The sequence below is a fragment of the Spermophilus citellus genome, assembly GCF_964194105.1.
Source record: "Spermophilus citellus genome assembly, chromosome: 6".
Classification (NCBI taxonomy): domain Eukaryota; kingdom Metazoa; phylum Chordata; class Mammalia; order Rodentia; family Sciuridae; genus Spermophilus; species Spermophilus citellus.
This window is the reverse complement of record NC_138187.1, coordinates 122289118-122853753: the sequence shown is the minus strand read 5'-3', so window position 1 is coordinate 122853753 and position 564636 is coordinate 122289118. Positions and strand designations below refer to the sequence as shown.

Below are 564636 nucleotides of genomic sequence, written 5' to 3'. Positions count from 1 at the left end.
CTTGACTTAGGAAGGACTGACCCTAGGCAATTTGGTGAAGTTTATGAGAGTTGCCATTACAGGTACCAAGATTCAGTGGCAGAAAAAAAAAAAATAAATGAAATGGATTTGCTTGTTTTCAACATTTTAATTTTAATCCAGTCTTATTTTTTCCTCTACTTTGGGCTCCCGAATAGAAAGAAAATTCCAAGTGGATTTATAGCTGAAACTTGCAGCAGTGGACAGTGGTCAAAGGACGTGTGAAGACTTTTGTTTCCCTTTCAGGTTGGCAAAAATTAGTAAATAGCTGTTATCATTCAGAGCTTGACCAGGAATGGGACAGAAGTTTCTGTCCAACAGACCTGGTGATAAACAGCGTGAGCTGGGACCACCAAAGTTTTGGAGAGAAACTTGGCAACACCCATAACATTTTTAAAGGTGCATGGTTTTGCCTCACCAACTCTTCATCTAGCTAGCCATCGTATCAAAATATTTGCACACATAAGCCAGTAGGAATGACAGAGGCACATATTCGGTTTGGTTAAAACCCATGACTTTTTCCCCCTACAAGTCAACTTAATTTATATCTCGAGCTCATCTTTGTTCTGATGGCAGAAAGCAACCTAGTCACCTCCAGGCCTGCTCAGCTGTTTCCGAGAAGATTCCATTCCTCTCTGCTCTATTCTCTTCCTGTGGACTTTCAGTTCCCCGTGTTTGATGTCCTTGGGGGAGGCCTCTGGTTATAATGTCCCAACAATGCTGTACTGTCTGGTCCTTGAGCAGAGGAGTCATGAGTCATCCAATTCCAAGTTGTCAGCAAAGCACCATGTCTGTGACCATGGCCAGGGCTGCACTGCTGACCTCAGAGCTCCATGCCCTGTTCCACTGAGGTGTCCCCAGATCCTCAGTGACTCACCTTCTTCCTCATGATAATACCTGCAGTGATCTGAAAGTCTGACCCTTTTCTCAAGCCATTTTGTGGTAGAGGCCTCAGCCACCGGTGCTCACTCGCCATTGGTATCCTAATGTAGCCACACCATGTTGGCCCAGGCCACGTCTGCATGGCGATGACATTCTGGGTGCCTGATGGAACACCGCTGTGAATTCTTCCTTCAAGATCCCAATGTACCCCGCGGTCCTGTCATCTCCACCCAAGCTCCGGGTTTAGCCTGAGATCCAAGGGACACTTTACAGGGACAGGGTCTAGTTACATACCTCTTTGCCATTCTGTCCCATAGCCCAGGGAGACCTCTTCCAGTCAGTGAAGGTGAGCAGGGCTGGATCCTCACGTGTTATCTCTGCTCTTTGTTGTAGATGAAGCTTTATGCCTCCTTGATTCTTTGGTGTTTGAGCTTTTGAAACTAAAAACACTCTTTTCTATCATACTGTTTAAAAAAAAAAAAAAGTTAGGTCTGGCAAATTAAAAGCCTGTACTTTTAAGACTGGTGTCTCAACACTGAGTTTTAAGACCCTATTTAGAAATTCAAAAGTCAAAACCTTGATGCTTTGTCTCTGTACTTCCTTTGTGAAGTCCCTTCTAGAACCAGTGCTTGACCCTGGCTGAATGGGGAAGAGTCACAGACAACTGGGGTTTGAAGCAGGGACAGCCTCAGTTCATGTGTCTAAATTTTACATGACATGTTCAGGCATATGTAACAATGGAAAAATCCTCAGTAGACCCAAAGTCATCCACTAGGTAGATTGTTAAAACAAACTGGGTGACTTTATGTCTTCTTAAGTGAATTTAACCAGGGTGGAACTGATCCCACTTCCCTCTTATGTCACCTCTGCCACACAATAATTATACCTATCTTTTTTGAAAAGGCTATATTTCTACTTTTAGTTTGTCAGATTTGCATTTTGATTCCATGGCCTTTGGAATATTATTTACCCACTAAAATTGTGAGGGTGAAATATATAATGAAATAGAAAGTTATCCGTGATACGTTGTTGAATTTTAAAAGTAAATACAAGAATATTTCCACATAACATGGATTGGATCCACTTTTGTGAGGTTCTTTTAAAAGTCCAAATATCTCTGTATCTATCCAGCATGTGCATGCACGCACATGCGCTTACATACACATAGAAGTGCATGTACACCATGTTATGATAAATACATGTCACCATAATAAATGTTACTTTTGAGGAATAGAAGTAAGCAAGAAAGCATTTAAGTAAGGGGCAATTTCTGCATTGACTTTATACATTTCTGTAGTCTTTGGATTTTTTTTTTTTCAGTAAGCAAATACCACTTTTGTTTGTAGGAAGCACAGTAAGAGACAAAAGCACAGAAGACAGCGGGGGAAATGTGCCCTTCCCCTTCAGAGAGGAAATGAGGCCCTGACCTGCACAGATGCCTCCCTGTTTGCTAGCCCATGGACAGTCTGCACGGATCAGCTCTCTGCAGCAGCAGTCTAGGAGACAAGAAGGTGCAGCACCACTGTCACTGGCATGGGCTACAGACTCCAAGAAACCTACATCTGAAGCCTCGTCCATGATTTGATAGTTTTGAAGTCCTTTTGAGCCCTAGTTTGTTCTTTGATGACATAAGACCTACTCCCTGAATTGAGGAATAAATAAGATATTCTGGGGGGAATGTACCTGGTATAGCATGTGCTCAATAAAAGGTAGGAGGAAGAGGAAGTCAAAGAGAGAGAATTATCGTTAGCCTTGAGAAATGGGTGCCCCCATAGGGTAGTCCCTGGCATTTTAAATGCTACCATTGGTACTTTACTCCTTTTTTCTTTTTCTCTATGTCACATCCCAAATAGAACTTCACTAAGCTCCTGGTAAAGAAGGAAGGCAGAGTCCATAAACAAGAGTGAGCTATATATGGATCCTGCCTTCAAAAGAGCAAGCTGGTGTTATAGACGGGAGGGAGGATGTCCAAGACACACTTCAAAATGCTGCACATTGATCAATGGGAAAAATGGATCTGCAGTTCCTACCACTGGTAAGGGAAAAGGAAGTGGAGTGGGGCAACTTTACTTAGGGAAGACCAGAGTTCAAGGCTAAGTGATCAGAAAAGAAACTTCCTTGCAAAATAGATGGTACAGAGCATAGAGGTGTAGCTTGGTGGTAGATCACTCTAACTTGCCTAATTATTCAGAAGGTCCTGCACCACAATAATAATAATAACAACAACAATAACAGATGGCACAAAAATCATGGCAAAAGTTTGGGTACATGTCTGAATAAAAGAATGGCAGGAGATGGTGAAGAAGGCACCCTCTGCTGCTAAACCCTGCTCTGGACATGGTGAAACTGAATGCTCCCACATCAGAGAATTGGAGCCTTGGGCAGAGAGGAAGACAGAGGAAATCTGACCACCCACGCCACCACCTGCCCTGACCTCTCACCCTGAAGCCTCAGGAAAGGGAAAATCAATGGGCTCCCGAAGTGCAGGAACCCAGGGTTTGGGACTGGAATTTGCCCCATGCAGAGTGTTTACTGATCTAGAGACCAGATAGGTTCAATGAGCTCATCCTTATCTTGAGAGGAAATTAGGGAGCTCAGACCAAGACAAAGCCACATTTTATTGAATGAAAATTTACCCCTCCAACCCCCCCCCCCACACACACACACACTACACACAATGTCACAGAAAACATCTACCTGAGGAACTTTGTCTCTAAAGTTTGGTTCTAAAAAAAAAAAAAAAAAAAAAAATCAAGAAATTGGAAATGGTGAGCTTACAGAAAGCCAGAAAAGTTATTCCCGAATCTTTTCCATTCACCCCTCATGCAGATCTATATCCCTTTTTTTCCCCTTACAGTTTGCAAATATTGACTAAGTTCAAGGGCAGAGGCTTAAGGTCTAACTTCAGAGTTAGCATGAGGTGAAATACTTAAGATGGTGCAATACTGTGCTAATGAAGAACATATTAGATCCCAAGGTTAGTTATGGGCAGTTCTTGTCCCCTGACCCAGTTGATATTTGTTTTATCAAGTCAGGGACTATTTTTGTCATCATTGTTAATCTTCCTCTTGCCAGATCTGTTTTGGCCGAGGGCATGCACTTGAGGTATGTTAGAAGAATGGAGTGCAGTATTGTGGGAAAGAATTATTGCTAATTCTGTCTGCCTACAGCTTCCTCAGTTCTATTTGTCTGATCTTAACTCACTGAGCAAGATTAGAGATGGAAAATACTGGGAGAGGGTGACCTTGTTCCAGGAAGTAGATTTTTAACCAAAAGATCAAGACAGCAGCAGCATTCCCATTAAGACGGCAGGTCTTCCTTGTCTTGGAAAGGTTTTGAATTGCCCATCAGGGGAGCTCTTGATGGAGTATTTTGCCAATAAAGAAGTTTATTTCTTCATGCAGAAGTCCAGTCTATTGAGACTTATCTTTGGCCTCCACATTGCCAAGGTCTTGTATCAAGGATTCTGGAGACCTGGCCTAAGATCTCTGGTAGTTCTAGCTGGAATTCTAAATGAGCTGGCATTTCTGACCCATGAACTTTGGAGTTAAACCAACCCTGGTTCAAATCTCCATTTCCCTATGCCTCAGTTTCTCCAGGTGTGAACATACTCATAGCAACGTTCTCCTTGCAAGATTGTTATGAAGATCGATGTGGTATTGTATCCGAAAGCATTCAACACAGTGCCTGTTGCTTCAAATGGGATTAATACGTTTTAGTCTCCTTCCTTCCGCTCAGCCACTCCAGCTGCTGGTGTATCTCCTTTCTCTGCTGCATACATTTGACATAGTGGAACCAGGCCAGTAACACTTGAGGGGATGTCGTCCTCATAAGAATGAAGAGAGAAAAAGAAAAGTTTCAAACAATGTTCAGGATAGCAAGACCCGCTTTTAAATGAGCTGAATATGAAACTGATGCTTGAGAAAGGCTAATATAAAAATAGATTTCTAAAAGTCTAATAATCATAGAGTTCATCCTATTCTTCTTTTGGATATTAATGATGTGACTCAGTTATTCAAGGAACTGATAAACCCCCTGGGTAGTCGGTTGAAGGAAGATGATATTCTTTTAGACTCAGCAGCCTACCTAGAGTTCTCCCCACTGACACCTCTTGTTTGAGGATAATACATCTACTTCCTCTCTTGAGCATCATGAGAATGGTAGAAATCCACCAAGCTGTATCCTCCTCTTGGGCATCCTGAGTTTTCCCAGTTGTCTCAAAACAACTTGCTTCCTAATGTTAAATAAAATGGCCATTTACAAAGGAGATAGTCAAAGGTGTATTTTACATAAGCCAATATTAAAAGATTCTGATGGCAGTGATTCCTCTCATATTCGATACAGGAAATTCTCCAGTGTATCCTAACTGGTCACAGGGAAAATTTGTTTGAGCAACACAACACTGCAAGTGTCTTTATGTTTGATTTTGGAAATCAAACACACCAAACTTTCAAGAAAATGGCATATTAAGACCTTCTATCTGGTCTGTGTTTCTCTGCCCTTGGTTCTTCACAATACTATCAGAGCCAGACCAGAGAGAGACATGGGAAAAGGTCATCTAGGATACTTAATAAATATTAAAATAATTAATGTATATTTCAGTCCATTTTTTCTATGTGTTAACAACAATTAGAACATACAGTAGAAATGAAATAGTGATCAAACCTACAAGTATTTGAAATAATGTTATAAAACTAATCTGTAAAGGTGTAAAGAAAACCTAAAAGCATAGGAAATAATAATAACAATAATAATAGCAACTAGAATTTATTTTCTTTTAATGTGCCAAGAATTGTCCAAGATTTTTACTTACATGATTTGTTTAGTTTTCCTTGGAAATGTTATAAGACATTTAAAATTATTATCCTCATTATTTGAAAAAGGAAACTGGGACACATTGAAGTAAGGTAATATTTTGAATGGGAAGATCCAAAATAATAAATGTGTTTATTTTATCCAATTTATTCAATAACTTTATCTGTAAATTAATGTAATAAATTTACTCTATAAATTAATGTAATTTCAATCAAATTTCAGAGGGCTGTTTTTGGAACTTAAACTGTTTTAAAGTTTATATAGAAAAGAAAATCTTTAAAAACTAAACTAAGTGAAGAAAATCAAAGTTAGATTTCCTCATGACATGCAAAAATAAATTCTTGGTAGACTAACAGTTAAAAATATTTTTTCAGACATAGATACACACACATATGTGTACACATACATGTATATAACACACACAGGAATATTCTAGAAAAATTTTGTCTGGTACCTGGAAGACATTTTAAGCAACCCAAAATCCAGAAGCCACAAAGAAATGAAATCAAAGTAGTTACATTTCAGCAACAATAAAAACTAAGCATGGAAAATTTTAGAGCATATAAATAGGGAGAAAATGCATACTAAATATATTTTAAAAATTACTAGCCTTACTATATTTTAAAAAAAACTGTAAATCAATAAAAATTGAACAACTTGATGTTAAAATGTGAAAAGGGCATGGGTAATCAAAGTACCAGAGAAGAAATAAAATAACTAAGGAATATTAAGAAAATATGCTTACTTTCACTGGCAATCTGGGAAGTACAAATTACAACATGCCATTTTGGGTCAACTTGATTTAAAAAAATGGAAAATATAATTGCTATTATCCAGACTTGATAAGAGCCTGGGGAAATGGATACTTTCAGGCACTACTGAAGGATTACAAATAAATATCTTTGATGGAACAAATTGATAGTAAGGATCCAAATTTAATACAGTATAGGAAATCCACTTCTGGGAACTGAGAATATTCGTAAAATTCACAAGAATCTTCACTGAAGCATTGTTTTCAAATGCAGAAATAAGATCTATCGGTAGGTGAATGATCAAATAAACTATTTTATCTCCTTATTCGGAATACTACAGAATGATTTTTACAATGAAATAGATTCTTGTAATATGAACACAGAAAGATCTCTAAGTCCAATCGTTAACCAAAATTAGCTAGGGGCAGAATAATGCAGTATGATTTAGTTGATCCTAAAAAAAATCTCCTTTTTTTCACATATGAATAATTTTGAAATCATTAGGCAGCATACAATCCACAGAGTTTAATACTTACAATAGGTAGCATTTTTTTCTTCTTAGTAGAAGATAAAATGATGCAATATCTTACTGCTGATGTGTTCTAGATTTCATGAAATACAGTAAATTACATGACCTCATGTTTATGTATACATCTAACAGAATTGAGTAACTGTGAACATAATTGGTACCTTATTGTATACTAGTCTTAAGAAGAAATGAAGAAGAGAGCAGAGGAGGAGGAGGAAAATGAGGCTCTTTTTCCTTTTCCTTTAAGGATAGCCTTAAATTTGTCTCACTCATTCCAGAGGGTTTGCCAGACCTTTGCAATGCCTTTAAGAAAGCATGGAGGCTTCTGTACCTGCAAGGGAAAGGTGAGAGGTGGACCAACCCTATGCCCAGGTGAGGGGAAGAAATGGGAAGTGAGAGTTTGGGTAAGGAGGAGGGAAAAAGGCTGCCTCCCGGAGGCAGGAGGGGGAGGAGGAGAATTGCTAGGCAGTGCTTTGATGGAGTGAAAGCTAAGCATACAGCACTAAAGGCAGAGGCCAAGAGGTCTGCAGCCGAGCTTGTGCTAGGGAAAGATGCCCTACCAGAGCCACCTGCCTTTAATAGCCTCAAGTATCATCAGCAGGAAGCACTGAGAACAGAATGGGTTCAACTAGGGATCCAAGGCCCATCCTCAATTTTACTAGATATCATAAGCCCTGGGGTTCTTAATCAACCTCAAGGGAGAGAGTCCCCTACCTACCACTGCAGATAATGGACAATGTCTGAATTGCAGAAATGCTGGGTAAAGGCTAGAGCACTTCATTGAAGGAAATGTCCCGTGGCTTGCTTCTGAAAGTTCTGGACTGATTAGGACCAGAGAGAGATTTACAAATAGATGAAAGATAGATAGGGAGGTTGGGAGATATCTTGATAACCTATCTGTTGCGCCATATTAATGTATCCATTTGTTTATTCAACACATACATATGGAGCTCATTTTATGAGTCAGCACTCAGCTGGGTTCAGGGGTAAATCATGGACAGGGCCCAGTATACAGTCAAGAAGCTCATGGTCTGCAAAGTAGCGAATACTCCAGAAGGGAGCACCTTGGTTGAATGTGTCCCCATTGTCTCCCAGGTAACACTGCAAGCCCCCTGCTGGTGGCTTCCCAAAGGGACCTGGCAACAGGGGTGGTTTCCCAGCTCAGAACTTCAAGAGGCCTTGAAGGTACCATTTTTGCCTGAATTATGCGCAGTGGCTTCAGCACAGCCTGTGTGTGATAAATTGCTGTCGGGGAATTAGCCATGCAACTCCTCAAACAGCTGTTGAGAATTGTCTGAGAAGAGTCATTTCACCCTGGGAGCAAAGATCCTCTGTGGTGACAGCCACAGCTAAGCTGCAGGACATTCTTCTCATTCATTCCTTCAATAAACATTTGTTCTAGGCTCTGCAGAAGGAGTGGTGAGTGAAATAAACATAGTTCTTACTTTCATGAAGGCTATACTCTAGCGGACAAGACAATTATTCACAAAAATAAATGATTTCCATAGACTAAAAAGTTCTTTATTGGTAAAAGAATGGGATAGGAAAAATAAAAAGGGTAGGAGACCCTGGAGCTGGCACAAGATCAGATGGGTGTCCCTGACAAAGTGACTGACACTGAACTCTACAGAATGAGAAAGTGTCACATTGCCAGAGAGGAGGGAAAACAGTTCTAGACCCAGGTTATAGCAAGTGCAAAGGCCCTGTGTTTGAAGAAAGTGGAGAAGTTTTGAGAATTTGAAAGGAGACTGTTGCCCTGGCAACAGGAGAGGATGGAGTAACAGGGAGTATGCTCTAGGACAGACATTGAAGGAGGAAAAGCAGTCAGTCCCTTTCTTTGCTTCACTAGAGAGATAAAAGGGGAAAGGAGATCCACAAGGTCCACAACTAAAATGTGCTTCATCCCCAGTGAAGACATCCTTCATCTTTTCCCACAAATGTCTTCTAAGAGATTTATGTCATCCATCCATCCCCTGGTCCAAACTGAGAACCTGTAAGTCCTCTGTCTTTCTTCTTTCAATCCTCACATCTAATCAGTCAGCATTTGATTTTTAATTAACCTTCCTTGTATCACTCAAACCCATTTCCCTCTCTCCAGCCACCAAGTCAGTTCATGTCACCATCACCTCTTATCTTGGTTTCTATAACAACAACAACAAAAAAAATAACACCGTGATTGGCTTTCCTATCTCTAGTCTTTCCACCCTGGTATCTAGTCTTTCTCTTGAAATGTATCCCAAGTGATTTTGCTAAAGTACCAATCCCACTATTCAGAATCTGAAGTTTTTATCATTGCTCAGAATGAAGTAAAAGCATGGCTTTTAATACCCCTATGATCTGTCCCTGTCCTATCGTCTTGCTATACTAAGTTACTTCTCTTGCTGTGGCCCCTTTTCTTCCAATCTCATGACCATCCTCCACATTCTACTGTAAGCCACCAATATTTCTGTATCACATCTCTGGCCTTAATATTTCCCAGAGTAAGACTCATCTGATGTTTCCTTTCACTCCAGTATTATAACCAGGACCCTTAGCATGACAGAAAAGACTGCTGAGGATATGACCCTACTTTTTCTTTCAGTTTTATTTCCCCCTCCTTTCTAACCTCACCCTATTCCTTCTATTTCTGGCCCTTGATGTCCTACAATATTGAATTTCTTGTGATTCCCAATTCACACTGCCATCTCATGGCTCAGTACATTTGTATAAATAATCCTTGTTCCCTGAATGTTTTTCTTTTCTTATTTGTGGCTTGTATTCGTTATTACTCCTTAAAATACTATTCGGATGTTAAATATAATGACCTAGAAGATAAGATAAATCCAGATACTTGACCAAGTGTGAGACTTCATTATGCCTGATTCAAAGCTCATTTTCCATATACTCTTTCTGAAAAAAATTTACCTGAGATATATTCCAACAAAGTGAAGGTCAAACCCAAGAGAGAGGAAGATGTGGAGTAAAAGAAAAATAAACAACTAGGAATTATATAGAAGAGAAGTGTCAGCAGCTGTGTAGCTGGCTTAGATTGAAGTAGTTCAAATTAGAGCAAACACTCGATAGTTCTAAAAAAGATGTTTTCAGAAAAATTAAAAAAAAAATCTTTACGTAGAGTGAGTAAAAAATATTTGTGGAATGATAAGAAATGTGTATTTCTTCTCATCATAAAAAAAGTAAACATAAACTCCAGAAAAATAAAATAAGCAAAACAAAAATATAAGAAAGTTAAATTAGAGAAAACTAATATGTAACATTATTTAAAATAATTAATAAAGCATGAAAGATCATCTACTTAATAAAAAATACATACATATGTAAACAATGCAAACACTAACCAAAAGAAAGCTGGTGTAGTGGTTCTAATATCAGGGAAGTGGGCTATAAAAGAGTTTTTTATTATTTTAAGAAAGAATTATTTTGATATTAACTTTAGAAACATTATATCTCAAGTGGTAAAGAGTCCATATAAATAGGTAAACATTGTCATATATATACTCAATGGAAAATTACTCAGCTGTAAAGAAGAGTGAAATTATGACATTTGCCAGTAAATGGATGGAGTTGGAGAATATCATGCTAAGTGAAATAAGCCAATCCCAAAAAACCAAAGGCTGAATGTTTGCTCTAATATGAGGATCCTAATTCACAATTAGGCAGGGGGCATTAGTGAAGAAGAGCAATACCTTAGATTAGGTAGAGGGAAGTGATGGGAGGGGAGGGGAGGGGAGGGAATGTGGGGATAGGAAAGGTAGTAGAATTAAACAGGCATTATTACTGTATGTATACATGTGACTACATGACCAATATGATTCTGCAACATGTACACTCAGAAAAATGAGAAATTATATCCCATCTATGTATGATATATCAACGTGCATAAACGTATTCTACTTTCATGTATATCTAATTAAAACAAATTTAAATTTAAAGAGAGAGAGAGACAGACAGACAGACAGACAGACAGAAAGGTGTCTCAAATCGCCTGACATGATGAAGTCAGGCAACTTGTGTGCTAACATTTAAAACTGTTCCTGAGATACAGCAGACAGAAAAGAACTACTTAATGAATGACACTGAACCAGTAAAGAAGAAAATGTACCTTACACTGCCTGGCTTAGCAGTATCCCAAATTCATAAATTATAATAATATGAATGCCTTTTCCTGTCCCGTTACTCTTGAGAATCAACATATGGATCTAACAGAGAGGACTAAAAGATGGTTAGAAGAATGTAAATGCCATCAGTCTTGACAACGATGAAGTAGAGGTATGTGTTATGGTTTGGATGTGAGGTGTGCCCAAAACCTCATGTGTGAGTCCACAAAAGAACATCAGAGGTGAAATGATTAGGTTATGAGAGCCTTAAACCAATCAGTGAATTAATCCCCATGAGGATTAATTGAGTGGTAACTGAAGGCACGTAGGGTGTGGCTGGAGGTGAGCATTGTGGGTGTGACTTTGGGGTATATATTTTTTTTTATCTGGGGAATGGAATCTCTCTCTCTCTCTCTCCTTTCTGATCATCATGTGAGGTGCTTTTCTCCACCATACTCTTCCACCATGATGTTCTGAATTGCCTGGAGCCCTGAGGAATGGAGCTGTCTATAGACTGAGACTTCTGAAACCATGAGACCCCAAATAAACTTTTCCTCTTCTAAAATTGTTCTTGTTAGGTCTTTTACTCCCAGAAGTGCAAAAGTTGACTAATACAGTATGGTTGGCTAAAGTTAAGAGGTAGAGGAAAAGAGAAATAAAGGTATTCCTGCCCTCATTAGAGGAATCAAAAGACACAGTTCAAAGCAGGTAGAACTAGAACTAGAGATTTAAAGATGGTATGTAAGGTTGCAAAGGAAACCAGAAGAAGGACTAGAAGCACCCTAGGTCTGTTATCAGATCTCTCTCCATTATGCACCACCCCTAAGTGATCTGATCCAGTACCATGGCTTGAAATATCATCTATACACTGACAACTCCCAAACGTGTAGCTCCAGCTGGATGAATTCCCAGACTCTTCTATCCAACTCTCTATTCAACATTTCCACTTGGATATCTACTATACATTTCAAGTTTAACATTCCCAAAACTGAATTTCCAATTTCTCTACTTAGCCAAGTCCATGGAGCACAGTCTTCCCAGACTCAGGAAACTCGATTCTATCCTAGCTGCCAAGGACAAAAACATTGGACAGGTCTCTGATTCATCAATATTTGTAGGCTCTAACATTAAAAAGAGTACATCAAGAAAACAGAACCTTCCACCTCATTATGCAACCCTGACCTGAGCCACATTATTTCTCACCTGATCTTCATGCTTCTTTCATTGCTTCATCCTGAAAAGTTTTCTCAACACAGCAACTAAATTAATCCTGTTATGGTTTGGACCTTGAATGTCCCCCAAAGTCTCATGTGTGAAGTCTTGTACTCTTGGTGGGATGTTTAAAGAAAGTGGGGCTTAGTGGAAGGAAATTGGGTCATTGGGAGTGTGCCTTGAAAGGAATGTTGGGACCCCAGCCCCACAGCTTCTTTTGCTTTCCAATCATCATTGAGGTGAGCAGCTTTGATCCACCACGTGCTCAACCACCATGATGTTCTGCCTTGCCATGGCCCCAAAACAGCAGAGCCAAAATACATCTTTACTCCTTATTAGTTGTTTATTTCAGGCGTTTTGTCACAGTGACAGAAAGGTGACTAACACAGATTGATTTAAAAACGTAAAAATCATGTTTCTCTGCTCAAAACTGCATTAATTTCAAAAATTGCAGTTTTGGAGTAAAAGCTAAAGTATTTCTTCCTATGGCCTCAAAGCTCTACATCACTGGTCCCAGTACCTCTCTGACTTCATCTTCTTCCAATGATTGTCTTCCTCACTCTGGTTTAGCCATCTGGGCCTCCTTGTTGTGGTTCAAACACTTAGAGAACAGGTCAGCCTTTGGGTCTTTGAGCTTGCTATTTCTGCTCTCTGGGATATTCAGCCATCATCCATCTATGACTCCATGGCCCACTCCCTTCTGGGCTCTGGTCAAATGTTCTCTGAAACCATGAGACCCCAAATAAACTTATTTTGGAGGCATTTCTCGACTATACCATTTAAAGTAGAAGTTCCCAGTTCCCACCACCTCCCGTGATGACACCCTCACCCCCCCAACCCTGTGTTATTTTCTTTCTCCTCACTTCTTATCACCTGCCATCTATTAAACCAACTTGTTCATTTATTATCCCCCTCCTCTAGAACTTAAGCTCCCCGATGGCAGAAACACCATCTTTTTTGATGACGGATGCATCCCTAGGACTTAAAACAATGTCTCATACATTGAAAACATTCAAGAAGTATTTCCAGAACTATATACTAACAATGACAATGAAATTGTCAAAAAATATGAAGGAGGAGGTTAGTAAAGAATTGAGGGTAGAATCTAAATGAGTGAAATTCCCATTCTTAAAGCAGGAAGTCAGCAAATAACATCTGACTCTTACAGAAACACCCAACAAATTAATTAAAATTGTACAGCAAAAGTGGCTGCCTCTACAGTGGAGGAGATACTGTTGCTATTCATAGAAGCCCCTGTGCACTAGTTGATGTTTTTAATGTACTATCTAACACCTAGATTAAATTTTTAAATTTTAATTTTTGTACCACATCCCCTGAATCTTTTCCAAACAAAATGTTTTATGCCTTTCTCTGTATTATTCCTGAGCCTGGGTTATTATTGTACAGCCCGGTTTCCATGTGGGCAGAAGAAATTAGTGGCCCTGTTGTCCATCAGACCTTCTGAATTTGAGGGCTGGCTCCACCATTCCCTAGCTGTTCCACCTTGGGTAACTTCCCCAACCTCTTCCACAATCCACAAAGCAGGGATAATAATGCTATCTACTTTATAGGATTAATGCTTAAATCAATATTCTGTGTGAGTGCTTAAAATAGGATCCAGCAGTAATGAGTTAAGAATAAATATGGGGAATAAAATGGATGGAGGGAAAACGTATCACAATAAACTATGGGAAGGTGCAAACTGAAAGTCTTAAATATCCTGGGACTAGGGGGCCCCAAGGATCAGTCTTACATTCTGCCTTGGAGGAACATGCTATGTCATCATCTTCATGAAAGGTCTCTCTAGCATCTTTAAGAATGACATGCAGCCGGGAGTGGTGGCACATGCCTGTAATCCCAGTGGCTCTGGAGGCTGAGGCAGGAGGATCATAAGTTCAAATCCAGCCTCAGCAAAAGCAAGGCACTAAGCAACTCAGTGAGACCCTGTCTCTAAATAAAATACAAAAAGGGGCTGGGATGTGGCTCAGTGGTTGAGTGCCCCTGAGTTTAATCCCTGATACCAAAGGGGGGGCGGGGAGGAGAATGACATGCTAATGATTAGCTACATGCTAATATCTCAAAGGCCTCTAGTCTTCAGAGGTAGCTGTCCTCTCTTCAATTCTGTGTGGTCCCCAGTATTGGAACACCCCTTAAGTTCCCCATTTATTGTGCAGTCTTGTGCAGTCCCCATACTTTGAATATAGGCATAATCTATAACTGTGATAAGAGATAATTCCATGGTTTGATCACATTATTTGGCAAAGGCAAAGGTATTTTACCAATATAATTAAGGTCTCTAAACAGCTGACTTTGAGTTAATAGAAATAGATATTATCCTGAGTGTGTCTGGTCTGGATTGCATAAGCTCTTAGAAGAGAGTCTCCTGCTAGCCTTGAAAGAGCAATCGTGTTGTAAACTGTCTGGATAAGGCCACATGGTAAGGGCCAGAGAATAACCACTAAGTGTCCCTGAAAGTTAACCTTCATCACCAGCTAGCAAAAAATCAGGGACTTTAGTCCTGTAGCCACAAAGAACTGAAATATGTCAACAATTGGAGAACCTGGAAAAAAACCCCAATTCTTGTGGGAGATTATAGTCCTGGCTGACCACCTGACTTCAGCTTCATGGGACCCTGAGCAGAGCACCCAGACTCTTCCCCATGAGGATGCTGAAATAATAAATTTGTGTTGCTTCAAGTCTCTAAATTTGTGCTAATTTGATACAAAGCCTTAGAAAAAATAATGCATACTACAATGTCAATGGCAATGTCCAGAAGGGTGACCCGGGCACTTGGTGCAGTGGCCATCATGTAGAACCTTGGGCCTAACATGTTTCAGCTCAAGGAACTTTAGCCCAGGAGGCAGAAAAGGTGACTGCTGAGGAGACTCCTACCCAAGGCATCGTGTGGAATGTGTCTTCAAGAGAGGGCTAGGTACCCGGTGATTTGTACATGTTATAGCCTAGGGCTAACAAATACTTTTCAGAAAACGAGACAAAAAAGGAGAAATTTAAGAACAGAGCAGGATCTTGGTATGCTACAAAACCTGTAATGCAATGAATTAGGCAGAGGCTGGGAAAGGAAGATCAAGAATCACAATAGAAGAAAACTGCCTTCACGCATAGCAGGCATGAGCACTAGAATAAGACAGATTTGGGTTCAAATCCCTCATCCCATCTCTTATTCTTTGCTCATAAATAAGTTACCTGAACTGCAGGTTCATGATCTCTTAAATAGGCTTCAGAATACCCCCATTACCAGGCTGCTATGAGAATTAAGACACTATATCCCCATACAAAGCCAGGTGCACCTTAGACAACCAATAAGTGGCAGTTGTTACCATAGGATAGTGAGATATTAGAATGTCTTATTTTTTATGGTTACACAACAATTTATCAAAAATGCAGTGGTTGGAAGCAACACAAATTCAGTATCCCATAGTTTCTGTAGGGTAGGAGTTGAGACATAGGTTGGCTAAACCCTCCATCTTTCATGGGGACAGTTTCCCGCAAAAGGAGGATATACATTTGGGAATCAGACACATTTGGGAAGAATGGTGCCAGCCACTGTGATAGCAGCCATCAGCGTAGGAGTGACAGGGAAGCAGAGCGAGGGATAGCGAATGCCTGATTGGTGCTCATCAGAAGCAGCTGTCAGACAACAGACCAGGAACAGAGAAGACAGTCCGAGTCAGCACCAGCCCCCTCTCCCACCTTTCAGCTTTGCATCTGCAGCTGTGTCTTGCTAACTAATGGAGCTGTCTGGTAGAATGGCACTGATTTACCAGCAGACAGATATTATTTCTGTACATCATCAAGTTCATGGCTATTTGTAATTCTGGTAGGTTAAAATAGCCTCTTCCAGAGATGGTATCCCTATCCAAGTGAACATTCATGGATGGTCTGTGTACCTCCAAAGTACTTGACTTCCTTCGCTTAAATATTCTTCTAGGGCCTGGGGAATGGGATATCCTCAGAGAGGGGATATGTCCACCTGTTTCCAAGCACCAGCTTCTCTCTAATCATCACCACGGTGCTGAGCATCAAGGATGACTCACAAATCCTTACTGGCAGATCAGTTCATCACTTATCTCCCATCACCCTGCAGTACACACCACCTGGACCAAACACAAGAACCAACTTACCAATACTCTGTACCTTCTCTCCAAACCTGAAATTACCTCAATCCTGGGAAGACTTGAAGCAACCAGGCTTGATGATCTCTCTCTCTCATGGGCAAGTTCATAAATCTGATTTATGATTTGAGAGTAAACCCAAGACTTCCGAATCCCATCTAGCCTGCTGTCCACTCCACCCCTCTTTCTACTAGGTCTCTACCATCCATTTTCCGCTTCACCCTAAACATGTCTCCAAGCTCAATTAATTAATACTCAAACAGAAGTCACAGAAATCTCCCAAGTGCTGCAAAAATTCAGGATGGAAGCTGATCAGAAAATTTTGCTTTTCTATCTCCCTTGCACTGGGGGCCATCTTCATGAGCATGCAGCCCGTGCCATCACAAGGGACCCAGTGCCATCAAATAGGACCCTGTACTCCAGAGGGTTCTTGCTGGCTTTACTACTCTGCTGCTATCCCCTTAAAACTCTGAATAATTTTTGAACAAGGGGCTACACATTTTAATTTTGAATTGAGCCATGCAGATTATGTCACCAGGGCTGTCTGCAAAAAAAGACACAATGGGATTTTTTTTTTTCAAACTGAGGAGTGAATCAAAATCCCTTTTCTTATTGGTCAAATAAACCATAGGTATTTGTTGTTATTTAGCATATCAACATGACCCTTCATAAAACTGGATTGGTTCTCCTAGCCTGCAGACCATGAAAATAGCCAAAGAGAAACAGATATTTTTAGGAGCAACATGGAAAACATCATGGCTGGGCTGCCACCCCAGGAGGACACCTGAAAATTCCTCTCTTTCCCCTACCACCTCCATCCTGGAACCCTTCTCCATTCTCAACCCACACCCCCTTCTCCACTGGAGCTATGTCATGGACAACATTCCCTTGAAATCTCCTCCAATATATTTTGGCTTGCTGGTTCCTTCCCTCATCTCCTACTGCTCATCTGTGTTTGTTAAATATTATTTGGCACATAGTAAGCTCTTCAAAACAAGAGACTTGGATTGCAAAAGCAGGCAGTGGGTTTGTGCGTTGTGCAGGAATGAGCCTGCCCTGATTCCTCTCTCCATCCCTCCCCCACCTACCCCAACACCATGACACACAAGTGTGTTGAGAAGGAAAAGGAGCGAAGCCCCCAAATGCTTCAGGATCAAGGCTGGTAACTTACCTGAATTTACAAGTGGGGATTCTAAAGGAGGCTAGATCTGAGGCTGTTGAATGCTCCGTTTGTTTTCTAAGCTTGTTTCCTCCCTTGGCACTTCAACCAGAACTTTCCCCCAATGAACCATCATGGGTCAGGAGCTGGTAGCACCATGATCTCTCAAGTGCCCACTGTGAAAAAAACAAAATAGTTGTTGATGGACATAGCTCTTCAGCCAGGGGTTCTGCTGTCCTCAGGTCATGTAATGAGTGTAAATTCTGATGCTACAGCATTTTTCTGACAATGGAGTTTTGATAGAGAACTCCCAAGGTGCAGGGCAATTTCTCCTTTCAGTGTAAGACCCCCATACCCTCCTGTTCTCAGAATAGTGCTTCCAACCTTAACAATGACAGTCACAAGTAGCACTTCCTATTTCTCAAGGCACTTGCTAAACCAGCATCTTAGATGATCTTCTTGGCACACCTGAGAAAGAAGAAAAAGAGCAACTGTTAGCCCCGTTTTACAGAAGAGGCAGCCGAGTCTAAATGATGTTCATGCTATGCAGTAGCAAACAGCCTCATGTGTGTGACGGCACAATTGAAGCCATAATCCTAGATTCTGTTTAGTAATTAATGGGTTAAAGGTGCAGCTCAGTGGCAGAGCACCTGCTTAGCATGCACAAGGCCCTGGGTTCAATTCCTATAACCTTAAAAAAAAGAAAAGAAAGTATTGAGTTCTCATGGCAAAGCATAAGCAATGAGAAGTCTTTTATCCTCAGAATATGGAAACGTCTACACTCATTTCCTATTTAGTCCTAATATTAGACCCAGCCTGCCTCCAATTAGGCCATCCAGGCATCGTTGTAAAAAAAAGAATGGCCAGGTAAGAAGATTCCCTGAAAGGAGAGAGGTAGTTCCAAGGTTGCAAGAAAAGAGCCTGAATGGGCATGGAAGAGCAGAGAGAGGCACTGATTGAAAAGAAAAGGGGGGAAATTATCCCAATTCTAGCCCTGCTGGAAAATGGGAAAGTTATTGCTGCACAAAGACCCTCTCGAACCGCCTGCCTTCCAAAATTTCTACTGCACTCTCTGCAGTTACTTGTGTATGGCAGAAGCAGCATCTTTGTATTATATGAACAGTCTGCTTCATAATCAAATACCATCTGTCGCTACATCTGAACTTGTTTTCAACATCTGTGCGTTCTGGTCTTAACAAAGCTTTAAAAACTAATTCAAAAACTTTCACAGATCACTAACTAAATATGTACATGGACCATCTTTCCACATTGGTGTGCAATGTTTCTTCTATAGGTGCCTCCCTCTGCCCAGGAAGAGGGAAGACGTACACACTTGGTGGCTTTATTAAGCTTATTTCCTAATGGCCTTGGGTAGCCAAGTGCAAGAGAGGGACACTTGCTTATGCACCGAGAGGACCCATCATATTCTTTCTTGGTGCCAATACGGTCCCTTTCTGCCAATGAGAAACCTGTAAGTTGATCAGCTACCATACCCCAATTACTCAAAATGACACTACAGATAAAACGGCAACCAAGGGGAGAATCAACTGTATGGCTCATACGCAGCTAAAGTGTGTTTGAACAAATGGTGAAGTAAAACCATGAGAGCTCTCGGGAGGATAAGGACGCTGTTACTTTGCACATGCTTCAGAAATGTGAAGTACATCTTTACAGAACTTTTGGCCAACCCCCTGGCAGATGTTGACCAGTTTTGCTTATGTATACATCAGTTGCAGAACACTAAAACAGAGATTGGAAATTTTAATTTAGTCAAGGCAGTTGGGCTAAAATGATGGCTTTTGTTGAAACCATTAAATAGAGCTGCCTAATGAAGTACAGTACAGGGCTGGCAAACAGAGCCCTGATGGGAGGCTGCTGCTTCCAAGCAGGAGAGAGGGAAGGCAGCGGTCGAGCGGGTCTCAGAAAGCAGCCAGCATGGCGTCCTTGGACAGAGCCAGAGGGCTTGGGGTGGTGGGGCAGAAAGCATGGAAGGGCTGGGAACCATGAGCAGAGGGGTACCTGTGCACGGTATGGACACGGGTGGCAACTCAGAGGCGTGTGTGTGTGTGTGTGTGTGTGTGTGTGTGTGTATGTGTGAGCGTGCATAGGTGTTAGGGGCCATTGAAGATTTTATTTTGGAAATATTTCTCTTTTCACTTTCAGCTGCACCTTGGCAAGGACCGGCTGGTCAGGAGGGAAGTGTGGGGTACTGAGCAGGTGCATGGCCTCTAGAATGTGCTTTGAACAAACTGAGAGCATAAGGCAATGGGAGAGCAATGGCCGACTGTAAATCTGGGGAGCTCATGGGAGGGGAAGGAGGCGACCAGGTTAATGAGTCTGGTGATAGATTTCTGTGCTTCAGGACACTTGGTTGGTGGCTTGAAGGCAAGTAGCCATTAGGTGTGACCGGGTCATTCTTCCTTTTGCAATCAGGATCAGCTGAAGCAAAGCCAAGACAGCCTTGGTATTGATGGAAACCCACTTTAGTGAGATGAGGCTAACTGATAATATTTAGAGGACTGGACATCACTTCTTATACAGTGCCTAATATATTAAAGGAGATGAGACCTGTGTGTATTTTTCTGTCCTCTTCCTGTCTTAGCGGGAATTTTACCATTTGACTACCTAATAACCTAGTAGTCATGTATGTTTAAAAAGATAAAAATTTTAGTAAAAATGATGATTATTGTTAGGGCATGGTTTTGGTACCAAGGATTGAACCCAGGGGTGCTTTCCCACTCAACTACATCCCCACCCCTTTTTAAATTTTTTTTTTTTTTTAATTTTGAAGACAGGGTCTCACTAAGTTGCTGAGTCTGGTCTTGAATTTGTAATCCTCCTGCCTTAGCCTCCGAGTCACTGGGATTACAGATGTGCCCACCACACCAGGCTGGGCGTACCTTTATGTGCTGCACATATAGAGAGGTGAAACTGAATTCAATAAACACCAAGCATTACAGAAAACAGAAAGATCCAGCCCTTGTTCGTCCTGTAAAGAAGAGGATGAAACAGTGGTTAATTTTCACCAAACAGCTGTTTATTTTGAAAGCCACCAATGGAATTTGTCAATACTTTCGAGAAATTATTGCTTGAGATTAAGTAGATGTTGGTGTATTTGTTTAAGCTGGCTCATATGTATAGACATGACCCTAGGTATCCAAGAGACAAAAACCCATGCCCATGAAAAATCATGTTGTTACTGTTTAGTAATGGGGATGTGGGAGTAACCTGGTGATGTTTGTTCTTCAAGTGAACCTGGCTAAAGCCCCAGATTAAAGCCTGAAAGTTCTATGCTCTAGGAAAGAGTCCCAATATCTTTAGGGGTGAGCTTTCCATTGTGACCCCTGGCATGCTGTGACATTCATTCTGTACACAGATGATGTGTAGTGGACACAGAGAGTCACTGGCCCCTTGAAATCCCTCTGTAAATTCACAATGTCCTTGACCCCAACACTGGTGATGGCTGCTCCAGAATGGTGAAAATTCTCATGTCTCAGTTTTAACCATGGTTATCAATAAGTCTTTCATAATTACAGAGGCATATTAATCCCACGATTGGTTAAGGAATATTCATATTCACTCGGGTAATATTAAAATAAGGTGAATTTCTTCAATACATTTTCACTGACTGCCTGGTGGTAAGGAAAACAGTCTGGAATGAAATATTTGCTAGAAAATTTGTATCCTAATTCTCAAAGATGGATTCTCTCTCTCTCTCTCCTATGTGAATGAAATTTGTCAGTAACCTTTTTCACACTGGTTCTGTTAAATATCCAGATTTGTCTCAAAATGAAGACGTCTTCAGGAGGTTAGAAGTAAAAAGAAAGAAGTAAAATCCCAGTTAGGTCCTGTATAATTGTTGAATCTCATAAAGGGAAAATAGCAGATGCAATTTTGAAAGCCAAATTATTTGGAGAAGGGTGAGAAGAAAAATCCGGACTCAGTTGACATTGATGATCACCCCAATGTACAGTTTCCAGTTCATTTCTCTTTCCCCAGGATATAGTATCAGTAAATGTCACTGCACTTAAAGGTTGGCCAATATTTCTGTAAGAAATCCCTATCCTTTCTGCTGTGGGGTTGCTATCACTTGGCAATTTGTAAACACATTGGGCTGAAGAGTGGTAGACACACTGACAGTCCAGCTGCAATCTTCTGTGGGAATTGCCAAAAAATGAAAGCAAAGAAGTGCTTGGAATTTTCATTTATAGGGACACTGGTAAAAAAAAAAAGGAATGTTCATATTTCTCTTATCTTGCTGCTACTTTTATTCCTGTCATTCATGTTTATCTCAGATTAAATTCATGTTAGAAAAACTAAAGTTTAAATGTTCATCAAAAAATCTAGGTGGATTTCTTTTTAGCATGGTGACCTTGTTGTGACTTTATAAAGGGACTTAAATATGGTTTTTACAAATGTGATTTTTTACTGGTAGAAGCTGAGGACAGAACTTATCCCTTCTTCCCAGATATAAGATTCTTGGCTTTCACCTGGACACCGTAGAATTGTTCTCATCCTTGTGTTGTTTTCCTCAAGTTTCTTTGGGTTTTCTGAGTGCCCTGCATTTTAGTCGGCATTGGTTAATTGGTGGGCCACTTCTGTGGAAACCATTCTGTGCAAGACCTCACACAAGCTCACCCACATGACCACCTCTGTGTGCAGCCACAGAATTTGACTGACTAGAGAACTTTTATTGACAACTGTCTGAACAGATTTTTCAACTGAATAAACCAGATCAACTGATTCCTATGACTTGGACAACTTGAAGACACACGACTTCAATCATGAATAGTAAATATTTTTTGAATGAAATATGATGAAGGAAGGGATTTCTAGATCCATCATCAGCTTACTAAAGACCTGGATTAGAAGAAGGAAAAGTTTTTGTTGACTTCAGTGAATGAGACCATGTCATAGGAATGGAGTTGGGACTTGAAGATAAAACTAGCGTCATTACTAGATCAGTTTTATTCAAAATGAGGTTGAAAACTCCCTTAAAAATAGATAACAGGTGACTCCTAAGGGAACCTGTGGCATAAGCAATTACTGATTGGCTGAACACAAAGCCCAAAGAAATGGAGTGTGAAATTAAGTAGAGCTCACTAACACTACAGCTCCTCCCAAGAAGAGGGGTTTATTTTCTTGGCTGTGTCATCTACCTCTGCTCCTGTGTTTAAATACTTCTAAGAAAGGATTGGCGCCTACCCGAATCTCTAGAAACTCTGATTCGGTCTCAAAAGGATTCTTCCATCTGGGATTTCTCCAATCCACCACTATTTCACTATTTTCTACTTTCTTTATTCTGTTCTTCAAAAAGTGTGGACGGGTCGGGGGTGAGGGGAGGAGAAGAAGGAAGGAAGGAAGGAAGGAAGGAAGGAAGGAAGGAAGGAAGGAAGGAAGGAAGGAAGGAAGGACAGACATGAGGTAAAGAGAAAAGAGAAATAGGCAACTCTTGTACATATTTCCAGGACTTCCATTTTTTTTCTGATTTCAACGATGGCTCCTCCCATCACCTTGTGCTCTGATGTGCTGAGCTGAAAGCCATTTGAGGACTAGCAGAAAGAGAGCAACCTTGGCCTTGCTGACAAGACACACTGCAGCATCTGGGGTACTCCTGGGAGACCTGTGGCCAGGCGAACCTGGCCTTACTTTGCTGAGCTTGTAAAACCTAGAGGATGAGGTCACATTTGGCCATGACTATAAATAGGAATCAGTGACAACTAAAACCAAGAGGGAGCATGGCCTCTGATTCACAGGCTGACATCTCCGAACAAAGGAATGGGGCATGCATCATTATCTAGCAATCTCAAGAAGATTTCGACACAATATGGGAAATAATTCTTGCGCCTCTCTTATTGCTTCCCTTGAATTCCTTTGATCTTGGAAAGAGAGCCCTTGGATTCCAATGTCAAGATGAGATAGGATTCTCTGGAATTCCCTCTTGCCTGGGGTTTTCTAAGAAAAATTATTCAGCCTTGCCTTCTAGCGAAAGAAATCATGGCAGACCTCTAAGATACACCATGAGTTTGTAACACTTTATCTATTATAGGTAACATGTTATCTATTCACAGGGCGATCTAACCTGGTCATTTACGTCCCCGACTGTCCTCAGGGTTGCTTTTTATTACATATAAATCATTATCTTCAGAGGACTCACCCTTAAGATAATAACTTAGTAGGACTGAATGAGAGTAAAAGAGCATTCTGCACTTCCAACTCAGTCTGTAAGAAACAGAGTCCCCACCTTTGGCAGGTGACATCCTTTCAGGCAATTGAGGAGAGCTATTTGTCTTCCACATCATTGAGAATTCATAGGAGGAGGCAACCTTCTTCCATGTCATGGAGAAGCAGGACCAACCGCCTAGGAATCATCCTTCTATCTCTTTGGGATCTCTGAGTCTCTGAAGTCCCTTTCACCTAAACAGTGTCAAGCTGCATTGGCAAAATAACAGGATCCCCAGTCCCGAGTTCTAACATTAATAACAGTATCTGAGCAGAGTCTGTTCAATCAGAGAAATGCAAGTACAACTCTCAAAAACTGCCATCTGGTCTAGGGAAACATGTCACCATTCAGACTCTACATAGCATCAGTGTTGTTCTCACAAATTTAGCACTCTGCCCCCCCCTCCTGCCGCCTCGCCCCCTTCCCTCACTCCGCCTCCCCCTTCACCCTCTCCACAGCTCTGTCATTTGAGAAGCCCTGTCTTCTACTTTTCTTTGTCTTTAATTTTTCATATCGTTCGCAGGACAGATCACATATATTTGTTGTGATTTATTCAATACCCAGCCCTCCTCTGACTTGGGAAAAGGCTATCACCTTCCCCTTCTGCTCCAGCAGAATCTGCCAAGCCCGCAATTTCTGCTTCTTGTCATAATCCATGTGCTTAAGCAGTCAGGGGAGACTGCCTCGAGATTCAGCAGGTCCCCAAACCTGCCTCCCACCCATTATCTGCCCACTTGGATTAATTACGGAGGAGGCAGGGCAAGCCTGGGCTAGGACCATGGGACATGACCTCACTGACACTGGGAAACTCTTTTATTTCTTCTTGTTTACTCCTTAGGAAGGAAGGTATTTGTATTTGTCACAATACGTATACCTGTGATTTAAGTTTGCCCTAACATGCTGGGGACATTCAAGTGTTAGAAAATGAAACTTTTCTGCCATCGTAGTTAATGATGACGGGCCAATACCTACTGGCTCCATCTTCCAAATGGCAAAGTGTTCATAGTGAGAGATGGACAGACAGAGAGAAAGATGCACAAAGAAAAATAAACACTCCAACTACTGATATAGGTCAATTGTCTATTAAGATCAATTTCAGTAAGAAATCTCTAGAAACCAAAAGGAGGAATAATACCATCATCTGGATGTCAGCAAATATTTATGAGCATCAGTCATGTTCAGAGTCCTGCTGGGAAACCAAAAAGAATAAGCCTCAATCCATTTCTTATAAAAGATCCAGATGATGCCCATTATAAGCTAGTCTAGCAAACAAAGGACCCAGCAAGGCTTTTTAAAAATAGGTATTACTCTGTTCATTTACTCTGTTCTTACCTTGTTCATTATTATACAGGCACAGATTTTAGCTCTCTTACTGCACAGTAAACTGCTTAAAGTCAAAAATCTATGCATCACCCCAACTACAATGATAGGAGCCAAGAGGAAGTGGATTCCCAATGATTTCAATAGGTGAATGGTCACTTGCCATGGGTGATCTCACCAGGCAGGTCAGGGATCTCTCTCTCTCTCTCTCTCTCTCTCTCTCTCTCTCTCTCTCGCGCTATCTCTATCTCAATCTCTCTATTTCAGTCTATGGAGGAGATGCAATGGGGAGAGCACCCAGGAATTTCATCTGTTGTCATTTTTGCTCCTGTTCTTTCAGGGTATCCATACTTCTTGTGTGTGAATGACTGACATGCCACCACAGTCCTGTCATGGTCACGTGTATATATATAAAAGTGTTTTTTGTTTTGTTTTGTATTGTTTTTGTTTTTGTTTTGCCAAGACTGTATCATGATGTGTGAACTCCAGGCGTCTGTGTACTCTTAACACTTTTGCTGGAAGTTTGTTTTAAGCTTTCAACCTGGATGGACCCCCAGCCCTCCTCCTGCTCTTCTTCAGTTTGCCTCCTTGGAAGCTGTTCTTCCCCAACCCTACTTTTTTCTGTAGAGTCATTAGAAGTGGAACCTCAACATTTTGAGGTTTCTTTCTTTCCCTACTGCTTACGGTCTCCCCATTTCTCCAGAAATCCTGTTGATCGACATGAAATACATAAAAGTCAACCTCACTACTGTATTTTCTCAGGCAAGTCACCATCTTCATTTATCCCTTTTCTAAAATGGGAAAAATACTAACCCCTCTCCTACAGAATTTGGTGATACTCGAATAAGATAAAATTATATGCATGTGTAGCAAAACGGTAGAATGTTTTACAAATGCAAGGTGTAACTGATATCCACGCTGCCTGAGGATTTTTTTTCCGTGACATTGAGAGCATCCTTTGACATTTGTGGATCTTTGTTTTGCCCACCTTTCCAGGCAGAAATTTGTTTTGAGATCTTGAGCAAAAAATATTGTGGCACTACAAATTACCATGATCTAATTAGGCCTCCCTCCATAAATCTGTCATTTGAAAGCCATTCAGGCCTGCTCAGCCCAGCCCTTGATTTAAACTGCTCCAGGAGTCTAGCCGAAGATATGTCCAGGACAGAATCCAACACAGTATTCTGGTCTCCTCCCACTGCTCCCTGGAGGATGGGCTGTTCACCAATTTTGGCCACAATAACAGTTATGTAGAAGAGAGATTCATTATAGTTTGGGCATAGATCTTAACCAGTGCCCATGCAACCTCGTGACAACATTATTTAGCATTCAGATTGGTTGTGAGCTCTTATTGGGAAAAGAATATTGCTGAAGATGAGCATTCCTGGGCCCTTGAAGCAAAGAGAGACAGGAAAGATGCATATTTTCTCTATTGAATTGACAGGTGTATCCAGCATGCCCTAACTATGATGAATACTTTGCAATGACATATAACATAGAATTATGGTTTTAAAAACAGCAACAACAACAAAAAATTCTGGTGCTAGCCAAATCAACTAATAGCCATTCCTGGTTGTTATTCTGGGTGAAGAAGATTAAGAGGAAAAAAAACGAGAGAGAGAGGGGGGGGTCTGGAAAATCCAAAGAAGTGGGTAATCCAAAAATCATTTATACTGGGCTTTAGAATGTGTGTTTATACAATGTGTGTCTCTGAGGTTCTGGATACTCATACCTCACGATGACAGTACAGCAGCATCAATGTGTCCTTCCCAGGAGAATCTGGGAATGGGAAACACTTCCTTGCATTCCTTTTTCCCATCCCCTTCCTCACCTGTGATATTTCTGCTTTCTTATCCTTGCTCCTCCATCCCCAAACCCCCCCACTCCCTTCCCACACCTCTACCTGAATATCTTTTTGCACCTCATTCCAAGCTGTTTGGGTTTCAAAGAAATGCTCTGTGTGCACAGCAAACAGAAAGGGGTAGAATATCAACAAAGCATTATTAAACAGCTAATGGACTTGTATTCTCTGGAGGAGCTGCTGATATTGGGCTGGAAAAACCCAAGGCAACACATACAAACTCATGGAACTATTATACTCCCCTGACTTCCTCAAATCAGAGTTGGAAGGTATGGAGCAGTCAGGTAGCTGGCAAAAATGTCATAGGACTGGCCACAAGGATAAGGAAGGAGTTGTGGTGTGAGAATCAGAGGAGATGTTCCAGCAATTTCACCGAAAGAGCAATCAGCCGTTCATGCAACTAGAAAGGGGCAGGAGGAAAAAGGGGGTGATGTCAGAGCCCCTGGCAGCACGTCAGGGCCTCCCTGCCGTTTGCCTCCCCTCCAGTGTGTGGAGGTTTTGCTAGACAGCCCTCGGCTCCAACCGGCTGACGGCAATAGGAAGGTTCCAGTGTGTGTCTAGTGCTGAGGGATGAGGCGATTAGGGAGGAGGAGGGCAGCGAGAAATGAACAGAGGATCAGAGGGAAGAAGGGGGAGAGGAATTACCCAAGAAAGGGCCACTTCGGCTTCCCCTTTCACGTCGGTTGTGATTAATGGGGGAGGCGAGTGCCCACACATCAAGGGGAGCCCACACCCGGGCTTTTCAAGCAGAGCCTCACAGGAAGGAAAGTCTGAGGAAACCTGAGCAGGGGCTTGAAGCCGTACGAAGGAAAGGGGTCAGATTCATGTTTTCAAAATAAAAAAGCCTGAGCAGAGAACAGTGAAACGGGCTTGGCCCCAGAGGTCAAACAGCACATTCAAGTGTTTTATTGTTGCTATCAAAAAGATGCTGGGAAAGGAAGAGGAAGAAGGAAAAACGCTTTCAAGTTTTAAGTTCCTTTTTTCTTTCCTCAAGAAAAAAAAAAAAGAGGCATTTGAGAGATGGAGCAGAGGATTATTTTCTTCTATTTTGGGAGACGATGCTGGTGTCATTGGACTCCAACCAGCCCAGGACTGAAGAGGCAGGCGGCTGAGCGTGAGCCTGTTTCTCTGAGGCTGAGAGTGGGACCATGTGAGTGCAGGAGCCAGGTACAAGTGCACAGGGATGTGTGCCTGCCCCTGATGCTCCTGAGCCAATGGATCAAGACACAGGTGGAGCTGTCACTTTGGGGCTGTTCCCTTCCACTTTCAAGACAAGAAAAGAAAGGGGGAGAGAAAAAAAAAACCTTCCCGAAGAACACTCCGGACTCCATGCCAACCTGAGACAGCTGCTGATGTTGAACAACAACATCAAGGCCCTACTGTCCCTTCCTGCCCCTCCTCCTCCTCCACCACCACCACAGAAAGAACTGTGAAAAGACCAAGAGCTGGTGGGCGGCCAACAAGAACTAAAGAACTTGCAGCTGGTTAAACCACCTGTGCCTTGTCAAATTCCAGCCAAAACAATCCCTTCCCCAGAGCCTCCCGTGAAGGAGAGAGGGAGAAAAAAAATCTGATAATAAGATGAGAATCGAGGGGTGGAAAGTGAGTGTGGCAGCTTCCGACCTTGCACCGAGCCAGTTGGAGAAGGGAATATTGGGAACTGGTGCCAACAGAGGTCAAAAATCCAGCCTTCTGTTCATGAGAGAAAGAGAACAACTGTATGCAACCAAGCCAAGCAATCCAAGCTCAGAATTCAGCTTTGCTGAGGGGCAGTGCTTTGCCACCCCAAGGCTGATGTCTGGATCCTTGTGACGAATGGCACAAGGAAGGTGGCAGGAGTTCGTATGTTGGGTGTGCATGGAACATTCCAGAAAGAGCCCCCCCCCCTTTCCACTTCCAAAAACCCAAAGCTGACAGTGGCTAAGCACTCTCTGATTGTGCTGCTTATCTGTAAGGCATGGTCTTCCCAGGAGGCCGTTGTTCAGAAGGCTGAGGTCCCTGGCCAGGCCTCATAAAAGGTACAAACACCCACGATCAAGAAGACATCAAAGGGTTAGTGAGAAATAGCACATCTTGAATGAAACACATTTTCAAATTCACTCTCTAATGTGGTGTCCTTCTCTTTCAACCCCATTTCTTTTCTTTCTTCTCCTCCTCACTAAAAATGAAGTTGCCCTACGTTGAATTATTTTTCCTCTAGCTGCAGCATTTAAAAGGAGTCCCCCAAATTGGTCTGAAGCACTAATAAACGTTCATTCTAAAATTAGAACGCTCTCTTTGTCCTTTGAAGAGTGGCTAAATCTCTACTGTTATCATTGGCCAGGTACCCTTGGCACGAACCAGAGTTGAGCTGATGTAGCCCCATCGCAGTTGATACCCGTTCAAGATCATTAAGTCATTCCCTGTAATAAAACTTCATTTTCAAAATATTTATTTATTTAAATGAGGACCGCCATCCCCGCTCCGACTTTCCAAGAGAGTGTTGCGATCTGAATGTGGTGAGAATGAAGAACCTCTTGGTCGGTATCCACTGTAAACACCTAAAGTCACATCCTGTTATTCATTAGAGGAAGGAGTGGTATCATTGGTGATAATGGGAAAAGAGGCAATCGTTTATTTCTAGAGTCTTCATTTTTAATTACAAGGTAAATCTTCATCATAACAAATTTCAACCATACCTTCTTATTAAAAGCACCCCTCTTGAACGACACTTTTGCGGTATTCTGCTCCAGATGGGTAACTTTAATCTAATTACAGCAAACAAACCCTAATTGAGGAATGTCTTATAAGATAACTGGCTTGAACTCTTCAAAAAATGTCAAGATTAAGGAAGACACAGAAATGTTCCAGATTAAACGAAACCAAAGAGCTCTGGCAACTCAATGAAATGCATGATCCTGGATTAGATCCTAGACCAAAAAAAAAAAAGAAAGAAAGAAAAAAGAAAATAGTTACAAAAGAATTCCTGGGAAATCTGAATATAGATTCTATAATAATACATCATTAATATTTAATTTCCTGATTTTAATATTTTACTGTTTTTGTTCATAGAAAATAAATGAGTTACTGAGAAGCAAAGGGGTATACTAACTTACTCTCAAATGGTTCAAAAAGAAAAAAAATTAACAAGTGTATATATGAACATTTGTAGAGACAGAAAGAATGACACAGCAAATTGAACCAAATAGAAACAATTAGTTAATCAGGGCAAACGGATGTATAGGAGGTCCTTGTACTATTCTTACAAAATTTCCTTACATTTGGAAGACTATTTCAAAAATGAAACCCCCTTGATTCTCTGCCTAGGAGAACTATTTACATATTTGTAGTCCAATACATATTGTCGGTGGTAGGTAGCTACTAAAATGGTTCCAAATACCCCCAACTTTTGGGTATCTGTGTCCCTTGTGTGTGGGATGAAGCTAGGGAGTTGGTTCTAATTAACTGCAAAAGTGATGGACATCATCACTTCCCATCACATTCAAGATTATCCTGAGAAAGACTATGACTTCCCTTTGTTCATGCTCCTTCTTCAGCTTTTCTCAATCTGAAGGAAGCTGGCTGCCATCTTGTGAGCTGCCCTACAGAGAAGCCAAGTTTATTCGTCAGCTTTCCATTACTATAGCAAGGTTTTCTTTGGCTCACAGTTTTGGAGGTTTTGGCCCATGAGCAATTGTTCCCACTGCTTTGGGTCTGTGGCAAGGCAGCATGCTACATCATGGTAGCATCATATGGCCAAACCACTCACCTCAATATGCAAAAGAGACTCCATAATCCCTTTCAAGGTCTTCCCCCCAATGACTGGAAGATCTCCCTCTGGGTCCCACCTCTTAGAGTTTTCACCACCTCCCCGTAGCACCAAGCTTGAGATGATTAAGCCTTTAACAAATGGGTCTTTGAGGAGCACTGTAGATCCAAACTATGGCATCAAGGAACTGAGAGGCAGTCTCCAATGGTTCCTCCACTGAGAAACCCAAGCCTTCAGTGCAGACAAGAAACAAAATCCTGACAACAGCCACAAGTGGACTTTATGCTGATCCTTCCATGGTGGAGCCCTGAGATGACCATGACCCTCATTAACATCTTGATTATACTCTTTTGAGAGACTCTGAGCCCGAGGACCCAGGTAAGTGGTACCAAGAATCCTGACCTGCAGAAACTATGAAATTACAAATATTTGGGCTATTTTGTTTTATTGTGGTGCTGAGAATCAAACTCAGGCATGTTAGACAAGTGCTCTGTTACTGAGCTACACTCTGAGTCATACTATTTGTTGTTTTTAAGAACTGTGTTCTAGAGAAATCTATGATAAAGTAATAGATAAGCAATATATTCTCTACTTTCTTTTCTATTTTCCTTTTTTTTCCCCTTGGGAAGAAAAAATGAACAGGATCATGAACAGCCTTCTATATAATCATATATAATTCTTTCTCTTCATTTCTAACACCTAAGTTTGTTAAAAAAAAAAAAATTGTTCAGGTTATGCACTGTAAAGAAGAACCTTGAAGGGGAGAGTAAATATGAGAGTTAAAATTCAGCCTCTGCTCCATTCAACAAATTTTGCTCCTTGGCATGTACTTTGTTCACCTAGAAAGAAAGGATCTTTTTCTAATATATGCAAAGGTGGCCTTTGGGCTAGTGGCAGCTCTGTTCATAGTTATATAACATTCCATGGTATCAATGTATTATAATCTATTTAACTATTTTCATCTCGCTGGCCACCAATACTGCTTCCTGTATTGTTATTAAAAACAGCACTATGATTAACAATATCCTTGTATATAGATCTTTGCATTCCTGTACAAACATTTCTGTAGGAAAGATTACAACATAAGATAGACCGTAACCTATGTCTATCTTTAAATTTCATAGATCCTGGCAAATTAATCTTACTAAAAGGTTTTGCCTGTTTATAGGGCCAGCATGGATAAAGAAGTTCCTTATTTCTTGATCCCCTCACTGGCCCTGGATGAGCTCAATCTTTTAAATATTTGCCAATCTGATAAGTGAAAAATTTTATCTCACAGTTTTATAGATCAGTTGTAGCAGACCAAATATTTTTAACTTTCTCTTCTCTGAGTCAAGACAATTTCATGTAATACTGAGTCAGTCTTTTTCCTCAAATATGCAGGCAATGTTGAATAAATCTGCTAGAGATCAGAGAATCAGTCTCTACCCAACCAAGGCTCATTCACTCAGTCCCATCTCTTGTGTGAAATGTGAGTAGGAGACAGAAACACAATGCCAGACAAATGCAGTTAAGTGTAAGATTTCAGCAAAGGTTTTCCAGCATCTGACTTTCTGATTACAAGTCTCAATAAAAATCTTGTCAACTCTTTACCAGATTTGCTTCTTTAGCCACCACCAACCCCTTTGCAAATAAGATAACTTTCATCCAATTATTTTGATGTGGTTTGTATGAGCAGAACCAAATGGTAGTGAGAATACCAAGGTTTAGGACCTGTAGCAATGTAAGTTTTGCTCCTTTGCTAGGTGTATGGGTTAATCCAGAGCCTCTGAAAAGCACATGCCAAGATGAGATTACAGGTGCAAGAATTTTAGTGAAGGAATGGCCTGTGGTGGAAAATGCTGAAGGACACAGGAAAAGCTGGAAGAGTCACCAGACAGAGATGCTAGCCCGACCCACAGGGAAGGAGAGGGGTATAGATTGGATGGAAGCATGCTTGATTGCCATGCAGTTTAAAGAATGTTCAGCCAAACCTCGGGGAACCCTCAAAACAAAGTCAACAGTCAGAGGAGTCTGGTGTCTCTTAGGACCCAACCTACCTTAATAATCCTACCACATTCAGTCATTGACCAAAGAAGCCTGTGGATGGACTTCAGAGCACAGCAGTTGGGGTCCTTGGTCTATTACACTGCCTAGAGTTGGAGGCTCACTACAATCATTGTCAAGGCCACCACCACCCATTATCAATGAGCTAAACTGAATCCAGGGCCTGAACAGAATTATAAAAATCGAAAACAGAGGGTCTATACTTCATTCTTAGTTTCTCAATTCCATCATTTCCATGCAACTGTTCACCTTACTGTCACATAATGAAAGATGGAATTTATATCTGATTGGTGATTGCATAACTTTCCTACGTTCCTATCAGTAGAAGGTAAACACCTATAAAGTAAAGAAATAACAGGAATTCTGTGCAGAAGAAGCAAAGAAATGAGCAGGAATTGGGACATGGAAAAACCGAAAAGGAAAGAAGAGAGAAAAGAGGGATGAACCACTTGGCAACAACTGAGACATCTTCAGAGGCAGGTGGCCAAAGAAAAATTTCCATTGGGAGGTTGGGGGAAGGAAAATAAGAATGTCTAGGATAAGAATCAGAACAAGGTTTATTTTTTCTGCAAAGCATCAGCAAACAGATATACACATTGCCAATTTCCTACTTGGTTTTTAAATGCAAATTTTTTTTTATATTGGGGATGTGGATTAAACACAGTGCCTCTCTACATGTATATCTCAGTTTTATGGTTTAACAATTAGGGTCCCCAAAAAACTTATGTTTGAGGCAATGTATGAAGGTTTAGAGGTGAAATGATTGGGTTATGAGACCTTTAACCCAATCAGTGAATTAATCCCCATTTAATGGGGAGTAACTGAGTGGTAACTGTGGGTAGGGTGTGGCTGGAGGAAGTGGTCCTTGGGTGTGTGCCTTTGAGCATATATTTTGTATCTGGAAAGTGGAGAGTCTCTCTCTACCCCCCCCCCACCCTGCCCGCTTTCTGATGCAATACTTTGAGCCACTTCCCTCCCACAGACTCTTCTGCCATGATGTTCTGCTTCATCTCAAGCCCCAAGGAATGGAGCGTGCTGTCTATGGACTGAGACCTCTGAAACCTTGAGTCCCCAAATAAACTTTTCCTCCTTTAAAATTGTTCTTGTCGGGTCTTTTGGTCACAACAGCAAAAAAGTTGACCAAAACAGAAAATGGTACCCAGAAGTGGGGTTGTTGCCATGACTAACCTGACTGGGGGTTCAGAAGCTTTTGGAGCTTTTTGGAATTTGTGGAGAGAATTTTTGGAAAGTTTAGTGATACAAGCTGGAAAAGCTTTAGATTGTTATAAGCAGAGCTGAACGGGTGATTCTGGTGGGAGCTAAGAAGACCAGAATGCTGATACAACTGTGGACAGTAAAGACGGTTCAAGAAGTTTCAAAGGAAAGGAGGACAATATTGGTAATTGCACTAGAGAACACTCCTGCTACATTCTGGCTAAGAAGTTGTCTACATTTTGCCCATGTCCTGAGGCTGACGTTAAAAGCGATGGACTTCTTAATCTAGTGGAAGAAATTTTTAGTTGAATTCAAGTTTATTTTCCGCAAATATTCTTTTAAAGGCCATAAGCTAGAACTTGGAAATGCCTCATACTATGCAAAAGCTGTCATAACAATTCAATTAGAGTATGTATTTGTGCTGGTCAAATCTTTTCCTTACCTTTTAGATTGGAAACTCCATAGGAATAGTTTTGAGAATATAAATATTTTCTAAAGTCTCTGCATCTCTCACAACAGGATCATGATTTGATCACAATCATGATGCTTGACTACTGCTCATCTACATACAAAAGTAAAGTACTTTTGTATGCACATGCTAATGAAAATCCAAGAGGCTTCATGTCCGTCTGTTTCCTTCTCATTTCTTTACTGCACTTGATCCTGTTGATTAATCACTTATCAAATGTCCCTTCTTTCTGGAATTCCATTGTGTCAACTTCTTGGCTCTCTTTCTAGTTTCCTGCCTCCTCATCCTGCCTATCTTTAGCTTTCTATCATTTCTTTATTTTGGATATCACACATCAATCTTTACAAAGCCTTCTATTTCATGGCTTCCATGATCACCATGAACCTAATGCTCCTATTTATATCCCCAAATCTTACTGAGCCTCTGGCCCTCCAACTTCGAGGATATCTCCTCTGAAACACTCTATGATGGTTGATCATTTCATTTGGTCCAAAGTGTTCTCTTGCTGTCACTTATCACTTTTCCCTTCATCGATGTCATTTTCCATACCCTCAAGGAATTGGGGGTATTTTTGAATTCTTGTTCATTCCACTCCCCACATGTGATTGCTTTACCAAATTGTATTTCTGTTTTCTTTGTGAAACAATACGTCAGCTTCCTGTTTGACACTAGTTGTCCAACTAACTGTGGTTTCCTAGTCCTTTAGAATACAAGTAAAAACTGGTTCAAATCTCCTTTCACCATTTAGGAAGAAACTCAGGTGTGTCCCAGTGTTTCCAGAGTTTTCTGAGAATCACACACTTCAGCTTGCTGCTCCCTATCTGCTGCTTCAGATAAATTTTAACCTTTCTTAGAGATCATCTTATACATCTGTTCACACATCTTGTACTTTGTGTGGACCTCCAAATGAAAAATGACCCATTTTCCTCATTTTGCTCTAAATATCTCTCACTCAACAAATTTCTAGAGAGCAGACTTCACTGAAGATTTCAATGACAATGACGAAGAGGCTCATGTGGCCATCCTCAGAGCAGATAGAAAAACTAAACATTCAACTGCTCCTTTTAAATTATTTATTTATTTATTTATTTATACGGACAGAATGCCTTTTTGTTGTTGTTGTTGTTGTTAACTTTTTTGTGGTGCTGAGGATCGAACCCAGTGCCTCACACGTGCAAGGCAAGAACTATACCACTGAGCTACAACCCCAGCCCTCAACTGCTCCATTTTTAAGAGTTAAATATGCATTTATGTCACCAGGGAATGTTCACTAACCATTCCTCTACTAGGACTCCAGCCCACATAATGTTTCTGAATTCTCTCTTAATTCCTCCTCCTCCTTCTCCACTTTCTCCTCCTCCTTCTCTCTCTCTCTCTCTCTTCCGTCTTCTTAGGCTTCTCAACCTCAGTTTCCAAAGTCTCCATTCCTTTCTCATACAGATGCTGTTGATAAAGGGAAAAGTGATAAGGCTCTCATAACCCAATTATATCACCTCTGAAAATGCATACATTGTCTAACGTGAACTTTTGGGGGACACCTCAAAGACTAGTGAGTTCTCACATTATCTCACAATATTAATTCATATTGTACTCATTTTTGCAATCCCTACAGAGCCTGGCCCAGTGACTGTCACACAGTAGGTTCTAAATACATGCCAATTAAATTTAATTTGAACAGGGTTGATTTCCTTTGAAAATGGGAATTATTTTTTCATGCCATAATTATTCCTTCAATTCAGATGACTAATCTCATCTAACAGGTGAATGAGATTCAGAAATATATGATATATATGGTACCAAATAATTTGTTGAATTAATTTTTGGCATTCAAATCTCATTTTCTTGGAAACTATTTAACAGAAATTTTGTTGAGGGCTGGGGCTATGGCTCAGTGGTACAGCACTTGCCTAACATGGGTGAGGCACTGGGTTTGATCCTCAGCACCACAAAAAAATAAATAAATAAAAAGTAAAGGTGTTGTATCCATCTACAACTAAAAAAATATTTTAAAAAATTTTTAAGAAATTTTTGTTATTAATTTAGTAAATAATCATTAGACACCATCTGTATATAAAGACCTAGGCTGGGAGTTTTTTTAGGATCCAAAACTAAATCTCACATAGTCCTACTTCAAGATGACTGAGTGCCATGGTGCAACAAGCATACAGATAAAAATAGTTAAAATATAAGGAATGTGCAGAGTACAGATGTTATATTCTCCCAGCTGGTGTAGGAATGGTCCAACTAAAACCTTCAGAGGTACACAGGCTGTTGGATACTGGTAGTAGTATTGTGACCATGTGGTCATTGACATTGACATTAGTGGGTTTACATCAAGTTCGCAATTATGTACTTTCTGTTTTAGTTAGCTTTTTCATTGCTGTGACCAAAAAACCTGACAAAAATGATTAGAGGAAGAAAAGTTTATTTGGCTCACTGTTTCAGAGGACTCACTCCGTAGATGGTCAACTGCATAAATCTGGGCCAAGAGTAAGAGAGAACATCATGGCAGTAGGGAGTGGTGAAGGAAAGCCATTCAGGACATCACAATCAGGAAATAGAGAACTATGCTCACAAGGGACAAAATATAAACCCCAAAGCCATACTCCCAGTGACCTATCTCCTCCAGCCACATCCTACCTATCTACAGTTACAACTCAGTTAATCCATATCAGTTGATTAATCCATTGGTTAGGTTAAAGCTCTCATAACCCAACTGTATCACCTCTGAAAATGCACATATTGTCTAACATGAACTTTTGGGGAACACTTCATATCTAACCATAACATTTACACGTTTTATTTTGAAAAGATTATAATTTTAAATATCTTTATAAAAAACAAATAGAATTTTTGACTTAGAATTCACATTTTCATGGCTTTTATAAATGTTCTCATTTTTTTTTCATCAACACAATCAATATTTTATTTCTACCCACTGAGGATATCAAAGATAGCTATGAAATTCAGCTGGATGCCCTCTAAGTCAGTAGCATGATCTCAGCTAATTAAACCTGAACCACTTCCAAGTGAAAAGGGTCCATTTAGTTGAACCCCATCTAAACACCAAAATTCCTCTGTAATGCTCTTGCCATGTGATTGTGCACCTGGGATTGGTTATCCTCTCCAGTGAAAAAGGCCTCACTATCTCTTCAGGCTGCCCATTCTAATTCTGCACATCTCTCTGAGAAATAACTTTCCTTACAGCATATGAAAATCTGTTTCTAAACATCTTCATCCACTAGTAGCAGTTCTACCCCTTGGGGGGGCCTCAAAAACAAATCTAATCACTCTTAAACTATAATATTTCCCACTGAGTCTTTTTCTTCTCCAGACCAAAAATCTCCCTCTAGACTAAGAAAAGCCTCAAACACCACTTCATTGAACTTGATTTGGAGTCGTTTTTCTGGCCTACCTATCTTCTTTGAGACATACTATTCTTCATTCATTTCTCTTTTAAAATATGGCATCTAGACAACATGATCCATGGGTGTTCTAAACACTATGGTATAAGACAAGAAATCCACCTCCTTCATTTTATTTATTTATTTACTTACTTACTTATTTTTGGTACTAGGAATCAAGCCTAGAGGCGCTTTACCACGGACTCACATCCCAGTCCTTTTTATTTTTTTATTTTATTTTGAGACAGGATCTTGCTAAGTTGCTGAGATTGGCCATGAACTTGTGATCCTCCTGCCTCAGCCTTCTGAGTCACTGAATTACAGGCATGTGCCACTGCTCCTGGGACCTCTTTCTTTTAAAAGATACTATTAATACCTCTTAAAAGGACATTACTATTTTGTGGTCATTTGCAATATTTTTTATATACTGAAATTTATGTACATTAAAATGTCTCTTTTTCACATATGCTGTGCCTGAGCCATATGTACTTGCCATATAGTAAGAGCCTGTCATCTGTCATTGTTAGAAGTTATCCCATATGTATTAATAAAATTAATAAGTATGTTCTTCAGAATTTGTCTAAACCATTGATTTAAACTTTTGAAAGTATGATTGAAGGTAGAGTCCATAGGTTACTTTTACCACCTTCTCTCCTCAGTGATATCAGTTCTGCTCATGAACTTCTTGTAGCATGGACATTCAACCAGCTTCTGACCTACCCTGATGTCTTTAGAAAACCAGACTTTCCTCAGTTTTCATCAGCTCTGGACATGATACGGTCCCATAGAATACAAAGAGCTCTCATTGGTTTTGCTTTTCTCTGTTTTTGCAAATCCTTCTGGGCCAAAGAACATTCTCCCCATCTTCCTCCCTTCAACTCCACCACCCCTGCTGAGTATAGTTCTTTTGGATGTTCCCCGTGGTGTCTAGTACTCGGGAATGTACAGGTTTTTTCAGTTACTTTGTGTCCTCTACTAGGCATCATTGCCAATCCACTGGATACAATTGCTTTGGGTGAGCACAGAAACTATCCCTTCTGGATATAGCACCTGCTGCCTCTGCTGAGAACCAGTAGATGTATGCCAAGCTGGTTTCTCATGAAGCACTGTTTCCACCTTTGCCAACTCTTGCTCAACACCATTACCTGCCAGAGCAGGCTGTGGTTTGTGGCAGATTTGGTGAGGCCAACTTTTTCACATTTTGAAGCTACCATCTATTGGAAGGCTCAGTGCAGTCTCAGTGCAGTACTGCCTGGAACGTGACATCTTCATCAGTGTTGTGTGTGCTTTGGTTTTAATGTGACCCCTCCAAAATTTAGGTGGTGAAACTTAATGGTCAATATGATAGTACCAAAGGGTGGGACTTCTAGAGGTGATTAGATAGCAGATCCCACTGTGAATAAAATAGAAGCTCTTATAAGAGAGTCTTCACACAGCATTAGGCTCTTATTCCCTGTTTAACTTCTGCTCTCTGCCCTATGAGAGCCCAGTGTTTGTCTTCATCTAAAGATGCAGCAAAGAGGTACCATTTTGGAAACGAAGAGCATTCCTTATTAGACTACTAAATCTTCCAGCCACCTTGATCTTGGACTTAGCCTCCAGAACTGTGGCCAATAAATCTCTGTTCTTTATAAATTACCAATTTTCATTTGTTTTGGTGTTTGTTTTTTTAAGCAGCTCAGACTGACCAATCTAATGATTTTTTCCCAAAATCTTTCTTTTAGTTTACATATCTAACTTTCTCCCAGGGCCTGAACATGAGTTTCTATGATTGAACTAGGGAGTGGGTCAGATTTACTCTTTCCCTCCAATCATAGGCTTTATTTTCTTATCAAGTTTATAACTGGTTCCCTCTTCTTATTGGATGAACTCTTTCCAAGGATAGCTCAGCATTGATTGATTAGACAAAAAAAAAAAAAAAAACTATAGCTCAGCATTGATTGATTAGACAAAAAAAACTTGAACCTCAAATTTACCCTCAACATGTGACCTCTAAAACACACACAAACACACACACACACACCCACACACACACACACCGTGGGCTCCTTTCTTTTCCTTTTAAAAAAAATTTAAATTTGTTTTAATTAAAAAACATGATAGTAGAATGTATTTATGCACTTTAATATATCATACATAGATGGGATATAATTTCTCATTTTTCTGAGTGCACATGTTGCGGAATCATATTGGTCATGTAGTTGCCTATATACATTCGGTAATAATGCTGTTTTGTTCTACTATCTTTCCTATCCCCACATCCCCTCCCCTCTCCTTCCACCACTTATCTCTACCTAATCTAAGGTAAGGCTATTCTTCCCTAGTGCCTCCCGCCTTATTGTGAATTAGTATCTGCATATTAGAGAAAACATTCAGCCTTTGGTTTTGTGGGATAGGTCTATTTCGCTTAGCATGATATTCTCCAACTCCAATCACTTACTGGCAAATGCCATAATTTTACTCTTCTTTAAAGCTGAGTAATATTCCATTGAGTATATAGACCACATTTCTTTATCCATTCATCTATTGAGGGTACTTAAGTTGGTTCCATAGTCTAGTTATTGTGAATTGAGCTGCTATAAACATTGATGTGACTGTGTCACTATAGTATGCTGACTTTAAGTCCTTTGGGTATAAATCAAGGAGTGGGATAGCTGGGTCAAATGGTGGTTCCATTCCAAGTTTTCTGAGGAATCTCCATACTGCTTTCCATAGTGGTTGCACCAATTTGCAGTCCCACCAGCAATGTATGAGTGCATCTTTTTCCTCACATCCTCGCCAACATTTATTGTTGCCTGTACTCTTGATGATTGCCATTCTGACAGGAGTGAGATGAAATCTTAGAGTAATTTTGATTTGCATTTCTCTAATTGCTAGAGAAATTGTATTTCCTCTTCTGTGAGGTGTCTGTTCAGTTCCTTAGCCCATTTACTGATTGGGCTATTTGGTTTTTTTTTTTTTTTGTTTGTTTGTTTGCTTGTTTGTTGGTTGGTGTTAAGTTTTTTGAGTTCTTTATATATCCTAGAGATTAATGCTTTATCAAAGGTGCATGTGATAAGGATTTTCTCCCAATCTGTAGGCTCTCTCCTCATGCAATTAAGTGTTTCCTTTGCTGAAAAGAAGCTTTTTAACTTGAATCCATCCCATTAATGATTCTTGATTTTACTTCTTGTGCTTTAGAAGTATTGTTAAGGAAGTCAGATCCTCTTCCGACATGGTGAAGATTTGACACTATTTTTTCTTCTGTTAGGTGCAGGGACTCTGTTCTAGTGTCCACGTCTTTGATCCACTTTGAGTTGATTTTTGTGCAGGGTGAGAGATAGAGGTTTTAATTTCCTTTTGCTACATGTGGATTTCCAGTTTTGCCAGTACAATTTGTGGAATAGGCTATCTTTAATCCACTGAAAGAGAAATTAGGAAAACTACTCCATTCACAATAGCCTCAAAAAAAAAAAAATACCTTGGAACCAATCTAACAAAAGAGGTGAAAGACCTCTACAATAAAAACTACAGAATGCTAAAGAAAGAAATTGAAGAAAACCTTAGAAAATGGAAAGATCTCCCAAGCTCCTGAATAGGAAGAATTAATATTGTCAAAATGGCCATACTACCAAGAGCATGATTCTTCATAGACTCAGAATAGCTAAAGCAATCCATAGCAAGAAAAGTGAAGCAAGAGGCATCACAATACCAGATCTTAAACTATACTACAGAGCTATGGTAACAAAAATGGCATGGTATTGGTACCAAAATAGACTTGTAGATCAATGGTACAGAATAGAGGACACAGAGACAAACCCATATAAATATGATTATCTCATACTGTGGGCTCCTTTCCATGTGTATGTCCCATGAAAAACTTTACTTTCAATTATCTTGTTTTGGTCCTCACAAAAATCCATATGAGGCAAATATTACAATCACTGTTTCATAAACGAGGACCCTAAGACTCTAAGAGTTTCTGTGACTTTCTAAAGGTCACATAATAAGATAATGAAAGAAGTGTGACTTAACTTTAACTTTTAACTGCCATATTATTTTCCCTCCATTTACCCAGTCCTTCTTCCTCTTTGGTCTCCCCAAATTTCAAACAATGAGGCATCTTATTCTTCAGTTCCACATCCATATTCAGTAATAGAAAATGCCTGTCAAAGATAGACATGGGACTATTTCATTATGACCTGTTCTTGGTAAAGACATCCTGGGTCTTGGAGACTATGAAGTTCTTGCAAAATCCCCAAGGGAAATCTGTTATAGCACCTATTGTCAAATAGTTTCCCTGATGTATGTTTTTTATTTCTTTTCAGATTAGAAGAAAACTTGTTCAAATTTAGTCTTCCGGTACCTCTCATTCCTACTAGTTCCTGAAAGACTTCCGGCTTGGCTTGCAGTGACCAAATTTACAAGACTTTTCACAACCTGGAATCTAAGTTTTCTCTAGTTCCATACCTTAAAAGAATCTGTAATTCCTTCTTTCACTGACTGAATTCAAATACTTGTTAATTACCTATGCTATGTATAAGGCCAGGTGAAGGAGGTACAGAAACCAGACCTTGGGGTCCCCTGTCTTAAGAGGCCCAGTCTAATGCAGCTGACAAACACATAAAAACTTAGTAGTCGTCAGTATGATAGAGGCAGGAACAGATCTATGGCCACAGAGGAGGCCCTGAGAAGAAGTGAGGGTTAATTCTATCCTGAGGCATCTGGGGAGATTAAACATGGCTACTGTCTGCTATACTAGGTCCAGAAGGATGACTAGGAATTTTCAAAGTAAAATTTAAATGCGTGAAAGTAGTTATCATAATTATTAACACAAATCACTTTCCTTAGATAACACAGCCAACAAAATTTTCTACTCAAGAGACTTAGTGAATTTTCTCCTGCTATCATATTTATTCCAAATCTCTCAGTCTAACTAACCTTCAAGACTTCCACTAGTTTGATTCACTGATTCACTCAACCAATAGGTTGAATTTATTTATTGTGATTCTACTATGATCTGAGCACTTTTCTAGGCACTTATTATACAATAGAAAATAAAATAGAAAGCCTTTACCTCAAACTTAATCTCAACTGTGCCTCTGGGAAGCTCACCTGCTAGTGGAAGATGATAAAAATAAATACACATGTGTATATGTATATATATATATATATATATATATATATATACACATATACATACATACATAGAAAATCAGATATGTGTGATAAGTGCAGAAGGGAAGATGGGTTGATAAATTCCAGGCAGAGGTGGAGGGGTGGTCCAGGAAGACCTCCATGAGAAGATATCATTTAAATAAAGACCTTAAAGAAATAATAATATCAGAGAAGACTTGACCCCTCAAGGCCAAGGAAGTCCTAAGTGGAAAGGTTCTGAGGCAGGAGTGTTGGGACATGTCTGAGCAATAGCCGGAGTCCAGTTAGGGTAGAACCAAATAAGTGAGATAGGCAAGAGGGGGTGGGCAAGGCCAAGCCATCCGACACTGCAAGGACTTTTGTTTTCTTCTGAGTGATACAGGAATGACTGCAGGGCTTTGAGCAGAGAAGTAAGGTGACCCAATCCATCTTCATAGGATCTTCCTGGCTGCAGTCATAGATAGACTGAGAAGGCGGTGAGGGCAGACATAGGAACAGAGGAGAGGCTGCTGAACTATTCCAGGTGACAGATAATGGAGTTTGGACCAAGCTAGGTTATGATGGTGATATAAAAGGATAAATTTTAAGTATAAAAATTTGGGGGGTACCAAAGATTAAATCCAGGATCACTTAACTACTGAGCCACTTCCCTAGACCCCCTCTGTTTTATAGTTTATTTAGAGACAGATTCTTGCAGAGTTGCTCAGGGGCTCGCTAAGTTGCTGAGGCTGGCTTTGAACTCACAATCCTCCTGCCTCAGATTCCAGAATTGCTGGGATTACAGGCGTGCGCCACCGCATGGAGCTTTAAGTATAGTTTTAAGGGAGAGCTGGAAACATTTACTTATGAGTTCAATGTGAAACATGAGGGGAAAGAGAAGTCACAGAGGACCTCAAGGGTTTGGACTGGGCAAGAAATTTAGAGTTGCCATTTATGGAGATGCAGAAGACTATCATCAGAGAAATGGTTTTGGGGGCAAAGCTCATGTTAAACCTGAGATGCTGATTAGACACCACAAAGTGAGCAACTGGAGGTACAACATTCTAGGGAGAGTCCTGGGCTAGAGATGAAAATTTGGGAGTCTATTTCTTTGCTTGAGCTGCCATAACAAATTACAACAGACTGTATTTCCTCACAGTCATAGAAACAGGAAGTCCAAGATCAAGGTGTTTTGCAGGTTTGGTTTCTCCTAAGGCTGGTAAATGTCCACCTTTCGCTGTGTCCTCAACATGGTCATATCTCTGTGCACATACATCCCTAGTGATTCTTTTTTTTAAAGACAGAAGAGAGAGAGAGAGAGAGAGAGAGAGAGAGAGAGAGAGAGAATTTTAATATTTATTTTTTAGTTTTCTGAGGACACATCTTTGTTTGTATGTGGTGCTGAGGATCGAACCCGGGCCGCACGCATGCCAGGTGAGCATGCCACCGCTTGAGCCACATCCCTAGCCCCCTAGTGATTCTTCATGTGTCCAAATTTCCTTTTCTTGTAGGGACACCAGTTCCTACTAGCCTCACCTCATTAAAGGTCTTATCTTCAAATACAGTGCCACTGGAGGTTAAGGCTTCAATAGTTGAATTTTAAATAAATGGACAGAAATTAGCTGAGATTATTAAAGCAATGAACATATGAAAAGGGAGAGAAGGTGTGAGGCTGAAGCTTTGGTGCCCTTCTGGGTTTAGAAATCAGCAAGAACAACACAAACCAGCCAAGGTGAGGAGGAGTGGCCAGTGAGCTGGAGGAAATCCAGAAATGTATGATTTCCTAAGAGCCTAGCAAAGGGGAAGCTTCAAGAAAGAGTGTGTCATCTACATAGTTAAATGCTTCTGAGAGACTAGGAAGATAAGGGTTGAGAAGTGACCACTGAATTTAGAAACATGGATGACACTGGCGACTTGGATGAGAGCAGTTTGAGTGGTTTGGTGGAAAAGAAAGGAGGTCTGGAGTGAACTGTGCATTGAAAAGGGATTGTGACATACAATATCACCCATTCTTGGGTATCGCCACAAAAGGAGAATAGAGAAATAAAGAAGAGACTTAGGGGCAAAGAGGGGTCACAGCAGGGATTATTTTAAGAAGGGGATATAAATAGCATTGGTTGCATGCTAACTGGATTGGTGCATCAGACAGGAGGAAGTGGATAATGCAGAGGAATTGCTGGAGGATGTCCTTGAGCAGCAAGACTCAAGGCTACTCATGGTATCAGGTAGCACAAGTGAGGGGTTTTCCTTATCTAGGAACTTGAACATCAAATGCAGAGCACAAAGGTGGAAAGGTAGCAGAGGTGGTTATAAAGGTTATGGAACTTCCCTTCTGAGTCTGCTTGGGAGGGGAGAGATTGGATATTTGAGGAAAGAAAGAGGGTGTAAAATAATTGTCTAGGCCAGAAGGAAAGTGAATGGTGTAGGGAATGATAGTGGAATTAGCAACCAACTCTGAGAGCAAACTTGAAGTTTAAGCCAAGGCCACTCACCATGGTGGTATATTTTTTCCCCAGCCATCTTCAGCTAGGAAGGTAGAGGTGCCATTAGACTGAGTTAAATTTAATCAGGGTTGGAGTTTTTTCAGACAAGTCCAACAAGGAGAGAAGGGATAAGAGAAAATGCTACAAAAGGAAATCACTCTAATGATGGACCTTGGAATCTCCACTAGGGAAGAAGAGAGACAAGGACATCATTCAAGGGAGTGACAGTAAAGTGGTGGTAGGATCAAAGGAGATGCATGCTAGTGAAGCAATTGAATTGCTGGAGTCAGAGTACTAAAGAGAGAGAGCTAAAAAGACAGAGGGGTTAGTCAGAAAGCTCTTTTCTCATCTCTCCTAAATGACAGTTGTATTGCAGAAGCAGGGACTAGATATTTACTTATTTGTCTATTCCCAGAAGTCCCTTTTCAAAAGTTCATATAATAGACATCGCCTGATGAGTGGCCCATTACTGTGCTTCCAATTTGATGATGACTTTCAGGAGACAGCAGGAGAAGAATGTAGCTGTACACTCAGAGGAGCAAGATCATTCAAGTTCAAGTTTAGACTTTGCCTTTTGCTCTTTGCAGTGGGCTCATTTCTTAACTATTGTGAGCTTCACTTGGCTCATCTGTAATGTGAAGAAAATAAATAACTGCCCTGTGGTTATTATGAAGATCAAATGTGATAAGGTATGTGGAAGTGCTTTGTAAACCAAAAGGCCAATTAACAATAGCCTGAAATAGTCGCAAGATCATGAATCATCCAGTGAAGGGAGAAACATCAGCAGCCAAGGACTTTTGAGGGGGACTTCTGCTCTGCTTTCAACATCTATGACTAAATCAAACATCATGCTTGTCGGGCTCCAGGCTCTGCACTTTTCTCATTTATTCAGCCCCTTTATTTCATGCTCTAAAGCTCTATGTCCTATCAGAGAAGGAAATGAAAGGGGAAAGGGGGAACCATAGAGGAGTGGGAGATGGGAGGATGCAAATAACTACCTACTGTATACCAGGCACTTTGCAAAAACTCTCACTTATTCCTCTCTCCATTGGTATTCAGTATAACTCTTCCAATTTACAGATGAAATAATGTACTCAAAGTTTGCTATATTGAACCAAATGACACAATGAGAAAATGGTGGAGTAGGGGCTTAATATCTTCTCTTTTTGAATCCAAAAACCAAGGCTTTCTTGGGGTAAAGAAAATCCCAAGCAATTTCAACACCCCTCCCCCCAAAAAAATTATTTCTGGGAGGCTTGTTTTTTTAAATCTCAAATTTTCATTTCTCTGTGTTGCATAAGTTCCCAGAACAGGAAGAGCATGTAATCAAAGAGAAGAAGCATTTTAAAATAGTAAAATTACTAAAATTCTTAGAGCAAGGAGTTATTAACCCAAAGTGAAAATCACTTAAGTTCTACTTAGCTTCTCATTGGCTCAGAATTTCTCTACTAAAAGTTTTATGGCTCCATAAGAGGAAGAAAGAGCAATGTACAAGCAGCTCAGATTCCTTATGAGGCACCATGGTGTTGAGTGGTCTCTGGTCAGGATATCTACTTTTGAAGAAGCATTGGCTCAAAGGGAAATGCCACAATTTCTCCTGGCTCTTAGAGCTTGCTGGGCCCTGCTGAGAGGTTCTCACTTAGGATTTCTCCATGAGTTTAGAATCAGGTGTTGACCAGGCTGTAGCCATTTGAAGGGTCAACAGGGATGAACATTTCAAAATGGCTCCTCTCCTGACTGGCATTTGGTGCTGACTGGTGACTGGGGGTTCAGTCAGCACATCAATCATAGGGCCCATGTGTGACCTCTTCATACAGCTAGGGCTACTCACAGCATGGTGGCTGGGTTCTAAGCACAACAGTTCCAAGAGTGAATGCTCCATGAAGTAAGAGACAGACACTTCCAGGTTAGGTCAGAGTCGTGCTGGGAACTGGCATAGCATCGCGTTGGCTGTGCTCTATCAGTCAAGGCAGTCACAGATTCCACCTGGATCCCCAAAGACGGAGAAATCAGCTGTATTCTCTTGGTGGGTGAAAGGCAGGTTACACTGCAGAAGAAGGCAGGAGATGGGAGATATTGTTGCTTGCATCTTTGGAAAATGCAACCTGCCATAGTCATCGACCCAGTGACACGTCTGAAGTCAGCATGGCCTCGAAGTCAGGCCAGTTTCTGGCCTTGGAGTTGGATCTAGCCCACACCAGCCTCTCTGCCCACATCTCACACCATGTGCTTGCTAGGCTGCAGCTACACTCTCTCTCTTTTCATTTTTACCCCAGAGTTTTAGCACAAAATGCCCAATGCTTAGTTCTTCTCATTCAGCCTCCATCTTATCATTCAGGTCTCTGCTCAAATGTCACTTTTTCTGGGAGAACTTCCCTGACTAATCCATGACTTCTTTATGTCCACTATAGCCTTTGTGTTTTTGTTTTCTTATCTACCATCTCTGCCCCACTACTAGAGCATAAGTCAGTGACTTTGTCTCTATTTTGTTTACTATAGTATCCCCCAGAGCCGACACTAATGTCCACTGATTTATGAACATTAAATTTCCTGCATTGTGGACAGTACACTTTTATTGAGTAAATAAATAAAAAAACAAATGAATATCCCTGCCAATCACAAGCCAATGACTGCTTAGATTCTTCCTGTGATGGGATTCTGCACTGCTAGCTGTTTTCTTTAGATATCTTAGACAACTCCTGGATGATGTTATCAAATTACCTAACTAGTCAAAAATGTCCATTATTATTTATTAATAAGGAGTTTTCAAACTGTAATTCCAAGTGCTTTAGCTCTGCCATTCAACATCTCCCAGCTCCCAGGGAGAGGCTAAGGGAGAGAAAGGGGAAGAGGAAACCAGTGTTGGGAATGGGGGGAAATCATCGTTTTCATCATCAATCCTTTCATTTGTTCTATTTATTGGGGTTTTGTGCAAGATTTAATTTGGAAAATAGTTACAGTGCTAAAAATTAGACGAGATGATCTCTTCGATTCTGTTCTCTGCCTTCATGGTGATATTTCTCAACATGAGGCCTTCCAACTCTCCTACCTCACAGTTAATACCTTGGATACCTATACAAAATTCAGATTCTCTGGATCCTACTGAATTGGAACTTCTGGCCATGTTACTAAGGAGTCTGTATTTTAACAAACACATTAAGGAATTCTTAGGTACTTTAAAGTTTGGGAAATACTGCTTCATGAAGAGAGAATAATCTGAAAAATAAAATAGAGAAATAAACTGTCATGCAAATAAAACATTCTTTCCTTGCAGAAGACTTCTCACAAAAGTAACATCTATTCTCAGCATATATAGAATTTTTTGGAGAAGTGGGCATGGCTGGTTGACCTTAAAATATCCAGAATGTGTATTTTCTTTCATAGAGGCCCTGACTGGTCCCACTAATATTTCTCTTTAGCTCAGTAATTGAAGCTGTCACGCATATATGTGTATACACACGCGCGCAAAATGCCTGTGGCCAGCATCACAGCCAACCTATCACCTTACTCAGCTGAGTCCTGCCAGTTAAGCACTTGTCAAGTGGTATAAGAGCAGGGCCCTTAAAATTGCAAGCATAAAACAGCCAATAAGAGTATCGTGTTCAACTAAGTAATAAGAAAAAAAAGCCGAGACCAAAAAAAAAAAAAAAAAAAAAAGCTGCAAAGTTTTCTTTGTGATCATTGTTTAACACTGTATGTAATTAAATATTAATGAAAGTATGCTACTTTCATTTTGTGAGCAATTTAATTCAATTAAAAATAAATGGGTCTCCTTGGCTCAGTGGGCATACTGATATACAGAACAGCACTGCCCTTAACTTGGTTTCCACTGTGTTTGAATCCAGCATTGAGCAAAGCTACTGAAATACAACCCCAGGCTAAGGACTGCTTAACTCCTTACAACCCAAGAGCAGGCCTCTGCCAGTCAACTGAGTACTGCTCTGCAGCATTCACTAACTACAAAGCATAATGCAGTTTAATTAAAAAATACGTTTTTATCAAGCATTTGCTTTGTGGGATGAAAACACATTTAAGACATCCCATAAAAGTCAAAATTGCTAATCTCAGGGAGCTGATCTGTGCATTAGTTTATAATTGCATGCGTGCACATACACACACACACACACACACACACACACACGATCTATATCTATCTATTGTATATGTGTGTGAGAGTGTGTGTATGTGGACACACACGCTGGGCTGCACACTTAAGATTAGTGCACATAGCCCCAGCACAGTTTTCCATCCCTGTAATACTCAGGAACTGAGGCAGGAGGATTATTAGGTTTGAAGCAAGACTGGGCAACTTAGACCCCATCTGAAAATTTTAAGACCCTATTTTAAAATAAAATAAAAATGGCTATGGGTATAGCTCAGTGGTAGAGCAACCCTGGTTTCAAACCCCAGTTGTGCAAAAAAAAAAAAATAGTTCACTTTATACAAATATTTTATACCTCAATGGGGAGAAAAGGAGACTTTTTCTACCCTGGAAGACCTTGCACTCTAGCATTATTAGGTACCATGAGAGGCTACATGGACATCAAGAACTTCCCACTTAACATCTGGCTGGGAAAACTCATTTTTAAAACTTAAGGGCATTTATTTTATGATAAAAACATACTCTGATCTTAAAGTATCCTTAGGAAGAACTCAACAAACAAGAGGTAGGGTAGTACATTTTTGTGGTCTGGTGCTCAGGGTCATCAGCAATAGGGGGTTCCCTGGGTGTGGTAGTTTTGAGGGTTTGGAAGGTGGGGGGAAGAGGAGGGAGGAGACTTTGGGGACATGGAAAATGGCATAGGCCAGAATTAAGGAGTCGGGAAGCAGCCAAGGGTGGTAGTGGGGATGGACCCATGGTCTTACCTCCTGCCTAAGGGGGCTGGCCAGGGAGTGGGGTGGGAGGTGGGTCGTGATGGCAGGAGGCGCCAGGGAGGACAAGGGGCAGATGATCGCTGGTCCTGGGCACCGGTTCCAACCCAGGTTCCCGGATGACTCTCTGGGAGGAGCGGGAGGTAATGGATCCGCGCCACAGCGATAGCAGGCGCTTCTCTTTCATTTCACCCAGAAGAGCCGTTGTTTGGGAATGAACTCGGGCATTCCAGAGGCCACGTCTAATAATAACAATGTTATCAAGGCTGCGAGGCTGAACCGAGCCCGAGTGTGTGCGTCTCCGGGTACCCAGGGGCCAGCGCCCAGCTCTGAAAGGAGAGCTGGGTCCTTGTGAATGGAAAGGAAAATGCCAATGTGTTGAAAAAAAAGTTCGCTGCTAAAAAACGAAACCCCGGCCAACATTTTACAACCTGGACACATTGTTAATGTGGTGGTTTATCTGGCAGGAATAGGAAGCTGTGCTTGAAAACAATGCATCCTTTTTAGGTGCAAGGTCAGCTTCTGTGGGACCTCAGGGTTACAGTCACCACACTGCCATCCCCATGGGAGAACAGCCCCAAAGCCAGGCCATCAGCTTCCTGGGCGGAGGTGGGGGGGACACTTACTGGCACAGGATTGAGGGAAGATGCTATGCAAGAGGGCCTTGGGGGAGCCCACCGCACACAGGCCCCGTTGAGGCCTGTGAACCCCACCCCTACCCGCTGCCGGAAGGAGAATCCAAAGGAGCCTACTTCTTACTGGAAACTACTTCTCAGTAAGAAAGAAAACGCCAGGAGCTTGAGCCAGCCCTGAATGAGAGAGCTGACTCCTTCCCTTTGTGACTTGAACAAGAAATTTAACCTCCCCAATCTCCAGTTTACTCCCCTGCCAAAGCAGATTGAAAACGATGCCCACCATAGAGAGCTGCAGTGAGGATTGAGCACAAAAAGGACACACTGAGCTCAGTGCCTGGCCTAGGCAGGGCCAGCGCCCAGGGAGGGGCCTTTGGACTGGCTGTTCCCTCTACCCAGAACATTTATTTTCCTCTCTCTCACTTCCTACAGGTCCCTTCTCTGTTTTATTTTTCTCTATTGTGTTTACCTGATACACTATGGCTCTTACTTTTTTAATCTTATTTACTATCTGTCATTCCCAGACCAGAGGAAAGCTTTGAGAAGATTTTGTGTTTTGTCTACTGCTGAATCCCTAGAACCCAGAATGCCTAGATCAGTGTCCAGTATGTAATGGTTGTCCAAAAGTATTGAATAAAGGTTGTCTTCCTTCATTTTCTGTTGCCCAGAGCACCGGAGACTGGGTAATCTTTAAAAAAAAAAAAATAGATTTATTAGACTGACAGTTCTGGAGACTGGGAAGTCCAAGGGCATGGGACTAGCATCTGTGCTTCCTTATTTCATGGTAGAAGGAGGAAGGGCAAGAGAGGGTGAGAGCTAGAAAACAAGAGAAGGCTGAGCTCTCTTTTCTAACAAGTCTACTCTCATAAGCACTCCCAAAGTGATGACAAAATTTATTCAAGGAGGCAAAGACCTCATAACCTAATTACCCTTCATTAGGCCCTATCTCTCAACACTATTGCATTGGGGTTTAAGTTTTCAAATCATGCACTTTAGGGAGCACATGCAAATCATACCAATGATGATAAAGATGAGGGTCATAGTGTCAAAAGTCCCCAGTTAACCTTCTGTTTTCAAATTTCTTTGAGTCAGCACTCTCTACTATAAGCAACTGAGAGGCAAGAGCTGTATCTTTTAAGACTAGATTTTCCACAGCCATAGACCATTTTAAAATTTTTTATTTTATTTTTTTTAGAGAACAAAAATACAAGAAAACCAGTTAAATGTCAATTTCAGACAAACATTACATTTTTAGTATAAATGTATCCAAAATTTGCATAAGACATACTATAACATTGTTTATCTGAACATTGTTTATCTGAAATTAAAATTTAGTTAAGTACCCTGCATTTTATCTGGCAATCTATCTGTAGATCTTTTGCAGAGCAGACTTGAACCAAGTACTTGCTACATGAGTGACTAATATGTTCAAAATCCAGAGAAATAAGAGCAAACCTAAATAAAATAAAAAAGTCAGGCTCAGAGAAGTTCTAAAATTTTTAAGAACTAGTTTTTCATGGGGTAGGAAAAAAGGCTTGATCTACATTTTCCAAATCCCATGGTGTAAATATGCATTCTAAGGACAACCGCAGGCTATGAAAGAGATACAACTGAATAGAAGGTTGGAAAAGCAAGAACACAGTCAGCTTTGGCAAGCCACTATGAGCTAGTTTCAGCACAGACTCCATCCTAAAAGCCACAGGGTTAAAGAAATTAAACAACAAGCAAATATGAAAAATGAAAAATAAAATCCTATTACACCCTACCAAAGTCTTATTAACCACTTCCTCAGGCACACTAACTCAACCTTGAAATTCTGAGATAGAAGCTATTACCTCCATTTCTTTTTCATAAATGGAGAAAAGAGGAATTAAAAAATGGTCTAATTATACAGTTAATAAGTCATCCCAAGCTCTTCTGCCTAAACCATTTGGCCTCTGTAGTCACTGGACATGGAAGACAAACAGGCCTCGAAAGTCAGCAAGTCAACCTCTCTGTTGCTCAGGAAAGAAAACCAAGGCAAGAAGCAAAGGGGTTAGAAATCCAGTCAGAGCTGGGATTAGAACCTGTATCACTTGGCTCCTGCCTTTGAAAATGAGGAGCCTATGAAATAAGCATGGGCACCCCCAAAGGAGTCAGCATGAAATGAGTCTGCTCAGTCTTTTTTTTTTTTTTTAATGTATTGCCAATCTGGACTTGGGTTTCTGCTTTCTTCATTTCACCCAGGTGATTTGCAAACCTACAGAACAGGGAATGTTTGTTCCAAAGACATGGCCAGAGTAGCAGTGGCAGCTGCAGAGACACTGGTGTTGGTGACCATGAGGAAGAGGAGGAAGGAGAGGACCTTTTTCTTTACCAAAGATCAGCAGTGTTGACACACTGCTTGAAATGAGAACCCACACATTCTACAAAAGTCCCCAGCATATGTCTCTCTTTACTTCCCCCTCTAGGGCTCCCAGAGAGGACAGAACCATGGATCTATGGACGAGACCCTGCTCTGTCATGACCATGTGTATGGCCACACTTGCAAGTTTCTTTGCCACTCTCAATTGCATTTCCCCAGCTAGAAAATGAAAATGGGATCTCTGGGGCCTTTTCCAAAAATGACATCTATGATATCCTCTCTTCAAACAAACTTCGTCCCTCCCTTCGCTCTCACTCTCATTCCTCATTAACTTCTTCTATGTTTTTCCCCCCTTTTCATTTCTTAAAAATCCTCTTTCCCTTGCAGCCCCCAGCCCCATCCTGGCTCAGTCTCCTCCCGCTTCTGCACCTCAGCCTTGCTTTCTGTCTCTGTCTCCTCATCCTCTATACCCTTGCCCACCCTACCTCACACCCCCACACTGCTGGAAGCAACATTGAAACTCCCAAGTAAAAAGAAATTCTCTTAATAAAATGAAGAAAGAAAACAGGAAAGCCAGATCTCCTTCAGAGCAGGTGGCCTCCGATGCTACTCTTCTATTCATCTGTGTTCTGCGCCCTTCTCTCATCTAGAGAGCACTTTGCTAGCTATACAAACAAAAGATATGCAGATTATTATAAGTATAAAGAAAAAAATATTGTCTTAACTAAACCTTCCCAAATGTAAGCCCCCTGAATGGGAGAACTGGGGCATCCCAAGGCCACATGCATCCTCTAGAATGAGAAAGACACTGGCCTTTACCCACAGTCCCTCACTGTGGGCAGCACAGAGCCCTGAGAGGTAAAACATGCCTTGAGATTTCCCAGCTTGCTGGAAACTCTGAAAGCAAATAAGAGCCCTCAAGGCTCATTAGACCTATTTAGACAGTTCTTCATTGGGAAAAATTAAATCTTCCAAACACAGATAAATACAGCCCTGTGACAAATGAAGTAGCTAGTCACGTTTAAACCCAGCTCCACTGCTGACAAAAGTACCAGTTGAGCCCCCCCAGGCAAGGTAAACATATTTCTTTATCTCAGATTCCCTTTGGTTGGGAGAAAAGGAACACAGGGCTACCATGTATGTGTATGCACAGGGATGGAGGCCGGATGCGGAAGAAAAGTGGGAGGGGCAATGCAGTAAGGTAGGAAATCTGCATCATGAAGGTCACCAGCTGAGCAGGTAACCAGGACACATCCTGGCTCCCTGCCTAGCTTCACTTAAGTCATGTGATATCCTTGAGGATGTCTCAACTCAGCCTTGCTGGCCACTCGCTAGCCATTACCTTCACACAGTAGCTCTGAGACTCCAAACACACAGGGTGACAAAAGAGTGCCCTCAAAATGGCTCAGTGCCCGCCCCCTCTGTATTTCTCAATAGGTCCTGTCTTTTCCAGGAACCACTCCTTTTCTGGGAAAGGTTGGCAGCATGAGAGAATGACCCCATCAGGAAATGGCCAGGCCTATGTGAGGCCCTCTCAGAAGAGATAGTGATAAGATAGGAGAAGGAAAAGAGAAGGCTTTGCTGACTCTTGGGATTCTCCATTCCTAGAGGGTAGCTATAGGATCTCCAGCTGCCCTTCCAATCCACTGGCCTCTAGCCATGGGTGGCCACTGAGCACTTGAAAGGCGACTGGCCTGAATCAAGATATGCTGTAAACATGAATTACACCCTGGACTTTGAAGGATAAATACGAAAGAAGGAGGAGAGGAGGAGGAAGAAAAAATGAATTTTTAATAATTATTAATATAATAATTACCTGTCAAAATGATAATATTTTAGCTTAAATAAAATGTATTTCTAAAATTGATTTCACCCTCCTTTTTAAAGGCAGCCACTAGAAAACCATAAGTTACTTTGGTCTCATCTTCTATTTCCATTGGACAGTGAGGCTCTAGAGAATCTTTGGCCACACATTTGAATATAGGCTTTCTCAAGAGTTTATTTCCGGAATTTTTCCTCTTTATGAAACCCTTGAATGCTAGAACTGAAGTGGAGTGGATTTGTGCTTTCTTTTTCCCCAGCATATGGCCCCTAAAGTTAAACTCATCCCAAATTCCCAAGCCATGCGATGGAAATCTAGCCTCAGGAGCTCCTCACTTTAGCATCTGGACCTCTTTCGTTTTATAACATTGCTTGCTCTTGTTCCTCCCACTCCTGTCCTCAGAACATCAGCTCTTCTATGCCTGCCTTTGGTTTGGAAATAGCAGAGTAAATAGGCTGATAGGAACCTGAGGAGAACATCAAACCTATTCAGATTGGTCCACTTGACCCAACCCAAGCAAAACACAGCTGCATTGGTCTAATTCTTTTTTAAAATGCAATAATTCTCATTTGTTTTCAAATACTCGGTTCATTGTTGTTGTTGTTGTTGTTTTAATAGGAAAACGGAAGCCAAAAGAAGAAAATCATTCACCATCCCAACCTCAGGCTAGCCATTGTTGATGTTTTAGGGTGCATCCAGCCAATATTTTTGTACAACAGAAATAAAAGTTAGAACATTTATTGAGCACTTAGTATGTCCAGGTACCATGCTGAACATTTTAAACATATTTTCTTCATAGTAATTCCAAAGTCGGTCTGGGTTATTATCCCTAGTTTATAGTTACTAAGACTTTGCAAGATTAAATATCTTGCCCAAAGACAAATAACTGGGTAAGTGACCCAACTGATTAAGTATAGACCCCAAACTGACCGCAGACATAAAGCATTTAGCCTCTTTGATGCAAGTCCTCCAAGGAGAGATGCCATCACCACATCGGTAGACAAGTTCTCTTAAAAGCATCCATTTCCATCCAACCCTCCTGAACTCACAGTACCATTCTTTATGCACTTCCTAACCCACCATTAACTGCTTTCTATTTATATAGTCACTCACTCATTCAACAATACTTGTCAAATACTTCCTTTGTGCTTGATGGTATTTTATTTTTTTGAAACAAACAGTTATAGATTTTTATTATATAATAAAGGGGAACAACACTGTAGCAAGTCTTCAAACTTTTCTCTAAGTTCTATGAAAAGATTCCTTAGCCTGTATTTCCCAACCATATTTCATGTACATATAATCTAGAATTTCTCATATTTCCCACTGCCAACTGGCTTCATATACTTCATAGGTCATACAAATAATCATGATGCCAAATGGCTGGCTGGAGTAATAGTAATGAATGTTTATGCTTTCCACTAGAACCCAAAACCAAAAGAAATCCCATGTCTGTATACATTTTATAAGTTAGTGTCACATAGCTGTCCTTGAATAGGAAGTGTTATAGTGAGCCTGAAAGAACCAGGAAAAAGAAAACAATTATTGCTGATTATGTTTTAAATTTAACCACATGTAAAAGTGAGAATCTTGTTCCTTGCATGTGTTTCTCATGTACTATGAGGTGAAACCATGGCAGAAGTATCTCCCTTCGACAGGTTCAATGTCAAGAGTGTTAACTCCACTTCCATGGATTCTTTCAATATCTCTGTCTTTGTTTAACTCCAGTCCCAAAACCCTCCATGTGGACTCCGTTCTCTGCAAGCCCATAGGATCTTCCAAACCTGCTTGTGGCATGGACAAAAAGCCCAGCATCGCGTTTCCTCACCTCTGCTTTCACACTGGACGCCGCCATGACACAGCTCAGAGGACGCTTGGTGGTATTTTAGGCAACTGGACTACAGCAGTGAGCACAGTTGACAAAGTTCCTTTGCTCTTGTGGCAGATGGGCCATAAAGAAACAAATATATATTATGCCACAAAATCAGTGGTACAATCAATAAGTACAGCAAATTGAGTAGATGTCGAGGGGAATAGTGGTAAGTTTCACCACGGTAGGTTGTATTAGTATTTGCCATTATTCACACTATACATAGCCAAGTCTGGCTAAAGCCATTGCTGTTTTTTAGGGTGGTCAAGGAAGACTAAGAGGTCAGGTATATCTGAGCAGAGACCTTGAAAGAGGAAAGGAAGGAAGCCATTTGGGAGAGGAGCTTCCCAGGGTGGAATGTGCTCTAAGCTTAGAATCAGACCCTCTATGTCTAAGGAAAGCCAAAGGACCTGGTGGTGAGGAGGACAGTGATAGAGATGAGCAGAGTGAGAACAAATCACAGAGATCCTTCTGAGCCACTGCAGAACCCTGGCTTTTAACCTGAATGAGATGGGAAGCCACTGGAAAGGTGTTAGCAGACACGGGACTTACATCTCAGGTCACTCTAACAATTGTCCTGAGACCATATGGGAAGGGCAGTGTGTGTGGAAGCAGAGTGACCCGGAGGAAGGTCTCGCTGGCAAGGATCAGTATCGTGAAGGAGGCCCACAGCAGTCAGATTCTAGGCTTGTTTTGAAGTCAGAGCCAGAAGGATTTGGTGAAGGATGAATGTTGGATGTGGGAGAAAGCAACAAGGATTTCAGCTTTGGGCAACCTGAAAGAGGGGAAAGCCGGTACCCAAGATGGGGAAAGTATAAGAGGAATTTTTTTGAAGGGTGTAGAAATCATGGCACAATTTTGGGCAACGTTAAGTTGGAGAGGCCTACCCAACATCAAAGTCAGTGAGGTCCAGTGAAAACTTGTCTGCTAACTGAATTAGAATCATCCAAACTTGAGGTATGAACTTGAAAGTTCTAAGAATGAAGTTATTTGAAAATATCACCCTGAATCACTGTATCTTGACAGCAATTAGCTTACAACAGAGATGCAGTCTTTACGCCAACTTTAGACCTTCCAAATAGTAGACCTTAAACATGGGAGGAAAGAACCTCAAAGGACACTGTGACAGGATAGCCAGGGAGGTTCATGAATAAACCAGCAGAAAGAGGCGCTGGAGCCCATGAAGCTGCTTGGAGAAGAACGGAGAGATCAACCCTGTCAAATGCTACTGACAAAATACAAAACAAACTGAAAATTAGCCATTTTGTAGTACATTTACCCAGTGTTGGCAAATGAGGCAAAAAAAGAAATTATTCCAAATGGGCACCAGGTGAGGGATGTAATGGACCACATCCTTGCATCCTTCATGACTCTTAGGAAGACCAAGGGGTCAGTTATCCTCATTCAACTTCTTTCTTTGTTCTAATTTGGTTTTCTTTGGAACAAAACAGATGTCTCATTATCACTTAGAAATATTCATGATAAAACAATGATCAACTGTGATTTAAGTTCATGTTGATTGGTGCAGTTTCCCATTTGAACTACTCTGGAATCAACACACCCCTCAAAGCTTTTGTGAGGTGACAATCCTTTCCAGCCTTTCATGAACAAGCAAGATGGGTTGTATTTTGTTTGTTTGTTTGTTTGTTTTCGGCTTATTTTTTGTCATAAAGGTACATAATACCTTTATTTTATTTATTTATTTTTATGTGGTACGGAGGATTGAAGCCAGTGCCTCACATGTGCTAGGCAAGTGCTCTACCACTGAGCTACAACCCCAGCCCTAGATGGGTTATTATCAGATTATCATACCTACAACCAGGAAAGGACTAGTGTCAACTGCAGAATATTATGTTATGTGAGTGACACTTTACTAGCAAGAAGTCATATTTGCAGTAAGTTCCTTGGGCTTTACTATGAGATCTAATGAGCCCAGTAACTATAATTCAATGCTAATTATCTCATTTTGCCCTTCCATTTTCTGACAATATCAAGGTAGTAGTCTTCTGCCAAATTCTATCATGTAAATTGTCTAAAGCCTTGTTCTAGACTGTTGAGCCTCCAATCTCACACATACGTGATGTGCTTGTTTTCTTGCCTCCAACTCTTTCTGCTGAGTTAAACTTGAATCTCAGGATGTACATCTCATGTCTCCTTGCTCATTCCTTAAATAATTCATCCAGAAGCTCTTAAATGTCCTTGGCTAAATAAGGTCCAAATCATGTGAAATGGGGATATGACTCACTCAGCAAGGCTGCACTTGGAATTCACTCAGTCCTTCAGTGTTAAGAGCAGGCGAGAGAGATTTTATCTGGATGGCGATAGAGGACAATTTCCAGAGCCTAAAGGAAATGCCAATCATAAGCATGTGTCCTTCCTTCAAAAATAAGAAAAGGTGGCTCTGGGAAGAAGAGAAACACATCAGAATTATTTGTATCTGGAGCCTTGTCCTCTAAATTCAGAGGCCTCTAGAAAGCAACAAAGTTGAGAATGCAGACTTTGCTCAAAAATTGTTATTTTGAATAATTGCAGCTTTTTTCTCTCTAAAACTCTGCATGCTCTTTCAATGAGCTGGACTGCTTTTCTAGCCTTCTGAAGAGTTGCAGGAGTGTTTCCTTTGTCCGTTCCACCTATGGTACTCTAGAAGCTTCCATCTTAACAAGTAGCAGCTCTTTCAAAAGATGCACAGTAGGGTTTGTGTATATGAAGATTTTAAAGTGTTTGAGAACTCTTTGTGACCTCAGCTGCCCAAATCTACATATCCTACAGAGAAGTTTCTCAAAGTGTGGACTACATTCATTCCTCTAACACATATTCATTGAGCAACTATTGTTCCAGGTACCACTGAAGGTCCCAGAGTGTGTAGCAATGAACAAAATAGATAAAAATTATTTTTTCTCATGGAATTACATACTAGTGGCACAAGACTGAAAACAAAATAAATAAGTGGGACATATAATAAGTCAATGATGGTGAGAGCCATGGATAAGTCAACCACAGAAGAAAGACAAGAGTGTACCCAGAACACAGGAGGAAAGAGGGTTATCATTTTAAATAGAGTTGCCAGGGAGAAACTCGTTAAGAAGATATCATTTGAGCTAAGACCAGAAACCAATGAGGGTATGAGTCTTGCAGTACTCTTTGAAGAGATCTCATCAGGAACAGGTTACTGCAATAGCACACATCCTGGGGCTAGGTGTGCCTGGTATATTCAAAGTACAAGAAGAAGACCACTGTGGCCCAGGTAGAGGAACAATGGGCAGAGTAGTGGGAGGGAGTTTTTGAGGACCCAAATCATGCAGGTCCTATAATGATTTCAGCTTTTCTGTAGTGAGAGGAGGAGTCACTGAGAATTTTGAATAATGGAGTGCTATATTCTAACTTATATTTAAATATTATCACTTGGTTACGGCTATGGCTTGGTTGTGGTAGTTTCCCCAAAAGTCCATATACTAAAGGCTTGGTTTTCATTGTAGTGACAGAACCCTTAAAAGGTGGGGTCCAGTGTGATATAATCAGGTCACTGGGAACATTGCCTTAGGAAAGGATTAATGCTGGACTTTTGAAGTGAATTCATTCTTGTGAGAGTAGATTATTATAAAGCAAAGCCACCTCTCATACTTGGCTTCTTCTAAACCAAAGCCACATCCTTTCTGCTTCTCTACATGTGGTGACCCAGCCAAGGGAGACTTCACCAGAGGCCAAAGAGATGGGACTGTCCCAGTGCAGGATTTTCATCTTCCAAAACTGTGAGCAAAGTCAAACCTTTTTCTTTATAGGTATCCAGCCTTGGGCATTTTGTTATAGCAGCAGAAAACAGACTGGGAAATCTGCCGTGTGAAAGTAAATGATACAGTAATAGGAAGGAAATCAGGGTCATCAATTAGGAGAGTATGGTAGATGATCATCAAAATTATCTGGAGCATCTCTCAAAATTGTGAATTCCAGGACTAAGCTTAGATATGATGAGCCAGAATGTGGGGCCCTAGGACAAGTATCCCCCAGGAATTGCTTATATGTAAGAGAGTATAATGGCCAATCTTTTAGGGCATAACCAGTTATCAATTTATTGCCTCTAAGTTCCAAATCCATCCTTCATTGCCTGCTCTGCAAAAATGAATCTGAGCCCTTTAAATCCTTTTTCCCTTTGCCAGCTGGCACAGTGTTAAATTTTATCAGCAGAAAGCCATGGAAAGAAATTGAAACAGGAAGGAGCTTTCCATCCAGGCTCTGGTGTTCTGGTTTCGAAGGTTCTTGCAGCACAGACAGCTTTTCCAGTGGTTCTCAAGCATCCACCTCCTTTAGTGCATGGGGCTACCCCAGAACTCAGCTCCTGGAGATCAGACAGCTTCCTGCAGCACACAGCAGCCAGCAGTACTCCACACCCAGCAGCTTCCTCCAACATCTCAGTGTCATAGGAAGTAACTTCAGAAAGACAATCTCTTTGAATAGTTTTTCCAGCACACAAAAGAGTTGATTTACAACAAATTCCATCAGTCCAGCTACTCCTAACAATGGGCCACACCTATGCTCTGTGCAACAATGTCTGGGTCTCAGCCCTTGGAAGAAGGGGGTCAGGAGAGGAGATAATGTTGAACCTTTGTCTCAGTCCTAAGTGTAATGGTCACTGATTATCTATGTTAACCCTATATTGTTGTTTTTTTTTTTTGTTTTGTTTTTTGTTTTTTTTTTTTTTTTTTTTGGTGGTGTTGTTTTTTGCGATGGTGTACTGGGGATTGAACTCAGGGGCACTCAACCACTGAGCCATATCCCCCAAGCTCTCTTTTATGTTTTATTTAGAAACAGGGTCTCACTAAGTTGCTTAGTGCCCTATTTTTGCTGAGACTGACTTTGAACTCAAGATCCTCCTGCCTCAACCTCCTGAGCCACGGGAATTACAGGCGTGCACCACCATGCCCGGCTCTATGCTCTTTCAGTTCTCTTAACTTATTCCTGGCCAATTCCTCATCATTGTATCCTCAGTTATAGAAAGTAATATTTTTTTGAGACCGAAACCAGGTTTTCATACATGCTAAGCCCATGCTCTACCAGCAGCCCCAATAATTCTTTATACTAACTTTTCCAAACTCAAATTAATGTGTGGTTACTTTCTCATGATTGGACCCTGACTGTTACCTATAGCATCACATACTAGAAGTAAGCTTAAAAGTTCAGTCTCTTACTTACCAAGTCTGAATGTTTAAAAATGGCTGGATAAACCAGGCATGGTCATGCACACCTGTAACACCTGTAATCCCAGCAGTTTGGGAGACAGGGGCAAGAGGATCACAAATTTAGGGATAACCTCAGGAACTTAGTGAGGCCCTAAGCAACTTAGCAAAACCCTGTCTCAAAAATAAAAAAATAAAAAAGACTAGGGATATAGCTCAGTGGTAAAATCCCCCTGGGTTCAATCCCCAGTACAGAAAAGTTAGATAATGGTTGCTTGGTAGAGCTTTGCACATGTACATTGTAAATAATTGTTTCCATCTGCATCACCACTATCTGTCTTCAACTGAAGAGCCTAGAATGCATAATCCCTCTAACATGCTGGGATTCAGAGCCTAAAAAAGCACTTCTGCCTGAATGGTGGGCAATGATGGATAGTCTTTCTAAGATTAATATAAATAATTCCTGAGCCCTCCTGAAAGTTCTTCAAACACCACTATCCTTCCCACAAAATAGATACATTTTTTTTCATTTTTCAACTGGTTACAAATGGAGAAACTGAAAGCCCTTGGATTAGTTAGTATTGCCCAGAGATTACAATTATAAGCTTTTGAGTTAAATGCACATTTATGTGTGAACCCAGCCCAATCACTAACTAGTTTTATGATCTTGGGAAAGTTATTTAACTTCTCTTGAAAGTTATTTAATCTCCCCACTTTCCCACATTTTATTGGTGCATTATAGTTGTACATAATGGTAGAATTTGTTGTTACATACTCCTGTATACACATGATGTAACAATATTATTTAGACAATATCATTCTGTGAAATTTTCATAATAGAATTTACTTCCAGAGGAATGGAGCCATCATATGATCCAGGTATACTCCTTGGTATTTACCCTAAACAATTAAAGTTATCATACATGCATACCCACATTTATAGCAGGACCATTCACAACAGCACAACTATGAAACCAGCCTAGGAGTCCATCATTGGATGAATGAGTAAAGAAAATGTAGTATGTATACATAATGGAGTTTTACTCAGTGATAATGAAAAATGAAATCATGTCATTTGCATGAAAATGGATGGAACTTGAAAACACTATGTTAAGGGGAAATAAACTAAACTCAGAAAGTCAAGAGTCTTTTGTTTTCTCTCATATGTGGAAGCTTAGAGAGGGAAAGGAAAACAAAAATTGGGGATGAGGTGTCTCATGAAAATTGAAGGGGGATCAATAGAATAAAGTAGGGGAAGGAGGAGGGGAGGGAAAAGGGAAATATTAGGGAATGATATTGCCCAAATTACATTTTACATCAAGTGTGCATATAAATATGGAACAACAAATCCCATCTTTAAGTACAACTATAATGTACCAGTAAAAAATGGGTGTGTGTGTGAAAGAGTTACTTCCATAGGGTTGTTATAAGAATTATAAAAACTATGCAGGTAAAAAAATTTTACCTGTAAATGTAATGGTGGTTGCTCTTGCTAAAAAGTGCAAACAACATTTGTATCTGCCTGTTTAGTCAATGTGTTGTCAAATACAAGTTGATACTTGTGAATAGGCAAGAGACAAGTGAGGGAAGGGGAAGGAAAGACAGGGTAGAGGGAGGGTGGACATGACCAATGCATGATATATACATGTATGGAATGTCACAGTTGTATTTATACAACTTATATGTGTTCATAATAATATTAATAATGCAAGTCAATTTATAGCCAAATTGAGTGATTGTTGTGGGTCCCAATAGACAGAGCTGGTGCCATTCCCATGGGTAGCTCCGGCTGCCTTTGTGCTTTCGCCTTGGTTTCTTTTCCTACCCTCATCACCACCTCCAGACACGGGGTCATAAATAAAGCTGAACAAGTCATAAGAAAATTCTAGAAAGCACTGTCCAATAAAAGTATAGTATCATCTCTATACATATTTAAAAGTTGTAGTAGCCACATTTCTAAAAAGGAACAGGCAAAATTAATTTTAATAATATATATATATATATATATATATATATATATATATATATATATATTCCAGATCCAAACCATAGCAATTATATATATATAGCTATGGTTTGGACCTGGAATGTCTCCCAAAAGCTCATGTGTTTAAGTCTTGGTCTCCAATGCATTAGAGTTCAGAGGTGAGGTCTTAGGGAAGTGATTGGATAATCAGGGCTCCAACCTTATCAATGGACTAATCATTGAGGAATTCATGGGTTAATGAACCTCTGGAGGTGGTGGAAACTTCAAAAGGTGGACCTTGTTGGAATAAGTAGGTCAGTGGGAGCATGTCCTGGCTGGGTATATTTTGTAACTGGTCTCTTCCAGCCACCCTTCTCCTTCCCAGTCACCATGAGGTGAACAACTCTGCTCTGCCCTATGATGCTTCCCTCGATAATGTTCTGCCTCACCACAGCCCCATAGCAATGGGGTCAAGTTGCCAAAGACTGAAACTTCTGAAATTGTGAGCCAAAATAAATCTTTCCTCCTTTTAAGTGGTTCATCTTGAGTTTTTTGTCATAGCAATGGAAAACTAACACAATAATATGTTATCATTTTTAAAAGTAATCAATATTTAAAATACAATTGAGATATCTCAATTTCCCCACCCCCTGTATTAGGTCTTTGAGATCAGTAAGTACTGTACGCTTACCACATTTCTCAGTTCTGGCCAGGCACTTCAAGCTCCCTATAGAGTGAGTGACCACCACAGGATAGAGCAGAGGAGGGACAGCCTCCCTCATGTTAGGAAAAAGATACAGAGACTTCCTGAATTGTCCTTCCTGAGTCACACAGCCAGAGAGTGCAAAACCAAGAACAGGATCCCAAGCACCTGCCACCTTGCCTGAATTTGAAACCCAATTCCACCCCTTATTAGCTGTGTGGCTCAGACATGTTTCCTTACCTCTCAGAGCTTCAGCTTCCTTTTCTATAAAAGGAAATGATAGCATGTTCCCAAGAGTTGTGGCAGGGATTAAATATGGTGATGATGTAAAGCACTCAGCAAGCACTGGCTAAATGGAGTAAGAAGTCATCTTAATCAACTGATCACGCCGTCTTTCAACCAACCTCAGCCTGATTTAGCAGGAGACAGAGGAGGGACAGCCTCCCTCTGCACACCAGTGGCATTGGATGTGGCCTTGGTCTAGCCAGCCAGAACCATGTTACAATGTTCCCATGCTGTACCTGCCCATCACTGCTTTTGCCTGGCCCTCCCTTTATTTACAAGTCAGGAAACAGAAAACTGGTTTTCCTTCCAAGGTTCTCTTTATAACAAAATCATGATGACTTTTATTAAAGTTCAGCAATAAGATCCGAAATTGTAGGAAGACATTTATTAAATGCCCCACAAGTCCCCCTCCTGGGTGACTCCAAGGCCCCTGACTCACCTGGCTTCCCTATTGACCCTCCTTGTCCAGCCAGAAGCCACAGAGATTGCTCAAAGGGAGATAATGTCATTTGTTGACATTTCCCAGGTGACAACAAAGTCAAGCCCTCTTTTAGGGAGCTGAGACTTTGAATATAATTAGCAGGTCAAATTACCCTCAGGGGATTGAGGCTTGGCTTTCCTCCTTGTCAAAAAGAACCACAGCTACCAGAGAAAGGATAGAAGTTGAACCACAGAAACTTGGGGGAGGGGGGGCTTCTTTACTGAAGGTTCTCAAATGGAACAGTAAATGAGGAAGGAACAAAGGGTTCCAAGTTCTACCTCTCATTGATCCTATAAATTTACTTCTAGGGACATTTACTTTGGAAGTTAGAGCTCCTAGTCTGATCAGCAAACGTGACATCTCTGCTTTCAATGAGAAGTGCCTATTATGCATCCTACCATTTGTAAAATCCTAGGCTAAAAGTTGTTTTCAAGTTTCAAGAAATTTATGATCTATTTTAGAAGAAATAGATTTACATAATATAGATGGCAATATAATATAATGTGTGTTACATACTATATTAATTATCAATATATAATTATATCTATATAATTAGTCATATAAGACTGTTAATTAAAGAACTAAAGATGTGGTACATGGAGCAGTTTAGGAATTAAGAGGCGTGAAATAACATCAGGCTGGAGCAATGGGGGGAGGCATGAGCCAGGAGGTAGTTTGATCCTCCAGTCAACTTTAAAGGTGATCTAAGGCAGTTTCAGGGGTAAGTGGGGAAAGCTGGCTGGAGAAAACAGGAAGGACAGTCCTTGGCTTGTCTAGGGGACCAGGAGGGACAGAGCAGGCTGATCTCAGGGATTCATTAAAGTAAGTGGGAAAAGTAGGTTCAACCCTATTTTGTCAATAGATGGCTCCAGCTCCCACCCAGCCAAGCCCTATGCAGGCCCTTGGGGAGGGAACTGTTGACAAAGTCCCTATAGCACTGCTGAACCAAGACTACCTGAAGGCACCTGCGGAAGACCTCAAATTCCATCTTTCAAGGTTGGGTCCACTAACCAGCTCGCCTACTAAGAGACTTGGTAAAGGAGAAACTTAGCCTTTCCTCTGAGCTTCTAGTCGCACAGAGACTTCCCAACAGTGAGTGAGTGATGCAGATCTGACCTTGAAGTACAGACTCACTGATAACAAAAACAAAACTAGAAGTGCAAAGTAGAAGAAGATTCATTGAAATTTAGGTGAGAAAAGCAGAAATGGGGCATCCCTATCAGGAGAGCTTTTAGAAATCTAAGAACTTTTAATAAATGTAATCTTATTGCATTTACACCCTGGACTTGGCTTCCTGAAGGATATACATTATGATAGTTCTGTAAACCTGTGAACTAATAAGGAGGCCTCCTTTATTAAACTGAAGGCATTTTTAGCTATGTTGATATTTAATTCATCAAAGTTATTTTGTCTCACATTTATTATATGGAGGTCTTATCCTGGTTTTATAAAATAAATACTCATCACAGGAGCTGGTCTTAATTGCTTCCTGCCCTTTGCCTATCTTATTTAGGCCTCCTCTTTGAAATTATGTTTGTACTTCTCCTCTCAACACAGTTTTTCTCAAGAGTCCCACAAGAGTATTTTAAAAACATCCATGAAAAAAAAACTTGAAAGCAAATATACCCATTTGGTTGCATTTAGTTTTAAAAGTCTTCCCAACAAAGCACCTTTAATTTCCTGAATTTGTTAACAGTACCAAAAAAATCACATTAAAGTGTTCATTTAACAAATCCATCACACGGCTGTGCTGAGTGTCTGGTCATCCTCAGTCTACCATCTTACCTGAGACTTTAGCATTTTTCCTAGGAGTAGACAACTTCCTTTACAACACCTGAAACTTACAAAAAGCTGATGTCAGCCCAAGGCAGTCCTTCCTTCTTCATAGCTTCTTTCCCTTTGCCAGGGAACTGAAATCAGATGAGTTGCTGACATCTGGTGGCTGCTAAGCAGAGTGTAAACTCAGTCTTAGAAGGACTTTTGCCTCTGATTCCAATAAACTTCCCAATCTCTGATGCCTGGAGGTCTCTCCTGGAGCTAACATATATACATGCATGTTTTGTCCAAAGGGAAATCAGGAATGCAAACTAAGAAGTAATGGGAACACTTTTCCATGATTCTGAGAAGATGAGTGTTGGGTGCCACAAGAAAAAGTTGACCTTCCAGGAGACATCCAACACTCTTTGGATTTAGACAAAGACTAGATTTGACTCCAACAGACTTGATGGATCATGCAAAATGCATAGCACAAGGGAGTCCCTTTTGGTTTAAAGATAATCCTTTTCTTGAAGCTGCAAATAATTTTCCATTCATTTATTCTTCACCACTCAAATATTTTTTTAAAAGCTCTCCATTTTGTTGGAGGTCATAAGGTGGGACATGGGTTTGGAAACCCTCTATGTTCTTCTACTCTTCTGCCTCTTGACACATTGAATCCAACCAGGAGTTGGTGAAGCATAAGAAATCCCAAACCTTTACTCATGGAAGTTCTTAAAATTCATTTTCAGAGAAAAATGTAGAATCCTTGCTCTAGGTAGAACAAAGGCATTCATTCACCAGGTATGGCAAGTGACTCTGAAGTATTAGCGACTAAGGAAGGACACTTCCTAAAATTGCAGACCAAAAGAAAACTAGTCACTATTGATTTTTTTCATAGCATTTATGACTCAATAAATGCATTTCACTTGTTTGTTTACTTGTTTTTGCATATTTACTTTTGATTTTGCCTCCTCTGCTTAGCATACCCTTCTTCCTGAAAATGAGGAAGTAAATTTGAGAACAAAGACCTTGCCTGTCTTGTCCACCATTATGTCCCCAACAGCTAAAACTTTGTATAGTACATGGTAAAGTTCTCAAGACTTTGTCTAATAAAAGGTTGACAACATATTTCCACAGTTGCTCCCGAAATAAAAATTCCTACTTTACAGAATTTCTCTCTGGAAAGTCCACAGAAGCATCTCATTTGGGGACCCTATGGAAGCTCCATAATCAATCTACCGCATTGATTGACAGCCCAGAGCAAAGGTCAACAAGCAGAGGCTGGTCTAACTTCCTCCATGGGCTCCTGGAGGTTGACTAGTGTTAGCATGGATGAAGGGGGATGAAAACCACCTTCTCCACAAGGCCTTTCAAATGCTTCCAGGCACTGAGGACAGAAATCTTCATAGACAGGTTATGTCACAGCATATGTTCTTGGTGCTTGATTGCTATCTGGGTGTGCAGTAATCTGGGGAAGGGGGGAGGGGCAGGGTGCTGGAAAACTTTCCCTCTGTCTCCAGCTGAATGGTTTCCTGAGGAAATGAGAAATGGGGGGTGGGGTGGGTGGGAAGGAATGAGAAAATTCCAGTAAGGAAAAAAAAATGACTTTTGTCTTTGGAACAGGGAATGTTATTGGCAGATCTGAAATTCCAGTACTTCCGTGTGTTAGAAGAGAGACATTTAAAAAGAAAAAGAAAGAAAATAAAAATAAAAGTCCATGGGGCGTGAGACTTTAGGATAAACATCGAAAAGGTAACATGTTTAAAAGAAGAGGTTTGGGGAAGCTTGGCCCAGAGGGCTCAGAACGTGGTATTCATGGTCTTTCCCTCCATTCAGCCCAGGAGAGAAGGTACTTTCTGTCATCCATTAATATAGTTTATGGTTAAATTGCAGGACCCCATGTGGACTGAAAGGGCCTCTTTATCTTTAAACAAACAGAGGAGGAAAGAGGTTCTCCCCCACCCATAGCCTAGACCAGTATTATGAGACCACACCATGGGTTTTTCCATTCCAGCTATCAATCTTCCCTTGTTGTGGTTTGAAAGAAAAAAAAAAAAATAGAGAAGTATGAGAGAAGGGAGGTGTACTCAGAAAGGTAACTCAGCTCCAGTTTAGCAGACTTTGAAATAGGGAAGTTGGTCTGACTTTTCTTGAAGACTAGATGGAAACTGGGAGTTGGCAAGAACATGTTGTGAGTGCCCACCGCCACCACATCACACCATCCATAGCTCCATCCAGCTTCCTGTGACACACAGGCTGACCCTTGCATGCAGTTCCCAGCCCACAGCACTACAGGTCACATCTGAGGTTCCCACTTAGACTGTTGTCACAAAGCCTTGATTAAGTGACTCCTGCACACAGAATCATGTTAGATCAATGGATATTGATTGGTTTGGTCTTGCCATCCATGTGCCCTCTGGGGAAAACCAGTTCTTTAAATACTAATCCCAAACAAAACACATAGGCTAGATAAAAACTTCAAGTTTCAGATTTTTATGGAAAAATAAATTCATAATCGACTGGTGAGAATTACAATAAAGCTCTTTAAGGAAATTGCTAGAGAAAACATCACTGCCACAACTACCATATTAGAGTTTAGCCTCTAAGAATAACCAAATAGCCTTCTTGAGAAGCATCATGCAGGCTAATGACAAGGTAATTTTTTGCTTCATTTTATTTTGTTTTGATCACAGTGCCATATGATAGTGAAGATCAAAGTTTTGGTGCCATACAAAATGGGGTTAGAAATTCACTTCTTTTTTGGGGCTGGGGATGTGGCTCAAGTGGTGGCATGCTCGCCTAGCATGCGTGAGGCACTGAGTTCGATTCTCAGTACCACATAAAAATAAAGATAATGTGTCCACCTAAAACTAAAAAATAAATATTAAAAAAAATCTACTTCTTTTTCCTTTTAGTGTGTGACCTTGAGAAAACTGTGAAATTTCTCTGTGCCTCACTCTTCTCATCTAGAAAGCGGAGAGAACAATTATCATAAGAATTGTCATGAAGGTAAAATGAAGGAATCCACCACAGGCATAACATGGTGCCTGTCACGTAGCTGATTCTCTGTCACTGACTGCAGAGGTAGAGAAAGAAGAACATATTCTGGAGGACAGCTATGGGCAAGGTTCTGTTCTAAGCTCTTTGCTGACATTATTCATTTCGCCTCCTAAGAATCCTGTGGGGTAAGCACTACTCTTATCCTCATTTTGTACTTAGGAAAACTTGTCCATGGGTCATTTACCCATAGCTAAATGGGTAATTTGGTTCACCGTGGGAAATGGTGAACCAAAGCTATCTAGCTCCAGAAGACGTCCTCAGTTGTTGTTCTAAACTGTTGAGCTGTGGTTTTTGCCTAGAAAACCTGAGTGGAAGATTTCATCACTGTCCCCCTCATTTGTTGACTCCAGTCAGTGAACATCCAACGTCAATTGGACTCTGCCTCCTTGGAAAGTCCCCAGGCCCAGTCTGGATGGATGACCTCTGTGAACAGTTACCTTTGACCTGGCCTTCCAACCGAAAACAAAAAGGAGGACAGTTACATAAAATAATGATGACCTACATTCTTGACACCCTAAGTTGCCTCTGGAGCCCCAGAACCAACACCAAGCATCGCCAGGAGGAGAGAAATACAAACCGATGTCCAATCTGCTGTTATCCCTCAAAGGCCTCCGCATTAGCCCAGCTTGGCTGAGCATCAGTGGATATCGATTGGTTTGGTTTTGCCGCCCATGTTCCCTCAAGGGAGGACCAGCATTTTTTAACATTAATCCACAATGAAATTTAAAAAAAAAAAAAATACATAGACTAGATAAAAGCTTAAAATTTCAGATTTTTTTATGGAGACATAATTTGCAAGAAGCTGGTTGGAATTACAGAAGGATCCTTTAAAGAAATTGCTTACGTTTTAAATGCTAAACATTATGAAATAAGAGAGAACAGCCGTCCTCCCTTTTCATGGGGGAAACATTGCAAGACATCCACCAGATGCCTGTAACCGTGGAATCTAGTGAACTCTATAACTGAATACCTTTCCATCTTAACCAAATTCTCATCATACACTGTAATCATAACTTTTCCAATTAAGGTGTGACAGCAAAAATAGCACAAATTTCTTTTTTCTTCTTCACAGTTTCAGATACAATATTCATTTTTACGGTAGCTCTTAGCAACCTCTGCATTTTTTTTTTCCTGTTCTTAAGTCAATAACTCTCACTTTTTAAAGGAAACATTTTAAGCCTTCTCTTTGGCATATCTGAATTGTCAGCATCACTTTGGGGCCATTATTGAGTTAAACAAGGGTTACTTGATCATAGCACTACTGTGACAGTCTGATAACTAAAATTGCTATTAGCAATTAACAGGTGAGTAGTATATAGAGTGTGGATACAATGAACAAAGGGATTATTTATGTCCCAGGAGGGTAGAGTTAGGCTGGCTTGTGATCTCACCACACTACTCAGAACAGCACTCAATTTAAAACAAATTTCTTATTTCTGGAATTTTCCATTTAATATTTTTAGACAGCAGATGACCAAAAGTAATGTAACTGTAGAAAATTAAAATGCAGATAAAGGGGGATTATCATACTGCCAAATGAGGGTCTTGAAACAGGATTTAACCAATGAGTGATAAAATCTTATAATTATTCCATTTCATATTCTTCATGTACACATAGTTTTGTTGCTCTATTGAACATGGCTTCTATAAACTTGTTTTGCTAATTGGCTTAGAAGATACTTCCTCCAAATAAAAATCAAAAGTTTAATTTTTTAAAATCCAAATTAGTGCACATCTTATTATAGAAATTTTAAGTTAGGTTTGCTGTTCTTTTCTTTTTTAAAGGATGCCCCCCCCCAAAAAAAATCCACCAATAAAAATCTCTAGAGTTATCAACATCAGACAAGCAAAAGCAGTGACTGAGACCCAGGGTCATCAATACTGAGTTAAAGTCAGAATACATGGCCCAGTCTTTACAATGTCTCCAAAGTGCCACTACCTAGTTCCCTGACAGGAGTCAGAAACTCAAGTTCAAATACAGTACAACCCCTAAATTATCTGATGAGATCTAAAACATCACCTAACTTGACCAGGCCTCAGTTTCATCCCTTCTCTAGATGATCAAACAGGTTCCTCAGAGATGATAATGATGACATTGATGTTGATGATGATTGATGATGGTGGTGGTCATGGTGGCGTTAATGAAAACAGAAGCTAATATTCAGTGAGTCTTACCATAAGCCGAAGCATTATTCTAAGTCTTTGACTTAAGTTAACTCACAATATCCTCTCGGAAACCCTGGGCCAGAGATTTCTTCACAAATCCCTATCTAGTATGCTCTCTGGTACAGAGGACACTGTGCCAGGTTGCATTTTCAAAGTGTAGCCACGACAATATCTTCTGTCCCACAGGCACTTCATAAAATGTGTTTTGACACTTCTCCCATGAAGAGGAGGGTGGGGATATCTCAGGTGATCTCAGCCCCAGCCAAGGAGTCATGACTGGCCTTCTAGTCTTCCCAGTGGAGTCCCCAGCCTGCCAGATCTGTCCCTACTGTGAGTCTTTTCTGCATTCCTGGTCCACAGCAGCTGTCAGCATAATAAAATAAGTTGTCATTTCAGGTCTCCCAATGGGGAGTGCTTTGTGATATAGCAATACAGACTCTACTCTCTCCCTTAAAGCCTAATGAGAGCCATGCTTAGGACCTCCTTGGTCCTATCCCTAACATGTGCAGGCCTGGAAGCCAGAATACAGACAGAGGTCAAAGTATCATATGTTGAAACATTTGAAAGCTATAAATCAAGCTAACAAATAGTTAAATAAAGTATGTTCAGCCCTCCTACATTGATTAATACACCTGAGTAACAACACTGAAATGTTCTAATTTGAAATTCCTTCTCAGGGTTTTGTACTGGAGCATGAGAGCTATGTGAGAATTGGCCATCGGCCTGTGGTTTGCCTCTTCCTCTTTCTGTATCCACCATCTCCACCCCACACTGCAACACAGAATATTGAAGCTTGTGGCAGTAGTAGGATCCAACTTCAGAAGAGGGACACACAGCAAGAGGGAGATACTTATCAACCACAGCAAAAGTCCAACAAACTCTGGAGTGGGCTTAGAGCCATTTAGGTATGAAGTTCCTAAACATGATCGAGAAAGAGGGTATGGTCTCCAGATGGCTTTACCTAAAGAGGAGCACTTCGAGAGGAAGTCCATTTAGAGGCCCACTAAACACAGGGCCTAGGGTAGGGTCCTTCCTACCTTGGTCTAAGGACAGCACTGCCCCTGGGCCTTGCCTTGATCCCTCCTCAGAATTGAGGAGATTATAAAAGACATACCTAATATCTTCCTGTGGAGACATGAAAAGAGGAAAGAAAGTTTAAGGGTTTCTAGAATCACTTTACCTCACCCTGTGCCAAGCTGAGGAAAGGATCAGAAGGGCATTGCTATATATTGTTCATGGTGTCTCCTGGCGCGCGCGCTGTCTCTCTCTCTCTCTCTCTCTCTCTCTCTCTCTCTCTCTCTCTCCCTCTCTCTCTCTCGTTGGGACTTTCCTGTTTTTAACAGAGCATGCACTTCCTGTGTTGTTCTCCAATTCAACTCTGCCAACAATTGGCCAGAAAATTCATTTTATCCTCATTTGCCTCCTTAGGTATAATTATCAGTGGGTTAGGACTCAAGAAAGGGGAATGTTCTGGAGGCTGATTTGTACCCTGAGCCTCCAATAGTAAGCAACTCTCAAACACTCCTGCCTTCACACCCTCCACCCTGCCCCCTTCTGAACTCTGCCTTTCAGAGCCCTAAGGAGACAAACAAACTGGCTGAACTGACAGGAATTATTGCATCAGGCAAGCAGTGGAAAAGAAGTAGAATCAATATTGAGATTGTTTTCAACTGTCTACTTCAGCCACACACACACTCTAAAATGTAAAGGTGTTAAGATGATGAAAAGACTGGGGATCTGTAAAAAAAAAAAAAAGAAAGAAAGAAAAAGATTTTATCAATGGAAATATGTCTGGGGAGAGGGCAGGATCAAGGATAGAGGACCCGAGTCTCCAGCTCATAACCTAACTGTCCCTCAGCAACACTTGCTATTCGCTGCCCACGAAGTCAGGAGGCTACAGGAGTGCAACAGCCCCTGTCTGCTCTGTTGCTGAGAGAACAGAACAAAACATAAATATGAAGCTTGGCTCAGTATCGCCCTTCCTGTCACCACCCCCATCACCACCAGACTCTCCTAAAGCAAATTCCAATCCACTAATGAACTTGTATATGCATAATAAGTTACACTGGGCAGCCACCAATGAACATGCACGTCTCTCAGCATGAGCAATTTAGGCGGAAATTCAGCTCTATTACATTATTAAGGTTGTCTGTCAGACTACAGAACTACTTAGGGTTAATACACATTATTAAGAGTAAGATAATATCAATGGGGTGATAGAAATGGAAGAATTTGTTTCCAGTCAGCAAAATGATGTCCAAATGATATATGCATATTTATAAATTCATGTGAACATATATATAAGAGATGCTGAGCTATCATGAGTTTTGGAAGCCACTAGCACTGGTGTTATGTGACATATATAAACAAGTAATAGCCAATGACTAGAAAATCAGACATTTGTTTTTCCCTCCTTGAAACTTAAGTGCTGTGGGGACACCATGTATTTGTGCTATTGAATAGGGAGCAAAATGACCTATAACCTAATAAATTAGATCTTTACTTAGATCTAATTTATTATTATTTAGATCTTCTTTATTTAGAGTTCTGGAATAATTGCTGGTGACCTGTCCTCTCATTGGAGATTCCTGATGCTAGGTTGTCATTATTGCTGTTGTTTTTTTAATCTCCGCCTCCTTTCATCTACACTCAAAATTTTCATCTTTTTTTTTCTTTTTTTTAATTTTCATTTGTTTATTATTATTTTTTTTAAGTTTTCCTCTGGTACCACTGATGCCCTCTGGAATGTGGAGTTACAGCCCCCTGAGTTAACACCTTGTTACTCAAAGCATCTACAAGCTGCCAACAATGCAGACTCCCACTAACCACTTTCCACCCCACCACGAGATCTGTGTGCACTTTAAAATTTGAGAAGCACAGCTCTCAAATGCTGCCCTGCATACACATACACACAGAGCAAGCTTTCTGCTAACTCGCTGATCAAACTTAATTATTGTGAGCTGATCATCAATTTATCCTATTACTCACGCCACGTGGTTCTCTCTTCCTTAATCTGACTCACTCTCTCTCACGTTGATTTTGTTCCTCTCTGGCGCCTTCTCACAAAGGCTGGGCATGGAAAATCAAATAGAAGTCATTTCAAGACTATTCTTTTTAGCAAGTTGGGTAAAAAGCTCAGTGAGGAAGGAGTTACGAAGTAGATTCTTAAAAGGACTTCTGATTATTTGCACACAACCCAGATGTCAGCTGCAGTCGCCCTGTCACATGAGATTTAGATTAAATTAGCTCAAGCTGACTGTGATGGCCACTGGAAAGCCCAATGCCCTCCTTAAGACTGCTGCGGATTCCGGGGGTGGGGGCGTGCTTCTTGGGCCACTTTTGGCTCTGAACTGGTGTCCATAAATGGTGGGTCTTACTCAATCTTTATAGAAAGTCGTTCTGTCCTTGATTGTACCCCTTCCCAACCATATTCAGAGCCTTCACTGAATGCTTAGGGGATGGAAATGGTTTACACCTCAAGCAATACCGAATCCTCATGGGATATTTTGTTTTTAATGTTCTTTGCCAACTCCGCTCGGCAGTTCCAGGTTCCCACCCTACTGACGGTTTGCTGTCTCCCTCCCCTGGTCTCTGCTTCTCCATTGCCAGATTCCTGTCCCATTTCTCATCCATGATACTTTGGCACTTTTGTTCTAAGGGTACCTTCTACCAAATTGTTTCCTGAAAATGAGTCTTTCCTACATCGTCCCCTAGTTAGAGCCGGGTCAGCCCCCACTGTAGGAGCAAGACTTCGAGCTGTTGCACTGTCCTTAGACTTTGCCCAAGTGATCTGGGGGTTCCTGGCTTAGTAGTTTGAAGAAGTGCTGGGAATCAGACAAGTTCAAAGGGGAGGATGAAGAGATGCATAGAAAAAGATTCTACAAAAAGAATTTATTTCTTATTTGCCTTTCTAATCCCCAGCTAGTACCACATTGAACCAGTTCTCTTATACTGTCTATTTACATATTGACTTATCAAACTTAAATAAAATACAATTATACCTCTTTTCTTCATCCCAGCTGTTGTAGCTCATCCACCACAGCTCTTGACATCCATATACCACTGAATAGTTGTGAGATCCAATGTGGTTTGGATAGTGGTGGAACAAGTACATTTTATCCTTGCAAAATAAATCTTACCAAATGGCTCATTCAATAAGCAATTACAATGACCAACTTCTTGGAGGGTTTTGTTTTATTTATTTATTGGGTTTTTTGTGTGTGCACACTTAATACATCATATATAAGAAGCACTTAACATTGGGCCTGTTACATTGTACACCCTCAATTTTATTGTGTGTCATTGATACTTGACATTAGTGCCATCTTCTTTACCTGTGCTCCTGCCTGCTCCCCTTCTAATGGTTGTAGAAAGAGGCCAGCATTTCTATTCCTCAAATACATCTCTCATCCCCTACTTAGAAATAGGGGAAAAAAATAATATATATAAAGCCTAGCAGCCATTATTCTTGACCTTGCTTGATCCACCTTGAAGGAAGGAATATATATATATATATCTAGATATATATCTAAAGACAGGTAGGGACTCCATAGCAGAATAGCAGAGGTGAATAGGCATCTCCTCATGACTTTCATGGTTCTCCACCTGCCTTTTGCTTTTCTAAGCAAGAAGAGCAAGATGAGCCCCTGGACACCATGCCTGGGGCCTGGCCTCCTGGGGTGGTATGTGGCGTACAGAGGGGGACCCATGTCAGCCAAGACAGAAGGCTGGAGGGGAAAGGAGGAAAGAAGGAGAGTCACCCAAGTCATTTGGATGCTTCTCTTGCCCTCCAGCACAGACTCTAGAATCTAAACTGGGAATCTCTGGGAATCTCTGAAGGTTAGCCAAACCCACAATGGCTTCCATCCCCCAGCTGAGGACAGGCCTGGGAAACCACAGGAATCAATGGGTTAATGCGAATTTTCCAGGGCTGGAGTAGTGAGAGTTGCAGCAGCTGGGATGAGGAGAAGGAGAGCCGTTATTTTTAATTTCAGCAAGTCCATGTGTTAATAAAGGTGTTGAATGAAATGAGAGGATGGTGACTGGGGGCGGGGAGGCGTTAAGAGAAGAGCCCGTCACTTTTTAAATGTTTGCCTGCATGATCTTTGAAATCAAGAGTGGAGAATTCTTGGAGTCTGGTAATAGCAAACACTCTTCATCACGCCCTTCAGTGGCTGCTGACTGCAGACAGCTTTTTTCCCCCTTAACAATAGGAGAGATGGAAAAGAAAAGGCAAGCTTTTGGCCTCAGGGTTTTTTTTTTTTTTTTTTTTTTTAAACCACAGCTCTTTCCGCTCCAACCTACATCTAAGAGGAAGGGAAACTATCTTTTGTTATCACTCAATCTCCCTTAAATTTAAGAACAGCTGGGGATATTTTTCATGATTCATTAAATTCACATCATTCCAAAGAAATCTTCCTGCCGATTTATCTTTGCCTCAGCAGTTGGGGCTCCAGGAGAGTGCTGTTTCCTGAATGCCATCAACCTGGGTCCACTGTTTTGGGCTGAGTCTGTGATCTTTCATGCTGGAAAAGCTTTTTTTGAGGGTGAAAGAGAGCGGGAAAGGAATCAGGGTATTGAAATGAATCTTTCCAGTCAATTTTTCCCTTTCTAGAGATAAAGAGAAAGTCATACGGCTGTCACAGCTAAAGACTAAACCCCAGCTAATGTCCTCAGCAGGGAAGAATAATTAGTAAATTCTCTAATTAGAGTCCTGTTTACATTTCTCTTTTCATGGAGGCTAATCCTTGTGTTTAAAGAAGATATTCTGCCTTGATTAAAACCATTGGTTTTAATCGGAGTCCTACTAGAATCCATATGGTAAATGCAAATGTGCCCGAGTTCCATAAGTATTCATTCATGCAGTCATTCATTCATTGAAAATCAACAATATGTTGAGTGCTGTACTAGATTATAATGCAAATATGACATGATCTCTATCCCTGTGGACCGGGACAAGCATGACAAGCATCCTCCATGCCAACTGTCATCTCTTAGAGGTGGTTCCCTAGAGCATCCTGAGGCCATGTCCTGGTTCTAGAGGAAAAGGAGCTCAACAGAGTTATTGATATCCATCAGAGTCTGAAAGTGGAGCATCCAAAGGTAAGGGAGACTGACCAGGTTATTTGTTGAATACCCAGAGGTGTAGAGACTGTACCACGGGCTTTCAAATGCTTTCACAGGATCTTCACACAGGCATGCAAAGAAGAAATTGAGCAGGCTTAGAGAGGCGGTTGGGGAAACCCTGGTCTTTCCTTTTCTAGGAACTTGCAGTTCTATATTCAAGTGGCACAGGGGCCCATATGTATCAACATGCTCACATGCAGATACCTGAAATTAAAAAGTCTTTATTATCATAATTCCCTGGGCTGCATGGGCAGCAGAACATAAGTATCACAAGCTCAGGTTCTAGAACCCAGCTCATCTGGTAACATCCTAGCTCTGCCATTTGTGGCTGAGTACAATTAGGCAAATTCTTTCACCTCTCTCTGTCACAGTGTTCTCACCTACAAAGTGGAATAATGAGAATCTATTGTTAGGAAAATTAAAAGAATTATAATTGGGAAGGTATAGTGCCAGGCTCTTAGTAAGTACCATTCTGTGCATCTGTGATGTGGTTATGGCTGGGTATTCCTATGGACTTAGCCTGGTCACATAGATGAACACCTTCCACTCTCCTTCCCTTCCTCCCTTGTGGGTTTCTCTTCAATAGTATTAAGTCCAAGCAGGAAAAAAATAAAGAAATAAAATTTTCTATTTTTTCTGTTTGGGGTTAGAAAGCCCCAAATCCTGAGAGATTAACTCCTCAATAAAAATCAAGTATAACCACATCTGCCTCTTCAGGGATGAAGTACAACAAGCTTATTTTTCAATAAGCTTTTCAGGAACTTGATAATGGTGATATTTAACTGATAAGTAAGAAACCATGGGCACAGTCACTGGTCCTGAGTAAGCATAAGATAAAAAGCATAAGGAATTCCAAAAAGTTATTATTTCACTAATTTCTGTGGTGAAATACCATTCTATTCCCTCCATAGTGTTTGTGTCCTTTCTACCTGATGACCAACAAATGCCACATTTGTGACTTTCCCTCCCTAAGGTGATACTGTAGGAATGTTCCAAAAAATTCTCAAAGTTGGCTTTTGCCCCCTGGGAGCTTGGCTACAGAGACTCCTAACACACCCATCTGAAGGAGCAAACCATTGGAAAAAAGGTATTACCATAGGGCCTCTAGTTGTTGAAAGGACAAAGTGAAAAGGGGTCTGGATCATGAAGTTCATAGGGACAGATGGCTGAATTTCAGAGGGCTGTTAGATGACCAAGTCTCAGTGGGGAGGAAGGAAAGGGGATCACAGGTAACCTACAAGAAACCAAGTACAGTGGTCCCCCATAGCCACCATTCTATTTTCAGTCATCCTTCCATTTTGCCTTCTGCAATTTGGGGCACCTGTGGTCAACTATGGTGCAAAAATATTAAACGGAAAATTCCAGAAATAAGCAAGTCATAAATTTGAAATTGTGTGCCATTCTGAGTAGCATGTGAAATCTTGTTATGTCCTACTCTCTCCCACCCAGGTCACTAAGCATTCCTTGTTCAGTGTTGGAATGGTTAATATGAATTGTCAACTTGATTGAATTGAGAGATGCCAAAGATTAAGGAGGGTTATGGGTGTGTCAATGAGGGTGTGTCTAGGAATGATTGGCATGTGGGATAGCCAACTGAAATGGAGACCCTCCCTAAGCATGGGCAGCACCAATAGGATGATGACCTGGATGGAATAAATGTTGGAAGAACAAAGAAGCAGTAGCAGATACAAGCTCTATTCTTGAACAGGTTCTTGATTGCTGCTTCCATGGTCTGATGATATTGGACTCTGGCTTTTCTACTTTCCCAAAGCAGACTCTGACAGTGATTCTCCAGAAGGCTTAGGTCTCAGACTAGGGTAGCATTGTTTTGATCCCTCTTATTCTGGGGTTTCAGCCTCTTGGACTGCGCAGCTACTGGTTCTTCCAGCTCCCCAGCCTGCAGGCGGCCATTGTAGACTACGCAGCTTCTGGTTGCATAAGCCAACTTAATAAGTCCCCTTTTTATAATTGTACTTCCTATTGATTCTGTTCCTCTAGAGAACCCTGACTAATACAAGTGTATCCATGCTGTATATGCTACATGCCCATTAACTACCTAGTAGCTGCCCCAGTTATTATATCAACTAGTGCTGTATTTTAGTGCTAGTGTTCATGCAACCCTTACATAGCAGCCTATGTTATGCCACAATGCCTTACCTATATCATTCACCCCATTTCATATCTCTCTCTCTCTCTCTCTCTTTTTTTTTTTTTTTTTTTTGTATTGGGCATTTGACCACTGAGCCACATCACAGCATTTTATTTAGAGATGGGGTCTCACTGAGTTGCTTAATGCCTTGCTTTTGCTAAGACTGGCTTTGAACTCTCAACCCTCCTGTCTCAGCCTCCCGAGATCCTGGGATTACAGGTGTGTGACACTGTGCCCAGCTCCTCATTTCATCTTATGATGTACGGTTTGTGTCATCTCACAGCATCACATGAAGAAGAGTGAGAACAATAAAATCTTCTATTTCATTATTAATTATTATGTTAGTCTCTTACTGTGTCTGCTGTGTAAATTAAGCTTTATCATAGTTATGTATGTTTAAGAAAAAAACACAGCATGTGTAAGGTTTGGTACTATGCAGTTTCAGACATCCATTAGGGGTCTTGGAACCTACACACCATGGACAAGGGGAGACTACTAGCTTCTCAAATAATTTGTCTCATTTTGTTGCCAATAAACCTCTGGATTGATATTAACTTATCCTTTTTATAGATGAGGAAATGGAGACTAAGTGCCTTAGGGTCAAAGATTTCTGAGTCTGGGATCCAGTTAGGGCAGATCCCCAAAGCACTTTCCTCCTGTTTCTTGGAAAGCATGAAAGGTGAGATCTTTTATCACATATAAAAGATCTCACAAATAAGAAGATGATGGACCTGTAAAAGGTCTCTACATAGAAGATTGGGCACTTAGATGAAGAAACTCTCAGGAAGATTTGGAAAACACCCTGTGCAAAAAGCAGAAAGCAAAGGGGGCGGGGAGAATCATAGAAATGACAGAGAGAGGTTTTCAGTTAATTCTCATTTTTGTGTGTCTTTAATTTTAACTAAATCTTGTTAGGCGCTGTAAAGATTTAAATTTTTCCTTAATTTCATAATGAAAATTGCCTTTCAGAACCATTTTATTTCTCATGTATATGAAGCTGCAATATACAGATAATTTTCCATAATGAAGCCAAACCACCAACAACAAATCATCTTTCTAAAATGCATAGCTCTTCATGTCACCTCTCTCCTTAAAATTCATTAATAGTTTTCCATTTCTGTAAATTAAAGTTGCTCAAATCTCTTCACTATATAATACAGTGATTTAGAACTCTGGCTTTGTAAAAAGACACTATCTGCATTTGAATCCTAATTCTATAATTCACTAGCTACACAATCTCAGGCAAGTTACATAATTTAAATCTCAGTTTTTTTCCCCTGTAAAATGGGCTTAACAACTGTACCCATAAGGTTTTTTTTTTTTTTTTTTGGTAAGGCCAAAATTATACAAAATACACAAAGCTCTTAGCTTTGAGTTATGAACCCCATTGATGATTGTGTAAGTCAGCTTTCTGTTAGCATAACAAATATTAGAGATAAATTAACTTATAAAGAGAAAAGTTTAATTTGGGGCTCAGAATTTTGGAGGTGTCAGTTCATGACCCATTGGCCCCATTGATTTGGATCTCTGTCACTGGTGGGATCATAAGGCAAATGAAGACTGTTCGTCTCATGGTAGCCAGCAAATGAAGAGAGGAAGAGAGCAGAGTCCCACAATCCTCTTCAAGGTCACACCCTCTATGATCTAACTTCCTCTCACTAAGCACCACCTCTTAAAGGCTCCACCACCTCTCAATAGAGTCACAGATTATAGACCAAGCTATTAAAATGTAGGCCTTTGGGGGACATTTATTATCCAAGCTATATCAAGGGCTTTATCCCCATTAATTCTCCAACATAATTTCTTAGTTTTCCCTACTCCCTGGTATTTCCAGACACACTGAATTTTATTTCATTTCCTCTAAAGGCACAGTTTCCTCTCACATGGTCTGCATGATCACTTAGGTGATTCAAATAGATGCTCTGAAGTTTCATATTTGTAAAAAGATTAGAAATCTCCCATTTATGTATACAAGTTAAACAATGAACTCTAGAAATTCAGATGTTAGGTCTCTGCAGCAGATTCGATGATAGACTGACATGTGGTTTCTGAGTTTACCATAGCTTAGTAGCTCTCAATCCTGTCTACTCATTAGAATCACTTTGGAAAGTTTCTAAACATGAAGACACCTAGGTTCCCCCATCAACAAAATCCCTGATGCCCAGTGTGGCCAGGGCATCAGTAGTTTACAAGACTCTTCTGATGGCTTAAAGCTGCAGCTGGACTGAGCACCACTGCTCTAATGAGGCAGGTAAGTCACCACAGGCTCAAGAATTGGTGAAATGCAGAGAAATCGGTGTTGTGAGCTGAACTCCATCGATGGTGACAAAAATCATGTGCTGCTTAATAGCTTATTAATTTAAATCCACACACAAGGAAAATAGGCTGCTCCCACCAGCCATCATTATTATACATTTGAAAGCAGTGAAATCCCTTTACAAAAGAGAGAAAGAGAGAGAGAAAAAGAGAGGGGGAGAGAAAGAGAGTCTAGCTTAAGCCTTAAAATCATCAATAAAATATAATATCAGTTTCCTCCCATGCTACAAATCCCAATCTCTATCTGAAACTGCCTGATCCTAAATATATCAGGAGCTTGTTCTAATCACAGGAGATGTATTCTGAATAGGACCACTCTTCTCCCAACGGCTGAGTCTGCAAGTCACTGTTTTTACCATAGCTGAAAAATTAATTCCTTTTCAGAAATATCCTCATCTCGTCCTAAAAGGGGGTGGGGGGAAAAGCTTTTTTGATGTCAAGTGACAGGATTATGAAATGACCCTCTGGGTCAGAAGGAGACTTTTCTTTTTCTCATCAAGGAAATCAATTTCTAAGTCCAAGTCTCTTAAAATAATATATTCTTGTGGCACGCATGCAGCTTTTTTGATCTGCTATGAAAAGAATAAGAGGTAAAGAGGATCAGGGGTGGCGATGGAATATTATAATCTGCCACACTCACACATCAGCCTTTCACTAAGTAATTCCAGATAAATTGAGGATTTACATATTTAAGATTAAATGGGAGAAAGAGTACTGATGCATAAATAGAGGAATACAAAGATATAACCGAAGCAAGTTAACTCTTAAAACTTGAAGTTACTTGGGGCTTATTTCACAGCTCCACTTTTAAGTTCAATGTTCATTAGTGACTAACCAAGATAATCTCTTTCAGATCAATTGAACTCACAACCCACCCTTAGGGAATTTTTTCCCCTGTCCTCAGAAAATCCCAATTACACCGACAAGCAACAGTTAAATGCATACAAAGACGCATAAACGCAGCAGATGGAAAACACGGGGAAGCAGCTGGAAGTGTTTCCCTCAGACCTGTTTTTAACAGCCTGTGCACAAATAATGCCTCTCTAATACCGAGATAAAAATAAAACATAAATATTGAAAAGGTGACTGGTCACAGCAACAAGATGGCGTGAGATGCTGTTATCTTCCCCGGATCTCTTACCCTTGGATTGTTCTAGATATTGTCCTGCTTTGGGGCTTCTGAAAATCGGATTTGACCTCAGGATCCTGGTTTTACTGGATCAACCACAACCTGAACTTTTCCCTGATGCTGTTTCCAAGAATCAAGTCCCTGTACATTTTTGTCAAAAGCCACGATTTCACTCTCAATTCCTAAAGGTTCCAATGGCAACTTAGCAAAGCAGCTCCTCTCCTCTTTCAGGACTCTGATCCCATAGGGCTCAGTGCTCTTCAGCCTGACAGTGCTCTTAAAATAACAAGGTGATCCAGGAGCCTGCATCTTGCGTCTAGAGACAGACTTCTGTCCCACCATTAAGTGGCAGAAGAAAAAACTGGGTCCTTTTTCCTGTGGTGATAATCCAACCCATGCTCCCTTTGACTGTACCTACCTCCCCTTATATTCATGTATCCTTCCAGCATTTTCTGATCTCTCACTAAGCCCAAACCTCTGTAGCAAAGAAAGAGAGGAATGTGGATATGGTGGAGTCAGGGTGGGGATTGGCATATGCCTGCAAATGGCGGGGACTTCTGAAATACTATCCACGTTTGAGTTCTTGATCTGGGTGCTGGTAACTGGCTGTTCTCTTTGTAATAATTTATTAAGCAGTATGTTGGGGTTTGTGTGCAGTTTTACAATCATCAGCTACTTTTCAGAATAAAAAGAAAGGTGAAATGTAGAAAGAAGAAAAATATATGGAAAACCGTATCAAGGAGTTCCCAATTAAGTAGAGAAGATAACAAAGTTATTTTGCATATAGCCAAAGGATACGTGTGATCAATGCCATAAGATAGATAAGGTCACTATCTATAGGAATTAGAAAATGCATTGGGATAGACTGAGGCTATGAGATAAGGCTTCATAAGAAAGGAGCTGTTGAGATCCAAGATGGCGGGTTAGAGGAAGGCAGCATTCTGTGTCACTCCTATGACCTGTGATTCAAGTAATGGGAATACTGCTTCACTGGGAGTGATAGAGGACCCTCCACAGCTGCTCCCACTCAGGAATCACACCTCCATACCCACACAGGCCTCAAGGTCAGAGCAGGACCCACAACTACTGGCACACGCAGGGCTCCTGGCCGTCCACCTGTGCAGGAATCCTGAAGGCCAATCCCATGCAGGATCCCCAACTGCTACCCAAGCACAGGAGCTACAGCCACCACTCCCACATGGACCCCCATCTACCAACATGGGGCTCCCCCAATCGCCTTCATCTTGGGACTCTTCAGCCACTGCCATAGTCCCCTACGCTCTGTAGCCTGCCTGCACCTGAAGACATGGCACAGAAAGGAGCAGTTCAAATAGGCCTTGAAAGATGAGCAAGAATGAACAACCAAGCTGGGGAGGAGGGAGCTGGGCATTGACCAGGAAGCAGGGCAAGAGCAAAGAGACTCCAGGCAGAAATGGGAGACTCCCAGCTTAAAGAACAGGGGCAGAAACCAAGCACAGAGAGAGATGCAGGGAGCTAGGAAAGTTAGTGGAAATTGGGGAGTGGGAAAGTTGAAATCTAAATTAAGGAGTCTATATTTCATTCAATGGACAAAGGACAACCATAGAAAAATTATGATCAAGAGAAAGCATTATATATTAGGACTGTGTTTAGAATGAATTTGGTAATGATGTACAGGATGAGTGGAAGAGAACAGAGCGACAAGAAGTGCCACTAGATGATACTGGATTATCCTTGACCTTCAGAACACCACAGCGAGGGAGGGAGAGGTGGCTCCCTAAAGGCTCTCAGGAACTCAAGGACCTAAGTCCATGTTGCCATGGGTTCCTCCTTCACTTATCATGCCCCCTGTTTGTTGCCATGGGCAAAAGGTGAAACTTATGCAGTTGAAGGAGAGAAATAAAGAATGTCCACATGCTTCTGCCCTTTTCAATGCTTTATTCACTCAAATCACCCAATACAATTTCACTCTATTGGTTCCTAATCAAGAAAATGACAATCCTTAATGCTAGGCACTGCAATAGACATAATCAATTGACAGCAAACAATTTTAGATTAATTTTAAGCACTGCAAAAACACTTAATCATGACAGGCTCATAACAGTCATTCCCTCTGCATTCTTAGCCCAAGTGTCAGATCAAAAGTCTCAAGCCTTAGGCTTTAAGTCCAGCAGATGCACACTCATTCAGACCATGGTGATCAGGTCAGGAACCAAGGCAGGGTTCTCCTAGGGTGGAGCTGATGGCTGGAAGTCTCAGATCTCACCAGGTTCAAGATGTGGCTGTAGAGTTTGAGAGCAGGGAGGAAGATGCAGAGGATCAGACAAATGATGAGAAGAGTTGGGATGTCAGTCCAGGTCCTCATCAGGCTCACCAGTGTGAGGGCTCAATGTTAGCCCGCTGAGTGTCTGTTCATTTGCTCCATCATTTATACTAAATCTTGGGGCTTTTGACCACCCTTTCATCCCTATCAGCTGCCACGGGATTTCTCAATGATGTCATTTGCCCTGGGGTTAAAGCATCTGGTCTGGTGGTCCCCACCCTGATTTTCTTGCCTCCCTCCATTATTGGGGACAACATGACAGAGACTTCACTCTGAGCTTGTCAGAGAGGGGAGAAGTGACTTGTTTATGTCAGGGCTATGCCTGATGATCATATTGGAGGGCTCCGTAGGCGTGCCTGGTGAGACTGCAGGTTTTAAAGTGGAGTTTTTAAAATGGAGTTGCTTAGGCTAAGGCCTGAGGCCATCCTTACACTGTCTTTCTTGAAAAATTCCTCACCACATTGTCATTCAGCTCCACCATCATATCTTTCCTATACTCGTTCATTTTACTCTAGGAAAATTTAAATTTAAAGAAGAAAGTTGCAAATATCTGTCGGTCTGAATAACATAATGCCAAAATCTCATGGCCTTTCTTTCTGCATTAGAGTTTAACTCCCCTTCCCCTTCTAATCCATTCTTGCAGTTTATGTGGATAGGATGCTGCTCATGAGCATGTGTAGATACGTGTGCATGTGTGGGAGTGTGCCTAACTATGTCTTCTTGGTGCTCTCATCCTTTGAGAATTCCAATGAACTCAAAACTGTTGCTACCTCACTTTTCACAGCCATGAGAAGACAACTATTAGCATGGTAAGAAATAGCCACAGTGTCACTAGTTTTGCTCCTGTGGCTTCTCTTCTTAGACTCTATCAGGAGATATCAGAAATATGAAAAATACTTAAAAGTCTATGTTTATTAGTATGTTTATTCTTTTTTAACTGTAGACGAATTGAGACATTTCGTAATAAATCAAAGGAGATAAAGGAATTAGCTCCACTGTTTGTTTATTTATATCAAGGGCTTTTAGTGGAGCCAGAATTACACATATTTCTTTATTGCTTTTCATGCATTAGAACAGTTGTTCCCTGTCTGATTCTGAGGTCTGCTGTGTCAGATGTCGTGCACAGTGTTTTGTTACTTGTTCCGTTGCTGGTACCTTGCATTTATAAATAAGGACAGTTTGAGGAAGGTCAAGGTTTAAAAGGACTCAATGACAATGGGAAATAAACCTCTCTCTCCGTTTGCACAGGTTGCTCACACCCCACAGCTAGGTCAGGTTCATGGTCAAAGGGAAGCTTATTGTTGTTGGCTGGCTGGGAAACCAACTGTCAATTTGCACATATGGCTGTCTTAGTTTCCTCTGTGACTGATTTATTTCAGGTGCTATAGCAACAGGTCTGGGATGCAGACTTGATGAACTTGAGTTCCTCTCCAGCCTGAGTTCAAAGGACCGCCTGCCCTTCAATGGGTCAAAAGAAATTTTTTTTTTTTTAAATATCTGTCAGCTGACCCAGAGCTGGCCACAAGATAATAAAATTTTTCACCAGGCGTTAGTAGGATCTTGGGAACTATTTCTAAATAACTTAGTATATTGGATTGATAAAAGCTCCCCTACAAACTAGAACCTTTGATAGTAGCTTAGATCTACCAGAACAAGCTAAGACACTAACGCTCTGAATTGGACCAAGTTCAGTGGTTCATGCTCCCAGGCCAGGTGTAGTTTCCATGGAGAAGTGAGAAGAATCAGAAGAATGTAGTAAATTCTTTTCATTAAGCTGAAATGTGTTATCCTTTACATTTTCTATCTCTTATATTTAAAAAAAAAATCATTCAAGCCCTAGTTCAACTACTAGCTTCTCTTAGAAGCCTATTCAGTTATCTTCAGTCTATCCTGATGGTTCCCTTAATTCCTAGAGTACTTGATATTTATCTTACCCTGTTATGTTAAAAAGCCCTTCCCTTTGTGAAAATGATAAATATGTGCTTTACATTTACACACGAGTTAAGGAAAAGGTGGTTGGGTTGACAGCTACATGCAACTTTTTTATTTTTTCAATCCATCTACTTTATTTTTAAAACCCATCGACAAAATTCAAAGGTCTGCTGAGATGTGTCTGAAGAATTCTAAGGATCATTCTAGGACAACAATTTTTAGCATTTCAGTCAGTGTTTATTCCTATTACCACAAATTGTTCCCACAAAAAATCTTAGTAAGGTGCCTGTTATTGAGATAATCATTTTACATTCATTCATCCATCCCATCAGTTAAAAATACCTAATGTGTGCAGAGTGCTGACTTCTGTCTTCAGGAATCTCCCAGTTCGAGAGGTTGGCATTTGTGTAAACATATACTAAAAATAAATGCACATTCCAGCCTTTGTGTGTGTGTGTGTGTGTGTGTGTACCTCAAATAAATATCAGACAACTATACAGGGTACTTTTCTGGTTGTATTTATTTAGGTATATATTCTCTTTTATTCCACTCCCATTCCACTGTCTTCTCCATAGGCAGCCTTCTTAAAGAGTATCCTTATCCTTTTATTTGAATGTGTTCTTGCAAAATATATATGGCTGGTTTGAATGAATGTGTTTTTAATTTTGCAGATGGTATTACTACATATCATCTTCTGTTCTCTGCTTTTTTTCCATGTCAGATCCCACCCATGCTCCTGGCATGCATAAAATTTTGATGGAATTGATTTCATCTCCTCTTTTTCTTTTTCTATTCCTTTATTCTTCTCCCCTCCCCCCATCCCTTGGCCTTAAGGTTTGTGTTTTTAAAATTTGTTTAAGACTTTCCCACCCCTCATCACACCCATATTCTCCTGGATTTTCTTGTATCCGTTTGTAATTAGATCTTTCTCATGTAGCAATTTAATCCATCCTAGTGATTTAACGTGCAGATTCAGGGTTTCCCCCCCCCCCCCCCGCTGTAAGTGATCCTGTTGTCCTGATATTGTCCCTGCAGTCAGGCTCCCCCACTTGATTTGAAGTGCCTCCTTTTTTGCACAATAAGTGCCTACATGTACCCATGCGTGTCTCCAAAGTAGGTATTTTTAGAGTGACTCTCCCAAGGTCACCCGGTCTGTAGGCAGCTTAACTGAGATTACATACTCTCTAGTCCATTTGATCACATTGCTCCCCCAAGATTAATAAAGCATACTCTGAAGTCACAGGATGTTGAGCTGGAAGGGAGCCTGGGGGTCACATAGGCTAACCTTTTCATTTTATATTCAATAACTAAAGCCAGAGAGGTTGAGTGTTTGCCAGAATCACAGAGCAAAAGAGCCTGAGCTTCAGTACACTTCAGGCCTACTGATGTCCAGGCTCCTGCTCTGTCCCCTGTACCTTAGAGCTTTCTCAGGATAACCCTAGGGCCTACACTGACCTCTTGAACCAACTAGTATGGCAGATACGTTCAGCATTCAAATTTAAAACATATCCTGACTAAATCTACTGAGTCCCATTATCCAAGAACAGAGCAGAGAAACAGGGAGAGAGAAAAAAAAGAAAAAGGAAAGGACACTTCTGTGTGTACACTTCTGGGTGTCACAAAATCCACTGCATTTACTGGAGTGAACCTGAGATCATTCCTCAGTGCCTCTTTGCTTTTTACTTTATAGACAAGTTAACCAAATTTGGTTATCTGATTCCCAGGCAGATGGTAGATTATAAACAATAAATCAGAGGGAAGGGGAGGTAGTTAATAAAGACACCAAGAGGAAAAGGAATTAGAAAGATTACAAAAGAAAAGAATGAAATTCCAATAGCCTGACAGCTTGGCACCACAGTTTACAGCAAATCATCTTCCAAACTCACTGGGAACAGAGATGAACTCTATATCATAGCCAGATAACCAGCGTTCAGTATGTGAGTCCCCAAGAGCAGGTTAGATTATGTTGATATATTTTGTTCTCAATGCAGGAAAGTGGGCAATAAGTATTATCAGTATTTTTATCCAAAATGCCTAAAGCAATCATCAAAATTGGAGGTCAACCGAGAAGGCCTAGATGCAGTGATATTCCAGTCACAACAAGCACACCCAGTGCCCTGATCTTGGTTTCTAACACCATTCTCCAACAAAGGAGCCAGGCTCTTGGAGAAATGGCCAATTCTAACACTCAGAAAGTATGTAAACAAGAGGAACCTGGAGCCATTTTTTTGTGCCAGAAGGTAATAAAAAGCTCCAGTCAACATCAGTAATAATAGAACACAAACACAATGAGGTGGGAATATACCAAAGAGAGAAACCAAAGTAGAATTCCCAATATCCAAAGCTGAAACAACTTGAGCCACAAAATAAACAGCATCTTACTGACTTATGACCAAATATATACAACAAATACCCACTGGTCACACTACATAAACAATTTATTGGATAAATAAATGTGGGAGAAGACACAAATCTTCCATGCAGAATTATTCCAAATAATTCATGTAGATACACCATCCTAAAGTAGAGAGTATAATACTTTTCACTCTTTCAGGATGTACTCTTCCTTTCATAGAGTATAAGAAGGGAATAAAGAGTAACTCTACAGTGGAGAAGACTGACAAGCACAATCTCAGCCAGGTAATGAAGGTCCCCATTGACAGAAAGTCTCGTTGATAGTACATGTCCTTGGCTGGATGTGATGAAAGTATGCTTTACCTCGGTAGTTTTCCTCCTCAAAACCCATAATCTCAGTCTAATAACAAGAAAAATCATCATATAAATTCTAGTAGAGAAACAGTGTATAGCACACCTGACCAGCATGCCTCAAAACTATCAAGGTCATCAAAAACAAGAAGAGTCTAAGAAACTGTCACAATCAAGAAAAACCTAGGTGCAAATGTGGTATCCTGGGTGGAATCCAGAAAAAAAGAAAAGAAAACGCGCACGCACACATTTGGTACAAATTAGGAAAATTAATAAACAATATAAGTGTTACCATATTGGCTCATCCATTGTGACAAATGCACCATCCTAACATAGGGTGGTAGAAATAGGTTGAGGGCTTTCTGAGAACTCTATACTAACTTCACAGCAAAGTCAAAACTGTTCTAAACCAGGCACACACCTGTCATCCCAGGAGCTCAGGAGGATGAAGCAGGAGGATTGCAAGTTCAAAGCCAGCCTCAGCAACTTAGCTAGACCCTAAGCAACTTAATGAAACCCTGTCTCAAAATAAAATATAGGGCTGGGACTATAGCTCAGCGGCAGGCACTTGCCTAGCATGCATGAGGCACTGGGTTCGATCCTCAACACCACATAAAAATAAACAAATAAAATAAAGGCATTGTGTTTATAACTACAAAAAAATAAAATATAATAACAAAGGAAGGGGGAGCTGCTGGGGATATGGCTTAGTGGTTAACAGCCTATGAGTTCAAACTTTTGTCAAAAAAAATTCTAAAACATAAAATTTCTTTTTTTAAATTTTTTTACTTTTAAATGGACATAATATCTTAATTTTTTTATATAATATATTTATATATTGGTGCTGAGGATCAAACCCAGTGCCTCACAATGTTCGAGGCAAGAGCTCTGCTCTGCCACTGAGCTGCAATCCCAGCCCAATAAAATTTCTTTTAAAAAATTAAAAATGAGGTTCAATCTCTGGAATCACCAAAAATAAAATAAATAAAAATAAAAATTAGGACCTAAAAGACATCATATATCAGAAAACTTGAATCCAGAAATCATAACATTAGGGCTCTTGGTAATGAAGCTTTTGTCACATATAATTTGAATGGCAATTGTTATGGTTTATATCTTAAAAGAGTCCCCCAAACATCCATATGTGCTACAAGCGTGGTCCCAGTGTGCGTGGTCCTGTTGGGAGGTGGTGGAACCCTTAAGGTAAGAGAAAGTAAGGCTCGTGGTGTACCCTTTAAGGGGGTACTGGAACCTCAACTCCTTCCTCCTTCTCTCTTTCCCAGCTTCCATGAGGTGAGCAGCCTCCTCCACTCCTGTCTCAATTGCTATGAGGAGCTACCTTGCCAGAGAGTCAAGAACGAAGGGGCCAAGCAACCAAGGACTTAAACCTCTGAAACCATGAGATTTAAGTTTATTTAAAACGTAATTTTATTTATTTGAAACATAGGGTAATAATGTCTGATTCATTCTACGATCTTTCCTACCCCCACATCCCCTCCCTTCCTTCACTTCTCTCTGCCTAATCCAGAGTGTACCTCTGTTCTTCCCTAGCCCAACCCCTTGTGAATTAACATCCACATATCAGAGAAAACATTTGGCCTTTGGTTCTCTGGAATTGGTTTATTTTGCTTAGCATAATATTGTCCATCTCCATCTATTTACTGGCAAATGCTAACTTAAATAAACATTTCCTCCTTTTAAGGTGTCTATTTCTGTTATTTTGTCACAGCAACAAAAAGCTGACTAACAAAAATATTTTCAAATACAGCTATCAGTGGACTAATTGATACCTTTGGGTAAAAAAAAAAAAAAAAAAACATAATTTTACACTCATTGCCAAACTCAACCCTGAATATTTAGAAAGCCAAGGTGGTCCTACTCATCGGGACTTCCCAGAACCTAGGACAGTAGATATCAGGTATTGGGCTATCTAGTTGAAGTCTAGATAAATAAAGGAAGGAAGACATTCAAGATGACAGGTTTAAGTCAATTTAATACAGCAATGATTGTTCTCTGAAGATGGAAAATAATTTAGAGTTGTAAACTAAAAGCAGGTAAAACTGAACCACTCAAAGATTCAGAGTGACCCCCTTCACATCCACTAGGAAGGTTGTTATTAACAACAAAGCAAAACAGAAAATAACAAATGTTGATGAGGATGTGGACAAACTGGCAGCATTGTCCATTGCTGGTGGGAATGTAGCAATGGTACAGATGCTATGGAAAATGTTCTGGAGGGTTTCCAAAAATTAAAAATAAAACTTCCAAAGGATCCAGCAATTCCACTGTTAGATAAATATCCAAAAGAATTGGAACAGGGCTCCAACAGATATTTATATACCATGTTCATAGCTGCAATATTCACAGTAGCCTAACGTGAATGCAATTCAAACGACCACTGACAGATGAATGGATAAGCAAAATCCAATACATGTGAACACACACACAGAGGCACACACACACACACACACACACACACACACAATGAAGTATTATTCAGCCTTAAAAAGGCTGACACGTGATATAGCATGAATGAACCTTGGAGACATTATGTTAAATAAAATAAGTGCATCCCAAAAGTATAAATACATGATTCTATTTACATGAAATGACTAGAGTAGTCAAATTTTTAGAGATGGAAGTAAAATGGTGGTTTCCAGGGACTGGGGGAGAGGGGAATGAAGAGATATTGTTTAATGGATCTAGAGTTTCCCTTTTACAAAATGAAAAGTTCTAAAGAGGGTCAGTGGGAAGGGGTACACAATGATGTGAACGTACTTAATGCTACTAAGTGCTTAAAACGGTAAATTTTATCTTACATATAATTTACCACAATTTTAAAAATTAAAATTAAGACATATTTTTAATTTTTAAAATTAAAATGAAGAAATCAACATACTGTACGGGTCCGGCAAAAAGTCAGAGGAAGAGACCACCAAGAGACTGACTCATGCAATTGCAGAAGGGGATTTATTGAGGATCCAATTCAGCGCGCTGAGGCTCCAGGCTCACTGAAGAAGAGAGAGCAGCCCAGAGCCCAGAGCAGAGGCTAAGCAGTGCTTAAGTACACTTTTGGGGGAGGGCAGGGGCTTTGCATACATCAGAACAAATCAGCATGAGGCGTGGGAAAATTGAACAACAACTCTCATACATGATTAGCACATTCATTGGCGGAAACAGGTCGGGTGGGGGTGATTGGTCACTCCTACGCGGGTACACATTCAAACTGATTGGTTCAGGCCCTGTATGCTTACGAGACAAACTGCACAGGGCCCTAGGCTAAATGGCCAGTAGGGTGTTGTCTTAACTATCTCAGGAATTTCAGGTTCTGGGTGTAGCAGAGGAACTTAACAATACCTGGTCTTTCACTTTTTAATTCAGGCTTTGCAATACAACCACCACCACAAAAAGATTCAGAGTGAGATTGAAGCAAAGTTGCTCAAATACCATTAACCTGGAAGTTTGGCAAGGGGTCAAAAAAGAAGTCTAGAAATCCGTGAGCCATTTCAGAGGGCATTTGCAAAGCTGCCCAACAACAGATGGTGAATATTTTCATACTTGCTTCTTTAGCTATATTCTAGACATTTCTATTTTCATTGTCATTAAAAATATTTAATTATAACAATAACCTCTAAGTCTGCTTAGTGCTTTTTCATTTACAAAGCACCCTCACATCCATTTGCATTTGCTCCACCGAGCAACTTTGGAGGGGTAGACAGGACAGCAAGCATCACCTCACTCTGTAGATGAGCCCACCCCTCCAACATTGACTGCCCCAGTGTGCAGAACACTCTGCAGCATGCGAAGCAACGGACACAGCTGGAGCCAGACTGCCTGCATTGAAATCCTGACTGCCCACTTCCCAGCAGCATGCCCTGGACCTTCTGACTTAGACCTCTGTGCCTCATCTTTCTCATCCATGAAATGGCTTGTTTGAGGATGACACGAGTTCATAAATTTACCACTTAGAATGGTGCCTGGCACAAGAATGTAGGGGGGAAAGTACACTCATACATTGCTGGTGGAGCTGCAAATTGGTACAGCCACTCTGGAAAGCAGTATGGACATTCCTCAGAAAACCTAGAATGGAACCACCACTTGATCCAGTTATCCTACTCCTAGGTTTAAACAAAGGACTTTAAATCAGCATACTACAATGATGTGACTGCTCAATTTACAATAGCTAAACTATAGAAACAACCTAAGTGCCCTTCAACGGGTGAAGGGATAAAGAAAATATGGTATATATACACAATGGACTATTTTACTCAGCCTTAAAGAAGAATTCAATTATGGCATTTGCTGGGAAATAGATGGAGATGGACAATATTACACTAAGCAAAATAAGCCAATTCCAAAGAACCAAAAGCCAAAGTTTTCTCTGATATGTGGATGCTAATTCACAAAGGGTTGGGCTAGGGAAGAATAGAGGTACACTCTGGATTAGGCAGAGAGAAGTGAAAGGAAGGGAGGGGATGTGGGGGTAGGAAGGATAGTAGAATGAATCAGACATTATTACCCTATGTGTATATATGATTATATGACCAGTGTGATCCTATATCATGTACAACCAGAAGAATGAGAAGTTATACTGCATTACACTGTATGATGTGTCAAAATGCATTCTACTGTCATGTATAACTACTTAGAACAAATTAAAAAAAAGAATAGTGCCTGGCACATAATGAATCTCAAGAACGTTAGTTGAATTGCTGTTGCTATGGGTTGAGAGAAGCATGGGACAAAGACACATGGGACAAAGACATGATAACAAGACAGGCTGGATAGGGCAGTCTAAAGGGCCAGGGATCTGCCTGGGAGGATCAGGGAACTTTCTTAGAGGAGACATATGGGCTTTGAATATGGAAAAGGAGAATGAATAACCGAGACCTGGATAACATGAAGCAGCTGCAGGCCTGTTCCCACTAATAACCACACCCAGACTCACAGCACCTGTGGTCTTCAAAGCATGACCACATCCATCTTTCTACCCTGCTGCTGAGACTGCAGGCCTGGGAGGCCACAGTGATCTCCACTTCAGGGATGAGTATCTGTGGGCTCAGTGTTTAAACAGTCAGTTTAGGGTCTTAAACGTTCAGTGGCTTAAAGTGGCTTAAACAAAGCAAAACCAGCACAAAATGAGTTCCTCCAACATCTAGGCTAAGACCTCTCCACTGTGCCAAAGAGAAACATGGGTCTTTTAACCCCAAATTCATTCATTTGTTCAGCTGGTCTTTACTGAACACCTGCCAGGTACATTGTTCTGAGCCCATGGGTGAAAAAACATCCACTGTAGTGCCTATATCCTTGCAAGAGGGAACACAAATTATGCCATAAACAAGCCAACTGAAGAAAGTTCTAAGCTGCTAAAAGATGAAGAATGAAGGAAAAAAAAAATAAGTCAAAAGGAAGAGGTGATCACTTGTATCATGAATTTGGATGCCAGGGTAAGAAGCTGAAATTATAAACAATCTTAGGTCCATGATGCACCCTAGTACCACTCCTCAAGGGAGGAGCCCCAATGGACTGTCTCTCTCCCAGCTTGGGTCTGTAGGGTGCAAAGTGTGGCCTGCAATTCAGTCTCAATCCTTTGTCCTTTTCTGAGAGAATCAACATTTCATCCTCCAGCCCCTCACTAGCCTCCTCTCCCCCCTAAACCCATTGTCCCACCCCCCCACCCCCCGTCTCCAGACCTTGCTCTGCTCTGAAAATCTTTAGGATGAAGAAAATGTGTGACGGTTTTTTCTTTCCTAAGCAATAGCCCAGTGTTCACGGGTTCACCCAATGAAATGAGAAGGTTCCACACTTGGCCACTGGAGTCCTTGGATTGTGGGTTGCTCAGCTTTGATTCTGACCTCATTCGAGCAAAGAGAAGATCACTTCAGCCACCACACAGGTGGTCAGTTTGGAGCCATTTCATATCCCAAGGCAAACCAGGAAATCGCTGGGTTCTTTGTCTTTGCCCAAACACAAGCCCCCTTCTTGTAGACCAGGACAGGGGTTGACACATCACATCCAGATCAAGGTAGGGAAAGACCGAGAAGGACACTCCTGAAAGTCAGAGGGGAATGCTCAGGGGAGGCATTCACCCCAATGGGGGCCCTGGAAGTCAGAGAGCTCCCTCCAGCTCTGTGGCTTCATTTACTTCCTCTGCCCCAGCTGGGTCCTTCACCCCCCTTGCTCCACATATTGCTTCTGGAAACAAAAAGTGGTGATGTTAGGAAGTCACTACCTGTCCCCAGGTGGATAGAGAAGGGCTCATCACGGCCTCCAGCTCTGGCCCATCTCAGCAGAGTCACAAAATGGGAGCAGGGTGGTATAAAGAAAGCCAAAGGCAAGTCCCTAAATCACTATCCCCAGCTCCACCTCCCAGACTTTCAACCGCAATAAAACCTACTTCCTGACAGATCACAAAGGCAGCCCAGCATTTAGGGGCAAAAAAATAGGCTTTCTTCAGTGTATCTGCTTTCATTTCAGGCGGTCTTTGATTTGAGCTGAATAAGCAATACCAGGCTGGCCGGGGTGGGTGTTTGAAAAGACTTTGGTAGGGTGTGAGATACCACATATGCCCAAGTCAAATAACCTAACCATCAGCTACATTTGAACCCCCTTCCTCTGCAGTCCAGTTTCTTAGAACTGTTCTATGGCAGTACAAACTAAAGAGGACTTCCATCTTCCCCTGACCCCGCTGGCCTTCGCAGCTGGAATGTGCTGAGAATCACTTCTGGCACTGAAAAGGTTAATTGTCTCCTGCTGTGAAGTAGAAGCTGAGAAAAGGGTCCTGGGCAGGGGAGGAATTATGGTAAATGAGGTTTTCTTTATAGTACTGCTCATTCTCAACATGCTGAAAGGGCATTAGTTCACAGTCACTTTCTCTGGAATTACCAAATCTGCTCAGGAAGCCTTCATTAGGATATTAAACAAGACTTAATAAGTGAAAGCGATTTGCATCACTGATAATCATGGGCATTAATCAAGACAGCTTCTGTCTCTCTGCCTGCAATATGGTTCATGTTCTCTTGTAAAGCCCCTTTAATTCTGGAGGGCTTCTTAAAAGGGAAATATTACATTTAGAAAGCCATTTTTAAAATGATTTACTTAGCAAAGATCACTATAAATAATGTTCTACTCCCTTCTCAGCTTTAACTATCAGGATAATTAATACTGTGAGGTTTGTGTCACCGATAGAGCCAGATGTGTTCCCATTTATCAGACATGGGTTGCACTTATTCTAATAAGTGCTTCAGCCTTTAAAGAGAACATTAAGTATGACCCCAAATCAAATGACCACATTCTGCACTTCTGCTTGAAGTCGCTCCTCGCTGCCAGGTTCTAAGCCAGACCAGGGGCCGTCACCTTGCACCGTAACTTTGGTACCACCCAAAAGCCCTCGATGGTGAGCAGTAAAATCAGGCAACCTGCTCGTGGTGGTCCATAAAATTAGAAACAAATAAAAGAAAAGCTATTTAGGAGTGCTGCTGCTTCTCTTTATAAGGCAGCTGTCTCTTGTTAAAACCAGTGGCTTCAGAATGAAGGGACTCCCAACCCAGGGAAGCTTGTTTTATGACTATTAGAAAGAAGAGGAATAAGAGTTAACACTTTGGTTTAGGCAAGTAAAACATCAAGGGTTTTGCTGGATTTTTTTTCCTCTCCCCTTCTCTTTTTTTCTTTCTTTTTTTTTTTTTTAAATTCCTGGTTTTCAGCTTCGCGAATGGATTATTTTTCAAGGCTTTTGGAACAAAAGATCAAGGCAATCTTGTTACTTTTCATGGTTTAAAACAGTGTGGGAAACACCAGTTTTCTGTATATAAAGCAATATAAGTCGGGGGCAGGAGAAGGGAAAGCAGAGAATGGATGTCTCTGGGGTGAACTTGTGCCTGCAAAACGGTTCTGCCCAGTCTCACCACTTGCCCCTGGGATCTCTCCCTCCCGGGGGTCTCTACCCACTCAGCCCTGTTGAAGCTGTTTGTGGCAGAGAGATCTGTGCATCTACAGATTTCTAACACACCGGAGTTGATAGTAGACACCTGCACGCACCCAAAGTTGGGCCACTTAGAGGTTTCAGATCTCTTGCATAATTCAATTGCTGCTTCTGCCCTACTTGGGAGATAGCATCTACCCTCCTTCTCCCTTCAATTCAAGCTGCCTCATTTGTTATGTCTCTGCTAAAATTAACTCCACGCTAATTTCTGGAGGCTTTGGAGTTTATTGCTGGAGAAAAAAAAAAGAAAGAAAGAAAGGTTATTTGCTGGCAGTAACTAGGGACATGATGGTTTGTATGCACTAGGGCTCAGCACACTATTTAAATGGAGCTCAAGAAATGAGCTTTCTGTGAAGCAGAGGAGACTTGATCCATCCTAATGGACTGCAGCGTGAATTATATGCCCTACTTCACCACCTCCCTGCTTCACTAATCTGGGATAGTTCACATGGAGCCGTTTATCCAGAATGGAGAGGATATGATTTCCAATTGAGGGTGCTCGCACTCTCTCGCTCGCTCTCGCTCTCTCTTCTCTGCCTTTCCTGTTCTTTTCTTGTTTTTCTTCCTTTTTTTTTCTTCCACCCCACACTACTTTGGGTATTGCTGTACCCATTAGAAGATACCTCCACGTTTTTGTTCTGCCATAATAACTTGGTGACCACCTCTCCTTAGGCACCTGTTAAGTATCAGGCAACTGTGCTCTGCAATTGACAAGCACTGTCTCCAATCCTTCAAAAAAAGATGAAATTATCATTCCTCATTTACAGATGAGGCTCAGAACCACTAAGTAACTAGTGCACATTCTCACAGCCATTGAGTGATAAAGCCACACATGCTGAGGGCCATTGCCAAGTAGGAATGAATGGGCTTGCCTTTGGACCCAGGTCATTTGCAGTGACATTGCATGTATGCTTGAGTAAGGTGACCTTGCTCAAGGACCAGGGCGGATCCAGGTTTAGGGTGTATCCTGCTGGGATTAGGGAGTATGCCGCTCCTTGGGTTTAGGGCAGTTCCAGGTTTTAGGTGTACCCTGCTGGGAATAGGGCATATCCTGCTGCCTTAGGCATGCCCAATCCTTGAGTTCCCGTTGAGTTCTCCTGGGATTCAGAGAGTATTTGGGATTCAGAACGTGAATTTCCCCAGAACGTGTTTGTAGAGGGCCGGTGTGAGTTCGGGAATAAAGAATTGCTGTTTGAATCTACAAGGCTGTGAGTGGCTCGTGATTTTGTGCCCAGCCAGACTGCGGCACACACAGAGGCTGCTCATAGCCCATTAGGTCTATTGAATGCCAAATCTCACACACCTTTCCAAAATCACCTTGTCCCCTTTTGCTGCTCTTGGGTAGAAGGAATGATCATGTATACGTTGGGATGAACACTAGAAATTTGAAAGCCCCACAACCATGAGCATGGTTTTTGTCACAGTCCCAGAAGTTACAAGGCCACTTCTATTATTTTCAGGACACAGGGCAAGGCCAGACATCTTAAAAATGCAGAGATTTGAAGGGTTTCCCCCCAAAACATTTAGATGCCAGAAAATAATCTATGCAGTTTACACAAATGTCAGTGTTCAGAAATACTTTCTACGTGTTAGACCTGTAAAATGTTAGATACAACCACCTCTTGATAACTCAAGATAATGAAGTTTGAGTACTAGTTGCCAACACTTTTCTTCTTTCCCAACTCAACTATTCATACATTTGGGGTGGGGGGAAGATAACATTATAGAAATGACATGCAGATTAGATAACTGTCATACATATCCATTTTTTAAGTATTGTAGGGAAGAAAAGTAAAGGGTTAAAACTATTTGTTTAAAATAATTTAAGATACCTAAGTATAGAAGTGGTCCACCTTAGACTGAATACATGCATTGAACTTCTGTTTCCTTCAGACTCTCCACTAAGATGAGAATCTCTTTATTTTGTTTGTTTAAGAAATAAACTCATAGGGACAACTAAGATGAGGGAAAAAGACAAAATCATATTTTGGAATCTGGAAAACAGATGCCCAAATGATAATTGACAGCAGATTCAAGAAAATTGCATCATCTCCCCCGACACACACACACCAAAAAAAAAAAAAAAAATACAGCAATAAAGTTGGTTTAAACCCAGAGTCTTGTACTTTTAGAAGTAGACTTGAAAAAGAGGAGGGCTGGTTGAAAGTCTGGTGAGAAGCACAAATCTCCATCCTCGGCTAAGGGAGACAGATGCCCCTCCTCTGCTCAACCAGCTGAAGACTCAAGACCTGCTCTCTGGAGAAGGCCTCTGGACTGAGGACAAGGGACACTTGAGGTTTGGAGTTGTAATGAGATGAGATGTCCCCCAAAAGCTCATCTGGGAAGCAATGCAAGAATTTTCAGAAGTTAAATAATTAGATTAGGAAAAGGGTATCCTAAATCAGTGGATTAATCCACAGATATGATTTAACTGGGCAATAACTGTGGGCAGGTAGGGTGTGGCTGAAGAAAGTAGAGGGTGTGACTTTGGGGTTTATATTTTGTCCCTGGTGAGCAGAACGATCTCTCTCTCTCTCTCTCTCTCTCTCTCTCTCTCTCTCTCTCTCTCTCTCTCTCTCCCTCCCTCCTTTCTCTCTCCCCCTCCCCCACCTCCCTCTTCTTGGCTGCCATGTCCTGAACCCTTCTATCACGATGCTCCAACTCACCTCAGGTTCAGAGCAATGAAGTCAGCCAACAAGAGACTCGCCCTCCAAAACCATGAGTCAAAGTAAATCTTTCCTCCTTTAAATGTCCTTGTCAGGTATTTTGGTGAAAGTAATTAAAAACTGACTAAAACAGGGTTACTATAGTGAAAACAGAAAGAACATCAGAAAATTCATGTCATGAATATTGAGCCCCAACTATCCTGCCCCCTCACCATGACTTTTCCCCCACTTGGCTTCCATAATACTGGCAGCAGTATTGCAGGATGGTCCTACAATATAAAAACTAGCCCATGAGGTCAAATATCATAATAACTCGGGTCCAAAAAGGTAGAATAAAGTAAAAGGAGAAGAGAAAATAATTAATCAAATAATTGAAGGAAATCTCCCAAGGGTAAAGGGATGTGATTTTCTATATTTATGGAATCCACTAAGTACTCCCAACAGTGAATAAAAACAGATGCATGTCAAGGCATGCCATTGTTAAATTTTAGCACACTGGAGACAAAGAATGGCAATAACCTCCCAGAGAGTAAACCCAGGTTTCTTAGAAAGGATCAAACATTGGTCTGAGGCCAGACTTTTCCCCAGCAATTCTGAATGGTATGAAGATATTTCCTTCAAATTTTTGAAGAAAAATTATCCCTGTGAATGAAGTATCAAAGTAAAATAAAGGTACCTTCAAACACACAAGATCTCTGTTACATGTATTTCGCCTACACCATTTCTCAGATAATTACTGGAGAATGTGCTCCTCTAGAATAAAAATGAAGACTAAAACCCCCCAAAACAATGTAACCCATGCTTGAGGGGGTAGAGGAATGTCCAATTAAATTAAAAACTGACTAAAACAGGGTTAGAAATTGTGACATATCATATCTATGTAGAGGATAAATTCCCATTCTTGGGATTGAACTTGATGTGGAGTTCCACTGATAATGTATTCAAATATGAATATATGATGGTGAAGGATGGACCTACAATAATAGCTACACAGCTCTTCTTGTGGAAAGCCCAGGTAGGAACAGACCAGGAGGCTCTGGGAGAATTTCCTTCGAGAAAATGAAATTAATGAGATGCCCATTGTGTTTGAAAGTATCGAATAGAGATTTACATACCTGAGAGGAAAAAATGGGGAAATGAACTAATGATTCGCACATAAAACACTAAATGAATTTTTTTTAGAAAAGGCAATAGTAAGAATATACAAAATATTGTAAAAGAAAAATAATCCTAGGAAATGCATGGAGCATCTGTGAATAGCATTTGCACAGCCATAATAAAATGAACACTGAATACTGGTCTAATCAAAACCAACTTTGAAAGAACAGGAAGCATGTATAGGGTGGGGCAGGAAGGCAAATCCTCAATTCTTAAGTGAGACAGCAATAGAATACCTAAAATTAAAATACCAAAAAAAGAAGAAATATTAATATGCTCTATGAATATATGTAGGTAAATGTCAAAAGAGTCAGTTGAAAATGGAAGAAGCAGGGCTGAGGCTGTAGTTCAGTGGCAGAGCGCTTGCCTACCCTGTATGAGGCACTGGGTTTGATCCTTAGCACCACATAGAAATAAATAAATAAAGGCATGCTATCCATCTACAATTATTTAAAAAATTAAAAAAGAAAATGGAAGAAGCAAAAAATTGATGGTACTAGGAATGCTGGTGGGTACTTGAGACACACCCTTTAATCTGATGAAAATTAAAACTAGCTAAAAATCAATAACATTTTAAGAATAAATATTTTTTAACTTCCCCCAGAAGGGTGGTTTGGCAAAATTATTTTCAGCATGTAGCCAATTATATTTCAGGACAAGGATTTTAAAATTGCTTGTTGGGGGTGCTGGGGATGTGGCATGTGTGCAGCCCGGGTTCGATCCTCAGCACCACATATAAACAAAGATGTTGTCCGCCGAAAACTAAAAAATAAATATTAAAAAAATTCTCTCTTTAAAAATAAATAAATAAATAAATAAATAGAACTGCTTGTTGGGGCCTATGAGTGGGTTCTGAGGTCAGTTTAGTGGTGCTCTTCAGCAAATTTGGAATAGAATAGAACAATAGAAAAACACCACTACTTTTAGGCAAATACCCACTCACCATTTATCCTTCAGGGAATATATTCTAAGTTTTAGGTAGACAGGCATATGATCACAAACTAGAATAAATTTTCAGGTATTATCATATAGCTAAATTTGGGCCAGTGAAATAGGAAAAGTAGTAATATGTGTGGCACATCCAGGTTGTCTCTTTAAAGACAAACTTGTTTTGTTGGGACATCCCTTTCTTCTTCCCTGTAGGCTAGCACATGAATTTGTGGGTGAGCCAGATTCAAGCCACTCAATAAGGACAACATACTGAGACAAAGGAGACCAGCAAAACAGAAGAAGCTATGTCCCTGAACAACCTAGTCAGACAAAGCTACGTGACAAGTCCTGAAACATTTCATTGCATGAGAAAAAAACCTTTATTTTATTTAAGGCAAGAGCTTTGGATCACTATGCTCTAGCAGCTATTGTGTAACTATACATAAATAGAAAATATCAGAGCACACCACTTATTATTATGGTAATTATTATTTTATGAAATTTTTGTTTCATTGTACATGTTTGTTCACATACATGTTTCTTTTATCTTTCTCTTTTTATTTGTTCATTTTAGATGTACATGAAAGCAGAATGTATTGTGACATATCATGTGAATGTAGAGGATAACTTCCCATTCTTGTGATTGAACATGATGTGGAGTTACACTGGTCATGTATTCATATATGAAGACAGGAAAGTTATGCCCAATTCATTCTACTGTCTTCGTGTTTCTTTATACTGTATTGGGTTTTAACTACTGGATTGCAGTTTAAAAAAAAATTCTAAAGCCACTGCTTAGGATACATCTCTCATGTTTAATAGATGTAGTTTAGTGAACTAAGTATTTTTTAACGAGGCCTCAGAGTAGAAGGGAATTTAAGCTAATAAACCCTGTGACCCAGGTTACCCTATTAGTTGGTTACCTGGGCCTCAGTTTCCTAATATCAAAAATGACTATTTCAGTTTATGGTGTTTCCATCCCTTTCAAGTCTAAAATTCTGTTATTTAATTGATTTGTAATTCAACTCAAAATCCTTTATCATTGGTAAGTATCCAAACAGCCCAAAAAATTAGGGACCCTTTATACAATAAACTGGGGAGAAGTGCTATCCAGAGAAAGTGAGATGGGCATAGTCTGTCTTTATTTAGGTGCTATCGAAATAAAGATCTACTTACTCAAATTTGAAAGATGCTGCAAAATGAGAAGCTACTGAAGAGGTGGGTTGAAACCTGTGCCACTGGGTAAATACATAGACTAGACAGCAGAACGATGATAGCTATACCTCAGTTGTCCTCCAAATCTGGGAAGGTAGGGAGAAATAAGAAATGGGGTACATATAGATAAGAATTATGAAAAAGTAGTAAAAAAATTCAAGGAAGTGGGAATATTTAAAGGCTAACGGGCTGGGGTTGTGGCTCAGAGGTAAAGCGCTCGCCTAGCATGCAGGAGGCACTGGGTTCGATCCTTAGCACCACATGAAAATAAAATAAAGATATTGTGTTCACCTGTAACTAAAAATAAATTTTAAAAAAAGGCTAAGAAACCTAGGGACCTTTGGGTATTTCCCAGGAAGAGCAGTATAATTCTAAACCGAGAGCCCATCAACATAATCTGGACATCCATTAACATATTCTAGATATAGATCAGCGATTTTTCAATCTTTTTTTATTAATTTAGGAACAGAATAATTTTTCCAAATGCAATTTTACACTGTACCCCTAAAGTATTAAAAAAACATGTTTTTAATGGTTGAATTCATGTAAGGGGCATCCTACTTGCCATCCCAAGTACCATTTTTGTAACACAAAAGTTTAAGTTTTTCAAATATTTTTTACCATAATCTATAGGACCACACCTCTTGCCAGCACACATACACATACCTGGAAAAAAAAAAAGTTCCATGACAACTTTACATGTTTCAGTCTATTAGTCTATTCTTTTCATTCTATTCTTTAATGTCAAGCTTGATCCAGTTGATGGACTTCAACGCCCATTAATGAATATGTTCCAACCACCAGCTGAAAAACACCAGTGTGGATTGAGAAAAGATGGATACAGATAGTTACCTCAATATCATGTTCAATTTCTTCCTTGGTGACATAATTAACAGGAATAGACAATCATAACTGGTTGTTGGTTTATAGTTGTTGAGGTCTTAAGGACAGAATCAACAGGTCCTTGTTAAGAATGTCTTCAGAAGAGTAGGGAGTCTGGCTTTGTCTTTAAGTCCTAGAATTCTTTTTTTTTTTTTTTTATGAGGGGGGCGGTTATGCTAAAGGCATAAATTTATTTAGTAAAAATAGGAATTACAGATCATCTGAGGCTACTCATCAAGATGTATGTATGAGATTAATGGAGACGCTATATTAATACACCATAGTCATTGTAATTTTGCAAAAAGAACTGAACTATGTATATTAATGAGGGACATCACAAAGAACACATCATATACCATAACATAATAAAAATCACTTATTATGTATGCTTGCCAATATTTCATGACTTTATAATTAGCATAATTATTCTAATTAGTAATTAATTATTCTAATAGACTAATGCTTATGAAACATTTTGGTCTAACTCCTAGAATTGTATAGTTTGACTTTGGCAATGGGGGTGGGTGAATGGTGGAGGTGGAGGTGTGCCATCATTCCTACTTCTTAAGCAATGCACATGGTGGAAATATTACACAGAAGAAGGTCCATTAGGTTTGCTGTGTTGATACACCCTGAGAGAAAATTAAAGACACAGACACTGTAACACTATACATGAATCAACTTCACCTAGTAAAAGCAATGCTCCTTTTCAAAATCCTTCTTTACTCATCAAAAAGCTACTGAAAAAAAATTAAAATTTAATTTAATAAAAAAGTCATCTGGGCCAGGGTTGTGGCTCAGTGGTAAAGTGCTTGCCTAGCATGCATGAGGAACTGGGTTTAATCCCCAGCACTATATAAAAATAAAAAATAAAATAATCTACAACTTAAAAAAAGAAAGGAAAAAAAAGTCATCTGGGATCTGGAAAAGAAGGCAGGATAAATCCTACAAGTCATTCACAAATATCTAGTTCATAGCTCACGTGGGAAAGAATACAGAGAAATGAGTGACAACTGAGAAATAATAAATTCTGATAGAATTCTAGTTGACGTACAAACAAATGACTACAAATAGTGCCATTCTTCTTAAAGTTGATGTTTGAAATTAAAACTCTCCACATGTAAGGAAGAAACAATAAATGTGCCCTCAAAATTCTAATAATTTAAATAATTAACAGTTCATTTTTGTGTGCCTTGTGGTTGCAGCCCAGAGCCTAGGAAATGCCTCAAAGAAACCAATCCACTGGAGTAGAGAAGAGCAGAGGCTGCGGGCTGGCCCACACAGCCCTCTGCCGGTGTGAGCTGGGGATTAGGAGCTTGCTGTTGGTGAATAGGAATGGAGACAGCTCCAGAATTCGAAATTCAATGATGAGCACACTGAACGTCAAGCACTTGCAAATGGAAGGTCTGTGCACCCTTTGTAATTAATTTGTCAGCTACATTTTAGAAGGTGGCCAACACTCTGCTGCTAACTAGGCCACATACAAAACCAAAATAATGGGTGAGTCTGAAACAAAGGAGTTTCATCCACGTGCTAATGAAGTGGGAGTGAGAATTAGAAAGGTCACATGCCACTGAGTCCTAAGCATTATTTGTAACTTGGTGTATTCAGAGGGTTTTATTCATTTGGGTGATTAAGTTGTTCTTTGTAACCTTAACTTGATCTACTCCTTGTATGACCTGTTCTCAAACATCTCTTCAATTTCCTTATAAGTTTTCAAAATAAAACAACCCATAGAATCTTTGGTGCTCAATAAATGGCGATTCCTTATCTTCTTCCCTTTAAAAGTGATGTTTCGGGAAAGGAAGGTAGATGTGATTCTGGGGCAATGGCTTCGCTTGGCATCCTATTCTCGGACTGAGAAGAAAAAAGGTGAACATTTGGTGGACCCTACAGCACCTGCAGAAACAGAGCAGTCATATATGATGGGAAATTGACATGATAATGAGCTCATTTGTATTCCTCTTCCCGGCCCTTCCACTGACTTGCTCTCCGACTGCTTAGCCAAATCCTTTTGATAGAATCTGACACGGCCGCCTCAATCTGGAGGTTTCTGTTTTTCTATTAAGGCGATCCCAAGACCCATTACAATTCACCATTTCTGCCATATTCATCCTTAGAGAGAAATCAAAAGAAGAGGGGGAGTAGCTTCAGACAAATGAACTTTGGGAAAAACATTAATTCTCAAAAACTGAAAAACTTTCTTAATCCCAGCTAATTAGGTATGAAGTTCAATCTGAAGGAGAGTAAATTTTATGCTGAAAAGTTGTTTTATAAGAACCATCTCAAATCCCCTTAGAATGAAATGGAATATAAATATATGTTTTTAAAATATTAATGGTTGCACAACACAAAAAATATTAAATCATTTCCAAGTAGAGAATATTCTTTAATGGATAGCTAAGATAATATGGTCATACACAGCAATTATTTGCATACAAACAAGGTGCTAAATTCTTCATGAACTTTTTAAAGCAACAGCAACAATATTTTTGTAGGGGTTTTAGACAGAGCCAAAATTACCCAGGATATTTTCAAAATGAAGATGCACAGTCTCATTCCAAACATGTGCTTTTAGGACACTTGTATGTAGAAGATAGGAAAAGCGTAAGTTTCTACCCTTTGGAAAAACTCTCAAGTTGATTTTGTGCACCCTCTTAACCAAGAACAAGAATTCATTGAACATCCACTGTCTTAAAACATTTTGCTTAGGGGTGGAAATAGGAAAGATAGTAGAATGAATTGGACATAACTTTCCTGTGTTCATATATGAATACAGGACCAGTGAAACTCCACATCATGCACAACCACAAGAATGGGATCCCAATTAGAATTAAGTTATACTCCATATATGTATAATATCTCAAAATACACTCAACTGTCATGTGTACCTAAACAGAACAAATTTTAAAAAGAAAAAAAAATGGTCAGTACTTTATCCTAAAAAACAACAACAAAAAAGAAAGATTAGGCTCAGATAATCTTAAAGATAGATCTGGTTCCAGATTCAATGCTTTGTCCTTAGTATCACGTGTCTCCTAAGATGAGGAAGCCCAGAGGTATTTTCTAATGAGCTTTAACGAAAAGTTAAGAAATTGATTCTGGTCCCAAATAAAAACACGTTAGTCCCTGGATACTTAGCGAACAGAGCACAATCCAAACTTCTGTACAGAGGGGTGGAGCAGATTTTTCCTGTAGGAAGAAAAGGCAGCAGTTATGCCCACCAGCTTGACTTTCTCTCTTCCTACACATGTGGTAGGAATTGTCACCTACCCCAGAGCTATATTTTATACCTGAACAAGCCTTTATCCAAACACGTAGTGTTTTCTTGCTAGGACACATCTGGACTGCTCCTTGTCCTGGAGCTCTGAGATTAGCTGGCCAGATTCCAGCAGAGACAGCTTTTTATCTTTCTCACAGTGACAGGCAACATTTGGAAGCCCCAGAGATCAGGCACAGGAAGGATGTTGATGTTATTGTGGATGATGTTGCTGTTGTTATCTGAGAGAATCATATTCCTTGAGTGCCATCACATCCATGACATGGTCACCTGACAGGCAAGACTCTATAGCAGTCTCTGTCTATCAGGATTAATCTAAATCTCTCAATCTGTCTGCAAGTGTCCCCCACTAATTGCCACCATATCAGGGCCCACCCACCCCATTAATCTATTCTTTAGCTTGATTCATCCTTTGCAGATGCAGGGCCCGGTTCTTAACCCACTCGGTGTGCACCAAGTCTTTCCTAGAGGAAGCACCATCCTGGTGAGCCCCCAACATCTTCATTACACAGAGACAGCAGCAACTGCACAGGCTTGCAATGCACAAATCTGGAAGTCAGATTACCTGGACTTGCACCCTACCTTTGGGCAAATCATTTAAATTCCCAGAATCTCTGTTTTCTAATCTGCAAACAAGCACGGTTTCACTTGTTGTGTGAGATCGAGGCTAAGAGAGCTTGAAGAATACCAGCATCGGCTTCTGAGTGTCTGCCTCAGAACAGAATTGAGTAAAATGATAGTCTCAGTATATAAATCACCAGCTGGAGGGCTCATCTGTCCCCCATCCACCATCTTCACTCAGTACAAGGGAGATGACAACTTTCGTGTGTGTTATTGAGTTATTCGACTGATGGTTCTCTGCTTTTAGAATCTTCCCTAAGGACTACAGATACCATGAGGCTGTGTCACCTCCCACAGGATCTTTCCAGACCTTTCCACAACACCTAAGTTGAAGACCCTTTTTCATCTGCTGTCCTTCAAAAAGGAAAAGTATAGACAGCCACTACAAGCTAGAAAAGAGACCCTCTTGGAGCTGAAGACACCACGGGCCATCTCCATTTCACTTCCCAATGGGTGGAGGCAGTAGTGAAGATCTCTGGGTCAGGAAAGGTTGGGGAGACCACCAGGGCCCCTAATCTGGGAGCTGGCACCCCTGATTCTGCCATAGCTGGACCCTCCTCACACAAATCATTCGTCCTTGCTTTTCTTCAGTTGCAGCTTCTATAATATAACAAGGTTGACTGGATCATCCCTAAGGTCCCTTCAAGCCACACGATTCAGTAACCTACATTAATGCCTAGTAGTCAGCAGTAATTGTACTGCTGCATATTGTCATTATGCAATTGCTCATACCTGTGACACCTCTTTTACATAGTTTACATGTCTTTTAGTAACATAAGCAATCATAATTCTCTGACCAGAGGAAGGAAGTCCTAGGGAAGAGAGCCACAATCTACACAATAAACCTTCTTCAGATGTGAAGAGCAACTGAACTGGGGTCCTCACCACGAACAGATGGCATTGGCCTCAAACAGCATCCTTTTTTTTCATATATACATATATACACACACATACACACAATAATAGGCTTTTACCTTGAGCTTCTTCCTATGTGCCCCACCCCACCAAGTTCAGGGAGGAAATCTCAGGAATTTTGCTATGTTGGAACTTTAAGAATACTCACCCACATATAGACATATAGAGCCTTTCAAACGATCCTGAATAAATAGAGCAATATTGCACCTAGACCTATTTTTATTTTTTTTTCCCTAAAGCGTGTTCTATGTTCTTCAAAGCAATTTTTCTTTAAAAGTATATTTTCAACTGGTCATTCTCACCACCTTCTTGTGCACCTCTTAATTTTCTGTAGGACAGATTTATACACTCCAGATGCTGAGAGGGAGCCGCTATAATTCCACCTGCCACATCTGGCCCTTTGGCACGCCAGGCCGGAAGCTTCAAAGTTGCATCTCTGTTCCATACGTGGTTCGACTGCTGGCTGCTGCTTTATCTCCTTGGATGTAATTTTCCTTTGATTCACCTATAATTCTGAAGAATTGATGCATTTGTATCCATTTTGAATAAGGTTCTATACAAATGCTTCATTTGATCTCTGAGCAGACCTTTTTATTTCCTCTCATGTGGCCTCGCCTTTAATTCAGGCATAAGCCTTAGAGCAACTCAGAACCACTGTGCCCGATTCTTTGCACAAGCAGTTTTGTTTGTTTCAAGTGCCCTGCTTCTTGTTCTTGGAGGGAGAAAAGGAAGCAGTGGGGGGAGGGGAGCCATTCATGTTCTTGTTTGAGAAGGGGGGGGGGGGACAGGCAGGTGTGGCTCACTGGTTTCTACTCCACCTCTTTCACATTCAGAGGCAGCCTTAAAATTACACTCCCTTCCCCTGCCCCCAACAACCCAATTCCTTTGGGAGGGACTGAGTAGGAAATATGAAGTATTGCTACAAGCATCATTCCTTAAAGTGCATGCTAGTTCATCAGCTAGAAGCTTTGAATAGCCCCCTGCAGAGAACACAGTGATTATTAACATAGTAAATGTTCTGAGAAGGCTAGGCATGGAAAAACAGACACATTTGATTTTCTTAAGCAGTTTCCTAAACTTGCTTAAATATAAACTCTCTCTCTCTCTTTTTTTTTTTTAACATATCACCCATTAACCTCCCACCAGAACCCAGTCTGCGGGTGCTGCTGTGAGGAAATGTTCTTGATTCCCCTTACTGAGCACACAGCATCCACAGCCCAGTGGCTCCAGCAGTGCTGTTGGGGAGCTAGTTGGGCATTCACTGGTGTGAGAGTGCCATTGTTCCCAACAATTATAATTAAAAGAGAGAATGTGGCTGGAATAGTAATCACATTTCCTGAGCATCTCAAACAATGAAAACAAACAAAAATTAACTCTTGTCTCCAAAATATCAGAGAAATTTTAGAATAATTTTCCCAAAAGAAATTATATTTAAGTAAAGATAAATAAGGAAAAAGGATATTGAATCTGCTAAGTTTGAACATTAAATGCCCTTCAAAAGTCCCTATGTGAAAGGCTTGGTCTCCAGAGTACTGCTATTGGGAGGTGGTAGAAGGGTTAGGAGGTGGGGCCTAGTGGGAGGTTTTTAAGTCTTTGGGAGTGTGCCTTCAAAGGGATTATGGGACACTATCTCCTTCTTCTTCCTCTTTTGCTTCCTGGCTATGAGGTAAGCAGTTTCCACATGGTCCCCACTGATGCCATCTGGATGGTCCACCAGAGGCCCAAAGCAATAGGTCTGTGAGAACCTCCAAAACTGAGAGACAAAAAAAAACATTTTCTCTTTATAAGTTAATTATCTGAGGCATTTCATTATAGTAAGAAAAAGTTGTATCCTAAGAAAATAACTTTGTAGAAATTTTATTTGAATGCCTAAGTTTTGACTCTTTTACCTAAAAGACTTTACCAGTCTTTTTACTTATACACCCTATGGTCCATATATATGGACATGGTTATGGTGGAGCCCACATCTTTCCTAGATTTAACATTAGAAAATTCAGCTGTTCACAAGGGACCCCAAAGACCCAGGGCATGTCTCTTTCCATTTGCTAAAACCCAAGATGTGCCTTTCATAGTGAATGAGTTCAAATGACCATCTGGCATCTGATGTCTATGAAGTTTGCTTTTCTCTCTTCTGTAAGCAGCAATTCTATGAAAATTTTAAAACTTTTAAGATTGAGATGATTCTACATGTAGGCTCACTATTATAATAATACAATGTGATGTATAGTTGTTAGAACAGACTTTTAAAATAATGACTTTATAAATTACTTGTCTATTTCTAAAATCATGGAAGGTCAGGGACATCCTAAATGTTTCAGTTATTCATTATTGTGTTTATTAGAAAATTCTATGTTTTTTTTTTTTTTGTGTGTGTGTGTGTGTGTGTGAAATTGGAGGGTTTTTATTTTTTTTAGGGATTTTTGAGCTATTTATCTGATTTTTAACTGGTTCATCTTCTCCTTTCACTTTTCTATTTCTTGTACAAATCAACTCAAATTAGTAGATTTGAGATAATTTTAAGTATCACGAATATGTTAAAAGGGGGGTTTCCATTGAACCACATAGCCTATGATGTTTGTTTCAAAATAAGAGCTTTTCCAAAGTGGTAATGACAATTGAAGTTTTCAGGGTCAATTTTCTATTTGAACATCAATTCCAGCTATCATCATCTCAGATGATTCTCAAAAAGCCCTAAAAGGCAGGTGAGTAAGATATGATCATAAACCTATGTATAAAGGAAATGAGATTCAGGAAAGTTTAGTAATTTTTTCAAGGTGACATAGTTTGTAAGGGGCAAAGTAAGATCTCAGAAGTGGTTCCTCTAACCAAGAGTGCCTCTGTCATCTCCAGGAACCAGGACAAGAGTACAAATGGAAGCTTATATGTCAGACATCTGAACATTTAAAAGTTATAAATCAAATAACAATCTTTTTCTTTGAACCTAGGGATGCTTAGCCACTGATCCACAACCTCAGCCCTTTTTTGTATTTTATTTAGAGATAGGGTCTTGCTAAGTGGCTTAGGGCCTCACTAAGTTGCTGAGGCTGGTTTTGAACTTATGATCCTCCTGCCTTAGCCTCCTGAGCTACTGAGATTACAGGCATGTGCCACCACACGTAGCACTCACAAACTTTTAAATGCAGTATGTTTTAGTCTTCTACCTTGGCAAGCATTTCTTCACAATGAAAAAATAGAGACGCAAGTAGAAAATAAGCTAAAATTTATATATATACTTACATTCAACTGGGTAAAGTATCAAACAGCCAGTTACTATTGAACATGTCTAAATTTTATATTGATAGGCCAGAAATACTTGAATGAGCAATAAAATTACATATATATATATATATATATATATATATTATTCACAAATATGTATATGTATGTATGTGTATATATATATATATATATATATATATATATATATACACACACACACATGGATATTATGTGTACACATAGATCTAAATGTATATGCATACACACACACACACACACGCACACTGGAGAGATAAAATACTCATTATTTGTATTCATTCATAAAATTTATTTATCTTACCTTTATTTCAGCAAAGTCATTAATAACATTATGATAAAAAATGTCACGTAATCTGTGTTCTGTCCTCAGTGATACCAAATTTATTAACTTTTCTTAAACCATTGAGAAATAATCATTTTATTAATTTCAATTTGGAGAGACTTTGCAATAGGAAGTGGAATTGTCAGTAGAAGAAGCAATACTTAGATTTAGTAACACACCATGAGTTTTACATTAATGGAGTCATATATGAAGATTACCTTCATTGCAGAAAATATTAGGAAGTATTGGATGTTCATCGTATAAACTATCACTCATATTGTGATTTCATTATCTCTTAGAGCAGCATCTAGAGTGATACAGTATTTTCCATGTCCTTTCAATTTTTTTCAAGAGTTTGACTATTTAAGGAAAAAAGCCAAAATTTTTGCATTATGCTATTCAATTTACTAAAAATCTCTTTTCATTTGAGACTACTTCTTGTTGCTTCTTTGCTGTGGTCATATAAATGTTTTTCTTTCCTTGTTTCTGCTTTCATATTTTTTATTTACGTTTAATTTTGCTTTTGCATATATCGCACATGACTCCTTTAAATATAAAAAAAATTCTATGTATAACTTAAAAGTATTTTAAGCCATTTTTGTAAATGAAATAACCAAGCTTAGAACTATTTGAGTGTTTTGTAATCTTTTATGACATTATACAGCAACTTAGAGTTTATACCAAATAACCATGTGTAGCACAAATTCAATTAATTTCATTTTCTACCAACATCTACAGTCTCCTTTTGAATTTTCTATCATTTTTCTTAACTGGTGAATCTCTTATCTTATGTAAGTTAAATCTAATTGCTCTAACAGCATTTAGTTAACAGTCTCTTATTCATCTTTGAGTAGATTTAAGGTCAAATTTTATATGTTTCATATTTAGGCAGATCTAGAGAAGAGGGCACATGATCTTTGAAGTGTTACAAAAAATATCATCATTATCAGTTGATGTCATGTCTCCTGGTAACAAATTTAAAATATGCACGTAATGTGACGTAAAGAATGTATCTACTTCCACTGCCACGTTCATTTTTCTCTAATCAACCACTTTAGTGCCATTACTACTAATTAATGCTCTTGACATTCTTAAATTAGTGCCTAACTTAATGATGTTTTCTGCCATTCTTCAATTATAAAATTATCTCAAATGTAAAAACTGGAATTTTCATTTATTTTGATTTCTTTATTTTCTTTCCAAAATTATATGCAATAAATTCTCTATTTCAACATCATTTTGGTCACTTGCACAATCTAGTTGACCTGCATAATATTTCCCATTTCATGCATGATTTCTTCTCCTATTTTATAATACCTTTGCAATAGTCAGGTTTTACTGCAATAACAAATAGCCCCCACTTCTCAGTGCCTTCCAAGAATAAACACTTATTTTTGCTCACTGAGATCTTAGGTAAAACTGTGAAAAGAGTGGGCCTCTCTAAACTGTTCTGGACTCCTCTGAGCTCCAATTGAGTCCACATATCATCACATTTCAGGACCCAGGATGAAGGAGCACCCATGATCAAGGGCCTGTGGTTCTCATAGAAGAAGTAGAAAATCATGGATTGATAGAGACAAGCCAAACCATATAGGCATATTTAAAACTTTTGCTTGAACAAGCATATATCATGTCCAGTCACGTTCCCCTGCCCAGAAAAACACGGGGCCAACCCAGAAGTCAATAGGGTAGAAAAGTATATTCCAACTAGAGGAAAGCAAAGCAAGGGCAGGGAAAGCATGAATAATTGTAAACAAACAGTACAAGACCATGCTCTTGATCACAAATATTTGCTTTCTTCCTGAGAACCAAAGTCCCATCCAATCAATTCTTGGGCTTCAAGCCTAGGATCCCTTAGTGTCCATTAAATCAGGTTGCATCTTCTTTTGATCTGGAGACCTGTGAATTTAAAAGACAAATCAGTGCTCCCTTTCCCACCTCCATATGCACATTCAGCATGCAGCAGTAAGTCAAGAACAGGAAACCTCAATGAATACTTCTGTTCAGAAGGAGAGGAATGGAAAGCACCAGTTCACAGCTATTCTGAAATCTCACTGAGAAAATACTGCAGGTAGAAAATGTTCCAGGGCCCACTCCCATTCCCTGGGAGCACTGCCCCCATCTACTTCCTCCACTCTGCAGGAGTTCCATTCTCTTTTATTTCCATCCTTAGCCATATTGGAAAAGGGCATTGGAAAATACCATCTCCTGGTGGTCAAGCAGCTTCCTAACCCTGCTTCCTGTCCCTACAAAGTTATCTTACATCATAGTGAAGTCTCTGTTAGTCCATGCTAAAAGCACTTTTGGTAACATAGGCCTATTTTAAATGTTGGAGTGTTTGGTTTGCTCATTTTTTAATCTATTTGATTCTAGTCTACTTCTTTGTTAATAGCTACATGCACAATTATTTTCAACTCATGTACCTCCCTCTCTGGTGTACTTTCCTCCCTTAATTACAGGAACCTTTAGCTTGTCAGACCTCAGTGGGACAGCGCCCTCCTTTTTTGCTCTAAGCTATTTTGTCCAACTGAAATAATTCACTGGGAGCCACATCCAACCAAACATCTGAACCAGAGGTGTGAGCCATGGAACTGATTTGGTCTTATTCCCAAGCTGTTTTAGCGGCTACATTCCCTTGCCCTCAGGTTATTTGTTAAAATGAGAAATTGTTTTTTGTTTTTGTTTTTTGTTTGGGGGAGCGGGGGCAAAGCAGTAGCATATATTAAATCAGCAAATCCCAGAATTTTTTGGTTCTCCCTTTCCCCTTTCATTCCTCATTGTAAACAGGGCAATTCTTCTCTCAGCTTATCATTTTCATAGTTTCTGATCAAATGCAGCAAATAATCACCCACAACATTCTGTCTCAAAGCCCTGTGACACAAAACCACAAACTCAATGGGTACCAAACTATCCACCTAGGATAGTTTTGCCAAGGGTTTCATTAATGCACACTGAGGTTGTTGTTTTTCCAGATCCCTATTATAATTTGCTCAATACCTGAAGCAATGACACATCTCTGAAGGTTTTGTTATGGTAAAACCCACTCTTGATACCATCTCCTATATTAATGAGCTTTTGTTGTTACACCAACCACACACAAAAAAAAAAAATCTGTAGCTTTTAACAACTGGCACTGATTTTTTGCCCATGTTGCTTGAGGCCTATGGGTTAGAACAGTTCTGCTGAGTTTTACTGGCTCCACAGGTTCTTCGGGGCTCCAGTGGGATTCTGATTGGCCTGACAGATCTTGTCTACCTGAGGCCCAGGATGAAGGACCACCCACTACTTCAGCATGTTTTCCCCATGGGAGAGGGCATAAGATCAAAGGGGAGGTAAAGACAAGTCACAGAAGCACATTGAAAGTTTCAGCTTGGATTTTATGACAGTCATATCCATAGACCAAAGTGAGTCATATGGCCAAATTCTAGGTTAGGGGGTAAGGAATTTATCATGCCTTCAACAATGCATCACAATGAAGGGGAGGAATCAAATAACTAGGAATAAATAATATAATCTATCAGTACCATTGATCATGTCATTTTGAATTCTTCATTCTAGATAGTTAACATCTGTTTCATTTTTAAACACATATACATCATTGCATTAAGTTCTTCAATATGAAGAACAAGTAGAAGAGACTTGGTCTTGTGGCAATAAATTCCAGAGCCTGAAGAAATGCCAGATAGAGGCATATTGACTTTCAATGTCTATACTTCTCTCCTCAAGATCCAGCTACAAATATTTTACAGACTGATACCAGACAGTCCACAGACTGCACTTCTCTATAATATAAACCTGAGCGGCAGCTAAACATATGGGTTAACAGCAGCTACCCACATTAAGACAATAAAGTTAATTCTAGACCCCTTCTAAAGGTGGGGATATGGCTTCCTACTGAAGGTTTTCAGGCAGGACTATAGGGTGTAGGGTACCTAAAGGTGAAGGAGAGGGAAAAGCAGATTGAGACAGTGAAATGAGAGAGACCAAGGAATGTAGGGAGGCACAGAGGACACTCATTGATAGGAAGAAGACCTGCGTTCTTACAGAGTAATGGAGAAGAAAGAGTTTAAGAAGGTATTTTTTTTAAATATATATTTTTAGTTGTTGATGAACCTTTATTTCATTCATTTATTTATATTCGGTACTGAGAATTGAACCCAGTGCTTCACACAGGTGAGGCAAATGTTCTACCACTGAGCCACACCCCTAGCCCTTAAGAAAGTAGTAATCAATGCTAAGAAATTGCCCTTGAGTTACAGGTTAATGAGGAACATTAAGGAACATTAGCACTCATCAGAAGAAATCTACTATCAAAATTAGAACCATGTGCCTTGAAGACAGAACACATTTACAGACATTTCCATCTTAAATATTGAAGTGTTCATCTATTCTCAAATTAAGGACAGTAGACTTATTGAGCAAAGGTTGCCATTTGTCAGGAGAGGATGAGGCTGTATCAGGTGCCTGGGAAGAGACTGGTATACCATACCTGGGAAATCTTTGTACAAAATTTCACAACAAGTGAGGGATAACAAACAAGTACTATGGACAGGGATACAGTCGAAGGGCCTAGAAGACTGAAAAAGAGGAGATGGAGAGACTAAGATATTAACACAGTCTTGGTCCACTTGGTCACAGTTTTACGTGTGCCCAGCCCAGGGAACATCCTTAAATCTTTATCCTTTAGTTATGTTGCAGGTGATTTGAACATAGCTAAAATCTACACAATCACAAAGTGTGCTGTGCTCCAGTTCTGCTGTGTCTGTCTGCTGCTAGGAAATTTTTGATATAAATAACTTAAAATGCCTCAGAGCAATAGAGAAGGGAGGATCATTATCTTTTTCTGTCTAGGCTGCAGGGATACAAAGTCCTCTTCACAAATGCCATACAGCAAGCAGCTGACCCAGAAATACAAAGACTGACTTGAAAAACCATTATTGTGCTTATTTGAGGAAAAAAACCTTGCTAGATATTAAACTAAGAGGGAGCCTTGGCCTCACTCCATGGTACAACAGTCTTACTAGTTAAAATTTGTAATGTGGCATATTAGAAGGTATTTTATGGGTAGTGCAACCATATAATTTATAATACACACAAAGACTATTGTCAGAGTACAGGAAGGTACTAGTAATTATTGAAGGACAATGGGGAGACACCAGGAGGGCTGGTGTATGTGTTAGATAGCTTCCAAAGATGGCCTCTCTCCATAGTCTGTGCAGGTGTTGCTCTTCCTATCTAGAGTTAGAGTCTAGTTCCTCTCCCTTTGAATCCTGAACTGGCCATGTGACTTAATCTAACCAACAGACTTCAGTGGAAGAAATGTGCCATTTGCAGACCTATCTTATGCTTGGTAGCTGCTAACTCCTTTCTCTTCTTTGCTGTGAAGAAGTCCAAAACCTAAAAGACACAAGAACACGAGGGATCCTCAATCAAACCACTTGGAATACAAAAGGACCACCCCAGTGTACTATAGAATCATGAGAAATAATAAATCGTTGTCTTAAAGCACAACTTTTTGGAATGGTTTGTTATGCAGCAATAGACAACTGATCACCATCCTGCTAGATAACAGTTCATCACATACAACATTGCTTAAATTAGTATTCATCCATAAAAGCTCCACATTCAATTTCACCACAATTTGAGAGTCCTTACAGAGGTAAAACCCAAGAGATCTGAAAGCATGAGCATAGTTGCCAGATATGTATGATGTGACCTTGAGCCTAGGCAACTACATTTAGAAAGTGTTCCCTCAATAATTTCTCCAGAGTTTGCAAGGAGAAACCAATGTTAATATTTGCACTGATTTCTACTTTTTTTTTCTTTTTAAATATCTTGCCCAATTGTTCCTGATAACAAGTTTAACTTTGGATGTTCAGGTATCTGTTTACAAACTTGTTGTCTTTGCTAAGTAGTTTGAAAAGTCAAATAAATCTCTCTTACCCAGATCCCTTTAAAATTCCTAACAGTAAAGTCCTGAAAAGCTTGTCATTCAGCAACAACAGTAGGTGAGTCCTACTGTGACACTGAATAAAGCAATTGTAGCAGGGCAGAAATGGGGAGCAGGGGACAGCCTCTGCTGAGGTAGAACACTCCCAGCCTCTACCCATGTGGTACTTGCAGCAACAGCTAATAAAACAAAACTCTGAAAGCTCATGGTACCCTTTAGGAAACCAGCTTCCTCCTATAGAAGAAATAAGTTTTGTCTGGGAGGTGACAGCAGTTGGAGATGAGCTATGCTACAATGCAAGTAAAAATCAATTCTGCAAGTCTCTAAATATAACCAAGCACTAGAACATGATGTGAACAGGGAGGAAGGCCAGTATGACCTAGTGAAAACTCTTCATGCAAGAATATTACAAAATTATACCTTCATAGTTTGCTTTCAGTGAAATTTTCAAGTAGAAATCATTTGAGTAATGGCTTTAAGGAATAGATAAACATCATCTGAAATAAGTACATCCAATTAAAAGAATGGATACTTCTACCTGCTTGACAAATCCTTCACAAATAGAACAAGAGCAAACTTGAGCACAGATGTTTTTGCTATTTTTAGAATTTTCCAACCAGGGATGCCTGACTTATTGCAGTTTTTATTAGTTTGGTCAGCCACTCTAAAAATAGAAAGCAAAAGGAACTATAGAAAAATAAAATTAATGATTTCTAGTAGAATCTACATATTGTTAGTGAACATCAAAGAAGGATCATTGTATTACATGCTTTGAGGAGAAACAGTTTGGGATGAAAATGTTTTGATCTGCCAAGCTAACATCTATAGCACACTTTTGACAACCTGCCAGCTTAATGTACTATTGCTACCTATCAGTCAAGGTAAAAACAAACAAAAAACCCAAAACAATATAAAACCAAAACAATTATAAAACTGAAAAGTAATCTGGTGCAATGATCATGTATGTTCATACTCCTTCTACTATTTTTTTCTCCCTTACTGATTGTCTACAAACTCAGTTCTTTCATCTGCTTTGGCCGCCAGTGAGCCTTGGTTTATTCACAGTCATTTTATTCTGATTGAAAGGCATTTCACTTATGTGGCCTCTGAGTCCTGCAGCCCAGAAAACCAGGGTGACTTGCTCTGCAACATCCCTAGGAAAGAGAACACGGGCTCTAGAGACTCGGAGACTTAGGCTTGAATGTGGGCTCTGCCACATGCCAATATGTCATCTTGGATTTTTTTCATCCCAGATTACTACGGGGTGGGGGGGGGGCATTTTCTGAACTTCAGCACAAGGAAGAGGTACCAAAGTTGAATCTGGAAATAACCCTGAATGGAGAAGAAAAAGAAAAGAGTTTGGTGAAGCATAATCACCCAGATATTTATAGAGTAGAGGACCAAAGAGGTGCAATTTGGTAAAATATGTGTAGGAGACTTTCTGAACTTTTCACTGAAGAATATGCTATTAATACACAAAATGAAAATCCACAAGGCTAAACAAGGAACAACTAGGAGCTGTAATTGAACACACCTTTTGCAACTTACACAATACTAAAAGGAGTTCAAGGTCTAACCAGCTAAAATGGAAAGACTGGTTCATTCAGCAGAGATTCCAGAGCTACTTAATTTAGCTCTAAGTAGAATAGAAATTACTCTAGTAAGGACTAGTCTCCTTTAAAAGCTTTAAGTAAGGTCAAAAAAAGAAAGCTGGTCTTTAATTAATTTAATTACCTTAATTCTATACAAATATAGAACAATAAACTCTATAGACATTCAACAATGTAAGGGTCACAATGTCCAGCACCCAATCAAAAATACCACACATGATAAGCCGCAGAAAAAAATGTGTCTGATAATTAGAAGGAAAATAGTCAATAGAAATTGATACAGAAATGACAGAGATGATGAAATTAATAAACAAGAATATTGAAAACAGCTATTATAAGTATGCCAAAGAATTTAGGGGAAGATGTAGACATAATGAAGAGTGGAAGATAGTAAAATAAATAACTAAATGAAACTTCTGTCGTGAAAAAAAAATATATCTCAAATGGAAAATTCAGTGGATAAAGTTATCAGAGATTAAAGGATGAACACTATTTAAATAAAGTCAGTAAACTTGAGGACAGATCAGTGTGAACTATACAAAATCAAACAAAGGGGTTTCAGTGACTATAACATTATATGAGTAGTGTAACATATGTATACTGAAATACCAGAGAAGGGAAAAATTATTTGTAGAAATGATGATCAGAAATTTTCAAAACTTGAAAGCAAGAAACCTAGAGATCAAGAAAAAAAACTTCAGGCAGAAGTTTTATTATTTTTTTCAATAAGAAAACCACATCAAGCCACATCATTATCAAATTGATATAAACAAGTGAAAAAAAAGGAAATCATAAAAAGTTACCAATGGAAAAAATATATCACACACAGGAGAATAAAGATAAGAATGTCAAACTTCCTATCAGAAACAATTAAAGCTAGAAGACAACATAATAAATCTTTGATGTCCTGAAGGAATTAAAAAAAAAAGCCTGCCTGGAATTCTATACCCAGTAAAAATATCCATCCAAAATGAACATAAAGGAGCTGGGGCTATAGCTCAGTGGTAAAGCACTTGTCTCCCAGGTATGAGGCTCTGGGTTCAATCCTCAGCACCACATAAAAATAAATGAGTAAATAAACTATTGTGCCCATCTACAACTAAAAAAAAAATATTTTTAAAAAAATAAAATAAAATAAATATTTTGAGAAAAGCAATAGGAAGTATCTCAAATTAAAGGAATAAAGGGCATTGGAAATGATAAATATTAAGTTAATATAAAATACTCTTATTATATTTTAATAATTACATGTTTGTATAATTATTTCTTTAAATCTTTTTTAGATGCTGATAGACCTTTATTTTATTCATTTATTTATATGTGGTACTGAGAATTGAACCCAGTGCCTCACAAATGCTAGGCAAGCACTCTACCACTGAGCCACAACCCCAGCCCCTTATGTAATTATTTATTTAAAAAAAAAAACCATGGGGCCAGGGTTTTGGCTCAGTGGCAGAGCGCTTGCCTAGCATTTGTGAGGCACTGGGTTCAATTCTCAGTACCACATATAAATAAATGAATAAAATAAAAGTCCATCAACATCTAAAAAAAATCTTTTAAAAAAACATATTATGGTATATGTAAAGAACACAGTTTATGTCAAAAATAATAGGATAAGAAAGTACATTATTACAAGTTTCTAAGCATGAAGTGGTAAGATAGCATTTATAGTTTGTTATGCTTTGGACCTGGAATGTCCCCCAAAATCTCACCTGTGCAGAGGTGGAGCTTTGGGGAAATGATTGGATCATGAAGGTTCTGACCTCTTCAGTGCATTAATGTATTCATGGCTGAAAAACTACCAGGAGATGGGTGGGCCCTAATTCAAGGAAGTAGATCACTAGGGGTGTGACCTGGAAGAGTTTATCTTTTCTCTCTGGTCCCCCACCACCACCCATTCTTGTTCCCACAAGCAGAGCAGATTTACCTTCTGCCTTGATGTTCTACCTCACCTCAGGCTCAGAGCAATGGAGCTGACTGATGAGGGACTCCAATCTCTGAAATAACAATGGGCCAAAATAAATTTTCCTCCTCCAAGTTGTTTGTGTCAGGCATTTTACACAGCAACTAAAAGCCAACTAACACAAAGTTTAACTGTGATAAGTTAAAAATACAAAGAGCAAACCCCAAAGGAGCCATTAAAAACCAAATGAAGTGTAGCTGATCCACAACAAGGAATATAACATGAAATATTTGAAAATAGCTAATTCCTTGAAAGAGAAAACAGAAAGAAAGGAAGAGCAGAGAGAAAAAAAAGGCAAATAGAAAACAAATAGTAAGATGATAAGTCAAAACAACTTCACCAAGCAATCCATTAAATGTAAATGTTCTAACTGCTCCAATTAAAAGAAAGAGATTGTCATCCTGAAAGAAAAGAAAAAAGAAGAAAAGCAGGACCCCACGGTGTGCCTATTATAAGATATATTCTTTAAATATAAAGAAGAAATAGGTAAAAAATCAAAGGACAAAAAATACATATTAGGTATATACCAAATTAGAATAAAGGTAGAATAGCTACATTAATATAAGACAAAATAGACTTCTGGATATATATCTGTAATAAAGATAACCATTTTATAGATAACTATCTTACACATCTTATGTTTCCAATGTGGTAATAAAGGAGCAAAATGATATGAAATGATGTTGAAGAAATTGAGTATAGGATCAGACCATGTAGATTTTTACAAAATAATAGGAAGGTGTTAACAGGTTTTTTAACAAGGGCACAATTTCATTTACATTTAAAGAAAATCTTTGAGGGGAGAAAGGATTGCCCAGGGAAATAAATGCACGCAGGAAGCCTAGTTAGAGCTAGCACAGAAGTCTAAATGATAGACAAGGGTGATTTGGATGAGAGTAGTGATTTAAAAAAAACTAAGTGAAAAGGACAACTTCGATATTCTTTTAAAAGTCTGAAAGATATAATAAAAGTTTAAAAGACATAACGTCTCACTGGTTGGGTATAGAGTTAAAGAAGATGGAAAGACATGACTCAGGTTTGTGGTATGAACTACAGGATGAAAATGGTGTCATTTTCTGAAATAAGAGCAGACTAGAGGAACAGGCAGTTGCATTCTGAAACTTTCAAATGGAAATAGCAAGGAGGCAAATAAATGCATAAGTCAGAAGGGAGCAAAGAAAAAGCAGAAAATAAAATTGAAGAGTCATCAGCATGGAAATGGTGTGGAATCCATAGATGGATGAATTTGCCAAGGAAGAGAAAGGAGAGTGATTGAGTCCTGGAGCACTCTGGTGTTTAGAAGTAGGGCAGAGGGAAACCATGGAGAGATCAATAGTATGAGAGACAAAATGACAAGGTCACATATATACCTCCATTTATATCAGAAGAAAAGAGTAGAGACAATATTACAGAGACAGAAATGAGTACTTCCAATAATAGAATGATAATAGAATGCTCAGATTTGGGAATCACAACAAGCACCAAGCAATAAGAAATCTTCAAGGAGACATGTTATATAACATCAGACAAAGAGAAATTCTTAAAAGCAATCAGAGAATAAATAAATGTTTAAAAAAAATCAGAAAAGCTAGATGAGTCATAAAGGAATGATGAGACAGCATGTTTGGGGTTTTGTTTGTTTGTTTGGTACCAGGGATTGAACCCAGGAGCACTTAACCACCAAGCCACATCTCCAGCCCTTTTTTATATTTTATTAGAGACAGGGTCTTGCTGAGTTACTTAAGGCCTCTCTAAGTTGCTGAAACTGGTTTGAATTCACCATCCTCCTGCTTCAGGATCTCTAGGATTACAGGCATGTACCACCATGCCCAGCTGACAGCATGCTTTTAACCCCAACAATGGAAGCCAAAACTCAGTGGAACTATATCTTCCACCATGCTGAGGGGAACTAGCCATCAAGCTGTAACTGTAGACAGAAAACATTAAGTGCAAAATGAAGGTAATTTCAAACCAAAATGTAAACATACATAAATACATAAGAAAATTATACAAGGGAAAAAAAACAAGAGTGACTTACCCTGTCAGATATGAAATATTATGAAGATACAGTAATTAAAATAGCTGAATAAATGGAATGATTAAGCCCACACATGAACAGCCAAATGTAGTGCCCCCCCAATGTAGTTTTGGGAGGTATGGTACTAGGGATTTAATCTAGGGGTGCTTTACCATTGAGTCACATCCCCGGAGGTCTCACTAAGTTGCTTAGGGCCTCGCTAAGTTGGCAATTCTGGCTTTGAACTTGGAAGCCTCCTGCCTCAGCCTCCCGAGTCGCTGGGGTTACAGGGATGCATTGGGCCCCGAAAAAAAAAAAACTGTAATTCTTAATAAAGTTAGCTCAGACATTCATTAGGAAAAAAGATAGACTATTCAATAAAAATTTCAAGACAACTGTATAGGCACTTTAAAAAGAAATTAGGATCGCTACCATATTATACCCCCCCCCCAAATATGCCAGAAAGATCAAAGATCTAAATGCAGAGAAGAAAAAAATGAAACCTTAAAAGTACTAGAAAAAAATGAGAAACTTTAAATTTTAGAATGAGAAAAACTTAAGTATGACCTATAAAAGAAATGACTATAAAAGAAAAAACAGTAAATTTGACTGCATAAAAAATAAAAAGTTTGGCATGTTAAATGTTTTAATCAGCTTTTTCACCCCTGTGAATAAAAGACCTGACCAGAACAATATCAGAGGAGGAAAAGTTTATTTGGGGTCTCACAGTTTTAGCAGTCTTAATCCATAGACAGCAGGTTCCATTCCTCAGTTCTCAAGGTGAGGCAGAACATCACTGCAGAAGAGTGTGGCGGAGGAAAGCAGCTCATGCAATGATCAGATGAAATATGAGATCATTTATTTGTTGGTTTTTTCTTTTTTTAAGGAATGAGCTCCAAGCAATGAATTTTCCTCTTAGAACTGCTTTCAATGTGTCCCATAGATTCCGATATGTTGTGTCTGTGTTTTCATTTAACTCTAAGAAGTTTTTAATTTCCTCCTTAATGTCTTCTATAACCCATTGATCATTCAGTAACCTATTGTTCATTCTCCAAGTGATGCATGATTTTTCCTTCCTTCTTTTATCGTTGATTTTCAGTTTCATTCCATTATGGTCAGATAAGATGCATGGTATTATCTCTACTCCTTTATATTGTCTAAGAGTTGCCCTGTGACATAATATATGATCTATTTTTGAGAAGGATCCATGTGCTGCTGAGAAAAAAGTGTAACTACTTGATGTTGGGTGGTATATTCTATATATGTCAATTAAGTCTAGGTTGTTAATTGTGTTATTGAGTTCTATAGTTTCCTTATTTAACTTTTGTTTGGAAGATCTGTCCAGTGGTGAGAGAGGTGTGTTGAAGTCTCCCATGATTATTGTATGGTGGTCTATTAGACTCTTGAACTTGAGAAGAGTTTGCTTGATGAACGTAGCTGCACCATTATTTGGGGCATATATATTTATGATTGTTATGTCTTGTTGGTGTATGGTTCCCTTGAGCATTATGCAGTGTCCTTCTTTATCCCTTTTGATTAACTTTGGCTTGAAATCTATTTTGTTTGATATGAGTATGGACACTCCTGCTTGTTTCCGCAGTCCATATGAGTGGAATAATTTTTCCCAGCCTTTCACCTTCAGTCTATGTATATCTTTTCCTATCAAATGCGTCTCCTGTAGGCAACATATTGTTGGGTCTTGTTTTGTGATCCATTCAACTAGCCTGTGTCTCTTAATTGGTGAGTTTAAGCCATTAACATTTAGGGTTATTATTGAGATATGGTTTGTTCCTCCAGCCATATTTGTTTATTAATGTTACTAAACCTGATTTGTTTTCCTCTTTGATTACTTTCCCCCCTTTACTGTCCTACCTCCCACTGATGGTTTTCAATGTTGTTTTCGATTTCCTCTTCCTGTAATGTTTTGCCAAGGATTTTTTGAAGAGATGGTTTTCTAGCTGCGAATTCTTTTAACTTTTGTTTATCGTGGAAGGTTTTAATTTAATCTTCCATCCTGAAGCTTAATTTCGCCGGATACACGATTCTTGGTTGGAACCCATTTTCTTTCAGTGTTTGAAATATGTTATTCCAGGATCTTCTAGCTTTCCGAGTCTGTGTTGAGAGATCAGCTGTTATCCTGATTGGTTTACCCCTAAATGTAATCTGCTTTCTTTCTCTTGTAGCTTTTAAAATTCTCTCCTTATTCTGTATGTTGGGCATCTTCATTATAATGTGTCTAGGTGTGGATCTCTTATGATTTTGCACTTTCGGCATCCTGTAGGCTTCTAGGATTTGGGATTCTGTTTCATTCTTCAAATCTGGGAAGTTTTCTCGTATTATTTCATTGTCATGCAATGATCAGAAAGCAAAGAAAGAGATTCCGCTTGCTAGATACAAAATATAAACCCCCAATGACCCACCCCCTCCAACCACACCCCACCTGCCTCCAATCTTCACTCAATTAATCCCATCAGGTGATTAATTCACTGGTTGGGTTAAGGCTCTCACAAGCCAATCATCTCCCCTCTGAACCATCTTGCATTGTCTCACATGTGAGCTTTTTGGGGGGACACCTCACATCCAAACAATAAGAGTAAAGAAACTCTGTAAAGTAAATAAACAAACTATAGTGGGGGGGAAAAAAAGACAAATGTACTAATGCTGAAGTTTTGAGGAAACCAATAAATGACACCCCTCTACCCTGCCTTATTTCAAACTGAGAAATAAAATTTCAGATATATGGGATAAATAAGTCTAGATATCCATCAGACAAGATGAGGACTACAGTTGTTAATTCTGTCTTATATACTGGAAATTTGCTAATAGAGTCGATTTTAGGTACTTTAACCACTAAATAAATAAATAAAAGGTAACTATGTAAAGATGATGGGTAATTTGTTTAACTGCATAAATCATTGCTCTGTGTATGTGGTGTGAAAACATCATATCTATACTTTAAACATATATGACTTGGGCTGGGGATGGGGTTCAAGTGGTAGCGTGCTCGCCTGGCATGCTTGCGGCCGGGGTTCGATCCTCAGCACCACATACAAACAAAGATGTTGTGTCCGCCGAGAACTAAAAAAAAAATAAATATTAAAATTCTCTCTCTCTCTCTCTCTCTCTCTCTCTCTCTCTCTCTCTCTCTCTCTCTTTAAAAAAATAAATAAACATATATGACTTTAAAAAGAAGGAAAAAAAATAGCAACTTTATTTCTGGTAAAGTCTTAGTTGTAATGCTCAGTAAGAAGACCAGATGGGCCTGCTAACAGGACCCCAGGTTGAGACAGGTCCTGAAAAGTATGACATGCTTGATACATAATATCAACACTGGCTTTCTGTCTTCAACACACCAATCTCTTACCTCTCTAAGGAACTTTATGCTTGTTTCTCTTCTGCAAAGAAATGAGCTTTGTTGGATATTCTCAGGTTGGTTCCTTTTCAGTAGTCACACCTCAGTTCAGATCTGTATTCCTCACAGAGACCTGCTCAATACCTGCCTGAAGTTGGCCTCCTACCTTCATCACAATTATCACGGTCACAAGTTTTCCTATTTATTTATTTGAGTAGCTATATGATATTTCTTTTCCACTAAAATATAAGCTCCATTAGAACATAGGTTTGTCTTATTCATCATTGTGTCTCCAGAACAGTACCCAGCACAGATTATGTGTTTAATAAATATTCACCAGCATAGACAGAAGGTGTGCTGGCACAGCCTAGAAGGGTCTGTAGCTTGGAGACGTGTGGGACTAAAAAGTCACATTTAAAAAAAATTATAAAGAAAATAACCTGGTAGAGGGGGCAGAGCCCAATAGTCCCATATGGCAGGAACTCAAATATGTAAAAGGAGAGCAAAAGTTAAAGCTGAAAATATAAGCAGAGAGTAAGATCATAAAGGAGTTTTGCTCCAAATTTGGGCATTTAATAGTCACATTTACATTTTGAAAAAGTTCTTCATCCCTGACATTAAATAAAGTCTATGGCTAGGATAATTTCTCAAAAAAAAAAAAAAAATCAATGAATGAGGGCTGGGGTTGTGGCTTAGCGGTAGAGCACTCGCCTAGCGCGTGCGAGGTGCTGGGTTTGATCTTCAGCACCACATAAAAATAAATAAATAAAAGTAAAGGTATTGTGTCCAACTACAACTAAAAAAAATATATCAATGAATGAACTCAATACGGAGAATGGGTTTGAGAGGAGCACTCGCAGAGGTGGTGGACCAACCCCAAATCTTCTACAGTCACTTGAGAAATGTTGGCTGCCTTCAGGAAGTACCCTGCAATGGAGAGAAGTGCTTAGATATAAACCCACCTACAAAGGTTGATCCCTCTTCCCTTGCCCCCTGATCATGTCTCTTCACACTTTCTGAAGGGCAGAAGCCACCATCCTGATTACACTCCCCACATGTCCCGCTGAGTGATTACTCTCCTGCACTTGGGAAAATCACAAAACAAAGGGAGTCTCACAAGGTAGAGAAAAAATACTGGGTTTGAGAGGATGTGGCAGGGAGGCAGAAAGGGACTAGGGCAAGTCTCTCCACCAAGGTGTCCTGTTGGAGCTGCAGTTACCCTTCCGCAATGATCCACTTTGCTTGAGGACAACAGGAGGGAAGGCGAACAGGTTTTCTTTTCAGTGTCCTTCATTCTTCATCTCAAAGTTGTCAAAGTCTCTTTTTCTGATTCTGCAACCTAATCATTAGCCCTAGACAGCCTTTGAGCATATTCCTATCTTTCAAACAAAGGCCTGAAAAAGAAATGGCAAGAACCACTCAAATGAATCTTTGGGCGAATCTACAAAATTCTGATTTTCCTTAAGGAGAAGGGCTCATTAAGTATAAGACCCTACATTCACCATGGCCCATGTTTACTAAAAACGATAAGAGGGAAAACTCTACAAAGCTAACTCCAGAAAAAGAGGGGAGTCCATCCTGTGTCAAACCACAATCCTAGAAATTGAATGTTTAATTCATAGAGTAAATTACAAGAGATTACTTGTACAAGTAGCTGCAATGTCCTTAAAATTATTCTTTAACTGAGGAAAAGTTTTTTGACCTTTGGAGAAAATGCTTGCTTCTAGCTATGACTAAAAAGAGATTTCCTTCTTTCTCTGTTGTGTTAAGAATCTTTTCTTCTTATAAAGAAGGCACCACAGTGATTTATAACTGTCATAAAAGCCTGGAATCCTTTTGAGGTTAAGCTACTCAGCTATTCAACTTTTACTACAGAAACTTTGAAATTCAAAAAGAAAAAATAATGTAAGTTTTTGAAGGACATGTGTTGCTGTAGGTGATCCTGTTAATTAAAAGTGATTGCCTGCTAGGAAATCATACTTTAAAAAGTTTCATGAATTTATTAGAACCCTGAAGGTATCTTTGTATGCACAGAGCTTTACATGCCATTTATGCAATTTTGTTTCAGATCTGCTTAAAGCCTTGCTGACACTCCCAGAGCAGCTAAAGCTCTGCTAGCATGCGTATGTGTTTTGGCTAATTGAATTATGTGAAAATACATACTAATGAAGCTTTAGGAGAGGTGTTTGCTGAGTAGACCCTGAGTCTAATTTCTTCTAAATTAGGAGCATCTTTTTGCAGCAGATTAATGTTTTAGGAAAGGCTGTCTCCTTATAGGGGAAAAAAAACCATCAGTACATTGTCTAATATCGTGATTCATTTTTTGCATGCTAAAAAGCTTTCTGAACACCTGATGAGTATGTTGCATGGGAGAAATCTAAAAGGCTTTTCTAATAATTTTTAAAAGTGCACTACTCCGGAAAGACCAATGGTGTGTAATTATCCAATCAAATTAATGAGCAAATTATTAATCTTCTCTTAAAACATTTGAGGCTCACCCCCCTTCTTTTTAATACACTTTTAAGAATGATTGTGTTTGGTTTGGTTGGGGTTTAATGAAGATTATTATTTAATGGTCCTATTTGGATTTTTTTTTTTCCTCGTGTCTATTTGGAAAATATTACCTCGTAACATTTGTTGCTGTAATTCTGCGATCCCCTGATGCTGGTATTTGAGAAACACGCTCTGGAAACGCAGCGGTTGTTTTTCACGGGAACCCAGGGAGCTATCAAAGTCAGAGAACGTGTCTCTGTTTGCAGGAGAGGTGGGCAGGCAGCGAGATCCTGCGCGCTCCTCGCTCGCTGGCTGCGGCTGCGGGCGGGCAGCAATCAGCTAATTGCCTACGAGGAATGGGCAATCGGTGTGTGCTCTCCGCGGTCGCCTTGCGGGTCACAGACACCCGAGAGCGGCTGTTCTCTCGGTCTCATCATCGTCTTGTACCTTGTGGTCTGTTGCAGGGGATGGGGCAGAGCAAGAGGAGCGGGCAGGCAGCGCTCGTCACAGCGCGAGAGAAGCCAAGCCCTTAGCTGCCTGTGAGCGCTCAGAGCGAGCACCACCGGGCTCGGGGACAGGAACCCGTGAGAAAACAGCTCCCGCGCTCTGCTCTCCTGCGAGTGCTTTAGGACGCACGATAGCCTTTAGAAATAAATGTAATCAGAGACTAATCTGGAAATCGTCCATGCAGCAAAAATACCGGATGCTTGGAAACAGTACAGCAAGCCGTGGAAAACAATTCGGGGGGCCTGGGGGGGGGGTTACATATATAAGATCTAAGACAACATCCATACAGTATAAAATTAAATGTCACATCTATAGGAACATGTGTGTCATTTGTGCAACCAAAGAGAGAATCGTCCTTCGTTATGAAAAGATGACCATCTTGATGGAAGTGGTGTGAGTCACGTAGGACCATGAAATCCGAAACATAAAAGTTGCTTTTCAGTTAAAAGTTAGAGTTACCAACCCCAGAAACCCTTAACCAGGTCTGTTTTCAGTTTCATCGCAGAGAGCGCCAAGCATCTTCAACGATCCCTACATCTCTCTTCCCCACCATCTGGGAGAGTTCCCTGGCCAGCGGGCATTTCCGTTGCTGTGATTTTCACTGGTCACACATGCCATATACCTCAGTAGATCCTTTTTACAATTCTTCTGCCTCTCTATCTGTGGTTTTCCCACAAATCTCCATCCTTTAGATTTTTTTAGGACAGCTCCATCATATTTTAGAAGGGTTCAAAGCCAGGATTGAAAGAGTTCAGTCCAAAGTTCTTATTCTGCACTTTCTAGTCACAGGTTCTTGTCCTGTCAGCCTCAGTTTCCAAATCTGCAAAATGGGCAAAAACAGACAAACCTGTCCTGCCTACCTTACAAGGTTATTGAGATGACCAAATGTGGAAAAGGCTAAAACTTAAAGTAAACTGACTGTATTCCTGAAGAGTAAAATACCTGTATGATCTTATCAGGTCTTCCCACTTCTTTAAAATTTAACATTGCTTTCCATATCATGTTAACAAACTAGTGTAACTACTAATTTCCTGAAAGACAAGCTGATCAGCCTTGAAAAGTAGCTCTTGGGTGGAGATGAACTTACAGGTGACTTTTAGTGAGTGTTCTTGGGATCAACACCTGGGAAATGAAGGAAGAGGCGAGAGAGAAAGGAACAGAAATGGGAAGGGGGGGACGTTGAGCTGTGAGGCCGACTCTGCAGTCCTCAACCCATCCTGCTTGGAGCTATGGGGCTGGAGTGCCCCTTCAGGATTGGTGTGAGGAGGTTGTAAGTTTTTTCTTCCTATTTGAGCAGTCACTGGACTCAGGCATTCCCTGAAAGGGTTTCTTCAGCAAAGGCAAATGCCTAGAAGCAACTGACAGGCTAGGGTTTTCCAGCAGGGGGAAAAGTCCTCTGTTCTGAGCAGGGACCTGGGGAGCACCCATCACAACAGGCACCATGCTGATCTTTTGCTTTGGGCTTTTTACTTTTGGAATATGCCTGGTGCATTGTCCTGCTGGCAGAATATATTGCTTTTCTGTGCTGGTTTTCAGGAATTTCCAGGAGTCAAAACATCCAGGCTTTAGGTATAATTCTGTACAGGTCTGAATTAGCTGAGCATTTTTAACAATTTGTGTGGCAGGTCCCTGGTAAAAAGCTAACTTACTCTCACACACTGTCTCTCTGCCCCTAACCTAGTGTTGCTTGAGTTACCCTCCGGGATCTGCTTCTTAAATCATCCTATCCTAACTTTACCCTAGTCTCACCCTTCAGAGGTCTATCTCTGGGTCTCAGACTTGACTTCCAGGACCTGCTGTCACATATCAGTTCTGCACACACCCATCCCTGGACTCCAATCCAAATCAATGTCCCCTGAGTCCCCATCAGAGAAAGTCAGATATTACTAATCTGCTGTGTCTCCTTAAGCAAAGTCATTCAGTAACTCTTTCAACTATAAAGCAAGAAGATACATTGTTTTCTGGTTTGCCTCAAAATTATCAGATTTTATAACCCAATCAGACAATGGAAATACACATTGTGTTTCTATTTAGTGTGTATGTTTATATGTGTACATGCTCATGTACATGTTTGTGTGTATTCATTTCATGCACTTGTATTTGCTGAATGGTAGGTGGATGGATATGTGTGTCCCATAGCTTGCATGAATTGTGCAAATAGTTCATATTCTATCCATGTTTCATTTGTGTGCTTTTGGGGAACAAGTCATAATCATGCAATAGCTAATTGTAACATAAGAGTATTTTACAAGGAATTTTTGATTAATGTTATAGTATATGGAGCAAAAGCCTAGTATCTAATACAAACTATATTTTCTAATAGCTGTCAGTAACTACCATATCATCTTCTAAATAGCTAAAGCCTATGTCTAGCACCAGTTTTCATTCATTCATTCAATAAGCATAGAATGCCTTCTATGTGCCAGACGCTGTCCTAATCACTAGAGATGGGGCTATAACTAATTCACAGTCCTTGCCCCAAGCAGCAACCAGATGCCTTAATGCAAATTTAAACATAGTCATTAGAAAATGAAAGTAGGCTGTATAGAAAATAACTATATTCCTTTTAGTAAGGTGTGTTTTTAGTGATATGTCTTTTTAAAGATGCTCAATTTTTCTTAGGAGTTTATGTTAATATACATTTACATAGAAAGTTTTCCCCCACATACTGCCAAATATAATAGCCATTCAGTTACTTGAATCCATATGGAAAACAAATTTTGTACTCTTAATTCATTTTCCAAATCATTTTATTGGGCCACTGTAAAAAAAAAAAAAGAGAGAGACCTCAAACGATAACATATCTTTATTGTATTTTAAAGTATTTCCATATCTACTAACAACAAGCCTCACAAAAAGTGTAGTAAACCCATTATACTGAAAAGGAAGCCAAAGCACAGAGAAAGTTAAGACTGTCCAAGATCACTCCACTGATCTAGTAGTAAGATCTCTTTACACTGAGAAGCTTGTGTATTTAGGATTTTCCATAGTAAGTGAATGACCATAACCTCAATCGCACATGCCACTTCACCCCTACCGACAACCTCAGTGCAAATCTCTCAGCTTGTCTGCAGTCTGTGTGGCTACTGCACAAAATGATTTACCATCAGTTGATATGAATTGCCAGTTAAGGAGGATAGCTATAAACACAGGGCCTCAATTTGTTGAGCCCCAGGACACAGTTCACACCTTCTATAATCTGGCTACAGTGCTACTGGTTATAAGAGCTTGAAATTTTTCGAAATGATTACATATTTTAAGGAGTGCTTACAAATTCTCTGTGTACCTTGAAACATAATCCCTTAGCAGGCAGCAGAGAAGTTTCTGCCCTTCTGTATCATCTCCTCTCCCCTTTGATGTTCAAGTCAGTGCTCAGTAAGAGCACCCTGATCTTAGAGTCTATCAGGAGGACGCCTCTCACCGAGAAGCCTGGCTTCCAACGGGGAGGACACCTACAACGCTAGGATCCACAAAACGAGCCCTTGTCCTGCACCTACAGTAGAAAGTGAACCCAGCCTGCAACGCTTTACGCCATTCAGAGGCCTGAGCAACAGGAGACAACTGAGAGGAGCATGGCAGGTACAGTGGATGTGGGGCTTGCTTCAGAAAGCTCCATCCTAATAGGTTACAATCCTTCTTTCACTTCCCTTTATCTTAAATCCATCTGGCCTCTTTATGGATAGTAACTGCATGAAGCCATACTACAACAAAAAACAGAAAAAAATCAGGCAATATACATATTTAGTTTCATAAGATAATTTACAAAATCATGCTTAAGAAAAAGGCATTTGATATCTTTGGTATAATTTTGTCTTCATAAATTCAAATATTAATGATGGAGATACACACACACACACACACACACACTTACATGGAAAAACATTGCAAAGATAATCAGCGAAATTTACCCTTCTTTTTTCTTAAATGACTGGGTGTTTTCTGTACTAAAAAATGGCTTTTCACACTAGGAAAATGTTACTTATAAAAATAAGTATAATCCAAGCCTACCACATCTATGTATACATAAATATTTTTAAAGGTGAGAATTGGCTCCATAATAGGCATGTGCCCTTTCACAGTGCTGCTTGGTCCAGTCAGTGACTGGATGCAAAGCCCATCTCCCAGTTTCCATGGGAAGGGAAGAACCTAACTTCAATTAACTCCAGTTAGCAACACTTAAGAATGATTTCCAGTGTTAAATTTCACATTATGAGTAAGCATAATTCTTCTATGATCAAACTCTATAAGTTTAGGGCTGGGGTTGTAACTCAGAGGCAGAGAGAGCACTAGCTTAGCATGTGTGAAGCACTGGGTTCAATCCTCAGCACCATAAATAAATAAATAAATTCATTAATTAAAATAAAAATATTGTGTCTATCTACAACTAAAAAAAAAAAACTTTTTTTTAAAAAAAGTCTAAGTTTAGAGATGGGGTGGTGGCTCAGCGGTAGAGCACTCACCTAGCACGTGCAAGGCCCTGGGTTCAATCCTCAGCACCACATAAAAATAAATAAGTAAAATAAAGGTATTAAAAAAAAGTCTAAGTTTAAAAGAAAAAAGAAATAATGGTCAGTGATGGCTTTTCCTTTTTCAAGAGAGTCAATTTCAATTAATAGTTACTTCATTTTCATCTTTATTTTTTTATGTATTTTTAAAATTTTGCATAACATCATTAACATTACTCTAAAATTTTACATAAGATAACATTACTCTAAAATTTTGCCAAAAGTTCATTCCATGATTTCACAAATAATAAAAATAGTGACTGTGTATATCAATTTGTCCTTGTTGACATGATGTTTTGTATTTATTTTCATGTTCTTTCATGTGCAGATTTTCTTTCCTCAAGGGGACTGCTGATTCCTAGTGGATCTTCTAGTTGTTTTGTTGTCTTCAGAGAGTTTTACACACATTGAAGTTTGCATGTTCATCTGTGACACTCTCATCTACGCGCATAAAGGAGAAAAAAGCTTGCTCTGACCAAATTCTGACTGCTACCATTGCTGATCTTCTGCAAAGTCAGAAAGTGTTCCATTATCTCTTGCATTTCTTCTGCAAATATAAATATCTGATCTTGAGACTGCCTGAAACAAAGTCGGTCAAAAACAAGAGAGACGTGTAAGCCACTCTTACTGTTGTTATTGTGCTCATTATGGGCCTGAAAACTCATCTATGTTAATTTTGACCAGGCTTCCCATCCTTTTCCTCCAGGCACAAGGCCACACACTGAGCAGGCATCCTTGCTGTGAGTTGAACAAAGCGATTTGTTGTTATTGGCAAGTTGGCCAATTTCATCATTAATCGATCATTCACTTTTTCCAGTGTGGTCCTGAGGTACTCCTCTAGGGAGTACAGGAAGGCAGCACGATGTGCTCTGTGGAGCATGGCAGCCACCAACTGTGAAAGAAGATTTCAAGGTATTTCATCAATAATGGAAGGTCACTTGCCTTTGCAACAACATGCATTTCATGTAAGGAAAATCAGGCCTAGGGGTTCCATCGTTTTGGGCTTTTCAGCGAGTTTTTGTTATTAATGCCCTTCCTAAGCTGTGACTGTTTTTTTCCCAGAGGGATGTAGCATATTTTTTATATAAAGGAAGGTACCAGAGGGACCTGTACTGTGTCCTGTACCCCCCCACTGCTTTGCCCTTGCTGTTGATTCATCTCTCATCTGCTATTATATGTGAAGGCACAGGGACAATTCTGTGGTGCCTAATCCAGAGCTGGATGCTCCATGCACAACGTGTACTTGTGAAATTAATAGAAACTTGCATACACACAGGGTGTGTTCCGATAATCACTGTACTCCTCCATCTGGGTATATCTCATTGCATCCTGCTGAGCTGAGAGCAGAAAATGGAAGCACCAAAGTGTTGATTTATCCTGTATCACGGAGCAAGTAGGAAGGAAATGAAACCAGCACTGAGGTTCTACTTTTGCTCATATTTTTTGTGACCAGAGATGATGAGTTCCCCACTTTGAAAAGATAAACCATGGTCAGAAGATGGTACTGAGAGAGTGACTGAGTTAAGAAGGTATCTTAAGAATTGGGCCATGGTTGGTTCTAAAAGTTCAAATCATCTGGTTAAAATTAAAATAGGGAAATAAGTATGTGTTCATGTATTGAATTGACTCATCTGAATCCTTGATTTGGGAGAGTTCACAGGTTGTGAACGTGACATTCATCTTGAACATAGTCTCCACGCATTCTGCTATGCCGGGTGGAAGAGTGGACTGCTCAGGCATCCCAGCACAATTTCTGAGAACCTGAAAATGAACACTTCAAAAAGAAGATGGCCTCATTTATACACTATACCATGTGGTTCTTGCATATATTTCCCAAGTTAATTTATTTCATGTAAAATGGGTAAGTTACCTCTTTACTAGTTCTGCTAGGACAATCTGGAGTGTATAATAAGCACTCTTTCTACAAAGGATTCTGTTCTTTCCAGTTAACAGCTAAAGACAGAGCCACTGACTCCCAGTTTCAGTGGGAAGGTAGGAACCTAACTTCAATAAGCCCCAGTTAACATAGCCAGATGGTTTTCATGAACCAACACAACCCCTTCCTGCTTTGGTAATGTTTCACATCTCTGATTCTATCAAGCCCCAACTCACCTTTCTCCCTTCTCCCCCATTCTATTTTTAAAATACTCAGTTGCCAATATACAAATTGAAGTTGAGTTCAGTTCATGCTGGACTCTTGCCCTTATTTCAGTAGTTATTACTAATTAAAATCTGTCCTGAGCAGTTGATCTAGTGTCCTGCTTTGGTTATCTGTGACAGAAGGGACACTTCTGTTGTATTTACTTCTGTATTTCTGATGTTTGTTTGTTTACAGCATCTACTTAATGGGTATCTGTTAAAAGAATAAGTGAACATGAGCTGTAGCTGTAGCTCAGTGGTAGAAAGCTTGCCTAGCACATGCGAGGCACTGGGTTCGATCCTCAGCATCACATAAAAATAAATAAATAAAAGAAAGGTACCATGTCCATCTACAATTAGAAAGAAAGAAAGAAAGAAAGAAAGAAAGAAAGAAAGAAAGAAAGAAAGAAAGAATATATGAACACATAACATATAATGAGTACTCATTATGGATAACTCATTGAGATTTCAGTCTACAAAGCCCACTCACCTGAATTACACCCCTGACATTTTATTCTTTGATGGCCTCGTGGTACACTACCTTGGAATCCACTTCTCATCTCTCCCAGAATGTCACAACAGGAACTGACTTCTGCCTATCACCTGACCCATTGAACATAACTCCATTAACCCAACAGTGCTTTCCTTCCCTAGAACACATTTTTTTCAAAGGTATTCAACCTATCTATCCCGAGTGAGTTTGCAGGGAGGGTGGATTTTATCAGCATGGAAACTCTTCAAGGTTGTGGGTTCTAAATTTGAACTTGAGATTCTCTTCGGTTCAAGTTGCAATAAGTGCTGGCAAAAATGTGACCTCTTAGTTCAAGAATAAAGGCTCTGAGGGTTTTTTTTAGCTATCAAGTTGCTTTTACAAAAGAAGATTCTGATGAGTCGAGTGTAAAAGAATCAGAGTCTGAAGGATTTAATTTCTCTTGTAATATTTGACAGTTTTGTGGTAAAGGAGATATTTATTAATAATATGTATGTGGGGTTTCACTTATCCCAAAATGTTCAAAAAGGAGATGAAGACATTTTTCTAATACCACAGTCTTATTAGGCCCTCCATTCCTTTTCCTTCTCAAATACAGAGACTGAAAAGTTGCACTAACTAGTCTCAGGCTAATTTTGCACTGACTAGAAACCAACACTGTCCTAGATAAGATTAATTCAGGACATAGAAATGAAGCAGAACTTTAAGTTCAAATCATATTTCTAAAATAAAACAAGAACAAGAGAAAAAAGAAAAAACAAAAGTTGTCCAAATTCATCATCCATGGAATGTAGAACCCCTAAAATATGGGCCTGGTTAGAGCATGGAATATATATAGTTTCTTTTTAATGTTATCTGTTGAAAAAAGGTTTGCCTATAGCTATAAATATTTCTTATGACTATCTCAGAAAGTTTCAGAGGCCACTGGCCTTTCTGACCAAATATGGGTTTCTTCTGGGTTCAGAACTATCATTTACCTTTACACTTTTACTGCCTGGAATGTTTCAGGGAAATGTTGGGAAGCACCCTGGGTCCTCTGGACTCTGATGTGTCCTTCTACTTCCAACAATTAAGGAATTCATAATCATATATAGGTTTGCTCTATGCTTAGGATTACAGAAGAGAAAGAAGACAGAATAAAGAGAAACAGTCCCTATCCAAAAGAAGTTTATAACCTGGGACAAGACACAAGATTTACACAGATGAAAGAACTTATAAGCAAGAGTATCCTAATAATAATGATTATGTCAATAGTTAATATTTATCACATGTTTACTAGTGAAGGGCACTGTTCTAAGTCCTTTGCAGGCATTATGTCATTGTCCTCTGAGTATTGGTCTTACAAGACAGATGCTAGAATCATCCCCAGTTACACAAAGGAACACACATCTTTAGGATAGGTTGAAGACTTTGCCCAAGATCACACAGCTGGGGAGTGGCAAATCCAGGATACAGAGTTAAGGTGGGCCGTGGGCCCAGAAGCAAAATGATAGACCTCTTACCGCCACTGCCTTCAAACATGTGCATGCACATTTAAAGATTAGTACACATGTGTGTACATACAGAAACTGAAAGCAGAACTTGCCAATTCAATCCAAAAGGAAACATTGCTTTAATATTTTCCATGCATTTTAACCTGCAATTAATTTAAAAATATTTATTAATTAATAATAAATATTTTTATTTATTATTAATTTTTATAATTATTATAAATATTTATTAATATATATAAGTTAAAGCTTTAAAACACAGACTTTCTGAAGGAAGAATAAAAGAACACTGAAGGTTTTTTTTTTTTCAGTGAAAAGGGAGCAAATATATGCCCTCCTGGGGATGTAGGACAGTTTTGATAGATAGGAGATTAATTGAGCTGGAGTAGAATTCCACAGAGATGAAACTGGGGAGAGCAGTGTGGCGTCTGTGTACGATTATCTATAATCTGAAGGAAGCCATTTCCTTTTCTTTTCTTTTTTTTTTCCTGGTACCAGAGTTCGAACCCAGGAGTGCTTAACCACTGAACCACATCCCCATCCCTTTTTTGTATTTGATTTAGAGACTCACTGAGTTACTTAGGGCCTCGTTAAGTTGCTGAGGCTGGCTTTGAACTCGTGATCCTCCTGCCTCAGTCTCCCAAGATACTGGGATTACAGGCGTACACCATGCCCAGCGAAGGAAGCCATTTTTAGGCCACCATTTTGTTACCATTTTCCTCCATCTTATTTTCTTACATGGCAACCCACTTGCTTCCTATCACTGACCCAGGCCTCGTTCATCAAAATGGAATAAAAGACAAAAGAGAAAGAGTCAGCCTCATCCTGAACTGAGGCTGAACCAGCTCAGAGAACTCCAAGGGGGTCAAATACAGCCAAATTTGGGACAGTAATTTCCACAGGGTAAGCATCAAATTCATAAATTTAACAGCATTGAGCAGCAGCTTCCTTCAATGCCTCTGTCCCTATTTCCCAGTTTCCCCTCTCTAAACACCCTGCGGCTTAAAGTGATCCCTTTAGTTGAGCAGTTGCTCAAACTTCAAGTCTTCTAAATGTTCCTTCCTAATAGGAGAATGTTATCCAATTCCTTTTTGCCCCTCCCTTTCTGACCATGAAACTTTCAAAACAACCCCCATCAGGTTATGTATTCTTTTGTTTAATATTTATTTTTTTAGTTATAGGTGGACACAATATCTTTATTTTATTTTTATGTGGTACTGAGGATCAAACCCAATGTCTCACACATGGTAGACAAGCACTCAACCTCTGAGCCACAACTCCAGCCCCCAGGTTACATATTCTTAAAAGCTATTTCCCCTGTGTCCTCCAAGCTGCTCTAACATAGGATCAGAACAACATCGAGGACTCAGTAATAATAATAATAATAATAATAATAATAATAATAATAAAATAGGCTTTAACAAAATGCAAATGTAAATAAGCCAAAAGAATTAATCAGAGACTTGAAAAATCAGGGTTCCTATTCAACTATAATTCTTTAAAATGAACCAACATATTTATGTTTTAGCTCTTAGGCCATTTCTCTTCTCCACCCTTGGTTTTCAAAAACACACATGCCTCCTTCAGCACACCTATCTGCTCTCACCACCCACCTTCATTACTTCTCCTCTTAGCCATCAGTTTTCCTGTTTTCAAACTGCCCTGGGGTTTAGTACCAAATTTTGCTTCTACTGCTCTTTTGTCTTACCTGGATCCAGAAGGCCTCTTCCTGCTTTGATGGGGCCCAGGTGAACTTGTGTAATAAAAGAATAAGGCTAACAGAAACATCATAAAAGCAGGAGAGGTTATTGCAAATGTTCTTTCCCTAAGTAGATACATCGCCAAAACATACACAGGGAAAATAAATAAGTGTGGGACTAGAAGAGGAAATGAAACAAATATGGAGATCGTGGGACATCAAAGGAAAGCTCACCATCATGTCCAGGGAGGGTTGTGCATTAATGTTGTATGTTGGAAGAGGAGGGACTCATTATGCATTCCTCTCAAATCAGAATCTTAGACCTCTGGACGCTCAATGCATAACAAGGATATTTGCATTTCACACAGGTTGATGAATTGTATTTGGCTCGTCCACGCAGTTTTAACACAAAGATCACATTGGAATCAACGTGTATTGAGCTGTATGGGTGCTCCACGAGGGCCTCAGTTACTGGGATAAGTAAACACAGGATAGGCAGTGGAAGTAAGTCATTCTTTGAATAGATTCTGGTTTTCCAGAATCTTCTATAAGAAACCACATATAAAATGAATGACAATATCTAAGCAAGTAAATTATTCAGCAGACATAAGTGTTTTTGGCTTTTGTTTGTATGTTGGTACAGGGGATTGAACCTAGTAATGTTTTACCACTGAGCTACATCCCCAGTTCTTTCTATTTTGAGGCAGGGTCTTGCTAAATTGCTCAGGCTGGCCTCAAACTTGCAATCCTCCTTCCCTAGCCTCCTAAGAAGCTGAGTAACCAGGATGTGCCACTGTGCCATGCTTCAGCAATGAGCTTTCAATAAGGAATTTTGCCCACTTTCACCTTAAGAAAAAAAAAATAGAGACTGTAGGCATGAATATTCATGTGCCCTAAATAATGACAAGAAGAAAGTAAGAAAATTGTCACCATTAAGAAAATAATTAGCAACTTTTACTTGATAATGCTGATAACTTTGATGAAAATGGATTGAAATAACATACAGGTGAAGGAAAATAAAATAAAGACCTTCCTCCAAAATATATAAGGAAAGCAAATAAAGGACTAGGGATGTGGCTCAGTGGTGTAGTACTTGCCTAGCCTGCTCGAGTACCATCCAAAAAAAAAAAAAAAAGCAAAGGTTTAAAACTCATTCACAGGGCTGGGGTTGTAGCTCAGTGGCAGAGCGCTTGACTAGCATGTGTGAGGCACTGGGTTCAATCCTTAGCAACACATAAAAATAAATAAAGGCATCCTGTCCATATATAACTACAAAAAAAAAAGTTAGAAAAAAAAACTCATTTACAGTCATAGCAAAGGTACTTTGGACTTTGGTTTTCTATCTTTCCTCTGTGACATTGTATTTTACTTATCAAAAAAATACTAAAATCTATTATTAAAAAACTGTTTGCTAGCTAGACACAGTGGCCCATGCCTGTAATCCCAGTGCTTGGGAGACTGCAGGAGGATCACAAGTTCAAGGCCAGCCTCAGCAACTTAGCAAGACCTTGCTCAAAATAAAAATTAAAAAAGGACTGGAGACCTGTCTCAGTGGTTAAGCACCTCTGGGTTCAATCCCAAGTACTCACACACACACACACACACACACAAATTACTTAGTGAAAAACTATATTTTTGTACAACAAATACAAGCAAGTGTGTTAAATTCTGGTTCCCTTAATTATCCACAATGAAAGAAAGCTTAAGGCCTAAGAAAGAATAACCATTCAACAGATGCTGACAAGCACCAGGAGAGAAGGTAACTACAGCCAAGAAGCTAATCCATTTCCTAGAGCTCCACTTTTGCCCTTCAAAGATTTTATTGCTAGAACTAGTCACTAACTTACTCAATTAATACATTATCTTATGATTTCACTTTGGGAGGCAACAATATTTCAAAATAACCTGGATTTTTGAATCAGACAGACTAGATTCTAATCAGTGATCTGTCATTTTCTTAACCAATTACCTTTAGAAATTTCATCCAATTTCACTGATCCCCATTTCCCTACCTGCAAAACTGATGGTAAATAAGACCAACATTGCAAGACTCATTTCTGGCTAGAATTGATAAATATCTAAAGCATAAACCATACCAATGGCAAAGAACATAAGTAGACATCTCTCAAAAAAGACATACAAATGGCCAACAAATATTTTTTTTAAATGTTCAACATCATTAATCATTAGGAAAGTACAAATAAAGTCGCAATGAGATATCACCTCCTACCTATTAGAATGGCAACTATCAAAAAGATGAGAGATAGCCTTGGTGAGGACGTGGAGAAAAGCAAACCCTTATACACTGTTGATGGTAATATGAATTAATACAGCCATTGTGAAAAACTGTATGGTGGTTCCTCAAAGAACTCAAAATGGCATTACCCTGCGATCTAACAATCCTACTTCTGGGTATTTAACCAAAAGATGTGAAATCAGTTTGTTGAAGACATGTATGCATTCCCATGTTCGTTAGTCATATCAACCAAATTACAGAATGAATCTAGTACAAATGAATAAAGAAAATGTGGTATATATAAACAGTGGAAGGTTACTCAGTCTTTTTTTCTAAATATTTATTTGTTACTTGTAGTTGGACAAAATACCTTTATTTTATTTTATTTTATTTTTAACGTGGTGCTGAGGATCAAACCCAGGGCCTTGCACGTGCTAGGTGAGCACTCTACCACTGAGCCACAATCCCAGTCCTTACTCAGTCTTAAAAAAAAAAAAAGAAATTCTGTTGTTGGCCACAACATGGATAGAATTGGAGAACATTATGCTAAGTGAAATAAGCCATGCCTAAGAGAAAAATACCACACATTTTCATTTGCATGTGGATTATGAAATAATTGAACTCTCAGAATCAGGGAGTAGAATCATGGTTACTAGAAACTGGAGAAGTGGAGGAAATGGGGAGATGATGGTCAAAGGGAACAAAGTCTCAGTTAGACAGGAGATTAGTCTGATTTTTTTTTTAATAACACAGCATGGTGAGTATAATAGTGTATTGTTATTGCACATTTCAGGATCACTGAGTGAACTTCAAATGTTCTCACAACAAAAAAAAAGAAGTATTTGAAGTGATAGATTTAGCAGTCTGGCTTGATTTAATCTTCACTGTAGTCATAAACCAACATCATCCCATAATATATACAACTATAATTTATCAATTCACAACAAAAATTTTATAATAAGTAAAGCATAACACTTTGCACAGGGTAAGCAAGGAGATGTTAGTTATTTTTTTCTTTTAATATTTTACATTCCCAATGTGATAAATTCAAAATTCCCTAAGAAAGTATGGATCTTTAAATACATTTCTAACCTCCTGGAACTAGATAACACTTTGTAATAGTAAGTGATATTTTTTTCTGCATTTTCTCTAACACTCTGGATCTGTCCTTAACAACTCGGCTCAACAGCAGTTCTCAAACCTAACTACAGCTAGAACCTGCTGAGGAACTTTTAAAATAACCCCCATGCCTGTGCCCACTCCAGACCCATCAAATCAGAAACTCTGCCAGTGGACTTACTGCATGCGTATTAGTTTTGGGTGCTCAAAGAGATGTACATGTGTGGTTGAGAGCCCCAAGCTAGAACTTCCTGGATTCTGTAACTCAGAAAAGGTGACAAGGGAAGACACAGATTTGAGAGATATCTCAGAGAAAATGAGAACATAAGACCTAAACAAAAAAATTTGGAAAATACATGAAAACTAAAAGCCAAGTTTTTCCACTACCCCCATTTCTTTATCCCACAACCTGAAGATTCCAAAAGCTAAAGAAAAATATGGCACACTTTCATTTACATGAATGGAAAGAAAATTCCTGAATGGAATGGAAAGAAAGTTCCAAAAGAAGGTAATGAAAGCTTTGAAGCTGGTAGTCCCTGGGAAATGGGAACCCTACCCCTGACCTTCCTGGAGTGGAGGACAGAAGGGAGACAGACCCCTTCCTGATGCAGTTGCAAGCTCCAAGACCAGAGGGTGCACTGCCCGGCTTCCTAAATAGGTGGCAACTGGAACTCAAAGAAGTGCCTGTGATGAAGCAAAGCAAGACCTAGTTCACAGAGCCAAGAAGCCAGAGCTGGGTCCTGCCACCCTGGAGCAGCACAGCAGTCTTTCCACAATGACCTAGGAGTAGCCATCAAGAGCTGATGAGAGTCAGCAGGTTAATGTTAGGTCATCTCATCAGAGGCCAGCTTGGAGAGTTGATGACTGAAGGGCTGACACCCCCATCTTCCACATCCACCAATGTCATCCTAAAGCCCTGGGATTTAGGGGAAACTAAGGAATAGAGGAGAGGGTTCCTGGATTGAGGAAAGTTCAATATCTTACACATGATAGATGAGAGCTTTGAAAAATAAGTTGATTATAGAAAAATAAATGGAGTCCTACATCCCTTGCACCTAAAATTGTGGACAGAGATTTCTACCCTCCTCCTTACTTTACTGCATTTATGAATTTTAGGGCCACATACCAGGTTCACCTGCACTCCATACTCTGGCTTCACTGAAGATTCTTCCCTTCCTGAACACTCCTCTGGCCCTCTGTGCACACTTACTTTTTCTGCCTAGAATGCAGACCTTCCTTGGAAGGTCATTTGCTATATGAATGAATGAAAGCATTAATTAAAATTATAAGTAATTATTATGAGCAATCCACAGTACCACTTCTTCAGTGTAATAGAAATTTTCCAGAGTGTTGTTTTTTTAAAAGATCACTCCTAATAGCCCTGAAAGTATACAAGTAAAAGATCATTCTCCCCCTTGGCATCGTTCCTTATAATCACATTCACATTGTCAAGTGCATCTACTTTAATTAGAATAGATGGAATAGCTAGCTAACCAAACCCCAAGAAAATCATTTCCAATTGGCCTCTTCAGACCAAAGTTATTTCTATGCATCTATATAATGCCAGTGCCTTCAATCAATCTGTAGAAAATCAATTGAATGACTGATTATAACCAGGAGATTCCAGAGTGGCAAATGCCTAATTTGTACCCAGTAACAAATAAACATATTTGCTCCATGAAATAGCTAGCTGTACAGTGGCCATGTGCCCTCAAAATTCAGCTGGGTCCCTAAAATATTTGTAGTACCCTTTCTTATATTTTAATTTCAAGAAATTAAAGAGCTAAATAGGACCTCCATGCATATAAAAGTAAACTTAAATACCAAAAAAAAAAGTTAATAAAAAATGAAAACAGAATATTAAACCAGCTTCCTGTTTATTTGGGAAATCAGGACCAGGCAAGAGTAGTGTACACTTGAGAGCTGGAGGATTCATTCGTTTAAACTAAAAACCAGATTGATTGATAGCCACAGTGTCTATGAGATATTTCACATTACAGGGTGTTCGTTATAATGGAGACACAGTCATAAGCTTCAAGTCCTATAGTGCCTGCTTTCATTCCCAGCTGGCCCCAAACTGTACCCTGTCCTTCATGATGAAGACCTCATCTTTCTGATTCACCCTGGTCATCCCTCTGGCCTGGGAAGTGTCAGTTCTAATGAGCAGGAGGAGAAGGACTGAGATTCTTCAATGAGCATGGAAGAATGGAGGGACGCCAGTTAAATGCCATTCACACTCTAAATAGCCATTCAGATTAGTGGCCATGGTTCCTAAAGGACAGATCCCACACTGATGTGTGTGCAATCCCCTTTCGAGGTCAGTGATCCATGCAACTCAAGTGGTGATGGGATCCGACCCTTAGTGTCAAAACCTGCACCTGTTAGGCTTGGAACAATGGGTCATTCTGAAGTCAGCCACTGCAACTTGCTCTTTTCCAGACCAGTGAAAAGAGTATCTTGTTTCTCTTGGAACTTGAAAATGATACTATTATAATGTATAATACAGACCAGCTAGCACCCTCACATTTTGAAAATAACGCATATCTGTCGTATCTTCCTTCCATTCCAGTGGACTGTAAATAAGGCTCACATGAATGGCTGGGTAGAGAAGCATGAATGCATACACAGATACCCCAGGGGTACTCATTAAGTATATGTGAAGAGCACACTGGCTTATAATCTGAAGTGCTCCATCCCAGGCTCACTTCTCACACCACCAGCCTGACTTTGGGTAAGTCCAGTCATTATGTTTCTCTGTGCAATGGAGAGAGTATCAACCTCAGAACATCACCGGGGCTCAGCAAATGTAGCTTCCCTCTGCTTTGCTTTCAGTCTCAACCTCCTTGAAAACTTTGGATTAAAGAATTTCTGAAGTTTATTTTTAATCCTAAAGTTCTATTATTCTACTTAGTTCTTGGCTTAAAAGTGTTTTATGATTTAGTGTAATCATAAGACATTGCTCCTTACATTCCAGCAGAAATGTATCACTAGATTACACCATGAACTAAAATGTGTATTATGTAGTTGCCTGAATCTGTATTTACTTTCTTATTCTCCCAAAAATAAGCACTGTGTCATTTTTAATGAGTTTAAGAAGGCTCCATTTTCAACTACATTGCCTTCAGTAAAATAATCAAAATACTCTTGGAATTTTGAAAAAAGAAGACTCCATATCCTCCTTTCACAGTAGCTGTTAGTTTGTAGTCACACTCCACCAGAAACTGGCTGGTGGCTGACAGTCCAGTTTCCTGTTTCCTCCTGATCACGCAGCTAGACTAAATTTCCAGGGTCCCTTGCATCTGAGAAGTTAGGTGACTTAGTTTTTCCCAATAGAATGTGGACAGGAGTAACAGGCCACTTATAGTTCTGGCCCATAAAATCCTTCCACATATAAACTTCCCTATCTGCCCACTTAATGGAGAGAACTTCAAGGATTAAAGGATGTGTGGCCATAAGATGGCAGGTTTCCCTATCCCTAGGTCAAATTCGTGTTGGATTGGTGTTGAACCAAAAACCAGTTTGTTAAATGAGTTTGATGGGGGATTTGTTATTACCCGAATGAAACAGCTCTGATGAATATTATGTGGAAATCACCTGGCAGCCTTCAAGTTCATCACCAGGCACACTGCCTCAGTGGTCAGAGAACAGAAGAGCTCAGTGAGCATGGGAAAGTGTTCCAATAACACGGGTTACTGAATTAACTTTAACACATAGTGAGAGCAAGAAGAAAAGAGAGGGGTAAGTTAACACACAGAGACATCTTGCTAACTAAATCCTGGAGTACATCAAGTTCACATGTCCTGACTCTGATTCACCAATCTTCCCTCGTGATGGTGTAGTTAGGAGGAACAGAGATGGGGTTCATGCAACCCAGAGCCCCAGAGAGCTTTATAAGTCCTCTCCTGAACCTGCAGGCTACTGGAAGGATCTTGTCTTCTCCCTGCCTGTCTGGAACTGCTCAATTCATCACAACCAATCACAGGAAATGTCTAGGTCCAAACCTTGTCACCCCCCAAAAGTGGTAGATGAAAGTGTGCCTTGCAGTTCTTTTGTCAAGAGCTAATGTTCTGCCAAATAACAGGGAGGCAGCTCTTTTCCATCATGAAACATGAGTTGTTATTTTCTTCCTTGTTATTTAGCGCTGTGAAATCCTCCAGAAACTCTTCAATCATCAGCAGCTATTTTCCTCAAGACAAATCAAAGTATAATAAATGGTGTTTTGCATATTGAGAGGATAATGGAAATTGCAAAAAAGAAAAAAAAATCCTCTGCTCATTTATTCTAAGTTAGCCTAATTTGGGCTCCCTTACTAAGATGAAGACTGGCAGCTGATAAGAAATTAATCACCAATGACATAAGATTGTGCTCAGGGGCCTAAAGCTTATAACATTTAGTTTTTTAAAAAACGAAAGTATCTTATTTTTGAAAATTAACAAAAATATGGATCCAGAGAGTACCTGCCTCGCATGCCCAAGGCCCTGGATTCAATCCCCAGTACCACACAAAAAAAAGAAAAAAAAGTGTGTGTGTGTGTGTGTGTGTGTGTGTGTGTGTGTGTGTGTGTATCCATAAACATCTTTTGGAGCCTTGGAAACAGTCTATGGAGGTGAGCAGCCAGGAACCCTAAGCATCATTCACTCATGACTAAAACCATCTATAACTGAGGGTATCCTTGAGTTATAGATTTGTTCCAGAAGTTTATGAATCTGTTTCTACAAGGGAAGTTTGAAAGGAAGTAACAGAAAAACATGATATTAAAACATTTAAAAACAGGATTTCCACATTTCCATCCAATTAAAAATCACAGTTACAAGTGGATATTTCAATAACATTCCATTCGGTTATTTTATATTCCTCAGAAACAACCAAATAACCAGATGATATCTAAAATACCTTCAGCAAAAACCTCATGGAACAAGGGTGACAAAAAATCTCCAACTAACTTCTAGAAAACAGTTTTTGTGTTCTCCCCATGATACCTCGGGAGATCTCTCTCTCTCTCTCTCTCTCTCTCTCACACACACACACACACACACACACACACACACACACACACACACACACATCTGTTGTAAGTTACAGTGATGAGAAGGAAACACAGAACCTAAAAGGAACCCACAGTTCCTTTCCAAGTCCGCCTCTGCTTCCCCCGGGTTTGCTCACAGGCTGCCGGTGTTTGGGAAAGAGGACAGCTAAAGTGGCCCAGGTCGCTTTCCTGGAGCTTTATCCCTGGCTTTCATTTTCTGGGAATCCCACAGAGTCAGCACAATCAGGATAAGCCGAGCTCAGGCTTGGACAAAGAGCAGACAAAGTCCCCTGAGCTTGGTGCTCCCGGCTTTACAAAGCTTGTGGGGGTGGGGGGCGGGGTGGAGGGAAACCCAGAGAACCACCTGAGGCAAAGAAACTCGGAAACCTATATCTTTCAGCTTGGATCACTTCTTGCCATCTAAATGCAAAGGTGATAGAAGAGACAGGTTTCTCTAGAACAATCAGATGGAAATGACCAGGAGGTTGTTTTGTAGTCCCCTGGGCAAACATCTGTGCGTGTGGAAACACCTGGAGAGCTGACCATATTCAGATTCCAACTAGATGTTAGGCACCATGTAGACAATGTCCTCTCCCCTGTGGTGGTCATTTCCGTAGCTAATTGTTTACCTGAGAGGCTTTGTTGGAGAGCCCTAAATTATCCTGGTGCTCCCTCACCTCCACCTTGAAGTAGAGGATAGTGAGACACACCAGGGTACCTGGGTCAGACATAACCCTTGCACCAAGGCCCACTGCATGGCAGCCTCTGTTATTTCCAAAGGACAAAACTAAAAAGGATGGTGTTTTATTTTCCTGGCAGAGCCTCAGTCCTGCACAGAAGGGATCTACTGTCAGAACAACCCAGCAGTTTCAAAGGCCAGAGGGTCCCTGAAAGGAGTGCAGCTTCCTGCTGTGTACTAGGGGTCACACCTTGTGGCAGGCGAACGTGCTCAGCTCCTTGCTGGCTGCCCTGCCCTGCCTGAGGAAAAAGAATCCCTGCTTTAGAGCCAGAGGAACACAATGACCTCCTTATCCATTTTTAAACAGCCTCTTCCCTTGCAAATCTCTGCTAATAAGCACAGCTTATCTTTATTTACCAGGTAGCTCCTTTCCCCACTGAGATACCAGAAGGCCAATGAAGGGAAGCAGAGAGAAAAGCATTTTCTACAAAATGACAAGGAGACAGCACTTTCCCATCTAAAAATACACAGATGTCCTTCCCCTTAGTGAATTCGAACTTGTTATAGATAGTTTGGGGACAGCTTGAAAAACTTTTTAGGAGAATTCAGTGTCGCCTGTAATTGATGGGGTTACCATTGAACTGTTCTGCTCATCCTTTCACTGACTGAACTAAACACCACAATGTAAAAGAAACTTTAAAGTCATCTGCTTTGTGGCCCTTACCTCTGAACAGTTACTCTTAAACATTGCAAATTCTTAGATTAAAGAAGATTAATAAACACTCTTGGTTCCCATCTCCTCCCTGCTATAAACCAGCAAAGGCCCTTTTCTGAGTTTAGATAATGGGAATTTCTTTCTTCTCCTCCTTCTGCTCCTCCTCTTTTTCCCCTCCCCTCCCCCTCCCCCTTCCTTCTTCCTCCTCTTCTTCTTCCTCTTCCTCTTCCCCCTCCTCTTCCCCTTCCTCTTCCCCTTCTTCTTCTTCTAAAATACACTTTGTAACTTCTGTGCCATTAATGCTAAAAATGCTACTTTCCTAATTAGATGACTCCTGTGCTGTATGATAGCACTCAAGCCTATTTTATTTTTTGGAACTTTGGAACACCCTGAACAATATAAGCCACAGCTTGGCATAAATGTATCATAAAAGGCACAAAATCTGGGCCTCCTAAAAAGGCTAAGTTTCAGCCTGGCAAAAACCAATAGATCTAGTGAAGACTCTAATCTCTATCCCAGTTTCATAGGGAGCTCTAGAGAAACAAAGTGGGTGTGGTAAGTAAAAGCCAGGACCCTCCTCCTCTAGGTCACAATATTGCAAATTTACAAAGGAAAATCTTTTCCCTTTCTAGAATGGTAGGCTGCTAGGAGCCACAAGCAAATAATATGATGCATGGCACTTTCAGTTGTAAGGTGACACCAGCTAGCCATTGAGATGATATGATTACGTTAAGATTTACATTCATATGGAAATTGGACTCCTGCTGTTCACCTTGGCCTGCTACGGGACTCATGTTACAGGACTCCTGGAGAGTTCCCATTGGTTGGGGAAGGATAGTAGGAGGGAATTCCGGGGGAGATGGGGGGGGGCCCCCCCCTTCCGGTAGGTGCGAGTGGGTGGACCGGTTTTGGCTTGCCGGCGCGTAGGGAGTATTGGCGGCTTTTTCAAAAATAAAGTTTTGTTCCTGCTTGAGTGGCTCGTGATTCTGTGCCCAGCCAGACTGAGGCAGTAGGCCATGTTCCACCTGGATCACTTATGAAAGGCTGTTACTAAATTCCAGAATCTATTAAACTGTGAGGGGTTTGAGGGCAGGAAACATATTTTATTCATTTTTTAAATCCTTAGGTTAAACACACACACAAGCAATGGTGGTGGTCATGACTATGGTAGCAACTATAATTTGTTGAATACTTACAGTGTGCCAAGGACTGCATTACATTAATTTATTTATTCTCCTTATATATATTAATTTATTTATTCTTCACAACAACCTATAAGGCAGGTACTGTTAACATCCTTATTCTGAGGAAACTCAGCAACAAACTCAAAGGGCTATTAAGTAACTGCCTGAAGTCACACCTCTGGTAAGTGGTAGAGATGGGATTCCAACCCAAGTCTTCCTGACTCTGGAAGTTGTGAATTGGACTGGTCCATGGTAGTCCATGGTAGCTTAATAAATGCATGTTGAACAAAACTGAGCAGATGTAACAAAGTGGTGGGATGCCTCCCTCCTTGCTTTCAACTCCTATCTGACTTTCAAAGGCATTTGTTATAGATCCTATTATGACGATGATGATGGTGGTGGTGGTGGTGGTTTTAGTGCTCCAACTAGACTCCAAGTCCCTTGAGAGAAGGAAACACATTCTTCTTTTTGCACATTTTGAATCCTTACTATAGCTCTGAAAGGAATATATTCCTATTTTTCAGATGAGGAAAACTTGCCCACAGGTGCAAATCTAGTGGTAGAAGATTCAAACCCAGGTCCTGGTGTTTCTGGGAACTTAGATTGTAAAGATGCACCATTTTTATTCTCAATGGGCCTTTTCATTAGGTAATGCCCAGCTGGTAGCTGAGGGTATGGGAAGGGGTCACCTTTCCTTGATACTTGGTCACTTGGTGCCCTTGTTGGCACAATAGTAGGTGATGAATAAGAATTTGATGAATAAATGTTGAATATCATTAAGAAAGACTCCTTTGGCTGTGGTCTGCAGAAGTAAGGTGTAAAAAGGATCACAGGGAGCAACAGATTAGTGATAACCCACATGGTCCCTGGGTCTCAACAGACTAGGATCTTTGTATCTGATAAAAGGTAGCAGTGATGTTCTGATGGGTTTCTGTTACCTCTCAAGAATTGCAAGTGAAATTGGGGAATAAATATTTTGACATCTAGACCCAAAGCTCAGGTCATTTCAGCACAAATGAGACTGACCATCAGTGATGGGATGGCATAGGTAAGGAACCTGGCATCAGTCTATGAAAATACAGTTCCACAGGATGTGGATGAGGCATGGAAGACCAGCTTCAGATATAAACCCTCCTCTTAGTCTCACAAAAATTAGTATCCAGCACGTAACTCCTTGCATACAGTCTAAAGGTGAGCCTTATTCCCTTTCCTTCCCTTTGTCCTTCTTCATGTACATTTTTGGCATGTCACAAAGTCCCCAGCCTTGAATCCTAGTGCCATTCCATTTCATGTGAGGCAAGTCTCTCCATTCTTCATCTATAGGATGGACACAATTCGTATTTCCTCTATCTGATTCAGAATTCCTGGGGGAATCAAATGAGATTATTCATTCATCCTTTCAATAAACATTTATTGAGTAGTTGCTAAATAACATACAAGATGATGTACCAGAGTGGTTCTGTTTCTTAGGAACCCAAGAAATGTTCAAGGTAAGGCAGATCTAGATTCCATGATGGAAATCGTCAGTCCAAGAGAAGTCCAGTTACGGGGTTGTCAGAGCTCACAAGGAATATGAATTATTCCAGCAAGAGGTGATAAGGAAAGTTGCTGCTTTCCAATTGAGTCTCCAAACTTTAAATGGAGGCAGTCTGGAAGCAACACTGCTACAGACACAGCAGGCAAAGATTACAAACAATTAATTTAGGAATTGCTTTCTGTTCCATGCAAATCTAATGGTAGAAGATTCAAATGCTTAAGTAGATTTCAAGCAAGTAACAGATAATACTTACTGAGTGCTTAAGAGGTGCCCGGTACTAAAGTCTTTACATATGTAAACTCAGGAGTCAAAACTGAGAGGCAAGATCTAGTATCATTCCCAAGTCAAAAATGAGGCAACTGGGGCAGCAAGAGGTTGCATTTCTTGCCCAAGATCAGACAGACAATAAATCTCGTAGAGTCAGGATTTAAACACAGGTGGCCAAAATTACTCCAGGTGCACGTTGACTATGAAACCACAGATCCCTCTAATATGTATGATTATAATGCACCAATCTGTTTTTTACAAATAAAATTAAAAATAAGCGCATGTGATCAGAGTTCAAACACTGCCTCTCAAAGGAACAAAAATAATAAAACGATTTCTCAGAAATTCAGTCTCCCTAGAGCTGTTTTCAGGGAAACAAATGATGGATACTGGTGCATTGTGACCCAGCTTATCTGGGAAATCACACTTCAAATTGAAAAGCTTTCAACTTCCTCCCTGGCATCTCCTGAAGTAATTGCAGAGTATTTCATACTATGGCCGGTAGATGGCAGAAAGTGACAAGAAAAGGACTGGAAACCACAGTGGGACTCCCCACCACTACCTCCAGTCTAGTTCCCAACTAGCAGGATAAAATGCATTTTACCTCCAATATGGTTTATTTAAAGGAATAAATCCTCCCTCAAAGGCTGCTCCTAAGTAGAAATCGTCGGGGTTTTTTTTTGTTTGTTTTGGTTTGGTTTTAATTCTTCTGTCGCCAAGTGGTAATGACCAGGAGAAACTGCCTCTGCAGCCCTGCAAGGTGTTGCCTCCATAAAGCTGTGTCCAGCTCTGGCTGGAGCTGACCAGGTCACCCCATCCTTGTCAACAGCCTGTCTTTCTAGGGGAGAAAAGCTTGGCGCTGTGCGTGTGATAAAGTTGGGAAAGTATGTGGCAACTTAGGAAGAGTGGATCCCCGTTGAGTTAAAACACAAGTCAGCAGAGATCATTCAACAAAGCTGAGCACCTGTTGTGACTTGAATTTGAAGAGCAATTGAACCTCCTCCTGGTTCACCAGCAGCCAGCAGTACAATGGGACCAAATGAGCCAGGAAAGAAGTTTCTGTGGATTCATTCCTGAGCAGCTGTGCCATGAAAATGAGAGAAAACAAAGACACACTGGAAACTCTAATAAAAGAATTAAATAATAAAAGAATTAAAGAAAACCTCAGAGAATCATATCATTAGATTATAAGATCTCTCAAGTTAAAAGAAAACTCAGAAGCTGTAAAAGAATACATATGATTAACTTGATTACATAAAAACCTTAATCTTCTGAACTACAAAAAGCATTTTTAAAATCAAGAGAAAAGCCAGGCGCCGTGGTGCGTGCCTGCAATCCCAGCACAGGAGGCTGAGGCAGGAAAGTCACAAGTTCAAAGCCAGCCATGGCAACTTGGCAATGTCCTAAGCAACTTAGCAAGACCTTGTTTCTAAATAAAAGATATAAAAAGGACTGGGGATGTGGCTTAGTGTTTAAGTGCCCTGTGTTCAATCCTTGGTACAAAAAAAAAAAAAAAAAACAAACCTCAAGAGAACAAATTTAAAATTGCAAGTCATATGACAAAGAATTAATATCCTTATATACAAATATTCTAAGAATGCCTCTCTAAGTTCATGAATTTCTATGTCAGCAAATCTTATAAATCAGTAATCTTATAAATTAATCTTACTGATCAGCAAAGGACAACAGGGAACCCGTAAGAAAAAGAAGAAGAAAAGGGCCAATAAAACATTAGAAATGTGCTCAATTTCATTCACAATAAATAAATAAGAATTTAAGAAAAAAACAATAATTCATTTTTCACCCCAGGTTATGCAAGTCCAGCATTCTCTAGGGGTATCGGTAAGTTTAGTTTGGTGAAACTTTTTCAAAGACTATTTGACAACATTTAGGAGCATGTTGGCCTTTCCTTGACTCAGAAATTTGAGTTTTCTCTGCACCTCCACTACCATGCAACCACCCAGACCCTTCTCTGTAAACATCTCCCATAGACCAATGGGACCAAGTAGGTCTCCAGACCAGACCTCTCCCCAGGCTCCCACAGGATATGTAATAGACACAGCAAACCTCCATTAACAGTGGGTCTCCTCTTCCCTTCCTCTCTCTTCTCAAATCTTCCCTATCTCCATCCCCTCCTAGGTTTCAGAGGTTTCTGTCCATTATCAGCTGGCCACATTGCTTTTTGAACCTGTGGTGAAGCATCATGGGAGAATTGTATGATGGAAAAAGCTACTCACCTCATGGCAGCTGAGAAACAGAGGGAGAGAGGGTGAGAGGAGTAGAGAGGAATGGAGGGAGGGAGCGAGAGAAGTCCAAAATGAAAGCCAATGAGACCTGGACCCAGGAGGCAGACAGGAAAAAGTGGATTCTGAGTTGCCCGTTTTTGATGATTCTTTAGGACAATGTAATCCCATCAGCTGCCACTCTTTATGGCCTGGCCTTTTACCTTTGGTTAAAACTAAACCAAATGTCCTAAGAAGCTGGCTGTGTTCTAAATTTTCTTCCTCCTTTTTAGGCCAAGTCCCTATCACCTCATCCCCCACCCCCCCACCCCCCCACCCCCCAAAAAAAAAACACTGGGTAAAGTTTTTGTGGGTTTTATGGGTAACTCGGAGAGAAGTGAATGGAAGCTCCATCCTTAGTGACATTCATTAAATAATACTTTGCAAAACTGAGCCTGCTGCTTATTTGCAGAAAAGCATGCTCAGCTCCCAAAATTCTTCAGTAACACTTCTGCTCAGTTCCATCCAGATATCTTCCTTATTACTAAATCTAAAATTAAGTGAAGAGTTTTTGGAGTGGGACTATTCCTGTTCATTTTGTAAAAGAAGATATTCGAATGATCCTGTTCTCTATAACCATAAACCTTTCAAACTTAAGTCTTGAGTCCAAAGATAAATTGCCTTTCAAACTCTTTCCAAAGAATTTCCACTTAAATTTAGCAATTCCTGCACTTAACCTTCACTCCTTTGGATTTTCCCCTACAAATCTGCATATCTTTTCAGCCTTCCCCTCAGCCCCCAGTTCTCCTGGCCATCAATATATGCCTTAGCCGGGGGTTCTTTCTAAGGGCAGGTCAGGCAGGAAAGGCTTGTAGCAACTCAGCAGGAAATTGGATGGATGCATCTCTTCCCTCCTTCCTTGACCATACTCCCCATGGAAAATCCAGCATAGTTGTGGGAAGAGATAATAGAAAGTTTGCTGTGGAGAAATAATACAGGGAACGTGATGGAGTGGGGCGGGGGTGGAGCAGGTAGGAGTGCTCTTATTAATAGGGAGACAACTGGGGATGGGATCAAAGGATGAATTCTGATGAGTACATAGAAAACCAAGCAAAGCAAAACATGAGATGATCATCAACTCAGGAAAACAAACCATTGTACAAGAAAAAAGGCATAATCATAATGTATTACATGTCTCACGTGTGAAGAGCACACTCATATAGTCTGAATAATGTCAATGCTGGATAGGAGTCTAACTGAAAGTGTAATTTAAATATACTGGGAGGATGCAGGTAGGTGGACAAGAAGGAATCTGTGTAGAGTGGAGGAGGGCAGTGAAGAAAAAAAATGTTTCTCTTCCACTTAAGAATGATTTCTAAAACTGAGGAAATCTGAGTACCTGAAAATAAGACGAAAAGGCAGAGGAGCCAGGAGTATTTAATGCCAGTGGAGGCAGAAGTGTACAAAGCAGTAGTGGACTTTTTTTGTTTTTTGTCTTTTTTTTTTTTTTTTGGTTTATTAATACTGAGGATTGAATCCAGAGTTACTGAACCACTGAGCTGCATCTCCAACCCTTTTTCATATTTTGTTTAGAGACAGGGTCTTAATAAGTTGCTAATTGCCTTGCTAAGTTGCTGAGGTTGGTTTTGAACTCATGATCCTCCTGCCTCAGCCTCCTGAGCCCCTGGAATTACAGGCATGCCCCACCACTCCCGACAACATTAGTGGTTTTTATAATCAGCCTTGCATAATGATTTGACTTTAAACTATGTGCATGTATGTCTTTTATTTTTTAAAAAACATTTTTTTTCTTTAATTTAAAGGTTCATTGTCATCTAGAGAGATGTCCATCTTTCTTGGCCTGGAAACACCTACTACAGTTTCAGAAAAACTATATAAAGTAGCAGTTAAATCATGAAAGTGAAAGACAAAGAATCATTTCAGGTGGGAATAATCTCTTAGGTTAAAGCTTTTCTACAACAAACCAAAAGATAGAAGCTGTGGAAAGCTGCCGGACTATTCCGTGTCATTAACTAGATACTCCTCTCAAAGAGCTGTTTCTATCAAAAACAAAAAGGGTTTTATTTTTTTCTTACTGTGTTAGTGTCCTAGAGCTGCCATAACGAAGAACCACAAACGGCATGGCTTTAACAGCAGAAATGGATTTTCTCTCAGTTCCAAAGCTGAAAGTGCAAGACCAAATTGTTAGTAGGGCTAGTTTTTTCTGAGCCTTCTTCCCTGCCCCAGGATTAGATGTCTATCTTCTTTCTGGGTCTTCATGTGGCCCTTCCTCTAGGCAAGAACATCCTTGTGTCCTGTGTGCCCCAATTTCCTCTTCTTCTAAGGACACACTCAGATTAGGCTAGCTCCACCCTAATGGCCTCATTTAACCTTAATTACCTCTTTAAAGACTCTAGATTCAAATACAGTCACATTCAGAGGTACTGGAGGTTTGGGCTTCATCATATTCATTTTCAGGGGCGGGTGCATAAAAAGTCCATACCACCCATTTTTCCCCACTAAATGAATAAATGCAATAATTAACACATAGAGAAGGAAGGTGATTTTACTCACAAGAGTATGCCAAGAGCATCAGATGCCCAAAGAAAAAGAAGTCATAAGAAGAAAGGGCAGTTTTGTGTCCAGATTCTGGAAAAAGAGGAATTGGAACATGAGTTCTAAGAGTAGAAGTGGCAAACTCAAATGTTACTGAGACCCAGGGAGGTGAAGCACATGGGTCAAGTTGGAAGGCCAACACAGGTGCACACACACACAGTCGCAGTATGAAGAAGACAGTGGCAGCTGCCCATTGAACAGAGGCTGTACTCAGCTACAAGCACGTTGAATGGTACCTATTATTTACTATATTTATAATCTTCCAAGGAAGCCAATATCTAGATTTTTGTTTAGATGACTGCTTTGAATTTTTTTCTAAATACTATCCAAGTCAATTAAAATTCATTTACTGACCAAACCAACTATAAAATATGAGTTTTATTCTTGCTCTAGGTGTTGCTAAACTACAAAGGAACCTGAGGGAAAGAACCAAATGCAATCAGCCCTCCATAGCCAAGGGTTTTGCATACAGAGATTGAACCAACTGTGTGTCAAAAAATTCACACACATCTCACACACACACACACACACACACACACACACACACACACAAACTGGATATGACTATTCAGTCATATACAGATTTTTTTCTGGTCACTTTCCCTTAAATAATACAGTGTAACAACTATTTGCATTGCATTTGCAATGTATTAAATATCATAAGTAATCCAGAGATGACCTAAGGTAGAGGGAGAATGTGTATAGATTATATATTGTAAGGGTCCGGCGAAGCGTGGGAGAAAGAGACCACCAAGAGACTGACTTATGCAAATGCAGAAGGGGATTTATTTATTGGGGATCCGTTCCAGCGCGCTGGGGCTCCCAGCCCACTCAAGAAGGGAGAGCAGCCAAGAGCCCAGAGCAGGGTTTGAGCAATGCTTAAGTACACTTTTTTGGGGGAGGGCGGAGGCTTTGCATACATCAGGACAAATCATCATGAGGCGCGGGAAAATCAAACAACAACTCTTAGACATGATTAGTACATTCATTGGCGGGAACAGGCTGGGCAGGGGTGATTGGTCACTTCTAAGCGGGGTACACACTCAAACTGATTAGTTTTGGGCCTTGGATGCCTACGTGCTGGGCTACACGGGCTACACAGGGTCCTAAGTTATTAAACAACTAAATGGCCAGTAGGGCATTGTCTTAACTGCCTTAGGAATTTCAGGTTCTGTGTGTAGTTCAGAAATTGTACAATACCTAGTCCTTTACTTTTTAACCCAGGCTTTGCAGTTTAGAAGCAGCTTTACAATGCCTGGTCCTTTACATTTTAACTCAGGCCTTGCAGCTTAGAAACTTTACCCTTTCAATATAAGGGTTATTCCACTTTCTATAAGGAACTTGAGATGCCTCAAGCTTTGATATTTGCAGGGCCCTGTGGAATCAATCTCCCATGAATACCAAGGGAGAACTGTAATCATATTGATTCTATATATCTAGCACTGTCCTAGGAACTGAACATAATTTAATTAAACCTTCCAGTCCTAAGAGGGAGATATTATTATCCCCTGTTCTCACACTGGGAGTCTCAGGTGGTACACATCCAAGGTTACCTAGCCAATCAAAGGCAGATCCGGATTCACCCCAGGGTGAAACAGCCCATGTGTGTCCACACCACCCCCATCTTCTATACCAGCTCTTTTCCACCTTGATTGGCATATGCACATTACCTGAGGAGCCTTTAAAAGTCTCAAACCCTAGGTCACACCCAGACCAGTAAAATCAGAATCTTTGCGGGTGAGAGCCAGAAATCATTCTTTTTAAAACCTCTCTGGATAATTCAAGAGGAAACAAGAACTATGAACCAAGAAACACTGGCAGTATCTGACAGCTTGTTAGAAATGCAGAATCTAGACCCCACCCCAGACCTAATGCACCAGAACCTCAATTTAGCAAGATCTCCCATGTGATGAATGCACATCAAAATTTGAAAAGCATTGGTCTAGGAGAGAACTAACAAAGGCCTAAATAAGCCCTCCCAAGTCTGGCTTCATCTTCAAATTTTATTTATTTATTGCTCTTTAAAAAAAATTTTTTAATCAACAAATCATTTATAAAGGAGTAATCCATAGACTGAAAAAGTATTTGAAACACACATATTTGTTTACAAAATATACAAAAACTGGAAAACTCAACCATCAGCAAATAATGCAATTAAAAGTTAACAAAACAAATAAACAGGTATTTCATTGAAGAGGATAATCAAATGACAGATAAGTATATTAAAAAATATCTAGCATTATTTGATTATTTGTTGTTAGAGAATTTCACATTAAAACCATAATGGGATACCTAAGAGATTGTCTGTTTCTCTCCCTCCCTCTTTCTGTGTATGTGTGTGTGTGTGTGTGTGGGGGGGTGTACACATGTATATATACATGTATGTGTATAGTATTTTGTATTTTCAAAATAAAAAAGTGTTCAAAAATTTAACATTTTCTAAAGATCTAAAAGAAATTGGAAGAGGGAAAGATGAGGAAGAGAAAAAAGGGATCTATACATCCTGACTAGTAAACCAGATCCCTGGATCTGATTGTTATACTTTCACCTCCAGGGATTTCTTGTGTGCTTCATTTCAGTTTATTTCCTTTTGCATTTTCCCCAGATTATTAAAAGATAACTGGACCTCTCTTTTCCATTTCAGACTCTATCTTGAGAATAAGGAAACAGAGAAATTACCATCAGCCAAGGCTCAACTAAATGTAGATTAAGCTTCATGCAAATAATTGGTGTTCTTCGAACGTTCATGGAGCATCCTCTTTGAATGCACACTAAATCATTAGGGAGGAACAGTGGTGGTAGCCTCACCCTAACCAGCTGGCTTTTACCTATAAACCACTCCTGACTTCCCATGTCCATGTGGAATAAATGTAATCAGGATAAACCCATCTCTCTGGAGCTCCTCTCTGTTTCAGGCCTGGTCTGCAGGGCCCTCAGTACCTGATCCTTCCTGCCTTCGCTCTCCCCCTCCTTGTTCATTAGGAGCTGCCATGCCCAGCTCTGGGGAGGTGCTGGGCTGGCCCTGTGTGTTTTACAGCTCTTTAATTCTGCCTTATTATCTTCTGTTCTTACAACCATGGTCTTTGACTACTGCTTTCATTGTGTATTCAGGTTTCTCTTTGATGCCTAAATTAATACTAATGGGAAGCTCTCTCAACTGTTTGCTTACTTCTCTCTTTCTACTCAGCTTCCCCCAGCATTCCTCAATCTGTGCTGTGTGCTCTTCTGTCAGCCTTTCTTGGGACTTTAAAGGCAGCCCAAGTATGTTAGATGTAGGGTGCCCTCCAGAGCTGAGCGGTCCAGAGGGGTGTGAGAAAGGAGACTGTACACAAACAATGTGGCCACCTGGATGCCACCTTGGAATGACAGCCCCTTGGCTCAGCTTCTTTGTCAATTGGGATGAATGACTGCCCTTCCCACTTGCTAGTATTCCTCATTTATCCTGTTAAGTCCCATCGTCCCAGACACCTATAAAAAACTGAACAATAAACAAACCACTGGGGGTAACTTATAAAATAAATATCATGTTTTTAGAGTTCTACTCTTTTGGAAAAAGTAGTAGGTGAATGATTTATGAAAAAATATATGAAAGATATGTAAGCTCTAGATTATTATTTGCAACCTATTTTTATCTACCTGAGTTAATTTCATTGACATATTTAAAACTTGAGACTGAATGAGTTAATGATTCTTCTAGGGGACAGTTCCTGTCATTTGAGGAACTGGGGGAAGGCTTTCTTTACCCCAAATACTTTCTTCCATGACTTGCAATATCTGAAATTTCGCCTCTTCAGAAGTTATTCCTTTAGGTTGTTTCCAAAGGAAGGAGCACAGCCTTGGGAGATTTTGAATGTTAAAGTCATGATTATACCTATTTGGGCAGGGGACTCCATTGACAGGTAGCTGAGGACAAGATGGAGAAAGGAGATATCTGATCCTGAGGGACAGGCAGTCAGGGAACCACCTGACTCTTTATAACTTTATCTGAGGGCAATTGGAATTTTAAGAAAAAAATGCTAACCACCTGGTTTCTTTTGCTTTGTTGCCCATACTGGTCTTTAACTCATGGCTCAAGTGATCCTCCTGCCTCAGTCTCTAAAGTAGTTAGGACTTTAGATACCCATAGCACTCATCTCTCCTTGTTTCTTTCCCTCCTTAAGCAACAGTATTCAACAACTCTTTACCAAGGGCAGCAATTCTGGCCAGAGTGCAAAGAAAAGAAATGGAACAGAAAGATAAAAGTAAATTAGTCACCAACCTTTTCTTGTAGATTCAGCATATAATCCACCAAAGAGACATACGAAGGACACGAACATATAGACTTTGCCTTTGAAAACTTAGTGTGAGGTATGAAGAGATACACATACTGGAGGTTAGGAACATATGTACATATTTAAGTATATACACAACAAACATATGAATTATACAAATATGTCTTCAAATACCTTTCTTAAGTTGATGGCTTAAGAATATAAACTTACATATATACAGTGTTCTATTCATAGAAAAAAGTAAAATTAATAACATCTTCATCACTGCTGATCAGATCTGGATCAGTGAGCTAGAGGAGCTGTTCCCTTTTTCTTTCGCAGTCTTGATTCAGGGAAATGTTCTTATTCTTTTTTTTTAAAGAGAGAGAGAGAATTTTAATTTTTTTTTTTTTTTTTTTTTTTTTTTTTTAGTTTTCGGCGGACACAACATCTTTGTATGTGGTGCTGAGGATCGAACCCGGGATGCACACATGTCAGGCGAGCGTGCTACCACTTGAGCCACATCCCCAGCCCTGTTCTCTTATTCTTTACTTTATTATTGCTCCTCCATCTCTCTCATTTTATCCTTCTCCCCCCCCCCACCCAGGATTGAACCCTGAGGCTTAACCTCTGAGCCACATCCCCAGTCCTTTTTTATATCTTATTTAGAGGTGCTGTCTCACTGAATTGCTTAGGGGCTTGCCAAGTTGCTGGATTTGAACATGCCATCCTCCTGCCTCAGCCTCTTGAGCTGCTAGAATTACAGGCGTGAGCCATGGCATCCAGCCCTTTTCATATTCTATAAACTTAACAGTCATATGTGGGGATTTATTCTACAATTTCCTTATCTTTTCCCTATTATTTTCTTCTTCCCCTTATTTGGTTGACTTTGTTTTCTTTATTGCTGTAAGATATCCAGCCCCCAACTTGGTCTTCCAAATTATTAATTTGACTCTTTTAAATTACAGGGGAAGGTTTGTTTTGTTTTGTTTTGTTTTAATTAATTGATTGATTGCTTCTTGGTTGGGCTGGGTTTGATCCCAGGGCTTCACACATGCTAGGCAAGCTCTCTACCACTGAACTACATCCCTGGTATCAGTTTTTAGTTGGCAAGTCTTTTTTTGACTTCTCTTTGAATTTCCTTAAGTGGTCTCATTGTTCTTCAAGTCAACCAATATGTCCTAGGCTGCTCTGCTTGACTCAGGTTGCTCTATCTGATCTTCAGGTTTGGATGTGTCCTTAGATATTTGGATGTGTCCTTTTGTCTGTAATCATTGTTCTTTTCCTGATCATAGGGACCTCTCCCAGTTGTTGGGACTCAATGGAGTCTGTGACCTTAATTGCTGCAAGCCACCTGCCATCTCTTGCAGCTGCTTGGCTTAGGACCCCACAACAAGGTCTAGAGTTGGGAATGAAGGGGAAGTGGGATGAAGTCAGTTGCCATTGGCCCCAAATGCCCTAGAAAGCTCTGGAAGCTGAACAAGTAACTCACACTCCACTGTGTTTTCACATGGAGAGTCAACTATCTGGCTTTAAAATTTTACTCACCATTTGAGTGACCGAGTGCATGTCCTTTAAAACACTGGGCTCCTCTTCCTCATGGATCATTGACAATTGGCCACAATTTTCTCTATGCCTTCAGTATTTCATTGTGAGGATCAAGTAAAACACAATTAAATCAGTTGTGACATGATGGATTCCTGTGATTGTTATTCTCTTCAATCCTTCTCTCTCTCTCTCTCTCTCTCTCTCTCTCTCTCTCTCTCCCTCCCTCCCTCCCTCCCTCTCTCCTCTCTCTCTCTCTCTCTCTCTCTCTCTCTCTCTCTCTCTCTCTCTCTCCTAAAGAAATAGAACTGGAAGAGAAAAGTATTTGAAAAAATTATGAAATATATATAGCTGCTGCTAGAGACCTACAGGAAAGCGCTCACAAACAGAACAACCATATGTATTTTCCAGAAAAATGGCAGATTTGTCTGTTCAGCAAAAACCACAGACAGCAAGAAAGAAGGAGAGTAACTGCAAACATACCCCAATGCCTCCTCCCTTGCCACATAGAAAGTAAGGGTAGGGAGAGGAGGAGAGCGAGAGCAGGCTTCCCAAAGAAGGGAGGAAGGTCTTTTGCCAGACACCATTGATGAAAGAAAAACTTGGTACAAAATACATTTAACAGTTTTTTGAGCAAGTAACTATTTGCTAATCGGGCAGCCAGCTCTACTCTGTAAAAACAGTAGTGAGTACTTAACAGACATGAAGAGGTTGAAGAAAGCAAAAACAAGGAAAGAACAGCAATTGGTCATTTCAAAGTTCCTTTCCTTGTAAGGGTTAAGCAGACTTCCCATATCGTGCTGGCTAAAGCTGGCCTTGTTCAGGATTTGGCGCGCGCTCTCTCTCTCTCTCTCTCTCTCTCTCTCTCTCTCTCTCTCTCTCTCTCTCTCTCCTGACTTTCTAAAAGGTCAAACAGCTCAGTTTCAATTTGACTGCATGGATCATTAACATGAGTGACTCCATTTCAGTTTGTTCTGTAGGGGCCCAATACAGGAGCTCAATCCAAATCAATGGACCCCAATAAATTTTACTTAACACCATTTTCATGACATTAAGCAAGCTATTTTCTCTCTTTGAACTTATTCCCTCATCTGTAGAATGGGGAGATAATAGTTTCACCATTGGATTTTGTGATGATAAATTGGGATTAATAACATTATATGCAAAATTCCTGATGCATAATAAATTCTCAACAAATGAGAGGATGCTGTACATGTGTTTCCCTTTTCAGCCTGCTCTCGCTGCATTTGCTTTTCTTTACAGACTTTTTAAATTTTTTTCTAATTTAAGCCTCCAACCCATTACTCATAAATTTAGGTGGGGTGGCTGGGGGAAATCTTTCTTGAGTTGGAAAATGACAGCCCTTTGTGATTGGCTTGAATGATGAGTTTTTCCTCTGCCAAGAATAAAAATAAAGTGAAAGTGACGTTCTCATCAACTGAGCACAGGCCCCAGAGAGACTGGCAACTGTCACTACGCCATCACGGGGACACACTGACAAGTAGGGACACAGAGTGCCTGCTGTAACACCGTAGCTCTAATTATAGAATCTTTAATTCACTGGCCTACTTTGGCAGGCATGGCCCCCAGCACAGATTCACGCAGACAAATAAAGCTTCTGCGTATTAACACTTGGCTTGACAGCCAACAAACACTTACCCAACACCTGCCCAGTGCTAAGCACTGAGCATTAGGGGGAAGCAAAAAAAATTAAAGAGGTGGTCCCTGCCCTTAAAGAGCTTATGGTCTACATGAGCTAGTTGCTGCTGCATTCTTGCTTTAAAAAGTGATATGTAGAGCCACACGATTCTGATTTGCAGACCCTTGTTTAAAAAAAAAAAAAAACATTTAATTTTATGTTATCCGGCCCTATTCATTTCATAGTTTTAGTAACTGGAAGGCCTGCACAGTTTGTCTTATTTGTTCATGCAAAACATCATATTATTTAAAAGAAAATAACAGATGGATGATAGTTTCCAAGAACAACCCTAATGAACTTCTTTAAAATCATATTAACTTCCTTTGTAGGCATTAGGCAAGCCAAGTGAAGTGTGTGACCCAGGTCTTAATCACATCTTTTTCTGTCTTTTTAGTCAACACACAGATTCAGAAGAAAACTGGTTTAAATGAAAAAAAAAAGGGACCCTTCCAAAGAAGAAGCATGAAAGTTACAATGTGTAGGTTGGCAGCCAGCCTTGGGGATAACTGGGGTCTTAGCAGCAACCTGGCGGCCACTTTCTCACCTCCATGACACAGGAGCCCATGAAGTTGCTCCACCTTAAGCTATATGTAGATAGTTCTCCCAGAAGGAGCTGGTGGAGGGCAAGCTCCCTGGATGGCATCTATTTTAGGAACGTTTATGGCTAAGGAATTAGAAAAAGATAATAACCATTTGCTTGCAGAAGCTCATTCAAAGCCTATTTAATTTAATCCAAATGCCCACACAGCAAGAACTTCTGGTCCTCAGAACTCTGCACACCACCTCTCAACCCAACTATAATTAATATGTGATGTAACTAATGATCTCTACAGCTGGGTACATGTGGGTTTCCATCCCTGCTCCCACACTAATTGGTTCTATAAATTAGGCACGTTACTGACCCACTCACTGTAAGTCAAAATTGTCATGTCTATAAAGTTGGGCTCATGAGTAATCCTCAGGGGACACTGTGAGCTCATTTGGCATGTGGGAGTGAAGGGCCTGGAACAAGAAGTCATTCAGGGATGGCGGCTTTTCTTCTCTGTTCTAACTTTGGGACTGGTTTTCCCAGGTGACCTTATTTGTGTGATCTTTCAGCAAAGCTCAGAAATGTCCAGATGTGTTCCAGAACACCTCTGGAGATGAAGGACTTCAGAAGCTACTTGGGAAAAAAAAAAACCTTCCACTAAGAATCACAGCCCTGGGTGGGACTAAGTAATCACCCAGACTTTTCCAGATGAGGAAACTTGAGCAAAGTATAAACTTCTCAGTGAGTTAGTTTTCAAATTGGTATAATACCCTGCCTCAGGAGAGTATTATGAGGGATCAAAAGAATTGACTTTTACAGTGCTAAAGATAGTGTATGCTCACAGTGTTTAAAATAAGCAATACCTGGGGCTGGGGATGTGGCTCAAGCGGTAGCGTGCTCGCCTGGCGTGCATGTGACCCGGGTTCGATCCTCAGCACCACATACCAACAAAGATGTTGTGTCTGCCGAGAACTAAAAAATAAATATTAAAAATTCTCTCTCTCTCTCTCTCTCTCTCTCTCTCTCTCTCTCTCTCTCTCTCCTCTCTCACTCTCTCTCTCCCCTCTCTCACTCTCTCTTTAAAAAAAATAAGAAATACCTTCTCTATTCCACTCCAGCAAGTTGATGAAAAATTACAAAACAACATACTTTTATTTATAAGAAAACTTGGACATAACTCAGATTTTATGCAGGAAACCAGAAGGGATTAATACTGCCTAAAAAGAATGATCAAGTTAATGTTCCATGCCTGAAAACAGATTGACTGATCACCATATACAAGAAACTCCCCAAGTTAAAGGAGATTATTTGATTCAGTCCAAGTTCTCATGCATCAAACAACAGGCAGAGCTGTTCTTCTTGTGGTCTTGGTTTGTAAGAACTTTGCCTTGCTGCCTGGCCCCAGAGTCCTCCTGTCACTGATGACATTGGAGTACCATGTCACTTGTCTTGAAAGAAGGGAAACAGCAGTTCTTTAATTCCTCTACTTTCCATAAAACATTATATATATATATATATATATATATATATATATATATATATATATATATATATATTTCAAATAACTACTTGATCTCAGTCACACATAAGTAATGTTTTTCTTCCCCATCCCCCGACCAACGTCAGAATCCAACTCACATCTTTTCCCTTTTGCCAAAAATGGGTCGCCATCAAAGACCTTGGTATGGACTAAATCATGTACCCCCAATTCTACAGACACTGTACCAGGAGACAGGACCTTGAAGGAGGTAACTCAGGTTAAATGAGGTGCCAAGGGTGAGGCCTCTGATTCAACAGGATGAGTGTCCTCATGAGAAGAGAAGAGGTACTAGTAGCATGTAGGCACAGAAGAAAGACATACGAGGTCACAAAAGACAGCCATCTACGAGCCAGGAAGAAGGGACCTCTCCAGAGACCAGCCCTACTGGAGCCTTGGTTTTAGACCCTCAGGCTGCAGAATTGTGAGAAAATAAATGCTGTTTAAGCCACCCAGTCTGTCATATTCTGTTATGCCTGCCCTAGCAGACAAATACAGATGCCTCTGGTTCCCTGATGTGGAGAGGGAAAGCATTAAAGCACGCATCCCTGTAGGATGAAGGAGAAAGCCATGAAAACATTCACTTTTCCCCGCTAAATTTACATTGGCAAAAAGGGAGGGGAAAAAAGTGCAACAAGGCCTTGTCATTTTTCTGTAACGAAAAAAAAAAAAAAAACCACAACTGGATTTATCTTTTTTTAATTATTAAAATGAGAAAGTCCATCTCTTCATTCCATAATGAAAAATAAATTGTTTTCGTTTCCCTATATTTCCTGCTATATTTTGAGGTAGGATGTAAAATCTTGGGAAGAGTGCTTTGTTTTTTCCAAGTGTTCATTTCATGCAAAGCAAATTAGTCAGAATCACAGGCAGTATGAATCTGTCATCATTGCGACCCTTGCTCTCGGAACACGACTGTGCTGAAATCCTGAGATAAATCTTTATGCCAAAATCCTATTATTTGGAAATATAATAAAAATAACAATCAGAGAATGACATCAGGACTGTGAGAACACTGCCCTCCTTTGCACATCAGAAGAAGCTAACTTCCGCTCGTCGCTGGCTGAAATGACAATACCAGGGCCTGGAAAATATCTGCTTGGTTCCAACATAAATAGTCTTCTGTCCTCTGGGGGAAAAATCCTTTTTTTTTTTTTTTTTTTTTTTTTTTACTCCATGGCTTCAGACAGGCTACTGGCTTGGGCACACTAACACCTTCTGGAGATGGCATGGAAATATCATTCAGTGAGTTGAAAACAGATAAGGATGTGTTTTTACACTTAACGGATAAGTAGGGCTGGGGATGTGGCTCAAGTGGTAGCGCGCTCGCCTGGCATGTGTGCAGCCCAGGTTCGATCCTCAGCACCACATACAAACAGAGATGTTGTGTCCACCGAAAACTAAAAAATAAATATTAAAAATTCTCTCTCTCTCTCTCTCTCTCTCTCTCTCTCTCTCTCTCTCTCTCTCTCCTCTCTCACTCTCTCTTTAAAAAAAAAAAACGGATAAGTAGATATTACTTGGAGTGTAGTGATCACTTTTGTCAACAGGCTTTCTCCTCCACCCTTGACCTCTGACTCATTTAAAGGCATAACAGGGAGTATTGGTTGGTAGTGGAGGGAAGAGCATTTAGGTAGAAGATACTGGCAAGAGTGCAACAGAGATAAAATTGAAGAGATGAAGCGAGGCAAGAGGAAACATCTGGATACCTGGCAAGGTTGACCTTTGACTCCTCGCCTGAAATGGCTCTTTACTGACTTTTCTTCATTGTTGACCTATTATCTGGTGTTTTTTTTCCCTACTTTTGCATATTTCTCTAAAAACAAGTAAGATAAAGATTGCCATTTATTTACTTTAAAGGTTTATAAGATGTCCAGTCAAATCTCTAGGGAAGATCATACTTCAATAATTCACAAATAGTTGAGCATTTTCTTAGTCTGCTCTTCAAAACAATACTGAACCTGAAGAACATGGAGCCAAGAGGCCAGGCAGTTTCCTGAGTCCACTGCACCTGATCTCACATCTAAGAGAATGCCTGTGACTGTGTTCCTGGATCTGACTAGGCAGGTTTGCTTTTGTTTTCAAGCAACAGCACATTGATCTGGAATGATCAACTATTTGGGTTTTAAAAACAATTTTATTTTAGCCAGGCATGGGGGCACATGCCTGTAATCCCAGTGGCTCAGGAAGCTGAGGCAGGAGGGTAAGTTCAAAGCCAGCCTCAACAAAAGCAAGGTGCTAAGTAACTCAGTGAGACCCTGTCTCTAAATAAAATGCAAAAAGGGCTGGGGATGTGACTCAGTGGTTGAACGCCTCTGAGTTCAATCCCTGATAACCACCCCCTCCCAAATTTTTATTTCATTGCAGTATGATCACGTCACGTGAAATCTAGCTTCTCAACAAATTTTCAGTGTACAAAATGTTTTTGTTCCATGCTGTACAGCAGAGCTCCAGCACTTGCTCATCTTATTTAAATGAAGTTTAAACCCATTAATGAATAATTCTCCTTTTCATCCTCCCAACCCCTAGCAATCATCATTCCTTTCTTTGATTCTATGAATTTGACTCTTTTAGATATTCAGAACGTGGAGTCCTGCAGTATTTATCCATCTATGACTGGCTTATTTCATTTAGCGTAATGTACTCAAGGTTCTTCTATATGACTTGAAATATGGCCTTTTAAAGCAGTAGATCAAGCAGATCCATTCTATACCAAAGCCCTCTGCCCAGGGGAAGCCCTCTCCAGGCTCATCTAGCAGGTGCTCCTGGGTCTTGCAGAGCCGCAGGGATCTGAGGCTAACTCTCAGGCACAGTGGAGCAAATTCCATAGGAGCTGCAAGTTTGATTAACACAACACAGACATTGCTTTGGAGAACAAATCTCAGATTTTTTTTTGCCTTATCATATTTTACTTTCTCAAAAATGAACTACTAGATATTTCTGTGACCTTGGTCTCTTCCCTCTACTTCAGTTACAAATTTCTGAAGACATTTCAATCCTGACATGTTTGAGACTCAGCTCTTTGATGACTAAAATTAGTAAAGTGGACACTACTAACTGCAATATGAAAAACAAATGCATAGGGATTTTGATTTCAAACAGAATCTCGTTACACTTGATTATGCAAAGAGCTAAAATAAAATTTCTACTGTATATTCTTTCCCATTATATTTTTAGAGTTGTTTTTCATTTTTTGGTTTTTGGCACTGGGGATTGAACTCAGGGGCTCTTAACCTCTGAGCCGCACCCCCAGCCCTTTTTTATATTTAGAGATAGAGTCTCTCTGAGTTTACTTAGGGCCTGGCTAAATTGCTGAGGCTGACCTTGAACTCATGATCTTCCTGTCTTAGCCTTCTGAGCTGCTGTGATTATAGGTATGTGCCATCCCGCCCTACTCAGAATTTTCCTACAAAATATAGTCTATCCCCAAACAATTGCTATTCATAAACTACTGGATCAAATTGGGTCCTGGAAAATTCTCAGTTATATTTCATTGCAGTGTTAGTATATAAAAGAGGTCCTTCAATAAGAGGTTCATCTGCTTATATCTGATAATTTGTTTTGGCTATCAGAAATAATAACTCCTTTCATGTTCATGTGGCAGCTCCTGCACTGTATTTTTCCTCTGGACAAATATTGTTTTTATAGAAGAGCTAATTCTGTAAAAACAGATTTAATTATTTCAAATCAAAACTTAAAATGCAAATAAAATGTCAATGTTTCTCTTGAATCCATAAAATACTCAGAAATTATCAAGTTATTAAATATTTATCTTCTTCCTCCCTCAGTCACATTCATTTTAAAAACTGTCATTTTAAAAAAATATGACTTTACTTAGAAATGGGGATAAATTGTAGAGAGATAAGAACAGGCCAGGTAGGATCCCACTGGACTGAGGACACAGCACCCTCTGGTGCAGGTGATCCCTATCTCCACCTCATGATGCTAGTGGACAAGGACAGCTCAACTGGACACACAACCCATGTGAAGAACAGCAACCAGTGGTTGGGTGCTTATCTGGAATTATGCTATGCTATTTATATGTATTATTTCAATAAATACTGCCATGAAATCTCTAAGAGAGACATCACTATGCACATTTTGAAATGAGGAAACTGAATCCTTGTGAGATTCAGCAATTTGGTTAGTTAGTGAGTGACAGAGCGAGAATTTAAACCAGTATAGCAGTGGTTTTTCATTATCCCATGATAATGGGTAATCCCAGTGGCTCAGGAAGCTGAGGCAGGAGGATTGTGAGTTCAAAGCCTATCCAAGTCCAAAGTTATTCTCATAATATAAAGATTGCTTTTTTAAAAAGTTTCTTCGTATATGTATGTTCAAATTTTCTAAAAGCTGCACAATGTTTGATGACAGCTAATAGAATTTGGACTTGTTTATTCTTATATTTTAAAAATGTATCCATTCTCAGAAAAAATATCAGTAGAGGAGGAAGAATAAGAGTAGGGAGGAGGGACACTAGGGACTGAAAGAAGCATTATTAATGCATGTATGATTATGTCAAAATAAACCCCACTATTATGTAAAACTATAATATACTAATAAATTCATTTAAAATGTATTCTTTCTTAACAGAAATATTATTAAATATTATTAAATATTATTTATTCACAGAAATAACCCAGATAAACCAAAGTTCTTTGGGGACTTGAATAATTTTTAAGAATGTGTAAAGCAGACTGAGACTGGAGAATTTGAGAGCTATAGCATTGTATTATGTTGTCTGACACAAATTAAAGATGCCCCAAATTTGCTGGGGATGTAACTCACTGGTAGAATGCTTGTCTACCATGCATAAGGCCTTGGGTTCAATCCCAAACACCAAAAAAAAAAAGACACCCCAACTTCAGAGCAAGCAGTCCAGTAAAATCTATCATCAAACAAGGAAAATCTTGTCAATTAAGATTTTTTTTCCTTTCCCCCAAAACCAGGGCTTTTGTTGTATTTTATGGGGTGGGAATTCTTCATTTCAAGATTAAAGAGAAATGATGGGTTGGTTCCTAGGTGTAGTTTTAAGTCAGATTTTCCTGGACTCTGGGAGATGTCGATATTGCTACGCCTTTACCTACAACTTTCTTTTGAAGTCAAGTAATAAATTCTCTTCTTTATAGGTCATAGTTTAGAGCATAAAAGAGTGGTTAAGCATTCAAAGTCATACTGCTTGCTTCCAAATCCTGGCTTATCGGCCACAGGCAAGTTACATTTACTCCTCTGAACCTGTAACGTTATAGTAATAGTAATATTATAGGGTTCTTGGGAAGATTAAATGAGCTAATGCTTCTCAAAAGTAAATGAAATAAATACCACTTAGGACTCTTAGCATACCATCCTTAGTGTATAGTAAATACTTAATACATTTTGCTCTTATTACCATGATTTGGGGGTCAACTAGTAAATAAAAAGATTCCTCAATGTGGTCTCACTTTCCCCTCTAAATTCCACTCTGATTTCAGTGAACAGTTGGTTCTTTCTTTGGCAAGGAATTAATGCTTTCTCTTCTATCACATTTTTAGTACAAAGTGACTAAGAATAATCAGGAAATTTTTCAAGAGGCAGCTCAGCTGGTTGCTTCTCTCTTTTGAGGAGCCATCTGTCAAAATTGGGGATTGTAGAAATCAACTGTGGACCTCCATCTCACACCTGCCTCTGCTGAGAACTGTGGGTGTGGCCTAGAGCAGATGGTGTCCCCCTTTGAGAAGGGAAGGGGTCTCAGTGCATGGTTCATAAAGAGTCTTATAGCAGGGCTGAGAATATAGCTCAGTTGATAGAAGGCTTGCCTTGCATGCACAAGGCCCTGGGTTCAATCCCCAGCAACACCCACACACACACACCCACACATACACACACACACACACAAAGATTCCTGTAGCTATGTCTTTCTATGAGGGTATATTTTCAGATGTAATCACCAGTGTTTTCCTGAAAAAGCAATAGAATATCCAACGTGTTCATTGTATTGTACTTTGATACATATTTAAATAAAACCGAGTACATTTTGCAAACATCAGCTACAAGTATAAAACATCAACATAAGCATATTGTTCTTTAAATTTCCAGGTAAAATGTAGATTTAAATATGTGCATGGTATTCGATCCATTTTCTTGAGCATTTCTGATTTATCATAAGAACAGAATCTAATCCTAGACTGATTTCCCTTAGGGATTAGTCAACATTTATTTTAATGCCTCTTAAATCGTTGGGTTCATAAAATCTTACATCTCTCAATTTAAATCAAATCTTGATTTCCTGGAAATCCTGGTTAATGTCAACAATCCCTTGAATCCTTAAAAAGTAGTTGGTAACTCATGAAAACATTTGAAGCAGATTAACTCTTAGTGATCACAGTTTTCCTACATGGACAGCAATATATTTTTAGCCTTGTTTATTCACACATTTTAATGAGGAAAACAAAAACAAACTTTGAAGTTAGTTACCAAATATTTATTGAGCACTTTCTGTTTTATGATACTACATTTTCTGTAGTATCATAAAATATTAAAAAAATAATTTATTCACTTCAGTTAATCTCTCGGTTATCTGGGTGTTAATCATTCCTTTTTTCCTCCTTCACATCATTGTTATTTAGAGATTACATTTACACTCATTCATTTGTAAATGTTCGTCAGTGCATTACTATTCTAGTTTTCGATCAAGCTGTCCAAAAATGAACAAGTAAGTAGTATGTTAGAATACATATGTACAAAAGTATATATATTTGTGTGTATATATATATATATATATATATATATATATATACTATGCATATACAAATATATATTTTGTATATATATTTGTATATGCATAGTATATAGTCATATGTATATACTTGCTTACTAATTGTAGAAGCTTAAAAATAGCAAGGATTATATTGTCTTGCATTTATTGCTTCCTCTCTCCCATATCTAATAAAATAGTGTTCTGAACATTGTAAGGATAACCATTGCTGACTTATTGCTGTCATTCTGGAGAGCAGAGTACCAGTGCTAAAGAGCTGAACCTATTCTGTGATATTTAAAGGGGAGTTCTTATAGCATTAGCCAGGAACGAAGGAGTGAAAAGCATATACCATCTTCATCCATGAGCATTATCATCAACCAAGTACAATAATCCAGGAACTCCCTGGGTAGAGTGACCTTGGAGTCTGCCTCACTCCTTTGTGTCTCTCTATGCAGGGAGGGGATGAGGAGGGAGATCATGCAGGAGAAGGCAGCCCCCCCTGGCTGCTTCTTAATGGTTTTGAGAAATATCTCTAAGTCTCCTCCATTAGGAATTGGAATAAGCCTAAAAATTAGGAGAAAGTGAGAAAGCATACAAAAATGTGGAAAAGAAAAGATTTGGAAATCAGATTTGCAATTCTTTGGAACAAAAGAAACAAGAGACACTAGAGAGGAGAAAAGGAAAGGCATATTAGGGAACCTGGGAGGGAATCCTGCCCCGGATTCTGATCTGCAGCGTCTCAGGAGTGAACAAATAGATGGCATAAGCCACTAACATGAGCTTGAAGACTTTACAATGTCCAAATACATTCATTGACATACTCAAAATGAGAATTATTTGGAGTAATTATAACAACACATCCTTACAGATGTTATTTTAGAAATGTGACACTCAGCTTTACAGACTTTTAAATAATTTTAACTGAAAACTGGAATTAAAATTAGGTAATAAAATGTCTGGAGACTGACCTACTACTTAAAAAGTGAAGCCACGGATATGAAAAGCCCAGTTGGTTGGAAATTGTGTACGTGGCCAACCATCAGGCAGTGTACCTTCATACACAACTCCACAGTATGGGTCAAACTGTCAGGATGCAGACTTTCTAAGGATAATATAGCCTAAGTTCTTATTCAGATGTGCAGGATCCCTTTGACCTCGAGACAGTGCCACACATCCCAAGAGTGTCACAGTGCAAAACAAGCTAGCTGTTTCTACAACGGACAGCAGCATCGATACCAAGGGCCAGGCTTAAAGATAGCACTGAAAAATGCAATGGCCAGAGGCTAGGGTTGTGGCTCAGTGGTAGAGTGCTCGCCTTGCACGCGCAAGGCCCTGGGTTTGATCCTCAATACCCACATAAAAATAAATAAATAAATAAATAAAGTTAAAAAAGAAAAACTGCAATGCTATTTGCTGGTAATTTATGCTTAGTTCTATCTTTTAATTGGAAATAGAGGCATCAGAGTCTTCTCATTGCAGCACTAGAGAACTAGGTCACAACACATTGTGTGCATCAGAACTTTCCAGGCTGCTTGCTGAAGTTGGAGATTGCTCAGAATTCCTGCCCTCTCACCTCCCCATTTTCACAGCTCTTGATTCCTCAGGTCTGCAGTAGCTCCAGGGATTCGCACTTAAATCAATCCTCCTAGGCAATTTTGATATAGATGGTCTAAACACTTGGCAATATATTGCAAATATAGCCTTGTACACATTTTATGGGGAGTACCAGGGATTGAACTCAGGAGCACTCGGTCACTGAGCCACATCCCCAGCCCTATTTTGTATTTTATTTAGAGACAGGGTCTCACTGAGTTGTTTAGCACCTTGCTTTTGCTGAGGCTGCCTTTGAACTCACGATCCTCCTGTCTCAACCTCCGGAGCCACTGGGATTACAGGCGTGCATGGCCCTTGTACATTTTTTTAAATATCATAATGAGATGGGGATTTGGGATTAAGAGAGCACTATACTGAGTCTCAAAGGAAATATTCAGGTAACAATGAGATGCAAAAAGTGCCCAGGAACAATCACAACTCCTGAGCAACATGCCCTTGTGAAATGAGGGCAATGCACAAGTGCAGGGAAAACAGGTGGGAAATTGTGTAGCTCCATCCTGGCTCGACCTCTACTCAGCACTTAGCACTCAATGTCTATAAATATTAATAACCCACACCAAAGGGTTGCTGTCTGTCCCTTGGAGATAGCCTGCATTCTTCCTTAAATGTATAGTCCTTGCTTTACCTCACAGATCTCTCTCTTGAGATTGCCCCCATGCTCCCTTGAATTTGTATCTACTTTCCTAAATAAACCTATGGCTATGCCTTTGGCTTGTGCTAAAAATTCTTTTTCATTGGGTATGCCAAGAACCCAGCAGGTCCTGAGTCAAGTTTCCCCTTCTTCTTCAGAACTCCTTGGACCCTTCTTCTAAGACATGTCTTCTTCCATGACAATAAGATGTCTTAATGTTTGCCACATTTTAGTCTCTCCAGGTCTATAAAACAATTCTAGAAAACAAAATCTTTACTATCACTACCAAAACCATTGACATTAAGTCAATTTTAAGGAAAGAGAGAGAGAGAGTGAGTGAGTGTGTATGTGTGTGTGTGTGTGTGTGTGTGTGTGTGTGTTTTGTTGGTGTAGACAGATCAAAAATGATAGATGGATGGATGATAGATAGACAGATAGATAGACACATACATATGATAAACTATTCAGAACCCCTTCTGCTTAGGCTTCATATGATATTGCTGTGGGATTAGAAATACATTTCCAATAGAAATACACTCTGTACAGGAGTATTAATGCCCAAGTCTGCAACTATGTTAATAATTCAAAGAGATGTTGAAATGAGAGTATCTTGACTTTTCTATTTTCTTGAGATAAACATGCCAATTTGCATTCAAAATGATGAGATATTCTGAGATTGCCTGGGGAAAAAAAAGGTATCTATAAAATCAATTTGTTGTCATTCCTTAAATTCATTTAGACCCAACTTTTATACACTTCAAGGAATTGAGCAGGAAGTGGGGTATAGATATATCAGTCAGGCTGCATTTCTTCAGACCTCCATTCTTCAAGGCTCTTTTGGTCAAGTCTCAGGGCTCACTGTGGAGGGAAAAAAAAACAAGAAAAAAACCTGATGTTACCATTCAGACAGATAAATGGGAACAAGGAAGCCTTTCCACAGCTCTCTTCCCAGAGCCTAAGAGGGTGCCTAGAGAACATAGCTTCTCAATCAATAGTTGTTGAATGAATTAATTCTCCTATATGTTGTTCATAAGGCATTTAATTTTTTTACTTCTTCACAAAAAAAAGAGAAATCTGAAAATTTTTATACTAGTCTAAATCTTCTCCATATCTTTGTACATACAGATATAGAGGTTTTTATACTATTAGGATCGAGTGTGTATTAATTACAACTCAAAAGTTGTTTCATGGACTGGAGAGGTAGCTCAGTGGTAAAGCACCTGCATAGCATTCGTGAGACCCTGACTTTGGTCTGGTCTCTATTAACACACACACACACACACACACACACACACACACACACACACACACCAAAATTGTTTCATGATCCTGAGTTTCTTCTCCAAAACTGTTCTGAGTGAACTACAAGAAGCGTCATTTCTCTTGTCCATTGTGATTGCCTCTCCCAATTTCAGTACTCAGAAATGCTCCAAAGTCACAATCCATGACTTCGAGATGGCTTCTCAGTTAAAGCCACAGCTCCAGGGAGTGAAGAGGCAAAAGCTTAGTTCAATTGCTATAGTGCTGCCTAAGAAATTTTCTTGGGTCAATTTAGCTAAAATGATTTTGTAGCCCATTCCTCCTCTTTTGAAGCTATCTGGGAACTAGAAAAGACTTATTCCCGGCCCCCCACCTCTCCTCAGCTTACCTCTATCCCAAACACACACAAAAACTCTTATACACAACAAACACATACACACACACACACAATTGTCTAAGACAAATTCCAATTAAATTCTTCTGGGGTTGCCCTCCAAAACTTTAACTTTTCCCCAAAAACACTCTTACCTGACTTTGTTATCAGGTATATAGAATCCAAATTTCCTGTCTTCCTTGCTGTGGCTCCTTTCTAGTCTTTATTGTTTATTTAATGTGGCCTTAAATTCAAAGCAGTCACACCATATTCCTTCAAAAATGAAAGAAAAACTATCAGAGAAACAGCAGTTTCAATTTCAGACTTTAAAAAATCTTCATTATGTTATTTCTATTCCATGTGGCTTTACCATGTCGTTTTTTGAATCTTGCATTGAACTCTCAGAACCGTGCAGAAGACTGAGCCCTGTCCCTGGGGTGAAAACAATTTAACGTGACTCCAAATTTGCTTATTTAAAGACAGATGTCACCCATCTACCGAATGACCATAGAAAGAAAGTATCTGGATCAACTTTATAGTGGTAAGATTGAAAACCAGAACTTTATAAATTACAATTAGCTAGTTGACCCACAATGCAAAATCCTATAAGGACCAGACTGTCAAGAGTGATCCTCTCTTTTCTGTTCTGAAGGTTTGAGTCTCAGAAACACACACACACACATACAATGGGGAGGATGTCACTGTGGAAAAAACAACAAGATAATGAGATGAAACATTGCCAACACACCACATCAGTACATGAGATTGCAGTGACAGTCATAGCTTTCTTCTGAAAAGTGTACGAGAACCCCATTGCAAAGATGGTGTTTCTTCTTTACTTTTTATTTTTATATGATAATTTCAAAGATGCCTTATCTTTGTTTCTAATAGAAACGTGAAAAACTATTTCTCTTCACTTACTGCCTGCAAGGAATTAATAATAAATGAGCACATAAAAGCATTATAGGTTATATACAAAGATATGAAAAATTTTTCTTTATATGTGTAATAAGAATTGTAATGCATTTCACTGTCATGTACTTAGAAAAATAAAATCAATTAAATTTTAAAAAAAGCATTATAGGACCTTTCAATTTCAGAGAATCTTAAAGGCAGAAAGGGCTCCAGAATTCATTCACTGCACTGCTTCTCAAACTTGGTTATGTTGGACCCACAACTGGAGAATATGATTGTACACATAGGGAGGGAAACTGGGCGCATGTTCACTTAAAAAGCTCCAGAGTTGTTTTGCTATCTGGCCAGTGTGTGCAAATCTAGTCCAAACATCTTATTTTCAATGAGAGAAACTAGAAATCGTAGAAACCAAGTGAATTATTAAAGAGTCACTTAAACCCATTTTGGAAAGAATAAATATTTTCAATTATTCAACAAATGCTAATCACATATCTACTATGCACTCTGCTAAATATTAGGCAAAAACAGTTCGAAGCCAAATAAGACATAGACCTTATCCTCACATCTTTTTTAGTCAAGGCAAATAATTGTTTAATTATTAAATGAATGATTGCATACTAAAAGCTAAACTTGAAGATTATAAAATGCTATGCAGATATAATGTGTAATTAATAACTGCTTCCCTACATTTAAACCCTGAAATTCTATCTGAAGTAAATGTCCCTGAGCTGATTTTTCTTTTCAGGAAATACTGGTAACTTTTCACATATAATGAGACATCCTAATGATACGCATCACTAATTTGGGAGGACTGATAAGTAACTTCCTTGTACCAACTGAACTTAGCAGGTAGAACCACCATGCTCTATCTCAGTTGACCTAGGTATATATACTTGCTTATCAATATGAGAGGAGAGAAACTTCAGCTTTTCCAAACTATTTTACTACTGCCCCTCTGCAGAAGACATATAATGATAACAACCCCTTTGGATGTATTGAGATTCAGAACATACATTTCATTTCCAACAAATGTTTTTGCTGGGTACTGTCCTCTCCACGGTCCGTCTTCTATTAATCCCCATGTCTGCTGGTGATGCAGGTGCCCCCTGCAAACCCCTTGGTGAGAAACTATGTAAGCTTATGTACTGAGCTGAGGTGGGGGGGACCTGAATTTCTTTTCCATTCCTACAGCTAGTGCTGGTGCATTGACTCCCTGATAGAGTGCTCTAGAAGATTAGCAGGGGCATTCATTTTCCACTAACTGCACACAAATACCATGAGACTACTCTGGGGCTCGCTGATACCTCAGACAATTCTGTTTTCCAAGTTTGCTTTTTCACTCTTCGGTGTCTTTTTGTGTGCCATTTGGCAGAGTCTCGATTCCGCAGGGAACTAACTTTTGGATTTTTTTCATTTGTATCCAGGTTCTCTTGTTTTTCACTTGGGGCAGAATTTTACTAATAAATGCTTGAACAGCAATGGCACAGTTCTGAGTGGTTTTTATTGCCAGAATAAAACACCCACTTACTAGTTATATAAGAAGGTCCTTGACTGGCTTGGGAAAATTTCATTTTATTGTTGAAAACAAATAATAGAAGGGAAATTTCTTGCAGACAGAGTCACAGTGCTCTATAAAGGAGGATTAATGATATAATATTTGGGGGGGCACGTCCCTAACACTTTGAGAAAGGCATCTTAAAGGATACTGATAATTCTTTTTCTACAAATGAACCTTCAGGTCCTATTTTCTGGGGAAAAAATCCTGAGATGATGGACCATATATCTCACTGAAAATGGCCTCTGATATGCTTACTTTTATGAAAGAACACAGATACAAATACAAGCTCATGTCCCCAAAGGAGAGTTACTTATGGGTTTATAATGGTCAGCTATTCTACCATTGATTTTCCTTCTTTATTCTTGTCTCTATCCGGAATGAATTAAGTGTTAAGTGAAATTACCCCAAAAGAGGATGTGGTGGAAACTTTCGTCCCATGACAAGGAATTCTTTCATAGCATTTGAATCATGCATTTCCTCTTGGAGTCCGTTTCTGGAGGGAGATGATCCTCCTCAGTGACAATGCCTTCAATCCATCACTCAGAGCCAAAGTCTTATCTCAGGTTCGCTCTCAAACACTATGTACCAAGCATCCGTGGCCATCTTTCAAGCTCTTTTCCTGTTTATTGCCTTAAAACTGGGAAATGGTTCACTGAACAAAGGCAGGCCCCCAAGGCCAAGCAGTGAACACGACACCCTGATAAATATTCAGGCCAATGTCTTTCAAACATTATTGTGAATCATCTTCCCTCCTTCCTTCCCATGCTTCAGTCATCTTGCTGGCTCCGAATTGTCACCTTTTGTCTCAGGCCTCAGCTGCCTTCAGTTTACTGCATATGACTGCAATTGTCTTTGTCTCCTTTATCCGCTTCACTGTGTCTCATTTTCCTAAAGTATCTGGCACCCATTTTCCCACAACATTGTTCCTTTTGTTCCAGGAAAAAAAATAATCTGGGGATGCAGCAGAAACACAGTTCCAAAGGCCACGGGGTGACATCCTCTCTCACCTGATCTTTATTCATATCTGGTTTTTAATTGCATTTTTTCCCCATTTCTCAAGCACCATACACCTCCCTTCCTCTCTGACAGGAAGGAGCATTTTATTTCTCATTCAAAACGCTTTCCTACTGATCTCAATTCTTCAGAAGCTCCAGAGGCCCCTTGTTACCTGTTGGTTTGTCTCATGTTGGTTGATCTGTTGGCCTTGCTGTAGTTTATTACCTTTTCAACCTTTTTTTGTTCCCCCTCCCATTTCCCAACTTAGGCCAGAACTTACAACCCGCTGTCTTTTCTCATCTTCACTATCATTATCTTCAGACCCAGTCTTCCCAAAATGGATTTTTTTTTTAACCAACCCCGTGCTCTTTAAAGAAACAAAGAGGAGAATTATGTGATGGTTTCCACTGTCGGAGCGTCTGAGGCTTTGTTTGAGCGAGAGCTTCAAATCCAAAGCTAAACCTTGACTTAACACACAAACTCAATTGACTAGAGGAGTGCCCATGTTCAAGCCCACCAATTGGCTGAGGACGCAATCAGAGGGTTATTGGCAGGTATCTTCTTATCTCCCTGGTGCACTGAAAAAACTCAATTCATTAAAATAATAAAAAAAGATCTTGGTCCCTCATGTGAGCGGCATGTGATTTTCCATGAACGTTCGGCTCAGAAGGCATCGTGCCTATTATACATTCCATTTATAAATCAAACACCCCTCGTCCTGCGGCTGCACGCTGACATGTCAGCGAGGCTTGGGTCAGCCGCACACACTTCCACGTGAACAGCAGATGAAGGCAAAGAGACAGGGAAGCGGCTCTTTTTTGCCCCCCTTTTCTACCAGTAATAGGCAGCTCGAACGTTAAAATTGGGCTGAGACTCCAAAACCAAAGTCCCATGAACCATAGAAGCAAAGAGACTTGAGATAAAAGGCAGGATCTGTCTGTTCTCTTGGATCCTTCACCTTTCTTTCCTCTCCCCTTCATCATGTTCATTGGAAAGGAAAGTATGTGCATGTGTGTGTGAATTAAAGAATATATCTAGGAAAAGATGGGGAAAAATCTGGCCCAAGAAAGACTTTGGTTTCTAAAACCTCTGAAGGCGGTTTGGGCCTCGGAGACCAGGGCTTTGTCCATGCCCAGAAGTGAACGGGGAAAGAGGACGTGCAGGTTGCCAATCAGAAGGTCGTGGAGAACCCCTCTGAGGAGCTCCACCATGAAAGCAACAGGTACCAAGTCAGCCTGGCCTTGTTTTAAAGTCGCCGAGCCCTGCCTCATTGCATATGGAACCAGTGTGATCTGGTGGCCTCCAATACATGCCCCCAAAAATGCAATTCACCAAGATCCACTGGGGAGAAGATCTTGTTAAGAAATTAATTTCCTACGATCAAGGTATGTCAAAAATTTCCAATTTTTGCTCCTTTGTCCCCACCCCTACCACTTCTAACCCTATCATCTTTTGTCTTGAGTAATAGAAAACAAAATTAGACGGAGGGTAAAGGAGAAGAACACCAGTGGCAACTTTCATTTCCTTGGATTTTTTTTATTTTTCTTTTTCCTACTACTAGACAAGAGCCAGGGAGTGAAGGAGTTGAGGGGATCCAGAAAGATCAAAAACAGACAAAAGTTGAAAACTGTTCCCATACTTGGGGATTGAGCCTATGTACAAGCATGGGAAAGACAGAAGGGGAAAGGAGAAATTTAAAAGTGGTCATATCATTTTTTACCTTTTTTTCTTTCTATGTGTTGATTCCAAAGACTTAGAGACCGCCCTGCTCTCCAGACTTTAAGAAATATAGAATAAATAATCTAAAAAAACTCCTAAAAAGGAAAAAGAGTGAAGATAATGAAAGAAGAAAACAAGTAATTATTTTCTTTGAAATAATGAAATCTTGTCAAAACAAGTAGACCATGGTGTGTTGAGACAACAGAACTAGTTGCTACCATTTCCCTCCAGAGGACAGATCTAAAGTAGTGTCCTGGAATTCCAGTACAATTTAGGATAAATTGGTCATGTCAGAAATTTCTCATCGAAGGGTTCAGTTATCATACAGAGTAATCTTTTTCAACCATCGGTTGATATTTGAAATAGCATTTAGTGTAATTTTCAAAAATATATAGATTAGAGGTTGGAGTTGTGGCTCAGTGGTAGAGCGCTTACCTAGCATGTGTGAGGCACTGAGTTTGTTTCTTAGCACCACATATAAATAAATAAATAAATAAAGGTTCATTAACAACTAAAAAATATTTTAAAAATATAGAAAGAGATTATAAATGAACTGAACAAAATAACAAGGGACAGGTCCAGGTACACAAATGTGAAAAATAAAAAAATTCTCAGTTCTAATATATGTCAGAAGTTGGAAATCATTGAGATAGTAACTTGGCCCATGATGAATTTAAGGACTTTATATAACAAATAATGTGCAATTTTTTAAAACAAAGAATTAACATTCCATAGTAACAGAAATAAATCAGTGTTTGCCTTTATGGCATGGCATTTGCCTGAGGTGGCAGATCTGAGAAAGGAAAAGCCAACTGTCCTCTAACTATAGGTCAGCTCTCCCTAGCAGCACAGAGACCTTCCTGCCTGGACAGACCAATGTTGAAGTGAGCACACAGTAGCCTGCTTGGGTTTGACACAACTCTCATTGTTAAAATCAGTGTTTATTATTGTTTTCATTCAATGCAGCAACTAAATTGAAGACATTTTTTCTTCCATGTGCATAATGTATACTTTCTGAGCATTTTTATGTTAGAGTGTGATATTGTTTTTTAGGATAGTTTTTAATTTTTTAATTAACTGAGTATAGATGACTTATGTTTTCAAGGTATTCATTTGATTTTGCAAAGTCAGCTTCTGCCCTGGCTGGCAATATCCCAGGATGCATAAAGCAGCAGGGGTGATAGTCGTAGTGGGATAAAACTGAATGGATTAATATTTAAAGTAGGTAATTTGCTTAGAAGCAATGTTTAGAAAATATATGCCCCATTTGCTCACAACCGTGTTGTAACTAGTTAAGGAAGATTTATCTCTAGAATGTCACATTACCTAAGTTGCCAGCGTAGAATGCAACATTAATAATGTTTTTTATTTTAAAATATTTCCTGGGCTCTTTACCCTGATGTGTTCTTTGCTGGTAACTTAAGTCAATGTTGTTCTTTCTTTAAGTTCTTATTTGTCAAATAATTGTACAAACTGAGATCCAGACCTTTATCAAAAAGCCATGTTAGTTCACACTGTGATTTATCTTGTATTAAAGCATTTAAATAAGTGCATTACTCAGAATCATACACTATTATAATGGTGAAGTACTTCTATGTAAACATTTCCATTAACAAGTGGGAAACTAAAGAGGTAAGACTCTAAAATGGCCCAACCAGGACAGCAATTGAGTCTCCTGACTCTTGGTCCTGTAGTTTTCCCATTAAAACATGTTGCCCTGATCTTATTAATTGGCAGGGTTCCAATTAATTTTTAAAAATGGGAGATACTGATTCTTAACTAAGAAATGTGATCCATCAGCTTACAGAGATGTGAGCAGAGGAAGGAGACACCACCAGTGAGTTATAGGAAAGAAAGGCTTATGTGCACTCCTGGGAAGAGAACTCCCTGGGGCTAGATGGCCAACTAGTCATAACAACTGACATAAAAAGAGATGGAATTGTTTTAGCTATAAATGGCTTCACTAATAAGATACTTAGAGTTTTTCATTTCTACATATTTTAGGTAGGGTTAGATTTGAACCAAAACAAAATAATTCACTTTCAAAAACAAAACAGGAGATATCTCTCTTCAGCATAACTCCATAAAGAGTAATATATCTGCAATGTCCTTAGGTCACACCACATGCAGCAAGCGGGTCTGTCGTTAGAAAATTATTACTGAGGTTTTTTAAATGTCAAACACGACTTGTAAGCTCCAATATAGATCGTCAAGGACAGAAAATTTTGTTAGCCATTCTTGGGTTGCCACTGGTTTATTTCAAAGTTAAATGTCATACATACTCAACTTATTTACACATAGCTTAAAGTTTCAAATAATTCAAAGACTTCTTAAAAAATAAAAGTTCCCTGACCCAAGAGCGATCCTCCAGAGGTAACCTCTTGATTCTTTCTGCTACTTATTTTATGTTAATATGATCTTCCAATAACGTTTACTTGTATAGAATAAGTTTTCAAGATTAAGGCTCAAAAACTGCTTTTATACCTTAGAAATTAAGAAGTTAGCTTTGTTTCACCATTACTGCATTCATCACCATCTAATATATATGGATACTTTCATATATTACTTTTGTATGCATCATATATATGTATTTTCTGTATTCATTACTATCATATGTGTGTGTGTAAAATATATTTATATGTTAGCACTCTCATATTCACCTAATATGGTTACATCTTACCGTTTGTTAGTTCATATTCAGTATTTGTAGTATTGTTACTATGCTCATCCTAATCATAGATAAGCATTTTATTAAGTTGATTCTAAGATATTTTCCCATATTTTAAGAACTCTGAAAATGGTATGTGTGTGTGTGTGTATATGTATGTATGTGTGTGTGTGTGTGTATATATATATATATATATATAGTAATAGTAACTTGGCCCATGATGAATTTAAAGACTTTATATAACAAATAATGTGCAATTTTTTAAACAACGAATTAGCATTCCATAGTAACAGAAATAAATCAGTTAGCCAGAGAGCCTTTGTAATATAGTTGCAATTGCATATATATAAGTTTGCACAAAGCTAATAATGTCATGACTAATAATGTCATGACTCATTGAGCATATACACGGTTGGCACTAGCATACTGAGTTTAACTGCCACATAAAGTATCTCCAGGAAGAAATGAAATTGTGAAAGTTATTGTGTACATAGAAAGACAAAAAGAAAAAAAGGAGCATAAATTTGTTATTAGTAACATAAATATTTGTCACTGGAAGAATGACAGCAATTGAATATTTACTTGCAAAGCATAACCAAGTGCTTTATGAAATCTAAGAATAAAGATACCCATGAGTAGATGAAACTAGGTTATGTTGGCTAATAAGAGTGTGGAAAGGATTCTCTGTCACAGGCAATGAAGACAGGAGGAAAGATGGAAGATATTTCAAAGCAACAATAGACAAATGTAACTGATTTATGTGGACTAACATTAAGTCATTGTGTCATCATTTAAAGAGATTTTTTCTTTTGTAGTGGTGCATAACATATTGGTGCATCTTATAGTTGATGATATCTTAGAGTCAAAAAGGTATGGACGGTAATATACAATGATTCTATTTATTGTTTTGAATAATATTTTGTTTTCCTAGTTATTATTTTATTCTTTAATTTGGTTGTTTTCTAAAAGCTCATCACAAACTCAACCAAAAAAAGTGTTCTCTAAAAGTACAAATCTTCCCCATGAAAAGGAAAGACCAGAAAGATTCCCAGTTTCATCTGACTGGTCTGATCTGCACAGGTGCTCTGTAAGTCTACTGCATAACTGAAGTCCTAGAATAATTTTTGAGAACTTGCATGTCAGAAAATATCTTTAATCTGAATAGTAATTTTACAGAATATAAAATTCCAGGTTGGAAATTATTTGCTGTTAGAACCTTGAAGATGTGATTTCATTGTCTTGTAACTTCCAGTGTTACTATTAACTCAAATGTCATTCTGATATTATATGCATGTGGCTTAGTGTCTATTTCCATTCTCTGCATAGGCTTTGTTATCTTCTCTTTATCTCTCATATTTCAAAATTTTATGGAGATAATAATGGGTGTCTCTTTTCATCCATTATGCTAAGTTCATGGTGGGCTCATTGTCACTAATGAAATTTCATAATTTATTTATCTGATGATTTCTACCTCTTCTGTTGACCCATTTTCTCCTTATTGAGCTCATATTATTTGAATATGTGCATTCTTGAACTAATCCTCTTAAGTTTTTAAAATTCTTTCTAGCTTTGTTAAGTTATCCTACATTATTAGAAATGTCCACTATTTTATCTCCCTCCTTTTTTCCTTTTCATTTTTGCAATCATATTTTAAATTTAAAGGGTTCTTTTATATTCTCAGAGTATTCTTTTTTTATAGCATCATGTTCTTGTTTCATAGATATAACGATTTTTTATATTTTTGAGGCTAGTTTTTCCTCAAAATGTTCTTTATGATCTCTGTTTTCTGTAAATGTCTTTTTCTATTGTTTGGTCTCTGTCTTTTCTGTTAAAGCCTTCTCTCAAATGTATGGTTTTCTTCTTAGATTTTTAGATAGAGAACTAAAGAGTTGATTGGAAGCTTTAAGGGTGTGAGTCTTCAAGATGAAAGGACTTCATTCTCAGATGATTTATCGTGGCCTTTTAATACTGGATCCTTTGCCTTCAGTACTTTCAAGTCTATGCTCCTGGACTAGTCAGAGAAGGAATTTCAAGCCTCTTTCCTAACTTTTATCATTTAAGGAGTCTGGTAAGAGAATGAAACCAGTTTTCTCCTCTCTTATTATGTAGGCTTTTATCTGATCACCCTGTTTTTTAGGAGGTTGCTCCTTCTGTTGTGCCAGTCCAGAGACTCTCTGGTTCATGTCTCCTGAAAGTAAATCTCCTTTCTTTATATTATGGTGTGAGAGATGGAGAAGGGGAGCAAGTGCCACCTAAATAGCATGAGGATACTTACCTGGGGCTCAACTGATTCTCTAACACCCTCACTGTTTTAGTCAGCTTTTTCACTGCTGTGACTGAAGGATGGGACAAGAACAATTACAGAGGAGGAAGAGTTTGTTTGAAGGCTGGTCCATAGAAGGCCAGCTCTATTCCTTGGGGCTTGAGATGAGGCTGAACATCATGGCGGAGCATGTGGCAGGGGGAAGCAGCTCACATCATGTAATTAAGAAGCAGAGATAGAGTCTCCACTCTCAAGATACAAAATATATGCCATGCCCCAATTCCCACCTCTTCCAAACACTCCCTACCACTTCAGTTAATTAATCCCTATCAGGAGATTAATTCACTGATTGGGTTAAGATTCTTACAACCCAATCATTTCTCCTCTGAATCTTCTTGCATTGTCCCACATGTGAGTTTTTGGAGGACACCTCAGATCCAAACCGTAACATTCACCCACAATTCTGTTTCGGGTCCCATTTATACTTTCATGATCATAGACACCTTGTGCTGTTGGTTCCTGAGGCCTTTTGTGGTTCAGAGGCTCAAATCAGATTGCTTCTGAGTTTCATCTGATTTTCATGGTCTGATGCTTGTCCATTGCCTTCTCAGCTGCCAACATTTTGTTACTGGCATCTTCTCCCATGCTCTCTCTGTCCTTGAAGATTTCTGCCTTTAAAACATCTTTACTTTCATTTTAGTATGCTTTTAAGAGGAAGATGTAATAATCACATGTTTAATTCATCAACTTTAATTGAAAACCTCCCAATAAACTGGAACCTAAATATGACATCTCTTTTGTAATGGTGATCCATATGATGGATTTCAAATAAACTTCTATCATATAATTGTTCAAACAGCATATGCAATAGAGAAGTGCTAATTTGAAAATGGTATTTATGTGTATGTTGTTTGAGATCTGTTCTGGTAACAGGAAAAAAAAGACATCCTGTCTAGATGCACTAAAGTGTTAAAACTGTTTATATCAGTTAATAACAAGATAAGTAAAATTTTTCATCTTGCCCATGTCTCCTGGGTTTGAATTCAAATTTTTTTCTTACGTAGATACTGTTGGGTTTCTGTTACCACCCAATGGAGAGAGGCCCTGAGATAAATAAAATATTTGGAGACTGAGTCTCAACAACAAATCCAAGTGGCGTAAGTGTTAAGTTTGGATCATCTGGCTGACTCTGGCCCCATGAGGCATCCATGATGATTATGTCAACAACTCACCAGTTCACCCTCACTGTGCTACAGTGTGTGCGTCAAAGGGCACTGACCCCACTGACATCTCCAAAGACGTAAGCAACAAGGGAATCCTTCTGACTTGATCCCATGGACTGAGGCCTTAAGACTGTCAACACATGGCATGGCATTCTATTGGCCACAAGAATTGGCACTGAGCCCAGATCACTTGCCTGATAATTGAAGGAGGGCATTCCTTCTCCTTGGGCATTTTCAAGAAAGCAAATAGCCCAACTACTTTTGGCAGCCTCTCTAGACCTGCAAAAAAAAAAAAAAAAAAAAAAGCCAGCTTTCAATTGAAGACAGCAATTTGGATGGTAGAGAAGAGAGGAATGAAAAATAAATAAATAAACAAAGACAACTAAATTCTTGATCAACACACCCAGAAACCTGATCTACCTCTATATTTTCTAATGTATGAGTCCATCCTCTCCCTTATTTTAAATGTTGGGTTAAATTGGGTTGTTCTTTCTTTCTTTCTTTTTTATTTATTTATTTTTCTGTTGGGGAGATTACTGGGGATTGAACCCAGGGGCACTTAACCACTGAGCCACATCCCCAGCCCTATTTTTTATTTTATTTAGAGACAGGGTCTCACTGAGTTGCTTAGGGCCTTGCCAAATTGACGAGGCTGGCTTTGAACTTTCGATCCTCCCGAACTACTGGGTTAACAGGCATGTGCCATAGTGCCTGGTGGGTTTTTCTTTATGAATAAATCTCATCACATGTCTATCTTATCTAGACTATCCACCATGGTTATACAATTCATTGTGGGGAAAGAAAGCTTCTGAGCTTGCCCATATTTATTTACTCAATTAACTAAGGGAAGAGTGTTATAATGGCTCTGACATTAAAATTCAAATATTACTGATAAAATGCATTTACTACATGGGCTTATTTGCAGTTCAGTGAACTCCTTATCTTCACCAGTTGTTTTTATTAGATAAAACAAGTATATTTAAATATCTTTGTTCACAGACAGCATTTTCTCCTCTTTTGGTCCTTCATTAACATGAGCTCTGCTTGGGCGTAACTTTAAAAAGCCATTTTACTCCCTCACCAAAAGAGACCTGTCAAAGTCATAAACATAAGAAAAAAGGGGAAAGAACTGTCATAGTCCAACAAAACATCTGATTTTAATTCAGAAAGTAAACACAGAAGAGGATTACTCCCTATAGAAAATCACTTGAAAGAATTTTTGCACTTTACTGTCCCAAAGATTAATGTATTATTGATTAAATAACAGTACGATAAAACATCTCAACATATAGCTGTCCTAGTACTGAATAATGCAGGCAATTGTAGAAAATGAAACCAGATAATTGAGGAAAATTAATATACTTTGCAAATTTAATTATTTGATTGGCTATCTTCAGTAATTTAGATAATTGTCAATTTTCCCTTTTATTTTGAGCAGCGTAATAATTTTCTAAACAAAATGAGAACCATAACAAGTATAAACATGCAAAACAGAATAATTGCAAGGTCATGGTCCTTAAAAATCTTCTCCTCTACCATGTTCACCATTTCATCAACCGATCAAGACTCATGGTTTTAAATACCATCTATACACCAATTAGGACCAGTTATAACTCTCTTGCCCCCACTGCTCTCCATTCTCCAGACTTCTGCATAAACTACTTTTATGACAGGTAACTCCTTCTGGATTTCTAATGGGCATCTCCAACTCAGAATGTTCAAAACTCAACTCTTGATCTTCTCCCTCAAAATATGCCCTACCTGGTCTTTCCCATCCCAGTAGATGGCAACTTTATCTTTCCAGGTACCCAGGAGAAAACTTTCAAGTCTCCCTGGACAGTTTCTTTCTCCCAAACTCATCTCTGACTCATTGGTAAATCCTCTCACTTGGCTCTCCCATCTCAACTTGCCCAGAATCCCATCGCATCCCTCCAATCCCAACTGTACTGTCCAGCACTGAGTCACCATCACTTTTTGCTTGGATTGTTGCAACAGCCTCCCAATGGGAGAGGCTGATCCCACATATGTCTCCCTATGAGATTTATTATTTTATATTAATTTTGATCATCATTCCTCTGCTCAAAATCATCCAATGATACCCTATTGTATTCAACATTTAAATGAAAGCTTTCATTGTGACCTCTATGAATTCATCCTCTAATTCCATCCTGATTTCATGTTTTCTACTCTCTCCTCTCTTACTCTGTTCCAACCATCATCCAGGCATGCGCTCACCTTAGGGTCTTTCTCTACTATTCTCTTCCACTTTCCTTCCAAGTGTCATGTTTGAATGAAACCCTGGGAAATTCCTATTTAAAATGGCAAAGCCTTTGCTTTGCAACTACCTGTTCAATGTCCCACTTTCCTGCTCTGTTGTTCTGCTTTGTCTTGGCAATGATCACTCTTTAACACTTCTCTGGGCTACCATGTTTATTGCCTCTCTCTTTTTCACCAGAAGGTAAGCACTGTGAATCCAGGCATCTTGTTTGTTCACTGCTGTATCCCATCATCTATACCAGTACCTAGAACAAAATACATGTGCTGAATAAATAGGAATGACAGACTCCTAAATATGCCTTCTTTACTGATAACAAAAATGGAATAATTCCAAGACTAAAATGAGACCTTTCTAAACTTGATAAAAGGCTTTACAACTTGCATTGTTTATTTTCTATTGGTTGAAAACTTGAATACTTAAAAGTATATACTGATGCATGTAGTACCCAGTACAAATGGAAAGACACTAATAAATAAGCTTTAACATTTCACACACCCACACAGAGTACATGTCCACAGATTTCAAAGTTTGCCTATGGATCCCAACATGCTTCTCTGGTTTATCTTCACCCAGAGTGGTCCAGGCAGATCCATTGTCTATATTTATGTCTGATTCTCATTTTGAGATAAAGCTTATTTTTCCTCCCTTTTTTACCTCTAAAAATTTCGAACCTAGAAAAAAGCTTTAAAAATAGTATTGTGAACATCATATACTCCTTTACCCAGTTTCTCCATTTTTTCCACATTTGCTTTCTCTTTTGGATTTCTCACAAATATTTCTAATATTTTTCCTGGATTTTTTCATGGATATTTGTTGATATCATGACATTTTACCCCTAAATACATCATCAAGGATCTCTTAATAACAAGGACATAACTCATTCTCTTCTAGACCATCATAAAAGGAGCATACTTGAGAAATTTAACATTATTATCCAATATATAATCCAAATTCAAATCCCCAAATATCCAGTGCTGTGTATAGCTTTGTTTTTTTAAATTAGGATACAATCATGGGAAACAAATTATGTTTAGTTGTCATAGCTCTAGAATAATTCTATTTTTCTCTTCCTCCCCTACTTCATCTTCCTTCTCCTATCCTTTCTCTTTGTCTATTATATATTGTTGACATTTTTCAAGTGTCTGGGCCAATTGTTTCCTCAGATCAATATTAAAGATTTTTAGCAAAATCTCTACCTAAAAATTAAATTTGTAATGCATACCTTAATAGCTACAAAAGAGGCTGTACAGTGGACTGATACTAAGCCTAGTCTATGCAACCAGACATACCTGTATTCAAATTCAGCTCTGCCACTCATGAACTGTGATAAGTCCTTGGCAATTCCTGCTTCTACTACAGAATTTATAATATAGAGATGATCATACTACCCACCTTTCAGGACTATTGGGTAGATTAAACAGGTTAATAAATGTGATATACTTAGAATAAATACCCGGCATGTGGTAAATGCTTTGAGTGTTAGCCCTATTTATAGTTTTAAGACAACCTTGACATTTCTATTTAGTGGCTGAGATATGATGTGAGAAATACAGGGTACAAGCTTTTCATTTTCCTTGAGTACATAGTAATTATAAGTGGTCTGGCTTGGAATTTTAATTAAAATGTATCATTGGTTTTGGAACTTCAGAGTGTTTTGGCCTCATCTCTTTTTGACAAACAGAATCAGTTGGAGATTTAAAAGGGAAAGTAAAGGTGACACTCACAGATGAGCGGTCTTGACCTGATGGGCCTCTAGAGGGCAGCAGAGGCAATCATGCCTCTGGCGGGGACCTGTATGAGTCACTCCTGTCCACAAACCATAAACAGGATGGGAGGTCAGCTTGACTCAATAGACTAAATTGGTGTGCGATTGTTTACTTGGGGACATGAAGTGAGTAACCATGAGTAATGTCAGCATGTATTATCTTTTTGGTAATAAAGCTAATCTTACATTTAACTGTTTCTAGAGACTAAATATATCACACTAATGTGCTCACCTCATCCAAACCATGGTAACCTGAGGCTTATTAGATCTAGTTCCAGCAATTTAATTCTTAGCAAGCAGCTGAGTATTGAGAGTGACTTAGTAATATAAATGCTGCCAGTTCCAGCTTCCCATGGGCAGGGAGTACCATCATTTTTATAGAGAACAAAGAGTTCCTCTGCCTGGCTGCCACTTCTTAATCTAAATTTTCCTAACATGCATAACTTCATATCAACTTTAAGACCATTTCATGAGTGTTTCTTGCTGTCAGAACGCAAGTATTTTTCTAGAGTTTAGCTTTGACCAAGATTTGGATAGGGATCTGTCTCAAAAATAGCAAAGCATTCAGAAATAAACTACAAATAAGGATTAGCAACATTATCAGCATTATTCCTGATGGTCCAGGGCAAAAATGGGTAAGAGTATAGAATCTAAAAGCAGATAACTTGCGCTCACATCACAGCTCTTCAGCTAACTGGCTGTGTGATCCTGACCATGTTATTTAATCTCTGTGCCTCTGTTTCCTTGTTTGTAAATAAGAACATCTACCTTATTGGATTATTAAGAGATTTTAAGAGGTTAATATCTGTAAAACACTTCTAGCAGTGCCTCTCCTTTGGTAACTACTATACAAATGTCAGTTACCATGATCTAGAATCTGAAAATCTTTTATAGCATTCAAGCCTGTCCCTCTTCCACTCTTCCCTACTTGACAATCAGGATGCACACAACAATTAGGGTTTAGTGTATCCACAGAGCATCACCCTCCACATGCAAAAAAAGGAGCATTTCCCCCTTTCACTGGAACACATAGGAAGAAAACCTCTGCATTTCTCAAGTCTTCCTCTTAAAATGCTCTTACTTTATTTAGCCCCCCTGTTCTCCCTGGTATCATCTTTTCTGGGCCAGCAAGGATCTATGGGATTCTCTTGATGCAGGTTATATTACTACTTATATCTCTCTTGCTTATTTGCATTGTCACATAGCCATTCTGAAAACCTAAAGGGCACCACTTACCTAGGCCCTCACCATGCACAAACTCCTGCCCTCCATTTTTTTTTTTTTTTTCAGTAGGAGATTGAATCTAGGAGCGCTCTAGCACATGGAGCTACATCCCCAGCCCTTTTTATTTTCTATTTTGACTTAAAATCTCACTAAGTCATCCAGGCTGGCCTCAAAACTTGTGATCCTCCTGCCTTGGCCTCCCTAGTTTCTGGGATCACATGGGTGTGCTACTCTGTCCAGATATACCTCTTATTTAGAAAGACCCACAAAACCACATTTTACACAATTCTATAAGGGCTGGGCAGATTTCATTAGTTAGAGTGGTTTGGGAGTATATGTTCTTCCAGGTACTCCAGTGGTCTAGTTTTAAATATTTGATTTACCTTTGTTGGGGGTTGCTTGTCTGAAACATAGTGCAACATAGCATTAATGGATTTCATCCCAGACATACTTTCAAAATTTTAAGAAACCTAATAAAATCAAAATAGTTTGTTAAGCAGTCTATTGTGAAAACTGTAGAAAATGTATTGATAATGCCATAGCATGCTGTAAAGATAGGAGGGTAGTGAAGCACATGGCTTTTAGAATCAAACTGCAAGTTTCCAAATCCCAGCTATTCCCCTGAGCTTTGAGGTCTTGGGCAAGACTCTGTGGCCTTTACTGTTACATGGAGATAATAGTATCTACCTGTTCTACTCCTCTTGGTGCACAACCTGTTGCTCTCCTTTTGCAGATTATGCACACACACACACACCCAAACACACCCACCTGTTATGGGGCAGACTGTTCGGAAAATACACCAAGTCCATTTTGTCTGAATTGAAGAGTCTTTATTTAGCCAGCCAGCAACTGCTCCCTATAGGACTCATAACTATCTCTGCAAGGAACATCCCAAGCCTGAGCGTTTCAAGGTATTTAAAGGCAAAAACCGCACCTGGTTTGCCATAGCTGCAAGCAAGCAAGTGGGTTTATAGAAGCTGAATTAAGCCATTAGCAAAACAATGCAATGTCCATCATATTTTCATTCTGTGTACATTCAGTATTTCCCATGGGACTTTTCATAATAGAAATTAAAGAATGGTTACTAATGTCTACATAATCAATCTCTGACAAGATATGTTGTATAAGAATTGCCATTTTGTGTTGCCAAACATGCTACGCTAAGCAACTATTGAAAGGTACAGAGGTGGAGGTTCCCATGGGAGAAGCATTTCTCATATGACATGGAATCTCAGAGTAAAATGAAGTCGCCTGGTCATTGCCCAGATAGCCTGGCCCATAACAACCTTCCTTGCCACCATGAAGGATGTCAGCCACCGACTGTGCAGAGGAATGGAAGCCCTGTTCCTTTCCTGGCCCACACCCCAGAGTTGCCCTGTGTGGCCAGGCTGAAGCTACCTCCTGAAGCACTTGGACCTGACAGAGACTCTTTGCTTTGACTGAGTCCTTTCCCGTTCCTATTTCTACTACTCCGTTACTTTTATCTCCTGGTGCCACCCTTGCCTTTGAACTCCATCTCAGCGTTTGCTTCTGGAGACCTAGGACTTAATACTTCACCCTCATGGGATCTGGAAAGGATGGATTACCATGGCACGACTAAAACACCAACAACAGTATTGGCTCTTGTTATGCTCCAAGGATGGACTATGACACCAAGTATAACCGCCCGGAAATATACAGGGACTTCAAAGATCACAAATACACAAACTCTTGAGAAATGTTGAAGGAGCAGAATGATCCACATAATTGCTTCCATTCACATCCCCGGTTGCACCCTTGGCCTTAATTACAAGGGAATAAATGCTTCTGGCTGAGCTGTAATGGGAAGAGGCTGCCACTGTGTGCTCCCCTGAGACCCACTGCAGGCATTCAATTTAGCTAATAAGTATGGATACTAGAAGACTTGAATGTTCTCTCTCCTGTGCGCCTTTTTTTTTTTTTAAATAAGTGAAACTCTTTAGTTCGTCCTTTAACCGGGTTTCATAGAGTAGTTTCAAGGTGGCTTGTTTGAAGGTAAGCAGCAGGAGTCTTAAGAACTTAATTTTAAGAAATTCAAAGAGCAAAGAATGCGCTTTGTTCTTTGAGTTTCTTAAACCTATATTTCATATCCTTTCATAATAATTTGTCTTTTAAATATACACAAATCACTAAGAAAAAAGGCATCTGAAATGACCTTGGGCGACCAAGTTCTTCTGTTTTTAAACAGCATGCACAGGGCATATTATTAAGATTTCTATATGATAGCATTTCTAGTACATAGAAAGGCTCAGAAAGAGAATTTACCATTTCTTTATTTTTCAGTTCAAAAATAAGGGCAGAGAAACTTACTCATAGGATTTCTTTTTTTTTTTTTTTTAAAAAAAGGTTTTCATTTATCGGCTCCTGGAAAAAAAATGATATAGGCAAAATCCCAACATGATAAAACCAGAACTAAAGTAAAAGTGGCTGGGGGCGGGGGGAGGGGCCTCTAAGTGAATTATTATGATCCTAGGTCCTAAAAAAATTATTCTTCTCCGGTTCTCTCATCTGACCCCACTGCAGACTGGCTTTTGTCCACTTGACAGCACTTGAGCCATTAATGATCTCCTCCAGGCCAAATTGAATGTTCTCTCTTCTATCCTGTTCACTTTAATCTATTTGTTGCCTTTGTTCGACTCCACCACTATCTTCCTCCTCCTCCATAAGCCTCTCTTCTCCTAATTTCGTCTGATCCTTTAGTATTTCTTTTCTTTTCCATTTCATAAAATATTTTTAAAATAAAAATGAAAACGGTAATTAGAGAAGAGAGAGAGAAAAAAGGAACCCAATCTAAAACACAATTATTATATTTTTCCTCTATTTTTTTTTCTGGTTAGTTTTATGAATAGGATTTCATATCCTCTTTCTACCAATATATTCTACCAAACATTTTCTTTTAATTATTTCACACATTGCTAAAGAGTCTTTATAACCCTCCTCCTTAATTTCTAATACTTTCCACTCTCTCTCCCTCTGACTCTTGCCTCCTTGGTCTATTATTTCCCCATGGGAATTCAGGACTCTGCACCCCACCCCTCAATCAATCCACTGATGAGCCAAAACCTGGATCTCAAATTCTCCTTTCTCTGTTCATATGTCCCTTTTGTTCTAATGATATAAAAGGGCTGGGGTTGTGGCTAAGTGGTAGAGCGCTTGCCTTGCAAATGTGAGGTGCTGGGTTCAATCGTCAGCACCACATAAAAATAAATGAAAAAAGTATTGCGTCCATCTACAACAACAACAAAAATGTTTTTAAAAAATCATTTAAAACAAAAACCTTCCGGTGGTCCCACAAAATTCAAACCAAAACACTACTTACTCTGGAAGTTAATTTGACAATTTATATCAAAGATGTATTCTCTAGAATGTCTAAAATTCATATTTCTTCTAAATAATTCTCAGGATTTTTTTTCAGAGTTTATAGAAAAGTGACATGTAGGTACTTAGTAGTTTTGAACAAAACAGAAAATAGAATACCCTTTTCCAAAGTCTCTCCTAGGTTACACTAGAAAAATATTAGTTAACTAAAGAAGGGCGGCTTCCATGACCAGAAAATAGTTAGGAAACCCTAAATTAATCAAAATTACCAAGTTTCTTTACTGTAAGAATTCTCAGAGCCATTAAAATATTAATCCCCAAACCTAACATTGGTGGTTAAAAACCAAAGAATTCTAACATCTATGAGTTGAGAGTTGGTTAAACAAATTACAGTGACTGTGTAGCTATTACAAATTATGATATAGGTCAGTATTTATTGACATTAAAAGATGTCAATTACATATGAGAATATAATAGTATAAAAGGGCTGGGGATGTGACTCAAGCGGTAGCATGTTCGCCTGGCATGCACTGGGCTTTGGGTTCAATCCTCAGTACCACATAAAAATAAAATAAAGATGTTGTGTCCACCGAAAAATAAAAAATTAATATTAAAAAATTCTCTCGAAAAAAAATAATAATAGTATAAAATTTTGGATGCTATCTTTCTAGCTAAATCACATAAAGTACAAATACATAAGTAAAAGATGACAAAGATGTATACCAAAAAGCTAATAGTAATTGTTTTGGGTTGATGGATAATACATGATTTACTGTGGATTTTATATTTTCATTATTATTATTATTATTATTATTATTATTATTATGAATATGTCTTATTTATTTAGAAAAGTCAATAATATATCTCAAGATAACTTCTAGAATGAAGTTTTGGGACTAGATGATGTGTAGGATCCCTTTATCCAAAGTTTGATGATTTCATCTAAGATGTCTCATATCAGCAGTGACGAATTTTTTGGAAATGAAATAAATGCAGCCAAGCGCAGTGGCATATGCCCGTAATCCCAGGGGCTCAGGAGGCTGAGACAGGAGGATCAAGAGTTCAAAGCCAGCCTCAGCAAAAGCAAGGTGCTAAGCAATTGAGTGAGACTCTTGTCTCTAAATAAAAATACAAAATCGGGCCGGGGATGTGGCTCAGTGGTTGAGTGCCCCTAAATTCCATCCCTTGTCCCCTCCATCCCCGCAAAAAATACATACGCAAATAACAAATACATTCATTTTTATATTAAATCATACAATGTATCAAGTTTTATCAATTTGTATATACTTTACCCAGAAATTCCTACCAAATTGTTGTAAATAAGAATGTAAGAATGTAAATAAACCCAGCATGGTGGCACACACCTACAATTCCAGAGATTCAGGAGACTGAGACAAGAAGATTGAAAGTTTGAGGCCAGCCTCAGCATCTTAGCAAGGCCCTAAGCAGCTTAGTGAGACCCTGTCTCATATAGAAAATAAAAATGGCTGGGCTGGGGATGTAGCTCAGTGGTTCAATCCCCAGTACCAAAATTTTAAAAAAGTAAATAAAGTTTTAACTTGACAAAGATGTTCATTTCAACATTAAAATTTTTAAAAAGGCATCAACAGTATCTAATAACAATAAAGTAATTAAACAGATGAGAGTACATTATAGAATACCACAATCTGAAGACATTTTAAAATTATGTAGGAAAATGTTTAATGTCATAGAAGGAGATTTACAACTTGTTAAGTTGAAAAATCAGGTTATAAAACACCAAGTACAATGTAATCTCTTTTTTGTTGTAAAATATTTATTGTTCATAAAAAAAGATATGGAAGATTCTACAACAAAAAATTTTTATCTTGGTAATCACTAGGTTTATATTTGTTTTCTAAACTTTATAAAATTTATACACCTCATTTATAGACCAATAAAATCAGTGACCTTGTAAATTTTTGCTCTAGTTTATTTCCTTAATATTCTGAGTAACAAAAATAAATTATTTCTGGTCAAAGAAAAAAACAGGATTAAATTAAACTACATCAGTAAATATTTGCTTAATATTGATAGTGTTAATAACACTGTTATCAATGATACTTAATCTCTTTTTCCAAAAATGATGAAATTTTGGTAAAAACAAATAAATGTTTAAAGAAACAATAGTTTTCTATTTAATTATGGGAGGGCCTATATTTCTCAATACATAGTAAGTAGTCTGGTATATTAAATAATATAGACATGCACTTTGAATATTTAGCATAAGCTTATTTGAAGACGCAATAATGTGTGTTAAGGAATAATTCCTAGTACTCTGTGATGATACTGTAATGCTATTTGTAACTATCATGCCATTCTGAATTGGATCTGTATGTCCCTCAAAACCTCATGTGTGTAGAGGAGGGACTTTAGGGAAGTGATTGAATCAGGAAGGCTCTGATCCCATCAGTGGATTAATACATTCATGGCTGAATGAAGTCCTAGGAGGGGGAACCTAGCTGGAGGAAGCAGGTCACTGGGAGCATGCCCCTAGGAGGGTTATCTTCTCTACTGCCCCTTCCTTTCTCTGAGCTTCCTGGCTGCCATGAGTTGAACAGTGGCTCTTCTACACGATGTTCTGCCTCACCTCAGGCCCAGAGCAATGGAGTAGCCAACCATGGATTTTTTTCCTCTTGTCAGGTGTTTTGATCACAGTGATGCAAAGCTGACTAACACACATTCCTCTAAAACTCAGAAACTAGTAAAATGCTTTTTAAAGAGATCCACAGAGGGTTATCAACTTTGTTTAGAACTGTGAAAGAAAAGCTATCTATAGCTTCCATCATAAAAAGAATAAAAGGATCGATATTCTAGCCTTGAAAATGTTTTGATCTCACTTTAAAAAATTTTTTAATTTAAATTTTCAAAAGCCCTGTAAAGTAAGTCAGTTTAGCTTTATAAACAAGTAGTACATTGCTCATAGTCTTCTCATTTTGCTACAGATTTCATGAAACCTTTAGCAGGCACCGGCACCATTTCTCATGTGGTACTTCTAGTAAAGAAGACCCCTGAGTAAACAGCCCCAGAAACAGGCATGGTGCTGCACACCTGTAATCATGGCTACTCTGGAGGCTGAGACATGAGTATTATCAAGGTCATAGCCAGTCTGGGCAACTTAGTAAGACTTTATCTCAAAATAAAAGATAAAAAAAGGGCTGGGGATATAGCTTGGTGGTAGAGCAACCCTAGATTCTATACCCAGTACCACCAAAAAAAAAAAAAAAAAAAAAAAAAAAAAAAAAAAAGAAAAGAAAAAAGAAAACATCCCAAAGACAGACAGTATGTATGTCTAATCAAGTATCCAGAAAGCTGCTGATAAACAATTCAGGGGTTTTCAGAATGTGAACTAAGTTACATATTATTTTGGTGGGACAAAGACAATTTTGCCTTCCTTCCCTATGTTCCCCAAATTTCAGTCATTCATGTCCTACCTTCACAATTGTCATATATGCAGAACACCTCTAGCATTATTTATTTAATGTTTTTTTCTTCTAAGTTTCCCTCCAAGACAAGAAGCAGGGGGTTAATGGGCTAGGAGTACACATTTAATGATTCTGCCACCTTAAAGGATCTTACATATTTGAGCCAGCAAACACTCTGCTAGCCTGACTTCCTTATGCCACTGAAGCCCAGTATATTAAGAAATGTTCATGATGTTTTACCAAGAGGATGGCAGAGAAGTTGATGGACTTGAAAAATAATAGCAATGCCCAGGAGATTCTGTTTATGGCTTGATTATCAGCGTAATTATCTGCAAGTTAAAAATATAATTTCAGTGATGCTGGCAATTACCTGTCCCTTCTATTACCAATTTTACTATTTATTTATTTATTTGCAATTCTCATATGGCTGAATACTATCCGCCTTTGTATTATTCATTCCACCAACGAGTATTTATGGAGCACCTACCTTGTGTCTGGCACTTGTTGGGCTACTGCAGTGAGCAAAACAAACATCCTGAACCTCAAGAGGTTACAGTCTGGTAGACTTTGATAGCTTTCTAAGTATATGTCATGTTTTCTGTTTTAAATTCTCAATTCCTAGAGGACAAGATCCGGCTCTAATTTAATTTGGGGTCTTCAACAGTACCCAAGAGCATGAATTACACTGTTAAATCAATAACTGATTAAATAACCAGGAGATCCACAAGTTTTTCCAGATGGTTTATCTTTTGGCCCTGAAAGCTACACTTATTTTCTTTTCTTTTCCACTTAATATATTTTCTCCCAGTTTTCTATTTGTCTGATTTCAATTTACAAAATGAAAAAAAAAAAAAGATGTAACTTACAGTGAAGAGACACAGGCAACAGACTCAAGAAAGCATCATCTGTTACAAAGTGTGCTATTTCAAGCTAGTGAAATAAGTGTCTGAATTCTTTCAATTTCATAAAAAGTAGCTTTTAGAATGTATCAAGATAAAATACCTTTTTGACTTCTGAATAGTTTCCAAAGCAATTCAAATAATTATTTAGGTCTTAAATTAGTTGTATTTAAGGATAATATTTCATAAATTCATTTTTTGTCAACCAAACAGAAATCCTTTTTCCAGCTTAGGAAATATTCAATTTTAATAATTTGCCAAGTAGCAAAGATTTAACATAACTCATTATTAACCTTTAATAGGAAAGAAAATTAAGTCAAAAATTTTTAAAATAACTTTCTCAATGGTTCCCAGTGAAGATGATGACATCCAACCAGATTCAGTTTCTTGTGGACTGACAACATTTGACTATTTTTGTTTGTCTGTTAATTTACTGGAGATTGAATTTGAACCCAAGATGCTTTACTACTGAGCCACATCCCCAGCTATTTTAATTTTGTATTTTCAGAGAGGATCTTGCTGAGTCCTGCCTGGAACTCCAGCCTAAACCCACCTGGTTGATGGGATTACAGGAGGGTGCCACGGCACCGGGGGGCCTGTTAGTTTTTACATGGATTCTTCCTTAACTCACAGCTATCTGTTTTTTTCCTTCTGTATTTTTTCCCTCATATAAAAGAAATAAACTATAATGATATATTTGCAGTCTATGTAAAGATTAAGCCTACAAAAGAGATGAAATAAAGCTTTAGGACTTTGAATATCCCATTTTACCTCTTCTTTTTATGGAAATTTTCTGCCCACACCTGAAATCTGTGTGTATGTCCCAAGGTGGTACAAAAGACAGAAAATCTGGCATCCTGTGAATTGCTAAAGGTCATAACCTTTGGGAGCAAACCCAAATTTTGTATTGAGATCCCCTCCCCTAGCCACTGGATGATGCTCTCTCCCCAAAATCAGAACGCTGTTATCTGTCCTCTACAAGAGAAAAGTGTGCAGGACTCTTGAACTCACATTTAAGACTTTTTTTAATAGGTTAAAAATAAAGTAATGAGACTTCCCAGACAGAAAATTTTAAAAAAATTAAGTCTAGATCAGGATCACACACATGGATTGTGGGGACTTTTCTTGAGTTTTTGTTACCTCTTCATTCAGTTTAAAAAAAATATATATATATATATATATTTTTTTTTTTAGTTGTAGATGGACACAATATCTTTATTTTATTTTTATGTGGTCCTGAGGATGAAATCCAGTGCCTCACATGCACCAGGCAAGCGCTCTGCCACTGAGCCCTGGCCCCAGCCCCTTTGTTCAGTTTTTAGTGTCTGGTTAGATCTATGATATTGCCTGAACCATGAGGACAAAGCCAGCTTAAATTTCTTATTGTCCTTTTTTTCCTTCAAATATGAAAGCACATGACTGGCAGTTTAGGAAGTGATCAATCTGCCCCTCTATAATTACTTATGTTCCACTTCTCTAGCTTTCTCACTCCTCCCACTGGTATAAATAGTTTCTTCTGGGGTAATTTGGCACCTGGTAAAAACACTGCAATGCAGGAGTTGCTGGTGTTGGGACTGTAAATTATGCATGAGGGTTCTCTGCTCTTGCTGCAGTTCAGCCTGGAAGTAAAGGACTATTTCTGTTCAAGTCCACATCTCTGCTTCCCACAGAGCACAGCATGGGTGCCTCTGGTTCACAGGCATTCCAAGCCAACACTTAGAACTCATCACATTTATAACTAATTACCTCAAAATAAAGATTCTGATCAATAAGGATATTGCTCTCTTTAAACTCCTTATAGGTTTGCTACCTTGTAGATTTGTGGGCAATGCTTTTTGAATTGCTGTCCTCACTTCTCCCATTGGTATCTTGGGGTGGGAGGGCAGCTGGAAGGGTTTGTGTCCTCTTCCTGGGGGAACCCTTTACCTACCTGTCCCGCCAGCAGGTCCAGGACATCATTATTCATTCTTCAAAATCTAGGAGCGATGTTAAAAACCTTACCCTGGCTGGGTGAGGTGGCATGCCTATAATCCCAGCAGCTCAGGAGGCTGAGACAGGAAGATCCCAAGTTCAAAGCCACCTTCAGCAACTGAGAGAGACCCTGTCTTAAAAAAAAAAAAAAAAAAAAAAAATTAAAAGGGCTGGAAATGTGGCTAAGTGGTTAAGTACTCCTGGGTTCAATTCCTGGCACCTCCCCTCCTCAAAAAAAAAAAAAAAAAAAAAAAGAAACTCTTACTCCTATAACATACTCTTAAAATCAAAGGGCCACCACCCATCAAAACTTTATTAGTCACTTCAGTATTCAGTCACTCAGAAACTATTAACATGTAAAAAGCATCATTTTATCCACATAGAATACATATTATTTTCCTTTAAAGATCTTTTCACTAACATGGGTAGACAGACAGGTGGATAGATGATTACATGTTTTATTCACAAACACACACACACACACACACACACACACACCAAGTTGATGATTTATATATCTACAAAGTTGGTGATTATATGCCCAGATAACACTTGCCTTAGGATGTAGAGATAGATGATTATAAGAAATGTTGGAGATGGCTTCTCAGAATGGTAGAACTCAATCTGAGGAAGATAGAAGTTGGGTTTTTAAAGCCAGCCAGAAGAACTTGGCCTTGAAGAGGTAGACAGTAAAGGGAGACTGGAAGGTCTTCAGCAGAAAGAGTCATTATCATAGTACTTATTTTAAGATAATGTCTTTGACAGTAGTAACTGAGGCACATGGAATAGGAACAAACCATCGAGATGAAGTGCATCTACAGACTAATGTATTTAAGAAACTGTGACAATTTTCATTAGGACCCCTTATTTTCTCTGGGTAGTAAAGTCATCATCTCAGTCGATTTCTGTCTCTTTTGCTTTTGGGTGGTTCCATGATGCTAAAGCATGAACTTTTTGGCAGGGATAGGAAAGTCTGGTCCTTGGTTATCAATCCATACAGATCCCTGTGTGTCTCTTGTTCTCATTCCCAGTGTTGCTCTGAGTGGTGTCTTAGTCTACTCTGGCTGCTATAACTAAATATCAGTTATTGCTCACAGTTCTAGAAGCTGGGAAGTCAAGATCAAGACATGCTAGGCAAGCACTCTGCCCCTGAGCTAAACCCTAAAGCCCCTCAGACATGGTATCCATGGCTCACATTCCCCTTTTCCTTTCTGTTCTTCTTACTGTCACTGTTCTGCTCACGCCAGCAACATTTCTCCCTGGACCACTACTGCATAGCATTCCTTAGTTCTTTCTCTCTTTCTTCTCAGCCCCTTCTAAATTGTTCTCTATTCAGCTATGCAAATGACCTTTCTAATGCAAAAATCTGATCATGTCAGACAAAATTCTTCTCTGACTCCATGGAGCTTACATCGTGTGATCAAACTGCTAAGCACATGGCCTCAGCACAGGGCTACTTCTGTCAGACATCCCTGACCCAGGGCTGTTGTGGCTCTGGCTGAACATGGAGGCAGCACAGTGGCATGGTCCACAGCATGGAGTCATTACCAGACAACTGGCTTTGCTTGGACACATGATTTAGGAGGATTAAATGAGAATAGATTTCAAAGGCGCACCTGCTACACTGCCAGAGCTCTGTAAACATTTGTTAAATAAAAGAAAACCGTTCCCTAGATTGTAAAATTATCTCCTATCCCAGTGACTTTGCACCTTTAATGTCTTAAATCCATTTGGGGAGGCCTCTTTGCTCTGTTCAGTTTTTTTTTTTTTCCTTCAGAAACAGCTAGCATGTCAAGTCCATAGTGAAGCTTTCAATGGTACTTTGTTCAACCCTGCATTAAAATTTTATTGTTTTATAAATTGTATTAGTTTTCTGTGGCTGCTGTGACAAATTACCACAAACAGGTCATCTTAGAAAAACAGAAATGTATCCTCTCACAGTTCCGGAGGCCAGAAGTCTGAACTCAGCATCACTGAGCTGAAATTGAGTTGTCAGCAGGGTTTCCAGAGGCTCCAGGCGGAATATCCTTGTCTCTTCCAGCTTCTGGTGGCTGCGGAAATCTTTTGGCTTATAGCCACACCAATCCAATTTCTGCCTCTGTAGTCATGTTGCTTCCTCCTCTTCTGTCCATGTTCAATCTCCTTCTTCCTCTCCCATGAAGATCCCTCCTGACTACATTGAGGGCCCACCTGGATAGTCCAGGATCCTCTATTTCCAATCCTTAATTTAATACATCTGTAAGATCATTTAAAAATCATATAAGGTAATGTTTACAGGTTCCATGGATAAGGACCTAGTATCTTTGAGCACCTTATTTAACTACTTCATAACTTTTCACATGCACATTGATCTTTTTACCATGATATGACTAGGGTCCATCATAGTGTGGAAGTACTCAATAAATAAAAGGCATGCAGAGGCACAGCAGCATGGGTAGAGGTCCCCCATCTGTGTTCATTGGTATTCCTTCTTTGCTAAGACTTCATTTCCCTGAGCCAGAGCTATTTCTTTCATGTGCTAATCCCTGTTTGGAAGGATGTTTTACTCATGAATTAGATCAACTTCCAGGCTGGAGAAATCAAGCAAAGGGGGCCTTCATCCTGGTACCACTTCTCCAGCATTTCAGGCAAAGTAATGTCAAACTCCTCTCCAACCCATGTGAAGCTGGGAGTGGAAAATGTGGCTGGGTCCTGGCAGCACCAAGGCTTCTTTCACAGAATGTGAGAATGCAGGGTGGCAGTGATAAGTATGAGCTGCATGAAGAGTGCTGTCATCGGTTGCCCCTGCTGATTGGTTGCCATTCCTTGGCTGTTTATTTTAAACACAGTTTTCTTCGTAATTTAAGCTCCTAAATTCATGGCTATTGCTTCACTGACCATTCCCAGGTAAAGTCACTTAAGTTTAGCACAGGGATTTTTCTGAAATGAGGCTGCTTCTTTTCCTGTGTTCTCATATGACGGTCACCTCCACCCACAAGATTAAGTCCGTTGGAGCCATTACTCACCTGGAAAGATAACTCCCTGTGTTATTGTCCCCCCCCCCCCCCACCTCAGCTGTTGTAATCTGTCCCAATGAAAGAGGCAAACTATGTGTAATAAGAACAAAAATGAACAAATAGATTACTTTGCACAATTTTCAATCCTTGAAACAATAAATTTTCTAGTATAGTATAAATGTCTGTTGTTTGTTGACTTCTGTCAGATTTTTCATCTTTGGATTGGTTAGAGCCTTCAGAAAAGTGGATGTTAAAAAAAAAAAAAACTTTATCATCCAAAAATATATCCATGATTTTCCTAGGTAGGTGTTTATTCAGAAGCTTCTAAGATTTGAGAAAACCCTTTCCTTTGTATATACTATCCACCAGTAAGAAAACACAATGGTGAGGCTGGGGCTGTAGCTCAGAGGCCTTTGCCTCACATGTGTGAGGCACTGGGTTCAATCCTCAGCCACATAAAAATAAACAAGTAAATAAAATAAAGGTATTAAACACACACACACAAAACACAACTGTCACAATGGACTTGGATAATGTGACTGGAGTAAAGCCCATCTAGCATAGTAGCCTGGAACCTGTCAGAGTTTTTGTATTGCAGAGATGAACTCCTACAGCCTGGTGTTAGTCTCTTCTGTTACTGTCACTAAACAAATGAGACTGGATTTTTTTTTTAAAGATTTAATTAGCTCATAGTTCCAGAGGCCCAAGAGCATGGCAGCAACATCTTGCTCAGGTTCTGGTGAGGGTCATGTCCTGTTCCATACATGGCAGAAAAGCAGAAGGGCCAACAGCACATGTGGAAGAGAGGGCATATGGCAAGAGAGACCAAAGGAAGTACGTCAGTTCTTATAAAGGTCCACTTTAGAAGAACTTGCTTGCTCAAGAACTAAAACATTCCTTAGAAACCTAACTTACACCGAAGGGGACATAATCTATTCCTGAGGGCAGCACCCCATGACCTATGCATGTCCCAAAAGGCCCCCCAATACTACCATGTTGAGAGTCAAATTTCAACATGAGTATTGGTGGGGACAAATTATATTCAAGCTATAGCACTTGGCCAAGAAGAACTAACTAAAATACTGAACGCTTGCCTTCCAGCTCTGTTCCAATCATTTTATGTCTTAATCTTTTATATAGGCCATGCTTCTTCAAATCAATGGAACTTTGCATAAGACTTTAAATGGTGGTCCTGTGTTTCAATCTCTCCCCTTCTATGCTGCAATGCTGGTAGCAGAAATCAGACTAAAACACTGGATTGGTTGTGTTAACATTCCATTCAAGCACTTTCAATGGCTTCGTGTGTCCTCTAGGATGAAACTCACCTCTGGAGAAGATGCCTTTCCACTGTTCTTCCCTCACCTCTGTCCTCTTGAGAACCTATTTTCTATTCAGAACTGCTCAGTAGGCCCCACTACACACTTTGTTCTTTCAGGTTCCTGTCTTTGAATGCACTTCTCTCTGCCCAGAACATTCATCTCTCCTCCTCCACTTGCAGAGTACTGTCCATTCCTCAGGCTCAGGTCAAATAAATGTTACTTGAATATAGTGCACTCTTGAACATTCTCTAGGCTTAATTTACCACCCACTGCCTGTATTTTCATAGAACACTTTGCACAGCTACTGTAATAATACTTGTACCAATGAATTGTGTTTGTAAAAACATTGTGGTTAGGTAAGCAATTTTTAGAAATCATGTCTGAGTCTTAGTTTTCTAATGTTGGAAGTGGGAGACATTAAGACCTAACTCACTGTTGTAAGGATTACTGAAATGTGCTTAATGCCTGGCTCCTATGCTCAATAACTAATGGTAATTATTATTGGCTTTGAGTGTATCAGATACAAGGTCCAGTGCTATTTGGTCCTTCCTTCTTTCTCAATGATTGGTCCATAAGTCAGTCAATGCTTTTTAAAATGCATAAATTAATTCATATCCACTCTTTTTCATTTCACGAAGGAGGGCTAGAGGCCTTTGTCATTAATAAAGGAGTTTTATTGGTGTGCCCCAAATTCCACTGATCATATGATGATACACTCCAAATCATATTCTTTTCCTTTTCTAGATTAATTATGAACTTAAAGGTGCATCACAGTTTGAGATCATAGTTTGTAGTGTCTTCTGCTATATTATCTCTCCACACTTTAAAAAAAAAAAAACTACGCACTCAATCTCAGCCTTTATGGCTATGTGGAATACTGTATTCTTTCCCATATGAATAACAGCATGCCTGCGTAAAGGGCTTATATGCTAGTCACTGTTCACCAGCTTTTTAAGGTGTTTTAAATCCTCTGTGACTGGTAACCTAAATGGCCTTTCTAAGATCACAGCTGGTGGGAGGTCAGGCTCACCACAACCACAGCAAGTTTTAGTGCAGTATTCTGGCCACCATGCTACTGGCCCCAACAAGAGTACAAGTTCCTTGAAGGCAAGGTTATCTCCTGCTTTCTCTGCAGCGTTCAGAGAGTGGGCTGAGCAGCGCACTTCCTCTTCCGACCAGACAACTAACTTCCACTAGAGAAGCAGAGGGCCAACCCCGCTCCCCTTAAGGCCTCACACGGGTTAAAAACCTTGGGAAAGCCGTCTTGCTCCCTGGGCATTCCAAACTTTTCCACTGTTTCCCCTTTGCCAGTTTCTCCTCGGGGCTCCGGGAGCGGTCCCCCCAAGGTCTTAAACAAAGACCTGAGAACAGTGTGGAGAGCGGTCTGGGCCCCCTTCCAGCTGCCAGGCGCGCGGCATCCGTTGGGCCGGGCCGACGTCGCAGCGGAGCCCCGGGACACCTGCCTTGGCCCACCCGACCCCGGCGCCCGTGACTGGCTGGGGGTCGCCGCCGGGGCGCACCCGCCTCCCGCGCTCGCGCGGCAGCGGAGGTCGGCTGCACCGGAAGCGGCGAGGCGCGTGCGGGCGGGACCGGGGGTCCGCGCGGGGCAGGGGGGCGGGCGCCAGGGCTGCCCCTCCCCCGGGGCGCGCGAGGCCCGGGCGGGGCTGCCGTCCCTTCCGGGGCGCGGGCGGCCGCGGCGTCTCGGGCGGCTTCCCACCCCGCCCCCCGCAGCTCAGGGTGACGCGTCTCCAATAACAGCTCGCGGGGAGCCGCAGCCCGGGCACAGCGGCGCCGGCGCCCCTTCGCGCGCGCCCGCCCGCCCGCTGCCTCCATGAGGGCCGAGGGCCACGGTGGCCTGGAGCGGTTCTGCAGCCCGGGTAAGGGCAGGGGGCTGCGGGCCCTGCAGCCCTTCCAGGTGGGGGACTTGCTCTTCTCCTGCCCGGCTTACGCCTACGTGCTCACGGTCAATGAGCGGGGCAACCACTGCGAGTACTGCTTCGCCAGGTAGGCGGTGGCGCGGGCGGGAGCGGGAGGCGCGGACCGCCGCGGGAGGAAGTGCGCGGGGCGCGCGGGGTCCTAGCGCCGGCGGCCAGGGCGGCGGCCGCTGGGTAGGGCGGGCTCCGGGAGCGACCCGCTCCTTTTCAGCCCCACGCCCGCCAGGGCCACGTGCGCTTGGGGACTGGAGCCAAGTTTCCACTGCACGTTTTCAAGCGCTAGAGTAGAATATGCAAACTGGGCGTGTAGGTTCCTGCCCTCAAAGCTGAGCTTGTTCTGAGCATGGCATGCCCGGCCCATTGGGTGCACTGGCAGCGGGGGACCCCAGATTCGAGCAGTCACAGTCTTTCACCTTTAACTTGTGCTTCCTGAAGTGTGTTCTGACCCTCAAGTCCCACCCTGCTTTGGTTTGGCCATTTCCTTCAAGGAATTTAATGAGTTGATATGCAAAGTGCATGACCCCTGTTCCGTCTTGCTCTGCAGTGGGTATTAGGAGAAACCTAGGGGACACCAGTGATTCTCAGGAGCTGCAATGGTGACACATATCTTGCCCTTGTTTGCGATTAGGAAAACATGGTCGCTGGGGAGATGAGGCAAAATGTGTGGTGGAAACATTAGTTAATTGTAACGTTACTGTATATGATGTCCATATTCCAATGTATGACCTGTACATACATATTAACATACCCATAGTTAAACAAGACTTATGACAGTTTCAGACCTGAAAGGAACACCAGAAAACACCAATCCGATCCTGTCTCCCTTCATTTTGCAGATGACAACGACAAAGTATGTTGTGTATACACACTTATGCCTTTAATTAGGGGATGGAAACTGGCTTCAGTGTTACTGGTTTCCCTTCCTCTTAGGTGGTCTGTACATTTACTAAGGCAGGAGGCATGATGTTGGAGTCAAGTTTGTACCCAGGTCTTCCACTGCTATCTGAGGAAGTGACTTTGCTTTACTCTCTTTGAACCTCAGTTTCTTCATCTTTGAAATGGAGATTTCTGGGCTAGATTATGCAGACCTGAGGTCCTGCAGGTACCTTTTGAGTACAGGTCTCAAGGCCAGCATACACTGAAGCACAATCTCTGAGACCTGTGTGCCTCGTTCTACAATAAGACATAGCAAAAGAAGGGACAAAGGCTGAATATTATAGTAATCTTGCCTGGACTCCCTGCCAGAACTGTCTTCCGCTTGGGGGGACCTGGAAAGGAACTAGACACAGAATCATGCCGTGGGCAGCTGAAGGGCTGTATGTGATGTGGCTCTTTGAATTGGTGAGCCAAGAGCTAAAGGGTCATGGCACCACTTTGCGACGTTTGAGTGAAGTGAGCATTGGGTTTTCCCAAAGTTAAAAAGGCTGCTGCGACTGGTCCCTTGATCTTCTGAGCCTTGCTGTGGCTCGGAGTCTGCAGCAGTGTGGGTGTCTGCAGTGGCGGGAGCAAAGCAGGTGACCCAGCACAGAAGGAGCCTCCAGCTAGGGATCCTGGAAGCCATGGGGTGAGATAAGACCCTGCATGGCAGGTGCTTAGTAGGTACACATAGGATGGTTGCTAGTCTTCTCCAATGAATTAAAGATCAAATTTCTGAATTTAAAGGGAGAAGAGGAACTGAGAGATGTTTCTCTTTGGCTGAGTGTTCTAATTGTATCTACTACATATACATACCCCAACTTTAGATTGTTAGTGTACTGTCAGATGCAACTTCTCTAATCACCATCCTGTCTCAGGTATTCTACCACATATGACAAAGTTTGGTGCCCCATTTTTTACATTTTTATGATTGACATTTGTTGGTGTCACTAACCATTGCCTTAGGCCCCTCTCTAGGGCTGCCACATGGAATCCGGTGGTACTACTGCACTTCCACCCCTTTCTGTTTGGCTTAGGTGAACTTCTACATGTATAGTTCCTTTTCTCTCTCTCCTCAGTCATTTGAAATCAAGTAAAGTAATACACAAGAAATCTACTCAGGAGACCCATTCATTTAGAAACACAAGGGTGCCTGCCTACACTTTACTTTCTGTTAAATCCAGTTAGTTTAAAAGTAATGGTTAGATCATTCTAATTGATTCAGCACCAGTTTCTTTGTTAACTATTTTTATATGACTGAGAACAAACCAGTCCTGAGGTATTAGGAGATCACATGGGCTTCCACAGGGCCTCACAGGAGTAGGAGCAGAAATCTACAAATACCGCATACATGTCAAAATCCACTACCTCTCCCTGTCCCACATACCTAAAAGAAAACTACCCCTTATCTATTCTTGTGCCAGAAGTTTAATATAAATAGTATTCCTTGAGATCAATGAGCCATCCAGATTTTTCCATGTCATATTGGTTATATCAGAATGTAACTTATTTCAAAGTTGAAAAATGATTTCTTCATGAATGAATGTATTCTATAAATTGAAAAATAATTGGAAATTCTTAGCTTTCTGCTAAATAGTATTTTTTTATTACCAGGACAATTCAAAGACTTGTCTCAGGAGGTTGAAATTAGTATCACATTTTCCCAGTTTGGTGGATGACACTGGGAAAGATGTGTATTTTACCTCAGGTGCTATAAGGCAGCTTCTAAAAATATAAATGTCTTCTACTAGGAGCTGTCCCTGTCAGAGAGCTGGCCCCTTGATATGTTTTATTCACAAATGTGCCTGTGTAGGTGCACATGTACAGGATGCACACCCATGGTTAAATTTTTGTGGCAGGTTTTAAAAAGATATGCAGTTACATAGAGGGTAGATGGGCAGATGTCTGCCTCATGATCCTTATTCTCTGGGTTCATGGGTCACTTAAGACCATGAATTTTGTTTTTCTTTGTTTGCTTATTCTGAGCATGGTGAAACTTGGAAGCCCTCCTGGGCCTCCTTGGAATAGAGGTGTTAAAACTCAGTTGTAGTGAATTTCTGTTATGTCTGACTCTCTTAAAGTGATTGTTTTTAAAAACTGAAATACTTGGGTGAGCAAAACACTATCTTTAGGATGTCATGTTATAAGCAGCTGTAAAGACTTTTCCCCTAATCTTTAATAACCTTCATCTTATCTTTCCGATTGTTTTATCAGACGGGCAAAGTAAACTTTGCCATTATCTTCATTATTAAGGGTCATGAAATCTTGATGGTGTTGTCTTTTATTTATTTATTTATTTATTTATTAGTTGTAGTTGGACACAATACTTTTATTTCACTTATTTATTCTATGTGGTGCTGAGGATCGAACCCAGGGTCTCATGCATATGAGGCAAGTGCTGTACCACTAACCCATGCTCCCAGCCCGATGGTGTTGTCTTGAAATTCTCTGAAGTAGCCCTGGTCCAGGCCACCTGAACCTGTGCATTGGTAGGAGACATTATCCCCAGGATTGCTGTGATTCCAATTATTCAGAGAACATTCTCTGAAAGTTGTCCAGGGGGAGAAATGAGTTCAGATGTTCTCAAATCATCATGTTTTCTGAATGGAAAATTGGACACGTGCAATAATAGGTTTCCTTCTTTTTAGATGTAGTTCTATAAAATGGATAATAAGATTAAAATAGACAACAGATTTCCTCTAAATAGTTACATTAAAGACTACAAAGTCAGCTGCCTGTGTATTAGGTAAGGAAATTTGTGTGTGAGTTAGCTTTGTATCCCTGTGACAAATACCCGAGAAAAACAACTTAAAAGAGGAAAGATTTATTTGTCCCTCAGTTTCAGACATGGCTGGCTGGCTTCATTACTTTGGATCTGAGTTGAGGCTGAGCTTCACCCCTGAAGGGCAAAGCTGTTCACCTTATGCAGCCAGGAAGCCCCAGGGGTGGGTGCAAGGGCATGACCCCAAGGACCCACTCCCTGCAACTAGGTCCCCTTCCCACAGCCTTCACCTCCCAGTAATTCATCCAGCTATCGATGATTAATCCACTGATGGGATCAGAGCCCTATGATCCAATTATTTCCCTAAATCCCCATCTGAACTTGGGGACCAAACAAACCTTCAATACATGAATCATTGGGGGGTCACTTCCTATCCAAACCATAACATAATGTGTTTTTACTTTCAATATTTCCAGTTTTTTATTTATTTAGATAGAGATAGCGAAGTAGGGACTTTGTGCCACATTAACTATATCTGAATTCTAGGGTCCTCCCTTCCTGATGGTTGCCTTTACGTAGGTTATTTCTTGACCTCTCTGAACTCCCAGGTGCCTTTGTAAAATAAGATCTGCATTCTAACACCTACCCTATCAAGCTAGCCTAAATGAGATTAAAAGTCAGGTTCTCAGCACAATCCTGGCAGCTAGTAAACTGCCAGTCACCCTGCTCTCCTGCTTATTCTTATCTGATGAGCTCTTGTGGCTAAATGCTCCTGGCTTAGTTGAATCCTGTGGTAAAAATTATAATTTCAGGGGCATTTATAGCAGTAGGGTGGCAGTGGAAGATAATAGGATATTGGCAAATTGTTGCTGGTTGAAGCCCTACGAACATAGCAGCCTGACCTAGAGTTGAAACCAGCATTTCTTCATTTTGAGTCCCCCAGAAATAATTATGGGTGTTTGGGATCATATTTCATTGTGTTGCAAATCCTAATGGAAATGCTATGACACATCTATACAGGTAAAGCCTCTTGAAGAAGACCTTCTTCTAACTCCAGAGTTCTTAGACACTTTTAATACTGTTTTAACATAAGATTAAACAAATATTTGTGAAGAGAAATGGAACAGAATTTTCCATATAGCAAAGATATTGTGATTTCATTTTCCTCTTTACTTTTAACATGATTCTTTCAGCTATGTCAGGGATCCATACTTTTAAGACTTCAAATGTGCCAGGAGCCATAACACATATATTTTTCATATGCAGAGAATATAATTTCTCTTACAGTTTATAGGGAATCAGTGACCAAGCTGCACATTTGGAAGCGATTTCAGATGAAAGAGACAGACTAGCAGCAGGATATCCTGAAGTGAAATTCAAACCCTGGAGAGTTAAAAACCACCATCTAACACCTTTCCCTCCTGAAAGCAATTGCACAAAATCCTTTCCATCAAAAAAAATATGAAGATCCCATATAAAATGACAATCCTTTAAATCACTTTGCTCTTTGCAGCTCGTAAAGCGTTTCCAGATACGTTCATATTTTGATCCTTCCAAGGATGAGTGTTGTAGACAGGGCTTTATCCCATTTTGCATAGAAAGAAGCTGACTATTGAAGAGGCTAAGTGATTTCCCTGGGTTTCACATATTTGGTTTTTTGTTTTTATCATATATATATATTGAGTGCCTCCTAAGAGTTAGGCTCTGTGATCTTCAGGGACAGAGCCAAATCTTCTGCCCCCAGTGAGATTTTCCTTCTTGTGCTCCTTTGTCCTGTACCCACTGTGTGGTTTACGTGGCACTTAATTCTACTTAGTCACACTGTGTGTGGTTCATTGGAGATGAGGCTTTAATTTATCTCTGATATCTTCTTGAGCAAATGCAATTTTTATGTCTTCTTTTCTTTTGTTTCGCCCCTCCCTCAACAGGTTTTTCAACAAACTAATGCACTGTTCTAAAAAGTTTTGGGGCTGGGGATGTGGCTCAAGCAGTAGCATGCTTGCCTGGCATGCACGGGGTGCTGGATTCGATCCTCAGCACCACATAAAATAAAATAAAGATGTGTCCACTGAAAACTGAAAAATAAATATTTAAAAATTCTCTCTCTCTCTCTCTCTCTCTCTCTCTCTCTAAAAATGTTTGTAAGAAAATCTATTGATTCAGCTCACTCATATTTATATCTTAGGCTGATACAGGTTCAGAGATTGTTTTGTTACAGTGCTTTGGATTTAACATTAAGAGCCACATACATTCTTTTGTATTTATTAACTATTACATAGTTATATGTAAAAAGAACATGAAACTTTGGTCTTTTTGTGTGCTTGAAATATTTTAAAATATTATGCTAGAAGTAAACTACGGTTCATCATTTCAGTGCCTTTATACCTGCATATAATGGGTTTGTTTCTGTGCTGTGTGGCAGGGCAACACCTACGAATAAACTTTTTTCTTTTCTTCAATCCATTCTCATAATCTAATGTGGTACACATGTTACATAGGTGAGGTTTGGAAATGGAATTGTGCTGCAGTTCTACTACAAGGCCCCAGATGGTATTCTTGCAGGACTCGAATACTCCCTATCAGACACTCTTTAAAAATGCTTAAAAAAAAAAAAAAAGGGAAAGAAAGCCTGTTGTTCCTTAATGAGGGTAATGAGGGAGCCAGCCGTGGCATAAACATGTAATACCAACCCATCTGGAGGTTGAGGCAGGAGGACCTCAAGTTTAATGACAACCTCATCAGTTTAGACCTGTCTTAAAATAAAAAGGCCTGGGGATATAGCTCAGTGGTAGAATGCTTGCCTAGCATGTGTAAGGCCTGGATTTGATCCCTAGCACCCTCTCCCTCCAAAAAGCTAAAGAAGTCTTTAATTTCTTTGGAAGGATCTAGGCTCTGTCCCGTAGCTTGGCAGGAATCTGGTCTTCATGAGAACCCTGAATTGGTGAGAAATTGAAACAATAAAGATGCTTGTTTTTAGAATTTGAAACAGAGACTTGTAAATAAAATTTCTAGTTTATTTCAGTATTTTATACTTACCTCTTTGGTTTAGGTTAATCTCCCTATTCTTTTTTCTGGTAGCATATAAAAATAAATAATCACAAATTTAGATCACTTTATTTCTGCCTTCCAAGGAGGCAGTAGATAATTATAAGCATCCTTTATATTCCTGGAGTCATGAATAACTAAATTCATTCTCCTTCTTTCCTATACCTTCTTTTTGGACCTCAGATGTGGAGTTGAGGCCATCACACTCCCTAGTTTAAGACTTGCTTTTACCAGGTATGTGCAAGACCTGTCTGATTTTTAGAATTCCATTTCCTGCACGTGTCACAGATAGCCCCCGTGTGGGTTTGGTACCTATCTTTGAATATGTGTGTGATTCCTGCGCATCACCAGGGACTAGATGGACCTAGAACAAGGCACCCTATTGTACTTAACCGAGTTCAGAAATCAGCCCTCCTCTAGTGAGCCCGGCTGCTCAGCAGCTTCCCCCAAGCAGGTGGCCTGTTCTGGGACTGCTGGGAGCTGGGTGTGCTGAGGTCTTCCCCTCTCAGGGACTTGCATTCTCAGCCTCTGTACGTCCCTGGTGCCCTTCCCACCCACATCCCCAGCTCTCACATCTTTGGATTTCTAGAAAATCTGCAGTAGTTTAGGGGTGCAGTTCTCCAGCAGGAATTGACTGAAGTACCTGCCTTTTCAGGGTTGAACCGGTGACCTTGGCCTCATTAGCGCTCTATCCAGTCACAAAGCCACATAGCTCACTTTGTGTAACTTCTGCTGACTCCGTTCCTGCCACCCTCCGTGGCCTCCTTTTCAATTGCAAAGGCGTTCACAGGGACACAATAGAACAGAAGGAAATCAGATCTCTTCAAGACTGCTCTGAAGGACAGGAATATGCAATTTAGCAGGAAAATAATACAAAAAAGTCTTGAAGGTTCAGGAAACAACTTATCTTTTTAGGGCATGCATTCGCTAGAATCCAGCTGTGTCCCTGAGAATCTTCAATCAAAAAATGTTAAAATAGTAAGGAACTCCTTGTGCCAATTTATTAACATAAAATCTGGTGACTTTTGTAGTGAAGTGGAAGGTTTCAGATGACTAAGTAGAAATGTTGCATGCAACCATTAAAATAGTTTGGGTTAGCTCTTAAAGGAAAGAGTGGATCTGAGAATTCATAAGTGCTTATTTTTGTCAGGTATAATAGTCCATCGAGACCAAAATGAATGCTTATCATAATAACTAAGACAGTATTGTGTATCATCCCGGACACTTGATGCATGAAGCCCGTAAGTGCCCAGGGAATAGGAGTTAGTGTGGAGGAGAGAAGGAGAGGAAAGGACAGCCTGCTAGAGAGTTGAATTTCACACTGGGACTTGCAGACATGGACCTCTCTTGGAGGAGAACCATGAAAACAAATATGGCTGTCCAACAAGATGCAGGTTTCCATCCAAGACAAATAAAAATCCCAAGTTTTTTTTTTTTTTTTTTTTTTTAATATCCTGGCACTTGTCAGGAGTTACATTAAAATTTGTGACAAAATTAAATATTTTTGGATAGGAAGGACTTTCTTCAATCTTTGAGCACCAGGAAAGAGTCTTCAGGATGTGGATGCTGGCTCATATTTTGAATGTGGGAAAGTTTTTATAAAGAAACACTTGCCCATTTGCTACCTGAAAAATCTCTTACCTGTCAGTTCCACAAATGTGCAGTATTTTGACAATTGCTATTCACAGTAATAAGTTTATGTTCTTAGAAAAAACTCAGTAGTAATAGGAATTTAATTATGAACCAATGATAAACTCTCTGAGGGAAGGGATTCTTTTTTAAAAATTATTTTAAAATCCTTATGGAGCACATACAGTGTTCTGTATCCCTAGGAAACAATGGGTGGGGGGAGGAGAAAGAAAATCCCTTATATCCTAGTAGATTTTATTCATCTTTATTTTATCCCAGTGCCTTGAACTTTATATTTTGGAAAATGTTGTGTAGAAGGCAGTAAGGTTCAGGGGTTGAGTATTTTAATGAGTTGAAAATTGATAATCCATTTGTCAGGAATTAACCAGAACGCTTAACCATAACACCCTGGTTCATGACTTACATAAAATAAAAGAGCTTTGATCAGATAATACTGAAGTCTAATGAAGTTGTAACATTCCTGTATTATGTTAAAAGAGCAGCCAAGCACATATCCCAGCAACTCAGGAGGCTGAAGCAGGGGGATTTCAAGTTCGAGGCCAGCCTCAGCAATTTAGCAACATACTGTGTTAAAGTAAAAAGGGCTAGGGATGTAGCTCAGTGGTTAAGCACCGAGTACCAAAAAACAAAACAAAACAAAAAACCAGCAGCAGCTCTACATAGACATATTTTGAAAGGTAGTGAAATGTAGCTTACCAATGCACATCAGTAAACATTTCTAAACATCATTTTTTAAGAAAATCTTTAGCATTTTTTTCAATATTGTAAACATTCCAATTAACAAGGAAAGTAAGGATTTATAAACAATTTACTTATTTCGCCTAATATTTAATTGATTACAGCACTTGCTCAGACTTTACAAGACACCCAGCTACAGAAATGGGGAAGAAATCCTCCTGATCCTTGTCTTTCTCTGAATCTTCAGAGAATGGCATTGATAGAGCTTCATGGTAGCATCAGGGAGCCTCACCTGAGTCCGACTTGTTCTGCCGTGTGGGTTTCACTCCTCCAGCGCCTGCCCAGTGCTTACAATGATGCACACACATACATGCACTCTCCTGATCTTTGTGTCCTCCTTGCCAAAGTCCACTTTCTGAGCAGTGTATCCTGATTCTGCAGCTAGATTAGTTCCCTTGGTCTTTGCTCCTACAGTATGTCCTACATACTTCCTTTATCACACTTTGCTACAAGTGGAACAATGATTTTTTGCTCATCTTCCTAACCCCAGCACTTAGCAAGAGGCCAGGCAGAACTCTGTATTCCCAGTATATATTTGTGAAATGAATAGTCTCATTTCTTCAACACCTATCTAAACATACAACCTTGTTCATTCTTAGAAATGCAGCCTTATAAATACTCTAAGAACCTTTTGTTGAGTTCTGTTTGCTTCAAGTCAAAATGTGGACACTCAAGCCCTTCCTTCTGAGTGCCCTTCCCACCCCTCCAGCATTATCTGTGGCTACCTTTTTTTTTTTTTTTTTACTTAGACTATAAACTCAGTCTGGGAGGTCTTTCCAGTACCCTACTATGCTAAGAAAGCTGCCATGTCGCTCTTCATCTTTCCTCTTGTCCATTTGCGACAGAATGCTTTTCTCTGCATTATTCCCTTCCTTCTCAGCTTTCTTCCCAGGTAAGGCCTTACTTGAGTCTGTCCATATTCAAGAAGACCTGGTTCAAATCACATCTCTTATAAAAGTTCCAGGAACCACTCTGGTCCACAATTTTTAAAATTTATTTACTCTTTTTACTTATTTTATAGTAGCTTGCTATTTACATGTATTGACCGTCCTGTTATTCCAGGCCTTGTGTTCTGAGGGGACTCAGAGATAAGGAACACAAACTTCTCTGTGAAGTGTTGTTGCCCTTATTTTTGTGTCCTCAGCCCATTCCCAGGAAGAGTTTCCTGCATCCATTCTGTGTCATTTAGACCATTCAGGTGTTGAATCTTTTAGCCTCATGATCTGTATTTACCACTTTGATGTAGGCAGGACTTGGTTTCCCAGATAGCTTCTGTTTTGCCAAACTGGCATTCCCTAGAGCCTAGCACAGTGCGTTGTACATGGAATATAATCTTTTTGAATAGAAATTACTTGGCTGTGGTCGATTAATATTATCTCCATACTGCCTCATTAGCAAAGTTTTATATAGTATAAAAAATGTTTTCCATTCCAACATACAAATGAAATTGATAAAGATTGAAAGAAAAATTTGTCTGTTAAATCTTTTCAGATAATATCTGATAAGTTGGAGTTCTCTCTCTCTTTTTCTTTTTTCTTGGTACTGGGAATTGAACCAAGGCTCACTTGCTAGGTGAGGGCTGTACCACTGAGCCATGTCCCTGGAAAGTTTGAATTCTCAAGGTGAAGTTTACATTTGGGGTAATTTGAAACAAATTGGAATTCAGGAAAATAAAACCAAGGTGATTGAGAGTGTCAACTCTTTAAAAAACTCCTTTCTAAGCAATTAAAAAGACCCATATTCCTGTGAATAAGATTCAAAACAGGTCTTTCTGGGGCAAGGAGTTAATATTTTTGTCTGCAGAGATCCTAACCATGTCCTGGGAACTCACATTTAGCATTAGATTACAAAAATATTTTTATGGTGGTCTATTTCCATTTTATGGACCTAGTGTTGAAGAGAGAAATTTCATTGAAACTATTTTAAAATAGTTAAATTTTCTTACTTTGCTTTTGCTATTTTCCTTAATATTCAATCACATGACTATTTTGCAGGTTAGAGCAACAGCAGTCATATGGGGATCTAAAATTTGGTACTTGATCCAAATCCATAACATTTGTGATTTATGGTACTGTTGGAAGAAATGGTAGATTTTTTTTTTATTAGCAGAGCCTTATGAGAGAACTGAGTTAAAAATAAGCATTAGTTGTCTCTTTTGACCTATTAGTAGGTATAAGAGAAATAAAGAAGAAAGTAACAAAGAAGTGTCATACCAATCTTGCACAAAAGTTAAGACATAGAGTATTTCCAGAAGCAAACAAGAGAATTTAAAAGTGTGTAGGTTCAAGCCAGCTTTAACTCTTTCTGAAATTGTATAAGGCCTACAAGAGGGGTTTAGATATAGTTGTCATCCTGTGGCTGAAAAGAGTAATTTAATGTTCAGTGTTTCATGGGCTGAGTGTTTCTGTCCTGTGTCCATAAGCTTTGTGAATTATTTTCTTTCTATGACAAAGGTAAACTTCATCTTGGTGAGAGCCTGCATTAAAACAAATCCTAAATCAATGTCATCATTTTATAACAAGGCCAGTCATTGCCCTGACCACCAGGCCCAGCTTTAATTCCAATAGTTGGGAAAACCTATTAGTTGCTACCTTACTGTCCTAAATATTTCCTGCCTCCCCTAGAGGACGCGGGCTCTAAATTTTAACAAGCCTCAGAACAAAGCTCAGCACAGAGGCGGAGGCTCGGCACAGCTCTGGGAAGAAGCCCCCCGCTGCACGTGGTTCCCGTTTCACTGTACATAGTGGATTAAAGTGATGTCTGGAGCATCTTTCACTGTTACACAAAAACCTGTAGCCTGAGTATTATCCTTGTCCCCTGACCAGGGTTATAATAGGGTTTTGCCACAATTCCTCCAATTTTTATTTCTCTGCAACAAGACTGCATGCCTTGCTACTGTGACCACCCTCGCTGGGTGGGAGGCTAACTTTGTTTCTGATTGTCTTATTTCAACCTATGGTGAAGTTATATTGCGCTGTTGGGCTTTTTTCCTTTTCTCTTTTTCATTTGGCTAGGGCTGCCTCTGTTCGGCAGAACATACTTGTCACTTCTTCTGTCACCGCTAGTTAAAAGTAATTGTTATTGCAAGCCCCCTGTATGCCAGTATCATTTTCTTTCATGGTGAAACCCACTAAGCATTCAGTAGCAGAAAGTAGGGAGCTTATAGAAGCAAATTCTTTTTATCTAGACCAATAGCACCTGCGGCAACGCATTAACTGGCAGGAGTTGTTAATTACATTTTTAACTTGTTGATCTTCATGGCTTCTGATTTTTTAAAGCAAGGAAATTAATCACTGTGTGTGTCTCCTCCAGTAGAAAATGACAGGAGCGTGTCTTCTAAGTTCTGTTCCAGTCTCTAATAATCAAATACTTGCATTTTCTGTAACATTTCTTTTCCCCCTTTGTGGATAAAACCATTTCTTAAGTTCAAAGAGCCCTTCTATTCACAGCAGGGTAGACATTTGCCCATAAAACAAAGGCTTCAGAAACAAATCCTCTAGCCCTGAGTCTGAGTGAGATTGCACTAAAAGGTATTTCAGCAATTGACATTACTTTAAAAAAACAAAAGCACAAAGAAGACTAATTAAAAGTGCAGTAATACTCAACATTTATTGAATATTTACGGTGGTCCCAGCAGTGTATTAAACACTCTGCTTCTATTTTCTTGTTTTATCTCCATAGCAAACTTGCGTGGTACAAACTATACCTTTATTTACAGTGGGAGAAACTGAGGTTCAAAAGGATTATTAACTTGCCCATGATCACATAGCATCTCAAGCACCAGAAAGGGAAAAGGATTTGAGATAGGGGGGTCAGAAGAGTAAGTCATCAGATCCATCCTAAAATTGTGAAGCAGGAATAGGAAGAAGGGGAAAGGAAACTGAGGCTTTCTTTCTTGAAACTTACATCTGACTCTTAAAATACTTCCTATCATGATTAGAAGGCACAGTGGTGACCACTTTATTCTTACCTATATAGTCGTCAAGGTAGCTGAACAACCTAAGTCACCCAGCCTTTGTTCTTAAGAAGAGTCATTCTGACGAGGGTCTGCTTGCAGAGTGCTTCAACAGGAAATAGTGTGTGGGACATGAGACTGCCCTCAAGTGCTTTACCAGTGGGTTAGTGGTTGTGCGTGCTGGGAGCACATCAGAATCTTCTGGGAGCTTAAGAAGCCCAGCACCTGAGCCCCACAGACCAGCCACAGAATGGATGGGTCCTTCCCCAGCAGCCAAAGCCTAGAACCTGTGTGAGAGATAATCAGTGATCCACTCTTGTGCTTTTCTTTTAATTCCATCCCTTTTAGGGTGTTTCAGTTTGTTTTTAGGGAAATTTTGTTTTCTTTGTTTGGCAATGCCTTTCCCCAAACCTCCTGGATAGTTCAGATTAGGTTACATTGAAACTTTGAGTTTCTCAACTGTGTCTTCTGAAGGCACCCAGTTTATTGCAAATGCCTTGTATATTCCTACTGTGACAATGGATAGCCCAGATGAAGTTTCTCTCTGGCTAGAATTCCTCAGTCAGCAAGTCAGACACTCTCAGCCTTGCTCTTTCTCTTTTTCTCCCAAGAACATACACCCTCACAGTGCAGATCCCAGCTCAGCAAATTTTAGTTTGAGTTTCAGCCATGAGACTTTTGAAAAGAGTTTATGCCTCTCCCTAGCTATGGAAAGAATTGAAGCACTTGTCTGGATAATTCAAACAGAGATCCCTACCCAGTCCCCACCCTACTGTATCTAGAGTGCCCAAACCAAAATAGATCAAAGTAGATTCTTATGTATTATCAGTAACAGTAGCTTTCAAAACTTGACTTTTCTATTTCTCTCCTATGAAGGCTGGCTCAGGAGGCTGTGTATTAAGAAAAGTAACACAGAAGCAGGAAGTTGGCTCAGGGAGATGCATGTAGTAAAACTGGCCCTAGAGCCAAGCAAGGCTTTTTCAGTTTCATGGGGAGCCCAGAGTTGTATCGCCAGGTTTCTAGAGGACACATCCAAATTAGACTCTCCCGGTTCTTGCCTTAGGAACATGTTAGTTTCCCATGGTAGGTAAGAGGGAGGCACCTTTGCTACATAGAAAATGTACCAGTCCTTTGTTTCTTCCAGTCTGTTTCAAGTGAAATTGATTCCTTCTATCACCTTTGGTTGAGACACCCTTCTTGTGGGGATGCTCTCTCCCCAAATCTCATTTTTAAAACTGATTCTGTATTGCCTCCACCGTACCCCACCCCACCTCATTACATCTCTGAAGTGAAGTGACATTGATGGGATACCTTTGGAGCTGGGACATTATGCAAAACAGAGAAAAGAATGTCTCTTCTGTGTTTTGTTATTACTGTTAGTTTATCCAGTCACCCAGATTACTTCTGTGCCATATAGGCTATTCTCCTGGACAGTTGCCCTCATGGAAGACTATTTTTACATGATAAACAAAATGTGTGAATTCATTTCTGCTCCCTACTTGCTGACCAAGTTAGTTATTTCATCTTTACGGTCCTTAGCATCTTCACTTCAAAAATAGGAATCATAATAACTTCTTTGGATTCGCAGTCTTCAAACTTTCTGATCTCAGGGTCTCTATGCTTTTTTTAATTTTAATTTCAATTTTTTTATTTTTTGATATTTGCTGATGGACAGTATGCCTTTATTTTATTTATTTATTTTTATGTTGTGTTAAGAATCGAACCCAGTGCCTCACATGTTAGGCAAGTGCTCTGCCACTGTTCTACAGCCCCAGCCCACTTGTATGCTTTTAAAAATTGAGAATCCCAAAGAGCTTTCGTTAATATGGGTTAAATATCAATATTTATCATATTTAAAATCAAAACAAAAATTATTGTATTCATTTTAAAATGAATTACTGTTACCATAGGTTCTTTTTGTTTTTGTTTTTGTTTTTTTGAGTTATAGTTGGACACAGTACCTTTCTTACTTTTATGTGGTGCTGAGGATCGAAACCAGCACCTTGCACATCAAGCAAGCACTCTACCGCTGAGCCACAACCCCAGCAGCTCCATAGGTTCTTTTATGAAAAATATTTTCCAAAATAAAATAATTAGTGAGAAGAGTAGTGTTGTTTTACATTTCTGCACGTCTCTGTAATGTGTGGGTTTATAGAAGGCAATTGGATTTTCAGATATCCTTCTGAATTCAGTCTGATATTGTTTTGATTGAAGTATGTGGTAAAAACAAAGTTTTCCAAGGATATGTACAGGAAAGGGAGGACTATTTCAATAACCTTTTTGGTTTAATGTGGATATTCTTTGATTCAGCACTAAAACTCATTTAATCATATCTTGAAGGTTAGTTGTAATGGAGATTTAATAAAAGTAATATTCAGCTGGGCATGGTGGTGCACATCTGTAATCCCAGGGGTGTGAGAGGCTGAGTCAGGGGATCGAGAGTTCAAATCCAGTCTCAGCAAAAGCAAGGTGCTAAGCAACTCAATGAGACCCTGTCTCTAAATAAAATACAAAATACAGCTGGGGATGTATACAGTGGTCGAATGCCCCTGAGTTCAATCCTTAGTACCTAAATAAATAAATAAATAAAAGTAATATTTATTACTGCTATCAGGGACATTCTTCAGTGAAACTGGCTTTGTGTCACCGCTTTCACTTGTGCTAAGGGTCCCCAAATTTTATTCTCCAGGCCTCTGAACACCTTAAAACTTCTGTAATGCAAAATGTCAAGGTCGTGGGGGAAAGGAGAATGTAATGTCATGGTGGTATTTTGACTTCACCAATTCCCTGAAAGGGTCTCTGAGACCCCAGCAGTCTGCAGGCCCCAGGCTGAGATCCATAGTGAGAACACAGCTCTCACATCTACAGTGAGAACACAGATGTAGCTGATTGCCAGCACTGAAGAGGTAGCCTTTTCCTCCTGCTCTTTCTTGTTTGTGGTTTGTGGACTTGGTAGGTAGCTGGTCCACTGAGGCCAGCCTTTGGAAGATGGGTTATTTTGATGAAATCCCACTAGAGTTCTTTCCTGGCTCCATGGAACCCCATTGCTTTTTCTCTCCCTGGGATGTTATGTTGAGGCTGAAAACAAGCCTTGGTTTCAGATTGACTTACTACTGGCTTCTGTGCAAGAAGAACTGTATAATTCTTGCTTTTATTGTATGTTGCAGATCTAGTAAATATATTTTAAAATGTGATAATTTCCTAATTCTTTTACAGCACTTTGGTTTCAGAGGCTATTTGGTTGTCTATAGCAGGGCTTTATGTGGCTCATGAGTCCTTGAAATTTTACAAAATTTTCTGGTTTTTTTTTTTTTTTTTTTTTTTGGCAGGGGGGCGGCGGTGAAGGAGAAGGTGAGTTGTTGGAGGGATTTAATAGCTTCAACCAAATTCTCAAAAAGTTCTCTGACCTATCTTCCTACAGAAATAAAAACAAAATTTATAAAAGACTTCTTCTGATTGACATTTTTTGGGGGTGTCATTTCCCCATCTATTATCCATTTCCTGACTTAACTCTTTTTGGAAAGAATTTTGAAAGCTTCCTGGCCTGGCTCATCTTTTCTTTTCAGCCCCTTGGCACCTCTTCCTAGTCCACAGCACCTGGCACGTGCTCGTGCTGAAGTGTCATGCTGAAGTGTCGCTTCCCAGTTGTTTCTGAGAGTACCTTCTCATCTTTTTTGCCTTGCAAGCAAGCAGCTACCATGCATCTCATTTCCTTTATATTAAAAGATACAGGAGTCAGAGTTTGAATCCCTTCAGTATACCCTTGAGTATTTTAGGGCCAGAGAATGCACTCACCTAAATTAGTGGGCTCCTTTTTGAACTATTGAGATGTATAAACTTGGAATATTTATTTATGCCTCATCCCTAAGATGTGTTTTTCTCCCACACATTCTTCAGTCTGCTTCTTGGAAGCCAAGTGCTGTTATGGAAGCTGCAAGGCAGTCTGTTTAGTTCCAACAGTAGCAATTTTGGATCACTTTCTCAATTCGTGGGAGGAGTGTGGTGACTACCGCTGGCTGACAAGAAGCAGCGGAGGACTTGCAGCGTGGAATGTGTACATCTGTATTATAAAACTTCAGTCCCCCGCATGCACCCTCTCCTGGTGTCAGCTCTGCTGGGCTGCAAAGGAGGTACAGGGTTGTAGCACCCCTTGCAGCAGCAAGAATAGCCCTGATGGTGTCAGCCTCTCTGCAGTGAGAATTAGCAGGCTTTTCAGATGAAGCTCTGACTTAAGTAATGTGGCTGTTCCCCACTTTACAAATAAGTTGGTTTTTTGTTGTTGTGTTTTTTTTTTTTGGTTTTTTTAGCATGTGGTTTAATTTAATGCCTTCACAGTTTTTGAAAGAACTTTGGCTTATCTCATGCAACACACATACTACTGTCTAACATTTGGGAAGCCACACCACTCTTGTCCTTTAGGGGAAAGAAGGAAAATACTATAGCAAGAAAGAGGCTGAATTGACCTAGTTATGAAGAGGAAGCAGAATCATTAAATTGAACACCGGTAAGGTGGGTGTGTAAACCAATCAGATCCAGTCATATTGTATTCAAGAATGTATCTCCTGCTTGCTAAGTTGTGTTATTTTTAAACTTAGCTTTCTGGACAGCCTGTGGATCACAGGACACACTGAATTCTACTTCTATATTGTCCACTCTCTCAAGATAGAGTGTTGTTCCTCACATGATGTTTAGTGTAGATGCACCACAACACTCCATGAGGTCAAGTCTGCAATAAGATTTGTTTATTTCTGTGCCTTCTCAGTAGATGAGGCAATTAGAACATAAGATAATTTGACTTTCCCCCAAAGCTGAGTAACAGTATAGGTGGTGTTTGTCCCTGGGTTCCAGGTCAGGGTTGCTGAGTCAGAGCATGGTTCTTCATCTCTTTGGATGGTGCCCTTCATGCTGACAGGGCTCAGTAATGTGCATGTATTCTTTGACCAACTGCCTCCAGAAGGGGGGCTGAATCTTGTCACAGTCTCCTTTGGGAAAATGCCATTTACCAGGGGAGAGTCAGGTAAGGTGAATCTTGGCTCTGCATTGTGACCAGATGGCCCTGTTATTGCATGATCAAATGTGCTGCTTCTCGTCTCTGTGTCTCTTGCCACTACAGTACCCTTTCTGTTTTTAAGGAAAGAAGGATTGTCGAAATGTGGAAGATGCAAGCAGGCATTTTACTGCAATGTGGAGTGTCAGGTAGGTGCTGGGCCAGCTGGCAAGGAGGGCCTTCTTTCCTCTGAAGATCAGGTCCCCAGTGTGTCCTCTTCATTGTCATGGCATTATGCAGCAGCCAGAGGACACGCTGTGTGTGTGCTGCCTCTGGACTAACAGGCAGCCAATGACAAGCATGCAAGACTGAAAACGAGGTGCAGGGAAAATGGGAAGGACACAGGAAAAAAATGTATTAAGTATAAATAGGTATGAAACCAAGGTCCATGGTTTGCCCCCAAGGATGCCAATAACTGGTGGAAAATACAGAGATGACAAATGGAAAATGTTAAAATGCTGTCTTTAAAAGTTACATTTGGGGCTGGGGTTGTGGTTCAGTGGTAGAGTACTTGCCTAGAATGTGTGAAGCACTTGGTTCAATTCTCAGCACTGCATATAAATAAAATAAAGATCCATCAACAACTAATAAAAATATTTCTTTTAAAGTTACATTTTGTTGCCATGGGTCTATAATTTTAGAAATCCCTATAGCAAGTTGGGCATGGCGGTGCATGTCTATAATCCCAGCCACTTTGGAGGCTGAGGCAGCAGTCACAAGTTTGAGGCCAGTCTGAGCTATTTAGGGAGACCCTGTATCAAAAAAGAAAAAGGGCTGGGGATACAGCACCCTTGGGTTCAATCCTCAATACCAAAAGGAAAACCAACAAATCTGAATCAGAACTCCCCACAGCGGCCTCCCTTACCCTCAACTATTGTAGGCCAGGCACAGCATTTGATTAAGCAAAGACTGACATGCACTTGCACCAAGCCAGTGGCTGGGAAGCAGCCAGGGAGCCTTGAGTTCTGGAAGCTGGGTCAGACACATAAACCCCCTGTAACAGATTGGGAAGGTACATGAGGATGTTGGAGGAAGCCTTGGCAGGCTTTTTGAAGGGCTAAGAAGTTTTTGGGGACTTGGAAAAATGGGAAGGACACAAGGAAAGAATTACTTTAAAACCTTTTAATTACTTCAGAACCTTTTTTAAGTCTTACATTGCCGCAGTCTTGGCTGGGCACAGAATCACGAGCCACCACACAGCTTTGTAGATTCAAACAGCAATTCTTTATTCCCGAACTCACACCGGCCTCCACACACGTTCTGGGGCAATCCCAGTTCTGCTGCCACCCAATTCACCTACTCCACGAGGTTTATTTCCCAAAATATGCTCTCTGAATCTCACGAGAGTTCAACAGGAGCTTAGGCAGCGGGAACGCCCTAATTCCAGCAGCAATAATCCTCAACATCGAACTTCCCTAAAATCCAAGGTCTTAAACTGGGAACGCCTTGTCTTAAACCGGGAACGCCCTAAACCCAAGGATTGGGATACTTCCTCAAACTGCAGGATACACCCTAATCCTGGATCCACCCTCGTCCTTGGGCAGGGTCACCTAACATGCAATGTCAACAGCGAAATTAACATGGGGTACGCTGGCAAGGAAATTTCCTACTTGGTAATGGCCCTCAGCATTACATATGGTAGAATGCATTGGGAATTTCTTATCTGATCCTCCTGAACTTTTTAAAAAAGGGAACCTTTTACTCCACCTTGGAAAAGGCCAGTGCTATTGAAGAGTGGCTCTGAGTAACAGGGAAGATTTTTGCTATCTATACCTCTTTTTTGTTCTTCCAGTACCCAGAGTTATCCACTGTATACCTCCCCAGTCCCTCCTTCTCCTCTACCCTGATTACCCACTAGTTTAATTTTTTCTTTTCACCTCCCTATTCTTTTTGGCCTCTGAAAGGCCTCAGAGAGCATTACTTAGCAGAGGGAGAGATTGCTAAGCCCTGGTGGCTCATCTAACAGCAGAGCTCCAATGACAGTGGCCCCTTGCCAGAGTGAAGCACATACAGGCTTAGGAAATGTAGAGTCCCTTGGCTTTGAAGACTGGGGCAGAGTCCCTTTGCCTGTGTCAGCCACAACAGGCCTCCTGAAACAGCCATCCTGTATGACAGTGAAGATAGAAATGAGGCTCATAGTTAAGTTTCGGGAAGTTCCTTCTAGTGAAGAGAAGAAATCATACTTTGCTCTACTGGCTGTGGATAGGATGCTTTATGCTGGCACTGCCTCGGTATTGTAGAGACCAGCAGGCCCTGGAAGATTCATCATGTGACTGTTTCTACATATAAATGATGCCCATCTTGTTGACCTGTAGGAATCAAGTGAGGTGACAGATATGAGGATTCTATATAAATTGTGATACTCTGAACAGATGTAAGGGGTTATTATAAATAATGATATAAAGTTGAATTTGTATCATTCAGTCCGGACTGAGGGTTAGCTTTATGCAAAGGATAAACAGCATACTTTTTTTATTTAAGGGGCTTATTTATTTAACCTATGAGAATGGCTGCCTCTAAGAACTTGAAGGCACTAACTATGTACATTAGGTGCAAAATGATTATTTTAAAATGAGCCTTCACTTCTCTGAGTAACTGAGAACAGAGCATTAACACAGAACCACAGAATGTGTGACATGTAGCCATAGCTGTGGGTCTCCCAGGCATGCTCTTAAGTTGTATTCTGTTAGGCCTCTCTAGGTGGCAGTATTTTGATGAAATGTCATATTCCAAGTTGGGATTTCAAAATGCCCCTCATGATCCTCTAGGACTTAATCTGCCAGATTTGCAGGCTCAGAAGCCTCATCTGTGGGCTTGCAATGGGGGTCCATCCCTTGGGGGAGGCTCAGTAACCAAACACTTCAACCTATATGTGCCAGGATGCTGTTATAGTGAGCACTTGACAGTTGGTGCATTCTCCCTGGCGTTAAACAAGACCTGCAGTGGTCTTAAACAAGAACTGCAGTGGTTACATCATAATGAGACAAGTGCTCGAGTAGCTGGAACCCAAGGATGGACAGGAGAGTTTCAGGATTTTAATGTTCAAAGGCAGCAGGCTGAGATAGTATCCTTAGTTTCTGAGCAAAAACACCTTGAACCCTAGACAGTGCTTTTGCAATTCTGTTTTTCTGTGCTTCGGTTTAGTGTCTAGTGACCAGAGTGCCCTCTTGAGTGGCAAGCAGTGACATAGCTCTTACACTCTCATTTCCAGAAGTGGAAGCCTGGATTTGACTTGTTTCATTTTTATTTCATCTATCACCCACTGCTGAAGGAAGAGGCTAATGGCCATTAGGGTTTTCAGTCTTTAGCACTGAAGAGCTAAGTAAGCACGGGGCAGTGAATTATAATGAAGTAGAATGGGCATAAAGACTGAGTAAGAGGAAGTGCCTAGAAATGGAGGGAGGTGCCAGGGCTTCATTCAGGAAGTCATTAGGAATCTGGGGCATTTGCATCGATGGAAATATATTCAGGGTTCAACTTAAGGGAAACTTGGATGGGATCAAAGTGGAGGCGCTGTTGAAGGATAAAAAGCATGGCCCTAGACCAGAGCAGCTGTGAGGGGTTCTCTGCTTGAGAGAGCACAGCACTGCTGCTACACAAGGGGCCTTCTTCCAAGGCAACCCTGCCCCCTGGAGTCTGCAGGCAGCCAGTACCACATAGCAGATGTGGGGCTAATGGAGGTCACGCTGTTCAACCCAACATTATATGAGAACACTCCTGAGGGTGGTTGGATGACCCATCCAAGGTCAACAGGACCTCACACACCACTAGGGGATGGCTCTCCCCACTTCACGGGCATGTGCATGGAGTACTAGGGTACTGGGGACCATTTGGAGAGCAGGCCCTGTCAGAGGACACATCAAAGAAAGAGAAGTGGGTGTGAAAGGGAAGAGCCTGTCCATTGCTGTTGTCTCGGTGAACCTTTCCAAGAATGCCAAGCCACCATCGGTTTCCTTCTCCTCAGAACAAGGCATCTTTAGGGACCCCTGTACTGGGTACGTTCTCCCAGGCCTTCTTTCTGTCCACAGCGCTCAGGACTTTGGATTGTTTGCTGTACTTGGTTCTGCCTCGTTGGATGGTGGTTTACTTCCCTCTGAGCCATTTGACCCCATCCAATGGAACCAGAGGGAAGGTTCAGTGGGTGATGCGTAGAAATGTAACAGGAGGAAATATAGAAGACACAGAAATTGCTTTTTAGGTAGGCTATTATTTTACAACCTGTGTGTTTTAATGAACTATATTTATATTTTTATAAATATATCTGGAAAGCTACGTTATACTGTTCACTCAGACTTGTTCATTAAGTTGTACCATGACACATTCAAGAGAATGGTTTTAGGAAATTTTTATATAAGGTAATCATTGTGCAGTAGAGCAATCTGGAAAATATTTCTTTCTTTTTTTTTTTTCTTCCCATTTTTGATACTAGTGATTGACTCCAGTGGCACTTTACCACTAAGCTATATTCCCAGTCCTTTTTATTTTTTATTTTGAGACAGAGTCTTGCTGAGTTGCTGAGGCTGGCCTCAAACTTGTTATCCTCCTATCTTAGTCTCCTGCATCACTGGGATTATAGGCATGAGCCACCATGACTGTCTTCTGAAGAATATTTCTTTACCTTAATATAAAGGAACTTTCTTGTGTTTTGTAAATGTAAGTGATACGGCTATGAGTGTGCTTTTGAAAGTAGAAGGGGCATGTCCTTATAGGGATAGGGTCAAAAAAAGTGAAGAAAGATGTAGGAAATTTTGATTAGAAATTTATGGAAGTGTAGGAAATGTCTGATCCATGCTTGTTGGCCCCTATTATCATCATGTGTTGTTAGCGAATGGGACAAAGTCCTGTTTTTGGTGCTGGTTGAGCTCTTAACATAGCCATAGGTAGCATCCTAACCTTGGCCCATTCTTTTTTTCTAATGTATAACATCACCAGTAAGAAGAAATGTATGTGAATGACTGAGGAGGTCCCATCACTCTGGGAGTACAAAGCAAAGTTCAGGCCCGAGTGACGGCTCTGCAGCAGTGGTCATCTCCCTGCAAGATGGCCAGTTATCCACCTGACCCCTTTTCCCACTATTTCTCCTGAAGATAATGGTAGTGGAAAGCATAAGTCCTGTGCCATTTTCTTGGTAGTCCACATTTTAAGAAATCACATATGCACATGTACAGGATGGATTGCCTTGAAAATTTCATTAGAACAATAAAAACAATGAATGTTAGAGTTTGAAAAGGGGTTTCACAATGACAATTGGGTTGCCTTATCCAGGAAGGCAGTGTCATTTGCTCAGCAGAAAAGTGGATCCTGCAGTACTCTTTCTTTTCTTCTAGTGCTGGAAATGCTTGTGTACCATGAAACAATTTTGTAACTCTTTATGCATATTAAAGCATTTTTTGTCCATGCAGAGAAATGAAAGTTATGCATAGCACTCACCATCTTGGCTGCAAATGAGTTAGAAGTTTAGAAAGAACAATCATTACAAAAAAGTGTCTTGTCTCAATTTGGTTTTGTAAGTTTATTATATCACCAAATCTGTACTCATTATAGAAAAATCAGAAAAGTACGATCTGAAAGAAGAATAGAACAAGTATCTTATTCCTTGAGAGAAAAACCACTAGTGACATATCCTTTGTTACATGTCTTTCTGGATCCTTTTTGTGCATGTATATTACTTTTTAAAAAAATGGATCCTACTTTATATACAGTTCAAGGATTGTCATCAGGGCAGAAAAAATAGCTTGAATTTTGGAAAAGAATATCTTATAAAATTTTAGAAAAACTGAAAAAATGTTTTAAAAAAGAGTAGCAAAATCAATGTATACAACAAAACTGCCAGTATTAAAAACAAACTGTTAAAGAATATAATTCATTTGTATTCATCTGGTTAGCCTTTTTTTTTTTTTCTGTTTTGCCTAATGTGGTTGCTTATGGTTTCTTATGAGCAAAATTAGGGCAGGTTGCTTCTGTCACATTTTCTAAGATATGTGGATTCTGTGATAAAAGAGAGCGTTTCAGAATACACTCAAAATAGGGACTGAGGGTGTGACGCAGTGGTTGAATACCTGCTAGCGTGCATCAGGCCTTGGGCTCAGTCCCCAGCATTCAAGGATTCTTTCTTTCTTTCTTTCGAATTAGAGCTGAGTATTGCCCTTGTGACATATCTTATCATTCTTTCCTCAATCCATATTTCTCATCACCTTCAAAAAAGAATGTGAGACATTATTATTATGCTAAATCTCCCTTGGTGAAACTTGTGTGATTTTGCATGTCCTGGAGTTTGTCCAGCTATCTGATTTAACTGCCATATGTGGGACTGCATCGAGTTATAGGTGCTCTTATTTTTACCTTGTGTTCTGACATGGTCATAAACTGCTTGAAGTCAAAAAAGACTTCCCAGGCCTGCCTCTAGGGTCAGTGGCAGACGTGTTGAATGACTAAATGACCCAATAAATGAGCAGTTATCAGCCTTTGTTAAGAGTGTGCTGTGTGCCAGGGGGCCCTGTGCTTCTCCTGGATTAGTTGATGGGATCCTCACGAGGACCCCTTAGTGTTTGCATGAATGCCTGATTATCCCAATTCGAAAAGTCCTGCCTTTGTTGGTAGTCTTCAAGCTTTATATCTAATTATCACTATTGGGGGGAGATTCCAACATGGTGGCGGGCGCGGAGAGATCAAGTCTCTGACCTCTTCAGCTGTGCAGGCATAGGGAGTCATAAACAACCTAAATCTGTTTGCTCAGGATCACTAGGCAATGCTGAGCTGACGTGGATCTGGGGCGAACAGTCTGGGCCTCTCAGAACACACACTGAGCCCAGATCAGCTGAATTCAAGCTCCCGTTCGCCTGCTTCCCGCAAACAGCTGTGACTCAGCACTAATCCATCCGGCTGAAACAACTGGTCAGCCCTTCTCATCCTACGGAGGTAGATGCCTACCGAGCCTTCATAGGTAGTGGCCACAGGTTTGAAACGGGGCTTGGGAGAGACAGTAAGGACCCACCCATTGCATTGGTCGCCCGGCAAAGGGAAATGAACTGTCGCCATTTGCAAGAGATACCACCATGGCAGAGAACTGACGTCATCAGACTGCGGCGGAGGAGATAACTTCATTAAAGCCTGCGGCTACAGGTGTGTAATTCCCTAGCCTTCCCTCTCCACACATCGGGGAAACCTTAAGGGCCCCGCCCAGCTCTCCCGTGAGTGCGATAGCCAGACCGAGGGAATCAGAGGTGGCGCAGAACCCGCAGCGCGGAACTACCGCTCCCACCAGGGCTGACAGCTGAGGTCTCTTGCACCAGCTACCGGGGGCGTGGCTACCGGAGGGCAAGTAAAATCCACTGAGGATTCTCAGCCCCAAGCTCTACAAACTTAGGGTCTGAGGGAATGGCAAACTGGAAGAGTGTGCCCAGTCGTTCATGAAAACAGGGCTCCCGGGAGCAGCAGACCTGGCGTGTAGCCAGTATTGTGGCGAGCGGCACCCGTGAGAGGGGCCTGGCTAGAGGAAAAGTGGGAAGTGACTAGACACAAGAGGAGGCCCTAGGCTCTCAGGATTGGAGACTCGCCCAGTCTGCGAGGAGCTGCTGCACAGTGATTGGTTCCCGCGTATTGACAGGAGAAACTTGGCCTGGTGGGCACAGCGCCACCTACTGGAAGAGAAGTTAATCAAACTCTAAGACTGCATTTATTAGTTTTTTTTCTTTTTTTTCTTTTCTCTTTTTTTTGATTTGGGCTTTTCTTTCATTTTCATTTTTCTTTCTTGTTGTTTTTTCAAATTTTTTTTTTTACAATTTTTTAACTTTTTTTCTTCTAATTTTAATTTTAATTTTTTTATTTTTTTAAAAAAATTTTTTTTAATTTCCTATTTTTTTTCTTCTTTTGTCTTTTCATTTCTTTTCAATTATCTTATCCCCCCTTCCTTGAATTCTACCTGCTTACTCCCATTCTCTTTAGTGACTTCTTCCCTTCCCTTCTAATACCTTTCCTCCCAAGCATCTAATAAATTTATAGGAGTAAACAGTAACTCAGCAGTCAAACAGAACAAGAAGTAACATGAGCAGCTTCAAAAAGCAAGGAAGAAAAGGAGTACAAACAATGCAGGACAGCCTAAATATTCAGGAGGACCTAGAGTCATCAGAAAAATGGTCATATAAAGAACTCAAGGAACACCTTAGACAGATGGAATGGAACCTTAAAGAGGATACAAGACAGCAAATTCAAGCAGCGAAAGAACACGTTGAGAATGAATTACATAAAAAGATAAAAGAAGAAGTTAAGCATCTTTATCAGGAGATAGAGATTATAAAAAATAATCAAACAATAATTCTAGAAATGAAGGAAACGATAAACCAAATTAAAATCTCAATTGAGAGTATCACTAACAGAGTGGAGCAAGTAGAAGCCAGAACGTCAGATAATGAAGACAAAATATATCATCTTGAAAACAGTCTAGCCAACTCAGAAAGGCTGGTAAAAAATCACGAGAAAAACATCCAAGAGTTATGGGATAACATAAAAAAACCAAACTTACGAGTCATCAGGATAGAAGAAGGTACAGAGATTCAAACCAAGGGAATGAGTAACCTGCTGAATGAAATAATTACAAAAAACTTTCCAGAAATAAAAAAGGAAACAGATATACAAATTGAAGATGCATACACGACACCGAGCACACAAAATCACAGTAGACCAACGCCAAGACACATTGTTATGAAGATATCCAATATACAGAACAAATAGAAAATATTAAAAGGTACAAGAGAAAGGAGACAGATTACATTCAGGGGTAAACCAATAAGGTTAACAACGGATTTTTCATCACAGACACTGAAAGCAAGGAGGTCATGGAACAATGTATTTCAAACACTGAAAGACAATGGATGCCAACCAAGAATTCTGTATCCAGCAAAATTAAGCTTCAGGTATGACAACGAAATGAAAATCTTTCATGATAAACAAAAGTTAAAAGAATTTGCAGCCAGAAAACCAGCATTGCAAAGCGTCTTGAGCAAAACACTACACGAGGAAGAAATGAAAAACAATAACCAAAACCATCAGTAGGAAGTGCCTCGGTAAAGACAGAGGGCGAGGGGAAAGATAATCATGGAGAAACAAACTAAATTTTTTTAAAAAAGGATAAATAATCAAACATGGATGGAAGTACAAACCATATATCAATAGTAACTCTGAATGTTAATGGCTTAAACTCTCCAATAAAGCGACATAGGCTGGTATCATGGATTAAAAAAACAAATCCAACAATATGCTGCCTCCAGGAGACACATCTGATTGGAAAAGACATACACAGGCTGAAGGTGAAAGAATGGGAAAAAATATACCACGCACACGGTCCTCGTAAGCAAGCAGGGGTGGCCATCCTCATATCGAATAAAATGGACTTCAAGACTAAGTTAATCAAAAGGGATAAAGAAGGACATTATATACTGTTAAAAGGAACCATTCACCAACAAGACATAACAATTATCAATATTTATGCACCAAATAATGGTGCTGCGACATTCATAAAACAAATTCTCCTCAAGTTCAAGAATCAAATAGACCACAACACAATAATTATAGGTGACTTCAACACACCTCTCTCACCACTGGACAGATCTTCCAAACAAAAGTTGAATAAAGAAACTATAGAACTCAATATCACAATCAATAACCTAGACTTAACTGACATATATAGAATATATCAACCATCATCAAATGGATATACTTTTTTCTCAGCAGCACATGGGTCCTTCTCAAAAATAGACCATATATTATGCCATAGGGCAACCCTCAGTAAATATAAAGGGGTGGAGATAATACCTTGCATTTTATCTGATCATAATGGAATGAAACTGGAAATGAATGATAAAAGAAGGAAGGAAAAATCCTACATCACATGGAAAATGAACAATATGTTACTGAATGATCAATGGGTTACAGAAGACATAAAGGAGGAAATTAAAAAATTCTTAGAGATAAATGAAAATACAGACACAACATATCAGAATCTATGGGACACAATGAAAGCAGTTTTTAGAGGGAAATTCATCGCCTGGTGGTCATTCCTCAAAAAAAAAAAAATATCCAACAAATAAATGAGCTCACACTTCATCTCAAAGCCCTAGAAAAGGAAGAGCAAAACAACAGCAAATGTAGCAGAAGGCAAGAAATAATTAAAATCAGAGCGGAAATCAATGAAATTGAAACAAAAGAAACTATTGAAAAAATTAACAAAACTAAAAGTTGGTTCTTCGAAAAAATAAATAAGATCGACAGACCTTTAGCCATGCTAACGAAGAGAAGAAGAGAGAGAACTCAAATTACTAACATACGGGATGAAAAAGGCAATATCACAACAGATGCTACAGAAATACAGAAGACAATTAGAAATTATTTTGAAAACCTATATTCCAATAAAATAGAAGATAGTGAAGACATCGATAAATTTCTTAAGTCATATGATTTGCCCAGATTGAGTTAGGAGGATACACACAATTTGAACAGACCAATATCAATGGATGAAATTGAAGAAGCCATCAAAAGACTACCAACCAACAATAGCCCAGGACCGGATGTGTATACAGCGGAGTTTTACAAAACCTTTAAAGAAGAATTAATACCAATACTTTTCAAGTTATTTCAGGAAATAGAAAAAGAGGGAGCTCTTCCAAATTCATTCTATGAGGCCAACATCACCCTGATGCCTAAACCAGACAAAGACACCTCAAAGAAAGAAAACTACAGACCAATATCTCTAATGAACCTAGATGCAAAAATCCTCAATAAAATTCTGGCGAATCGAATACAAAAACACATCAAAAAAATTGTGCACCATGATCAAGTAGGATTCATCCCTGGGATGCAAGGATGGTTCAATATACGGAAATCAATAGATGTTATTCACCACATCACTAGACTTAAAGATAAGAACCATATGATCATCTCGATAGATGCAGAGAAAGCATTCAACAAAGTACAGCATCCCTTTATGTTCAAAACATTAGAAAAACTAGGGATAACAGGAACTTACCTTGACATTGTAAAAGCTATCTATGCTAAGCCTCAGGCTAGCATCATTCTGAATGGACAAAAGTTAAAGGCATTCCCTCTAAAATCTGGAACAAGACAGGGATGCCCTCTATCACCACTTCTATTCAATATAGTTCTCGAAACACTGGCCAGAGCAATTAGACAGACGAAAGAAATTAAAGGCATAAAAATAGGAAAAGAAGAACTTAAATTATCACTATTTGCAGATGACATGATTCTATACCTAGAAGACCCAACAGGGTCTACAAAGAAACTACTAGAACTAATAAATGAATTCAGCAAAGTGGCAGGATATAAAATCAACACGCATAAATCAAAGGCATTTCTGTATATCAGCGACAAAACTTCTGAAACGGAAATGAGGAAAAACTCCATTCACAATATCCTCAAAAAAAATAATAAAATACTTGGGAATCAACCTAACAAAAGAGATGAAAGATTTATACAATGAAAACTACAGAACCCTAAAGAGAGAAGTAGAAGAAGATCTTAGAAGATGGAAAAATATACCCTGTTCATGGATAGGCAGAACTAACATCATCAAAATGGCGATATTACCAAAAGTTCTCTATAGGTTTAATGCAATGCCAATCAAAATCCCAACGGCATTTCTTGTAGAAATAGATAAAGCAATCATGAAATTCATATGGAAAAATAAAAGACCCAGAATAGCAAAAGCAATTCTAAACAGGAAGTGTGAATCAGGCGGTATAGCGATACCAGATTTCAAACTATATTACAGAGCAATAGTGACAAAAACAGCATGGTACTGGTACCAAAACAGGCAGGTGGACCAGTGGTATAGAATAGAGGACACAGAGACTAATCCACAGAGTTACAACTATCTTATATTTGATAAAGGGGCTAAAAGCATGCAATGGAGGAAGGATAGCATCTTCAACAAATGGTGTTGGGAAAACTGGAAATCCATATGCAACAAAATGAAACTGAATCCCTTTCTCTTGCCATGCACAAAAGTTAACTCAAAATGGATCAAGGAGCTTGATATTAAATTAGAGACTCTGCGTCTGATAGAAGAAAAAGGTGGCTCCGATCTACATATTGTGGGGTCGGGCTCCAAATTCCTTAATAGGACACCCATAGCACAAGAGTTAATAACAAGAATCAACAAATGGGACTTACTTAAACTAAAAAGTTTTTTCTCAGCAAGAGAAACAATAAGAGAGGTAAATAGGGAGCCTACATCCTGGGAACAAATATTTACTCCTCACACTTCAGATAGAGCCCTAATATCCAGAGTATACAAAGAACTCAAAAAATTAGACAATAAGATAACAAATAACCCAATCAACAAATGGGCCAAGGACCTGAACAGACACTTCTCAGAGGAGGACATACAATCAATCAACAAGTACATGAAAAAATGCTCACCATCTCTAGCAGTCAGAGAAATGCAAATCAAAACCACCCTAAGATACCATCTCACTCCAGTAAGATTGGCAGCCACTATGAAGTCAAACAACAACAAGTGATGGCGAGGATGTGGAGAAAAGGGTACACTTGTACGTTGCTGGTGGGACTGCAAATTGGTGCGGCCAATTTGGAAAGCAGTTTGGAGATTCCTGGGAAAGCTGGGAATGGAACCACCATTTGACCCTGCTATTTCCCTTCTCGGACTATTCCCTGAAGACCTTAAAAGAGCATGCTACAGGGATACTGCCACATCGATGTTCATAGCAGCACAATTCACAATAGCTAGACTGTGGAACCAACCCAGATGCCCTTCAATAGATGAATGGATAAAAAAAAATGTGGCATCTATACACAATGGAGTACTATGCAACAATAAAAAATGACAAAATCATAGAATTTGCAGGGAAATGGATGGCACTAGAGCAGATTATGCTTAGTGAAGCTAGGCAGTCCCTAAAAAACAAATACCAAATGTCTTCTTTGATATAATGAGAGCAACTATGAACAGAGCAGGGAGGAAGAGTAGGAAGAAAAGAGTAACATTAAACAGAGACATGAGATGGGATGGAAAGGGAGAGAAAAGGGAAATTGCATGGAAATGAAGGGAGACCCTCATTGCTATACAGAATTACATATAAGAGGTTTGAGGGGAATGGGAAAATAAACAAGGAGAGAAATGAATTACAGTAGATGGGGTAGAGAGAGAAGATGGGAGGGGAGGGGGGGGAGGGGGGATAGTAGGGGATAGGAAAGGTAGCAGAATACAACAATTACTAATAGGGCATTATGTAAAATTGTGGATGTGTAACTGACGTGATTCTGCAATCTGCATTTGGGGTAAAATTGGGAGTTCATAACCCACTTCAATCTAATGTATGAAATATGATATGTCAAGAGCTTTGTAATGTTGTGAACAACCAATAAAAAAAATAAAATTAAAAAAAAAGGAATAAAAAAAAGTGAAAAAAAATAATTATCACTGTTGGAAGGTGTAAAATCATAGACTTAGGATTCTGGACCTGTTAAGTAACATGGGGATCATGTTATTTGCAGGCAAGGAGACAGGCGCAAAGGGATTAAGAGGTCTGCAGCGTCACATACTGCAGAGTAGAAGAAGAATGCAGGTTTCCACATTCCAGGCCAGTGTCCCTGGACTCTCCTTTCCTCCCAGAACCTTTGTGATGGTTAAATTTTTTCCCTTGAGGACATTTACTTCATAAACATCAATATTACTTATTATTTATATAGACATTAATCTTAATTATTTATACATGATAAATTATATAAAGGTTAATAATTCTTTCTCCCAGGAGTTCATCATTGTTTATAAACAACCAAAGCACAACCCAGAATTCAGAAAACTAGTAGCTTAAAGTTTCATCAGAGACAGAAATCTTAAGTTAAACTTTCCTTAGAGTTCCTGGGGTCATAGTGGGCACTTGTTAATTATTCTCTGTCCCTGTTGGTGATCTTCATTTTGTTCAGGTGTCCAGATACCTCTTTTGTCCTTTCCTGTCTGCTTTGCTGCTGGGGAGGGAGCTGATTAGACTGTTGGGAGCTGGACCCACCTGTCCCCACTTCTTCACCTCATCACTGTGCGCTTGTTTTAGACTTTGGCTCAAAACAGATCCTCTGCTCCCTTGTGCATATCTTGTCATTTCTTCCTCTCCCTGTTCCCAGTTATATTTGGCATGGTGTTATTTAACTCTGCAGAACATCTTGGCACAGAACTTGGGCCATGGGGTTGTGCCAGGTCCGGCACTACATCATTAGTGATATTGTGTCGTCCCTTTTCAGGATTGGGGTAGAGGGAAGGAGACAGGGGACATCTTTATTCAACGACTCTGTTGAGTACCTAATATATTAAGTATAATATATTAGGTGGTAAGAAGCATCAGAAAACAAGGAAAGGGAGTGATAGGGAAAGGGCTATAGAGTGGTCATGGCAGCTGTCTTGAGAAGGTGACCTGAGCAGGATGTGGAAGGGAGGAAGGAGAGAGCCACGTGGGGAGCTAGGAGAAGCCAGTGCTAGACAGGAAGTAGTGCAAGGTGAGGAGAGCGTGGCAGGAGGTGGTGGTGGAGTATCAGGCTCTCCTGTCCCTTGTGGCCTTGCAGTTCATCTCTAGTACTTTGCCTGTGTCTGAGATGAGAAGCCACTAGAAGGTTCTGCGCTGAGGACTGGTATGACCTGAGTTTGTTTTACAGGATCTCCTGGCTGCTCTCTTGAGCACAGTCTGTGAGGGCCAAGGGCAGAAATGGGCATCCAGATAGAAGGCAATGGCATGTCCCTGGTGAGAGATATCGGGGCTGCTCCCGGGTTGAGAGGCATGTGGCCAGAAGGGATCAGAGTCTAGATGTTTCTAAGGACAGAGACAGGATTGCCAGAGTTCAGTGTGGGGCATGGTGAAAACATTGTGGCGGGGATAGCTTCAGGTTTTGATGCTGGCATCTGAAAGAAAGCACTTGCCATTTTCTGAGCCCAGGAAGGCTGAGAGCAGAACAGGACAGGTACTTAATTCCCTGTGCAAGAGAGTTCTGAAGGCTCCCATACAGAAACTCTGACATTTCCCTTCCCAAAAGAAATTTTCCCTCAGCCCTTCATCCCTGTAAGCCTTTACCCCATTTCTCCCACTTTCCACGTATCCTTCCATCCTCTCCTGAATCCACTCCCAGCAGCTCATCACTCTTCCAAAGCTGAGTTTGTGTGTGTGTGTGTGTGTGTGTGTGTGTGTGTGTGTGTGTGAAGCCTCTGAAGATACCCACAATTCGATACCATCTGACGGCTTATTTACCCTGAACCTCAGTCTGCCATGCCCTCCACGATGCCTGATCAGTTTTCAGTCATCAGCAGCTCCTGTGCCATCATTTACTCCCTTGTCCTCCAAGTACTTTTCTTCTTCTGGCCTTCAAAATGCCGTTGTGTGCTTCCTCTCCCTCCACCTTCCCCATCGCAGTGGACAGTGTCTCCATCCTTCCAGGAGGGAGTGCTGACCCTTTACCACTCTATCTGGGCACCAAAGCTTCAAGATGTGACAGAAAGGAATATGGGTCTTTTTGAAAAAATCAAGTAAATCTGAGAAGTCGGCGTGCTCATGGGAAGGGTCTGTGTAGTTTGGAATTATGAAGGTCTGCGAAACGGCATGAGATGCTCAGTATAAAAGTGCAAAGCAAGTCGTCTTATCCCAGCAACCTTGGCCAGGCCTGTGTCCAGGTTACAGTCATAGCTATCTTAAAAGATATTGTCAATCTCTGGCATTTGTGGCCATCCTCATGTTGTCCAGAAGGAAACATTGCACTTGACCTTAGCAAGGGGCACTTACTGCATCCTCTCTTCTCACACTTGATTCTACTGCGTGTGCATGTTTTAATAATGTTTAAAAAATCTTCCCAGAAAGAAGATTGGCCAATGCACAAGCTGGAATGTTCTCCCATGGTTGTTTTTGGGGAAAACTGGAGTCCTTCAGAGACTGTGAGGCTAACAGCAAGGATTCTGGCCAAACAGGTGAGGAAATTAGGACACTATTCAAGTACATTTGTTTATTTTTCCTCAGAGGTCAGAAAATGAGACACTGACCGATGGTGATGATATCCTGTTGAACATCTGTGGATGCCGTTCATGTCCGTGTGGAAGTGTGGGAGGAACACTGTAGGCTCGAGCTTGGTTCACTGTCTGCCCTGGGCAGTTAGGCTGTTCCTTAACCCAGACCAGAAGTGTAGCCACGCCTATTAAATTCTAGGTTTTCTTTGAAACCAGTTTACATAGAAAAGCCTGACTGCAAATAATTACTAGAGCTTCCTCAGGAACCAGACCAGTCTGAGAAACTTTTGAGATTTTCCCTCTTTCCTTTCTGAGTGGAATGCACGGCTGTCCCCTTTTCCTTTCTGCTCTTTGCTGTCTCTTTATTTTCTTGCCTGCACATAGGCAGGGATGCAGAGCATGCCACCAGGATGATGGCACTTGCAGAGAAGAGAAAGAGTGGCAAAGTAGAAACTGAGGCAAGTTGGGGAAGGAAGAGGGGAAGGAAGAAGAAAGAGATGGTGTTCTCCAAAGATGATACGAGACTGTTTCCCCCTGTTTGGTTAGGATCACTGAACACATTATCTTCAGTGGCCCAAACTGAGAATGGGGAAGCAGCATAGGACTGGCTTGTCCCTGTGGCCACTGCAGTAGATGGTATGAAGTCCAAGAGGCATGAATCCATGGAAGTCTTTTCTCTGTGTTGATGGAGAAGTTGGTAGCAAGGCCTCAGTGTTGTTAATCTTTGAAGGCCAAAAATTTTATCCACCTCTTTCTTCCATATACCTTCTAGCACCTATCCCCGCTTAAAATTTGTCTATATTTTTTAGTCTAAACCAAGTGTGAGTGCAGACATACATCTGTACCCAGGCTAGCATCCTGGGGTGTATAAACAGAACACTATGTTCAGCTTGGGTCATGTTACCAAAAGGCCACGTTGCTGATCAGAGTAACCAGAAACATTCAAGGGATGCCATGGACTGAGACCAGAAAATCAGAATTGTTTTCCCTGGAGGGGGCTAACTTTTGGGTCCTTAAGAACAATTGCCTTTAAATTTATGCAGAGTAGATGGTGAATAAAATGGGTTCAGGGAAATGTTCTGGCAGGCTGAGGTTCAGGGTAAATAAGCCATCAGATGGTATCGAATTGTGTGTATCTTCAGAGGCTTAGGAGACTGGTCTTCTGACTTACTGGTGTTATTTATAGTGTCATGTTAAGAATTCAGAAGAAGCTGGTCTGCTTTCCTGAATGAAAGGTTTCCCAGGCAAGATGACTTATTAGTCTTACAAAAGTGCATCCTGTGAATGGAAGATTTTGACTCCCAAAAAAGAACTATTGAAATGTTTTGACACCAGGAGGGGAGTCTGAATGCTATGATGAGTTTACACTAGTTTCATTCAACTTTTGTTATAATTACTACTACCACTAATAGTCTATTAAATGAAAAGTTACCTGACCGTCTTTTCATCTCTATAGGCCTTGATGATTAAAAAACCAGGCCATTTGTATTCTAGTAGCTTGCAAAGGATTAGGGGAGACAGGCTACCAAACTACCAAGGGGAAGCTTAACATGTTAACTAGGGAGGTGAGAGCGCCCTGCTAGACCACCTGTATCCCCAAACTGAATAGCCAGATTACAAAGAGGAGGCCTGGGGCCAGCTCCAGAGCTCTGCGTTTGAACTCTTGTCAACACCAAGTTTATTCATGTTCTCAAAGCCTAGCGGGTTTACTATTGTTAGCTCCTCTTGGGGTGTCTAGAACAAAGACAGCAACACGTTTAAAGTGAATCTGGGCTCACAGATACAACCAAAAGTGTTCTTTTTGAAACACAGAATTCGAGATCATTTTAGCCTATGCTTAAAGAAAGTGTAAAATGGATGGGGGGTTTGATTTTGTTCCTTTTTAGAAGGAGAAATAATAAATAGGATGGTTTGCCTGTAGACTCAGCCCTTTTAAGTAAGGGCCCTAAAAAGTTGTTTTCTGGCCCTGTTCTTTCCCATAACAAGCATTTCTGAGCCTACTGTGTGCGTAGTATCCTCAGGGTGTTGGAAACGCAGCAGACACTTTAGAAAGCTTTTTAAAAGAGCCCTTTGGATTTGGATGTTGGGCAAAGCACTCAGAGCCCAAATGGTGGCTCCTTGGGTAGCTTTCTTTACTTCCTTGAAAATTATTGTTTTTCTTTATGTTGGTGTAAAAGTGAAAGCACTACTTTTTTACACTGGTTGTTCACATCTGTGTCTGATTTCTTCCCCAATTACTAGAAAATCCACCCAGAGAGAACACCTTCAGAGAAACTGTTAGCTGTGAAGGAGTTTGAATCACGTAAGTCTTTCTGTGACCGGCTAGGCAGTTATTTTAGCCACGAATTTAATGTAGATTAGATGGGATTGAAGCAAGAAAGAGGCTAGCTTCATCTCTTAGTAGGGATAGTAATTTTTAAATTATTTATATATTTATATAATATTAATAGTAATATTTAAATTATTTTGACTTGTGTGCTATTTTGAAAAGTGCTTTTAACCTTTTTTCTCTGAGTTGACAGGTTTATTAGGAAATAATTAAAGGGAGATAAGAAGTCATCAGATGAATTATTTCATCCCAAGCCATGTCCTGCTGGCTCTCCCAGCATGCAAAGTATTTTTGGGTCTTTGCTGAATTGCAGTCTGTAAACCAGTGTTCTTACTGAAAGGCTTTAAATCAGGGTGATCCAGTTGCTTGTCCCTGCCCAGGTTCCAAGGCTACTTGGGGGTCCTTGACCACACTAGGTTGGTTATCAGTCTTTACCCCTTAGTCCTGACCTCACTGCTAATGGTCAGTTGAAATTTCACATCCTGAGTGACCTCCAATTGTTAGAGCAAGAGAAGGAAGAAATGACATGTTGTTCTTTCCTTAGGCTTTGTCATTAGATCGAATGATAGGGGAAAATGTTGACATTTTGGATTTTACCCTTTCTTTTTCATGCTGTTTAGAGTAAGGAAACCCAGCAATAGTGTTTCCTCCAGGGTTAGTAATGGGCTTCTTACCCACAGATCTGGATAAGCTGGACAATGAGAAGAAGGATTTGATTCAGAGTGACATTGCTGCTCTCCATCAGTTCTACTCCAAGCACCTCGAGTTCCCCGACCACAGCAGCCTCGTAGTACTCTTTGCACAGGTAAGGATGCTGGGGTCAGGCGGTGATTTGGCCCCTCTCTCTCTGAGCTCCTGGCCCGAGCACGAACTCAGCAAGGCTGAAGTGAAATAGAATAGAAATAGAACATTGGCATCCCTTGACAACAAGGCACTCGGCCCCTGAGTCCTACATTGTCACTAGGTGACCTGAGCAGGCCAAGGTCCTCTCCGTGCTGACCCTCACTGAGTAGGGAGCAGAGGACATCCCCCTTGCCACTGCCTCACAAAGAGTTCATGAAAACAAAGGAGCTGCCAGTGCTCCAGTTTTCTAGCACATGTCCAGCTGTCTAATTCTGACACCGTTTTACTTTCCCGTTCTTCAATCTTCTATTTGATAGAAAATGTCCTTTTGTCTCCACTGGCGAAGGCTGTGCTGATAGAGCAGAGGTTTACAGATACCCCGAGAAGGGGGCCCTCTCGGATGCCTGGGCAGCCCCACTCGTCCAGTGCATGGAGTCTTTGCTGCAGATTGCTCGAGGGTCTTGCTTAGAGAAGCACAGGTTTTCCAAGATCAGATATGAGAAACAAATCTAAAAGGCTTCCAGACAACAACACCTTGGAAGTGATTAAAGACTTGGACACTAGGCCATTGGAAAGGTTAAAGCTTGAACAGTGTTGGAACAAGAGGAGAAAGGGTGCCACCATCAGAATTTGGCAGGATGCAGTCTTCTCCTTGTTGCAAGGGCTGCCCTTCCTGGCCTGACTTGCTACACTGGGTTTCTCTTCCTCCATAACCTTGTAGTTTTCTCTACATGTTGGACATTTTGTTGAAGGGAACCTTCCCATAGAAGGAAAGCCTGGAATGCTATTCTTGGGTGCAAGTGGCTACGTCTGTTGCCAGAACCTTCAGTCTCTAGGTGTATGAAGAACCCTGGGGGCACCAACACGTTTTTGTCTTAGAATGGAATGTACATCACCTGTTTTCCCTTTGACCTAGTAATTCTATTTTCAGGAATCTGTTCTAAGGAAGCAATCAGAGATATGGTCAGAGATTGACCTGCACGTTGTTGGTTATGGGGTTCTTTTAAAGTAAAAGGAAGAAATGACTGGAGGGAAGGAAGGAAAAGGAGAAAGGAAAAGGGGCCAGCAGTCAGAGTGTGATTAAACAGATTGTGGTGTAGCCCCTGATTGAAGTAACATAGCCTTCAACACAACAAATAAATTGTGTTTGAAGACTGCCTGGAGACGTGGGAAATGCTGATGACACAGCATGACGTATAAAAGCAGGATGGAACGTGTGTAATATGGAAACATCCCTGCGTGGAAGGACTGCATGAGGTCAGTTGGTTTCTTCTGAGGTGTGGGAAGTGTTTGCTTTTCTTTTCTTTTCTTTTTTTTTTTTTTTTTTTTTTGAGGGGCTGGGGATTGAACCCAGGGTCTTGTGCATTCGAGGCAGGCATTCTAATGGGTGATTTTTCTGGATTTTCTACAATGAACATGTATAACTGAAAAAATACAAAGAAGAAAAAGGTTAAAAAAGCACACTTCCTAGGATCTGACTTCCTTAACAAGACCCCTAAATCACAAGAATTAAAATCAAGAATCAATAAATCGGATTCAAATTAAAAAGCTTCTTCTTAGCAAAGGAAACAATCAGTAACTTGAGGAGAGAGCCCACAGATTGGGAGAAAATCTTTACTACATGCACCTCCAATAAAGCATTAATCTCTAGGCTATCTAAAGAACTCAAAAAAATCAACACCAAAAAATCAAATAACCCAATCAATAAATGGACTAAGGAACTGAACTGACACTTCATAGAAGAAGAAATACAATTGATCAACAAATATATGAAAAGTGTTCAACATCTCTAGTAATTAGAGAAATGCAAATCAGAACTACTCTAAGATTCATCTCACTTTGGTCAGAATTGCAATCATCAAGAATACATACAACAATAAATGTTGGCAAAAATGTGGGGAAAAGGTACTCATACATTGCTGGTGGGACTGCAAATTGGTGCAACCACTATGGAAAGCAGTATTGAGATTCCTCAGAAAACTTGGAATGGAACCACCATTTGACCTAGCTATCCCACTCCTTGGTTTATACCCAAAGGACTTAAAATCAGCATACTACAATAATGCAACCACATCAGTGTTTATAGCTGCTCAATTCACAATAGCTAAACTATGGAACCAACGTAAGTGTCCTTTAATAGATGAATGTATAAAGAACATGTGGAATATATAGTCAATAGAATATTACTTAGCTTTAAAGAAGAATAAAATATGGCATTTGCCAGTAATTGGATGGAGTTGGAGAATTTTGTGCTAAGCAAAATAAGCCAATCCCAAGAAACCAGAGGCTGAATGTTTTCTCTAATATGTGGGTGCTAATTCACAATAAAATTGGGGGCACTAGAGAAGAATAGAGTTACCTTAAATTAGGTAGGGAGAAGTGAAGGGAAGGGAGGAGAAAGGATGTGGGGATAGGAAAAATAGTAGAATGAAACAGGCATTACTACTGTATGTATATATGTGACTACATGACCAATATGATTCTACAACATGTACTCTCAGAAAAATGAGACATTATATCCCATCTATGTATGATATATCAAAGTGCATAAATGTGTTATACTGTCATGTATAACTAATTAAAACAAATTAAAAAAACCTTACATGTAGAAAGAAAGGTCTTTCATTACTTTTACCCACTTCTATGCCCTGAAGAACCACTGTTAACAATTCAGTGAATTATTTTAATAGACTTTGTTTATGTAGATATATTTCACTCTGTAACTGTCATAATCAGGGAAAAAAAAGGTTATTCCTTATAGGATAAATAATCAATTGAAGTTATGAGATAGAAATAATTAAAAACCTTTCTGATTTTCACATTATCCTAATTTACACCATATTTTGGTAAGCATCCTAAGATGGAGGATTGGGGCAACAGTGGAAAGTTGAAGAATTGACATCTCTTAAATTTTTTGAGAAACTAGATTTGTGATTTTTTTTTTTTTTTAATGAGACATGCATGTCTGTATGAGAAAGCAGAGCATTGAAATAGATCATCTCTTAAGCTGGGAAAAAAGATAACTTTTCCCCTTAACACAGTCATACATGTTGATGTGACTTGTCCGTATTGAAGTGATACTTTCATAACAAAGTAAAAGCGCTTGCTCTCACAAGTACAGGTATATTTGTGGTGGAAATGAGTCAGTCTTTGGACTCGGAAACACAGGGCATTTATTTAAGAGAAAAATACACTCACACAAATCTGTAGTAATTCATTTCTTTTTAGGCTTTATATTTATCAAATTATATTATTCATTCTAAGATCGTATGGGTACACACAAACATGCACACATCTTTTTTCATATGGAAATTTGAAAAGGTGCATTCAGTATCCCAAGCAAAAATGAGAAGTGCAGCTCCCTCCCCATGCCACCCTGGTCCTGTGCCTCAGCGAATGTCTGCTGTCTCAGCTTCTGAGCCCTTCCTCAGAGGAGACTGCGGGGGATTAAGTGGCAGCCCAGCAGCAGCTGGTAGCCAAAGGTGACTGCGCTCCTTCAACAGCATAGTGGAAGTGTGTTTTAATCACTGGGAATGTATACATGGTTGGGAAGTGTATTTTTGGTGTGTAGCCTACATCTGTTCTAAATGCTAATTATGAAAATAGCTTTAGCAAGGCACTTACGCCTGATTTGACTTGAGGAAAAAAGGACTGTGGCCCATACATCTTTCTTGATGTGCAAGTACACTTTTCTTCTCTAGGGATATCTCAGAAGGGAGGGAAAGCTGGCAGGAAAATTGCTATGCAGTTTGGCTTAAACACTATCACCGCCTCCCCAAAAGGAACAGTAATGACTCTTAAGCTTCCAAGAGCCTCTGAAGAAACACCCGCACTCTTCCCCAGTACAGGGAGCATGGGCAGGGAATAAAGCGAGTGATGGTCAGGATGGTTCAGCCTGAAGGAACCCAGAGTTGTAGGCTGGTCCAGCTGGGCTCGCTGCAGAGGAGGGGATTAAAAAGCAGAGGAGCGAAAATCCCATCATCCAAGGAGGTAGGGCCTATCTGTCTCTGGATTAATTTTGATAATTCTTGCTAAATTCTCTTACTGATTCTGCAAAAAGCTATTGTCATTGTGTGTGCCGGACCTTGTCTAGTGTGAGACTGTGTAGGTCATTTTAGTACCTAGCCAATAAAGTGCTGGACACATGGTTCATACTCTAATGGATTAATTTTGTTGAATGAATTTAAATCCTAACTTACTTCTACTTAGTGTTTGTTGATAGTCATTGGTAATGGTCATTGAGTAATGTCCCATGACAGACTTGGTCAGGATACTTGGAATTGGCACACAAAAATATAGTATGCTAAGTAATCTACTTATAAGGGCCCAACCCCTGGGGATTACAAAGGCTATTATTTTACAACCTGTAGTGCCTTCCCATCTCCTTTTTTTTCCTCTCTCTCTTGGTAAATAAATCAAACCTGTCACTGCCCTTACTTGAGTGTGTACCACAGTTTCCAAGCCTTTGCCAGTGGCCCTTTTGCTTTAAGTGAAAGAGCTCCATTAATATTTGAGAAAGCCATCCGCTTTTAGAAGAAACATGGTAGAGTGTGAAGAAGCCAGGCTTTGCAGTCAGACTGGTCTGAATTCTGACTCCTGACATGCTACTTACTATTTCATGTCCTTGAACAAGTCATTTAGCCCAAACCCCCCATCCAGCCTCAGTTTTCACATCTGTAAAATGGATTGCTATAATAATGCAAGAGTTGCTGTGGATTTATGAAGTGTTAGATCTGCAGTATCTAACCTGGAGTATGTGCTCACTGAGTCTGACTCGGTGAGACTCAGTGCTGTTTTTACAAGCTCTTCTGCTGATCTGAAATGTTGCAGTGCAGGTGTGCAAGGGTGAAGTCGTTCAGCATGCAGGCCTCACAGGATCAGCAGGAGTCTGGGCCTTTACCAAAGCTCACTTTGTGACTGTAGACCAGCTAGTGCTCTTCCCAGACCTCAGATTCATCTTTTAGAAAGTGAAGTGGCTTAGTTCCCTTCCAGCTGTGAAATTTTAGATATGTATGGAGAACATTCACTGAGTTGTCCCCCAAGAGACTGTGTGTCCATGGAGGCCTCAGATTTTTGGTGATTTCTATTTCTATGCATAGTACCCTGCACATTGAGCCCCTCGATAAGTATCTGTGGAAAGAATGAATTTATACAATCTGGAAATTGGCATGTGGAGTCCATTTTCAGCCTGGTCATTCTGAGATCTTCAGAATGGTGAGAGTTGCCTTGGACATGTTGGTTGAACATTTCTTTTCAGGGATGAGAAGGTGACCAGTGGTTGATTTGGCTGAGACATAAAAGGCAAGGCCTCAGTTCTCTTGGCTCCTGACCCTTGGTCCCTCTGCCTATCAAAGGGAGGGACAGCAATTCTATTAGAAGAATAAAGGCTTTTGCAGATACTTTCTCACCTTCTAAGATAGGCCCTGGATTAAGTGGTTCCTTTTTTAAGAGCAAAGGACTTGTCAACGAAAAGCTGTGGCTTAATTAGAATTAGACCAAGTACCCTGGCTCCCTTGCTAATATGCAGACTGTAGTTTGTGCAGCCACGGGAGTCCGTCCACTGTGTGCAGGCCGGTGCACGGGTGCACGAAGAGTTAGTCAACCCCCACCAGTTCTGCTTTTATTTGTTTACACATGGGACTGCTGAGTAAATTTTTTTGAACAAAGGTTGCCCTGGATAAAAGGTTTTAAAACCACTAAACTGGAACATCTTCACAGTTAATTTGTTAAAAGTCAAAATTAAAGAAATGATCCCTAAAGCTTGAGGGAAGCTTTAGCTTGTTTTTTTTCTGTCTCCCCCCTTTTCACTACAGGTTAACTGTAATGGCTTCACAATTGAAGATGAAGAGCTTTCTCATTTGGGATCTGCGATATTTCCTGAGTAGGTTGAGTCTGACTTCTTTTCTTTTCTTTGTACTTATTTAACACTAATTTGATTTTTTTAAAGAATTTTTATATAACCCACCTAACTGCATGTGGCAGACATGAAACTCCAAGTGAATTAAGACAGCTTTTTAATCTGCCAGATTTCAAAATATTTCCCCTACACTTAAGGATCTGAAGGTAGTAGTTAGGAGAACAGTTGCTTGTTAAGTCCTGCTAAGCAGAGAGCTGTTATTAAAAGAATATTTTACAGTGTGCATGGAAGGAGCAGCCTATGCCCTGCTGAGAAATTTGCTTTCTGCACGTGTATGATGTGGAAGTCTTTGGGTTTCTTAAACTCAAAGTGAAACATTAATTTCTAAACAAAAAATTGGCCACAGACTTATGTAGAAAATAACAAACTTCTTGTTTCAACTGCCCTTTTTTGAAAAATACCAATAAAAAAACAGCACAGTTTGGAGAGAGACTCTGCTAAAGTAGTGAACTAGAGAAAAAATTCGAAGAGCTGTCAGATTTTTCTCTATATTTCAGGAGTAATTTAAGAAAGGCTAGCTAGTTGACAAATGAAGATCTTTATAGCTCTGACTTTAATAGAATGCCAACATTGGCTTTGCCCTTGTCCTGATGGAATGGGTATTTCCAAAATAACTCAGTGCCCTGAAATTCACAGATGAAGTTGGGGGAGCCTTCCTGTATACCTTCTGTCTGAATTAATCCCCATTGTAGATTACGTCCATCTAAGAGGAGGTTGCTTGCTACATACCATAGGGGCCTTGGTTACCTTAACGTGTGGAAACCCCTAACACTATGCACTGGCCAAGGGTGCTATTTTTACTCCTGGAATGTGTGTGTAGCTGCCAGGCTTCATTCACCAAGTGGGTCAGAAGGAGAAGAATCCATACAGGTCTGCATCTCCTGAGCACCTGTCACAGGCTTGTTAAAACCAGAGATACAGAAAGTTTCCTCATGATGCTACTGTTCCTGAGACCAGCCTAAGCAGTTTGAATTGTGATAATAAGGAAAGAGATGTATTTTGGGAGAGATTCTTTTTAGCCTTTTGCTCTTGGGAAAAGGAAGAGAGAGAGAAGGGGCATTGGACTCTGTGGAAGAGGTGTATTACAGCAACTTCGGTTAATCACATGGTCTCTGCAGGGTTGTTGTGCCCAGTATCTTAAAGAGGAGGCTAAGAGGAAGTGGTGGTGTCTAGGTATCACCCTCTTCCCCCAGTGATGATCCAGAACAGGACTTACTTTAGGCCCCCTGCCTTAGTGAGGTTCTCCCACCTTCTTACAAAGATACCCAGAGGTCTATTGAAATAAGGAATTACTTAACACTTCTGCAAGGAGATTTTAGAAATCGTTAGGTAACCACCCTTTTGGTGCCTTTGTTTATCAGATTTCCTGGGCCCTGGTTCCCTGTGCATCACTTGTCGGGAAGCTGGGTGGGCTGTGGTGCAGGGAAGAAGTATTCCCCCCCACCCCGCCCCCAAGACGAGACTACAAGACTGGAACCTGCTACCTGTGTGTTCCAGGCACAAGCCTAGATACACACTTTACGCAGACCTCTAGCAGAGGACGGCCACACCCAACCTGGACACAGCACACCCTTTTTTTTTTTTTTTTTAATATTTATTTTCTAGTTCTCGGCGGACACAACATCTTTGTTGGTATGTGGTGCTGAGGATCGAACCCGGGCCGCACGCATGCCAGGCGAGCGCGCTACCACTTGAGCCACATCCCCAGCCCCCACAGCACACCCTTGAGCATATTCTCATTAATCTTGGCGACCCCTTTCCTTTTTTGTATTCTTGGGGCAGGCAGGAGAGGGGTTCTGGTCACCAAAGATCAGGCATGTGGCACTGGCCATCAGAACAGTGATACATACATATATAAGAGTGTGAGCCCCAGTTTCTGGGCAGTTTTAATTGGGGGAAAAATCCCCTTGGGCAGAAATCATATCGGCATTGTGATTTCAAAGGCAGCATTTTCAGAGATCAAGCACTCTTTCCCTGTAGTTTAGAAATTCCTGTTCTCAGAACTTTGACCTTGATATAATCAGAAAGCTCAAAGCCCCTCGCATAGGCGAATCTCTGTCCTTCTCGTTGTCCCTGAAAAGCAGACAGTGAGCAGCAGGAGCAGTAATGTCCCAATTTTCCAGATGAGGAAATTGAGGTGCAGAGAGACTCAAATGGGCTTCTCCGCAGCTTCAGGGGCCACAAGCCCTCCCTCACGCAGGCTTCTGGTATTTCTTGGCATCTTAAGGAAATGTGAGAAGTGATCCATTTGGACAAAAAGCCACTTGGAAACAATAACTCATTTGTCTTGTATATAATGTAGCTGAAGGTATTGCGTTTTGGTCCCACATCTACCAGGAAGGAATATTTATGGCATTTTAAAAAATTGTGTTTAATTTAGATAGCAGTGTTTTGATTTGTGGGTTTCACTTTTCAATATAGAGTTTAAGATTTTAAATATTATTATAAATGCATACAGAACAACTTTTTAGAGTAGTCTAAGCTGGCTTTTACATATCTTTGTTGTTTTACAAAGACTCGTTTCCTCTAACTCAGCAAATAAGTGGCCAAGGAGTTACTGAAACTGTGCTGTCTGTGCTGTTCACAAAACTGGGGTTTCTCTTCTGGTTGACAGTGTTGCGTTGATGAATCATAGCTGTTGCCCCAATGTCATTGTGACCTACAAGGGGACCCTGGCGGAAGTAAGAGCTGTACAGGAAATCAGTCCTGGAGAAGAGGTATGTGGCCACAGGTAGCTGTGACAGTGGGCTTACACAGTTGTTCTAAAAGGCAGTGCAGACAAAGCCATGCAGTGTGGGGGAGGTACTTTTGGAGTGACTCCAACATTAAACTGCCAGTGGGAGCACTGGTAGGGGAGGTAGAGGCACCACCAGCCCCTCCTTCCCCCATCGCAGGGACTGGGAAACAGCAGGTCTCCGTCACCTGCTCACTTATCCCTTCTCCCTTTCCCAGACTTCTCACCTGGAAAAGGCTGGCCTAGTGGATGGCTGTGTGAATGTTCTGTGCTCTTTAAGTAGCTCCCTAGCAGGACATATGAACTTTTAGGCACTGTGATCACATATTTGAAGTTCAATTTCTGTTTAATTTGTAATGCTATTTTTTTTGAATGCTATTTTATGGACATTTTAAATATAATTATTGGGGTGCTAAATGAGAAATGCTTAGATTTCTTTGAAAGGTATTAACTAGTTCTCAGGTAGATGAGGAATTGGTGCCCAGTATATAGATTGGCCCCTCTACCCCCTGCTGAGCCCGTTGTGACAAGGGTGTCCTATTCAGGGCCAGGCTGTCTAGGTTTACAGATGTCTGATAGAGGCATCCTAGATTCCTCCTTGTTAAAACATAGTTGCAGTGGGTCAGAGTACAGCTGTTGGGCCCCAGAGCTCCTGTGGGCTGACTGGAGGGACAAGGGGTTTGTCTCTTAGACAGGCTCAGCTTGAGCCATGAACAGTGACACTGGAGTGGCCTTTGTCGCCATCTTCTGGAACCTTCTGTTGGTTGCACTGTGTCCATCAGTCATTTCTAAGAAAACCAGGCCAACTGTTGCGATGTGTGGCAAGGCAGGGCCAGCCACAGTTTCTGTCGCCCGCAAGGTCTCACAGATCTTAAATGCAGTAACTTCATCTGGGGAATTCACTACTTTGGGGGTTTCTTGCCCTTCAGAGAGGAAGGAATCCATTCCTCAGTATCAGAATGAGCCGTGTGTCCAGTCCTGTTCTTTGGCTGGAGAGCTTGGCTGCCCCTGCTGCACCTAGCCCTGTGCTGCTCCCCCGCTGCTTGCCTGGCAGTGCCTGAGGTCACTGGCACACTGGCGGCCTTGAGAAATCCATCTGTTCAGGCAGACATTTGTCTGATTGTGTGGGATGAGCAGCCAGTGCCGTCCCAGAGAGTAGATAATGGACATCTCAGTGCTGGCCCTCTCCATATGCTCCAAGTCTTAGTTATGGACCCTGTTACAAAAAAGCAAAGACAGAACAACCCTGTGAGCCCAGAGATAAGACTGTCCACTTCAGGATCAGGAACTGCCTGCTGGCTGAGGCCACAGCAGGTGGTGTCCTGAAAGCTTGTGTTTTCCCTGCCCTGACTTCTGAGGCCACCAGAGCCACAGGTGTCAGGCTCTAGAGCTGTGCCTCTTGCTCTGTAGCCTTCTGATGTCAGGAGAAGAGGTGAACTTAGCAGGACAGGACGTGTGTGTTCCCACTCTCCCCTGTGTGTACCCAGCAGTACCAGCAGCATCACCCAAGCCCATGCCAGGTGGTGAAATAAAAGAGGCCAAACAAAGGCCAGGCAGAGACCACACAGGCCCAAACCCAGGGATGAGTCGACTCTTAGCCCAGTGGGGCCGTGGCTTCTGTCCATGAGACTAAGGACACACCCACAGCCTGCTCTCTTTGGTGAAGAACAGAAGGCAGGGAACCTTTCAGCCCTCCAAGTTGTGGTTTAGGAGCTCGGATTCTGTAGATACTCTACACCGTGAGGAGTTGGACATGTTAGGTGGCTAGAGTTTCAGAAATCAGTGCCTTAAGGTAAACAGCAGGTTCCTCAGTGGTGGCCCTCCTTATTCTCTGTCCCTGCAGTACTACCTCAGGTGTCCACAGAGCTATGAGAGTGGTATGGTTGACTTTCTCTGTGGCAGATTGAAGCTTGACCTTCTTGGCCCCTTAGGTATTTACCAGCTATATCGACCTCCTGTACCCAACAGAAGACAGAAATGATCGGCTGAGAGATTCTTACTTTTTTACCTGTGAGTGCCAGGAGTGCACCACGAAAGACAAGGTATGTCATTGATTGGCCAAGGGCTGGGACTTGTGCTCTGGCTTGGGACCTCTGCTATGGATGAGCTCCCCTGTCTTCCGGGTAGATTTCCTCCTGTGGTGTTTTTGACCCACCTTACCAGACAGCCAGAGGGAATCCAGTCAGACCAGGTCTCTGTTGAGACCTGTTCCCCAAAGCTGATGAACACATTTCCATTCTCTGTACAAATAAGAGAAGGATCTGCCAGATGCCTGTGTCTTGAAAAGGACTGTTCAAAAGAGGGGGGAGGGAAGAGAGCAGGTGAGACTCGGGTCCAAGCTCTCCCACCTCCTCATGGAGTTCAAGGGATTTACCCCTGCTCTGCCCAGCTTTGGTTTTGTCAGTGCCACCCCTCTTTACTCTCATCTCTTGATGCATTGTTAGGTGAACACACATCTGCTTATAGCAGATACATTCTTTGTTTCCTACCTAGGGAAAATCATCTAGAAAATCAAGATTTTTGTTTTTATAAAAAGGTAATTGAGTGCCAGGCAAGCTCCTATAATGCCTATAATCTCAGCTACTCTAGAAGCTCAGGCAGGAGGATCACAAGTTTGAGGATAGCCTGTACAATTTACTGAGACCCTGTCTCAAAATAAAGCCTGCTGGGATGTAGCTCAGTGGTAGAGCATCTCTGGGTTTAGTCTCCAATAATACACGCGCGCACATACACATACATACACATGGGTGTGTGCTCGAGAAGGTAATGGCTTATTGAATCCGCCTCTTAGATATTGTCCAGTTTCCTCCTTTTCTGCTGTAACTTTAGAATGGGCAAGTCCTGCCTCTGCGCGGGAATATGTATTGAGAGGTTTCCTTATCGGTATGGTTTCCATGGGAGGTAAAGCCTCGCACTTGTGGACGTTTCCCTCAGGATACAGCCAAGGTGGAAATCCGCAAGCTCAGCGACCCCCCAAAAGCAGAAGCCATCCGTGACATGGTCAGATACGCGCGCAACGTCATTGAGGAATTCCGGAGGGCCAAGCACTACAAATATATCCTTTACAACTGTGCGGGCAGCTTACTGTCCCTTGCTGATGAGAAGTGGCAGGAAGTTGGCAAGAGGGAGCAGGAGGGGGTGTATTTGAGATTCTGGATATTGAAGGAGGCCTGCCTCTTGGTGATGTGTGAAGATGTATTGACCATCCATGACATGGCGTCAACTTTGTCACACATCACTGTGCTCTTATTTCTCCATACTTGACTACTTTGGTCAGGAGCTGCTATTGCAGAAGACTGGGGAGCCATCCCTGGCAGAGTCTGTTTTGCTGGGTATTGTGCCTTGGGTAGAGCAGTGTCAAGAGTCTTTGATTACTTAAACTCCTCCCAGGGGCACCGAGTAGGGCTGTTGCCACATAGCAGATGAGGTGGCAGTCTTGTAGGTGCCAAGTAGCAACTTGCCCAGGGGACACGGCTGATGGTGACACACCTAAGTTCCCAAAGCCTTGCTGATTACCAGAATCCGTGTTCTCAACCACTGCATTGTAGCATTTTGGGGGGATTTGAAAAGTGATTGGATTTGTACCCCCAGAGGGCAGAACTTAAAACTGGTGAGAGGAAATTGTGGAAAGCTGTGTTGTTTCTCAGCATAAGAATCTTGGAGGTAGAGGGTGTAGCTAGGTGGTGGTGTGTAGGTTTACTACATGAGCAGTTTGGGGTTCAGTACCCGGCACCAGAAAAAACCCCACACCTTGTCATGGTGGGTACAACCTCATTAAAAAGGCTGCAGCCAAAGTGCTCAGGGTTTCAGTTTGGTTGAGAATTTGAATTTAATGAAAAGACTGAGAACTGATTCTAATCAACATTGTTTATATCAGAGCTGAGGGTCGGTACACTGTGGCTGAAATTTCTTTCCTAGTTTATTTTTTAGAGAAAATTGTAATTCCTTTCTCTTTTGTTTGGCTTTCTGTAATTTATTGAACTCAGGCCTTGCACACGCTAAATAAGCCCTTGGCCACTGAGCTATGCCCCAGCCCTGTAACTTATTTTTTTCAGGTGGTGAGGGAAAGCATGGAGTGTACTAAAATAACTCCTTGAATACTGCCTGGGGAAGGACAGGGCAGCATCCCCTGCTCACCCCCTCCTGCTGTTTACCCCCACTTCCCAGTCATTTCCTTGACACCACAGCACCCCCTAGTGAGCTGCTGGAGATCTGCGAGCTCAGCCAGGAGAAGATGAGCTCAGTTTTTGAGGATAGTAATGTATATATGTTACACATGATGTACCAGGCCATGGGGGTCTGCTTGTACATGCAGGACTGGGAAGGAGCCCTGAGATACGGTCAGAAGATCATTAAGCCCTACAGGTAATTGCAGTGGCTATTTCGATTATCCTAGCATGGAGTGGGATTGGGTTGTTTCAAGGGCATAGGGTAGCTGTTTCATCTTCCTGTCCTGTGTTATAATACACCTAGAATGGCTGCTGCTTCTCTGTAACCACACCTAGAGGTGCAGATGCAGGTGCAGCTGCTTCACTGACCCTGGCCCGCTCCCTGCTCCTAAGGAGGCAGATTAAAGTTAGGCAGGGGAGAGAGTAAAATCCCTCTTCAGGCCCATTCAGGACCTGTATTCATAATAGATAGTTGAAAGTAGTATTAAAAAGTATTAAAAAGCACCAGTTTGCCTCTGATCCCCTTCCAAAGTAAATGGCCCTTATGAATAGGAATTGTTGGTCTTCAAACTCTGCTTTTTCATCACTTCTCACAACTTCTCTTTTTGCCTTTTCAAGTTGCAGTCTCACTTTGCGTATGGGAAAACTGGACTAGCACGTTGTCTGTGGTCATTTAATGCTTCCCTCACAGGTTTGAAGAAAGCAGGTTGGGTTTTATTTTGTAGTAGTAATACTTAAGCCATAGGGAAATGTCCTGTCCCTAGGGGGTTATTAAACTTCAAAGTAGGTGACAGATGGAAGTAGTGGCATTGTCATCTGTCTCTGACTGGGATGGGCTGGATCTGATTGCTGGAGGGCTCCCCAAAGACCTAGACATTATGCCATTTATAAGATCTGCCTAAGATCACAAAGATCAAAATCTCTGGGCATTAAACCAGAAAATCCCTGTGTCCCCAAAGCACCCCAGGTGTTTTTCATGAGTTTGAGAAGCCCTCAGTACCCGCTCAAGCTGTAAGACTGGGGACTGTAAAGCTTGTGTCTGGTCTGAATTTGAACTGATTCTGCCATCTACTTACCCCACTGTGCCGTGAGTAGCCAGCAGGGGGAGCGCAAGGGGAAGCCAGTCCTTAAAGTCTTAGAAACAATTTGTTGGATTAGAAATAATCTCAGCCTTCCCTTCCTCCTGGTGTGGGTAAGAAGTCCTCTCCCCTCATGCACACCTCTTTTGAAAAAGCAACAGCAGACTTGCAATTGTTCTCAGCTTTGTGATTGTTCTTCCAGCAGGGCCTTGCTATGCTGGACCTTTTCTTAGCTTAGCCTCTCCTGGAGGCCCAGCTCTGCCCTGAGGGCTGCTGGTCCCAGGACTGCCTCCAGGAGGCAAGCTGCCTCCTACCGGGGCATTCAGCTGGACATAGTTTCAGGGTAGACTGGGTGGAATAGACTACATGTAAATAAGCACCTCTTACACACTGTCACCTGCAAACTGCCTCCTACACCCTGTTCCCAGGGCAATGGCTCTTTCCTACGCAGACTCCAACAGTCAGCCCTCTTCTCAAACCAGAGAGTACCTTTTGGATACAAAACCCTGTGCTAGACAATAGTGAAGGAATGCCTAGAAGAAATGGGAGGTCTTTGCTTACTCCAGAGGGCTTATATTTTTGCTAAACCAATTTACAGAGTGTAGCAGAAAGATGGGGTCTTAGTACACTCGCACACACAGTGTCTTTTATGTTTCTAATGGGAGAGGATAGAACCGATTGCTGCCCTTATCATAAATGGGGCATTTAATTTAGAAAATGTTTTCCCAGAGCCTTGCTTTGGGTATACCAGGAGTAGGAAAATCTGGACCAAGATTGAATGTTGGATTCACAAATATTTTTGTGTAGGGTTTCTCTAGTGATTTTGATGTAGCTTTTTCAAAATGCAAAAACTGCAAAAAGTAGCTAGCATCTGTGATGAGGTAGGTATCAACCCACCCAAGCCCTGCCCATAGCTCAGCAGGATATGGAGCAACCTTCCTCCATGGAGTACTGGGTCTCAGGCTCAGGGTCCACAGGCTTCCTGTACCCAGTCCATGGTCCTCTGTGCAGCGCTGACGAGGCGGCCTGTTGTCTCTCCCTTTCTTCCAGTAAGCACTATCCCTTGTACTCCCTCAACGTGGCCTCCATGTGGTTGAAGCTGGGAAGACTGTACATGGGCCTGGAAAACAAAGCTGCCGGAGAGAAAGCCCTGAAGAAGGTATGTGTGGGACTCAAGGTCAGGAGTCCAGTGGCTGGGAGGCCTCCTTAATGGAGAAGCAGCTCCTGACCACCCTTCAGCCATAGGCTCAGGGGTGTGTTCAGCAGGTTGGGGTAGGTGCACAGCAGGAGGGGCTGGCTGAGATCACAGGCCCAGCCTGAGGACATGGCTGAGGAGGAGGGATACTACCCACCCTTGGGAAGCCATGGAAGTAGAAAGGCCACCAATTGGGCCAGGAGACAGTGGCAAGGAATTCTCCATTTGTCCCTTTAGGATTCAAAATAAGATGCCTGATGATGCATTTGCAGTTTCTAAAATGCATTCCATCATCATTCTTCCAGTACCAGTTAAACACTAGGACCCTTATGTGTTATTTCTCTTTTAATTCTCACAAAAATGAGATAGGCTTTCCTGATGAAGGAAGTAAGGCTCAAGTGGCTGTAAGGAGCCTGGGTACGTGGCGGGGCCTTCCATCAAATAGGGGTCTTTCTGAGTTGAGAGTTTTAGTCCCTCCCAGTCATGCCAGGACCAGGGGTGGTGGGAGACTGGGCTTGGGAGACAGTTCCTCTTAGTGTGATGGCTTTTCTGTGCCTCCCCTTACAGTAGCTCAGAAACATACTCCTGGGTATTGATTCTCCTCGTTCTTTATGTGGAAGTTAACAGCACAGTGTAATCTGAGAAACAGTCCGTTTGCTCCTTCCTGTAAGAGACTGTTTATAATTGTTGTGGTCACAAACTAGGCCTGGAGGCCTAATTCTCTACATTCCCAATGGACTATTCAGGGAAATGGGCTAAGGCCTCACATCACAAATTGAAGGGTCAGGGCACAGCCAGGACGGAACTATGAATCAAACGAAAAATTTTCTTTAGACTATGGATTTTGTCATCTTGTTTATTGACTTAATGAGGCTGAAGGAAAATTATCCAGCTAGGTCATAATTGGAAAGTGTTGACAGTTATAGAAATACCTAGACTATTGGAGCAAAAGAATTTCATGAAAATAGTTTCTCTACATCATTTCTCCAGCTACTACCCTTCATATTTTTTGCAGAATGTCTTACTCAGTCCAAAGGATAACTGTTCGATTACCAGATAATCTTGTCTCATTTTTTTTTGTAAGAAACTAGACTGTGGAGGAGAACAAAAGCTCTGGAAGCCAGTTTGCCTTCCATCCCTTAAAGCAGAGAAGTCCTCCTCGAATTCCAGTTCCCCTGGGCGGAGGTATGAGGAACTGGCTTTGAAGCTCTCATCTATTCTTTGTCTCGCTCTTTCCTAGGCCATTGCAATCATGGAAGTAGCTCATGGCAAAGATCATCCATATATTTCTGAGATAAAACAAGAAATTGAAAGCCACTGAAATTGCATCATTTCAGTTTTCATTCAGAAACCTTAAAGGATTTGAATATTTCAGATCTTATGCACCACTCCAGCATTTCTATAAACTAATTGGAATGAGAACACTTCTTGCACTTCAACCTTGCACATGCCATACTTTGAGGGTGTTCTTGATAGTTCACCATAATATTAATTTTGAATGCTTTCTTTTTTCTAAGAGGTAATGGCATGGTTTCATATAATATATACTGTGGACACACCGAGTTTTTAAAAATGCATTTATTTTTCCCTTCATGCCTATTGTAACATCCTGAACAAATTTGACTCATGTAAGAGAATAAAGATAGAGTACTCGAGGTTTGTGTTTGCCTCTGTCTATGGGGAGGATTTCCAAGGGTGGGAGCTTGGTCTACAGTGGAAGTGATACTTATTCTCCATCGTTCAGTGCACCTAGGTCTCCTCCCCAGAGGTGGGGTCAGGCAGCCCCTTTATTCTGCAGTTTGAATCGTCTCTCTGGTATCTTACGTGCTTAGAGCATGCATTATTTTCTTGGCCTTTCTTTTCCCCCTCACTGTCTGAAAGCAGTTTCCATCTCTCATTCCATTAACTGTTCTGTGCAGTACTCTCCTTTTTTGGAAAGCCTCCAGAGTAAGCTTGAGATGGAAAAAAAATTTTTTTCCTTACCAACTCTGTGTTGTGAGCAAACACTGATCTCTACCCACACAGCCAGCAGGAATCCAACTTTTTGCAGCTTAAAGCCTAGACAGCAGAAACCTAGGGAATTGTTTGTTAGCAACCATGGCACTAAAGGACACAGCAAGCACTCCTAAGTACAGGGATGTTTCTCAAGAAAAGTGTCTTGGCCAGGCGCAGTGGCACATGCCTATAATACCAGCAGCTTGGGAGACTGAGGTAGGAGAATCATAAGTTCAAAGGCAGTCTCAGCAATTTAGCAAGATCATGTCTCAAAATAAGAACATAAAAAGGGATGAGGATATAGCTCAGTGGTTAAGCACCCTTTTCACTCCCTGATATTAGGGGGGGAAAAAGTGTTTTACAGCCCAAAGAGAAGCACTTCCGCATCGGTTAAAAAATAAGCAAAGTCTGGTGGTGCTGACACTTGATTATCTTTCATAATCATGATCTGAATACAGCTCAAATGGTGGTAGATCTGCTATGGTTTCTTCCCTTCTTTGTCCATACAGACCTTTCAGTTTGTTGCACATAGTGGGATTTAGCAGTGGGATTTATCCTCTTCTATGTAGTCCAGTAAGATATTTATTGAACATCTACTTATGCAAAATACTCAGTATCTCTTCAGTGCAAGAAGAGTTGTAGTTCAGGGGAGTTTAGTGTTTTATGGATGCTAGTAGTTTAGTGTTTTATGGATGCTCTTGTAGTTCAGGGGAGTTTAGTGTTTTATGGATGCTAGTTTACAGTCATGGAAGTAGCTCATGGCAGAATATCTGTAGATAAACCTAAAATAAGTTCACCATCTTTGACAAAGTTTCATAAAATTTATGAAATTTCTCAACAAGTAATACAAACATGAATGAAAAATGTGGACCATTCTTTCTTCCTCAGCAGCTCTGTCCTGAAGGTAAGACCTCTGTAAACTTTATCTGGTCTCCCTTTTTCCCATGCTTGTATAAAGCATCTAAATAAAGAGATTTAGAAAAAGGCAGAATGTGATATGATTTTGTAATCTGCTTCTCTGACTTAACATGGGCCTCTTTTCATTTCAGCACTTACAGATGTGGCTCGTTCTTGTTAGAGGCAGAACATTGCATTGAATGCAGAATCATAATTTATTCATAATTCTATTTATGGACAGGTGGTTTTGCCCAGCTTGATGCTATTACAAAATGCCACACTGAGTAGTGTAGGGGGGTGGGGAATAGATTCTAGGAAATATAATTTCAGGATCAAATAACAATCTTCTTAAAAATTTATATATGGCTACATTTCCTTAAAAAAAACTTCACCAGGTATGAAATAGAATATAATCGCATTGGTTTTCCTCTCCCTCATAACACGATACCATCATTTTTTTGGCCCAATTGAATGTGTGAAATATCTTGTTTTTTGTGCACTTATTAGTGAGGATGGGCACGTCCACATATATTTAGAGATTATTGTATTTCTTCTGTGAATTGATATTCAATTCACGGCTGAGATGTTTTTACGAAACGTGCATGTTTTTCATTTCAGTGCTAAGGCCACCCAGAGTTAGTGGTAGACTGCATGTGTTTATGGTCTCAGTCCCACAGGGCTGTACCCAATTCTGATACCAGTCACCATGATCACTGTCCTATTTCTGTCTGACCTGGTTACAGAGTCGGGGGACCCATACACCATTGCCCATTGTGTTCAACAATTTGCTACAATGGCTCCCCAAACTCCAGGAAATACTTTCACTTACTATTAGCAGTTTATTATAAAGGCTGCAAAATGGAACAGGCAAACGAAGAGGCTGAGCACATGAGATCTGACGCCATGGAGTTGGATTGCCCTGTTATTTATCATGAAGCACGAGCCCACCTCATTATGAAGGGGTCACTGGGTTTGTGTCATGGCAGCCAACTGGGTGGAAATCTGGGACACAGGGGTGACAACCTTTCAATCCAGAGATGAAGTGAGCTATTAAAAAGTCGAAAGACAAAATACAAGAATTTGGATTTTCAATAGCAGCCTGGTGCCTGCCTTTTCCACATCAACAATTTGGTGTCTGAGAAAATGACAGTGGAGGCCGAGGGGCTTGGGGTTTAATGAAGGTTATCACTGCATTTGTGAGAAAGGCTATTTCCATACATTGTTCACTCCATTTGGCTAGTGATCACCACTCTGATTTCTTCTAACCAAGACAACTTTGAAAATTTCATACACAAATCTTCATTATGATCAGATTATACAGGATAAAAGGTAGGTAGCAATAAATTGGCTTTATAAAGGCAGATTTTTCCTAGACACCTTTGCTTTGAAAAGAATCTTAGAGGAAAGGGATAGGTATATGCCTTCAACTAATGCCAACAGTGCTAAAGAGAAAGACTGTTTTCTCTGGAAAAAAAAAAGGTTTATTGCATATGGAAATCAATAGATATCTTTTACAAAAAAAAAAGGTTAGAATAAAGATCTCACATTTGTAAAGGCACATATGAAACATTTTACAGCAATGACAAGGACAGTGAGAACATCATCTAGGACCAATATCTAAATAAGACTTTATAAAAACAGATAGAAAACAGTGCAAAAAATACTGTCAAAGTCAGTTTTATACACCCCAATTGTGTATGAAACTGGCAAGCATAAGCTTATTTACTGATATAAAATAGCACATAGAATAGCATGCATAGTTTCATTTAAGGCTTTTAATATTATTAAACTGACAGGGAGTCTACACCAAAGTACAGTTGACATGACTACAGATAAAGTCACTCCCCAACTTAGGGAATGTCCTATAAACTCCTCAGTCGTCTCCCCGCCATAACAACTGTAGTTTGGTAGTAAAGAGACTCGGCTTTCATCTTGCCAAGTACCAAGTGGCTTCCATGGGGAGGAGAATGTGTCCCCAGGATCCCAAGTCCCAACCTGGAATGCATTTCTCACCACAACAACATAATAGTTCCGTGGTTCCATTTGCAGGTCGGCCCATGAAACTCAACCAGTTCTGACACAGGCCTGTGTTTCAGCTGTGTTGGAAGTCAGTGGGCTTCTGTGGGCTGACCCAAGAACTTTAATTAAAGAACAAACTGGTTTCTAAGTTGGGGACTTGCCTGAATATCATATCAAAATAAAACCTATTAGACATCAATTATTTTGAAGGATAGCAAAATTCACAACATTTTACAAAACAGACCAAGGAGAGCATCACAATACTGAGATCACAGAGTACTACAGTCCAGTGAAACAAAATAGATTAGGCTGTTATTTGATGTAACACTAGTTACATAAGGTTATACATTTAATAGTCATCTGCATATGTAAATCTGTTTTCCCTCCCGTCCTCAACCAGGTTAGTTGACTTCTGAAGGCACAAGGGACACACACAGAATCGTCTTTAATGGAGAGTGTACCTTATATGTCTGAAGGATAATGTTAAAGAATTTTAGGATTCCAAACAATGGCAAGAAAGTTCAGAAGAAACTGCAGTGAAATTTTACAGTGTTCAAGTTGGGGGTGGAGGGAATAGCTCTGAATGACAGTTTTGGTTCTATGCTGAAAGTATTTACTAGCTAACACTGCAGTTGAGGGAGGAGGTGGGAGGCCCTGAGAAATGCCGAGAATGCCAGGCGCCCCTGCCCTGAGAGTCACCTGGCTAAACTCAAAGCAGCATTCCTGAGATTTTAGCAAAAGGTTTCACTCCAAGGCACAGAAAGATCCCAATCTCAGCTTTTTTCCTCTAAACCTTTTGTCAGATGAGATGGCATTTCTGTTTCCCTGAAGGAAGAGGTTATGGAAGAAAAGAACTTCCACACAGACTGGATGAACCGCTTATTCTACCCTCCTAGATAACTGAATTATTGATCACAATCTACCTTTTGATGTTCCTTGGCAGCCCAGAGACACAAATCTGCCTCCCCAGATTGGTCAGTGTGTGTAGAGGCCATGATGAAGGGAACATGGTCCGGCGGCAAGAAGCCAGAAACCAATTAGACCACAGATGTCACCGCACCAATGTGAAGCTACCTAAGTTCACCTCAAAATAAATATTAAATACCATGGCAATCATTGTCTTAGGAGTGTTACCTACTTTTGCTTTCATTCGTTCTAATAATGATAGCTGTGATCACTGAGGGAACAAAAGGGTAAATAAGGACAGCTTCCCCAAGGCTGACAGTTTTCTAAGCTACTTCTGGTTATTTTCATTTGTCAGATCCAATTCCTAGAAACAGTAAGTTTTTTTTTTTTTAAAGAAAGATTAAAAGATTCCCTAGTTACATATTTTGTAGAGGTTCAAGACAATGATTCTCTATGACCAGACTAACTTCTGTAGGGGTTGCACAAATAGGGTGCAGAAAGAAAAAAAGTGTGCTCAAGAGATGAACCAGGAAGCAAATGGAAAAGCATGAAGAGCCAGCAGAGCCTTGAGTGAATGAAACGCCCTAGGAATAAAGATCTGATGTAACACATGCTGCCTGAGAGATGGGAAACGAATGCAATCGCTGTGTTTATATTCTACATTTTTGTGCTCTGGTTAGATACATGACCTATAAAGGAAAAACTTTCTGCAGCACCTGAGATCACTGGCGAGAGGAAACCTGGATGTTTGGGAGGTCTGCTCACTAACCCTGAGAGCTACGTGGCTGAGCAGAGCCCTCAGCATAAGGCTGCGAGGAAAGGAAGGGCTACCGGTGCAAGATGAAAGATGTGCTCTTGAGCAGCTAACCCAGGCACACAGCATACACGGCATCATGGTTCATGATACTCACCCAGCTGCCCCTCAGCTAGGAGGATGCAGTTGGACACTAGAAGCCAGGGTAAAACAGATCCCAGTGCTACAGCAATCTTTTCCTTGGGTGCCACTTCATAGTTTCCAACACTTGTGACATTGCACAAAGCAGGGTAGGGAATAGGAGAGACATTCCAGGGTACAAAAAATTGTGAATTAACATTTTCAGAGGAACATCAGGGCTAATCTAAAACCATTCTAACTCTTCTCTCCATGTATGTCTTATCTTTGGGCAAGCTTAGGGCACTAAGAATGATCCTGGTGGCCCAGAGCATGGCAGAAGGAACAGTGACTTTCTACACATATTGAGGTTGTCTTTGAGCTCCAGCCCTCCTGCTTTAAAACTCAATGTCCCTGAAATTATTTGTTAAAATGGGAAAGCTGGACAAAGCTTTGAACAGTAGGAATGAATACACAGCCTTCCTTTTACTGCATCAAACAACAAATTATGCAGGCTGTGAAATCGATTGATGCCAGATACTGAATGCTGGGGTCAGGGATGTGTTAACAGGGAACTTTTTAGTTTCATCTTGAAAAAGAAGATACAGCTATATTAAGCTGAAAAAGATAAGAAAGGTAGTCTATTGGACAAAAATGCTTACTTACCTGAGTTTCTACTGGAAATGCAAAAGCTGGATAAAGGTTGGGCAAGCTAATGGTTGAATTTCACAGGGCCCTCTGAATAAATGGCATCTGGACAACCTGGTTTGGCAGCATTTGGTTAGTTCACTCTCACATTTCTCCCAGGCACGTTGCTGTTACTTTAAAGATGTAGCAGCAAGGTATTTTGCCCTCTAATGACTTGGAAGCTGAGGTAAAAACAAGAATCATTCTGCCCACTTTGTTTGGACATCAAGGGAAGTGTCAAAAGCAATTTAATACCTTAGAGTGTTATTTCTACCTTGTAGGGCCAATTGGGATTATTTCCATCCTATAGAGTTAACTAAGTTGGTCACCCACCAAGTCTATTGGGAAATAAGCAGTTCCCATGGAAGGCCCACATTCTCCTTTGGTAAGATGGATGAATAGTTGCTCTGCTCATAAAAAGAAAATGCCAAATAAGAGCATGAGGTGTGTCTAATAAAAACCAATGGCGAAAATTAAAACATGGCAGCAGAAGAATCTTGGGTAAAATGGGAAAGCTGAATTCCCCACAAAACAACTTCTTACGTTAAGAGCCCAAGATGACTTGGTGTTTCTGAAAATTTCCTTCCCTGAGGAGCTCAACAGAGCTAGCTATTCCTCAAACTGAGGAGGAATGGTGGATAGATTAACACCAACATGGGTCTGGACCCATCATATCCCCTGAATTTATGTTCCCTGGCATACATTCTGTCTAGAATATCCCTATACTCTTCCCCCACCCTGCCTCCAGGGATTGGCATATCTTTACCAAATAAAAATCAATAATTATGCTTCTTCCCCCATCAAACACAGCGTTGGAAGTAAGAGTGAGATTAGGTGGTACATTCTGTTTTTTGACTATGGACAGCTTTGGGACCCATGTCGTGTTTTCTAATGAATGGACTGAAGTCAGCTAATACAGATCAAAGTAGTCAATACATCAAGAAAGGACAACAGTTGAAAATTCCATAAAAATGTACTTGATGGCCAACCCAGCCTGTCAGAATCAACCATGCGCTATCACCTCTGCCAAAAGCGACTTCTGAGCCCTGGGAGACAGCCTGCTCACCTTGTAGGGGAGGATCACAGCAGCAAGGCCATGTGCTCACAAGCCAGGCTGCCCGCCAGGCACACTTTTGTGTTCATTAGCACTTCCTTAGAGAAAAGACATAAGGCATTGGGATCCACTGTATCGGGGAAGAAACAAACTGTACATAGTAGGTTGACCCATATGAAGTTTTCATGTTCATAGAAAATAGGCTTAATTAGTGGAAATTACATATGGGTAAACCTATATTAAACTAGAAAAGGAAAACAAAAAGCAGTTAACTGGATAAAAATGCTTACTTACTATGCCTAGCAGAATTTGGAACTGCAAAGCAGAAGCCAAAAGAAGGCAGGATAAAGACTGAGTCCCACAGCCTGTCTTTAGCAGAGTCCCAAAAGACCCTCTATCCAGGCTAATGGAAACTGACTCAGGTAAATAATGACTGTCGTTATAATCAAAGAGTAGTTTGTCTTCTTAATCTAGAACCACAAAGGTTGGAAAAGTAAAACTGTCTCAGTTTAAGCTCCTTGAAAGTTTATTCCTCATCAATTCCCTGTGGAGACGTTTTTACCTTCCTGATCTCGTGGCTCATCTCCAAAAGAGCATAGAAGCTGGTTTGTCTTTACTCTCATATAAATAAATGTCTGACATACCTCTCTAATGCAGCTAGATCCTCTTGTGTACTTTGTATCCAGGGAAAAATCTGTGTGTCTCCCAAGAACCCCACAAAATATAGCCCAGCAGGACACTTCACAGCATTGCCAGCAAGCTTATCTTCATCTCAAGGAGGAAGACATCAAATTCAGCCCCGGGATCCAGGGACCATGCTGAACAAGGAGATCACTTTAGGTCAACATATCTAAATGAATGCAAATGAAAGAAGCAAAATATCTCAACTGGAAAACTTCAAAACTAGAGGTTGGAAAATATTAGATAGCCTTGGTGTGAGAGGATACCTTTTATTACCACCATTTTTAATTTTCTCCCTTCAAATCCAAACTGCAGCAATAGACCCTGACAGCTCTAGCTTCAGACTTGATACATCATCAGGAAGTCATTCCAAAAGCTCTAACTAGATAACTAATTTAATACACTTTGCTTCAAGGTTTATTCCTTGGCTTGCTTCCCAGATATAAAGCATCTCTGGGCAATTATTATGCAGATGCCACTAAAAACACTTTGAATGGCTGCTGATAATTTAACAGGAGATACACTGGCATTCACTGGAGATGTGAAGAGGAATGCAAAATGTGCTAAAGAACCAGAAGCATTTGCTTTTAAAAATGAAATATGTGGAATAACTTTTAAATGTTTTCCTCTGGGTTTCAATATAAACTTTGGCTAGGAAGTTGGATATAAGAACTACTTCCTCTCTGCTATCTTGTGCATTAATGAATATTCTGATAGCATAACCCTTTTCATTGGGTTTCAATGAAGCCCAAAAGTCATGAGCTCAAAGAGACATCAACTTTACATGCTGCCCGCAGGAGACATTTTAACAATATTCACATTAGGGCTTAGAGTTAAAAGATAAATACTGAAGGTATCATTGTACAATAAACTAGTAACTGAGAAAGTTCTTAGAATATTCCAAGGATGAAAAATCTCTTGAGGAAAGGATGTCAATACCTTTCTGCCTGCTGATGAGCTTCTCTGTTCCATTTAAAACACATGTGGTACTAATGGTTTTCTTTTCAGAACATATACCCAAACTCCACAATCTACAAAGCTCAGTTCAAGTAAAGACTCTATAACTGCATCACACACCTTTTGTATAGAAGAAGAGAGAGGAAGTTCTCCAGATATTCTGAGTGTAAATATGCCGAACCACACCCAACAACACACTGGCCCACAGTGGAAGGAACTGGTTGCAACCTCTTCCAAATGAGTTAATGGGGAATGTGGTTTCATAGGCAGCTATTAGTATGTGGGATGGGAGTCACAAGAGCAAGCTCTCTTTGGTCAGTGTGATGCCATTCTTTTTCTCTTTTCACTCGGGGGAAAAAAAAAAAAAACAGCAATGGAGTAAGGCAGGTAGAACACCCACCATGTTCTAAGAACAAAAACCCCAATCAAAAAGTGTGTCCAAAAAAAAACTAGATATAGAAAAGGAAATTCCCCAGAATTCAGGAAGATGGGAAATGTGTGATACATGATTTATTGTATAATAACCCAAGAAATTCAGAAGGACTCTGATGAATGAAGTCATAGGAAGAAACTAAGAACCAAGCTTTAAACTGGTGGTGGTTCACGCTATAACTGACCAGAGAGTGGGTTACATGGAGTAAAGGGAGCAATGGGAGACTCTGAATGACAAATTCTACCATCTCATCAGGGTGGCAAGATTTGGAATACAGGGTCCTGAGAGAGATTAACTACACTCTTGTAGGCCAAAGCCTGGAGATGATACCAGCACAGTGAGGGTCACATTGTGGGTGACTCCTGGCCAGGGCCCCTGCTAACTAAGTGCCAAACAGCTCCTAGAAATTAGTTTCGTCAATGGTTTTCTTTATAACCTTTTCCATGACTGTGATTGAGAGAAAAACGGAGTGCACCCAGCACCTCAACCTGCAGGATCTTGTCCAGCACATACTTGATATTTAAATAAGAAACAATATCAAGACCCTGCCCGACTCTGTTCTTTACCCACCCTGGGCCATTATCCTCTCTCAATCAGGCAAGAGGCCAAGTTGCACAGATGGCCTGGCCCAGGACCTCAACATCAGCAGCCTGGGGTCTGAGAAAACAGAGAGAAGCAGCAGATATACAGGGTACAGTCCCAGCAGGAAGATAGGCTCCAGAGCCCAGAATAAGGGGTGGTTGAGAAAGACGCAAAGAGCTCCTCATTCGCCTCGAAAGATGTCACTATGCCCTATAAAGGGAGAATTTTCTCTCGATGTTCTCATCTTCAACTTAAGCTTTTGGGGACATAGGAGGGCAAGAAAAGAGATTATAGAGGATAAGGGCAGAAAGGGAGAAGAGAGGAAAGTAACTGTCTATCCAGGGCTCATGAGCCCCCAGAATATGACAGAATAATGTGTTTTCTTCAGTAAAGGGTCTTGGCCGTTTTCTTTATATTTCAGGATGAATTCATTTTCTTGCCATATTTGATTTGGACATGAGCAATTAATTAAGCTGATGAATTTCAGGATGGGCTACAAATCTGGCTTCAGCTTCACTAGAGATGTGTTCCCTTATGCCTTTGCCCCAAAATGACCCACCATACAACCTTCCCTCCTGACATATTACAATGCAGATCAGTCAAAATGTGGTTCAAATGAAAAGTACTATATTAATATGAAAACTGCATTATAATAATTCACAAAAGTTATTCCAAAGGGGGAAAAATAAATTATCTCATATAAAATAATACATGACATTTCGGGGTAATCTTGGCTCCTGGCCTATTGCCAGCCATCTGCCCCCAGCTGGGGGAGCAGATGTTGTCTGGAGGTGATTCCACCTGCAGGATGGAGCTGGATCCCTCCTCCAGGATCTGGATCTGGAGATTAAATGAGTCTGGAGTTTTGTAGAAACTGGATGAGGACTTGGTAGACAAACTTGTACTGAGTGATGGTCTGGATCATGAACATTCTTTGCTCCCTGAGGAGCCTCAGCATCATGGGGACTTCCACCTTCTGCAAGAAAAGAGAAAAGACACAAATCCTGAGATGGGAAACTTTCTTCAGGTGATTCTTCATCTGCTCATTCAGGAAGCATTCACCCACTGACCACACCCAGGTACAGACAAAGAAAAGGACCCTGGCCCCATTAAGGTTTTAGGAATCAGAGTCTATACCAGTAATTAGAGAACTTGATCACCAGTTGTCACTGGTGTGATATTTTAAATATAGCCTAGACTGCTAGATAAAACTTAGAGGCTGGGGGTCAACCCAATTGCTACTGTCAAATCTGCCAGACCCAATGACAGGATTTCAGGCATCTCTGGGTCTTGTGTAAAGGAAGGAGCATAATGTGTTCCTTTAACAGCAGGGTATGGCCTTGCCCATGTTAGGTGCAATTCCTCAGTATGCACCTACAGGATCAAATGATGAAATAAATGCATGCAGAGAATTTAGTGCACAGTTCTTAATGAATGCAACTCATAAGTGTATTGTTAATGTGATTATGTCCATCTTGCTGTCTCTCAGGACTGTAGTCATGATCAAGCAAGATAATGTACATGATAAGCCTTTGAAACATCAAAGCATCTCTGAATACCAGTTTGCAGTAAAGGACTTTCACTAAAAATATCTTGAGTATTAAGTAAGACTGCCTGTGTAGGAATCCTTTGAGAACACAGCTCTCTTGAATGGAAGGAAATTAATACCTTGGATCATTGGTGCTGACACAGACCAGAGACTGTCCCAGTGACCCCCACCCTCACTATTTCTACCTTCCCCAACCAGCCAGCCATGCACAGCTGAATAGCCACTGGGCTGTGAGGCCACTGTGCCTAGCCACTCACTCTGATCTAGGAGAGGTCAACCCAAAACAGATGGTACCCATGAAGTTATCAAGGATGGAGAAAGCACTCAAAGTTACATAATAAAAACTGATTTGCATGCCATACTTTGTAATCTCCAAACCTTGAAAAATAATCTCAGTTATTTCCAAACTTTGGGTAGCTATGATAACAGGGGCCATCCTTAGAAGTCATTCTTATCAAAACCAACTAAAGAATGTACTCCACAGACTTAAAGAGACACAGTCAATTCCTGGGTAATAATGACAACAAAGGCATATGATTCCCCAAACTATTAATCAAAATGTAGAGATGAGTTTATAAGCCTCTAACAACAAATGGGTCTTTGCCTAAATTACACTCTAATGTGATCTCTGTCAGGCTGGAGTGGTGGCTCAGTGTTACAGCCCTTGTCTAACACATGTGAGGCACTGGGTTTGAACCTCAGCACCACATAAAATAAATAATAAATAAAGGTACTGTGCCCATTTACAACTAAAAAATAAATAAAAATTTAAAAAAATAAAGTGGTTTGGCATGATATACAACAATCAAGAGACAACTAATGATGGACTGAATTAATGTTTGACGGCTACTGCTCTGTGTTGGGCACTGAAGAGTTGGGGGCAGAGAACAAGGCCACCAAAGACTTTGACAGGGGAGGTAGGGTGCACAGGAGCTCAGAGCGCAGAACTCTGAAAACCTGATGAGGTTTCTTCTGTGGAATCCCAGCTCTAGCACTTCCTGGGCATATTACTTCATGTACCTGTGACTCAGTTTCTCTTCTGTTACATAAGAGCACTAAGAGAACCCATCTCAGTGTTACTGTGAAGGCCTTTTGAGTTAAAGCCACAAGGCTCATGGAATGGTGACAATGCATGGTGAACGCTAAATATAGTACAGCTGCTATTTCCACTGTTATTATCACTACCTCTGCCTGTCCCGCCTCCTCCATCACCCAGCTCTGGTACAGACCTCCACCACCACCACCAAGCCACCTCCCGTTTTTCAACCACCACACCTCCTCATTTTCCACCTTCCCCACCACTATCTCCTCCTCCACCATCTCTACCACTACCTCCTCTTTCCCACCACCATCCACCTCCTCCTCCTCTACCTCCACCACCACCTCCTTTACCCCTACACTTACCACCACACCTTCACCTTCTCTACCACTTCCACCCCACCGCCATCTTCCCCACACTCTACCTCTTCCACATCTACCATCCCCTCCACCTCCTGCACCCCATTTCTAAGTCTTCCCCATCATCACCTCCCCTTCCTCCTCTACACTGCCAGCACCTCTCACCATTTCCTTCACCATCCTCTCCTCTAGAATCTATACAACTTGGCCCCCAAACCAATTTATTTTCTCTTTCTGATACAGAGCAGCTGGAAACAAAGCAAAGAAGGTTCCCCTTGTCCTCAATGAGAGGATTTTAACTACTCTAAAGATTCACTCCCACAGGCTCTGCTGCTAACTGCCCTGTACCCTGGCCTACTGCCAGCCATCTGCCCCCAACTGGGGGAGCAGATGTTGTCTGGAGGTTATTCCACCTGCAGGATGGAGCTGGATCCCTCCTCCAGGATCCGGATCTGGAGATTAAATGAGTCTGGAGTTTTGTAGAAACTGGATGAGGACTTGGTAGACAAACTTGTACTGAGTACACTTATGAGGAGTGGATCTTTGCTCAATCTCACCCAGAGGACATTTTCTCCTCCTCACTCAGTGAAGGAGAGAGAACTTATTTGGGAACAGCAGCAAGATCAAGACATCTTTTCCTTAGCTAGTGAGAATGGCACTTTTTGTAATGACTTGTGGCTGCCCAGGCAACCACATCTAGAGGATCAAGAGAGAAGCTTGAAAAAGGAAGAACAGGTGCTCCCTGGCAGATGTGTGAGCAGGAAGATGTTGTTATTAACACTCAGTGACCAAAAGCACTGGGTCATGGGGAAGCTTCACAGAGCAGCCCAAGAGAGCTATCCCTTCCAGTCCCCAACTCGCAGCTACCAACCTTGCTGTAAGCATCTCTGATTCAGTATTTATGCTCAACTTTTCTATTTACAAATGAGACTAAGAGGGAAAAGTGCAAGAAACAGAAATGCCATTTTGCTGACAAAACCACATGAATTACAAGCTAAAATATAAAGTAAGCTAAATCCAGCTGTGGAAAGAAGGCAAAAAAATTTTGGACAAGAGACACACGGGACACGTGATTCCATATTCATTTGTCAAAACCTCTGTTTAAAACACAAAATAGCTACACACATTCCACTCTTATTTTGAAATGTAGGCTTGAATCTGACTAGACAGGACTGAAACAGCTTCAGAACAAAGTAGAGTTTTTTTTTCCCTTCACCATCCACCAATAGCAATTATGGGAAACAGGACCGATAAGGCTGGCTATATTTGTGCTGGGGAAAAGGAAGTGAAAAATATGAGTCATCTTGCTATCTTTGAGTATCAATGGAAACAGAAATTCTTTTTGGATTGACCACATACAAGCAAGGAATGTTCTGGCATGCAGTTGGGCACTGAGGAAACCCTCTGCCTTTGGACACACCATGGAGTACAACCTTTCCAAGTCTCAGGAGTCCACAGGAAGTTCTACCAGCCCATCCCTCACTGTACCACGGGGCTGGCTTTGATGGGTACTGTTTGTGTCCCTATAATATCAGGTGAGCAATGGACCTCATGTCATGCTTCATGGAACCACAATGCTTGATGGGTCTCCAAAGAGCTCCGAACAATCTTTCATGTCAGACGAGACGGGCAGAATAGTCGCTCGAGTTGAAAAGGGGAAGAGGTCACTGAAGAAGAGTGGCAGGAAATGAAAAAAGGGATGATTTGGTGACAACAGTGATATGAGAGGAAGTGGAAGTGGAAGGTGGTGGCGGCAGTCTCCTCCTTGCACTGGAGCCACCTGGGCCACCAGCGTAAGCATAGACACGTTCAAACCATGTGCACACTAATTCCATTGTACCTCATTCCATTTTCCTGAAGGACTGGGACTTAGTGTCAAGTTATTCATTGTATCTGAGACTTCCAGATACTTCTAGTAGTGACAGGGTACAGAGAAATCCCCAGGTGAGACAGAGTGATTTAAAAAAAAAAAACAGAGGAGACAATGACATTTCAACTTATTCCATAGTAAGAGTTTATCAGCAAGTTTCATGTTTTGTTTTGTTTGGGTTTGGGTTTGGATTTATGGTTTTAAATATTAGGCTACAGTTGGGATAGCTCCTCTTCTATCTTCTAGTAGCATAAAATTCCTTTGTGCAGACTGAAAGTCTCCAAACTTTACCTTTTTATAGGCAGGAGTTTTAAAATCCTTTGCAAGTACATGTTAAGTTTAAACAAGGGACTTATTTAAACTTAACATGTACTATTTTCCTATTAGTCTCAACACAACAAATTTCATAGGGAAATATTTAATCTGATGCTCAACCTACTGAAGCTAGTCAGTAAGCCTGTGTATTAGCATATCAATTTCTCCATTATAACGTTCTACAATTTTAAAACTTCCAAATCACTACCAGAGTTTCCTTGCATCTTCCAAGCCTTATGGTTTGGAAATAGAACAGAACCAAATGGCACGAGGCATTAATACCTCTACATAGTAGAGGTGAGGATGATGAGGGAGTGGGAAGTGAAAGCCCTTCAAATGGCCAATATACATTTTACTGTCATATGTAACTAGAAATAAAAATATAACAACAACAACAACAAAACAGCCTGGGCTGGGGGTAGAGCTCAGTAGCAGAGTGCTTGCCTTTCCAAGCATGCACCAAGTCCTGGGTTCCATCCTAGCACCACAAAAATAAATAAATAAATGAATAATTAAAACACAACCTGATAGCCTCATGTTAACAGAAGGCAGAACTGTCCTTCAGCCCTCGGTTGTTGTTCCAGCCTCTCAGTGTAACGCCCTGATTGTACAGCAGGTAAGGGAATGCCACAGGCCATGTGCCCACAGGCCCAGCAGCAGCCCACTTCTGCAGGAAACATAGCCACAGGGCAGTCCAGGCCAAGACCAATAATGCCAGTGTGCTCAGAGCATCTCCTGCTCTGCTTACCACACAGCTGCCCAACTGACAAGAGCAAATACCCTCTTTAAATAAAAACATCCCTCTGAAGAATGAAAAACATCTTCTGAGCAAATAAATCTGCACATAGGATTAGGACAAGACACCTCCCAGAAATGTAAGACACAACTAAACTACGTGTGGCAAAATAACTCACTTGGGAAATCACCCACAATAAAACCAGACTGTCTACTTCGGGAAGTAGACGCCAACTAAGGTCAGATTTTCTGGAAGTTTCCTAACTCAGACTCTCATTTATTCTATATTATTTTAGGTACCTACACAGAGCAGGGAGAGGCCCAAACTAGAAGGACTATAAATGTCAGACTCAAACTTGGAACAATGGGTTTGGATAACTGTTGGAGAGAGAAAGGAAATTAACCATTGAACTTGAGAGGGCACAGGCCGGGTGTGGCCATGGTGCAGATTTGTCCCCAAGGTGGAGCATTCAGAAAGAATCCCAGAATGACTCACTTCGTTATGCTCCAGGCAGTAGATCATCAGCTCAGACAGAATGACCACTCCGGTCCTTCCCACCCCAGCACTGCAGTGGACCACGATGGGGGGGTGCTGGCTCTGGGTGCCTTCTAACATGCTGTTGGTATGGCGACGGACTGACTGGATCTCCTCCAAGTAGGCTGCAGGACAAAATGCAAATATCGTCACCCAGGTCCTACATGGCTTTACATACAAGTGTTGGGGGCTGGGCACAGGAGCAGAACGGCTGGTAAATTTTTTTTTTTTTAAGTGTGACAATAATTTGCAGTTCTTATAAGACAATAATTATTGGTCTGGTACCTGCTGTACAGTCCTGGATCCAGAAAGGACCAGCTGGGAGTCAATTAGTCCATGGGAGAATTTGTTCTTTAAATTAAATAGTTCTTTTTTAAAAATCAAATTCTATTTCCCCCTCTGCAAATCCCTAAGTCCCTCAAGCAGATGATTCTAGACATTACTTACAGCAATTTCTCCTATTAACAGACTGGGATCAGAACAACAGCTAAGTCCCCTTGAAACGCCCGCTTGTCAGAGCCGATTTCTGGTGGGGAAAGAGCATCCATCTGCCACATCCCCCTTCCCCTCACTGAAAAAGTGAATGTCAACTGAGGCTTGACTTCATTTTTGGATTTAAAAATAGACTTTGGGGAGTCCGCTTTTCAGCACGATTCCTATGGGGTTATGTGAGCCGCTCAAGAGGAGCCCTGCTTCTGAAGGCAACATGCATAGGGGGTTTAGGGGGTCTCGGCACCCCCAACCCCTTCTAACATCTGCCTCGCCCAGCGGGGCAGCACTAGGGTCTGCTCAAAACTCCAACTGGCACAGAAGAACAATTACAGCAATCTAAGCCATAATGACTTTTTTTTTTCATAGTCACAGAAAAAGGGAAGTATATAAATATAATCCTCAGACAATCCAAAAATCAGAAAAAGCCAATTAGTAATTTAGATTTTCCAGTAGCTAAGGGAAGAAACAGGCTTAAAAGTTCTTGATACTTGGAAAACTTTACCTTCATGCAACAGCATTTACAAGGCTATAAGGTAAATGCTATAATTGTTGAAGAGAAAAAAAAGCACATGTACCATTCCAGTAATTTTAAAGCATTTATTTATATTTAATTAATAAGTATCAATACTTTGCTTTATAACTTGATCCAATTACAAAAATAATTTGAAGTAGTTAACAAAATAGACAAACTACTATTATTACTTTTATGATGACTACTTAGAAATAACACTAGTTGTACTGATTGGAGCCTTACAACTAGCAGGAATATAAAATGAGGTAGAACAAAACAAAACGACATACTGAGGTGAACAGAGAGAGAGAAAGAGAACTCTATTGGGTACCATCACGAACTAAATATGATGCACAGAATTCTCACTGCAATTTTTCTGCAAGGAGAAAAGATGCCAAGTCACTGAGTTTCTGTCTGAAAAAGGGTCACATACAAGAGACACAGCTTTTCTTGACCTAAATCAAAAACCCAGCTACCCAGGAGACTGAGGAAGGCAGGAGGATCGCCAGTTCAAGGCCAGCCTTGGCAACTTTGTGAGACCCTATCGCCAAATAAAAAGTAAATAAAAATAAGAGAAGAAAAATAAGAGGAATGTTGGGCAATACCTACTAATCTTTCTAATTCACATTATTAGAATGGAATGTAGGAGTGCATGTGGGGAGGAGGAGGAATAAAGAGAGAGAATAGGCTTTTAAGTCCTAATAATAACCAGTTTACAAGATTGAGACTCTTTTTCTCTCTCTAAAAAATAGTTTCTCATAAAATGCAGAGAAAGTGGATTCAAATGGATGTTTCCTCTACCAGAGTAATAAAGTTCCTGAAATTCTAACTGAATGAAAATTTCCGAAGGGTGGGAGACAATTTGGCTAGGTACTCTGCATCTAGGTAATCTTACTTAAACACGGACAAGGATTCTTAAAACCTAGATAAAACAGAGAGGCAACATTTTTAAGGCAGTGGGCAGCTTGCTTATTTTGAGTTTCTTTGAAATGTAACAAAGGGCTGGGGATGTGGCTCAAGCGGTAGCGTGCTCGCCTGGCATGCGTGCGGCCCGGGTTCGATCCTCAGCACCACATACCAACAAAGATGTTGTGTCCGCCGAGAACTAAAAAAAAATAAATATTAAAAAAAAATTCTCTCTCTCTCTCTCTCTCTCTCTCTCTCTCTCTCTCTCTCCTCTCTCACTCTCTCTTTAAAAAAAAAAAAAGAAATGTAACAAAAATCAATATATATCTTTTTAAAAATGCTGTTTTTCAGTAATTTAAGTTGACTTTCCTTAAGTTGGCTCTGATTTAAAAGATCTGATCACATTTACAACCTCCTTATATAAACTTAAGATTTTATCAGAACTGTAAGCCAATCATCAAACCCATCTACTTTTTTGCTTCTTGGAGAAAATTTTAAAAGTTAATTAGCAAAAGATTATCTGAAGCCAGGCATGGTAGCACACACCTGTCATCCCAGTGGCTTGGAGGCTGAAACAGAAGGATTGAAAAATTCAGAGCCAGCCTCAGCAACAGTGAAGCGCTAAGCACCTCAGTGAGACCCTGCCTCTAAATAAAAAACAAAATAGGGCTGGGATGTGGCTCAGTGGTTGAGTGCCCCTGTGTTTAACCCCCAGTACCCCACTTCAAAAAACAAACAAAAAAGATTTATCTGAAAGGAATAAAAGAAGGAAAGAAGGTTATACAAAGGGTACCTGCCTCCTTATTGATATTTTGAGCTCTGAATAAGTGGCTGTCTGACCCCAGTCATATCACTAACCTGCTCAAACTAGGACTCCAGTCATCTTTCTAATTTCAGTGCCCAACCCCTCAAGTACCATTGCCACTTCCATGACAAATGAAATCCTTGTGCCAGTGGGTAAATATGTATTGAAATCTCTCAATCTTGTAAATTGGTTATTATTAGGACTTAAAAGCCTATTCTCTCTCTTTCTTCCTCCTCCTCCCACACGCACTCCTACATTCCATTCTAATAACATAAAGATAAAAATCAAGGTTTTGACATTGCCCAACATCTGGGTGATGGGCCCTTTGTGGTCACAGGTCTCCCATAGCTGGAGAAGAACACACAGCAGGAATAAATCTGCCTCTTCCCTAGCTGTGTAAGGAAAGAATAGGGTTTCTCCACACGTGCAGGACATTTAGGACCATGTGAAAAGGGAAGGGGACAGCGCAGCCACCGTAAAAAGCAGATGGCAGCATTGGCTCTCAGCCCTGCACTCTAGATACTGGCCTGTCCTTTCAGCTGGACTAGGAACATCCTTAAAGCAAAGACTGTGAGCCTAGTTTCATCACTGTGTCCCAAGCTTGATCCAATGCCTGGCACACAGTGGGCACCCATCCAGGTTTTAGTCCCTCAAATGAAGTCCTACATATACTCTGGTGAATTTGTTTCTAAAAAAATAACCATATCCTGAAAATAAATGAATGAGGTAGTCTTCTAAGTACATTTCAGTTTGGAACACTCCAAGCTGATTCCAATAATTCTTAGCATCTCTCAGTCACAGGTGGGAGAAAGTACTGAAAGGGATGTACTGCTAGAGAGAAATATAGGGCTGGTGAAATACAAACTTTTTATGAGAAATTAAAAATAAATTACTTTTCAGTGATTTCTTTGTGTCATTTTCTTGGAAGTAAAATAGACATAACATAAAATTTGCCATTTTAACCATTTTTAAGAGTAAATTCAGTGCCATTAAGTATATTCACAATGTTGTGCAAACATCATCACTATCCATTTCCAGAACTTTTTCATCGTCACAAACAGAAATTTTGTGCATATGAAACAACAATTTCCTGTTTTCTCTTCTTGCTGGCTCCTCTGTCCCTTCAGATTTGCCTATTCTAGGTGCTTTATGTAGTGGAACCATACATTTGTCCTTTTATGTCTGGCTTATTTCACTTACCATTACATATTCAACATTGTGACATGTACCAGAACAGTTATTGAAGAATGAGTAACTATAGGCCTAAATCCATGTAGAACTAGTTTACCACAGTCTGAGCTTATTTTGAGTAATAGGTATACAGAATAAGTGACATGTATTATTCTTCTTTGATAGACATAGATACTTTGATGTTATCATACTTTAGTCACTTAAGAGAAAGCATCCTCTCATTATGATAAACCATTGATGCAGTTGGTAAAACACAGACAGAAAAAAACACTTACACAAAAATCCTTGGACATCCTCTGGGCAGCCGTGATCTGGCCAGTCAGTATACTGCAAATGCCACACCGTCCTTTCCTGCCCAGACAAAAGGTGCTTGACCTTCAAGCCTGTGGTTGCATAGCAACCAGAATCTGTTCGGAACTTTGTGGTGACCTTGAACTTGCCATAGGTGGCTGAGCTGTGCTTGGAACCCAGTTTGGGCCAATATCGATGGCTTTTGGTTCGTCCACCCTCCTGAATCACACGAAAGCAAAATTGGAAATAAGTCAGGATAAACTCTTATCCTCTTAATCTTTTTTTGGATTGGGGATTGAACCCAGGGGTCCTTAAGCACTGAGCCACATCCCCAGCCCTTTTTATAGTTTTACTTAGAGACAGAATCTCCCCACGTTGCTTAGGGCCTTGCTCGGTTGCTGAGGCCAACTTTGAACTTGTGGTCCTCCTGCCTCAGCCTCCCAAATTGCTGGGATTACAGGCATAGCCCAGTCTATCCTCTTAATCTTAAAAACTGGAAACAGTTTCTAAATCACTAACTCAGTGGGGTCACTGGGCAATGTCTATCACAGGGAAAATCCTTTACAATTGAGCTCAGGCCAATTACAATATTTACAATGGAAAACTTAGAGAAAAGCAAGCACAAAGTTCAGAGGAGAATAAGTTTGGTGTGTTCAAGAAAGACAGACATCTTCAGGGCAGATGGAGTATAGCAAGTAAGCCTGGATTTTACTCCATAGTTGATGGGAAGCCATCCAAAGGATTTAAGTAGAGCAGCAACAGATTCTAGTCATCTTTCTAAGTCATGCTTCTTGTTCTGGGGCACAGTCCAGAGCTCTTTCTATCACACCACACTGACTACTGATACTGTCTCTCTATCATCTAGGGTTAATCTTGCTTTTTTTCCCTCTCAAAATCTGACCAGTTTCAATTCAACCTACAAAACAGAGAACATCTGGTTCCATTATCATTCTTTCTGACAGTTATTATCTTTTCTGAAGGTATGCACTGTCAACCATTTACAAAAGGTCTAGTTTTAAGTTATGTACAGTTTTGAAATCACTAGAGTCAGACAAAAACCATGAAAGGGTTGGTGGTTTATGAAGAGATCTTGGACGGGGGCTGTGTGGGGAAAAGAAGGCACCCAGAGGATACAGAGCCGTCTGCAGCAGGGACAGGCTCTGGGAGCCCTGTTGGCTGCTGGGGAGAAGCCTAATGGCCATCCCTCTTGTAAAGGAACACTTCTTTGGGGGATAGAAGTCATTTTATATGGAGTCACTGAGTTTAACTGAGTCTTCGAAGCACATCTTCCTCTTCCATTTACCAAACCTACAAAAATGGGCTTACCTGAAATCTTGGATTTACATTTCTACTGAGTGTGCCTCAGTCAGTTCTGGCCTGGTAAGTTCCTGGATGTCCCCTTTTTGTTACTCAGGTTTCAGCTCAAATACCAACCCCTGTGAGGAGCCTCAGCTGCCCACCTGACCTAAAGCCGCCCCTGGTCACACTCCTTCACATGCCCTTGTTTTTTCTCCATGGCACTTACTACTATCTGAACTGAACTTCTCCAGTTCACAACTGACTGTCCCTCTCACTAGGAAATAAGCTCCATGGGAACAGGGGCAGTGCCCGTCTCATTCACCACGTGCCCTGGGGTTAGCAGAGTTGGCACTTAACATTCAATTGAATGAATCCCTTGCAGGGATGTGATCCAATCAGGCAAGGAATCTACTCTAGAAACTTTAAGAAGAATTCAATCTCTTGATGAGAAGGTCAAAAAACATTTAAAAAAATAAATAAATAAGGTCTGCCCAGGACGTGCAAATGACTTTAAAGAGCTTGAAGTCCCCTTTGCCACTATCTTTCAACAGGCTGTTTCTGAAAGCAACTTCCCAAAACAGACACGGGGAGGGGACATGACTTCCCCTTACAATTTTCTCTGCTCCTACCACAGTTAGAAAGGGGTTTTGGGATACCATGAAAATTGGTAAAGATGCCTAAAGCTGGTCCCTTAAACGAGTTCAAAAACAAGTTGAGATGTCATGAAAGGTACAAAAAAATGTAGCTAAAATTTTTTGAGACCATGACAAGAGAAAAAACACCATGCTCCATCCCCCAAAGGCAGCGAGTCAAGTAGACAGGACCGGAGCAGGGTACATGCCGGTCTGCATCACAGAGTTCTCTTGCTACAAGACGAAAGCTATATTTGGCTTGGCAAAGAAAGAATATTTTCCCCAAAGAATGGAGACCTCTCCAGGAATGGCAGCTTCTGGTCCCTTTTCAGCTGATAAGCATGAGGGCATGTGGGGCTGACCATGCCTGGGGCTGGGAATGTAGGTCTTCTTGCCCAGAGCAGCTGAGGTTCTCAAATTCCAGTGGAAAGATCACTGCTTTGTTTGGCACACACAGTCAGCTGGTTGAACCAAAGTTTGGTCGTTTTTTATTTTTTGTTGCTTTGTTTTCACTGTAGTATATGGATGAGCCAAAGGAAAGGGTTCAAAGCCAAATGAGAACAGGAGAAAAGAGCACAAAACCAAATCATCCTTGGTAGGGTGGGGAGAATTATGTGGAAAGCAGAGGGAAAAAAAGGGCCAAAGGGAGAAGGATCTGCAGAGAAACAGAGGATGGGCAGCAAAGTCCCTGGCACTAGGCCCATCTTCTGGCCACCCACTCCCACAGGAAAAGGACATTAGGAGAGGGGGAGTTCCCCTTACCTCTTCTGCGGTGACCATGGCAATCACATTCACTCCTTGCTCCCACACCATCTGCCAGAAGTCGTGGCATGTGTGTGGCAGGGGCCCCTGAGTTGCTATGTAGTGCCATTCTGCCCCACCAACCACCACCTGCAAACCAAGGAAAGCATCAGGAAATGAACCCCAAGTCCAAGATTGTCATCTGCTCACCCCCGTCCACTTGTAGCCACCTTCCACCTTGAGTAATACTTTTTAGACTAAATGGGTTAGCACAACTCTCAAAACCTGTCATGCGTTTCTCACATGAAGATAGTTTTTTTACTAAGCAAAATATATTTGCTCAATTCTTGGGGGGTCTGCAATGCGTAGTACATACATACACATATATATGCCCACATATAGGTGTACATATGACAGTGTATGACATGTATACATATAAAGTTAAAGGATTTACTTGTAGCACAATAGTTAAGCTTACTCTGTACAGTGTACCCAATATTTTGATTTTTTTTCCTTTATTTTGATTTCATTAAAACACACATATACTAATAGATGTACACACAAAACTAATTGTGCCCATGAAATGGGTTTCATAACCCCCTACTGTGATGATTCACCATTTGAAAAAGTGTTCTGTGACATCCTCTGAAACAATAAAAAAAAAAGTCTCCCACAGAATAACATCCCTTCTGGAGTAATATCTTTCTTCTGCTGACCTGATATGAAGCATGTCACAAACTTCTGTTGTTAATACAGTTCTGCAGTGCCACATATGGCAGAAGTGTTATGAGCTCACTTGTCAATGGTACATGTATTATCGATAGCTCCACTTTGTGCAGCACCATAGCATCCAACTGAACTATGGAGTCATGAGATAATTTTGGATAATAAAATTATTACCAGCTCAGGATGATCGTGGGAGGATAATTCTGTAGCTATAAATACCAGCTGCAGAGAATCATATGTTGAGCCCAAAGCATTGACAGTCACGTTATCAAGGTGAAACAGTAACCTTTGGAGGAATTCTTTCGACTCCTCCTTCCATCTTTGTGCCTTGATAATGTAAAGACAGGCCTCCTTATCATTCATGCAACGTAGGTCTCTCGAGAGTTCGAGTAGCAATGAGGTGATCACTGTCAGAAACTTTTCCCCTTCATTTATTTTATGTAACCACACACTAACTTGATTCAAACAAAAACAATGTCAGTTATTGTCTCATTACACAAGATGTGTTTAGGTCAAAGCTGGCAAGAAAAATCCATTTTTCAAGTACTGGTGGGAGATAACATTCATATATTCACTGGCTAGGAGTTTGGTTTATTTGAATTGTGATTTTAAACATTAGCCTCTCTGGCACCCCACATATAGGAACCATAAATATATGAGAGAATGCTGCAGCCTGGGGCCTTTCGGCATACTCCAAGTATTGACAGGAAGCTATTAAAAACTGTGTTAAAAACACAACAACCAATGCTACTGAGGTAGATTTCACAGATGTGATTCCACCTCTGGAGCAAATAAATCTCTGTTCTGTGTTAACAGCTGCTTGGAACCCAGGAGAGAAAACATTGGCAAAATACACAACTCTATTCCAAAAACACAAGGACAAGTTCTTGCAAGCTCTATGGGTCTATTAAAGGCACCCATGTCTACCCCAATTCAAAGATGAAAAGTGGGTCTCAGAAAACGCTGAGGAGGGGAAGGCATCGCAGTTAACAATACCCGACGGGTATCATTTACACAGAGTGACAGTTCCCCCCACCCCCAGAGAGCAGATGGAAAATGGTGGAAGAGATTTGGCCAAAGAAAGAGGACAGAAGAATATTGCTTGCAAGATTTTAATAGATACTCTATCAAGAAGCAGTGGTATCATCCACATGCATCTTTGACTACATTATTCTGGTCATTATTTCATAATCTAAACCAAGCCCATCATCAGTTACTTGAGTTTCCTGGGGTTCATTCTAAAAGGCAAAAATACCAATATGATCTATGATCATTGTTCTTTCATTATTTCTTTCAACAGTACTTTCTAATTCTTAAAAAAAAAAAAAAACATGGTTATTTATGCTTTGTGCTCCTAAACACTATATCCAACCAAAGGTTCGTTGCATTCAATAGATACACAAGCCAGACATCTACCTACACTTAAGGGGCTCAAAGGAACTTCAAGGTAATTCTGCTACAGTTGAAAAGTTCCATGAAAAAATGAGATAATTCTGGATGGGGCCAGAAACAGATTTCTAAGGCTTTCAATCACAATGGACTATTGAGGTCAACTTTGTGTTGTTTCAAAACTTCCAGTAATAACTTAACATTAGTACATGAACAAATTCATCCACTTCAGAGTACAGACCAAATATGCAGATATTAGTAAACTACTTAGGAAATATTTAACCATATGTACATGTGTATCCCTAACTGTAAATCCTAACTGGGGTTTACTAGGTATGAATTACTGAGATATGAAGAATTAATAAAAATTTAACACCAACTCATTGACTAATGTGGCAAACCTTGCAAGATGTTAGAGTCTGTAAACAAGTCAAGATGGCGCCTGGCATTTTGCAGAGGGAGTGGTTTGTGAAGTAACGCCAGCGAGCCATTAAGTGTGGAGATTCCTTATTGGTTGACTGCTGTATCTAGTTTATGTTAATTAAGATAAGCTGTGTGGAATGTATAAATACCCCTCTGGTCCTACAATAAACGGCTCCCATTCCTGCTGTATCAATGTACACAAGTTGCTTGTCACCCCCGGTTATTTTGCTGCAGCCAGGCTGCGGCAGCAAGATTCAATATCAACTACATTTTTATGGCTTGCATATAAATTATCCACTCTTCCAAATACCATGCCAAACTGAGACTTTAGCTCTAAAATGAATAACCCATACTAATTCAAGGGAGAAATGACAGTTTCTGTTGCTACTGAACAGGATATAAACTTCAATGACAATAACACCTACAATTCCCAACATCTCTGCCACCTGCTAATTACAAACTGACAAGGACAACCCCCACGTTTAGGAAGGGTATTTATGATGTACATAGAGATGAAAAAGCTCCTCTGTGATAAACAAGCTTCAGAAAATAGCTGCCCTAAGGTTTTGCTGAGGCTGTTCATCTTCCTTCTCCCTACAGTGACAGACATCCTTTCCAGTTGACTAAGAAAAGCATGGGAGTTCAAAAGCACTCCCTAGGGGACTGGGGACAAGTCAGGAAGTACAGTTGCAGCCCATGTATTTTTCTTCCTGCATTTCTCCCCCTTCACCCAGTGATCTCGCATATACCTTCTCACCTTGATATGGGAGGCATTGATGTAGCCCGTGTTGTTCTCTTTGGTTGGTATCAGCTCCACCCGATTCTCCTCATAAGGGACAACTTCACGGATTCGGCTGCGTTCTGCATTTTCTGGCAAAGCCGCAGTGCTAAATATGCCGTTGGCCTTTTTCTTTGGGATTTGCTCATACTCTGTGAACACCATTCCCTCTTCTAGCTTCTTCTTCAGGGTTCTGAACTGCAACAGAAACTAATCTTCAGTTCTCTGAATTACCTATCTCCAAATCTCCAATAAAATCACCAGAGTTCTTCCAATATTTGCAATGACTGTGTTAGGGGATTTCAAGACATAAAACTCATTCAGCACTTGATTACTGGGTCTCATTTGTAACCATAGTGCTAGTTCCTCTTGTCTCATAACCATTCTTTCTCATGCTATAAAACAAATCTGTAAGAACTGGTGAGAGCTGAAACTCAAAATCAATACTTAGGTTATTAGTACCTGCTTATAAGTTCTAATGATAAGGAGATGGTTAGTCTTCATTATCCAAACATCCAGTTCTCCACTTACACAGGTGTTTTTACTGAGCTAAACTTTAAGATGATACTGATTTACAGTTGTATTTCTCCAAGGATTAGGTACCCCCCTCCCTTTCTTCCCTCTCTGGCCAAACTGCTAATTATAATAATGTGGTATTAATTGGAAGAAATGATCTTTCCGGAGTTTATTCTGGCTCCAAAACATTCTAATACCAAACATATACTGGCAGTAATCTGACGCCCTAGTGTTACTAGCACTCTATTATAAATTTATACAGCCCATTCCTTAACCTCCTGACAGCAATTTCGGGAACTGAAGGAAATCTTTCATCACCTGGAAATATTGCCATGCCACAAAAGTCTGCTTTTAAAAACCCAAGTTCTCACAATGCATTGTCCTAACAACTATAAATCAGCTTCGTTTCATCACCATACAGGGGAACAGCATATTGAAAGAAACTTATAAATGCTTGCATAAAAGCATCACTTCCTAAGAAATGGTAATTATTCACAAAAATCACAGAAATAGAGAGAGACAAGCATTGTTTCATTTTCTCCTCTTACAAAAAGGGTAATATGTCAAAAGAATCTGAATGGCTTGATCATATGGCTCATTAGGGGCTGATCTTTTGAGCCAGCAGTGACACACCAACGTGATTAAGAAACATTAGGTGCTGAGAAGCATGGATTGAATACAGCACTCACTAGATCTTCCTAATCTCAAATTGAAGAATTCATTCTTCCAACAGAATCAGCATGTTTGGGCAAGGAGAGCGCTTTGGGATCTTAAGACCACAGAGAAATGAATCATGCACCTGACTAGCCCAGCACTTACCCTCTCATCCATAGGAACTCGGGTGGCATCATGTCGACTCTCTTCCCGCCCTGAGACCCGAGCCACCGAGAGCCCATTCAATGCTGCCAACATCAGCGGCCTCTTCTGTGCCTCCAGGCCTGCCATCTTCTGCTTCTCTAGATTCTTGCAGCAAGAAAAGGCATGTTCTCATTGTTTATATACCAGTAGAAGGCTGGAATGTGTTTTAATCTTCCCAAATCTGTAACTCCCCAGCCAAGGAATGCAGACACTCAGTAGGGCAAAGTCAAACACAGCCCTCCCATTCCCACTGTGCCTGAGGAAGCCAGTTCCTACAGGACTCCTGTGCTTTTCTTTTTAATTCATTATCTCAGTAAATAAATAGATAAATGACATTCTAATAAACATACCAGGCCACAAGGCTCACAAAAAAATAAGGGTATGTTCAATACACTTTAGAAGCAAAGAGCTAAAGGGAGTTGTACATGAATAATCTGATCCAATTGAAATGTGGGTCTGTGCACAGACTGAGTGGTGTACAGCTCAGAAGACAGTTGTGTTGTTGATGGGGAAATCCAGGCATGAAAATGGTAGAAGAAAATCTTCTTAGGCTTCTATCCTGAGGATTCAAACTGAGGATGTGAATCTTACATTTAATATCTGGCTCTCGGGGCATCTACTGGCATCAGCCCCAGATAATAAGAACTAATATAGTTTAGCAAAGTCACAATACTAATCAGGCTGGGGCCTCCTAAGATGAGCTACTGGCATTGACCCTTGGGCTCCATCCAGAGGAGATGGTGGGACATCAGCGGATGTAACTAACTTTTGGGGAGAACATGGATGACAGCTGAGCAGACTTCACTCAGGGGAAGCTGCTGACGTTTTTTTCCCCAGCCTTCACTTATGGCTTCTCACAGCCATACTCTGTCCTTACTGGGTGGCACCTATAGCCTGAACCAACTCAGTCAGGGCTCAGTTTATTGCCAAGCTTCCTCATGTCTTTGAAAACTAACAGAGAGAGATGAAAAACCTGGTTTTACTCACTTCAGACAACCCACTAACCCGTTTCCTAAAAGTAATTTTGTCTGAGACGCTAGAAAAGACCAGAGGGACTTCATTAAGCTTAGAAACAGGTGAGATAAGAGAACTGAAAATGTGGATTGAAACCAAAGTGAAAGCAACTTTCAGGCTCATGTGACTGCCACAGATGAAGGGGTCATCCATCCTACTCTGGTTTTTTCTTTAGTGATTCTTTTCTTAATTTGGCCACTTATACATTTACTTCCTAGGGAGTTGTCTCAATGAAGTCACAGTGCCATCCAGTACATAGCATTAGTGGATTACTGCACGTGGGGTGAAAGGGATTACCCAATTCCCTAATATGGGTCTCATTGGCACTACAGGGTCACCTACAATCAGAATGAGGCCTCTGTGAGTGAAGTTGGCAAAGGACACCTGTTCCTGTGACGGGCTGACCCAGCAAACAAGCCAAAGGTGCATTTAAGAGGACGATTAACTGAGAACTGTGAAAAGCAGCCACAGGCTTTTGGCTTGAAGAAACCCTTAATAAAATAACCTTGATTTCTCAATTCAGGCACCCTCCTAGGTGAAGATTTTGGATTAGGTGTTGAGTTCTTCATTAGTTTGCTTTTTTATTTTTAGTTTTATGAAAGATAATTTTGCTTATGTCACTTCTTTTAGTTGGACTGTTTCAAAGTTTAAGAAAGCAAAAATTTCAGAAAAACCTCCCCAGGGTCCTCTCAACAGGTCTTCTTGCCATCTTTCCCCTGCACTATGAGGTGGTCCTGACTGAGCCCAAGACCAAAAGGAACTCACTTATCTTTCTTGGGAAAGGATTGCTACAACTGAGTGAGAACTGAAACCTCAGCAGCATAAAAAAACCCCATCTCTTAGCTTCCTCTATGTTATTTTTTGTTCTCTTCTTTTATGAGAGAACAAAAAATAACATACAAACAGAGATGTTGTGTCCGCTGATAACTAAAAAAATAAATATTGAAATTTAAAAAAAAATAAAAATAAATAAAATAACAACTTAAAGAGCTGATCTGTCTTCTTCTCTAGATCTGACTTCTGGTTAGGAGCCGGAAGCAATAAAGTATCTTCCAGGTTGCACTAGGAACAAGCAGGAGCCCAGCAGGCAACAGGCCTGAGTCATCCATCAAATAGACAAGTGGCTCCAGAACTAGGAAAGCTGCCCAGAGGGCAAATTCTCACCATACCTGTCCTCCAGCTCCTACCCCAGCTTTTACCTGCCTTAGGTTTCTCATTGTTTTCTTATCTACAAGGCCCTAGATGGCTTTGGCAGCCTCCTCTCTCATCTATTCCCACCAAGCTGGCAAAAGCTACCCATGGTGAGGAGAGCAGAGAGTATCTGAGATAGAAGGGATGCTGCTTAGGGCGAGGGGGTGAGGTTCTAGTATCTGTCTGCCTCCATCTTGGGCTTGGGAGCTCGCATCATCTTTATCCACCCTGCCTGGCCACCTGGCTCAATGAAGACTCCTTCCACCAAGGTCAGGGCTCTGGCTGAGGGTGGCAGTCCATGAACTCCCAGGCTTATAAGGTTTGGGGAAAATAATCAACAGGGAAAATGAAGTAGCATGGGGTTATGATGTAAATGAAACCAAAAGTTAATGAGTGAAATTTGCTGGTTGCTATTATCCACATGGATGGAATGAAATAGCATATGGGAAAGAACAGCAGAATACCCCTTGTTCTTCTGTGATTAATGTAAGATGCTGGAAATCAGGGACCTGTGCAGAGATTTGGGCTATAGGCTATTTGTTTAATATGGGTAATGAGAAGAGGACAAATATGACCCAAATGAGGTTACAGGACCATGTGGACATCATTAAGTATCAACTTGGCAGGAGAAACAGCTAAGCTGAATGCTTAGACTGAGATTCTTGATGCTAATGTTGCTTTTAAGAGGCCCGTGGCCAAGAAGTGTTGAAAATTGCCTTTAAAACAATCAATTACTTTTTTCCAAGCTGGGAAAGCTCTCCCCTCAAAGCGCTGGGAAAGCTCTCCCCTCAAAGCACCCACCCCACATTTCACTCCATCCCCAGCCAAAGGTTTTCTTTGCCAGAGGTGGAGGTACGGCTTCATCAATTCCCTCTTGGTTTGCAAAAACTGGAAAAAGTTATGCCTCTCCTGAATTCTTAGCAATGCTTTACTGTTGGCCAAAAAGGCAAGGCTGACTGTGTCCTTGAGGATTTTCTAAAGTAACAATTTTGCTATGGATTAGTTTTCTGAACCCAGCAACGTGGCTTCCTTAAAACTTTGGTCCTTGATTCTTCAGGTTGATTCCCAATGATGAGATTGGAAGACTTAGAAATGGAGTCTAGTGAACTTCATCAAAGCAAATTTTAATGACAACTGTCTGGAGTTCCTAAAAGGTCCGGCTACCTGATGATGCAGCTATGGTGAATGAAAAGAAGTCAATCTGGGTTTGATTAGTCATGTAATCAAATGATTTTTTTAAGAAAGTGAAAATTTCCAGGACAAGCAGCAATGGAGATTTTTAAAGTAATAACTACAATCCGACAATGTTCTCATTACTAAGAGATGGATTCACTTTATTATTCTGCATGTACATTGACTACCTGTGTAGTCTTGCTCTGATAACATAATTGGCCTTCTAGACTATACATATTCTGAAGAAGGGTTATTTGTACCTAATGTTAGGATGTATCTTCAAATGTAATAAGTATGTATGTATATAGCCATATGAGTGAGATTTTTATCGAACAAATATGATAGGGAATTGAAGTCCAACAGTAAGCTCCCAAGTTATATATCCGGTTACTAAAATTTTCTTGAATTTGTGTTAAAATTAGCACAGTCCTGACAATGTAGCAAACCATCTTGACATACAGAACCAAACACTAAGCTGGGTGCAGTGGTACATCCTACATGCAATCCCAGTTATTTGGGAGGCTAAGGAAAGAGGATCACAAGATCAAGGCCAGCCACAGCAATTTGTGAAACCCTGGGATGGGTGTAGGGTGGGTGTAGCTTAGTGGTAGAACACTTGCCTAGCATGCACAAGGTCCTGGGTTCCATCCCTCAGACCACCAAATAAAGAAAGCAAGCAAGCTGTACCCTGTAGGGATTTTGTTCTTCTAATATTTAACAAGGGAAAACAGTGCATCCCCACACCGCCCCCCGGCCCTGAAACCAAAAACACAAATGTTCAATATGGAAAATGAAAAATCCCAAGGTAGTGTGGCCTTGGAAAAGGAAGTGGAAAAAAAAAAAGCCATACACTGATAGCTTTCATCTCTTTCAAGATAAGTCCTTTTCATATCTGGCCACTGGTGGGGAGAAAGTGTTTCATCACACCTAGAATGACATCATCCCCCTCTTCATCATCCCCTAATCTCATCCAAGATAAACCCTCTCCAGGTGCTGGCCACTGAACTCAAACCCCCAAATCCAAATTTCTAAGTGCTCTAACTGACATGCTCACTAAATCACCTCTCAGTAGAACCTCCAAACCCAAACTCCTCCTTTGGCCAGTGGCTCATTTTCCACCAGGAGAGTGGGTCCATTCCTGTGGGTGTAATGCTGTTCCTGAATAAAAGGCTGAGATGATCCGTGAAGTATGTGTCCGGCCTGGTCCTTTCATGCTAACCACGAAGAGATGTAGACAGGCAAGCTTCTAGCAGCAACTGGAAGTCTGAACCCTGAATAAAGAGCAAAATCCTGGCCCTGACCTAGGCACTGACCTCGATAGCATCCTAACTCAATCGCAGCACTTTGTACAAACCAAACCCACTAGAAGTCATGAATGAGAATGGAAAACAAGGTCTGGTGAACTGAAATGCTGCCTGTTAATGCCTAGTGATTCTGTAAACACATGGCATGTTCCCTGCGAAGGCCTCACGCCTCCTTCAGTGACTCCAGTACTTGTGCTTTCCCACTAACGATGCCCTGGGAGGAACTTACCCTAATCATCATCTCTCTTTCTATAATGCTGTCTTCCAGGGAAAACATTTCCGACACAGGTCTCTCCTTCACAGGCTCTTTTTTGACCCGCTCCTTCACACTTGTCAGGTCGGGTTCGGAGATGGACGGCCCCAGAGAGGACCCGTTGATGGCCAGCTGATCAGTTCGGGAGATACTGAGGGCCTTGGCCGGCCCGTGCCTCATTACCCGGGCTCTGGCAATGGCAGGAGGAAGGTTCCCCTGGTCTTGCCTCAGAGCCCCGTTGCTAACACTCTTCCTGGGCCCGGGGTACTCGGGCGGGGGCTTGTTTGGAATCCGGGCCAGGGCGGCCTGCAGCTGGGCGCTGTACTCCATCTTCCCCCGCAGCACGGGGATCTGCGGCACGGCTTCCGGGGCCTCCTCCTCCTCCTCGCTCTCGCTGCTGTGGATCAGCATGGTGGCATCGGAGAACGTCTTCTTGTGGTGGTACTGAGGAAGCTGGTGGACCTCGTGGCCGCCGGGACCCTCCTCTGGAGGCCCCTGCTCCCGCAGCGTATTGCGGCGGGCCATGGGGATGTTAAGCGACTTCAGAGTCATGGCCTCCATGCCTCGCACCATGCTGTTCATCACCTCCAGGCTGTGGCGCTTGTTCACCGTGCCATGGTGCTTGGTGGCCGTGAGGGGCTCGCTGACCTCCTGGAGAGACTGGTGCACCACCGGAGAGCTGTCCTCTTGGAAGGTCTTTACTGACAGCTGCACCTTCCGTGTCACCAGGTCCGGACTACTGCCACTGACGTACTTGTGGCGGTGGCTGGCGAGGTCTGGGGTGCTGGTGGCAGGGCGGGGCCGCGGGTAGGGGGGAGGTGGCCTGAAGAGATAGTTCTTGAGCATGTGGGCAGTGCTGTAGTTATGGCTGCCTTGGAGCTGCATGTTGGCCAACTCTGGGGTGCTCACCGTGTGTGAGATGGCACTTGCCCCTGCCTTGCTGGGCACCGTGGTGTTCTTCGGGTTCATCTGGTCAGATGGACTGACAAGTTTGTGACTGTAACCCCCTTGTGGCCCATACGGGACCGTGTAGGGGTGTCTCTCACGCATCTCCGGCTGGCTGTACACCAGGTCCTCGGGCTGGTTGTAGGCGTGGGTGTTGATGATGTTGAGGTTCCGCAGAGACTGGCTCTGGCTGTCTGCGTGCATCATCCCCCTCTTCATCTGCCGCATGACTGTCTCATAATCAGGGGTTGGCCTGTAGGATGGCACAATGATGGCACTGTGCCGGTGGCTAGGGATGTAGTCAGCCCGCATGATGTCGCTCCCAGGGATACTGAGGTTGGAGGAGACGGGAGAAGCCTGGATGAAGCTTTGGGAGCAGCTGAGGGAGTTGACACTGTGAACGCTACACACACTGCCATTGGTGATGGTGCCATTTAAGTAATTTAAGTCCAGGCTGTTGTGAGAATTGCAATACAAGGCCTCTTCGTTCCCGTGGAAAATGCTGTCTGTGAGAAGTCGAACAGAGACACATGACTCTTCATAATCTGCTCCAATAAAGAGCATCCCTACATGTGGGAGGTGACTTATTTAAATTTCAATTAATTTTAATTTAAAAAGTGAGATCCCATCTTCTCTACCTACATATTCCACAGAAGAACTAATAACATCTTGGATGAGATGTCAACACATAGAAAGAACATCTTGGAAAGAGTGAACCTAAACAAAGACACACACACACACAGAGCACAGGTGTCACCTAGATAAGTTCTACATTTTGCCGTGAGCTTTATAATCAGACACCCTGACCTTGGATAGCCCTATCCTCTTGAGCAGGGCTCAGCAACAGGACTGGCTATTTGGGCTAGAATATCAAGAACTTCAAAAGGGTGACAGTTTCCTCTAGTACTTGGACATGCTCTTTCTGACTATAATGGAAAAGGTCCCTTTACCCAAGGGACGACTGAACTTTCATCAAGAAACCAGACCAATACGGAGACTGGGAGGTTAACATGGCTCACTCCTTCTGAGGCAAAATTAGAATCGGGATTTCTTTCAGCCATTCCTGAAGTCTTCTTCTGGCTCTGGTTCTGTCACTGAGATCAAGTCAAGTAAAAAGTAACTATAGTGTGAAGAAGTACTAAAAGAGATATAAAAGCCATCTTCCCAAGTCAGGCCCATCCTGGATGCCCAGTGTGTCTTTAACACATGCACAAACCCCAGGAGGGCAAACTCTTACCAAAGTCCCTTTCTGTGGTCTAAATGCATTCGCTATCACACCACTGATTAAGCAAGAGCAAAGCAGAAAAAGACAAAGTCAAGCTGGGTGTGGTGACATACACCTGTAATCCCAGCAGCTCAGGAGGCTGAGGGAGAAGAATCACGAGTTCAAAGCCAGCCTCAGCAAAACAGTGAGGCACTGGGCAACTCAGTGAGACCCTGTCTCTAAATAAAATACAAAATAGGGCTGGGGATGTGGCTCAGGGGTCGACTGCCCCCCCTGAGTTCAATCCCCAGTACAAAAAAAAAAAAAAAAAGACAAAGTCAGAAAAGGTGAAAACCAGAAATGGTGACTGAAAATATTTAACCAAAAGGAGGAGTGTGGACACAGACTGGATTGGATAAGACAGGCAGGAAAAGCTAGAACACAGAGACCAAGGTGTTGCAATTTATCCACCCCAAGAGGGATTTGGTGTCTTCCCATAGAAGCAACTGCTTATAAAATGTACTGTTGTATAATCCAGGAGGTGATAACATACGATTTTTTTTTTTACCATCTCCTGTTTTGACATGAAGTTTATATGATAATTAAGATACCGATGTTCACATCCAAACACAACCATTAACCTCTCTGCATCCTAGCTTCTATTTCTATAAAATGAAAATAATAATAGTACCTATAGGTATAATTTGAGGATTAAATGAGACAATATATAGCAAGTATTTAGAAGACTGCCTGGCATATTTTAATGGCTCTATAAATGCTGATTGCTACAACTGTAATTGTTATTACTAATGGAATGGGCTTTTTCATGCATTCTGCATGGGAGATATTTTGGGAGAAAAAGAAAAATAAAGCAGATTTTGTTTATTCTGAGAGGCAACAAATAAGTTTGCTAAGAAAGGGACTGGAGGGAGACATGAGAAAAGTTTTAAAAGAAGAGGCTGAAACTGTTCCTTCCAGTGATAACTGGATACCTGTATTCTCTTTCTTTTTAAAAAATGTTTAGACATTGATGGACCTTTATTTTATTCATTTATTTATATGCGGTGCTGAGAATCGAACCCAGTGCCTCACACATGCTAGGCAAGTGCTCTTTCTCTACCACCATGAGAAACTCGCTGTCTACTACAAGCTCCTGCTGTTGGCAAGGAGGGTGAAGCACACTCCAGGCGGGCTAAGCAGTCACTCTCCTCTCTAGTCCCACTTATGAAAGGGAGGAAGCAAGAACTGGTCCCTGCCTTGACCCCACCTCCAAGCAGCCAATTCTGGGGCATTTTTCTTTCAGGGGTAATCGATATCCTAGGTCTTCCACAGTAGCTGCTGGCTACTGTCACTCAGACAATGACAAAGTTAAAGTGAAAGCATCAATGTCATAAAAGCTGAGAACTTCTCTGTTGCTTACTGGTACTTGGCTTTGTCTTAAGAAGGGAGATGGCAGGCCAGTTACCTTGTGAAGTGTGTGTTTCCGAGTACTGCTCGCCACACTGCATGTGCACGGGAGGCAAAATGTACGGCTGCTGTCTGGGCTGAAACAGAGAACAGAGCGGAGCTGGGGAGAGCTTTGCCAGAGAACCAGCCCCAGCTGCGACAGTCCCCATAACCCACAACCATGGGGAAACACACTGGTGCCACTCTCCCAGCCACCCCTCCGACTTACTCCTCTCCCACCCATCTGTACCCGCATCTCATCACCAAGTTCAAGGAAACAAGGGAGAACCTGAGTAGCTATCTCAGGGTCAGAAAGAGAAAGAGGCCACAATCAAAAACTGGGTCAGCTATTTATTCTCTTTTTCTCTTACACCTGCAAAGTTCTCTATGCCTTAGCAGGTACAATCAGAGCAGATTCATTATCATGACCCATCCAAGCTACGGAATGGAGAAAACTTGTTCTATTCAACATTGGCTCCCCCCTGAGCTCCTATTCATCAGCATAACCCAAGATCTTTGTTCACAGGTCCACAGCAACCTCAAATAGGACAGGGTTAGGATAAGTCCAGTTAGGATGTTAAGATGAGTCCAGGGTGAATTTATATAAAAATCTAAAAATGTGACCCACAACATTGAGTGTGTGGTTCTCAAGGTCACTTACTCATCCTTCCCACGGCAGAACCAAATGTGTGGGAGAGGCCTGACAGGGAACTCAGTCTAACTGTCTACTTCCCACGCCAATGCAGAATCTTTTCCATTAGACTTCTAAAGATGGCCATTTAGACTCAACGTGAATCACTTTCCATTGCACAAGAGGGTAAAACTTTTAAAGAGAAACAAAAAAACTCAATGGATTAAATATTTGGTGAACTGACAAAGGAAATTCGATGATTCTTAGATGATCTGCAAGTTATCTAAGCTCAACAGGTTTCAGTTTCCTATTAAATCAAGCTCCTCCCTCCCTGTACCTTGAACATTATCCATATTACTTATATATTGAGGTTCCAGATAAATGTTGGATGAAGGAGTTTTGATGAGAAGAAAAGAAAAACACCCTAGCATTATAAACCACCAATCAAGATGATCTCTCCTGTATCTTTTAGTATAGGTTTGACTTTAAGTTGACTGTTTCAGGCAGAGAACTTTTAAGAAGCTAACATCAAACCAAGAATCCCAGAGCCAGCAGGGGTCACACTTTCTCAGCATCTTTGAAGAGAAGAGCACTCCCCAGTGTTAGAAGCTAGGGAAATAACTCTCCTGTCATTTTCTCTAGAACAAATAATGGCAGGGCACCAAAAGGGCAAGTAAGAAGGTGATGGGTATAAAAGATCAAAAATCTTCAAGGAATAAAGAAGGAAGAAATAAAGAATTGAGATTAAACTAAGAGGACAGTGTCAGGTACCAAGGAAAAGTTTTTCTAAATACTCCCAGGTGTCCTTGTGGCTGATTTTTGAGTTGCAATTTAAAAATATTTCCCCCTTCTTTGTTCTTTGGCAATACACAATTCAACTAAAATTTTCCACAGTAGCACTCTTGGTTTTAAGGTTTTTTTTTTTTTTTTTTTTTTTTTTTTAAACAGTGCAGAGAAATTTGTACAAGGGAATAGAAATTTATGGCAGGCAAACCTGGTTTACTGCCTCCTCCTGCTCTTATTTTTTTTTTTAATTCAACAAGCAAATGACTATTTATGAATTGGCACAGATATATGAGCAAAGGAAGCTAATCCTTCAAACACGATTTCAGGATTATATTATTTATTTCATATCTTTATCTATTCTAATATATTATTCTTTTTCTTTCTAGATCTGCTAACACAGACACAGATTAGATGCTATAACACAGGCAGCAAGAGGGATGAAAAAACAGCAACTGGCAGTCCTGGTGACTGGCAAGGAAGCCAACAGGCCACATCATCTGGTCGTTCTCTTGCTCATTATGGGGAACTCTGGGTAAACAATTTAAATCCAAAAAATCCAAAAGGCAGGGGAAAAGGGGATGCCCTGAATCTGTCTTCCTATTGATTGTCTTCATCCAAGTAAGAAAGGTAAGTTTCTGCCCCTTCTCTGGATAATTAGGACAAAATCAGATCACAACATGGCCTTAAAACACTTTGCCTCTCATGATGTTTCCTGGGCATAAATGAGAAATGATCTCACTAATTAAGACACTTGGACTAAAAAGAGAAGGAAATTCACACTAATAAAGAATAGAAAAATAAAGAAACCAGGGCCACAAACGAATCCACTGGTGCTCCTGGGGAAATTCCAGAGGTTCCCACCAAATGTCCAAGGCAAAGGGCCACATGTGAGATACTGTGCATAAAAATGAGATTAATAATAGTAACATGGACACTCAGGGACTCTCCTTTGATGATATAATGGCTCAGCTCTAGAATTCTGGAGTCCATGTCCATGTATTTTCCAGAAAAATAAAAAAGTTTTCCTCCACAACTTTTTAAGAGTTAAATATGTGCTGATATATAAATATGTACATATAAATATATAAATACACTGTACACATAGAAAAACTCTAGTGATACCCCTCTCAACTCAAAGGAACTATTCACCTAGGGAAAAAAAAAAAGGCTATTTGTTTATTTCGACTATGTATAAAAAATCATAACCTAAAAATAAAAGAATGTGACAAAGCACGCAGAAAACTTTAAAGGAAACTAGCTTGTCATATCTATTACATTATCGTTGAGTAATCTGCAAAACAGAACACAGCCATGGTTCCTTATTCACGTGATGAAGAGAATAGTTTTGTTTTGTTTTTGAAATAAAAGAAAAAGAAGCTAAAGGTAAGGGAAAAAGTAGATCAATCCAAATTTTGTTGGCTAATTAAAGCCTTAAAAATTTAAGTTTCATAAACTTCTGTATCAGATACTCTGAGACAATTAATCAGATTCATTCTTTTTAAATGCTCATTTAAAAAGCATTTTTGTATATTAAACTAGTTTATTAAACTCTATCTGTAACAGTCAATACAAAAAAAAAAAATGTGTGGAGCTTGTAACTGAGAACATTCCTTCACATAAAGACCAGAACAGATGAACAAGTGGAGAAAAACACATAGTATGTTGAACACTGAAAGTACATAGTCACATGGACCTGGAAAGAGAATTATAGGGGTGCACTGCAAGCCACACCTAGATAAATGATGGTCACATAAGATGGGAAAGCAGCCAGGACAACATGACACCGTGACAACACTGCTTAGCAGGGCGGTACCCTTCTGTACTCTCACAAGATCTCCTCTGGTCATGATGCCCGGGTCCCCTGTGCCCTCAAAGTGCTAACACAACACTCCACCCAAGTCAGACTACTGAAGATTCATACGTACCAGGGAAGATCGGCTCCAGGTGGGCTGGCGTCTGATGGGGGGTGGCGAATTTGATTGTCTACGTGAAAAGTTGAAAAAATGAGAAAGGCCGTTATTTCTGATCAGATATAAACAGACCAGACAGACAGGGAGAGAGAGAAAGGGAAAACAGACAAGATCAGCGAGACACACCCAAACACGAAGGTTGTTCATTTCTGGATGCTGACCTTTTTCATTCTCCTCTTTACTCTCAAAATGGTTGGAACATCTGAAACTGTGTAACAAGTTTTACAAACTGATAATAAAGGAATAAGGCATATTTATAAAGATTCTGAGAGAAATAAGACTGAAAAACATCAGCATTATTCTATATGTTAAAAAATCATACTCTTGTTCTCTGGTGTGTGCATAAAATCTTTCATAATAAAAAAGACAAGAAGAAAAAAATATTTTCAGAATGCTTCCAGCCAAATGATATTTCAAAATAGACAAAATATTTTGTGTATAACCATAAAGAAGCACTTTTATTAAGATAATACATATTAGAAATATCGATCGAGTTTTTTGGTTTGGGGAAGAGATTTTGGGGACTGAACCCAGACCATTTTTGGGGACTGAACCCAGGACCTTACACAAGCTGGGCAAATGCTCCACCACTGAGCTACATCCTCAGCCCCTGATCAGATCCTTTACAGATGGAGAACATGGATTTTTTTTTTTTTTAAGCAGAGATAAAGGAGAGTGGGAACTAGGATACGATCAAATTCTTCAGAACTGAAATCAAAGATGCCTTTTGGCAATGGGTTCCAAATGCCATAACAGTATTTCCCCTATTCCTCAGTGTTAATAAAAACAAAAAACAAAACAAAACAAAACCCGCAAAGACAGAAGAGTTTTTCATAAGTTAAAGCTCATCAATCTAACGGCACTCTCCTTATTCTGAGTGCCACCTTCTCTCTTTGGCAATAAAGTAGCTTTTCTCTTATGAAATGATGTAATACTAAATTTTTTAAATAACTGGCCAAATACAATATCACCAGACTTATGTTAAACACGTTCCTCCCATCCTAGGAAGCCCCCCCAAAGCTATACTTCCAGATAACAGTGAGCAGCTCTGCAGAAGCAGAGGCAAAGACAAAGGCAGATCTTGGTGGTTATCTAGTGGAGAGCCCTGGGGAAGGACATGCTATCCCTACCTGGGGAAGGAGGCTGCTGAGGCAATGCTATTTCGTAACCCTCCAGAGGGAGGCACCAGGTCTCAGCAGAGCTTGTGCTGAGCTTTGGAAATTGTATATAGAATTCAATAGGTATATGGAGAGAAAGACCCACATTTTAATCAGATGAGAGGTGAGGAAACGCCCAAACCATATTAGGAGAAAGGAAGAGTTATTACGGAGGCAGAATAAATACCAGAACTGTGCCTTGGTTTGTAGTCCAATATGCAACATTCGTGAATATTAGAAGGAAAGACCACAAAAGAAATACCAATACGCAGTAAATTCTATAGTAAAGCTATTTGCTGAGAAACGGTTAAATCAGAAGACTACAGTGAAATCCACTGTTTGGAACTTTTTTTTATTCACCCTACAGAAGACAGCCATGGAATTCTTGTTAACATCAAGGACGCTCCCACAGGTCAAACGCAACAGCAGAGTGGAACTGCACAGAGTGACCAGGGAACCTGCTCAAAAGAATGGTGTGTTTGGGGGAGAGGGGCGGGTATGCGAGAACATGTCCACGAGAAAGACACAGCTGCCTAATTTAAACTCCACATCAGTCCTTCTGATTTGCCTTTGCCAACTTTGTTGGTGGGCCTAAGTGTATCAGATACACATTTTGACCCCAGCAGTGACCAGTTGCAGTGCTTGGCTTGAAAGAGCCTCCATCACATGGAGAAAAAAGTCTGCCTTGACCTGGGAATCCAGTTCTGAAGCAGCCGCGCTCTCCGCAGCACCTGCACTAGGGCAGCCTCGACCACTCTTGGATGTGCCCACTGTGGGAGTGGAAAAGCAGCTAGTCTCTTGCATTTACATCCCTGACGTTCTTTGAACCAAAATTAAACACCTTGGATGCCCAAACTGTGAATGGACTCCGCTGAGGAACGTCTTTTGAAGGCAACTAAGGTAAAGATGAGGATAGAGCAAGCCCCGGCACGCTATCTCCGAGGTCAGGCCACGTATAAGTGCCCTCATCAGACTCCCCTTTATCATCTTTATTTCCAAATTAAATTTTAAAAAAAAAAAGACACGCAGATGTGTGACAACGCCGAGCGCCTTCCACATCTTCCTCTAATTACCCTGGCCTCTCATTTGCAGTCAGGTGACATGACCCAGGAGCACACGCAGGGTTAGCCAACTGTGTGAGCGGAACGGGGCTGAGGATGACAGCAGCGTCTTCTCTTTCAAGTTGGCTCACCGCTCTGTTACCCACTTCTGAACATACTCCACATCTGACGCGAAGGGCACCCTGGCAAATTGGGAACTGCTCGGCTCCTCCGAACTCAGAGCCGAGGGTTGGAAGGTACTAATGTGGCCAACCCATCCAGGCAGTCGAGCGCTCGCAGTCAATTTGCGGATCGTTTTCTCTCTAGGCATATGGACTACACGAGACAAGTCTTCATCATTAAAGTTCTTTCGCTCCTGCCCGGCTTTAGCCTACTTCTTTGGCTTCTACAAGGATCAAGGGAAAAGAGTAAATGGGAAAAGTGATCTACGCCCTCCCTGGAGCACACGCATTTGATCTGAAAGAGCCTTCTAGAGAGAGGGTGAACTAAACGTGTACTTACTCGGTGCAGATTTTGTTTTGTTTGTAAAACTTGTGCCGTGTAGTAAATAACCGAGAAATATACTTGGCATTTTCGATATCATCCTTGGAAAAAAGAAGAGACGAAGAAAAACAAAATCAGTTTGATTAGATGCACACTTTACTAGGATCCTCTAGGCTGGGACACATCCCTCCCTCTCTTCGTCTCAAGTATAAAGTGACACATGGGCCAGGAAGCAAATGAACCAGAATTTTCAGTGGCAGCTGTGTCTACAGAGTTCACCAAAGAATGGCAGAAAATGTGAAGGAATTCCTTATGTCCAAGGCACTGGGTCTTCACTGATAAATTGGAATCCTTATCTAATTCTGAACCAAGTCCTTTTAAAATAAATAACTGAATCAAGACAAAACACCAGAATATAAACACCAGACTTCATTAAATTGGAAACAGTGAGATGCATGAACTGCCCTGGCTCTTGAGGAGGAACCCAAGTGGAGGTCAATTGCTCAGCTGACTTTGATTAAGCTGGGGCTATGATGGGAATGGAAATTCAGGACACCCAGCTGAAGAAAATGCAATGTAACATAATCAGGGGTCACTCGATGAGGACTGCAACTGAAGTTCCAAGGAACAGAGCACACCAGGAAAGCCTATCACTGTAAATAAGGCACCTAGGAGAGCCCAAAATCTAGAGTCCAGAGTAAGCTTGGAAGCCTGCCTTCTTGAGCATGATACTTCACCAGCACTACCCTGAAATGAGTAGCGATAACACTAAGTATTACAAAGACTCTCTTCAATAAAATATTTATTCTCTTAAGATAGGGAGAACAAGGAAATGATATTATGAATTGAAAAGTCAAAAGGCACATTGTTCATTGAACCCTCTCCATCCATTTTGCTTACCGTGTGAAAGAGGGCAGTCTCTTCCTTATTGATGAGCTCCAATAGAATGGTTGACTTGTTGTGAGTGATGTTCCCGATGTCATTCCACCTGGGACAAAAGAAATGCAACTGTGTTTGTCCACAGATGATCCCTGCATTTAATTCCAGTATGGGAGGGTTCTGTCTGCTACTGTCAAATCACATTTGACAAATTACAGTTTAACTTTTTTAAAAAGTTAAATGTTTCTCAAAGGACAGAAAAAGAAGGAAAAATGCAATGTGTATCTATTTACACAGGCAAAAATTATATGTATATATAAAATGTATCTAAACGCTGATATTCATAAAATATATTTTCCTTTATGAATAGGTATGAGAATAATTTCTATGAGACCGTCATGGCCCTTTTCCCCCATATTTCCAACCTGCCAAAGCATTTCCCATGGGCCTTGCTCCCATGACCCCTGCTTTGTAGCATAAAAAAGCACAGTATTAAAAAGTCATGTTGCCAAGAGTCTAGATTGAAGACTCCACATGGACTCTGTGTTGCAATGTCCACTACAGCTCAATCATCCCATCAAGAAAAAAATGTGTACGGAATAATACTACTCCATAATGGTGATCTAGACATGGGTACACACGTGAATGTACACATAAGAGAATTTCCTTCCTTGTCATGGAGACCTTGTCTAAAATGAGATGCAATGAAATAAGCACCAGGCAAGAGAAGACAAGCCAAGCAGTGACTTTCTGCTTGGAGCCAATTCACTGTCTACCCTTCATTCAGTTGCAACCTACAATTTCCTGCGCACTGTACTCCGTCATGCGCCTGTCTGCCCCTTATGCCTCCAGCATCCCCTGCCTGGATAATTCTCCTAAGACTCAATACCGGAATTCCCTCCTCAAAGAAGCCCTTCTTCACTCCTCACCACCCATGTGCAAAGAGAAGAACCTGCTGGAGTGCTCTATTCGCCACCACAATGTGTCTTACATTTTCACTTCTGTGACAAGCTCTCAAAGTAGACCCAACATGGCCCTGTGGGGATTCTGCTTCTTTTATCTGTATTCCAAGCATTGAGTCAACTACCTCACATAGATCACTCAATAAATATTTGCTGAAAGAATGAAATACAGAATGAGGGGTACGACAGCTCAGTGGTAGAGCACTTGCCTAGCATGCATCAGACCCTGGCTTCCCTCCCCAGAACTGTAAAAATAAAAAATAAATAAAAAATGTGAGAAGTAATACTATGGCCTCTCATCTGTACCGAGAAGGATTATTATACCCACTCTAAAGCAAACAAAGAAGCTATTTCTCCTCCTACTTTAGGGAAGAGGTCATTTAGACGTGACTGAGTCTGACTCAGCCATTCACTCTGCTGGTCAGGGAGGGATGAGTTCTTTACCTGGGGTTTCCAGATTCCCAGTTTCCAGCCATCTTTCCATTACACCAGCCCAACCGTGTTTAACTCATGTGCTGTGGCACGACTCTACTGTGCTCAGCCCAGAGTGCTGCCACCTCCACCAGATTCTAGCTACAAGAACTCATGGCTACATGCTCCTCAAGAGATAAGAGATTGGGATTTCCTCTGGCTCCATTCCTTCAAAGCAACTGCCAAAACTCAACAGACACTCTGCTCTACCATGACTTCAGTCGGTGGCATGGTGAACATGACACTAGTAGAAGTCACATCATGTAGGGGCTTCAAGAAAAGTGCAATATCTAGAAGCATAGGGAACAGCAAAACTTGTGAGTGGCTTAGGCTCATCACACTTGGATGCTGCTATTCTTTTTCATCTCACCTCTATAGCTATTGTGTAGGACTGGTCTACTTCCCTTTTTTAGGGTAAATGAGAAAGTGAAACATCAGTTTAACTTGGAGAACTGAAGGGACAAATGTCTAGACAGCTTTGAAAGGGCACAAAAATTTAGAGTTACCACTCTGTGATTATTCCCATATTTATTCAGTTGATTTACACTTTGTTACAGGTGTATGGAGTTGACTCTGAATATGTTCAAAAGTCAAAAATTATATTGTGTTCCAAGCTCTGAAGATCTCTCTCCCCATTCTAGCTTTACTAATGTCTCTAGTCAAAGAATAAATTTTTTTTTAAAAAAAAGCCATAACAATAATGGCAGGGTATGGACCTTGGGAAACAAAAGCAATCAAGAAGGTTTTAGATGGAATTCAATCTCAAAATGCTGTAATAGCTGATACAGAGAGTACATGGTTGGTCAAGTTTCACTTCCAGAAGTGGGCTGTGCTTTGCCTCTGACAGCTGTCTTTGATCATCTGCCCTAAATGCAGAGCTCTGCCTATCAGATGCACATACAGGAAAGCTGCTCTTCCAGTAAGCAATGAGCTATACTGCCCTTATAAATGAAAGCAAGCTTGCCAGCGTTATAATAGAATCTATGGGCACCAATACTAAGAACAAGGTCAAGGATATAACATGGGACATGGGTACACCACCATATCCCTACATTGAAACTATTTGTGTTAAGTAGAAAAGAGGCTTCAAGTGTCAAAATAACTTTCAAAAACTACCGAGGTATTTAAATTTGTTATAGTAAATTGAATGCTTTTTAAGGTACATTTTTACAAATAATGCCCTTGCATTACTATAAAAGTTAGTTTGCACCCTTCAACTCATGTGGTTACGTAGAGGGTGCAGAACAAGGGAAGAAGTCAGTTTTCTTTTTTTTTTTTCTTTCTTTATTTTTTTGTAGTTGTACACAATAACTTTATTTATTTATTTATTTATTTTTATGGGGGTGCTGAGGATTGAACCCAGGGCCTTGCACATTCAAGGTGAGCACTCTACCGCTAAGGCATAACCCCAGCCCCAGGAAGAAGTCAGTTTTCATCCAGCAAGTGATCATGGATAGTCTCCACAAAAATAACTGTCAAGAGATGATCTGAGTTGGGCACAGTGACACATGCTTATATTCCCAGCAGCTTGGGAGGCTGAGGCAGGAGGATCACAAGTTCAAAGTCAGATTCCACAAAAGTAAGGTGCTAAGCAATTCAATGTAACCCTGTCTCTAAATAAAATACAAAATAGGGCTGGGGATGTGGCTCAGTGGTCGAGTGTCCCTGGGTTCAATCCCTGGTATCTCACCCCACTTCACTCCCCCCAAAAAGAGATGATCTGGAGAGCTGATTCCAACCCTAGAGTTTAGTTCCACTGTTCCAACTCAGTGGGATTCAATGGTGCATTTTCTGGAGTCAGGGCGGAAGAAGGGGTTTCCCCTCCTGAATGAGGCTTTCAGGAAAAGTGAGATGAATTTTACCATAACTGTGTGAATCCCATAAAGAGATGATCTTATGAGTTGACAAAAGCTCAACTCTGATCCACAGTCTGGCTCTTAACTCATGTGGATAATTTAACAGCTGATGTACTTGTCAAGAATCTCTCACAGAGGAAAAGGAAAAAGAGGGGTTGGCAAATAAGATTACCTATATATTACTGCTTGTCTTCCAATTCTGTTTCTCACAAAGATCCCCATAAAGAAAATGCCAAGGTGCGTACTGTTTCCATGATTGTCCTGCATTAAAAAAAAAAAAAAAACTTATTAGGATCCGTGTTCATTACAGAACTATTCACATCAGGCAAAATAGGGAATCAACCTAGTTGTTCATTAATGAATGAGTGGATAAAGAAAATGTGGTTTATACACAACGGGATATTATATAGTCTTAGAAAAGAGAAGGAAACCCTGTCATTTGAAACAACATGGGTGAATGTGGAGGACATTATATTAAGTAAATCAAACCAGGCTCAGAAAAACAAATACAGCATCTCACTTAGATATAGAATCTACTAAAGTTGAGCTCATCAAAGAAGAGAGCAGGCCAAGTGCGGTGGCACACACCTGTAATCCCAGTGGCTCGGGAGGCTTAGGCAGGAGGATTGCAAGCTCAAAGCCAGCCTCAGCAATTTAGCAAGGCCCTAAGCAACTTAGTGAGACCCTGTCTCTAAATAAAAAATAAAAAAGGGTAGGGATGTGGCTCAGTGGTTAAGTGCCTCAGGTTCAATTGCTGGGGAGAGAGAGGGGTGGGGGGAGGGAGGGAGAGAGAGAGGGAGGGAGGGAGGGAGGGAGAGAGGGAGGGAGGGAGGGAGGGAAATGGTGATTACCAGGGACTAAAGAGAGGAGTGGGTATTGGGAGTTGTTGGCCCAAGGACACAAAATTTAAATTACATTGGTTTTAAAATTTCATGCTGACTATAGTTAGTAAAAATGTACTGTATTCTTGAAAGTCCATTAGAGAGTAGATTTTAAGTATATTTTGAAGAATTGAATATTCAGTAGAACCCCCTGTCCCCCATTTTGCCTACCCAGAGGCAGCAAGCTTCCATCTCTTGGAGCCCTACTGTATGTCTTTACATCCGAGCTTGGCTCTTTCCATGGAGAACCTCATGTTCCTCAACACTGGGCTATTTTCTTAAATTACTCCCTCCCTTTCCTCTGTTGACTGTTTTTAGAACTTGCATCATTCAGGCATTAGACATCCTAGATAAGTTCTCTAATTCTTTTATCTCTGGTCTCCCAATTTTTATTACTTTGGATTTCCTGGTGAGGCTTTTCTCAATTTTCTTTTTCAATCTATTAAGTATTCCATTTCTAATATTATAAATTTCGGAGAGTTTTTAACTTTCTAAATTTTTGTTTTCTAATTTTCCTTTTTATAAGCACCCTATTCCTTTAAGACAATTTTCTTTTCTTTTCTTTTCTTTTTTTTAATTCTGAGATCTTGGAGGTAGTACTCTAAACAGGGGGTTCTTCTCCCTGATTCTTTGCTTCTTACGGGCCACTTTATTCTCATCATGTCAGCCTCTGCCACTCCTATTAGGAATGTAGAGTGGGTGATGCTGGTGCTTTGCACTGGCAAGGGTATGCTTAACCCTGGATGAGAACTTGTGAGCATAGGAAGAGCCTGTGTATGGCTATCCGGTGAGCTGAGGGCCCTGTGCTGGGGAATCCCAAATATCTGATCTTCAGTCCGGTTTCTTGATGAAGTCAGGTGCTTCCAGACTCCTGCTTGGGAGACTCTTGCTGCCAGGGCTCTGAGAGTACAGTGGGAACAAGGCTCAATATCTAGTAGATAAACTGTCACTCAGTCCCCTGCTTGCAGTAGATGGGGAGGTCTTCTTTCTACGGCACAGTAAGGGGACATGTGCAACTAGACCAAGGACACTTGTCCCAAAGAAGACAGTATCCCTTCTCGTAATCCTGTCTCAACTTACCCACCAAAGCTTTGCTAGCATAGAAGTCTCTAGCAGGGATAGAGCAAGTAGGAAAGACAACCACTGGTTGCAAAAGCAGGGAAGAGGGTTAAGAGAGAAAAAACTGGGAAAGAAGAAAGAACTGTCTTGGTAATGACAGGAAGTTAAAAGGCAAGTTATAGTAAATAAAAATACATGTGGGAAAAGATCAGGAGTCAGGATGGAAGGAGATGGAAAAATTTTACCAAAAGACTTTCCTGGAACCTTTCTAATAGGTCCACACTGGAGTCTGGTAATGATGGGTTTAAGGGAAGAGTAGTTACAGGACGGGGAAGGGGATGAAAATACACAGAAGGGATGCCCCAGAATGCTGGGGGTGCTGTACTAGTCAAAAATAAAATAAAAGTTCTGCATCTAACTGAACAAAGCTTGGAAAATCCAGATTCTGTCTTTGCCAGCCCAGAAGCACCCTTCTCCATGGTCAATGCTGTGACAATACAGGAGCCACTCAGGTAGCAGCTACATCTTTATTTGTGGAGAAGAAGCAGGGGCAGAGCTGTCAGGAAGTGGACTGGCACCCTTCCAGCCCTGGAATGTTTTTAGGAACTGCATGTGGAAAAGCCCACACTAAATGGAACTGTCTTCCCCAGGATGTAGTGTGACACACTTTCAACTTCTTTGGGTGCTAAGGACCTGTACTAACCAAAAGGGCCTATGGCACCCCTCACTCTCTTTCCCTGCACGTTTTCCTGTCTGTTTTTAAAACTGATTTCAGGGCTGGAGTTGTGGCTCAGTGGTAGAGTGCTCGCCTATTATGCACAAGGCAATGAGTTCGATCCTCATCGCCACATAAATGTAAATAAAATAATGATATTGTGACCACCTAAAACTTAAGAATATTTAAAAAAAAACTAATTTCAGGGCTCATTACATCACCAACCCGACCCCACTGGTCTTGCTGTTCCCACCTACCATCTTGGGTTACTAGGTATCATATGATCTGGAGGTGGTCACCTCAGTCACGGACAGTCATGTGGGGGAAACCCCAGCAGTGCAGCCGAGTTATACCCACCTGACAATGAGTCAGAGGTAGGTCAACTGTCCCTTTTGGTTCCACTAAAGAATCTATTAAAAAGAGCACAGAAGCCCACACAGTGGATTTCAACACTACCTCCACTGTGTCTACGTCCCACAGTTCAGAATTACTAAAAACAAACAAGAAAATGACTGCAACAACAAAACTCCCAACTTCCAAGCACTGAGAAGTCAGTTTTCTAGCAATGGAGAAAAGTTTACTGATTTCTGAATGACCCAAAATATCATGACTCTATATGGGCTGCTGAAATGTAAGTGGGATGCAGATGGCTTCGTAAGGCATTATCGCAAGGAAAATGGATTACAACCCTACGAAGGGCAGCCATTAGAGAAGCAAAAGAAAATTAAACAAATCTAAAAAAGAGCCATTTAGCCCTTTTCACAAGCTGCGACCACCCTGCTCGATTCTACTTGATGCACATGGGCAGTTCTCATTAAGGCAAATTGCAAACGTGCAGAGGGGGAACAGAACACATATAAAATAGCCACTGGAGCCAGTCTGGAGTGAAATGTTTGTGCCGGAATTGCAGGCGTCTCCCAAATTGCTGGAATGTGCCAGTTAATAGAACTCCATTTTTTGAAAAGTCAGTCAGCAGAGAGAGGAAAATGAGTGTGGATTACAGGCTTAGCTCTATAAGTGACCATGCACCATGAACCCTGACCACACCCACTTGAGGACATGGATCTGTTGCAGAGGATGCGATGTGCTATTTTCTAGGTATAGTTTCCACAAAGCACCAAAAGGGCTGGAAACCCACAATGGAGAGCTTTGCAGAGCTGGAGAAATAAAACGCACCCCATATAGGAAATGTTTTATTCTAGTTCACTGACAATTATCCCTATATTCATTCAAGGAAAAGCAACAGGCCCAGGGAAGAAAACTATTAGCCAGAGTCTCTGTCGATACACATATGACATGAGCTACTTGTCCCACTGAGACTAAATACAGTCTCAGTACCTTCCAGGACCCTGATAAGCTGGTGCATGATACTCAGATGGTTGTCTTGACAAATGAGGTATTCTGCTGACCATGGAAATCTTCAAAATCTCTTAGCTAAGAACAAGTGTTTGCTTTACCAAAAGTAAAGGGGACTTGCCAATTAATGCCATGTAGCAACAAGAAGGACAAGCCATGCTGGTCCACTGCTATCAACACTGGTTTTTCCAAATGCCTGCACAGTTCTGAAAAGGCTGGAGCAAGAATGGGGCGTGACACGCTACCTTCACAGGGAAGATTTCCTGTCCAAATCCATCCAGACGTTCCACTTCATTGATGTACATTAGCTCAGCTTCTGCTGGCAGGACTCCGCTACAATGAAAATAGCAGTAAAGGAGGAAATGGTGAAGGGCCACAAAGTCAGTAGAACTTCCTACCTTCCTGATGGCAAATTCCAGAGCTGTGGTTTAGCTCTAGTTTCTGGGAAGAGCAATCATCACCTGACTGTGAGGGTACATTAATGGTGATTCATTAACACAGCCCCTGGTAGCCTTTTACTCAACATGAACAATAGGGGGGGTGTAAAGTATTTAATTAAGAGTCACAGTCCTGAAAACATTAAATAATTATTCCAGACATCCCTGTGAATAATATTCCTTGCTTTAAAAACAAGGTCTCCCCACCAAGTTGGAAAAATTTCCACTTAAAAGGAAAGAAAAAAAATTTTTTTTAGGGTTTATTATGATTTACTTGAGGGTGATATTTGGGGAGCCAAGAGGCCAAGATATAATACTGCCTGGGTTCTCAAGAGTTTTCAAGGTTGGATGGAAAAGATGTCTGTTGTCTACTGGTCCAGCACAGCTCCAAGAAACCCTGTTACCCAACACTCAGTGAAGTCAGTCTCCCCCCCGCTTCCCTCGTGATCTTCACCTTCCCACCCAGCACGGCACTTGGCTCCATGCTCAGAACAGGCAGCGCTGGGCTTTTCCCCAAGTGGCAACAGATTTTGAGGAGGTTCAAAGAGAGGAACTTTGCTGGGTAATGACTCCACCTCTATGTGGAATTTCTGGTGAGAAGGCGGAGGAGGAAGAGAAGGAGAAGGAAGAAGAGGAGGAAGCAAGGAGGTGAAGAAGAGAGCAAAGGAGGAGGAGAAAGGGAGGAGAAGGAAAGAACAAAGAAGGGAAGGAATGGAAGGAGGAAGAAAAGAAGGAAGGAAAAGGAACAAAGAAGAACAGGAGGGGGAAGGAGGGGTTTTCGAGACCTCAGGAAAGTTCAGAGTTGAGTCACACAGTAGAAGCAGCAGACCATGCTGACCAAGGCCAGGGGTGGGGTTGGGAGATGAAGGTGCCCTGTCTGTTGTCAGTGGGTGTCTGCTGGCTGGGGAGCCCTGGGCCTTCTGCCTCCTCACCTGTGAGCTTTATGTTCTTGGGCCACTTTCTGGGTCAGCTCTTCTAGAACAGCCTCTTCCAGGGCCAAATCCTAGGGAAGTAGAAAACAAGTCCAGAGGTATGAGCATTTGTCATTTTGCTTGCAAACCATAAAAGTTCCCTATTTTAGAGCAACACTCCAACATATAGGCACAGGCAGTGATGTCCTTCCTCAATAGTGGACTCCTAAAGCTCAGGAAATAATGCCAAGAATTATTAAATGGGATAGCATTGAATTAAAAATCTTCTGCACATTGCAAAAGGAAACAAGAGCGTGAAGACAATGCCTACAGAATGGGAGAAAATCTTTGCCAGTTATTCTTCAGAGAGAGGCTTAAAATCCAGAATATTAAAAGAACCCAATAACTTGACACCAAAAAACAAAATAACCCAATCAAAAAATGGCCAAATGGCCAGGCGAGGTGCCGCATGTCTGTAATGCCAGTGGCTTGGAAGGCTGAGGCAGGAGAATCTCAAGGTCAAAGCCAGCCTCAGCAACAGTGAGTTGAAACCCTGTCCCTAAATTAAATACAAAGTAGGGCTGGAGATGTGGCTGAGTGGTTGAGTGCCCATGAGTTCAATTCCTGATAAAAATAAATGGGCAAATGAACGAAATGGACATTTCTCAAAAGAAATAAAAATGGCCAACAAATATATTTAAAGAAATGTTCAATATTCTTAGCCATCGGGGAAATGTAAATCAAAACAACAATGAGATTTCATCGCACCCTGATTAGAATGGCAATCATTAAGAATACAAACAATAAATGCTGGCAAGGATACAGGGGAAAAGAAACACTTGTTCACTGCTGGTGGAACTGTGTATGGTAGGATCACTATGGAAATCAATATGGAGGTTCCTCCAAAGACTAGGATTGGAACCACCATGTAAACCAGTTATACCACTCCTTAATATTTATCCAAAAGCACTGAAGTCAGTATACTATATATACATGCATATCCGTGTATATAGCAGCATAATTAACAATAGCCAAGCTATGGAAATAGCCTAACAGATAAATGAGTAAAGAAAATGTGGCATATATACAATAGTGTCTTTGCTATAAAGAACAAAATTATAATATTTGGAGAAAACTAGATGGAATGGGAGAACATCATGTTAAGTGAAACAAGTCAGACTCAGAAAGCCAAGAGTAGCATGTTTTCCCTCATATGTAGAAGCTAAAGAAAAAAGGAGAAAAATGCATCTTATGAAAACAGAAGGGAAATCAGTAGATTAGAGGAAAGGAATGGGGGTGGGGAAGAGGAAAGGGATAATGGAGGTACAGGGGAATGAAATGGACCAAATTATGTTATGTGTACAAGTGTCACAATAAATGTCACAATAAATTCCACTATTATGTATAATTATAATGTAGCAATTAACAAAACTTTTTTTAAAAAATTCCCTGTTTTAGAATATCACCTAACTAGCCTTACTTTCTCAATCTCTCCTTTACTCCTGCAAAAGCAAGGCCTATAATGTTGAGGACTGAGCTGTGATTCCTACTGTTGTGAAATGGCTTTCCACTGTAACTTAGGTTATTTCAAGGTGTCATTTGGATTACCATCTAAATTCTCTAAGACTCAGGAATAGTTCTTTCTTCATTTACCTTTTTCCCTATCTGTCTGTCTCTCAAATGTGCTTTCATCAGAATCGCTTGGTATGTACTTATGTATTTTTAATAATTAGAGTGCAGACCAATGAGTTTCTAAGCCACCATCCTTTCAAAAAGTGAACTCAGGTAGGCACTGGTGCAGACCTATGTGTCCACTTCTAAAATACCACAGACTCATTCAGACCTCATGAAGGCAGAGCCAGCTGATTGCACTGTTACTCAGCAGTCATGGGAGGGAGGCAGTCATGATAGCTGAAAAGTCTCAAGAGCATTCAGTAAGACAGCAGGCATGGAGCCAACCAGTCAGTGTCTCAACCACCTGAGATCCATTCTGGTGAGCACCACAAAGGGCACAGGTGTGTTCCTTCTTCCTCTAAGCTCTGGAGGAGAGGACAGAAGGGACTCAGCTGAGTCCTGATGAGGGCACCCTGAGGCTCATGATATTGGAGGTGCAGAGTGAGGGCTCATATTTTTACAGAGATCATATAAAATGCCTCAAACCCTTCTTTCTAAAATACCATTTATATAGAGATTTACCTCCCATTTAACAACTGTTCATGGATGAAACACCACCCCCCAAAACATACACTTCAAACTGTAAGAAATATTCCATCTCAAAACATTGAAGTGTGAAAAAAATGATATTTTTAAAAGTGGGAAATGAGGATGTAAATGTATCCTGGAAATTTTATAGCTCTGCAGATTCTGCAAAGTCCAGAGCTCACAAGAGAGTCCTTAGAGAAGACAGAGGGAACCAGCAGGGCTCTTATTTTTCACACCTACTGATTAACTTGCTGTTTCCTGCTTAGCCTTTCCACTAAATTGACAAGTCCACAATGAGAAATGAGCTCAATGCTTTCAGTTTTACGTTGTGGACGAACAAAGATATCACAAGGCTTAGAAACTTAGCTGTGTGTGCATCCCAGTATCAAGTTTTTGTCTCCAATATGATATTAATTTTGAAAAGCTAGTGAAAGATATGTGGCAACAGAATAAACCAGGGGTAAGAGAAGATCAAAAAAGGTTCCATTAAACCTCCACTTCCTAGTTTTATAAAAGAAAAAGCCCAAAGGAACCCCTCTGCTATTGTACTTCACTGCCTCCACCTGCGCTTGGGGCCTCCCTGAGGCCTGCGCCCCACCAGAGAAATGTGCGAGAGTGGCCCTGGGTGAATGAGAGATGGCAGAGTGAGTGCCTTACGCAGCTGCACACCTGTGGAGCGCCTGTGTACTTAACTTTGTTCTTTTTCTGCTGAAGAAATGCCATTTGACAAATTCAGTAACTTTGTAAGATCAAACACGGCTATTCATCCTATCTTCCCTCCCCCACCAAAGGAATGCATTCTTCTCTTTGAAAGCTCTGGTGGAATCAAGCAGAAAGTTTACAACCTTCCATGGCTCCCCACTGCCTCCTCAATTAGGTCAACAGCTGAGCCCTGCTATCGCACCATTCTTCAACATGACCCAGCCTTTCCTTCTAGATCTCCTCCCCCAAGGGTTTAGGGCCTCAGGCCACCTCGTGTTCGAATACAAACTGCTTTTAGATCTCTGTTCGTGCTCATGTCTACCCTTTTTTGGAAGAACCATCCAGTCCCACCACAGCTTGTGAAATGTCACATTGTCCTTCATATCCCCGTCTCAGCAATCCTTGCCCTCCACAGGGCTTTCCTGCTTCCCCCGCTGGAAGTAGCCTCTCTCACCCTAGACCTGTCTGTGTGTCTCTTACATTCTGCCTGCTGCGTTTCTAACACAGTCATTTGTGTACCCATTTCTTATTCTTGTCTCCCTCTATTAGAATTTAGGCCCCTCAAGGGCAATGATTCCTCTTTATATCACTTACGGAGTCTGTCACAGCGCTTTTCCAGAGTGACAACTTGTAAGTTCACCATACAGAGTCAATGAGCAATAAATGTTCAGTGAACGCACTACTTAGAGTGTAAGTTTCATACTATGAGACAAGAGTTTTTGATTATGCAAAGCTGGTTAGTGATCATTTGTACCTTCTGCCTGTCCTTGGCTCACATTTTAAAATGCAAACAGTGCCAGGCACAGGGGCATGTGCCTATCATCCCAGGTACTTTGGCACCCGAGGCAGGAGGAGCACAAGTTCCAGGCCAGCCTAGGCAGCTCAACGAGACCTTGTGTCAAAATAAAAATGGCTGGGGATATGGCTCAGTGACGGAGTACTCCTGGCTTCAATGCCCCGTATCTCACACACACACACACACACACACACACACAGACACACACACATACACACAATGCACACAGTGATTTTACCTGGAAAGCGCACTCTTTAACATCCTTATGTTTGCCTACATAAAAATATAAAGATATATAAAGAATTATGCTAACAATGACAGGACAACTGAATAAACAGTTACTGAGAATCTCACCTGTGCCAAATTAGGTACTTCACGTACATTTTTTTCTTTGAATGCTCACAAAGGGATTAGCTTTGTTAGCTTCATTTTATTATATCTTTTTAAAATATTTATTTAATTGTAGATGAACACACAGTATCTGTTTTTTTAATTTGTTTTTTATGTGGTGCTGAGGATTGAACCCAGGGCCTCATACATGCAAGTCAAGCACTTTACCACTGAGCTACAGTCTCAGCCCTGTTTAGCTTCATTTTAGATGAGGAAAATGAGACTTGGAAGGCTACCATGCCCAAGGTGGGCTGTGAGTGGCTCAGTCAGGATGTGGGCATAGCACGGCTTGGCAACTCTGCTGAGAAATTTCTGACCGCCGACCACAGTGCACACAGGACACAACATGGCGGGGCAGGGTGGGGATGTGCAGGGAGCGATGAAAGAAGATGGCTACAGGCAGAGACCTGGGAACATTTGCAACTCAGACATATACTCCGACGACAATCGGTTTGTGCCACATCATCTTGGGCACTGTCCAACAGGACTGTGTGGGATGGTGAGAATGTTCATATCTGAGCTTTCCAACACAGTTAGCCACTAGGCAGCCAATGCTACCAAGGAGTGATTTTTAACTTTATTTAACTTTAAATTTGAATATAAATATGCACCAGGAGCTAGCAGCTCCCATCCAGAAGAGGGCTATTTTAGAACCCAAAAATACTAATGTCGGGATCTGTCTGCCCACTGGTGAGATGTGTGGAGTCCAGGCTGTTTCAGTAGATGATCTGCTCAGAGCCCAGTAAGGAATGAATCTCCAAAAGGAAGCGTGGTGCACAAAACAACAAAACCTACACTCTTGACTTGCTTCCTGACACCTGTCAAAGCATCTTACAAACTCATCAATCTCATGCTGGCAATCACTTTTGCAAACTCTGGCAACCTAACCTGGTCTCTTCCTTCAGATAATGCGAGTAGGTCTTTTAATAAGATTGGGGTGAAAAAAAAATGTAGAATATGCTCAACCCTCCATGATCAACTACTTCGTCTGACATAAAACTGACACTCTTAAAAGCTGAGCTCACATCAAGCATGATGATAAATATCCCGGGGAACTTCTGCAATATCAGAGGTCCATTTAAGCATACTGACATTAAATCCTACGAAGAACTTGTCTGCTAAGTAACTGCTAATCTCTTTGAATGGAAGTTGATAGAACGGGTAGAATTATTAATACATTAATAAAAGCAGGCATAAAGATATTACTGCTGTTTTCTGAGAGGGAAGAAGAGTTATTCTTAATAGAGTTATTCTTGAAAAGATAGCGATCTGCAGTATTTTCCTAACATCTGAGAACAAGGTACACTTTGGACCAATGCAGTTGTACTCATATACTAAGATGGATAGTAACACCAGCCCCTTACTTACTCTAGTGACTCAAAACTTAAAACCCATCCCACCTCTGGCCTCAGCTGTGAGTGATGGTCCCCATCAGGTGCCTATTGTCTCTGCATGCAGGGGCAGCAGTCTGTGAGCTTTGGGGCCTGGAGTGGCCTCCCTTTGGCCTGCTTCTCAAAAGGTTCAGTTCATACAGCACTTCATTTCTGCAAGAATATGCTCTTAACACCCCCCTGATTTCACCACCTTGGCGGGAAATGGTTCTGCTATACCCAGGTGAGGACAGAAGACACCACACATAGGTTGCGGGGAAGGTGAATAAGCTGATCGCCCTGTACCCCGCACAGCTGGTTCTCAGGAAGGTGGCTTTTGAAGACCCGATTTTAAGTGAAAATGAGACATTGTATGTGGACAGAGGATTTGATTGGAGAAGGTCCCTGTGGTCGGGGTAGAAAACTTCATGCATGCTAGTTGGCAAGTCACTCCTTAGAAAGGGTCATGTTCAAGTCAAAGCCACAGACAAGACAAAGAATCATGGTTAAAAGTCAATATGAAGTTTAAGGAAAAACTTCTGGGAGAAAATAATTATTGGGACCTCACAGACCATCCACTGGACAAATGCCACCGAGGCTGCCTCATGTTTGTTGTGATCACTGAGCTAACACACACAGAAGTCTAAAAAATAAATTCATTTTCCAAAAAACAAAAAAAATTAAAGACCTTAAAACCTTTGTCACTAGACTCTCCACTTTCTCCTGTCTGTCATAGCTGAAAAGACTCCAAAATTTACCTATTTTGCTTTTAAAATATCTCCTGCTTTGTTTCTTGTTTTCATCTCGCTGCTAGCCACCTAAATTAGATCTCTTCTCCAGACCACCACAACAGACTCCCAGCTGACTTCCTCCCACAAATGGTCTCCCTGCTTAAGCCAGCAGTTTTCAAAGTGTAGAGTCTGCAAAGCTCTGGAAAAAGCTCAGGGATTCCGCCTTCTCTGAAGTTTTCAGTTTCATACACCAGGATTCCCCCCAAACACCACCAAGTTACAGTCACACTATCCACTTGACTCTTTCCCAAATACTCCAGGCACCTCGCCTCTTCCCTCCTCTCTGTCTAGATCATTCCTTGCTCCTTCCCCCTCCCCCTCTTACAATCCTGCTACCCTTTAAGAAAACAGCCCACACTCCATTCGTCTCTAAGCCTTCCCAAGCACACTGTCCTCTCCCCACATAAAATGCCCATTGCACTTTATTACACTTGGCTTCACAGTCTGATTTTGCAAACTTCCTTTTTACCCAACCACACTGGAGCCTCCTGAGAACACACACCATTTCTTGTAGAATTTCATGCCCTGGGTGTTAGTTACCCAGGTCAGTGTTTTGGACTAAACAATTGATTTTTTTTTAAATGGTGAATAATCATGATTTCTAAATTCAGAACCAGCATGTCAGACTGGTTATAGCTCTTCCCTAAAATGGGCTTTGCAGATGTTTTTATCCTCTCTCACAAAAATTCCTCACGTTTACCCCAAAGCCAACCAACCAAGCAACTAACAAAAATCCCCAGGGGTTAAAACCCAGTCTCACTCTTACTTCAGCCTAGGAATGAACATTTCATTTCATTGATTCATTCCACAAAGGTTCACGAGTGGGACCTATGTGTCAGAAACAGTGAACGAAATGGACAAAGGATCGCAGGGTTGGTAATTTAAGCTGGCAAACAGAGAATGAACAACTTCAAAAACTGAAAGAGCTGTGAAGTCCAGAAAGTGGCTAATGATTAGGCTACATCGACAGCAGGTGATGAAGGAAAAGGAAGTCCTCTCTGAAAAGGTGGTGTTTGAATTGGACCTCAGTGATGTAAAGATTGGGGGCAGATCATTTCCAAGTAGAGGAAACCCAGGTACAAAGGCTCTTGGGTGGGAACAACCCAGAAAGGAAGACCAGACCGTCAGCTTGCTGGAGGGTAATGAATAAATGAGGAGAGCTTGACAAAGAAGCACCTTTAAAAAAAAAATTATTGACAAAAATCTTATATATTTATGAGATGCAATGTGATTTTTCTTCTTTTCTTTTTTTCTTAAGTAATAGTAGTGCCCTACCACTGAACTGCATCCCACGAGCTCTTCCATTTTTGAGACAGGGTCTCGCTAAGTTACCCAGGTTGGCCTCAAACTTGCAATCCTCCTGCCTCAGCCTCCAGAGTAGCTGGGATTACAGGAGTGAGTCCACCATGATCGGCTACAATGTGATATTTTGATCATATACACATCGTTGGAACAAGCCAATCAAGCTAATTAACCTATCTCTTGCCCCACCCAATTCTCATTTCTTTGTGATGAGCCCATTTAAAATCTGCTCCTTTGGTGATTTTGAAATATACATAATTATTGAGTGTAGTCACCATGCTGTGAAATCCATGACCACAGCTTGTCCCTCCTGTCTAAATAAAACTTTGCACTGGTTCATCCACATTTTCCCTTTCCCTTCCTGCCCCTTCACCTCTGGTAACCACCATTCTACTCTTTACCTTTATGAGTTCGAATTTTTGGATTCCACACAGAAATGAGACCTTGCAGCACTCATCTTTCTGTGCCTGGCTTATTTTACCTACCATAATATCCTCTAGTCTTATCCACATTATTGTGAGTGACAGGATTTTGTTCTTTTTAAGGTTGTAGAGTGTTCCATTGTGTATATAAACCCCACTTTTTAAATTGATTGCTCCATTTTGGGGAATTTAGGGTGTTTCTTTTTTTTTTTTTTAAGAGAGAGTGAGAGAGGGGGGGGAGAGAGAGAGAGAGAATTTTTAATATTTATTTTTTAGTTCTTGGCGGACACAACATCTTTGTTGGTATGTGGTGCTGAGGATCGAACCCGGGCTGAGCCACATCCCCCGCCCCCTAGGGTGTTTCTATATGTTGGCTATTGTGGATGACGCAGCAGTAGTGATGGGAGTACAGAGATCTCCTCCACACACTGATTCAATTCTTCTGAATTTATAATCAAAGGTGGGATTGCTGGGTCACAGGATAATTCTATTTTAGTTTTTCTGGAGGAACTTCCACACTGCGTTCCCTCTGGCGGTACTAACTTACATCACCACCAGCTGTGAACAGGGCTCCCCTTTTTTCCACATCTTCACCAACACTTGTTATCTTTCTTCTTTTTGACAACAGTCACCCTAGCAGGTGGTAGCTGACATCTTGTTGTGGTTTTAGTCTGCATTTCCTGAATTTGTATGTCTTATTTTAAGAAATGTCTATTCAGGCCTGTTGCCCATTTTTTTTTAAACGGGGTTTTCTTGCTATTGAGTAGTTGGAAGTTTCTTGCGTATTTTAAATATGAGCCCCTTATCTAATGAATGATTTGTAAACACTTTCTCCCAGTCTGTGAATTGTCTCTTTGCTCTGTTAATTATTTCCTTTGTTGTGGCAAAAGCTTCCTAGCTTGTTACAATCTATTTGTTTATTTGGGCTTTTGCTGCCTATATAATTGGAGGGTCGTATGCAAGAAATCGTTGCCCAATCAATAAAAAAATTAAAAAAAAAAAAAGAAATCGTTGCCCAGACCAATGTTCTGTAGGTTTTCCTGTTTTCTTCAAGCAGTTCTACAGTTTCTCATCACACACCAAGTCTGTCATCCATCTGGAGCTGATTCTCGTGTAAGGGGTGAGATAAGGGCCCGGTTTCGTTCCTTTCCATGTAGATTGCCAGCTTTCTCAACACCATGGATTGGAGAAATTGTCCTTATCCCATTGTGTGTTTTGGCCCCCTGTGTCAAAACTCAATTGATCACAGATGTGTGGATTTACTTCTGGGCTCTCTAATCTATTCCAATGGTCAGTGTGTCTATTATTCTTCCAGGACCATGTTGCTTTATTGACTATAGCTTGGTAATATAGTTTGAAGTCAGGTAGCTTAGTACCTCCAACTTTGTTCATTTTGCTCTACAATGCTTTGGCTATCAGGGTCTCTTTTGTAGTTCCATATAAATTTTAGGATAATTTTCTATTTCTTTTAAGAATGACACTGAAAATTTGATAAGGATTGCATTAAATCTGTAGATTGCTTTGGGTAACATGAACATGTACACAGTATTGATTCTTCTGATCTATGAACATAGTATATCATTCCATTTGCTACCTTTAATTTCTTTGATTAATGTTTGATAGTTTTCAGTACATAAATCTTTCAATTTCTTAAGTAAATGAATCCCTAAGTTTGACTGACTGTCGGTTGGTTTTAGGCTACTCTATATGTGACTGGTTTCTGCCCACTCTCACCATTTCTATTCGGCATAGTCCTGGAAGCCCAGATGAGAACAATCAGTCAAGAAAATAAATAAATAGATGTATCCAAATAGGAAAAAAGTGTCTCGATTTAGTGACTATATAATTTATATAAAGCTTCCACCAAAAATCTGCTAGAATTGATAAACAATTTCAGGAAAATTGTAGGTTATAGTTTCGATATACAAAAATCAGTGGTATTTCTAAACAGCAACAAGGAACTATCTGAAAAAGAAATTAGGGAGTGTCTTGAGGCAAAAAGGATGTCTTTAGTGTCTCCATGTGTTTTATAGACCTTGTCCCTCTTTTATTAATACATAGGCTTTCCTCCCCTGAAAATATGTATAGGCCCAATTCTCTAAGGAAAGAATTCTCTTTTCAAAGGCAAGAATTAAATGCCCAAAGGAGGTAGAAAATTAAGCAAGAAGAATAGAAAATGCACTTACCATAGGAAATAGCACATACTCTCGGAGGAAATCTTGAGAATCAAACTGATTATAATCTCCAAAATCAGCTGAGAAGAAGATGGGGGAGAGGGGAGTAGTTATTATGTGAAATTAAAGATGGAATAAAACACTGCAAACTTGTCACCATATTTATTCTTCCTACTGTATCCTTTTTCTGCACCACTATTAAATGAAAATAGTGCCAGGAGGTGCTTGATACAGTAACTACATTTACCTAACAACTCTAAATATCAGCACATGAGCACCACTGCACAATTTAAAAAATATATATAGTGAAAGCTATTCCTAAAAGGTTATTTAAATATTTAAAAACAAATCTATAGGCTGGGGTTGTGGCTCTGTGGTACAGCATTTGCCTAGCATGTGTGAGGCACTGGGTTTGATCCTCAGCACTTCATAAACATGTATGTATGTACATACATACAGAAATAAATAAAAGTTATTTTTAAAAAAGAAAAAACTATATTTATCTGTTAAATGTGCCTCAGTTCATATCTTTAGGCTATCTACCAAGGGGACTTTTTAAATCAAGGTTAATTTGGAGAACCACAGAGCTAAATGTATCTTCATCTGATCACGTATTTGCAGCTGGAAATTCCCACTGCAGATCACCCTTGGCAAGCAACCTCAGAAAATCTTTACACCTCCTAAACAACTTTGCATGTTACAAGATGTCAGAAATTCTGTTCTGTCATGTTTTCATCTCTCAGTGGTATATTGGAGCACATGCAAAACGAACATGCACAGCCTATGCCATAAACATCAATATAGGAACATATGTCTTGCTCCTTATCTCACTCACTTTCACAAAAACCAAACCTGCGTGAAATCTTGATTTCATGTAGAAGACTTAGCAGCCAATAGAAATGGACTCAGATATATTTAAGATTATATTTAACAACAGATGCAGAATAAAAGAATACACAGATATACAGAAGGTCAACACAACAAAGTTGCTGAAATACCAAAGAGCCATCGACAAGTGTAGCACATGATCTGTTCTGCCTATTTTGAAGGTCAATCATCAGTTATCACCTTCCTTCCCAACTTATATTTTGGATGATGCATCTTTCTAAAAACCCAGTAAGAATCTCCAGGATCTACTCACGCCTCCCTCTATTAAGGGTGCCTGCTCCATTATTTCAATGATGCTTCCACTGCTCCTACCATAACTGGCCATTCTTTCTTCCCCTTCCAGGCTCTATGTAGACAGGTGTAATACAACATATTTTGGGCATTTTCATCCAAAGAGTAATAACAGAAGCTAACTCTGTAGGAAATTTACGTCTAACAGAAATGGCTATGCCACTGATATGAAAGAGATCAGGGAAAGGCCACTTTCTCTAGACATTTAGAAACCAAAAGGTTCAACTTCAGTTCAAAGTTTGGGAAGTTCAGTTCACGGCTTCTAAATCAACAGTCCACACAGCGAGAGCTTGGCTGCTGGCAGGGTTATACTTGGACACCAGCTGATTTTTAGGGAAAAGGAGGATTGAAAGGGAAATTAGTTCTCCTTTCAAAAATTGTATTTACCAGCTTCTTGTTTTCAATATGACTAAAAAAAATTTAAATAGATAATATAATAAAATGTATTTTAAAAGAATTGACACATAACAATGTAGAGAAGGTAAAAAAATAGCTGTCTGATAAATCTAAATAAGATAGGTTGAAGATAAATTTATTCCAAGAGAAGTTGGTTATTTCACATTACCAACTTGGATTTTAACTTTCTTTCTTTAACTATATTAGAATAAATCATATGACAATGATTAAGGCTATTACACTGGAAGTTGCTGTGACAGTAACATAGTCCTTTAAGCCACAGAATACAACCACATTGTGCAGCAGAATGTCCCATTAACTCTAAAACACAGCTTTAAAGCTACTATTTCTTGGAATAAAACTATAATGAAATAAGCAAGAGTAGTTTGCAAACAGTTTTGAGACAGAAACTGTCCTGCCATCAAAAATCACTAGCTCTTCTTCTTATTAACTTAAGACCTCTTGAAATGAGAAGGGAGTATTAATGAGGGATCATTTAGGTCAGTGTATCTTTTCACACTAAGAAGACACCAGCACCATAAATCCAACAGAAAATAGAATTTCACACGCTGGTGGTGACTACATCTTACCTTGCACAGCTAAGCCAGCCAGTCGAATCACCTGTTCCAAGGTACACCGCAACCGGCCTTCAAGCACGTCTTTTTTGACTTGCAGGTAATACTGATATCTGTTCATGGGAAGAGAGGAACACACAAACTCAAAAACACATACTTGGAATGTATTCCCATAAAAGACGTCCCTGGATGCAAACCCTTGTGTACACAGCAGGATACGCAGGTGATGTTGACAAAAGTCATCTATAAAAGATGGAAAGTGACCTCCTCGGCCTGTGTTTGTCTTTGTTTGATGTAGCAGGTGCCACATCCCATTTACTTTGAGATTGAGAACATTCTCATCAAATCACTTGCTTTTAGGCCAACAGGATAAACTAGTGATATGAACCAGTTCTTCATAACAGAGACCAAGAATGAAAAAGCTCTCTACACCTGGACACACATGACACTGTGACAGCAGAAATATACTCAACACACTCAAAGTATGTATGCATTGCTAAAAATTCCAGAAACACATCAACTTTTTTTTTTTTTTTTTTTTTTGCATAGTACTAGGGATTGAACACAAGGGCACTCTACCACTGAGCTACATCCCCAACCCTTTAATTTTTTTTTTTTTTTTTGAGACAGGGTCTTGCTAACTTGCCCAGGTTGACCACTAGTCATCTTTTAAATGCAAAATTTTGGTAGGGCAGATTACAAATATGTCATATAATTTGGAATTCTGCTAAAGGATGGGATAAAGCTTTTCAGAGTCATACTTCACCTCCCAGGTCGGTGACTCTTAAAAATCAATTTAAATGCAACTTTCCAAACTGAACTATATTACCAAACAACAACAACAAAAAAAAATACAGAGAGAATGTTCCCATACATGACACCAACCTCAGACCAGTAGCTAAAACAGTGTGTTGTTCTCTTGCCAATAAAATCACACATTTAGAATGACCTAAACATGTAGAAATCTCCTCACTCTTGATGGTCACGTCCAGGGACACCACTTAGCCTCTGACCACATTCCTACAACAGAGTCACCTCTCTAACACACCTTCCTGGCAAACACTCCTGGTAACTGTCACTCTCTCTTTCAAATGAACTGCAACATCTCAATCCAGAGAACTCAGAGATGACCCCAAAGCTCAGCTTTCCCAGAGACAGGCGATCACTGCTAAGACCTAATGATGGCTGGTTCTACCGGCAATATCACAGGAATCGTGACATATCAGCCTAATTGGGAGAAGGCCTGGGCTCTCTACACACCCCAGCCCAGACCTCACTTCTTTGTGGTTGGGTCCACTGTACAGGGCAAAGGCAAACATGTCAGTCCTGGGTGGGAAAAATCTAACCTAGACTCAAATCAGAAGGGTAAACACTGAGAATTATTTGAAAACCCTTCTTAATCAACTTAAGATAGAAAAAAACTTTTACCCTGCCCACATGCAGTCTTTCATCTGATTAATTCATAAACATTTTACAGGTTTCACTATCCAGTCAATAATTTTACTTCCTGCTCACATCATGTGACCATATAATGATGTATGTAACAAATGCTTCCACTGGCTTTTAGAGACCAGTTCCTCACAGATGTCGAAAAGCCACTTATGGTGAGCTGGGGCCACTCACCACTCTTGAGTTCAGTGGATCTGGCTCTGCCCTGTCCTCGTCATTACAGCCTTAGAATCCATGACTCCTCTAACCAGCTGAGTCCCAGCAAAAAGAAAGAGTGCTTATGTGTAAGAACTTCTGGTCAAAACTCTTTTACTGATAATCTCATTTCTTAATGTGCACAAACTAATAAGGACGACACATTATGTGGGACCATTTTTAAAACGCTGTGAAATCAAAGGCACTTTGTGTGGTATATGTATGTGTGAAAGAGCCAGAAGATTTGTAAAAGCTGTTTTGGGTAATATTATATGCTGGGCAGGAAAAGCAAAGTCGTGACCTATCACTCTCTATTCTTCATAGGAGAAAATCAAAATAAAAAAAATTTGAGAGCAGTGCCTATATATGAATTTAAAGAAACAATACAGGAGTAAATCATGATACTCAACACTAAAGCCTGAATTGCTACAATAAAATATGCTACATAAATATCTTTTAGCTTCCTTTTTTCCCCATTTAGAATCAGGTCCCCAGCTCAGGCATAGTTTTAAGTACAGATGAACCCAAAGTAAGTTTACATTACGACCTTGTTTAAATAAAAGATTCATGCAATATGGCTAATTAATGATAGTATTAGTTCATCTTCCGGGATGTAGCTCTATAAAAATGGGGAAAATAAGGGCTCTGGAAGATGGCTTCTCATACCACAGAGCTGGTTTCTTGTTTGTGTTCTACACCTTCTCTTTGAGGTTTTTCTTCAGCACCTTCTGTCTTCTTGTTCACCATCCCCAACTTTTCCTCTGACACGCTTCTTGGGTCTCTGGGCCACTTCTCAAGGGAATGATGAAAGGTCCACTCATTCGTGCAAGGTAACCTTCTCTTCAAGAGACTCTGGGAACTGCCCAGGAGTCTTTTATGGAAGACCTTTCATGTTTGTAACTTAGTTCTTAGAAAGGAGAAACCTAAGCAAGTAAGAGGGTCCCTAAGTTATCAAAACCTCTTTTAAGTGCCAAGAGCTCATTCTTAAAGCAGACCCATCTTTGAAGACGAGCCGCTTAGATTCTGAAGACCCTACTTTCAAAACTGGGGGAACAAGAACAAGAGAGATGCAAGGAAGAGTGTTAACTTCATCCTATTTCCAGAGTGTTCTGCTCCAACTTTCTTCAGTGAAGTTAAAAGATATGGAAGAAAAAAAAAAAAAGCAAACAAGGAAAATGTATACTCACACGCACCTGCGTACACACACAAATCCAAAAGCAAAGACTCAGGATAGAAAGAAATAGCAAAGCCTACTCAAGAAACAACAGTGAGATTCTCAAAGCAAAGCAAACCAGAAGGCAAATCTCAAGGTAGGAAACGATGATAAAAGTTGATCTGTTCCTATTAATCATACCCTGTTCTCTTCCATGTGCTATCTGTCCCTTTCCATCTTGAGTGGTTTCACTTATTTTCTGCTCTTCCAGACAGAAGATAGATGGACAGTAACATGCTCTTATTAAGCACTCTCTGTGCTTAGGTCTGCAGGATACTGTGCTTGCCCTGGAGAGAGCTAAGACAGGACGCCCTGGCCTCTCTGACCACTGCCGCCATGTTTCTCCAGTACACTACCTAAGGGTTCAATGTTCAAGAACCAAGGAATAAAACATTTGAGAAGTTATCCTGGCATCACCTACCTTTTTAACATGGTAACTTGGAGTCAAAAATGATCCCCAAAAATATGTGTGTGTGTGTGTGTGTGTGTGTGTGTGTGTGTGTCTCAGTCGACTCCCTTGGGAATAAACACCAACCAATTAATCCACAGGATCCAGCAAAACAACCATTTCCATTTTCCTTAGCCTCCTGCTCCCAACTCTCACCCACAACACATGAGCACGTTCTATTAAAAATTCATCCTATCTAAGGATACAGTGAATCAGGATCCCTAGCAAGTAGTGCTAGAACATTCTGGTCACGTAGGTTGGATGTAGTCTTGTGCTGGGATATAAAACCCTGGAGCTGAGAAAAGCAGTAGTCTATCTTGGAAGCTATCCAGCCAAGAGAATCTGCACACCAGTAATGATATGGTGCCATTACCACATGAGACTGTGGTTATTGCTATGTAAGATTGCAGAAACGAGAAAGAGATTTGGACCACATGGGAAACTGCTTGGTTGGTACTCTTCTGCACAGAAGTGTTTTTGCAAAATATAAAAATTGTATCCTGTTTGAAGACTGGAGAGTATGAGCTGAAATTTTTATTTTTAGAGTGCTTGAGTTCTGCTTATATTTGATGAGAGATTCAATTACAACAGCAGTAAAATGCAACCGTGAATCCTATTTTGGAAACATGCAATTTCATGGAAGTATACTCCACCCTGTCACAGCTCTGGGTGGAGGGAGGGAAAAGGGGGAGAGAAAAAAAAAAAAAAAACAATCCTCATGCCAGGAAAGTAAGTGTGTGCCAACTTTCCAAAGAGATCCTCTTTGAAAATCTAAGTTCACAAGGAACGCTTTTTAATATTTTTCATATTCAAAGACCTAGAAATAGTCTATCTCACAATTCAGGCCCAGTGATTACTTTTAGGTTAGAACTCTGCTCTCCCGTAAGAACTAGTGAACATAACTATGCTTGTTGAAATGAAGAAAACAAAATTCTCATTTCAAATTATTTTTGTTTTGCTTTTAATCTAAAGATTCATGTGCTGATTAAATGCAGGTTTCTCTGGGTGAAGCATAAAAGGGTTCCTGATAATCAGTGTTACCAAACATTACAACTGGAAGCTGAATGATGCTATGAACTAGCTTCTGGACACTGCATCTATCTGGAATGTTCGTACCCCAACATAAGAAAATAAGACACTTTTCCAAGTTCCTTCCTCCTCTAAAAATTTGAAAAGAAAAAAAAATTAAATGCCATATTGGGTCAAATTAATAGAGCATTCAGTACTTCTATCAGAGATATCAAAGAACTCTTTCCAAGTCACACCCCACAGCATTATTGTCAACATTTGGAGATGCAACACTAAGATCTCTAATCTCTCCTTTTAATTCATGTACAAAGAATTAATCTCAGCACTGATACAACTGTGTTCTACCTGCAGGTCTGTTCGTTCTTCTCAGATTGAAAAATCCTTGGTGGTATTCTGCAAAGTAGAGACTGCACTACCACAGAATCACAAATGAGACACTAGGGACTCAGAGGCTGAGTATGTGATGCTTTGAAAATATGTTTCCCACCCTTCCCACAAGCGAAAGCCTCATTCCAAGTCCAGATCAGCAGAACTGCCCCCAGCAGGAAAGAGCCATGTAAATAGCAAAGCTTTAGGATCTGATTTTGGTCCTACTTCCACCCAAGGATGCAACATCCTCAGACTGGCAGAGATAGGAGGGGCAGTAGACTTCTAGCACTGCTCCAAACGTTTGCTGGGAGGACTCCCCTCAACAGGGTCATCTATGCCGACCCTGTTTCCCTTATGAACTGTTCTGGGGCCAATGAATGGGGAATAAAAATGCTGTGACCCCCAGCAGAAGCCCTCAGAACCAGTGCCTGGGTCATCTCGGTTTCCCTTTGTTCTGAGACCTGCAGTATCCAGCAAGGACTGCAGCTGGGTTAGCCTGTGCCCTGGGCAAAGACACCAGAGACCAATACTTGTGCCCAGGTGGACAAGTGAGATGCACGAGAAATACCAATAAGTCTTTGTTTGTGAAAGCCACAGAAATATGGGGCCAAAAATACTGCAGGATGGCTGAGCCAAAGCTATAGAACAAAGGAAGGATGTTTATAAAACCCAAGGCCAGGCCTTTCATGTCTAGAAGAAGAACCCATTTTGAAAGTGAATGACTTGCTCAAGGTAACACTGCTTCCTAAAGGCAAGGCCAGATCAGACCACAGCCAGGCCAACCACAGAGGCAAGGCGGGAGGGACCTGATCCCCAGGCACTCTGGGCAAACCCATTCCACTGAAGTCTAAAAATAAAAATGAAAATAAAAACAACACCACCTGTGATGTTTACCTATGCTTCTGAGGAAGGGCTCTGATAATCAAGCCCTCCCCTTCCCTCAATTAGACTGTCTGGGCCACAGCACACCAGGCAACTACTGAAATGAGAAGCTTTTCTATAAAATCCTATTACAGGGTGTGTTTCCAACAGTGGCCCACGGACTCTTCAGATCTGGGTTTTCTCCTGGTAGCAGCCTCTGGATATTTCACTTTCCTCCTGTGTAAAGAGAAGGAAGCTTAAGAACCCCTGAGCATGCAATCTACCCACTTGCTCATGACCTTGTAAGAAGCACTGAGGGAAACAAGTAAAATCTAAAAGCAGGGTCTTGGTTTATAGGTGACTACCAAGGATGAGGGGCTATGTTCAGCAGCAGGTGGGAAATGAGCCCAAAACAATAGGTATTCCTAATGCAGATTAGTTTTGAAAACTAAAATGCAGTTCATCATCGGGATCCCACATGTCCTTCCTGATGCTTGCTGTGAGTAGCCTCCACCTCTAGGATCATTACAAGAGCAATCCCGATTCATTTCTGTTATTACCCTAATAACACCTGATAAAACTATATGAACAGCATTTGTGTCCCATGTGTCACTCCTTCTGTCTTTGTTCTTCCACAGTTAAAAACAGATGAGTGAAGCTGGTTGTTGTGTAATCCCAGTCACTTGGGAGGCAGAGGCAGGAGGATCGCAAGTTCAAGGCCAGATTTAGCAGATAAGCAAGGCCCTCAGCAACAAAGCGAGACCCTGTCTCAAAATGCTGTGCCTATTAACCTGTAGCATCTCTAGTATCATCACATGGCTCCTGTCTGCCCTTCCCTCCTCTACAGCTCAAATGCAATCAAACCAACTTCTCTCTTCCCATCCTCAGAGTCAGTAGGGATATGGGACATCATAGAGGAAGGACTACCCTTCCATTCCCGTCTTTGAAGTCTTTCCTCGAAACTAGTGGGGTTGGAGGACCAGAAGGGGAAAGATTATTTTATCATTATTATTAAGAGCAATTTCCTTTACAACTAGCCATATCAGAAAATTATTGCTAAAATGTATTAGAACCCAGTTCTCCCAGGACAGCACAGAATGTAGCAAAGAGCTGGCTCTTCTTTTTTTTTTTTTTTTTTTTTTTTTTCTGGTTGATTTTATGCTGTGCAAATAAGAAACAAATGTAAAAGTTTCTCTACTATAAAAGACAAAAAAGAGGAGACAGAGGACAAGTTGTCCTAGAATTCTGAGGTATAGAAGAGCAAAGAACAATTTTAAATCTTAGATTGACAGGGATACCAACAGGAGAGAAGGGGCACATTCCATCCATTCCAAAGGGTGTTCACAGCTGTAAATCCAGATAATGGACAGGGTGGCCCACACTGCGGTGCTCTGTCTGCCAGGACCAGATAAACAGTATGTACACAGGCATGCAACCAGATAAACCTGAATGCCTCCTTCCCTCTGTCCCTCGATCCTCAAAACCCTTGGGAAGAATTTCAGTTTATGACTTCTGAAGTATAATAATGGGTCTGGTAGCTGATCTATGCACTATCTAAAAAGCTGTTACATTTAATGAATGTCCCAGCCGACAGTCAATTAAAACTCTGCACCAACAGATTACAAAAGCATCTTGCCAGTATGCAAAATGGAAATAACTCACAAGGAAAAAAGAAAAAGCAGTAAAAAAAAAAAAAAAAAAAAAAAAAAAAAACAGAAGGAAAAAGCAAAACTAAAACTGATGAAGATAACCTTAAAAGGAAAAGTTTTTCTTGTATCCTTTTTCACGTCACAAGATCATACATGTGCATGTGTGAAAACAAAAATACATGCATACACTCCAACACATACAGACGAGGTTTCCTTGGCAAAAGGTCAATTCCTGGAGTTTTCGGCATTCACTGATCAATAAATACCTTCTTTTGCCAGAGACTCCTTGAGTTTCAATGAGTCAAAGGATTGCAATTCTTTCCTAAAAAGGACAATGTTTGTTTAAATGCACACAAACACACATGGACCTTAAGTACTAGTGAAAGAAGGCCAATGATAGCAAGGTGTTGCAAAAGAGAAAGGCATGTCACAACCTGATCCCTGCTTTTTGCTCTTGAACTCTTGCATTAATTATAACAAATTACAGGGAATCCAAGTTCTGTTTATAAGTACAATAAATTCCCTAATAATAGCCTATAATTTAATCAGGGGTTCTGTTTAAAAAAAAAAAAAGAAGACTCATTTTCTGTAATACATCACAGAGAAAGAGGGAATGCCCTGACATCACCTCTCTCTGTCCCCCTCCTAGGCTATTGGCTACAGATTCCTTGTCAACAATCCTACCTATAGGACGTGAAAGAGCCAGACGGGGCTCACTGCTGTGGTCGGTAATGCTCTGACCTAGGAAAACATGACAGCAAAAGTAAAAATATTTATTCTTTAAAAATAAAATAGTGGGCCAAAGTGTTTGAGGTCAAAATAAAATCTGAGTCTGTTTTGATCCATCTTAAAATCTCCAATGACTTGGAAAACAATTTTGCAGTTCCTCAAAAAGTTAAACATAGAATCAGCACATGACCCAGCAATTACACTCCTAGGTATATACTCAAGAAAATTGAGAACACATGTTCACACAAAAACTTATACGTGAATAGCAATACTATCCACAATAGCCCAAAGAGAAAATACCCCAAATGTCTACCAACTAGCAAATGGAGAAAGAAAATACGGTCTGTTCATTCAATGGAATATAATTTAGCCATAAAAAGGAATGGAGCTTCAGCATGGAGGAAGCTTCAAAGTAATGCTAAGCTGAAGATGCCAGACACAAAAAGCCACATTTTGCATGATTCCATTTATACAAAATGTCCAGAAGAGATAAACCCAACAGAGACACAAAAGTAGATTTGTGGTTGCCAGAGGCTGGGGGATGGGTGGGAACAAGGAATGACTGCTGATATTCTGAAGTTAGATTATAAAGATGGTTGCACAACTTTGTGAATACACCATAAACTGCTGAATTGTATACTTTTAAATGGTTAAAATGGTAAATCTAATGTGAATTTTATCTCAAATAGATGAAAACACTAAGTGATCCTTAAAAAGAAAAAGTCCAAACTCCTGACATAGCACACCAGGCTCTTTAGGATCTGCTCAAAGCCTTCTTTCCATCTTCATGGCTCCCTATGCATCCAACACCAGAGCTGTGATATACTTACTGCATTTCCCAACTGTCGCCATGCTCTCTCCAGCTTCCTTGCCATTTCCCCTGTCTGAAGGCCTTTACTCAACTTGTATTTGCATAATCACCCAACCTTCCATGTTCTTCAATAAACAGGCCCCTTTTGAGGCCCCCATGTCCTTCCTTCACCAGGCCTGACCTGCACTGCCACTGGCACCTCCCCCACTCCACCATGACCTCCCCATGAACCACTTAACAGAAGTGCATGGATGGTCAATAAATGTTTCTGAGTAGATGAAATACTGACAGAGAGACAAAATAGGTGCGTGTGTGAAAAGAAAAGAGGGAGAGAGAAGTGAGTCACTTCCTAGTAAGGGTATTAGATGTTATTTCTATCATATGACAGAGGCACCTAAAGGCTTCAGAAACGTAAACCCATCACACATCCAGTAGGAAGCCTCAAAGAATTCCTTTGTAAAGGACAAAAGTACTCCCTTAGTGTGGACTATTTGTATACTTGTAAATAATTTAAACGGCTCCCTGAGCTACTGTACAACAAAGGAGAAACTCAGAGATAAATCTTGGACAGGAACCAACAGCATCAAAGAAACCCTCGTGGTGGGCAAAAGAACCAGAAATCAAGGTGCAAGAAGGCTCCATGCTGATTAGCCAGACAGAACCACTCCTCTAAATTGCAGCTGTAAAATGTGGAGTCTTCTCCCTCTTACACTAGTAATAAATATGCCTTGACTCATCCAGCTCAAAATACGCACCTGCCTGCCCTGAAAATCATGTGTTCATAATATTACCCACCACTCCACTGTGGGAAAAGGGAGCTTAAATTACATCTGGAAGCAGGTGAGTCAACTGCCCAGAGATCTGTCTTTCTGGTAAAGAGCCAGGTTCGTGGCTAAGAAGCCTGCATAAGAGCCTGAGCATTGGTGAGCTAGCAGTTGGAGGAGCAGCATTAGCAAAATGCAGGTCTGAAGAAGAAAAGATATCAAAACTGACAAAAGGAGGCTGAGAGGATTGTCTCTGGAAACAGGCCTGAGCTCTACCTTAGCATGCCTAATTAAAGGTAGCACCTATCTTTTCACACATGAGCAACTGCCAAAAGAGGTCAGTTCTCTGTAGATGAAGTAATGTCCCAGAAATGAGTAGGAAATTCTGGCTATAGGCTTCATAAATATTTGATGGATGAATGAGGCAATGGAAGTAATTAATTAATTATAGATCCCTAGAGACTATGATAAAAATAGGTGGGGGGGGGGAGAGAAATCCAGCCCCAGATTAAGTCATTATGGCTAGACTCATGACCAATGACCTTGAAACTTAGTGGATGGGAGGAAACAAGAAGACTGCTGAGTGCCAGGTTTCTAACTCCTTCTGCCCTGCGTCCTGCCATCTGAGCAGAATAAGTGCAAGGATGGGCCTCCTCAGCGCTTGCCAATGGAAGGTGCTCGTCCACAAACTCTCACACACCTGCAGGACTCAAGCAAGGTAAGGTTCTGCATTAGCCAAAAGGCAAGTGACAAGCCAGACGGAGGGAGCACCTGCAAGCTGTGGGGACCTCGATCTGGCTAAGTGTTGGGAGGGAATGATGGATGTCACTGTGATTTTTTTTTTTGTGTTCACAGTGAAGCAGGGAGAGTCCTTCCTATCTTGAGTCAATCATGTTTTTGGCTCTTGACACCTGAGGACTCTATGGGAGCAATGCCTTCTCCATCCCCTCATTGCAACCTTGACCTCACCCAAGCTTTGGCCCTAACTAAGAGCTAGACAAGCCTAACTTAAATTCTGGGTGGTACTTATATTTATTGACCAATCTTGAATTTGAAAGATTTCTAACTGCCAGGTGCTTAAATGCTGCTGGAGCCCACACAAGCCACACTCTTAATCACCTGATACACATTTTCTCATTCACAGCTAAAATATCTCTGAATACCCTAAGAGTGACCCTATGCTTTAAAAGTGAAAATATCAGCAGGTCAAAAACAATGTGGTGTTCATCAGAAACGGCAAAATAGTTATTACTTCTGCTTGCAAGTCCAAAATATAGGAGACACTTCTGAGATCCTGCCTTAATTTCCATAGCATGGACTGGTGGTGAAACAAATGTCCACCTCACCTTCCTGGCTAGTGTGATCCACGTGCAACCTCTTCCCCAAAATAGCACTTGAATGTGTTAGCTTTATGTTGCTGTAGTTAAAATACCTGACAAGCAGAACTTAGAGGAGGGAAGAATTATTTTGTCTCATGGTCAGCTGGCTCTAAGGCAGAAACATCATGGCAGAAGTTAATGGCAAAGGAAAGCTTCTCAGCTCATGGCAGCTGGAAAGCAGAGAAAGAGAAAACAGAGAGGCCTAGGGACAAGATAAACCCTTCCAGTGCACACACTCGGTGACCAACTTCCCCCAACTAGGTCCTACCTTTCAGAAGTCCATTCAGCTATCAATGAACTAAAACATCAAATGGATTCATCTACTGTTCAAATGGATTAATTCACTGATGAGGTCAGAGTCCCCATGATCCAATCATTGCCTAAAAGCCCCACCTTTGAACCTTACTGCACTGAGGGCCATGCTTTCAACACCTGGGCTTTTGGGGGTACAGACATTCCAGATCCAAACCATAACATACCACATCACAGGTTTTATACATTTCTAATAACCTAGCAATTCATCTTTATTTTGCCCCATAAGTACCTTAAAATCAGGGCCTATTTCCCTTTGTTTTATAATTCACAGTAGATGCTCCTAGATCTTGTAGCTGTGCAAAAAGCATTCTGGTCATTTGCTAACTTGAGGAAATCCAGGGGGCTAAAAAAGGGAAAAAATGATTTTTTGGGGGAAGTTAGCCACCTAAACAGTTGACATAAAACAATACCAGACTCAGTAGCAAAACGAAAAAGCAAAATCACCCAAACTTCAGGCGTTACATAACAGAAAGCCTTTCTCCAGGCACCAAATTGGAATAATTCATTCCGCCCTCTGTTAGCAAGGCACTTTAATTGTTCAGGCCGTTTAATTATGCACATCTATTTTTGCCTCCTTGGGAATTATTTAGATTTTCTTTATTCATCTTCATATTTCTACTCAAAATCTAGTACACAGTGGGCCTCCACTTTACATTTACACCATGGCAAGACGTCAATACAGCCACGTATGATGTGCAGCCTTACTGGAGTCAACTGAAAGCGGGTGAAAGAAACGTCATCATGTTTCTTGAGAACACTGGAAAAAATAATAAAAACACATTCTAGGTACAACAAAAGCTTTGAAAGACTTGAATTTTCCACAATTGGAATTAAAGTTCATTTCCGTAGATATGAAGACATTAGAGCAGTTCAAGCAGTTATTAACTATGACAGTGCTTCACATTGTAGAGTGGGCTTCCAAGTGTTTTCATACTCACAACAACCCTCCAGGACAGACACTGTAATTCCCACTTCACAAGAGAAACTGGAGGTTCCAAGAGCCAAGGAAAGCTGCCACGCCTTCCAATGTTACAGCCAGGTGCACTTTTGTTAGGACATTGCGATTGTTTAGTAAACTGAAATAGTCAGGCATTTCTATAGTCGGAAGCGTCAATCTCGAGAGTAAAATGGGAAGGAAGGAGAGGAAAAACACTATAGGTGATAAACATGTTACAACATGAACCACTGACCATTTGCTCAGGTTTTAAATACTGGAAACGAATCATTTTCTCTTATAAAATCCTCCAAAGTAGCTGAGGATATCAAATGTGGCAACAATTGCCACTGATAAAATACCAACCCAGCAGACATCTCGCTGCCCAAGAATCTAGTATCTTCCTATGCTGCAATTTCTGCCAAAATCATGCTCGATGTTTTCAAGAGTGGAAATGTCTCTCTACAATTTCTCCTTTCAAATCTCTTCTGAGGCTCTAGGATTAAAGGAGCGGGTATTTTTCTTGTTGAGTGAAATTAAAAATAATTTCACCTGGGCATCATGGCAGAAACCTATAATTCTAGCAACTCGGGAAGCTGAGGCAGGAGGATTGCAAGTTCAAAGCCAGCCTCAGCCAACTTAGTGAAGCCCTAAGAAACTTAGACAACGTCTCACAGCAAAAAATAGAAAGGACCAGGGATATGGCTCAGTGGTTAAACACTTCTGGGTTCAATCCCTGGTACCCAATAATAATGATGATGGCGGTAACAATAATGATTTTAGATATCATTTTTCCTTTTAGAGTTTTAGTTTTCTAACTGTCTCAGTCTCCAACCATAAAATATTTTATAACCCTTGACACACTGGAAACCTTATGGTAGGAACAAAAATTTCCTGGGGTGGGAGGGAATGGATGACCTAAAGTGACACAGGACTATGTATAAGTGGAAGGAAGACTTTTGTTTAGGACATTGGGACAGGGATGGTAGAAAATCAGGATTATAATTCCCAAATCAGAGAAAAATCCTCGTCTCTTTCATTCCATGTAGGAGACTTCTAAAAACACACTCTTCCTCTTTATCTTAGGTTTGAAAAGCTAAAACTATCTTCTTAAAACAGAGAATGAGAAAACATTAACTATCTCCTTAAGAAGGAAGTACCTTGGCATGAAACTTGGAGAGGATGCTGGTTTGGGACAGTCAGTATCCCTGGGCATATGGCCACATTTAAAGGAAAGGATTCCTACAGAAAATTTTGAAGTAGGAATCAAATTCCCCCTTGAACAACAACCTCAGAAGTTTCTTCTAAAAATTTATGACTTTAGGAAATATATGAGCCCCGTATATTTTGTTAATGTATTCACATAAACCAACAAAGTGAAATCATTTTAAAAACCATTAAATTCTATTACTATAATAACCCAGTATTTGACAACATCACTGCAAAGGCCAAATCAAGGACACTTCCCATTGATCCCCTTTATAGTAAAACTGTCATCCTTTAAAAACAACAAAATCAAACTAAAGATAGTTACACTAAGAATGATCTTTGAGGCAGAGCTTGATTAAAAGACACGCACTAAAAAGATGGGGGGAGGGGACAAGTTGATGTAATTAACAGTTACTAATCTGCATTTTTTCATTTAACTTGTATTATTTTTATAAAGACTGCACCCTGTACACATTTCACACAGAACTAAACCCCAAGCATGTCTCCACTTTCTCATGCTAGTGAATTCTATATAACTTCATCAACTCGAGTGCATGGGTGTGCTTGGAGTCTAGGGGGCTCTCTCATAAAATCAGGATCACAGATTTCAGATAAGACCAAAGGAGACTTTTTTCAGAAACTTAGGCAAATAAAAACAAACATATCAACAGATTCTTTTATACTTTTTCCTCTATTCACATGCTATATAAACATTTTCTATATGTTTATCATCTCTCTGGAGGAGAACTATGATAATTACATGAAAATAAAAACATTTGAGGGGAAATAAATAACATTATTTTGCCATCTTTTTTGGAAAATACAACTTGGTACCTAACTTTATTTACTTTTATTTTTTATTAGTTTGGTACCAGGGATTGAACCACCCTGAGGCACTCAACCACTGAGCCGTATCCCCAGCCCCTTTTAAAAACATTTTTTTTTTAAAGGCAGCATCTTTCTTAGTTTCTTAGGGCATTGCTAAGTTGCTGATGCTAGCCTCAAACTTGCAATCCTCCTGCCTCAACTTCCTGGGCTGCTGGGATTATAGGTGTGTGTCCATACTCAGCCTAACTTTAATAATTGAGATAACTAGGGCACCATATGCTTTTATAATTCCCAGCCAGAATTTAATAAAAATGATGAGGCATTTATAAGTTACTCAGATATTTTTAAAATGTGACCTAGAGGAAGGCAGGCATTTCTTCTACTTTCTTTCACTTCTGTACCACAAGTAACCAGAAAATGCCTAGCACACAAAGATGCTCAGCAAATACTCACTGAATGTATGCATGAATGCAAAATTCAACTGATTGGTACCATGTCCAAAATGGGTTGCTTGGTCTAGGGATGTGGCTCAAGCGGTAGCGCGCTCGCCTGGCATGCGTGCGGCCCGGGTTCGATCCTCAGCACCACATACAAACAAAGATGTTGTGTCCGCCGAAAACTAAAAATAAATATTAAAAAAATTCTCTCTCTCTCTCTCTCTCTCTCTCTCCCCCCCTCTCTCCTCTAAAAAAAAATGGGTTGCTCACGCTAACTAAAATATTAATTGTGTAAAACTGTATGTTACACTAATTATTTCATGCTAAGTATAAATATGTTACACTTAATAAAAACACTTTTTATTTTATTTTTTTTTTAAAAGAGAGAGTGATAGAGGGAGAGAGAGAGAGAGAGAGAGAGAGAGAGAATTTTTTTTATTATTTTTTAGTTATCAGCGGACACAACATCTTTGTTGGTATGTGGTGCTGAGGATCGAACCCGGGCCGCACGCATGCCAGGCGAGCGCGCTACCGCTTGAGCCACATCCCCAGCCCCACTTTTTATTAATTAGTAAAGGTAGACACTTCTTTTTTTTCCAAAACATGGAGATTTATAAGAAGAAGAAAATGTGAAACAGGTTTCCTTATAATAAAAATATTGGAAACTCTAGCATTAGAATATATTCTTCATTAATGACCTAACCAAATTAAAAATCTAAACAAGACATTGCATAACTGTAATTTCAAGACATAGAAAGAGGTTTCATACTAGGAACATGTGACCCAATAATAACCAGAAAACCTTGAACTTTAAAACAATCTTTCTTCCAAGAAATCAAAATTTAATGTAATAAGATTTGAGGATTTCTCTAAGATAGAAATATTGTTAATGTTACTATGGTAAAGGAGATGTTATTTAGCAAACTTGGAAATGACAGAGAAGCCCAAGATTCCACAGTAAGTTTCCAGGGGCACCAACAGTCACATTCAACTGCTAGCCTCAACCTTGCTCTGTTTCAACATAATTCAGCAAGTGGGAACAGGGCACAGTTGGCACATGCGTATAATCCCAGAGGCTTGGGAGGCTGAGGCAAGAGGATTACAAGTTCAAAGCCAGCTTCAGCAACTTTAGCAAGACCCTGTCTCAAAATAAAAAATAAAAACAGTTGAGGATGTACCTGTGTTTAAGCGCCCCTAGGGTCAATCCCTAGTACCCCCCCCAAAAAAAAAATTCCAGCAAATGGGTATATTTGTGTTGGTGGAAGGGAAGACTAGTCATCCCTATTTCTATTTTATAGACACAGAAACTGGCTCACAAAATAGAAACACAAGGCTCTATCCGCTACAATTTAACTACTTCGAGCCCCATTCTAGATATCCTTGAAGACCTCACACTGCAATACTTCCTCTCTTCTGTTTTCCTCTGCTAGGAATGCTCTCCCTCTATGCCTTCCGCCTCCAACCATCAGTGAAACTCTGCTACTGATGGGAGCTGACTTACCTTGAGGTACTTTGGAGACAAACCAGGCTTAAAGCTCCTGGTCAAACTTGTTTTCCTGTCCAAGAGGAAACTTCATTCACTTATCAAAACCCAATGTCTTCTTCAAAGACTCACTTCCAACTTTTTAACTGATATCTCTGGTGATGGTTTTTCAGGATTTCGAGAAGTGAGCTCTCTACATTTGATGTTGTTTGGAAGTGAAAAAAAGGCCACAGGTTCAGGAGCAGAGGTGCCCTTGATACCCTTCAAGTGGCCCATGCAAGCAAAATCAATGATGGACATAATTTTTCAAGGATTTGGGAATGAATGGATAACTAAGAACGATAGAAACAACAGCTAAATAAACAGAGTAAACAACAACAACAACAACAACAACAAAAAACCCACCAGACATCCAAAGGTAAGAAAGACATTAAAGAGCAATTAAAAAGCAAAAGGCATGGATGGGCATGAATGTAGCTTAGTGGTGGGGTGCTCACCTCACAAGTGGGGAGTCATGGGTTCAATCCCTAACACCTCAAAGAAAATAAAAAGAAATAAAGTAAAATGTGTAAAATGAACATTGTGTTGTTCTGTTTTGTTTTATGCTTTTTTGCTGGGGACTGAATCCAGGCACTCATGATTGCTAAGATTGGTCTACCGCTGAGCTATACCTCCTAAACCCGTTCATTTTTAATACAGAAAAAATAAAGTGGGGCTGGAAACAGAAGGCAAGGAATCTATGAGAAGCAGATATTAAAAATACTTGAAAATCAAGGAAGACTAAACTCATTGTGGATGAAGCTGGAGTCATCCAGTACAGGGCAGAAAACAATCTTCCTGGCTGGGGAAACGGGGAAGGGCAAAGCACAGGGTGACCCAGAAGCAGCTGCCTGGGCTTCTTTTATTGTGGGCTCTGATTGATAATCATGCAATTGTTCAGGTTGTTTTTTTTTTTTTTTTAAGGAGAGATCTCATCTCATTACTTCTACTATTCCTCATCACTACCAAATTCTGTTTCTTAAATGAAAACTGTTATACTAAAATCTGCACAATGCCCGGATGAGCCTCCTTCATAATATCACACAAACATTATTCTAAACAGTTAAAAATGTGTTCCATTCTCCATGATCAAGACCTGAACTGATTCCTAAGGGTAAAGAGAGGTAAAATAGTTGTGTGTGTGTGTGTGTGTGTGTGTATGTGCATGCACGCGCGCGCGTGCGTGCATGTGTATAAAATGAAAGTATCACAGAGCAATACATAGGAATATCTAGCCAGGCACAGTGTGCATGCTTGTGACCTCAGTGACTCAGGAGGCTGACGCAGGAGGATTGCAAGTTCAAGAACTGCTTCAATGACTTAGAACCTCTCTCAAGATTAAAAAAAATAAAGAGAGCTGGGGGTATAACTCAGGGGTATGGCACCCCGAGGCCCAATTCCTAGTACCAAACAAACAAAAAAAAGATTATCTACAGTTCATTTCTTCTATAGATGTTCATAACTCTAAATGGGTTTTCTAATCATATCTAGTTTTAATTATACAATGTCTTCAATTAGCAAATATTGATATTAAATCAGAAAGGAGAAATGTGTACTTTAGAGCATAGTAATTAAATAATTCACAATACAGCTTTCCTTTTTCTAGTATTTTTCAACTGCTTGCAGATAAATATTTTTGCCTGTAGATAAGTCTTTCTTGTTGTTTTTACATTAGAGTGAATTTTTTTGTGAAAAATTACCAGAATACTAGCTCTCAGGACAATGCTTTCAGTGCTGCTAGAGAAAGTTTGCACATCATAAAAACACAGGTATGTGTGATCATGAAAAGAAACTTTAATGTTTTCACAACTTTGGTATTTGGTTGAAATAATTTTAATATCTCTAAATTTACCTATTATTTACTCTTACACTGATTGACATACAGAAACAACAACAAAATCAGAGAAAGGCAAGAAAATTACTAAAACCAATTTAGGGAACATACTATACATTATATTATGCATAATGTATTATACATTATAGAAACTGAAATCAAAGGCTAAAAAGAGTTTGAAATACAAGAAGCACAAAGTGACCCAAAGTCCAAATCTTGGGTTCTTCATTCTGCTCATTCTGGAACCCCCCAGGAATTATTTAGCAGAATTAGTTATTTAGCACAATTCTTCTACTAAATCAAAAGCACACCAACTATTCTCTAAATTTCTCAGTCTAAACCAGACATCTCCTCTGCCTTGCAATTTCCTCTCCAAAATTTGCCCTGAGAGTCTCTAACATCACCCTACTAACATAAGTCACCATTTATAGCTGAAACTACAAAAGTAAGAATTGCCTATGGCATTACTTAAAGAAAGATTTTAATTCAGGATGCCAGGAGTAGGTTTCAAGAACTGACATTTTATAAAACATTGCAGAGGGCTCTGAAGCGGGCAGTCTGAAGATGACGCTTAAAGCACCACTAGGCTCCACTTTTTCAGGGTTTTTGTGGGTTTGTTGTTGTTGTTGTTGCTTTTTGTGATGGTGGTGGTGATGGGGGGGGGCACTTGGGATAGAAATCACAGGAGCTAAACCACTGAGCCACATCCCCAGCCCTTTTTTATATTTTATTTAGAGACAGGGTCTCACTAAGTTGCTGAGGGTGGCTTTGAACTTGCAGCCCTACTGCCTCAGCCTCCGGAGCTGTTGGGATTATGGGCATTCGCCACCATGCCCGACTCCGTTTTGTTTTTTAATAAGAGTCCATCATCTCCTTAAATAATCTTTTATTAGAATCCACTTTATCTTGTCAGATGACACCTTCTTCAAGTTACAAGTGCTTCAAGATTAGCATCAGGTCAGCCTGGCCTATCCCCGCTTCACTGACCTGAACAGTTAGTTGCCTGACCATCTGGGAATTCCCCAGCTGCACCCACCTTGTCCTGTTTCCTCACACATACCTGATGACCTCAGTGTGCCCATGTTCTGCACAGGATGCAAGACCAGCTGGACACTCTGCAGTGAATCTGCTCCTTCCTATGGGACAGGGCTGAGGACAGGGAACCTCCTTAGGAAATCTATGTTTATGATACAACAAAAATTTTCCTTGAATTAGTTTCCTCAACTTCATCTCTGCTCTGGGCAATATAAGGGTCAGATCTGAACGCATCTTCAATTATATCAAACCTTTTGTCTTTGGGGAGCTAATTTTGTTTTTTTTTGGAATTCCTACCAAATTTGTTCTTAATTGAGTAGTTTCTATTAAAACAGGATGTGGAGTGATATGAGGTTTGTTCATCATTACTTATGCACTAAGCTCTCGGGTAGTATTATAACATTTCAAGGTGACTAGACTGAACTACATTTCCTAGCATGTTCTCTTTTTCCCATAGTTTTCTGGTTGTTGTGGGCCGGAGACAGTCTTCTGCCAATTGTTAGATATACAGGTTGAATATTCCTTGTCTGAAATGCTTTCCAGATTTCAGAGTTTTTCAGATTTTAGAATTTTCATAGAGTTTACCAGTCAAACATCCCTAATATGAAAATCCAAATCTGAAATGCTCCAAAACATTTTAGATTTCAGTGCATTTTAGAGTTCAGATTTTTGGATTTTCAGATTAAGGATGCTCAACATGGGCTGGGGTTGTGGCTCAGCGGTAGAGCACTCGCCTCGCACATGTGAGGCCCTGGGTTCAATCCGCAGCACCACATATAAATAAATAAAATAAAGGTATTGTGTCCAACTACAACTAAAAAATAAATATTAAAATAAAGAATGCTCCACATGTACCTGAGGGATGCATCAGCTACACACCACCTTCCAGTATATCAAATTATGTGTTATGCCAAACACAGTGACAGGCACTCCCTAAATTAATCCTTTCAATAGTTATGCTAGTACCATGTCTGACTAATTATATAGAAAGAGACTGAATTTGGCAGAGTATATGGACCTTTAACATGAAACAAATACCTGAGAAGTCTTCTGGTTTCTGCTTATGTTCATTCTACTATAGCAGAGTTTTAATTTTATACTACATTCTATTTCCACCTATTATTTTCCTTGAATATTAAACCAAAATGTTAGTTGTTATTGTTTGTGGGGAGGGTACCAGGGATTGAACTTGGGGGCACTCAATGCTGAGCCACATCCCCAGCCCTATTTTGTATTTTATTTAGAGACAGAGTCTCACTGAGTTGCTTAGCACCTCGATGTTGCTGAGGCTGGCTTTGAACTCGCAATCCTCCTGCCTCAGCTTCCCGAGCCACTGGGATTACAGGCGTGCATCACCACACCCAGCAAAATGTTAGTTTTTTGATGATTTCAGCAATCAATCAAAAAATATAGAACAGAATTCCAGCAGTTACAAAACTTCATCTTTTCCATTAGATCCTCCTCATCAGTCTGCCTCTTTTCACAGTGGGAATTTATTTTAGGGATCTCGATTAATGACACTGTCAAGTTTTCCTTAGAGCTATTGCTTTGTCACTTTGTCATCATCCTCAATGTCTTTACAAAATTTTTTTTTCTCTTTTCAAAATATTTGTGCCAGTCAAAAACATTTGTTTCTAACACTGCTTCATCTCCAGGATTTTGTATTGAAATATCAAGTCTCTGACTTGTATTTTGGTTTCACTTACGTCAAATTTGCTGGGCTTTGCTCTGAATAGCAGTAACTCATTTTTATGCTGGCAGGAAACACCAGGGGAAATGTCTACTCACTGTCCCCAGCTGCAAGCACAAGATTGACAGGCTGACCTTGAAAAGAGTTGGGCGGCTGTAAACTGAAACATGTTGCAACACGTCCTGCTATGATTACTCCTCCTTGGCTTTCACAAACCACAACAGAAAGCAGGATCACTATTTCATAATCACACCTGGAAACCTGACACCTGCTGACACCTTTCTACTGTTTATTTCCAATGTCTCACTTTTCCACTCTTCTAAAGGACCTAGTGTCATATGAAAGCCTGGCACTTTCACTAGGGACCCAGAGCTGGAGATGACTGATAAAAATGCTAATTAAAACCCATCTGAGTTCCAATCTCTACATAATGCTCACTATTTAAAGGACTCCATTCAAAGAAGTGCCTGTTTCCCCCTACCCTTTGTTTCCTCTGTCTACACTACTTCCTTCTCTTTGACAAAACTCATCCCATCCCAATTCCATGATGTCTCTCAGTGGCTGCAGGCAGAGGAGGGAGGATTGGCAAGGGTCCTCTGAGAGCTGGAATAAACCCCACCCATCCATGGGCTCTCCCTTGTCAGCATGCTTGGTTCCTGTAAAACCATTCCAGGGATTCAACTGGCATCCAGGCTTCTGTCCCTAAGCAGCTGTGTGACTGTTGGCAAAATCCCTTTGTTGTTCTGGTTCTGTATTACTTTACCTATAAAATAAAGGAACCAGCCTTGTGATCTGTGGGGTTTTATGTTTAGATGTAACACTCTGATTCTGTTAAAATGATGTGTCTCGCTAGGATTCAAGCTGTTCCTTCTTACATAGGCTGTGTTCAAGATTTAGGTACAAAGCACCTGGTATCCTTGCTATGGATGAAACCTTCTGTGGGTGTTCAGAGATGTGTCAGATGCTGAAAGCAATAAAGAGAGAAAATCTGAAAAACTTGAGCCTCATCTCTACAACAAGTACACAGACCTATAATCTAGTACCCTGGAGGGTTCCTTATACAGGAACAATGTTTTCAAGTGAGTATGCACAGAGAAATTAGAGTCTCACGCGCAGCTCAGCCATCTCATGCTCTCATAGGCAGTTAGTGTCTTAAGACAGCTGGAGGGGCTGGGGTTGTGGCTCAGTGGTAGAGCACTCACCTAGCACTGGGTTCAATCCTCAGCACCACATAAATATAAAATAAAGACATTGTGACATTGTGCCAACCTAAAACTAAAAATATATATATATATATTTTTATTTATTTATTTATTTTTTTTTAAGGCAGCTGGATATTGAACAGCATAAAACCATCTGGGCCTCTGAGGAGGTGCGGCTGACCCAAGCCTTCAGAGGGACTTCTCGTTGTATGGAAAGTACAAGTACCAGCAGCCGTGACCTAAATCCCTATATAGCCACACAAGTCACATGAAGGAGTGAACATCCCCAACTATAACGCATTGGGAGTGGGGAACAAGACCAAGCCAGACAGCACCTGCCTATTTGTAAGGCAACTCAACTCAATTCTTTCAAAAATGATCCCAGTGAAATAAAACCCATCTGGAAACCAGAACCAGCCCTCCTGGTACCAGTTAAGAACCTCTAGCTTTACTGGTACTTTGGTCCCCTGGATTTCTTTGCTGACACTTCAGCAGAAGCAAAACTCCTTGTTAACTCTGATAAGCTGTTGATGGGAGGTGTGTGTGGATGGATGCATTTCTCTGGCAAAATAATGCAAAAGATTCCATTTATTTGGTGACCCAAATCTCTATTTGTTAAGAATAAAGCTTGTATTATTTATAAAAAAAATAATAAACATACCTTTTTCAGGGACTAATAACAGCATCCACTTCATAGGGTTTAGTGAGGACTTAAAAAAAGATAATCATTTAAGATGCTAAACACAGGGCTAGGGATGTGGCTCAAGCAGGGATGTGGCTCGCCTGGCATGCGTGTGGCCTGGGTTTGATCCTCAGCACCACATACAAAGAAAGATGTTGTGTCCGCCAATAACTAAAAAATAAATATTAAAATTCTCTCTCTCTTTTTAAAAAAAGATGCTAAACACAGCATCTTATGCATAAATACTAACAAACAACGTGTCATTATTACTATTAGGAAATTGCATTTGGCAATTGAATAAAAACTACATTCTTCCATAAAACCTCAAAGAGGGGTCAGGGTTGTGGCTCAGTGGTAGAGTGCTTGCCTAGCATGCATGAGGCACTGGGTTTGATCCCTAGCACCACATAAAAATAAACAAATAAAATAAATAAAGGTATTGTGTCCATCTACAACTAAAAAAAATTAAAAATTAAAAAAAAAAAAACAATCTCAAAGAATCAGAATATCCTCAGGCTAGGGAGAGTAGAGGGTCTTGGAATCTGTGCTTTCCAGATTCTGCTGCTCTCAGACACTGAGTCCCTTTGATGTGTGGATACAGTGCATCTGTCCCCTCCTCCCTCCCTCCCCACCCACTCAATGTCCCAACACTGATATTACCAGGGAAAAGGTAGAGCAGAGGATTCTAAAGAATCTGCTCCTTTGTTTTCCCTACCCCAAGATATTTTTAAAACCCATTTTTTAAAATCAGGATTTTTATTCCCAGTCCCACCCATTATAGTGATAACCCTACAAATCTTAAAGAGTGCTCTATAATGGATGCCATTCAAAAATTCATAAAGCATACCTTGCATGCTTTGACATGACATCTCTTCCCACAGCTTCTGTTTGTTTTTCTCTCTCTCTCCACCCCTTCCTTAAAGGTAAACACTGCAGTGTGGCATCACCACTATTCTACTCAGCCTTTGAAAAAACACATTTAAGAATTTTAATCCATAAACTATTCCAAACATTTAATATTTCATGTGTTGAATGTTGAATGTTTTTTCAGTTTTACAGTGTCATAGTAATAAAGAAGCATTTGGAATGAATTAATGATTATATCTGTGATAGCCAAGGAGCTGCTGACCATGGTGGTACCTGCCTATAATCACAGACTTGGGAAGCTAAGGCAGGAGGATCACAAATTCAAGACCAGCCTCAGTAACTTAGCGAGAACCTGTTCCAAATAATAGACCATTAAATAACACATTAAGCATATCATTAAAATATGCAACAATAAAATTATCACCTTAAAGGCAAAGGTTTCTTTGATGTATACTATACCCATTTTTTTTAAATAAACTTAGCTTTATTGATGGGTAAAGCACAGAGAAGCATTCTTGTTTTACAAAGAGTGCAAATCAAACATTTCAGATGCATTACTAAATGCTAACAATACATGAAAATTCCCTTTGAAATATGAATGAGGGTTAGATCCACCCATCCTAAGAACAAATCTCAAGGCCACAACAAGAAAAAGCAGAGGCAAATAAGTGTGGGGAGCAGGGGTCTGCCCTTGGCTGGCTACTTAATGTGCAGAGTTCAGGGCAAAATGAAAGTGCAGGACCTGTCATTCAAAAGTAAGAATTTTAAGATGGTGACAGTGGAGAACTAAAACACTTTGGGGCCCATTCTGAGAACCAGGCCATGTACAACAAACTGCACAGGTCTCAGACCCACAATGCTGGCCCCGGTCCTGGGAAATCCCTGCCCGGCTCCCAGGGCTTCACCAAAGCAGAGACAGAGCCTTCTCCAGGATGAGAACAGGGTCAGTAATGGAAGTTTTAAGGACAAATGCAAATACATCTTCAATAAATCAAAAACATGGAATTGAAGTAAAAGCTGCTTGAAGACACAGCTCTTTGGTGGCAGGAGTGGGGAGCACTGTGATCTGTTCACTTTAAAATTTCCATTGAGTAGCAAAATATCTACCACAGAAGGTATTTAGTGGAGGTTGAAAGGAAAAGGAATGCAAATGGTAAATAACCTTCTAATCAATATTTTAATGTTCTTTGGGGAAAGTAATTCTTCTCTGAGGTCCCTCTGTTTATTACAGCCAGGCATTTCCTCTCTTCTCTCATCCTACATAACATTAACTGTACAGAGTGTTTGAGATTAGATCTCAGTATCAACTGCATCTTAAAATATCTAAAGCGCCTGGCCCAGACAACGCTGCTCTCAGTAGCCAGTGGAGAAAGAACAAGTTCCCATTCACCAGCTCAGGCTGCCAGGAGGGGGTTTGCCATTCTCAGCAAATTATATTATCCACAGAGAATTCATGCTGAATCTTAAGTCTGACTTGAAGGGAGTCCCTATTTCCAAGCCCACGGGTAAACTTTAAATATTCCATTAAAATGACATTTCAAAATAATAAAGGAACCGGAGGAACAAAATAAAGGGTGTTGTAAAAGGAAATGGAAACATTACCATAATTAGGGCTTTGAAAATAGACACTCTGAGCCCTTGTTGAAGACTAACTCCTCTGCATCAGCACACAAGGCAGACTGCAAAAGTCTAAGGGGAAAAGCAGTGGTGCTTATAACAACAGAAAGGTAAAGAAAGCTTTTCTAAGGTCATTGGAACTGCTTCCTGAAACCTAGTTAAAAAAATATATATTTATATACCAAATACCATTTCATCTTTCATGGGATGCAGGGCTTTATCTACCCTGGCTTTGCCATCAATATGCCACAGGCCTGAATGTGTAAGTGCAAGAAAAGGGCCCCTCCTTATCACAGTCTAAAAATGCAATCACCTAACTCCTTTGCCACTCACTATCACCAAAAAAATGCACTCACACTCATTATGGCACGTAAACAGCACAGCTTTAAATGTGGGCATTTATTCCAGTTGGTTGAAAGACAACTTGTCCAGTCAGCTCTTCCCAGATAAGAACCACGTCTAACATTCAAGAATGCCCCATACAAGCCCACACAGAGATTAAGCATTTTAAAGATTCTCAGGTAATAACTGCCAGGCAGTATTACCTAGCAGACAAGACTACAGCCTCGTAGTCCAATACTCTGAAGCAGTTGGAGATATATGCAAGAGTGATCCTAAGAGCAGGGCAGGCCCTCAGTGGCTGAGAAGCTCAGAAAACACAGAGGAAGCACCCGGAGATGGAGAGTAACTGGCACAGGTCCCATAGCCCTGGGGCTTCCTCCAGTTTACAACAGTGTACTCAGACTGTCCTAGGCAAGGGGAGAAACTGTGTTGCCTTCCGCAGTAGTGGCACTGTGTAAATTCCGTAGAGGGCTCATCATCCCTAACAGGGTGGACAGTCCCAACCCAACAGGCAAGTTAGCAACATGTCCATGAAAAGGAAGAAATGTTATGTGAGCTCATTAGGACAATTAGAAGCTCCTTTGCACTAGGCAAACATACCATTCGTCTGTGTGTAGTATAAAGATAAATATGTTTTGGTAGAGAAAAATTTTAGAAGCCATGCACGCACTCAGCAACTGAAACTCTAAAGCCTAAATTCATTCTTCAAAAATTCCTTTTTTTTTTTTTAATTGTTCTCCTTAGTACTGAAAAAACTAGAGAGAGACTTCCTCACTTGATGAAGACTTGGAAAAATCCCAGACCTAAACTAAAAGCAATGATTGTGGCCAGCAGTTTTCTGGCTTCCCTTTGCAATTGTTAAGTATCCTTCTGTTTGACTAAGAATTTCTCCACCTCTTACAAACCATTTTTTTTTCTTCTTCTTCTTCTTTTTGGGTCCAGAAAAGTCTGAAAACCATGTGTTTATAATGAGCCTGTTGCTACGCAGATCATTCAAACACATTACAAAAATCTTTCCTTTGAGTCAGGAGGGCATAATGGGGGGGTGGGGGGAATGAACTGTAGCAAAAGTCCCTTTGCTGATCAGAAAATCTGGCAAAAAGGAATAAGAGAAGCAAAGCAAAATGGAAAAAATTATGGTGGTCCCCCATCCCTTGAGTCATCTGAACCAAAGGGGGAAAACTAACATTTTTAAAGCCCCAAGGTAATATATCTTAGTGAAGTTAACAAAACTCAGTGGTTCTTAATCTCTTTAATTCCTATGGTTTCGTGACTCATCCCCATCTGTCCGCTAGTATGTCCTTTTTGCCAGTTTTTTCACACTTCTGGAATAATGTCCAAATTTCTCTGTTCCCACGTTGATATGTATTCCTATGTGTATTCTCCTTCTGATATCTCTTGTCTTCTCATTCAGTTGTCAGCTTAAGGTAAGGTCTGGCTTGACCATTTCTTCTCCAACATGATCATGGATGTTGGCAGGCTTCCCTCGACGTAAAAAGATCTATTCCCCAATGGTCACATCCAGAGGATGAGATGAGACATACGGAGTCAAATTAGTGTCAAAAAGGCAATGCCTCCCAATTTTCTAATTCAAAGTGATTTGGAGTTGATAATTTTAATAAAGTCAACCACCTTATCAGACAGTTTGCAATTGACATCATTCTCAAATTTTTGTTGTGTTGTTCTGAACACCCTATTTGAAACAGAGAACTCTTGAACTTCCTCATTCTGAGTATTAAAAAGTACTGCCCTGGCCCAGCAGCAGAGCACTACCTAGCATCACCTAGGTATATTAATTAATGTATTTATACATATACATATATATGTATGTGTATGTATATAATAATTTATACATACATATGTATAATACATAATACACATGCATATACACACATATCATCTGACTTTTGTTTCTATAAATTGTAACTACTTCTGTAAAACCTATGGAGAAACAATGTACCTGCTTCTCCCCAGTATAATCAAACTGTGTAAAATTCTTTTTCCTTTTTAGATCATTTACTTGTTTCTGAGGCAGGCAGGTGGCTGACTCTGGCCAGGCAGGATCCACAGAGACCCTGGCTTAGCTGCTGATAACATGTTAACCTATAAATTTCCACAGGTGGGACCATCTGGGGAAAAGAAGTGAAATAAATACTTTAAAAAAATCTTTTACCCCCATATGTTTTGAGATTATACACACCCATGTACACATGCACACACACATGTGTATGTGTTTAGGTTCACATACACACCAAAACCCCAGAGTATTAACCCTAGATTCTCTGCTCCTATTCATAGGGGGAAAAAAAAAAAAAGGCTGGTCATGACTAATGCTATAGAACCTGTTTTACTCCTAAACAGAAGTAACCAAACCAAGGCAAACGTGTGGCTGGAAACAAGTTTGGTTGGCTCCAGACAAAGGCTTATTTTTTAAGCACAGATGGCTGAATCCTTGCCTCCTCCAATAGGTTGCCCATTGCCTGCCAATCAAAGGCAGATTTTTATTTCTAATCTATGCAAATATCTTACTCGGGAGGGACATCACAAAGACTAACTGTTTTGTGTCAGACACAGCCCATCCCAGGTGCTCTGGGAGATGCCAGACCCCATCTCCACCTGGGATGACAGGGGACCGAGGGCTAGAGAGTTAGTCATTAACTAGCTCCTAATGAATATTGTTGGGGCCTCCTGTGAAACATGCCACTGGAATCCAGCCCCACCTCCCTGCTTCCCCTGGGCTACTCTGCCTGGAAAGCAGTTTCAGCAATTCAGTTTAGACCTTAGATGCTTCTAAAACTCTGATTTTCAAAGGCTCCTACTGACTGTTAATGGATTCTTCACCTTGAGTGTAGCTCATTTATTCATGTCTAACACTAAACCCAGAAAACTTCAGCATTTAAATATGTTATTGTGTTCAAACCAGCTCTCCTTTATACTCTGGTCCACGTCCCTACAACTCATGACAAGACTCACGGAATCACACCTGGGTTTGTCGGTGGCCCTCAGAAACCCAAGCACACACTATTCTCTCTCTTTTTTTTTTTCTTTTTTCCTCCTGTTATCAACTTTCCTTTCTTTACTTACAACACTCTTTTCTCTTATTTCTCTACCTCCTGGGCTTAAGTCTTTCACTTGCTATGACACCCCTTGGCATATTCCATTTTAGGGCCCCTTGAGACAAAAAAATATAATTTTTTTTTTGTATGCTAAAAACAAACATGGACACTCCTTGGTGCTAACCCAACTCCTAACTTTAAACATCATTTGCCCAAAAGGGCAGATTATGCCTGAAATCTCCTCAGTTTACTTCCAAAGTTTAAGTCTGAAAATGTCTTTCAAAACTTTTTTCTTCGTTGATTTTTCTGCTTACATGACAGTAAGAGTTTATCTCAAAATCCTGTATTGGAAAACACTTCTTTCTCCCCTTGTTAACCTTTATCTAAAATGGACCAGACTAGCTGAGTAGAAAGAAATTCTAAAGCAAAAGGAAAGAAGTTCTTTCTAACCAATAGCCACCTCCCAAACTTCTTATTCTACAACTCAAACCTTGAAATCCAAACACTTTTTGTTTCAGTTTATAAATGCCAATATTACTGACAGTCTGTTGAAATGATTCAGCTTTAAGTTTACTTTCTGAGAAAATCTAAGACTACAGAGAGTTTGAGAGGTTAACTCATCCACCTAGTTCCAGGTTTTAACACATGAGGTGTCCTATTTCTTTTTATCCCCTCCTGATTTCCAGCCCTAGGCATTCCAATTCAAACTTCTGCTAAAGCTCCAGAATCCGTATTTATCATAAATGATCCACATAATTATGAAATAGCAGGCCCTGGTCCGAGAACTGCTGATCCATTCCAACATCCTACCCAATATAGTGGCCTCCTCAATAAGACACACACAGGCCATCTAGGCTGCAATATTCCCAGAGATCTCATCCTTTTGTAAGTCTTGTTTCACTTTTATATGGCTTCAGTATTAGAAACTGTGTTCTTGGGCTGGGATTGTGGCTCAGTGGCAGAGTACTTGCCTGGCATGTGTGAGGCACTGGGTTCAATTCTCAGCACTACATAAAAATAAATAAATAAATAAATAAAGGGAAAAGTATTGTGTCCATCTACAACTAAAAAAAAAAAATTAAAAAAAAAAAAGAAACTGTGTTCTTACGTAGGACCAAATAGCCCAAGTCTTTCAATTCCTTGAACTTCACCTTGTCGGCTCTAATTTTGTGCTCCTGAGTTAACGGAATACCCCCTAGAGAGAGACAAGTCTTTAAATACCTAAAGGCAGCTACTGTGCCCTTGTAAGTTTTCATTTTTCTAAGTCAACTCTACTCTTTTTCTTTAACTTCACAAAGCACAATTTCTGAGTTCTGCACCATTTCAATTACTCTTCCTCCACAACAGACATTACAGAATAAGTCTCTCCATAGTAACAAAACTTCATTTTTCTTACAATATTTTTTTTTCAATGTGCACTAATTTGTAGTATTTTGCCCTTGTCACTTGGCTTGAATTTAGTGATCCAAGAGCTGAGTTTCAGCAAGTACTTATCATCCTAATGCTGTGTGCCTAGCACTGTGTTAAGTACCCAAGCAGGATTCTAAACAGCAGAAACTGCTTCATTGGAGGAGGTGGTCATTTCTTATACAAGAAGGACTTGATGAAATAACTTGAAAACAAGTGCATGATAGTATATGTCAAAGTGCTTCAAATGACTATCATGATAATGGATAAATTCCTGCGTACTTGATTTTCTGAGTCAGACTGTGAGTTAAACCATGGCCTCTATTTTCAGACACAACACCTATTTAACAACAGCATGCTTTTGGTTTTTTCGTTTTGGCTTTTTGGTACCAGGGATTGAACTCAAGCGCACTTAACCACTAAGCCCTTTGTTATATTTTATCTAGAGACAGCATATCACTGAATTGCTTAGGGCCTCTCTAAGTTTTTGATTTTAAAAAAAAGAGACTATCGGGGGCGAGGATTGTGGCTCAACGGTAGAGCACTCTCCTTGCACAACGAGACCCTGGGTTCGATCCTCAGCTCCATATAAAAATGAATAAATAAAATGAAGGTATCATGTCCATCTACAATTAAAAAAATACTTTTTAAAAAAAGAGACTATCAAAAACATATATAAAAATTTCAAGTGCACCCTTATTTCAAAAATTTAAAATCTACCAAACTCTGTAAGTGAAAAGTAGTAGAATACTGTGCCTTCCTATAAGTATGTCACTTATTGGTTTAGCTTCCCAAGCACTCTGAATGCCAAGGTGAAATGCAGCGCATTGGAGATGCACCCAGTGGTGGAGCACTTGCCTAGCACGTGTGAGGCCCTGGTTCAATTTCCAGCACTACAGAGAAAGGTGGGGTGGGGGGAGTAGAGGGTTTACTGGATTCCCTTTCCTGCTGGAAATATTCATTTACTAAGGAGTCTCCCGAGGCATTTTCATGGAAAATTCTTACTAGTAAATAAATCTTACTATATCAACAAAAATGCATTTGTTTTATTGACAGAATTATAAATTACCAGAACTTTATGAACTCTTACAAATATCTCAATTTACAAATAAGAGGGGGAAATATCAAGTGATTCAAGATGGCAAATGGTTTCTCCAAGGTACAGCAGAATAAGGCCAATATCCAGAGCTTCTCTCTACTGTCTACTTCCTGTCCCCTCTTATTTAACCCATTAAGTTCCAAGTTTTCCATTTTGCAGATATTCCATGAAATTGACATAGGTGCATTAAAATAGGTTGAAAATCATGATCTAGAGCTTATGTATTTTATATACATTTTCATATATGTGTGTGTAGGTGTATATGCATATAGATAAATTAGAGGATGTGAAGTGAATATCTATTAGTTTTCTCAAAGGAACAGAACAATATAAACATAATATTTATTTTCAAAGTTATCATAAGTGGCATATTTGTTGCTCAATTTAAGTTTTAATACATATCCCATGTCTAGAATGATGGGATCTAATGGGTTAACCCAGAACAATCAAAACTCTTGCCCTCTCAACATTTCCTCCTTAATTTTACATCCATCTTTAGTTACCTTCCTAATCTTCAAATCCAAAGCCTGATAAATTATAAATTCCACCGTTCCCCCGCCAAATTCTTCTATGCTGCTTGACACAATGTTCTGCCTGGCTCAAAATCACTGCTGCCTTGCCACTGTTACAGGGAACCACTGGGGTTAGCCAGATGGATTCAACCATGCAGAGAGTACTTGCTTAGCAGATGTGAGGCCCTGGTTCAATCTACAGCTGCAAAGCAACAGGTCAACACTGTCCAACTACCCCACCCTCTCTGCCACTATATACACCACTACATCAACCAGCTCATCTGCTTCATCAAGAGTATCACAGTTATTTCATACCCTTGTATGGGGAGAGGGGGCGTGCACCTACCTTGTGGCCTCTTGCTGAAGCCATGACACATTTGGCACATAGAACATGACTCCGAAGAAAAGCAGAGGCTCATTAGCGAATTTGTCCAGATGTTTCTTCAGCGGTTTCTCCAGCTCCACCCATCGTGCTTGCTGGCTCTTGCTAAGAAACCAAAGGCCAAAGTAGTGCGTCTAGATAAAAGGGTATAAAACTGCATCAGTTCATGTTTTCCACATGCATCCTGAGATCACACAAAACACAAGATTGCAGTTTCTGCATCATTTTCAGTTCCTCAGCTTATACACAAGGATCCAGCTTATATTTTCTAGGTTTGGAACAAATTAAAGGCAATCATTTCCACAGAATACTGTAACTGACACTGATCATCCAGATGCAGCATCCTACCCAGTGTGGCCTTTAGTAAATGTTGGTCCCTATCCAACTGTATTAGGAAAGAGGGTGGTGCAGGGTGTGGACAGTGCTGAACCCCTTTTTTTTTCTAGGAGCTAAAGGCTGGTTTTCCTGTGTGTCTTCCCAATGCCTCGTGATTGCATATGGAGCTCGCTGGCAAAGGCTAACATAGTTATTGCACCTACTACAGAATAACTTATTACTCAACCCCTAAGATAAAACCTGCCAACTGAAAGCTTCTGCACTGTAGAATGTGTTCCTACAATGCCAGATTTTAACCAAAACTGTAGTCATTCTTTTTGAACTTTAATGAAGTACTTTAAAAGCATCACCCTGTCACTTTATTATTCATGAACTGCAGCATCTCTCTCCAGGTACCAAGTGCAGAAAGGGGAAGGCTCTCCTCTCCACAGCTGCCCCAAGAGCCCCTGATGGCTGTTCTTGGCAGACTGGTGGGATTTGACAGATGAAAGTGAGATTTTTCACCCTCAGACCCTTAGCCTCAACTGATTTAGTTTTGAACAACATGCTCAATGATTAAAACAGGTACTTTTATGCACCCAATCCTGTCTTTATATTAATTCATGCTAGGATTTCAGGATTAGCACAATAATCACCAAAAAACAGAACACTGCTTTTGAAGATTCTTTTATATTTCAATTATAGCCTACGACCGTTTACAGCAGCACACCTGGAAATCTGCCTTCAAAAGAATGTTTTCATTACAAGGTTTAATTTCCAAAGGTATTCTTACACTGATGCTCCTGCTCCAGCTGGCTGTCCCCTCAATTTACCAAAGATCAATCTCTGCCATGACCCTACCAAAATCTCTAATGAAACTCTGACTCTGATTTTCCTAGGAAACCAGATGTCCCCTGCCTACACAAAGCTGCAAACCCAGGTGCTTTTAAAGGACATTTTAAAATGGATTTACTTTCAGATGGGCACAATGATTTCATCAGCCTTCTTCCATGGTGTTCCAAAGAGCAAGTTCAGAATCAGAAATCTTATCCATTTCGCAAGTGACAAAAATGCCAACAATCAGAGTCCCAGTCATATTTTTATCAACTTAGGCACACTTGAGTGAATTCTGACCCTACTCTTCATTTCCTAGCTTCAGTGAGTCCATCAGGTGTTCCAACACAAGCTCAGGCTCACGTAGAGGAAATGAAATGCCACTAAAGAGCAAGAAACAGGCTTTGAAGCCAATTCATTTCCCCGCTTTTGCACCGTTCATATAGTAACTTTGTGCAAGTCACTGGGACTCCCCCCACCCTAGCCCCCACAAGACTCTGAGCTTTCTCACCTGTAAATGGGAATAACTAGGATTGTTGTAAGGAGTGGACTTCAGATAATGCTTGCCACCCATGTGCATGATAAGTATGTCATAAACACTGCCTTCTGTGGCTGCTGGCTCTGCTACTCCTGCTGTTACCACCACCATTACCAGTAAACGGTGTGTCCTCAAAGAGATTTTGGGACCCCAGACTCTTCTTCATCTTCTTCACTTTTGCTTTCTATCCACGAGGGACATGGTTTTGCTCTTCCAGGCACCTCCACCCTGAAATGTTGCCTTCAAAGGCCTCAAGCAACAGGGCCAATCAACCATGAACTGGTACCGTGACACCATAAGCCAGAATAAACCCTTTCTCTTTATAAGTCAATTATCTCAGGTATTTTTGTTACAATAACAGAAAGCTAACACAGAATTAGAAAACAGAGATCATTCTGGAAGTAATGAGAAAAGCAGACAAAAGTAGAAGCTGGACCTAAGGAGTATAAGGGAAAAAATAACAAAAAAGCAGTGTGACTCCCCTAAATTAGTCTTTAAAAATCTCAGTATAGGCATTTAGGGACACTGGAACATCAGTCTGATGATATTCTTGGGGATCTATGATAAAGACTTAGGCTAGCCTCCAATAAGGTAACTTGGGTCGTTAATTCAGCAAACTTGTTTGATAAAGGTCAAAGGCATTTCTGCATTATTCTGAATCCCTCTGTGGAGGATAGTGCCATATAAGGGTCTCCCACTACATTTTGGATGACTAGGAGTGTTTACATATAATAAATGAGGTAATGTACATAAACTGTAACATGCTATGCAATAATTAGAGTTGGAAAAGAGCCCTTTTATAAGCATGGGTGGAGGAAGGGAGGGCAAGCTTCACAATTGCTTAATAGAGTAACCATGATTTATGATCTTTCACTAAAAGTAGTTTTGACATTTGGCGGGTATTTATATGGTCCTTACCTCATTCTAATTGTAATATTCCCTCAAATTGGTAACATTCAAATCATAAAGGGTCACAGGAACCACATAAACATTTGACAACTGATTTTACAAAACAAAACAAAAAAAAATATTATTGCTCCTATAATTTAAAGGTTAATGTTTCAAATTTCCTCTTTTTCATTCCCACCCATTCAAATCATGAAACCAGATCTGAATGCTTGCAAAACACACCCAAAGAATATTCCATGGAGTGCACACATCTGCACGTGCACATGAAGAAGCACATGCTCCTGCGCACCAACACGCACACACCCACACGTAGAAATGAAGAAGTAGAAGAGAACTTCAGAGTAAGGTAATAATCTTGAGCCACAGTTAATAATATAGAGTTCCAAATAACAATGCAAGCCACTTCTAGTGGAAAAACCTAATTTATGGCATTTTTCGCTGCTGCTGCTTAAATACAGCATTTTCCAGAGGACGAAGAGTATTTCAGAGTGACTCACTATGGAATTACCCAATGAAATGGTTACATAACTATTCCAGAAATGGGGTTCCCAGTGCAGGGGAGAACTAGGGGAGGCAAGTTATCTGCAGCACACAGTTTACAACTACTCACACTCAGGATATCCTGATTTTAGTGCTGAATTCAGTTATCCAGCAGGAAGGAAAATCCATTTATGAGGTTCCCATCCCTACACTATTTTTTTGATGCTGTGCCCAAAATAACCTTCTCCATTCCCACCACACTTCTGTCCTTCTGCCTCTGGTTACACCCCTACTCTAGAGCAGAAAGATCCTGATTCGAAGCCCTTACAATCCTTTGTTGAAGTTCAACATAGCCATGTCTACACAGTGGCTCACAGGAAATGGAATCAGAACCTGAGCCCTCAGTTCAACTCGCATGTGCACCAACCAACTTCCTGTGTACTGCCCAATAGACTATTAATCCCACTGAGCCCAGCTGAGACCACACAGGCCTGTTCATAACAGACCGGCCAATCTAAACTCTAGCTGCATTTTGTGAGCTGGGCTCCACTGCTGAACACTGCCACGTGGGTGAGGAAAATGTAGGAGATGATTCCAAACAGAAACCACCTTCTCCCTAACCAGAAGGATCTCCTCGCATTACCTGAGTAAATGCCTGAAACGTCTGTTTCATGTCTAAGGGACCAAAGGCAAGCCAGACCCAGAGGATCCTCATGATACCCTCTGGGCTGGGTAAAAATCCCATTTTCCTCTCTAGTTTTAGAGCCCACAGAGCTGGTGCCCTGAGTTCTGCAATGACTTTACTGCAATGAGAAAAGAAGTCCAAAGAACCAATTCCCAGGGAGAGGAACCACATCTCTGAACCAATTACTAAAAACGTACTATGATGAAACAACGTAGGAAAGCCACACTAAAATGTTATTTTTATGTGATAGTTTTGATTTGGTTTGAGGTTTTGTATTTTAACAGAGGAAGCATAAACAGACCAAAAAGTCTGCTGGTCTTCACTGGAAGATTGGTGTGTCTTTGACTTTAGCATTAAAATGTCCATTGGTCCGTATTGTGAAAAGATTCTAGGGACTAAAGGTCATTATAAATAGCTTGAGGCAGTGGGTATATTGGAAATCTCCATTCCTTCTGCTCAATTTTGCTGTGAATCTGAAACTATTCTAAAAAAATAAAGTCTATTGAAAATAGCTTGGAGTCTTTTTGATTTGTTCAATCATTTATGTGTAAAGACATGATATATTTCTGAACATTAACAACTAATAAGATTTTTTCTTTTTTTTGAGGGTTTTGTTTATCCAGTTTTGTGACCTATGGAATGGCTTTAATATTCTTTGTAAGGGTAACAGATTCAGGCTTGGCAATTACAACGGATTAAACTCTTGATCTTAATGAAAGCATTTTGAAGAGCTAATCATCCAGAAGCAAAAGTTTAAAACATCTTGCCTTTAGTTGTAACAGGTTGCCTGTCTTACCCAGTATTTCCACTGTCAATTAAGAAACAGTGTTGGTGTGCGTCCACATAAAAAGTACAGGAGTTACGTGCAAGCATTAGCAGTTTCACCGTTTCACCCAGGCATGGAAAATATTTCAAAAAGGTGACCATAAGCAGACTCTGAAACAGCACTTCATGCAATTACATTCCAACAGCTTTGAAAAATAAACCACTTTACCTCAGTTGGATGACTGTAAGAACCAACTGCTGTGCAATCAACCTCCGCTCCGGGTAGGTCTGGGATTTCTACAACTGACATATCTATAATTAACAACTGCACCATCTTCATTTTCCTAGCCATTATCTCCATGAAAGGACAGGAAAACAAACTGCAGAATCACACAGGTATAGGAGGCACTGCTCCCTTGGCATATAAAAAAAGATGAAGCCTCACAAGGGAAGACGGGGGAAGTTATCTCACCTGTGGTCTCAACTCCTAGAAAATGGAGTCCAGATGCCAACTCACATTATAGGTCTGACAGAGAGCTAGTGAGATTTCATATTATAATCTTTTTAAATTTTTTTTATTTATATATGACAGCAGAATGCATTACAATTCTTATTACACATATAGAGCACAATTTTTCATATCTCTGGTTGTATACATAACATTCACAACAATTTGTGTCTTCATACAGATACTTTGGATAATAATGATAATCACATTCCACCATCATTAATAACCCCCTGCACCCACCCTCCCTTTCCCTCAAAACCCTCTGCCCTATCTAGAGTTCGTCTGTTCCTCCCATGCCCCCTCCCGCTCCTTATCCCACTATAAATCAGCCCCCTTATATCAGAGGAGACATTTGGCATTTGGATTTTTGGGGTTGGCTAACTTCACTTAGCATTATCTTCTCTAACTCCATCCATTTACCTGCAAATGCCATGATTTTATTCTCTTTTATTGCTGAGTAATATTCCATTCTGAATAAATGCCACATTTTCTTTATCCATTCATCTGTTGAAGGGCATCTAGTTTGGTTCCACAGTTTAGCTATTGTGATTTGTGCTGCTATAAACATTGATGTGGCTGTGTCCCTGTAGTATGCTGTTTTTAAGTCCTTTGGTTGTAGACTGAGGACAGGGATAGCTGGGTCAAATGGTGGTTCCATTCCCAATTTTCCAAGAAATCTCCATACTGCTTTCCATATTGGCTGCACCAATTTGCAGTCCCACCAGCAGTGTATAAGTGTACCTTTTCCCCCACATCCTCAATCAACACTTATTGTTGTTTTTATGCATAATAGTTGCCATTCTGACTGGAGTGAGATGAAATCTTAGAGTGGTTTTGATTTGCATTTCTCTAATAGCTAGTGATGTTGAACATTTATTTATTTATTTATTTATTTATTTATTTTTAAATATTAATTATTTTAAATTTATTTTTAATTTTATTTTTTAGTTGTAGTGGACACAATAGCTTTATTTTATTTATCTATTTTTTTATTTTTTTATTTTTATGTGCTGCTGAGGATCGAAGCCAGTATCTCACACTTGCTAGACTCAAGGCAAGCGCTCTACCACTGAGCTACAAGCCCAGCCCTTCACATCATAATCTTTATAGAGACAAAAATACAACACGAAATTCTAGCACCAGCAATTTATCCCAACAGTCTATCTACTATTGGCAGATTCCTAATCAGTGTTGATTATTACAATCCCCTCCAAATGTACAATCATATAGATGTGGTTAAAGAAGTTATGAATACAGCAAGATTCCACCATTATCTGCCAGGGCCAGAGGGAATAAGGTTTCAAGGGCTCCCCAAATCACACATAAAGTACCAACTGTAAGTAGATTAGTTTGAATCAAACCACACAATTATTCTTAACATAAGTTAACTTTTCTTTGATGATAAGAAATGCGTACAAAGATATTGTGTCTTGATATGCTCTAGCCATATGTGGAAATTTCTACTACTGCTGACAACTTGGATACATCAGCTTTTAGTAAAGATGAAAATATGAATTTGAAAAAAAGGGGGGAGGTGGTTCAATTAGAGAATAACTACCTGCCTTATGAAATTATTCTGAATTTGTTGTTTTAGACTCCCTTAAAAGCTAGGATTCTCAGTCTAGCCTTAGGAGAGATAGAAGTGTTATCAAATTCAATATTCTCCAGAGCTCTGGATTTTCCAATAAAATAAAAGCTTTCTTCCTCAAATAGGATAGAGCAATGAAGTGAAGAGTATCTGAGATGCCTTTGTTAAATCATTTATCTCTCCCCTCTTCCACTTGTTGCTTTTTAAATAGTCAAGATTATCCTTAAAGATATCATTCTAGCTTATTTTTACATTTCACTGGAATTCTTGTGGTTGTCTGTCTGTTGTAGCAATGCTGGGGATCAAACCCAGGGACTTATGCATGCTAAGCAAATGCTATACCACTAAGCCACAATCCCAGCCTGGAATTCTCGATATTCATTATTACTATTAACACAGCCATCTTTGCCTTTCTTAGAACAGTACTGATGATTAGAAATATAATGTGAGACTGGGCTTGGTGGCACTCGCCTATAATCTCAGCAGCTCAGGAGGCTGAAGCAGGAGGGTTGCAAATTTTAAGCTAGCCTCAGCAACAGAGCCAGGCCCTAAGCACATTATCAAAACCCTGTTTCTAAAGAAAACAAAAGGACTTGGGGATGTGGCTCATTGGTAAAGCACTCTGGGTTAAATCCTCAATACTAAAAAATTAAATTTAAAAAAGAAATATAATGTGAGTCACATATTCATTTTTAAATCATTTTATAGCTACCTTTAAAAAGTACCAAAAGGTGATTAATTTTAACAAATTTTATTTAAAATGATAAATTCAAAATCTCATCTAAACCTGTAATCAACATAACAGTTATTACGGAGATATTTTAACCCTTTTTTTAATACCAATTCTTCAAAATCTGACATCAAATTCACACTTAACCATATGTCAATCTAGCTACAACCCAAGTGCTCAGTAGCCACATAGAAACCAAACTGGACAGCACAATTTTTAGTAACTATTCAAGGAGCTGAAAGATTCTGCCCTCAGATCATAGGCTCTAATCATTAAATTCATCTAAAAATGGAACAAGCAGATTTTTAGAAGGGTAAGAGAGAAGCCTCTGGAAGCTTTATCACAGAGGCTGGGCAACCTGTGTGGTATCTTGCAGAGGGCATGGCCCTACCGACACGTTTCTCTGTGGCAGGCACTGTGACACTGTGACAACTTTGCAAAACTGACTCATCCCATCAGCTCACAGACGTTGCTACTATTACTATCTTCATTTTACAGATGAGAAAACCAAGGCACCAGGTAATTTAGTAACTATCTAGAATTACACAGCTGCTGAGTGGCAGAGTCAAAATTAGAACTCAGGCAGTCTGGTCCAAGATCACACTTCCAGCCACTACACTCCTGCAGCAGAGGGTGCCTAACAACAGAAAGTAGCTAAAACAATTGACAGTACCATGGCATCCTATGCAAATCTCATTTGTTCCACATCCTCACCATGGTCAATATGTTCACTTTATTCTCCATTCCAGCTTGTGTGTGTAATGGTAGCAAAATATTGTGAACTACATATGCCACATAAGCCACAAAACAGGTATACACTGTATAAAGGACAATAAACATAGAGTCAGCCCTTGGGATTCGTTCCAGATCTCCTGGGATAATAAAATCTGCAGATACTCAAACCCCTTTTATAAAAAGGCATGTAACCTACACACATCCTCCTGTTACACATTAATCCATCTTTAGATTACTCAGAGTGCCAAAGACAATGTAAATGCTATGTAGTGGTTATTGAACTGTTTAGGGAACAAGAAGGGGTAAAAAACCTGCCTATGTTCAGTACAGAATACTTGGAATATTCTGAATTTTAAAAAACCCTGTGATTAGTTGAATCCACATCTGAGGAACCCATGCATACAGAGAAATGACAACATCAAATTTTCAAATATATGATTTAGTTATAAGGCAGCATGATTTTAGGTATTTCTTTCTTAGCCTAGGTTTACAAACTGAGACGGGAGCTCCAGATACAGCACCCCTTCTGTAAATAGAACAGCACTATTTTACACATGATATTTCCTAGGATTTTATTTGGGGAGAAGGAAAAGGATTAAACCCATTGATTCAGATACGCTGTAGTTATATTATCTGAATTCTGATTTTATCAGTCCCCTCTCTCAAATCTCTTCCTTAATAGAAACTCATACCTTTAACTTTTGTCTGACCTTGAAAATGATTGAAAAGATATTTTTTTCCTAAGAAGTTCATTCTTATTACCTCTTGCCAGGATCACTATGGTCTCCACTGGAGTCCCTGTTCCTCCTGTCCCTCCCTTCCAATCCCCATTCTGTTCATCATTGGGTCCTTTTCCTCATACAAAAGTTGATCACATCACGGTCCTCCTTGGATTCCTCTGATGTCTTCACATCTCACAGCAGTATTTCCCCCCACTCCCCAAAGTTTAAGAGTATTTACTAGAAGGTTAAAATAATTGTGAAACATTGTTATGGTTTGGATGTGAGGTACCCCCCCAAAGCTCACATGTGAGACAATGCAAGAAGATTCAGTGGAGAAATGATTGGGTTGTGAGAGTCTTAACCCAATCAGTGAGTTAATCCCCTGTTAGGGATTAATTGAGTGGTAACTGAAGTGGTGGGGTGTGGCTGGAGGAGGTGGGAATTGGGGCATGGCTCTGGAACTGGTATCTGGCAAGTGGAGACCTCTCTCTCTGCTTTCTGATCTTTATGTGAGCTGCTTCCCTCTGCCACACTCTTCTGCCATGATGTTCAGCCACACCTTGAGTCCCAAGGAATGGAGCCTGCTGTCTATGGATGGAGACCTCTGAAATTGAGCCCTCAAACTTTTCCTCCTCTACAGTTGTTCTGATGGGGTCTTTTAGTCACAGCAATGAAAACTAAAACAAACACCTTTTTGGTTTCTTTCTGCAATGCTAGGGGTTGAAGCAGGGCCTTGCACGTGCTAGGCAAACGCTCTACCACTGAGCTGCATCCCAGCTCTGCCACATTTGTTTGTCTGTCTTCTTGCTGTAGAACTTCAGAGAGTGGTTCCCAAAACATTTTACCAAAACTCTTCTCCTCCACTTCACTCTTCTGGGAACTAGATCTGGAGAGTCACCTGCCTCAGTTTAGACCAGCCTCACAATTTACCAGCACAATGCCTGTATACAGGTCATCCTGAGCTCTAATGTGGGGACACCAACAGTACAGATTCACGGAATGTAAGTGAGCTGATAGGTGGAAAGTACTCCACGCATACATGGGACATGAAAAGGTGATGACTCTCTTTAAGTCTTTGTGATACATTTTAGAAACTGCCCTACAGGATCTAGTTAAAACTCACAGACCCACCTGCCTTACCACACTCCCCGCCTCTCCCTGCCATGACCCCTTCCACACTCACAAAGGCAATGGTGAAAATCACTCTCTGCCTGTCCTAAAAATTCTGTGTTCTTTCCCGCTTCTGCCCTTTGGCATGAACTGTACCCTGGGCTTGGTTTCTCATTCCTTTGCTCCCCTAGTTCCTGGAGGCAGGCACCCTTCACATGCAGCTTCGAAGGTCTTTGCTACCACACGAACCAGACCTGGACCCTCTGAGTGCTGTGGGAACCAGCAGCACACCAGTACACCTGAAACAGACTTGCTGCTCAGTGTACCGCGCACCTCCAAGCCTTCACACATCTGCCCAAACCCACAGAACATGCAGCTGCAACAGTGAACCACTAACGGCTTTAGGTGATAGTGACGTGAGGACATAAGTTCATTAATATTAACAAACATCTGACTAGCAGGGGTGAGGGGCTATGCATGAGTTGGGATGGGGAGTACAATCTCTATACCTTCCTCTCAAACCTAAAACTACTCTAAAAGATAGTCTTTAAAAATTTTTGAAGATGCCTGTAATCCCAGCAGCTTGGGAGGCTGAGGCAGGAGGATCACAAGTTCAAAGCTAGCCTTAGCAACTTAGCAATGCACTTAGCAACTCAATGAAACCTGTCTCTAAATTAAGAAAGAAAAAAAAGATATAGATAGATAGATAGATAGCTAGATAGATAGATAGATAGGCAAGAGTTGGAGATGTTACTCAGTGGCTAAGTCCCCCTGGGTTCAATCCCTGGTACAAAAAAAAAAAAAATCTTTGAAGCCTATTTTACAACTATCTTACAAGATTAACTGGTAAAAGAATTAACATAGATCACAAAGTTTTTAAAAAGTGTTTTAAGTCTACTATACATCCTTTCCTTTATAAATTATTAGCTATTATAAAATTTAGGATACAACTAAACTAGTTCCAATGACAAGGCCAAATATCCATCATCATCTGGTTTCTAAGGCTTCATCATGACTAAACACTTTGTTATACTTTAGATTGATTTTCACCTTCTCTTCTAAAGGACCATCAGCTCTATTTGGAAAAGGTCGGAACAGACCCTGCACTCTCCCCTGCTACTTGTGCGTTTAGCCGTCCTGCTCCAGGTGTGCGTGTGTAAATGAAGAACAAAGCACCAGCTGACTCCATCTGCCCTTTCACTCAAGAATATTGACAGGACTGATTTACACAAGGTCAGACCTTCAGTGTTATCTGTCATAGAATGAAAGCACAAAACTCAAAGAGAAAGTGATTTGCTCCAATGTGATGGACTTATTTAGGGTGTGTCAAAATAAAGCCAGTGTTAAATGCAAGGCCCCCTTCGTAATGGGACATCAATCACAGCTCCACACACACTTGACAGGGGAATCTAACTGCACTTCACCCTTTGTCAAGGCGTAGCTGTGGGATAATCCGAGGCTGCCCTTTGCCCTCTCACTAGGAGCTATGACAGTCTGAGTCAAGTATTTATTACCACGCACATGTCCAGACACCTCACCTTTCTCCCTTCACTCTAGCTCTACCTGGTGACTGGCCAAGATCCCTTCTCAGCCCCCAAGACTGGTAGCTGCTCTTTTACATCCTTGAATCTTTTAAAATCCAATTCTGAGTGCTCAGGATGACCTGCCTCTTTTCTACCTGCTGAATCCCTAAGTATCCTTGGAGTCCCAGTTCAAAGACTAGAGGCTCTGTTTGCCTTTCACTGAGACTTTCTTTCCCAAGCTGCAGCAGTCAGTGGGTCAGTGAATGCACTGCACAACTCTAAGGAGAACAGTCGCTTTTCAGGCCTACTCCTAATTTCTGTTTCAGCACAGATAGCATTCAATCTGAATGTTTTTTTTTTTATGTGCTACGTTCCCCTACTGTTCTGTGCATGTCTTGAAGACAAAACTGTAGCTTATTTATCTTTGTTTCATCAAGTCCTAAAATAGTACCTGACATAATACAGTGGCTCAATATTTTCTTTCCATGTAAAACTTTTCGTTAAGACATTCAAATTTAAACAATATAAATTATTAGATACAGCATTAAACATTTTCCACACAAACTTTCAGGATTTACAATAGTCCCACTAGGTAAGCATCATTGTTTTCAATCACAGGTGGGAAAATCAATGCCCAGAGAGCTTCAGTAACTTTTCCAAGGATACCTAGCTAGTAAGTGACAGAATAATGCTCTGAACCCAAGTTCAAGACTACAAAGCCTATTGGAAGCAGTGGTGCACGCCTGTAATCCCAGCAACCCAGGAGACTGAGGTAGAGGATCACAAAGTTTAAGGCCAGTTAAGGCAAGTTAGCGAGACCCTCAAAAACTTGAGAACTTGACTCAAAATGAAAAAAAAAAAACCTGGGGCTGTATCTCATGTAAAGCACCTCTGGGTTCCATCTCCAGCACCCCCTCCCAAAAAAAGCAATACAAGCCTGTACTTATAGCTACTTAGCCACATGCTATCAATGCCTACAAATAATACACAGTTAACATGAGTGACTTAAAGTCCTCAAAAGTAAAAAAACAAAAACAAAAAAAACAAACTTCGTGTCTTTTTAATGTGCTATAATTGAATTTCTTCCAAGAATTTAGAGCCTACTGCCCAACTACTCAGCAATATTAGGGTTTTTCCTTTATGCCTGTGCTTGCGTGTGTGTGTGTGTGTGTGTTCGTTCAAAACCCTAATGTGCTACCCATCATCTAGGCAGGACATTTCACATGTGGCCTCTATTGTGTCACCTCCCCTTCTCTGGTCTAGAACAGGCTTCTGCACTGCAAAGCAAACCTCAAAGGACGGATGACCACTGCATCCAAAGTCTCAACACAAAGAACAGCAGGAGACAGAGGGTTCAGGTGGACCAGTCTCCCAGGGAACAGCACAGGGGTGGGCAGGGGAGGGGAGGACTCTTTGGCACGGGGCCTTTGTGCAAAAGGAAAGAAACCGCATATGCTCACTCCCAACAGTGACCATCACCTCCTCTGTCACCTACAGTCCTGGGCAGTGCTGTCCCCTGGACCCCACGAGAGCCTCAGATGATTGCAAAGCATTTTCTGATGCTCAGGACGGTGCACCTTGGGGCCTGCAGCAGTCAGCATTGACCGCCATCCCGCCCACCTCCTCTGCCCACCCACCAGCCAGGATACCAGGCCGTCAAGACCCAGACACACACGTCTGTGCCTCTTGTCCTGAATGTCTGTAAGTATAAGCCTGAGAAAAGCAGGGCTTGCAGGTCATAAACAACACAGAGCCCCTGTGCTGCCCCAGGTCTCTTCTAAAGAGTGACGACGTGACCTTCTAAATGGTCAGCCCTCGGGATGCCTGAAGCCCAAGCAGTCTCACAGACGGTATGAAAAAACCCAGGTCCGTGAGGATCTTAAAAGGAACAAATCCTCCTTTTACAATCCCTCCCCAAAGTCTCACTGGTCACGCTCACTTTAAATGCTTTTTCTCTTCTTCAAGAGGAAAATATAGAAACAAACAAACAGAAGAGCAGCTGCACCCATTCTGAATGTGGGCGTCTTCTCCTTGATCTGTGTCGGAGATGCCAAGATACCAACTACCCACTCATTGTTTCAAAGTAAGAAAATGACTTTGGTGGGGACAGTCTCACATTTTTACCTCCCAGCAAACCTCCTTTCTGGTGGGAACAACTGGGATCTCCCACCCTGTGGCAGCTCCAGGCAGGGTCCCTGTTCCGCTCAGGTCTGACCCACTGAAGTCTGAGATCGCTCTCATGCTAAGAAGAGCAGGATCTCATGAACACAGCACTTGGGCTAAAGGGCATGGCAGGTGCCAAAAAACAGCTGGCTGGGTCCACTAGGGATTTCTTCCTCCTATGCCCACCCGACGCATGGGCACGGTGTCCACTCACACTCGCCTTACCTCCCGCAACTCCAGCCTCTGGGCCACAGCCTCCAGGCACTCTTGCCCCGTGCTTTCCACAGACAGTGTGCATTCAATAACATTGCTGTCCAACAGGCGGATCCGCGTGACGAAGCAGTTCTTGCTCAGGACGTTGTAGCGCCGTGTCCGGCGGAGCTTCAGACCAAAAGGCATGGTTCTGTGGCCCTCCGACGCCGCCTTCCTGTCCTGGCGCACACGCCCCTGAGATGGCCTTAGCAGTTTTGTGACCGGGTGATCACACTACCCCCTGTGCTCCTGCAGGTATAGAAAGCGGTGTCCATGCCCGGCGTGGCCTTCTGGAAGACAGCTGCAGAAAGAAAAGAAAGAGCCTGGTCATGTGCTGGAAGGGAAGTCTCAATAGTGTGGTACATCACACACACACACACACACACACACACACACACACACACACACACACACACAGGCAGGTGAACAGCCAGGTCCCAGCACCAGCAACTCTAAGCTCCTGAGGGTTTTGGTGGAGGCCATGTGCTCTGCCCTATTTTATGAGGCTTCTATGATAAAAGCCACTTCAAGCTGAAGATGTAGAGTTCAGACCAACTCAACAGTGTTCACTGCAAGGCCAGAATTCAAACCAGCGTCCATGCAACTTCAACTCACATGCTTTTCCCACTCCACAATACTATCTGCTCGTAAAAAGCACTAGGAGCATAATTTGAGCACTTTAACTTCTATATTCTCGTTTTAATCTCATGAACCTTCCTAGAGAATAAATTTCTTTACAGATGAAAAGAAGTTCAGTGATTTCATTACCTTGCTAAACTTAAAATCTGACCTTGTTCCTCCTCGCTCTTAGTAACACTACCTCCTCTTTTTTTTTTAAATTAATGTCTTTAGCTTTTATTTTTAACATTTATCTTTATTTTATTATATATTATATTTACTTAGGATGATGTGAAATGGTAGGAATACACATTTCATATAATCAGCTACTTTCCTCTTTTTAAAAATAATTTAAAATATATCTGTGTATGTGTGTGTGTGTGTGTGTGTGTGTGTGTGTGTGTGTGTATATATATATTTTTGAGGGGTTTCTGGAGATTGAACCCAGGAACCCTGGCACATGCTAAGCCCATGCTCTATCACTGAGCTACACTCCTGGCCCCTAAAATCTGTGATTCTTAAGTACACAACTCTTTGTCCTTTTTTTCAACAAATATTTAGACAGATGTGTGGAACCATCCTACCATCATTTTGTTCCTTTACCCCAAAAAATGCCTGATGCAAAAAACCCTGTGACTAAAATCACAGATAATTCAACATAACTAATAATAAGATTTACTGGCACCCTGATGTCCCACCAAATGAGAAGGATGACTTCATTGCCATGGAGAACACCAAATAAAATAACAACAACAAAAGCAGCTTTACCGTTCTACCCTGCACGCGCAATCCTCCGCTGGGAGGTTTGTGAAACTAATCTTTCAAAGAACCCAGATATATCCAGAAAGCTTTTCTATCCGAATGGTCTGTTCTCCGTTAAGCTTCAAGGACCATCTCTAGCTCATTTGTTTGGTGAACTGGATTTCCTAACTCCAGCAGACCCACCCATGCTTCACCCCCCTCCCTCTATCCACCAACACAGAAATATCCCTGAGCCTTGGGACACTCAGGAGGACAAACAGGAGTAACTCATAGTTGCAGGAATTCTTAGATTAATAAATAAGATGGCTTCGATATTTATAGACCACTCCCTGCCAGCCCCCAGGCCTCCGGGAGGTTGTCAGGGCATAAGCTACAACACAGCAAAACACACTCCTGCACTCCCACGGCAGGTCTTTTGATACTTGCCTTTGGCACATTCCTTAACATGACAGGTATATGCTTTATGATGGCTTAAAATACATGTGCTAGAGACTCTGGCTTGGTGAAATCTATTAACATTTCTAACTTACTTCTCATTGGCAGCGCATCGTGTTTACCTCCAAGGTAGCCCGACCTGATCTCCTGATAGGTACAGAAATATGGAGGGACCCACCCAAAGGAAAAGAAAGGGATGGTAGCCCAGAATCCAAATATACAGCCCTGAAGTGTTTACGACTGACAAATTCCCCTCGACTTACTGAAGCACAGGGCAGAGAGGCCAGGATTTCATGCCTCCATTAGTCAGAGAACCTCCAACAGAGACAACTATTTGCTCTGTGATCACAAACCATTTTTCTAATCTTGGGCCAGGCACTTAAATATATTTGGGTGTGTCTCACCTTAAACACCCATGCAGGAATGTGGCTGGCTTGTTGCATATCTATCCTATCAAAAACAATCTCCACAACTTATGCTACAGGACCACATTCACAATGCACAGCTAGTGAAATAGAACTCTGCACAGGCAATGTGTGTAGATGATGGCAGTAGTCAGAATAAAGAAGACATGTACATAGGAAAGAATGTAAGTTTAGCAAAATTACCACCACAGGGTAATATCAGTAGAATATTAATATCAGTAGATACTAATATCAGAAGATATTAAATAGAACTCTAACCTTATGTATATTTTAGTTGTTCCAGTGTCTTCCGACTGTCCTATATTATTTTTGTAAATAAAGATTATTTTGCAGATTATCTATTGAAAATAGCATGTCAGGAGCAATATCTTTACATGCATGGCTAACAACAATCTGGTAGCATTTTTCTTAGAAAATACCTATTCTCAGTTTTTTTTGTTTGTTTGTTTGGTTCAGGGATTGAACCCAGGGGCATTGTACCACTGAGCCATATCCCCAGCCCTTTTTATTTTTAACTTTGAGACAGGGTCTAACTAATTTGTGCTTAGGCTGGCCTTGAATTTGTGATCCTCCTGCCTCAGCCTCCCACGAGTCACTGGGATTACAGGTGGGTGCCACCACACCCCACCCCATTCTGAGTTTTAAAAAGACTTTCTAAATCTTCCATTTGCAAGAAACTTATAGGATAAGATATCAACAAAAAAAAAAGTTGTGAGAAAATCAGCCTGGTCCTTCTGAAAGTCAATATCATGGAACAAAAACTGAATGGGGGAAAGGAGCTGGAAGGGGCAGGCAGAAAGGGCTGCCTTTGAGTAGAAGAGATTTAGGAGTCAGGAAAATAAAATACAATGTGCCCATCTTGATTGGTTAAATCAAGGGTTTTTTGTTTTTGTTTTTGTTTTTTTTGGTGGGGGGTAGGGGGGAACTACCAAAGCTAAATGAGACTGCTAGAAAGACTTAAAAATAGAAATTAGATGATACCAATGTGTTATTGTTAATTTTCTTGAATTTTTGATAGTGGATTGTCGTTATGGAGAAGAATGGTGTTAGGAGATAGCAGTGGCCTTTAGCAGGGATAAAATTATCGTGATGCCTGCCCCAACTTTAAAATGGTTAAAACATATACAAAAATTCAGAATTGAAACAAATGCTAAAAAACGGTTAACAGTTGTTGAATCCAGCTGTCTGAATATCTGCATACAGATATCTACTGCAACTCTTTTAGCTTTCCTGTCCATTTTCAAAACCAAAAGTTAAAAAGAAGGTAATAAACATGTTCGTAACTACTCTCTAAAGCTCTATTTAAATGCTGCTGCCTCTTTTAATCAACTTCTCTAGACCCTTCTCAACACAAGGATTCCTTTCTTTCAACACCCACAGTCATTTGTTCTTATTTTAATATACTAATAAAAATATTAACACACTTTAGATGATATACTCCTCCAGAGCTAGCACTTTTCCACCTCTCCCACACACATTTTCCTGGGTTTAAAGCCTGTGACATCTAGATCTCTGCTTCTGGAAAGAACTTTCAGGCACTCATTTGGGATGACCCTTACCTTTAGGAAGTACTATGCTTAAACTTCCCCCAGGTAACAATCTGTCTGAGATTAACCAGACCGATTAGCAATCTCTTAGTTCCTTTCAGTTTAAACATTTTTAATAGTCAATGAATTATCCATTATTTTTAAGCTCTCCGAGAATCCACAGCACACCTGTCAAGCTCCCCCTTTTAACCACCCAATAGCCATATAGTTCTACCTCAAACAAAACTCAGCTCCCTGCGCCTCACGGATAGAGCTGGGATTGAAATATGCCACCATACTGCGGACTTGATGCAAAATCCACTCTGAACCATCTCCTTTTCTGTTCAATGCTTGGCTCCAAGAAACTGATTCTCCCCATGTGGCTCTTTGGGGCTTCGTCCCATTCACTTTATAACATGAATATTATAAAACTTATAGGTAAATGCCATATGGTCACAGAAAGGTCCCAAGTGTACAACACCTTAGATCTTCTCAATGCAAACTGCTTTTCAAAATACAGTCCTTACTCTGTTTACTATTTATTTAAAAAAAAAAAAAACGATAGCCCTTTTAAAAAAAAAATCAGAATGAACCCTAAGGTAAATGATGAATTTTAGGGAATTTGCAACATAAGTTCATAAATTGTAGCAAACATACCACACTGGTGGTGGGTGCCAACAGTAGAGGCTGTGTACGTTTTGGGGAGGGGTGTGGGGAATAGCTGTTATCTTTCATTCAATTTTGCTTTGATCCTACTCTACAAAATAAAGTCAAGTTTAAAAACAAATAAAAAGTTACTTCAAATAGGTAGTTTTATTTATCTATGGTTCGAGAACATATCTAGTAAATAATAGCAAGCTGCTGCAGCTATTGCCAAGGATCATGCATGAAATTAGGGCAAAAAAAAATTTTTTAATATGGATGGTAAAACTAAATGCTAGCTGAATGAGTGGCACACACCTGTAATCTCAACTAATCAAGAGGCTAAGGCAGGAGGATCACAAGTTTAAGGCCAGCCTGGGTAACTTAGCAAGAACCAACAATGCCAACTCCTGATGTCTTCCAAGACAAACAGCAATTTATTCTGATCTCAAAACAATCTGCAAATTTCTGTGCCTGGGTGCATTTTAGAAAGGAAAGTAGCCTTGGATAAGAGAGTTAGGTTTTATTAGGCCTTCAATGACTGGAGAAATTTGGAATACAAAGCAAAGCGGGAAAGTGCCACTAACTCCTCGAGCTCACTAGTTCCCGGGGTCCCTATAGCAGTCAAGAAATTACAAAGTGAATGCTAAACACCACAGTGAGGAAAGATGTTGCTGGACCAAGGAGGGAGAGTTGCCGCTGAGCTAGGGACTCTCCCTACAGAACAAGGTTTACTGTAAGGGACAGGAACAAACTTTCAAAAGCAGGAACTAGTGTTAACCAGAGGTCAGGATTAAATGGCAAATCATCCATCTTCTGAGGCTCATCTCTGAAGATAGTATCCCCCATCCATTTGTTAGAAGGAAATGAGAAAAGTCTTCTCCTGTGTTTCAGGGTAGTGGGCAAGCTCCCTTCCCATCCTGCTCAGAGCATGCTAGGTTTGCTCAAGGATGGCCACGCAGGGGCGCAAAGAACTTCACTGACTCACCAGCCCCCATGGAGAAAGTCTCTCAGAAGGAGGCGGGAAAGCAAAGGATAGAGTTCAGTGAAGCAAAGACAGTCCCATGGGGACATGGACAGAGAATGAAGTGCATTCTCCCAGGCCAACCACTGCCACCTGGTTATTCTCCCAACTCTGACACCGGAGGCAGGAGGGAGCTCATCATAGACTAAATGTCCTCTTAAGGGACCATCCTGAATGGGGCAGATCCCAGCCTCCTTTTCATCTTAGCCAATACATATCTAATGTTGCCAACTGTCCTTTTTCTCCTGCAGGAGAGAAAATGGATCCCAAATTACCTTTGATCTTAGAATGGATAAGGTTGCATCTTTAAGCTGCTGGCCTGGTACAGTCTCTCTCATGCTATAGTGACACCCTCACTTAGCTCCCCGGTTAGAATACTGAAAGGAAAGACGTATGTGGGTTCTCTGGGTGGTCTCCTATAATCATAAAATGGAGCTCTGCGCACAGCAGGAAGCTAAGTGAATGTTTGTCATTATGATGAAAGAGAGAAAAATGATGCTGGAGATGGCTGAGTTTTGATGCCAAAGCAGGGCAAGAGCCTACAGAGTGACTTCAATGGCTCTTTAGATCACTGGAGAAATTTGGAGCCTTATGAGCCTGACTTTTGGGGTCTTAAGAGAGGGTTACACTGTGAAGAACAGACATGAGAGTTATTAATTCAGCTCACTGGTGCTTTCAGGGGTTAAAAAAAAAAAAAAAAAAAAGAGCTCAGATTTCCAAAAGAAATTCCCCACCACCCTGGTTTCCTTTTTTCAGCCCTTGCTGTGGCTTATAAACTGGGGGTGGTCTCAGGGAGAGATGTGGTGCATCCCATGAAAGTACCCTGCAAAGAAAAAAAAATTACAATGGAACTTAATGATGTGATACAAAGTGTTTTTAGTGTGCTGAGAGCAATTTCTTGGGATATTTGCTCTGTAAACACCACACTTAAAAGAACTTCTATAGAATAGGCTACAGGGGCAGAGAACACACAGAGAAGCTTCAAAGTCGCTTCTAAAATCCACTCCCCAGCAGTCCATCAGCTCACTACAAGCCAAAAGGTGTGACTTTCCGTCGTTAACTATGAACTATGAATTTCCAGCATTTTGTATTTCCATTCTTAATGAGCAAAAATCATATCACATACACGCACGCATACACACACACACACACACACCCTTCAAAGCAGAAAACACAAAGCAAAGACAGCTTTCTCATCCTATGGAAAAAGGTCTCAGCTGATTAAATAAATTCTTTAAACAGGAAGGATAAGAAGTACAGAGATCTTTCACTAATATCATCCAAATATAGCTTAATCTTCTTCACTAAATGACCCACAGTCTTTAGGGAAATGAAAGAAATTAAAACTGAAGTCCTAAACGTGTTTGTTGCACTTTTTTTTTTTTTATTTTCCATGTTATGTTAGGTACACTTGACTTTATCTTTCTAAGTGTAGATTCTGAAAACGCCCAAAGAAGCTAACAGCTATTCAGCTGCATCCTATATTTACCAACACCCTCTGGAACTTTTCCAGCATTCCACATTATTACAGCTCCCAAGCACACCTCACAGAACTATGTAACCCTGACCTGGGTGTGAGAAAGGAAAAATCAATGCGACTATTCCATCCTGTGCACAGATGCACCTCACACAGCTCTGGGTTCATGTATATACTCTCTCATCTTCCTAAGGGGAAGCTAAAAAATTGATAGGGAAAGGAGGGAAAGAAAGGAGTATTAAAACTGGTCTTCTCTGATTTTCCCCTAAAAAGGAGAAAGGCAGTGAGATTTGTTTGGTATAAATTAGACTATAACAGCTTCTTCTTCATCATCATCTTTCTTAAAGACAGGGTCTAGCTATGTGACCCAGGCTGGCCTTAAACTTCTGGGCTCAATCTATCCTCCTGCCTCAGTTTCCCAAACAGCTGGGGCTATCCATCAACTTTAGAACTGTATACTCTTTCCCCGTCCTTTTTTTTTTTAAAGAGAGAGAGAGAATTTTTTTAATATTTATTATTTTTTAGTTCTCGGCGGACACAACATCTTTGTTGGTATGTGGTGCTGAGGATCGAGCCCGGGCCGCACGCATGCCAGGTGAGCGCGCTACCGCTTGAGCCACATCCCAGCCCTCCCTATCCTTATATCAAATTACTTTTAGCCAAGTAAAGGTATGGTACAAGGTTTAAAACACAAGTCCCTAACTTTAGTTGCTAAAAAAAATAACTATGATGAATTTTAAAGAGCACATTTAGAAATTCCATTAGTTCCTTCCTGCTTTCAAATATTCAGTGGTGAGGTGGAAATTTTTCCAACTTTCCTATGCACTAGCCACATGAATGACCTTTCAAAGCCTTTCTTTAGCTACATTTGAAATTAGAAGACGTAGATTTCTGCTCTGCTACTCTCCTGTACCATGATACCTCACCTACACATGAAAGATGGCTACAACGCAACCAGTCTAGGCAGCATGTAGCTGAAAACTGAGAAATGGGGCTGCGACATCCTAGATCCCAGCATCGCAGACAGTGCTGGGGAAACGGAAATATGTCCTTGGTTCACTTTCTCTAACTTTATATATAGTTCCTTGTGAATTCCTTGACCTTGCTTTCTAGCACCCTTTGCAAATTTCAGAGAGACAAGTTTGGCCATCACAGACAAACGTGGTAACACACAATACAAGTGGCAATAAGGGAGGTGACAGGGTAAATGATAAAAATAAACACATTTCCACAGCAAGGAAAGCTGTATCCAAAATTGCCTGTATTAAATAGGAACAATTAAATAATATGCAGCATAATCCTGGGCAACTTAGCAAGACTCAACAATGCTGACTCCTGATTGCTTCCAAGACAAAAAGCAATTTATTCTAATTTCAAAGCAATTGGCTAATTTCTATGGCCAGGTGCATCTTAGAAAAGTAGCATAATCTAAGTAAGAAGACAGAAAATAAATACATTTTAAAATAAGTCCCATTCATGGCAGTTAAAAAGAAGAAGAAAAAAAAAAGGCTCCTGAGAGGTAAAGGTTCCGCTATCTTGGACCACCTTCCCCATACAAGGCGCTTTTCTGACTTTTTTTTTTCCCCAAAATATTTCTTTTTTAGTTGTAGTTGGACATAACACTTTTGCTTTGTTTATTTATTTTTATGTGGTGCTGAGGATCCAACCCAGGGCATCACACGTGCTTAGGCAAGTGCTCAACCGCTGGGCCCCAGCCCCTGCTTCTCGGTCTTACAGTCCTCTAACAGAGGCAAACCAGCTCCATGAACCATCAAATGCCATGATTTTCCACTTGGGGGGTCTGGGGGGCTGCAAGAAGTGATCCTCTGGGAGGACAAGAAATTTGGAAAGCCCCCTGTTTAAAAAAAAAAAAAAAAAAAACTTCCCCATGCCTTGCTTTGAGGATTACTGCCTTGAGACTACTAGATACATGATTTTTTATTTTCCCACAGTATGGATCTAAGTCTTCATTTTTTACCTTACTAATAAAACTTTTCTCTTAAGGTAGCCAAAGTACATCTTGAATATTTATGGATAAACTATTGCCTGGGATCTGCTTTTAAAAATCATGACGGTATAGTAATAGAGTAGGAGTATAGCTGAAGCCCCACTGGCTATAAGCTGACAAGAGTCAAAGCTGGAAGACAGCATATCAGAGATCACCTCCATTCTCTACGTGTCTGTTTTGCATGTATGTGAAATTTTCCATGATAAAAAGCCGGATTTTTTTTATTAAAATGTTTCTTAAATGATACTTTTAGAGTGATCAGGTAAAATAGGTAACAGTGCCCACTTTGTAGAAGTATAATACAGGAAAAAAGGGGTCCAAATTTTGCCTCCAACTTAAACTTCTTTTCCTTCCAAAATAAAGCATGGATTTTGCTAGATCAAACTGACAGCAGGAAAAAAAATTCTTAAATATGTAAGAGATAAGTTGTTTAAAATGCTAAAAAAAAAAAAAAAAAAAAAAAAAAAAGCCCACCAGGCATAAGTATGGGCCTCTTCCTAGGCAGCTTACATAATCAAAGCTATCAGGAGAACACCTGACCCTGGATTACTTCTCAAATGAGTATTCTGTCTACTCATGCCAGGAATGCTTAGTCCTGAGACACCCCACCCTTCTTTGAGAGAAGGTGGAATCTGCAACTCTCCAATTCCAGTTCTTTTGCTGTCAGAGTCTATACACACACTACGATGTGTCCTAGAATATCAGACTAATCATAACAAGAACCAGAAGGGGAGATGCCCCAAAGTGTCAGACTACCCCCACTTATCAAGCAGACAAAATGACAGGGCACTCTGCTAAGCATTATCTCCGACAGCCTATAAGAGGGCTATCTCTATGATCCCATTTTACAAACCAGGGCACCGAGGCTGGAGGGGTAAAAGGACTTGCCCAAAATCATACAGTGACCAACAACAGTCAAGCTTAGAACCTGGCACTTTCTCTGACCCAATGAATCATGCTGCTTTTACAAAGAAGGGAGTCAAAAGCTATGACTTAATGATAGAAAAGTAACAATGAGGGCTGGGGCTGTAGCTCAGTGGCAGAGCCACTTGCCAAGCACATGTGGGACCCAGGGTTCAGTCCTCAGCACCACATAAAAATAAATAAATAAAACAAAGGTATTGTGTCCATCTACAACTAAAAAATATTTTTTAAAAAAGAAAAGTAACAATGACAATAGCAAGAACTGCATTGTACAAGGCTGTGACACACCATCTGCAGTCTATCTTTGTGCACCCTCAGTGGATGTTATCCAGATGTGGCAGAGATGGACTATAAGGCTGGGACGCAAGTTCAGTCCTAAGATGCTTTATCCAGAGGCAGCAGCAGAATCCAGGTCCCATTCCAGCCACAGTACCCTGCCAGTGCCTCTCCCCTCAATGGCTTTCCATGCACAGTAGCACCCTGCGTTGTCACATGGGAGAATCCAAGTACATTACACAGAACCTCTTTTTCAAAAACACAATCATAAAAGCAAATCAAAGAGGTTTTGCATCCTGGGCATATGACCTAAAGCAGAGGAAACTCAGGGAGGATAAACACACCTTTAATTCGCTTCACCCTCCCCAGAAGGGAAAGAACTGGAGAAGAGAGGGACTCTTCTTCGTGAGAGCCAGCTGCCTGTGACTTCCCTCAGCAAAGTTTCCACACCTCCCTTTCCCCCATTTCCTTCCTGCCCATGCCTGAGTGAGTTCCCTCAACTTCCCTCATGGGTACAGGGCTCTCGGATGGGAGGACTCATCCGTGTCACTTCCTATCCAAACAGTCAGTAGCGGCCAAGCAACTCTGCCAATTCTGTCTAGGGCTGAGCATCTAGTACTTACTACCTTCCCTGGGTATGTTGCCCACTTGCTCATAGGTTTCTCCAGGCCCACAAGCAAGGCTCACCCTGATGCACTCACTTCCATGAATGTCATTTACCCACTGCATAACCACGGTTAGGAAGCTGCTTCATCACTTTCATTTCATAGAGTTGCTGGGACAATTATATCAGTTAATAATACAAGTGAGATAACCTTTATCTAAAATGCTTGGGACCAAAAGTGCTTCAGTTTTCTGGTTTTGTTTTTCTTTAAGATTTTGGAAGAGTACATAATTAAATATCTTGGACCTGAGGACCTAAGTCTCAACATGAAATTCATTTTTGTTTTATATACACCTTGTACACAGTCTCTGAAGGTAATTTTACAGAATATCTTTAATAATTTTGTGCATGAAACAAAGCTTCATGGCATGGAACTGTCCACTTTCAGCATCATGACCACGCTCAAAAAGTTTTGGATTTTGCAAACATTTTAGATTTTCAGATTAGGGAAGCTGAACCTGCATCTAAATTCCTGACACCCGGTAAGCATGAGTTACGTGTTTGAAATCAATGCCATTATCATTGCAGTTGCTATTTCACTGACTATGACAGTAAATCTAAGGAAACACACAGACTGCCCTGTACCCCAAACTTTCAATAAGCCGCCAGTTACAGAACAATTTTTAAATTAAAGCTATTCATCAAAAAGACACAAAATGTGACAGCAAAGCAAGCTACTACAGATCCCACTGAGTTGGAAGTGTGACAGGGTGGGTTTCAGATCAGTGACCACCTTGGGGAGTCAGGGAGATGACCAAGCAAGCTCTAAAGTATCATGATGCAATCACTGCACCAGAGCCAAGAAGCTGAATCAGGGGCAAGAAAGAATGAAAACAGGTATGAACTAGTGTCAGCTGTTACAGAGCTATGTAATCCCAACTGATGTAACCAAATGCTAATTGCTAATGAAAGAAAACAAAGCTTCTAAACAGACATGGTCCTGCTACTTATTGCAGGTAGACTACATGCACACACATGCAGCACAGACCCATCTCAAGTGCCCTTTCTTCTCTCTGTCCCCTGCCTTGTAAAGACACATACCCTACACTACTTAAGTGGGCACTTGGGAAAACTTATGTTATACCAAGTAGTTCACAGTGACCTTACAAAGAAAAAGAGCCTGTCTACCTGTAGCAGGTGGCTCACTGCTGTAAAGACACAGTGTCTATCATTCCAGTTACCATTGGTAACCTCAACATGAAGATTGCTTGCTCAGAAGCGTGTGCATCAGTGCTGAGCAAGCCTGGGCCTCTGGATGTGGGTGCTGTCTGCAGGGATAGCTCCACTGCCTTCTGCACCCATGTAGGGTGTTAGCACACCAGGGACAGGAAAGCAAATGTCAACTGTTTGAGTTTTTAAGTGGGGCTTTTAGGTCTAAAACACTGCAAAAACCTAAAACAGCCAGGTGTGGTGGCACACATCTGTAATATCAGCAGCTCAGGAGGCTGAGGCAGGAGGATTGCAAGTTCAAAGTCAGTATCAGCAACTTAGGGAGACCCTAAAGCAACTCAGCGAGACCCTGTCTCTACATAAAATACCAAAAAGGGTTGGGGATGTGGCTCAGTGTTTGAGTGCCTGGATTCATTCTCCAGTACCAAAACAAAACAAAAAAACTTAAAGCATGCGCAATTTCTAGCAAATCTGTATCTAATAAACATAGCAAATACTACATAGAGTAAACCTAATTCAAAGCATCCCTTTGCTCTTCTGGTTTATTCCTGTGCTTCAGAATGCTAAGATTTCAAACATCCCTGAAACTAAATACCATTTAATAAAAATTTTCTACGTAAGTTTTTTTAAAAACTGGGAAAATAAATACATATCTGTTCTCCATTTAGATTGTATGGAGGCAGCAATCAACAAAGCTTACACTGCTTTTGTCATCCCAAGTCCTTCTGCACTATAATTAGCACATACTGTGACTCAGCAATGCCACTTTGGGGAAACTTTCATTAGAAATAAAAGCAACAAATCTTAAGTACTGTTCATAAGGATGCAGCAGCAAACAATGACTGCAGTAGAGGGTGAGAAATTATAGCAACCTGTATGTTACGTCCAAATAAATTTCAGCACCATGCAGTTCTCAACAAATACTGACTCTGAGCAACTCCCATGGTATGCTTTTAAGTAGGAAAAGTTGCAAAGTCCTATGTAAGGCAAAACCAGCAAAAATCCAGTCATCTTGTATGTGTTTATATCAATATGAGCTTGGAAAAAGTCATGAGAGCTTTTCCATCCTCAGAGGGAAGAAAAGAGGAACAGAGAAGAAACGCTACTTTATACAGTCTTCAAGTTAACATTGTATTAGAAAAAAAAAAAAATTTAAATCACTTAACATCTGCCATTCCTAAATACTGTACTTAAGGGAATTTGGGGGAAAGTGTTTCTTCAGTAGTAATAATATAGTAGCCACCACTTGTCATTCCAGCTATAATCAAACTTAATGATTGCTATGTGCCAAGAATTGTACTAAAGATTTCTATGTGTATTATCTCATTTAATCCTCACAATCACAATTTACAGATAGGAAACTGAGACTACATAACCTGGTCAAAGTTCCAGGGCTATCAGGTAGCAGAAGCTGGCTCAAGACCCAGCTATACTTAAGATGCATGATTGCCATATCTGCCCCTTTATAATAACAATATTCAGAACGCTCTCCTTACTAAATGGCTTTGAGTACCACATACAATCATACATTGACCAGAAGAAAAACAAAAATAACTTGGGATCAAGCATTCCTTTTCAAAATCAGAGCTGATCAAAACCAATAAAACCCTGGAACTTGGAAGAGTTTTCAATCTTTTAAATTATTGGCATTAGAAATGTCAATCTTCTGCTACTTTAAAATTTTTTGATAATATTTAGTATTTTCTGATAACAAATTATAAGAAAATCAGAAATTACTACATGAAACTAAAAGAGAAATATAAAAATAGCCCATCATGTCACTACCCAGAAGGTCACTTTAAAAATTTTGCATATTTTGTCATTCTGTTAATTAAGTATAAGTTTAATTTATTTACCTGATTGAGCCTGTAGTAAGCTGAATATATTTCATTAATTGTATTATTTTCTCATATAAAAGTTTTCAAAAAATAATTTTAAGTTCTTGCACAATATTCTACTGTATAAATCACCATTTATTTAACCATGCTCTATTGTTGGAATGTTAGATTATTTTGATTTTCACTATCAAAAGATCTGCCTGTGCCTTTGACTTTTTTTTTTTTTTAATGGTGCTGGGGATCAAGCTCAGGCCCTCTCCACATGCTAGGTAAGGCCTTTACCACTGAACTACACCCCTAGCCCTGGTTCTTTCTTTAGAGTAGACTCTTAAGGACCCTTATCAAATTGAAGGCTACATAAAGCTATATACTTACAAGTCTCATATTGCATATTCCTAAATTGCTGACAAATGCAAAAGCTACGACTTCCATTTCTTTACCTATAAAAGAGTTGAAATATGTGTTCTCCCAAGTACTTCAATAAGCTGCATAGGGAGCTGGGCACAGTGGTACATGCCTGTAATCCCAGCGAGTAGGGAGGATGAGGCAGGAGGATCATGAGTTCAAAGCCAGCCTCAGCAAAAGCGAGGCGCTAAGCAACTCGGTGAGACTCTGTCTCTAAATAAAATACAAAATAGGGCTGGGGATGTGGCTCAGTGGTTGAGTGCCCCTGGGTTCAACCCCCAGTACAAAATAAAATAAAATAAGCTGCATAGTGTAAAAAAGAAAGGGAACAAACTTGGAATCAAAGGAACCAAGTCCATCAGGTCTGCAGTTAAGGCTCCACCTTCAGCCCTTAAGCATGGCAGAAATAATAAAAGAAAATCTCAACTCAAGAAAGGAATGTATCAATGTCTCAGTGTTCTCTTGTAACAGAAAATCTAAGAGGTAGAATGCCTCCCAAAACCAGGTCTGCAATAAATTGGGGAACTGTGACTCTCAGGCATAGCCTGGGGTGTGATGAACCACCAAAGATGTCAGCAAGCCCTTTTCTCAGTAGCTCCAATGCTTAGCCACTGCACCACAACTTCAGAGGCAGTGTTCTAAGGACAGTTTAAAAAAAAAAAAAAAAAAAAAAAAAAACACGTTGCCCTCCACCAAGTGGTAACTACAGAAAATATTATTAGGCCTGAACATTAAATAACTTGCTTCCTCGAACAATATTATTCATATAGCACAGAAATATTGATTGTGATATTCCCAAAGGACAAGATAAGGACCCCTTTTCTGCCAACAAAGCCCTATGAAATGCTAGGTAAGAATTAAAAACCAAGTGTGGTAGATACATTGGGCAGCAGGGAAGAGGTCAGAGCAAATCAACCAACCAAATATCTGGAGACTGTTCTAGGGTTCAGGGTAATCTACAAAGGTATGAAGGAAAAAGAGGATGCCAAAGAAACATGGTTCAGCAAAGGAACAAGACCTTCCAGTATGGAGAGGTTTTAGCTAAAGCTTATATCTAAGAACATTGTAGTTCACATAAATATAATACTTTCAGCAGAAACAACAGGAGACGCAAACACAGACAAGAATAAAGATTTAAATATTTTTATCTTAAAATTGCATATGATTGTTTCATTCACACAAATGCTAGAACTGTATGAAGTTAATAGCTCTCAAGAGCATGGAGCAAGGACTTCAGACTGGTGAAGTAAAACACGCAAGTAGTGAAGAATGAAGACCTCCTTCTAGAACCTAAGCCTGGACACTCTCAAGGGAGATGAACTGATTCAGAAGAAATGTAATGTAATTTTTAGTCCCTTGTAGGCTAAGTTGGAACTTTTAGATGCAGTAGTATGACATCAAAGAAAAATTACTCAAGGTGGCTACAGCTTGACAGCTCATCCCAGAAACCATCTTCACCGAGTTCAAACTTCTTTGTAAAATATACTGACTCCACTTGCTACTCTCATGCACTACTCTGCTATTTATATACACTATTGTTAATGTCATCCATTTCCCCTTGAATGTGTTCTTCTTGAGAAGGGCACCTGGGAGCCTCTGTCCCTACATTACACCTTTATATTTAATGCTCTTATGAGGACACTCCCTGCCTCATATTTCCCAACATTTCCCCTTCCTTTCTTACCTTCTCTTTTTAAGCACTATTTCCTCACCCTTTAATTATCTCTGTTGTTCTCTATTACCTCTAAATTCTCCTTGTCTTATTTAAATTGCAATATTAAAATGAGAAAAGCTACCTCACAGAGATGGGCTTATTTTTCAAAACAGACCTTTTTGTTGTTGTTGTTTTTGTATAAAAATCTGCATTTGAAGAAAAGGCTCTCTCACTAGAGATAGACACTAGAGACAGCCCCCAGAGAATGTAAGCAGGCTCTCCTTTGTATAAGATAAGAACAACAGGACAAAAGAAAGTAGAGAATGGGTCTGGGATATCCAGGATTATTAAATTCCTTATTTGCTTATTACTTTAATTTGGCCAATAATTAGAAACTTTAGAGTTAAAAGTTAGAGATGGGTAGGTTTAAGTGGCGAAATGAAGATGCTGTCACATTTTTCCTAATTGAAAAATCACTCCAACTCAACAAAGCCTAGATGCTAAAAGCTCTAAGATGAAACAAGATTTCAGAAAAGTCCACACTACAAAATTCAAACAGGGGGTTAAAATTTGACCCCGTCCAATGGGCCTTGTGGGCACTTAACTTTGAGAGACAAGGCACTAGGTATTTTGTTTTGTTCTGCAAGGGAACTGAATAGGTTATAGGCTGGGAAGGGACCAGAAAATAGGAGAACTATCTAATGTCTTTATAAGGAAGTAGTACCCCTCCCAGTGCAGATGGGAACGGAAGTCACAGGGCTCCAAGAGGGCACCATGGGGGAGGGGGGGGAGCCAAAATGCTCTGCCAAGGCTGGACCACGTGGAAAGCTATGACAGGCGATTCACAAAGCAGTTGGAGGTGTGTGCGAAGACTTAGTCAGATGTTCAAAGAAAACCAAGCAAATGAAAAGGTGAGGCATTCCCTCATTGAATGAAAAACAAAAATGGGCTCAAAAAAGAAAACATCATCTACACACCACCTTTGACTTAAGCAGCAAACAATACTTACATATTTATGCTGAACAGAAAGCACTTAACTGAGCCAGAGCATTAGTGCTGCTAATTATACTGGAAGAAGGGTGGTGGGGAAAAAGAGAGCCCAAACTGGCTTCAGTCCTTTAATACCCACCATCATCACTGTCATCTCAGGTAGCATTATTGAGAAGTTACTATATTTCATAATTTTATTTTGAGCACATATAATTGGACCTCAGGTCTGCCCCAGGAGCCGGGAGGCTGCCAAATACTAAATGCACCATGGAACATCCCAGATTCAGCAAACAGGAGCATTTATCAGGTTAGGAAGACTCTCCATGGATACCTTGAAGGAAGGCTTTGGAACTCTGACTGCAAGGGAGAAAGCAGGAGCATCACACTCAGTTTAGAATCTGTGGGTACCCACCAGGTGCAAGCCCTCCCTGGGGAAAAGGTAAGAAATTCTTCACAGAATTGCTGAGGTGAATAAAGAAGAGCCAATGGACACTGAACTGGGAGAAGCAGACCTAAAGAGAAATCCAAAGCATAATTGCCCTAAACCTACAGCTCCCCATCTCCATCACTGAAACAGTAGAGAAGGCTAATGTAACTGCAAAAGTTGAGACCAAATCCACGAAGAGGAGTGACCCCCAGGCTGAAGACAACCGGCCTTTTTACATTTAAGTGGTGATTCCTTGAGCAGAGATTTCTACAGATGCTGACATCAACATGATCTGTATCACTGTGTGTGTGTATGTGTGTGGCAGGGAATATCAAAAAGTTATGATTAGTCAATGTTCACAGCATCAAATCATGCCTTAATTTTACCAAAGACTATAGTTGCCACTTTAGAGCATTTCTTCCGTACTGAACTCTGTGCATACCTTATTTCTAATACATCTCCAACCCTTATTAGGCATTATCCCCATTTTACAGATGGGTATATTGAAGCTTGCAGAGTCTATGTAAGTTACCTAAGATAACACTGGCTAGTACGGGAATCCATGCTGTCTCCATTAGGCTATGTTGTCTACCATTTGCCATAATATCACACTTGAGTACAACTTTTCCATAGAGCATAGAGGGAAAAAGAGAAGTAATTCTCTACTAATGAAAGTATTCCTTACAGTCAAGACCAACTTGCATTATTTTTTTTCTTTTTAGTTGTTGCTGGACCTTAATTTTATTCATTTATTTATATGCGGTGCTACGTATCGAACCCAGTACTTCACACATGTGAGGCAAGCACTCTACCACTGAGTCACAACCCCATTATTATATAAAAAGAGTTGCCTCAGTAGGAAAATGGACCCTTTGGAGTAACTTGGCTGTAACAATAGGAACAAAGTTGCTAGGTCACCTAAGGCCCAGAATATAAAGGAAAAGAACTGTGGTGAGAGGGAGCAGGAGGCCGGAAATCCATGTCTTTTTCAGTACGTATGTGTGCCTGCCTCCAGTCTGGATACCTGCCCACTGGCATTTACTAATATTGTTCCCCTTCTGATCAAACAACAAAAACAACCTCCTTGAGCCCTCACACTCCCCTTAAGCAGTGGACACAGGCCAATCTTGATATTGTAGTGGTGAAAATATAAAACAAAACATGCTTAGGTTCTCAGATGTTTACATGACAAACTGGCATATCCCAAGTTTTATATTTGGCATAACTCTGTAAATCTGGAAAAGCCCAATGTCGCCCAGACATGTCTACCTTCTACCTTTTCATGTTAACTTATGCACTTTGGTGAGATTCCCCAAAGCATCTTCTTTTCATTCTAGCAACAGAATAACAAATACGGGGGTGGGGGGGGGCAACCTGTATACTTCTATATTTTCAAGGGTAAGTGCAGAAATTAACCCAAATCGCTCTGCTCCCGCTCCTCAGTAGCCAATTCCAGCATAGTAAAGTATGCCTGTTTTCCACGGTACCCCCTGAAGTCACTGGATCATGACTGGAGACAGGAAAGGAGGAGAGATGCAGAAAGTAAAGTGAAGAAAGGCAGAGGAGGCAGGGAACACTTTATGAGGGGTTTCAAGACCCAGACAGACTAGAATTACAGAAGGTGAGTCAAAGATGGTAAGATCCAAGTGCAAGAGCAACAGGATAAAAGTATTGACTTATCCTTTGCAAACAGCGCAAGGAAAATGTTTGAAAGGATTTTGTGAAGCAATAACACACTGAGCAGCATCTTAAAAGACAAGCTGGGTGGGTAGAAGGAGCCTGCTGTGAGGTGCCAAGGAAGAGTAAATGCTGTCAATGTCGTTCTCTTTGAGTCAATCAATGGCAACATAAATGGCTGCATCTGGGGGGAGGCCCTTGCAGGATGGCTTCCCTAGAGATGCTACAAGCTACCTTCAACATACCGCACAGACACCAGTACAGAGCTGGTACGCCGTATCCATGCAACCCAAAGTTCTTAGGACTGCAAGTTCAAGGCCAGCCTTCGAAACTTAGTGGGAATCCGAAGCAATTTAATGAGACCCTGTCTCAAAAAATAAAATGTGCTAGGAACGTGGCTCTGTGGTAAAGCACCTCCAATTTTAAGCCCCAGAACCAAAAAACAACAAGAACAACAACAACAACAAAAAAAAAAAAAAAAAAAAAAACCAATAAGGACACAAGAAGAGCAGGCAAGTTCTAAATACACCATGCAGTGCATAAGCCAACTGTTTAAATACAGGATAATCTTCACTCAGACTCAAACTGAATTTTGTATTGACCACAGGCAATCTTCTTCCTTATAGGCCAAAAACAATCAACGAGAAGTCAAATTGTTGGTTTTGTTATGATTACATTTCAGGACAAAGCACGATGGCACACAGCTGTAATCCCAGCAACTCAGGAAGCTGAGACAGGAGGATCCCCATTTGGAGGTCAGCCTGGGCAACTTAGTGAGACCCTGCCTCAAAATAAAAAATAAAAATGGCTATTTGTATAGCTCAGTGGTAGAGCACTCCTGAGCTCAATCCCCAGTATGGAAAAAAAGAATAGAAAGATTACATTTCAGAACAATGACCTGATCCACGCTTTTAATAAAAAAATAAAATTTCTATTTAAAAAATTATTGCACCAGTTGTGTACAATGTGTCAAAATGCTTTCTACTGTCATGTGTAACTAATTATAACAAAATTAAAAACATATATTGCAAATATTTATCAAGTCCCTACAAAATGCCAAGCACTATACTAGACAGTGGGGCAAAACAGTTTTAAGACAGACACAGCTGGGCATTCTCATAAATACCACCTATCATAAAATGTTTTAATCATCTCCAAAACAACTCTCTACGTAAGTATACAAAAACATCAAAATCAATAAAGCAACAAAACAGGGCAGGATCACAGCTGGGCACATAAAAATTATGTACAAGTACCCAAATAAGGCACCTTTATAAACCTTATTGTTTTTTCTACCAACTGTCTTCTTAAAATGCCAAATACCTAGAATGTTCTAGAATACCATGCGCTTTCACCCATGGAACTAATTTTTACCAAGCAGCTAAAAGATGTCAGGCACTAGATCTAAGGATGAGTGCTACGTACTTCCTGGCTTTTGTCTTTGAGAAGTTCATCATCTAGTGAGGATCCATTCTTTAGGATGGGAGATGAAAAATAGCTTAATTCACAGCAGGCTTCAAATCACCTGTATCAGATGGCTGAGCAAATGAATGAAGACAAGAGAATTGAAGCTAAGACCTGATTTCAGGACAGTCTCTGGAGCCAGACATGCCTGAATTCAAGTCCTGACTCTGTACCTTACCAACTTGACCAGTTTGTTCAGACCTTGCTGAGACTCACTGCCTCACCTATGAAATAAAAACTAACAGGAGTATCTAGCTCAAAAATCTATTCAGAGAGCTCAAATTTAGCAGCTTTGCTCAGTAAGTGGCATACAGTATGAGTGATAAATGTTAGCTATTAGTAATAAAGTACAAGTCAAAAACTAAGGCCATGATTATAAGGGACTTTGCTCTTGGTACCCAGCTCCCCTTTCCCTTTAATCCCAAGGTTGTGAACAAATACAAGGCCACCCTCCCAATCACTGGTTATAGGGCGGGGGAACTTGTGACAACCAGTCCAAATTTCTTCCAGAGCTAAACATTTAAAGATACTTTAGGTTTTTCTATAAAGCTAGGAGGGGTAAAAAAATGTTTCTCACATAATCTTAAATTTAATCTTTTCTCCCTAGGAACTGATGCACTTGCTCAGAATCAAGCAATTGTTACTGTGTCATTTACCTTTAACAGAACACTCTCAGTAGTTATATCAGTGTGGATTACTGGATCAAAGTAAAACTACGGTAGGCAAAAGCCTTACTTCATGCCACATTCATCAAACATCCTAGACTCCAAACAAGACAACAGAAGTGTTCCTCACTTGCATATATAAATGGAAATACCTGAAAGATGTCCAAACTTATATTTCTGCCACTTTAAGAAATATGATTTGCTTGATAGCGCATAACCCTCCATTCAGCAAAATTTCTTTTAGAAATTACTTTTTCTTTAAAAATTACATTTTCAAAAATATATAAATTTCATTATGGCAATTGTGTAGGACATGGGGAAATTCTAAACTCAAACCTCACTTTTTGTGTTCTCATGATGCAGTGATATAGTATTGCTTCATGGATTAAAGTGCCAGGGAAGGCTCTACAGTGACTGCAGACTGCCAGGGCCGCCTGAGTATCCCAAGTTCTATTCAAGGGTTTTTAGAAAGCAACAGCTGGACCCCCCTCTAAACTTATAATAAGAACTTCAGCAGCTAGAAAGTTGGTTTTAAGAAAGAAATTACAGGATTAGAGGCAGAATCTACAGCCAGATCACCCTGAAAGAGCCCCAGCTGCTCTGATCCAGGAAGCTAAGCAAGGTGGGGCTGGGTTAGCGCTTGGATAGAGTGTGGAGGCGCAGGAAGACTTCCCCCAAGGTCTAGTTCATCTGAATAGCCCACCCGAGATAGCTTCCACCTTTTCTCTTCCATTCTTTGAATCTTGCCTCTTTATTCCTTTTCTACCCCGTATTTTACTTACTATTTACTTACTTATTCTGGGATGGAATCTTATTTTACAATGTGGTATTTAGTAATTCATTTAATGAGGACACATTTACCAAAAACCTACTAAAGGCAGGATACTGTGTTAGAAACTTTTCAGTGGGAAAACACTTACTTAGCATGCCTGACGCCCTGGGTTTGATCTCCAGCACCACGAAAAGAAAAAAGAAAAAAGAAATCTTTGAGGATTACAAAAATGAGTAAAAAGTTGGTCTGAATCTTTGTCACCTGCAGATTCAACATTTGTAAACTGAACCCCAAGGATCCACAAATACCCTAAAAATTTGTGAACATGCAGTGCTGATTTAATTTTAACAGTGTAATTCACTTAACAGTTCTATAAAATATTTTAGTTTTGTGTGACCCCAATGAGGATCAGATAAGTTGCAGATATATATAGTGACATTTGATGGGTGACATAAAGTGTCATAATGATGTTTTCAAAGACAAGGTTCTCCTGGCTCCCTTTAGAGTGACAGGAGATGGGTGATAAACAGTGTGTTGTTAGGGCTGGTAGACACAGGGGCAGTTAAGACACCCGTCAGGCTGCTATGAGGAAGGTTCCATGAAAGAGACCTGGTCTGTTCTTTGTGCCTATCAGGACTCAAGCAAGCAGTGGTGGTTTGGGGAGTGGGGGATACTCATTCTGAAGGTTTGGAGTCTCAATGGGAAAAGATAAGGCATGTTTGGAAGTCAGACGGTACAAATCTGGGCTGGTTGGAGGGCAGAGGAGTCACAGGTGCTAGAAGGTTCAGAAGGACCTGCCCACCAGGTTCTGACTAGGGAGACCAGCAAGGAAGGCAATGGTCAGAGTGCATGGGAGTGATAGACTGGAAGAAGTGACTGAAGAAAGGAATTTCAAATTCAAGAACTTGCAGATAAGAAGAGCTTCAAGAGCTGGGGAATAAAATTGATCAAACTATACTGTTTTATTGTGTACATGTATGAATATATTATAACCAATCCCACCGTTCTGTATAATTATAATGTGCCCATTAAAAAAAGAAAATAGAAGAAAAAAGGGCTCCAGAAGATACAGAAATTAATCAGTTAACAAAGAGTTGTCATAACAGAATGAATAGGTAGTGATTGGCAGAGAAGGTAAAATAGGAAATTTATCTTTTATCCACAATTGTAATCTATAGTGCGATCAGGGAGATAAGGGAAGATAACACAAGATAAAAAATTGGTCCACACTAGAACCAGTTTATACACAATAGCTTTACAATTGTGGTCATAATGATACAGCCAAGAGCTGCTCAACTCTGAAATACTGGCAGAATATTATATTAGGAGGATTTTTTTTTTTTTTTTTTTTTTTTTTTTGGTACTGGGGATGGAACCCAGTAGAGGCACTTTACCACTGAACTATATCCCCAGCCCTTTTTGAGACAGGGTCTTGCAAATTTGCTTAGGACCTTGTTAAGCTGCTGCAGCTGACCCAGAACATGCAATCCTCCTGCCTGAGCCTCCCAAGTCACTGGGATTATAGCTGTGTGCGCCACCATGCCCACTCTGAGGATGATCTTATAAACATTCCTACATTCCTATTAGCATCTATCAGAGAAAATGAGAACAACTTCTGAAGTTGAGACACTCAGTTTACATGGAGACACCTGTCCCCTTCTCCTGTTTTTAGACCCTCTGCCTCCTCTTCCTCACCTTAAGAATTTCACCAATGTCTTCTTGTCAGCTCTGGTTCAGGAGCTCATTTTCCCCAAGGCTCCAGAGGCTGGTGACACATATGCTTCCGTGCTTTCTGGTTAAAAGGGAGTAAGCCCTAAACATATTTCTTTTTACCTGCTGAGCTACTCAACTGATTAAACAATCCCCGTTGTGTTCCACTAACTTTTAAAAAAGTTAGAACTGCTCATTTTTCTGCAAGTCTGAAAAGAAAGAATGCTGAGAAGCCATTCATATAAATGAGGATCTTTCCTGTACAAAGCAGAGAAACCAAAGCTAACAAATGATTCAAAATCTAAAGGAAGAGTGGACTCTCAGAGATGGTTGTAAGGATTGAGAGTCATGAGTGCATTATTGGATGGAAGGAAGGATGGAAGGGAGGTGACAGGGTGGCTCTGTTCCTTGACAAAATTCAATAAAAAAGAAGAGCAAGGTATAATCAGCAATGCTGACCATGCATCACCTCTACCACAAAAGCACTTAAGTGAAGGGGATCCTGAAAGAGCTGGAATCTCTCTTGTCTGACTCACAAAGCTGACCAGGACCTAGAGGTTACTTAACATTGAAATTGCTTTGGGTGAAGACACAACAATCTGAGAACTGAGATTGTGAGCAGCAAGATGATTTTCTCCTTTAGTCTCATCTCAGAAAGAGATGGAAACATATTGAGTTACTCATTAAGATGAAAAGATCTAAAGAAATTACAATAGTTAAAAGCTTGGACTTTGACCTAACAGAGTCCTGAATCTGTGTACTAATTCTGAGTTTCAAGTAACTGTAGTATCTTAAGCAAATTATTTAACCTCCTTGAGCCTCAGTTTCCTCATCTGTAAGATGAAAATCATAGTAAACACATTCAGTGTTACCAGAAGGATTAAAAGCTGTCACCAAAGTATCTGGCACTCCAATAAATGCAGGTAGGTTATCTATTATTTATGGTTATTAGGATTAGGGGAAATGTAGTCCAAAAAAAAAAAGAAAGAAAAGAAAAGAAAAACAACAACCCTCAAAAAATAAAAGGGAGATTTGAAAGGTGATACTAAGAACTAAATTTATTTACTATCTTCTGAAAAAAAAATGAATACCATTAAAGTGAGGAAGAAAAATGGGTGAGAATTTATAGTAATTCAAAGGCATCTATATCCCCAGCCCTTTTTGAGACAGGGTCTTGCTAATTCACTGCAAGAAAAAAGGTATTTAGACAAGTCTATACTTATCAAATTAAGATGGGGCAGGGGGAAGAAGACTTCTCTAAACAATTATGCGCTGCTTTAAAGTATTTTTCACACCAGCCAACAAACATCACTTTGTGTTTCTTTTCTAAACATAAAAACAAAACTCTCCTGGCATTCTTGGTCCTGAGTTTATAATGTGCTCAGTAATTTTCCACTTCAGTATTGTGCTCACACATTTTAAAATGTACTTCAGTTCTTAACAAAAATATTTACGTTCTGCAGCATTGCTTCGGCATAACTGGATGCCAGTGAACAGATGAGAAAGGTATCCAAGAGGAAATGTGAGATAATAGTGTGCAAAGTGTTCCAGAGCAGAAGGTCAAAATATGGAACATACTTTATTACTGTAACAGGATAGCACTGGAAGCAGCAATGGCTGGGCCCCACCCAGCTCAGACCCAAAGGCAGGGAATTCTAGTGTCCTCCCCACCCAACACTGACCACATGCACCACCAAACACAGCCACCCCTAGGAGGAAATAGGTTACTATTACCTACCTGCTCCCAACACTTCAAATAGATTTGCAGCTCATTGGCTGCCCTTTTCTTTTTTTTCTTTTTTTTCCCCCCAAGATAAAAGCAGAGCTGGTTGGATGACATCTATGTATTCTTTATGCCTCCCCTTCAAATTCTAGATGCGCAAAGGTAATCAGGAAACATTATTTGAAAACTTTAACCTCAGTGCCAGCTGGAGAGAGATTTGGAAAGTCTTAAAAAACAGTTTATCTACAAAAGGTGAATTTTCATCATTGAGTTTCAGTTTAATCTATAACTTGATTTGAGTATTCAGAATTGTTTGGGCAAACAAAAATCCTATAAAAATACATAGGTTTCTGTAATTAAACTACAGGGGAAAGGTAATAGACTTCAGTCATTCAATCAAACTAGCTCAGTCTTTGTTAAGAAAATCCCAAAAGTGAAAAAAAAAAAAAAAAAGAAAGAAAGTACATTATAAATTTGAAGGTAGGTAATTTTTTGCTAAATAAGATCCAAAGGGGCTGGGGATGTGGCTCAAGCGCGCTCGCCTGGCATGTGTGCGGCCCGGGTTCGATCCTCAGCACCACATACAAACAAAGATGTTGTGTCCGCCGAAAACTAAAAAATAAAATATTAAAATTCATTCATTCTCTCTCTCTCTCTCTCTCTCTCTCTCTCTCTCTCTCTCTCTCTCTCCCCCTCCCCACCACTCTCTCTTTAAAAATAAATAAATAAATAAATAAATAAGATCCAAAACTAGGGGCTGGAGGTGTAGCTCAATGGTATAGGGCTTGCTTACTGTGTGCAAGGCCCTGGGTTCCATCCCCAGCACTGCCCCGCCCCATCCCAAAAAGTTCCAAAATTAAGAAACTATAACAGATTTTATTGAATAATTTTAAACTCCTATGTGGCTAACAACAACATAAAGCAGGTTAGAAACAACCACCTGAGACCAAAAATACAACAGCAGTGATTATCCATAACTAGTAGAGTTCTGAGTCAGTTTTATTTTTGCTTTGTGAAAGTTCCTGTATTTCTTATAATTTCTCTAATGATCAGTATTACTTTTATATTCAGAAAAATAAGAATTATGCTTAAAATGTTTTCATGGAGTGTTTGAGGAGGCTCTAAGACACACAAGGATAGTATTTATTGAATGTTACTGTTTCTGTCACAAGAACTAGATAAAAATCATATGGTAAGGTCAAGGATTAAACCCCTCTTTGCTCTTCCATTCTAAAAATCACAATTTTCCAAATGTGGTACACAAACATGACACAGATTGATTTTAAGAAAAGCATATTATGGAGTACAGGCTCTAACTGCTGTCCCAGGTCAAGAGAGCTACAATAATTATAGAAAATTACATGGAAGAGGGCAAGACTGAGCTGGGCCTTAAATGAATTCACAAGGGCATAAATAAGAAAGAGAGGACATGAAACCAAAAGTTCCTCAAGTTACTGTATTATTCCTATTTTCTCAATCTGATAGCTCTCAGAGTTTGAAAATTTCCACTTGCTTCCAAAGGAATCTCAAATATGATTACCCAATAATGAAGTATATATGGAAACATCTAAATACATACATGTATATTTACATATTATAGATCTAAATATGTATATTTTAAAATTCCTAAATTCTTATTTCCAAGAAAAAGCCTTGAAAGGCAATTGTCTACAACACACCACAACATGTTGCTGGTGGATAATTTCTCCATCAAGCAATTTGGTAATTTCAATTAAAACTATAAATGTTTATATCTTTTGACCCAGCCAGTCCACTAACAGGAATTTATTCTAAGATGCAAACACAAGTGGGAAAACTCTTTGTAACTGCAAAATCTGGAAATAATCTAAAAATTCCATCCTGGATAATGCAGGTTTTTAACAGAAAAGTGAATGAGGAGACCCTATCTATACTGAAATGCAAGGCTTTCTTAGCAACTGACCTCTAGGAGGGGAACCTGGAGTTTACAAAATAGAACTGGAACGAAGACTTTTTACAGTACAATCCTTGGAATGTCAAAAATCTTGCATCATGTTTGCCTTTACCCCATGCAAACAAAAATAAACAAAATTTAAAATTTAAATTTAACATATTTGATCTCCCCCCCCCAAAAAAAATAACCTTCACAGCCAACACTTTGCATAGAAAAAAATCATCTATTCATGTGAATTCAGAAAACCTGCCAAACTTCACATAATTTTTTAAAAATAGTTAAGCTGTTAAATTCTCTATAAAGTTGTCCTATGATTTCTAATCTAATATACATTTTTTTAAAAAAAATTGCTATGAGACAGCCCCTAAAAAGAAAATAATACTCAGTTTTGTTTTATGTCTCAAATACAGAAACACTGTTCACATTACAGGAAACTCAACTTCAAAAGCCATTACATTTCCTACAGGAACTCCTGCCCCTGGCCACACTTCAGTACCAGCCACATGAGGAGGGGAAAGGGCAAACACTTCTACCTGCCAGCATTTCATGCTGCTCTTTGTGTGTGACATTTCCCCACTCTAGGCAATGAATCACAATTCCAATTTATTTGTTTTGAATTTGATCCTAATGCATGTGTGAGGAAGTCCCCAAGAATGAAAGTTCCCTGCAGAATATTTACCCAAATAAGAAACACGTCCTCACTTACCTGTGCCCATATTGTTGATACATCTGTGGCAATTAGCAAGAACACTGGAAAAATACTATCAGAAGCCTGGGTCAAGATGGACTCAGATTCCTACTGAAAAGGAGCAGGTAGAAAGGAAGGTAGAGGGGCTAGGGATATAGCTTAGTTGGTAGAGTACTTGACTTGAGTACTTACTTCCCAAGCCCCTGGGTCCAATCCTCAGCACCACAAAAAAAAAAAAAAAAAGAGGAAGGTAGAGAGGGAAGAGATCTGCCCCTTTTCCTCCTCGGTAATGCTGCTGTCTCCTCTCCAACACTCCTGATTCAATTCAAACTTCTTTAAACCCCCCAGCTTTTCCAGGACATGGACTCAGCTCTATTCAAGATGCTTCTCAAACCCAGTGCCATCCTTTCAGCAGCAAAGAAGAAAAGTCTCTGACAACCTCCTCCTTCAATTCAGTAAAGGACAAGCCTTTCACAAGTTCCTAATACAAGAGGCTTGGGACAACTGGTTTACTAAGTGAAGTGCTAAAATCTCTGGGAAGAAGTACAACATTCTAAGATTTCAGAACCACTGAGGGACAGACAGAAGAAATCCATTCACCACCGGGCTTTCCAGATGTTCATGGATACAAGGAAAGTCAACCATCCCAGAAGCAGACAAGGGTATAATTTGTTACAGCCTATCTAAGTCCTTATAAAAGAATTTTGAAAAGAATTTGAAGCTGGCAGATGACTGTCCTGTAACAGCAACATCTGTGAGGCGTGTGGGGCCTCAGGTCTCTCATCATTAATAGGAAGAGAAGGCAGATTAATTTTGAATGATGGCTGTGAGCACTAGAGGAAAGATTACAAAACATCTGTCACTTGGTAACTATTCATTCCTGTTGGAAACTATGAAAAATACTAATAGTAAAAAGATGCACCATGCCCAATAGGAGCTTGAGAAAACTAAATACAGTAAAAATTCCAAATTGGTAGGTTGTGCAGTTTTAAGTCAATACCAAAAGTTCAAGGAATAACGCAGTAATGACATTCATGGGATGGAACTGGTTCAAAAAGTCCAATCTGTCTTGTCACATTTCAATAATATCACATTGTGACAGTTATTAAGCCATAACAGTGCTACTGAAATTCAGAAAACATCGTCAATGAAAAAATAATAAAGAATTCTATAAACAAGTAGGCTATAAACTCCTTAAGAGGTGACCCCATGCCTGTGTTATCTCTGTTGAATATCGACCTCACACCGTGCCCGGAACCTATCAGGAGCTCAGTAAATATTTGTCAAGGAAATGAATTGGGATCACCAGGTATAATATAGACAAAAATTAACCTGAATCATTTTTCATGCCATATACACAATTAATCCCAAGATATTTTTAACCATTTTATAAGGTATGGCTGACACCCAAAAAGCTGTACATGTTTGATGTACAGAACTGGATTCCAGAACACTCTGGTGACATTTTTAACCATAGGTGGTTGCTAAATTGCTTCTTCTACAGGAGGATAGGAATTAAGACTTCCTATTCCGCCATCTTGCTGAAATTTAATTTGGGGGTAGGGGGGCACTAGGAATTGAACTCAGGGAAACTCAACTACTAAGCCACATCCCCAGCCCTATTTTGTATTTTATTTAGAGACAGGGTCTCACTAAGTTGCTCAGCCCTCAGCATTGCTGAGGCTGGCTTTGAATTTGTGATCCTCCTATCTCAACCTCCCAAACTGCTGAGATTACAGGCATGTACTACCATGCCCAGCCATCTTGCTGATCTTGATGACCTGTTTTTAAAGAATTTTACTGCAGAAGTTAAGAGCCCAAGATGTGGGGACATGGAGACCTGTGTTCAATCCAGTTCTGTTCTTTACTAGCTAGGCAAATGACATGGATTTTTAAACCTGCTTTCCCATGTCCAAAACAAGTCTCATCCTATCGAACAGCTCAGAGTGGCAAAGAGTAAACAAGAAAAAAAAAATGTAAATAGTGCCTAACACTAGTAAGTCCAGAAAAAATAATATTAACTCAGTATTTTTATCATATAAAAATTAAGGGGAAATGGGGACTGGGGCTGTGGCTCAATGGTACAGCATTTGCCTAGCATGCGTGAGGCTCTCGATTTGATCCCCAGCACCACATAAAAAAAAACTACATAAACAAAATAAAGGTATTATGTCCATCTATAACTAAAAATATTTACAAAAAAAATTAAGGGGAAATGACAGGCATTTTAATTTAAGCTGGGGAGGAAATGTTGTTGAAAAAGAAGTTATCAAAACCTTTACTTTGATATGTAAAAGTGTTCCATAATAAAATATAACACATAACATTTTTTGAATCACAGAAAAAAATACATATATATAACAAATGAAAGTATTATCATTCTTACATCAATATCTGCATAGGATATAACTGGATTTCCCTCAATTTTTAAAGGTAATTAGAAAAATTAGACTAAAAGTTGTTCGTACTTGTAATTTTTAAAAACCTTTTAGTATCAATTATCAAAAATATGGCTGGGTGCGGTGCACCTGTAATCCCAGCAGCTCAGGAGGCTGAGACAGGAGGATCATGAGTTCAAAGCCAGCAAAAGCAAGGCACTAAGCAACTCAGTGAGACCCTGTCTCCAAATAAAATACAAAATAGGGCTGGAGATGTGGCTTAGTGGGCGAGTGCCCCTGAGTTCAGTCCCTGGTACCAAAAAAAAAAAAAAAAATTGTGTATGTGTGCATGTGTGTGCGTGTGTGCATGTGTATCCCCAGCCAAAGCCTACAAAAGTAAAGTAGACAAAGCATCTCAAAAGAAAACTCCAATGAAAGGACAAAATCCAATTAATGAGGAGGTTTAAATTTCTAATTCAAATAGTGAAAAGTATATTTAATGTATTTGGAAAAACATCACTAAAAGTAAATCTAAATAAAATTTTGTTTAAAATAAACACTAACATTAATGGTATCATGGAAAGCACTAGTGTTTACTAAGACAGAAAATATTCTAAGTATTTTATTTGAACTCACTAAATCTTCAAAAATATCATCTAATGACATACAAAAAGCAATCTGACCTGATCATATATTGAATGTCAGAGGTTGACATAAGGAAAGAAGCTGATTTCTTTTTCTTAGATATGTGTTAAGTCAGCTTTCCACAGCTGTGATAAAATACCTGAGAAACAATTTATGAGGAGGAAAGATTTACTTTGGCTCATGACTCCGTCAGTTTTGGTCCGTGGTTGGTTCACTCTGTTGGTTTAGGGCCTGTGGTGAAGCAGAACACCACTGTCAGGAAGGCCTGGTGAAGCAAAGCAGCTTGCCTCATGGAGGTGGGAAGCAAAGAGAGGGTCCCAATGTCCCTCGGAGACACACTCTCAATGACCTAACTTCCTCCCAACAGGTCTACCACTTCCCAGTAGTGCCACAGGCTGGGGACCACGGCTTCAGTGCATGGCCTGAGGCAGATATTTAAGATCCAAACCATAACAACATGGCATTTGAGGCCAGTCTCAGTAATCAGAAGGACTGGATCTTACTTAAACACAGGAAGAAGCCATAACTTAACATCAGCTGCCTCTCTTTGATTCTTATCTGTAATATGTAGACTTATATTTGCAAGACACACTTTAAACACAGAATTGAAGAAACAGAAAAATCAAATCCTGCTTTCAGTTTTCACTTCGAATCTCGGGAATTATTACATTTCAGCCAACTCTCCCAAGGTCCACTCTTCCCTCTCTCTCAGCAAAGGGCAGCATTTTCATAGGTGGGCTTTCGATCCTACTGTGTATTGGTCTGTGAATGGTTGCTCAGTGCAACTCAGGAAACTCATATGACATATGGAAGCACAGACTGACATCAGCAATACTGTGAGTTGCTAACCTGCGGATAAAATGTTTCAATCTTTTCAGCAGCAACCATCCCTGACCTCACCTCGTTCAGAAACACTTGACTTATGTCTTTTCTGCTTATGTTAGATCAAAAGTGAGCCTCTGAGTTTCCCCAGTAATGACAAGCCTCCAGTCGATGAGAGTTCCGGGATGCTAACCATATTGTACACAGAGCTTTCTCGAGATGGGTAAGGGAGAGAAATGGCCAGGAAACCCAGAGACCTTCCTCAAATGTACCTTTCCTGTAAAACCAGGAAATGGCTGTTAAGATGCTGCCAAGGAGGCCACCACTTCCAATAGTGTTGGGAGGTAGAAAACTTAGCATGAAAGAAGCCTTTCAACTCAACATTCTAGAACACGGAGCAACTACCACGGCAACCCCTTCAGCCCTGCCTCTGCAAAGAAAGACCTTACACAGTCAGAATTACATCAGGAAGGTGCCCCACAGTGCACTGCCACTTAGGCAGACAAGAAACCTTTTTGGCATAGTTGCATCCAAGCAACTGGCTCAGTCCCTGGCAATGGGCGGCTCCCCAACCTCACCATTCCTGAAAGGACTCTGCCTTGGGTGCTTCGATGCATATTCTCTCCTCATCTCACATCAAAGTCCAAAGTCTGTGCTCTTCCTGCTACACCAAAACTGCCTCCTGCCCTCAGGCACCGTCCCACAGCTGTACTGGATGCAACCATACAAGAGGCAGGCACCAGGACTTGGGACTAGAATGTCCCAAGTGATGTCCCAGCCCCATTTCTGAATGTCTAGAGTAACACATCCCACAGGATGAAAGTGCACCAAGACACCTCCACTAAGCTGCACATTCCCTGCTCTGCCCTGGAGAGGATATGGTGACTGAGGCACAGGGCCTGCCTGGGGTAGGCTCAACTCCAGTAAGACCAACCCCAGGATGAAGAACTGGGACTCTGCGGAACCTCCCAGAGGATGCAAGATATGAATTGGATCTAAAACACAAGTAGGATTGGCCTGGATTAGAAAAAAAAAAAAAGTAGCAACCTTAGAGGGAGGAGAAGGAATCACTGTTTAGTGCTAACTATGTAAGGAGAGTGCAGGAGGAGGACTTGAGGTTGACCTAGGCCCCCAGTTGCTTTAATTCAATTGAACTTGGGGCTGGGGATGTGGCTCAAGTGCTCGCCTGGCATGCGTGCGGCCCGGGTTCTAAAAAATAAATATTAAAAATTCTCTCTCTCTCTTTCCTCTCTCACTCTCTTAAAAAAAAAAAAAAAAAATTCAATTGAACTTGACACCCTTACCATGGTGGGAACAGGTATGAGGAGAAAGCAAGTGGATTCTGTTTGTAACATTCTGAGTTTAAGATATTTGCAGTTAATCCCATGGAAAGATCCCCTCAGGCAGTTGGAATCTGGGGTGGGGGGCGTCCTTGAAGAGAGAAGCTTGAATTGCAGAACAGCTCAATTTGGTAGATGTGGGTGTGGCTGTGAATACCCCTGAGAACAGAGACAGGAAGACAGGATCAGATGCTAGATGACACCCACATTCACTGGGTGACCAGCAGAAGAGTCTTCAGAGGACACAAAATGGGAACATCCAGAGAAGCAGGAGGAACAACAGGGGTCTCAGGAGGCAAGACATCAAGGAGCAGGATGTGGTCAATGTAAAATTCCAAAGGAAGGTCAGAAGAGAAACACGCCCCTCGGCTGTTAGGTGACTGGTCCCTTGGCAAGACAGTGATGGGGCTGCCAGCCACCAGGCTGAGAGCAGAGCAATAGGTGGGAGAGGCGAACAGCTCTGTTGAGAAAGAGTTATAAAGAACCCAGTCCTTTACTTATTATTTACGTATCTATTTATTTAGGGCAGTGCTGAGGATTGAACACAGGGGCACTCTACCACTGAGCTACATTCCCAGTCTTTTTTCTTTTTTATTTTTGAGACAGGGTTTTGCCAAGTTGCCTAAGCTGGCCTCAAACTTGTGATCCTCCTGCCTCAGCCTCCAGAGTTGCCTAGAGTGTTACAGGTGTGTGCCATCATGCCCAACTAGAAACTAGGCCTTTAAAAGAATGTTATTATTTTAAAACAAGAGTTTGTAATAAATAAGAAATATTCCAACCTGGACTGAGCAGTCAGTTTGGAACAGATTTACAATGAATTCTCAGAGGTAAATCTAAGCCCAAAGATAGAGCAGAGAAATATGGGCCATGTGAGCCTCGTATCCTCTGCTTAGGCAGCAGAAAGTGGTCAAGAAGAAGGAAATCTACGAGAATTCCTTAGATAAATTACTCAAAGGAAAGGAAATGATGGCCCTGATAAGAAGTATGGAATACTTAATACCACACTGATCATACTCTTCTCAGAACTGACAAGAACCAATACCCCAGCAGCTCAGGAGGCTGAAGCAGGAGGATGGCAAGTTCAAAGACAGCCTCAGCAACTTAGCAAGTCCTCAAGCAACTTAGCAAGACCCTGTCTCAAAATAAAAAGGGATGAGGATGTGGCTCAGTGGTTAAGCACTTTTGGGTTCGTTCAATCCCTGATACCAAAAAAAAAAAAAAAAAAAAAAAATTCCAGCTCAAGTTTTTTTTTTTTTTTTTTAAATACAAAGACTGTTTCTAATGTTTACAGAATGTTTTTTAAGTAGGCAAGAGAACCAAAAGCTTTAGTTGGATGCCATAAATGGCTAACCCAAAACTGCATCTTCCTACTTGTGGCAGCCTGCCAGGTGACCGATACTCATTAGCCAGGGGTCGGGTGGCTCTCCCAAATCACAATCACTGCACCCAGCGCAAAGCAATCCCTCAGATTTTTCTTTGCTCTCTTTATTTTTATTCTTTTCCCAATCCACCTGACAAGTTCCCATATACAAGAATGTCTCTCTGTCACGTGCAGCACAGCCAACGAAAAGAATGTGTCTGTTTACAAGGCCACTTTTTTTCTTTTTTTTTTTTTTAATTCTGTACTGAGGAAAGGACCATTTTATATTGGCCTCTCACTACATGGCTGTGTTCAAATTAAATGAAAATTTGGTAGCATCCCTTCTACTGGGCTCTAAAAGTTGGCAAACTATTCGTGGTTACCACCTGCTTTCTTTGCAAGGAATGAGTCATAAAGCTTCTGTGCTATGTGATTTTTATTTGCAAAAGAAAAAACAAAGTCCCACATATTTAAAAGAATAAACTATGAAAGGTAAATGGTCTTAGTCAAAGGCAAGGAATGGTTAAGTATTATTCCCTCTGAGCAGTAGGTTGCATCAGAGATTAGGTGTATGTCTGGCATGTTGCAGGGGTTAACCATTAACCAACCGGTGAACAATACCGGACAACCCTTCCCAACCCTCCACTCTACAAGCCAGTAGGGCAGGAATGCCACCTGCTTCTGGGGCCTCAGGTCTGGCTACTTCTGCTTCAGTGCTCTATCAGTCAAGGACATCTAGGGGTCCAGACCTCAACTTATTACCTTTTTCAATTCAGTTTGAATCAGTAGATGTTCACCCTAGTTTATAAAATCCTTAAGAAATGTGCATAACACCTTTTAACTGTGAAACTGATAATACTGTTATCCCAGAGTTTAAATTTACCCTTCTCGAGGATTGGGGTTTTGTTTATTTGTTTATTCTTTTCTTTCTCTCCCTCCTGCTGTGCTAGAACTCAAGGCCTCACACATGCTAGGCAAGTGCTCTATCACTGAGCTTCTATTATTCTTACCAGACTGATTTGACCGATTTTATTTTGTTCTAGTCAGTACCAACTAACGATACAGTTAGAGATATATAAATATAAAAGAAAGATCATTTACTTACTTCTTCTACATGGCCACCTTAGTTTATCAATCCTAAGCACACTGAACTCTGCCACTCTCAATTGGTACAGCTTTCTAATAATCACAATCTCTTCAACTTCTTCCTTTCTGTTGATGTCATCTCAAAAAGTTTGATCCAATCCCCTGGGAAAGTGAAATCAGATATAAAGGATCCTCCCCATGCTGGAAAAATAGCTAGAGATCCTCTTAATAGCTGGCACAGGAGTGCACATCTATAATCCCAGTAATTCAAGGAGGCTGACGACCACAAGTTCAAGACCAGCCTCAGCAACTTAGTGAGACCCTGTTTCAAATTAAAAAATAAAAAAGGGTACCAGTACCAAAGGAAAAAAGAGAGAGAGAGAGAGAGAGAGAGAGAGGGAGGGGAAGGGAGGGAGGGAGGGAAAAGGCAGGGGAAGGGAGAGAAAGAGAGAGGCAGTATGGACGGATCTAAACTGTGGCCAGCACACAGTAAGTCCTCTGTGAATAGATGGTCTGTGCTCCAAGCAGTTAGAGCTAGAGGCCAGGGTTCCCAGTGTTTGTTTCTGATTCTTTACTGAACCAAGGTGATTGGATAAGCTCTTACATCTCTGAGCAAGAATGCAATTGCCTTGAGAAGCTTCCCCCACCTATGTGCAGGTAATCGTAAAAACTACATTGAAAAACTCTTGGAAACTCACAGACTCAGAGCTAGTCGATTATAAAATATAAAACAAAACGATGAATAGTAAATTGCATGTAAAAAAGATGCTTGGCAACACCAGCCATCAGGGAGACAGAAATCAAAGTCATAGATTATGAGATACCACCTCACACAATGGGTTTTTTTTTTTTTTGAGAGAGAGAGAGAGAGAGAGAGAGAGAAAATTTTTTTAATATTTATTTTTTAGTTTTTGGCAGACACAACATCTTTGTATGTGGTGCTGAGGATCAAACCTGGGCCGCACGCTAATGTATGAAATATGATATGTCAAGAGCTTTGTAATGTTGTGAACAACCAATAAAAAAAAAAAAAAAAAAAATCTGAGATGATAGGCCAATTACCCCAAACTGATCATTACACACCATACATGTATCGAAATACCATACATTACCCCATAAATATGTACGGTTACTATGTGCCATTAAAAATACATATTAATAATAATTAACAAAATAAAATCTTACCCTTCTTTAAAAAAAAAAAAAAAAAAAAACCCGGGCCGCACGCATGCCAGGCGAGCGCGCTACAGCTTGAGCCACATCCCCAGCCCCACACAATGGTTTTTGCAGTATCAAAAATCATAGAACAGCTTGGCATGGTAGCACACTCCTATAATCCCAGCAGCTCAGGGGGCTGAAGTAGGAGGATCAAGAGTTCAAAGCCAGCCTCATCAACTTAGTGAGACCCTAAGCAACTCATTGAGACCCTGTCTCTAAATAAAATACAAAAAAGGGCTGGGGATGTGGCTCAATGGTTAAGTGCCCCTGGGTTCAATCCCCAGTACCAAAAAAAGAAAAAATATCATAGAACAAGTGTTGGCTAAGATGCATGAGCGACTGGAACTCTTCTGAATGGTTGGTAAAACTGCAAAGTGGTACAGCTGCTATAGAAAACAGTGTGTAGTTCCTTGGAAATTTTAAAGTAGAATTATTTCAGGATCCAGGGATTCTGCATCTGGGTATACATCCAAAAGAACTAAAAACAAGGTCTGGAAGAGGTACTTATACAGCCACATTGAATAGACAGACAAACCACATGTACATAATGGAACTTATTCAGCCTTAAAAAGGAAGGAAATCCTGTCACATGCACAACATGGCTGGCCCTTTAGAACATTAGGCTTAGAAAGACAGGGATCAGCATTTTCCTAGATTCTGTATTTGTCCATTTGATATCCATTCATCACAGAGTCAATCATACTGACTGCATCTTCTGACTGTGAAGATTCTTGATGCTCTGACATTTGTGACTTTGATGACTGGGGAGAGATTCCCTTCTCCCAGTCAGTTCACAGAGCACAGGGCTCAAGTCCCTCATCTTTTACATGCAAACAAACCAAGTCAGTCCCTGTAGGGGACTGATCTCCTTATCAAACCAAGCCAGTGCCCTTCCTGTCCTAAATCAACCAGGACAGGACAGCCCCCCAAGCCCATCAGAATTACTCAAACTTGCCAATTCTTGACTTTACCCTGTCCTGTCTTTCCTGCTGAAAAAAAGGAATAAAGGTTATGACCTAGCTTTCCCTTCCCTGCTTCTACCTCCTGACCCACCTTGCTCCTCCCGCCAAGGTCTGGCCTGCCCCCTCCCCTTGGGAAAAGAAAGTAATAAAAATCCTTTAATGGCATTAGCTTCTCTATACCATCACCCAGTCAGCACCATACATTAACATCCCTTGGGTATGCCAGGTACAATAAGTCAGACATGCAAAGACAAATACTGCATGATTCCACCTACACGAGGTATCTAAAGAATCAAGATTCACAGAAAGTAGAATGGGAGGCAAAGAGGGCTGAAGGCAGGACAGAACAGAGACATGTTCAATCGATTAAAAGAATTTCAGTTTTGCAAGATGACAGTATTCTGGAGATCTGCTGCACAACAATGTTAATACACGCAACCCGACTCAACTATACCCTTAAAAATGGTGAAGATGGGAAAATCCACGTTATGTGTTTCTTACTGTAATTTTTTTAAATAAAAAATAAAATAAAAACAAAAACATCTCCACTAGCAATCCTGATCTAAACACCAACTCGAACTAAAGGAATTTAACCTTTAATATATGTGACCTACATACTTAGGTCTGGTCAGGAATAAGAGGCAGCAAAAAAAATCTAAAGGTAGTTGGGGAAAGTAAGAGAGCAGAAGTTAAAAAATGGTCACCTGACAGTATAATACAGCCCACAAATATGCATTCATTCATCCAATTAACTTAAGATCTCCTGTGCGCCAAGCACTGTTCTAGATGTTGTGCATGTTAACAGTAAAAACAACGAATTAAAAATCCTGCTGACTATCTGATGTTTTAAGACAGGCAAGATGGTGCACACCTATAATCCCAGCAATGAGGGAGGCAAAAGCAGGAGACTTGAAAAGTCTGAGGCCAACCTAGGCAATCTGGTAAGACTCTGTCCCAAAATAAAAAATAAAAAGGACTGGGTGATATAGCTCAGTGGTAGAACACCCCTGGGTTCAATCCTCAGTACTGGGGGGCAGGGAGGAGTTTTGTTTTGTTTTGTTTTTAATAATCTGATGCTTTATTTGGCCCAGTTTCACTTAAAAATTTGAATGTCTTGCCACCATTGAACCATCTTTTTTTTTTTCACATAATGTTAATTTCCGTTAGTTCTTAGAAAGAAGAACTGACAGCACTGGACAGAATTTCAGTCTAGCAATAATTAACTGGGACGTAAGTGACTACCCATGGACAGAGCAAGCACTTTTCCTTTGGTCATAGACTCACGGCTCCTTGTGTGCTTTACTGCCAATTCTTCCACCTTACCCCGCAGATATTTGAGTTTTAACCTACACAGTGTCTTGTGCATGGACTCCCAAGTCAAACTTCACAAAATTTGAATCCCACATCTGCCAGTACTAGATATTTGATTGGAGCTAAACACTCTGACTCATTTTCCCCATAGATAAATTGGGATTGATAAAAGTGGTAGTTTTTTCATAGAGCTGTCATAAAAATTAACTGAGCTAATGTGCCCACAGTATTTAGCACAGTGCTTAGCAAAGAGTGTATCCTCATTAAATACCAATTTTATTATTTTTGTTACTATCATCACCATCATCATCATCATCATCAGGAATATTAAAATAGGGAGGGAATTCCAGGACTCATCTAATGTTCACAAATCCCCTCCATGGGGGTGGATCTCATGAAAATCCAAGGGAGATCAGTAGAGGAAAGGGACCGGGGTGAAAGGCAGGCAGGGAGGGTGGGGGGAAGTGCGGGAAAGTGATATTGATCAAAATATATTGTTATTATTGTTATATTTGTGTGCATGTATGAGAATGTAACAATAAACACTATCATTATATATAACTATAATGCACAAATAAAAAATATGGGGTGAAAAAAGATCCCCTATTTGCATAATCTTCTCCCTCACCCAATTTTTCTTTAAAAAAAAAATGATAATTTTGAGAGTTGTCTCAGCAATTCCAGGTGGTCTTTTACTATCTGGATGCTGCCAGACTTTAGATGCACAGTATATATATATGTGGGGAGCCATTCTGACACGTGATTGGGTGACTCCCGTTAAGGGCCTGAGGCACTCTGGCTGTGTCGGAGTTATCCCGACCCTTTCCTGATGAGAGAGCCCATCCGTGTGGGGGTGTGCGTAACCACTGACCCTGGAGACCCAATCACTGACCCTGACCTTGGAGTACAGCCCCCCCTCAACCTTCATTGGATGGAATTCTCCCCTGAATCTCTTGTTTCCCCCAAATAAAAGGCTGATCCCCGGCGTGTTCGCTCTCTCTCTCTCCTGCTAGCCCAGAGTAATCCTCGCTGCCCTGCTGGGCGGCTGGAGGCAGGGAAAAGAGGCGAGCCGTCTTGGACCTAGCATTAAAATAAGGTACTGTCTGTGTGTTTTATTTTGATCTCTTCTAACTAACTGAATGCCAGAACCTCATTAATGAAACCACTGCGCAGGCCGCGTGGTAGAATTGGCGCCCAAGAGGGGGGCATTCTGAATTAGTTAGATTGAGTGGGAGCGCGCGCTAAAAAGATTAAGGGAAAAAATAAAAAGGAAGATAAGGAAAAGAAATAAAGAGAAAATAAAGGAAAGTAAGGAATAAAGAATAAAGAAAAGAAAGAGGTGACATTTGGGTCACAAAAGTAATAAAGAGGATAAGGAAAATAAGAAATAAGATAAGAGAAAGAAAAAAGTGACATTTGAGTCACAAAAGTACCGGGAAATATTGAAGGAAAGAGACGTTAATTTACTTAAAATGGGAAATTCTACTTCTTCGGATAAGGAAATGTATCTAACTATTTTAGACAGTATAATTAATCAGAAAGGAAAACAGATAAAGAAAACTCAGTTATTGCAATTCTTAAAGATTGTAGGTGAATATTGTCCTTGGTTTTGTGACCAAGAGTCTCCAAATTTACTTACTTGGGAGAAATTAGGAAGAAAGTTACAGAGAGTTTGTCTTTCTACTGAAATACCTGGAGGTATAAAGAATATACAAAAAACTTGGACGGCCCTAGACCAGAGTCCGTGGCCGCCAGAAGAGCTTCTGAGAGGTATTCAAAGAGCCATTAGGTCTATTCAAATGGAAAATCAGCCTGAGGCTAAGTTAATTACCTTTCCCTTGAGAACAAAAGCACTAGGGACCAAGGTTACAAATGTGAACTTAAAGTCGCAACCCCATGCGGAGGATTCAAATGGCGCGGATCAGCCCGCTTTCTCGCTGCCGCTGGCATTTCCTCCTGGCGGGAGCCCGGGAATTCCAGGAACGGTCGCACAGTGTGACGTCATCGCGCCGGCCATGGGGGCCGCCATCTTTAGATTTACCGGAGCAAAACAAACAGTTTCCATGCCGACCATGGGGGCCGCCATCTTTAATTTTACCGGAGCGGAACCACAGTTTCCGTACAAACCCCTAATGATTTTCAAGGCTTTTAAGAGAGATATTTTACCCAGAATGGGACTGTTACTAGTTACCCCAAATTCTATAAGGTCAGTTGAAAAAATTAATCAGAGGTATTTTCCTGGAGATGATAGGGAAACCTTTCAGGAAAAATATCTGTTTACAAGCCAGTCTCCACGGCAAGGATTAGTAAATACTTCAGGACAAAATTTTTATTAGGGGCACTGAGTACTTCCCCGATCCTTAAGACAGCTGAAAAAATTACGTGGCTCACAGAAGAGCCTATTTGGATTTCTCAGTGGCCCATCTCAGGGGAAAAGCTTAAAATAATTCATAGATTAGTTGAGGAACAACTTCAAGCTGGTCATATTGAACCAACACTTAGCCCTTGGAATACACCTATTTTTGTTATTAAGAAAAAGTCAGGAAATTGGAGATTACTACAGGATTTAAGAGCAATAAACCAGATAATTCAGCCTATGGGATCATTACAGCCAGGACTTCCCTCCCCCACAGCCATTCCTTTAGATTATAGCTTGATGGTAATAGATTTAAAAGACTGTTTTTTCTCTATAAGGTTACATCCTGAAGATTGTGAAAAATTTGCTTTCACTGTCCCAGCAGTTAATTTTAAGGAACCTGTTAAAAGATACTGCTGGAAAGTCCTTCCTCAGGGAATGCGTAATAGCCCTACACTGTGTCAAAAATATGTTGATCAGGCAATAGATCCCATTAGAAATAGCTTCCCTGATGCATACATTATTCATTTTATGGATGATATATTATTGGCCCATGCTAATTCAGAAGTACTTTCAGAAATTTTTACTCAGTTAGAGACCTCACTTACAACTATGGGTTTAAGTATAGCTCCTCAAAAAATTCAAAAGGTATCTCCTTTTCAATATCTAGGTCAGATAATTCAAGGGAGTACAATCCGTCCTCAAAATCTTCAGATAAGAGTTAAGGAGTTACGTACCCTTAATGATTTTCAAAAACTATTAGGAGATATTAACTGGCTAAGACCATCCTTAAAGCTAACTACTTCTGAGTTAAGTCCTTTATTTCAGATATTACAAGGAAATCCTTCTCCAACCTCTCCACGTCAACTAACTTTGGAGGCCAAAGCAGCCTTAAGGAAAGTGGAAATTGCAATTAAAAATGCACAGCTTACTAGAATAGATCCTAAAGAAATACTGTATTTATTAATATTTCCAACTGAGCATACCCCAACAGGAGCCATATGGCAAAGATTAGGAGTTATTGAATGGATCTACTTATCTCATTCCCCTCAAAGAACATTAATTCTTTTTCATGATTCTATAGCTCAATTAGTAATTAAGGGTAGAACTAGGATTTTACAATTAATTGGATCTGAGCCTGATATCATAATTATTCCATTTTCTGTTCAACAGACTAATTGGCTTTTTCAAACTTCTAGTTCATGGCAGATAGCTTTTGCAGATTTCCCTGGCCAGATAGATAGCCATTATCCTCGTGATAAGATTGTACAATTTGCATCATTAACATCACTTATTTTTCCAAAGATTGTACTTTCCCATCCAATAGAGGGAGCCTTATCGGTGTTCACAGATGGTTCCAGCTCTGGTAAGGCAGGTTTCTTCAGCCGTGTTCACACAGAGGTAATACAAACTTCTTATACTTCAGCTCAAAGGGCAGAGCTCCAAGCTCTGATTTTTGCCTTAAATTATTTTTCAAATGAGCCTATTAATATCTATTCTGACAGCTTATATGCAGTCAGAGTTACCAAAAATATTGAAACCTCAGTTATTGGGTTTACTTCATCACAGGAGTTATTTGAATTATTTCATAATTTACAAAAGACAGTGCTAATGAGGAAGTACCCATGTTTTATTGGACATATCCGAACACATTCTAGCCTCCCTGGACCTTTGGTTGCAGGTAATGATAATATTGATAAATTAGTAGCTTTTTGTCAACAGATGTCTTCATATGACTGTGCCCTAGCTTCCCATTCCTTGCATCATCAAAATGCTTCTAGCTTACGTAAAAAATTCAGTATTACCAGAGAACAAGCTCGTCAGATTGTAAGCCAATGTCCTAAATGTGTTATTCACACTCCATCTCTGCCATCAGGGGTAAATCCCCGTGGTTTAAAACCAAATCAAATATGGCAAATGGATGTAACTCATATTCCTCAATTTGGTAAGCAATGTTATGTGCATGTCATAGTGGACACTTATTCTAGATTTATTTTTGCCACAGCACGTACTAAGGAAAATACTCAACATGTAATTTCTCATTGCTTAGCAGCTTTTTCCGTTTTAGGGTGTCCTATGCAGATTAAAACAGATAATGCTCCAGCTTATGTAAGCTCTGCTTTTCAACAATTTTGCCAAGAGTTTCAAATTAATCATAAAACAGGAATTCCTTATAACCCCCAAGGTCAAGCCATTGTAGAACGAGCTCATTTATCTATTAAACTTCAATTACAAAAATTAAAAAGGGGGAATAAGATAATGACTCCCCAAAATAGCCTTAATCATGCCTTATTTGTTTTAAATTTTTTAAACTGTGACACAGAAGGTCACACTGCTGCTGAGAGGCAAATGTCTCCCTCGGTGACAGGCCCATTAGGCAGAGTTCTGTGGAAAGATTTACAGACTGGTCAGTGGAAGGGCCCAGATCCGGTAATATCATGGGGCCGAGGGCATGCTTGTATTTTTCCAGAAGGTGCTTTTCGTCCTATCTGGGTGCCTGAACGTGCTATCAGACATGGAGGAGATAGAACCCAGACTCAAGCGACTGAGGATAGACACGGAGGAGCCACAACCCAGAAGGAGGAGATATCGGAAAAAGATGAAGAAAGACCAGATTGAACCAGCCGAGAAGCTGATTTCGTGGAAAGATGTGAAGAAATTGACAACCCAGGCTTCCCAAATACTTCGACGCCTAGGAAAGAACAGGACCCCAGTCTTGATGGTAGCGACAGTAATTGCCCTACTGGGCTGTCAGGTAAAAGGGAATCAAGTAGACACTTATTGGACATATTTCCCAGATCCACCCCTGGTACACCCAGCTGTGTGGACTGGAGAATCTATTCCAGTATTTACTAATGACTCATTCATGATGGGAGGATTTACAGATGCTCATATTACTCCCAATCATGTGACTAGATTTAATTATTCTGGCTACAGTGCCCAATTACCCCTATGTTGGTCACATGATAAACATGCTGGCTGTCTGAAAGTATCATTTGAAGAAAAGACAGCGATTGGTAAACCTAGACTGACAAATAATTCTATTTATGGAGACTTAAAACCTAATACTAGATCAATAATTAAGATGGGACTTTCCCATAACAAGCCAGTCATTTCTACAAAACCTCCACCGGTACCCCACTGTCCAAATAGTTCTATAATTGAAATTGGCACCTTTCCTAAATGGATGGATTGTGTAAATACCTTTCCTGTACAACATAAGGTGTCTAAAGCTAGTGGGTATATTTTAGACTGGTCTCCAAAAATTGATGAGAGACAATTACGAAGAAATTCTGCTATGACACCTGCAGGATTTGTTAGTAATATTTTGACTTATAGTGAAGGAGGCATTCAAAGAGATATTTGGCGTTTAATTGCTGCCTCAGAGTATTTACATTTTACAGATAAACCTTTACCAAAATTTGTTGGCAAGAACTGTAAAGAGGGATCTTGCTATGGCCTAAGAGCCTGTGTCCAATCTCCTTATGTTTTAATTATTGGAAATGTAAAAGTTAGATGGATAGATGATAGATATTTTGTTACTTGTAATAAGTGCAATCTAACCAATTGTATTTCTAGGTATAATGGAGGAAAAGGAGTGCTGATACTTCATCAGCCCTCTTTTGTTTTATTACCTGCTAATATTTCAGAGCCATGGTATGCTGATGCTGGTTTACAAGTTTTACAGCAAATTCATGCCCAGCTAACAAGACCTAAACGTGCTATTGGAGTCATAATTGTTGGTGTCTTAGCACTGGTCTCATTTATTGCCTCAACCGTCTCTGCATCTCTGACATTGTCTCAGAATATTCAGCATGCAAAATTTCTTAATAATTTAGCTCAAAATACTTCCAAGGCTCTGCGTAATCAAGTAAATATTGATGAAAGGATTGAAACTAAATTAAACGCCTTAGAGGCGACTGTTATTAACATTGGTAATGAACTTTCAGCCTTAAAATTTAAGGAAAGGCTTAAATGCCATGCTAATTATAAGTATGTATGTGTTACAACTGCCAAGTACAATGCTTCTCTCTGGGATTGGGAGAAGGTTAAAAACCATTTATTAGGCATTTGGCAAAATAGTAATAATAGCTTGGATATTCTGGAACTTCATCACCATATCCAAGACATTCAAAATAATAGAGCTGATTTTTCAGATCCTTCTTCTTTGGCTAATCAAATATTGAAGGAGTTAAATGGATTCAACCCTGGAAATATTCTTAAACACTCCGCTTGGTACATTATTGGATTATTCTCTTTGCTGTTAATTCTCTTTTGTATTGTAACTATAGGATGGCGAGTCCTCCAATCAAGAATCCGGGGACTCCAGAGAGTGAACCGCCGCCTCATTGTTAAGAATAGAAAGGGGGAATATGTGGGGAGCCATTCTGACACGTGATTGGGTGACTCCCGTTAAGGGCCTGAGGCACTCTGGCTGTGTCGGAGTTATCCCGACCCTTTCCTGATGAGAGAGCCCATCCGTGTGGGGGTGTGCGTAACCACTGACCCTGGAGACCCAATCACTGACCCTGACCTTGGAGTACAGCCCCCCCTCAACCTTCATTGGATGGAATTCTCCCCTGAATCTCTTGTTTCCCCCAAATAAAAGGCTGATCCCCGGCGTGTTCGCTCTCTCTCTCTCCTGCTAGCCCAGAGTAATCCTCGCTGCCCTGCTGGGCGGCTGGAGGCAGGGAAAAGAGGCGAGCCGTCTTGGACCTAGCATTAAAATAAGGTACTGTCTGTGTGTTTTATTTTGATCTCTTCTAACTAACTGAATGCCAGAACCTCATTAATGAAACCACTGCGCAGGCCGCGTGGTAGATATATATATATATATATATATATATATATATATATATATACATATATATATGTATATATATATATATATATATATATATATACACATACACACACACACACACACACACACACACACATACATACATACATACACACACACCATGGATCAAAATTGAAAGTCTGAGCTGTCCTCAAACAGGATAAAGCACCCCTATTTTAAAAGGCAATAAACCTTGTGCCTGAAATCCCTCAAGTTCTCTTCAGACGTATTATGAAGCGTCCATAATTTTAAGATATGCTCCATATATGGGCCCTGCTGGTCATAGCAACCACTCTAGGCCACCTCCCCCACCATCCCATAGATGGATCATTTGAGAGAAGATTTCTAAAAATTATTAATTGGGTTTAGAGTAGTCATCTGTGGACTGGAAAGTATAAACCAGTGGCTTTCCAACTGATAAGACACCCAGAGAATTGGTTAAAATGCAGATTCCAAGGTTATACCAATAGGTGGTCTGATTCTCTCAATCTGGGGTCCCTCAAGGGAAACTTAATTTTAATGCACTCCCAGGCAGGCAGGCAGGCCCCAGACTAGTCTGAGAATAAAGCCAATGAATCCAACTCTTCCACATCAGATCAAGCCTTCACCCCATGACTCTAGCTCAACCCACTTTGTACAAGGAGACATACCAACCAGAGACTCCAAGAGACCTGCTGTGTGACCTCAGGACCCTCCTATTTAAAAGGGAATAAGAATGTATCTATTGAGAGGAATTGAACAAGGCAGAGAATCTAGGAGTCCCAAAGCCCAGCTTATGGACCAGAGCAGGCACTAGAGGCATTTAGAACAAGTCACATGCCCCCTTGACCCTGCCCAATCCCCCAGCAGCTCTCTCCTCCAGTCTACAACCAACAGGCCTCATCTCCCTTCACCATCCACAGCACAGGCTGAGAAGGACCAACGGCAAGAGAAGAAATGCTCCTCCTGCTATGTCCTCTAAATTAATAATGTGGCCCATAGTCCCTTCAATACCTTTGAACGAGTCTCCTATTTACAGTGACCTTTCAATAGAAAGACCTCCATATGCAGAAGGTGGGGGGAGCCTCATCTCAGGGATTAGAAGACAATGAAGAATTTATACATTAGCTAATGAGTTTTTAAAATCCCAGTTCAATGCATTGTTAATCCCATGAAAAAGATCTTTCTTTTTACTTCCTTCTCTAAGAAATTTCTTGCCGGGCTGGGGTTGTAGCTCAGTGGTAGAGCACTGGGAAGTGATATTGATCAAAATATATTGTTATTATTGTTATATTTATGTGCATGTATGAGAATGTAACAACAAATACTATCATTATGTATAACTATGATGCACAAATAAAAAATATGGGGGAAAAAAGATCCCCTATTTGCATAATCTTCTCCCTCACCCAATTTTTCTTTCTTTAAAAAAGAAAATTCGATCCTCAGCACCACATAAAAATAAATATATAAAATATAGGTATTGTGTCCGTCTGTAACTAAAAAAATAATATTTTTAAAAGAAATCTCTTACTATTTCACACACCCCTGGAAAAGTTTTAGTTGGCAAAATTCTATTTTTCCAGGCCAAACTGCAATGGGGCCGATATTCTTACTGAGTCCTGGACCTATATCTGAAAGAGCATCATATACGCCTTTTCAAAACAACTCTTCATGTCTGGATATAATTCTCTTGAACTCCTTTTCCAAAAGCATAAAGACAGGAAGTACACCTCCACCCACCCCAGAGGAGCTAGATTCACCCCACCCACGCCACCCTAGCACCCCCATGTTCTCATGGAAACTCCCTGCATTTACACTACACACAGCTAAAAAGCCCAGTCAAATATAAGAACAAATTATTTGCTTCTCTAATTTCTTCACCCTCCTCTCAGAGTTGAAGCCACAGTACTGCAAAGGTAGGAACAATTTCTCTATGACACTCTCTGTTTTGGTGTGGTTTTGTTCTTGATGCTGACAGTGTAAGACGCTGAGGTATGTACACAAATTAAAAAGGACTTCACAGACCTTTAGACCATCCTCTGCAAAGATGGCGGTGACCAACAAAATACACTGCTGTCTCCCTGGAACGGGTTTGACAATCGACACTGTGAGTGAATACCAGGCAGATATGACATCTGCCAGAAAGCTAGCATTCCGACTAAGCAGATGGTTTATTAAGATATGTTGACTTTCCTGATGGACATCATTCTTGCCAGATTAGCACCAGACCAAACCAAACACACAATGTGGTTTGGTAAACTCTGTTTGAAGTTACCTATTACTAAAAGCTTACCTAAGCAATATACATATTACTACCAGGACTGTAAATATTTATTTTCCCTGGGAACAGATTCAAAGGAAACAGACGAACAGTTTCTGTTTGAAAAACACCGGATTAACTTTGATACAGGGAAAAAAAACTTAGTAAGGCAGGCAGGTACAAAGTGTCCCATCCAGGAAAATTCCAATTTTCCAGAGAAGTCACATTCCTTGGTTATCCTCATATTCTGACTGGAAGGCAAGTCCCATTCCCCATCCCAGCCCACTCACCCTAAACACCATTCTGGATGACTCCCAGCTTCCTGACCATGCTCTGAACTTTAAGGCATCTCTGCTCCATTCCTCACAGCTTATGTTCCTTCCCTCTTTCCTCCTGGAGACATTCTTTCTCATCTTCCACTCCTACTCTATTCATCCTTCCAGACCCAGCTTCGTCCTCCTCTGCTAAAGTTGTCTCCTGCCATCCAGGCAAATGCAATCAGTCCCAAGCCTTCCACATTATTGTGCTCATACCATTTGTGGAGCAATCATCAACCCTGTTCATCTACCTCCTCCTGCTCAAGGCCACTACTGCCTCCATTTGTGTGACTACATGACAGGTGCAAGGCAAGACCTTCCCAGGAAGCAAGCTGTGTGCGTGCATAACAAAATACACGACATTTCTTTCTTTCTGAAATTACATTGCACCAAAACCTAAAGAACCTAAATACAGAAGGGAGAACTCTTCCTCAAGTAAGTCTCATTGGCCTACCAACCATCAGGGTTAAAAACAACTGAAGACAAAGCACGTTGAATCCAAAGAAGCAGCTTGAGTTGCTGCTGCCATCTTACCAAATGTACTGAGGATAACAGCAAAAATAGCTAAGTAAAAATGATTGCTTAACCACCTGAATTCAAAAAATCTTATCATGGCATTAATCAAAAGCCGTAAGTGAAAAATAAAGAATACACCAACAAAGTGAACCAAGTCTTTCTTCTAGGATGGGAAGGAAAAAAGGCAGAGGAGGAAGGGGAGAAGGACTTAAAAATATAGAAAACTATAATAAAGTTCTCTAAAGAAGCAAGTTAAAATATAATAAACTTACAAAGTCCTCTAAAAAAAGAAACTATGCTTTGGCATCTTTTCCTACCCGCTAACTAACACTCCATCTCACCTAGCACATAACAAACAATAAAAGCTTGCTGAAAGACAGTGTGGCTGGACTTTTCTTTCCAAGTGTGAAATTATGGGATGGGGGCACAGCTTAGTGGTAAAATGACTACCCTACATGCATGAGACTCTGGGTTTGATTCCTAGCACTGTAAAACAAACAAGAAAGAAAAAAGAAAATGTTATTTGGAGGGACGGAAAATGAAGCATCACATCATGTAACAATGTTAGAGATATTTCTACCTAACCAAAATATGATTCCACCATATCAAAACCACTACTAACTTTCTAGGTAGAGTCAGAGATAATAATATTTCTAATTTGGAAAATTATATCCCCAGAATGACAGCATTTTATTTCGACTCTTTGTTCATTAAGCAGATTAAATGTTGTATTATACCAACCGTCCCAAATATAGGCTCTTTAGTCTAAAACACAATTATTCTCCATCTTCCATTATAGCAGATGACGCATTTCACAAAGAATGAAAAACAGAAGATAATGATCAAATAATTTATTCACACAGAGAGGATGAAGCTTCAGAAATGAATTTCCTGTGAGTTCTCTTGAGTCCAAGGACCATCCAAAATCCCCCTAAAAAGATAGGTGTGCTAGGAGAGAACAAGGAAGGGGGACACTCTGTTATTTGTGCTACCTTGAAATACAACAGCTATTCATTTTATCATAAAGTTATATTCAGCTAAACTGAAATAGGTAAAATTTAAAAAGTTACTATACCAAAAAAAAAAAAAAAGTTACTGTACAAAAAAGTTTTTATCTTCAAACAGCAAACTAAAACAACTGGTAGCCTCAGGAAAAAAATCATAAGATGAATGTCCCTGTGTTCTGTTTTATATTATAACAATGCTGGTTTTAAACTATATTCTTAGATAATTTAATTAGTGCTGTTTAAAAAAAAAAAATCAAAAAAGTTGGCATACAATCCCACAGCAGAATCAATCACATTTCTGTATCAAAGCCCTCACCACTCTCAGAAGGATCTGATACCACCGGCAACACAACAAGTTCTCAAGGACGCTTGCTGATCCATAATAAACTTCCTAAGATACACTGATACATTCCAGAGAGAGTTTGAATGATAGAAATACCCAGATAATAATAAAGATCTCACTTCTAAAACCAAAGCATTCTTATTTGTACAACAGACTAACACTAAATTAGTCTTATTTACTCATTGAAAGAATCTTGCCTAAACTTCTGCCAGGTCATAGAGTTCATACTTGTATAAACTGTGTTTCTAGTAGTGTATTAAACGAAAGTTCTTTCAAGTTAATCTAGATTATTAGTATTCACAGAGTTCAAACCTCCCACCCCATGAAATCTTGGATTTGTGATATAAAAATTCAGAGCCACACCATATATGAATGAAAGCCCTGTTTGCTCATCTTTTAGTAGAGATACAAAGAGAAGATGAGCAGCAGCCAAATCTGGAATACCAGGAATTGACTCTGGATCGCAGAGCTTACTATGGTGGACCTCCTGGGGAGAAATATTATGGAGCGCTGGGTGAAGTGGCACATGCCTGTAATCCCAACAGCTCAGGAGACTGAAGCAGGAGGATCGTGAATTCAAAGCCAGCTTTAGCAATTTAGCAAGGTACTGAGCAACTCAGTGAGACCCCATCTCTCACTGATATCGAAAAGGGATAGATGTGGCTCAGTGGTTAAGTACCCCTGGATTCAATCACTGGTACCAAGAGAGAGAGAGAGAGAGAGAGAGAGAGAGAGAGAGAGAGAGAGAGAGAGAGAGAGAGAGAGAGAATATAATGGACTATGTATCTAGAGACACTGCTTGGTGGGTTTTTTTTAGTTTGGTTTGGTTGCTGTTGTTGATTCTCTACAAATTACATCTAAACAAGTAAAAAAAAAACACAGTAACAATAAAGTGACAAAACTGAAAAGGTTCTTGGAATGTTTTTTCCCTTAGACTCAGACTGCAGTAACCAATGAAACTGAGCCATCAACTCAAGCACAACAGAACATAGCAAATACACTATGGATGGCAAATGAGACATTCTGAGTGGAGAAGGTAAAAGAAAAAGAATGAAAATTTTTCAGCAATACAAAATCCAAATGCTGCTTGAGGCCTAGAACCTAAAAGCAAAATGTCAACAGTTCCGCAGCAGGTGGGAACAGAATGGATCTAATTACATTCCTCATCAAATCCAGCCGTGACCATCCTTCCACAGCCTTCCACAGCGGGACAGGTTAAATGCAGTCTACAGGACCCTTCCAGACCCCACTTTTACTGTTTTGCATGCCTCATATACTTTCCTCCATCACTCTGACCTGTTGAGTTTATTGGGATCAGTCTTGTGATTAAGTGCCTTGTAAATAAATACAAAACATTTCACCAGTTCACTCAAATGTTTTACGGCCTGACCTCCTGCTTGGAGGTTACACATGGAGCTGAAGAAAAGAATGTCATAAGCTACCCACCTGGACTAAATTGTTATTTACCCCAGGCTAGTAACTCTTTAAAGGGGGCTAAAATGCCACCCTTGCTTTTTGTAACACCAGGGAAATAAAACAGATTGACAATGGCTGCCAGATCCACTTGTTAGTTCACAGAAGGAACTTTAGAGAAAAGAGAGTCATCTGCTTTTCTAAATAGGAAATGAAATCTGTCTCTGAAAATGATAGTTTTTTTCTTAAAAGCATCTCAATGCAATTTAAAAACCAAATTTATGTTTTCACTGAAAAGGGATGGATCAGTCAAAGGTCTCCGTGAGGCACAGTAACAGCATATGCAGAGACCTGGCATATAAATGCATATCCATTTATGTTGTCTTCATAAAATAGTTGCAGTCCCTTAGTGTGTGACAGAAAGGAATTAACCTCTAGCCCATGTACAAAAAAAAAAGAACTTTTTAATACAACTATACATTTAAAATAGCAGATATATCCCCACCTGAGGGAGAAAAAAAAGTACAAATACTAAGCCAATGACGGCATAAACAAATACAAACAAGAAAGAGCAAGAAGAGTTCAATAAGAAAAATTATTAAAGGTAGGAAAAGAGGAAGTTAGGAAAAGTCCAGGCAACACTAATTTAGCATATGTTCCCAATTGTTCAACAGAAGGTACCAAAACCATGTTTCAAGATACTTTAATTTTTACTTTTTTTGCAAGAAAATATAAATCAAAAGCTTCTTGAGTCGTTTTTCTTCAAAAAAATGAGATTTCATATCAATTATGTAGCATCTTAAAGATTCAAAAGTAGCTTCAATGAAATATGGAAATCTATGGCTAATCTGGGGGTTGGTACAATTACCAACCCCATAAACTTTAGATTAAACTAATACAAGTTAAACATCCCTATTCGAAAATACAAAATGCATCAGCACTTAGATTTGGGAGCATTTTGGCTTTTCAGATTAGAGAAGTTCAGCCATGTAAAGTCTATGCAAATATTCCAAAACTGGAAAAAAATCTGAAATCTCAACAACTTCTGGTCCTGAACATTTCAGATAAGAGCTACTCAACTTGTATCTTCTTTGCAAAAACAACCCGCAAAATGACTGATCAACAAACGGCTACTTCAAGGAACTCAAATCATTATCTATCTTCAGAAAAAGAAACATTCAGAATACAAGCACTGAGGCAAGGAGGACATAACCAAGGAATATATATGCTTTATATCAACTTCAGAAACAAGCCCGTTGTCCTAATTACATTTTTTCTTAAATCAGCATAAAAAAAATAGCTAACATTCCTTGAGCCTAAACCAAATGGTGATAAGTGGAGGAGGGAGGTGGCTTAGAGTGCAGTTAGCTGACTCCAGGCTATTTAAATGCAGAACAAGAGAAGTGTAAATGAAGACATCAGAGGGGCAAAGCAGAAAGCAAAGCTTTAAAAGATAACTATTGTGTTTGTAATAATTTAATGTGCAACTTCATGTTTAATAATTCATAAAACTGCAGGGAAAATAAATTATATTCAAAACGCTGGGAAAAAGAGACAGACACTAGGACTATGAAGGAGCAGAGAAATACCAACTCCAGATTTTTAAAATTACAGTGGTCATCAGGAGTCAACTGTGGATCAGAATACTGACACTTTTTCTGACTTTTAAGGCTCAATTCATAATCACAGAGACAATTAAAATAACAGAAAACTGATACACAATTAATCCTTGGGCAATCCACAATATAAACTCTCTAAGGACAGGTCTGACCCATCATCATAGGAGAGTGTCCTTGCACCTAGCATCCAAGGGTCAATACCATCTCTCATTGCTTTCTGCCCGCACCCCCTCTTATTTTTCCTTGCACATCCCTTATTGGTAGTCCTTCATAACCAATAATAAAACCAGAGGACATACTCAGATTGGATCCACAGATTTGACAACCAGGGGGAATTCAGGTGGAAGTGTGCACTGAGTACAGTTTCAGTCAAAGCTTAATGGGGAATGGAAACCTCCTTACGCGGTATTCACTAGGCAGCAGACCCCAGGAACACTGGCTCTCTACAGAGCCTGGAGCTCCACCTCCTGCTGGGGCTAACTAGGAGCCTCAAGCTCCTATCACTGAGTCTTGGAGTTGGGAACTTATTTTTTTGCAATGAAATACTACTTGAAAGAGTGGCTAGATTATACAGTATGCTATAAAAGAGGCAAATAAAAACAGGAATGTAGCACCAATTTTAACATCATTCCATTGGAAACCAAGTCCTCATTCTGAGCTGATTGACAAACTTTTGGGACTATTCTTTTATAAACTGGACAAGAAGGGGAGGCAACATCCATGAGTAGTATATGCAAAAGAACAAAAATCTGTTTCGATAAAAATAAATTGCGTGTGCGTCTATGTCTTGAAGGAAAACAAAAAATAGAGGTTTATGGTTAAATTAAAATTCAGTTGCTAGAGTAGAAAATAAGCAACCCAAAACAACTTTAAAAATATGAAAGGACTCAAAATAAATGTTGAGCATCCCTAATCTAAAAATCCAAAATCTGAAATGAACCCAAAATATGAAAACTTTTGAGCACTGACGTAGCACAATGACATTCAAAAAGGTTTGGATTTTGAAGTATTAAGGATTTTAAATTTTCATATTAGGGACGTTCAACAAATAATGTCTACAAATATTCCAAAATCTGAAACACCTCTGGTCCTACGCACTTCAGATAAGGGATACTCAATCTGCAAACCAGGCATGATCATAGAAAGACAACAAGTGTATTGGGAAATCTTTTTTCTCTTTTTCAAACTATGCTTCTCTCCAGCAATCCCTCACATACCAGATATGGTTCCCTATTTGGAAGTTATTCACCACCCCCCTTCCTAATCTTCCCTTTTCTCTTTTGTCTTTCACTACATCCTGATCTCTAGACTGAAGACTTCCAGCGCAGAATTTGAAACACCCCCAACATCTCAAATTATTTCAAAATAAGTGATGAAATTCTCAAAACAAATTAATGTAATATGCGTATCCTATAAAGAAATCTGCCCCAGAGGGTGTCAGGAAACCTAAAACCCTGGAGATGATGTTGCAATTCCCAAAAGGAAACAAGCTCAGAGCAGACCAAAGAGGCACATGTGCAACATAGAATAAGCCACAGGAGCCAAAGAGCTACACAGTATCAGCACTGCCCAAGGCATGACCATTAAGTGCCTGCATTCACTAGGAAGTCAGTAACCACTCTGTGACCTAAAGCAATGTTTTGCCATCGCAGGGAGGTAGCACAGGATAGGTATCTTTTTCACATGAGAAACTTCTGCTAAATTCCACTACTCCCCCCACCTCTGACTTCCAACTTTCTGATAGGACAACACCTATTTCAAATGACCTAAGTGACCACAGTGAAACTGAAAATACATCCACACAAAACTAATGTTAACTTAGGCTAAGGATATAGCTCAGATAGCATATGCAAGGCCCTGGGTTCAATCCCAAAATAAATAAATAAATAGTAATGTCAATGAATCAAGAAACAAGAATACTGCACATATGACCATCCCATTTTTTTTTTCCCCTGGGGATGGTCAACACTCTATGCTACTAAAGCGTTTAAATAAAGTGAACTATCACTGCAAAAACAAAGTCTATATTTACTATGTAAATTTGCATCTTGAATCTTTCTCTGGACAAAAATAAATCTGAAAACTAGTAGTTTCTTCTGAGAAGAGTAAAGCACAGAGGTTTCCTTCTTTGCTTTGACCACAAATTCAACCCCAGAGTTAAGACCAAAAGTTTTGTGGAATGAGTAGATTTCTCAGACTTATGGAAATGGGAATCTGAGGAATCATATTCTACTAGACCAACTGCCAGATGAGGACAGGGAAACTGAGTCATGAGTGGCTAAGTAACTTGCCTAAAAATCATAATAGCTGATTAGTGGCAGAAATAGGACTTAGGTCCCTGAAATTCCACAGGAGTGTACTTTCCACTAGAACAAGCAGGCATGGTGGGGGTGGCGGGAGAGCTTGCAGAAATTCAAAAGGCACTTGGCCCATTACACATCTGCACACAGTGGTTTCATCTTACATGGCCTAAGGGACTCTCTTGCAGCAAGCTAGAATCTCTTCTAATGATGCCTGGGTAGGTTTTTTTAAACGTCTAAATGATTAAAAGAAGCTCAACTTCTTTGAGTATATATTACTGATAATAATTAAAAAGTCACAGTTTATATTCTAAAGGTCAAATAATAATTTATTGAAAAGCAGTATTATTGAACCTATTCAATTGCCAGTAAAACATATAATAGACTACCTTTAGAATCTGTTAAGGACTTAAAAGTCCTCAGATGAGAGCCAGCAGGTAGGTGCACACAACAGAGAGCATTTTAGTAGAAAAGATGCCCCAGTTCTTTGGGTCCTGCAGCCAGAAACAAAAACAATTAATGGAAGGGACCCAAAATTACACCTAACGTGGACTGACCCAAACAAAGCAGAGAACAGTGACAATGTTTGAAATGCCAGGTAGAACTTTGGGTTTTGTTCAAATTGGAGATGTGGGAAAGAAATAACAGGAGACAGAAGAGCACAAAAAAAAAAAAAAAAAGGAGGATCTCAAAAGAGAGGAAAGGGAATAGTGAAGAGGTAAGGAGCAGGTGATACAAACAAGGCCAGGTGTAGCTCCCAGAGAAGGCAGCAGCAGAGCCTCTGTCTTAGGGAGAACCCTCCAGTCAAGACAGAAGGACAAGACAGATGGTCCAGGGTCGCTGGAAGTTTCTGCCTGCAGGCAGGGGTTTCTCTTGAGCATACTGGGTCTGTTCTTCTGCTCTGCCTGTTTAGGAACTTGATTTTATGAGTTCAACCAGGAGTGACCAATGCCAAATGAGAAATTTATATTAAGAAATCTAATTGCCAAGGGGATTCAGCTCATTCTCAACCCAGAAGGGCTAGTGTCTGGGCAAATAAATTTAGTATTAAAAAATCTTGAATGAAGGGAATTTATCCCCCAAACACTTGTAATAAAAGGAAGAGAGCCTCAATGCATGCATGGCACATCTGCACTTATTCAGGGGTTCCCCTAAAAAGCAATTACAGTTTAACACTTCAAAATTCCCTTCATTAACCCCAAACTTCTATTGGTGTAACAGTATTTCTTCCCAGGAGATACATTTGAGATTCTGAAGAGTCATGTAGATAAAAAATGATCTGGAATTTCACAGTAGCACAGAAATGCATGCTGGGAAGCATCTCGGTGACATGCAATCAATCAAACAGGTACTGGGAAATCAGGCAGAATGTGCAGTGTGGAAGCCAAAGGCTGGCCGGGGGAAAGGGCTTTCAGTATTTTCCTCATAATAGCTTTTCATTAAAAACCTATAAAGAACATTTAAAAATCAATAAGGTGCACAGAAAGATGAATAGTTACAATATTAGAAATACTAACTTATTGATAAGCACTTCTTTCTAAAGTTTGATTTATTAAAATTTACAGAGCACCTACCAAGGATTAACAATAGCATAAAAGACTCTCACTTCCAGGGGCTGGGGCTGGGGCTCAGTGGTAGAGTGCTTGCCTCACATGTGTGAGGCACTGGATTCAATTCTCAGCATCACATATAAATAAATGAATAAAATAAAGGCCCATCAACACTAAAAAAATATTAAAAAATTAAAAAAAGACTCTCACTTCCAGTCATCAATAGCCTAATAATAAATATTTAATATAAATCTGTAAAATGACGCAAAAAAATGACTAAAAATGAGCCTTACAAATCATGAAATCTGGCAGTATATAAATGGGGCTCTCGTTGGGAGAGGAGTTTTACCAACTAAGGAAATAAAAATGTGAATGTTATTTTCTTTGATGCATTAATTCTTCTCCTGGATATTCAACCCAAAAAATAATTTGTATATCTACATATACAAAGATATTAATGACCTTGTATTTGTGACAGCTAATTTTAACCCAAATAATAAATGAATGAAAATTGCTAATTATAACATATTAACTCAATGAATTGTATACCATTATCGATATAAATATATTAATAGGTAGAAACAGGGAAAAGTGTTAATAAAGATTAGTGGGGGTGGGGGATAGTTCAATGGAAGAATGCAAGCTTGGTATGAGCAAGGCCCTGGGTTTGATCCCTTGTACCAAAAACAAAATAGAAAGAAAAGAGAGAGGTAAATATAAAGTAGGGGGAGGGGCAGAATAATAAAAAGTATTTCCTCAATATATTACTCTAGGTATATATTTACAATTATATGGTTAATGAATTAGAAAGAAAATAAAGACAAGATATACCTGAGTAGCAAGAAGATTAGTGTGAACACTCTTGCAATATTTTAAAAGCTTAAGTACTGTTGTTTTAGAAAACAGGTGTCAGTTTGAAACCCACAACCTAGAAGTCAAGAAGATGAGGTCTAATCCTATGTCATGGACATCTGACCTTAAGTATGTGTGTATGAAATTGAAGTCCTCGAAGCAGCAGAGTGAGGAAGGAACAATGGTGACAGATCACACACAAGACAGCTACCCAGAAAACGCACTTGCACTTGACATCTGAGCACATTAGCAAAACACAGAGTGCTACACATGCCTTTTGTGGGATCTGTAGCAAGAGACAAGAGAGAACACAAGGGTTCTGGCCACTGCCCTCCTTACAAGCAACCACTAACAATTCACAGACATCAACAAACATGTACTGTTGACCACAAGGTCCCATAGGCTATCACCCAGACCAAAAAGCTCCATACACATCAGAAAGTTTTACTCCCTTATCATCAGCTCTCCCAAAATAAAGAACTCAGTGAAGTAGAACCCATGACAAGGATATACAGTCCTTTTTATTGTCAAAACCATTGGCAGCATATGGAAACATTTATCATGCACATGACAACCTTTAAGAAGAGTTCAGTAAGTAATCTTTTTATAAACTCAGACAAGATATGGAACAATTTAACATGAATAAGCAGACTATTTTACTGTTTAAAGGCTTTTATTCCATAATTACTTGGTTTCTTCTTATATTAACACAAAACATGCTCGTTCCATTTACTCTGAGCCTTATGAACCAATTTTCCCAAAAGATGTACCTACTCCAAAACCAAAAACTCCATAAACCAACAGGTCCTTAACTTTCAAAGAAATTGCAATGAATTCCAGGAAGGCTTCCATAAAGTGAACTGAAATTGAAATAAAAAATCCATTTCAGGGAAAAGAAGTGCAAAAACTTTCATGGCAAATCTTTTCAAACTCATATTTCTTCAACAGGCACCCAAGACTTAAAATGACTTAAAATTCACACCACGAATACTCAATACTCACCATTTTTAACATTCTGCAGCCAGTAACTACTGCTGTTCAAATAAACTCTGGTTCACACACTGACACACATCAAGCGGCTTCTTCCACACTTGCACATCCTTCTCACAGAGCTGTAATATTTCTTACCAGTTTCACCAGGCTGTTTTCTCAAGATACAGAGAACCAACTCCTCAGATCTGAGGATTTTTGACATTCCTTTGTCAAATGAGGTGTGAGGCATTTGCACTCCAAAGGCAGTTGCAAGATCCAACTACCATTCCCAAATCCATCTTGCCTTCCTAATCCTGCACCCCCTCCTTTCCCTCTGCTCTCTCTCCCACTTCTGCCCCTCAAGTTTTCTTGCCTCTGCTGTGAGGTCTCAGGGCCTCACCTGAGAAAGCAGAACCAAGAATGTTTATAGGTATGTCTAGACACCCATGTTTATAAGCAGAGGCCAAAGACACTGTAGCAGCCAGCAACCTGACACCTGCAAAGTCAATGGAGTTAGAGGATATAGTCAGCAATGAGAAGCCTTCCTTTACAGTTTTCGGGGAGAGAGGAAAGAAGACCCGTGTTATGTTTCAATGTGGCATTTTCTCTTGCATAAACCATACAGCAACCTGCAAACCTAAAAATAATGGAATTAAAAGCCATCCAATATGTTAGGTAAGAGAACAATAATAAATTGCCTCTGGAAGACTTTAAAATCTGCAACAAAATTCAGCAAGTTAGGGCTGGGATTGTGTCTCAGTGGCAGATTCTCAGCATCACATAAAAATAAATAAATAAATAAAGGTATTGTGTCCATCTAAAACTAAACAAATTTAAAAAAAAAAAAAAATTCATCACGGTGTGTAACGGACATGATTCTGCAATCTGCATTTGGGGTAAAATTGGGGGTTCATAACCCACTTCAATCTAATGTATGAAATATGATATGTCAAGAGCTTTGTAATGTTGTGAACAACCAATAAAGAAAAAAAAAGAGAAATAAAAACAAAGATATACAAAAAAAAAAAAAAGGAAAAAAAATTCATCACGGGCTGGGGATGTGGCTCAAGCGGTAGCGCGCTCGCCTGGCATGCCTGCAACCCGGGTTCGATCCTCAGCGCCACATACAAACAAAGATGTTGTGTCCGCCGGGAACTAGAAAATGTTGAAAATTCTCTCTCTCTCTCTCTCCTCTCTCTCTCTCTCTAAAAAAAAAAAAAAAAAAATTTAAAAACCAGTTATTTTGATCAATGTATATAAAGTTTAAAAAATTTTTAAAAAAATTCATCAATTTGAAGAGGTTTGGACCTTCCCAGTTCCACAATATTATGATTTGATTCCAATAAAAGCTGTTAAATCTCTTACAAAGTATGTGTTTTATTTTTGCTTTTATCACTGCTTTATTTTAATGTAAGAATAAAGATGTGTTTCAGAAACAGTTACTGAGAAAAAAAATGTAAAGTGAAGGATACAAAGATAGGATGAAAATGCATATTTTTTACACTGACTTTCAGAAACCAGGAAAGAAAACTATACGTAGCCCTTGCTTTATTCAACTTATTAGATGAACAACGACAATTTGTTCTAAGGATTTGGTTTCAAAAATACTATCTGCAAAACTGTAAGCAACTATGAAACTAGCAAAATGAAAACTGCAGAACCCAAAAGTAGCAGGATATGAGGAAAGTTGTAAACTTAAATATTAATGATGACATGATAAGCTGATAGTCTATCCTGGGAGCAATCTGGCAGCATGTAACAAGATCTACAAGCAATTCTTGCCCTCTCACCCCCAGAACCCACGTTGGAAGCCATACACTACGAGGATAGTCTCCAAGTAAAATAAATGTAATTAGTTCAATAATCTTTGTAAAGATGCTATTTGTAATTGCTAAAAAAAAAAAAAAAACAGACATAATCTAAATATCAAACTACAATTATATCATAATAAAAGATGGAACTATTGATCCCAAATCTTTGCTCCCTTCCTATAATATATTCTGTCCATTTCCCCATGACTTGCCTGGAAATCCTAAGGGATGAATACCAGTCCCCAACTCAATGACTTTTGGCTTGGCCACATGTATCTGTGAGATATGAGCAGACAACCCATTTGCCACCTCCATATGTCAGCTTTAAATGAAATGACATGCTTTTCACCATGCCATGAAAACAGCATGGCCCAGATAGGGACTACTCTTTAGCCAGGATCCCAGAATGAGAAAATATGTAAAGCACAATTGAGCCTAGTTGATACAAGATCTGAGCTGAGCTGCAGCCCACTCAAAGCACAAACATATATTAGATAGGAAATTAAAGTTGCAAGCCACTAAGATATTGGAAACTTTTTGTTACCATAGCAAAAAACAATAGCTTGTCATCAAAATATGGTAAGCTATAGAGTGGCTGATATAAGAAATTATGTATTTGAAAAAAATAGACAAAAATAAAAGGAGATACCATGACAGCTAGTGAATAAACACCAGGAATTAATTAACTGAGAAAGATATAATCGTTTATATAATTATTTCTTTTTTTCAGTGAAGCATATGTTCATATATAGCAACCCATATCTTTTAATATGTGTTATATCATGTGTTTAAAGTTTTTAAAACATTTGTAAATATATTTTCCAGAAATTGTGTGTCCACCATGCTACTTAAATATATTTCTATTCAACAAACTTTTCTGTTTCAAATGATGCAAGGATTAGTGAATATTTATGGCAAAAGTGAATCTAATCCAAGGGTTATTATTCAACCTTAGTATGATTTACTATTCAACAATTCTTTTGTCAAACTATAAAGATGAGAACTGTAAAAACTGACAAAACCAAGAATCAGGAGAAACTGTTGCCTGAGACAAAATCCACTTTCTCAGCATCAAAAGTTGTGCAAAACCAAGATCTGAAAGATCCTCAACTATCTGAAAATAAAGTGTGTTGTCTTTAAATCTATCTTTGTGACCTATGTGTGAAATTCTGTTGCATCTGTCTGATTTAAGAATTTACAAAAATGTTCACCCTAATAATCCCACTTATGGAAATTTATCCTGAAATAAATTCAACAATAATTAAAAAAATGTATCAGGTATCACCTCCTACAGGGTAGCAAATATGTAAAATGCATGTACCTCCAATAAGTGAAAACAATAAAGAAATTTATATCATATCAATCTATGTAATTTTACTCAAAATTTTAGGAAAGTGTGGGAAGCATGCATATTCACAAAGAAGTATACATAGCTACAACCTAAGAAAATATGTCTACATGTGAACATAAAAAGTTTTTAAAATAGTTTGGAAGATTTTTTTTTTTTTTTTTTTTTTTTTTTTTTTTTTTTTTTTTGGTGCTTAGCTTTTTGAGTTCTTTACATACCCTAGAGATTAGGGCTCTATCTGATGTGTGAGGGGTAAAGATTTGTTCCCAAGATGTAGGCTCTCTATTCACCTCATAGATTGTTTCTTCTGCTGAGAAGAAACTTTTTAGTTTGAGTCCATCTCATTTATTGATTATTGATTTTCATTCTTGTGCCAAAAGAATCTTATTAAGGAAGTTGGGGCCTAATCCCACATGATGGAGATTAGGGCCTACTTTTTCTTCTACTAGACGCAGGATCTCTGGTTTTATTCCTAGGTCCTTGATCCATTTTGAGTTGAGTTTTGTGCATGGTGAGAGATAGTGGTTTAATTTCATTTTGTTGCATATGGATTTCCAGTTTTCCTAGCACCATTTGTTAAAGAGGCTATCTTTTCTCCAATGCATGTTTGGCACCTTTGTTTAATATAAGATAATTGTAATTTTGTGGGTTAGTCTCTGGTCCTCTATATTGGTCTACCAGTCGGTTTTGGTGCCAATACCATGCTGTTTTGTTACTACTGCTCTGAACAAACACTTCTCAGAAGATGATATACAATCAATCAACAAATATATGAAAAAAAATGTTCATAATCACTAGCAATTAGAGAAATATGTATCAAAACTACTCTAAGATTTCATCTCACTCCCGTCAGAATGGCAGCTATTATGAAGACAAACAAAAATAAGTTTTGATTGAGGATGTGGGGGAAAATGTACACTCATACACTGCTGGTGGGACTGCAAATTGGTGTAGCCAATATGGAAATCAGTATGGAGATTTCTTGGAAAATTGAGAATGGAGCTACCATTTGATCCAACTGTCCCTCTCCTCAGTCTATACCCAAAGAACTTAAAAACAGCATACTACAGGGACACAGCCTCATCAATGTTTATAGCAGCACAATTCACAATAGCTAAACTGTGGAACCAACCCAGATGCCCTTCAGTAGATGAATGGATAAAAAAAAAATGTGGCCTATATACACAATGGAATATTACTCAGCAATAAAAGAAAAGAAAATCATGGTAGTTGCAAGTAAATGGATGGAGTTAGAAAAGATAATGCTAAGTGAAGTTAGCCAATCCCAAAAAACCAAATGCAAAATGTTTTCTCTGATATAAGTAGGCTGATTCATAGTTGGGTAGGGAGCGGGAGCATGGGACAAACAGACAAACTCTAGATAGGGCAGAGGGGTGGGAGGGGAAGGGAAGGGGCATGGGGTTAGAAATGATGGTGGAATGTGATGCACATATCCAAAGTACATGTATGAAGACACAAATTGGTGTGAATATACTTTGTATACAACCAGAGATATGAAAAATTGTGCTCTATATGTGTAATAAGAATTGTAATGCATTCCACTGTCATATATAAATTTAAAAAATCAATTAAAAATTGAAAAATAAAGTAGCTTGGAAGAGATTTGTACTTTCTACTCTTTAAGAAAAACTGTTACATTAAGGAATAATGCTTGTATTTACAAAATCTGTACTTGCTATGAAGTACAGCAACATCTCTCAGTTTAAAAAAAAAGTATCTTAAGTACATTTCAGCTGGGCACAGTGGTGCACACCTATAATCCCAGCAGCTTCAGAGGTTGAGGCAGGAGGTTCATGAGTTCTAAAGCCAGCCTCAGCAAAAAGTAAGGCGCTAAGCAATTCAGTGATACCCTGTCTCTAAATAAAATACAAAATAGGGCTGGGGGTGTAGTTCAATAGTCGAGTGCCCCGGAGTTCAATCTCCAGTACCAAAAAAAAAAGTATGTTTCAAGTTTTAAAAACAATTTCTGTTAAATAGCTTCCTAATTAAGAAAAGATGGGGTTAGTAGACATAATTTTATCATTTCTTGATAGCGTAAGGTCATTCTTAGGAACATCAATTGTTGTAGCATCTTCTGTAATTGGAAGGTGCTGTTTCATTATTGTGGAGAAGAACGAGCACATTGGTGGGCACTGAATGAGGAAAAGGCTAGGATGGCAGTGCTCCCTCTTCTGCTTTTAGAGGTGGTAATGCAGAGTGGTGACAAGTACAAGCTCTGGATTTGTGCCCAGGTTTCACACTCAGCTCATCATTTACCAGTACTTGCATACCAGCGAGGTTGCAGAGTAAACTGGTATTTATTTACTAGTTGTTGGATCTTGTGCAAGCTACTTAGCCTTCCTAAGCCCTAGCTGTCTCAACTCTAAAAAAAGGGCCAATGACAGTGCTCTAAAACAGGCCATTAACTTCACAGGGGTTGATGTAAAGATCAAGGAAGATAATCCACTTAAAGTGCTAGACAAAGTGTTTGCACATGGCAAGCACTAAAAAAATGTAGGCTAATATTAGTCTCTCTCTGTTGGTTGTCTCAGGTGTCATCGGTCTTGCTTCTTACCATCACCAACAGCTATTTCCAGTTTCTGCCTCTAACCATTCTTTCCCCAGTCCTTGGAAGCATCACTAAAGGAGTGGGGCTCCTAGGAGTAGTTTGATAACTATCTAAAACAATACAAAAGAAATATAACATGAACCCATAAATGCAAGCCATGTAGAGAATTTTTTATTTTCTTGTAGTCACATATAAAAAGCAAATCAATCCTGGTGAAACTAATTTTGATAATAAATTTAACTCTGTATGTCCAAAATATTAGCATTTCAATGTCATCAATTTTAAAAAAACCATGAGATATTTTACATTTTTCTTTTTGTACTAACTCTTCAAAGTCCTGACAGCAACACTTGAACTCAAACTAGTTACATTTCAAGTACTGAATGGACACCACATGGTGCTAATGGCTATGTTACAAATTGCTTATTCTTTTAAAGATCACGACCATGGGAAAACACTGCCACCTTCAAAACATCAAAGTGCATTTATTAAACTGATGGATGGATGAAAGGAAAGAGGAGGAGGAAGGAAAGAGGAGAGGAAGGGGCAAATGCACTTGATCATACTTTATTCACAATACCTTTGTGAATGCCTGATTACACAAACAATTTAAACAGAGGCAGCTGTTAATAAAATAACTGCAATGACATTTCTGAAGTCCCCCCCAAACCTGCCTGCTTTTTTCTCGGCAGTATTTTAATTAAGGAGGAAGAGAAAAGCTCATGGCCAGAACATGCAGAACCAAGATTTACTTAATAGTACATATATTACCCTCATTTTCTGGCATCCGTAAAATAAACTACTGAATATATTGAAGGATGAGTCTCCTATAATGCCACATATTTAATCTGAACCTTACATTTCACTGTATTATAAATAAGTAAAAATTAAACCAAATGTTTACTGTCCTTTAAACTTCCCCTAAAAGTTAATTTTGTGAATAAATTCCTCATAGTTTACTTTAGAATTGCTCTTATACTATATTCTAAAAAGTCCAGTTAATTTTTTTTTAAATTATAGCTAATTCCGGTCTGCTAATCAAGAGCTGAAATGTTTAACCATCCAAGTCATTATACTAAGATGTTGAGTTAAGGATAGTATAATGAAAAAGATACTATTAACTTATGTACTTATATGACTGCATGACCAATGTGATTCTACAACATGTACAATGAGAGAAATAAGAAATTAACACCCCGTTTATGTGTATCAAAGTGCTTCAATGTACTCTGTCATGTGTAACGAATTAGAACAAATTTAAAAAATTAAAAAAAAAAAAAAAACAACAAATGTGTCTTTTCTATCCCAGGCGCTGTGTGTGAGTGTGTCTGTGTGTGTGTGTGTTGCTGGGGATTGAACCCAGGGCCTTATGCATGTGAGGCAAGCTCTCTACCAACTGAGCTATATCCCCAGCCCCCAGGCACCTTCTAAACAAACATTTCTCTAGGAAAGTATTCCCTGTCATATTAGTGTTCCTTTAAGATTACAGGTGTTCCATGAAATATATTTTTTTAAAAAGACCATCCTTGCTAAAATGAATCTAGCTCTGGAATACTTTCTTTCGTTGCCTGCAGGGCTTCTCAGAGTCTTTAATGCACTAATGTATACACAGTTCAAAGTGCTGTGCTTGGTTATTACTATAGTTTTTTTTTATATTTTTTTCATAGTTGATAGACTTTTATTTATTTATATGTGGTGCTGAGAATAGAACCCAGTGCCTCACACATGCCAGGCAAGTACACTACTGCTGAGCCCCAGCCCTAGCCTCACTACTATAGTTTTTATCAATCTACAAATGAGAAAAAAAAATAATAATAATGCGAACCAAGAACCAAACAGTAGGCCACTAGCCTAATTATCCTGTGGAAAGGGACCTCCTACCCTGAACTCTGCATCAGGGTCCTGGCTGGGCCTGATGCTCTGCTCTGTGCGTTGCTCCCTTTTGTCATACCTGAAGAGACACTGATTTTGAATATGCATATGCTTGTTAATCTATCAAATCCTCCAAATGGAGATAATTTATACCAAATGAAGGAAGAAGGAGAGGAAGTGAAAGTGGCAATAGGGAGGAGTAGAGAAGCCAAAGAAATTTGTTTGAATAATTTAACCAAATATCACTTCATATTTGCAAGCAGAGCTAAAAATCCTAAACACATTCATAAGGATGAAGTGACACAAAGTACACATTTATACCTAACCTGGCATGCAAAAAATAAGCCTCATTTTGAAAACAAGCAGACAGCTGCTCAACAGAAGCACAGCACAAATCATCCTTTCCAGCCTTTATTTTTAGATGCCTCTTAAGTAAAACAATAATTTTCTAAAGAATATAATTAAGATCAGTAGGTGTCATTTCATTATTTTGGAGTCCTGATTCATTTCACATCAGTCACATTTTCCCCCCATAAATCACATAATGATAATAATATTCCATATCAGATTCCTTACCTGTGAATAAAATAATTTATATAACCTTTTAAACACGAATTGACTTTAAAAACACAATGCATCCAAAACGCTCATTAGTATAACCCACAGATTTGAACCCAGGGTGTTTAAAGTCAATGCTGTTTTTCAAATGATCATTTGGAGACATGCTTATAACTTTAAAAATGTGTAACTTCATCATCTGAAGCACATTTGACATTATGTCCAATGATAAAGAATATGCTGCAGAGATCCCAGGTTTCCCTTGGCAGAAGGGGATGCTAATTGCCTCCTGGAGTCTCAAATGAAACCTAATTGCTGGCTTGAGATGTCACCACTGACCCTGGTAACAGACTGGTGCACCCTTCATAAACCTAATATGGCATAATCCTCCTTCATTATGGTTATTATAGCTCCGCAGTGGGACACGTCTGCCACAGAAATAAACTCTGCAGCCTCTCCTCCAAATGGATGTGTCACTTTTCTGTCCCAGAGCAAGTAGGGCTGATGGCAGAATTCATTGCTGCAGTAAGTAGTACCAGTTCACAGCCAGGCTGTACTTCCATATGAGAGATAAAGACAGATGAACGGACCGACAGACAGATGGACACACACAGAGACAGACAGATGGATACACACAGAGACAGAAGGATACACACACACACACACACAAAAAAAAAAAAAAAACTATGAAGAAATCCACAGAAACCAGAAACACAATCCATGTGACAGAGGAGAAAAGAGGAGGGGGAGCATGGATGGCTATTTAAATAAAATAACAATAATAAAATAAATGGGAAAAGTAGAAAAATAGATTCTAAGCAAACCATAGTTTGAATCAGGAAATCCATCTGTAAATTCACTGAATTTATCATCACAATGTCAGCTATTGCCAGGCACAGTGGCCCACACCTGTAATACCAGCGGCTCAGGAGACTGAGGCAGGAGGATAGTGAGTTCAAAGCCAGCCTCAGCAATGGCAAGGCACTAAGCAACTTGGTGAGACCCTGTCTCTAAATAAAATACAAAATAGGGCTGGGGATGTGGCTCAGTGGCCGAGTGCCCCTGAGTTCAATCTGTGGTGCAAAAAAAAAAAAAAATGTCAGCTATTAAGCCTCAATTTTCTTTTTTGGGGGGGAACACTCTTAAAAAACATTTGAATTATAAACATTTATCTTGCATCTACTACTCATCAATTTCCCAAACATTTACTGAACATCTCTGCATCAGATGCCAAGAACCCAAGGATAAATAAATTATAAATATGTCCTCCAAGAGCTCACAACCTTGGGGAGACAGATAAACAAGCAATTATAATACACTAACACATATCTTAGTATAAAGGGTGTGTAAAGTACCAGAGGATAGGCAGATAAGGTGACAGTGAATTCTCCAAGGAAAAAGGGAATGTTAGATAAAACACCCAAAAAGATGTAAAAATCACAGCAGAAATTAAAGAATGGGTAGGAGGTTATTATATGACCAGATATGAAAAGGAATTCATGGAAGAAGTAACAATAACATCCCAAATCAAAGCAACAAGGTTTCAACTATGAGAAATGTTCAGAGGACAATGACAGGAGGCCAAGGGAGGCTCAGGGTAGAGGTCCAAGCTAGGAAACGAGTTGGGATCAAGAACTGTGCAGAGCCTTGAATGTTCTGCTAGGGAGTGGGCCCTTAACCAATAGGCAATGCATGTATTTTAAAACTGAAATCTTTTAGATGTAAGGGAAGCTGGGCATAGTGGTGCACACCTGTAATCCCACTAGCTAGGGAGCCTGAGACAGGAGGACTGAAAGTTCAAAGCCAGCCTCGGCAAAAGCGAGGCACTTAGCAACTCAGTAAGACCCTGTCTCTAAATAAAATACAAAATTGGAGCTGGGGATTGGCTCAGTAGTCGTGTGCCCCCGAGTTCAATCCCTAGTACCCAACATCAACAAAAAAATTTAGATGTAAGGAAGAATACCACGAATACAACAGCACATCTCTGTCCTCACCTCCAGGAGCCCCTGCACTGTTTTTAGAGTTCATCCTTCCGGCATTTCTTTAAACCTTTACTGCATATAGACATATCCCTTAACAACATAAAGTGGCAAGTGAGCTTGTAAATGAGAGAGCGGAAATATCAGGCATGTTTGAGAATGATGCTATAGTGTAGAAGACAGACTGGCCCAGCTATAGGATAGGGACAGCTTAGGCAGTGTGGTGCTGGACAGCTGTCTCCCCAGAAGGATTCATCACCCAAAGGCCAGGGGTAGACATTTTCATGTGAAGGAGCCACAGGGGCCATCAGCAGGCAAGAAGCCACAACCTAGAGGAGTGAAGCAGAAGGCCACAGGTTAATGAGGGGGGTGAAGCAGGTGAACCAGGCCACAAAACACAGGTGGTAAATACCAAGAGCAAAATGGCAGGAGGAAGGCCTGACCTTGGAGGGAGAGAGAGGAAGGCTGCCCAAGAAATCATTGTTTGAGATGGGCCCTGGGAGAGTGTTAGGGTGCCTGCACAAGAGAAGAGCTTGAGGGCTGGGGATGTGGCTCAAGCGGTAGCGCGCTTGCCTGGCATGCGTGCGGCCCAGGTTCGATCCTCAGCACCACATACAGACAAAGATGTTGTGTCCGCCGAGAACTAAAAAATAAATATTAAAAAATTCTCTCTCCTCTCCTCTCCCTCCCTCCCTCCCCCTCCCTCTCTCTTTCTCTCTCTCTCTCTCTCTCTCTCTCTCTCTCTCTCTCTCTCTCTCTTAAAAAAAAAAAGAGAACAGCTTGACCCAGGTGGAAAGCCCAGGACCAGTTCAAGAGTTACAACAGCTGGGCAGAACCATGGCGGCAGGGGGACATCAACCTGAAGAAACTGCAGGTCCCTTTGGGGATTATGCATGGAAAACCTTAAATATCCAGCTGAAGTATATATGTAATTCATGACAAATTCACTTTCATAACCATGAGATCTGCCTTAATCTCTTCTACTTCAGAACTAAATCATGGCAAGAGTCAATCTAGTGATCTGGGGAAACATCAATGATATCATTGCTGCTTATTACCATGCTGTAAGTAGAACAGGCCTCCTTGGCCATGGGCAGGCTGGCAAATCCACTTTGACAACAGTGTCAAGGAGCCTGTCTCCCTCTCACTTCAAAACTGAGTGACTTACTGGTGGATTAATGAGAGATTCTGCCTTTTCCTCTTCTACATGAGGTTCTGAAGAAAAATGCACAGAAATGAATTCAGCATATTCTAATCACTACATCTAAACCGGCAAAAACATTAGTTTTAGGCCTTGATCACAAATGTTTCTACTTCCTAACTTTTTGTGACATTTACAGACAGTCCCTTGATCTATAAGGTTGCCTGGATTTGAAAATGAGAAAAAAAAAAGGTTATGTTTTTGAAGTATCCAAGTAAAGTGAAATGACAATAAGAACCATATTATTAGTAACTTCAGACAACATCTTAGAAGTGTGATTTTTCTTCTCAAATGAACAAATAAAATGTATATAATAAATATCCCTGGTTTCTGAGGTTTCTGTGTTGTTTTGGCAGTGCTATGATGAAACACAGGGTCTTGCACATGCTACACAAGTGCTCCACCACTGAGCCACATCCCCAGCCCTCTGTTTAATTTTTTTTTAATCATGTACATCATTAACAAGATGCCATTTTCCCACAGCCCAGTAACTATTCATTAGAGAATAAATAATAAATTCTAAACCAGGCTCAGCTGTCAAACCCTCAGGTCTGCATTTCAGAAAGGCCCTCATACACTGATTATAAAAATACATGTTTTTAAAAAACTGATTCCATTTTGTTATCTACAAAATGACAATAATAAGGGCATCACCATGGTTACTGCTATCAACTGCACATAGGATAGAGATTCTGACTTGGAACAGAATGAGATCCTTACCCAGAGAAGCTTATAACTCAGTAGAGGAGACCGAGAAGTGAACAAGGGTAAATATGGTGAATCTGCCAATGTGGGTAAGTTCAAAGTGCTATGGGACTATAAAGAAAGGAATGCTAGCCGATAGTAGGGAGGAGTGTCTTGTCCAGCATGGAGGGGCTCAGCAGGTAGCTGGGGGAGAGGATGGGAATGTAATAAAAAAAGGAAATTAATGCTACCAAAGGTTAGAGGCACTGGAATGGATGGAAGGAAATAGAAGCAGTTGGGAAGAGAAAGGAGGGATAAAGGAAGCTCCCCCCACCCCAACGCTGGGGATCAAACCAAGGGCCTTGCACATGCAAAGCATGTGCTCTACCATTGAGCCACATTCCCAGGAAGAAGCCTTAAGTTAAAGGGAATAAAAAGCAAAAGAATTTAAATGGCATTTAAGAAAACAGATTTTTTTTACATTTGTGCTTTAAAAAAAAACAACCCTTTTTACAGCACTAACTAAGTAGACAAAGAATATAGAAAGAAAAGCCAGGTGCCACGGCACATGCCTGTAATCCCAATGGCTTGGGAGGCTGAAGAGGAAAGTCAAAGCCAGCCTCAACAATTTAGGCCCTCAGCAATTTAGTGAGACCCTGTTTCAAAAACAAAGTGTGTATATATATATATATATATATATATAGAGAGAGAGAGAGAGAGAGAGAGAGAGAGAGAGAGCGCGCGCGCGCGGGCGCGAGCTGGGAATGTGGCTCAGTGGTTAAGCACCCCTGGTACCAAAAAAAAAAAAAAAAAAGACTATATGAAAGACAGCCTTTAATGCTCTTGGAAAAAATCCTAAGGGACAGTGGAGAGGGAGGGAAGGAAGCAAATTGAGAATATTTTAGAGTCAGACTCAAAGGACCTAATAATTGCTGGGATTTGTTAGGGGAGGGTTAAGAAAAGGGGTTGAGGGTGCTAAAAAAGAGAAGTCCAAGAGCCAAGCTCAAGCAGCTAACTCAACATAAGGTGATGTCACCAAGACAGGAATACAAAAGTAGTAAATTTTAGAGCAAGAAACTGGAGAGCTCAATGAAAGAGGGGTAGAATTTGGCACATATATCAAATACTCAGAGGATATTAGCACCAGATAAACCAAACTGCAAGTGGAGTCTGGATTAGACAATAGCCAAGAAAACCGACTAAAATAGATACATCGAATTCATATTCTGGCCGGGGAAAAGTGGCCATCAAGTAGTATCCAGCCTCTCTGCAGCTCTAAAGCAAGCAGACAAAATCATTTAAACCAATATAGTAGAAAAGTTCAATGACCACCACACAGAGCCTGAGCAAAAAAGGGTGGGTGGACCCAACCGAGATTTCTTAGCTCAGTTTTTCTCAAAGTACAGTTAATCAGAAAGTAGAACATTAGCATGGCTTGGAAGGCCCTTGCTCAGACCACCCCAAAGCTACTAAATCAAAATGTAAGGTTGGTGTGGGGAGCAGCAAGCTGTGTTTTAATAAGCCCTCCAGGTGACTCTGATGCCCTCTAGAGTTTGAGACCTACTACCTTAGTTAATGCCTCAATCACTTAAAGAAAAAAAAAAAAAAAGGAGGGGGGGGTTGTTAGAGATGAATTTTCCAAACAGGAAATTTAGTATGTATAAGTAAAGTATACAGTTCACACCTGCATAAGTACTAGGAACTTTGCTAATTTTCCACAATGAGTAGTTTTTCCTCTGTGAGCTAAAAACACTGTAAGGCAAAGAAGAGCAAGTCAGTGGCCAATAGAATGGCTTCCTAATTTAGGATTATTTCTCAACAGTAAAATCTCAAGACATTCCAAACATGAAGAGGATATTCTACTACTCAGAGGGGGCTACACAACCAATGGATCTCTTTCTCATTTTCTCCAGACTCCTCCCTATTGACCAACATGGAGCATTTATGGGCTGTCCAGATAGAGTTACAGGATCTCTGGACATGCAACAGTCCTCTGAGTCAAGCTGATTGACCAGGCTCAGAATGCAACCCTTGACCTGGGCCTAATTTAGCCGCCTAAGGAACTAAGCTAAATCATCCTCAGATCAAATTTTACACATAACACTGATCTAAGAAACTAAGAAAAATCACCCTGAGATCAAATTTTACCTGTAAGGCTCGATGACTATGGTATGTTCTCTCTCATAGCCATCACCATGAAGCAAATGATACAAACGTTTGATGCAAGAAACACCCAACCAACAGGAAAAATCGAAAGGAAATGAAGCAATGTTAATATGCTATTGATAATCCAACTTAGATCCATAACCACTCTATGGCACAAAAATCTACTTACCTTTTATCCTGAGCTACGTTAAGCCTTTCATCTATAACCACTGCATCATCATATCCTTTAATTCAGATTCATAAATCATTCTGAGATAATGTATTTTTAAAATCAGTGAATGCAAGGTATGGTAAAAGTACTACTGACCAAAAATCCTAGTCAGACTTGCATTTTTCTAGGCTTTCTCCTCCTGACCTCTCCAAGGGGTAGGGTACCTAAACATGGCCTCCTGGAATGTGAGAGATTTAACCAATTATTTGCCATAACAATACATTCTGCTTCAAGAAAACAGACTGCACACCTGCCCTATAGTCCCTATGTGAGTAGTCCCTTTCTTCTAAAACTCCCTCCTGCTGGGAAATTGATAGGAAGATCAGTGAGTTAATGTTTGTCAAATACTTTAGGCTTCTCAGATAAAAGACAACAACAAAATTCAAATGACCTGTGCAGCTGGCATTACACTAGGTGTTATAGTTGACTCTGTATTCAGGCTTCAAAGAAGAAAATTGAGGCTGCCAAGAAACTCCTTTGTGAAAACTGGCTGGCTTTTGCACTCCCGCTAAAGGCAGGCAGTTATTCTAGCATTCTGTAATTAACTGGATTTCAACATTAGAGATGCAAAGACCCTTGCATAATACATTAGACCTTTGTTATAGTAAGGGGTATACAAGGAAAAAGAATCTTTTTCTCTGCCCTTTCTCCCTAAGTGGCTCTAGCTCCCTAAACTTTTACTGCCTGGTGGTGTAGCTCTCAACCTCCTCTAGTGTGAGGGACCACATGGCAGCTGCTAGCCAATGTGTTTGCTTTGAGCCAATAGACTAGGAAAAAAAAAAGTCAAAGACAAAGCTTTATGTGTATGTTGGCACGCATGTGGATTCAGGCTGCTGAATAACAAACAAAGAACACATTCATGGCCACATACAACTCCTTGAACATATAAATAGCCATCCTTGACCTAGTCTGTCTGAGGTGCTGTTATATAGCATTACACTGAATTCTCCATAAATATCATGGCAAGCTAAATACTACTGGCTCTGTCTTGCATGTGAAGAAACTGAATATCAGAAAGATTAAGTCTGCCCAACATCACACAGCTAGAATGTGGCAGAGCTGGAATTCAAACCTGGCTCTATAGCAAACTCCCAAATCTGGATCACGGCTCCAGTACACTGATAGCCTGGAAAGGGGTGCAGATTTTGCCAGACACACCCCTGGGACAACTCAACAAAGCCTCCTGGGGAGACAGGCAAAGTAAATTAAATCAATTTAAATCAGTAAGGGGGCAATCAGAAAGTTTTAGACATCAACTTCCTCCCTACCAAAGCTTTTGTGTTTGTTTTCCCTCATTCCTTAATTTGCTAATTAAGTGTTTCATCCTCTTCCCTGTCTTATATCTAACAAAGTGCATAGCAGTGTTCTGAGGCTGAGAATGAATTTTTTTAAATACAGTACTTGGTGACCATTAAATGAAGTTCAAATGCAGGGATTTGATCAAATTTTTATTCAAAAGGACAAGAATATGGAACTCAGGTAAGCTATCATGTGTAATCAAAGGGTTGATACTTGCATCCCTGGAGCAAACTTAAGCCAGAAAGCAGACAATGAAGAAAAAAAAAAAAAACTTCACAGTTCTTAAATCTTGTCCCATCCATTCAGGGCAAGCAAGAAATCTTCTAAAAATTCTGATTTTCCTCTGAATTATTTATGGTTTTTCCATATCAAAATAGTTTTCCCCAACTGTTCTTGCTATTGTAGTTGTGCATGCAACATAGTTTGTACAAATCTGAATAACTAGTGTTAATAACAATTACGTTCGTAATAATGGAACCTGGGCGGTGATCTTGGATTAGCTGAAAGGGCTTCTCCTCAGCCACTTCTCTCACACAGGTGTTACACCTTCAGGAAAACCATCAAGGGGGCTGTTCTTGAGATAAGACAAGGTGCTGGTAGAGGGCCTGGATAAACATGTGAAGTTGTAGGAAGCTAGTGTGCTCTTCCTACTCTGATGTACTCTCTGAGGTTGCTGAAAGCTAGACGTCTGCCACCTTAGCCAAGACTCAGCCACTATGAATACTACTACAACACCACTTCAACCCAAGTGAAGAGGCACTGCAGAAAGACAAGCCTGTACAAAATACATTATACTATAAGGAAATCTTCTAGGCAGGATGTGCTGAATTCTGGGTCCATGAGGCTACAACCACCTGCAGGAAGAGTTCAGTCTTAAGTTTCAGAGAAAGCAATGGTAGTCCTCACCTCTCTGGTAACACAATAAAGTTGAGTTTTTAAAGTAGAGAATACTACGATGAACAGCATCACATAAGTGAACTAATTCTGCACATCATGACCATCCATTCAGATTAGGCAACAGGACATCATTCAGCTCCGGGCTGTGAAAGTTGTCATTTCTATAGCACAAGCTGTTAACCACATCACCAAATAATAAGGTAACTTTTAATACAAGGTCTGTAGCACTATCGTATTGTCATCCCCTATTGCTGTCAGGTGTCTCTTTAAAAGGAATCAATATCATTTTAATGAACCAGACATGGGTCAATTAATGTCAATTAAAATGGGGACCGCTGCTGGTGGTAGAGATGCATCAGGTACAGAGGCATTTCCAAAGAGGAATTTTTGCTCCTCTGAAAGCTACCAGTAGTTCCCATAAGTATGTAACGCTTCTAGTTTAATTTCTAGTATAAGGAAAGGAGGAGAGACTGCTATGCCAGCAACATTGCCCCAACCCACCCATAAATCTTCCTTGGGTCCCAGACAGCTAGGAATGACTTTTCTGTTCTCTTTGGGTTCACTTCTCATTAACTGTTTCCTCTACAAGGAGTGTTTGCTCTAAACACTCCACCAAGAGAGGACCTCTTCAGCCCCAGGACCAAGCCTCCCCCCAGAACCCCTCTGCCACCACACAGTAGTTCTCCATCAGCCTACAGGGCTGCAGACTCCTGTACTGTGATCTTGTTCTAGCAGCGTAGAATCTCTGATACTCGGTTTGTTGAATGAATGAACTGAACTAATCCATTTCACAAATTAACACACTGGTGGAAACTCCCTCCATAAGCATACATATTAGACCTGCAGTCTAGAGATTCCTCACCTACGCTGGGAATCCCAAACAGCCAGTTCCTCAACAGGCTGGAGTTGAAAACCTACAATCTCCTTAAATTGTAGGTAGGTATGGGGGTGGGGGTGACAGGAACTGAAGGAAGTGTGAGGGAAAGGGAGGTAAGGACAAGGCTGCCTCCTTGCTCTCTCCAGAAGAAAAGGTAAAAAACCCACAAGTATTCAAAACCTAGGTTTAAGAGTCACGTGGGAGAGGGGGTTGTTAAGACGCAGAATTTTGGAAGTCAGAGCTGGTCTGAAAGTACGTGGCCACAGGTTTTTCCCTATGAGCCTGCCCGACCACCCAAGTAGGAGCCAAGACACTCGGGAGTTCGGTGGCACGGCTGGGGCCTAGTAGAATGGCATGAAAACTCCTCTCCCTTCCAAATCCTATCCTATGCGGGGATCTGAAGGGGAGTCGGGGAACTGCATTCCCCGCGTGGGCGACAGCAGCGTCGTTTGTCTCTCATCCTCCTGGCCCCACGGTCTAGCTATCTCTGGCAGCCTTTGGCCGGCCCTCTCACGTCCCCAAAATGCAGACGGGATCTGAGAGGAGGGGGCGAGGGAGTTGGGTTTAGCCACAAGCTCTGCAAACTTCCCTTACCTTCCAGCTCACTTCCCAAATAAGCGGTGCGCCCCGTGGCCCGCAGCTCCCACCGGGAAAGAAAACGCGCGGCCCGGCCACCCTGCGCCCCCGCTGCCCTGCCTGCCAGGCGTCGGAGACCGCCAATCTCAAGTTGGTGTTGCCAGCGTTTGCCCAAGTCATCTGCAAGGCGCCCGGAGCACCAAGGCTACCCGCGACCTCGGCCCGATTTCCCCGCCTCCGGTCGGGCTTACCTGCTTACATGACCCCGTGGTGCCCGGAGTCCCGTGCGGAAAGGCTGTCCTCCGCGGCAACGGAGCCCCAATTCCCCACGGAATTGATTCCAGTGGCTGGCGGAGGAGGGGAGGAGGGAAGCAGCCGCAGGAGGCGAAAGGGGAGGGAGGTTTCCGCTGAGGTCCGGACGCGAGAGTCGGCTCAGGGGCGCACCGGCGAAGGGGAAAGGGAGAAGAACCTGAGTACCCGGGCTGTCCCGCCCGAGGGGACCGGGATCAGGAGGCCAAGGAGGATGGGTGAGGTGGGAGGGGAAGGACCGCCAGCGGCCACTTTGTGTGTGCTGCTCCCAGAGGACCTGCCCAGGAGAGGAGGCAGCTGAGACCGGAGGAGCGCAGCAACCTGCCCCCGATACTGCGCCCGCTCGGCCGAGAAAAAGTTGGGAAGAACTTTGAGGGGCCGGGAGAGCCAGAGCGGCAGGAAATGCGAGCAGCCGGGAGAGGAGGGAGGAAGGGGCCGTTCGAGTGGGAGGGGACGGAGCAGGCGCCGGCGGCCGTGGCTCCCCCACCCCCGGGCTGGGCTCAGCGGCGCTGGGGCCCGGGAGGCGGAGGGAGCGCGAGGCGCGTGGCCGGGGCGGAGAGGAATGCGGACGGCGAGGACGCGCATCGGGGGCGCGGGCGCGCGCGGGGGAAGCGCTGAAACGTGGAGCCCGAGCTCCGGAGCTAGAGGCGCGCTGTCCTTGGGGACGTCACAGCGCTGGAATCCAAGGAATGCCGGGCTGCAGGAGTTCTTTCTGCAGGCCCGGGAGAAGTTGCTTACTTTTGATGGGGTAGCTTTGGAAAATGTTTCCAAAGGTGGGGACTGAAGACAAGATGAGACTCCATGGAGTAAGAGACGTGGGAGGGGAGAAGGCAAGGAGACCGTAGTCAGCCCAACTCTGCGCTGTTCCGGCGGTTTGAGGGAAAGCGGTAAAGACAGGAAGATCCCACCTAGATTTCGTAGACAGCAAGAGCGGGAAGGTGGTAAGAACTAGCCCACTCAGACCCGGAGCAACGACAGTCCAACTTATTTTGGGAGATCCTCCAAGCAGGATGCACCCATACAGCCACAGCACAGGGGAGGGCAGTCCTGGAGAAATTTAGGTGGCCTCACTGAGCAGGCAGTCCCAGAGATCTCTCCTAAAAAAACACTGGAACCTCTGGGTAGTGTGATTGTGTCTCTCTTCTATCTTTCCCTCCACCCCCGTAATGGCCAAAGCAGACTGTGCTGAAAGTTGGAATATGTCGTTTTCCCGGTTTGTTCCATGCCACAGAATCGCCCCACCCTGCCCGGGTAGGCACTGGGAGGGAACTTCCTTAGCACTTTCGGAGGTGGAGTTAATGAGGCGCAGCTGGTATGATGGAAAAAGCACCGAGCCAGGCAGGGAACCTAGGTTTAGGCCCTTCCCAACTTGTGACGGATAACTGAGGAGTATCCCAACCCCCGAGATCCTTGGTTTCTGTAATTATAAAGTTGAGGGGTTGCCTACATTTCTGTGGTCCTTTGCATTGCTCCAAACATGTCTGGGCTGCTGTTATCTCACCAGGACTCAAGCCCAGTCCTTTCAACTTTTCAAGGACCTTGAAGTCCTTGTCACAGAAGATACTGTATCAAATTACTTTCCAACAACTCCTACAATTCCAGGCCTTTTGGGAAAGAGAACGGGGAACCAAAAGGCAAAGCCTACTTGTACCCACCATGTGTAAATCTGTAATGACCTCGACTTCTCTGACCATTGGCCAATGTCCAGAATTTTAAAGAAGTCGAGAAGAATAGAGGGGCCATAAAAATGATGGAAGGAAAAGGGTAAAAGGAAATAAGGTCAGTTTCTCAAACTTTCAAGGAAATCACTGTATATAGTTGCTAATTTTCAAAAGAAAACATTAGTGAATAACATACGGTATCACAGAAGACTGGAAAAGCACTTTACTTGATCCTCCATCTTTAGCCCCATTTTCCAGACGAAGAAGGGAAGACAGGAAGAGATTACCTGTCTCACCAGGGGGTCTCACAGCAGGTGAAATATGATAATGGACCCCAGTCCCTCTGGCCCAAAGTGCCTGCTCTAAATCTCTAAAATTTGACAAAAACAAGATTAGGATTAAAGATAAGGAAACTCCTGCAGACTCTAAGTGTGAAATCCAGGGTGGGGTTCCTTCCTGTGAGATGGAAGGTCTTTTGGCATCATTCATTGTAGAAAGGAAGTAGCAGATGCACATTGTTGGTCTGAAGTCACTGTGATACCAAACTGAGCACAACAGCCTGAGGCAACTGAGTTAAAAGAAAGAGCAAGTGATTTGCATGCAGACCCAAGAATTCAGTTCTGCCTCAGACAGGACATGTGACCCTGAGCAAACCATTCACTTGATGCTTGAGTTTATTTTTTAAGTGTAATATAGAGCACAGAGCTTGATTGGATTAGTTCATCTCTGAGGTCTTTCTCAGGTCTGAACTTGCATGAACGTGTGTACTCCTCCAGAGAGAGGTCGTGCCTATGGAGGAAGCAAAGCGATAAAGCCAATGTTGAGTAGAGAAAACCACACATTACCTTCAGATCAAAATGAATATTGAGAGGCTGGGGTTTGGCTCAGTGGTACAACACTCACCTAGCATGTGTGAGGCACAGGGTTCGATCCTCAGCACCACATAAAAATAAATAAATAAAATAAAGGTATTGTGTCCAACTACAACTAAAAAATTTTAAAATAAATAAAATAAAGTTAAAAAAATAAATATTGAGAATTCAGTGAATGTTGCTGAGTGTTTGATGAGAAGTAAAACTATGGTTTAGCAATAACCCTGTGAACTAATTTTCAATATTTAAAAATAAATATAATAGTAAAAAGTGTATTATTAAATATAAAGCCTTTCAGGTGCATGCATCTTACCAGCTACATTTCTTTTTCTTTATACTACAGAAAGGCAATACAAATAAGGTTTTTTTGTTTGTTCTGGATTCTCTCTTTTTCTTTCTCTCTATTTTCCTCCTGTGCTAGGGATTAAAAAATTGCTAGATTATCATTGAGCTCTTCCCCCAACACAATAATTATAGTCATTTTGTTTGTTTATTTGTTTGCTTGTTTTTCTTTTTTGGTACTGAGGATTGAACCCAGAGCACATTGCCACTGAACTACATCCCAACCCTTTTTATTGTTATTTTGAGATAGGATCTCACTAAATTGCTGAGGCAGGCCTCAGCTGGGGGTATATCTCCATGGTAGAGTTCTTGCCTAGCATGCATGAAACCCTGGATTCAAGATTCAATCCCCAGCACTGCAGCAACAACCAAAAAAGAAGAAAGAAAGTATAACTTGAAGGGATAAAAAGCTTTCATTCCCTTTGTAGGTATAGACAGAAATCTAGATAAGCTAGTCATAAGCTTCTTTCAAAAAGTCAACCAATTTCCTAAGTCTGCATCACACTCAAGTATCCCTAATATGCATCAGAGTGAGCAGAAGTTGGGTTGATGGGATAGGCTCTGAACACATCAGCCCATCCATCACTACATGTTTGCTTTAAAGCTTTGCAATTTTAGGAACTTGTGGATGTTTAATTTTCCAAAGCAATATTTCTACTTGTTCTGAGCCTAATTCAAACTAAATGCAGGATGCAAGCAGAATCTCAGGGGCCTCCATGATTCCTCCCACCTCCAATATGTTCTTGTCATTAATGTATTAATTTTATACCTTCAAAGACACTGAAAGTAAATAAGTTCCTGATTGAAGCAAACTGGAAAGTAAGCAGGTTATTTGATGATCTCCAGAGGCTTTCTGCAGATTTTAGTTATATGCAAACACACAGGGAAATGGGGAGCTTTTTCAAAACACTCATTGTCTCTGAATCCTTTGCTTCCATATCTTATTCCTAGATCTGGGGTAAAGATAGGCTGGGTTGTGTGAGTGCATAATATTTTTAGTGTTTTGTTGAAGTACAGTTCACATTCAGTAAAAAGCACAAAACTTAAGTATGCATACAGCTGAAACATACAGCTCAAACACTTCTTCCTATATGTACCATTACCCAGGTTAAGACATGGAAAATGTCCATTATCACAGGAAATTCCCTATGTAAGTTTTTAATCAGTATCACCCCTCTACCTTCTGCCCCCAAAGATTTGTCTTGCTAATTCTCAGACTTTGTGTAAATGAAATCATATGGTATTTATACATAATGCCTATATCTGGGAATCTGGCTTCTTTGGCTCAAAGTTTTATTCATGTTAATGAATGTGTGAGGAGTTTATTCCCTTTTCTCGAAGAATAGATTCATTGTGCGAACATGACACAATTGCAGGTTCATTCTCCTGTTGACATATTGTGTAGGTATATTTTAGAAACACTTCCCAAGTAATTCTGTTATGCCTGCAACCTTCAATTCAGAACCACAAATATACAGCAAAAATATAACTCAATAAGCTTAGATTACTAGTACCTAAAACAAACAAAAAAAAAGTTAACAGAAAAAACGAAAGAGAACATTTAAGAACAACTACACTTAAGAATGCTTTGGGGCTAGGGATATAGCTCAGCAGTAGAGCACTTTACTAACATTCATGAGGCCCTTGGTTCGACTCCCAGCACTGCAAAAGAAGAAAAGAAAAAAGAATGCTTTAATGGTAGTATACATTCAGAGCTTTTTATTGACAAAAGCCAAGTTAGGAAAGTCACTGAACATGAATTCCTTGCTATCTAGTGTTTTTCTTAAACTGTATGATTATGCAGAACTGTAACATACAACTGCACACAAGGTATACAATACAACTCCAGGAGCTAAAATAGACTCCAATATAAGTGACATCCCTGAAGTGTGTCATGATCTGGTGATTTCCCCTGTAAAAATGGCTTCTTGGTATTTGCTCCAGGATGATGTTTGCTGATACAGAAGACTGAGCCCTCCTTCCCTCTTGGTTGCATCTTTGAGATCTTTCAGTAAGGGAAAACACCTTCAGTAAGGTGGAAGAGAACACCCATAGTTCAGCCTACTTCTGGTCTGTTGAGGCCAGGAAGGCTCTCTACTCTACAACATTGATAAAGTGGAAAAAAGGAAGACTTTTGCAGAGGCATAGATAAGACAAAATTGAAAGCCTTTTATTTGGGGTTGCTCGCCAGCCTCTTCTGGAGGTCCAGGATACCAGCCCCTTTTATGTAGCATGTTATCTCCTGTTTCATTTTTACTCATCTCTCAAATTTCTCATTCCAGATGTTCCCCTATCCCTGACCACTTCTCCATCTCATTTCTCTTTCCTCTTCTCTCTATCTTCCTCTCAGTCAAGGCTCCCTGTTTTCCAAAGGGACCACCTCTTATGAGCCCCTGTTCTGTGCCTGCTAACCTAGGCCACAAATGAATTATTTCCTTTGGGAAAGAATGCCAAGGTTTAGATTGCATATATTCAATCTGGGAGGAGAAAGATGGAGTGTCCTTCTGGGTCAATATGCCAGCTCCTCTGGCACCAGTGGCTAACCTGTGGGCCATGATGTAAGGTAGAGTCATGACATTGCAAAGGCAGGAGCACTGATTTTTTTTCCCAAGATTCAGCCAATTGTTTACTTTTTATAAAAATTCCATGAGAGCAATGCATGTTCAACAATACAGTATAGAAAGGATAATTCACATATATTATTAGTACTTTTAGCAAGATTTAAAATAAACGAAATCTAAACACAATTAAAAGTTTTATCCCGTGAATTTCAATCTCTATTTGCTTTCATTTTCTACATAAGCACATATGTAGATGCACATATGTGTTTGTGTGTGTGCTAGGGATTAAACCCAGGGTTGTTTAACCACTGAGTTATATCACCAGTGCTTTTTTATGTTTCGTTTTGAGACAGGGTCTCACCAAGTTGCTGAGGGTCCTGCTAAATTTCTGAGGCTGGCCACAAACTTGAGATCCTCCTGCTTCAGCCTCCCAAGTGGCTGGGATTACAGGTTTTGCACTACCATTCCCTGTACCTTTTCTACTAATTTTATCTTAGATAGCAAACACACTTTGAACCATGACTTCATGGTATATGCTTCCTGACCGCAGTCATCTGGCTCAGATTGCTTACTTTTCTCCCTCCTTCAGACACCACCTAGACTTCCAGCTTCTCCAGGCTTGATAGAAACACACAATTTAGCTAGTTTTTGTACCTCATGCCTGTAATCCCAGCAACTTGGGAGACAGAGACAGGAGAATAAAAAAATTCGAGACCAGCCTGGGCAATTTGGTCAGAACTTGACGCAAAAATAAAAATAAAAAGGACTGAGAATGTAGTTCAGTGGTAGAGCACCCCCAGGTTCAATCCCCAGTACTGTAAACACACACACACACAAACACAAATACAAGAGGATTTGCCTACCCATAGACACAGATCTAACTCTCATCCTATGTTCTCGAAACACATTGCTGATGAAGAATTTACCCATCCCTGCTGCTGAAATGTGTCATCTACTATCCAGACACTTTCTCTGAGATCTCTTCTTGATTTTGATTTAAGCAATTTTAAACATTGCAATGGAAGTGAGTCATTTAAAACAAATTCTTCATAATCATTTACATACAGTTGTTAAAGACTGAACTCTAATGCTGAGTGTGACAGATCTGGTAGACAAGGTGAGTTGGCTTTATAAAACTTCCCCTGATTTATGAAGAATAAGCCCTATTTCAAATCATTGCAGGAAAAAAAAAGTACATTTTATTGGCAGGACACTGGAACATGTCATGGAGTCCATGTTAATGATGGTTGGAGCCACAGATTCATGAAATACCCTGCTTTTCTCCCTTTGGCTGAGAGTACTATCCTCCACTTTTGACTATATCCAGATGAATAGCTATGTGATATTGGCAAAGTACTAAACCTCTCAGGCCTCAGTTTCCTTACCTGCAAAACAGGTATATGAAAGCATCTACCTCATAGTGTAGTAGTAATTCAATGAGTCAAAGTGTGAAAAACCCTTGGGGCTATACTTGGTACACACTGAGTTCTCATTGTGTTACTTGATATTATCATTCACCTAATTCTCTTGTTGCAGACTGCATTGCACTCCTTCAGCAGAGACTCAATCTCAGATCCAAATTCCCAAGAGAATCTGACTTGAGTCATGAGTCTAGAGAAGAACCAGGTTTCCTTTTTCCAAGGGAAACTTGGGAATCCCATAGTTCATTTAACTGTCTATACCATCTAGACATGTGCCTGACCTGGCTTCTCATGTGCAAAGATGAGGGGCTACTACTAGAGGAGAAGGTGGCATGGGAGGCAGCTGAGGAGACCAGTGTCTATGGAATACTTCTGTGTTAAGGGGACAAGATTAGGTGTCTTACACACATAATCTGGAGTAATTCTTATAACAGTATTTAAGTACTATGAACTGAATTGTGTGCCTGCCAAATTCCCATGTTAAAGCCTTTAATCCTCACTATAGCTATAGTTAGAGACATATGTAGTGTGTTTTTGTACCAGAGATTGAACCCAGTGCTTAACCACTGACTCACATCCCCAGCTCTTTTTATATTTTAATTTAGAAATTGTGTCTCACTAAGTTGCTTAGAGCTTTGCTAAACTGCTGAGGCTAACTTTGAATTTGTGATATTTCTGCCTCAGTCTCCCCAACTGCTGGGATTACAAAACTGTGCCACTGTACCCAGCTATAGTTAGAGATAGGTTCTTTAAGGAGACAGTTAAAGTTAAATGAGGTCAGAAGGCTGGGAGGGATCCTAATTCAATGCGACTTTTGTTCATATAAGAAGAGGAAGAGACACTGCAGCCCCTTTTCTTTGCACATTCAGGGAGGGAAGATCAAGTAAGGACACAACAAGAAGTTTGCCATCTGCAAGCCAAGGAGAGAGAACTCACCAGAAATCAACCCTGAGGGCACTTTCATCTTAGTCTTCCAGCCAGACTGTGAGAAAAGTAATGCATAGTCTATGGCATTTTATCATTGCAGTCCAATCAAGCTAATATATTGAGGTTGATTTAGGTATATTTGTATGATCTTTTTTTTTTGGGGGGGGGATTAAACTCAGGAGCACTCAACCACTGAGCCACATCCCCAGCCCTATTTTGTATTTTATCTAGAGACAGAGTCTCAGTGTGTTGCTTAGTGCCTTGTTTTTACTGAGGCCGGCTTTGAACTTTTAATCCTCCTGCTTCAGCCTCCCAAGACGCTGGGATTATAGGCATGTACCATCGTGTCTGGCCTTGATCTGTTTTTTAACAGAAAAATAAACTTGGACGCCCTTGCACTTGTACATGGACCAAGATATAAAGTACCTAAATACATGATAAAAGCAAGATTCAAACTTGGAGATCTCTAATTCCAAAATTCACGTTCTTTCTAATGTGTTATGTTGCAGTTCAGGTTACTGAGCATCTTGAATGACTAAAAAAAAAAAAAAAGAAAAAGAAAAAGAAGAAAGAAGAAAATATAAAAACATTATCAAATTAGAGTATTTTTGTTTTCAAATTTCTCCATTTTAGCAGTTTACCAGGGAACAACTCTACTGGGTTGATATTAAACTGGATGTGTGAGAAGAAACATATCCAGAGTATGTGTCTTGAATAGTTTTAAATTCTTTTCCCATGTTTTTCTGAGGGTACCCAATACAAAGGGGGGAATGGAAGCTACTGCTACAAGATCAAGGAGAATTCCTTTCAAAGAATATTAATATCTCATTACTGTTTATTTCATTAGCCTCTGAGATTCCTATGACTCTTCATCTATTAGCCATGTGAAGTCCAAAGAAAGTCAAGTTGAACCAATGGTCCTTGTAGCACACAAGAATTTGCATTTCAGTGGCATGAGGTCACACTTTCTTGGACTGTGGAGTAGCTTCTGGTCATGACATCAAACTCAAAAGGTCAGAAATGTCCTAATTTCCAAAAATAGCTGGTTATGAATCTCTCATCCATAAACTGAGCTAAACAGCTCTTCATTCTGTCTATAACTTAGCTGGGCCACCTCCTAGAAAGACACACAGCTATAGAGTTGAATCTGGCCAAGGAGCCATCAACACCTTAATGGAATGGCATAAGGGAAGGTAAATCATATCCGTAATTATTCTCACCTAATCTTCACTTAAACATCTGCTTACTGCTATTTTGTGTCATGAGAGTGGGAATAGATGCCAGATTGCTAAGCACATCTAGGATCAAGAAGTTCTAAGCAGCTCTTTTACATCACTGTTCATAGGAGATAAAGGAAATGATAGGCATGCTATAAGAAGTCAAGTCGTCGAGGACACTTCTGGGTTAAAAATCAGTAGAGCCGGGCATGTTGGTACACGCCTATAATCCCAGCAACTCAGGAGGCTGAAGAGGAAGATTGCAAGTTCAAAGTCAGCCTCAGCAATTTAGTGAGGCCCTAAAGTACTTAGTGAGAGTCTATCTTAAAAAGGCTGAGGATGTGGCTCAGTGGTTAAGGGCCCCTGGTTTCAATTCCTGATACCCACCACCCAAAAAAGTCAATAGATGCTCCTGTTATGTATGTTTTTTGTTTTTTAATCCTTTCCCATTGAACTCAGAAGAAAAATATTTAGAGCTAGATGTCTGTTTTTGCCTTCTTGTAATTATGATGTTCAGAATAAGGGCCAGCCCACATCTGGCACTCTTACTGTTGGTGATATTTGTAACTGCACTGACCTCCTGAGAGTGCATCTAGCTTGAAGTAAAAACCCGAGAAAACTGGATTCCAATCTTATGGGCCATTGCCTCATTTCCTTCTAATAGTCCTACAAGCTAAATTTAAAATACAGCCCCAAGAGGTAGCAATTCATTCATTTGTTTTTCTCTTACATCTTTGGTTCTGGGCTGAATTTTTAAATATAATTTAAGTACCTACATGAAGATGTCAACAAAAAAATCATGCAAACCAGATTGATAGACGTGAAAACTGGACAGCCTTCAAAACCAAATACAAATTTGGAAAGTAAAACAAGAACAGGGATACATTTGCTGCATTTATTTCCAACACCAGCAGCTGCAGCCATAACACCCCTCTGAGAGGTATAGGACATGAAAGGAATCTTCTGCTGTGATTAGCGACCAGGAACAACCTTCGCTGGGGGAGGGAAGAATCAGGTCATGTTTGGGATGCCATTCTAAAGAACATGGACACCCCAGCCCAAAGGGGTGAGATAGGGAGACCCACGGGATAGGCCAGGCTGGGTAAGAATATCCGGCAGCACTAAATCAAAACCTCCCTCAAGACCGGCTGCTTCCTGGCCGCCTCCCCTAGAATGAGGGGGTGACTCAGAGCGTGACTGGCTCTGGTACTTCAAGCATGTCTGAGTAATGCCCATGGACCCGGACAAGGGCAATTAGAGGACTGGTTTGGAATGACCACTGAGGATTGAAAGCTACTTCCTGCAGCCAGCAGGGTAAAGGCAAGTTGCCCAGAAAACTCCATTTTGAGGTGCCTTCTGCTACAACTGTGAAGCAGAGGTATCTTCTGACATCATAAATCTTAGAGGCTAGAAAGAGTTGCTCATATAACAAGGTACCCACCAGGCTTCAGACTGTACCTCTGATTTAATGTGATTGTACACAACAAAAATTTTCAAATGATGAAAGAGCAACTGATTTTTTTCATGACAGATGAAGATCCAAATGATCTGGCTCCTGGCTACATTGGTAATTTTATTTCCAAATACTTCCCCCCTGGCTCACTCTGTCCTGACCATACTGGCATTTGGCCATTCCTTGAACATGCCAGGTACATGTTCCACCTCAGGACCTTTGTGCTTCCTATTCCTTCCACCAAGAACTCCATTCATCCAGGTGTTTCCTGACTGGGTAGACTTTTTCCAACCATGCTGTCTACATAGCATCTCTTCACTCCTATATGCCATTTCTTTTTTCTTTTTAATTTTTGTTTTTGGGTACCAGGGATTGAACTCAGGGGGCACTCGACCACTGAGCCACATCCCTAGCAGTGTTTTGTATTTTATTAGAGACAGGGCACTCGACCACTGAGCCACATCCCTAGCAGTGTTTTGTATTTTATTAGAGACAGGGTCTGTGCTTAGCACCTCGATAAATTGCTCAGATTACAGCTGTGCGCCACCGTGCCTGGCCAGTTTATACCATTTCTTTCTTTCTTTCTTTTTTTTTTTTTTGAGAGAGAGAGAGAGAGAGAGAGAGAGAGAGGGAGAGGGGGAAGGGAGAGGGGGAGAGAGAGAGAATTTTTTAATATTTATTTTTTAGTTTTCGGCGGACATAGTTTTCAGCGGACACAACATCTTTGTTTGTATGTGGTGCTGAGGATCGAACCCGGGCCGCACGCATGCCAGGCGAGCGCGCTACCGCTTGAGCCACATCCCCAGCCCCTATACCATTTCTTTACCTCGCCCTGATTCCTTGCTAGTACTTAACACTGCCTCCCATTGTACATCTATTTATGTTTATTTGCTATTGTCTTTCTTTCCAACCAAAAGCTCAATCTCAGTGGGAATTTTTGTCTGTTTGGGGCCTAGAAGAGTCCCAACAAATATTTATTTAAAGTTGGAATAAATACAATTCTTATTTTATTTATTTTTTTTTGGGGGGGGGAGTACTGGGGATTGAACTCAGGGGCACTAGAGCACTGAGCCACATCCCCAGCCCTATTTTTTGTATTTTATTTAGAGACAGGACCTCACTGAGTTGTTTAGCACCTTGGTTTTTGCTGAGACTGACTTTGAACTCACCATCCTCCTGTATCAGCCTCCAATCCACTGGGATTACAGGCCTGTGTCACTGCGCCTGTCAATTTTTATTATTTTTGTCATATCTGGGCAGTTATTCTCCTGTGCCCAGAATTCCACAGTTATGTAATCTTTAAAACCACCCAGTGAGATAGGCTTTATACTTTCTCATTTATAGATGAAGAAATTGAATTGAAGTGTCTTGTCTATTCTTTTTGGGGGGTGTAGCGGGGAGGGATACTGAGAATTGAAAACCCAGGGGCACTTTACTACTGAACTACCTCCCCAGTCCTTTTTTTTTTTTTTTTTTAATTTTGAGACAGATTTTATTAAGTTGCCGAAGTTGGCCTTGAATTTTCGATCATCCTGCCTCAGCCAAAGTAGTTCCTGGGATTATAGGCATGCACCATCACCATGCCTGGCTGTTTGTGCTTTTACAGGACTTCAGTCACATGGAGTTGAGACACTCAGACTTACTGTTACACACTATCTTCCAAAAGTTCATGTACTACCACCTCTCTTCTGTTGATTTCATAATCCCCACCCCCCCCTTTATGCTTCCTAACTTAATTCTTCTCCAGACTGGCATCTGATGAGACATACCTCAAGCATAAATAATAGTTAAGAATATGTACTTGAGCCAGATTTCTGGGCTGGCCCCCAGGCTTGGCTATTTACAGGCTGTGTGACATTGGGAAATTCTTATTATTGTGCTTGAAGAATTTGCTCCCCTCCATTCCCTTTTTTTTTTCTTATAGGTTCCCCAAGAAACTGCCTTTGGTGCTTAATTGATTCTCCAAATTTCTTCATCTCTCTTTTCCCATTCTATATCCTTATCCTTTCCTGATGTTTCCCAGGGAAACTCTATAACCTAATCTTCCACTCATTTATTTACTAGATACTTTCGCTACTGAAGTAATCCGTCTAATTTTCTATTCAATAATAGAGCTAGGGATATAGTTCAGTGGTAGAGCATTTGCCTAGAATCCATGAGGCCCAGCAGCAGCAGTATGAAATAGGATTCATTCTTATTTGTATGTTTGTTTATTGATTCCAGAAGTATATAACCACTGAGCCACATCCCCAGCTCTTTTTTATATTTTATTTAGAGACAGGGTCTTGCTAAGTTGCTTACGGCCTCACTAAGTTGCTGAGGTAGGCTTTGAACTCACAATCTTCCTGCCTCAGCCTCCCAAACCTTTGGGATTACATGTGTGAGCCGCCATGCCCAGCAGAATTTGTTCTTAATATTTCTAATTCATGGGCTGGGGATGTGGCTCAAGCGGTAGTGCGCTCGCCTGGCATGCGTGCGGCCCGGGTTCCATCCTCAGCACCACATACCAACAAAGATGTTGTGTCCACCGAGAACTAAAAAATAAATATAAAAATTCTCTCTCTCTCTCTCTCTCTCTCTCTCTCTCTCAAAAAAAAAAAAAAAGAAAGTGATTTCCCATAATATTGATGTATCTTGCTTCTGTGACTCCTTTAAAAATATATATATTTCTAATTCATTTACCAAACCACTTATTCTTACTTCATCTATCCAGTGTCTTCTCTCAGCTCCTCAAGCATATTTCTCATTCTTGTTTTAAGTTCTTTCTCTGGTATAAGTTGTTCAGTTCATTGTTCCTCAAACTTGCAGTTCTCAGAATTTGACCTCTGAGCTCCTCCTATCCATTTGGGACCATTGGCATCTGTAAAAGGCATCTGTAGAGACGGGCCACATTTTGGCTATTGTGAATACTACTGCAACAATCAAAATCACAATAAAATGTCATCTCACTTGTGCTCTGATGGCTATTACCAAAAATCAAAAGACAATACAATTGGTGAGGATAGAGAAATTGGAACTTTTGTACAAATTTAGAGAGAATGAAACATGGTGCAACCTCTATGGAAAAACAACATACCGATTCCTTTGAATTATTATTATAAAAATCTAACTACCTTATGATTCAGCAATCCCATGTCTGGATAAGTATCTCAAAAATCTTGAGTTAATTTAATTCCTAGCACCAAAAAAAAAAAAAAAAAAGAAAGAAAGAAAGAAAGAAAGAAAGAAAGAATTTCCATCAAGTTGGGCAACTTGGTAGGCTGAGGTTAAGTTTATTGTAGTGCTATTCACAATAGTCAAAATGTGGATATATACTAAATGTTCATGAACAGATGAATGAGTAAAGAAAATGTGGTATATACATATAATGTAATTTTTAATTTTTTCAATCTTTAAAAAAGGAAATTCAGCAAAATGTAATAATATGAATGAACTTCAAGGACATTATGATAAGTGGAATGAACTAATTACAGAAGAATAAATACTGCATGATTCCACTTACATTTGATATCAAAAACAGTCAAACTCATAAAAGCAGAAAACAAACCTGTGGTTGCCAAGGATGGGGAGACAGGGAAATGAGGAATTGCTAAAAATATCCTTTATATAAAGTATAATCCCAGCAGGTGGGGAGGCTGAGACAGGAGGATGGTGAGTTTAAAGCCAGCCTCAGCAATGGCAAGGCACTAAGCAACTCAGTGAGACCCTGTCTCTAAATAAAATACAAAATAGGGCTGGGGATGTGGCTCAGAGGTCGAGTGCCCCTGAATTCACCCTGGTCCCTCTTCCCCCAATGAAAGATAATGGCATGAATTTACTTTTTTAAAAAAAGAACATAATGGTAATTAACTGAAACACTACAATTATTTACATTCATAAGTTGATAATGGCATAATAAAAAATTAGTCACCATTGGAATTGGCTCATTATTTTGAAAAATGATAAATTAAAAAATAGAAATAAATAATTTATCTTAGCTTTCTTTTTTATATCTTTATTTTATTTATGTATTTTTTGTGGTGCTGAGGATGAAATCCAGTGTCTCATATGTAATAGGCAAGCACCCTACCACTGAGCTAAATCCTCAACCATTATCTTGCCTTTCTTAAAAAATTATACCACTGGGGCTGGGGATATGGCTCAAGCGGTAGCGCGTTCGCCTGGCATGCATGCGGCCCGGGTTCGATCCTCAGCACCACATACAAAGATGTTGTGTCTGCCAAGAACTAAAAAATAAATACTAAAAATAAATTTAAAAAAATGATACCATTGGTAATTGAGAAGTAAATGAGGAAGGGTTTTTCATTATGGAAACATTCTAGATAATAAAGGAAAGAGATGATAAAACTAGAATATTGCCATTTTGTGACTTCTGATATAGTAATAGATCTAGGTATGAGTGTCAATGGTTGCTAATGGGGCAAAAACCAGAGATGATCAGACATTATAATATCACCATTTTGCTTTAGAAGGATAACTTAAATTTGACCAACATTCTAGAATAGATTCAAACCAATTTACCAATCCAAAATACAAGAACAAAGGAATGTGTTCAAAAGAGATGCAGTCAGCAGAATTTAGGCTGTGGTAAACATAGGAAGACTTTTGTTTTTCTTCTTCTTCATTTTTTTAAACAAATACATTTCACAACATGTGACATTATTTGTATCCTAACTCAAATAACTAAAACTAAAGCCGTTGTGCTTTTGATGAAAAAATGTGAATACTGACAAGATTAAGGAATTATTGTGAAATATTTCCAGTGTGATAATTGGTATTGTGTTTATGCTTAAAATAAAGAGTCCCCTTCTTTTAGAGTTACAAATTGAAATATTTATGGTTGAAGTTTCAGACTTCTGGGGTTTGCTTTCAAATAACACAGGAGTTGGGGAATGGATAAGGGTGTAGATAAAGCAGGTTGGCAGTGTTAACAGTGAGGTGATGGCTGTTGAAGCTGGGCGAAAGGGATGTGGTAGCTCATTATGTTATTCTGTTTAATTTTGTGCAGTCTTGGTGGAATAATAAAGTTAAAAACTTAATAAAAAGTTTTAAAAGAAAAACATAAAATTAATATATTCTTGTTTCCAACAATATCAAAGTATATCATTGGACAGTTTTCTGTTTTCACAACCCATTTTCACCTTTAGCAATCCCTCAAGGTAATCACTTTAATTCTCTTCTATACTGTTGCAGACAAAGATCTGATGTATGTGTACATGTGTACACATGTGTGCAAAAAAAAAAAAAAAAAAACGGTGAGGTAGCCGGGCACAGTGGTGTGTGCCTGTAATTCCAGTGACTTAGGAGGCTAGGCAGGAGGATCACGGGTTCCAAGCCAGCCTCAGCAATGTCGAGGCACTAAGCAACTCAATGAGATCCTGTCTCTAAATAATATACAAAAAAGGGCTGGGAATGTAGCTCATTGGTCAAGTGCCCCTGAGTTCAATCCCTGTACCAAAAAATAAAAATAAAAAGTGAGGTAAATCATTAGATGCCACAATATGTTGACTGTGGTCAATCCACATTTTTAGTTGGACATAGACAAGATTTTTTTTTTTTTAAAGTCTGGAGATACATAGATAGACCAATAGACCAAACTATTCATCATATGGTAAGAAAAAAATGTTGCCAGTTGTACTAAATTGGTAAATTTAAACTTAGAATAAAATCAAGGTGACTCACTTTGAAGAAGAAACAAAAAAAATTCCAAATGTAGAAAACAAATTTGTTTTGGATTGGATAGAAAATTTTTCACTAAAGGAAAGATGCATACATATACCAAGGACTCCCTTTAATTATGAATAAAAATTTTTGACTTTGACATTTCATTTAATTTATACATAACTTTTCAAATTTATTCACATGTACATACCCCATGTCCTCTGATCTGGATTTGAAGTTAGGAGACCTGAGTCTTTATAAGGTAACCCTTGTATAGGGCATGAAAGTTATGATTCAATCTTAATGATGCAGTTTTTTTAAGCCATCTTATTCAACTAGAATTATTTCATAAAAATAGCTGGTTAATGGCTGGGGTCGTAGCTCAATGGTAGAGCACTTGCCTTGCACTTGTGAGGCACTAGGTCCTATCCTCAGCACCACATAAAAATAAATAAATAAAATTAAGATATGGTGTCCATGTATAAACAAACAAACAAACAAACAAAAAAAAAAACCCAGCTGGTTAATCACAGTGGACTTGTCCAGGAAAGAGAAGGAGAAAAGAAAGCTCAGAAAGCATAAAAATATAAATAAAAGCTAAGAAAGATGTCTGTATGGGCCTTATTTAAAAACAAAGAAACACTTAGTTCACACGGATCTTATTATCTCTCCTCTAACAAAAAGCAGGAAAATGGATTTATAGGGTCCTCTGCATGCTGGGAACCACCTACTCCACCCATCTGTCAAGTCAGCTCCATATGTTCTATAAATTCAATGTACTCTTTTTGTGAATTTTTAATTGGGGGGGGAGCATGTTTTCTACCCAATTTTTCTACGAACTCCTTATAAACATTTACACCATTGTATCTGTGCAGAATGCAAACAATTACAGGCTATATACAGGTTAATATTGACCAATGCTAATTATCCTTTTCTGTATGTATGATAGTTAACATTTAATTTTACAACATTTAGTAAACCTCTACTGTTTGCTAAGTGCTGATAATACACAGCTGAGGAAGACATATTTTAGGTTGAGTTTTTAAATACCTTCCATTTTTAGACTGAAACAGTTTTTTGTCATTATCTTTTGAAATCTTCCTTTATTTAATATGGCATTTGCAATGAATATTTGTTTTTTGATAAAGACAAAGGGTGCATTTTTTAAAATAATAGAATACAAGGAAAGTTTTCAATAGCTAGTTTGTTTGTTTGTTTTATTTTTGTTCAGTATCAGGGATTGAACTCAGGGCCTCACTCATGCTAGGAAAACGCTTACCACTGAGCTACATCCCCAGGGCTTTTGTTTTTTTATTTTTAGACAAGGTCTCCCCAAGTTGCGCAGGCTAGCCTCAAACTTGCAATTTTCCTGCCTCAGTCTCCAGAGTAGCTAAAATTACTGGTGAGCACCCCCACGCCTAATGTCTCTTTTTCTTGAAAGAACATTATTACCACATTATCTGTATTCTTTAAAAAAAGAATTGCCACTGGGTCTGCTGGCACATGCCTGTAATCCCATAGGCTTGGAAGGCTGATACAGGAGAATCACTAGTTCAAAGCCAGCTTCAGCAATGGTGAGGCCCTAAGCAACTCAGTGAGACCCTGTCTCTAAATAAAATACAAAATAGGGCTGGGGATATGGCTCAGTGGTCAAGTGCCTTGAGTTCAATCCCTGGTACCTAAAAAAAAAAAAAAAAAAAAAAAAAAAAATGTTCAAATTAAATAATACTTGACATGAAACTTTAAAAAATATCATGAGATCATCAAATCATGAAAATGGGAGTAAGATTTATTAACCTAAAGAAACAGTGTCGAGACAGATGCAGTCAGCTGACCTCTAGGAATTTGGTGGTGCTGTTTTGGAGGCAACCATACTTACATTTTGCATAGTTCATAGATCATTATATTGCCAGTGACAAACTATTTCATATTTCCCCATTTATGGTAATAAGACTTTTCCCCAGAAATACTACAAAGTTTCTGTGATATATTGTCATCAGTTGCAATCAAAATTTCTGAGTTGCATCAACTGAAGATTAAAAAAAAAGGAATCAAAAGATTTAAGAAAACAATCCTTAGTAGGAACACTGAACACCATTTCTAGCTACAATAACATTTTGCTAAGAGAACTGTAAATGAACAGTATAAAAGATTCTAACTTCATTATTTTTAAAATATGAGATTCATAGAAAGGAAGGAAACAATGCTAAAATAGGGACCAAAATATTTCAGTGTAAATAGTAGCTGTTCTGAAAAGTGAATTACGTTTTCATGCGTTTTTTCCACATTTTTAAATGGCGCATTATAGTTGTATAAAATGGTTGGATTTGTTGTTACATATTCATACATGCACAGAATGTAACAATATAATTTGGCCAATATAATTCTCCAGTATTTTTCCTTCCCTCTTCTCCTCCTTCCCATTGGTCCCTTTCCTCTATTCTACTGATCTCCCTTTGATTTTTCATGAGATTTCCCCAACATTCTTTTCCTTTTTGTGTGTGTTTTCTTTTCTTTTCTTTTTAATATTTTTTTTTTTAGTTACAGTTGGACATGATACCTTTATTTATTTATTTATTTTTAAATATTTTTTTTTAGTTGTAGGTAGACACAATACCTTTTTATTTCATTTATGTGGTGCTGAAGATAGAACCCAGGGCTTCACACATGCGAAATGAGTGCTCTACCACTGAGCCACAGCCCCACCCCCAATACCTTTATTTTATTTATCGATTTTTATGCAGTGCTGAGGATCAAACCCAATGTCTCCCATGTGCTAGGAAAGTGCTCTACCACTGAGCCACAACCCCAACCCCTTGTGTGTGTGAAAATAATGAGTAAATACACACCTTTATTGATTTTTAGCTAGTAAATCCATTGGTGTGGATTTTAGGGTAGAAAGCAAGTACTCTAAGAGAAAAAAAAAAAAAAAACACTGACAAAATTCCCTAAGTATAGGGAGATTAGTAATTTCTTAAACAAATTCTGTTACCATGAAAATACATAGTAATATGTGGTTGCATAAAGCTATCAGTTTCCTCATAAATGTGCAGAAATAAGTGTCATTAAAAAATTGGCAGAGTAGAGATTTATGCTCCATGTGTCAGAGTCCTCTGCTCCAGCTGTTGGCTGCTATGCCTGGGCTGCTGGAGCACATGGCTATGGCCTCACTGTTTGACATGTAGTGAGCTCACTACAGTGTCTCAGCAAGAGTTTGTAAGAGGAGAAAGTGACATTTTTATTTGTACCAAAATTGGGATTTCATCAGAGTAGTTTAGTGATGCCTAACTTTGGAGAAAACCTATAAAAATTCCAGACTTATGAAATAAATATGTATGGGGTGGCTTCTCATTCAAGGTAAATCACCAGGACTATAAACAGAGGCTCTTTTATAGCCTGTGTACCAACCAGTATTGATTATAATTATACATTCAATATTTACACAAATTTTCACACCTACACCCAGGATTTAGGGCCTGGACTTGAGGTCAGACACATGAGATTATTACAAGTTGTCAGGACCAGCTGTGTGACCCTACAATGCCCTTATAGGCCCTTACTGTATAGTAAGGGAAAATGGACTAAAGATTCTTTTCAGTCTAAAATTATATGATCCTCTGATTTTTTCCAAGACAAACTCTCTATTATTCAGAGGCATTAGAAGTTCAGTTTTCTCATAAGTTTCTTCTCCAAATGTCCCATTTTGAAGAGCCATGGTTTTAGCCAGTGTTATATGAACTATACTAGTAGTGGACTTCCCCTGGTTCTAGAACATTGCATCTGGACTTTTTGAGACACATCAATATAAACATAACCTTTCAATCTTCAAACACCAGCACAGAATTCTCCATTAGTACCAAGATATTTCACAATTAAAATATAATAACAATTGTCTTCTCTAAAAATCCCTGAGAAAGTTAATACATAAAATTTTCTCAATTTCCTGTGTTTCTCCCACAGTTTCTTAAATTTCTAGTGCCTATTACCACATGTCTATTACCAGAGGAGAGCAATATAAACAAGTAGCAAATTAACATACATAGAAAAACATAGAATATCACTGACATCTAGTTCACAAATTTATGCCTACAAACTTATGGCCATAATTTTCTACTCCTGTGTATATTTTTGTTATTTATTAACTCAACAACTATATCTAGGTTCCAGTCCTTGCTTTGGACACTAGCTACAAGTGGATTCAACAACAGACTCTTTTTCTCATGGAAGTTATCGTCACATGTGGACATAAATGTCAAATAAATTATATCAGATATATTCATAAATACAAATTGTACTAAATGTTATGAAGGAACAAAAAAGAAACGACATTAAGAAAGGGAACAAGTCTCTTAAGGCAGAACTCAGGAAACTCGAATCTTCAAAATAATCCATCATCGATTTAGGGCGTGTCCTGTAGACCAAAACTGTATGTGGTCTCAGAGGCCAGAATGGAGAATAATGAACATCTTGTCCTTCCTTTCCTCATCTCTCCTCTCTTCCTTCCTCATCCCTAGGCACTCAGATACCAACTTCTCTCCTTCCTTCTTTCAGGAAAACAAACAAGCAAACAAAACCAGACCCCCCTGAATACCCAGGAAATCCAGGGACCACCTGGAATTAGCCATGACAATGGTCTCCCTGTTATAAATAGGCTGCCAATGGCAAACCAGAAAGTCTGAAGCCAATAAGCAGACACAGCCCACACGAGAACTCACTGTGCTGGGCCATGCTTCCAAACCCTACCTTCATTTTTCTGTCTTTATTTTGTTGACTTCTTGGCAGACTTCACATGTTGGCTACCTCTTTCTTGAAACCCAGCCTCTTTTGGCACACTCTAATTTTTGTTTAGTTTCTTCTATCCATCTCTCTGGCTGCTTTTGCAACCTACCTCTAAATGTCAGATTCACCCAGGTTTCAAGTCCTGGATTCTCTGTCTTCTCTCCTTAATCACTTTCATTCATGAGCCTTTAAAAGTATCCTATAAAGTGATGACTTCCAATTCTGAAACCCCTTCTTCTGCACTCTAGTACCAAAACTAAACTCTTAATTTGGATTCTTTCATCCTGTGCTTCTCTCGGTCTACATAATTTCATTAAGTAACACCACCATCAGCTGTTCAAGCTAGAAATCTGGAAGCATACTTGATGCTTCCAGCTCCTGCCTTCTCCCTCCATTCCATCAGGGAGTCTTGAGTCAGCCCACATCTTCCTCTCCTCTCTGCCAAAGCACTGGATCAAGCCTCATAAATTTCTACCTGAACCACTACAGTAACCTTTGAAGTTTCTATCTATTTCCATTTTTGGTGCCTTCCAGGTTTCTTCTCCATGAAGCATCTATCTTTCTCCAAATGAATAATCTTCAATAGCTCCCTACAGTACTTTGAAAAACAAGTCCAAACATTTTACTAAGTCATGTATGAGCCAACTCTGCAAACCTCTCTGCCCTCATCATGGACCAAAGTTCTTTGACTCACTGTATCTAAGACATCCTGATTTCTTTCTTTCTTTCTTTCTTTCTTTCTTTCTTTCTTTCTTTCTTTCTTTCTTTCTTTCTTTCTTTCTTCTTCTTTTTTTTTTGTTGTTGTAGATGGACACAATCTCTTTATTTTTATTTATTTATTTATTATATGTGGTGCTGAGGATCGAACCCAGGGCCTCACGTGTGCAAGGCAAGTGCTTTACCGCTGAGCTACAACCCCAGCCCCTGATTTCTTGTTTATCTCTTCTCTTTCTTTTTTCTTCCTTCCTTCCTTCCTTTCTCCACCCTCCTTTCTTTCCTTCCTTCTTTCGTGCTGAGGATCAAGCCAAGAGCCTTGCTCATGATAGGCCAGATGCTCTAATACTGAGCTACATCCTCAGCCTTCCACTCTCTTATTTATGCCAACTTCTTTTCTGTCTCAGGGTCTTTGGTATGCTCTTCCTTTTGCAAAGAACACAGTTAACCTTGGCTTTTCACATGGTTGGCTCCATATCCATTGAGGGCTCAGTTTAACTGTGACTTCTTCAGTCCTTCCTAATCACCCTGTCAGGATTCTGCAGAGAAACAGAACCAGATAGATAGACAAACGGGCAAATGGATAGATGAATGAATGGACAGATGGATAGACAGGCAGACAGAGCTTAACACTTTGTAAGGCTGGCAAAGTCTAAAATCTGTAGGGCAAGCTTCCAAGCTGAAAACTCTGAGGCAGGGGCTGATGGTTCAGTCTGAAGACAGAATTTCTTCTCCTTCCTCTGAGAAATCTGTTTTTTCTTTTAAGGCTCTTCAAAGGATTGTATGAGGCCCACCTGTATTGTCTGGAATAATCTCCTTTACTTAAAGTCACCTGCTTTTAGATATTAACTGCATCTACAAAATGCCTCCACAGCAATACCTAGATGAGTATTGGGTAGAATAGCTAGGTCCTATAGCCCGGCCAAGTTGACACATAAAACTAACTAATCACACCCTGCTAGAAAGATTGGACTTTTGCCATCTTTATTTTTGTGTGGTAGATAAATGTATCTTATTTCCTCATACCAGTATCTTGATAAGGGTCTAGAACATTTTTCTTGTTACTATTTCCAGGCCTGGACTGAGACACTCTTGGTATGCAACAGAATTTCTTGGTTAGGAATGATTTCCTTAAATACCCCCCTCAATTGTGTTTTTTCAGTCCAAAATTTTACCCATTAGAGATAATACTTAAGTGTCACTGTTAAAATGTAAGCTCCACATGTGGTAGTGATAGTTACCTCTTACTGTGAATTCTAAGTAGGTGTTGGTAAGAAAAGGGAAGAGGGACATGAGGTTGACTCAGCTCCCAGTTTGGATCAGGCCTCCCTCTGACTCACAGACAAATACCTTCCCCAACCTCTTTTCCGTCTAGTCTTCATGTTTATATTGAGTCACAGGAAGGCATGGTGATAGCTAAGGCACAGATTCTCCCCTCTCTTTATCTTGGCATCCTGTAATCTCTGAATAGACGTTTTTTGCATTTCAGGCTAAATTTTCCTGAATACTTACTGTCTGATGGTCCCTAAATTAGAATCTAGATGTGTTGTTATTTAGTATTTATGAATCCATAAGTTCTTCTTGCAAGAAAATACTTTTCCTATGTTGAAAACTATAAGAATAGATGCACACTGTCCTGGACACTGGTAGTACCAGCTATTTGGGAGTCTGAGTCAGGAATTTGGTGCCAACCTGGACAATATAGTGAAATTCCTTCTCTGGAAAAAAAAAAGGTGTATAAGCTATAATATGTCAGAGGAAAATATTATTTGAGAGAGACAGAGTCTCAATTATTTTTCAGTGCAAGCAATAATGAATAGGCATATCCTATGGAGAATAATGCTAAATTCTGCCTTATCAAAGAATATAAAAATTGCAAATACAGAAGTTCACTAACTATAGTCAGATGACCTCATTAGCTATAATTATGCTAAGTTTCCCAAACTTGGCAAAATGTAGTGTACTGACAAATTGGAAGCAGACCAAAACTAGATATGATTTTCATATTAATTGTAATCAATATTAAATGTGACAGCTACCTGCAATCTTTGCACAGTGAAGCCACGGAGAGAGGCCAGGTGGGCTGTGAGCCACGTGGGTCACTTGCTTTGTCTCCTTCTGTGATAATGGCCTTCTACCCAACTGACTGAGCACCTCCAGGGTCGGGTAGGGTGGGAGTGGGGACAGGATATTATCTTTAATTTGGTCTACTTTGCTTTTCTTTAGAAGTATCAAAATGAGGGTACAGAGGTTGAAATTAATGGGGTGGAAATGAGATTCTGAATTATCAGTGCATTTCAATTATCTCTGCTCACCCTAGCAGGTTGACTGCACCCAATTTCCTTTAGGTAGAGAAGTCCAGAGAATTACTTCTCTCCCATGGATGTACTATTCCCTATCTCTACCTCTATTATTTTAAAGGGAGATTTTAGCACTTCAGGGAGTAGAGAAAAAAAATATATATATATTTGTTGCTTTTTGAAAAGCCTTTAAATATTTTTGTTAACAGAGAAAAGGTTTTCCCTAATGTCTTTGCAGCACATTTCTGGAAAGCCCTTCCTTGTTATTTCTCTGCATGTGTTCCCCAAAGTAGAGGACCATAAGTGATATAATATACCCTTTATGTACTAACTTCTTCCTCGGTTCATCCTGTCCTTGTTGGAAGAATAACTTCATTCTTTGGATTGTTTTTGAATTCAATAGTCAGAGAACTTTTGCAAAAACCAAATATGGGCTTGCATTGATGTTCAGTGGATCAAGAAGTTAAGTAACACACTGTCTTGGTGTAACAGCAGAAAAAAGTCATGTTCTACCTCTGTGGGTACAGAAAACAATGATAAAAGTCAGGTAAAGGGATCATAAAGTCATTATTCTTTTTGTTTGTTTCTTTTTTTTTTTTTAAAGAGAGAGTGAGATAGGAGAGAGAGAGAGAGAGAATTTTTAATATTTATTTTTTAGTTCTCGGCGGACACAACATCTCTGTTTGTATGTGGTGCTGAGGATCGAACCCGGGCCGCACACATGCCAGGCGAGCGCGCTACCGCTTGAGCCACATCCCCAGCCCTTGTTTGTTTCTTTTAAGAAAAAGAAATATACATCCAGGAAGAAAGGAGAAGGGTTTTTTTTTTTTTTTTTTTTTTTGTCTGTAGTTTATCAACTACATCAAAACCTGTACCATAAATAGTGAAAACCATAGCAACTTGATGGCTTATGGGAAAGTCTTTCATAGAGTAAGGCTTTTTGGAGGACTTAGGGTTATTCCTGGAAGAAAGTTTGGGTTAAAGGGAGGTGGGGAGACAGAATTCCAAGCAGAATTTGTAAGAAGGCACAGAGTTGGGAATGAGCTGAGTGGTGGTGGTTGGAACTGAGGAGGCTGTCTCTTCCCACCCTGCCATGGGAGGGGACTGCTTCAGAGGAGATGTACTAGTCTCTTCCTCTCTGAAGGAGAGACAGGGACAGGTCTCAGCACGACAAGATTGTGTGGCCTGCACTGGTTCTGTTTGGAAGAAGTCTTCGTTAAAAGGTTTTGAACTGCCCAGGAAATTAGTCCTCAACTCAGCCACTTTAAAATACAACTCCTATCATCCTCTTTATCCCTGCTGCCTCAGCTGAAGAGTTTGTCTTTTTGCCATAAGACCTTGAAAATCTTTGGAAAAATAGGCTGGGTATGGTGGCATACGCTTGTAATCCCAGCGTTTTGGGAGGCTGAGGCAGGCGGATTGTGAATTCAAAGCCAGCCTAAGCAATTTAGCAAGGCCCTAAGCCACTCAGCAAGACCCTGTCTCAAAATACAATATAAAAAAAAGGTGCGTGATGTGGCTCCGTGATTAAGCACCCCTGAGTTCAATTTAATTCCTAGTATCACAAAAAAGAAAAAAAGTTGGAAAAATGGGGCAGAAAAGAAAAGGTTAACAGTTTTTCCTGACCAATGCTGTTCAAATAAATTTGAATATGCTATTTGAATAAGTAGTATTCTCTTAGTTTTGTTTTCTACTGAAGATTCACATCAGACTTGTAGCTACTCCTTTTAAGAAGTTCTGGAACTCACTCTCTCTCTCTCTCTCTCTCTCATACACACATACACACACACACACACACACACACACACACACACACATATCCGTGCACATGCATGCACAACTTTCAGAGTTGTATCTTCCCTCTCTCAGTTTCCAGTAGGTTCTGACTTGGGCCCATTTAATTAGGCTCTATCGGCTGAAGGCGGTGGAGGAAACTCCAACATTTCACTTTCAACTCCTAACAAAGATATGGCTGTGTATACAGCCTGCATCGGAAAACACTGAATAATCTTATCACTTGAAAAAGCTCTGCCATTTCTTCCCCTGGGGGAACAAATCCTTTTGGCCCAAGAATCTAATCATGTACTCTTCCTCCTTTCCCTTTTACTTCAACTCCCTTTTTTCTCTTTATTCCCCCAAAACTTCCAAGAAGATCCTAGGGAAGGTTTGGAATTTTCCAAGTTTGATTCTCAGTTATTTTGAAACATTCCTTTTGGGGCTATACACGGGTGTATGGATGTTTGTTAGATACCATCTTTACCCAGATGCCTAACTCTGTGTTCTGCCTGCTCTGTTATCTTCAAGTAAAATCCAAATCTCTGGAAGGAACTCTTTTTTTAAAAAAAAAATAACACCTGGTCTGGCACCCAGAACCTTAAGATCTGGAAGCCACTGCAGATTCTCCAAGTATAAGAATCAAACCATTCATTGTCTGGCCTTGGGGGTCTGCCAACTGAGAAGGAACAGGAAGCTTGCTTGTGAGTGGCAGGAATATGGAATGCAGAACTCCAAGTAGTTACTTGCTGTGGTTTAAGCTTCGTTAGGGAAATTAAGAACAATGTGAACTTCTCTTCGAAACAGCATTTCTAACCCATAAATACCTGCCTAGAACCTAAAGACTTTGAATCCACTCTAATATGTGCCTTTTACATAATATTTTAATACCATATTAGTTTTTTAAAACCAATTTAATATGGTCCTAGTGTACAAATTGCCTAGATTGCCAGTCTGATTAGGTTGCTATTTAAGACTCCAACAGATCAAATATCCTCCCTAAAAATCCCTACTGGGCATTTTGATGCTTCGTGTAAACCTCAGCCAGCTACTGGACAACATTTCTCATGGGTCACACTTGATTTATAGTTCACCAATTGGTAGAGGGGTGGGAAAGGGGTGGCAGTTTGAGAGGAAGGTTCTGCGTTTACTCTGGTTAACCCATGTGTGCCCTTAGACTCTATGTTTGCTGGCAAGCCAACTCATTTTCAAATCCCTTCTTGGAAAAGGAATTCAGATTACATAATCGTGAAAAACAAACCTGTTGCCACCCAGCATGAGCCAACATGTTACAGTACATGATGGCCCAAGGTTATTAAGCCAGCACCCAGTTTCATGCACCAAGAAAAATGAAAATTTGCAAGTTTTGTTAAAGTTAGGTCGCTTCGTCATGGTGACAATAGCTAATTCACCTTTCTCGAGTCAATTCAGGATTCCTTAGGACCTTGGGTTAATTAAATAAATGCTCATTTACTGCTAATTAGTGCAGAATGATTATTAGCAATCCAGAAGCCTATTAGAGAATTTCTTTGGATTAGGTCTTCTCAATAGGAAGATCACCTTGGCTATTCCTAGTCACCCCACAATCCCCATCAGCTGTGTTGTTGGATGGGAAGCTTTTCCGGACACTGGCCATTGGGTGGAGTGTAATAATGAGCACTATTTAGAGTAGCTCTCCACATCATAAATTATCTATTAATTCTGCTGAAGAATTCTGGAGTTCTGAGTGGGTTTTTTTTTGTTTGTTTGTTTGCTTGTTTTATTTATTTATTTTTTGCAGTGCTGTGGGTGGAAGCCAGGGTCTTGTGCATGCTAGGTACATGCTCTACGGCTGAGCTATATCCCCAGTCATGGGTTTTAAAATTTTTCATTTCTGGGGGGTTTGCAGATAAAGAGACCGTATCTAAATTTTATTCTACACTACCTGGTTTCAGAGCCATATCCAGACTCTGTCTTTAAATTCCTACCTCAGCTTCTCAAAGGAAATCTGTCAACGTCAGCTGTGGAGCTGAATAGGTGGCCAGACATTAAGAGAGGTTATTTGTTCATTTCAGACAGGTAATCAGGGGAAGACGGTTTTCTGCCTCAAGCAGAACTTTGACCTAAATTTCTATTTTCAACATAGAAGTGAAAAAAAAAAAAAAAAAGAAAACAATCTGACTCATCAAATTAGGCAACATATAACTCAGTGTATGACCTTTTCTGTGATTAATATACCTTATAAACTTATGGTGTGTGAAAATTACTTTAGTCCTTCTAGCAGAAATTGTAGGCAATTAGATGACACAATCTGTCCAGAACAATAAGTACCAATAGTTATATTGTGAGTATTTACCATGTGGTTTTGTGCTAAGGGCTTTACATTGATTCTTTTGCATAATTCTTATAACTACCCTACCTACTAGGTGAAGAAAGGTGAAGAGAAGTTGCCCAGTGTCTCACAGGTGGTCAGTTGTAGCACTCAAGCTGTTCTTGGTTTTGATGTCTCATCTCTGGGCTGTGCTGCCTCCTGGCTGCCAAGAAATCTAGAAGGTAAGAATAGCACTTCTCAACTGCAGTGGTCAGCAGGTTGCCTTTACGTGTCCTGAATACAGATTCTGTTATATTTGAATTTTTCAGAAATCATGCCTTTTCACTTGGTAATAAAAGAATCATCAGCAAATCTGAAAAGTGTGACTAATTGCTTTCTATACATTGAAGTGGTCCTGCTTTCTGATTCTTAAATCCCAGAAGCAAATTCTTCTGGAAGGGAATATAATAAATAATTTTATGCCCTTTATCTTTTAGGTATCTGGTCAGTAGAGATCAGCTAGGAGAGAACTTAGGTTCCTTCAGCTATTCTTCCCTTTTCAATTTCCAAGAGACTAAGGTGAGAGAGATGAAGTTTTTCCTCAGTTTATTTGTGGTTCATCTGCACTTCACCTTGGCCACTGAGCTCTTGGGCAGGGCAGAAAGGAAAATGATTATTTTCAAACGTTTTTCCCATTCCTCTCCCGGCTTTTATCAAATAGCGGGGAAAGTACAGTCTGATGATTTCCTACTCTTTGGGGCTTTTCAGTTCACTACTTACAAAGTCTACATATTTTCTTTGGAAACTCTTATGTGCCCAGCACTGAATGAGGTGTGAAGGTTTGAAGCTCAGCCTTTTGGGGGCCACACTGAGAGCTGAGTCTCTGTGAAGTCAGGTAGGACCCCATGCTGTGCAGACAGGGGGTGCATTTTAGGGCTGGGAGGATGAAGGTTCAGTCAAGACACCCCTGGGAAGGAAGGGAAAGGAAGTGAATATCACCAGATATTTGTCAGGGTTTTTCTCTGGTTGGAGAAGAGAGGATTGCAATACAAGGGAATCCCTGAGTTGCTGCCTATTTATTTTGCAATATACCAAAGGTAAAGAGCACCTCTTTTGAAACCATGGTTCACCGGCTCCCCTCCCTTAAACACATCGAGGTATGAAGTCATGTAATAGATGTGGGGAGACCACCATCCCTAGTTTTTTGGGAATCTCTCAGTTTTAGCACTGAAAGCCTGATGTCCAGCGAAATTCCTCCATCCCAAGCATATTGTCAGATTGACCACCCTACCTGCTTCTTGAAATTCAGCAAGTTCTACTATGTACCTTCATATGTAGGTAGGGTATGAGGCATATGATTCTATTTTGCTTAGAATCAACTGAGACAGTTTTTATTTTATTTTATTTTATTTATTTTGGTACAAGAGATTGAACCCAGGGGCACTTAACCACTGAGCCACATCCCCTGTTCTTTTTATTTTGAGACGGGGTCTCACTCGGTTTTAGGACCTTTGCTATATTGCTGAAGCTGTCTTTGAACTTGTGATCCTCCTGTCTCAGCCTCCAGAGTTGCTGGGATTACAGATGTGTGCCACCATGCCTGGTGAGACAGTTTTAAAATGTTACATATTCTGGTCCTTCTTTTCCATGTCCTGTATCCTAAATAGAAGGACCTTGACCCAAATTCGTTTAAAAATATTCTAGAACTATTCTTACCGATTTGGGGCATAAAGGATTTAATTGTTTCTCAAATTTGAGCTTCAAATAGGGTGACCATACACTTTAGTTGCCAAATTAAAACAATTTGAGAATAAAAGAGAAGACTAAAATTATTAAAAATTTATATTTGTAACATTTGTTTACCAACAAAAAATATTTATATTGTTGGATCTATAAAATACTTTCATTAAAAAACATTTTTGAAAACCTGAATGTTTTTGAAGACCACATATCCATGTACATTAAAGCAAAACTTTTGAATCTTTTTTTTGGGGGGTGGGGTGGGGGGGTGCCAAGGATTGAACTCGGGGGCACTCGAATACTGAGCCACAACCCCAGCCCTATTTTGTATTTTATTTGGAGATATGGTCTCACTGAGTTGATTAGTGCCTTGCTTTTGCTTAGGCTGACTTTGGCCTTGAGATCCTCCTGCCTCAGCCTCTCAAGCCACTGGGATTACAGGAGCCAGGCTCTGATCATGTTTTTTTTTTTTTTTTATGGACCTTTATTTTACTTATTTATTTGTATGTGGTGCTGAGAATCAAACCCAGTGCTCACACATGCTAGGCAAGTGCTCTACCACTGAGCTACAACTCCACCCACTTGAATTATATTTATATTGATTATCTGAATATTAAAAAATATAGAATAATTGTCATTGGTACATATTTATGCACTTTATTTGGTTTCTTAGCTGTGTTTTTTGCTGATAGGACCCAATTACTGAGATGTTTCTGTGGTACATTTTTTCCAATATGTTTTTATTGTTTTAATTTTTTTCCCATAAATTTCAATTGACTCTATAGCCCACAATGTATTCACCTGAGAGATTATTCTTTGGTAAACACAGAACAAGTTCTGTGAAACAGAGGAAATTCTCAATTCTATTCTGTTTTGAAATGCCCAAATATTTCAGTATAGTTGTTTTCACAGATATCCTCTGTTTGCCTCCATTTGTATTAGATTTTGTTGATGAACATTTTTTTTTTTAGAGAGAGAGAGAGAGAGAGAATTTTTTAATATTATTTTTGTTTTCGGTGGACACAACATCTTTATTTTATTTTTAAGTGGTGCTGAGGACTGAACCCAGCGCCCTGCGCATGCCAGGCGAGCGCGCTACCACTTGAGCCACATCCCCAGCCCAATGAACACCTTTTTTAAGACAAATCATCAAAAGGTGTCTCTATACTTCTTTAAAATATTTTGTGTATACGTGCTTCAAATTTTTTAACTTTTCAAATTCTTCCATTCCATTCTGCTACAGAATATACATTTAAAAATTTCTTTTCTTTTTATTCATTCTCCTTCTCCTTCTTCTTTTTTAATGATGCTGGGGATCAAGGCCTTTTGCATGCTAAGCAAGTGCTCTACCATGGAGCCACAGCTTTAGCCCAAGAATACAAATTTACAAAATAAAAACAAGGAACTCCATCAAAAGACTATTTCACAAATTTATATATTCTACGGCACAATTATGGAATTTCAAAATTAAATCTCCTCATTTAATTCTTCCTTGCTCTTATAGGATAACTTTCAATATCTCCCTGTTTAATTTTTCTTGTAAGTCTAAAATCTTCATAGAACATCTCTGCACTGTAGCTTTCTAATTTGGCAGAAAATTTACTGACAAGGAATAAAATATTTGCATCATCAGAAAATGTGTTCATAGAATCCTCACAAAACAATTTTATCTTCAATGTTCAACTTTTCCTACTGAATCTGTAATAGTTATAATTGATTAACTTTCAAAAGCTTTGATTCCATGGATTTTATGAAAAAATTGAGCAAATATGGGAATTGACTAGTATTTAATTTGAAGCATCTGGTGACACAAAAAATAGGAATCACATAGCTGTTTGTAGAGTTCTGCTAATTAAAACAAACACATCAACAGCTATTGCTTCATATTTCAAACCTGTCCAAGAAAATATTAAAATAACATTTAAGGTTTGTAAGCAATTCTAGAACTTCTCTAGGATATTTATCTTCTTATTTTCATCACTACAGCCCTTATGGAGGGTAGTAAACGTTGATAAACATTTTATGTATGTTATATATTCATTATCAACTTTACTGAGAAATGAAAATTCTTTACTCAAATTTTCATTTAAACATATATGTTTCTGCCCCAACTCAATGCTGGAGATGGAACCAAGGGCCTCACCCAAACTAGGCGAGTGTTCTACCACAGAGCTACAATCCCAGCCCTTAAACATGCACTTTTATTTTGTTTTGTTTCTTGAGCACTTTGTGGATCAGAGGAGGGTTCATTACAAAATTTTCAACAAGTTTATCAAAAAATAAGTAGTTATAGATTTACCCTATCTAGTACATGACAAAACCTATTTTCCAGGGTCATTCACAACACCCTATTGTTGTTCACCAATTTTTCTAATTTCCCACATTTCACATTTCCCATTGTTGAACTGGCTTCATCATCTCACTGGCCCCACCAGAGACCAAGGGAGAGTGAGTCATACAACAGGTGGCCAGCAGGGGCAGCAGCCACAAACACTTCTCCATGTCACAGTAGTGAGTTGTCCCAAGCTACCTGAAGGCACCACATTTTATCAACAAGCATGCTATATGCTGTCCTACCCATGTCAAGAAAGGTTTGGGAAGAGTGAGAGTGAGAGGGGTTGTCACTGATAGTTCAGATTCAACACGTGCTAAACTCAGTTTGTAGCACATGTATCACACACATAAATAGAGAAGATCATAGTAGCATATAGAAGCACAAAGTGATCACTAAACTCATCCTTGCTTGCTTCCATGCCACTAAGAACAATAATATTTCATTAAAATAATAATGATGGGCTAGATGCAGTGGCGCATGCCTGTAATCCAAGCTATTCCGGAGGTTGAGGCAGGGAAATCATAAATTCAAGGTCAGCCTGGGAAATTTGGCAACACCTGGTCCCAAAATAAAAAGGGCTGGCAGGTAGTTCAGTGGTAGTGCTCTTACCTAGCATGGTCTAGGCTCTGGGTTTCATCCTCAGTACTGCAAAAAAGAAACAAACAACAACTCTAGAACATCAGCGAGGTAATAGGAAAATTGAGGTAAAATAGGAGGTATGTATACCTTCTCTGTTGGGCTCCCAGGTGCTTCATAAAATGGACTTTAGTACACTATCCCAAACCTACTCAACCAGAACTAGGTATGCTTTCAAAATAGGCATTTTATTATATATATATATATATTTTTTTGGGGGGGGAGGGTACCAGGAATTGAACCCTAAGGGGTACTTAACCACTGAGCCACCTCTCCAATCCTTTTTATTTTTTATTTTGAGACAGGGTCTCACTGAATTACTTAGGACCTTGCTATGTTGCTGAGTCCAGCCTTGAACTTACAATCCTTCTGCCTCAGCCTCCCATGTCTCTGGGATTATAGGCATGCTCCACTATACCTGGTTTAAGCATTTTAAAACTGCTTTCCATGTTATCCTTAGGGACACTAAAGTTTATTCCTGGTGTAAGTAATTCTCTCACCTTTTATTCTGAGGTGTCAAGCCACCTGATCATAGTGCTCAGAAAAATCATGTACTTTAATCCAGGGTTAGTCTAGTACCTAGACCAAAATGATTATTGAAAGTAATATAGAGGGCTGGGGATGTGGCTCAAGCAGTAGCGTGCTCACCTGGCATGTGTGCGGCCCAGGTTCGATCCTCAGCACCACATACAAAGATGTTGTGTCCGCCAAAATAAATAAATAAATAAATATTAAAATTCTCTCTCTTAAAAAAAAGAAAGTAATATAGAGACAATTTGATCTTTAACTCAGTCATGTGATGATAAAAACTGTCATCTCTTTCAGCAAACTTGTCCTACAAGTTGGCAGGTTCATTTTTGATTATATTATTTTCTTTTTGGAAATATGGACTTGTAAAAGCCACTTTCTTTGAAAATCAGGTTTCTAACCAAAAATAAAACTAATGTAATAAACATTTTTTCTTTAAAACATTTGTGTTTTAAATAATTTAAATATTTTGGAAGCTATGGGCATTAGGGAAGTGTTTTCCTAAGAAATGCTACTGAAATCTTTTAGAGATTTTTTGTTTTTGTTTGTGGTACATATAATAGAACTCAGGAGGGCCTTGTACATGCTAAATGCATGCTCTACCATTGAGATACACCTCCCAGCCTTTGAAATTTTTTAAAAATGTAAATTATTTTACTTCATTCATAAAAATCTCTACTGCAAGAATATTAAGAAAGTGTTCCAAATTTCTGTAAAGTAATTGATTCCAGAATGATGATATTTTATCCATTAAACTATTTTTTTCTTTCCCTTTTCTTTTTCTTTTTTGTCAGTAACTAGTTGTATGAATTACAAAACTCTTAATTCTACCTTCAGCTATAGAATGAGAATTTAGTGGAGCTAGGGTTGTGGCCCAGTGGTAGCGTGCTTGCCTACCATACATGAGGCACTGGGTTCGATCCTTTTTTTTTTTTTTTTTTTTTTTTATAAAGAGAGAGTGAGAGAGGAGAGAGAGAATTTTTAATATTTATTTTTTAGTTCTCGGCGGACACAACATCTTTGTTGGTATGTGGTGCTGAGGATCGAACCCGGGCCGCACGCATGCCAGGCGAGCGCGCTACCGCTTGAGCCACATCCCCAGCCCCTGGGTTCGATCCTTATAATCACATAAAATGTGAAATAAAGATATTGTGTCCCCCTAAAACTAAAAAATAAATATTAAAAAATGAGGATTTAGACTAGTGAATGTCCTATATTCATTCTAGTTTTCCAAATTTATCTCTTTTTTGAGTGTTTGAAATTTCTTATCATCTTATTATTTTATTATATTGTTAGTAAGGAAGATTAAGTAAGTAGTAGGATTATGAGCCATTGTGTGTTTTTTTTTTAAATTTTCTGTTCTTTAAATAAGCAAATGTGATTTTAAAAAGAGAGGGAGCAGGAGCAGAAGAGTGAAAGAAGAGAAAATGCAGGAGAGAGAAAGAGTGCAGGATGTGGGACTGGAAAAGTTTACTTTCAAAGCCTTTCTTAGGTATAGAGAATCACCTAGTGGTGGGAATAGAAAAAGCTCTTAAAAAGTTGATTCTTTTTCTTGTGCTTCTGGACATACCACTAAGTAGTGTTCACATGCTTTGTAATCAACTTACCCAAAACCTACTGAGATGTTGAACTTTACTTTCATAAGGAAATTCATTTAAATCATATCATTTGAATATTTAACTTTTATCCCCAAGACTTTCCTAGAAGTTCCCTAATATCAAGCTTTGAAAATAAATTCTTGCCCCAAAGAATGCGTTAAATTCCTTATTCTATACTCAAAAGGACTCTAGGGACATGTACAAAACAAACACTAGAGAATGGTCCTTACCTACAGAACCTTATGGTCAGAAACCACCATGCAGGCCAGTCCCATGATGATGACACTTTTAATTTCCCATGTCAGTAACTGAGGTTCCATGTACATAATAGAAGTTTTTACAACATTTGGGAAAGCAGCATGGATATTTTTGCTTGCTGAAATTCATGCAGCATATGTGTAAGAAGCCTTCTATTTACTTTGGGTTCCTTCCCAAACAAAAGTCAAATGTACTCAGATGGAAGTAGTTGATTTGGTGGTTTATTTGAGTGATGATTTCAGGAACCAACATGGTGAGCAGGGAGAGAGAGACTGGGAAGGAGGAAAAGTCAATATCAGGATGCAATATTGTTGCAGTAGGTACTGGGCTTGATTCTTCCGAATCTCTCAGAATTGCCAATGTGGAGGATGGAAGGTTAGGATGTTTATCCACTGGCTCTTGACCTCCTTTGTTGAGGTTCGCCCCTGGAAGTCATAACTGCCCCCACACTTCCTGACTGTGCTTGGGTGCTGGACAAGATGGTGCCCTCCACTTCTGAGAAAGCCTGGAGCAGAAACACTGAGAGATCCATAAATTGAACTTGAGGGATGAATAGTCTGAGTCTCCACAGAACTGTCTATCACACCTGTGGCTGAAATCACAGGTAGGCCAATGGAATGTCTTTATGTGCTATAGCCCACCCCCTCCCCTGCTCAGATCCATTTGTCCCTATATTGAGTTCATTTTTTTCATTGTATTGTCAAGGTGGTGGTAGCCATAATCTCTAAAGAACACTTATTAAAAGAGAATTGAGCCAGGTGCTCTGGGTGCATGGCTCAGTGTGGGGTGGGCGGGATAGGAGGATCACAAGTTTAAGGACAGCTTTAGCAACTTCTCAAGGAGCTAAGCAATTTAGCGAGATGGTTTCTCAAAATAAAAAATAAAAAGGACTTAACTACTGGCTCAGTGGTTAAGCAGTCCTGTATTCAATCCCTGGCATCAAAAGGGGAAAAATGATGGAATTAGCTATGGTCTCTGCCATTATAACAACTCCCAAAGCTATGCCTCATATTCGAGTGGTCTTTTCTACCACTCATCCTAGATTTCCCCAGCCTGGGCCAGTGTCAGCTGGTCTAATTTATTTGCTTGGTCAGGGATCCCAGAACTTCATCCCAGAATGTTCTGGCATTGGATTGCTTTGCCTTGTTGAGCTATAGTAACTGTAATTGCTTGTTCACTGTTTTTCCTAGACACAAAAGCAGATAGGAGTTCCCAATGATCTCCTGAGTTCTAGACACATTTTTCTTGTCCCCTTTTTGTAGTAGCGAGCCTAACTTTTCATGATAATCGGGGTGGATCAATCTCTCACCAACCAGTATTGTAACTCCTTTCTTTGCCTACTAGTTCACCACATAAGAAAATCAGAAAAAGGTGTAGCTTCAAGTTTTGTGGAACACTTTTTGTCATAGGAGTAAAGTTTTCCACTCTTCACCTTACTCCATGGATCCTATTGTAGAAGGAATGAGAAGCACAAATGCCTGGGCAAGGTGGTACACGCCTGTAATCCCAGTGGCTCTGGAGGCTGAGACAAGAGGATTGTGAGTTCAAAGCCAGCCTCAGCAATGTTGAGGCGCTAAGCAACTCAGTGAGACCCTGCCTATAAATAAAATCAAAATAGGGTTGGGGATGTGGTTCAGTGTTTGAGTGCCCCTGAGTTCAATCCCTGTAACTCCAAGCTCCACCCCCACCAAAAAAAAAAAAAAAAAAAAAAGAGAGAAGTGTGCAAATAGGTTATTTGGAGCAATAGTGAGAAGAGTCAATCCTTCCATTTTTGGTTTCTAGACCTGTATATTCTGGCTATTGGGGACATTATTTGAAATACTGGCTCAATGCTTTTAGTGCATTATAAAGGATAGCTCCCTATTCTATGAGATATTATCACTGAACTGATGTCTTAATTGAGTCTTTTATAAAGCATTTCAGTTTGGTATTTGTATTAGCTTCCCAGGACTGCTATAACAAAGTTCCAAAACCTGGGTAGATATAGAACAATAGAAATTGTCTTACAGATATGGAAGATGGTCTGAGATTAAGGTGTTGGTAGATTGGTTCCTTCTGAGGGCAATAAAGCAGTATCTTCCAAGCCTGTAGCCTAGCTTCTGGTGGTTTACTGGCAGCCTTTGGTGTCCCTGTCTTGTGGCAGTATCACCATAATTTTTACATGATATTATCCCAGTGTCTCTGTATTCACACATCCCTCTTTTTTAAAAAAATATTTATACTTTTAGTTGTAAGTGCATACAACACCTTTATTTTATTTTTATGTGGTTGGTGCTGAAGATCAAACCCAGTGCCTCAGGCATGCTAGGTGAGCACTCTACCACTGAACCACAACATCCCTCTTTTTGTAAGGACATATTCATATTTGATTAGGGTCCACTGTAATGACCTTATTGTAACTAATGATATCTGCAACTACCCTGTTTTCAATTTAAGTCACCTTCTGGGGGTTAGGATTTCAGGATGTGAATTTATACAAGACACAATCCAACCCACAACACTGTCAGACCAGCTATGTTCAGGAAATAAGTAGGAATATGGTAGAATAAATGATACCTATGGTCATGTATGTATTTCTCAATAAAACGGGTCCCTTGGTCCAAAGCAATAATAGTATGCAGGATCCCATAGGCCTATACTAGATATTCTCTAAATTCTCAGAGAATAGTACCTACACAGCATTGAAGAAAAAGTAGATATCAATTCTTTCAGGGTAGAAGGAATCTCATGCAACTGAATTGCCATGAAGGAGCTAGCTATTTCTACTTAGGATGGTTCCATACTGAGGACTTAGTGTTAGTCTTCTAACAACATGGCTATTTATCAGAGATAGTGGCGATGCCTGTCTGGTGAGAGGGAGATCACGCTCTTAGGCTCATGTATACCCACCAGCCCTAATACCATAGCTACTCTGATGATGAGTTGGTGACTGAAGACATCCTCTGAAAAATCCAACAAATCACCTTATCCACTCATCTGTTTCCTGCTCCTCTATAGTGGATGTTCTCTGGTGGCACTGACATAAGACAGAAAGGCTTACATATGTTGTTCCCATTCCTTTAATTCCTTTAAGGTCTATTCATAGTCCTCTCAAACTCTATGGCTCCAATAATTTAATCTTGCTCCTTCCACATCTCTGACCTATCAGTGAAATCAATCATTTCCCAGGAGTACACTCTGAACTCAAACTACAGTATGCAATACCTAATCGACTGTTCTGCTCACAGCTCTGTCTGGTGGAGTTGCCCTGCTGGAGTAGTACTGCAAGAGCAACAGTCTATTTCTAGGGCATACCAATATACTAAGTCATCTCATCTGTGATGACTTCTTTGTGGGCTAGTTTTGGGGAGCCCACCATAAGGCCATAAATGTACATTGACAGAAACAGTAGATGTGATTTGTGGCTACCTATTTATGTAAGTTCTTTGGACCTGCTTGAGCCTTATTATAGGATGCTTTATTGCTGCCCTCATGAGAACCTCTGACATTGTGGTTTTGACAACACTCAGTGATAGACAGTTCTGTTTACATATCTAATGTTCCACAGTCTGTGCTTAGTTTTTTATCAAGGCCCAGTAGCACAATAGGTGCTGCATTTTAAATGGTAAGTCATTCTATAATAGAGAAAACATGTCTTTGCTCCAGAATACTTGAGAATTTGTGTAAAAGATCTTTTACTAAAGCTTGCTGGAGGGTTAACCTTATTTTCCATGGTTATTGCCATCGGTTATGGTTTGAATGTGAGATGTCCCTCCCAAAACTCCTGTGTTAATACAGGAATGTTCAGGGGTGAAATGAATGGATTGTGAGAGCTGTAAACCTGATCAGTCCATTCTAGTTTGAATGGAACAACTGTGTGTTAACTATAGGAAGGTGGGGCTTGGCTTGAAGAGGTGCATCACTGCAGACCTATTCTGAGAGGGTTTATCTTCCCTGTGGTCTCTACCCACCCCCGCTTTGCTTCCTGGCTGCCATGAAAAATGGAGTAGCACTACTCCACCATACCCTTCCACCATGATGTTCTGCCTCAACTTCAGCCCAGAGCAATAGAGTTGGCCCACCATGAACTGAACTTCTGAAACTGTGAATAAAATAAATTTTTTCTTCTCTAAGTTGTTCTTGTCAGGTATTTTGGTCACAGAAATGGAAGCCTGACACTAGCATTGTTAGATCATCCAAATGATATGGCCAAGCACAAGATGCTTAATTGATTTTGCATTATAGTGGCTTTCAGCTTTCTTCTGGGCCATTGTATGAGTTTTTCTGGTTACACAGATCAAGCAAAACTCAAGTATGCTTGTTCAACTCTCTCTTTTCCTAGGAACACAATATAATCTATTAGCCATAGTTACAGGTCCTTACCGTCTAGTTTCTACTCCAGTTGTGTCGTACATTGTAGAAATAATTTTCATTTTGTTTTGACAAGATGGTTAAATACTGCTCCTGGTCTAGGACATTCTGGAATCCTATCTTCCACCTCAACACTTCGGTGCCCAGTTCCATAGTAACATGTCCTATTGTCAATCCTGGCCTACAGAGGTCAACTACCACTAAACTTCTTAAAGACATTGGTGTTCCACTTACTAAAACGTTCTTTATTACCTTATTGAAGGCATTGTTCTTTAGGTCCTCCTAGAAATGATAATCAGGTGGTGGTCTTAAGTAATAAATCCAGTCTAACTTTCCTATTTTCTTGAGACTTATAATCCTTTCAGTACTCTTAAATATGGTTCTATTATCTTAACCTCACTAAATGTCACCTTCAGGTTCAAGTGGTAGGGAGCCATCCCCATAGTACCAGCTCCAGGTGCCCTTGCCAGGATGTTAAATCCCCTGTAGAGAGAGAAAGAGAGTTCTCCAATGCCTGTAAGCCCTAACCTACCAGCTCTATATTTTATAATCCCTTGCTTCCCAACTTCTTTAAGATCTACTCTCATACTATGCATCCCTGATTTCAGCCAGCACAAGTTTTTTTTCAGTAACTATTTCAGAAGCTATTTCCTGGCATAAGAAGAGGTATAGAGACAAGGAAGGAAAGTGGGTTAGGGATTACAGAGTCTTGACTAGAAAAATCATCATGAAAGGAACTGACTTGGACACATTTGAATATTTTCAATTTAGGTCTCATCTCTTTCATATCAAAGTCCTAACTTAAAGAAATAAAATCTCAGTTGTAAGACCAACCTGGAGGCTTTTGCAGTAACAAAGAATTGATGGTAGGTAGGACTATGTATGGAGCAGTAAGAATGGAGCACACAGGACAGATTTGGGGATATTTGTGGGGGTCAGACTTGATATGATAGAGAAGAAGCAGACAAGGGTGACTGTAAAGTCTCCATCTTGGGCAGCTGAGTGAATTGGGATATTATTTATTCAGAATGGATAGTTGAATATACAAGTATGAAATTTAAGAGGAGACCTGGGTTATAGATGCAGATTTGAGAATTAAATTTATTGATGGTTATAGAGATTACAATACTGCTAGAGCCAAAGGAGAGGATATATAAGTCAGAATTTGGGGGAGGCCACAGAAGGTGAGATTTACAGAAAAGAGGACCAGAGAGGAAGCAGTGATGCAGAGGTGAAACTTAGGAAATCTGATGTGGGTCTCCTGAGTCTTTGAATATTTATCTGCGCATTCATATCTGCGCATTCTGTGTGAAGTTTGGAAAACAACAACTGTCAGGAAAAGAACAATTTGGGGGAGAGCTGTGAGTCACACATTCAAAGAGCTCATTCAGGGCTACAGGTTGTCTGAGTTCCCATGAACCAAGAGTGGAAAGAACTTGCTAACTACATGGGGAAGTGCAATAGAAACCCAGAAGAAACATGTCTTAGAAATGCCCTAAATAGAGCGAGGCATTGGGCTTGATCTTCAGCACCACATTAAATAAATATATAAATAAAGGTATTGTGTCCATCTACAACTAAAAAAAAATATTAAAGAAAGAAATGGCATAAACAGCCCTAGAAGAGAGGCTACTCTCAGAATCATCTTTATGAAATTTAAAAACAGGGGCTGGGATTGTGGCTCAGCGGTAGAGCGCTTGCCTAGCACATGCAAGGCCCTGGGTTCAATCCTCAGCACCACATAAAAATAAAATAAAGATATTGTGTTCAACTACAACTAAAAAATAATAAATATTAAAAAAATTTAATAACAACTCACTAAATAAACTAAATCTTGAGTAACCTGTCAGAATTACATGTGTCATTCTTTCGAGCAATAAAACAAAATTAAAAATGTAGAATTTACCATATCTGGCATCCAATTAAAAAATCTGTGTAAAAAAGGAAAAAAAAAAACAGGAAATGAAAATCTTAACCGACAAGATAATAAGTCAAGAGCTGGAAGTAAAAATTCAGTGGACAAAATGAGCAGCAGAATAAATATTAGAAAAGAGAAGATCAGTAAACCTGAAAAAAAATTAGTAGATCCTTTCTAAAAGGAAATATAGACTGGAGAAGAAAAATACTGGAGAAATAAATAAAGCCTCTGTGACTTTTAGAACCACATTAAACAGTTTAAAACCAATGAAGTAGTGGTATGAGCACTGCCTTCAAAATGTTTTTGCTTGTGGAAAGAGAACTATACAATTGAAGACAAAGAAATATCAAAGAAATTACTAGAATAGTTTTGTCACCTGATTCCTTTGCTCAAGAAGGGAATGTATTATTTTTGTTTATTCTAGAATGTAGCACAAGGCTTGGTTATTCAGTGGCCCCTAGATAAATATCTTTTATTTATTTATTGATTGATTGATTGATTGATTATTTAAAGCATTACATAGCTCATGATATATCATCTTTCATACATTTGACTCAAATTGTGTTTTGAACTCCCATTTTCACCCCAAATACAGATTGCAGAATCACATCTGTTACATATTCACATTTTTACATAATGCCATATTAGTGACTGTTGTATTCTGCTACCTTTCCTATCCCCTACTATCCCCCCTCCCCTCCCCTCCCCTCCCATCTTCCCTCTCTACCTCCCCTGCTGTTGTTCAATTCTCTCCCTTTTTTTCCCTCCCCCTTGCCCCTCATAACCTCTTATAATTTTATGTATCATTGAAGGTCTCCTACTATTTCCATGTGCTTTCCCTTCTCTCTCCGTTTCTCTCCCCCCATTCGTCTTTGTTTACTGTAGTCTTTTCCTCATGCTCTTCCTTCCTGTTCTGTTCTTAGTTGCTCTCTTTATATCAAAGCAGACATTTGGCATTTGTTTTTTAGGGCTTGGCTATCTTCGCTTAGCATAATCTGCTCTAATGCCATCCATTTCCCTGCAAATTCTATGATTTTGTCATTTCTTAGTGCTGCATAATACTCCATTGTGTATAGATGCCACATTTTTTTAATCCATTCATCTATTGAGGGGCATCTAGATTGGTTCCACAGTCTAGCTATTGTGAATTGTGCCGCTATAATCATTGATGCAGCCGTATCCCTATAGTGCGCTCTTTTAAGGTCCTCAGGGAATAGTCCGAGAAGTGCGATAGCTGGGTCAAATGGTGGATCCATTCCCAGCTTTCCCAGGAATCTCCATACTGCTTTCCAAATTGGCCTCACCATTTTGCAGCCCCACCAGCAGTGTACAAGTGTACCCTTTTCCCCACATCCCCGCCAACACTTATTGTTGTTTGACTTCATAATGGCTGCCAATCTTACTGGAGTGAGATGATATCTTAGGGTGGTTTTGATTTGCATTTCTCTGATTGCTAGAGATGGTGAGCATTTTTTCATGTACTTGTTGATTGATTGTATGTCCTCCTCTGAGAAGTGTCTGTTCAGGTCCTTGGCCCATTTGTTAATTGGGTTATTTGTTATCTTATTGTTTAATTTTTTGAGTTCTTTGTACATTCTGGATATTAGGGCTCTATCGGAGGTGTGGGGGGTAAAAATTTGTTCCCAGGATGTAGGCTCTCTATTTACCTCTTTTATTGTTTCTCTTGCTGAGAAAAAACTTTTTAGTTTAAGTAAGTCCCATTTGTTTATTCTTGTTGTTAACTCTTGGGCTATGGGTGTCCTATTAAGGAATTTGGAGCCCGACCCCACAATATGTAGTTCGTAGCCAACTTTTTCTTCTATCAGACACAGTGTCTCTGATTTGATATCTAGCTCCCTGATCCATTTGGAGTTAATTTTTGTGGATGGCGAGAGAAAGGGATTCAATTTCATTTTGTTGCATATGGATTTCCAATTTTCCCAGCACCATTTGTTGAAGATGCTATCCTTCCTCCATTGCATGCTTTTAGCCCCTTTATCAAATATAAGATAGTTGTAACTTTGTGGATTAGTCTCTGTGTCTTCTATTCTGTACCACTGGTCCACCTGCCTGTTTTGGTACCAGTACCATGCTGTTTTTGTTACTATTACTTTGTAGTACAGTTTGACCTCTGGTATTGCTATACCTCCAGATTCACACTTCCTGCTTAGAATTGCTTTTGCTATTCTGGGTCTTTTGTTTTTCCATATGAATTTCATGATTGCTTTGTCTATTTCTACAAGAAATGCCGTTGGGATTTTGGTTGGCATCGCATTAAACCTGTAGAGAACTTTGGATAATATCGCCATTTTGATGATGTTAGTTCTGCCTATCCATGAACAGGGTACATTTTTCCATCTTCTGAGATCTTCTTCTATCTCTCTCTTTAGGGTTCTGTAGTTTTCATTGTATAAATCTTTCACCTCTTTTGTTAGGTTGATTCCCAAGTATCTTATTTTCTTTGAGGATATTGTGAATGGAGTGGTTTTCCTTATTTCCATTTCAGAGGTTTTGTTGCTGATATACAGGAATGCCTTTGATTTATGCGTGTTGATTTTATAACCTGCCACTTTGCTGAATTCATTTATTAACTCTAGCAGCTTCTTTGTAGACACTTTTGGGTCTGTTAAGTATATTATCATGTCATCCGCAAATAGCGATAGTTTAATTTCTTCTTTTCCTATTTTTATGCCTTTAATTTCTTTTGTCTGTCTAATTGCTCTGGCTAGTACTTCGAGAACTAAATTGAATAGAAGTGGTGATAGAGGGCATCCCTGTCTTGTTCCAGATTTTAGAGGAAATGCCTTCAGTTTTTCTCCGTTTAGGATGATGCTAGCCTGAGGTTTAGCATATATAGCTTTTATAATGTTGAGGTAAGTTCCTGTTATCCCTAGTTTTTCTAGTGTTTTGAACATAAAGGGATAAATATCTTCTAAGTAATGAATAAAATGAACGTTGTGCATTCAAACCTTTAAAATCTTCTATTATTTTTCTTTCCATTTTTATTTTCCTTAGGCAGCTAATAAATAATTGAAAAATTACCGTAGGAGGCAATGAAATAGCAATTGGTGTTGGAACTAGAATTTGGGTCAAATCCCAGAACTACCAGATACTAGACTGATCTAACTGTGTACCACAAAAGTTCTTCTTCTTCCATGTGTTCCCTGTTCTCCTCTTGGGGATTCAAAGATCTCAGGGAACTTGTTCTTTCTTCAGATGGCAGTTTTATCTCCAAAGAAGATGTTTTTTAAATTAATATACGTGCAAAAATAAAACAGATTTTACTCAAAAGGAATTTTTGAGTCTGATGGAGGAACCAACTATGGCCATAAATATAAGATATGTCAAAAAACTTAAAACTGAAATATAGCCAAGTTCTAGGAAAGAACTAGAAAATAACTATTTTTAAGGGGTGCGTCGGGACAGAGAGTTTTCATAAAGAAAATGCCTTTTGAATTGGGTACTGAAGGATCAACGGAATTTCAGTGAAAGGTGAAGAGCAGACCAGGCTCTAGGAATACTTTAATGAAAGGTAGTGTTTGGAACTTATTGAAGAGAACAACACATTAGACATATATTAATTTAACAAGTCACAGCTTGCTCTTGCGTTTAGAAGCTTACTTGTAGTTGAATAGGAAAGAAACAATTATATAAGAATATACAAAATCAGTGGGCTTCCTAAAAAGGAGAAATTAATTACATCCAATTTTGATGCAATATTTCTGAGTCTGATGGAATGTTTTTCCCTCAAATTCCGGTTAGCAAGTGTTCAGAATCATCCCCTTCAAAACGGGATCAATAGAGGTCAGCAGGAAAAAGGGGGAGTCTGTCTGTCTAGATCCAATTTCAAATTACTTGGCTTCTACGTGCTTCAGTTAACTTTTAAATAAGGCTAATAGTTCTCTCAAAGAATTAAGAATTTTCGCTGATTGAAGAATGCATGACAAGCTTAGTACTTTGTATTTACGTCTTAAATTTAATACAGAAGTAGATATGTGTAAATTTTCACTAGACAGCACCCTCCTGCAGTCAGTCCGCGATAGGCCACACCCTTCTAATCGAGCAGGCACATTCCCTGGCTCTTGCGGAAGTAGCTGTTCAAAACTTTGTCCAGCTTGAGCAAAAGCACATGATCTCCGTCTCCAAGGCAACAGTAAAAATGCTTCTGAGCCCTGGCGCAGGCACCACTAGCAGTGAGGGCTGGTTTTTCAAAATTCATCCAAAAGAGCCAATCAGAGGCGACAGGCCGAATGAACGGAAACTGATTGGTGCACATCTCCTTACAGTGACCAATAGAATTGAAGGGGAGTTTGGTCGGGACCGGAAGTGGGAGAGTGGATCGCGGGCAGTTTGAATTGGGATCAGGGCTTCAGCCTCGCGGAGGCTGCATCGGAACTGGACACTCTGAGAGATTGTTTTCTCTCCTTCCAACAACCTTAGAAACAACCTTAGAGCAAGGTAGCAAGGTGAGCGTACTGCCTGCGTCCCGGCTCTGGTGGCCGGCCCAGTGACCGCTAGTTGCTGCCCGCGGATGCTGGTCAGGGCTGCCTCTGACTCGCGCTCGCGTCCCTGTGGTGCTGGTGGCCGGTCCCACTCCTAACCGCACTGGAGTGTGGGGTGAGGTTCGTGGGGTGGGCCCACCTCGGCTCGGGCTGAAACGGCTCCTACTAGGGAGCGGAGAAGCTGTTCCGTCACGGACTAGCACTTTGGGGGAATCGGTTTCCTCCTCCTTAAGGTAACAGAACTGGAGATGACCAGGTATTTTCAAGCAGCTCTCCAGGAACCATGGCTTCTATTTAGAAATAGGAACCTAGTCTTTCGTTGTTTTGGTCTGGGCGGCGGAGTTTGTGCCTATTGTTGTTTAGAAGATGGTTGCTCTTCCCTCTTCTCACTTTTCCTCTCTTCCGCATTTATTGGGAAGGATCTGTGTGTCAGGCTCTGCTATGTGATGACCCAGAAATGAATTATACGAATACTGTCCCTGAGGATCCTGTCCGGAGGAGGCAGAATACTTAACCAGCCCCGGGACCATAGGCGGGGACTCCGGGTTTTTAGTGAAGGGGAATTTTGATAAAGGGAAAGGTGAATGCGGGCCTGAAAAGCTGGGGATGGGTGGGTCACAGAAAAGAATTGCCTTGGGGATTTTACAAGGGTTAGGTGATTGAGGCCTGAAGAGTGCCCTGTACATACTTAATATAATTAAGACAAAGCATTTTTCTGGAAAGGATGTTAGTCCTGAAAATCCTCTTTGCTGGAACCTTCACATACAGAATTTTCTTCTACCTTCTTCCTTCTCCCACCCAAACCATGCTCCTCAAATTTTATTTTTCAGGTTTACTTTTTTGTTCTTTTGTCCCAGTGGGTCAGTACAGATGGCTGAGAGCTGATGCCTTAATTTGTCAAAATGTGTGTTAATTATATATGTAGCATATATTAAGTATATTTATAAATATAAATATATTTAGATAGATATATTTACATAGCTGTGTGTTAGACTTTGGAGTGGAAAAACATTTAATTTACCAGTTTTCCTTGTTTATTTCCCTCTATCGTCTAAGTTGCTCCTTTTTATCTCAGAAAGTTTTCCCAGAAGATGAGGGATGAGGTGTGAGTGGTAATTATTGATGTGAAGAGGGAAAGAAGAGAATTTGCAAATTAATTTTGTACTTTATTTGTTTATAGGTAGGGCATATTTCACCTGAAAACAACCTTAGAGCAAAATATTCATGTTTTGTGTAATGAAAGCAAACTAAGCAGTAGAAAGCAGGTAGCCATATAAGAAGTTAAAACTGAGACAGAAGAAAAACAAAAACCAAGGGGAAACCCAACAAATGTATTATCTACTTCATAATCAGAATTATTGGTAGTCACCTTTCAGAGGATGGAGAAGATAAATACACTGCATTATCTTTTGAAAGTTGTCATTTTTTGAAACTTGATTCTTTGAGGTAGTCTCTGACTTTAAGTTTCCTTTTACTGCAGTAAGACCAACAGTCTAGTTATTCATTTCAGTTTTCTTATAAAGGTTGGAATAATAAAGAAAGGAGAACAGAATGAGCTGGGCTTTGGAAGAATGGAAGGAAGGCCTCCCTACAAGAGCTCTACAGAAAATTCAAGAACTTGAAGGACAGCTAGACAAACTGAAGAAAGAAAAGCAGCAAAGACAGTTTCAACTTGATACTCTAGAGGCTGCACTGCAAAAACAGAAACAGAAGGTATCACTGACATTTGACAGTATTCACTTGTTTTTTGGATTAATTATTTCACCTTTAAATTTAGAGAGAGGGCTGGGGTTGTGGTTCAGCAGTAGAGTGCTTGCCCAGACTGAGTTCGATTCTCAGCACTACATATAAATAAATGAATAAAATAAAGGTCCATCAATGTCTAAAAAATACTTTTTAAAAAATTTGATTTAATTAGTTACAAATGACAGGACAATGATCTTGACATATCATATATTTGAATCAGATGGGATATAATTACTCATTTTTCTGAGTGTACAGGTTGCAGAATCACATTGGTCATGCATCAATGCATCAATGTCTAAAAAATACTTTAAAAAAATTAGAAGTTATTTTGTGGTAATCCCCTTCCTTCTCTTCAGACTTTTTTTTTTTTAAATTTGTTTTAATTTTTTATTCTAATTTGTTATATATGACAGCAGAATGTATTACAATTCATATTACACTTATAGAGCACAATTTTTCATATCTCTGGTTGTATACAAAGTATATTCATATTGTTTGTGTCTTCATACATGTTCTTAGGGTAATGATGTCCATCTCATTCCACTGTCTTTCCTACCCCCTTGCGCCCTCCCTTCCCCTCCCATCCCTTTGCCCTGTCTAGAGTTTGTCTAATCTTCCCATGCTCCCCCTCCCAACCCCACTATGTCTTCAGATATTTTTAATTGCCTCAAATTTTCTTGATCTTTTCCCCCTTTTCGGCCTATTTACTGATATTTAGGGCTATTGAGTTCCTTTTAAACTTCTGTTTGGGAACCTGAATTGGAAATTGCAGTTGCATTTCACAGCAAAGGCCAAAGTTTCTGGCTTCAAATTGGGTTATTATTACAGTCTTTTTATAGAAAATGGAGACCACTTTCTGACATGCGCTTTTTGTCTTGGTATTCCCCAATTTCTCTTCGGGGCTAGTAAATGAAAACTTAAATAGTACTTCTTTCTACCTCTGTATTAACCAACAAAGTAGTGGTATGATCATTGCTTCTAAAATATATATATATATATATATATATATATATATATATATATATATTTTTTTTTTTTTTTTTTTTTTTGCTTGTGGGAGAATTTTATGATTTCTTGCAATAACTGACTTTAGCCAGACTTGAAAATGAATTGCTGAGGGAGAGGTATAGTGTTCATTTGTAATTTTTTTATTCTTAAAACGATGATAAAGCTTGACTTGCTAGGATGAGTAGGGGTAGCCCTGACCAAAAGATAGTGTAAAATGTGATTTTGTAGAACTTTTCTGTTTTTAGGCTTCAGAATGTGGTGACCTAAAATTTCTGAATTTTAGAAATTTGTTCAGAAACATTGATGTCTTGCTTATTACAACTGTACCTCAGAGGATTGTTAAATCCACAAGTACACTTGGTAAATTCGCAAAATAAGCGACCTGTTTCCTTCCCAATGATTCTTATTAGGTTGAAAATGAAAAAACCGAGGGTACAAACCTGAAAAGGGAGAATCAAAGATTGATGGAAATATGTGAAAATTTGGAGAAAACTAAGCAAAAGATTTCTCATGAACTTCAAGTCAAGGAGTCACAAGTGAATTTCCAAGAAGGACAATTGAGTGCAGGCAAAAAACAAATAGAAAAACTGGAACAGGAACTTAAAAGGTAATTTATTTGAATGGGATTTATATGAAAATTATTTCTATGTCATCAGATACATTTATTATTTTCTTTAATGATATAGTTGATATATTTTGAAATATATTTTTCCTGTGGTGGAGTAAGCAGTGATTCAGTTCAGTTGTGACATGGCTCAATACAAATTCATCAAATGGTTGCTTATTTATTCATTTAACTTTATTAGGCTGGTCCATTCGATAGATGCTATATTGGTCACTGGGATGATACAATAATGGATAATAGCTCATTTGTTAATAATGGTCACTAATAGATGGAAGGAAGTGAAAGCATGGTTTATCCTGATGGCTCATGTTTTCTCTGGCTGGAAAAGCTATTATAGAGAATGAAGGGGAGAACTAAAACTAGGGAATTGTGAAAGGATTGAGGAGCAGAAAAGGCCCAGTTGAAGTTGCAGATTAGAAATTTGTAGAAGAACCAATATGGAGGCGTGTGTAGGGTGGGGTGAGGTGTGGGTTTCTTATAGCATCTGGGATCTGAAGTGCTGAGAAACTGAATGGGCAGATTGATTTAAGTTTGTTTGAGGCAGGATAATGGGATTGAATACATTGGAATAATTGAGGGTAAAGCAAAACTAAGCAAAAGAATTCTCATGAGCTTTAAGTCAGGGAGTCACAGAGAGTGGTTTAAGTAATATACCATAGGTTCTAAGCTGGAGGGAGTAAGTAAAGTCCTGAAGAGGTTCCTACTGAGATTCTTCTCTGAGAGTTCCATCATTCATTTTAAGCATTATAAAATCAGTTTGCCAGTTTAAGCAATAAAAAAGTTGTTTAGTACCACTTTCATTAAAAAAATCCCCCAATTGGAGGTGTTAATACAAATAAATTCAATGGAGTGTAATCATTGCTAGCTTAGAAAGGGTATACTCTTGTTCTAATGATAGAATTTTGTCAAATTATAATAATAAGGAGTGATGCCGCAGTCTGGCTGGGCACAAAATAACCGAGCCACCACGAGGCACTTGTAGGTTCAAACAGGAACTCCTTTATTGCCCGAACGCCACCCACAGTGGCCCTTCTAGGAACACCACTCCAACTGGAACTCCCCCCACCAGAACCGTCACCCACCAACTTGAACTCCCCAGGAATCCCTGCGAGAACTCCAAAGTAGCCTAAGGTGGACAGCAGGGATCTATACGCAATTGAATACACAGCTTAACTTAACTACCATCATCTCAGTGGCTCTCAACCACTCCCTTTGGCAAAATGCCAGGTGCCACCCCTTTTTGGAGAAAGCCAAATGATTCCATAAAAGGTAGTGGGTCCATTTCAAAGATGCCTAATGATGAAGGTAAGAACATGAAATCCACACATTATGTCCATCAAAATAAACTCCAGATGCTCAGAGACATTAAATGTAGAAATCATCAAAGTACAGAAATAAAACAAATGAAAGTTTGCACAATATAGGAGGATTTCTAAACCTCAGTGTGGAAAGCAAGGACTCGGCTGTGGCCCTCAACAGAGTGATAATAGCTTAAAGGACTTAAGTACATTGTCCCATTGACTCCACAAACATACACAGAAATTAAAAAGTAAACAACCACCACCTTATTTTTGAAGTAACTTGAGACTTGAAGAAAATTTGCAAGCCTAGTAGAGTTCTTTTATATCCTTTATCCAGATTTCTTCTGTTGTTAACACCTTATATAACAAAGTACACTCCCAAGCAGGAAATAACACTGATTTTGTACTATTAACTATAGATTTCATTAGAGTTTCACTGGTATTACTAGTCATGTCCTTTTTCTGTGCCCAGGATTCCACACTGCATTTAGTTGAGGTTTTCTTTGCCTCTTCTAAGTTGTGATGGTTCCTTATCTTTTGTGACCTTCATATTTTGAAAAATACCTGTCAGTTGTTTTGGAGAATGGCTTCAATTTGGGTTTGGCTGATTTTTTTTTTTTTTACTGATTAGATCAGTGTTTCTGAACAGTAGCCCTCTTGATGTTTTGGACTGGATTACTTGCTTGTTGTAGGATACTGGACAGCATCCGTATCTCCTAACCACTAGATGCCAGTATCATCTACTCCATTCCATTGGGATGATCAAACAAGTCTCCAGGCTTTGCTAAATGTCCTTTGGGAGAGTGAAATTTTCTCTGGTTGAGAATCACTGGATCAGATTGGGGTTATGAATTTTATTGCAGAAGTACCAATGTGCTTTTCTCCGTATAGCATATCAGATGTCTGTAACTTAAGTTTCTTCCTTTGTAAAGGTCTGGGACCACTACTATAAAGTTACTGTTTTTTTCCTTTGTAACTAATGAATACCTTGATATCATGAAATTTTTCTGGCATAGCTATAATAATTTTAATTGTAACTGTTACCGCTGTTGACCGGTGAGGAGTCCTTGCTTCCCCAATGTTGAAGAATAACACCAGAGAGGGGCTGGGGATGTGGCTCAAGGGGTAGCGCGCTCGCCTGGCATGCGTGCGGCCCGGGTTCGAGCCTCAGCACCACATACCAACAAAGATGTTGTGTCCGCGGAGAACTAAAAAAAAAAAAAAATAAATAAATATTAAAAATTCTCTCTCTCTCTCTCTCTCTCTCCTCTCTCACTCTCTCTTAAAAAAAAAAAAAAAAAAAAGAATAACACCAGAGAAGCACACCGAGGCAAGGTCAGAGTAGAAATTAGAAGTTTATTAAAGGACAGCAGAAAAGACTTCTCCCGGGAAGAAGGGGACCCAAGAGGTAGAATCCTTGGAAGTGAGGTTGTCTCCCCTTTTTATATAGTTCTTTCAGTGATGGAAGGGGACACAGGTGGGCCAAAGAATCTGGACAGGAAGGACTTCATTAACATTCTTTTTGGGATGGGCTATCTTCAAATCTGCTGGGGCTGTTCATTAACATTTCTTTGGGATGACTTGGGTCTAGGGCTTTTCTTGGGACTTCATTAACATTCCATGAGTTGTCCTGTGTTTCCCGGAATTCATTCAACATGGCCTCCATTTTAGATCTTACTCCATATTAGACCCGATTTACCTAACTACGCTGACTACCTAATTTTAAATCTGGCTTCATAACTACATATCAACAATATTTTTGAAAGTTAAAATATTTAAAAATCACTCTCATCTTTCTGTGAAGGTGATAGTTTTCCTGTATAAAAATCGTTTTTCTAATTTTTCTTCCTATTCATGTAGAATGATGGCTATTTGTAAGTTTCATGTTAAAAAGATAAACTTCTATCTCAGTTCTATGAGAACAGGAACCTTTTTTTCTTTTTTTTTGCCGGTAATTTTATAAACATTTATTTTAAAAATACTACAGAGGAGAGATTTAGATTAAACACACACACACACACACACACACACACACACACACACACACACACACAGAGTCATATTCAGAAACAAAAATGTATTGGACCAAGGGAGAGAAAAGGGGACCCCTTGGCATCCAGAAGGGAGTACAGTGGAAAACCATTTTATACATCATTTGTAAAAGAGCATGTCTACAAAAGAATAGAATATACAAAGTATAAATGCAAAATACAGTGGCACATCATGTAAGAAGAGAGACCAGTACCTCGTGGACACGGGGAGTGGGAGGGTGTGTGGCTTTGTCTCAAGGCTGCTGGCAGTGTGGTGTTGAACAGGGACCTTTTCTATCTTGTTCAGTGCTATATCCATAGCACCTGAAGTGGTATATCTTCAAATATTTGTTGAAGGAATCAAAGAAAGATAATTAGTTTTGGAAGACAGGAGTTAGGGAAGTAGGAAGCTCACCTTATTATGCTGAAATCTCTGCTTCTTTGGAAAGCACATTTTGGGAGCTGGATTTAGAAGTACTGGTTTTGGTAATTTAGGTAAGAAATAGAAATGCTTATATTTTTAACATCTTAATAAAAGGTTACTATTGTATGCATTTCTATATTAGATTGTAAAGTGTCATTTGGTAGCAATACCAGTATACACCCAGGTTTGTGCAAGACATCTAGCAACTGTAAATATTATCCATGTTAATAGTTGTCACCTGGCACCGTGGCATAAGCCTGTAATCCTAGCAGCTCAGGAGGCTGAGGCAGAAAGATTGCAAGCTTAAAGCCAGCCTCACCAATTTAGCAAGGTCCTAAGCAACTCAGTGATCCCCTGGCTCTAAGCAAAAACATAAAAAAGGGCTGAAGATGTGGCTCAGTGATTAAGCGCCCCTGGGTTCAATCTCTGGTACCAAAAAAAAAAAAAAAAAAAAGTTGACACTGTCGTCCTCATGGGGTTAGGACACTTTTATGGTATATTTAGTTTAAAAATATTACCAGGCATGGTAGCCTATAATCCCAGCTACTCTGGAAGCCAATGCAGGAAAATTGCAGGTTCAGGGCCAACCTGGGCAACCTGTATAAAAATAAAATAATTATTAGCTATATGGTTATACATATTGATAAAATTTTAGAGTATAGAAACTTGAATGTAGGTTTCTACATTATAAAAATTTATGAGTGCAATAACTATAGATTACAGAAAAGATTGAATATAATTTTTAGATTCTTACTGATAACTTTCAAATGGCAGGAATTTATTTACTCTATCAGTAGCTACTGATTAGGTTTCTGGAGAGTCTTCAACAAGTTAGACTTAACCTTTTAGAATATTTGTCAAAAGTATAGATATTGGCAATCAAAGTTTCAACATAGTAGAAACATTTTAATTTAGTGCTTTACTGGTAGCAGTGTCTTTTATTTTTCTACCTGGGGTGGAAGGAGGAAAAAAAATGTTATAGTAGGATATATTTTTTACTTAATATTAAGATAAAGTATATATTTTTTGTTTATAAATGAAAGGATAGTGAAAAGGAAGTAAGATGTGAATTTGAGAGGGAAAAGAAACATTAGTTTTGCAAGGTTCTTCAAAATTTGTCTCTAAAATCAGCTTGTTACGCCTTTTATAGCCTATACACTTGCACTGCCAATATGGTACCCACTGGCTACATATGGCTCTTAAAATGTGCTCCTAATTGAGATGTGTTGTAAATACATATTGCGTACTTAGTTCTGAAGATTTACTACAAAAAATGTCTCAATTTTTAAATTTCAAGTCAAACTGAGAGTATCTCCACAGTGGCAAGTTAACAAAACGTAAAAATTAATTTCACTTGTTTGCTGTTGCTCTTTAAATACTAGCAGAAAATTTCTATTGGGCATTGCTTTCCCAACTGTAAGCTTTCATGTGCTGAGTTGTCATTATTTTTAGCTCAATTGGTGTTTCTTCCTTCCCAGATTGAATTGGAGCTGGGAGAAGTTAAGGGCACTGACTTACTTCCTTTACTACTTTCTTCACTTCTTGCTTTGAGTAATGTACCCAAGGAAAGAGAGCATATCCTTAGCCATTTTAATAGGGTGTTGATTTTATTTCTTACATTAAGCAAAATTTGAGACATTAGAGACTTGCAAGAGTTGAAAATTCTTTAACATCAGAATTGAACCCTTTTTTAACTTGGATTATTTTGTTCTGAGATGTAATTAAAATTTATTTGTAGGATAGGAATATTATTCTATTCATATATAAATTACTTAACTCATTACTTTGTAACTATTTCTAGCCATATATTTTCTAGGTGTATATTATTAATTTTTGTATAAAAATGTCATATAATGCCTGATCTAGACATCAAGACTGATTTTGAAATGATTAAATATCATAAGTTGTATCATCCATTCTTGTGATTTGTGATTGCTTCAATGATATAATTTTTTCCCCATGTTTCCGAAGTTCTGAGTTCTTATAAGTCCCTATTCTTTCTTTGACTTAGAATATAAAATTTGTTGTAATATGTCTTCAACCTTCCAACTCTTTGCTGATGTAGTGGTTATTACAGATCTTCATTAAAGTTTTTATAACATTTTAATTATTGGCGTGTAGTTATATTTCTGTAACTGGATTCCATTCTTTTGAGGAATTACTGCATTCATAATTAGCACTTATTAAATTAATTTTTATTCAATGTCTATGGTTAGTAGTTCTTAAACAATGGGTTTCTTTGTAAGTCCTTTTTCCACTGGTAATGTATGACATTGGTATTCTGTAGCCTTTCTTCTAACTGATTTGTCACCTTTTGCATTATTTTCTAACAGGTATAAATCTGAACTTGAAAGAAGTCAACAAGCTGCGCAGTCTGCAGATGTCTCCCTGAATCTGTGCAATACACCACAAAAACTTTTTGCAACTCCACTAACACCAAGTCATTATTACAGTGGTAAAGATTATTTTTCTTGGTATTAACAGATTTTTTAATTTGAGATTTTAATTCTGTGAAAAATTAATTCAACTGTGAATTCAGTTTTTAATTTCGGTGTTTAAAAAAATTCATTGGCACGTCTGTGGAATTATGTTGAGCCACAGGGGTAAGTGCTCACCTTTTCACTTTATCTTTGTATGGTGTGTTTTAAAACAGGTTGTTTCAGAATATTCCTGTGTCTCCAAGTATGTTGATACTTGATCAATATTTTGATCTGTTGCCCTAACCAAATGTTCCTTCTACTTGGTGCTCTATGATACTCTACTTCTAGACTATCACAGTGATTATTGATCTGTGAATTCCTTCATGAAATCAATGACTGAAATAAAATAGTATTTGTTGTCTATGTTTAGGTTCCAAGTATGAAGATCTAAAAGAAAAATATAATAAAGAAGTTGAAGAACGAAAAAGATTAGAGGCAGAGGTTAAAGCCTTGCAGTCTAAAGTAAGTTAATGATGGGCTCTGTAGTGTAGAATATGCATTCATAGAAATCCTTGATTATAGGATAGGACAAGATTAGAGAAGAATCTGTTTTATGTAGAGCTGATTTTTTTTTTTTTCTTATACTGGAAATAATTCCTGGCTCATTGGTAGTGTTAATTCTTAGTTTTAAAACTAGATAGGAGTGAGTAAAATAGAGAGGTTAATTTGTCCTTAAATTCTAGGAGAACCATAGCCATATAATTATTTCCTTATTAAGATCTAGGGATAAGAAGTTTGTTTGGAGAGAGCAGGACCCAAGAGTTATTCCTGATACTGGCTGGCTTTGGCACCTGGAGGCGGCTGCTTCCTATAGGGTCCTCTGATGAAATGCGATTGCTACTGGGGACATGTTATTTGTGACATGTTCATTTCAGAGAAGAATGTTATCAACTCAATTTTCTTAATTTTTTAAAAACATAAGCTGCTGAGAAGGGGTTTCCACTCCATTTTGATATGCATAAACAAACAGAAAATGGCAAAGAAGTTTATTCAATGTCAATAAAATTAAAAAATAATGCAGGTTTCTAAAACCCCTACATGTAGTTCAGGGACTGACTTTGAAAATACCTGATGCCTGTTGAATTTTACCTTCATCAGTTCTGTTCACATGATGTCATTTTCTTAAAAAAATCTAAGTTTGGTACTTATAATACATTTCCTAGTTATGAACTATTTTTTTTTTTTTTTTTTGGTACCAGGGATTGAACTCAGGGGCCCTTGACCACTGAGCCACATCCCTAGCCCTATTTTGTATTGTATTTAAAGAAAGGGTCTCACTGAGTTGCTTAGTACCTTGCTTTTTGCTGAGGCAAGCCACTGGGATTATAGGTGTGTGCCAACACACCTGGCTCCTAGTTAGGAACTTAATGTAATAAACATAGAAACTTACTAAGGTGGCATAATTGAGCAAACAGTTTTGGGTGCATTTATAAGTAGGCCCCTTTAACTTTTGAGAATCAAAATCAACCTATATCATAGAATTTTTTTTTTTTTTTTTTTTTTTTTTGGTGTCAGGGATTGAACTCTGGGGTGCTTAACACTGAGTCACAACTCCAGCCCTGTGTTATATTTTATTAGAGACAAGGTGTCACTGAGTTGCTTAGGGCCTCGCTAAGTTGCTGAAGCTGGGTTTGAACTCTTGATCCTCCTGCCTTAGCCTCCTGAGTTTCTGGGATTACAGGAGTGTGCCACTGCACCTGGCTATTTCTTAGAATTTTAACAAGTATTTACCTTCTCATGCCTTTAACCCTTGTTTTGAGTTCACCAAAGGCATTGCTCCTCAAGATGAATGAAAAGTAATAATTCTCTCATTTGTCCTAGAAATGTCATGTGCTTTGTCATCCAGTTCAGTCATTGGTACCTGTTCTGCCCCTGACATTTTTTCTCCCATAGTTACTTTATGTGGAATGTGAATCTTCATCAACACTAAACCTCTTCCTATGGCAAAAACCAAGTTCTTGATATAAAAAGTTTAACGTAGCATCTAGAGCCAAGTCTTAATATTTGTGAGAAAGAGCAATTCATAACTGTAGATAATTCACAAATGTGTGTATTCTGTAATATAAAACATCCTAAATAGCATTTTTGGGAGAAGTGATATGGTTGAAAGGGTTCTGCAGGCTAATATTTAATTTTGATTCTGAAGTTGTAGAAAGGTGACCAATGATAGGCAAAGGAAAGCCAATTTTGGTATTTAAAATGTCAGCAAATACTCACATGTTGAATGGAGTTTATAAGCAATGCAGAAAAAAGTCCTTTTGAAATAGGTCAGGCCTTAGATGATACGGCTTGCCCCTTCAATGACAAGAAGATTGACATTTAGAATATTCTATCACTCCAAATTGGGACTTAATGGTTTCCTTGACTTGATGGTATGCAATGCAAGTGTCAATAGCTTGTAATTTTAGCTTTATATTCTACCTGAAAATATTCTGCCTGAAAAGAAATAGTCTTGTGGGGCTGGGGTTGGGGCTCAGAGGTAGAGCACATGCCTAGCATGCATGAGGCACTGAATGCAATCCTCAGGACCACATTAAAAAAAAAAAGAAATAGTCTTGAATATTGCAATTTCCAATGGTCTCTAAAGAGTTTCTGTTTTTACAGAAAGCTAGCCAGGCTGTTCCCCAAACCCTCATGAATCATCGGGACATTGCTCGACATCAGACATCATCATCTGTGTTCTCGTGGCAAGAGGAGAAGACCCCAAATAGACTTTCCTCTAATTCTCAGAAAACTCCAAATAGGAGAGATTTCTTTGTGTCTCACATTTTTGGGGAAGAAGAGGTGACTCCAAGCAGATCTACTTTTCAAACAGGAAAAAGAGATTTTAGTAGCAGTGGCTGTGATAATTCTAGCAATTCTCAACTTTTGGATCAATGTAAAGCCCAAAATCAAGGTAATTTCTATAGCTAAATTAAGTTTAAATTAAAATTTTCTGAGATAACTTAAGAGGCATTTCCAGATATTTTTATTCCTTGTTCGTGCTTATGTGTTTTAGACACATCAGTGGTCAACATCCCTGACTGATGATGTGAAATACTGTCTTTTCAATAGTAAAAAAAAAATCATAGATTTGAAATGTACTTTTATTTGTATTGAAAGCTGGTGCCCTGAGCCTTTAAAAGTTGGCTGAGAGGCTTAGATTTATCTTTCCTGAAGTGGAGCAAGTAGGTTGGTAGCAGTTTGCACTCTCCACACTTCTTATCTGTCTCCTGTTGTGGCCCATGGAAAAAGCCTATGTTCTGACCAACTTTGGCCAGAGGCAGGGTGTGTATCAGCAGAGCAGCTTTTCCCTGCACTGCCAGGCTGTCCATATGGGAGCAAACCTGTAACCCTGGCTGCTGTGTCACGAAGCAGCTGACAGCCAAGTGTACCAGGTGGTGTTTGGGAATCTACTCTGGAGAATATGGTAATTTACAGTACTGTGATATATTGGAAATCATTCTCAGTGTTCACTGGTGAGAGCTGTCATGCTGCCAGTGCCATTGGAAACGCTATTGTGTGCATGTAGGAAAAAAATGGAAAAAAGAATCAGTGTTAAATTTGGTAGTATGAGAGGTTCATGCCATCTTGATTTTTACTGAAGATAAAGCTACCAGAGACTGTACAAGGGTGAATTTTTACTGCTTAGCATTATTTTGGGGCACAGAACAAATATTTTTTACCAGTGTATAATACCAAGTGGTAATTTTTATTTTTTGATACCAGGAATTGAACTCAGGGGTGCTTTACCACTGAATCACATCCCTAGCCCTTTTTTATTTTTATTTTTTAATTTTGAGACAGGGTCTTGCTAAGTTGCTTGAGGCCTTGCTAAGTTGCTGAGGCTGGTTTTAAACTTGACTATCCTCCTACCTTAGCTTCCCTCATCACTGGGATCACAGGCATGTATCATCACGCCCAGCCAAGTGATAATTTTATTTTATTTATTTATTTATTTATTTTTCCTAAATTTTTTTTTTTTTAGAGAGAGTGAGAGAAGAAGAGAGAGAGAGAGAGAGAGAGAGAGAGAGAATTTTTAATATTTATTTTTTAGTTCTCAGCGGACACAACATCTTTGTTGGTATGTGGTGCTGAGGATCGAACCCGGGTCGCACGCATGCCAGGCGAGCGCGCTACCGCTTGAGCCACATCCCCTGCCCTCCAAGTGATAATTTTAGATTTTAGGTGTTTGTTGTACAAGTTGTACTTTTTTTTTTTTTTTTTTTTTTGCAGCTCTGTAAGATGCTGTTTGTATTTTAGAGAAGCATTTTCTCCCCATATTTCTCTGTGAAAACATAAGAAAACCTATTTCTCTGCTTTCTATAGAATATTTAAATACAAATGAGTTGGGTGTGGTGGTACACATCTTTAATCCCAGCTACTGGGGAGGTTGAGGCAGGAGGATCTCAAGTTCAATGCCAGTCTAGGAAATATGGTGAGACCATGCCTCAAGTAAATAAGAAGGGCTGGGGATGTATGTAGCTCACTGGTAGTGTACCATTGGGTCTAATCACTAACACTACAAAAAGAAAAGAAAAGGAGAAAAAAAAAGACAATAGACATTAACCACTGAAATTAAATACAGTTAGTTTCTGTGTGTAATAAAAATTATTTATATTTATCTCACCGAAGATGTTAGAGTAAAGTAAAATACATAATAAATTCTGAACATTTTGTAAAAATATATATGAATTGGAGTTTGTTTTCATTTGTGGTTTAAGAGCTAAGAAGCAAGGTTAATGAATTGGAACTACGTCTACAAGGACAAGAAAAAGAAATGAAAGGCCAAGTGAATAAATTTCTAGAGGTGCAACTCCAACTGGAGAAAACAAAAATAGAATTAACTGAAAAGGAGAAAGTTTTGAATAGAAATAAGGATGAACTGGTGAGAACAACAGCACAGTATGACCAGGCAGCAACCAAGGTACTTGACTTTCCATGAATTACTAAAAAGTTGCCATCTTTTCATACAGTTCTTTGGAAAGAGTGTTTTATATTTAAGTTTATAACATAAATGCTTGTAATGATTTTTGTTAGTGTGTTCTAGGCAGTGTTGATGGAGTTAAACTAGAATTACAGGTCTAGAATCAATCATGGCTGAACTTTTTCCAGTTGAGTAACTTTGGGCAAGTCACTGGTTTCTTTTATAAAGTCTCTGGGGGTGGTGAAAAATGCACCTGGCATAGTGTATGGCACGTAGCATAGGCACTTAAACAAATAGAGGTTTTAAATAGTTTTGGAAGATGTGCTGGAATTTAATTGATCTATTCGTGGGATCCAGTAAATATACTCTTTGCCATAGAATTTTTTAAAAATATTTTTTAGTTGTAGATGAACACAATGAGTGTATTTTGTTTATTTATTTATTTTAATTTGTTATATGTGACAGTAGAATACATTACAATTCGTATTACACATAGAGAGCACAATTTTTCATATCTCTGGTTGTACACAAAGTAGTGTCACACTTGTTTATTTATTTTTTATATGGTGCTGAGGATCAAACACAGCGCCTCACATGTGCAAGGCAAGCGCTCTACCACTGAGCCACAACCCCAGTCCCTTGCCATTGAATCTTAAGACTAGCCTTCCTATTTCTTTGATAATTTATTTTTGCTTTGGCCTGGATCTACCTTACCAGTTGTCTCCTTTTTCTATTACTCATTTGTTCATTCACTCATTTATTTATTGAGTGCCTACAATATATTAGGCACTGTTCTAGACCTGGGGATACAGTGGTAATAGACAAATATCCTTGCCTTATGGAGCTTCATCTTAATGGAGGGAGGCAGAAAATAACAAAAACAAATAAGTAAACATAGATAGTATAGTATGTGGTAACAAGTATTATGGAGGAAAATGAATTACATCCTAAGACTAACAATAATGATTTACAGTCTCCTGAACCTAATCTTCCTCTGGGCCCATTGTTTGCTTTTATCTTCTTGTCTTCTTGGAGTATCCTGCTGTCTTGGACTAACTTTTTTTTTTTTTTGGGTACCGGGGATTGAACTCAGGTTCCTCAGCCACTGAGCTACATTCCCAGCCTTATTATGTATTTTATTTAGAGACAGAGTCTCACTGAGTTGCTTAGGGCCTTGCTGTTGCTGAGGCTGTCTTTGAACTCAGGATTTTACTATCTCAGCCTCCCAAGCTGTTGGGATTACAGGCATGCACCACAGCACCCAGCCTGGTCTAACTCTGGATTTTTAATGTGTTTCTTATTCTTGTGAGCTCCTTTCCTCATAAGATATTTTCTCTGGCATCCCCTTTTTGCTTTCTTTGGATAGGTCTGTCTATCCTTCCTTCCTTTCTTCCTTTAATTAAATAATTATTATTATTATTATTATTTTTGTTTTGGGATAATTATAGATTGTTGCAGTTGTATAAAATACTAAATTGTTAAGGTAGCGGATTACACTGAATTCTACATATTTGAATGAGTCTTACATTTTGGGAATAAACCCCACTTGGTTTTATTTATAGTTGGTATTGTTGTATAATTCTTTTTATATATTTCTGAATTTTATTTGCTAAAAACTAGTTTTTTGTGCATACTTTCATGAGGGATATTGGTTTGTTCTTTTTTTTCTACCATCTTGGTCTGACATTTGTATCAAGGTAATTCTAGTTTTATAAAATGAATAAGAAAGTCTTCCCTCTTCTTCAGTTTCTGAAAGATTGAATATAATTGGTATATTTTCTTCTTTATGCATTTGAGAGAATTCTCTAGTGAATTTATTTGGGCATGGAGATTTCTTTTGGGGAGTTTTAGAATGATAAATTCCATTTCTTTAGCAATTATCAAACTATTAAAGTTACCTATTTCATACTGGGAGGATTGGAATAGTTTGTATATTTCTCTAAGTTGTGAAATTTATGTATTCTTGTCTTTTGACTTTTGATATGCCTACATTGTTAATTTGAAGTGAATTTCATGTAGAATGTATATAGTTGAGTGATATTTTTTAATGCACTCTCCCACTGTCCCCCCCCCCCCCCGAACATTTTTTATTGGTCCATTATAGTTATTCATACTGATGGGATTTATTGTTACATGTTCCTACATGCATGTGATACACAATATAACAATATAAGTTGACCAGTATCATTCCTTAGTACTCCTCCTGCTCCCCATCCCTTGGTCACTTTCCTCTTCGCATCTCTTTGATTTTCATGAGATCTGCCCTTATCTTTGTTGTTCTCTTCCTCTCTAGCTTCCACATATGACAGAAAACATAAGACCCTTAACTTTCTGAGTAACTTCTATAATGATTGTACTGGATGTTTTATTATATACACATAATTTATCACATTCTATTGATGACTTTTTTTTACCAGTTCTAATCAATTATAAAACATTTATCTTCCTTTTCATGCTTTTATATCCTTCCCCATTTATAAAATAATCTTCTTAGTTTCTATGGGTATATTTGGTACTATATTGACTTGTAATTTTGGTATCAATTGTTGAACTTATTTTAAAAAGCTCAAGAACAGAAGGAGGCCTGGGTTTGTAGCTCAGTGGTAGAGCACTTGCCTAGCATGTGTTTGGCACTGGGTTCGATTATCAGTACCACATATAAATAAGTAAAATAAAGGTCCTTTGACAACTTAAGAAAAAAAAAAATATATATATATATATAGAACAGAAGGAGTTTGTTACATATGTTTATATTGTTGCTTAACTTGTTCTTTCTTTCTAGATGCCTCCCAGGGATCCTTCTTTCATCCTTTCTTCTCAGTTTAGAGAACTTCCTGTACTCATTCTTTTAAAGTAGGTCTGTTGGCCACGCATTCTTTCAATTTTCCTTCACTTGAGGATATATTGTTTTCATCTTCATTCCTAAAGGGTATTTCTGCTGCATTGAGATTTTGGGTTGTTAGTGGTAGGGTGTTTTTTCTGGGGTCCTAAGCTCCCTCATCAGTCTGCCACTGTCTCTCCACTCTCTCTTATGTTCATCTTACTGTCCAGAGTTTTTATTTGTTCTTATTGGGATTAATAGGGAAAAGTGTGTTTATTCCATCTTTCTGGAAGTAGAAGCCGTTTTTCCACATTCTCCTCGTGCAGTGCTTTATGCAGGGACCCCTTGAGGAGCACTGACTAGATGTGTGAAGGAGCAGTGGAGCCTTAGTGGGACGTGGCCTCTCTGGATCTGTGCATTTATTCTGTTGACAAAGAGTGTGTAATAGGAATTTGGTCTTTCAAGATAGAAGGAGTTGGATTTGAGCTCTGGCCCTGCTACATTCTAATTGTGTTGCTTTTGGAACTGTTTAATTAACTTCTGAACAGTCAACTAATCAATAAAGTGGTGTTAATGATAGCTGGGCCGAAGGTCAGTGTAACGATTGAGATAATTTTTGTAAAGGCTTTAGTACCTGGTACAGGGTGAACATGTAATGACATTAGTCGTTATTATTATCAGAGCCTATTGTTTAGTTCTTATTCAATTAAGATAATTGAATTCCTGCTTGGCTAGGACTTCTTGTATGTAAGAATTACCATTATTCTTTTACATTTTATCTTGTTAGTTTTGTTGAGACAAAAAATCACCAAATCCTTGCTCTAACATATCTGATGAAATTTTTTTCTTAACAGATCTTGAGTTAATTTGTTTGAGTAGACCAGTGCTGAGAACATAAATCTGGCTTTCTTTCTATTAGTGTTCCTTCCAGGTTCCAAACACTCATTTGTTTAATGCTTTCTGGATTCCTTTTTTCTCCCAACTAGCTACAAATTCACCTTAACTGAAAATCCAGTTTGTGAAATGTTTTGCTGAAGTTGTTTTTCTGGCCTAGACATTACAACTACTTATTAAATAGAGCTAATGTAATACTGTTTTTTTTTTTTTTTCGGTACTGGGGATTGAACTCAGGGGCACTTGATCACCGAGCCATATATCCCCAGCCCGATTTTGGATTTTATTTAGAGACAGGGTCTCAATGAGTTAGTGCCTCACCATAGCTGAGGCTGACTTTGAACTCTCAATCCTCCTGTCTCAGCCTCATGAGCTGCTAGGATTACAGGTGTGTGCCACCATGCCTGGATTCTAATACTGTATTCTTAAGTGAATGTTAGCTATTTTATAATATGTTTTTTCCCCCAAGTATTTGTAGACTTTGTGGGGTATAAGGCTTAAATTCATGAGAAAAGAGTGTTAGAGCTGGCTGCAGACTTGGAGTTCAGTATATATAAATTTATTTATTCTAATTTGTTACACATGACAGCAGAATGCATTTCAATTTATAGTATACATATAGAGCACGAATTTTCATGTTTCTGGTTGTGCAGAAAAGTAGAGTCATGCCATTTGTGTCTTTGTACATGTACTTAGGGTAATGAGGTCCATCTCATTCTACCATCTATCCTACCCTCATACCCTCTCTCTATCTCTCCTCCTCTTTGCCCTATCTAAAGTTCCTCCATTCCTCCCATGCTCCCCTCCCACCCCCATTATAGATCAGCATCCACATATCAGAGAAAACATTTGGTCTTTGGTTTTTTAGGATTGGCTTACTTAGGATGACATTCTCCAATTCCATCCATTTACCTGCAAATGCCATGATTTTATTCTCTTTTAATGCTGAGTAGTATCCCATTGTGTATACATACCACAGTTTCTTTATTCATTTATCTATTGAAGGGCATCTAGGTTGGTTCCACAATTTAGCTATTGTGAATTGTGCTGCTATAAACATTGATGTGGCTGTGTCACTGTGTGCCTTTTTCCCCACATCCTCGTCAACACTTATTGTTGTTTGTATTCTGGAGTGAGATGGAATCTTAGAGTGGTTTTTATTTGCATTTCTCTAATTGCTATTGATGTTGAACATTTTTTCATATATTTGTTGATTGATTGTATATCATCTTCTGAAAGGTGTTTGTTCAGTTCCTTGGCCCATTTATTGATTGGGTTATTTGTTTTTTTTTTTTTTCGTGTTAAGATTTTTGAGTTCTTTATATATCCTATAGATTAGTGCTCTACAAGAGTTAAAAACAAGAATCAACAAATGGGACTTACTCAAACTAAAAAGTTTTATCTCAGCAAGAGAAACAATAAGAGAGGTAAATAGGGAGCCGACATCCTGGGAACAAATCTTTACTCCTCACACTTCAGATAGAGCCCTAATATCCAGAGTATACAAAGAACTCAAAAAATTAAGCAATAAGAAAACAAATAACCCAATCAACAAATGGGCCAAGGACATGAACAGACACTTCTCAGAGGAGGATATACAATCAATCAACAAGTACATGAAAAAATGCTCAACATCTCTAGCAGTCAGAGAAATGCAAATCAAAACCACCCTAAGATACCATCTCACTCCAGTAAGATTGGCAGCCATGATGGAGTCAAACAACAACAAATGCTGGCGAGGATGTGGGGAAAAGGGTACACTTGTACATTGCTTGTGGGACTACAAATTGGTGCGGCCAATTTGGAAAGCAGTATGGAGATTCCTGGGAAAGCTGGGAATGGAACCACCATTTGACCCAGCTATTGCCCTTCTCGGACTATTCCCTGAAGTCCTTAAAAGAGCGTACTGTAGGGATACTGCTGCATCGATGTTCATAGCATCACAATTCACAATAGCTAGATTGTGGAACCAACTTAGATGCCCTTCAATAGATGAATGGATTAAAAAATGTTGCATTTATACACAATGGAGTATTACTCAGCACTAAAAAATGACAAAATCATGGAATTTGCAGGGAAATGGATGGCATTAGAGCAGATTATGCTAAGTGAAGCTAGCCAATCCCTAAAAAACAAATGCCAAATGTCTTCTTTGATATAAGGAGAGCAACTAAAAACAGAGCAGGGAGGAAGAGCATGAGAAAAAGATTAACATTAAACAGGGACGAGAGGTGGGAGGGAAAGGGAGAGAGAAGGGAAATTGCATGGAAATGGAAGGTGACCCTCATTGTTATACAAAATTACATATAAGAGGATGTGAGGGGAAAGGGGAAAAAATATCAAGGGAGAGAAATGAATTACAGTAGAAGGGGTAGAGAGAGAAGATGGGAGGGGAGGGGAGGGGAGGGGGGATAGTAGAGGATAGGAAAGATAGCAGAATACAACAGTCACTAGTATGGCAATATGTAATATCGTGGATGTGTAACCGATGTGATTCTGCAATCTGTATATGGGGTAAAAATGGGAGTTCATAACCCACTTGAATCAAATGTATGAAATATGATATGTCAAGAGCTTTGTAATGTTTTGAACAACCAATAAAAAAAAAAAATAGATTCGTGCTCTATCTGATGTGCTTGTGGTAAAAATTTGCTCCAAATATAGGTTCTCTTCTCACCTCACTGATTGTTTCTTTTGCTGAGAAGAAGCTTTTTAGTTTGAATCCATCCCATTTATTGATTCTTGGGAGTTTTTTAAAATATATGCAGAAATCTTAGAGAAGTGTACAGGGTCACATGCTATATACTTTCAAAGGATTTGAGCTCTGGTCACTTATTTTAGAACACCATGGAGCATTTATGACACCTACTGATTAACTATTTTTACATGATTGTGCATTATTGATACTAAAATGCCATTTAGAAAGGTTTATATAAAATATAAATACCTTGTAAAGGGTCTTTTTAAACCTACAATGTCTTAATAGGAAAGTATTGTTGATTCTGAGATGGGAGTAGTGGAATCTGTTGCAGTTTGAGGAAATGCCAGTAGAGGGTACCAAGGGTTCATTAGTAGTACATGTAGGTTTTGTTTATGTTTTTTTTTTTTTTTCTTTTTTCCCTGAGAATTGTCAATCATCCAAATTTTAGGCCATCATCTGGGCAGGGATTTGTGTCTGAGTTATTTACTGTTATATCTTCAGTGCCTACAACAGTTCATAACCTAAAGTAGTCTGTTAATAAATATTTGTTGAATTCATACCTATTATTGTTGTAATCTCTGTAATACTCTTTCTTGGGCATTTAAAAACTCAAGGATGATATAAAAATAATGACAAAAGTGTCATAATGTTCAATGTAGTGGACTGGTTCAAACCACTGGCTCAAAATTTTGCTGTTTAAATTTGATATTTTTAAAGTTCTGATATTTTCAAAATCATTTAGTCATTATTGACCAACTCTACACTTTTTGTCTCTGGTTACTTAATAATTGGTGTCTGACTGGTCTTCCAGCAAAGTGTTATATAGTGTTTTCTTTTTCTCTGAATTCCCAGTTAAATTTCTAATAGCTATAAATTAGATTATGAAGATTCTTAGAGAAAAAAAAAATCATAGAGAGATTTGCCAATTTGGGACACATTTCTTTTGGAGTGAAGAGTTCCTTTCCACCAAGACAAAGTTTTCTTATTATCCCCTGGGTCCTTAGAGTGGTTTTAGAGGGCAGTTTAAGGATTTGAGCACAAGGGGATGATATAGAGGAATGGATTTCACCATTTAAAGAATTATGACTCTTTTGTTCCAATCTGTTTTTAGAAGAGCATTCTAAATTTTCATGTAGTTCACATTTTCGAATTTACTTTATGGATAACTAGATATTAGGAAGGCAGTAGAATGTTCTTTGTGTTGCTTATAGCAGCTTGATTAAAAACAAGTTGTGGGGCTGGGGTTATGGCTCAGAGGTAGAGTGCTTACCTAGCATGTATGAGGCACTAGTTTCGACTCTCATCACCACATAAAGTAAAATAAAGACATTGTGTCCGCCTATAACATTGTGTCCACCTATAACTAAAAAAAAAAAAAGAATTAAACAAACAAAAAAAACCTAGTTGTGATATTCTTGAGCCCTGTGAACCCTCAGAAATATAAAGTGGCATAGTGGGAGCCACATTGTGGAAAGAAGGATTTTAATATTTAAAATTTCCTGCAAGATCCATTATGCTTGAAAGAGACTATCAGAGAAAGGTAATGGGCACCCTGTAATTACTGGGTCAACACCAGTACCTTTTAACCTCTCCTTCCCAGCAGCAGTATGTTAGATGAATCATTAGACATCCTGTCTCAGTTTTCATAGCATGGACTATGAAGTTATTTATTTAAATGGGTTAATTCTTACATACTTGATAATATTTCCCAAATATAGATTTTATATGTGCTGAGATAAAGTGGTTTTTGTATTTGGCTGATAGGTTCAAACCCAACTTTTTATGAAATAAAAAGATCAAAACAATGGTAAACTTAAAACAGATTTTGGGGCTAAGATTTTTTTCTAAAAAACAAAATATTTGCTTCTTTCCTTGAATGACTTTTCTTTGGTGTCAAACATTTTTATCTGTTAGTGTACTGCATTGGAACAAAAGTTGAAAAAATTGACTGAGGATTTGAGTTGTCAGCGACAAAATGCAGAAAGTGCCAGGTGTTCTCTGGAACAGAAAATCAAGGAGAAAGAAAAGGAGCTTCAAGAGGTAAGGCAAATGGGTTCAGGAAGAGTGTGTCTGAAAGGCTCTTGTGGAGTCTGTGTTCTTGAAAAGTTTGATTACTTGGAAAGAGAAGCAGTTTGTCATAATTTGGGAAATCATTAGAGGGAAATGCTTTGTAGACAACAGGTCACCTATTTCTCTCATGTTTCTGGTTTTGATTGGAGAGAGAGGATTAGTAGTCCAGAGTTTTCTTTTTTATTCATGTTTTCTGAGGTGCTTGAGATACTGACTAGGAACAAGTTCTGTTGCTTCTTTCAAACACTTTATTTGCAGTGAAGGGGATTACATAAGGTTCTCCAGTCTGTTAAGCCTGTGGGATGGCAAATGAACTAGGAAGGTAGTTAATGTACAGGGAGAGAAGTCGGAGGAGTTAGGGCAGAAGGTGGGCTGGTAGGTATTGCTGCCAGTTTGGTCCTTTCAGGCTATTTAGCTTGAGAATCTAGTCTTTTAGTAAGAGTGACTGGGAATGTTAGCTGGTATCCTATGGTTATCAGAGTTAATTGTGTCCTTTATTTTCTATCTTTTAAAATTTAAGAACATTATAAGTTGTATAACTTTGGTTTTTGATTATTTAACCCGTCTTGAGTGTTTGATTGCTTGGCTGAGTTGTGATCTTTGCAGTTCAGCTCTTCTCACCTGCCTGATTCACCCAAATAGAGATGGTTAATTTAAAATGAGGGATGAGGTGGGAATCTGCTGGGCTGGTTACCACATGGTCAACTTTTAGACTCCTTTGCCTTCCTTTCAGAGATCTGGATTTGATTGTGGGGTCCACTGCTTAGGCTGATTGAACTTGTCAGTCAGTGGATGGTTGGTTTGGCTCCCTGTTGTCTTGTGCTCTTTCCATGTAGCATTAACTGATGGGATGTTTGTGCCTCATCTTGGAATCTCCCTTGTCAATCATTGTTAGTTTGATGCATGTATCCTTTGCTTTTCAGGAACTTTCCCGTCAGCATCGTTCTTTCCAAACCCTGGACCAAGAGTGCACTCAGATGAAAGCCAGGCTTACCCAAGAGTTACAGCAAGCCAAGAATACTCTCAATATCCTACAGGCTGAACTGGATAAAGTAGGACACGAACTTATTTCTCTCTCCCTCTTTTCCTTATGCATGTTACTTCTCCGCCACAGTTGACATAAGATGTTTTTATTTTGGGGAGAAGGGGTAACTGGGGATTGAACCCAGGGCACTCAACAACTGAGCCATTTCCCCATCCCTATTTTGTATTTTATTTAGAGACAGGGTCTCACTGAGTTGCTTAGCACCTTGCTTTTGCTGAGGTTGGCTTTGAACCTGTGATCCTCCTGCCTCAGCCTCCTGAGCCACTGGGATTACAGGTGTGCACCATTGCGTCTGGCAACATAAAATATTTTTAAAACCAGTATCTGAAAACATAAAAGTTGTACATATTAATGGGGTACTATGCATGTTTGATACATGTGTACATTGCATATTGTTTAAATCAAGGTAGACATCCTTGTCTCCTTTATCATTTCTATATGGTGAAAACTTGCAAAATCCTTTTAATTTTTTGAAATTATATAGTGCATTATTGTCATCATAGTCACCCTACTGTGCAATAGCACATCAGTACTTCTTTGATCTTCTGTCACTTAGCACGCACTGATCAACCTCTCCCTGTTCTCCTTTCCCTTCCTCTGCTCTTCCCAGCCTCTGGTAACCACAGCTTTACTCTCAATTTGTGAGAGCAACTGTGTCATGTTCCATGTGTGAGTGAAGATTCTTTTAAAGCAAAAATGTTCTATCTTCATTTTCTTTACTCATCAAAGTGCAGAGTGAACAGATCCTTTCTGATGTCCATTTTCTCATCCAGAGAAAGCAGGATGTAGAGTTAGGATTTCAGATCTGAAGGTCAGTAGAGGTTTCTGAGATTCTGCTTGTTCTGGATCATGTGAACAGATGGGAACTGTCCCAAGTAATTTATGCTCTCTGATAGCTAATGCACTGGAGAGTAAAATCAATTGTCTTATTTGAAACTCACTTCAAATGTGATCTCACCTAGGTTTATAACTTTATGTCCCTGGTTTGGAGGTCTCCTCTGAACTTTAGATTTGTAGTATGTGCTTGATGTTCCACCTGGCAGTTGACGGGCATCTCGTGCTTAATGTGTTCATAACAGAACTCAGCTAGTTTTTTCTTTGTTTTTTTTTTTTTTTAAAACCTGCTTCTTTCTTAGTCTTCCCCATCCTAATAAAGAGCCATTCCTTTCTCCACATTTTCAGGCATATTAGAAATTGAAATCCATGCCATCTTCAATTCTTTTTCTTTCACACCTGAACCATTTCTGTTAAAACTGCTGACTTGATTCTTATTTGTGCGCTCTCTTGCTCTCTCTTTCTCTCTCTCTCTCATATATACACACACACACACTTGTGTGCATATCTGTATATGTGGATTTGTGTGCATATTTGTATGTGAATGATATAATAGTATATTTAAACTTTTGGTGTAAAAGATACAAAAGCTGCATAGAATGAATTTGAAACTCAATAAATTATTATGTGAAATGATCTCTTATAAAGGTTACCTATGTCAGAAGCTAGTCTTATCAGCCACCCTACAAAATTTACATGTGTCTCTATCTCCCTTTTAAGCATAAGCCTGACTTTTTATGTCTATCTTTATACTGTATATTGAATATGACTACTTTCTGTCCCATCTGGTGCTGTAACCTGGCCTAGGTCATCATCCATCTCTGCAGATTCCATATCTGTGGACTTAAATATCAAAAATATAAAATATTTTTTTTTGTGGCACTGGTGTTTGAACCCAGTACACTTTACCACTGAATTATATCCCCAACCCTTTTTACTTTTAATTTCAAAAAAATTTGGAAACAGGTGCTCCCTAAGTTGTTGAGATTGGCCTTGAACTTATGATCCTTCTTCAAGCTGCCCAAGTAGCTGAGATTATAGATGTGTGTCACCATACCTGGCTCAAAAATATTCTTAGAAAACAAAATTCCAGAACATTTCAAACAGCAAAACATGAATTTGCTGTGCATCAAGTGCTATCCTGAATCCACACGAATGAAGTGGTGTGTAGATACATCCTGCTGTAGCCTCTACCACATCACAAGTCCTGTTTCTGCAGCACTCATTATTTGAGGGTTGCTTGCCTTGCATATGTTTCAAATACTATGTAGTTAATCCTGTGATGTACTGAACCATACATACTTTTATCCTTGTTATTCCTTGAATAATATAGTTTAACACCTATTTATGTACCATTTAGTTTGTATTAGGCACTATAAGCAATTGAAAGATAATTTAAAGTGTATGGGAGTATGTGCATAGGCAAATACTACCATGTTCTATGTGAGGGACTCACTGCTTCTGAGATTTTGGTACCCTTGCTAACACCAAAGGACAATGAGTGTATGGTATTCCAGTCCTTTTCTTATCTTTACTTTTTTCCTGTTTTCTCTGAGTTCTCCAAACTTTACCTCTTTTTTCTATATATTGCTCACTAAATGATGTCAGAGGCTCTCATAATGGTGTTTTTTTTTTTTTTTTTAAAGAGAGAGTGAGAGAGGAGAGAGAGAGAGAGAGAGAGAGAGAGAGAGAGAGAGAGAGAGAGAGAATTTTTAATATTTATTTTTTAGTTCTCAGCGGACACAACATCTTTGTTGGTATGTGGTGCTAAGGATCGAACCCGGGCCGCACGCATGCCAGGCAAGCGCGCTACCACTTGAGCCACATCCCCAGCCCATCATAATGGTGTTTTAATTTAGCATTTAGTTGTGACATATATTTGGTTTCCACCAGAATAGTTAGCATCAATTCTTAACGATCCTTGAAGTTTTTTTTTAATGAGAATAATGGATGTTTTTTAATTATAAAAATTACATATTATAATGGTAAAGTAGACAAATAGTATTCTTCCAGAATTTTTCTACATATATGTGGGTACAATTCTGCTTTTTTTTTTTTTTAACATTTTTTTTTTTTTTTTTTTTAGTTATAGGTAGACACAATGTCTTTATTTTTATGTGGGGCTGGATTGAACTCAGTGCCTCACATATGCGAGGTGAGCACTCTTCCTCTGCCACAATCCCAGCCTCCAATTCTACTTCTTAAAAATACAAATAAAGGCATAGGGCATGATTTGTGCTCCATCTTATTTTTTCAATTAATATGTCTTGGTCATATTTCATATCAGGACTTGTGGATCTATCTGAATTGTAACATTGGTTATATGGAACTTGAGCAAATAGCTGTATCATTACTTACTTTGCCAATTGATTTTTTTTTAACTTTATTCTAATTGTACATGAGTGTAGAATGCATTTTGATGCATCATACATTTTTCTGGTTTTACATGATGTAGAAATCACACTGGCAGTGTAATCATATGTACTCCCTTCTGCCTAATGCAAAGTACCTTGAACTTATTTTATTTATTGTGGGGGTACTTGGGATTGAACTCAGGGGTACTCTATCACTGAGCCACATCCCCATCCCTATTTTGTATTTTATTTAGAGACAGGGTCTTACTGAGTTGTTTAGTGACTTGCTTTTGCTGAGGCTGGCTTTGAACTCACCATTCTCCTGCCTCCACCTCCAGGGCCATGGGAATACAGGTGTGAGCCACTGCGCCTGGCTTGAACTTTTTTTTAATTTAAGAATGAAATTGTGGTATAAAGGTGTATTAAGAATTGTAATGCAAATAATAATAATAATAATAATAATAATAATAATAATAATAGAGCTCATGTTAAAAAAAAAGAGCTAGGGAGGAAAATTACCTCTAGATAGGGAATAGGGGTGGGAGGGAAAGGGAGGGAGACGGGGAATAGCTAGGATGGTGTAAGGAGATGGTCATCATTATACAAAGTACATGTATGAAGATGTGAATTTGGTGTCAACATACCTTATATACAAACAGAGATATGATAAATGGTGGTATAAAGGTGTATTAAGAATTATGAAAAAAAAAAGAACTCATGCATAATTTGGCATGAACATACTTTATACATACAGAGTTACAAAAAATTGTGCTGTGAATGGATAATTATGAATGTAATGCACTCCACTATTGTCATGTATGTAAGAAATAAAAAAAGAATGAATGATTATTTACAAATAAAAAACATAAAAATAATGCTTTTTCTTTTTCCTCTCCATTGTAGGTCACATCTGTAAAGCAACAATTAGAAAAGAATTTGGAAGAGTTTAAGCAGAGGGTCAGCAAAATGGAGCAGGCTATCCAGGCGAGTCAGATCAAGGAGGATGAGCTGAGGAGAAGCAGCGAGGTAAGTAGGGGCAGAGCTGAGTATTTCTCAACTGCTGTGCAGGATGAGGTATGAGGATTAGAAGAATTTCTGTTCATTTGTCAGTAGTTTATCACAAGTGTATATATTTTTCCTTATTTGCCAGAAGTATTACAACTGTTCTGTTACATAACTATGACATAGAATATGTGTTTTTTACTTTGCATTACTTGCATGCATCTAGCATTTATAAGAAAATATGATTTGTATTGAGAACACAGACTCAGTTGTTTTTTAGAATCATTCCACCTGGGAGGTAGAAGAAAGAAAAGAAAGGAGTGGATTTTCTGAATGGAAAGAAACAGAACTGTTGACATAAGCTATTGATTAAATCTCTTTACTAAGGGTTGGCTTTTGAGTTAGGTAATATTAAAAACCTGTAGAAAGTCATATATTTAAATAAAGAAGAAAAGTAATGACACAGTGTATAGATTTAAAATTCTTATAAAAAATCGAGAAGCTGGAGGTGTAGTGCAGTGGCTGAGCCCTTGCCTAACATATGTGAGGCCTTGGGTTTGATACACAGTACCACCAAAAAAAAAAAAAAAAAAAAAATCATTATCAATTGTGTTTTGTTACTCTGTCTTCAAAACTAAACACCAGTCTTGGTGTTCAGTATGTGCAAACACTGGTAAACATTGTTTTTGGAGATTCCTGTTTATCCTACAGAATGGTGGATAAGGGTCTCTAGGTGATGGTGTGGATGCCAGGAGTACCCCAGTGTTTCTACTAAGATTTTGTTCATGCATACATGGTTTCTTTCTGAATTTATTTAGTGTCCTAGACTTTATTTAAAGGGCTTAATTAAGAACCATTTAGGAACAGGCAATAGACTGAAACAATTTGAATAGAATCAGTATTGTAACTTCAGAATCAGTATTTTAACTTCAGAAGGAGGAGTAGCAAAAGTTCAGTGGAGGTTTCTTTCCTCTGGGACATAATAGGAAAGAATATTTTCCTGCTTATTTAAATGTTCTGTGATCAGTTTTAAAGAAAAAAATTCTCTATAAAGCATAGTTCCTTATACAGGTGATGAAAATCTAAGTGTACTTTCCTCTAGGGCTTTGCAGAGTGTGTCACAGTTGTGAAATTAGAACATCTGTCATGGTGAAGAAGTGGGTAGCTATGAAGGGGAAGCACTGCTGGAAAGGTGGGCCTCCCTCCTGCAACCCGAGTAGAAGGAATTTCACATCCAGTGATAGTTTTTCAAATGGAAGTGTTTGTTGCAACAAAACAAATATTTGCCTTTTGGCCAGTGGGGAGCAACCAACAGATGCTTCTGCTAACATTTCCACAGGCAGACTGGCATCAACTCTTCCCTCTGTGAGCTTCTCTTTCAGCCAGAAACTCTTCTGCGACTCCCCTGGCTTCCTGGAGGAAACATTTTGTAAAAGCAATCATCTGGTCAAGAGAGTCCAAACACTTTTCAAGTGGCATGCTAGGCTGAGTCATAGTACTGGGCTGGATGTCATCATGCAGGTGTTTCTGAAGACTTGTGCATCTTTGCAGGGTCTGGCTGTCATTTGTAGAGCTATCTCCAATGAACTCTACTCTATCCTCAGTTACATGCATATCATGTTTCACTTATATTTCACTGATTTCTGTCACATAAGGGTAGTCAGTCATGTGTGGAAAGTACCTAGAACAGGGCCTGGGAATGAATTTAGTGTTCTTCTTAATTGATGTGTATGATCACATGTGTCTTTCAAAAATAACATCATGAATTGACAGGGGTCAGCTGGCACTTGTCCTTTGAATTGGGATTGGGCAAGTGACTTATCAGCAAGAGTGATGGTATGATGCTGGTTGCAGTAGTGCACACCTGTAGTCCAAGTGACTAGCAAGGCTGATGCAGGAGGATTGCATGTTGGAGGCCAGTCTGGGCAATTTAGCAAGCACCTGTCTCAAATAAAAAAGACCGGGGATATAGTTCAGTTGTAGAGCATCCATGGGCTTAATCCTCCCTACTGCAAAGAAAGAAAAAAAAAAAGAAGTGGTGGTAGGACTGGGGGTATAAATGGTGTTGTCTTTGGAGGGAGCGAGATCTGAATTTGCATTGCTTTTCTGCCACTTACCTTCTCTGTAACCTTGAGATGGTGACTTAGCCTTTCTGAGGGACAAATAATACCTTTCCCTCTTCAAGGCTATATTCATGATTAAATTAAATATTGTACATAAAATCCTTGGCTCCATGCCCAGCACAAAAATGCTCAGTAAATTATTGTAACCCACCTGCTCATTGCTTTAGTCTTCACATCTATTAGGTCCATTTTGATGTTAACATTGTTTGCTGTCACCTATAGGCACAGAAGGTCATGACCAGGGGACAGTGCATTTGAGGTTTTTCATATTTAAAAATTTGCCTGTTCTATTATACTACCACTCTGGGTGTCTTTCCATATCTAATTATAAGTAAGTACAAACAAGTTTAGCATGCTTATAGGTTTTGGATGCTGAAACAATGTGACAGTTGTACTGAAATTTTCCTTGTTCGTATTTAGTAAACTAATATGCTGCTCACAATGAGAAATTATCAGTGCTGGAAACGTGATTTAATGGCCTAACCAAGGGTAAAGTTAACATTTAGTATCAAAGTGAGTGGAGGGTTTAGATGGGCTGCTTATCTGGAATCCAGTGCCAGCCCCCATTGCATTGGGGTTTGGCAATAAAATCCCATCATTTGACAGGCAAGATGAGGGAACACTTGCTTGGGGACCTTTCCAAACATAGGGATCTGTATTATACTAGATACTCTAAGGAGCTCAGTCTGGCAGGCAAGAATGATGAGGTGGAAGGGGAAAAGCGCATCTTCTGCTTTCATCTCATAGTCACATAGAGACTTCACCCTGGCAGGGGACATATTAAGCTATATTCAGGGATGGGATCATGAAACACCGCACACTAGCTGAAATTTGTTTTGTCTGGCCCTAGAAAGTGATGCTTCCCTTGCTGCTCCTAAACCAAAGTTGATCTGGGTGGAATTGCTTGCTAAGCTCTAATGCTGGCTCCTGCTTATAGGGATTTTTGTCGTGTTTTTCCTGAGTAGTGCCCAATTTTGCAAATCATGTGAGGATGCACAAGGTGCCTAGGAGAATATATCCTTGTACGCTTAGCTCATTGTTGGTAATGAGCTACCCAATCAAGTCTTAAGTGGCTGTAGCATCGCAGAAAACTAATTGCTGATGGATGGCAGCCTGCACATCCATTTTCAGATGTTCGTTTTCTAAATTCTGGCCTTTTAAAATTCTTGGGTTGGTCATAGCTGTGGCATTATAAGCCTGCTGGGTCCCAGGGTTGGCTGAACATTTTTTCATTAGAAACAAATATTTACGAAACTAGTGCCAGAATAGAGAAAGACACTCTAAATCTTTCCATTGAGCTTACTATTCACTTAAATGTTTCCAGTTATGGACAGAGAAGAATGGAGATCAACAGACACATACTATAAATTACCCCCCTGCCTTGCTGGTCCCTTCCCTCTCTTTTCTCCTTTTTCTTACCTTCCTTCCTGTTGGGATGTCTTCTCAGCTTTGTCAGTCTCCCAAAGATTAGATGTGATTTGATTTGATCAATTTTTTAGGGTAAGAATATTTTCTAGGCTGTAAAATAAAAGTGGTAAGTTAACCCAGGTAGTTATGTTCTAGTTAGTCGTAATGTTGACCTTATTTTCCATTGATCATGATCTTGCAAATTAAACTTTGGAAAGAAAAAAATAATAATAACACTCCATTACACTTGTCAGAGCGCTTCCATCTGTGATCTCATTGACTGGGAGATTTTATTGAGCCTGAAGAACAAACATTTTCTGTGGTTTAATGATGCTAACTTAAATCAATAACATTGTTTCACCTTCATGATCTTTCTTTGCAAAATTTAATACTGACTGGTGTGAGTTAGCCTCTGTCTAGAGTTCACTGGACAATCAGCCCTTTAGTTCTGATTGATATCTTAATTTGATAGAGTGTCAGTTTTGCCATGGAAGAAAGGCAGGATTAGGATGTGGGAGACAGGAGTATAATACCGACAACAGGTTTTGTCTCATTTTAATGATGAAATGAATGTATATACATGAACAGAGCAGCTGCCAGCAAGTTTTCAAGTACTTTCTACTAGCCAGATTCTCCCTCTTCTTGAATTTGGCTTTGCTGCATCAGTACCCATCTGCTGGTAGTAACCAGGCTGATAATTGAAGGCAGTCTTCCAACACAGCTTTGCCAGGGCCATCTGTTTTCAAACGGTGCTGTAGGATTTTGGAGGATGGGTCTTAATTGTTTCTTTAAGATTCAGAAATTTCCCCCTGCTTCTCAGAAAGGTATTTTTGAAAGGCAGTTTTTTAAAACATTAGCCTTTTTCCTCACTCAAAAGATGTGAGGCACTTGGTTCTGTCAGTTTATAATGATATCTGCTAATTCCATGTGGTCCAGAGTGTGGTACATAATATAGGTTGAGATACTTATGAGCATAAAAAAACTATGATAAGTTTCAAGTAGGTATAGAGTATTCATAATGTTTATTATATGAGTCCTATGTGGTTAAGGAGTAATCATGCTTTCATTTGGCATGTAAATATTGCTTAGTTTTTAAGATCAAAGGTCTCCCGAGATAATGGGTTGGAACTGTATATGTATGCATCTCTGCTACCTTATTGCACACAGATGCATGGGTACTTATTTACTCAAACACCCAATGAATCTGTTTCATTGTGAGAGCTCAAATTCTCCTATATGGAATTAATTATTCGTCTACTCCCCAACCTTTGCTTTTTCACCCACACTCAATGTCTCTTTGGTATTTGGCACGTTCTGGTGGGTATTCAGTGATTATTATTATTATTTATATTTGTTCTTCTCATAATTACATCCCAGCATCTTGAACATTGTACATTTTCTTGATGAAAATGTTTCTTGAAGGTAATTTTACTCATAAAGACATTCCCCAACAATGAACCCTTAGATGATATTATAATGAGAAGTAAAAATTTATCACATGAATAATTTGTTTTAGGAATGTATCAACTCTTTGCAAAGATATATTTGATAAGAACTTGGAACCTTTGTCCTTGAGGATCTTGTAAATAGATTTTTCCATGTAAGCTAACTCTTTAGCAGTCATAAGCACAACAAGAAATTGCAAAGAGATAAATTTTTTTTTTTTAAAAGAGAGAGAGAGAAAGAGAATGAGTTTATTTATTTATTTATTTAGTTTTCGGCAGACACAACATCTTTGTTTGTATGTGGTGTTGAGGATCGAACCCGGGCTGCATGCATGCCAGGCAAGCATGCTACCACTTGAGCCACATCCCCAGCCCGATACATGTTTTTTTGAAGGAAAAAGATTATCATCTGCTTTGGCTTTGATTTCAATTCATGACATTATTTGATTCAAGGAAAAATGTCTATCTTCATGAGGTACTTGAAGGGAGAGATACAGACAGTTCTGCTAAGGACCCTTATGAAGGCAGAAGTCATGACTTGTTTGAGCATTTGTTTTGATTGTAATCAACTTAATGTGTATTTTAGGAAATGAAAAAGGAAAATGGTCTCCTTAAGAGCCAGTCTGAGCAAAGGGCCAGAGAAGTCTGCCACCTGGAGGAAGAACTCAGGAAAGTCAAAGAGAGTTTAAATCAGAGCCAGAATTTTGCAGAAGAAATGAGAGGTGAGTAAACTTAGTGTTTTAGTTAGTTCTCTAAGTTATTGCCCCAGTGAAGGAGGATGGATGACTTTAACATATTAGAGAAACCGAATTTTACCATATATTCACCCCAAAAGATCCTGTAGGTGATGTGGAAAAAGTATTTTGTCTTTTTAATTTTCAAGAGAAAGAGTTGTATTTTTAAAAATGAATGTATTGAGACCTTGAATGCAAGGTTTTTACCACTTTGAAACCAGAGGGTAAGTATTTTCCACACGAAGCTCAGTTGTCAGTGCCGTCTCTCGTCCCAGTGTTTTCTTTTTGTCCAAAGTGTGTTTGCCCATTACCTCCATTTCCCTTAGAATGAAAAAACTCCTATGTTTAGTGTATGTTTTCCAAACCCTGTAATGACTATTTGCATTTTTTTAATTTAAAAGAATTTTTTTAATATTTACTTTTTTTAGTTGTCAATGGACCTTTTATTTATTTATTTATACGTGGTGCTGAGAATGGAACCCAGTGCCTTGCACATGCTAGGCATGTGCTGTACCACTGGGCTACAACCTCAGCCCTGACCATTGCAATTTGAATAACCTATTTGACTGAATGATTTTTAAAAAAATTTTGACTGAATGATTTTATTTCCTGACTTTAAAGTCAAGGAATTATCTATTTACAGCAAATGAACCCATCAATTGTTTCATTTTTGTCTGTGCTATGTTTTTAAATTATATATATATATTTTCTTCTCTGGGGTGTCTGCATGTCTAGGATTTCTTCTCAAAGAAATATGACCCATGAATATCTGTCAATGTCCCTATGACTATTCTATTTGTTTGTTTGTTTGTTTATTCAATTGAGTCTTTCTGTATTGCCCAGGCTGGTCTCAAACTCCTGGGCTCAAGTGATTCTCCTGCTTCAGCCTTATAAGGAGCTGGGACTAAGTCTGCTCAAGATGACTTTCATTTTCCATAGGCAAAAAATGCCAGTTTTTTAGCTTTCCTGAAGGAAAATTGTAACAGGATGTAATGGTTAGGACTCTTTTAAGTGTTGTTTACCAGTGTCATTATTGGAGGGCCTTCCACATAGAGCAAATTGAAGTTTTTGGATCATTGTTCCACAAGCCATCAATGCCTAGTGGATAGATTTGAGACTAGCAGGTTAGAAATGTGTATGATTATCATTCACTATTGCTTCTGAGAGTCTGATACATGCTGCCTCTGTCATACTGTTGAGGTTCTCAACTTTTTTCCTCCCCCAACATACTTGAGGAATATGAAGCCTTCTCATCACTGTTCTATGAACACATTATGTTTATCCCCAACTGCGAGGGGCTGTGGGTAGAGGTGAGGCATTGGGCAGAAAACAAGGTCATGAAAGCTTCCAGATGATTCTCATATCTTCTTGTCATACTTACTGTGGATGATATTGTTCTCCAAGATTACTCACATATAGGCCTTGAGAGTTAACTGATATGTAGCATCATGAACTTGTAACTAAAATGGTGTTGTGAGTAGTTTTTTTTTTTTTTTTTTTGAGACATCAGAATTACCATAGCGTGAATTAGGATATTTCAATTTTAGTTCTCTTCTCCTAGTTTTCTTGGAATAAATAATCAAAATATGGGGAAAATTTAGATATACACAAAGAAAAAGAAGTAAAGAAGTGCTCAAGGAAATATTCCCTGTTTTTTTTTTTTTTTTTTTTTAGAGAGAGGGGGAGAGAGAGAGAGAGAGAGAATTTTTTAATATTTATTTTTTAGTTATCGGCAGACACATCTTTGTTTGTATGTGGTGCTGAGGATCGAACCTGGGCCGCACACATGCCAGGCGAGCGCGCTACCACTTGAGCCACATCCCCAGCCCCCCTTAGTATTTTATATAGCACTTTTATTAAGCTGCTTAAAAGAAGATTTAGTGTGATACTATCATACTATCCTTAAAACGAGCTTTTTCCTCACTGTCTTTATATAAACTTAGGTAATTATTAGATGATCTGCTTTCCAAGAGGGATATAGTAATAATGTTGATTTTTACAAGGCTTAAGAAGTTATTTATTTGTTTCTTTTTTTTTTTTTTAACGTCAGTGCTGGGGATTGAACTCAGGGCCTTATGTATGCTGGCAAGCACCCTGCCACTGAGCTACATTCCTAGCCCTTGCTATGTTATTTTAAGACAGGTTCTCCCTAAGTTGCCCAGGCTGGCCTTTAAATTATAGTCCTCCTGCCTCAGCCTACAGAGTTCCTGAGGTTTCAGGTGTGCACCACTGTACGTGGCTAGAGAGTAGAATTCTTTTTTTTTTTTTTTTTGGTACCAGGGATTGAACCCAGGGCCACTTAACTACTGAGCTACCTCCCCAGGATCCCCCACCCCCTTTTTAAAAAATTTTTGAGACAGGTCTTGCTAGGTGGTTAGGATTTTGAGGCTGGCTTTGAACTTGTGACTTTCTGCCTCAGCCTCCTGAGCCACTGGGATTATGGGTGTGTGCCACCATGCTTGGCTAGAATTCTTATAGAATAGATAATTATTAAAACATTGACAATTTTTTTTTCTTTTTAAACTAGCTAAGAATACCTCTCAGGAAACCATGTTAAGAGATCTTCAAGACAAAATTAATCAGCAGGAAAACTCCTTGACCTTAGAAAAACTGAAGCTTGCCTTGGCCGATCTGGAAAAACAACGGGACTGTTCTCAAGACCTTTTGAAGAAGAGGGAACATCACATTGAACAACTGAATGATAAATTAAGCAAGATAGAAAAAGAATCCAAAGCTTTATTGAGTGCTTTGGAGTTAAAAAAGAAAGAGTATGAAGAATTGAAAGAAGAGAAAACTCAGTTTTCTCATTGGAAAAATGAAAATGAAAAACTATTAAATCAGTTGGAATCAGAAAAGGAAAGTTTGCAGAGTAAAATCAATCACTTGGAAACCTGCCTTAAGACTCAGCAAATAAAAAGTCACGAATACAATGAGAGAGAAAAGACCCTGGAGATGGAACGAGAAAACCTAAATGTTGAGATCAGAAACCTTCACAATGTGATAGAGAGCAAGACCATGGAGATAGAGACACAGAAAAAAGCTTATGTAGAACTACAGCAGAAAGCTGAGATCTCTGATCAGAAGCATAAGAAGGAAATAGAAAATATGTGTCTGAAAACTTCAGAGCTAACTGGGCAAGTTGGAGATCTCGAACACAAGCTTCATTTACTGTCAAGTGAAATAATGGACAAAGACCAGCATTACCAAAACTTGCATGCTGAATATGAGAACCTCAGGGAACTCCTCAGATCCAAGGATTCTAATCTGGTGTCGAGTGAGGATCATCACAGAAGTTGTTTGGTTTTTGAACAGCAGCCTACAGTGAATAATTCCTTTGCAAATCTAACAGGGGAACAAGGAACCATGCTTTCCGAAATAAGCAAATGCCACTTAGGTGCAGACCAAAGTCCAAAGCATTCAGCTCTCTTACAAAACAGAGTTGTTTCACTTGAATTTTCCTTAGAGTCTCAAAAGCAGATGAACTCAGATCTGCAGAAGCAGTGTGAAGAGTTGGTGCAAGTCAAAGGAGAAATAGAAGAAAATCTCATGAAAGCAGAACAGATGCATCAAAGCTTCCTGGCTGAAACGAGTCATCGCATTAGTAAGTTACAGGAAGACACTGTCGTTCATCAGAATGTGGTTAATGAAACTTTAGTTGCCCTGGAGAACAAGGAAAAGGAATTGCAACTTTTGAAAGAACAACTAGAAGCTGAGCAAGCAGAGATTCAAGAATTAAAAAAGAGCAACCATCTACTTGAAGTCTCTCTAAAGGAGCTACAACTTTTATCTGAAACCCTGAGCTCAGAGAAAAAGGAAATGAGTTCCATCATTTCTCTAAGCAAAAAAGAAATTGAAGAATTGACCCAAGAGAATGGGGCACTCAAAGAAATTAATGAAACCTTAAGTCAAGAGAAAATGAACTTAATCCAAAAAAATGAGAATTTTTCCAGTTGTATAGAAGAACGAGAGAAAAGCATTTCAGAGTTATCTGATCAGTATAAGCAAGAAAGACTTCTTTTACAACAGAGATGTGAAGAAACCGGAAGTGCATTGGAGGATCTTCATGAAAAATACAAAGCAGTGCAAGAAAAGAACTCTGAATTAGAATGCTTACTAAAGGAATGCACTGGCATTTGTGAAAACAGAAAAACTGAATTGGAACAGCTAAAGGAAGCATTTGCAAAGGAACATCAAGAATTCTTAACAAAATTAGCTTTTGCTGAAGAAAGAAACCAGAAACTAATGTTAGAGTTGGGGATAGTACAACAAACTCTGAGATCTGAGATTACAGACATCCAAAACAATTCTCAGAATGAGGCTAATGGTTTAAAGCAAGAAATCATGACTCTAAAGGAAGAACAAAATAAGCTGCAAAAGGAAGTCAATGACTTATTACAAGAGAATGAGCAACTGATGAAGCTGACAAAGACTGAACTGGAACAGCAGCATCCAGATTTGGAAACAATTAGGGTCTCTGTGAAAGAAACGGAGAATGAGATAAATAAATGTGATTTTCAGCATCACATGGATCTTGAAGTTAAAGACATTGCTCCAGGCAGTTGTACTACACAGTTTATACAATTAGAAGCTTTGGTGAAAAATATGGAATTGAAACTTCAACAAAGTGAGAAGGAGAAAGAGTGCTTGCAGCAGGAATTACAGACAATTAGAGGAAAATTAGGAACTGGAAATTTGCAAGATGATCAGCCACAGGAAATTAGTGGCCTTAAAGACTGTGAAATAGATACAGAAGAAAGGTACCTTTCGGTGCTTCATGAATTGTCAACCAGTCAGAATGACAATGCACAGCTTCATTGCACTCTGCAGACAGCAGTGAACAAGCTGAATGAGCTAGAGAAAATGTGTGAGGCACTGCGGGCTGAAAAGCTGGAACTGGTATCTGAGCTGAATGATTCAAGATCAGAGTGTATCACAACAACGAGTAAAATGGCAGAAGAGGTAGAGAAACTAGTAAGTGAAGTTAAAATATTAAATGATGAAAATGGTCTTCTTCAAGATGAGTTAGTGAAAGAAATGTCAGATGGTGAATTTGGTGAGCAACAAAACGAGCAGATGTCAGTGTCCTTGAATCCTTTGGATGACAGTAATTCCTATGAGCGCTTGACCTTGTCAAATAAAGAAGTTCAAATGCATTTTGCAGAATTACAGGAGAAATTCTCATCTTTACAAAGTGAACACAAAATTTTACATGATCAGCACTGTCAGATGAGCTCTAAGATGGCAGAGCTACGGTCCTATGTTGATACATTGAAGGCTGAAAATTCGGCTTTGTCAGTGAATCTGAGAAACTTGCAAGGTGAATTGGTAAAGGACTTGAAGCCAGAACCTGAGGAGGGGCGTAATCTGTCACTGTCCTTCTCTTGTGTGACAGACAGCCCTAGCCTGACAAGTTTTGGAGAATCCTCTTTTTACAAAGATGTTTTAGAACAGACTGGAGACCTTTCTCTCTTGAGTAGTTTAGAAGGAAGTATTTCAGCAAACTTGTCTAACATAGATGAAGTATCTTGTAGCCGTCTGGAGGAAAATCTGGCAAAGAAAGAAATCCCAACTGCCCCCATGAAGAGGGTGGAAGAACTTGAGACCCTCTGTCAGGTGTACTTGGAATCCCTCAAGAATCTGGAAGAGAAAATTGAAAGTGAAGGGATTCTGAAAAATAAAGAAATTCAAGAGCTTGAGCAGTTATTAAGTTCTGAAAGGAAAGAGCTTGATTGTCTCAGGAAGCAGTATTTGTCAGAAAATGAACAGTGGCAGCAGAAGCTGACAAGTGTGACTTTGGAGATGGAGTCCAAGTTGGCAGCAGAAAAGAAGCAGACGGAACACCTGTCACTTGAGCTTGAAGTAGCACGACTCCAGCTGCAAGGGTTGGACCTAAGTTCTCGGTCTTTGCTTGACTCTGAAGTAGAAGTAAGTACCTGGGATTACGTGCTATTTCTGTTGGCATGATCAGTAGTCACTCAACAAATGTTGACTTGAAATTGACATGAAATCTAAGTTAGTGTATAAATATATGGTTCAAGGAAATATAAAATATTCTAAAATTTTTCTAAAACCAACTATAACTTTAGAAAAATGAGTAAATCTTATTTGAGGAATACATTTCTATAATGAGTAGATTTAAAGTGCTACTATTTCAACTATTACTACTATTTATTATATGGGAAATTATTTAAGGTGTTGCTAAAGCCGAGGAAAATTATGGATTCAGAAGGTCTTTAGAATCTGTGTGTTTTCATTGAGAGTTAATAAGGCACACTTATGAATGGCAATGTGATAAGGATTTTATAACTCATGCCCTTTTTAGACTATTGTAATGTTACAGCATTATAGTCATGAAACTAAATATAGAAGATTGTTTAACATATTGCTTAACAATTTCTCTCTAACAATTTGCTGTGGTACAAATCTGTGATTTGGTATTATGTCATTTAAAGAGAACTTTATTTCTCTCTCCTTAGTTTTTGTACAAGGAATGGAACCCAGGGGTGCTTAACCTCTGAGCCATTTCCCCATTCCTTTTTATTTTTTGTTTTGAGACAAGGTCTTGATAAGTTGCATAGGGCCTTGCTGAGGCTGGCTTTGGCCTTGTGATCCTCTTGCCTCAGCCTCCTGAGCTGCTGGGATTCCAGGCATGTGCCACTGGGACTGGCAGTCTTTATTTATTGGATACGTACTTGTTTAGTTATTAAGGACTTGGTCCTTTCTTGTTGACCAGTTCAAATAATAATACTGTATAGTTTGAGTCTCTCTCTGTATATTTCTATGAGGTGGGGAGGGAGTTCATGATGAGGGTCAAGAGGACTAGCCAAAATATCAACTCCTTATTTTGTAGATGAAAGGGAAATGAAATGCTTATATGTAATTTATCTAAGAATGTACATGGTAGGTGCTGTATTGGGCATGGAGACCTTGGGCCGGAAATCTGGTTATGAAACATTATACCTTCTTTTATTAAGGAGTATCATAAATACTGAGGATGGAAGCTAAACATTTATATGGAATTTGTTGGCTACTTAATTGATATTCACAAAGAAATCTTTAAATAAAATTTAGTTATAGTTGGGCACAATACCTTTATTTTATTTGTTTATTTTTATATGGTGCTGAGGATTGAACTCAGCCCCTTGCACTTGCTAGGCAAGTGCTGTACTGCTGAGCCACAACCCCAGCCCCACAAAGAAATCTTATATGTAGAGCTAGAGTATTCCTAGCAAGGAAGAAAAAAATTTCAATATATTAAATTTAATTGATAAAGTAACTTATATCTTCATGATGAATACATTGTCATTGCCTTGCACATATTTGGAACCTATTGAATGTTTAGTTGTGTTGAGTATTTGGACAGAGAAAGCAGATGGAAAGATGTGATAGGAAATATGTGATTTGGGAAGATCTGCTTTTAGCAGAAGCCAGATAACATTTTCTATAAAGTAGTAATATTGATTCTCTTTGATGCTTCTTGAAAAATAAAATGCATTCTTGTGATCTATTATAATAACAGGCTATTCAGGACCAAAATGATAGCTGTGACATAAAGGAAGAACATAATTCAGAAACTACAGAAGAAACACTCAAGCAGGATAGTCATCAGATTTGTGATAAAGATGTTCAGCAAGACCTCAATCTAGAGATTGAGAAAATCAGTGAGACCAATACCAATACAGCCAGACTTACAGGAGAGGAGTCTGGGGAGAAGTCCTCAAAAACCAATTATGAGATACCAGCAGAAGACAAATTCCAGGGCTATTCAGGATGTATTTCTGAATTGGCATTTTCTGGTCCAAATACCTTGGTACCCATGGATTTTCTAGAGAATCAGGCATACATCCAAAATCTCCAACTGCAAGTGAAAGAGACATCAAACGAGAATTCGAGATTACTTCATGCAATAGAAGACCGGGACAAAAAAGTTGAAAGTTTGCTACATGAAATAAAAGAGTTAGACTCAAAACTCAATTTACAGGAAGCACAACTGAAGACCAAGATTGAATCATGCATGCAATGGGAGAAAATAGTTGAGGAACTCAAGAAAGAAAAATCTGATTTAAGTGAAAAGTTGGAATCCTTTTCTCATAACCAGGATAACCAGGAGTCATGCCAGAGAGTGGAAGCTTCAAATGGCTTTAGTTCTGATTTGGAGATGGGCACAGATGAATCATTGCATGAAGTTATTGAAGGTAACATATCCCTGGCAGATGACAAATGGAAAGAGAAATTTCTTGATGTGGAAAATGAGCTGAACAGGCTCACATCTGAGAAAGCTAGAATTGAACATCATGCCCTCTCTGTGGAAGCTGACTTGGAAATAGTTCAAACAGAGAAGGTACGTTTAGAAAAAGACAGAGAAAATAAGCAGAAAGTTATCGTCTGCCTTGAAGAGGAGCTCTCTGTGGTCACAAGTGAGAGAAACCGGCTTCAGGGAGAATTAGATTCTGTGTCAAAAGAAAATGAGGCCCTGGATCAGATGTCTGCAAAGATGAAGGAGAAGATTCAAGAGCTGGAGTCTCAACATGGTGAGAGTCTTCATCATATTCAGGTGGTAGAGGCTGAGGTCAAGGACAAAACAGAACTCCTTCAGACTCTGTCCTCTGATGTGAGTGAGCTGTTGAAAGACAAAGCTCATCTTCAGGCGCAGCTTCAGAATTTGGAAGAGGACTCACAGGCCCTGTCTCTTGCAAAGTGTGAACTGGAGAACCAAATTGGACAACTGAATCAAGAGAAAGGATCACTGATGAGGGAATCTGAAAGCCTGCAGGCCAAACTGCAGGAGTCAGAACATGAAAAGTTGGCTGTCTCCAAGGCCTTGGAAGTTGCACTGATGGAGAAAGGTGAGTTTGCAGAGAGGCTGGGCTCAACCCAGGAGGAGGTACATCAGCTGAGAAGAGGCATCGAGAAACTGAGAGTCCGCATTGAGGCTGACGAAAAGAAGCAGCTCCATGTCATGGAGAAACTGAGAGAAAGCCAGCGGGAGAATGATTCCCTGAAAGATAAAGTGGAGAACCTTGAGAGGGAATTGCAGATGTCAGAAGAAAACCAAGAGCTGGTGATTCTCGATGCTGAGAATTTCAAAGCAGAGATGGAGACCCAAAAAACTCAGATGGAAGAGATGGCTGAAAGCCTGAATGTTTTCAAGTCAGACCTTGTCACAGTTAGGGCTGAAAAAGAAAATCTGACAAAGCAACTACAAGAAAAACAAGGGCAAGTGTCAGAATTAGACGAGTTGCTCTCTTCATTAAAAAATCTGTTAGAAGAAAAAGAGCAAGAGAAAATACGAATGAAAGAAGAATCTAGAATCGAAGTGGAGATGCTGCAAACACAATTGAAAGAGCTAAATGAGGAAGTAGAAGCCTTGTATAATGACCAAGAAACCCAGAAAGCCAAGGAACAGAATTCAGACCCACCGGGGGAAGAAGTATGTCAGCTGAGAAGCAGCTTTGAAAAGCTGAAAGTACACATAGAAGCTGATAGAAAGAACCAGCTCCAGGTCTTGGAACAACTGAAAGAAAGTAAGCATCATGCAGATTTGCTTAAAGAGAGAGCTGAGAACCTTGAAAGAGAACTTGAGCTGTCGGAGAAAACCCAAGAACACGTGATTCTTGAGGCCAACAATTCCAAAGCAGAGGTAGAGACTCTGAAAGCAGAAATTGGAGAGATGACCCAAAACCTGAGAGACTTGGAATTAGATCTTGTTCATATAAGGTCAGAAAAAGAAAATCTGACAAAAGAGTTACAAAGAGAGCAAACACGAGTATCTGAATTAGAAATACAGAATTCCTCATTTGAAAATCTATTGCAAGAAAAAGAGCAAGAGAAAATACGAATGAAAGAAGAATCTAGAACTGAAGTGGAGATGCTTCAAACACAATTGAAAGAGCTAAATGAGGAAGTAGAAGCCTTATATAATGACCAAGAAATCCAAAGAGCCAAGGAACAAAATTCAGACCCATCGGGGGAAGAAGTGTGTCAGCTGAGAAGCAGCATTGAAAAGCTGAAAGTGCACATAGAAGCTGATAGAAAGAACCAGCTCCATGTCTTGGAACAACTGAAAGAAAGTAAGCATCATGCAGATTTGCTTAAAGAGAGAGCTGGGAACCTTGAAAGAGAACTTGAGCTGTCGGAGAAAACCCAAGAACACGTGATTCTTGAGGCCAACAATTCCAAAGCAGAGGTAGAGACTCTGAAAGCAGAAATTGGAGAGATGACCCAAAACCTGAGAGACTTGGAATTAGATCTTGTTCATACAAGGTCAGAAAAAGAAAATCTGACAAAAGAATTACAAAAAGAGCAAACGCGAGTATCTGAATTAGAAATACAGAATTCCTCATTTGAAAACCTATTGCAAGAAAAAGAGCAAGAAAAAATACAGATGAAAGAAGAATCTGAAATTGCAGTGGAGATGCTTCAATCACAATTAAAAGAGCTAAATGAAAAAATGACTACATTGTGTAATGACCAAGAGGCCTGTAAGACCAAAGAACAGAATCTGAGTAATCAAGTAGATTCTCTTGAACTTGAGAAGGCTCAGTTGCTACAGAGCCTTGATGAAGCCAAAACTAATTATATTCTTTTGCAATCTTCTGTGAATGGCCTTATTCAAGAAGTGGAGGATGGCAAACAGAAACTAGAGAAGAAGGATGAAGAAGTCAGTAGGCTAAAACATCAAATTCAAGACCAAGAACAGCTTGCCTCTAAACTGTCCCAGGTGGAAGGAGAGAAGCAACTTTGGCAGAAGCAAAAAGCAGAACTGGGAAATGTGACAGTGGAATTAGAGCAGAAAGTTCAAATGCTGCAATCCAGAAATGACACTTTGCAGGACACCTTCCAAGCACTGCAGCACTCTTATAAGGATCTAGAGAGTGAGCTTGAACTAACAAAAAGGGAAAAAATGTCTTTTGTTGAAAAGGTAAGTGGCTACATATATGTATATTTAAATATGTAATACAAGGGAGGGAAACCTCTTGTGAATTATAATTCCTTCTAGATGGTGTGTGTCCTGTTGTACCATACTGTGTAAAGATGTATTTGTGGGGTCTTGAACTGTGGGAATGCTGAGTTGGCTCTGATGTAGTAACTGCTGTGACACATTCATAAGGGACATCTTCATGGATTGAATCAAATTTTTAATGTGACACCTGCATATGGGGTAAGCTTTGGATTATGTGTAGTTACTGGTTCTTGTTGTAGTTCCCTTTCTTCCAGTAAGTACATCAGAGTGGCAGCCTCCCCTTACCCAATTGAGAGCCACTAATATCAGAGTAACAGGCACTGGTTGGTATTGGAGGGGTCTCTTGCCTTTTTACCCTGCCTTTTTTACTTTTAGGAGAAAATAAAGACACTGAGCATTCATGGCTCCTAGAATTTGTCTGAGGTGCTTTGTGGTATGAGCTCCTTCTTTTATTACCTTCTTTTGTGCAGTCTTCTGTCTTGTGAGGTGATGATTAAAGGGGAGATCTGCCATTACGAAGCTTAAATTATTAAAGAAAAAATAAGTGTGGCCCAATATATTTACTCACTGATCTAGGAGGTAATTTAATCAAATTAAAATTTTAGTGAACAAATCATAGAAATTGTCAGGAAAATGTAATTCATCATAACTCTTGTGTTTTCCATGTTTCAGGTTTTTGTGCTCTTTGTGAGAGATGGCAGTTAATGTAGACATGATAAGACAAACTGTACCAGGCAGTTTCAACCTGAGGGGGCAAATGCAAATAATACAACTGTTTTTAACTAATCATAAGCATGTTTCTGCAGATGAGTACAATACAGGGGGATTTATAGAGGTTTATGAACTGATAATTAGCTAAGGTGTGCCTCACTGATTATTCTCTGATGCTTCATTCAAATTAATACCTTTATGAAGGATTTTGAGACATAGTAATATTAGCTATCCTTATTATTCTTTTCCTTATTCCTGTCTTTTATTAAATCTTTGCTGAGAAGAAGAGGTAAGCTTGCCAGTAGGTTTTGAGGGTACTGGTTTAGTGGAATAGAAAGGAAGATTAGCCAGGTTTCATTTCATTATCTCAGGCTAAAGCAATGTCACAAATAGGTTGTATCAGAGTAGTTAATTTGATTAAAACAGACCCACCAAAAGCAGAACCTAATGAACATTAAATTTCAGGTAAACACAATGACTGCGAAGGAAACTGAACTGCAGAGGGAAATGCACGAGATGGTACAGAAAACAACAGAGCTGAAGAAAGAATTTAGTGAAGAGAAGAGCAGGCTAACTGAAGAATTGAAGGTGATGTTGGAAGAACTAAATAACAGCAAAGTGACTTACTCTGGGGCAGACTCTTTACACTCTGATAATTCAGTGTGCACATTTCCCTTGTTTTTTTTCTAAGATCTGTAATGCACCATACTCTTTTTAGCTTTTGAAAAACTGATACCAGACTTACGTTCTGATCAGATTTGCAGTGATCTCACCATCGCGGCCCTGAAGGAGCCATGCAACATTATCTTAGGAAACGTGGTTGATGATTGTGAGACTAATAAAGGAAAGGAGAGAACAACATTATCTTTTGGGAGACTTAGGAAACTGAGTGTAGGGGTACTGTTGTGTGTGTCTTCAGAAGTTCCATTTTGCACACAATTTTTTTTTTTTTTTTTTAAGGAGAGAGTGAGAGACAGAGAGAGAGAGACAGAGAGAATTTTTTAATCTTTATTTTTTAGTTTTCGGCGGGCACAACATCTTTGTTTGTATGTGGTGCTGAGAATCGAACCCGGGCCGCACGCATGCCAGGCGAGCGCGCTACCACTTGAGCCACATCCCCAGCCCTGCACACAATTCTTAAATTTACAATATATGATTCTTTATTATGTCTTGTAATTGTTTTCCCATATGCTTATAAAGAGAAATTCAAGATTTTAATTGGAATTACTTCTGTTTTGTAGATGGACCATCTAAAATATGTAAATCAGCTAAAGAAGGAAAATGAACGTGCCCAGGGCAAAATAAAATTGTTGCTCAAATCCTGTAAACAGCTGGAAGAGGAAAAGAAAACACTGCAAAAACAGCTCTCTCAACTTGAAGCTGCACAGAAGCAGAAGACAGGTGGGCATTAGCTAAGCACATCAGTTACAAGACTGTCTCCCATTGGTGAAATAGCATTGTGGTGTGCATGTATAGGATCTGTTTATCGTGCTCTATTCTCAGTGCTGATTTTGAGCACTTATCTATTTTCCAATTTCTGAATTTTGTTCTTGAAGTCATTATAGAATGCAGAAGCAGGCCTGCATTTTCAAATAGAATTATTTCATCTACTCTTCTATAAAATATGCAAAAACCTGATAGTTTTTTAAACAATAGTACCTTTCGTTAATGAGCCTCTAAGAAGAGCTTTTCATGTTGATGCCTACTTAAGTCCTTTCTCCATCAAAGGCAGATTGGCATTTGATCTGCATTGACATTGCTAATTTATAATTGGCTGATTCTGGTTCACTGTGGCCCATCCTCATGGTTTGTTTAAAGGGAAAATGTAGGGAGCTGTATTTTTGGGTACGTTGGCAAAATTAAAAAAGCAAAGAAATGATAACTTTCCCTATCAGTTTTCTCCACTTAGCCCTCAGTGTAGCCTGCCTCCTGTGTGGGCAGATGGTGGCGGGCACAGTGTAAGTGTGCTTAGAATGTAGCGTGCAGGGCACACAGCACTCTCCCCTGTCGGAAGTGCTCTGGGTGGGAGTAGGTTGGAATTTCAGGGAGATTTGTAGTGCCCCCAAACTCCTGTCCACCAGGCCCTATATTACCTCTAAATGGTTTCAGAGCCTTTTTGGACTTCCCTATTCACTGGTCCCCTACACTTTTTCAAAGCCATACAATAGAGACTTATGTTTATTCACTTATGTTGGAAAGAATGGGTGAGGAAAAAGCCATTTTTCATGTAAGCACTCATGTAATTAGTTTTACAAGGAAGTTTTAATAGGGTGGCTGAAATAGGAGTTTCAGATTTTGGTGACTTTTATTTAAGCTATTCCAATAAGAGCATGCTAAAATTCTGCTAGAATAAGTAGTTTCTTCCCAAAATAGAAGTTGTTTGAACTCTTAGAACATGAATAGATAAATCCTCTAAAAAATTCAAAGAACAGGCCTAAAATTATTTGCTGTTTCTCAATGCCCAATGTGTCTGGGTCAGCATCAAATTACTATAATATATCATTTTATTTTGGACAGGCAATGTTGTGGAAGCTAAAGTGGATGAATTAATGACTGAGCTCAAAGAGCTAAAAGAAACTCTTGAAGAAAAAACTAAGGAGGCAGATGAATATTTGGATAAGTACTGTTCCCTGCTCATAAGCCATGAAAATCTGGAGAAAGCAAAAGAGATGTTAGAAACACAAGTTGCTAGTCTGAGTTTACAGCAATCTAAACGTGATCTCAGAAGTTCTCCTTTGCTAACTTCACCTGTTCCAGGACCATCTCCAGCCTCTTCTGTTAGAGAAAAGAAGTCATCATCTGGTCAAAATAAAGCTTCAGGCAAGAGGGAAAGGTCCAGTGGGATTTGGGAGAATGGTGGAGGACTAACACCTTCCACCCCAGAGATGTTTCCTAAAAAAATTAGAAAAACCAGCAAAAGTGGGGTTCAACCTGCTGAGGATGAAGAAGAGACTGAATATGAGCCAGAGGGACTCCCTGAGGTTGTGAAGAAAGGTACGCATAATTTTAAAATAAAATTCTAGGGCTGGGAGTGTAGCTGGGCGATGAGTGCATGCTTAGCTTTTGCAGTCTCTAGAACCAAAATTAAAACAAATAAAACAACACCACCAACAAAATAACTAAAATTGTATGTGTTGTTTTGAAAAATTCACATGTAAAAAAGTTAGAGGTATTAGATTATTGTGCATCAATCCTAACTGGCCTCTAGAAACCACTTTTGAATTGATAAGATATATATCTTCCTTTCGGTCATGAGGGGATGAGTAGGATTAATTACTCATGGCATACTACCTAAAGAACTGGTTGATTTGAAAAATGACTGTCAAAATCCTTTTTAGAATTTGATATTTCTTTGCAGACAAATCTACAAATCAAGGACCCCTCAAGCTTTCTTTTCTTGAGTCGGGTCCAACTCAGATAGTATACAAGCTGGACAGAGGGCCTGGTGAAGTTGACTACCCTGCCTGAAACTACTGAACACTTTTTTTTTTTTTTTTTTTTTTCAAAAAAAATGTGGCTCAGGTACCTGGGGCTGGTCTACAAACTGCCCATTACTAGTTCATGACAAAGAAAGGTTCAGAAATTGAAAGTAAGAGTTTGGAAATTTTCATAGCAATGTGATGATTGCTGTAACGTCAAAGCACATAGACTTTTTTCTATTTTTTTTTGGTGGTTCTGGGAATTGAACCCAGGGCTCTGTGCATTCGAGGCAAGCACTCCACCAACTGAGCTATATCCCCAGCCCTGATTCAGTCTTATTATACAAAAATATTACTCCACAGCAGATTGACATTTTGCCTCATCTCTTCCTACCCCCACAAAAATCAGGATGCATTCTTTGCCATAGATGGTTTGAGAAACATTGTTCTGAATAACTAGCCACTATATAGGTAGCTATCTCTCTCTCTCTCTCTCTCTCTCTCTCTCTCTCTCTCTGTCTCTCTCTCTTTTTTAGAGAGAGAGAGAGAGAGAGAGAGAGAGAGAGACTTTTTAAATATTTACTTTTTAGTTTTCAGTGGACACAACATCTTTATTTTTTTAATTTTTTATATGGTGCTGAGGATTGAACCCAGCACCTCGTGCATGCCAGGTGAGCACACTACCGCTTGAGTTACATCCTCAGCCTTAGCTATCTCTTTTTGATAGGAGATTTTTATTTGTAAAGGCTTAGAAATGATCACTGCTTAGTTAGCCCTGAAGGTCCTTGTGGAGTGTGACATGATTTTATTGTCCTTGGGACTGATCTCCTCTCTTAGTCATGAAGGTCATGTCATTTCCTTCTCTAGAAGGAGATTACCCCTAGGGAGTGTGAAGTCCTTGTCTGGAAGGCTAGTCTGTCCTACCTAGTCCTGCATGGGAGTGGCTGCCTAAAGCTGCTGTTACCATTTTACATTCCCCTCTTTTTTTTCTCCAATTCATATTTTTTAATGAGGCCTGTTAGTGTCCTTCAGATCTTAAAAGAAGAAGCAGAATTTTTTTTTTCTGTGTAATGCTATTTCCCCCCTTTTTTTCCATTACAGTTTTTTATGTTTCTAATAAAAGATAACATATAAATTATTCCTTTAATTTGATAACTCTTAGAATAACTATTAAATTTACTACATTGTCTCTGTGACTGAGAGAAAATAGTTTTGGACCTTTATCTTTGTTAAAACTTTGCCTAATAAATGTCATTTGAAGCCTATATAGTATTGGACCTAGCAGTGTTGACAGTCACCTTTTTTGGACTTAGGGTTTGCTGACATCCCAACAGGAAAGATTAGCCCTTATGTCCTGCGGAGAACAACAATGGCTACTAGGACCAGTCCTCGCCTTGCTGCACAGAAGTTAGCCCTGTCACCTTTAACTTCGGGCAAAGAAAACCTTGCAGAATCCTCCAAACCAACAGCTGGTGGCAGCAGATCACAAAAGGTAAACTATTGTGAACATCCATCCGTCTCCTATCTTCGATTCAGAAACTGCAGTGCTATCTGAGCCAGGGTTGGACTCTGCATCCTTTTAAGTCTGACCTTCTTTCTTTCTAATGCGGTATAGATAAGTCAGCAGTGAGCAAGCCCTAGGATAAGCATTACAGTGTCCTGCAGCATGATCTCATTCTCCACCCAACCGACCACTTACAAATAGTTTGCTGAGAAATGACATTGTTGTGTGAAACCTCGGTGGACTTGTAGGAAAGTTTGAAGCATGACTGTTAAGGGATTCAAATACAAGTTTTGTTTCTGGCCATGCGTATTGCTTATTGTTTGTTTCAGACTTTTTATTCTCACTCATCTGCCCCCAGCTACTTATTGTTTATGGCTTTTATTCTTTATTTTCTGCAGAAAGCACTATTTCAGTAGCTATCCAAAGAAAAGAGCTGTTTATGTATTTCTCTGTTGTGATTGTTGAGGATAGGGCAGAATGTTTGAGACCTCTGTATTTCTGAAAGTAGCTTATAAGCAGCCCAGAAAATGTATTTGAAGTATAGAGAATATTTACTTAACAGATCTTTTTTTAATATTTATTTTTTAGTTGTATTTGGACATAATACCTTTATTTTTATTTATTTTTATGTGTTGCTGAGGATCGAACCCAGGGCCTTGCATGTGCTAGGTGAGTGCTCTACTGCTGAGCCACAATACCCAGCTCCTGCTTAACAGATCTTTATTCCTAATACTACATATTCCAACAGCTGCTGTTTCTGTACACAAAGTCAGGAGGAGTCAGGTTTGGGTTCTTGGTATAGACTGTGACATTTCCTGGAGAGTTGACTAAGAGCCACCCTTACTCCCAGTAGAAACCAATATCCATTCCTGTTTGATACTTATGGAGAGCAAATGAAGTATTTGGCCCTCCCTTGAAACAGAATACTATGGCACTTCGCTAGTCCTCTGTACTTCTATTATCTTAAGGCAGTTGCCTTTCTTGTACTTGCTCAATGTCTGTCTTATTTGCAGAGTGAATAGGTAGCTGATTATGTCTGTGGTTTACCTGTGTCTTCGTGTCTAATGAGAAGCCTGACAGTGAGCAAATATTTGTTGAATGAATGGAGCTGTGAATGTTGTCTTGAAGTGACCAAAGTAATAGATGTTTATAAAGGTATTTTAGGAAATCATCTTATGAAATCAGCTTGTGTTGCTGTTCCCCCTTCTTTCATGAGGAATTGATGGTAAAAGCTGTTCGCATGTGGTGTTCAGATTTATTATCTAAGAAAAAGCTCTTTGCACACTAGGGGGCCCGCTTTCTACACTATTGTTGAGCCTGCTGCTCCAGAGCAGTAACCATGGTTTCCTGCAGATTTGTGTTCTGTGCATTAGCTATGCAGTTCAGTAGGCACCAGTAGTCATGAATTGCTAAGCAATGTTGTGCACTTTGGAGATGAATGGTGGGGGGTCCTCTTGAGAGGAGTGTATAGGAGGCTTCATGATTAAATTCAGCCTTTTCAAAACTTAGCCTAGTAATTTTCAATTTAATCCCATATTTTCTGAGTTACCCTGCAAATTTGCTTCAATCTGTTAATCATATTTTATTGTTTAGTTTTGAAAATCTAGAAGAAGGTATTCCTTCAAAATCACTTGCTTAGACACCCAGGATTATGAGCTTTTCCCTAAGGTGACTGGCTGAGTTTTGAGAGAGAGAGTTCTCTCTCACATTGAGTGACATCTGATAAGTTCAAAGGGGGAAAATGGATGAAATGCAGATTATGTATGAATCCCCAATCTTTATTGGGGATGAATAAATCCAGGAGCTCCCAGTTTGCTGGGGACAAGGAAGCCAGTGATGGTAGACTTAATCTGACCGTGGACTTGGCATTCAGTGCCAGAGGACCAGCCTTATGTTATAAGCCCATCACGGACAGTGGTGGATCTGTCTGGGTTTCAGTGGGAACCTTGCATAGCTTTCTGCCAGTGAAGTTTGTTTTCACTGAGACATGCACATCGTCACTCTCTCCCCACTGTGGCTGCCTTCACTGGTAAGATGATTGGGGTATGGATACAATATTTAATAGACTAAATACTTGGTGAATTTGACTTCATCTGTTCATGGACTATTCTAAGGTTAACTAACCAATGTGAGGTTCAAATCCCTAGTTTAAACTCTAATCACAGAATATAGCTTCTTCGATTGAGTATCAGAGAAATAGGGTCTGGAGAGCAGAAGTCAAGGAGTGCACTTTAGGCATTTAATTGGGATCAAGAAAAAGCTTTACTGACTCAATTTATTATTTCTTATGCATTTTCTCTCTTAGGTAGAAAAGATTTGACATTCCTATATTTTGATGCATTCAAGGGAAACACTTGCTTTGATATTACTTCCTCTCTCTCTCTCTCTCTCTCTCTCTCTCTCTCTCTAAGATAATACCAATAAAACCCTGTTCTTTTCCTTCAGCTTTTCATGGATGGTAATTTTCCACTTAGTCCTGGTCCTTCATTGCTGCACATGGTCTGAGATAGAAGTAAGCTTTCCAGGGTTTGAATTGTTGGCCAGATTCACTGTTTTCCATAATGAAAAGTATTTAACTGCCTTTTAAAGTTACATACTTCCTATGGAAAGAATATAAAGGGGAAAATAATTTCCATTCTCTTTTCTTCTTGCTTCAGAAGGGGGTCCCTGGAAGTCATTCACTCAGGGAACGTTTGTCACATCATGATTTTCCAACATCTGTGCTGACCACCTGTTGGCTTTCTCTTTTTCTTTTAAAGATCTCCTTACTTGTTGCTTCAACTTTTGCCTTTAACTGAGTTGAAGCTTTTCTATACTTGATTTGTCTTGCTCTTTGTTTGCTGACTCCGTATTTTTTTTCACTACTAGGTAAGTCTCAAATCTTGACTCAGTTTTTTTGGATACCTCCTTCTCTTGAAAGGCAGGGCCTTATAGAGGGCATCTGATAGCTGCCCTGCGGCTGTAATTCAAATCTAGTGGTGAGACAAACAACAACATAAGGAGCCCAATTAAAATATCTTTATATGAAGAATAGGTCCTGGGTCTTCTAAATGTTGTAAATAGAGCTCCTACCTATGAGGTTAGTATTACTCATTTGGATTATACTTATTTTAAATGACAACAGAGGTTCAGTTGGGACAAATGGAGGCAGATTTTGGTTCTCACTTAGGAATATATTAAACATTTACCAAGTAATGGAGCATATTGTTGGCAATGGAGATACAGAAGTAAGAAAGATAGTCTTTGCCTTCTAAGAGTTTAAATTCTTTCTTGGGAACAAGCTTGGCCATCAGAGGTGTCAGGGAAGTTGGATGACTTGTTGTAAGTTCATGTCTGATGTTCTAACTCCTCTGTTAGGTGAAGCCTGTTCTCAGGGAAGAATATATTAAAATTGTATATAACTTATGAGCTTGGTGACATAGCGCTGTATTTTCACGTTATATACATGTGATTATGATTTTAGTCTCTAACAGAGGTGTGTGTTGCAGGTCAAGGTTGCTCAACAGAGCCAAGGCGGTTCAGGCTCTGCCTTCCAAGAGTCCACCACGAAATCTCTGTCTGTCAATCATCTTCCTGAGAGAGGTTCAGCTGTCAACCCCAGAGAGGGCCTGAGAGCCACTCGAGGCCGTCCTGCCCCAAGCCCAGGTGCTGCACCTGAGCCCAGGAGTAGTGAGAACTGCAAGGTCCAGTGAAGAGCCTCGAGGGTTTGGACTCCTTGATAATGACTGTGGCTGACCAGAAGATACTGCCTATAGGGACTTTTCTTTGGTCAGGGAGCACTTTGTCAGTGGGGAGCAAACCATTCCTTATCTTCTGGATATATTGTCCTCTTTAGATCTCCACATGTAAGTACTGGAGAAGTTTGGAAGCACTGATCTCCTGGCCACCATTGCTGGTGTAACATATCTATTGTAATGTAAATAGTGCTGTATAAAGCATTTTGGTAATCTGTTAAAATAAAAAGCAAGCAAGTAACAACCTCTATTTGTATGTAGATTTTAACCACCTCCCCCCCCCCCAAAAAAAAAAATGCAATCAACAACTCCCAGGAAAATGCAAAATTTTGCTTTATACTCTTTCCTTTACATGTGTTAGGCATGAAATAATTCTAGATTGAATTTCTGTAAGCTTAGTAAAATGAAAGAAAACCATGCTATGTTTCTAAGGAAAACATGTACATTTGCACACGTGGGTATGTTCATCCTGTTCTTCCAATGTGTTTTAAAAATCATTGCTCATACAGCCTGTACATACATGTATGGGGGGTACTGGGGAGGTATTTGTGTTTATTTCTTAGTCTGTTGTAGGCTCCTTAGAGGTGTACTGTATCATGATTTCTGTCATTGTGCTTTCTTCATCTTAAAGACCATTATAGTTCTTTGGTATGCATTGTCACATCTGGTTTTGTATTAAAATATGGCCTTTTCTCCCTCTGATTAAAAAAAATTACTTTCGTGTTTTTAAAAGTGAGTCATTCCTAAATATAAAGGTATTATGAATGTTGGCATTATTACTTGTTAACTATAACAGCCTCTTATGAAAGTAAAATATTTGGGAAAATGTTATAGATCTTTGAGCACACGATACAAGTATGTTCAGTGAACATATTCAGGTATATGAAAAGATATGATTTATAATGCAGGTCATAAAGATTGAATGAAAATATATCCAGCCTCATGCCTAGCACATTGGGTATAACCACTAAATCACATTAGCAAGGATGCAAGTGTATGACATTTTCCAGCTCCATTTATTGATGAGAGTGTTTTGAAAATATGCATGTGTTACGAGCCATTTCAAATTAAAAAAAATTCAATAAGCCTTTATGTCCTTGAATCAGGGGAAAAAAGTTTTTCAGGACATGAGTTAGTAAAAGATAATTTATTCTTGGCTTTTGGTTCAGATTGATGGTCAATCCTTGACAAAAACATCATTTTATATTTTAAAATTGCCCTTTGCAAACTGGCCTCTATGGTTGGATAATGCTTCAGCCGTATTAAGCGACTTAGTATTCATGTACTGAAAGTGATAGCCTGCTTTCCTCTTGTTTCTTCAGTTGCTCAGGGTTGTGGCCGGGTACAAAATCCTTATCATAAATCATCCCAAGGTTGCCATGTGCTCAAGGGCACATCCCTGAATAAACATTGCTGGGATCAGGCCATCAGCTTTACCGGCTGTCTCTAGTGACTGGAAGATTCCACTCCATACACCCTGCTGGGCAGCTTGTTGGGTCCTTTGAAAGCATCTTCATCTTAGGTTTGCTGGAGCTCTTGATTTTGTTGCACAAATACTTCTGTTACTGACAGTAAGGTTTGCCCCTTGGTGAGTGCAAAGCCCATAAGCACAACCGGGAGAGAAAAAGATACATTCCTGAGCATGCTCAGTTCCAGGTCATGCTTCTTTATACATGGCATGTTCAAAAATGACAGACTTCAGGAAAGTCTCCTAGGTGGAAAGTTTAGCATTATAATGGGCAAAGTTTGCTTTAGGTCACGTAGAAGAGGGGCTGTATCACTTTAGGTGATTTTTATCAATTCCTGTCTTCTCTAGTGGGCCTTATCTGAAATACAGCTTGAAAAATTAGCAGTCATTTAAAGGGGCAGCAACTCTTGCCCTTAAGGAGCTTGCCCCTAGAAGTACTTGCCTCAGCTACCATCTTCATTTTTGTAATCATAGAGAATTGTTCAGAATTTAAGAAATAAACAGTGGGTCATTCAGTATTATGTTTTCCTTGAGCTGGTAATATGTCTTGTACTGAGAGCTGATCTATGTATGGGTTACAGCCCGGCTCTCAAGTACTTTATAAACTGGTTGAATCACCAGTAAGATCCTAGCTGACAAAACATGGTGAAATAGACCAAGTTCAGAAATCTGGGAATCTGATTCTCATTTGTACAATGAGGGTCTTGGTTGAAATTGATACTTTTTCCTTGAACATTCTACTGGAACCGAAATGGCTCTTTGTGTTATTGGCAGTTTTCAGGAGTACAAAGAAATGGCATCTTCAGTAAGAATGGAATTAAACCTTCCATTTAAATGTAGCCTGATTCCTTAAGAGCTACCTCACACACCTTTAAGATTTGTACTTTTTCTCATTGGACCTCAATTTATTTGTTTAATTTGAATTGTCAATTTTTTTTGGATGTTTGAGCCTGGAAAGAGGTCAGGGCACTTATTCCCTAACTGGGAGGGGACACCTGCTTCACTTTCCTACTGGCTTGAATCTGCAAAGGGCTTCTTACTACTCTGAAGTGTGGTTCAGCAAATGGATCGTTATTTTAGAACTTCAAAGTTGTTCCAAATATTTGGACTCTGGCAATACATCATGAAAGAAATTGAAGTGGAAGACCAACTGATCCATTCTTGCAGGGCATAGATTTTATTGCACCACTGATAGAAGCTGAGCTCCTCACTAACATGTTTTCATAGTTCTTTTGTGGTTGAGTGGGAGTTGCAATTATTTTTTGAAGAGGATACTGCTTGAAATTGGTAACTGCCAGCTGGTACTTGAGTGTTGCTGTCTCCCATTTCTATTGGGATAAGCTGCCTTCCTTTTGGGGAACAGGCTTTATGCCAAGTTCACTGGCTAAGAACCCTGGGGACCTATGGCTTGTGTCAATCCCCAGGTGTTGTGTATCTCCTGCCACTACTCAACCTAAACTATGGCCCAACGCATGAATGCTGTGTGGGAAGTTCTATATGTTTCACAAGGTGTTTTCACAGGGTTGCTCAAAACTTATACCTTTGTGAGACAGACAACTCTCCAATGTGTAGGCTGAGATTAAGTGATGCTTAGAATTTGGGTAGAACATGTTTAATAATTACAATGTATTTTGCCAACAACCTTGCAAAGTGGGGATCATCAATATAAGAGTTGAAGTATTTACTCAAAAGCAGCCAAGATGAGTTTCAACCCCTTTCGTTTGTCATTCTGCGACTCTAGAGGCAAGCTGTTCCTGGATAATTCTGATAGTAGATGTTCAGGTTACATAAGTACCTTTTCTACTGTCTATGTGTGATGGAGACATCTCTAATTCTAGGATGATTGCATCTAACTTGTGCTACCTTATATTGAATTTTCAAAACATGAGACTAGCTATATATTTTAACCCCCCCAAATTGTAACTAGTCACTTCATTATTACTTAGTAAAGTATTGTACTTAAATAAAGGTAAATTTTGCAAGGCTTTGATTACAAAAGTTTAGTATAATATTGACATTACAAGTGAAAGGTGTGGGAAAACTTGGGATTCCATATGACTTTGAACAAATTACTTACATTGTGTGTCTTTTTAAACTCATTGGTGAAGTTGCAATCACACCTTTTGGAATCCTTTTGATGATCAAGTTGATTGGATAGTACTTAGCTATTCTTATGATATTGCACTTCATAAAATGTTGGTCATACTATATATGCAGTTAATTGCATGGACAATTTAAAAAAATATTTCAACTTAAAACTGTTAGATAAACTTGTTCATCTTACATAAAGCATTAGTTTCATATTGTTTTCCTATAAAATTTTCATCTCAATAATGCTAATACTTTTTTTGCAAATAAAATTTAATTACCTTAGATTTGTACATATAATCCTATTGCTGATCATGCAAATGAACCATACACTGTTTTTTGTTTTTGTCTGTTTGGCTCATTAAAAATGCCCAAAGAAAACAATTACTGCAATTTTGCTTACAAAATTGACTTGTTTTTGTACACCTGAAGTTCGAATATAAATTGGTTATTTGCAACTCAGACTACATTTCCTTATAAAAACAACATAACAAACTATTCTTAAATTCAAGCCCAGAAAGACAATTTAGCTCATAACATGTCAAAATGGCAATTAGGTTCGTTTCAAACTATACAAAACCTCCACTCATAGCATTTTTTTTTCTCTACAAAAACATTTTAAGAAAGAGATTGTCCAAAACTTATTTTCCTATCCTTTAACTATTTTTCCAGTGTTTCCCACTCTTCTGCTTCTGTGCTAACAGACAGGAAGTGTCTAGTGGTCTCAGGACAGAGACAAGGGGATGCAGGCTCCTGTCTGGGATAGCAGCTGTTTCCAGTCTGAAAGGAAAAGTGGTGGCTTTATGTTGGTTTTGATGCTGCAGGCAAAGGCAGCTGGATAATGTTGGTATGTTTGTGTGTGTAAATTTAAATGGTTCCATTGATGTTTTAGAAAATCACAAGGAAGCACACATATCCCCAAGCTTTGTACATTTTCTGCTCACTTGCAGACTTGAGTTCCAGCCCACAAAATTCCCACCAGCCCCTGTCCCTTTAATTCAAGGATTAGCAGTTGAATAGATTACAGTATTCCTTTCTCCTCTAGGGCATCTTGCTGATGATCAGAGGATAATGTGTGAAAAAAACCACCATATTTGCCAAACCAAATCCTTATGGTTTCAAATGCTTTATCTCTTTGATATTAAGTCATCTTGCAAAGTGAGCCCTATATTACCATTCAAGAAAAGACCCAAACAGGTTAAGTTTGTGTCAAAACACAACTGAGGGTTGTAGTCTTGACCTCCCAGTCCAAAGATCTTCATAGATAACCATATGCCTCTCTGTCAGCTAAGAGGCTGACCACCAGCCTGTCAGGTTTCTTTTAGAATTCCATTCTGAACCCAATGGGAAATTTCCTTCTGTTAGGGACCAAGACAGCTCCACTCAAGAAAAATGCACTTTACTTCATTTACTCTTTTTGCTATAGTGGGGAGTTTGCCATCCAAATTTCTAGTTGAGATTATCCTGTTATCAGAACAGGGAGTTTTATATCTGTTTTCTCTAGTGCTTCTTATGCAAGGGGGTGGGAAAATTTCCCAGCTATGCACTTTCTAGTGAAATTGGGATATTCCCGAGTTTGAAATGTGAACAGATCCCTTTGGTGTTGAAATCACAGCTGTGTTATCTAACAGCGTTTGCTGGCTGTGTGCCTACTCCCTCCTGCTAGACCTTGACTCCTTGGGCAGTCCACAGGAGGGGGTTATTTGTCCTGGTTACCATCTGTTTGTTGTTTTAGTGGCCATCTTCCTGGACTTAGGCCAGTTGAGGGTCATGAAGGTGTTGGCCCACAATGATTTGTTTCCTCTGTGATGTTTATGTACAGCCTATGTGGATGCCTATACAGTGGCCTGGTGGCCATTTGCCTTGGACATGTGGGGAAAGAGAGAAGTATCATTGTTCAGATTTGTTAACGAGCACCATAAGTGTGGGGACCATGTTCCTCCTGAAATGGCCAAGACTTGGTGACAAGTGAACTACCTCTTGGCTCTACCCAACTCGTGTTTTTAGAGTTTCGAGACTGCATGTATGAAACCATCAGAGGCTCTTTCCATGTGAACATACCAGATGTTCCTGGATTTGCATATAACCTATTTGCATGGCAGGACTAATAAATGGAGGATACCCATCATTCCTAGAATTCAAAACAAATTCGAATTGAGAAGATTTACTGCAAATTCCACCTACCGATCTGGTGTTATGAAAGCCAGAGACCCAAATTGGCATCCTAAATCTTGTTCCAATATGTCTAACAAAATTAGATTTTCTCCCCCCCCCCCCCGCCCTTGAGTTTGTCATATACTCATTTAAGAAGAGAATGCGTTGATTTGGAAGTCTCACACTGATTGCCCAAATGTGGCATAGATTGTAGTTAATGAAGAGAGATTATTTAAACCAAGTTTAGCCATGTTTTAATTGTCTATAGACAGAACATAGTTGGTGTGGCAGAGATGGTGATTGCCTATCCAACTGCCACTTTTACTTTCTTGTCACAAGACCCTCACTTTTATTCAGATGTTGGGCAGCAATTTGCTGGTTGAGTACAGACCCATCACCAAGGAAGGAAGAATAATTAGGATTAGTCAATTTCAGTCACCCCATTCTCTTTTGATGGTGATTGGTTATAGTGACCACCCTGAATAACCAACTTTGAGACCCAAAATGAGGTATTTCCAACACACTGAGGCTGCCAAATCAGAAAGATGGAAAGCCACCGGGTCCTTGATAACTTTTGTTAAACTTCTGATCCAACTTGGGACTTCTTGTCATGTTAGAAAACTTAAAATTATATTTTATTTAACTTATTTTTGGTACTGAGGATTGAACCTGGAGGTACTTAACCACTGAGCTGCATCCCCAGCCCTTTTTTAATTTTTTAAAATTTTGAGACAGGGTCTTGCTAAGCTGCTTAGGGACTCAGTAAATTGCTGAGACTAGCTTTGAACTTTTGATCCTTCTGCCTCAGCCTCCTGAGCCACTGGGATTACAGGTGTGTGTAAAGCATCTTTCAGTGGAAGATTCTGTTATTTCACTCATAAGTTTCCTGATAACAGTTGCAAAGCCTGTTTTCAGACGGGTCAGTCAGCATATACTCTGTCTACACTTTCTTGAGTTTGGTATGCTATAGAGTGAAACCCAGTTACTTAACAACCCTCCTTTCCTGAGGTATGTCACTGAAAACAACCAATGTATGGGGGAACCTGTCTGAAACCCAATTTTAGCCTTGAAATGAACTGAATTACATAGAGGAATTCACAAAAAAAAGTATATAATTTTTTTTTTTTTTTTGGTGGTACTGGTGATTGAATCCAGGGCCTCCCACATACTAGGCAAGTGCTCTACCACTGAGTTATACCCACAGCTCTTTTTAAATAAAAATTTTGTTTTGAGACAATGTCATTAAGTTGTCCAGCCTGGCCTGAAACGCATGATCCTTCTGCCTCAGCCTCCTGAGTAGCTGGGATTATAGACGATTGCCATTGCATCTAGCTCTTGATTCAAATCTTTAAAGTGATTCATTACTCCGTGAATTGTAATCTCCTTAAACATCACATAATTTAAGTTACAAGTCACCAAAGATCCAAAATTAGATGACTTTTGGGGTGTCTATAACGTTTATTATAACAATATGGTTTAAGGATCTAAGTTTACTTTATCACTTTGAAGGTGAAGAAATTGAGATCCAGAGGGAAATAATTTTCTCTACACAGCCTACTATGTCCAGAACTGACATTCCAGGAGTCCAGAATGGTGTTTTAAAAAATATAGGGCTGGTTGTGGCATAGAGGAAAGAGTGCTCGCCTAGCATGTGTGAGGCTCTGGGTTTGGTTCTTAGCACCACATAAAAATAAAATAAAGGTATTGTATCCACCTACAACTAAAAAATAAATGTAAAAAAATATGTAGAGCTTGTGGTGTCTGTTAATATGAGTAATTTTCACTTTTTTTTTTTCCCCTTTCATGGCACTGATGGACAGCAAGGGAACCGGGTCTTAAGTTCCATGTAACAGTGCCTCCCTCTGCTCTGCCTTCAAAACCACGGAATAGTCCTAGATGAAGCTGAAGGTGTGTGTGTGTGTGTGTGTGTGTGTGTGTGTGTGTAAGGAACCCATATGTGAGTCCACTGTCAGAACCACAAGCATCTACAATTCCTTCATTTTCCCCCAAGCCCACACTCACTCATCTGCCCCCTGCATTCCAGAGCTTCTCTGTTCACAGCTCTCAATCATGGCGGTGAGTGGCTTTTACACAATTTGGGCTTTAACGTTTAAAAATATTTCCTCAGCTAGAACCTGTCAGAATTTTAAGACCTCCTTCTTTCTTCCCTCAGACCTCTTTGCTTTACATGGACAACCTACTTGGAATCATTATCAATTTATGAAAACCAGGGCAAAATCAGAGGACAGATACTGACATTTCCAAACTATTCCTTAGTATTCTCTTTAAATAACAGTGGTAAGAGTGCTGTCAAATTATTTTGGAGACTATGAACCACTTGACAGAAATACTGGGTTTTGGAGAAAAATTTAACAGCAAGGTGTTAGAGGGTCACACTTGACTGAAGATCAAAAAGCAAGATGAAGAATCTCTGAAATGGTCATTGGAAAAGCAAAGTACTGTATCTTTTAAGTCAACCAAATAGTCAAAGCAAATTTAGAAAATATTGTTTATAAACTCAAGCTAACTCTAAAAATTATTTTTATCTGTAGAAAGAGATACTGAGGACACATTTCTTCTCTTGGTGACTTTTTATGACACATCCATCCATGGAGAAAAATGGCTAACCATGTCACCTATTGAGACAGCTTTACCAGGGTTTCCTCTCAATTCTGTCCTTTGTTTATTGCTGACTTGAAGTGTGAAAGAGGCAAACATTTTCAAAAGTCTTTTGTTTTATTGTTTTTTATATCAAATGACCACTTTAACTGGTTCCTAGTTTCCAAACTCAAATAAAAATGATTGAGGTAAATAAACCAGGAAACTTTTAAAATTTTGGTTGACTTAGATACCATATCCACTTCATAAGTAATCTATAATGGATATATTATAGAAGGCAATGGGACAGGAAGAGCTAAGAGATGGTCAGTAAGAAAAATACAAAAAACGAAAACCAACCTTCACTGGTACAAAAGTTTACAATTCCTTGAAGTGATGTTGAAAACTAGACTCTTCACATGACCACAATGGTCACCCATGAGATTCACTCCATGGAGGTCAAACATTCATCTGAAAGTAATGCCAGAAGTGGGGAAGGCAAATTTCATAGAAAAGTTAGCCTCTAGAGCTTGGTAATTTTCCGTGTACCCCATTTCTCCTTTTCTGAGAAGCTCTTCTCAGTTTAGTCTCCGCAGTCCAGAGGGCTAGAATCATTCTGGAATTGGCTCTCATATCAACAGGGAGGTGGCTCAGCTATCAAGGCTGTCTGAATGTGACATTTGGACCCGCTTCTCTGTTGGTCTCCATCCTGCTCCCTTTTATTTTCTTTTCCCTTGGCCTGGACCCATGACTCATCTGTTCCTGACCAGGATGACTTATTTGTTGTCAATCTCCATACAGTTTTGACTCTCTACCAAAAAAAGCAAGCCAACAAAACACAAAGTTTCTCTTCCTAGTTATAAAATACACCCATACACACATCCCTTGTAGAAAAATCAGAAAATACTTTTTTAAAACATGGAAGTAAAATAATTTACCCATGATTCCAACAAAGTCATGACCCAGAAACTTGTTTAGTTCTTTCATTCTACATGTTGAAATTTTAAATATAATGAATTCTACTTTTTTTTTATTGTATGAGTGTTCACCAGTGTAAATTCGAGAAATATAGAAAAAAAATAAGTAATCTCATCATCCATCATTAAGAGATGACATCGTATTACCCCACCCCCAATTAAATAAATGGCACTTCATCTTCCTCCAGTTAATTAAGTGGCACTTCCATCTTTTCTGTGTCTTAAGCCAAGAACCTGGGAGACATCCTTGGCTTTTCTTTCTGCTTTATATGTTGACTATAATCAATCACCAAAACTGTTAATTCTGTCCTCTAAAAAATATCCTGACTCCATCTGCTTATTTCATTGTTCACCAATGCCACCCAATTCTAAGCCACCTGGATTGCTTACTACCCCAGATTCCTCCTGGGTCTTCCTGCATCCCATGGGGCGCTGCCATCTTGCCTGTTCTTCTCCCTTCAACCAATCTCATGCATTTCTCTTCCTCCTTTCTCCTTCTCTCTGGCACAATACTGGTTTATTTAGTCCAAGATCAATGCACACTTATTTGGTAACAGTTACTCAAGCAGCAGACATACTCCCTCCATTCCAGGCTATAAAACACAATGGTCATTAATACCATGTAACTCATTTTCTATTCATCATGCATTGCCTTAATTTTTCTTATTGCTTATCATATCCAATGTCTCCAAATGAAACATGTCTTAAAATTCTTTGCAGATTTGGTAATCCCCAGCACAGGGCCCTTCATGGAGAAAACTTTAACTCACTATAGCTGAGTGATGAATGAAAAAAAAATGGAATATAGTCTGAATGTGGATTTTTTTTTTTTACAAATAGAAAAACAATAATATAGTTATGGTCTTTTGGATTTTTCTAAAAAGAAGAAAACTCTAGTGTTAATTGAGTTTTATTTTCCAAGCTGCTGTAGTTAAAATAATTTCTAAAAACATTATATTTTACTATACCTTAGAAC

The 564636-nt window shown here is 39.9% G+C and overlaps 3 protein-coding genes and 1 long non-coding RNA gene across 6 annotated transcripts; 2 read left to right on the top strand and 2 right to left on the bottom strand.

Moving 5' to 3' along the window:
* Positions 1 to 179577: 179577 nt before the first annotated feature.
* LOC308651038 lies at positions 179578 to 206939 on the bottom strand. Of its 3 annotated transcripts, none has more exons than XR_014022467.1 (4): positions 206704 to 206939; positions 192023 to 192107; positions 180642 to 180759; positions 179578 to 179711 (listed from the first exon to the last, which is right to left on the bottom strand). It is a non-coding gene; the product is annotated as an uncharacterized lncRNA (long non-coding RNA). The 3 variants fall into 3 exon arrangements; XR_014022468.1 differs by lacking the exon at positions 206704 to 206939 and adding an exon at positions 204115 to 204201; XR_014022469.1 differs by lacking the exon at positions 206704 to 206939 and adding an exon at positions 195396 to 195503.
* A 5795-nt stretch (positions 206940 to 212734) lies between these two features.
* SMYD2 (SET and MYND domain containing 2) lies at positions 212735 to 266998 on the top strand. Its single transcript, XM_081297705.1, has 12 exons — positions 212735 to 213063; positions 231151 to 231214; positions 246931 to 247041; positions 249319 to 249379; positions 250087 to 250211; positions 256063 to 256130; positions 258781 to 258883; positions 260832 to 260942; positions 261835 to 261970; positions 263088 to 263265; positions 265199 to 265307; positions 266584 to 266998. The coding sequence occupies exons 1-12, from the start codon at positions 212891 to 212893 to the stop codon at positions 266662 to 266664; spliced, it is 1320 nt and encodes a 439-aa protein (XP_081153831.1). The 5' UTR covers positions 212735 to 212890; the 3' UTR covers positions 266665 to 266998.
* A 2673-nt stretch (positions 266999 to 269671) lies between these two features.
* PTPN14 (protein tyrosine phosphatase non-receptor type 14) lies at positions 269672 to 454805 on the bottom strand. The gene is made up of 19 exons (XM_081298435.1): positions 454201 to 454805; positions 376526 to 376853; positions 362660 to 362829; positions 330845 to 330942; positions 328692 to 328759; positions 318552 to 318622; positions 317428 to 317515; positions 313344 to 313432; positions 309904 to 309991; positions 309022 to 309104; positions 306258 to 306315; positions 302935 to 303013; positions 299297 to 300771; positions 294347 to 294490; positions 292991 to 293209; positions 289717 to 289845; positions 287008 to 287242; positions 282789 to 282952; positions 269672 to 277401 (listed from the first exon to the last, which is right to left on the bottom strand). Exons 2-19 carry the CDS (start codon positions 376697 to 376699, stop codon positions 277273 to 277275), a joined length of 3561 nt encoding a protein of 1186 aa, XP_081154561.1. The 5' UTR covers positions 376700 to 376853; positions 454201 to 454805; the 3' UTR covers positions 269672 to 277272.
* A 46840-nt stretch (positions 454806 to 501645) lies between these two features.
* CENPF (centromere protein F) lies at positions 501646 to 554638 on the top strand (the record flags this gene model as incomplete). The annotated part of the gene is made up of 17 exons (XM_081299757.1): positions 501646 to 501807; positions 503259 to 503455; positions 509562 to 509683; positions 510079 to 510170; positions 512313 to 512604; positions 514412 to 514614; positions 522945 to 523070; positions 524024 to 524152; positions 528237 to 528359; positions 533897 to 534032; positions 536572 to 539969; positions 541564 to 544965; positions 546184 to 546336; positions 546960 to 547119; positions 548236 to 548712; positions 550451 to 550629; positions 554130 to 554638. The coding sequence occupies 17 exons, from the start codon at positions 501646 to 501648 to the stop codon at positions 554331 to 554333; spliced, it is 9555 nt and encodes a 3184-aa protein (XP_081155883.1). The 3' UTR covers positions 554334 to 554638.
* Positions 554639 to 564636: the final 9998 nt, after the last annotated feature.

Bases quoted from the DNA above. Each gene is read 5' to 3' on its own strand.
- PTPN14 (XM_081298435.1), bottom strand. From the start codon at position 376,699: ATGCCTTTTGGTCTGAAGCTCCGCCGGACACGGCGCTACAACGTCCTG. The intron at 317,516-318,551 runs GTGAGGAGGCAG...TTTTCATTGTAG, and splicing joins CAAGAACATAAAGCTCACAG to CGGAGTCCTGCCAGCAGAAG. The intron at 306,316-309,021 runs GTAAGTACACGT...CTTTTCACGTAG, and splicing joins CAAAACAAAATCTGCACCGA to ACAATCAAATTCGCCACCCC.
- SMYD2 (XM_081297705.1), top strand. From the start codon at position 212,891: ATGAGGGCCGAGGGCCACGGTGGCCTGGAGCGGTTCTGCAGCCCGGGT. The intron at 213,064-231,150 runs GTAGGCGGTGGC...TCTGTTTTTAAG, and splicing joins TGCGAGTACTGCTTCGCCAG to GAAAGAAGGATTGTCGAAAT. The intron at 231,215-246,930 runs GTAGGTGCTGGG...AAATCTTCCCAG, and splicing joins ACTGCAATGTGGAGTGTCAG to AAAGAAGATTGGCCAATGCA.